At 41.9% G+C, this 562,659-nt stretch overlaps 2 protein-coding genes, 5 long non-coding RNA genes, 3 other non-coding genes and 6 pseudogenes across 21 annotated transcripts, besides 28 other annotated features; 6 read left to right on the top strand and 10 right to left on the bottom strand.

Moving 5' to 3' along the window:
- Nucleotides 1-10,833: 10,833 nt before the first annotated feature.
- CCT6P2 (chaperonin containing TCP1 subunit 6 pseudogene 2) lies at nucleotides 10,834-12,700 on the bottom strand (annotated as a pseudogene).
- Nucleotides 20,297-20,346: an enhancer, noted in NCBI's record as "active region_22407". NCBI's record gives its function as "activates an Ori minimal core promoter by ATAC-STARR-seq in GM12878 lymphoblastoid cells {active_cell/tissue: GM12878}" and the evidence as "EXISTENCE:reporter gene assay evidence [ECO:0000049][PMID:35858748]".
- Nucleotides 20,397-20,466: an enhancer, noted in NCBI's record as "active region_22408". NCBI's record gives its function as "activates an Ori minimal core promoter by ATAC-STARR-seq in GM12878 lymphoblastoid cells {active_cell/tissue: GM12878}" and the evidence as "EXISTENCE:reporter gene assay evidence [ECO:0000049][PMID:35858748]".
- EEF1A1P13 (eukaryotic translation elongation factor 1 alpha 1 pseudogene 13) lies at nucleotides 23,265-25,011 on the bottom strand (annotated as a pseudogene).
- Nucleotides 23,900-24,004, bottom strand: SNORD141B (small nucleolar RNA, C/D box 141B). The gene has a single exon (NR_132981.1). It is a non-coding gene; the product is annotated as a small nucleolar RNA, C/D box 141B (small nucleolar RNA).
- On the bottom strand, nucleotides 34,721-36,226 carry OTULIN-DT (OTULIN divergent transcript). 2 transcript variants are annotated; one of them, NR_168440.1, is made up of 3 exons: nucleotides 36,056-36,226; nucleotides 35,501-35,673; nucleotides 34,721-34,937 (listed from the first exon to the last, which is right to left on the bottom strand). It is a non-coding gene; the product is annotated as an OTULIN divergent transcript (long non-coding RNA). The 2 variants fall into 2 exon arrangements; NR_168439.1 differs by having other exon boundaries at nucleotides 34,721-36,226.
- Nucleotides 35,415-36,217: an enhancer, noted in NCBI's record as "H3K27ac hESC enhancer chr5:14663902-14664704 (GRCh37/hg19 assembly coordinates)". NCBI's record gives its function as "activates a minimal SCP1, AML or CMV promoter by ChIP-STARR-seq in primed H9 embryonic stem cells {active_cell/tissue: H9 hESC(primed)}" and the evidence as "EXISTENCE:reporter gene assay evidence [ECO:0000049][PMID:30033119]".
- Nucleotides 35,415-36,697: a biological region, named in NCBI's record as "H3K27ac hESC enhancer GRCh37_chr5:14663902-14664704".
- Nucleotides 36,118-36,697: a silencer, noted in NCBI's record as "silent region_15943". NCBI's record gives its function as "represses an Ori minimal core promoter by ATAC-STARR-seq in GM12878 lymphoblastoid cells {active_cell/tissue: GM12878}" and the evidence as "EXISTENCE:reporter gene assay evidence [ECO:0000049][PMID:35858748]".
- OTULIN (OTU deubiquitinase with linear linkage specificity) lies at nucleotides 36,340-88,147 on the top strand. Of its 6 annotated transcripts, XR_007058658.1 has the most exons (9): nucleotides 36,340-36,599; nucleotides 45,264-45,340; nucleotides 50,303-50,397; nucleotides 53,086-53,229; nucleotides 59,143-59,268; nucleotides 61,661-61,930; nucleotides 64,476-64,716; nucleotides 80,560-80,658; nucleotides 84,344-88,147. XR_007058658.1 is itself a non-coding variant. In XM_011514151.3 (8 exons), exons 1-7 carry the CDS (start codon nucleotides 36,448-36,450, stop codon nucleotides 64,668-64,670), a joined length of 1,059 nt encoding a protein of 352 aa, XP_011512453.1. In that variant the 5' UTR covers nucleotides 36,340-36,447; the 3' UTR covers nucleotides 64,671-64,716; nucleotides 84,344-88,147. The 6 variants fall into 6 exon arrangements, 5 of the variants coding, with proteins under 5 accessions (XP_011512453.1, NP_612357.4, XP_011512456.1 ...); XM_011514151.3 differs by lacking the exon at nucleotides 80,560-80,658; NM_138348.6 differs by lacking the exons at nucleotides 80,560-80,658; nucleotides 84,344-88,147 and having other exon boundaries at nucleotides 64,476-71,472.
- Nucleotides 38,022-38,316: a silencer, noted in NCBI's record as "tiled region #4048; HepG2 Repressive non-DNase unmatched - State 2:TssF". NCBI's record gives its function as "represses a minimal TATA promoter and a strong SV40 promoter by Sharpr-MPRA in HepG2 cells {active_cell/tissue: HepG2}" and the evidence as "EXISTENCE:reporter gene assay evidence [ECO:0000049][PMID:27701403]".
- Nucleotides 39,621-39,780: an enhancer, noted in NCBI's record as "active region_22409". NCBI's record gives its function as "activates an Ori minimal core promoter by ATAC-STARR-seq in GM12878 lymphoblastoid cells {active_cell/tissue: GM12878}" and the evidence as "EXISTENCE:reporter gene assay evidence [ECO:0000049][PMID:35858748]".
- Nucleotides 39,811-39,880: an enhancer, noted in NCBI's record as "active region_22410". NCBI's record gives its function as "activates an Ori minimal core promoter by ATAC-STARR-seq in GM12878 lymphoblastoid cells {active_cell/tissue: GM12878}" and the evidence as "EXISTENCE:reporter gene assay evidence [ECO:0000049][PMID:35858748]".
- Nucleotides 39,981-40,050: an enhancer, noted in NCBI's record as "active region_22411". NCBI's record gives its function as "activates an Ori minimal core promoter by ATAC-STARR-seq in GM12878 lymphoblastoid cells {active_cell/tissue: GM12878}" and the evidence as "EXISTENCE:reporter gene assay evidence [ECO:0000049][PMID:35858748]".
- Nucleotides 47,817-47,976: an enhancer, noted in NCBI's record as "active region_22412". NCBI's record gives its function as "activates an Ori minimal core promoter by ATAC-STARR-seq in GM12878 lymphoblastoid cells {active_cell/tissue: GM12878}" and the evidence as "EXISTENCE:reporter gene assay evidence [ECO:0000049][PMID:35858748]".
- On the bottom strand, nucleotides 76,422-243,400 carry ANKH (ANKH inorganic pyrophosphate transport regulator). Of its 3 annotated transcripts, none has more exons than NM_054027.6 (12): nucleotides 242,974-243,400; nucleotides 140,597-140,813; nucleotides 130,102-130,220; nucleotides 127,483-127,566; nucleotides 122,691-122,861; nucleotides 120,794-120,928; nucleotides 117,492-117,584; nucleotides 113,449-113,544; nucleotides 88,328-88,457; nucleotides 85,166-85,289; nucleotides 84,496-84,595; nucleotides 76,422-82,932 (listed from the first exon to the last, which is right to left on the bottom strand). In NM_054027.6, exons 1-12 carry the CDS (start codon nucleotides 243,067-243,069, stop codon nucleotides 82,819-82,821), a joined length of 1,479 nt encoding a protein of 492 aa, NP_473368.1. In that variant the 5' UTR covers nucleotides 243,070-243,400; the 3' UTR covers nucleotides 76,422-82,818. The 3 variants fall into 3 exon arrangements, with proteins under 3 accessions (NP_473368.1, XP_016865133.1, XP_011512369.1); XM_017009644.3 differs by lacking the exon at nucleotides 242,974-243,400 and adding an exon at nucleotides 167,840-170,043; XM_011514067.2 differs by lacking the exons at nucleotides 76,422-82,932; nucleotides 84,496-84,595; nucleotides 85,166-85,289; nucleotides 88,328-88,457 and adding an exon at nucleotides 112,855-113,000.
- Nucleotides 84,316-88,151, top strand: LOC100130744 (uncharacterized). The gene is made up of 2 exons (NR_046285.1): nucleotides 84,316-86,806; nucleotides 88,044-88,151. It is a non-coding gene; the product is annotated as an uncharacterized LOC100130744 (long non-coding RNA).
- Nucleotides 95,009-112,610, top strand: LOC124900944 (uncharacterized). Its single transcript, XR_007058699.1, has 2 exons — nucleotides 95,009-100,637; nucleotides 101,601-112,610. It is a non-coding gene; the product is annotated as an uncharacterized LOC124900944 (long non-coding RNA).
- Nucleotides 95,573-95,652: an enhancer, noted in NCBI's record as "active region_22413". NCBI's record gives its function as "activates an Ori minimal core promoter by ATAC-STARR-seq in GM12878 lymphoblastoid cells {active_cell/tissue: GM12878}" and the evidence as "EXISTENCE:reporter gene assay evidence [ECO:0000049][PMID:35858748]".
- Nucleotides 99,001-99,195: a silencer, noted in NCBI's record as "fragment chr5:14727488-14727682 (GRCh37/hg19 assembly coordinates)". NCBI's record gives its function as "represses an EF-1alpha promoter that drives an FKBP-Casp9 reporter gene in an ReSE screen in K562 erythroleukemia cells {active_cell/tissue: K562}" and the evidence as "EXISTENCE:reporter gene assay evidence [ECO:0000049][PMID:32094911]".
- Nucleotides 99,324-100,283: an enhancer, noted in NCBI's record as "OCT4-NANOG-H3K27ac-H3K4me1 hESC enhancer chr5:14727811-14728770 (GRCh37/hg19 assembly coordinates)". NCBI's record gives its function as "activates a minimal SCP1, AML or CMV promoter by ChIP-STARR-seq in naive and primed H9 embryonic stem cells {active_cell/tissue: H9 hESC(naive and primed)}" and the evidence as "EXISTENCE:reporter gene assay evidence [ECO:0000049][PMID:30033119]".
- Nucleotides 100,284-101,242: an enhancer, noted in NCBI's record as "OCT4-NANOG-H3K27ac-H3K4me1 hESC enhancer chr5:14728771-14729729 (GRCh37/hg19 assembly coordinates)". NCBI's record gives its function as "activates a minimal SCP1, AML or CMV promoter by ChIP-STARR-seq in naive and primed H9 embryonic stem cells {active_cell/tissue: H9 hESC(naive and primed)}" and the evidence as "EXISTENCE:reporter gene assay evidence [ECO:0000049][PMID:30033119]".
- Nucleotides 115,992-116,101: an enhancer, noted in NCBI's record as "active region_22414". NCBI's record gives its function as "activates an Ori minimal core promoter by ATAC-STARR-seq in GM12878 lymphoblastoid cells {active_cell/tissue: GM12878}" and the evidence as "EXISTENCE:reporter gene assay evidence [ECO:0000049][PMID:35858748]".
- RBBP4P1 (RBBP4 pseudogene 1) lies at nucleotides 167,803-170,119 on the bottom strand (annotated as a pseudogene).
- Nucleotides 181,091-182,290: an enhancer, noted in NCBI's record as "P300/CBP strongly-dependent group 1 enhancer chr5:14809578-14810777 (GRCh37/hg19 assembly coordinates)". NCBI's record gives its function as "activates an origin of replication core promoter dependent on BRD2, BRD4, P300/CBP, MED14 and CDK7 cofactors, with strong dependence on P300/CBP, by STARR-seq in HCT116 cells {active_cell/tissue: HCT116}" and the evidence as "EXISTENCE:reporter gene assay evidence [ECO:0000049][PMID:35650434]".
- Nucleotides 181,824-181,883: an enhancer, noted in NCBI's record as "active region_22415". NCBI's record gives its function as "activates an Ori minimal core promoter by ATAC-STARR-seq in GM12878 lymphoblastoid cells {active_cell/tissue: GM12878}" and the evidence as "EXISTENCE:reporter gene assay evidence [ECO:0000049][PMID:35858748]".
- Nucleotides 181,924-181,993: an enhancer, noted in NCBI's record as "active region_22416". NCBI's record gives its function as "activates an Ori minimal core promoter by ATAC-STARR-seq in GM12878 lymphoblastoid cells {active_cell/tissue: GM12878}" and the evidence as "EXISTENCE:reporter gene assay evidence [ECO:0000049][PMID:35858748]".
- On the bottom strand, nucleotides 197,551-197,634 carry MIR4637 (microRNA 4637). The gene has a single exon (NR_039780.1). It is a non-coding gene; the product is annotated as a microRNA 4637 (primary transcript).
- Nucleotides 242,032-242,081: an enhancer, noted in NCBI's record as "active region_22417". NCBI's record gives its function as "activates an Ori minimal core promoter by ATAC-STARR-seq in GM12878 lymphoblastoid cells {active_cell/tissue: GM12878}" and the evidence as "EXISTENCE:reporter gene assay evidence [ECO:0000049][PMID:35858748]".
- Nucleotides 243,140-243,229: a silencer, noted in NCBI's record as "silent region_15944". NCBI's record gives its function as "represses an Ori minimal core promoter by ATAC-STARR-seq in GM12878 lymphoblastoid cells {active_cell/tissue: GM12878}" and the evidence as "EXISTENCE:reporter gene assay evidence [ECO:0000049][PMID:35858748]".
- Nucleotides 243,410-243,759: a silencer, noted in NCBI's record as "silent region_15945". NCBI's record gives its function as "represses an Ori minimal core promoter by ATAC-STARR-seq in GM12878 lymphoblastoid cells {active_cell/tissue: GM12878}" and the evidence as "EXISTENCE:reporter gene assay evidence [ECO:0000049][PMID:35858748]".
- Nucleotides 243,770-244,029: a silencer, noted in NCBI's record as "silent region_15946". NCBI's record gives its function as "represses an Ori minimal core promoter by ATAC-STARR-seq in GM12878 lymphoblastoid cells {active_cell/tissue: GM12878}" and the evidence as "EXISTENCE:reporter gene assay evidence [ECO:0000049][PMID:35858748]".
- UQCRBP3 (ubiquinol-cytochrome c reductase binding protein pseudogene 3) lies at nucleotides 246,023-246,333 on the bottom strand (annotated as a pseudogene).
- HNRNPKP5 (heterogeneous nuclear ribonucleoprotein K pseudogene 5) lies at nucleotides 249,217-249,571 on the bottom strand (annotated as a pseudogene).
- LOC105374661 (uncharacterized) lies at nucleotides 260,454-264,667 on the top strand. The gene is made up of 3 exons (XR_001742498.2): nucleotides 260,454-260,645; nucleotides 261,132-261,266; nucleotides 263,985-264,667. It is a non-coding gene; the product is annotated as an uncharacterized LOC105374661 (long non-coding RNA).
- Nucleotides 297,101-298,300: an enhancer, noted in NCBI's record as "MED14-independent group 3 enhancer chr5:14925588-14926787 (GRCh37/hg19 assembly coordinates)". NCBI's record gives its function as "activates an origin of replication core promoter dependent on BRD2, BRD4, P300/CBP and CDK7 cofactors, and independent of MED14, by STARR-seq in HCT116 cells {active_cell/tissue: HCT116}" and the evidence as "EXISTENCE:reporter gene assay evidence [ECO:0000049][PMID:35650434]".
- SEPHS2P1 (selenophosphate synthetase 2 pseudogene 1) lies at nucleotides 331,652-333,810 on the top strand (annotated as a pseudogene).
- Nucleotides 342,534-364,586, top strand: LOC107986376 (uncharacterized). 4 transcript variants are annotated; one of them, XR_001742499.2, is made up of 3 exons: nucleotides 342,534-342,663; nucleotides 348,183-348,366; nucleotides 364,356-364,586. It is a non-coding gene; the product is annotated as an uncharacterized LOC107986376 (long non-coding RNA). The 4 variants fall into 4 exon arrangements; XR_001742500.1 differs by lacking the exon at nucleotides 364,356-364,586 and adding an exon at nucleotides 350,087-350,171 and having other exon boundaries at nucleotides 342,570-342,663; XR_001742501.2 differs by lacking the exon at nucleotides 364,356-364,586 and adding an exon at nucleotides 346,688-346,758 and having other exon boundaries at nucleotides 342,570-342,663; nucleotides 348,183-349,180.
- Nucleotides 364,638-364,817: an enhancer, noted in NCBI's record as "active region_22418". NCBI's record gives its function as "activates an Ori minimal core promoter by ATAC-STARR-seq in GM12878 lymphoblastoid cells {active_cell/tissue: GM12878}" and the evidence as "EXISTENCE:reporter gene assay evidence [ECO:0000049][PMID:35858748]".
- Nucleotides 364,828-364,937: an enhancer, noted in NCBI's record as "active region_22419". NCBI's record gives its function as "activates an Ori minimal core promoter by ATAC-STARR-seq in GM12878 lymphoblastoid cells {active_cell/tissue: GM12878}" and the evidence as "EXISTENCE:reporter gene assay evidence [ECO:0000049][PMID:35858748]".
- Nucleotides 368,219-368,399: a silencer, noted in NCBI's record as "fragment chr5:14996706-14996886 (GRCh37/hg19 assembly coordinates)". NCBI's record gives its function as "represses an EF-1alpha promoter that drives an FKBP-Casp9 reporter gene in an ReSE screen in HepG2 liver carcinoma cells {active_cell/tissue: HepG2}" and the evidence as "EXISTENCE:reporter gene assay evidence [ECO:0000049][PMID:32094911]".
- Nucleotides 368,703-368,752: an enhancer, noted in NCBI's record as "active region_22420". NCBI's record gives its function as "activates an Ori minimal core promoter by ATAC-STARR-seq in GM12878 lymphoblastoid cells {active_cell/tissue: GM12878}" and the evidence as "EXISTENCE:reporter gene assay evidence [ECO:0000049][PMID:35858748]".
- LOC124900197 (U8 small nucleolar RNA) lies at nucleotides 482,408-482,542 on the bottom strand. The gene has a single exon (XR_007059146.1). It is a non-coding gene; the product is annotated as a U8 small nucleolar RNA (small nucleolar RNA).
- Nucleotides 503,850-504,351: an enhancer, noted in NCBI's record as "H3K4me1 hESC enhancer chr5:15132337-15132838 (GRCh37/hg19 assembly coordinates)". NCBI's record gives its function as "activates a minimal SCP1, AML or CMV promoter by ChIP-STARR-seq in naive H9 embryonic stem cells {active_cell/tissue: H9 hESC(naive)}" and the evidence as "EXISTENCE:reporter gene assay evidence [ECO:0000049][PMID:30033119]".

Consider the following 562,659-nt stretch of genomic DNA (forward strand, 5'->3'; position numbering starts at 1 on the left):
GCAGATTGATGATGTATCACAAAATGTACACAACGCAATAATGCATACCATTACATATGACAGTGCTGAAAAGAAGAAATGTGTAATAGAAATGTCACTTTTAGAAAATCTGCAGAATCTCAGTAGCTGTCTTCTGTATGGTACCTTTTGAAAGGATGGCATTTGCGAGGGAGCTGTCTGTGGTGCTGAACAGGATGCAACTGCTAGGTCTGGTGATGGCCTTCACCAATTTTTGTTCATATTTTCTCCTGGGCCTCTGTTACCAACGACAACAATATTAATAAAAATTAGTGTAATGTTATCAAGTTTTCCTTTTTAAGCATTCAAAGATTGATTTTAAAAATAGCTTTATTGAGTTATTTACATATCATTAAATTCACCTTTTAAAATGTATAATTCAGTGGATTGTAATATATTCACAAAGTTGTGGAACCTTCACCACGATCTAAATTTGGAACATTTTTATTACCATCAAATAAAGCTCTGTATCCACTAGCAGTCACTCCCCATTCCCCAAACCCTCAGCCTCCAGCAACCACAAATTTACTTTGTCTTTATAGATTTGCCTATTCTGAACACTTCATATAGATGGGAATCATACACTATATGGTCCTTCGTGACTGGCTTCTTTCAGGTAGCATAATGTTTCCAAGGATTATCCATGTAGTAATATGCATCAGTACTTCATTTCTTTTTATTGACAAATAATAGTACATTGTTTGGACCTGTTTTGTTTGTTTTGAGACAGGATCTCACTCCACCACCCAGGCTGGAGTACAGTGGTGCAATCATGGCTCACGGCAGCCTAAACCTTTGCGCTCAAATGATCCTCTCACTTCAGCCTCCCAGGTAGCTGGGACTACAGGCATGCACCACCACACCCGGCTAATTTTTTGTAGCAACGAGGTTTTGCCATGTGGGTCAGTCTGGAATTGAACTCCTGGACTGAAGTGATCCACCTGCCTCAGGCTCCCAAAGTGATGGGATTAGAGGCATGAGCCACCATGTCCAACTGATATACTACATTTTATTTATCTATTCATCAGTTGATGGATATTGAGTTGTTTCTATTTTTTGGCTATTACAAATAATGTTGCTGTGAGCATCCATGTATAAGTTTTCTGTATGGGGATGTTTTCAGGTCTCTTGGGTATACATCTAGGAGTGGAATTGCTGGGCTATAGCATTTCTTTGTTTAACATTTTGAGGAACTGCAGATACTTTTCCAAAGCAGTGGCACTATTTTACATTCTCACATGTATAAGGCTTCTAATTTCTCTACATCCTCTCCAACATTTGTTATTGTCTGTGTTCTTAATTGTAGTCATTCTAGTGGGTGTGAAGTTGTATCTCATTATGGTTTTGATTTGCACTTACATATTCCTGATAACTAATAATGTTGAGCATTTTTTCATATATTTATTGGCCACTTGTTATCTTCTTTGGAGAAATGTCTATTTGAATTATTTGCCCCCCCTTTTTGAGACAGTATATTTGTCTATTTTCATGCTGCTGGTAAAGACATCCCCAAGACTGGGTGATTTATAGAGAAAAAGAGGTTTAATGGACTCAGTTCCACTTGGCTGGGGTGGGCCTCACAATTATGGCAGAAGGTGAAAGGCACATCTTACATGGTGGCAGGCAAAAGGAAAAATGAGAGCCAAGTGAAAGGCGCAACCCTTATAAAACCATCAGATCTTGTGAGATTTATTCACTACCACGAGAACAGTATGAGAGAGACCACCCCCATGATTCAATTATCTCCCACCAGGTCCCTCCCACAACATGTGGGAATTACGAGAGCTACAATTTGAGATGACACTTGGGTGGGGACACAGCCAAACCATATCAGACGGAGTCTCACTTTGTTACCCAGGTTGTAGTTCAGTGGCACGATCTCAGCTCACTGCAACCACTCCGCCTCCTGGGTTCAAGTGATTTTCCTGCCTCAGCCTCTTGAGTAGCTGGGATTACAGGCATGTGCCACTACCGAGCTAATTTTTGTATTTTAAGTAGAGATGGGGTTTCACCATGTTAGCCAGGCTGGTCTTGAAATCCTGACCTCAGATGATCAGCCTGCCTCAGCCTCCCAAAGTGCTGGGATTACAGGCATGAGCCACCATGCCCAGCCTCTTTGCCCATGTTTTAAAAGTTGGGTTATTTTTCTTTTTACTGTTGAGGTAAAAGAGTTATTTATGTATTCTGATACAAGTCCTTTATTAGTATATGATTTGCAAATGTTTTCTCCCATTCTGTGGGTCGTCTTTTCACTTTCTTCATTGTGTAAAGGACTATTTTCAAAGGCGATCTTTCTCTGATTCTTCCCAATCCTTTCCTCAGCAACTCTTCAAGGGTTCGTTAATATTAACATAGTGAGAATTTCAGTATCTATGCTCTGAGTAGCTCATTATGAAACAGGGAAGTCATTTCACTACATAATCATTGGGAAATACCATATGAAATAAAACTCTTAGTTTCTCTCTGGCAAAATACTTGTTTATGAAACTGGATGACACAGCATAAGTGACATCTGTACCTGCAGAAGAGCCATGCCCCCAGTGCTGCACCTGTCTCATTATCTTGAGCCTACTTTCTTCTCAATAAAACAAACTCTGCTTGGAAATGATAGCCAGAAAAAAAGTAAATGGAAGCACAGAACTGTTTCCTATCCTAACAGGTATTAAGCTCCTGTTTTCAAAATCTGTTACTTGGTAAGAAAATGTATTCCTTTCACATAGATAGAAATTAAATTATTTTTAAAATGTAAACTATTATCTTCTGCAAAAGCTTTTCCCCCTTAGTGAAAAGCAGAATTAAAAAAACACTAGTGAGTTAACCAAGATCAGATTTATTCTCTTAAAACGTTCCCATACAGTATTTACCCAGCACCTACATTAAGTTGAAAAATATCTTCTAATTCTCGTAGTGCTGAGTTGAAAATATATCTCCCCTATACTGGCTGTTCTCTACTATGGGCTTAAGGGAATGTTCTTCCTGCTAAAAACAAAAATTGGTATCAATGTAATTGAAGAATTATTTAAACTTCTTTTTTTTGTTTTGTTTTTTGATGGAGTCTCCCTCTGTTGCCCAGGTTATACAGTGCAGTGGCATGATCACAGCTCACTGCAGTCTCGACGTCCCAGGCTTAGGTGATCCTCCTACCTCAGCCTCCCAAGTAGCTGGGACTACAGGTACACAGCACCACACCCGGCTAATTTTTGTATTTTTAGTAGAGACGGGGTTTCACCTTGTTGGCCAGGCTGGTCTTGAACTCCTGACCTCAAGTGATCCATCTTCCTCAGCCTCCCAAAGTGCTGGGATTACAGGCATAAGCCACCGTGCCCAGCCTTAAACATTTAAAATTAAGATTTTAATTTGTTCAAAAGGGTAAATAATATTTTCCAAATGGTTATTAGACAGAAATGATTTTCAAATGGTTACTTTATTAGACAGAAATGATGATATAATAGTTCATGGACCATTTCATTTACAAAGATCTGAAATTCCCATTCAACATTTAAAACTTCAAATTATTTTGCCCTAGTTTATTACAGTCAAAACAGCATCATCTGAAGTACTTTTTATATTTTATCCAAATAATTCCTGGGTAGGTTTATTTTTTAAAATAAATACATAGTGGAAGTCAGAAGACCTGAGTTCTATTTTTGATATCACTAGAAGATAATTGAACTGCTGCTCTAATTTTCTCTTTTTTTTCTCTTTTTTTTTGAGACAGAGTCTTGCTCTGTCGCCCAGACTGGAATGCAGTAGCACAATCTCGGCTCACTGCAACCTCCACCTCCCAGGTTCAAGCGATTCTCCTGCCTTAGCCTCCTGAGTAGCTGGGACTACAGGTGCCCGCCACCATGCCTGGCTAATTTTTGTAGTTTAGTAGAGACGGGGCTTCACCATGTTGGCCAGGCTGGTCTCGAACTCCTGACCTCAAATGATCCACCCGCCTCAGCCTCCCAAAGTGCTGGGATTACAGGCGTGAGCCACTGCACCTGGTCTAATTTTCTGTCTCTTGAGGATGCTACATGAAGGATTAAATAAAGCTGGCCTTGAGCTTTTCTCTGGTGGTATCACCAGAATCACAGTTTTTGCTTTTGTTTTGCTTTATGTGTTTTGTTAGTTTAACCATTATTAACTGCTGGGTTATGAGAATTGACAATCTTCAACAAAAACCTTTATATAACAGGGTAAGAGAAAGGCAGGTTTAAAAGGTTTCTTTAGTTGCTACTTTTGTCATTACCCTGCCATACATTATTTCAGATATGAGAGCATTTCAGAAACATGGGCTCTGCCAGCCTTCGTCTCTTATTTGTCAAAGATCTTAGAGCAGGCACACAGCTGACCATGTTTACCTGGACTTCACAAAGCTTTTGGGAAACTCACTAGCAATTATGATGACACCTGGGGAAAAAAAAAATTCCTATCAGCTGAGTGGTCTCCATAACTTCACACTGCTGGGATGTCTCCAAGGGAAATAGTCATAAAGACACTCTGAAATTTTTACAGAGCTAACTTTCATTGAAAGAAAAAGGAGGAAATAGGCCAGGCATGGTGGCTCACACCTGTAATCAGCACTTTGGGACACGGAGGCGGGCAGATCACGAGGTCAAGAGATGGAGACCATCCTGGCCAACATGGTGAAACCCCGTCTCTACTAAAAATACAAAAATTAGTTGGGCTTGGTAGCGCTTGCCTGTAGTCCCAGTTACTCAGGAGGCTGAGGCAGGAGAACCGCTTGAACCTGAGAGGCGGAGACTGCAGTGAGCTGAGATTATGCCACTGCACTCCAGGCTGGCAACAGAGCGAGACTCTGTCTCAAACAAAAACAAAAACAAAACAAAACAAAACCGCAAAGAACAAGGAGGAAATAAACTTCAATAAATTTTTATTAATTTCAAATGAAGCAAGCAAACATTTACTTGTTACTAAACTGCATGCGAGGGACTGGGCTAGATGTGGGGATGTAAAGATGAATGATACAGTCTGTACTCAAGAGGAGATCACATTATAATAGGAGCCTAATGAAAAACAAATACTAATAAAGCAGTTTTACACCAATCTGCATTGGGAACCAATGGAGATGTAAAAAAAAAATCGTCATAGGCAACTGGGGAGTGGTAGAAGTTAGAGTTTAAAATGTAGCCTGGCATTTTGGGAGGCCGAGGCAGGAGGATTACCTGAGGTCAGGAGTTCGAGATCAGCCTGGCCAACATGGTGAAACCTTGTCTCTACTAAAAATACAAAAATTAGCCAGGCATGATGGCACACACCTGTAGTCCCAGCTACTTGGGAGGCTGAGGCAGGAGAATTGCTTGAGACTGGAGGTGGAGGTTGCAGTGAACTGAGATCGTGCCACTCTACTCCAACCTGGCCTGGCTGACAGAGCAAGACTCTGTCTCAAAAAAAAAAAAAATAATAATAATAAAAATAAAAAAAGATAGTCTGGACCAAATTGTGAAGAGCATTACTGATAGTGAATGGGGAATAGTCATTTGAATTTAAAAGAATGACTTCAGTTGGAATTATGAGAGATAGAATGAGATAAAATGAGAGGGTTGAGTGATCAGTTGGACATGGGAGGCAAAGAAGAAAGAAGAATTAAATACAAATCTGGAATGTATGAGGCCTTCTCTGATAATCTATGTAAAACAGAAAATCTGGGGGGCAGGGAGGGGAGAGAACTTAGAGGATAGGTCAGTAGGTGCAGCAAACCACCACAGCACACACACCCCTATGTAATAAACCACCACAGCACACACACCCCTATGTAATAAACCACCACAGCACACACACCCCTATGTAATAAACCACCACAGCACACACACCCCTATGTAATAAACCACCACAGCACACACACCCCTATGTAATAAACCACCACAGCACACACACCCCTATGTAATAAACCACCACAGCACACACACCCCTATGTAATAAACCACCACAGCACACACACCCCTATGTAATAAACCACCACAGCACACACACCCCTATGTAATAAACCACCACAGCACACACACCCCTATGTAATAAACCACCACAGCACACACACCCCTATGTAATAAACCACCACAGCACACACACCCCTATGTAATAAACCACCACAGCACACACACCCCTATGTAATAAACCACCACAGCACACACACCCCTATGTAATAAACCACCACAGCACACACACCCCTATGTAATAAACCACCACAGCACACACACCCCTATGTAATAAACCACCACAGCACACACACACGCCTATGTAATAAGCCACCACAGCACACACACCTATGTAACAAACCGCCACAGCACACACACCTATGTAATAAACCACCACAGCACACACACACCCCTATGTAATAAACCACCACAGCACACACACCTATGTAATAAACCACCACAGCGCACACACACGCCTATGTAATAAACCACCACAGTGCACCCACCCCTATGTAATAAACCACCACAGCACACACACCCCTATGTAATAAACCACCACAGCACACACACACGCCTATGTAATAAACCACCACAGCACACACACCTATGTAACAAACCGCCACAGCACACACACCCCTATGTAATAAACCACCACAGCACACACACACGCCTATGTAATAAACCACCACAGCACACACACCTATGTAACAAACCGCCACAGCACACACCCCTATGTAATAAACCACCACAGCACACACACCCCTATGTAATAAACCACCACAGCACACACACACCCCTATGTAATAAACCACCACAGCACACACACCCCTATGTAATAAACCACCACAGCACACACACACGCCTATGTAATAAACCACCACAGCACACACACCTATGTAACAAACCGCCACAGCACACACACCTATGTAATAAACCACCACAGCGCACACACACACCTATGTAATAAACCACCACAGTGCACCCACCCCTATGTAATAAACCACCACAGCACACACACACCTATGTGACAAACCACCACAGCACACACACACACCTATGTGACAAACTGCCACAGTGCACATACCCCTATGTGACAAACCGCCACAGCACGCACACACACCCCTATGTGACAAACCACCACAGCACACACACACACCTATGTGACAAACCACCACAGCACACACACCCCATGTGACAAACTGCCACAGCACACATACACACCTATGTAACAAACCTGTGAGTTCTGCACATGTATCCCGGAACTCAAAAACAACAACAACAAACAGAATATCTGTCAGTCACTACCCCTTTATTCTCCTTCATTTTTTTCCACTGAACTTGACACACACATACACACACACACACACAATTTATTGTCTATTTCACTGGAATGTAAGATCCATGAGGAAAGGGATTTTGCTTTGTTTACTGTTGTATCCTCAGGGCCTACTATACGAAAAAATATTTTTGAAGGGATGCATGAAATGACTAGCTTAAGAGAGTAAGTGGTTTGCAATATGATCAACTAAAATAGAAAATATAGAAAGGAAGGTAGACTTGCAAGGATAGGTGATAGATTCTTTTTGAGTCATGATGATTTTGAGGTCCCACTGTGAATATATGGTCTGGAACTTGTAGAGACGCTGGGATTGGAGATTAATATTTGAAAGTCATGGGTGTTTAGGTATCAGCAAAAGAATGAATTTTGAATCAGGGGGACATGATAAACTGTGTGGATCTTAGAGAGCTGCATGAGAAAGAGTTTGGTGTGACTTCTGGCCATTAGAAGTACATTCTCCATTATCTGCCTCCACTTCATGGGATTTGTAGGTAATGCTTTACCTCTGGTAAGGCCTTGGGGAATGCTATTCCTGCAGCCATGCCTAATATATTTTGTCTTGTTCAGCTGAAAGACTCCAGTTTGCTTTAAAGGTGACAACTTATATATACATTCTCAATTGTTGACACCGTTTTGGTATTGTTTGCTGAGGATTTCTGCTCTTCCACAAGCCACTTGAAATAACTACTCTTTAAACACACACATACACACACCCATGGCAAGTCATGTGATAAACCTTGAAAGTCACAATGAATACAACAGGAATAAGTAACTTGAAATCTCAAGAGAGATTCAATGGAAACAAAGATGTTCCGTAGTTCAATATTTAAGACCGTTAGCAGGAAGCAATGATTTTCCTTGTTTTTGAGTATTAACTAGTAGAGCTCATACTTTTTGTTCTTCAAAATAACAAGTACAAAATGGTCTTGTAATAAGCAAAACCCATGCCAGCTTCCATCTCAAGCCATTTTCCAGTGTTAACTTTAGTGAAACATTATCTGGAAGAGCTATCTCTCAATTGACCGCCATTATGAATGTATCTCGAGTTTTCATTCTTTTCACAGTGATTTGAAAGCTTTTACATATTTCATTAGCAAAACAAACTGTAGGATAATTCACTCCAACTGATTTTTAAGCAAACTGGAGTCTGAATAATACAGTGTATTAAATAGCATTGAGAGTTGGATACAATGAATATCAAGCATACTATCCGTTGCATCATATTTGTTATAGGCTAAGACTAGTTGCTATAGGCTAAGACTCATCTGTCAAGGTTCAAGTTGGATAAATTATGTTATTCAGTTACTACATATGTTCATTATATTTCATTTAAAATGTGATTATTTATATGACTATTAAAATGTACTCTCCCAATGATCTTCGTAGATTATATTCCTTTCAAGAAATGTTACCACTTTAGGAGAGCCACCTCTGTACTTAGAGCAGTAGTTCTGAGCATTATACAAATGTCAGTTACAGTGTTAGACACTTTCAGACTGTTTCCCTTGACCGCCCTGCAGCCTTTTAAAGTTTTTAAATTTTTGGTAGAGTTAGGGTCTTGCCATGTTGCCCAAGCGAATCTGAAACTCCTGGGCTCAAGCAATCCTCCTGCCTTGGCTTCCCAAAGTGCTAGGATTATAGGCATGAACCACTGCGCCCAGCCTCTCTTTCCTTCTGAAGGTTTCACCCACTTCCCAGACCGAGCCTTCTCTACCATCTTTGTCAGGCTGGCTGAAATCCGAGTAGAATGCCCAGGCTTGAAAAGGGATAATCTGACTTCTTTTCCAATTCATATGCCCTATGTACTGCATCACGCCCCAACTCTGGGCTTGGATGAAACACTGCATACACCATGCAGAATTGAGTTTGGCCTCCTGAGTGGCTGCTGAAGGGCTTGATGAAACTACTCAAAAATGTCGATGAGTTAGCTTTCTGTGGGGAGATTCTTGATTAATAGGAACTAGGAAACAGAGGGAGGCAGGCAGCAAGATTCTCCCTCCCATGGAAACTCTGAGATGCAGTTCTTCCTTGCAGCCCTTCTGGAGAATTCTCATGTGCTAGGCAGCACGTGGCTGAATGACCTGCCATATCTGTGTGTTTTTTGAAGTTTTGTGTGAAGTGATAGCCAACACAGTAGCACATTGTGTCACTTTGCTCCAGCTCTTTTCCTTGCCTCAAATCTCTTTTCTCTCACTCTTTGTTCTGGGTTTTCACCTCTCAAAGTATAATGCTCTGTTTTCTAGAGGACCTAATGACCATTCAAAAAATGAAGAAGACTATCTTTTTTTTTTTTTTTTTTTTTTTTTGAGACAGAGTTTCGCTCTTGTTGCCCAGGCTGGAGTGCAATGGCACGATCTCGGCTCACCGCAACCTCCGTCTCCCAGGTTCAAGCAATTCTCCTGTCTCAGCCTCCCGAGTAGCTGGGATTACAGGCATGTGCCACCACGCCTGGCTAACTTTGTATTTTTATTAGAGACGGGGTTTCTCCATGTTGGTCAGGCTGGTCTCGAACTCCTGACCTCAGGTGATCCACCTGCCTTGGCCTCCCAAAGTGCTGGGATTACAGGCGTGAGCCACCATGCCCAGCCAAAGAAGACAATCTTTAAAAAAATTTTTTAAATATATTTAGGGGACAAAAGTACAGATTTTGCATAGTAGTGAAGTCTGGGTTTTTAGTGTACCCATCATCTGAATAGCGAACACTGTGCTCAATAGCTGATTTAACAACCCTCATTCGCCTCCCACACTCCCACCTTGTGCAGTCTTCAGTGTCTATTATTCTACTCTGTGTGTCCATATGTTCCTACTGTTTAGCTCCCACTTATAAGTGAGAACATGCAATATTTGACTTTCTGAGTTATTTCAGTTAGGATAATGTCCTGCAGTTCTATCCATGTTGCTGCAAAATATATGACTTCATTCTTTTTTATGGCAGAGTAGTATTCCATGATGAGTGTGTGTGTGTGTGTATATATATACAAACATCACATATTCTTGATCCAATCTTCGGCTGATGGACACTTAGCTTAAGTATATATCTTTGCTATTGTGAATAGTGCTGTGATAAACATGTGAGTGCAAGTATCTTTTTGATATGTTGATTTCTGTCCCTTCAGGTATATACCTACTGGTGAGATTGCTGGGTGAAATGGTAGTTCTATTTTAGTTCTTTGAGAAATCTCCATATTGTTTTCCATAAAGGTTGTGCTAATTTACATTCCCACCAACAATGCGTAAAACATTCCCTTTTCTCCACATCTTTGCCAACATCTTTCGTTTTCTGACATTTTAATGATAGCCATTCTGGGTGGCATAAGATGGTATCTCATTATGATTTTAATTTGCATTTCTCTGATGATTAGTGATGTTGAGCATTTTTTCATATGCTTGTTGGTCACTTGCATGTCTGCTTTTGAGAAATGTCTGTTCCTGTCCTTTGCCCATTTTTTTTTTCAAGGAATATTTCATAACAAGGTAGGTAACATGTTTATCTAACAGGAATTTTATGTCACTGCCACTAAATCAAAATATCCTGTTCACTGGGTAAAAGACCTGCTTTATGTGTGTACACTTCAGTACAATTAAAAGAATACTGTAATTATAATTCAGAACTTCTGAATTTCAACTGATGCCAGTGTTCTCTCCTTTTTTCATATGGGAAAATTCCTCTGAAAATTATTTGAAGCTTGGACAAAAATTCCACAGCTGTATTCCTCCGGATCACTTTGCAGAGTCTTCAAGATTCAGATAGAGGGGAAGCTTCAATTCAACCTTTCAGAGAAAACATTCCAGCTTGCATGATCTCATCAACCAAGAGAATGTTGGTGGCAATCACAGTGCAGGAGTGAAGAAGCTGTTTCTTTACACAATAGTTATCCCATATGCCTACTTCTGCTGCTACCATTGGCTCACCTGTATCCAGGTCCACACCCACAAGCTGACCTGATTCTGAACATTCTGCTTGAATTTTAACTAATGTTTCCTGAAGGTCAAAACCAGAGTTCTGATCAAGAACCTTTGGAATAATGAGCAACACATCAGCAAATGCTTGGACTCCAAGCTGTGCCCTGCCCTTTACACTGGGCTTATATTTAATCAGGGCTTCTGCCATTGCTACTTCCACAGCACCAGCACCTGGAAACACACAGCCCTCATCAATAGGATTTTTGACAGCCCTCAAGCCATCCCTTACTGCATCTTTGGAGCTGAGTGAGTGTGTACTTATTTGGTCCTTTGTTTAATAATGTGACAGAGCGAGTATTGTTACATTTCTCAATAAAGGTGAACTTCTCTTCTCCCAATATATATTTATATACAAGTCCTGCATGTCCCAAGCAGTCAGGATTTAGGTTTTCAAAAGAATTCAGGGCTACCTCACCAGAAGCAAGAGTCAGCCCCTCGATATTTCTCCTTTTAGCTCTGTGAAGAGTGACTATGTGTTCTTTTGCAAGAGCATCTAAGGAAAGGGGGTCAATTCCCTCTTGATTAATAGCAACAAATCCTTTATCTGAATCACCACAGACTTTCCTTTTCAGTTCTATTTTTTAACTCTTATCTTCAATGAATTTTCTTTCAGCTTTTATGAGTTTTTCTCTCATTTCTGCAGTCTTGTAAAAAAAGCCAGAATTCACTTATGTTTTTTCATATTCTAATGACACGTTACACTTGAGAATGTATACATCCTCCACCCTTTTCTTCATATCAGGATGCCATGCTCCGTGGTCCAAAACAAGCCCTCTGATTAAGCTTGTATCAGTTTCAGATTTATGTTTCATCTCCATGATCACAACCATGAAGAGATCAATAGGTTCATCTTGTCTTTTAATGGCCAAAATGGAGTCCACTACAGCCTCTGTTAAGGCATCTGCAAGTTCAGCATGAACTTTAGTATGAAGAGATGTTCTGGCCACATTTATAAGTGTTTCCCTGTCCATCTCTTTCCTTATTTTGACTTCTTCCAAAAACCGAAGGGCCTTTTCCTTTGCAGCTTCAAATCCTTCAGTAATTATTCTGAGATGAAGGCCTTCAGAAATGTAGAGATCCTCCTGTTTCAGTAGCTTTTCAATGATTAGGACATTGGAAGTTGTACTATCACCAGTTATATCATCCTGGGCTGTTGCTACCTTTGCTATTAAGGAAGCTGTTGTGTGTTGAATTTGCATTTCGTGAAACAGCACATTGCCATCTTTTTAGTAAGCTTGATGTCTCCAGCGCCAGAAACAAGCATATTCATTGTGCCCTTGGGCCCCAGGTTGGTTCCCAGCACGTCCTGCAGACCCTGCATTATGCTGATGTTGACCGCTAGCGCCACCTCCGTTCGGGCCACCTCAGCCTTGGGGTTTAGGGTCTTCACCACTGCCATAGCTGCTGCAGTAGAGGAAAAGGAAGCGATGCGGCATGGACAGCCTAGAGCCGGTGTGGCCCTTTGCCTATTTTTTAATGGGGTTACTTTCTTCTAGGATTTTTAGTTTCTGCTCTTGTGTTTGGGTCTTGAATCCAACTTGAGTTACTAATTTTTGCATATGGTGAGATGTATGGCTCCAGTTTCATTCTTCTATATATGGCTATCCAGTTTTCTCAGCACCAGTTAGTGAATAGCGTGTCCTTTCCCCAGCGTATATTTTTGTTGACTTTGTCAAAGATCAGTTGCTTGTAAGTATGTGGCTTTATTTCTGGGTTATCTATTCTGCTCCATTGATCTATGTGTTTATTTTTTATACCACACCATGCTGTTTTTGTTACTACAGCCTTGTTATATAATTTGAAGTCAGGTAATGTCATGCCTCCAGCTTTTTTTTTGAGATGGAGTCTCACTCGTTGCCAGGGCTGCTGTCACAGCTGGCTAATTTTTTTTTTTTTTTTTTTTTTTGTATTTTTAGTAGAGATGAGGTTTCACCATGTTGGCCAGGTTGATCTCAAACTCCTGACCTCAGGTGATCCTCTCGCCTCGGCCTCCCAAAAAGTCCTGGGATTACAGCTGTGAGCCACCACGTTTGGCCACACTCAGCTAGTTTTTGTATTTTTAGTGGAGACGGGGTTTCACCATGTTAGTTGGCCAGGCTGGTCTTGAACTCCTGACGTCAGGTGATCTGCCCACCTTGGCCTTCCAAAGTGCTGGGATTATAGGAGTGAACCACCACACCTGGACCAGCTTTGTTCTTTTTGCTTAGGATTGCCTTGGCTGTTCAGGCTCTTTTTAGATTCCATATGAATTTTAGGATAGTTTTTTATTTATTTTATTTTTTTTTAGTTTTTTCTAATTCTGTGAAAAATGTATGTTTTTGATAGGGATTGCAGTGAATCTATAGATTGCATTGGGCAATACAGTCTTTTTTTTTTTTTTTTTTTTTTTTTTTCTGAGACAGAGTCTCGCTCTGTCGCCCAGGCCAGAGTGCAGTGGCGCAATCTGGGATCACTGCAAGCTCCGCCTCCTGGGTTCACACTATTCTCCTGCCTCAGCCTCCCAAGTAGCTGGGACTACAGGTGCCCACCACCACACCTGGCTAATTTTTTGTATTTTTTGTAGAGAAAGGGTTTCACCATGCTAGCTAGGTGGTACAGTCATTTTAATGATATTGATTCTTCTAATCCATGAGCATGGGATATTTTTCCATTTGTTTGTGTCATCTACAATTTCATTTATCAGTATTTTGTAGTTCTCCTTATAGAAATTATTCACCTCACTTGTTAAACATATTCCTAGGTATTTTATTTTGTTTGTAGCTATTGTAAATAGAGTTGCCTCCTTAACTTGGTCCTCAGCTAAATCACTGATGTAGACAAACACTACTGATTTCTGTACATTAATTTTGTACCCTGAAGCTTTACTGAATTCATTTATCAAATCTAAGAGGTTTTTTGGTGAAGTCTTTAGGGTTTTCCAGATATAAAATCATATCATCAGGCCAGATGTGGTGGCTTACACCTGTAATCCCAGCACTTTGGGAGGCTGAGACCAGTGGATCACCTGAGGTCAGGAGTTTGAGACCAGCCTGGCCAACATGGTGAAATCCTGTCTCTCCTAAAAATACAAAAATTAGCCAGGCATTGTGGCTGGTGCCTGTAATCCCAGCTACTTGAGAGGCTGAGGCAGGAGAATCGCTTGAGCCTGGGAGGCGGAGGTTGCAGTGAGTCGAGATCGCACCACTGCACTCCAGCGTGGGTGACAGGTGAGACTCCATCTCAAAAAGAAAAAACAAAACAAAACAAAAACCATATCATCAGCCAATAGGAATAATTTGACTTCCTCTTTTCCAAATTGGATGCCTTTTTTTTCTCTTGCCTGACTGCTCTGGCAACGACTTACAGTACTATATTGAATAAGATTTGGTGAAAGAGGATATCCCTGTCTTGTTCCAGTTCTTGGAGGGAACGCTTTCAAGTTTTCCTTGTTAAGTACGATGCTGGCTATAGGTTTGTTATATACTGCCTTTATTAAGGTGAGGTATGCTCCTTCTATGCCTAGTTTGTTGAGGATTTTTATCATGAAGGGATGTTGAATTTTATCAAATGCTTTTTCTGTATCTATTGAGATGATCATTTGGTATTTGTCCATTTGTATATGTGATGTATCACATTTATTGATTTGCATATGTTTGAACCATCCCTGCATCCCTGGGATAAATTCTATGTAATCCTGGTGTATTATCTTTTTGCTGTGCTGTTGGATTCAATTTGCTGGTATTTTGTTGAGGGTTTTTTTTTTTTTTTTGCATCTAATTTCATCAGGGATATTGGTCTATAGTTCTTTTTCTTATTGTGTCCTTGTCCGTTTCTTCATATCAGAGTGATACTGGCCTCATAGAATGAGTTAGGGAGAATTCTTTCCTCCTTTTATGGAATAGTTTCATGAAGATTGGTATTAACTCCTCTTGGTATCTATCTTTGTGTGTTTGGTAGAATTTGGCTCAGTTAATAAAAATCTTACCCCCACAAAAAAAGCCCAAAACCAGATGGTGAATCCGTCTGGTTTTGGGCTTTTCTGGGGTTGGGGGAGATTTTTTATTACTGATTCAATCTTGTTACTCATTATTGGTATGTTTGGGGGTTTTTTTTCCTTCTTTATTTTTAAAATTTGTGTGGGTACATAGTAGGTGTCTATATTTATGGGATACATGAGATGTTTTGATACAGGCATGCAATGTGAAATAAATACATCATGGGGAATGGGATATCCATCCCCTCAAGCATTTATTCTTTGAGTTACAAGCAATCCAAATTACACTCTAAGTTATTTTAATATTCCAGGATTTAATTTCTTCCTAGTTCAATCTTGGGAGGTTGCTTGTTTCCAGGAATTTAACCACTGGAAAATAATTTTTTTTTTTTTTTGAGACGGAGTTTTGCTTTTGTTGCCCAAGGTAGAGTGCAATGGCGCAATCTTGATTCACTGCAACCTCCGCCTCCTGGGTTCAAGTCATTCTGCCTCAGCCTCCTGAGTAGCTGGGATTATAGGTGTGCGCCACCACGCCTGGCTAATTTTTTGTATTTTTAGTAGAAATGGGGTTTCACCATGTTAGCCAGGCTGGTCTCGAACTCCTGGCCTCAGGTGATCTGCCCGTCTCAGCCTCCCAAAGTGCTAGGATTACAGGCGTGAGCTACCACACCTGGCCAAGAAAATCTTAAATGTGGTCTGGCAATCCTTCAGTGGATCTATGAGGTCAAAACCAATTTCTTAATAATACTAAATGTTATTTGTCTTATTCACTCTCAATCTCTCATGAATATATTGTGGAGTTTTCCAGAGTATGATATTGCAGCTGTTTGAATACAGAAGCAGACCTGAAAAATCTAGCTTCATTCTGTTAAGGCAGATATTAAAGAGATTTGCAGAAGTTGAAACAATGTTACTTTTCTCACCACTTTTCAGTTTTGGAAAATACAGGTTTTCAATATAAAAAAGTTACTTATGGTAACGTGACATGAGTTATTTTTTTAAAAATTAGTATCTATTAAAAATTTCCCCAATTTTAATATATAATCCAATAAATATCAATATGTAGAACCCACATAAACAAAAACACATTAAGGTCCTGTTTTAAAATGCAGGTTTTATTATCATTCAGGTATAGTGAGGCCAATAGATCAGGAGATGACTGCCATTGAAAGGATAGTTTGTTACTCACAGTTCCCAAAAGGAAGGAGCACACACCACAGCATTCAGGGCCACACAAGGAAGCACCAGGGTCTGCTGGGAGGCAGGAATGAGGGGAAAGCATGGGCAAGAGCCTTGATTGTGATGTGTGCATTCAGGAATGGGTGAGAAAGGGTAAGCAGGCTTAGAATCAGCTAATTTGAATAATTTCAGCGGGCTCCAGGGTTGTCTCAGAGTGGTCTGGTACCTTGCCCTCAGGTGATTAAGACAGGGGAATAGTGCTCTGAAGTTGAGTAGCCCTGTGAGAGTCTGAGAAAGGGAACAGCTGGGGGTATGGGCTTTTGATTGGATGGTTTGCATATACAAGTTTGGTCACAGGATAATTGTTTTCCATCTCTAGGAATAATTAGCTACCTCTGGGAGGGGTAGCCTTTGCCTGGTCAGCAAGGCCCCAGACACCAAAGCATACAAAGGATACAGAAATGTAAAACATACAGTTACTACAAGTCCTTAATAATTTTTAAGAGTATAAATAATGTAGGGATGTTCTGAGACTAAAATGCTTGTGAGCTTCTGGGCTAGGTCATGCACGGTAACAGAGAAGCCCCAAATCCCAATGGCTTAACATGGCAAAGAGGTTTTTTTCTTTTCTCTGCAAAGTCTTCACACTTCCAAAAGGCAGTATAAAAAATATTTTAAAAGTGAAAAAAAAAAAGGCCATAATGTCAGAACAAAGGAAAATCATTTTAATTACTTTAGCTTAATGAAAAATTCCATTATGATTTTTCTCTTTTTTCTTCATAAATTAGTGAAATTTCAGCACTACTTAGGACGGGTTCAGGGACTGGTGCTTGGCAGTTTCTGACGTCTAGGACAATTATGGATAGAAACGATGCGAAAGGAAGAAAAGACTTTGTTTATGCTGGGAGAATTTAGCAGAGAGAGAGAGAGGCTGAAGATACTGGAAAAAGAGGCACTCAGTGGAAACCCTGGAGGATGTGAAAGGGAAAGAGGGGGGATGGTCTGAAATAGGAAAGACAGCTCTTCCTCAGAAACTGGCTGGAAAGGAGGTTGAGACAGCGCCCTTGAAGATAATTTAGTTGGGGGAAAGAGAAAAGCTAAGAGTTCGCCCTCAATGGCACTGATTTTCTCTATGACTCACAGGCAAATTCACTGCATAAAGTCAAGAGGGCACTGAACGATGAGGGCTTCAGAGACCCACTGCAGGACTTGCGGAAGGGAGCAGGGCAAGAACATAAGATGATGGCGCAGAACCGAAAGCCCAGCTGAGTTTAGGCTTTAAATAGTAATAGCATGAAGCACACAGTAGCCTAATTTTTCTAACTGTGCTCCTTCATCCTGGCTTTTAATAGAGGAGGAGTTGGAGGTGGGGATAGAGAATTGATGCTTATCAAGAGGTAGCGTGGTATGGCGCTTAAGAACATGGCTGTTGAAGCCAGCTGCCTGGGTTAAAATCCTCTCTGCCACTTACTTTCCTATTCAGTAAAATGGGGCTAATAATAGTCTTGTGGTGTTTTAATGAGGACAGTAGTTGGTTTGAGGATGACACAAATATCTGCTGTGGATTGTCCTTCCACATCCTCACTGTTGGGGGGTCAAGGGATCTACCTTGGTTTCTTGGGCTTCTGTGCATGATGGACTCTTGAAAAGGGACAAGCCCAGTTCCTCTCCTCTCCCTGCCCATTTTCTTTGTGGTGTGCCCTGCTCAGTCTCCTCATCGTTGGTCCTCATTATCCTCTCTGATTGTGGTGGGTTTTCCCCTATTCTCTTTCCAAACTGTTTTCTGGCATAATCTGTAAGCCTTACAGATCAGAACTTTAGTTTTGAGTCTCAAAGTCTTTTCTTCCTTTCGCATCGTTTCTTACCTATATTAGAAGTAAACTATACTAACTTTTTGTATATTTTTACTTTAATAATCCTAGCCTACACATTCACCTCCTGGCTCTCCAGAGACCTCTGGATCACTGAGAAAAGGTCACATATGGATGATGTAAAAGGTAAAAGCATAAACATACACTTCAAAAAATCTCTTTTTACTTGTTACCTCTCTTAATTCTCCTATAGGTAGATGTTCTCTTCCTTCTACATACCCAAGACTGATGCTCAGAGGATTAATAACCTGCTCAGAATTGCACAGCCAGTTGCTGCAGAGTAGCAATTCAATTCTATGCCGTGCACTTACAGTTCAATAATCCACATTCCCTCAAACAAACGGCTGAACTGGTCCAGGGTTGAGGGGTAGAGGGATGGTGGCACTTAGGACAAAGAGGTGAGAGAGTTGTAGGTGTTCACGAGAGTAGCTGCTTACCGTAACCAGCAAAGGCAAGAGGGTACAGGGGTGTGTGCAGAGAGGGGGGCTGACAAACAGGGAGAAAGGGAAGGAGCAAAGGAGCTGCAAGTCACAGTGCAATTGATGAACAAATGGGAGAGATGAAAGGAGAGGTGACCTGACGGAGAGTGGAATCCAAAGTTGACTATTTTAAGGGTATTGGTCCACTTCTGGATGATGACAAGGTCTAGAGTGTAGCCACTGGACTAAGCTGATGAAGAGAAGTTAAAGCCAGTGGTGTGGACATTACGGATTGTTTCAGTTGTTTGTTTGAGTGAATGCTGAAATTAATAGATCTGTTGCTGAAGTCCTTTATAAATGTTTGAGAGTGATCTTGAAAAGTAGGCAGGGACCAAGGCAGCAGAGGGGCCCACAGATGGTCCAAGGGTGGGGCCTCCCACAAAGAGGAGAGTTTTGGAGGCAGGAAGAATCAGTGTTTTTCGTTGTTGTTGTTGTTTTCTGAGGCGGAGTCTCCCTGTATTGCCCAGGCTGGAGTGCCGTGCAGTGGTGCAATCTCGGCTTACTGCAACCTCCTCCTCCCGGGTTCAAGAGTTTTTCCTGCCTCACCCTCCTGAGTAGCTGGGACTACAGGCGCACGCTAGTAGTCCCATGCCCAGCTAGTTTTTTTGTGTATGTATACATTTTTTAGTAGAGGCGGGGTTTCATCATATTGGCCAGGCTGGTCTGGAACCATGCCCAGCTAGTTTTTTTTGTATATATATATATATATATATTTTTTTTTTAGTAGAGATGGGGTTTCACCATATTGGCCAGGCTGGTTTGGAACCATGCCCAGCTAGTTTTTTTTGTATATATATATATTTATTTTAGTAGAGACGGGGTTTCACCATATTGGCCAGGCTGGTCTTGAACTCCTGACCTCGTGATCCGCCCACCTCGGCCTCCCAAAGTGCTGGGATTACAAGCGTGAGCCACTGCACCCAGCTGAATCAGTGTTTTTGTTTGTTTGTTTTTTTAATTTGAATTTTATTTTATTTTTTTGAGACAGAGTCTTGCTCTGTCGCCCAGGCTGGAGTGCAGTGGCGCAATCTCGGCTCACTGCAAGCTCCACCTCCTGGGTTCACACCATTCTCCTGCCTCAGCCTCCCAAGCAGCTGGGACTACAGGCGCCCACCACCACGCCCGGCTAATTTTTTGTATTTTTAGTAGAGATGGGTTTTCACCGTGTTAGCCAGGATGGTCTTGATCTCCTGACCTCGTGATCCGCCTGCCTCGGCCTCCCAAAGTGCTGGGATTACAGGCGTGAGCCACCGCGCCCGGCCCGAATCAGTGTTTTTAACTGTAGTACTTGGCAGTTCTCACATGCAACTTCATTTGGTCCTCCCAGTAATCCAGAGAGATGCACACAGGACAGGAAATATACTTTTTCCAAGAAAGCCAGCTGTTAAGTAGCAGCATTTGGACTCAGTTCAACTCTCCTGGCTGTAGTTTGTTGTGAGAGCCTTATTCCTCTACATAATATTCACAGTAGGAAATCAATCCCTTAGAAAGAAAACTTCTTTATAGATTCTTTCTACACAGAAAAGGAAGATTTCTCTACGTTTTCTTCATTCCAGACTGCTAAAAAACTAGGCTGTAATGGTGGGGAAGAGCTATCGGGCTGACAGGAACTGGCTCAGGGCAAGGTCTTGTGGTGCCACCTAGTGTCCATGATTGGGTTTATCCACAAAGCTTTGACTAAATTATATGAAAAATAATGTAAGGAAATTGCAAGTAGCTGATTAATTTTGCAGGAGAATAGCTATTAAAACACCTAACAGTTTTCTCTCTCTACCAGGAAGATTTCTTATTCTGGCCTCTTGACTACCCCAAGGACCAGACCAATTCACTAAGTTACTTTGTTGGATAAAACAGAAATTATGACCTAGTGAAGTCTAAGGTTACTTAAAATTAACATGTTCCATGAGGTCTTAGATCATTCTGTACAGTGGAAAGAACACTAGGCTTGGTGCTCTGACCAGTTCAGGTCTTAACTCAGTGGGATGGTGTATGAAAAGTGCTTCATAAACTATAAAGTGCTAAGCAAGTGTTAGATATAGTGATAATTTCACAAGCAGTGTTCTGGACCTTTGACACACCTCCCTTCTAATCCTCATATTTATAAGACAGCAGGTACTATCCAGATTTTGCATCAAAGAAACTGAGGCTCAGAAATGTTAAATAACTTGCCTAAGGTTACATAGCTATTTTTTTCTCTGCCATACTATATGGTCATTATAATACTGACATAAGGAATTAATATTAAATCATGTAACAAAAATTTATTAAGGAGCAGTGTATACTATACACTGGGTTAAGAATAAGGTATATACAGATCAATAAATATTATGGACTGAATGTTTGTGCCCCTCCCCCACCATTCATATGTTGAAGCTCTGACCCCCAATGTGACTGTATTTGGAGATTAGGCCTCTAAGGAAAAGCAGTTAAGGTTAAATGAGATCATAAGGGTAGGACCCTAATCCGTGGGATTACAGTCAGCTCTCTGTATCTGCCGGTTCTACATCTGTGGATTCAACCAACTGAAGATTTTTTTTTTAATTCAGAAAAAAATAATTAAAAATAATACAACAAAAAATAATACAAATAAAAAGTTTAACAACTATTTACATAACATTTACACTACATTAGGTATTATAAGTAATCTGGAGATGATTTAAACTATATGGGAGGATATGCATAGGTTATATGCAAATGCTACACCACTTTATATGAGGAACTGAACATCCTCAGATTTTGGTATTCATGAGGGGTCCTGGAATCAATCCCCCATGGATACTGAGGGACAACTGTATGTCCTTATAAGAAGAAAAGCTGGCCAAGCACAGTGGTTCATGCCTGTAATCCTAGCTCTTTGAGAGGCCAAGACAGTAGGATTTGCTTGAGGCTAGTAGTCTGAGACCAGCCTGGGCAACACAGTGAGACTCTGTCACTACAAGAAATTAAAAAGAAAATTAGCTGGGCATGGTAGCATGTGCCTGTAGTCCTAACTACTCAGGAGGCTAAGCCAAGAGGATCGTCTGAGCCCTGGACTTTAAGGCTGTAGTAAACTATGCCACCGCACTCCAGCCTGGGTAGCAGAACAAGACACTTAAGAAAAAAAAAAAAAAAGGAAGAACAAAGCTGAACAAAGCTGGAGGCATCACATTGCTTGATTTCAAAATACGCTACAGAATGACAGTAATCAAAATCAGCATGCTACTGGCATGAAAACAGACACATAGACCAGTGAAACAGAAGAGAGAACCCAGATATAAATGCATACATTTACAGTCAACTCATTTTTGGTACAGGTGCTAAGAATGTACAATTGGGAAAGGAGTGTCTCTTCAATAAATGGTAATGGGAAAACGGAATAACCATATGCAGAAGAATAAAACTAGATCCCTCTTACCACATACAGAAATAAAATCAAAATAGAGTAAAGACTTACATCTAAGACCTGAAACTATGAAAACTACTAGAAGAAAAAAATGGGGAAATGCTCCAGGACATTGGTCTGGACAAAGATTTTTTTGTGTAAGACCTCAAAAGCACAGGCAACCAAAGCAAAAACAGAATGGGATTACATAAAACTAAAAAGCTTCTGCACGGCAAAGGAAACAATCAACAAAGTGAAGAGTTCGAGACCAGCCTGGGCAACACAAGGAGACCTCGTCTCTACAAAACATAAAAAATTAGCTGGGCGTGGTGGTGCGTGCCTGTGTTTCCAGCTACTCTGGAGGCTGAGGGAGGAAAATCACTTGAGGCCAGGAGTTCAAGACCAGCAGCCTGGGTAACATAAATGAGACCCTGTCAAAAGAAAGAAAGAAAGAGAGAATGAGAGAGAGAGAGACAGACAGAAAAAAAGAAAGAAAGAAAAAAAAAGAAAGAAAGTGATATATATACACAATAGAATGTTATTCAGCCACAAAAAAGAATGAAATCCTGTCATTTGCAGCAACATGAAAAAAAACTGGAGGTCATTATGCTAACTGAAATAAGTCAAGCACAGAAAGCCACACATTTCATGTTCTCAATCATATGTGGGAGACAAAAAAAAGTGGATCTCATGAGAGTAGACTGGTGATTACTAGAGGTTGAGAAGAGTAGGGAGGAGGAGGGATGAAGAAATGTTGATTAATGGGTAAAAATATATAGTTTGATGGAAGAAATGAGACATAGTGTTTGATAGATCAGTAGTTACAATAATCTATATTGTACAGTCCAAAATAGCTAAAAGAGAATTTGAATGTTTCTAGCATTAAAAAAAACAAATATTTAAGGTGATGGACATCCCAATTACACTAAGTTGATCTTTACTATATGAATGTATTATCACATGTCCCCCAAAATATGTACATTATATATAAAATAAAATAAAATTTTCTATGAGAAACTTAGTTTTAAAGGATATAATTTCCATTGTATTATAGATATTTTAAAATAATCATGACTTATTTCCGATAGAATCTAACACACTAGAAATTCATTATCATTCATAAAAAACTATAATTTTACATCATTCCTTTTTTCTTTTTTTTTCTCATTAAACTTTTTTAATGGGTCTCAAAATTCTGTGACAAATTTTTGGTCAAGTTGTTTCCATTAAAAAGTACTGATTTTAAAAACTAATAACTTAAAACTGCCACATGCAAAAAAGAAAACCAAAGTGGTCCACAAAACATTCTCCTTTCCTTCTGAAGGTTTTACGATGCATTGTTATCATTAACCAGTCTTTTACTACTAAACTTAAATGGCCAATTGAAACAAACAGTTCTGAGACCGTTCTTCCACCACTGATTAAGAGTGGGGTGGCAGGTATTAGGGATAATATTCATTTAGCCATCTGAGCTTTCTGGGCAGAGTTGGTGACCTTGCCAGCTCCAGCAGCCTTCTTGTCCACTGCTTTGATGACACCCACCGCAACTGTGTGTCTCATATCACGAACAGCAAAGCGACCCAAAGGTGGATAGTCTGAGAAGCTCTCAGCACACATGGGCTTGCCAGGAACCATATCAACAATGGCAGCATCACCGGACTTCAAGAATTTAGGGCCATCTTCCAGCTTTTTACCAGAACGGCGATCAATCTTTTCCTTCAGCTCAGCAAACTTGCATGCAATATGAGCCGTGTGGCAATCCAATACAGGGGCATAGCCAGCGCTTATTTGGCCTGGATGGTTCAGGATAATCACCTGAGCAGTGAAGCCAGCTGCTTCCATTGGTGGGTCATTTTTGCTGTCACCAGCAACGTTGCCACGACGAACATCCTTGACAGACACATTCTTGACATGGAAGCCCACACTGTCCCCAGGAAGAGCTTCACCCAAAGCTTCATGGTGCATTTCGACAGATTTTACTTCTGTTGTAACGTTGACTGGAGCAAAGGTGACCACCATACCGGGTTTGAGAATACCAGTCTCCACTCGGCCAACAGGAACACTACCAATACCACCAATTTTGTAGACATCCTGGAGAGGCAGGCGCAAGGGCTTGTCAGTTGGACGAGTTGGTGGTAGGATGCAGTCCAGAGCCTCAAGCAGCATGGTTCCACTGGCATTGCCATCCTTACGGGTGACTTTCCATCCCTTGAACCAAGGCATGTTAGCACTTGGCTCCAGCATGTTGTTACCATTCCAACCAGAAATTGGCACAAATGCTACTGTGTCGGGGTTGTAGCCAATTTTCTTAATGTAAGTGCTGACTTCCTTAACAATTTCCTCATATCTCTTCTGGCTGTAGGGTGGCTCAGTGGAATCCATTTTGTTAACACCAACAATTAGTTGTTTCACACCCAGTGTGTAAGCCAGAAGGGCATGCTCTCGGGTCTGCCCATTCTTAGAGATACCAGCTTCAAATTCACCAACACCAGCAGCAACAATCGGGACAGCACAGTCAGCCTGAGATGTCCCTGTAATCATGTTTTTGATGAAGTCTCTGTGTCCTGGAGCATCAGTGATAGTCACATAGTACTTGCTGGTCTCAAATTTCCACAAGGAGATATCAATGGTGATACCACGTTCACGCTCAGCTTTCAGTTTATCCAAGACCCAGCCATACTTGAAAGAGCCCTTTCCCATCTCAGCAGTCTCCTTCTCAAATTTTTCAATGGTTCTTTTGTCGATGCTACTGCATTTATAGATCAGATGGCCAGTAGTGGTGGACTTGCCCGAATCTACGTGTCCAATGACGACAATGTTGATATGAGTCTTTTCCTTTCCCATTTTGGCTTTTAGGGGTAGTTTTCATGACACCTGTGTTCTGGCGGCAAACCCGTTGCGAAAAAGCCATCATTCCTTTTTCTTATTGAATTTCCTTTCTGTTTCCCATTCGCAGAATTCTACTTAATGCAATATATTTTTATGTTTGAAGGTCTTTTATTACTTAAATTTACTTGAAAGTTTCATTGTAACATTAGCCATAAAAATCTGATCAAAACAGCATATTTAAATGTTGGTAATTGTTACATATACTTAGTAAAATTTGATTATAAACATCTCTTTCAAAATCTATTGATGAAAGCTGGGCATGGTTGCTCATGCCTGCCATCCCAGCACTTTGGGAAGCCAAGGCAGGGGAATTACTTGAAACCAGGAATTCAAGACCAGCTTGGACAACATGGTGAGACTCTGTCTTTATAAAAAAAATTAGCTGGGTGTGGTAGCATGTGCCTGTAGCCTCAGCTACTCAGGAGGCTGAGGCGGGAGGATTGCTTGAGCCCAGGAGTTTGAGGCTGCAGTGAGCTATGACTGCACCACTGTACTCCAGATCTATTGATGAATATGATTTACTGTTAGAAAGAGATAGGATTTAATTCAATTCTATTCCTATTTTTGGATTTTATAAACACTATGAAACACTGTCCTTATAAATAGGTGGAAATAGTTTTGTTATCACAAAATCAAATCCTTGAGCTTCTGAATTGCATGGCAAAAATATCTTAGTAATCTCTCATGAAATATTATTTTTAATCATCAGCTAATAACTTTAGGCTGTCCCTCAAATTTGTTCAAAGCAAGGAATTAGAAATCACCTGAATTTCAAAGGAATGATTATCTAATTATTAAGAGTAGATCTCCTTTTCCATTTCTGGGATGTACAGTAAGGCAGCCATCCCACTTTAAATCTTCATTCTAAGGTGAACATTAGGTAAGGCAGAGAGCTTTACCATGAGTCTGTCACCTTGATGACATAAGATGCCACCAATACTTTTTACCAATACTCTCTGCTTTGTTCTTCCAAGACTCCCTCAAGAGCAAGTCATCTTTTAGGGAAACTAAAAGCTTGAAAGTTGAGTCTCAGAGAAGTTAAATACTTGCCCAAGGTCACATAGCTAGTTTTCTGTTTGCTACACTACATCACCCTTACTAACCCACTCTATGATACATCTGAGTTAACATACTGGCAAAAATACTCCGCTTAAATATCAAAATACCCACTCTTAAGGGAAGAAAAGGAAAGACTTGAAAGAAAGAAACCAAATGCAAGTTTCCGGTGCCTTATTGTAGGCTTGTCTGAAAGAAGTATTTAAGTTGTCCATCTGATTTGAAGCTCTAGAACACCACCATGCAATAGAAATATAATGTGAGCTGCATCATACATAACTTAAGATTTTCTAGTAGCCATATTAAAAAAGCTAAAAGCAACAGTTGAAATTAGTATCTTATATAATGCAGTATTTCCAAAATTTTGCCAACATATAATCAATATTTTAAAATTATAGGCTGGGTGTGGTGGTTCATGCCTGTAATCCCAGTACTTTGTGAGGCTGAGGCAGGAGGATCGCTTGAGCCCAGGAGTTTGAGACCATCCTGGACAACATAGTGAAACCCTCTGTCTACAAATATAAAAAATTAGCTGGGCATGGTGCTGTGCATCTGTAGTCCCAGCTACTTGGGAGGCTGAGATGGGAGGATCACTTAAGTCTGGGAGGTCGAGACTGCAGTGAGCTATGATCATTCCATTGCACTCCAGCTTGGGCAACAGAGTGAGACCCTGTCTCAAAAAAAATTATGTGATTATTTTACATTCTTTTTAGGGGGTGTACTAAGTCCTTAAAATCCTGTGTTTTTCACAAACAGCAAATCTTAATTCTGACCAGCTACATTTCAAGTGCTCAGGAGGCACTCTTGCCTACTGGCTACTGTATTGGACAATGTAGCTCTTGAGGCACACACTGTAGAAAGGTTTGGCATGGCTGAGAACCTTTTGTTATTTCGTTAAGCAGGGATATGGTAAACATGAAGGAAGTGGTTAGAAAGGAGCACAGGCCTATTTACGCCCTCAGGCACCTGTAAAGCGTATCTTCTACTCCAGGGCCTTTGCTGCACAGCTGTATAAAATTGGTGTTGCTGCACCTCAGGAGATACAAGTGCCTCAGTTTGAAGACCACTATTTTAAGATGGATTCTGGCTGCCAAGGTCTATAGGAATGATGCAATAGTGATGAAATTCTATACATTCTTATTCCTAAATTCTGGACCAAGACGAAAGAAAAATGTGTGAGACAAAATATTAGCAGAAGATCCAGAAAGCCCTTGTGACTTTGCCAGTAATATCCTGGTATGATTTTTAAAGATAAGGTTGACAACCTACCTTCTCACAAGTAGAGTTTTTGGTAATAGTAGGTATATTAGTTATGGTTCTCTAAAGAGACAAAACTAATAGGATTGATGTATATATAAAGGGGAGTTTATTAAGGAGTATTGACCCCCATGATCACAAGGTGACGTCCCACAATAGGCTGTCTGCAAGCTGAGGAGCAAGGAAGCCAGTCCGAGTCCCAAAGCTGAAGAACTTGGAGTCCAATGTTTGAGGGCAGGAAGCATCCAGCACAGGAGAAAGATGTAGGTCAGAAGACTAAACCAGTCTAGTCTTTTCACGTTCTGCCTGCTTTTATTTTAGCTTTTTTTCATGTTCTTCTGCCTGCTTTTATTCTAGCTTTTTTTAATTCTAGCCACCTAGATTGAGGGTGGCTCTGCCTTTCCCAGTCCACTGACTCAAATGTTCATCTCCTTTGGCAACAAACACCCTCACAGACACACCCAGGAACAATACTTTGCATCCTTCAATCCAATCAAGTTAACACTAAATATTAACCATCACAGTAGGGTGATGCTTTTCCTTGTGACTACCATGGAGACAAGGTCAGGCTGTGAGAGAATCATCAACCTAACATCAGACTACTTGAGGAGGTGAAGGTTTCCTGTAAGTGACAAAGGGTCTCTTCCTTACCTTTATTTTCTTAGGAAACATCTATGATTTGTCCCTCTAGCTCTTTTTAAGTTCCACTATGTGACATCAATGATGGGCTTCCTTTCCAAAGAAACCCATATGCTTGTCCTAAAAGGTAAGTGTAGGGAATTACTCTGTAGGGAATTACCTGGCCCTAGCAGACCAAGATACCAAGACTAGATGGCTTAAATAACAGATATTTTCTCACAGTACCGGAGGCCGGAAAGTAAGATTGAGGTGCCAGCTGATTCAGTTTCTGGTAATGGCTTTCTTCCTGGTTTTCAGATGGCTGTCTTCTTGCTGTGTCCTCACACAGTGAGCTCTGGCATCTCTTCTTCTTATAAGGACACCAGCCCCTTCATATTAGGGCCCAACCCTTTTGACCTCATTTAATCTTTATTTTGACCTCATTTAACCTGTAATCCTTGTAGGCCCTATCTCCAAATATAGTCACATTGGGGGTTAGGACTTCAACATATGAATTTTGGGGAGACACAATTCAGTAATTCAATCTATAGCAGAAACTAAGCTACCAAGAGTATGGAATTCCATTTCAGAAGCTCTCCAAAAAAGTTAAGATTATCATCTGCCTGGATGATTCTTAAGGGTGAAATTCCGTTTAGCTAGAGGCAAATGACTGATTTAATATTTTCCAGAACTCCAAGTCTGTGAATTATAATGGCATCATTCTCTCTCCTCCTTATATATAAAATGGTTTCATTTTCATGATAAAATAAATTTCATTATGACCCATACTTCTCCCAATAAAAACTCCTGGGGAAAGTTTTGGGGGTTTCCAGGTAAACTAATTTTACAGCAAGATATTTTTTCTATTGAGCGATTTCCTCTATTTTTTCTCTATAAAGTTATTTCCTTTAGCTTCAAAACTACAAAAGCATAGTAGGTTTTTTCCCCCTCTAATTCTGTTTTTTAAAAATGGGCATTCAATTAAAACCTAGATGATGGGTTGACAGGTGCAGGAAACCACCATGGCACATGTATACCTATGTAACAAACCTGCATGCTCTGCACATGTATCCCAGAACTTAAAGTAAAATGAAAAAAATAAAAAATACAGAAATGGGCATTCAATAATCAAGAGGCATTTTGAATAAGTCTTTAAAATTAATACTTGAGTATTCCTAGAGTAGTTAATTTCTAAGTGAAACTGACAATAGTTTCTTCCAAAGCTTGGTTACAGTCCATGAACCTATAAAACTAGAATAAACTAAAAAGTACCTTTCCTGTGAGTACTTTAGAGATTGATGTACAGAATACACTTCAAATCTAATTTTTATTGCTGTGGCACTGGGAAATTCCAGAGAGTATAAAAATATAGGGTATTTTAACCTGACTGTAAATTATGAGTTTATAGTATTGAAAAGGGGGAATATGCATCCAACTTGTGTTAAGCTCCTTAAAGAAAATTTTTAAAAATAAGAACACTGTAATGGCTTAGCATTGTTCTTTGGGAACAGTTATTACAAGTAAGGACTACAGCATTCAGTGAAAAGGAATGTGGAATCTTTCACATATTAAATATTCTAGGCATGGCCACTGAAGCAGATATATAAATTCAAGGTGATTGATTGAAAATGTAAGTTACCAAATATTTGCAAATTACAATACCGTATTTATCTAATGTTTGATTCTAAGAAGAAACTGAAAACTGACGCATTGTTTGTAAGTGATTACATAGACTTTTACTTAAGCTTATGGGTTTTTATGTTATTTATCTTGACATAAGCATAGGCTGTTATAATTATATCACAGTTCATGGGTTTTATTCTCATGACTGTCTCTAAGAAACCCTAGTGTTTGGCCGGGCGTGGCGGCTCATGCTTGTAATCTCAACACTTTGGGAGGCCATAGCGGACAGATCACTTGAGGTCAGGAGTTGGAGACAAGCCTGGCCAACATGGTGAAACCCTGTCTCTACTAAAAATACAAAAAAAAAAAAAAAATTAGTTGGGCGTGGTGTCAGGCGTCTGTAGTCCCAGCTACTTGGGAGGCTGAGGCAGGAGAATTGCTTGAACCGGGGAGGCAGAGGTTGCAGTGAGCTGAGATCACGCCACCGCACTCCGGCCTGGGAGACAAAGCGAGACTCTATTTCAAAAAAAAAAAAAAAAAGAAAGAAAAAAGGAAAAAAAAAGAAACCCTAGTTTTTGACTTATTTATTTAATACACATATACATCCCTCTAATCATTTTGTTCTGTAATATCAGTAAAAATTAGCATATCCCAAATATGAATATATTAAAAACTCACGCTGCATCTCTGTATTTATTATGTACACCAGAAACATACACACAATAGAAATTTTAAAAGATAAAGACAAAATGATTTAACATTTAATTTTTAATTTTTTTTTTTGAGACGGAGTGTCACTCTGTTGCTCAGGTTGGAGTACAGTGGAGCAATCTCGGCTCACTGCAACCTCCACCTCCCAGGTTCATGTGATTCACCTGCCTCAGCCTCTCGAGTAGCTGGGATTACAGGTGATCACGACCATGCCCAGCTAATTTTTGTATTTTCAGTAGAGACAGGGTTTCACCATGTTGCCCAGGCTGGTTTCAAACTCCTGACCTCAAGTGATCCACCTGCCTTGGCCTCCCAAAGTGCTGGGATTACAGGCATGAGCCACCACGCATGGACAACACTGAATTTTTTAAATTAAAGTACAAAGTTAGAACAATGACTGGATATTCTTATTTTGGAAGGTCTTGGTTTAACATTTTATGATATGATGGTTTGAGTTTATTTATTTATTTGGAGACAGGGTGTCACTCTGTCACTCAGGATGGAGTACAGTGGCACGATCTCAGCTCAGTGAAGCCTCTACCTCCGAGGTTCAAGTGATTCTCCTACCTCAGTCTCCTGAGTAGCTGGGACTACAGGTTTATGCCACCACACCGGGCTAATTTATTTTTTGGTAGAGATGGGTCTTTACCATGTTGGCTAGACTGGTCTCGCACTCCTGATCTCACGTGATCCACCCACCTAGGCCTCCCAAAGTGCTGGGATTATAGGTGTGAGCCACCGCACCCCACCTGGGTTTTATTTTTGATTAAAAAAAAATAGAGACCTTATTTTTTAGAACAGTTTTAGATTTACAGAAAAATTGAGAAGATAGTGCAGAGTTCCTGTATACTCTGCATCCAACTTCCTGTATTACTAACATCTTACGTTATTATGGTAAGTTTGTTACTTTTTTTTTTTTTTTTTGTGAGACAGGGTCTCATTCTGTCACCCAGGCTGGAGTGCAGTGGTGCGATCATGGCTCACTGTTGCCTCAACCTCCCAGGCTCAACAAGTCTTCCCACCTCAGCCTCCTGAGTAGCTGGGACCACAGGTGCACGCCACCACACCTGGCTAATTTTTGTCTTTGTAGAGATAGGGTTTCACCATGTTGCCTAGGCTGATCTTGAACTCCTGGGCTCAAGCAGTCCTCCTGCCTCAGCCACCCAAAGTGCTGGGATTACACCCAAAGTGAACCACTTCATTTGTTACAATTAATGAACTAGTACTGATATATTAACTAAAGTCCATGGTTTATTCAGATTTCCTTGTTTAACCTAATGTCTTTTTTTTGTTGTTGTTACAGGATCCCACCCAGGACACCAGAATTACATTTAGTTGCCATCTCTCCTCTTCGCTGTGAGTTTCTCATACATTTCTTGTTTTTGATGACCTTGACAGTTTTAAGAGTACTGGTAAAGTATTTTGTAGGATGCCCCACTAATGGAATTGTCTAATTTTTTTTTTTTTTCTAATTGGACTGGGGTTGTGGGTTTGGGGGAGGAAAACCACAGAAGTACAATGCCATTTTCATCTGATCATATGAAGGTTACATGCCATCAACATGATTTATCACTGAGCTCAGGTCACGTATTAACTTGGTGGCCTGTTTTTAAGTTTTCAGTTTCTAAGATCCAGTAGCAAACCAAAAGTTGTTCCTTAAAAGTAGAGTAGTTACCCACAATGACAGAGATTTGCTTCAAAATCCTAAGGGTTTGTACTGTGATTCACCTATGGTTGCTTGCCAAAATTCTAAACAGTGTTTACTTATCTTTTGGGAGAAAGGGCCTTGCTCTGTTGCCTAAGCTGGCGTGCAGGGGCATGATCATAGCTCACTCTAACTTGAATTCCTGGGCTCAAGGGATCCTGCCTCAGCCTTGCAAGCAGTTAGGACAGACTACAACTACAGGTATGCACTACCATACCTGGCTAATTACATTTTTTTTTTTTTTTTTTTTTTTGTGGAGGTGGAGCTGGTCTCAAACTCCTGGGCTAAAGTGATCCTCCCCCCTTGGCCTCCTAAAGTGCTGGGATTACAGATGTGAGCCACGGTGCGTGGCCTCTCAATAACATTTAAGTCGGCCATTGACACTTTAAGTACCATCAGATCTGCTGGATCATATGGCCCAAATGGCAGAGCAACTTGCCCAATAGCCTGGACCTGTTGTAGAGCCTTCTCTTCTCCTACTAGGTATTGTGGTGTGTGTGTGTGTGTTTTTTTTTGGTTGTATAAGGGGCCAAATGCAACAACTTATTCTTCAGCTTACAAGTGGTATCTTGACATGTCCTATACTGGTCCCCTAGGAATTTCATGAGGTGGAGGGCCCCAGATGTTTTGTGACACTTATTTCCTGTCTTCAGACATGTAAATATTTTACCAATATGTCTAGAGTAATTGCTACTTCCTGCTCACCATGAGTAATCGGCATAATATCATCAATGTAATGGACCAGTACGAAGTTCTTTGGAAGGGGAAGACTAAATTATGACATAGGGCTAAAAGGTTGATATAGCCCTGTAGTGGGACAGGAAGTTGTACAGTGGTCTTGCCAGTTGAAGGTAAATTCCTTCTGATGGTATTTTCTAATAGGTATAGAGGGAAAAAGCATGTGCCTGATTAACAGCTGCATACCAAGTACTAGGAGATGTGTTGATTTGCTCAAGTAATGAAGCATCTAAATGGCAGTGCAACTGGAGTCACCATGTAATTAGGTTTATAAGAATCTATTGTCATTTTCCAAGATCTATTTCTGTTTTGCACATGCCAAATAGGCGAGGGGAAAAGAAATGTAGTGGTTATCACCACCTCTGCAACTTTCAAGTCTTTGACAGTGGCACTTATCTTTACAATCTCTCCAAGAATGTGGCATTGCTTTTAGTTTGCTATTCTCATAGGTATAAGCAGTTCTAGTGGCTTCCACTTGGCCCTTCCCGTTACAAGTCTTTACAGGTCAGGGAACCAACATGGGGATTCTTCCAGCTGTTGAGCCTATCTCTGTTTGTTTGTTTTTGAGACAGAGTCTTGCTCTGTCGCCCAGGCTGGAGTGCAATGGTGCAATCTCGGCTCACTGCAACCTCCGCCTCCCAGGTTCAAACGATTTTCCTGCCTCAGCCTCCCGAGTAGCTGGGATTACAGGTGTCTGCCACCACGCCCAGCTATTTTTTTTTGTTGTTGTTGTTGTATTTTTAGTAGAAACGGGGTTTCACCATGTTGGCCAGGCTGGTCTTGAACTACTGACTTTGTGATCTGCCCTCCTCGGCCTCCCAAAGTGCTGGTAATACAGGTATGAGCCACCGTGCCCGGCCAAGTATATCTCTTTTAATTATGCATTCTGGAACTGGGGAAATAGCACAGGATGGGTCCAGGGACTCAACGGGTCTAATGAGAGATGAACCTGAGCTGAAACTCCATTGATCACTCGACCTCCATTAAGCCTCTACTCTGACTGGTAGGCCGAGTAAAGCTTTTGGTTTCCCCAGATTAGTATCAGGTCAGAGCCACTGTGTAGTAATCCCTGACAAATCTGATTATTTCTCTTCCCCCAATGCACAGTTACCCTGGTAGATGGCTATTGGTCTCTTCGGGGGAAATAACAATATACATTTTTGGCAATGTAGCAGACTCCTTCCTCAAGAGGATCCAGCCTCTCCTTCATTCAGAGTTCTGAGAGTGTAAACCGGCCCAAGTCTGGGAATTGATTGAGAGGTTGTGACTATTTTGGTGATGCAAGTTAGGATATCTGTTTCCTAGAGACACAACGATTAACTAGCCAACAGCACACGTCTCTGTAAGTAAGACAATATTGTTTTAGCTCTGCTGGTAATTATAGTAATCATGCCCACCTACTTTTTGGCAATTAAGTGCCACCCTGGGGGGACACTTAGGAATCCTAGTTTGATGGTAGCAGTTTCCACTGTAAGATATATGTGACTAAAGAGAAGAGCAGCCGCAGATATCTTCAAGGATGCTAGGATTCTCCTCACAAATTTACTTCTTAGTCATGGTGAAAGGTATGTCTTCTGGACCCTCCTGGGGTGGGTAAGCAGGTCTTAAATGATAAATCCACTCTAATATTCCAATCTCCCCAAGCCTGTGGATACCTTTCTCTACAGATACCTAGGCAGTTCTGTCGCTTCAACTTCATTTAGCATAGGCCCTTCTGGGTGGATGGAGGTTAAACTATCAATGGAGTTTTCACTCAGATCCTTCTCACGGTGGGCTCAGTGGGTCCCCAAACCCATCCTGTGGTTATTTTCCTAGTTTGACATGCATAATTGGAAAAGACATACTCAGCGATTAAACATAGCATTAGAGCTTTTTCTAAGCCTCTGAGATAAAACATTGAATCCAGAATCTCTGGTGGGTCCATATCAATAAATTTGGCCTGACGGAATTTATAACCTTTCCACCTTGATCCCTATATGAGTTTCCTGGGGTGGTCATGACAAAGGACCACAAACTGTGTGTCTTGAAACAACAAAATTTATTCTCTTGCAGTTTTGGGGGCTAGAAGTCTGAAATCAGGTTTTTGGCAGGGCCAACCTTCTTCGGAAGGCACTTTGGAATAATCCTTCTTTGCCTTTTCTTAGCTTCTGCTGGCTCCTGGCATTCTGCGGCGTTTCTTGGCTTCCAGTTGCATCACTCCAATCCCTGCTTCTATCTCCAAATGGCCTTCTTCCCTCTGTGCACATTTATCTATGTGTCCCCTTCTAAGGGCGCCAACCATTCGATTTAGGGCTCATTCTATACCAGTATGACCTCATCTTAACCAATTACATCTGCAAAAACCCTATTTCCAAGTAAGTTAATATCGTGAGGGTCTAGGTGGACGTGAATTTTGGGGGATCCTGTTCAACCCTCCTCAATCCCACACCTTAATAGTCTTTGTATATTCTTTTGTACACTCTGAATTTTTTAGTATGTGCATTTATTACTTTTTCAAGTAAAATTAAAGGAGAAAACAATACCCCCGGAGTTCTGTGGCACTAAATATAAATATTCTTTCTGTCCAGTTTCTCCCTTGGAGGTCACTACTATTTAGTCTCCCTAAGCTGGTCTTCCAAGTCCTGCCCTTCTCCAAACTTTTACCAAACTGAAGACAAAGTGATTTTTCAAAATGATCTCAAGATCTGTCAATGAGGATTAAGCATAAGCGCCACAGTTAGCCTAATATGGCTTTTCATGATCTGGTCTCCACTACCCCTCTTTCAGTTTCATCTTTCAATACAATCCCCTGCTCCCTACCTGTTCCGCCCTGGACTCCTCGCGGGTTTCTGAACTGCCCAGGCCATTCCATCCCGCCCTATTCCGGGGCTGCACTCTGCTTCAGCGCTGCTTCTTGCACCCACGACTGCAACTCAACCGCAGAGGCTACTCCTCTACTCCATCCCAGAGATGAAGCATTTCGCCTTTGGATGCTTGAAAACGGTTAATATTTTCCCTTTTGTTTCTCTTAAATCAAAATGTTTACATGAAATACTATGATCCAAGAACACACACTGCTGCGCTTGCTTAACCGGGTCGAGTTGAACTAGTTCGTCTTCTCCGCCCCAACCCCGGTGCCGTAACTCCCAGCCCCGGAGCAACTAGCCTGGCCCGACAGCGGAGGCCCAAGCCCGCTGGGCTCGGGCGTTGGAACCGTCCCGGCGGGGGGAAGCCCGGGCAGGACGCAGCCGCGCTTCACAGCTGAGGAAAACCCGCTGCGGCGTAGGGCAACGCTCAGAAGCCGAGAGTGGCACCGCGACGCGCCGGAACGCGTCAGCATCCTTCACACCTAAGACCAGACTTCCTCCTCCTCACCCAGGACGCTCCCCGCCGCTCGTCCGGTCGTTTCCCGCTCTCACACCCTCTGCCAGTCCCCACACAGCTGACAAGGGAAGCAAGCCAGCGGCGTCCGGGGACGGAGCAAGCGCAGCAGCCGCAGCGCGCGGTTCCCCCTCCAGGCCCCGGCGACTCAGCCCGCACACGTGTATGCGCATGCGCCGCGTCCGGGCCCTTCAGCCTCCGGCCGCACCTCCTCGCGCAGGGTCAGAGGCCGTGGGGCGGGCCACGGTGACGCGCGCGGAAGCGCTCTGCGGGCCCTCGGAAACCGCCCCGGCGGCTGAGAGGCTGCGGCCACTGCCTGGCACCCCGACGGGAGGGGCTCCGGATCGTTCGGAGCCGGCTGAACCCCTTCGGCCGCGAGCGACCGCATGAGTCGGGGGACTATGCCCCAGCCCGAAGCGTGGCCAGGCGCGAGCTGCGCCGAGACGCCGGCGCGGGAGGCGGCGGCCACGGCGCGGGACGGCGGGAAGGCGGCGGCCAGCGGGCAGCCGCGGCCCGAGATGCAGTGCCCGGCCGAGCAGTGAGTCCGCGGGGGCGCGGGGCGCGGGCCGTGGGCGGCGGGCTCGGTCCCCTCCGGAAGCCGGGCTGGGGTGGGGAGTCGTCAGCGGAGGGTCCTGGGCGTCTTCAATTCTGAGTGAGGCCGTTGGCGACAAGGAGGAATTGGCAGACAGTTTTCCCAGTGTCCGAGTGCAGATTTTTAACCCCAGGGCCCCTCACAATTCTGGTCACACAGTGACTCCCCTCTCGTCTCATTTTTGATATCTGCATGTCTGAAGTTAAAGAAAGTTCCAGAAACTTGGGAAGCAAACCCGAGAAGTGATGTATTTTATTACTGGTTCCCGCTAGATCTTTCCTTCAGCCTGGCACAGGGAGGAAGTGAGGTCGACCCTGCTGCAGCCGCCGGAGAACGGCGCTGCGCGACTTGTTCTTGGAGGCGACGTCCCACCTGTTGGACAGACTTTGGACCCAAAGAGAATCTGACCCATTCTCTCTGACCCTTTAACGGCCTGACTAGTATGCCTTCCCGCTTTTCCTTTTGAAAAGGAAAGTCAGTGCTGGTTAGATCAATTTCTTACTGTACTGTGAAGACGACGATTTGGGAAGAGTTCCTAATTTCTGCAAGGGTCTGGGGGTACGCGTGGAAGCAGAATAGAAACTCGAGTGAAACTTTTCTACACTTTCAAGTTTTAGGCACCTATAAATGCCCTTGGAATTTAAGAAATTATGAAAGCACACAGACAGCCAGTTTGACAGATATTTTAACTGGCTGGAAAGTTAAATTTAAGATGTGTTTAAATGCAAAAAGCACTGCTAGAACTTTTGAAAAAAAAATTCCTAAAAAGGGGTCCTTTGGAGGCCTGTTAGGTAGATATTGTGTTATAATAACATATTTGCATAGTACTTAGACATTCTCATTTGTTGAGAGCCCCCTTGGGATGGTGTTATTCACACTTAATGGGTTAATGGCCACTGGAAAATAAGATTGAAAGTCAGCGGGATTACCTTTTAGCATGAGATTGGAGGGGAGAAATATCCAAATCATATCAGAGACTTAACCTCAGACTCTGCAGAGGGTTAAATAGAGGGTCTCTTGCCCCCAAGCCCTGCTCCACGGCCCGTGCTGGTTCCTAATCGCTGCTTTGCCTGCCTTCTACCCTGGTGGTGAGAACAGTGCGCTTAATTTAATGCCCTGTCTCACGTGCTGCATGCACCTCGGCCCCAGCTGTGTCATGCCTCCTGAGCAATGCAGAAACTTTGAAGCCAGACCATGTTCTCAGAAGTATATGTAGTTATTTGGCAAGTTTTCTGGTGGACATGATTCTCATTCAGAACACCTGTGAAAACAGACAATGATAGGAAGAGTGCTCTTTCTTGAAGAGTTTTTGTGGCACAGGTGCCTCTTCTGTCTGCTGCTAGTAGAACTATATAGACTTAGAGCTGAAAGGAATGTAAAAAAAAAACTAGCCTAGGTTTGTCATTTTACACATTCACAGATTTTTAAAGTGTAGCTTGGCTGGAGAGACCCTGATGCATCAATGGGAACCTCCCCCTACCTCTTCTGGGCTTCCTCAGCAAAACCAGGCAGAGAGACATGATTTATAGTGACAGCCAACTTCACTTTTTTTCCCCCCTTGGTTTGCTTCCCAAGTTTGCTTCCCAGTAGATGTCCCGGTTTGTGTGTGTGGTTTTTAGCAGCTTAATTTTGCTTTTTCCTTATTTTTGTTGCGTTTGATTATCTCATTCTCTTTCACCTCTCATAAGATGGGGCAGAACAAGAGAGGTGAGTTTAAGATGTCACCTTTTAAACATCATGTCTCAAGTTTTGGACTTTCTAGCCTTTTTCCATCTTTCTGACTCGGCAGTATCTGGGTAGTGGGCTGTTTCTCTATGGTATTTTCCTCACGGCCTAGAGAAACTAGTACAGTTGTCATATAAACAAAGTTTCCAATATAAGGTATTCATGTCAATTCCTGCATGATGATATATACAGCTTAATAGTTGAGTATCAATTTAAATAGTGTAATGTGCATTTTTAGTCTGTGTTTTTTTGTCATTGGAGCCAAGGCCTTTCTTTCCGCCCAGATAGTTGGGTTTGCTATGCAGAGGAATTATTTAAAATGTTTACACTTAGAAGTGTGAACACTGTAAGACTGTAGAAGTTTTGAGATATCCTATAGAGTCATTTTTAATACATTCAGTGGACAGTAATTACAAATACAAATCATAGCCCAACTTCTGCAGCTGAATTAGACATTCGGGATGTGACTCTGAAGGCTGTGGTGACGAGTAGAGAAAGAGATGGCTTATTTCCTAGGTAGCACACTAGGTTACTCTTGATTCCTTTCCACTAAGCTCATCGCATTTCACACGTGAGAGAAGTGGGGGAAAAGAAACATTAACCACATGGATAAGCTACATTGTTTTCTTGTTTTGTGAGACAGGGTCGCTCTCTGTTGCCCAGTTTGGAGTGCAGTGACAATCATGGCTCACTGTAGCCTCAACCTTCTGGGCTCAAGCGATCCTCCCACCTCAGCCTCCTAAGTAGCTGGGGCAACAGGTGCACGCCACCATACCCAGCTAATTTTTTTTTACTTTTTGTAGAGACAGAGTCTCACTATGTGGCCCAGGCCGGTCTCTACCTCTTGGGCTCAAGCAATCCTCTTGCCGCAGCTTCCTGAAGTCCTGGGATTACAGGCGTGAGCCACAGTGCCCAGTGATGAACTACTTTGTATATCTCATTGCAGTTTTTCTTTCCCTCCCTCTCTTCCTTCCTTTTTTCCATACACCCAGCAGCTCATTTGAGAGCTGTGGTTGGCTCACATCTCCTGGACAAGTCCTAAGGATGGCTTGAAACATAACTTAGGGTCATATTTGAAGAACTCTTTTGTCAGACCAGATTAGTTTACCTTCAAGCTCCCTCTGCTGCTCTCCTATGCTCTATCCCCTGCTCACTCCACCCCCAATATCTGACTCCTGCTGATCTGGTCCTGGGACATGGTTGCTGGCTAGGCCAGAAATGCTTAGGGAATTGAGAAGAGACTACTCCATGGCCCTTCTCTGCCTGTCTGAGGGTGAGACAGGGTTTGAATCTGTGGAGGCATACTGTCGGTGAACCCCTCTGAAATTGAAAGCAATTTTATGTATGTTTCTGGGCTTAGGTTCTGATGAAATCTGAATTCTCAGAGGGGCTGTGAACAAAAAAAGTGGCACACTGTTGTTCTTGTGGATGTATTTTCTGCCCCACCCCACCCCCAGATGCTGCTACAGTTCGGAGTAGGGATAAAGTCCACTTTCTCCCAACCTCATGAAGAGCCTGCTTTGAGGCCCAGAGCTGGGATGTCTCTAAGAATCAAACCTTATTGAGAGTGGCTGCATTGACCCCGGATACCTCTGGAAGTCACATGGAGTAGCATGAGCCAGTCGTGGAAAGTCCACTTGCAGAAGAGGGGTGGAATTTTGGCCTGGGTGCCGGTACTTTCCTGTATTTGATGTGTTGTTCACCCATCTCTGAACCGCAAAGTGGTGAAGAAAGGCTGGGTTGAGTGGTCTTTGCTTTTCCTGTGCCTGTGTGGGAAGGTGTGTTAGTGTAATATTGGTTGACACTGTCTCACCAACATTGCCTTAGTGTTGACATTAGTCTCATAGGAGAGGCTAAGTTAAGTATGAACTGCAGGGTTCAAGTCCAGAGAGTTGAATTAAAAAAAGCCATACTTAGTTCTTATAGACGACTAAGGGGAACAACTTTTAAAAAGTTCATAATGGTGAGTGATTAAAATTCTGTCTTGTTAGCTTTGCATATACATTAGAATTGATTTTTTTTCTGTACGTATTTACTTGAATCAAAAATTGAAAAACTGGCTTCACAGAAATGCCTTCGGCTTCACTAAGTTCTGCTTTTAACTCACAGCTTTTGCTCTTGGGAATAGTATAATTTTGTGTCTGTACAGTAAGCATGTTTAAAATAAGTTTTCAAAAATTGGTTGGTATGCAGGTCTTTGAACAGAACAAGTGGTACCAGTTATAATTTAGTATGCAACGTTATATAGCTTACTCAGTTGGATATGTTGCCTTAATATCAAAAATAAAATATTTTATCTCCAGGTTAAGAGAAAATAGGTAAATAGGCCGGGCGCGGTGGCTCACACCTGTAATCCCAGCACTTTTGGAGGCTGAGGCAGGCAGATCACCTCAGAGTCAGGAGTTCACGACCAGCCTGGCCAATGTGGTGAAACCCTGTCTCCACTAAAAATACAAAAATTAGCCGGGTGTGGTGGCAGACGCCTGTAATCCCAGTTACTCAGGCGTCTGAGGCAGGAGAATTGCTTGAACCTGGGAGGCAGAGGTTGCAGTGAGCCGAGACTGCGCCGTTGCACTCCAGCCTATGCAATAAGAGCGAAACTCCGTCTCAAAAAAAGAAAATAGGTAAATATTGTTTAATAGGAACTTGAAAATATACACTTTAAAATAATGCCATAGTGCAAAACTAAGTATTTTCTAACTAGGAATTGTTAGCATTTGGTTTTAAAATTTAGGCTGAGCACGGTGGCTCACACCTGTAATCCCAGCTCTTTGGGAGATCAAGGTGGGAGGATCTCTTGAGCCCAGGACTTTGAGACCATCCTGGACAACATAGTGAGACCCTGACTCTATAACAAATTTTAAAAATTAGCCAGATGTGGTGGTGCATGCCTGTGGTCTCAGCTACTTGAGCCTGAGATGGGAAGACTGCTTGAGCCCAGGAGGTCGAAGCTGCAGTGAGCTGTGGTTGCACGGCTGTAGTCTAGTCTGGGCAACAGAGTGAGACCCTTTCTCAAAAAACGTATATATAATTTTTTAAATCGGCTTAATTATTTTTAAGTTGTACATATTTATGGGGCACATAGTGATGTTTTGGTACACATAACTATAGTGATCAGGGTAATTAGCATGTCCATCATCTCAAACATTTATCATTTCTTTGTTTTGGGAACACCTAATATCCTTCTAGCTGTTTGAATCTATATAGTAGATTATTAACTGTAGTTATCCTACAATGGTATAGAACACTAGAACTTACTCCTTCTATCCAGCTGTAGTTTTATCCTTTATTTGTATCCTTTAACAAATTTTAACTGTGGAATTGAGGTTGACTGCCAGAAAATCAAGTCATTTAGACTTTGGCTTAACTTTTCTTTACCACACAAAGAATGTGTGATCTGGTGATCACCTGAGTCACTGAGCTTCAGTGGTTTCTTTTGTGTCAGAGTGGATACCTCTCCACCACCACCCCAACTTGACACACAAAAGGTTGCCAAATCCCTTTTCCTCATTGTTTTATTATCTTCCCATCCCATAACAAAAACGTAAACTTAACCTCTACCTGTTCCAGATTCCTGGCCTTTAGTATCATTTCATTGTGTCATTGTTTTCAGCTTTATTATTTTAATACTTAAAAAATTAAAGCAAAAGTTTATTGAGTGAAGTATTTTTAAAATAAAATTATTATTTTTTGGCTCTGTTTCTTCCTCTCTTTCTGTTTGCTTATCTTTCTATTAGACGGGTAACTATTTCATTCTGCCTGCGAAATGTCCTCCTTCCTGAATATATTGATTGCGCTTCATTGCTCAAACCTAAAACTTATTCTTCGGGATTATTTTTTAAAAATTAATTAACTAATTTTTTTTAGTGACAGGGTCTCACTCTATTGCCTGGGCAGGAGTGCAGTGGTGTGATCATAGCTCACTGCAGCCTCCAACTCCTAGGCTTAAGTGATCCTCTCTCCTCAGCCTCCTTTCTAGGGGGGATTACAGGTGAGTGCCAGCATGTCCAATTAATTTTTTTTTTTTTTTGTAGAGGCGGGGTCTTGCTTTATGCCCAGGCTGGTATTGAACTCCTGGCTTTAAGCAGGATTATTTTTATTTTAATGGTGGCCTTTAGTAAAGGCTGTGTTACATTTTCTGTATGTCCTTGGTGGCCATGAAGTAAGCAGATGTTTGTGCACAGGATCTGAGTGAAATTCAGTTGTGGTTAAAGCAATTTGATTATACTCTGGTTCTCTTATTCTTCCATTTCTGCTTTGCTTTTTTCATATATCCTGAATCTGTGCTCTTTATTTCCAGTAATTTCCCGTTCAGCTTCCCTTTGCATTTAGTTCTCCTGTTTGTTCTGCTGTTTGTTTCCTTTCCTTTCCTGTTGGCCTTTGTAGGAATTTGTACTTGTGGGATGGAGAGTTGCTTGTTTAGAGAACCTCCTCTGGGCATTGATGTTGGATTTTGGTTATTTTGTAGATTAAAAAGAAAGAGAACAAAAGTGGAGCCAAATGTGCATGTAGTATAGCCACAGATTTTGCTCGAAGTACAGTTTTCGTAGACTTAGACTAAAGAACTGGAAGAGGAACCATGTAGCTTACACGGCCTCTTCCAGTCTTCTCATTTTGAAGATGAGAAAACTGAGGCCGTGGGGAAGTGGCTTGCCCAAAGATATATGCCTCTGATAATGATACTATGAAAGTGCTTTGCTTAAATGTCTGTTTTACAGGATTGGAATTTGTCCCTTATTTTATAAAGCCAGGAAAGGGGCTGAAAGATGTTAAATTATTGAGAGAAGAACGAACACATTTGGTCACTTTTGATTTTAGGCCTTTGATGTATGGTCCCCATGAATCAGGTTTCTGTTTGTTTTTACCTCTGGCATGGGCTCTAAGGATGACATCACACTTTTTACTTGAAATCTCACTGGAAGCAAAAGCACATGGAAAGTACCTTTTTCTGATACTTGTTCCCTTACCCTCACAACGTTAAAATACACACAGTTACACATTTAGAGAGAAAAAAAGAAATAAAAATTGATAATTGGTCAGATTGTTCATTAATACTTTGCAACAGTGGATATAAAATGAGAATAAGAATAGCTTACTTAATTTTGAGTGCTAATTATTTTCCATGTATCTGTTTCTTAAAAAAGCCCTTTAAGGTGAATACTCTTACTGCCCTTTTGACAGGTGGTTAAATCTAGATGCCGAGAGGTGTAGTTACTCTAGTCATAGTTATACATACAGCTAATAAGGACCAGAATGAGGACTAGTTAAATAAACCCTGGCAGTCTAATTCCTGGGTCCCCACTCCAATCATTGCACTCTGCATGCAGAGGGCTTACCCACATGGCGTGTATCGTGATGTGTTTGGCAGGGGGCAGGTCAGGAGTTGTGGGCCGTTCAGGAAGAGGGAACATCTGAGCAAATCACAGATGTATGGGCACATGATAATGTTGGTCAGGCGTTTGGACTGAAGTGTGAGTAATGCATAGGGAAATAATGGGATGCAGGCTGGAGTGGTGGGTGAGGTCCTAATTTTGACATTGGTTCCCTGAGTGGGAACCATTGAAAGGTTTTAGTGGGGACATGTGAGACTTCCTTCCTCAGTCTGGCCCTCCCAGTACCCCTTCTTCATCTGTCTCTTGCTGTCTGACTTCTTCCTCTTTCCCCCAGCTGTACTAGGCCATATACCAGGAGCTGGGGTGATGAGGGAATTGGGGGTAGGGATATCTCAGTCATTCACTGAATATTTTTTTTTTAGCCTGGCACCTCCTCCTTCCTGTGTTCCACTGGGTCTGCAGCCTTGTGTGAGGATGGGGTATGCGCTCATGAGGCAGGAGTATGGGGAATCGGGGGTCTGATCATTGCTTATGTGAAGGTCAGCTAGTCTCCTTGTTTTCTGCTCAGTGTGTTACTCATGCCTCCTGAAGGACTTGATGCCTCCAGTTCCTGAGCCTTTCTGGGGTTCTGCCAGGTTTTCTGACTTGCCTGCCACGGATGCCCATCTCCCAGCCTTGGCTTCCCTGTCCTGTGTCATTTACCACTCCATCTGCTTTCCAGCTCTTTGGACTTTCACCTGTCTTCTGGTTTCATGAAAGATAGAATTTGGGTTTCTGTTTCCCTTTATTGTCATTTTGGGGTGAATCTTGGGGGAAAAGGGGTGCATCTTCAAACCAGAAGTCCCATTCTTCATCTTTGTCTAGCATCTAGTGGATTTTTTCCCTTTGTAGTACTTAGTGGGCTCTTGCTAGTTAACTAAAGTACTAGAGACTAGGAAGCTCTGAGTAAGAAGTCGGTAGTAGCGGACAGTGGGAATCTATGTAACAGCTGCATGGGTGGCTGGTTGATTGTGGGGTCAGGAAGCAGGAGGATTTCGAGGAGGTTTTTTAGCTTTGGCGATTTGTAATAACTGATGGTCTCTTCTTGTTTTTAAGGTAGCTATTGTCAGGTTTGCTTGTGACACGTTACAAAGGTCGGCAATGGGGCCTGCATTCCTATATAAATATTTTTATCAGCACTATCTCCATTCTTGGAACTTGACAGAATCAGTTCAGGAGCTTCACTAATAAGATGCATGCTATGATGTCTAGATATATAGTTGAGGCACTAATAGGCATTACAATTAAAATGCCTTCAGAGCTACCTAGCAAATGAAGTGATGTAACTTGTCTTATTTAAGTAAGAAATTCTGAAGTAGAAGAAAGTGGTGAGATAGAAACATAAGCATCTTTATTCTTAAGATAGAAGACTCATATTTTATTAGATTATCATCATGTAAAGTGAAAAAAGTTAAACCCTTAGTATATTATGCATTTGTAAGCAGCTGTATAATAGGACGGAAAATGTCAGTGCAACAAGTGTTTGAAAATGTCTGCTTTGGTGTAATTTCAGTGAGGAGGACATGTACCGTGCTGCAGATGAAATAGAAAAGGAGAAAGAATTGCTTATACATGAAAGAGGGGCATCAGGTATGTTTGGAATTGTTTTATTTATAGAGTTCTTATTGTTTATAGCAGAAAATGCAGTTAAATCCGTATAACCATTTTCATAAAATATCAATAAAATATTCTTATGTATATGGTCTTATCTACATTGATTGTTTTGCTGAAGTATGTTAGAGACTGTTTCCTGAGGCTTTTAAATTTTAATGCAAACATTCTCTCTGCATTCTTTACATTCATATCGTTTTTCACACCTATGAGGATTGTTTTGTTTAATCTCTTGACACCGTCCTCTCTCAGTTCTTGATTTCCTTATATTCTTAGAGGGAGAGTTCAGATTTGAAGTGCATTTTTCATTTCAAATGGAAAGACTTAACTGAGAAACTGGCTGTGCACATCTTTGCATGCAGATGGCCATATGAATGTGATTAAGTAATAAGAAAGACAGTGATGGGATCAGTAGCACAGAGTCTCATCGTTTTGTGATTTCATGTCTGTGTTTTTCTTGTCTTGCCTGATCTTACCCCAACCAGGACCCATTGCTGCCGGAGTGAGGTGTTACTCCTGGACCCCTCCGCTGGTCCGTGGAGACTTGGCTGGCAAAGTTGCATGTGACGTACATCCTTAGTTCCCTGAGTGGCCTCATGCAGGAGCTGCATAGGGTTACTCTGATTTTGGGATATCCCGTGAATAATCACAAGTGGCATTTTCTCTTTCATTACCTGTGTAATGTATAAGGAGACTTCAAAACGGTTGTGGAAAAATGGAATTGAAAGATAGAAGGCTGGGTGTGGTGGATCATGCCCGTAATCCCAGCACTTGGGGAGGCCGAGGCGGGCGGATTGCTTGAGTCCAGGAGTTCGAGACCGGCCTGGGCAAACAAGGAGACCTTGTGTCTACAAAAAATACAAAAATTAATCGGGCGTGGTGGTGTACGTTTGTGGTGCCAGCTACTCAGGAGGCGGAGGTGGGAGGATCGCTTGAGCCTGGGAGTTTGAGGATGTAGTGAGCCGTGATTGCATTACTGCACTCCAACCTGGGTAACAGTGAGACCTTGTCTCAAAAAAAAAATAAAAAATAAAAATATAAACCTTATTTCTCAACATAAGCTCCATCAGTTTCAAGCCACTTTTAAATGATGATACCAGCCATTTGTTGGACTCATCCCTAAAGAACTGACAGGCCTGGGAATTTAACAATGTGAATGCAGCAGTCTTTTTTGCATTATTAGCTGAAGAAAAATGTGTGTCCTTTAAAGCTTCTTAAGATTAGGAAACAAAAGGAAGTCAGAAGGAGCCAGATCAGGACTGTAAGGTGGATGCCTAATGATTTCTCATTGAAATTCTTGCCGTTGTTTGATGTTTTTTCTTGCTTTAATTTTAGCAGAACTCATGTTGCTCTAATAGGGGCTCTTTTCAAGCTGATGTCTTATCCTTCTTAGTGCCTTAGACTAGATCCTGTTCATACATGTTATAACAAGTTAGTATGAGTTTATTATGGTGCCAAAAAAAATTGAAATCCGTCCATAGCTTTTTCATAAAACTCATTTTCCATGAACCTTAGAAGACCCTTGTCTGTGCTCTTCTGTTTTGAGAACTGGCTTCTGTTTTTGGTGAACAAAAGCATTGTCATGTGTGATTAGGAACAAATGATACACAGTGTGGTTTTTATAATACTTCTTGAGCCCCCCTCAAGCAATTGGTGAACTCTTCACTGTGGTAGCCACAGGAGATATTCTTTGTAGTGATGTGTGGCGGGGCCGCACCGTTCCAGTCTTCCATGAAACTTGAAGAATGCTCTGTCTCTACTCTGTGGTTGTTCAAAATTTCATGTAGGGTGCAGTGTCCTCATTAGTCAGATTCCTAAGAAGAAAGTGTGTATTCAGCTGGTGTTTGTTACCGCTGACAGTATTTCACCCTGTAGGCTCTCGGTTGTGATTCTCTTCTGTCTGGCATTGTACCCCACACGGGCAATCAAGCTTTATGGTGGGTCTTGTAACTCCTAGCTTTAGTCTGAGAGTGAAATGGATCCCTTTACACTTCTCACATCATCTCAGACCTTCTGGGTTCATTGTCTTTCTTGAAATAACATTTGTTACCCTCTCAGAGCCCAGGCTGAGGCAAAAAGTTTTCTTATCCTCTCTGTTAGTGAAAATATTTTTTTCCACCTTGCCTGAGAGTCAGCAAACAATGGTTTCCAGGCCAAATCTGACTTGCCACCTGGTTTTGTCGATAAAGATTTTTTGAAACATATTAATTTACATATTGTCTGTGGTGGCTTTCGTGCATAGTAAAGTTGAGTAGCTGTGACAGAAACCTTATGGCTCTCCAAGCCTTAACTTATTTCCTGTCTGGCCCGTTACAGACAAAGATTGAGATTCCTATCCTATTCCACCCTGTTTGAGAGTCCCTGCTTTCCGGAGGGGTTTCAGTTTTAACTTCCCGCCTTCTGAGGGTCTGATTCTTGTCTTTGTCACCCATGTGGTGGTTAAAGATGAAGCCTCTTGGTTATTTCAACTTGTGGCTTACCACTCTGGTTTTCAACTTCCCTATTTTTCTATTTTTTATTTTTTTGCCATTAGAAATGTCCTTTTTTGAAAACAGCAGCGTCTGTGTAGTTTGCAACTAAAGAAAGTTGCTTTTGAACTCCATAAGCTGCTCGAGGTCAGGTACTGCCTTGTCCTGCATCTCCAGCTCCTAGCCTGGTACCTGGCATGTAGTAGCCATTGGAGTCCTCCTCAGAGGACCACAGCAGAATGGGAATTCAGGTATTTGATGCTGCCAGCTGTGCCAGTACCCATTTTCCCAACCCTCACTACGCTACGTAGGCCTCTGATTCAGCACTTGGCTGTGGCCTGTGGCTTGATCTCTTGGCCTGTGTGAGGCTTGTGCCTCCTCCCCTCAGTCATGGGGTGCTGGGCTTGCCCCACCCTGTCCAGGTCTTGTCTTGGTGTGCACAGGAATGAGGACTGCAGGGAGGAGAGCAGGAAGGTAGATTTCCTTCCCAGGAGTCCCTTTCTGAGCTGGACATGTGCTTTCTGTTCAGGCTCATAACCCTACCTGGAGGAAAAATGTGGACCAATAAGTGTCCTGACTCTGGACATTCGCATTTCTTCCCTTTTGGGCAGGGGAATGGAAAGACAGCTACATGAGAATGCTTCCATCCACTAAGTAGACATGCAAAAAAATATTTCTCGAATTAAAAAAAATGAAGATTCTTTAAGGATTGGCTGTGCAGCATTGGTCTTTGTGGTCCCTGTATATTATACCTCAGGAGTCTGCTTCACTTTTAAGTGAATCCTGATGTGTGCCACAGATAAATATGTCTATGTTATCTGTATATGTATTATTTTCTCTTGTATGTAAAAAGTTACTTTTCTTTGTAAAAGAATTCACAGTGAGATTATTAAAAATCAGCAGTTCTTAAGAGTTTACTTAAAAAATTTTTTTTTTAAATTTACCTAAACTGCAAGGAGGATTTAGGGCCTCTTTTGTGCTCCTAATCATCCTGGCACCCATCACACCCTGGTTTATAAGTGCTTGTTGTCTTTTCTCCTCCAGCAGTCCATAAGCCCCTTGAGGATAGAATCCTGTCTTCATCACCTTTTATCCCCAGTTCCTAGCTCAATATTTGGTACATTTTAGACACTCAGTAAATATTTGTTGAATTTAGTTGAATAAAACATTTTTATTTTATGTACAACTTGCTCAGGAGTAAATATGTTGTAAGGTACTTCTGCATTCTAAAATCATTGCTAGCATCTACGTCTTCAGTAATTTAAAAAGGAAGTCAAGATGTGCCTGAAAATTTACCTCCTTTTCTTCCTAAAACACACACACTAATATGTGCATGTGCGTGTATATGCACATACCACAAAATCAAACCCCAAACCATATATATTAAACTAGGGAAAATATAAAGGCTATTTTTTTTTCACTATAACATTTGTCTGATGGTGAGTTGTATTTTTAATTTTGGGGGATGTGTTGTTAGAGTCAGGTGAGGTCTGTGGATTAACAAACATGGAGAGTTCTGTTAGTTTCTGGTTTATTATCGACCACTTTTAGGTTTTTGGGATCAGGGTAGGACATAAATACATTAAGATAATTAAATGTAATTTTTGTTATAGTAGGTGTTATTTCTTTGTATAATGGTTATAAAAAACTGATTACTCATTGTTAGAAGTGTTTTCTCATAGTTCAGACTGTCGCGTCTGTAATTTGATTAGAAAAGTATTCATGAGCACCTGTGTGTCAGTGCAGCTCCAGATGCTGAGGACACAACACAACTGAGAAACAAAACAAAGTCCCTGCCCTCAAGGAGCTTGTGTTTTACTGTATTTTTGTATGGGTGTGTGTGGGGGGTGGTGGGTGAGTGGTACAGAAAAATATTTCAGGTGTTGATGAGTGCTAAGAAGAAAAACCAAATGGTATAAGAGGAATAGAGAGCAAAAGTGTACGTGATACTATGATACAAGGTGCCAGCTGACTCTGGAGCAGAGGCCTGCATGGAGGGAGGGAGCAGCTCTGCAGGTGCGGGGAAGAGCAAGCCAGGTGTTTTGGAGAGTATTGGGAGGCTGTAGCTGGGGCTGGAGCCCACTCAGTGGGGAATGGTAGGAGCAGAGACCAGAGAGGCAGAGAGGGGGACTATATGAGGAATAAGGCCATGAGGCAGGAGCCCCTGGAGCTCTCTGAGCGCAGGAGTAATTGATACCATCTGATTCACGTTTAGATGGATCATCCTGGCTAGCTATCATGTGGATAATGGTCTGGAGAGTGTGGTGACAAGGGACACCCATTGGGAGACCCCCATGGTTATCTAGGGGTGAGGTGATGGTGGTCTGGACCAGCGGTTAGGCAGTGGTTGAATTCTGGATTTTTTGACGTGAAGAAAGAAAATGAAGAGTGAAGGGTAACCCCCAACTGAAGCAGTATTCTGATTATGCTTTGATTTATTATTTGCTTTTTTTTTTTTTAAATTCTTTAACAGAACCGAGATTAAGCGTAGCTCCTGAAATGGATATCATGGACTACTGCAAAAAAGAATGGAGAGGAAATACACAGAAAGCAACGTGTATGAAAATGGTATGACACAGAGGTGCACATATTTCAGGTCTTTCAAATAGTCTATCATAAGTTGTTTAATATGTCATTTGATATTTTTAGACATTAGTTAAAATGACTGCTATAGACGTTGTTATTGGTGTTCTAATTTTAGAGTTAAGGAAATAGACTCCAAAGATAAGGGTTTTGTTTTAAGTCACAGTATTAATATAGAATCAGCATCAGTTATTCAGTGACGCAATTTCTTTGAAAAACACGTAAATGACTGCTGTTCAGAGTTGGGCCAGCTCTTGGTTGTCCTCTTGGGGCCATTTGGGAATGTCCTTTTTGGTCTGGTGTTATAAAATAAAAGCCTCAGGGATGCCTCAGGCCGATTCCACACTTCTGCTTTCCACAGCACATTGAGTTTGCTTACACACCCTCTGGTCCTGGGGCCTAGAACCTTCTTGGACTCCCTACACAGGGGAATCAGGAACTGCTCCCTTCAAGATAGTCTCCAAGGCTGTGGGATGACATTGGAGATTCATATGATGTGGTCCTGCTGTGACTGTTTGGTCCGGTTCATTACTCAGCTCAGACACCATGGCCTACATACACCACACAGCTGATCAAGCAGCAGACCCTGTGGGCTCTACCCTCAGATGTATACCAAATCCAGTATTATCAGTAGGGTGAACCATGTGAATTGCTCAAAAACAGTCAAATAGCAGATTTAACCTAAGACTTCCATGACCTCTTGAAACCTCTGGGTTTATCTTTTGCTCATTTTTCTCTTGGGATTATTTACATTATGAATTTGAATGCACTTCTTATATATTAGAGATACTGACTGTCATATTTAATAGAAATATCTTTAACTTTTTTTGGTTAGGATTTTAAATTTTTAAATATTTGAATATTTAGTTTTTTCCTCAGAGCTCATTTTTATAGAAAATGATTGCTCATCTTTCAGCATGTACCTCAGCTGCCCATGGGCTGACCTTAGAAAAATCTAGCTGCCACTTGTAAAGCTCTGAGAGCAGATGATAGTTCTCTGCAAGTCTGATATGTAGATGCTTTGTGTTTTAGGCGTTGGTTAGAGAACTCAATTATGAAAAACCTGGAATTCTTAGTTCCTGCCAGAGGTTAAGAACATTTATATTTTTGCTAAATATGCTGTTGGTCACTTGCAGATTTTCCAACCTCTAGCCCATCAGGACCCATGGCAGTAATTAGAGCATCTCAGATGCCTGAAAACAGCTTTCACCTCCATTCTATTTTAGTCCTTATTGGCGTGATTGTCTGTTTTTGTTTCGAATATTCTTTTGGAAGTAAGTTTCTACAAATTCAGATTTAATTTTATTCTGAAATAGCCTGAGTAATTTATGCATTTGGAAAGGTACAGCTGCAGTTGGATTTGCATAAGTATTCTGGGGTAATTGAGGTTTACCATAGGCAAGAAGTACATAATTATTAGTAGGTGTGATTCTGCCTGATGGAACCTTATGTGTTACAGTGGTTGGACCACTAAATAAAAATGCAACCCTCAAAATGTTGTTATTGGGGGAAAAAAGTACTTTTATATTCACTTAAAACATCATCCTATGACTTGAACCTTGAAAACAGCTAGTAATGAGGTTCTAGTACCTGGACACACAGGACAGAGGTGGTCTGCATTGCGTCCACCCCACGATGAGGGTAACACTTCTTTCTTTCTGTGAGTGCAGGGTAGGAAGTGGGTCTTGAGTGACTGTCAATGAAAAGTTGGATGAGTTAAGGGGCTGACTCGACCCAGGGTCAGGGAGATGGTGGGCAGTTCAGTCAGTCTCAAGGACTGTGCATGTGTCTAGCTGGAGAAGCCAGGCATCATCATGCCTGCTGGGGGACCAGACTCACTAGGATTTTTTGGTGTCTTTTCAGGGTACGTTTCAGAATGGTCCATTGGATGGCTGTTTTTGAGTGCCCAAGCATGTCACTGAATATTTTCATTTGCTTGTTTCACTTCCAGACTGAGCAAGAGTGACACTTCACTTAAGAAAAGAAGGCGGGGCACGGTGGCTCACGCCTGTAATCCCTGCACTTTGGGAGGCAGAAGCAGGTGGATCATCTGAGGTCAGGAGTTCAAGACCAGCCTGGCCAACATGATGAAATCCTGTCACTACTAAAAATACAAAAAATTAGCTGGGCTTGGTGGCACATACCTGTAATCCCAGTTACTCAGGAGGCTGAGGCAGGAGAATTGCTTGAACCCGGGAGGCCGAGGTTGCAGTGAGCCGAGATTGCGCCACTGCACTCCAGCCTGGGCAACGAGAGCGAAACTGCATCTCAAAAAAAGAAGCCTAACAGAATTATTCAGCCATCTCCTGGCATATAGACTTTTATGTGTACATGCACATACACAAAGCACCCCCGCCCCCCTTTGTGTTTTGGAAACTTGGGGTTTTTCTATATTTTTTTAGTAGGAAAATATAAACTTAGTTTAGCTCTCTTTTTTCTTGCCTTTTTTTTTTTTAAAAGAGTTTAGGGTCATTTGAAACACAGAGTAAACCCTTCAAAATGTTGTTTGCCAGTGAGTAAGTGTTAAAACAATTGCTTAGAAAGGGACATAAAACTCCAACTTTGGGCATCCTCCCAGTGATCCCAGGCCAAGCTTTTTCCACAGGAATGAAACTTTCTCTGCTATCTCAAGTCAGTAACGACCATTTTGAATTCTTTCATACCTTTTCCCAGGGCTATGAAGAGGTTTCTCAGAAGTTCACCTCCATACGGCGAGTCCGTGGTGATAATTACTGTGCACTGAGGGCCACGCTGTTCCAGGCCATGAGCCAGGCTGTGGGGCTGCCGCCCTGGCTGCAGGACCCGGAGCTCATGCTGGTACGCTGCTGCTGCAGGTTTGAGTCCAAAATGTTTCAAACAATTTTTGTGAGAAAACTTTCCCTTTCTGTCCATGCTACCTTCTAGTATCGTCTGCAGTATGATGTCAGCATGTGCGTTTATTCAGTTTTGTGTGGCTGGGGTGATTTCACATAGTTAAATGACCAAAAATAATTGGTGTTTCCTAGAAGAGAAAAATGATAAAATTTATATGAACAATTTAGTTGAATTAGAGAGCAGATGTTTGTATAAAGCACTTAGGAACAGTTCGATTTCAATTTTGGTGTTTATTTTAAGTAGGCTGTATATGTTACTATTTGAGAACCTGCTAGGGTTTTAGAATACACATTTCTTTAGTTTTTAGCTATAATTCAATAAATTAGTACTTTTGGCTAAGTGTGAGGATTGGCTTAGTAGGTGGCAGAACAGGAACACTAGAAGAGACATGATTACTGTCACATGGAGAGGGGCTTCCTGAGGAGCTGAGACTCAGCCTGTCCCAGGCCTGGCCCTCTTTAGCGTTTTAAATGTACCACATGGCAGACATGCACTGGAAAGTCATGTGTCTGCATGTCCTGACACGGATAAAGGCATATAGTCAGGTGGGTGATAGACTATCCTGAAAGATTTTTTGGTCAGGAATGATTGGTCAGAGACAGCAATATACCCATATAACAAATCTGCACATGTACCTTCTGTATCTAAAATAAAAGTTGAATTGCAAAAAAAGAAATGGCCACAGCCACCCAATCTTCAACAGCCACCACCCTGTTCAGTTAGCAGCCATCAACATCAAAGCAAGACCCTCCACCAGCAAAAAGATTACAACTTGCTGAAGGCCCAGATGATCATTAGCATTTTTTTACCAACAAAATATTTTTAAATTAAAAAAAAAATGACAATATGACATTAACTGGAAGAAAATTGAAAGTCTTGTGCTTAAATTTAAAAAATCCAAAACCCAGAAATGCTAGCCGTGGGAGATTGGCCTTATAGCAATTTATGAAAAGAAAGAAAAAGATGTTAGGATTTTAATTATGCAAGCCCACTGTGAGCCTGCATGAAATGCGATGGCTAGCAATGATCACAAAGCCCTAGCTGCATTTTATTTTTATTATTTTTATTTTTATTTTTTTTGATATTAAGCAAAAAGACCAACCTGGCTGCGTTTTAAAAGGAATGATTCTAAGAATTAGGCAGTGACAGCCCCACCTTGAACTGGGCTGGTCAGAGGCCATCTCAAGCTCGGTGCCTGATAAAGTATCCTCAGCAGATGGAAATGTGGCCAGGATGCTTCTTCACATTCTGGGAGCCATTGAAGGAACTGGGGTGTTTTCCTAGAATAAAGAAGACTTTTAGAGGAACTTGTTGACTAAGCTAGAGGTCTTTTAGGTGGATGAGAGATCACACGCTCAGAAGGGCAAAACCAGGATTGATGGGTGAAGGATACTCCCCATCTGTTCCATGATTGTTTAATACACCAGCATAAAATCAGCACACCTATATCAACTGTCAAAATGACATCTGGAGCCAAGTGTGGTGGCGCCTGTAGTGTTAGCTACTCAGGAGGCTGGGGTGGGAGGATCACTTGAGCCAGGAGTTCAAGTCCAGCCTGGGCAACATAAGGAGACCCCTTGTATTGGGGAGTCTATTAAAAAAAAACCAAAACCAACATCTGGGAAAGATATTTTCTTCTAAGCAAAGATGCATGCCATCTTAAGCCGATTTTTCAGTATTAGCTTATTTCTTTCATATAGAGGCAAGAGAAATGGATATACTAAGCTGTTTTTTCTTTTGTAAATGATGCCATTTATTAGTAAAGTATTTCAGAATTGCCAGTTGGCGAAAGCATTCCTATGGTTGGATATAAGACCCAACTAGAGAAGCAAACAATGATTTCACTGTTTTTGCTTTGCCTTATTTTAACTTCTGTGCTTGACAACTGTAGATATATATGACACAATTTCTAGATTTTGGTGGTGTATACCTATGTTCTTAGCTACTCAGGAGGCTGCGCTGGCAACTGTGGCTATATTATATTAATCTACAAATCTGTATTTCTGGATAGTGACATAATATCTTCCTCAATTTTAGGCAAAATTTTCCTTTTGAGGCTTTACCTTTAAGGAGCTATTTGGATTTATGGACTTACTTGACACTAAATTTGTATTTTTATACTTTCTGAGAATCTGGGGTAAATAGTGTCCTAATTAATTAAATAAAGTATAAAATTGCTTTTAAAAAAGTTAAGTACAATGTCTCCCCCCCTTTTTTTTTGCTAGCAGGATATATTGGGTAAGATTATCTGCCATATTAAAAATAGTCTGGGTAGATTACATTCAAACTCTAATCACTGTTACAATATGTTGCATGTGTGAGTGATGGGGTTTTAAGGTGGTTTTTCTGACTTAATTTGAGTAATGTGAAAATAGTTTTAAAATTCTTAAGTGTTCTTTCCAGTTTCTTTCCTTTTCTATGTGTATCAGCTATTATATTTTTCTGGGAGCATAATTTAATTAGTTGGTCACTTGGTTTGGTTTTTGTCATCTAATTGAATGCCAAGAGGCCTCTGTCAGAGAGGGAAAACACAGTGTACCTGCCTGTGGGTTTGATATTTATGTTTATTAAACGTTGGATCTGAATGTTAGCTGAAGAACGTCTTTGTTCTTTCCTTGCTGTCATCCAGCCAGAGGACTTGTCCTTGTGTTGCTGTTCCAGCCCTCAGCAATTTAACATAGTTTGAAAACTTGCTTTACCCAGTTCGTTTTGTGGTATCACGTCTGAGACATGATTGGATGACAAATTCAAATTCAGCACATGCTTTGTGTTTGAGGGGCCAGTGAAGGAAGGAAGGGACCCATAAGCTTACTCTGGTTGTGCAAATCTACCAGGTGGCCCGCAGACCCTCCTGTGGATGCCTTTCCATTCCTGTTCTCACTCTGGCCCCCCTGGCCCCACAGCCCTTCCCTTGGAAGGTCCACTCTGACAAGGGCTTTGTTGAGTGAGCGTTTCTTGCAGTGTGACTGAAATAAATCAGGGGTGGAACCTTTAGCTAGCTTTATCTGCTTCTGTTTGCAGATTGAGAGATGTTCTCTGTGGCATGTTGCTGTCTTCTCTGTCTTTTAGAACATCATTTGGTTTTAGGGTATTAAAGGGAGCTGGGAAAGCTAGACTGAGTGACCCTCCCCTTAATCTATGCTCGGTGAAGAAGACCCGGGCTTCCTTTCTGCTGCTGCTCAGCTTTGCTGGCCTTGCTCTGTTCCCTGCCTGTGAGGCAGAGCTTTGTCCTTATTTGCCCCTCTGACAGTTCGGCTGTCCCTCACCTCCTGTCATCCTGCCCAGGTGTCCTGTTTGTTGTTCCCATTTCTGCCCAGATCCCAGTCTCCGTGTTTGGCTGCAGCCAGATCATCTGACCCTCACCCCAGCTATGGAGATGGCCTAGCCTGGCTCTCAAATGTGGGACAACACTTTGGTTCCTGAGGAGGGTACCCTTTAGAGTTTGGTTTCCAAGTTCGTTACATTTTATAATGTCTCTGAACTGGTTAGACTGTGACAGTGTTTGCTTAGAGTGAGATAGACTGTGTATCAAAATTTTTTTGTAAGTTTTGGGGATGACACATTTTTATTATTTGCTTTCTGTTGTGGTATCAAGAATTACCGGCATATGCTAGAGAAAACAGGCTGTTTTATAGTTTAGTCACAAACAAAATGACACCTAAGCTAATTACCTACTTTATTCTTGAATATTTCCAATCACTGTTTCTTGTTTAAATCTGGTTTCTTGCTTAAATTTTCTTTATTCTAATAGAAGTCCAGTTTGTGCTTAGTGGAAAACAAAGGTTATTTACGTGTGTTCCATGTGCTGTGACCTCTGAAAGCGTTTGAAGTTGTATTCACTTTTTTCTTCTGAATAAATTTGACTTCATTCTTTTCTGATGGCTTTTTTCATGCTTCATTTTTTAAAATTGTCTTAAGGATTTCTGCATTTCCTGGAAGTCTACAACCCTGAACTGTTTGACCAGTGTGTGAAGGGAATCAGAAACAATTGTTTCTCTCTGTGTAGTTAGGTCTTCAGGGTCTCCTGAGTAATTCAGTTGAGTACTGTACCTACTTTTTAGATAACTGTATCATGTCCCCAGATGCTCAGCCGGTCTTCTGGGCTTCCCTTCACCTCATTTCCCAGCTCACATCTGTGTAGCCAGTATTTTCTGCACATTTGTAGTTCTTTGTGCCCAATTGTAATTTTAGCTTGTTGCCACTTGAGGGCATGTGAGGTTCTTGTGATAAATCTGAGAGACTGAATTGAAGGTTTTGCTGCAGAACTGCCACATGTTGCCGAAACGCAGGGCAGTGTGGGCACGGAGTGGGCTGGTGCAGCCTTTAGGTGGGTGGTCATTTGTTATTCTAATAAGATGAGGAGGAGAAGTCCCTCTCCACCCTTAGTGAGTGATGTAGTTCGCCATCACTGTGGTCACAGTGAAAAGTAATTTACATCCCAATCGTGGTTCTGTGTTTTGTAGAAACCACCTTAGTTCACACGATTGCTCTAGGTTGAGAAGGTACCACCAGAATTACTATTTATGAAAGGGTCTTTTAGTCTTACATTCCAGTTGAATGGAAGATTTGGCCTCATTTAAAACTGTATTTATTTTATTTTATGTATTTATTTTTATTCATTTCTTTCTTACTATATAAAGTTTTTAATTTTTTGGGGATGAGGTCTTGCTCTGTTGCTCAGGCTGAAGTGCAGTGGTGCAGTTATAGCTAACTGTAACCTCAAACTCCCGGGCTCAAGTGATCCTCCTGCCTCAGCCTCCTGAGTAGCTGGGAATACAGGTACATGCCACTGTGCCCAGTGAATTTTTAAACTTTTTTTTTTTATAGAAATGGGGTCTTGCTATGTTGCCTGTACTGGCAGAACTGTATTAATAACTGCTAAACAAGGTCAGGTTCCTCATAGGATATTGTAGGATTTAATTATTCTTTAATGATCTGTTGACTTGGAGGTGAACTTTTTTTCCTTTCTAAATTTTATAGCAGTGAAGTGACACACCTGTGCCCAGCCTAATTCTAGGATTTTTCTCCTGACACACCCAAGACTGTTGGAAGAGTCTTACTTCCCATGCTGTCATCAGTCAGGCTGTGCCTCAGCTTGCCTTTCAAACTGCAGATTGTGTTGATAACTAGAGGGAAACAAAGTAACAAATACTCCAGGAATAAAAAAAATGGAAACTAGCAATGTAGTTCAGCTGTCACTTCTTTCATGAACTAAGTGAGCACAGCTCACTTAACCCTGCCTCTGATTTTCAATTGTATGTTTTATCTTAATAGATCGATTAGATAGTTAAACTAGACATAGTATCATTTCTCTGAATGTTAAAACTTGAGTATATGTGTTAACATTATTTAACCAAACTTTTTCTACCTTTTTTTGGTGGATTTTTTAAATGCCAGAAACTAGGTTTTATTTTTCTTATTGGGAAAGGAGAAGGTTTGGCTTCACCCTGGACCTTCTCACATGCTCAGAAGCACTGTCCCGAGCCATGTGTTAGGTGGTGGTTGAGAGGCTGCAGTGAGTCCCATAGCCTGAAGGTGGTTGGTGTGAGGACGTGCTGTGGGCATGGCCTGCTGTGGAATGTCCTGGCCGTGGTTGGAGTCCTGCAAGGCAGATTGTGCTTTGGCTCAACCAAAAGCACCATTTCACTCCAGCAGCCCTCCTCAGGGTGGTACTTTCTAAGTTCCTGACTTCTAGATTTAGGTCCTCCATCCTAAGCCCACATCACAGATTTGCAGAATTAATTCTGGAAACAAAGTTAGGTTTTATAGACTTTGTGGTTTCTTACAGCTTGGATTGTGTGGTGGATTTCTTGGAATGTTAACACTTCTTTATCTCTTTGTTTCTCGATGTTGTAGTTACCAGAAAAACTCATAAGCAAATACAACTGGATCAAGCAATGGAAACTTGGACTGAAATTTGATGGGAAGAATGAGGACCTGGTTGATAAAATTAAAGAGTCCCTTACTCTGCTGAGGAAGAAGGTTTGGAACCTGTAGTGTCCTGTCTGATAAGGGTGAAGCTCTCGTTCTTGCTTGCCCCAGAAGACCAGTTTTTAGTCTTCACTCAGTGGATTTTCAAATGCTCTTGGCTGATTTTTAGGCAAAATGGTTTTAAATGAATTCAAACTCTTCCCACGAGGGCTTTAGTAAAATGGGAAGTACCAACATTATATATTCTTAGAGCAGATGCCATGTACTAGGGTATCAAATAATGAAGTGTTTGACTTTCTTAAAAGGAAACCTTAACAAATATAGTCTTTGTTCCAAGTCATATTTATGTTTCAAGAATATAATTTGGTTCCTATTTCTTATATCATTAGTAATTTATTAAATTCTTTCCAATTATGCTCATGTTTTAAGATTCTGCCCATATTTATCAGACTTATTTTCTTTCTCCGTGATTTTCCAGTTAGTAGATTTAGTAACTTGTCTTTAGAAAACTGTCCTGAGAGTTTTTCTGAAACAGAATTGTAGGGAGAACTTGGTCTTCTGATTCCTATTGATTTGGTCTTTGAAATTCTACCTTTCTGTGGCTTTCCACTGTCTCCTCTGGGTTGGATGTCCTGCCTGCACACTGGCTTACATGACCCCTAGCTTGCTTTCATTGAGCAGCTTGGAGCCCTTCTCACCAAGAACCCTGATTGAGGGCCTGTCACTTGCGCCAGGGTGTCGGTGGAGGGTGGTCAAGTAGAGAGGGGTCAAACATGGACTTTTCAAGGTCCTTCCTAGCACGTACTTCAAACAGTGATTTCTGTACTCACACATGGTCTGCTGCTCCCATTAGACTTTCAGCTCCACGAGAGACTGTCCTGTGCATTCCTTGACACCCTGTGTCCAGCAGCAGGTCTGGCACATAATAGGTGTTCATTTAGTGCTTTATTGAATTAGTGAACTGAGGGCCCTGACTTCTTGGAACCTAGTTTTTGCTTAGAAAGATAAGAAATGTTTACTGGAAAATATACTGTCAAAGGAAGTCCAGTAGTTTTATCTTTCTTTTACTATAAAGAAATGGGAGCAAAAGAAGGGAAGAGGGAAATTCCATTCTTGTTACCTGTTGGACTAGAATGCAGGATTTTTGTGTTCCCCAGTCCTTGGGTTAGTGGAAGGCTGACGGCAGGGCTGTAGCCCTGTGGGAGTGAACGAGAGGGCCCTTCAGCGCAACCACAGGTCACAATTTCGTTTTCATTTTTTTAAGGTCTTGTGAAATTGCTATTTCTGCTTTATTAGGTTTTTCTACTATAATTAGACCCTCATTTTTGGGAATGCTTGAGTGGTGCCAATTTGCAATAAGGTTAAAATTACTAATAATCTGAGCCAGCATTACTAACACTTCTATGCCAGGCTCCACACTAAAATTTCATGTGTTATTTAATTCTCACAACTATGAAGGTGGTGTCGCTGTGGTCATCACTGTTTTTTAGGTGAGGAAACTAAGGCCAGGAGCTCAGTTAAATGCCCTGCAAAAACCACCACAGCTGCTCTGTGGTGAAGCCTTGATTCCATCCCGACTGACTTTAGAGCCATGTCCATGATTGGCAACTTGGTCTAGTTTGGAAAATATGAGATACAGACAAGCAAGTACCAGCCTTCAGCCCAAATATTAGAGGGAATTGTATGCAGTCATTACCATTGAATTCACTCTTGTATTTAAAATCCATAATGGTGTTTGAGAGGGGCACTAGTTATTGTTGATTCATAAGGAATGGTATTTATGTTGGCGTCTCTTATTCTCATTCACTGTAACTTAAAAGCACATATATTTATAGGTTTTCTTTTTTAAAGAGTTTGTCTATATTCACTGAATACCTAACACATTACTTTATTCTTAATCCGGAGTCAAGAGTTTCCTGAATGGATTTATTCATTTGAAGTTCATATATATTTTTGAGGTTAGAGGGATAAGTTTAGTAAATTATTATTCAGGAGCCCCTACGCCCTTCCTTGCCTCTCTTCCATTTAGGAGGGTTGGCTTTGTGTTTCTGGGTGCTAACCCTCCTGTAAGCCCCTTATAATTGTAGCTGCCCTTCACAGCTTCACACACAGGCTTCACACACATGTGTTAGCTCTTCCATAAGTGTCTCTGATTGGCTGGTTCAATCTCATTGCCTGGGAAGTTAAGGGAGTCAAAATTTCCACAGCCTCGGTGCTTCTTATTGCATTGTATTTTTCTTTCAAATTAATGGGAGAAAAAGCTGAATAAGGAGTTTGTGTGCTTTAAAGTGTACCATTTGTTAATCTGGAAACCTGAATGTTGTGAGCATTGGTAAGTGACCCATGGTCACTTTTAAAAAATAATTTTGTGCTCATAGTATGGTACTATACCAGGGATTTTTAGAACAAAAATTCTAATTATTACATAACTTTCTTATTGTAGTGGGCAGGCTTGGCTGAAATGAGAACTGCTGAAGCAAGACAGATAGCTTGTGATGAACTATTCACAAATGAGGCGGAGGAATATAGCCTCTATGAAGCTGTAAAATTTCTAATGCTAAACAGAGCCATTGAACTATATAATGATAAAGAGAAAGGAAAGGAAGTACCATTTTTCTCTGTGCTTCTGTTTGCTCGGGACACATCAAATGACCCAGGACAGCTTCTGAGGAACCACCTCAACCAGGTGGGACACACTGGTGGTCTTGAACAGGTAAGTTGTGCTTTTGAGCATGTATTACCCCAAAATAAAGCAGCTTTACTGATCAAACTTGATGTCACAGTTTTTGTAGGTCAGAAATTCAGGGACAGCTTAGTTGGATGGTTCTGGCTCAGGATGTCATGAGGCTGCAGTTGTATGTTCAGGGCTGCAGTCATCTGAAGGCTTGACTGGGGCTGGAAGATCTACTTCCAGTGTTGTTCACTCATGTGGCTGTGGGCAGGAGGCTTCAGTTCCTTACTGGTAGTTAGTAGGAGGGTTCAGTTCTTCACACATAGGCCTCCACAGGGCTGCTTGAGTGTCCTTACAACATGGCAGCTGGCTTCTCAGAGTGAACTAAGCAGTGAGCAAGAAAGAAGCCAAAATGCCTTTTATGACCTAATCTAGGATGTCACACACTGTTAGATTGTTTTCTACTTTTTAGAAACAAGTTACTTGATGCATTCCACTCTCAAGAGGAGGGGAATTTGGCTCCACCTTTTTGAATGAGGGGTACCAAAGAATTGTGGACATACTTTACAGTCACCACCGTTATCTCAGCCTGGGCTTTATTCTTCAGAGGGGTGGATGGGATTAGTACTCTTGGCTCTGGGAGGCTACAAATAAGTGAAGTACTTGGAAGAGCCATTCGAAGGGTCTTGTTTAATCTTGGCAACTGTAGCTGCATTAAAAAGAGAAATGGAGTCACCTTAGCCAGTAGAGTTCAGCCTGCTCTTGGATCTTTTACAGATTTGTTAAGTGTGGAGTTTTACACACAAACCCAGTGCAGTACTATCTCTAAGCCAATATAGTTGAGTCACCACACCTTGTGCTATCTTTGATGTGTTCATTTTCCTAAAAAGTCTTAATGAGGTTTTTTTTATTGGAATAGCCAACCGCTAAAGTAGCATTAAGGCTGTTCATCAAAGTGCCACCCTCCTACTTACATAATTGACTCTTGTGCCTGCTTTTTTCTAAAAAGGCCCAAGTGCCATGACAGATACTGCAAGGATTAGAGAGCTGAGTTAGTTTCCATTCTGAGCTGTCCTGGAGTGTGAGGTCTCTTCTTCTGTTATTGCCAAGTGCGTAGGAAGGAGTGTAGACTGATGGTCACTGCTGGGTCAGGCAGGGCTGATGATAGTTATTTTCAAAAATTACCTGTACTCATAATGTGGGTTACTTACGTCTCCTGAACCATAGCAAGTACCTTGCAGTCAAAAGGCTTATAGAGGATGGTTTGCATATTAGACTAAAGTTAGTCTTTTCCGAGACCCTATAAGGTCTGCTGTGATGGTGAGTCCATTCTTTTTTTTTTTTTTCAATAAGAAATTTTCAGTTTCTTTTTTGAAATACATATACCATAAAGTTCACTCTTTTAAAGTTTTGCAGCCATCACTACAGTCTAATTTTAGAGCATTTTGTCAAAAGAAACCTCATGCCCATTAGTAACCACTTTGTCTTCTTTCTAACCCTAGGCAGCCACTAATCTACTTTCTGTCTCAATGGATTTGCCTGTGCTGGACATTTCATATGAATGGAATCATATAATATGTGGTCTTTTGTTTATGGCTTATTTGATTTAGCATAATGTTTTTAAGATTTCATCCATATTGCACCATGTATTAGTACTTCATTCCTTTTTATTGATAAGTAATATCCCATTGTATGGATGGATCACATTTTATTCATCTGTTCAATAGTTTGATGGGTATTTGGATTGTTTCCACTTTTTAGTTCTGTGAATAACCCTGCTATGAACATTCATGTATAATTTTTTTTATGTGAACATATGTTTGTAGTTCTCTTGGGTATACACCGAGGAGTGGAATTGCTTTAACATTTTGAGGAACTGCCAGACTGTTTGCAAAGCAGCTGCACCATTTTACATTCTCACCAGCAATGTATCAGTGTCCTGTTTCACCATATCTTCACCAACACTTCTGACTTTTTGTATTGGGGTGAAGTTCATATAATTTAAAATTGACCATTTTAAAGTGTACATCTCATTGACATTTAGTACACTGCTGGTGACCACCACCTATATGAAGTTCTAAAACATGTCACCCCCAAAGAAAATCCTGTGCTCATTAAGCAGCCATTCCCCATTATCATCTTTTTGGTTATAGTCATTCTAGTGGGTGTGAAGTACTATCTCATTGTAGTTGGATTTGGATTTTGATTTCCCTAATGACTCACAACGTTGAGCATCTTTTCATGTGCTTTCTTGGTCACTTGTATATCTTCTTTGGAGAGAGGTGTCTGTTCAGATCCTTTGCCTAATTTTTAAGCTGGTTATTTGGTTTTTTGTTTTGTTAATTGTTGTAAAAGTTCTTTATTCTGGATACAGGATCCTTATCAGACATATGATCCATTCTTGATTATCTGCTTTTTTTTTTTTTTTATTTAAATCGAAAAGGATTGGGGCTGGGCCCAAAGCAGGAGGAAAAAACGTTGTGGCTTCACCATTGCTGTGCACTGTGGGATAATGGATGGAACATGGTGTTAAGCCACGTTTTTCAGTGTGATCTTCCTCAGAATACCCGTTTGCTCTTCTTCCCAGGTTGAAATGTTCCTTCTTGCCTATGCTGTGCGCCACACCATCCAGGTGTACCGGCTCTCCAAGTACAACACGGAAGAATTCATCACAGTCTACCCCACCGACCCACCCAAGGACTGGCCAGTGGTAACGCTCATTGCTGAGGACGATCGGCACTATAACATCCCCGTCAGAGTGTGTGAGGAGACCAGTCTATGAGAGACGCATGCTCCTGACAGCCTGGCGACGTGGCGAAGATGCACAGGTGGCTCCTGGGCTTGGGCTGCAGGTTTGGGGGTCTCTAAGAACAATCTCTGAGAAGAACCCTTGGGCCCCTGGGAGCCAAGTTGGACAGGATGTCCTGAAGACTAGCTTTTGATAAGAGAAATTAACCAAGTCTTTCCCCTCATCTATGATGCAATATATTTCAGTGGGGGCCTTCAGAGCACACCTGTTGGACGGTGCAAACCATATCTTCTCCAGAAGGCAAATACTTTTGTATCAGAGGAAACTCAGTTTTGGAGAGGAATATGTTCTTTATGTCTCAAATCAAAACTCTCTCTAATGGTAAACTGGCTTCTAATTTTTTTAAGTACAGTATTTTTTTTTCCCCTTTAGTAGTAACGGGTTTCTATAGATCTTCCTATACAGTCTGCTTTAACTCAGGACCTTGAGATTATGAGACTGACGTGCTGCCCACTGCACTGAGGGGGCTTCTAACAGTCTGCTTTAAGTGGTATAATTCTGGGATAGATCTGTTACTGGCATAGTCATGACAACCTCTGGTAATCTTACCTTCTCCTTTTTATGAAGGGAAGAGCAATGGTTTGGACTTACATCTTAATTAAGGCTATTTTAAGCAGATTGTTTTGCAACAGATTAAGAATTGGGTCCCAAAGTGGGTTATTTCAAGGCATTTTTGAAGACTGGAGGAGCGTAGGAGGGAGTGGTGAGGGAACCTAGAACTTCTTGCTCCTTGTGACTATGACAGATGTCTGATGCCCCCAGCGCACTGGAGTCTGGGGCTTGGTGCAGGTGGTGCCCCATCAGTGTGGACAGACACTACTTGCCTTTGTGGTTTAGTGTTGGAAGCTTTAATTATTCTACAGTTCCATAGATTCACAATTTTATAGCCAAACAGTTTGTATCCACCTGCTTTCAGAGGAGGAACCAAAGGCCAAATTACTTTGAGGTAGGGCTTAGCTGGACCTGGGTTTTCCTATGCTCTTTTCATGCTGTGTTGGAGGGTGTGTCCACTGCCAGATCTGTGTAACCCGTCTGGGTCAGGGGATGAGTGACAGCAAACCATCTTAAAATTTTTCATGAGTACATTTAAGCGGAAGCATACGGGAATATGAGTGCAAAAGTGTGGCTGAGCCGCGTATGCCCTTGATTGGTTTTGGGAAGCCTGAGGGAGGCAGCCTTCCTGGCTATGAGCCATCGCCTGCCCAATCAGGCTAAGGGTGGTGACTGGGGTGGTGAAGGGGCAGCTCTGCTGAGCATGGTCTGCCTTATGGCCTGAATTGTCCTCAAGGGGTGTGGACTGCAGATGGTGTTCACATGAACCGGAGACATCACTCTTTAGGATTCTACTGGCAGCCCCTGAATTGGCTCAACGTTTGTGGAGGTGGTATTTCCCTGAAGTACTGAGCTTTGTTTTATAATAATTAAAATCCTTATTTGGTCCAATTTAATATAGTTTAGAAGCTATTTTTTTTGAGGCAAACCGTTTTTGAAAATGTAAATTTTGTTTTTAATTAAAAATAAAGTCTTAGTTAAGAAAACTCAGGATGCACAAAACTATTCAGACTGTTACTTTAGCTTTCTCCCATTACCTCATCAGTAATATTCACCACATTTTGCTAAATATTTATTGATTAGAGTGTTGAAATCAAATTCTGCTCTAAATGTGTGTGAATATGTTGGAGAGGCTTTGTGTTCTTCACTGTGAAATGCAATTGTGCCTTGAATAAGAAGGTACCTAGAAGCCAAATTAAAGTAATAATGACTTCTTATTGGCTTTGATTTTTCATTGCAGTATATGGGATTGTACAGCAGGAAATGCTTATCATTAATTTCTGATGTTTTTTAAAGCACAACTCGAAACATTTCGATCATACATACATAGCAGTAGAGATCTGTGCCCTTCAGGTACATTGAATCTGACCATCAGTTTATATATGTCATTGAATTTTAAGAATACTCATGTTAATAATAGTCATCTATCCTTGCATTTTGAAACTGTTCTAATCTTAGTGAACTTGAATTGGATTTCTGGGTAAAAGAATGTGTTTCTTTTATGTTGCTTATGTCCGAAGGCCTTGTCAGAATCTGTCAGACTCTTGTTTAGGTTTAGTGTGATCATGGCGTCAGAGAAGCAAAGCTTTCAAATAAATAGTACTTCAGGAAATAGAAATGATTGACCAACTTTAAAAATAATTTTTTTTTAATTGCAATATGCAGCTTCAGTTGCCCAGAATCTTAGTTCCGTTTCTCATTCTTGGTCTTGAGCTGGTCAGGTGACATCAGCAGATTAGAAGTTGAATGGAGATTAAGTGGATTCAGGAGGATGTTCCACTTAGAGCAGTCTTCAAAATGATAAGGTGTTCTAGAAGAAAGGAATGTAGTAGGAACTATACTATGCCTAACTTTCTATCCCAGAGTGTCTTGCAAGAGTTTAGGAGTTTTGGACCCTGTGTATTGGCAGAAAAGTTATCTCCATCTTAAGCAGGCATGACTTTTATACCTGTGAGCTCATTTAAGGTGCATTTAAACCTAAAATAATTTCCCTGTATTATGCTTCATGGGATTAACACTGCTTTTCCAGAACATTTTCAGATTCCCCTCCTTACATCCTGAGCTCCTTCTGTATATACATCTGTTGATTTTATCCATCCACAAGGAACAATGATAGTCACATTAGAGAACAAGAAACCAGTAATACATGGTCTCTAACTGATGATTCGGGCCTGGATTTGATTGAAAGTGTTTGCAGTTCCTCTTCCGTAGAATACAGAGTGGATGAAAATGTTTTCAATGCACAGAACAGGATGAATCCTTTTTTCTTTATTTAGCGATTTACACTTTTGTTACTCTATTATATATTCAGTTAGTGTCTGATAAGATTTTCTTTGCTTAAGGAGAACGGACATTGCCTTGGTATGTTTTTTTTTTTTTTTCCCTCCACTTTTGGAGCTTATCAGGTAAAAATCTCAAGCCACATGAATTGTTAACACCTCTGTTGGGAAAAGCCTTTGTGAGTTTTTATGTACTTGGTCTTTGTTTTTGTTATTCATCCTGTGTCCTCCCTCTTCCCGATGTGCTGTTTTACCTAGGAGTTAGTCTGCTTTCTGAGGATCTTTTAGAGAGAGGCTGTGAAGTGCTGAATCACCTTTAATGATACAGCACTTCTGCCATCTCAGCATCTACATAGGACTTACATAGACTTCCTGAATGTGTCTTCTTCAGATACTAAAGTACAGTTGGATCATTTTCTTATCTCCTTTTCTTAAGCAGTACTTTGCAGGTACTCCCCTTTGAAAGCCAGAAGCATAAACCATTGGGGAATCTTAACTTGTAGACATGCAGTAAAAGAAATGCATTTATGTAAGATCTGTGAGTACTTAAAAAGAAAGCCCTCAGTGTGTGTGAAGTGAATGTGAAATGTGTGTGAAATACATAGAATTCCCAAATAGTTTAGCAAAGGCAGGGCGCAATATCAAGTAATTTAAAAATGGTCCAAGGAACTGTAAGAAGGAGGAACTAATTCTAGAATAAATGTTAAAATGCCATTCAAGAACAAAACCACAGATGCCATACAGACCTCCTGTGCTTAAGTTATAGAAGAATAAAAATCTGAATGAATGGAAGGCCTTACGTGTATACAGTTTACAAATTCCTATTTCTAAAATTTAAGTCCCTTATTTAACAGAAGTATGTATTTTAATGCTTAACTGTCTCGGGAAACCTCATTTGTGACATCATCTAAGGGGATGGGAAGACTAGGGAGCCAGTGCCACGTTGAACAGAACAGTGGTTTAGTGAATGTGTGAGGAAAGACATGGGCAACTGATTATTAATGTTTTTGTAATTCAGTTTATAACTTGGAACCAATGAAAAGCAACAAAACTAAACTGGTTTGACAGCCTGCCACTTCTGGCATTTCCTGTAAGTCACTAGCAGTAGGTGTGAGGTGGGCTTGCCCATGACCAGGAGGGGTGTGTGTGTGTGTGTGCATGTGTGTATATGCGTGTTGGTCTGCAGTCACAGCATACCTTTATGTGCATGTGTCCTCGCAGCTTGGGACTCAGCAGTATTCTGGGAGGGTGGAGGTGAACTGTCCCATGTATTGTATTATATATTTTTTGAGATGGGGTCTTGCTCTGTTGCCCAGGCTGGAGTGCAGTGGTGCGATCTCAGCTCACTGCAACTTTTGCCTCCTGGTTCAAGCAGTTCTCCTGCCTCAGCCTGCCAAATAGCTGGGATTACAGGTGTGTACCACCACTCCCAGCTAATTTTTGTATTTTTAGTAGAGATGGGGTTTTACCATGTTGGCCAGGCTGGTCTCGAGCTCCTGGCCTCAGGTGATCCACCTGCTTTGGCCTCCCAAAGTGCTGAGATTACAGGCGTGAACTACCGCGCCTGGCCCCATGTATTGTATTTTTTTCAGGTTATATTGAAATCTACTACCAGGAATGTCGGAATGGGTTTTGGTATGTATAATGGAAATAGATAGAGTGGTTAAGTCTAGAAACACATACATTAATTGTATTGAAATGTTATATCAATACATCATTTATGATGTGTGTGTGGTCCCAGACCTCATGGCCACCAGTTTGTTTAAGCATTGTGAATGCTTTTTAATAGCATTCATTAGCATTAATGGAGGAGGACACTGTGTTTTCTCAATTAATCTCATTGATTTGTTTGGTATAAGTTTGGGTCAGAAATGAAACTGCCAAAACATCGATCAGTACAAGGAAGGGACACAGGGCTTAAAATGTCCACAGTCTTGGCAGTGGACTTGGCAGTTCTCCCAGTAAGCAGAAGTACTTGAGCTTAATTCTGAACTTCAAAGTAATATTTTATACTTAATTTTAGGAGTTTTCATTTACATATTGAAAAATGCCTTGACTGTATTCACATAAATGGTGCTAAAACATTGTACCCCTTATAAGAACTGCAGCAATCCACAGTAATGTTGGTTACTTCTGAGTATTTGATAAAGGAACAAAGTCAAAATGAATGTATTTAATAAGCTTCTTTCTCATTTCCATTGTTTTTATAAAAATATTTTGGTATTGTTGCCTGCATTTTAGCCACTTCTAACTTTTTGTATTATGAATTTGGAGAGGATAACAAGCCAACTTTAGACCCTCTGCCAGTGGCGATGGTGTTTTTCTTCCATGGGTAAGCCATTGTGAATGGAGGCTGGTGGAGCAGCACACTGTGTGAACCTGGCAGCGCTCATCTTGGCTTGTTTAGCAGTGCCTCTGTTTACACCATAAGATGTTCCGCATGTGTCCAAAATTTCGCCTGCTCTGAAAAACATGCCCCCGAGGCTCTGTGCAGTTTGGGGCCTTGGTTCCCACCTGCAGATGCGGTCAGTTGCCTGGCTCCTGGGGCCAGAGTTTCCTCTGTTACTTGTTGAGTCTCTTGTCTTCACTGTCAGAAGCTGAACTGACTTGGGGGCTTTGCTGTTGATCCACTTTAGCAAACCCTGCTGCAGAGGACTGTAAAAACAAATAACTAAAAATAAACTTAGAAAATACAACTCAGAAGCCTGGCTCTGTTGCTGTGGTCAAATGCTTGCCTTTGAGGACTTTGGCAGATTGTGCTATTACATTGGGCTCTAACTTTCTGGCACCCGCAAGGCAGACCTATGATGTCCACATGGCTGACTCTTGACCCCTGGCCATTGTGAGCAGAGGAATCAAGGGTTTAGGGAGGCAGTATTGGGCAGTGTGGAAGAGTTAGATGAGATGAAGCAGTTAGCACAGTGCTTAACCCATACTAAGTGCCCCCAACCCTGCCAGCCAAATTAGGTGCATAGTTTTCAGCTTGGGTCTGGATTCAACAGCATTCCCGCTGCCCACTAAAAGGGTGGGCTTGGACAGTTCCTGAACCTCCCTAAATCTGTTTCTTCATCTTTACCACACACAGTCTGTCTCAGTGGTGGTGTGGATTAAGTGAGGTGCTAGCACTTATTAGGGGAAGATCCTCCAGACCTGCAAAGCAGGGCTGCAGCCCCAATTCTGACCCAGCCCTGCTGTGTGTTTGCCGCAAAGAGGTTTGGTGTGTGCGAGACATTTCTTTATGAACCATTTACACTGCTGGAAATGTACCCACTAATGTGATGGCAAGAACTTCAACAAATTGCTTATGAATCAGGCTCTCAATGGAAGAAGTTAATCCTCTGAAGAGGGGGAAGACTGGACTTTCAGAAGTATGTTGGGGATAGAGAATGAAGTTTGAGTCAGCAGAGCTCTGCCTTCCTGTTTGTCAAAGAACTAGAGTCTGGGAGTCTTGCAAGATGGAGCTGGGCTTCTGAAGAACCCAGTGGGTAGGTACTGGGCATCCATTAGACGGCAGTGCTAAGTCGGTCATGTGCAGCAGAAAGACCTCCCCACTGTGAACAACAAACCACTTTCCTCCTCCAGTGGCCCATTCATTTGGATTGATACACTTTTTCAGTGTCAGAAATGCACTTTCTCCCTCTACTTGTCTGAATTACGATGCTCTGCTCAACTCTGTGGACAGTGTTTCTTGAATTTCCTTTTCCACCGCCTTTTCCCACTCAAGAAAGTGGAGAGAAAAACAGGGATGCAGGCTGTGGGTCTTGTGGAAGCCCTTTACAACCATTAAATAAAGAACACCAGCTGCATTATGTGTGTTTAGAACGAGAAGTTGTTTGTACAGTATTTTTCTATTGACCGCTTCCGTCTTGCCTGAAACCTGGGCATTCTTTCTGTAGTTTCTCTGAATTTTCTGTCTCACCTCCTCACCCCTACCCTTGCCTTTTGTCTGGGCTCGGTTGCCTGTTCATGTTCTTTGCCTCTGACATTAAACTCTCCCTAGTTGCCTGTGTGCTTGAGACGTCTTAACAAGTTGTCCTCTAAGTGGTGCCATTGATGTACAGTCCCATTGGAGAGCACGAGTATGTTTCCTTAGGCTCTTACAACACTGGCTTTATCAAACATTTTGATCTTTGCTGAGCTGATGGTTGGAAGTCTGACTTGCGTTTCTTGAGAAAGGCTGAGCATGTTTTCATTTGCGTAAACCATTTTCAGGTCCTTTCCTGGGAGCCATCTGTTCATGTCTTCTGTAACCACTTTTGAGTTTTCTATCTGAATTTCACAGAAACGAGATAGATGTAGGGTGGGAGCAGTAGGAAGGAAAGGCGGACCAAGGGGTGTTAGAGATTCCATGTCAGGCCCTTTGGTTGCAAGTAACAATAACTCACTCAGAGTATTTTAGTTCACAAAGGGTTTGGCCTTCTTCAGGGACAAGAAGAGAGCATTGAAGACCAGAAGGTTACGGGAGGGAGGGCTGTCTTGCTGGTGTCCTAGAGTTGGCATGTTCAGGGTAGGAATATGGGAATGCCTGCATCCATTCACCAAAGAGTGCCAGCCCTGGGGCCAGGCATGGTTCCAAACTTGGGGATGTAGGGGTGAGCCGGCCAAGGCACAGTCCTCCCAGCCCTCTCCATCCTCACCCCAACCCCATGCCCACCCTCCCCAACCCTCCCCATCCATACCCTCTGTGCTCACCCTCCGCATCTGCACCTCCCCCTTTGCCCACCCTCCCCATCTGTACCTCCCGCTGTGCCTACCCTCCCCAGCCCTCCCCTCTGCAGCCCTCCCCACCTTTCACGGAGCTCTTGTGCATTTGTCACTGGTGAGCAGAACTGGCATGACTCCAGGGATGGAATCACAAAGTAACTATTTTTGTCTTTGGCTGTTTAAGACATAATTCAATCGGAGACCTTCTCCTACCCCTGGTGAAAACTCAACTCAGGGCGACCCATCACCTTTTTGAGCACTCTGGGGTAATAGACTTTATAGTCCTCTTAGGTTGCCAAATGCTTTCCTAACTCAGAAATTGGAATATCGCATCTGTGTGAGAGTGAAAGCTGTGACAGTTGCTCACTGCCCTGTTTGGCCCTCCAGAGTTAGAACAGGAGGAGGGAGCCAAGACAGGGAGGGAGCAGAGATCTCAGCCCTCCATAGGAATTGTCCTGTCGGCCGCCCTTCCTGGGCTCAGCCAGGGCTTTGTTCTCATTCTCTCATGGGGTACTTTCAGGAATCTTTGAGGCCCCCTCTGTCTCCCCACTTCTTGTCCCCGGCTCAGGGCCTTCCCATGTACCTTGACCAAGGCAGCTCCTGGGATGTGCTAATGCTGTCGCCTCCCACCACAACTTCCTCCTTTGCAGCTCGTAGGAAGCCAGTGATAGCTCCAGCTTCTTTCTACTGAGCCCTGTCCACACCCCTAGGTGGCCTTGTGGGGCAGGCCTTAAGATGACCCCAGGCAAGCTTGTTGATCTATGAGGCCAGGGTCTGGGCCAAGGGAAAGACTTTTGGACCCCCTGCCCTGTCAAACTCGGGATTTGCCAGCCAGCCCCAATGCCCTTCTATTAGATTTGATGGGTGAGTCAGACACCAGCCCACTGAGTCCCCAGGACTCAGGACCCCATTTCAAGCTTTGAGTATTACAACCCCCTGCCCCAGAAGGAGTGGGACTCAGTGTCGCTCTCTGCAAAGAAACCATCTCTACAAATTCTTTTCAAATATCTACTCTTGGTACTTTTTTGCCCTCCTCGTGTTGAGGGATGGCAGAGTCAGGGAGTTCAGACTCCTGCAGAAGGAGGCCGGGTGCCATCAGGAGTCCCCGTTTGGTGTGGCCGCCTTCTCTTTGGTGTGAGTGTCGTCCTCTCTGGCTGGGTTCTTATTTTCTACATGTAGCTCAGGCGTAAGCTGGTGCCCACCCGTGTTAAGTGTCAGGCTGGTCCTGAAGCAGCCCAGTGCCTACAGTGAGGAAGGACCTGCCGGGCAAAGCAGGGCGCTCATCAGGCCAGGGTTTCTAGAACCATATCCCAGGCTGCTGAGAATGGGTGTGTGGGTTGTGTGATGCAGAATTCTAGGAGATGTCATTTCCATCATAGTCTAGGGAAACACTCGAGCCTCGTGGAGGGAGATGGTTCTGGAGGGAGGCTTCTGTAGCATCCAAGCCCAAGGTGAGCAGGAGCCCCCTGAGCCGAGCTGCTGGGACTGAAGAGGAAAAGGAGAGAGTGGGAGTGAGATGCTAGGAGGCAGCGCTGATGGCGCTTGGGGACTTGACTGAGAGGAGTGGGACATGGAGTGGGTTTCCGGGTGGGTGCTCCTGTGACTCCTCTAGATGGGGGAGACAGGAGAAAATGTGGAAGGGGTAAGGAAAGAGTGTACAGGGATGGGCTGAAGGCCACAGCCCTTCTCGGCCCCTGGGGAGATGTTGGGAGGTGACTGGATACACCCAGTGACTGGTCTGAAGCTTGGGAACAAGTTAGGGCTGGAAAAACAGACTTGGGCATCACCGCTGTATTTGGAGCTGGAAATAGGCCCAGATTAGGAACCTGGGCTTGTGAGGACTGGATTCCCAGCGAAGGTGGAATTGGGCCTGCCAGCCATTTGTATACTTTTCTGAAGAGCATGGAATTAAATAGCATTGGGCAGGTTGGCACTGGGGGAAAGAAGAACCGGGCGAGGTTAGGACGTGGCCTTGCTGGCATGATAAAAAGCATGAGGAAACGCTTTTTACCTCAGACCACACGTGAATTGCAAGCAGCTGCCCTGATGGTGCCATCAGGGGCGGTGGAGATACAGGCCGCTCTCCTCAGCCATTTCCTTTAGACCAAGAGAGCTTTTATTGTGTAGCAGATGAAAGACCCGATGAGAATTTGAGGTGTATAGTATAATGTAAAGTTTGGAAATAATGATTGTACTTGTTAATTCTGTATTGGTCTTTGGAATCAAGGGTTTCTGAACCTGAGATAAGCAGCTTTTTTGTTTCATAAAAGCTCTAGTCATTTTTCTGTGTTGAAAGTGGACCACAGTAATGTTCATGGATTTGTTGGCTGAAGCACTTCCATGTGGCTTAGAAGCTTAGCAGACACGGCACCTCCGCCTTTGTGAACTGTCATTGGCCACTCTGCAAATCCTGGTGGTGCAGTAGTTTAGAACTGTGTAGAAAAGATCTGGTTGTAGAGGACAGGAGGCTGATCCAGAGGCGTCTAGTCACTTGCCTGAATCACAGCTAAAAAGCAGCAGACAGAATGAGGACTCACAGCTCCTGATTTATTTTTTCCTTTTGTTTAAAGCCCAGTGTATTGAACTGGGCAGTCAGCATGGTATTTACTGTTTTATATTGTCCAGGTAAGAAACCTGGAGCTTATTGGGAGCAGAATTACAAATATAAGCAATGCCAACCTTCCCTGCACCTTAGCATTACCTTTAATAGTGTCAAAAAAAAAAAAAAAAAAAAAAAAAAAAAAAAAAAAAAACTTAGAAGGAGGCATAGTTTTCTCCACAGTTTTTGAGAAATTCTCCACGATTTTTCTCCTGAGCTAAGCCAGTGAGACCACAGAGGATAAAGAGGAAGGCGTGGAAGGCAGAGATACCAGGGGGCAGGGCTTGGTGGGACTCCACTGGCGGTGGGGGGTTGAGGAGGAGGTTTCCAGGTGGGAGGTAAATGTGCCTCCTCTAGATGGAGATGTCAGGGGAAAGCATGGGTTGGGGACGTAGATTTGCCCCTTGTGGTATTAAGAGTACCACTCCCCACAGGGACAGTGAATGATGCTGGGGCCAGCGCAGCTCTGTATTGTCTTTAAGGCAACCAGGAACTGAACATACTTGACCCGATAGCTAGGCCTGACCCTATGCCATGGACATGGCATAGCCCATGCACTGTGGCCGGGAGCACAGCTCTGAAGCCTTCAAAAACATGGTTGGTGTTAGAGGTAGTAAGAGAGAAGCACAGTGGAGGTAGGACTGAGATCTGGGATTTTAACAAAAGGAGCAGTAAGGAAGGAAATAGGCAATCCCAAGCGAGTCTGTAGGATGCCTAGAATCTTACTGACTACAGGTATGTAATGAAACACTTTCTACAATGTCTTATGAGGAGCTAAAAAAAATTAGAGCCATCTTTCTTTGAGGTTAAAACATGATGCTTTAAGAAAAGAGTGATGCTGGCCGGGCGTGGTGGCTCACGCCTGTAATCCCAGCACTTTGGGAGGCAGAGGTTGGCAGATCACAAGGTCAGGAGATCAAGACCATCCTAGCCAACATGGTGAAACCCCGTCTCTACTAAACATACAAAAATTAGCTGGGCGTGGTGACGTGTGCCTATAGTCCCAGCTACTCGGGAGGCTGAGGGAGGAGAATCGCTCGAACCCGGGAGGCAGAGGTTGCAATGAGCCGAGATTGCGCCACTGCACTCCAGCCTGGGCAATAGAGGGAGACTCCGTCTCAAAAAAAAAAAAAAAAAAAAAAAAAAGTGATAAAAGAGTAATGCTTTTCCCATAAAGACTAAGAAGAGTAAGAATCTCTTAGATGTGGGCAGGAGGATTGTCGGGCTCTGTCCTTCTCAGGCTCACCAAACACTTGCTTCATTTTGGCATTCCCATTTGAGAAGGTGTATAGAGAAGTTGGAGAGGGTTCAGAGAAGCATTTTCATTACTGAAGTTTTGGGAAGTAAAAGTAATTTTAATGCAGAATAAAATCTGAAGAAATAGGTTATATTTAAGTAAGACAGGGAGTTTAGAGAAATTTCCCAGTGGTTAGAAGTTTTAGCAACCAAGGGAAAGGGCAAAATGTTAATCTCTCAGGTAAATTTGATTAAAAGGGAAACTGTAATCAGGATTAGGAAACCAAGTAACTTTGCGGTGAGTAAACAGATGCATGGTTAGAATAAAAAAAAATCAAGAAACTAAAAGCAATCTCAGTTGTATGCCAAGTGTTTAAGCTTTACTTAAAGTAAAATTAGAGTATGAAACCTATTTGACAATATATGAATACAAATCCATAAACCCTGAAACAAAGCATATATAAATGCTCTTACCAATGCAAAAACTTCCATCTGTTAGATACATAAAGAGCACTTCCTTAAAAGCGACATGTATTTTATACTGACCGCTGTAGTCAATTTTAATCAAAAACTACACAAATATTTTATTTGTATTTTAGAGACGGGGTTTTGCTCTGTTGCTCAGGCTGGATTCCAACTCCTGTGCTTAAGCGATCCTCCTGCCTCAGCCTCCCAAGTAGCTGGGACTACAGATGCACACCACTGTGCCCAGCTAAATATTTTAATGTGATTGGTTTCAACAGTTTATACCCACAGTTTTGATGTGAAACTGACAAACCTATGGGCTGACAGCCACAGCCCATGTAGAGGAATGACTCTAAGCACACTTAATTTTGTTTAAAAAAAAAAAAATCTAGATCACTGCTAATGTTCAGATCTGAAATGAAGAATGAGGTGATTTTATTCTTCCATTGTAGGATCTCATACGACGTTCTAAATCCTAGATCATAAACAGAATGTTAGATCAGGAAGGGGCCTTAGCAATAATGGCTCAAGCCTCCCATTGGACAGATGAGCAAGGTGAGGCCAAGAAGCGTGAGTGATATGGAAGCCTCCAGCTTGAATACACTTCTTAAATGAATGAGTGTCGGCATGGAACAGAATCACGTGTGTGGCTCTTGTCCACTTTCCCGAAGCCCTTTGATTAACTCCTTGGCCCTACTAGCTTTAGACAGTTCCCTGATCAGTACATCATTAAGCAACCAAAATATCTCATTAAATCCAAGGAGCAGCGTATTTGCCACTGCAAGGCTTGTGGATGTGGCAGCCCTGGGGTAAGGGACCTGCTGCACGGTGACATGACCATCGCTGTGGGGTGCTGGGTGATTGGTGTTGATGTGTACCCTGTACTCCTTTGTTACGCAAGGGTGGTTTGAACTTAGCTTTCAGTAGCTGTTTCATTCAAACCGTGGGTCCCTGCATGTTCATGGCCCCACACTTCAGGGAACCAGCATCTACCCGGTTGTAATGTTCCCCTAATGTTCCCCAACTCCAGAGGCGCCATTTCTTGCCCTGGCTTATAGCTAGGGAACATTGCCTCTAAATCTTATAGTGAGAATTTCCATGAGGTTGTACAGTGAGTGGTACAACCATTTTTAGCTGGTCTGTCCCCTTCTTTAACCTAAGGAAACCACTTAAACTCTTGGAGAGAGAAAGGGTGCCTAGTTCTTGTGTGCTTTTGTTTACATATACATATTGTAGACGCTAATGTCAAGTCTTGTTAGTAAAGTGCACTTTAAGTTATGTAGCCTAACTTAAAAACAGGTACTATATAAAAAAAATTTGCTGAATCTATGTGTAGCTGACAGCCACCTATAAAAGTGCATATATCTTATGCAGTCTTTTAGAGATCCTGGTTGATTGCAAATGAAGCAGAGAAAAACATTATCACTAAAATGAAATATTTTAAAAGATACTGGCTATAATTCTCCTGGAACCACTTGGACTTGACAGAGGTTTTTCAAAAATGATTTAGGAGGCCCACCTTTGATGCTCTTCCCAGCAGAAAGTTGCAAGTTAATAGATTTAATGTCCACTCTTGAGAAGAAAATAAAGTCTAAACTTAAGGTCTTATCATCTCGTTTTTCCCTTTTGAGATCAGATAGTATACTATATATTTGTGACTTTTCTGAGTGGAGTTTGGGTTATTTTGATTCCACAATGCAATTTCTCTCATTTTGAACATTTGCATGATTTTAGACATTTTGCCTTTAAAAGGGCAGGCAACAGGCCCTTTTACGTTTCTCATCAGATTTTTCTCTACATCCTGTTTTAAGTGTGATTAGATCAGTTGATGAGTCACATGATGTTTTTTGCTGCTTCAATGACAGAAATAGAGATTCAAAATAACCACACAGAGGAGTATCCCAGACACGTTGCTCAAAAACATGCTTTCCTACGGTTTGAGTGCTTTATATGAGAGCCATCAGAGGACTGTGTGTGAGGGCGATGTCTACAGAATGCAGGCAGGAGCTGCTGGCTTTGAACCGGCTGAATGTGCAATGCAGACATCTCAACACTCCACGTCTTTCAAAGCTCTTCCTCACACTCCACTGCAATTTTGGTTCCAAAGAAAGGTGAGGAGCAGAACTTAGAAGATAAAGGACCCCTTTTTCTGGACTGTGCACTAGTTTGATTGATGAAGACGTCGTCCTAAGTTTAGAAGTCAGCTCACCTGCAAAGCTGGTACTAACCGGCACATGCTGTCCTGGGCACTGTTCTGCTGGGAGTTACTGAAGTAGAAAGATTTTTAAATACAAGAAAATATTTCTCAAGGAAATGTAATTACAACACTATAAATACTTGCTATTTTGTGGAACACACGCACACTCGCACTTCAGTTTGAAGGGGGAAAAAAAAAAACCAGTCAGCTACTGAGTCTTCAAATCGATGTGTTCCTAGAAACCAAGGATATAGAAAAGTTACTCTCCCCCTGCCCCTTCCCTCCAGAAGATCCCCAAATGGGGAACAAGTAAGAGAGCAGAGAGCTGTTAACATTTCACACTTCTTATTCTGAAAATATAAGTGAATAAATTTTGAGAGTTACGATATGTAATGATTATTCCAACCAGGAGAGAGATCCAGAGGGCTGGGAGTGAGCACTCCTGAGCTGGCCCCGCTGCGACGCATCCTGGCGTCTGGAGAACTCAGCCCAACTCTGTCACTACCCTGGGAGCTCCCAGGCCTCCCCATCCTGGGCCCCCCACCCCCTGCACCTCCCAAGGTTATTTATTGGGAAGACTCAGAGAGTGAAGTATAAAGTGCTTTTACTATTGTAAAGAAGCTTTATTTGGCCCCATCTGATACATCCTAAGCCAATATTAAATGTTTCAGTTTCTTAGGGAATCGGCTATCCAGGACATTTCCAAGCCAAACTACCAGCTAATGCTAAAAATCAAGGCAAAGTAAAAACAAAGGAAGAGTAACTTTGGCACAAGACAAACCCGATGCAGGCAGTCATGGGGGATGACTGTTTTTTACCCAGAAATGCAAACAAGTGGCCTTCTGTGCCCCATTTAAAGAATCCCAAACGGGAGAGTTTCCTGCCAATGTGCAAATCCGTCAATACTCCCTGAGCCATGTGGCCGGCAGGTCCAATCCTACCGTGACTTTCCAAGCGCAAGCCTCGTCTAGTTCTTTTTGCTCAGTTGTTGTCTCACTGACGCCCTTTGCCACTGAGATCCCTGTAAGTCACTACAGAACAAATGGCAACTGCACATTTAGGATGACGTCCCTTGTGCTACTCAAACAGGCCACCAAAGGAGGAGCTCTAGAAAACCCTTACTATTTCCTATGCTTTGAGCTGCCCAAACCTATTATTTCTCAGCATCTAAATGAAAAACTACTTCATGGCCTTGTATTTTTAGATTGTATTCATCCACAAGCAATCACTCAGTTTTGGAGAAAGTCACACCTGGTCTTTCCCTGGTCTTTGACATGAGAATCTCACAGGCATGGTAACTTTCTAAAATGCAGCTGTCAGCTGAATGCCCTACAATGAAAAATAAATGTTTTGGGGGAATGTTTCTTTGGTCACAAAAGTCAAAAAGTTGCCCCAATGACTCTGAAAAGTGGGAAGGAGAAAGGTCACCCTCCCTGGTTTGATCTCTCATGTCTAGCTGGATGATGGGACTCGATTAGAAGAAACGCAGGAGAATATGCCAGTTCTCAGTTTTGCCTCAAAGTTGTTAGGCTGTGACTTAAGCAGCCCAAGTGAAGAAAATGTACGAAGAAGGATCACGTGCTTTAAGGTGAAAGGTTTGAACAAGTCCTGCCAAATCAGCTCCATTGTGGTGGCCTGAGTGTGGCATTGCTTCCTGTGTTCTCAGAAACTCTAACCAAATATTATGGCCCACTGATCTTGATCACTGAAGGAATCTCTGGAGTTGTATTTCCTCATCTCATAATGAGGAGGCCCTTGCTGATCCTTCCTGGATTTAGAGGGAAAGGATTTTTTTTTTTTTTGAGATGGAGTTTTGCTCTTGTCACCCAGGCTGGAGTGCGATGGCGCGATCTCGGCTCACTACAACCTCTGCCTCCCAGGATCAAGCAAATTCTCCTGCCTCAGCCTCCTGAGTAGCTGGGATTACAGGTATGTGCTACCACCCCCAGCTAATTTTTATGTTTTTAGTAGAGACAGGGTTTTGCCATGTTGGCCAGGCTGGTCTCAAACTCCTGACCTTAAGTGATCCACCCTCCTTGGCCTCCCAAAGTGTTGGGATTACAGGCATGAGCCACCATGCCCGGCCTGCTTTCTCAGTTTGGATCTTTAAGCTCCAACCCCAGAAGCATGAAAGTCACACATGTTAAAAAATACTGTTTAATTTTCTAGTAATGTCCTTTAAAAAAAGCTGATACATTGAGATTTTTTTTTAATCTTCTCAGATCTGCCTCTGAAACCACTGCAAAGCAGCTATGCAACTTAATTTTTCAGTACTCATATATGTATTAATGGAGGAAAAGCCACTCTGAGGAAGCACGCCAAGGACATGTCCCCACGTGGGCACACCCCATCAGCACTGGGTACCCAGGAATGTGAATGCAACCCTGGCATGTTCACAGCTAACATTATGCCCTTGCATTCTTTTTTGCTGTGAGGAACAATATGATCACACAGCACTGAAAACGGTAGACACAAAGGGCCTGCCTTTTTCTTTCTCATTTTTGCCTTTCCAGCTTGCACTTCTATTCCTACTCCAGTGACCCATTTATTCCCCAGTTACCCATAATGAAAAATAGTTCTGTCATTTACTGAGCCTTACATTCAAATGCAAATGACGGACTTTATAAAACTGCTGCCAATAAGGTACAATGTTCATTGATACAATACGTTTCAACTGCAGGTATGTTGAGCACACAAGCAATCACCGTATTGTATTAGAGACATTTTATTGAAAATGCGAAAATAGGAAATGTATTATAGCCTAAAATAAATTACATAACATATACAGCATATATTTATATCTTTAAAATATTTTTTTTTTTAGGTTCTTTCAGTCTAGGAATTCTGACTAAATCAATTTAGTGAACCGTGTCTATAATTTTTTTAAAGGAAAAAACCTGCTTTCCAAAACTTAGAAAAATATACTGCACTGCATGGATTTCGAATGCGTTATTTCAGGGAGGACCACATAGTGACTCTGGTATCGTTATAAAATGTCTTGCTTTATCGTATGGTGTGGGAGGGAAGTACCGTAGTACATTCTCAATTACCTGTACCGCAGAGTTATGACTAAGGATAGCAGAACCAGGTAATATATCTACTTCAAAAGTTACCCTACAGCAACCTGGCATTAGAATGCTGGATGAGACTTAAAGCTTCAGTTCACTGTAAAAACTAAAATGCAAAGTTAGGATGCTCCATGTGACTCGCTCTAATGCGACCTTCAGGAAAGGCGAGGGAAAAGCAAGCCTTCAGGAAAAGTCATGCGGCAGGGTCTGGAATCTGGAGATGCGCTTTTGTGACAATTTAAAAAAGTTAGCTCATGTATATACACGGTGGGGGTGAGAACTGACAGCTTGCTCAGATCTAGGAGAACGCAGAGTGAAATGCTATCATTCAACCATGTCAGTTTGCTGCCCCCGGGGCATTTCAAACCAAACCTTTCTACGGGAGATTCTGTCCATCTGTCAGCCTGCTGTGGTCACAGGTCTCCGTTCCTCAGTGTGAACGGGGACTCCGGGCTGCAGCGTGCCACCCGCCTCCTGCATGTGTGGAGTAGATGGTTTCGAACTCCGTGGCGGAAGGGAAATTTAAGAGGCCACCGGGGCTCCATCTCTTTGTACGGCCATGTGACTGGGAAGCAAATCAAAGGAAGCCGAGTTTTAACCTGTTGATTCTTAAGAGCGATGAAGGGGGACAGGAGAGTCTGTGGCCTGCTGTGCAGGGTGACCGAGGCGCGATGGCACAGCTGCAGTCCTTTGGTTCCAAGAGGAGATTGTCCAGGGGAGGAGGACACAACGTCAACCGTGAGGCAGCTGTGTCTTTTGGGTTTTCGTGAGGCAGGGGTATGAAGTCAGTTGTTTCGTTTGTTTTTACATAGCAACAGTAAAGACCATTCACTAGGTCCCCCCGTCAGTGTGAGCATACCCAGTATGCTAGAGAATTGACACGAAACCTTTAAATCAAGGCCTCTTTCATTACCAAAACAAAACAAAAAAAAGGGAACAAAATACGATGGGAGAGGGAAGAGATGATGCCGAAGTGTCATCCTGACTGACTGTCCCTGCAGTGCCCATGGCGTCCCGTGCCTTATTCATTCTCCTCTCTCATTTCCACGATGTCTGTCACCTCCTCTGTCGGAGGCATGTCTGTCATGGCAGAGTCTTCCCCCTCCGTGGCCGACTCATTCTCCATCTTCTTTTTCTAGACCAAAGAAGACTCATCAGTGTGGGGCTGTGGATGGGGACACTGCACAGCAGAACCACGAGCAGGGAGACAACACCGGGGTCTTGGGGGACCCCTCACTGTAGGCTTAAACCTTCTTATGGTTGGGGTGGCGTCACCTCTTTTGCATCTTAGCTCAGTGTGTTCCTTGCAGTTTGGTTGTCTGTGTGCCTGCTGTGTGCCTGGCACTGAGCTAGGCAGGCACTTCGGAGGACACCATGTCCCACTGCCCCGCCCCAGACAACCCGCTCCCTGCTGCCCTTTCCAATGAGGGCTGCGCTCTCCCCGACTCCTCACAGTCACCTGTAGACTGCTTCTCCTTCCTCCTCCCTAAAGCCTCAAGCTTGGAATCTCACATTATCAAAATATTCCACCTTGTACAGCATCCGTCAGTCACCTCTGGGACAGCTCCAGGCTTGCCGTCATTCTCTCCCACTTACTGCCTGTCCTAGTTCCTGGTCACTTCCCTGCCATGTTGCCTGTTCTTACAATAAATGGCCTCTCAGGGATCAGGTTCTCAGCCCCAGCCCCACCTCAGCCACTGCTGGGTCACTGCAGACCTTGCCATTATCGACACACCAACAGGCCAAGGCAAGGACATTGTCCTCTGTCTGCCAACCCCGCTGGTCCCCCATCCACGGATCCCACCAACCCTTCATTGTGGCCACCTTTTCGATGTCCTGTCTCCCCTCTTTCCTCAGCTTACATGACATGCTCAGTAATGACCATCATTTCCCTACCCTGCTTTTCTTTCATTATATTTGCCAGGCAAAGCCCCAGCTGTGCTGAGGTTCAGATCTCTACCATCTCAGCCCACACCCCTCAGCTGCCATGGCTGGGGAAGCCCAACCGCAGGGGACAGCCAGTGTCCTGAGATGCACGTCACGCACCGTGAGCAGGCTCTCTGAGTGGCCTGGCCGTCACTCTGCTGCCCCGGCCTGTTCACTCTGCTACTCTCTTGACCAACTGTTTCCCCACCCATGTGTCCTCGTTCTTCCACCCTCATATACCTCCCTTTTCTCAGACAATGATGTGGCTTCCTACTTCACTGAGAAAAACAAAAGTGATCAGAAGGGCCCTTGCGCAAGCTCTCGGACTGCATCTCTGCTCCGCCCATGACCAGAGAGGCTGCCCGAGCTCCTGTCTTGGACTGCCCAGTCCTTGTGTGCACAGCCACATTGGTATCACTGTCCCCTCTCCCATCGGCAGCATCGCATGTCTGCGGGTCATTCCCCAAAGCAAGCCATAGGCTGAATTTCGCCCCATCTACGCTGGCTTTCTGAAATCCATGTCCACACCTCTCTCCCCTTTGGCGCAAAACTCTTCAAAGGGACTGTCTGTACTTGCTGCCTTCAGCTTTTCCCCTTTTTTCTTACCCCACTCCCATTAGGCTTCCAGCCACCCTAAGCCACGAGACTGGGCAGTGTCACCAAGGATCCCCCACTGACGAACGCCACCATCCAACCTGGTCAGTGGCTGCTCAGGTTCTCCTGCACCCAGGAGGATGCACCCGGGAGGAGGCTCCCGGCGCGGCTGTCTCACCTGCTTCCGGTAGACATAGCACGCAGCGATGGCGACCATGGTGGATTCTCCCACAAAGCCCGCCAGGAGGGAGCCCACGCCCAGGGTCGCACCGTGCACCCTGCAGATGAGAACACAAAGGCAATTTGTCTGTTAAGGCCAAGTCAAGGCACAACCGTCGATGCCAAAACCCAGGAAAGTAAGTGTAGCCTCGAGACGGCTGAGACCAGCGGCGTTCTCCATCTGCTGGCTTCGTAAGGGCCGCAGCTAATAACCTAATGTGTGAGGGGAACCAGGAACTCGGGGCTGGGCCACCTCCCTCCCACAGCACATGGATCCCACAGCCCTTCCCACCCTCCCCAGGACGCTGGGAGCTCCCTGAGCGCAGGGACCATGTCCTTCTCTTCTGGTTTTCATGTCCAGCATACGTTCAAGCCCGTGCAGGGCCGGCCATGCCCTGACAGGAGCTCAGTGGCTATTATTCGTGTCTGGGCCTGATTTCAAAAGCACTTTTCTAAAATGGATCCCAAGAGCCTCCACCTGGTGCCTGGGCAGACACACAAAACATCATTCTGAATTTCCGATTCTAGACGTGCCTGGGGATTTCCCCTGAAAATGTAGCTGTTAAACCTCTGGACACAGTATTGAAGTGGCAGAAGGACCCACAGCCCCAAACTCCCTGACAACATACCCCAGGTAGGGTAGGACCACGAGGCTGGCGATGAGGACGATGATCCGCAGCACAGAGCTGGGGGCAAGGACGAAGGTTTTCTTCAGTGTCATCAGCCACCCGGTGAGATGCGCCCTCACTGTGACTGTTGGGAGGAGCAAAGGACTCGTCAGCCGTGCCCGCCATCCACTCCCCATCCTGCTGCCTCTGGACCAGGGCAGCACATCCGAGAGCCAGGGGCTGCCTAGGACCCTGGCCTTGCTGTTGAGCCGCTGGCCACCTCATCTTCCTGCCAGGGTTCCCCATCCCTGCTCCTGAGCCTAGGCCCGCCTCGGCTCCCCGCCTCCTCACAGCCCTTTGGATCTAAATGGCTGGGACCAGGCAGGCTCCTTTCTCCACTGGGACAGCATCTTCCAGGCAGCCTAGCTGCTCTTGTCCAGTCCTGTCCCCACACTTGGCCAGCCTCGCCCTCTGATCATCTACCTCTAGAAGAGAACACTCAGAGAAAAGTGGCACTCTAGTGTGATGCTGCGTGAGCAGAAAAGCTGGCATCAGAAGCCATCTTCCCTGCCTGCGGTCAGAGGTGTGGGGACCAAGCAGTGGGGTAGGAGGAGGAAGCTGCTCGTCCCCACTTCCCTCTGTTCTTTCCCTGGACTGGTCCTGACCACTTCCACCGAGGTCACTTCCCTTTCTCCCTCCTAATGGTGTGGGCCCTCGTTGGTGTGCTGCCATTTCACCAAGGGCTGCATGGCCTGCCCATGCCTGCCTCTTCACTGGATCTCTGAGCTGCAGGAGGGCCATGGGTGGACAGCGGGGAACTGTGGAGAGCACGGGGCTTGCCCTTGTCAGTAGGAAGGCCCTGAGCATCTAGATTCCATCTGAAACTGGAAAGGCTTGAGGACGCGCAGGGCAGGGCCTGGGCCTTGAAGAGAGGGCCTGTTAACCTCCCTGTGGACAGCACCAGGCAAGGGCTCTTGGAGGAGGAAGTGCTCATTCCTGGGATAAAAATTCCTTTCCAGGATATGCTGGTTTGGAAGGAAGTCTTTGCCGTCTTCTTGGTCTAACAGTGTGTCCTGCCTTCCTCTGGGTGGAAGCCTTATATTAATACTAACGAGGCTAATTTTCTTCTCTTAGGCAGGCAGACAGACCCACTGAGGTTTTTGACCAAAGGAGAGAGTCAGGATCCCAGGCATATGCTAAACTGGTTGGCCCAAATCCAACAGATTGCAAAGAGTGGCAGGGCCTGGCAGCTGTCTGGAAGCCCTTCATCTTACAGACAAGGAAGTGGTGTCAAATGGACAGTAAAGGTGAATCACATACTCAGCTATAGCCTGCTCCCAGCTGGGGCACTCCAGGCCCCTCCTCTGGTCACTACTGTAGAAATTAACTGCATGTGTCTCAATCTGCGAGTGCAGCTGCTTCTAGATGGTGGCACCTTCCAGAGCTTGGTTCGCCCTGTGTCTACCCAACAAGTACAGATGCCATCCCGGTGCTGTGATCTTCCAGCCATTTCTCCATTTCTGTCACAGCCCAGAAAGTGACGCCGCAAGGCCTTAGAGCAAGGGCCGTTCCATCAGCCCTGGCCTACCTGGGGCTCCATGGCTCCTTTCTTTTTCTTTTTGTTTTGAGACGGAGTTTCACTCTTATTGCAGAGGCTGGAGTGCAGTGGTGCAATCTCGACTCACTGCAATCTCTGCCTCCTGGGTTCAAGCGATTCTCCTGCCTTAGCCTCCTGAGTAGCTGGGATTACAGGCATGCGCCACCACGCCTGGCTAATTTTTTGTATTTAGTAGAGACGGGGTTTCACCATGTTGGTGAGGCTGGTCTCGAACTCCTGACCTCAGATGATCCACCTGCCTCGGACTACCAAAGTGCTGGAATTACAGGCATAAGCCACTGCGCCCGGCCCATGGCTCCTTTCTTAACATTGTGGCTTTGTAGATTCTGGCTTTCCAGTTTAATGATTTAGGTGGATCTTTTGGGGAAACCGATTTTTGACTAGGTGACACACCTGGTACAGAATTTAAAAGATACAAAAGGGAATAGAATACAAAGGTCTTCTTCCCAGTGGTGACTTCCCAGGCCCTTGTCCTGCTTCCCACAGGCAACCACTGTTAGCAGCTTGGTGAGTTACTTATACAAAAAGAATGTAGCTATGCAAGCAGTTAGCACATCCATATGACGATACAGACATACACGTGCTACATATTTGCTATGGAAATGGTTGTATACTAATCAACCATTCTGCAACCTGCTTTTCTGATTTAATCTAGAACAACCTCATTCTTGTGTATAGTACACCTCACACCACTATATTGGCTTGGTATAATAACTTTCCAACTGGCTTTTGTCTCAGCCATGGGCAGTTTCTTTTCTGACCATCCATCTGGCCTCAGGTTCCCCTGGAGTCTTCCTTTCTCCAGCAGTCCTTCTCTGTCTTTGTATATCTCCAGGCTTTAGCAATACGCTCACTCTATTTTTCTTTTTTTGATTTCACTTTTTAAATTAAAGTATTGTAAAACTGGCTTTTTGGTGCACAGTTTTGAGAATTTCAGTACATGAACACATTTGTGTTCCCACCACCACAATCAAGACAGAGGGCCGTTTTATTGTCCCCAAAGCTCCACATGCTATCCTTTCAGGTCTACTTCCTTTTTACTGTTTTTGTAATCACTGCACTTTTAAAAACAAGTTGTACGCCAGGTGCAGTGGCTCACGCCTGTAATCCCAGCACTTTGCCGAGGAGGAGCACTTGAGGCCAGGAGTTCAAGACCAGCCTGGACAACATGGTGAAACCCCGTCTCTACTAAAAATACAAAAATTAGTTGGGTATGGTGGTGGGTGCCTGTAGTCCCAGCTACTTGGGAGGCTGAACAGGAGAAGTGCTTGAACCCGGGAGGCAGAGGTTGCAGTGAGCCGACATTGTGCTACTGCATTCCAGCCTGGGTGACGGAATGAAACTCTGTCTCCAATAAATAAATAAATAAATAAATAAAATAAAAAGTTATACTGTTTGATTCATTTCTTGAACTTTTAACCTACTGGCTAATGTTTTTGCATCTTTCTAAGCCACAGTGAAATTTTACATTTGTGTTGGTGACATAATTGCAAACATTTCCAAAGAAAGATTTAATTAGGCATGAGGATAAACAGGAATGCTTCCTTCATTCTGTTTTTCTTTACCTGGAACTGGGAAGAAGGAGAAGATCCGCAAAGGAACAACACAGAGTTCTGCAAAGGCAAAGTCCACTCCGATGATGTCTATCAAGATTTTCTCAGACACGTTGGGTGTCCAAAACATCACGAAACAGAGCTGGGGAGAAAGACATCAAACAGGGTTGTGAGGAAAAAGTGTAAGCAGGTGAAATGAGCAGATCAGGTGTGGCACAATCCTTGGAGAGTTACGAAAGAGGGACAACCGGCCTGACTGGGTGGTGGGCATGCTGGTCCCAGATCTGCCACCTGCTTGCTTGACTCTCTTCTGACCACAGAGGCCCTGGTCCATTAGCCATGTCTGTACCCAGGGGACCCCCACGGCAGAGCAGATGTGGCTCCTCCAAGAGTGGGTCATTTATTTCTGAGTGGGTGAGCAGACCCGTTCAGAACCAGTGTGCTTTGGGGCAAGGGTTAAGGAGAGTGCCAAACAGCTCAGCCAGTTCCACGTGGACATGTTTATTCATATAATTTTTACAGCTTTAACAAGCAATAAAAAAAGACCTGAAAGTACTTGGATGTGTACAGAACCACGCAGAATCAGCACACATAATGAAAAGGGAAATATTAGTATTTAGAGTAAGGATCAGCCTATGAACCTTTCAAAGTCTAGTTAAGAGAATAAAAGATGAGACAGCAACAGAATGTGGAACTCTGGAAAGCAGATGGGCAGATGGTAAACTGATGTAACAGACACAGGAAAAGGGAATCTTGAACCCGATGGGGAAAGTGGAGCTCTCTCCCCACCTCCCTTCCCCACAGATCAGAAAGTGCGGCACAGGTCCTTCCAGAGACAGGGTGAAGGCAGGGTCCAGAGCAGGATGGCTGGAAGTCAAGTTAGTAAGCAATCCATCCACAGCTCCCCTTGCGCAGCTGGTGACTACATCTCCCCGAATTTGACAGGAAACAGGAGGTTAGTCTCTGGATGAGGTAAAACAGAGGGGTACCTGGCATGGCCCAGGGCAGAGTTACTACAGGTTGAGTAACCCTTATCTGAAATGCTTGGGACCAAAAGTGTTTTAGATTCTGAATTTTTCAGATTTTAGAATTTTTGCATTATACTTACAGGTTACACATCCCTAATCCCAAAATACAAAGTCCAGAATGCTCTGATAAACATTTACTTTGAGAGTCATGTCAGCGCTCAAAAGTTTCAGATTTTGGAGCATTTTGGATTTTCGATTTTTGGATGAGGCATACTCAATCTGTACATGGAAAACGGGGGAATTAAGAGAAGGATGACATTTGCATGTTCGGGCTTCTTTCCTCTTCTACGCTCCCAGAACATGGGAAACTGGTTGAGTCCTTCCCAGGTAGGTGACTGGAAATGGTCTCTGAGGAATCTGACCAGCCCAAGAGAAAAGACGTAAAGTTCCTGAAAATTAGAGTCTCCCAATGAAGCAGCCGCACTTGAGCAGCCATCAGTGAGGCCCTCGCAGGTGAGAAACCCCATCCTGGTGTTTACAGCTTCCAACCAACTACTAGTCTCCAGATAAGGTAAAATGGGGTGGGGTGGGGGGTACCTGGTTGAGGGCAGAGTTACTACAACTAGTAACTAGTGCCCCACTTACCAAAATGAGCAGGCAACCAGGAAACCAGACTTTGACAAAGGCCTCCAATGTGAGGAGGTCAAAACTATGGAAAAAACTACAACTTAAGAGGAAACAAAGATAATACAGAAAGAGAGAAGGGAAAAAAAAAACTTTTCTCCACTGATATCCCCAGAGAAATGGGAGAAGACACTGCACCCATGAAACAAGAACAGAAGGAGAATGTTATAAAAAAGACATTCACGCCAGACGCTTTGGCTCATGGCTGTAATCCCAGCAGTTTGGGAGGCTGAGGCGGGCGGATGACCTGATGTCAGGAGTTCGAGACCAGCCTGGCCAACATGGAGAAACCCCGTTTCTACTAAAAATACAAAATTAACCGGGCATGGTGGTGCATCTCTGTAATCTCAGCTACTTGGGAGGCTGAGGCAGGAGAATCGCTTGAACCCGGGAGACGGAGGTTGTGGTGAGCTGAGATGGTGCCACTGCACTCCATGCACTCCAGCCTGGGCAACAAAAGCGAAACTCCATCCTCCCAACACCACCCCCCCCCCAAAAAAAAAAGACATAGAAAAAGATAAAAGCAGAAAGGAAAATTCACAAGTTAGCAGTAAGATAAGTTTAGGGAAGCCTACCACAGAGACAGAGCAGAAGGATGAAGGCATGCAAATGAAGCACAGGAGAAGAGAGTTAAAGAAACAAAGTCCAACACCCAAATAATAGGAGTTCTGGAAAGAGGGGACAGCGGACGTCTCAGACTGAAAGATACCAGTTTCAGGACTGAAAGGGCCCATCCGGGGGAGGTGGTGCAGTGCATGGGAAAAGCCCCATCAGGGCACGTCACTGAACACAACTGGGGACACAGCTTCCTATGAGCTTCTGGCCTCAGGCTTCTCAATAGCACTGAAAGCTAGAAGACAAGGAGCAATAAGTTTTGAAGGCGGATGATTTCTACCCTAGAACTCTAAACCAAACTATCACTCAAGTGTGTTTAAAAGAAAAATATTTTCAATATTCAGGGCCTCAAAAGTTTTACCTCTCATGCACACTTTTTCAAGAAGCTATTGGTGACGGTTGCTTTGCCAAGGCAAGTGAGCCATGGAGTGGAAAAGAGCAAGGCATGGGTGAAGCACAAGACAAAAGCCAGGGAAATCTCTGGGGTGGAGGTGAAGGCTGCGATAGGCCCACAGGTCAGCTGATCTTCCCTGGAGCAGGGAGAAAAAGGCTCCGAGAGATGCTAACTACCTAATGTGCTTGAATACTTGAAAAGCGATTTACACCACGAAGGGAAAATGTGGGAATAACTTAGTGTGAAATACACAGAAGGCTAAGAAAGATGATAATTGACAATTATTAAGTCCAGGAAAAATTAAAGTTGTTTGAGAAAGGAAGGGAATCAGGGCTCAGCGTCAGAGTTTATCGTAGTCACAATCCATCAAGAGTTGGGGGTGCCTCTCGGAGTAGGAAAGGGACAGGGTGGAAGTGAGCAGCACTGAAGAGGTGGGCTGGGGACATGGCTACTGTGAGTTACAATCCTTACAGAGCTGACTTGGAAAACTTGGTGCTAACTTTAAAAACCTGAATTTTAAAATCCAACAACATAACTTTGGAAGATCCTGTTAAAAACTTGACAGTTTCATCAAATATTTATCTCCTTTTCTTAAAATGCAAGTGATTCTTCTCTACAATAAAACTGAATACATTCTAAAATGAATTAAGAACAGAACACTAAAATTTTAGAATATAACATTCTTTTAGGCTCTGAGTACACTAAGTTTCATGGAATTAGCCAAGCTCTATTTACTATGTCATGTTGAAATATTAAAAAAAAAATACACTGGAGATCTATTATAAATATGTTTTGCTTTGTAAGTGCAATAGAGCCATTCCCCTACGTATTTTCTGCATCTGGCAAAGTATATTCCACTGGTTTTCAAAAATGGCAGAGGTACTATCTCATTTAATCCTACTGCTTGATGACAGTACTCACACCCCATCTTTGACATGAAGGAAAAAATACTTCCTTAGATCTAGCAACTTGGAGCTCAGGGACTTTATTACCTGAATGCCCTGGACAAGTGGCCCTGTCATCTTTTCCCACTGCAAAGCTACTAGCCTACAAGGGTGAGACATCGTACACAGTCATAGCCCTGGTATGGTGGCAACTTCACATTACAATTCAAAACAACACTCAGCATGGAGTTGGAACACTATTTCCCTGTCCATATCCCATCCCCACAAATACATGGATCATCCCTGCTTCCAGCTTTGCTTTATATTGGGCCCCCAATATGTCCCATAGCAGTAAAACTGTAAAGAATTGAGCTAAGGGATGACTGCCTTACAGTCTGGGCTGGCTCTGTGCCTTAGAACCTACAGGAAGTAAGCCATTCTGTGTTTATCTAAGGGTTAGAGAGAGACCTAGGCCACATACTACTAAAAACCTTAAGCTTCCAGGGAACCATTAGCATGCTTTACTGATTTTGCAGCCAGCAATGATCTGAATGTGAGATAATGCCTCACACAAATGTTGCAATTCTCTAGGCTTTGCAAAATCATTGTAAAGTGGCTCTTCAGTTACAAGAACCAAGGAAAAAGGAGGGTGTAATTGCACGTCAGAGAGAAAGATGGCGGAAATGGGCCTCTGTGGCAGATGAGCCAGGTAATCCCTGCTCTGGGATCCACAATCGGGTCATGTTCACCCAGAGGCGTTTTCCCATCTTGTAGAAGATCAGAAAACCTTTGGAGCAGTGGGTGGGGGGTCAGCTTGAGGACATGATAGTGAGTGTGCCCACATCACTTGACACATTGACATCAGTATCAGCCAAGCTGTGTAGGTGAGCACAGTTATGGTACCTTGAACACAACCACGAAGTTAAGTAAGGTTTGATGGATTTCCAGTAGGAGCTTCCTGAGATGGTGGCTCAATAGTCCATTTCTAAAATTCCACGGTATGATCCAACCTGGCACCACTCAGTCACTCTGTTTTTTATCTTGGTCTGTGCTGAGCACACCCTAAATGCCCCTTATCATGGCCATGTGCCAACAGAGGTGCTTCTTCAGTTTTCAACCACACACACCTACAGCCCAGACTGGGTCTTCGCGGGGTATCGGAACTGGAAGCGGTTAGTCTGATCTGGGGTTTGAACAATCACAGGTAACTAAAGGAAAGGAACGCCACATTTATCAAAGTCTCCTTTTTCTTCCTCCCTGAAGTCTCTGAAGCTCTTGCTATGCTTCCAGTAGGAAAATGGCGCTTCACTTTTCAGCAAGTTTTTCAACGAGTGGATATTTCTTGCGTATATAACTTAGGTATACATATAACTTAGAAAGGAATACATTTAACTTATAAGTGGATATGGTGAGCTGGGCGTGGTGGCTCATGCCTGTAATCCAGCACTTTGGGAGGCCAAGGTGGGAGGATCACAAGGTCAGGAGATCGAGACCATCCTGGCTAACACGGTGAAACCCCATCTCTACTAAAAATACAAAAAATTAGCCAGGCATGGTGGCAGGCGCCTGTAGTCCCAGCTACTCGTGAGGCTGAGGCAGGAGAATGGCGTGAATCGGGGAGGCGGAGCTTGCAGTGAGCTGAGATCATGCCACTGCACTCCAGCCTGGGCGACAGAGCGAGACTCCGTCTCAAAAAAAAAAAAAAAAAAAAAAAAAGTGGGTATGGTATGTATTAAAAGCTACAATACCTATCTGCAGGTGAGGTTTCCCTAGCTTCCCCTAGGCAAAGTACTGAGCCCTAGCATAATAATCAGACTACATTTAACAAGTCCATTTGAAAAAACAGGACGCTTTAGAAGTTCCCTTGACAAAGAGTATCAGGAACAGTGTCATTTTAATGAGTTCACCCAGAGTAGTCTCAACTCAGAACATGCCTCCCAGTTGACCATGATGTGCTGTGTTCCTCAAATATTTGCAGAGCCTAATGACATTGACTTTTCCAAACCAGCACACACCCCTAATAATCTCCCACCAATGAACAAGAGTCGTTCCTCTGAGCAGCTGCAGAGGTGGGTTTTCTGCTGTCGAGTTTGCTGTCAATATTCTGTCAGGACACAGCCTTCAAAATCGAATAGTCCACCCAGTGCCCAGATCTTGGTTTTTCTATTTATTCTTCAATAAAAGGAACCAGGATTCCTTAGAGAAATGACTCATTCTAGGACCAAGGCAGAGAATATGCAAGATGATTCGCTTGGAGCATCTATGGTACAAGAAGGAAGGCTGTGCCCCAAAATAAAAGAATGGGAACACGGCAAAGGGACACAGAAGCCAGGCAGAAGGAGCTTCCGAATGGCCAAAGCAAAAACAATTTGGGCAACAAAATAAGTACAGTATTGAATTATATCCCAAAATAGCAAATAAATATCCATGAGTCCCTAGGGATAGAAATTTAAAAATGGCAGAGAAGGGACAAATGTCCTGCACAGAACTCTAAATAATTCATTAGCTGCTCCCCTCTAAGGTGGGTGGAGCAGACCTTCCTGCTCCTTCTGAGGAACTTCCTTCTGAAGAGCACAGTGGGGAGAAAGGAAACCCGTCCTGACAGCAGAGGAACACGGCAGACATGACCCCAGCCATGCAATCAAGGTCAACATCCACGCACATACCCTCGATAAGATGTGATGACAGTGGCACTTTGTCTCTGTGGTCTTCCTCCCCAAAATCCCTAAGCCCAGTCTTAATCATAAGACAAACCCCAGACAAACGCACATTGAGGGACCTTCTACCAAATACCCGACCAGAACTCCTCAAAACCGTTGAGGCCTTAAAAACAAGGAAAGTCTAAAACTCTCAGAGACCAGAGGAGGCTACGGAAGCATGATGACTAGACATAATGTGGTGTCTTGGATGAGATCCTGGAACAGAAAGAGCTCACGAGAAAACAAACCAGTGAAATCCTAATGCACCATGGAGTTTAGTTCACAGTCACACACCAGGGCTGGCTCCTCGGTTGTAACATGCGCGCTGCAGTAAAGTAATGTGAGTGAGGGTGAGGAGTCTATGGGAACTCTGCACCATCTCCACAATGTTTCTGTAAATCAGAAGTTATTCTTTTTTTAAAAAAAAAAAAGTTAAAAAAAGAAGGGCTGGGCATGGTGGATGCCTGTAATTCCAGCACTTTGGGAAGTCAAGGTGGGAGGACTGCTTGAGGCCAGGAGTTCGAGACCAGCCTGGACAACACAAGACCCCATCTCTACAAACAAAATGTAGCATACCCTTAATCCCAGCTACTTGGGAGGCTAAGGCGGGAGGACTGCTTGAGCCTGGGAGGTCCAGGCTGCAGTGAGCCAAGATTGCGCCACTGTACTCCAGCCTGAGTGACAAGATCCTGTCTCCAAAAATTAAAGGAGAAAAAAAGAAGGAAGAAGAAGATGACGATTCATAATTCACTTCTCTGTTATTTGACAGACTGTGATTCATTTTCTGAGACCAGCCATTGACCGTGAAGTGTCTGCTTTGAACTCTGAGGTGCTTACATGCAGCCCAAGACACATTCATTTCTAGTAGAGTGTAGTCCCCTCTCAGTCTCTTATTCTGCATGATCAAGGGGTAGACTTCCTCATTTCTTGAATCATATTAACCTCTTTAGAAACTAACCACCACTGGGCTGCAGCTTTTTTATTCACAAACTTAAAATACAGTTTCCAGTCAGCATGTGAGCCAGTCAGTTTCCAGGGATGATTTGGTTGAGCCTAACGTTGATGATGACTCAGATCAATGAGTAATTTAACATTTTTGTCCAGGAGTGGTGGCTCACACCTGTAATCCCAGCACTCTGGGAGGCCGAGGTGGATGGATCACTTGAGGTCAAGAGTTCGAGACCAGCCTAACCAACATGGAGAAGCCCCATCTCTACTAAAAATACAAAAGTAGCCAGGCGTGGTGGTGTGCACCTGTAATCCTGGCTACTCGGGAGGCAGAGGCAGGAGAATCACTTGAACCCAGGAGGCAGAGGTTGCAGTGAGCTGAGATTGTGCCATTGTACTCCAGCCTGGTTAACAAGAGTGAAACTCTGTCTCAAAACAACAACAACAACAAAATCACATAAAAAACCCCAAAACATTTTCAAGCAGGCCTTAACTGTGTGTCGTCATTCTGTGTTGGGGCAGTACTTGACTTTTATTTCTAAATCTGTGTATCAATGGGCTAAGTCATGAAAAACTTTGACCACATATTAAGGTCCCCCAATAGGATCAGAAGGATCAGTGCAGTGATGAAGGAAATCGCCAGCTTTACAGACAGAAGACCCCTGGGTCTTACTATGCTACAGTCCGAAACAGAGCTTGGTTTTCTGAGCTAAGAACCACGGAAGGGGGATTTGAACCAAGACCTGCTTCCTCACTTGCAGAGTGGGCCATGCATGGTCCCCGAGCTCCCCTGGGGACAATCTGAGTCTCTTTTCAAAGCATTTGGAACCGGGATATGAAGCAGCCAGTTGTCTTCATCAGCACGTGAACTCAGAAACATGCCAACCAGGCCACGGTGGGACGGCCGTTTCTGTGTGTGTCCTCGGAGACCACCACCCTATGAGGGCACTGCCAAGTGCTCGGGTCTTATTTAATTTCCATAAGCTCTTAACCACATTTTGAGGAACTCACAAAGGCTTCCCCATTGCCCTGAATAACCAGAATTAGCAGTACATGAGACTCTTATCCCTGCAGTTAGAAAAAGTCAAACATATGCAGCTGTTTTGAATAAAAATCGCTGGCCCTGGACATCATTTTTATTTGGCGCTTTTGCTTGAAAAAAAGGTTCAATATACCTTTTTAATTGGGTTGAAGTCCCCACCGGGCAAGCCAGTGGTTAGCCCTCGGCAACACAAAGTGTGAAGAGGAGGTTAGGGCTTGGCACTGGCGCCTGACTGCCGGGCTGGCACTCCAACCCAGCTGTGTCTCTGTCTGTTGTCTCTAGGTGAGTTCCCTGAGCACTCCAGCCTCAGCTCTCTTCTTTCAAACGGGGATGGTGTCTCCCTCACAGGGATGCTGTGTGGACTGGGCTGCCCAGAGTGCTGGTCTGCCAACTGTGGACTGGTCCACACTGAGATAAGCAGTTGACTCCATAAAGTAAATCGATGCCTGCCTTCCTTAAGAAAGTCTTGCCATCCAAACAACGCCAGCTGAACTGGACATCATACCTGGTGACCAAGTTGATTCACATTCCGGTGCTAGCTTCTTATCCCATCACGGATGGCCAGACCTCTGGCACTCATCTGCAAACCCCGAGCCTGCGAGCACTGCAGTTTGCATAAACCGCTTTTCCAGCACCGGCACACCAAATGTGATCCACGGATGTCACCTGTGAGTATTCCAGAAGGTTTCCTGGGACCGTATTCTAACAAAACGCTAGCAGGGGAGTCCTCTGGAGGTGGTGAGATTAGGACTGATTGAATTTTCCTCTTTGTATTTTTCCGTGGCTTCCACAAAGAACATGTATTCTTTTTATCAGAAAAACATTTTTTTTTCTTTTGAGATGCAGCCTTGCTCTGTTGCCAGGCTGGAGTGCAGTGGCACGATCTTGGCTCACTGCAATCTCCGCTTCCCGGGTTCAAGAGATTCTCCCGCCTCAGCCTCCTGAGTAGCTGGGACTACAGGTACGTGCCACCACGCCCAGCTAATTTTTGTATTTTTAGTAGAGATGGGGTTTCACCATGCAGAAAAACATTTTTAAATAAAACAGACCCCTGTAGATGTCTTCACGGATATCATCAAACTTCAAATGTGATTGGGACAGGAATGTGAGAAGTCTTGTCTTGGGGGAGGGGCAGCTTTCAGAAAGTGGCTGTCAGCTTGGTTTTCACAGCCAGCGTCTTGGGAAACCATGTCCCACATCACCTCATGAGGAAGGCACACTGATTTGATATACTTAGGGGTGGAGGGGCCAGCACAGGGCAGGACACTATTAGATAACACTATGCTGTCTTGCTCGACTTTCCAGAGAGAGCTGACGCAGCCATAAGGAATGCTGTTTGGCCTTTTGTTTCTTAGTGCCAGACTGCACCAGCTGCATGCACGTAAGGAAGGAGGACAGTTCACGAAGGGTTTCACAGGTCATGGTCACGACTCTGGCTTTCACTCGGAGGGATGTGAGAGCCATGGCAGGTTGTGGGTGGAGGAGAGGCAGGGCAAGCAGGGGAAGGGCTGAATCAAGGATCCTCGTCACGGCTACTGTGACCATCCAGGTGAGAGCTGGCAAGGGTTTGGACTGGTGGGGAAGGGAGAAGAACCAATGTACAATATGAAAGACAGGAGCTGGGCAAGAGTGACGGGAGGGAGGCTGGAGGCGTGGCTGACCTGTCCTCACGGTGGTTTCCTGCTCACTTGTGAGCTGTCCCATGAGCTGGATGGGGCCTCTCTAGGAGTGTTCCTAATGTTTGCATGACTCAGTACACCCCAAATGGAATGACATGGAATTCCATCAGGACACACTCTCAGATTCCCAATTTAGAAGGAAAAACAATGCCATTTCACCAGGGTGAATTGCCGAAAGCAGGCAATATGTGAAAGTAGCAAATGACTCCCATTTCTGGGGAACGGTGCTTAAGGTGTGCATACCTGTAGCAACTGCCAGAAGGAATGGGCTCTTGGGATTGACTGACCTGTCCTCAGAAGGGTGCAAAGCCACGTGTTCCCGATACAGCACGTGAGGGGATGATGGGAGAGAGGGATGCTTCCACATCCGCGTCTTGCTCAGTGGGAGAAAGTAGGGAACCTCACAGGAGGGATGATGATGATGACCATCACAGGCAGTGGGGACACGGGAAGGAGTTTTTACTTAAGGTCAGGCTAGAAAAATTCTAGTTGGCTAACATAGGGGTAGCAAACAATAGATGAAAAATGACATCTATTACTGAGAGAAACAGAGCTTGGTTTTCTAAGCTAAGGAGCTTGGAAAAGCATATTACAAAGTGTTTATGTAGAATTTGATACCTTCCATCTGGCTTGTTGATAATCATAATAATTATTATAAATCTTGAATATTTTCATAAAGGAGTTGAAGCAATCATCAACTGTTACAGCATATTCACGGTAAAAAATCAACACTTTCAGATATAGTTTTATAACCAGCTTTTTGAAGAATATGAAAACTAAATCATCCCTTCTATCATCTAGGTTTAATGAAATTGCCAAATGCACACACTACATGAAAGCAAAGTGTCTTTCAGATCCCAACGACTTACTAATCTAGTAATGCCGCGTTGGTGGAAAGACATGACATACCTCAAACAGCAGGGGGCGCCATGCGCCAAGCCCGCAGAGGGTTGTCCAACTCCTATTCCTTTTCTCTGCAGCTTTAATCCTTTCCTGGTTTTTCTCACAGGATCTGAGGACTATTGATAAAGTTCCACACTCCAGCTTCTGTTTAGCCTTTCCTTCTCCTTGACTATTAATAGTCAACTTGGAACTTGTTTGGGACTGGGGGAAGGGGACATGAGGAGTGACTGTTTAGTGGGTATAGGGTTTCAGTTTTGCAATCCCGTTATGGGCAGATGGTGATGACAAGCAGCAATGTGAATGGACTTCACTGTCCCTTTAAAAATGGTGAGGTTGGTACACTGTATGTGTATTTTTCTACAATTAAAAAAATCTTAAAAACATTTGGAACCTGCTTATAACAGCACACTCTGTTCATTTGCTCGTTGTTTAAATGACACATGTGCATCTGCCCTGGTGTCTTATTATGAGGGCTTAGGTAGAGTTTTAGGGACTAGCCTTTATTGTCTTCATCTTACCTAAATTCCCCCAAAACAAACCAATCAACCACTCAAATCTGCTATACGTGCTGGATTTGAGCAAATGCTGGATTCCTGAAGCTTCCAGAGAGAAGTGCGGAGGGAAGGCAGAGGGAAGGAAGTCACTCACTATGCGCCAACAGCGCTCCATATGTGATTCCATTTCATCTTCATACACTCCCCAGATAGATGCCTTATTAGCTGAGGAGGACACAGGGCCTACAGGGACTGTGTGACTTGCCCCAGGTCACCGGCTGGTAAAGAGGCAGGGGCCAGAGTTCAATCCAGGCCTTGGGGCCGCAGAAGCCCTGCTTTCTCCCTGTTTCCAAGATGCCCTAAGCTGCTAAACTGTTCAGGCCCAAGGGTACTGTGAGGGGCACCAAATGAGAAAGTGTTGAATTCCATTAATTCACCTTTGGTTCTTTTCTCATCCCCCATACACAAGAGAGGCATTTTCTTCCAGTGGAGCCGGGAACAATGGGGTGGCAGTCTCCACCTCACGGCGTGGGGGTGGGGTGGCCCAGCATTAACAAAGCCTCAAACAGGCCGTCTTTGTTCCAGACAAAGGGTCAGCATGGTGCCACCGCTGGAATATGGCCTTTAGCATCCGCCCAAGAGGGCTGAGTGACAGCTATGGCTTGGGGGAAGGTTGCCACAGGAAGGTGAGACAGGGTCATTCTCATGAACGGAATTTCTAACATGGAACGCAGGGCCAGCCGGGCAAAGTCCTGTCGGATGGCAAGTTTTACTACAAGCTCAGATTCTGCTACCTTCTAGCACATGACAGAAGGACTCAGAACTGACACGCCTTACTGAGACGCAGCTGCAAATAATGGTGTGCAACCAAGACGGTGGAGTCCTTGGGGTGCCGGCCCAAGCAGCGGCAAGACAGGAGCAGCACAAGCTCACCAGGGCGCGGAAGGCCCTCTCCACTACACATGGACAGTAGGTAGAAATGGGAGTGGAGGAGCCCATCCTGACCTGCAAGGTGCGTCCAAAACTGGCCCTGAAATGATGGGAAAAAAGCCTTTTTTTTCTTTTTTTTTGAGACAGTCTTGCTCTGTCAGCCAGGCTGGAGTGCAGTGGCATGATCTTGGCTCACTGCAACCTCCGCCTTCCGGGCTCAAGTAATTCTCCTGCCTCAGCCTCCCGAGTGGCTGGGATTACAGGCACGTGCCACCATGCCTGGCTAATTTTGTATTTTTAGTAGAGACGGGGTTTCTCCATGTTGGGCAGGCTGGTCTCGAACTCCCGACCTCAGGTGATTCGCCCACCTTGGCCTCCCAAAGTGCTGGGATTACAGCTGTGTGCCACCACGCCCCACTACTTTTTTTTTATTTAGTAGAGACGGGGTTTCACCATGTTGGCCAGGTTGGTCTCGAACTCCTGACCTCAGGTAATCTGCCCGCCTCGGCCTCCCAAAGTGCTGGGATTACAGGTTGTGCCACCGCGCCTGACCAAAAAAAAAAAAAAAGTCTTCTAATTGAGGAAATTGAGGACGCGAGAGGCAGTGCCAGACAGGACCCCAAACCTCTGACTTCTAGGAGGCGTTTCCTTTCCCTGTACCTCCGCCTCTACCTGCCAGCTGTGCCTTCCAAGAAGAGGTGGTCAGAGCCTGGGTTCCACTGGGATGAGGGGCACTGTAAATACTGAAACCGTCTGTGACCTGCCACCTTGCAATGGTGGGGTAGGCTCTGGCGGGGAGAAAAGGGGTGGAGCCAGAATTCTGGTTTCTAGCTTTGGGAATGGCACTTCCCAGCAAGTGCACAGACAGGGGTTAGCTCAGTGTGTCCAAGAGAAAGACCCGGACAGAGTGGATTCTTCAGGCTGCTTCCTTCTCTGATGCCGCTGCTCTTTGTTTTCTTTCCCTCCTGAGTTGCTCTCTCTGCGGCCTGAAGTTCTGAAGCTTTAGGATCAAGACATTTTAAATACTAAACACCTTTATCCTCAGTTCCGCAGGGTTGCCTGCTCTGGGATGGCACCTACTTCCCTCCGGCAGGCAGTGAAGCCCAACAGAAGCAGCCCGCTGTGCTGTGATCCATGCTGGGTTCTACAGAAACAGCACGCAAGGTGGGGACCTGACCATGCTGGGTTCTACAGAAACAGCACACAAGGAGGGGACCTGACCAGGCCGCTAAGCCCCTCTCCTCTCTGGCAGCCTCCAACCTAATCCCTTCTCCCGGACAAAGTTTCTCCCCAGAAGCTGGAGCAGGGGGGCTCACAGCCTTGCCGGAGGGGATGATCCTGGGCTGCTGACAAAGAGAGTGGCCATGGTTTCTTCACATTCACAGGAATCAGGGAAAATTATTTTTTTTAAAGAAATTAAGGGAAACAGATTTCAAAACTTATGGAAAAGAGGCGAATATGATCTAATAGCACCAGAGATTCTAAAAGAGGCTGAAAAACTCTCAGAAGACAAATTCTCTCCCAACAACCAGAAAACAGGCCACGAGGAGGAAAACAGAAGGCATCTGAAGGCCTCATGGTCCCCAGGTGTGGAAGTGGGTACTGGGGACAGCAAAACGTGCATCCATGCCTTCACCTGAGGGCAGGGGTTTGGAAGCCAGTCTCTTGCAGGTCTCCCTCACCCAGGTCCTGGGACGCCCCACGCAGAGTCGACCTTTAAGGGCTTGCAGCCTGGAGGATGGGGCCGACGTGTATGTGGATGTGCCCAGCGTACTTGCCAGCAAGAAGCGAGCGCCAGGAGTGCAGGAGAAGGACCCCAAACCTCTGACTTCTAGGAGGCGTTTCCTTTCCCTGTGCCTCCACCTCTATCTTGCCAGCTGCGCCTTCCAAGAAGAGGTGGCCAGAGCCCGGGTTCCACTGGGATGAGGGGCACTGTAAATACTGAAACTGTCTGTGACCTGCCACTTTGCAATGGTGGGGTAGGCTCTGGCGGGGGGAAAAGGGGCGGTGCCTGTCTGTGCCAGGGAGAGGTTGATAAGGAAGCACCTGCCTGCCAAGAAGCCCGACGGGGCCCTCGAGGCCAAGGCAGCAGCCACCAAGGCAAAGCACAGAGCGAGGGGACACTGCTGCATGGGAAGCTGGAGAGGCGGCCCAACACGGGCGTGAAAGGCCATGTCGTCCTCCGGGGGCAGCGGCCAGTGGTGAAGGACTATCTGGAAGGCTGTTGGCGGATGGGTGGCTACTGAGAGGGCTCATTTCCTGAGGATCTTTATCATTTCCAAATCGGCCATGGCTAGGAGGGAGAGGCGGGCTGAAGGGGCAGCCTGGTGCACACAAGTGTCATGTCTATGGCAGGGTCTATGGTGGTACCAAACAATGTGTCCATAAGAACGTAAGAACCCCCATAAGAACAAGGTCGGGAGGTGAAAGCCCAAGTGCTCAGAGTAAAAGTGCTCAGATCAAGAAAAAGAGCTGTAAAAAATGTGCCACGAGAAAGAAGGGAAAAGGGAAAGAGCTGCCAGGGGCCGGGGGTACCTTCCAAACCCCAGCTCTCTCTCTGCCTTCTCCACCAAGGAGGGTCACCTCAAAACTAGCCAGGAAGAGCAAACCCAGCCAAGTGGGATCTGAAGACCAACACTGACAAGAGGGAGAAAAGCATTCTGTTGATAACCATAAAACTGTGCAAGGTTCCCAGCATGAACTCATCTGTGGTGGAAAGAAAGCTTAGAGAATCAGGGAGAGGCTGGGAGCCTCGAGGTTGGAAATCCTAGAAGGGCCCAGTCCTTGACTGGAGCTTATGGGTCTCATGTTTATCCTGAGAACAGTGCCAAGCGGCTAATTTAAAAAGCAGGTATAGCCTTAGGCTGCACTAGGGAAAGTGATGGGCTGACGTGTTCTGCTCCACTGCCTAGGCGTTTGATGATTTCAGCAATGCATACGGCCACAGCTGTGTGGGACAGGGCAACGTGGGGAGAGACGAGACACACGGGAGGCCCAGGGAGCTGCGCGAGTGTCACGTGAACAGGGGTCATGACGGGTCCCTAGGAAGCATCACGTGTGCCCCACAGGACCCAGGTTTCTGTGGACACGCGGGTGTTCTTTCTCACCTGAGGACTTCAAAATGTTAACATGCTTCCTGGGCCCAGGTGCAACTTCAAATTGGTCCTTACTGGCATTTTCTACTATGTGGTTGTGTCTGTGGTTCTATCAGATGTCTAGTCAGAGGACTCAACCTATTCATTCCCCTCTTTTTGTGTTCACTGCAGCTTGATGGAGAACTGGCATCTCTGTGTTAGCAAGAAGATGGGGCTCTGGTAGCACCATCTGTGCCTGGGACTGGGAGGCTGTAAATAGCAGGGGGTGACGGGTCAACTAAAGAGCTTCCCCGAGGAGAAAAATGGTTCATACAGGGGTCACATCTGTGGCAGGGTTTGTCTACTGAAGGTGTGTGTAAATCTACCGATCAAGAGACTGGCTTTTAAAAAAACAACACCCCCCACCACCAAAACCCACACAAATTTGAAGACTATAAACTTTATATTTATCTATAAGATATAGATACATATATATAATTCATAAAATTATTCCTTGGCATAAAATATACCCCTAGCTACTTATGTATATGTGCAGCCCTCTTTCCCTATGTTAGGGACCACTGAGTGTCCCGGTGGTGGAGCTGGTGGCTGAGGAGAGCTGTCATTCTTTGCATATAGCACATGCCAGGTATTTCACTAAGCTTTTACCCCTTTTAAAGTCTTAAAAGGTGAGCAATTCTTGTTGCCTCTGTGTGGCATCTGGGGAAACTGAAGATGGCAGTTTTGAGTGACTTTCCTGAAGCCACTTGGCTAGTGAGTGGTGGAGCCTGGATTTGAACCCAAGCCCTGTGGCTCCAGGGCCCACAGCTATAAGCACCAAGCTATGTAGCCAATTCCAGCTTGACCTAAATCCCTCTGCCTCCATCCCTCTTCCCTCATTAAATCAACAGACACATACAGGGCAGTTAGATGTCATGAGAGCCACAGGCGTGACAGACAGCCCCCCCAGCTGAACCCATCTCCAGTTTCAAAGGAGGGAACTTGTAAGAGATCAGTGGTGTCAGCTCCAGTTCGTGCACCCTGGCCCTCTGGAAACTTCTTTTTTGGTAACAATCAGTTCATTCTTCAAGCCACATCAGTTAAGAGCCATCTCCAGGGAGGACTACAGGCCACTGAAAACTGTCTGGCACCGGATTCATAGTGAGCAGGTTTCGAGGCACTGTTGTTTGCCATATGTGCTGTTTCTTGGCAGCGCTTTGTGGTTCTTTTAGCCTTGTACTGGGCTCAGAAGATACAAAAAGACCCCAGAAGAATTTCATGGCACCATTAAAACCCATTTACCTTACTGTGCCCGAGCAAGTGGGACATCCGACCCAGAGCTGGGGACACAGTAGTCAGCCTTTAAGAGAAAATGAAGACCCTTTTGAGCAAAGACCACAGACTAGCTAAAAGCACTTCACAAGCACTGCCCGTAGGTGCAGGAGACACCCAGGCCTGGGAGAGGGAAGCCAGTGAAGTCTCTCCTGTGCCCAGAGTGTTTTTTGATTGTTTTCTTTTGTTCCTGTGTCAAATGATATGTTACTTCATTAAACTTACAAAATGGCCATTTAGCATGCAATCAGCTGTTTTAGATCCTCATCGTGCTCATTTCACACACTGCTTCATGTAATTACCTCTATTTGGTAATTTTTGAGGTATTTTGAGATCATTTACATGGGCTTTGCTGGGCTCCCTGCCTGCTGCACCTAAGTGAATGGCCGGTCATCGGGAGTTTCAGGCCACGGGGAAAGTGCTCGTGTGCGGAGCCCCGTGTGCCTCACAGCCTCCGAGCTGGTGCTGGGCTCGGAAAGCCAAGAGGCCAGAGGCGCCACATCTTTGCTTTCTCCACGTTGATGGCGCATGCGTGTCGGGAGTGTCTGGACTAAGCGCCCCGTCAGGCTGATGTCTGGTTTCTGTACACTGTCTTTAAGCTGAGACTAAGAAAACCAATTTTTAAAAAACCTGTAGGGAATCATAAGGTATTAATCATGGAAGTCGATCAATGAAGCCCTACTGAGTGACTTCACCATTTGTGTGGGATGGCAGTTCCTGACTGACCTCTCCCTATTGCTAGATATGCGTTCTAAATTTCTCTTCAAAGAATCAGTATGTCAATATGTTCAATTCTTTGCCTTCTACTTTTAAACTTAACTTCCTCGTAAAGCAACCTTTTCTGATTACCTGCTCCACCCTGACTCATTCCGATTTCCTGCTCTGCCGTAATCATTTTTCCCCCCAAACCACTCACCCCCGTCACTCTCTTTAAATTAGCCAATCGGAATTAGTTTAGCCCGTGCAGTCTAACCCTAGCCAATAGGGAAACAACACAGCAGCAGGGGCCACGTGCGTCAGGGATAAGAACCCCTTCCCCTCCCTTGTCCATGTGTGCGCTCACCATTGCTCCATCTGTAAGGGCGCATCCTTCTATAGAAGTACATTGCCTTGCTGAGAATTAAAAAGAAAATTTTATATTCGAGTACTATGTCTTTTGTGGCACTGAAACCTTATAACACTATGATAGCTCTGCTTCCACAGCAGTGAAAACCGAAAGAGCCGGGCTGGGCACCTGCCTCTTTGAGGTGGAACTCGGGTCAGGCAGCACTCGGCAGGTGCAGGGATCCGTGGGGCCCAGGCTTTACTTCCTTAAGGGCTCAGAGGGGCTGGTGAGCAGTGCGTGTCTGCAGGCCCAGGGTATAAACAACGTGTCTTCCCTGTTGCTTTCAAACTCATTCAGGTGGTGGGCCCCACGTGGGTTCTTGGCAGAACACGGGTGTGTATTGATACGTTCAACTGAAAAATGAGTAATTTTTATAATTTTGTGCCAAATCAATTACCCTTTATAAGGTTCAAGTGGTAAATAGAAGAAGAGATCAAGATTTTGAGGCAATCTGGGGGTGAAGAAATACAAATGAATAAAATTCTAGCAACTTATTGTTTCCTGAAAATTGGAAAAATATTTCAGTTTTTGAATGTTTGTAGTGGCCCAGGTTAGTCCTGGACTCTGCAAAGACCTTGTTGAGGGGCACTGCATTATTCAATGAATAAAAAGCAGAAGAAAAACAAGAAGCAAAGTAACTTAAATCTAGTCCTGGTACTTCTATCAGTAGCTACGGTGTCAATATCCCCTGTCCCCAGAGAAACCTTTGGCAAAAATATCATTAAGCATGTAAGTACTGGCACAGGTTACCTGTATCAAAATGGCTCATGTTCCCCATAAATATGTACACCTACTAGGTACCCACAAAAAATAAAAATTAAACTAAAAAATGCAGACACAGGGCCACACTGCATAAAGTACTATATTTCTAAGCAAATCCCCTACTCACATGGAGAATCTGGAAATAAAATAATAGAGATGTCTCATGAAACTAAAAGGAGACAGAATCTAACAAAAAACAAAAACAAGTGAGTTGAATAGTTAGAAGTCTGGTTCATCAATCCATGTAGCCTTAAGTGACGAGAAGATTCCTTCCTTTCAGAAATCATAGTTGTTAGCTTGCCAGGCACCCAAAACAAAATAACACAAACTGGGTGACTCTGAGCAACAGAAAATTACTGCCCCACAGTTCTGGAGACTGAAATCAAGGTGTGAGCAGAGGCACATGCCCTCTGAAGGTGCTAGGGAAGGGTCTGTTCCAGGCCTTTCCTGGCTTCTGGTAGCTCCTGGGCTGAGGCAGCAAAACTCCAGCCTACATGTGGTGCTTCCCCTGTGTGCATGTCTGTGCCCAAATTTCTTCCTCTAAAAAGGCACCAGTCATAGGGGATTATGGGCCCACCCTACTCACCTACCAGAACCTCATCTTAACCCTATTTCCAAGTAAGGTCACATTCTGAGGTACTGGGGGTTAGGACTTTAACATAAGAAGGTTTGGCGAATCCTATTCAACCCATAACAATAAAATAGAAGGTTCCGGGTTGAATGCAGTTTCACGGTCTCCCTTTAACCCCCCACTGACTACAAAAAGCAAGGCTCAGAAAGATCCAGAGTAAAAACCTAACTTTTTTTTTTTTTTTTTTTTTTTTTTTTTTTTAAAGAATCAGATCCTTAAATACAAACAGCCATTGACCTCGGATACCCTTGCACTCTATTGCATGAGGCCACGTGGTTTGATTGGCACACTGTGCCAGCGTGGCCAGGCTTCCTTCTCTCTCTGCCTCAAGTGACAGCAACACCTCCCTACCCCCACCACATCAAGCAGCCTCCATGTGTTGAAGCCAGTGAAACCAGTTATTTGGGGACCAGTGGATGTAGTCTGGGGGCCCTGGCACAGTCCCATGACCTCTGCGTCATCAGAATGTGGGTGTGTGGGGCCAGCCCTGGACAGAGTCCCATCCACACCTGCCATCTTGAAACAGGTCAGCTCGCCAAAAATCAACCGGTGGATAACCAATTTGGCCAACCAACAAATTGTCAAATTTTCTGAGTTTTAAGATCTTGTCTCTTTTAAACTCTTCTAAAGTTTATAGCCATTTTTTACAGGAAGGATTGGCAGGGTCCCAAGGGCTGGGAGGGCCCCAGGGTCTCTGGGGCCTCCATTTTCCCTGTCTGTAACCCCACCTCTGCCATTCTGCTCCAGTTTTCTCTGAGTCGTCACCTCCCCTCTTTTTCTGACCAGTCTCTCTCCCTTCTCCTTCTGACCTTCACGCTACTCCACCTCTCTGACATTCAGTCACTCTCCTTTCCCTGATCCTTGTTCTCCCCCTTCTCTGACTTTCTCTGAATGTGGCATCCCAGGGGTGCTGGGTATAGTCGTGTAGTTCGTGCACTGCACAAAAGTGCCTGGCTGGCTCTGCTTGCCAAGATCCATCTGGAGAGATCCCATTTCCATTGTGTGCTAATGGTTTGGGGAGGCTTAGCAGAGGCCAAGCCTGTGCTTTGCATGGATTCTTCTCTATGTCTCCTGAAGCAGAGGGTCCCCCTCTCTTGGCACTAACTCCCCAAAGTACAGCAGAGCAGGGAGCTTGAGAAGATAAACAGCAGATGTTCTGAAAATGCCATTGTGAAATCAAAATGGAAACTAGTCAACTAAAAGCATCCAAAGGTGTTAAAAACTTCTGTTTATTAAAATATGATTGGCTATGGACTTCAGAAACAGTTTTAAAAAGTCATGTTTTGGGTAAATTGGCAAATTTGGTAAACTTAGCAGCCCGATGGGCTGGCTTTCACCACTTGGCCTGGCATGCAGGAATAGGGAGGTCCGTCACTCTTTTGGGACATTTCTTCCCCACCAAAAGGACTGTTGGAAGATACAGCCCATGCCGGTGAGTGGTTTCTATCTTATCCCCACTTCTAGAGTCCAGGAGGGCACCATGATAGGCCCCAGGGGTTTGTAGGAGGCTGGGTTTCTGTAAGTTCAGCACTGCAGCTGCCTTCCCCACGTAAGAGGAAGGACTGTGGTGCCTGCTCCTCTCTTGTGAGCTCACTGCTGCCTCAGCCTGTGGCTCCAGGAGTGTCTACCTAGAGAAGCACAGCCTTTTAGGGCACACTCACTGTCACTGTGTTCTACAGCCAGTCACATGAGCGACAGAGACCGCAGCTGTCCAGGAAGGCTCAGGGCAAGGCGACCACTGGCTCTGACTCCAGCACCAGTGGAGACACCTTGCATGGCGAGGCTGCGACGCAGTCTCCTTTGCGTGGCTGCAACCCTGCACGCTTCCACGTGAAAGCAGACCCTCTGAAGCTGTTCTTCCAAATGGCTTTATGCCACATATATTTTTGAAATGTGCTTCCCTTCACCCCAAACAGCTGCTTGTCAGTCAGCAGGCGCCTTGCTAACCTGGGTTTGCACTGTGTCTGCTCCCTCGTTGCTATCAAGGGGATTCCGTTTCATCTGACAGTTCTACTGTTTTGAAGCCAATCTTTTGGATCAACTAAAGGTACCCCCTTTCTCATCCTCATGCCCATCAGATGGTTTAGAGAGATCAATCAACCTCCGGCTAAGCATGCCTAACCGCAGCTCTGAAGGACTGAAAGCAAGATGCTAACGGAAATGGCGAACATTTCCATTTTCCTACTCTACACCCCTCTGACTTCAGCCCCTCTTCCACACTGGGCAGAAGACATCTGCTGCTTTTCTTAAAACCCAGTGATCAACAAAACTGCTGGATAAGAGTACAAGGGCAGAACCAACTTCTGGAGTAGGACAGATACTCTAAATTTAAATAGAAAATGTGTAATAGGGAATAAACAAACACGTCATTGTAACATGCTGAAATGAGCCTCTTACTAACTGTCAGCAGTGACACCGCGGTATTTTTCACAGGCAAAGGCGGTGTTGAACTCAAATGTCAGGGCCTGGAAAGGGGGCTGTTCTGAGGGAAGGATGCATTTTGATTCTGGACAGTATACGTTTTCCTTTGAATCACTGAGTCATTGGGTGTCTACAGGATCCTGGGGGTCAGCTCTTCTCAAAAGACTCAGGGATAAAGCTGATTTTCCCAAAGCAGCGGAGTGTGGGAAAGCGTGCTAACGTTGGCCAATGCGTGGAGGGCTGTGGCATCATCACGCAGCTCCTACTGTATACACAGAATCATCTGCTGAAATAAACACCAAGTGTGCTGCTCTCAAGCGTTTCAATGACCTCTGCTACATTAATTTCCTGATATTACGAAGTTTCAAAATTCAAAAAAACAAAAACAGGCCAGGGGCAGTGGCTCATGCCTCTAATCCCAGCATTTTAGGAGGCCAGGAATTCGACATCAGCCTGAGCAACATAGTGAGACCCCTTCTATACAAACAGTTAAAAAAAAAAACCCAAAACCAAGGAAAAAGAAAATAGACTAGAAAATCAAGAGCCTTTTAAAAGCTTTTACGATAATACAGACTGAGCATAAATGAGAAGATTGCCATTCACAAGGGTGAATGCTGTCGGTACCTTACTGACCGGTGTCTCATAATTAAGGATTAGTTGATTCCTGTGTTTGTTAACTTGTTACTGTGACCTTTCTCAGTGTCAAGCAGGATGCTAAGCCCTGGGGATAAAAGATGACATTGCAGACCCTGCCTCATGAAGTTTGGGGCCCAAGAGCAGCAAAAGATGTACAAGAATGAATACAGTAAGAGACAGAATAAGGTGAGTACTCATTACAGGGACAGTTTAATGTTTAATTTAGAAAGAAAAATCTCCGGCTGGGCGCAGTGGCTCATGCCTGTAATCCCAGCACTTTGGGAGGCCGAGGCGGGCAGATCACTTGAGGTCAGGAGTTCGAGACCAGCCTGGCCGATATAGTGAAACCCCATCTCTACTAAAAACACAAAAATCAGCCGGGTGTGGTGGCGGGTGCTTGTAATCCCAGCTACTTGGTAGGCTGAGGCAGAAGAATCATTTGAACCTGGGAAGCAGAGGTTGCAGTGAGCCGAGATCATGCGCCTGCACTCCAGCCTGGGCGACGGAGTGAGACTTTGTCTCAAAAAAGAAAAAAAAGAGAAAAATCTCCCTTTATATTTTTTTCTATGTGTCTTTCAGTGAAAACTCCTTTAGCCAAGATGTTGGATCAATTGATTGAATCATCATAAGGATGGTGTACATGAGACCCTTCCTAAGCCACAAACTCAAATACTATGGTTTTTAATGGGCAAAAAATCACTGTTTCAGGCATGGTGGCAAGCGCCCCAATCTGGAGGCCTAAGGGCCAATATTTGTTCCTACTCTCTGGGAACAGTGTGGTTCAGAGCACAGGGCCCTGGAGAGCATGCCCTGAAGGCTGGGCTGTAGCCGGTTCTATTACTGGATACTTGGACAAGTCACTTGTCCGGTGTGAATCATTTCCTTTTCTGAAAAATTATGGGTTTTGACTAGTTCATCTCCAAGTTCCTGTCTGACAAAGGGTTCTGAATCTCTATTTCTAGAAGGTGAAAATTTACCCTGAGAAACTTCAAGTCACAGATGGTTTTTAGATAGAGGATTAGAATAATAAATAAAGCCTCTACCTGGGAAATGTAAGCATTTTCCCAGATTATAAGTCATTATCATTTCAAAATAAACTTGCAGAATATTTTTTTTAGAAGTATAAATTATTGCCTGTGAACTGAAAGAGAGGTGAATGTCCTTAAGCCCAATCCGGTAAAGCTCTCCATCAGATTCAACTCTAGCAGCGGAAAGATGTTAAACAGTATGAAAGAAGACAGAGGAGGTGAGTTTCTGGACCGCAGAGCCAGCGGCAGCCAGGCGTTGTCAGCTTTATATGCAGATGAGGTCCAAGTCACAGGGCCTCACAGCAGAGTTAATTCAACCTTGGATTTCCAGCCATTTAACACAGTCTCCAAATGCTGAGGTCTTTTCCTGGAAAAGAAACCTGCTCTGTTCTGCCTAAAATGCTCTTAAATGGTTTCAAAGTTGCTCAGTGTTTTGCTAATGTTTTAGGGAACTATGGAAAAGCTTGGGCACCACAGAGAGAAATCATGCTAACAGGGGAGCATGGCTGCCTGGGGAACCGGCCCCGCTCAAACAGGCATTGCTATCAGCAATTCTTCTGCAGTGAGGCAGTGCTGGAATAGGTTCCCAACGCCCCCGTGTTCCACAGGGACAGGCTGGCAAAAGGGGCTGTGTTGGTGGTGACAAGGGCAGCTGAGGACACGAGGTCATGACTCGGCAGTGTCAGAGGTCTTCTGTGATGGGCACTGCCCTTGTGACAATCTAATTAGGTGTTGGATCAACGGATCAAATACTAAGCTGCAGGCTTTCAAAATGTCCATTAAAGGTTTAAAATGTACGCAGGCCTTGAGTTTAATGGCCCACTAACAGAGCTCATCAAGCTCCACGGTTCTTGTGATGACGGTAAGAAGGACCCAGCCCCTGTGCTCCCGTTATTGGCATACTCCAACACCTTCACGGCCTCCGGTCCTCTTTATTAGTTATTGACAATGACAACTGCACACATCTCGACATTTCTGCAAATATTTCTATTGTATATGCGAAAGTAAGTTTCTACCGGATTTAATAGGACATGTGTTGTGACAACAATAAACAAGGAAAACAGAACCGAGTTCAAAAGACTCTTATTTCTTCTTATCGTCTTTTTCATCTCCATCTTTATAACCCAAAGGGCACAGTCTCCAACGGAAGGCTGTTTATAAACGGTAAGTTTTTTGCCACTGTTGATAAACGCTCTAAAAAAACCTTAAATTATATACCACGTCCTTTGGACTATAAAGCATGTACCTATTTTATCCATGTTTTTTGAACATTATCAGTGTTCGCACACATCCGAATTACACACATGGGCTTCATAACGAAGGATGCGTGTTGTTTATTTAAGGTTGCGCATAGAAATACAGACAGGCTTTGCTGCTGACACAGTGTCACACACGCTTGCTCACAGCTGTATCCTCAGCAGACAGATGGGCCTGGGATCCCGCAGGGGCTCAATGCCTATGGGCACGTGATGGCCACGTAAGTAAGCTATGTCAGCACAAACATAACTGGAAAGGAAATTTTACTGGGGAACACTGAAGTAACGCGGATTAAATTTGGAAAAGAGACAGGGGTGGTTGTAAAGTTGACTTTCGATGTTTAAAAAGTGGGCTAGAAATTTTTCAGCAAGACAAGTGTACTATTCCAATTAAAGGCAACCTCTTCCTTTCTGCAGCATTTGAGAAGTCCCAAGAAATGCCTGAAGTGGGTCCTTTATTCCTAGACTCAAGGGCCTCCTTGAATAACAATCGTTCACATTTGAAGAAGAAAGTGTATTGAAGAGATTGCTAATTAATCCAGCATCACATTACATTGTGGAAAATAAGATTTCCCCCTTTAAAATAGCAACTTGCCCCTTTACAAAAACCAAACAGAGAGAAGAGGCAGAGAGAGCCTCTGTCCTTACCGTGAGTGACAGAGCCATGCAGACGAAGGTGAACTTCTTGATGTGGGCTGCCGTGACTGTGTTGCTCGTGCTCACCAGTTTGTTGCTGGGGTTATTCTGGGGAAAGAAAACCACAGTCATGAATGGGCCCGGCTTATCCTTGGCTGAACCCACCGGGGGATCTTGAAGAGCATCTTGCTTTTGTTTTATCTGATGTGTCTGAATTAGAGGTTTCAAGTGACAGTTTGCCAGGCGGCTGTCATGTTGAGTGTCTCTCGGGCAGCTGTCAGGTCCCTGTACAGGATCATTAACCTGAGTGAATTCTCGACTCAATGCCCTGCAGCTCTTCCAACTCAGTCACCTCCCCTCTGCCTGGGCAGCCCATCTTGCCCAGTCCTGGGGCTTTGGCTCTGAAGCCTGCTCCTGCCCCATGCACCCCGCTCCTGGTCCCAGCAGACCCTGTGCCTGGCCACCATCGGCATCTCCCTAAATGCCATGGCCCTGCTCAGTGTCCTCCAGGGCTCCTCTCCTCTCTACCAAATGGACTATAAATTCCACTGGGCATTCAAGGCCTTGTGCAATCTGACACAGACTCACTTTCCAGCCATGACTTCTCCACTTCTAGCCCAGATGGGACTTCCTGCTCTTCCCCTGACACACCTGGTGCTTTTGTTCCTCCTGCCATTGAATCCTGATTTTCAAAAACATCCCTCTTTCTAAGGCCCATCATCTTCACTGCTCATCTGTTCCCTAAAGCCTCTCTGACCTTTGACCTCCAAGCTGGGCCCCACCTCCTGTAAAGCCTGATGACCCTGGAGCTCTCTGAGGGCAGGCATCATGTCCTGTCATGCGTCCAACCCCGGTGAGGCTGTGCTTGCTGAGATAACGCCCTGCGTGTCTCCCCTTGAATCACTCAGCACAACATCTGCGTAGAAAAGATGCCCCAAGAACACCTGCTGCACTGCATTTCAAGCAGGACTGCAGGGGGCTCAGATGTCACCCAGCTTGACAGTCAAAGGCGCCTGCCGAGGCTCTCCAGCTGCACTGCTAAGCGTGCTCCTCACCCCTGCAAAACGAGGGCCTGGCCCCCAGACCACGAAAACTGGCAGAGAAAAATAACCCTGACCTCATTATGGACCCAATTAGTCCCAGAGTCGACTCACAAAAACAAACCCTGAACACCTGGCTCCGCATCCAGCCGCGTGAAACACACACCCACAGCTACTACAGGATCCACCTGGAAAAGAGCTTGTGCTTTTCCTTTACTGGGAGGCTAAGGTCATTTCTCAAATCCCTTCCACCACCAGCACCAACCTCTGAATGAGTATACGTTTTCTTAATTCTAGTCTCTAAAACATATCTGTTTTCTAGACTGCTCTATGGCAAAGTACAAGTCCCAGTGGTTGGAGACCTCCGTCTCCATTCACCCTGGATCTGTTAGAGGACTGCATTCTGTAAGAGCACTGCCCTGCTGGGTACGATGAGGAGGCCTATGTTGGAAAGAATTAGGGAACCTCAGCAAAACACACATACTGCCATGGGGACAGCAACGTACCACAGCTCCTTCAGGGGCACTGTGATTTGCAAAATGGCACATATTCACATGAAGATCGTGAAAATAAACCAGCAGGTATTGTTAGATTAGCACTGGAGTTTCAGTTTGTTTGCCCAATTGGCTCAGAAGCATCCTTTTTTGCAGGTAACTGAACATTAGAGAGCATCTGCACTAGTGGAAACCTTTCTCAGCTCATGCTTAGCTAGAACTCCCGGAAGGTATGTGAGAAATTTTAAATCTCTGATTCTGGAGCCCACAAAGAAGCTCAGGATTTCAACTGTCAATGCAGCAAATTCTGGAAGTCCATATGGAGGTGCCTAAGATTTTGGTGAATAGACGGCATTCATATAAATGGCTGGTGTAGCTCGCTGGAATGCTTGGAAACAATGGGCGAGGTTTTAAAAGGATTTGGAGTAACTCGAAGTTCTGGTGAGAGGTATGCTCGTTAAAGGAATTTTTTTATAGCTCCTAGCCTCTGTGATCAAGAATAAAACAATGTTTTTCTTGGATGCTCTTACTGAAACCATACAGTGTTGTATTGTTAAATTTTATGATTTCAAGGTGGCCAAAAATAATCTCAGATGAGACCTAAGCAGCCAGGAGGTTCTAACACTTCAGCACTTGCCCTTCTCATCAGTTTCATCAGATGATCACCTTATTAATCAGGAGCTAGAACTGAAATTTAGCAAGAAGACATACATTCATGCTGGTTTTCTAGGATTTACTTCTATACACACGTGCCTTGAAATGAAAACAATGATTTCTATCTATAGACTGAATTAAACCCACTCAAACACAGTGTCTGCTCTCTCCAGCAAGTGACTCATGCCTTCTGAGTCCACTCTCAAAGGCCTGTGAAGCAGGAACCAAAAGCATTTCTTAGGAGATGCTCTGCATCCTGATGCTGCAACTGAATATTCCCAGTAGGTGGTGAGTCCTAACTCACAGTCCAGTAGGTGGTGGGTCCTAACTAATGGTCCACTGAGGAAGTTCCACACTCAGTACAGGGTTCTGGGTCTATCGCCCATTAGCTTAGGCAGGGGAATCCCTCACTGGTTTTCAGGTGGTTTACCCTTTCCCACGTGACCATGGGTAAGGGAAATAGAGGAGACAGGTGATAGAGACAGGGAAGAGTGGCCTGGGGGCTGGCAGTGGAAGAATACCCTGATGGGGAAGTGGGAGCAGGCTGTGTGTGGAGGTGGACGTGTGTGTGTTTGCACAAGCATGCATTCACAGAGAAACTGCTCGGGAACTGCAGGAGCAGAGGAGGAGGAGGGCAGATGTGGGTGATCACTCCAGGCTTGATCCTCCGTCTCCACCTCACACTTTCAGAGATGCCTGGGGGGATGCCCTTGGGCCAGGCTGTAAGGTGTGGTGGGGGAGAGGGGGTCCCCAGGTCCCTGCTCCGCAGGCCTCGCCCCTCTCAGAACCCACAAACGGTCTCAGGGGGGCATTTTGGAAGCTGGTGGCCACGTGAAGGAAGGAGAGAGGCCTGCAGCCTGTGGCCTAGCCTTGTTGTGTGGCTTCCCAGGGCTTCCCGTGCCCAGGAGAGGTCAGGCCGGCGGTGGGGGAAAGAGGGAGGGGCCAGCATTACCCAGGGTCCAAGGCCAAGCTGCCCATTCTGCCAGAGCTGAGCGCTGTGGACACCCCTGGCCAGGAGGCTTCCTCTCCTCACTTCACAGGCTCTGGCTGGGATAAGACAGTGTGATGCTGGCAGTGGCTGCTAGTTCTGCAGACATTCAAGGCACAACAGGTGCCCTTCACGGTAAGAAGTAGCAGTCTGTTTGCTTCCTTCCTGTGTATCATTTTAAAACACTGTAGACTATTTTTGGAGTATGTTTCACCAGCCATTTGTTTTAGAGTATTAAAAAAAGTCTATAGGTTTAAATGATAACGCTATAAAATAGACTTTAATTGAATGACAGCAGGACAGTGCTGACTGGGTCACAAGTTACAGGGCAGAAGGGTTATGTGACTCCCATGGCTGGGGAGACAGAGCAGCTGTCAACAGGCTTTCCACTGGAATACGTCTGCAATATCAAAACACTGGACCCAGGTCTTGCCTGTGGCCAACCTGAGCATGTAGGTAGGCCAGCCCACAGAAAGACAGCCACGCACGGCTTCCTGCCTACACCTTAGCCATCTGGTATGGGGTCAGCAAAGCATTCGTTTAAAGAAACAAACCACAGAAATAAAATCCCATAAATTGATTTTGGGGGAAGTTTATTTTCCCTTTCGCAAACAAATCATTTCTCAATGGGAATAACCTGAAAGTAACCACAGGCTGATCACTTTGGAAAAGCATCCTGGGATCAGCGTCAAAGGTAAGCTTCAACTTGCCCCTGTTATTTTCTGAGGAAAATATTCCTTCAATGCCCCCAACGTCACATTAACCTTACAAAGGGAAGCAGGACTGAGAAGCAACAAAGTGTCCCTCATCAGAGAGCCCTGTCTATCAAGAAGTCATTTCAAAAGCATGTTTCAGACACGACACCGCACGGGTTCTCACCTTGTCGAAAGCAGGATACACAGCACGGATTTCCGTCAACCAGCCGTATGGCATGTGACCCACAGGGTATGTGGCTGTCAAAATCGCCACTGCCTGCAACAGGAAGAGGTGGCAGAGTTAGCAGGGTACCAGCAGGAAGTCCTCCAGGAGCTACAGTAGGTGACGAAGCACGCCGACTCAGGTGCAGCCACTGAGGACAGAGCCCGCTACACTGGGTGACAAACATCAGGCAAGCACAGGACGGCCCAGGACGGGGGGAACTGACAGCAAATTGGGCTCCTAGGGGCAGGTACTCTGCCTCATCCCTGGGAGTGCAATGAGCCAGCCAACAAAGTGGACGTGAAACGAGGGGGATGCGTCACATTTTACGCAGATCCAATGAGAAACAGGTGCAGACCACTGGCTGGGAAGCCAAGATTCCTTTTTTTTTTTTTTCCTTCTCTCTTTCTTTTAATTTTTGAGGGAGACCAGAGTTTATTATTACTCATATCAGTCTCCCCGAGCATTGGGGTCAGAGATGAAATTATAGGAAGTCGGAGCTGTCTTCTTGTGCTCAGTCAGTTCCTGGGTAGGGGCCACAACAAGATCAGGTGAGCCAGTTTAATGATCTGCGTGGGGCCAGCTGATCCATCAAGTGCAGGATCTGCAAAATAAGCACTGAACTTTGGAGCAGTTTAGGGAGGATCAGAATGTTGTAGCCCCCAGCTGCATGATTCCTAAAACATAATTTCTAATCTTGTGGCTAATGTTAGTCCTACAAAGGCAATCTAGTCCCCAGGCAAGAAGGAGGTCTGCTTTGGGAAAGTGCTGTTACCATCTTTGTTTAAACTATAAACTGTAAGTTTCTCCCAAAGTCAGTTCAGCCTACACCCAGGAATGAACAAGGACAGCTTGGAGGTTGGAAGCAAGATGGAGTCAGTTAAGTTAGATCTCTTTCACTGTCTCAGTCATATTTTTGCAAAGACGGTTTCAATCCCTCCCTTTGGGTTTTATTACACCTTAATCAAGTGTAGGCTATGAAGATGGGAAAAGACCATCCATTGCTCTGAGAAGCCAAGATTTCAACCCAGGTCCACCTGACTCCAGAATCCTTGCTCATTCCATTGAGCCACACAGAACCCTCTAGTCTAGCTCTATTTATTTTGGATTCTCAAAATGCAACTGCGAGCCCTCCCTGCTCTCTGGAGGGTCTCTTCCTTGGGACCCACCTCTAAGCCTCCACTCCGTCCTTCAGGGATGCTGACATTTTGCGTGGTTGTTGATGGCTCCGTGCTACTCTCCTTACAACCCAACTCACTCCCAGTCTGTATGGGATTTCTGACCATAATTTGGTCAGTATGGCCCAATTTAGATTTTTAATTTAAGAAAATTAAATACATATTTTGTGCAGAAAGCTATCAATGTGTTTCCATGAAAACATGAGTTTCTGACCAGCCATGGTAGCTTAAGCCTATAATCCCAGCACTTTGGGAGGCCAAGGTTGGAGAATTGCTTGAGCCTGGGAGTTCGAGACCAGCCTGGACAACAAAGCGAGACACCGTCTCTACAAAAGAAATTCAAATATTAGTTGGGCATGGTGGCTTAGGAGGCTGAGGCAGGAGGATCGCTTGAGCCCAGGAGATTGAGGCTGCAGTGAGCTGTGATCGTGCCACCACTGCTCTCCTACCTGGGTGACAAAGCAAGACCCCACCTCTTAAAGAAGAAAAAATAAAATGACAGTTTCTTCCCTATGTGAATGAAAAGGAAGAAAAGCGAAAACAAAGCATCTAAACCTACATCCTGGCAGTGTTCAACCCTCTGCCTAGCCTGCGAAGGAGGAGAACGAGCTTCATCTGTTTTAATTAACAAAACGGCAATGTCCAGAGGTTCCAGGAACATGAGGCAAATCCCCAGCAATGTGAAGAAAGTGTGGTGTGGCGTGCTGTGCTAGAACAAAAAGGAGCATTGGGATCGGGCGGACCTGGATCCAAACCTTCACCTCATCGCTCCCCAGCTGTGCGAAGCACCACCTCTCCCACGGCTCCCCTTCTTGCTGCTCTGGTGGAATAGTAAGAACAATAATATCCATCCCATAGGGTTACTGGGGAGTCAAGGAAATGTACATAAATGCCTGGCACATGAGCAGATGACCAATAAATGCCAGTGCTGTACCCCACGTGCTGTTCCTATATGCCATCGAGAGCAATTTTCAAATGGCTCTAATGTATAATTTGTCCTTTTTCTTTTTTTTTAAAGGGGTGGATGGAATTCTAGCACACAGGTGGTGGGGGTCCCATACTTTTTGTGAGAAACTTGAACTGAAGTATTCAAGAACAAAACCTGTGTGTTACAGTAGCCACCCAAGATGATGTTTATGATTCAAAAAACAAAATCCAGGAACACATGAAGCAAGAGAAAGCGTTCTGCTTTTGATTTATGTGCTTCTTTTTCCAGGAGAACATGAGCAGCTTCCCAGGACATGGAAACTGGCAGGCACTCTGGCTGGAGACATGCTGACAGCGCAGTAAGGGCTCCGGGCCGCTCCCCTCAAGGCAGTGCCTGGACAGGGGGCCCTCGTGGGCAGCCATGAGCCTTCCTTGGGACCAGCAGTTCCAGAGATGGAATTAATTCTCCAGAGGGCAGTGGAGGAGGAAGCCAATGAAGTAATTCTATTTGTTCAAACCCAACTTGAAAGAGGGAAAAATGAGTCAACTCTTTCTTTGGAGTGGCTGCCAGTTTCCAGATAAAGTTTGTTCAATCAAGGAGCTCCCCATCTGAGGTGGGCATGCCAGGCACGGGTGTGGTGGTGACGGGTCAGGTGGCACATGCAGGATGGTGAAGGGCAGGTGAGGGCAGGCCGGGTCAACACGGAGGCAGCGCCCCTGCAGCCACTGGGTGTGTCCCACTCTGCTGCCATGTGGCATGCATGCTCCATCATCCTCTGCCACCACGGTGAAGAGGCCAGTGCTGATTCCGTGGACATGGAAAACTGAGTGGGAGTCAGAAAACCTGGATTCTAACACTAGCCCAGCTTCCAGCTAGTTCTGTGTCTTTAACCTTTTCTTTCTGTGCCTCAGTTCCTCATATGATAAACAAGAAGGATGTACGACATGCATGACAGGTTTTCTCCCATAATCATAAAAATATACAATTACATGACTATAAGTCACCGAACGAGATCTTTATGGCTTCCTAGTGTGACTGTCATGTAATTTAATATTGGGGAATTACTTGAGCTCTCGAGAAGAACTGGAAATCAGTTTCAGCACCCCCCTGCCCCACCAAGGTGATCATAAGCCCCACATCCCCAAAGCATGGCCCACCTCTGTGGCTGCAGAACTGCCACCAAGGTCCCGGGAAACAAAGAGGTTGACAATAGGCCGACTGATTCTCTGTGTGGCCAGAATTAGAGCCAAAGGCCACCAGAAGCTCAGCATCTTTCTTATTGTTGCATCTCCCTGTGTTAAGAAACGAAGATAAAAGTTACCTGAACTCTAGAAGCAGAATGGAAAAAACGATTCAGAATCAAAGCTTTTCCTTCGTATGTTAATCACAAGCCAATTCACTATACTTGAAAGTAATATAAGGAAAAGTGTCTGTAGACAAGCCAAGTTGAATTAAAATAAAATGTTCAGTCCTAATAGAAATTAACCGAGACAGCTGGCAAGCTGCTGTGAAATTAAAACACACACTGAAGTTTAATGGATCCCAACCACTCTTTTCCATACTGAGACTCGGGGAATCTCTAACCAAGGTAGAACCCACATCTCGAGCCTGAGAAACAGGTTTGAAATTAAGTCTTTGTTAATCTCATCAAATGGACTGGCTGGAAGCCACGTCAGGAAGAGGTAACTCTTAGAAATAAAAAAGTTATTTGGAATCAGTCAGCTCACAAAAATGTGCCTAATTATTCTGGCAGTGTAGAAACTGACTACAGAGGTTCTTATTCTCGGAGCTCTCACAGACATCATGTAAACTGTTCAAAAGCATAATCAAAATAAAGGCATGTAAAGAACAAGGGATTCCTAAGACTTCTGTGGCAAAGGTGTGGAATATCTTTAAAGCCTGGCTTTCATTATGCAATTTTGGTTTTGATTGTTCACAAGGGTGAGAGTTACATCATGGAACCATCTTGGTCACTTTATTTCCATTTGCTGGTGGCTAAATGTTAAGAGATGGATTGTTACTGTCAAGACCAATTTGTGGTTGGCCTAGTGATGGGATAACTAGATAGGATTTTACTGACAGTCTGACCTCAGATGGAGGTAAGTGGTCAAAACAATTACTGCTTGATACGACAAAGTAATGTGCGGCCCAAGTAGGGATCAGGGTGAGGTGAGGGGATGAATTCAGGGCTATAGATGCCTTACAGCTAAATGCAGAGAAACCTAATGATGTCTCATACCTATGGGTAGGGAAAATTAGCACACACAGAAATCAGATAATGTTTATACTTACAACAAACAGAATGCTTTGGTCATCTCTATAAGGTTCTCTATCTCATTCCTACTTGTTTCTTATTCAACTTTCAGGGCACAGCAAGATCTACCTCCTCCAAGGAGGCATCTTACACTACATCACTATGTTCCTTCTCCCAGTGTTCGTGGCTCCTATATCCTCATGCAGGTGATGTGCTGTCTCAGATGACTGTTTAATTGTTGCTTCTGTATTGTTCTGATCTGCCAGATGGGATATGATGCTGCTTGAGGGTAGCGACCATATCTTAAAATATTCTGTGTTGCCCTATGGTACCTAACGTTGTGCTTGGTCCCCAGGAGGCACCTGAATAAGGGACTGGGATTGGCCATTGAAGAAAGCATAAACAAAGCCTGGATCCCTGCTGTAAAATCAAACACAATGAAATATAAACTCAAAGGTATCGTGGGTCCTAAAACCTTTGCTGACTGCAGAATAACTTATAAGAGCAAGAAAAACCATGAATGTCGTATCTATTCCTTGGCCACAGATTCTCTGTGCCTCTGTCTCCTCCTATGGGATAAGGAGGCTGGACAGTGACATCTCAGATCACATCCATCTGTTAGAGTTCATTAATCCTCCAACTGTCTTTCCCTGCAGACATCTAGCACTTGGCCTCTGGGTATGACATCCTGGCCAACTTCATGTTTTGATGTCACTGATTTCTCATTTTACATAGAGGTGGAATACAGTTTTATTCTACTCTGAGTCTCAGACAGACTGCTGTTGGGTTGGTAGACGTACCCCCAGCTCCGGGCCACTTCTGTCAGGGATGATGTCGTGAATGTTCTTGTAGTAGCCCAGGCACAGGGTGGTGCAGCGCACAAGTGCGCCCATGTACAAGGAGAGGATCGGGATGAGCAGGGGCTCCCGGCATTCCAGGTGACTGTGAAGCAAAATGGCTACAAAAACAACCTGAGAGAAGGGAGAACGGGAACAGGTCAGAGGGGAGAAGCGGGAACCGACTGACAGAAGCACAGGGGCACGCTCTTGAACCTGAGACAGACCTCTGAGCAAAGATCTTGACTTTTATGCAAACAGAACCAAAAATTGGATGATGACCCAATGTCGCTCTCATGTAATTCATGTGCAGATGTTTGGGATTCACTGGAGGAACATGGATCATTTTGTTATACCCACCATGAAAATTCTTTTAAGCAACTACAAAAATCTTTCAAGGCATCTTTTTTAAGGTTATTACTTTAAAAAAATTTATGCAATATGTTTTCAGGAATCCCTTGGCAATGATTTACTGGAACATATAACTATTCAAATAATGACGGCACAGAGAAGCACTGCATGTGTGCACCAAACCGAGAGATTTTTTGTACCATTGTGTGAAACCCATTAACTTAGTAAAATTTGAAAAACAAAACAACAACAAAAAAACAAACAAAAAAACACCCCTCAAGAATTGCCACTGACATTGGAGGCATTATAAATAATTTCCATTTTACCATTGGTGCTTGGTGATTACTTGCTATTTATGCCAAGGTGGCATTTCAAAGTACTTTGCATGGAATCTATTTACTCATTACCAACTTAATGTAGCCTTTCCCTCTCGAGGCTGGACACTCAGATGTGTATGTAACACACATCTGAGGACTAGGCTACATTTAACAAAGAAAAAAACAGTAGTGATAAATAACATATACAGGAAAATAGACATTAATGTTTATAGGATAGAAGGCACTAAAAATGGGCTGGGTGCCATGGCTCACACCTGTGATCTCAGTGCTTTGGGAGGCTGAGGCTGGAGGACTGTTGGAGACCAGCAGTTCCAGACCAACCTGGGCAACTTAGTGAGACCCCATCTCTGTAAAAGATTTTTAAAAATGAGCCAGGTGTCGTGGTGCACACCCGTAGTCCTAGCTACTTTGGTAGCTGACGTGGGAGGTTCACTTGAGCTCAGGAGTTTGAGGTTACAGTGAGTTTTGATCGTGCCACTGCACTCCAGCCTGGGTGACAGTGAGACCCTATCTCAAAAAAAAGTCACTAAAAATGCTGCCAAAAAACACCAACAGTAATAATTATAAAACAACTTACATTAACATTTAAAATACTAACCTATAAAACTAGAATAGGTTGAAATAACCAGAGTGAGAGAATGAAATTACAATAATGTTTATATCTCTATTCAATGGTACAGTCTCTAAATCAAGCTTAACTGTATTAACCTCCCTGTACTGCAGAAATCAGAGAATCAGCCCAGCCTTTGTCTAGAGTCCTCCTGGGATCCACTCATTCCAAAGACCTCAGAAGCATACTGAGAACAAAAGCAGGACAATGCATATTCCTGAGCTACATCAACCTTAATGGCCAAATACCAATGGAAAAACAAGCTGAAACATGTAAAAACCAGGACTGCAGCGGGGAGAGGGCTGGTGGGAAAGAGTGTGTGACTGAGGAGCGGGTAGTCAACAGAGCAAAGATCAGGAAAGCTGCCTGCTGCGTTTAATGGCAGGAAAGTCATTAGTAAGAATCATCTGGGTGGACTGATGGGGGTGGAAGTCAGCCTCAAGTAGGTAGAGAATGAAAGAGAAGTGAAAAAGACAGTGAGTAGAAGCCACCCTCCCAAGAAGTTTGGCTATAAAGTGATAGAACTGTAGCTAAAGAGTTAGGTGAAATACACAGGAAGCTTCTCGTTGCTGTGTTAACATGGCAGACATGTGAGTGTGACAGGACAAGGGAAACGATGCACGAGAAAGCAGGGAACAGGTTCCTGAGGAAGCAGCATAGGCCAGGACCCAGAGGAGTGGCCCTGGATGGGAGGAGGGACACCTCCTCCCCTACAATGAGAAGAGAATTGGGAGGATGCAGGGTTGGAAAGTAAGTGTGTAGGTTTGTTGGCTGGAAGGTGACGAATTTGGTTGCTGCAGTTGACTCTGTGAGGTGGGAAATGAGGTCTTATGTTGGAAGGTGAGAGGTAGAGAAACTCTCTGAAATAGTTGCTACAGAGTTAGCAGAGGTGAAGGATGAGATTGTGCATTTACAGTTCGATTAGTTTATTCTGTTGTGTAACCTTTTGCAGAAGCACCGCGCAATTGGAGGAAGATGTGTAACATAAGGTTGGTTCAGAGGAATTTTCTCAGAAGGCTGAGATGAAAAGGCAGGAGATAAGGGAATTTACAGGAATGCGGGGGATGTACACATTATGATCTGACCAGCCTTGGGATGTCAGCTGACCTTGAAAGGCGAGGGCTGATGATAGCAGAGGAGTGACAGGATGGAAAGTCCAAAGACAGCAAACAACCTTGACAATTCTCACCTTGATATCAAGCAAGCTAAGAAGGTCCAGATGACCAGGGAACAAAACAAAAACAGCAATATGTTTCCACGAATCCCTTGGCAATGATTGACTGGAACATATCACTGTTAAAATAATGACGGCAAAGAAAAGCACTGCATGGTTGCAACAAACCAAGAGGTTTTTGTATTATTGTGTGAAGCCCATTAACTTAGTAAAATCTGAAAACAAAACAAAACAAAACAAAAAACCCCCCTCGAGAATTGCCATTGAAATTTGAGGCATTATAAATGATTTCCATTTTATCATTGGTGATTGGTGATTATGTGCTATTTATGCCAAGGTGATATTTCAAAGTACTTTGCATGGAATCCATTTGCTCACTACCAACTTAGGTATGTTTTCATACCTAACAAACGTTTTCAGGTAATGAGAGGAAGCCTGAGGGTAAAAGACTTAAAAAGAGAATTTATTCCCCCAGCCAAATTGTGGCAGGAACTCAAGCAACAAGGTTTAAAATAACTACTCCACCAGGCACAGCCTGAAGCCAGATGGCATCTGAACTCGGCTTCCACGCTCCCACTAACCAGATCTGTTTATTCTAAACTTGCAGGCCTTCCCTCAACAGGCAAGGGCCAGGATCAGGTTTAAAATAGAGAAGGAAAATGGCTGTAGGTGTATTGGCAAAGTCTTTTTCAGAGATAGGCTTTTCTTCTTCTGTCCTTGGATGGGTACTATGTTTATTTTAGGCAAAGTTAAGAGTTTTTTTTTTTTTTTTGCCTTTAAAAAAACACACATCTACAAATGTGTGCTCACAAATGCTCACCGACTTGCTGATGCCAGTGTTTGAAATTAGAGAGGCTTACTGAATTTCAAATGAAGTGATTAGAGTGAATAAGGCAGTTTAGTTCATCTCCCATAGGATACAGAAAGTAAGACTGGGACAAAATTCTCTACTAACTCTTAAGAAAATTAACAAAGACATACCAAAGAATGGTGGTTGCTAGTATTGCTAGTATTTACACACACACACACAGTTAGTAGAAATCCATTTAAATTACTTATAATAGTGATCCACGGAGTAAACACGATTAATCTGGAAATTATTGGTCTTCAGGGAAGTACTAACAGTTCAACAGTCGATTATTTCAAGAAGGTGGCTAAGAGAGCAGGGTGTACAAGAAAGGAAAAATGTATGGAAATATTCATAGAATAGAAATGAGACTGGGCGTGGTGGCTCATGCCTGTAATCCCAGCACTTTGGGAGGCCGAGGTGGGCAGATCACCTGAGGTCAGGAGTTTGAGACCAACCTCGCCAATATGAAGAAGCCCCATCTCTACTAAAAATACAAAAATTAGCCAGGCATGGTGGCAGATGCCTATAATCCCAGCTACTCAGGAGGCTGAGGCAGGAGAATCACTTGAACCTGGGTAGTGGAGGTTGCAGTGAGCCGAGATTGTGCCATTCGACAAGAGCGAAACTCTGTCTCAAAAAAAAAAAAAAAAAGACATGAGAATTTGGAAAGGCATTTAGAGATATAGTCTAACCTCTTCCTCTATGAAGAAATCATTCTCCCAAATCCCTGACTGTAGGAACTTAGTCTAATTTATAAATCATAAGAATTCAATCTATTTTTCCACTAAAATTGTTCATGCGCTATCCTTGGTAGAAGAAGAAAGGACAGAAAGCCAGGGCTGAGTGCCAGGGCTCAGAGAATTGGACCCAACAGAAAGTGGGATGTAGGCCTTCTTCTCAGACCGCGTGGAAAGGTAGCTGAATCCACTTCCTGGTTCCTTCTAAATGTGGGGAAGTGACCTGTGAATGGCAGCCCTGCATGGTAACAACAGAGGATTATAAGAACATTGAAGAATAATTCCTAAGAGCCTTCCCTCTAGGACAGAGTGACAGACTTCATAGTGATAGGCCACGCAGAGGGCACCCAGGCAAGTAAACAGTGACCCTAAGACATGCCGAAAGGTACTAGGTATGACTTTATGCTCATCTCATGTGCATGCTCTTTAAAAATAAAGGTCAAAACCCCTTTATTTAAATTTAAATTCTTACAACCCATATTCTAGCAAGATTATACATACTGTTATTACAGGGCATTCCCTTTTCTCATTCATTTAGCAAATATTTATTGAGGTCTCTATGTGATGTAACGGTGCTGGCAAAACCAGGTCGAATGCAGAGTGTACTGCACAGTGAATGAATATAAATCACACATCAGTTACACACGCCAGAAGGGGACTCTGAGGAGCTCTGATTGACACACAGACCATATTTACCTGAGCTATGACATCTGAGATTGAGGCACATCCCACCAGGAAACTGTATTTGTGTTTTAAGAGAATGCCAGCATGGGTCCATGCCTGCCAGAAAGAAAAGAATTTGGCATGAGATACACCTTCAGGATTATGCTGTTTCTGGTTGTTGAGATTTACTGGGCATTCCTGAAATACACTTTATACCCCCTCAAAGCCTTAGCAGCCCAGGTCTGATAAATCTTTGGTTGGTAAAATTACTGTAACTTGATCTGGTGGCTGGCTCCATGTTAGAGTTTACAGTGGAGTGAAGGACTGCACGCAGGTATTTATTTAGTACCAATTGTATGTAGACTAGTGCGCTATTAGGTTTGTATGCCTGGCAGGAAAGCTGAAGGAATACCAAGAATGGAAGAAACACAATCTCTGTCTCTCAAGCGTCTCAGTCCCAAAGTAGCATCCTTCCCACGTGATGCAGATCATAATGAGGGCTCTCATTTGGGTCTGAGTTATTACAGTCATTACCGGTGCTCACTGACTGATTAGGGCCTACTGTTTTCTTGCCTTCAAGTTTGGGCAGGATCTGACCTGACACTTTGGGAGATGAGGAGGAAGATGCTACGAGGGGAGCAGACGAAAAGCCCGAGGAACAGCAGGTCTGGAGAAGGTTTCAAGTTCATGACGGGCTCTGTTTAAGGATCATCCTTCTTACCTTCAAGGTTGATTTGGACTGACACAGAAATGACACTTCATCTGAGCTACGCACAATGAGGCAAGCAGGGTCTATTCCCCAGGTCCATGTCAAGATTTTGTACAGCAACAGCTAATTCCCTGCCCATCTGCAAACACAGCTGTGGGCTGGCTTTGTTGTCTGAAAGCCACCATACAATAAGCTTGCTGGCTTTAAATATTCTCTCTCCAACCAATATATCAGCGCCAAGCTGCCAGGGGTGAGGGGGTGGGGAGGGAGGAGTTGATCTGGTCCTTATAAATGTTCATTATTTTCATTTTTATAAGCCATCTCTTGCTGTTATACCAGGGTCTCTGGGGGAACTTACAGAAGAAACATGGAAGAAAAGAGTACCAATTACAAATGTTCTGGTGTTCTATTTGATTTCAGAAACTCTCTTATGGCAAATAAATATAGCTAAAGGGACATGGAATACCAGGTCCTTAAGAATCTGCAATTCACTTTTACTAACAGTCCTGAGTTCCTGGAATTCACCGTATAACTGTAATTCTTCTATGTGTGTAGATTCCCACTTCAACACAGATGGGAGGACAGACCTCAGAGGAATGACACGGACCTGTCCAGGAAGCTGGGCTTTGACTCTTTAGGGATGTCAGAAAGGCCACCTCCTTCAGTTCTCTAACTGGGCTACCACCATGGGCTAGCTCAGGCACCGCAGGGAAGCCAGTTATGCACTTACATCATGCATCTAACTGCATATAAACTTGAGGTGGGGGTGGTAAAAAAAACTATACAGACTAACATATTTTTAAGTCTCCTTCCAAGAATAATTCGAAATGGAGCCAAAGGAAAGGGTTTACTTTCCAGCATTGGACCTTATTGGAACATATATATATATATATATTTTTTTTTTTTTTTTTTTGCTAAGTCTTTTTTATATTTATAAGACAGCAGAAGAGAATGAAAAGCACTGTTTAAGCACTCCTCAGAATCATGACAAAGAATTTATGGAAGTGGGCAGCCCTGAGCTAATGGGGTGAAGTTGGTTATTAAAATAATGAAACCCTACCAGTATGTTCAACAGATTCTTACTCTAAAACTCTGGGTGTCTGTGCCACACAAGTGGTAAGTTTATCAGAAAGTGATTCTGATCCTTTGATCCTGAGTATATCAGAAAAGAACTGTTTATCTGCATCAAAATTTTCAAATGGGCTTTCCTGCCACCTACCAGAACTTGTGGCAAAATTAAATAAATTGACAAGATGGACTGGTTAAAAGTCAACAGACAATTGGAACCTGAGTACTCTGATGGTGGTATAGCTGCTACGAAGATCAGTCTGCTAATTCCTCAAAAAATCAAAAATCAAATTTCTGTATGATCCAGCAATTCCACTTCTGGGTATATACCCCAAAGAACCAAAAACAAGGACTCAGATATTTGCACACTCACGTTCATAGCAGCGTTAGTCACAAGAACCCAAAGGTGGAAGCAACGCAAGTGTCCATCAGCTGACGAACGGATACACAAGATGTGGCCTAGACATTCACTGGAAAGTGACTCAGCCTTAAAAAGGAAGGAAATTCTGACACCTGCTACTACATTGTTAAACTCTGAAGACACGCTCAGTGAAATACGCCAATTACAAAAGTACAAACGCTGTATGATTCCACTCTTTTGAGGTATCTCAAGTAGTCCAATTTGTAGAGTTACAAAGTAGAATGGAGGTTGCCCAGAGCTGGGGAGGGGGCCGAGGAGGGTTACTGTTGAATTAGGATAGAATCTCAGTTTTGCAAGATGAAGAGTTCTGAAGATTGGTTACACAATAATGTGAATGTACTTCCTGCCATTAAGCTGTACACACAAAAATAGCTAAAATGGTAGATTTTATATTATGTATATTTTACCACCAGTTAAAGAAAAAGAAAGAAAGCCAACGATCTTCTCTACTCACCATTGCGTCCATGAAAGGAAAGGCGGCGAGGTACAGGAAGGCCCTTCTCGTCTTGCTCCCCACCGACTCGTCCACATGGTGCAGTTTATTGATAATGTAGTATCCTAAATCACTATAAGCTGCAAAGTGTCGAAAGGCATATGTGGAAATATTTAGAAAAGGATATCTTTATATTCTTTTTGTTTCAAAAGCTTAAAAACAATTTTAAATGTAGTATTTGTTCGTCATAGAAAAATTAGATAAGCAAATAGAAAAAAATCATCTACAATCTCATCCCTCTACCCAGAGTGGGTCACAGCCAATGAATGCTCTGGGTTCTAATCACCAAGTTCTTTTATTGTTCTGTGTTTTAACGTAAAAACGAGATTGTATTCCACATACTCTTTTGTAAACCATGAACATCTTTCCATGATATACTTCTACATTTTATTTCTTTGAATTCCCTTCAATGAACTGAATTTCTTTTTGAGAGTTTGCTTGGTATCAGCTTGCCCAGTCTCCTATTGCTACACAGTGAGGTGGTTTCCATCATTTTGATACTAGAAAAGAATGCTTGGTGGCTAGGTTTGAAGCTAAATGTTTACACATATTCTTAACTATGTACTAAGAGAAAATTTCTAGATGTTAATATGCCTTTCCATAAAACTTTAAAGCTAGCTTTTTCACACTTGCCAGTTCTTTTATTTCACTTTTTGGGAAGAGGGTGGCAACTTAGGGTATAGTCCTGCACCGCTGGAAAATGACATTGCGGAGGTGCTTTTGTAGTCCTTCCAATATCAGAATTTGTTACCAGTGACTGGAACATAGGCACTCAGCCAGTACGGGCTGAATGAATGCATATGTGTCAAATAGGAATAGGGAAGAAGGAGAAAGGTCTCCTAATGTATTAGTCAGGAATCCTGACAGATATTATTAGCAAAGGTTAAATAAAATATTGAGCTATTTTTTCACCTCATTGATAGAAGTTTAGATTATATATAAAAATAACAGGCCAGGCATGATGGCTCATGCCTGTAATCCCAGTACTTCAGGAGGCTGAGGCAGAAAGATTGCTTAGCCTAAGAGTTTGAGACTAGCCTGGGCAACATAGTGAGACTCTGTTTCTAGCAAAAAAAAAAAATTTAAAAATTAGCCCGGCATGGTGGTACATGCCTGTAGTCCCAGCTACTTGGGAGGTGGAGGCAGGAGGATTGCTTGAGCCCAGGAGTTCAAGGGTACAGTGAGCTATGATCGTGCCACTGTACGTCACCCTGGGTGACAGAGTGAGACCCTGTCTTTATAAGAAAGAAAAGAAAAAAGAAGAGGAGAGGGGAGGGGAGGGGAGGGAAGGGGAGGGAAAAAAAGGAAAGGAAAGGGAAGGGAAGGGAAGGAAAGGGAAGGAAAGAGAAGGAAAGGAAAAGAAAGACAAGAAAATAATAATCTTCAGGTTTTTCACAGTGTCTTACGAGTGTTTTAACAGTAGGTGTGCCTACTATTTTCATTCTCTTACAACTATGGATATTAGAGGTGGGAGTAAGTGGTTTCAAGGTGTGGGAAGCTGGAATGACTACGATCTTCAGAGAGTGAGGTGGGGCAGGTCGGGGAGAGTGCAGGAGGAAAGCTCCTAGTCCTTCCAGGCAGGGTAGAGGTGAACAACCAGAAGGTCAGCTGCCAGGTAAGCAAAGGTGCCAGGTGTGGTAGTAGCTGGGCCATCAGAACCACTGAGGCACCAAGAAGAGAAATCCAAGAGAGGGCATGTCACGTGGCAGAAAGAAGAGAGACCTGGGAAGATGGGATTAGTTATAGCAAGGGACATGGATGGAAGGAGGCAGCTGTGATGTCCCTGTCGTTTGGATCAGAAGCTGTGCAGAGATGAAAAGGGGATTAGTAGAGGTTTGACCTGGGAAGGCAGGGAGGGAGAGCTCCTGCCTGATTTTGCAGCCAGGTGAGAATTGCATTTAGACATGAGCTAAGCTGGCTGAAACACAAAGCCAGAATGAAGATGTTACTTAATCATACAGATGATCTACTTTGGGTGCCGAACTGTGGAAATTTTGTTCAAAGTTTATTGTTGCTGCTGCTGTTTATTTGCACATGTGTTTTCATTCAGTCAACAAATGTTCACTGCGCAGGGATCTGCAAGGAGACCATCCTGACCTTGCCCACATTGCTGTCCCCACACCCACCTCTCAGCTGAGGCCACTGGCAATGGTAAAGGCAGCTGTGCCAGGCGAGTAGAGCAACGAACACAATGCCAAGTGCAAGAGCACAGGGCTGGCTAGGAATAGCTCATGAGCTAAAATCCCCTGGTGAAGGTTACGGTCACTATAAAACACCAGCTGAGGGGACTTGACTGCCATGGTTGAAGCTGGGGACTATGGAATTGGTGAAAGGGCAGTGTTGTAAGCTGAACTATGTCCCTTCAAAATTCAGATGTTGAAATCCTAACCCCTGGCATCTCAGGATGTGACCTTATCTAGCCATAAGGTCACTGCAGATATAACTGGTTAAGATGAGGTCATACTGGAGTAGAGTGGGCTCTCAATCCAATGACTGATGTTCTTATAAAACGGATATTCAGATACAGAGGCAGATGCACACAGGGAGAACTCAGTGTGAAGATGAACGCAGAAACCGGGGTGACTCCTCTACAAGCCCAGGAATGCCAAAGATTGCCAGCAAACACCCAGAAGCTAGGGGAGAGGCCTAGATGACAGTCTTCCTCATATCTCTCAGAAGGAACCGCCCCTGCAACACCTTGACCTCGGACTTCCAGCATCCATAACTGTGAAATGCTCAATTTCTGTTGCTTAAACCACCTGGTTTGTGATACTTTGTTACGGCAGCCCTGGAACACAGGTACAAGTGGCTTCTGAGAGAGGGAGACAGGCTTATTTTCATGTTAAACTCTGGGGTGGCAGGAAGATCAGATGGGACATGTGAGTTTCAGCAGCTGAGAGCAGGGCATGCAGTCTGCATGTAGCGCCCAGAAATAGAGATCAATACACATAAGCTTCTCCCTGCTGAGAAGGAAAAGAAACTCATCTGAGTAAGGGCATCCCCTTTAATTATCAGACCTAGGGATGCACTGAAATGTGACAATGTGTGACAGCAGTCACATCTCACTCCCACCTTGAGTGAATAATGACCTTGAAGCCACTTGCTATGTGCGCTCCAGATGAACTGATGCCAAGTAGCCATAAAATGCCATATGCTGGACACCACAATTCATACCCTATACCGTAAATCAATGAGTATTCCCGTCAAGCAACTTCGTGTCAGACCATTCCTTGTCCCCTTTTGCCTTTTTTTTTTTTTCCTTTGAGACAGAGTCTCGCTCTGTCTCGCCCAGGGTGGAATGCAGTGGCGCAATCTCAGCTCACTGCAACCTCCACCTCCTGGGTTCAAGCAATTCTCCTGTCTCAGCCTCCCAAGTAGCTGGGACTACAGACGTGTGCCACCACACCTAGCTAATTTTGTATTTTTAGTAGAGATGGGGTTTCACCATGTTGGCCAGGCTGGTCTTGAACTCCTGTCCTCAGGTGATCCACCTGCCTCAGCCTCCCAAAGTGCTGGGATTATAGGCGTTAGTCACCGCACCCAGCCCCTTTTGCCTTTAAAAACCTGCTTGTAACAAAGGCCGAAAGGAGCACTCCCCAAGGCCACTGGGAAGTGTGTCCCAGGTGACAATCCTCAATCCTGGCCCAAATAAACTCTCTATATAATTTAACCTCAGTTTCTTAAATATAGCTACTTATTTCAATAGTTTAACAGAAACATCAAAAACAGTGCCTTCATGCAGAGTAACTGGGGTAAACATGTAATATTTATGGGGTCTAAGGACTGCTGGGGCGTTCGCCATCCATTCTCCTGGGGATGAGCCCAGCCCAGCTTTCTGGTTGGGTGAGAAGGTGTCCCCAACTCTTGCCTCCTTCAGCATCCAGGGCTTGTCCTAGCTCCCTTGGTTTCAGAGTACTGTGGGACCTATGAGGCTTGAGGCTGCCTTTGCTTCTTTTAACTTCTTTTTATTTCAGTCTCTTCCTCTTTCAGCTACTCCGGGAGATATTTGGAGGCCAAGGGAAGAAGCTTTTCCTCCCAGATTTTCTAACTTCCATCTACTCTTCCCCTACATGATAGAGGAGTCTGATTATAGCTATAGAGGTTAATTCTACCCTGGGAGCTGTGAGTATAAAATCCCAACAACTGTTTTCACCCACTCTGTTGGGGCGACTCCCTCCCTCCCATGCCCCTGAGCTATTTCCAGCTAGAGCTATTGGGGGGGTGGGGGGGTAATTTGTTTAAAGTGATTTGCATAGAGTCCATAATTACCAGGCTAGCTGCCTTAGCAATATTTAGCAACCTTCAGCTTCTATAAACCGCCTTACCAAGACTGTTCTAAAACAGCTTGTATTCCTTATGAAGAGCAGAACATTACAAAAAAAATTAAACAAGGTTTTTGAACAGATGTAAACAAATTTTATGATATTGCAACAGCAAGAAGACACTGACTTGACCTGTTTACAGGTGGACAGCTTTGACCCTCCTAAACAAGGGACACAGAAAGTGCCCTTCAGATCCACGGGTCCACTGACTTCAGCCAGCCAGGGCCATGGGCTCTTTCTGAATCAGTGGTTCTCAAACCTGTTCATCCAGGAGCTGTTGCAAACCATAAAATGTTAATATGAACCGAAATAAGTCTACACACATTTTTCCACATCCAATAGGCAAATCTGAGAACCATTATTCTAATTCAAATTCCCAAGTCCTCAATGTTTAAAAGTCTCACAGGTACTGTTGTTGACCCACTGTGACCAGCTTGCGAGGCTTTTCACGGGAGCAGGTAATTTCACCCCTGTGCTTCTAGGGTATCATTTCCAAGGTATGTGTGTTTACATGGCTGATAGGCCATATTTAAATCACTTCGATAAATACACATTGAGTGACTTGTATGCATCAGGTACTGCACACTCTAACACAGCTGTGAAGAGGACAGTTTCCTGCATATGGGCTGGGACACAGACATTTAATATCACCCATCTATAATCTATACTAGGCAACACTTGTCCAATGTGGGGGATAGGGGGCATAAATATCACCTAGGTCTTGAAGAGATACCATAAACCCATGCACAATGTAAGTCAAGTAATTGTGAAATTTTAACGCAAGTACAAGAATTCTATCTCACTGGCATCAAGACTTGGTGGAGTGGGGTTCAGAAGAATTTATTGCAGGAGATCTGCTTCTTTCTAGAGAACATTTCTTATTCATGTTTGAATTCTCAGGATCTAGCCCAGTGTGCTGATTGAATAAATGTTGAAATCCATAACCCCCAAAAGAAGTGACTGGGAGGCTGGGCACGGTGGCTTATGCCTGTAATCCCAGCACTTTGGGAGGCCGAGGCGGGTGGATCACCTGAGGTCTGGAGTTCGAGACCAGCCTGGCCAACATAGTGAAACCTCGTCTCTACTAAAAATACAAAAATTAGCTGGGTGAGGTGGCAGGTGCCTGTAATCCCAGCTACTTGGGAGGCTGAGGCAGGAGAATGCCTGAGCCTGGGAGGCGGAGGTTGCAATAACCCAAGATCACACTAATGAACTCTAGCCTGGGTGACAGAACGGAAAATAAATAAATAAATAAAAATAAAAAAAGTGACTGGGATATACTGGTAGCAAAAATATCCCTTGAGTCTTCCCTCCTACTTATATCCCCACTCTTTGTCACATGATTTGGCAGTTCCTCACACCAAAAGTTAGGGTCTATTCCCCTCGCCTTGAATCTGGGCTGGCCAGTGATTTGTTTTGGTCAGTAGTGTGCGGTGGGAGTGATGGTGGGCCCGTTCTGATTCCTGGCCTCAGGGAGCCGTCATGTGTGCTTCTGTCCCTTCACTTGGAGTGTCACCACAGCCATCTAAAAAAGCCCAGGCAATGCTAGTGGAGGATGAGAGACTATGTGGAGGAGAGTTCAGCTGTCCCAACAGAGGCCATCTAGGCTGGCCAGATGTTCGCCAACAAGGAGCCCACCAAGGTCAGCAGAGCGACCTCCTGGCCCTCAGCTGACCATAGAGGCCTGAGCCTAGTCAAGTTCCAAAGATCCGCCCAGCCAGCCTGCAGTCTTGCAAACAAAAATAAATGCTTGTGTTTTGAGCCACTGAGGATCGGGGTGGTTTTTTACACGACAATAAATTGTGAGACTATACTGGCACTGTCTGTTCGCTCCCAGCACCCTCGTTGGTTTAAATTATGGCAAATTATACTAATTCACCCTTTATAGAGCTGGTTAATAACCCATGAATAATGGGAAAGTTTGAAAAGAGAAGTCTGGCAAACAGAACTGGTCCAGAAATTATTCCAATGGCTCACTGGAAGAGCACAGGAACCTGCAGTTTTGTTCCCCTGAATTCTGCTGACTACCCAGGAAGCTTCAGAACATGGCAAGGGCCTTACAGGTTACTGTCAAGAATAAACGTGTAAAGAAAGTTAAAATCCACAGCAGCGGTTTCGACATCTTCGTGAATTAGGAGGTTAGGCAATACTAATTTCCACGCACGTGAAATTAATTTGGACCCAAATGGAACCAAATGCAAGGTCAGCACGCTTTCCTCCATGCAGCACAACCACTGGCCTAAATGAAGGTGTGGTGATGGCAAACCCCGGGCTCTGTACTCTTCGTTTTTGTTTTGTAACTTAATCTAGCAGGACAACGCAGTTTTAAAAAATGGTGTCTCATACATGGGTCCATGACAGAAGTCGTGGCTATGGTTAAGCTAAAAAAGAGATACTTGCAGCTGTTCAACAAGGGCCAAGAAATACTCCCAAGGCTTGTGCAATTTGGGTATCTAGAGCCAGGCTATGGGTGTGCATAGTATGGACAGTAACTCTTGTCCAGTGGATCTTCTAGACTTCAACTCTCTCAGTCCAACACAATTCCAAGTGTCTGCTCTATTGGCTCATTGCACAAGGTTTGCCTGGGTGGGAAGAGTTGCTGGGCACATTCTCTGGGGCCATCTTTCCCGCACAATCTCCACCAAGCATTCCCAGGGAAGTGTCTGAGTGGTCAGTGGTATCTAACCCAGCCTTGTCTGGGGAAATCCATTACCAAGCACAAAGTTCTCAAAGATGGGAGAATGCCTAGCTCAATAGCGGGGTCAAGAAAAAAAAAAGAAAAGAAATGTAAGGAAAAAGAATTCCTTAACTACAGTAAATCTAATGAAAAGGACCTAGTAGAAGGTTCTTTCCTTTATTGGGGCAAACCCAGTGAATGAGGGATGACACTACAAAAGCTTTTAGTGCTCTTTGACCTGAGCCTGTCTCAATCATCCTGCTGCGACCCATTAACTGATGCACAGAGGGGACACTGCGTTAGTGAAAGTGAGAAGCTACATCTGCAACTGATTTTTCAGAGCTGGCAATGTCCACATTTGAAATCCCTTCTAAGTGAAGAAGACCCTCCAGGGATTGGTAAATTATTAGTAAATAGTGAAAAGTATGAAGTGTCAAAGTTCATCCAGACTGGGGGAAAAAAGTCTAAGATAGAGAACATCACGTTGGGATGATTTTAGATGGCTATAGCAAAATATTCATTATAGCGCACAGGGCAAATTCTTGACTCCATTTTGTATCAAAGATAAGGAAAAATTAGACAGTGTTGTGCTGGCCAGGTGTGGTGGCTCATGCCTGTAATCCCAGCACTTTGGGAGGCTCAGGTAGGCAGATCGCTTGAACTCAGGAATTCAAGACCAGCCTGGGCAACATGGCAAAACCCTATCTCTACAAAAAAAAAATATAAAAATTAGCCAGATGTGGTGGCATGCATCTGTAGTCCCAGCTACTCAAGAGGCTGAGGTGGGAGAATTGATTGAGCCCACGAGTTCAAGGTTGCGGTTAGTTGTGATCACACCACTGCACTCCTGGCTGGGCAGCAGAGCAAGACTCTGTCTCAAAAACAAACAAACAAACAAACAAACTGAAGAAAAGTGCTGAAATGCAATTCATCCTTCAGAGACGGTTAAGAAATGACTCAATCCATGAGGCCTGTCCCAACCCCAAAAAGAAAGAATCTCTTCCTGCTCTATGCTCTCACATGTTGAAAATAAATGCCTTTGAAAAATTAGAAGAACTTGCTAAAAGGAAATAAATTCATTAAGGTGATGGGAAACTAGCACTTAAAGAAATGTTGAAGGCAATTCAACTACTTTTGCCTGGACAAAAGAATAGAAAGAAATTAGTTTAAACCTAGATGTATCTGATTTATATTCCCACTCTGTGAATTCAGCATGTTGAATTTATAATACAAAGCTTCCTGTACTTACTGTAGGCCCCACCCAGGAGCTGTACATGTAGGGAATATATGCTCATTTCAATATCAGCCCAAGCAAATATAATCAGGAAGACTGCTTGAAATCATACAATGGCTTTTCGAGTCAAATATACTTGGAGTATTTCCTTTTCTGTTTTATCTATGTCAGTGTTCCCCTGTCACACACATAGTTATCCAGGAGCTGACTGCTGAAGTAGAAATGTAAGTAGCTGTTTTCAGCATTACTAGGAAATGAAAATGGGTGTAAGCGTCAAATATAGGTGATGCATAGAGACTGCCATTGGAAGGGCAACGTTCAATGACATAGGAAAGTGGTGGGAAGAATGGCTGGGGGGTGGAGAGAGAGCAACATCCCATCATGGAGCTTGTGGCCACGATTATGGGAAACAAAATGGGCAGGATCTGGATATAGAAAAGCTTACAGGATTACTAAAAACAGAGGCAGAAAGGTGAACAAAGATGCCCGACGTAGCAGATGGCAAAGGCAAGAGAGCAGCTAAAGACTTAGGCAGAAAATGGTAAGGAGGCCAACACTCTAGAAAAGGGTACATCATTAAGATCTGATTTTCAGATGTTCAAAAGAAATTCATATGTGCTTTCGTAGCAACTGTGGAAAACATTTGTTTGGTGGATGGAAAAATGCTGTGATTGCAAAAGTATAAAAACTAATAATGATTATTAAATATATATGAGATACAGAAAACCATTTTGGTTTAAATTTAAAATTTTATAATTCTATTTTAAAATTGAAAAACTAAAATGACATTGATTTTTATTTTAATGACCACATTTTCTTCCCGACAATTGCAATAACACGGGATGCTTAGCTTTTCTCTTCCAGAATTACTGACAACTGATAATTAGCTGTTTAGTCCCAAAGTTTCATCCAACCATGGCTAAATAGGGAATGTTGGATTATTTATAAGTCCAAGTAAAAAAAGAGCTAGTAACAAAGGGAACTCATTTGCTTATTTAAGGAAGCCCCTTATTTTACAAAATATATGGCTTTTTTTTTTCCCAAATACTGTACATGTATTCTTTGAAAATGGCTCAGGTCAAATGTAGCAGAAATTTACTTCAAATACAAGTACATGTGCAAATACTCAGTCCACAGTTAGCCTTCAGGGCATAAACTGAGGAAATGAGAGGCAGCTCCTCTTTACTCCATGCCCTGAAGCTCTGAGCACAAATTAAAGGATCAATATCAACGCTTTGGCTGAATGTCTGGTCCATCAGCAGATGCGCTCTCTTCCACAATGTTCTTAGCACAAAATTTTATGTCACATTAAAAAGGAAAACCACAAAGGCCTTACCTTATTTACTTTCAGATTCGCAGTTATGTGAGTAAGCATTAGCTGCCATGCAAACACACTGTAAACGGTCTGGGTTAATCTTTTGGTTCCTTTATTCACCACTGACAGTCACGCGTCTTAAACAATCAGTAACAATTTTAAGGTACACAATGGGTTTATGAAGTGTCATTCACAGTGTTTTATGTAACTGGTTTCAGTAGAGGTACCACTCAATTTTTATGCCAGGTAAGCAAAGCTGTTTTAAAGCCACGACGGAAGTCATGCCCTGAAGGCTTTATCCCCACCAAGAAAGCAGCAGCAGAACTCCAGCCCTGAAGGAGAGCTGCTTTTCCAGGGTCTTGGTTAAACTGGAGGCCAGTCACTGTATGTATGATACAGCTTTCCTGTTGTTTCATGGAAAGAATGCTATCACAAGAGCATTTAGTCTTGTCTTTGAATAAAATAGAATAAGATCCTAGAACAAATTAATAAATAGAACAATCTGTCATTTGTTCTCACTGCTAATAAGCATTAATTCTAAATAAGTCATTCTATTTTTATTCTTAAGATTTAATGACCCAGTACAATGACGCACACATATCTCTAACGAAAGCACCTGCTATTTTATTGGCCTTACCAAATGTTATTCCTAGATGTAATCGCCTACTAATGAAATCACTGCTTTTCACTTTGGGAATCAGAGACACAAAACTACAGCTCCCCAGAAAAAACACATTATTGTCTTAAGCTAGGAGCACAAGCGCTTTCCTTCTATCCCCTGAAAATTTCATAAGAAACATTTGATAATTAGTGAAGAAACCACTTATCTCAATAAATACATTTAAATCAATGAAAAGGAATAAGAAATTGCCAAAGCTAGATTCGTCAGTGGCGGTCGGCGGCCTCACCTATCAGTGTGTGAAAGACGGCAGCGATGGCCCCTGCCACCACCATACACAGGACGGCTTTGGTCCTGTCTCTCTTGCTGTTCACAAACACCAGGCCCACATTTTTGAAGTCACTCATGGGACCCGTGAAGAACTTCATGAGGGAGTACGCCAGCCCGTAGCTGGCCAGCATCTCGACTGCATCCTCCTTGACAGCAGCAATGCCCCGGTTCAAGGCCTGGGAAGGGGGAAAAAAACCCACAAGCATTAGAAATGTCATCTCTTCTCTGGGGAATCATACCTCTAAGATGAAATTCAGCAGATCACGTTTCTATAGAAACACTAAGTAGCTTATAGGGTGCATCTCATGTAATTGGATAAAGGTGATTGGTTTTCATTTTCATCTACATCAGCTTCAGTTTGAGTTTCTTTTTGTGAAGGAGATACCTGACCACTGCAGTTAAAATAATAGCAAAACACCAACAAATATTTTATGCTAATATTGAAAAATAATTCTAAGAAGTTTTGGTTAAAAGTTGATTTTTTTAAAAAAACAAAAATGTTAAATTTTGTTTGCAGGCTGAATTGACATAATGGCAAGAGACATTCTGAAAACGAGTCTAACAGTTTATATCAAGGGGATGGGTTCTTTTTTCTTTAAAGAAGGGGTGGTGTGTGTGTGTGTGTGTGTTCATGTGTGCACATGTAATCTTAAATACTGTGTATGTGTTATGTATTCTTCATAGCAGAGCTCTATGCTATGAAAAAAGGTACTGAAAGAATTTATTATATTCTTCATTCATGCATGTTGTTTACCTGATTCCTACTATATTTTAACCTGAAATACATTCCTGAGCTCTACACAGACAAATATGAAAAGAACACCTTTAGACTAAAAAATAAATGTTTTTGGATAATGGTTGTGCAGGAAGATGCGGTTGTAAAATACCCTGACTACTTTAACCATCCTCCAAGAGAGACGCTCTTAGGCACTGCAGGCCTTGGTGGGATGGTACTTCCAAACTAAATTTCCCACCCCGAAGACAAATCAGTAACAGCAGACCAGTGGGAATGGATGTCCAGGTAGAGAGAGCTTTCTGACTAAAATGCCTCTAGAACATTGCATCTGTCATTAGGAACAGGAAACTAAGCAGAAGAGTCAGCTTTCTGTATAGTTATATATTTTTAGAAAATAGACTGTTTTTAAGGCAGTTTTAGGTTCACAGTAAAATTGAGCAGAAAGTACAGAGCATTCCCATATATCCTTTGCCCCCCACAAACACGGAGCCTCCCCTGCTATCAACATCCCACGCCAGAGTGGTACATGCCTTACAATCAATGAATCTACACGGACACATCATTATTACTCAAAGACCAGACAGTAGTCCCCCCTTATCCTTAGGGGATACATTCTAAGACCCCCAGTGAATGCCTGAAACCATGGAAAGTACCTATGTTTTTTCCTATATATACTATGTTTTTTCCTATATATACATACCTATGAGAAAGTTTAATTTATAAATTAGGCACAGTAAGAGATTAACAACAATAATAATCAAACAGAATAATTATTAACAATATATTATAATAAAAGTTTTATCAATGTGGTCTTTCTCTCAAAATATCTTACTGTACTCCTTGTGATGAGGAAGAGATGAAGCAAGATGGTGAGAGATTTCATTACACTACTCGGAATGGCATGCAATTTAAAACTTATGAATTGTTTATTTCTGGAACTTTCCATTTAATATTTCTGAACCTTGGTCAACCATGGGTAACTGTAACCATGGATAGTAAAACTGTGGATAGGGGTGACTAGTGTAATGTAGTTTACATTAGGGCTTACTCTTGGTATATTGTACATTCTGTGGATTCTGACAAATGCAGAATGACATATATCCACAACATATTTTTAAGAAAAAAGATATGCTAAAGTCTTGGCCCTGCCATTTGTCACTCATCCAATAGAGACACAATCACATTCATAGAATTCATATTCAGTCTCTGCTATGTAAACTGAAAGAAGAAATGAAAGAAATGCACTTTTCCTGTCTATTTCCTATTTCTATTAATCAAGATAGCTGTTGATAATTTTCCCTACAAATATATGGTTATAGCCACAGTCTGAGAGCTGCCTTGCTATACTGGGTAGAGCTAATGTCAACAATACCAAAGGAGCCAACGGGTGCTTGAAAGAGGAAAGACTGAATACAACAAAAGATTCAAGAACTAATCTTCAAACATATATAAGAATCATACTACATTATGACAAAACAAAGTAAACTCAATCCACCATTGTGTTTCACTGAATCTGATACTATAGACTGTAAGTGTATGGCAGACACATCTGATAGCAATAACTTCAGCATACCCTGAGAATGACCCTGCATGGTAGATGCACCTGATAAGAATAACAACTTAAACATACTCCAAGAATGCTGACACAGCTGATCTACATAAACTGCATGCTTTTTACAAATGGTAGCAGCTCTCCTGTCCGGCCTGCCACCGCTGGACTTCCCTGTATGTAAGTCCCCTCAGTAAACAGGGTTTAGGTCTCATTCACTGGCTCTGGGTCGCTTCTTTGGCCTCTTGAACATGGTGCCATCCCTATTGAAGTCAATATGGGTCTGATACGACAGTAAGGTACATTATTAGTTATACCACTAAGAAAGAAAGTGTTCCAGCTGGGTGCGGTGGCTCACTTCTGTAATCCCAGCACTTGTGGAGGCTGAGATGGGCAGATCCCTTGAGGACAGGAGTTCAAGACAAGCCTGGCCAACATGGTGAAACCCCGTCTCTACTAAAAATACAAAAATTAGCTGGACATGATGGTGTGCACCTATAATCCCAGCTACTCGGGAGGCTGAGAGTCACTTGAACCCGGGAGGTGGAGGTTGCGATGAGCTGAGATCATGTCACTGCACTCCAGTCTGGGCAACAGAGTGAGACTGTGTCTCAAAAAAAGAAAAAAAAAAAAAAAAAAAAAAAAAACCAAAACAAAACAAAACAAAAAACCGTTCCCAATTATAATTGGATGTCATTGATTGTAAGATGTATCCAGATTTCAGAGTTACTAAAATATGGAGGTGGAAGGAGTGTGCCTCAGAATCTATGAAAGGAGGTATTTCATGTTACACTTCAAGTTATTCCTTGGTTTCAAGGGCTGATCTAGGCTGTGGTCCCTACATGTAATCCAGTGTCACAGACTCTGGCAGAAGCACAGGCAGAGCTACTCGGCAAAACCAGAGGGCTTCACGTTCTGTGCCTTTGTTTCATTCCTTTACCAGGAGACACAGCTGGCTGGCAGAATGAAAACTTAAGAGTTGACATTCTCTGCAAAGCACTGTTAGGAAGAAATGTATTTACAGGAAAATATCAATGTGAAATATAATTTTTAGAAAAATCTAGAATAAAAATGTATGCTAGCCGTAGGAACTCATTATCATTTTTCTGACTCGGTATTATATAAGCTAGCTTCTGATAATTGTTTCCAATTTTATCTCTAATTGTTTTCCTTTTTTCCACTAATAACGGTGAAAACTTCCATAAGAACCTTCTTAGCCTCTGAGAGCACACCTGCCATGATGCCTTTCTTAGAAACAAATTTTCCCTGATGGAATACATTAACACCCTAAAACAAAATAAAAATCAAAAAGCTCCTTTATAACAAGTGCCTGTGCTCAACAAACATCTCTAGCCTAAGGCCTCCTCCTATCTATGTGCGAAACTCACCACTTGACAATTTACCCAATTAATTCCCTTTGGCCTTCTGTAGGGGACACTACTGGTGTCTCACCCAGATCCCCTATCCTTTACCTGGCAGTGGACCCATCCCCGGATGTTGGGAATTGGCCACTAATGGCTCACAGCTGTCTTCTTGCCAGGGAGACCTACTCCCAGCCATTATGCATCGGTGAAACTCATCTGATGCATCCACCATAGTTCCAGTCAGCACGAAGCCACTGGCTGATTTTATACACTGGGGTGTGTAAGATCAGTGTCCCTGCCTCCAAGTGGGACCACTGTGGTACAATTCATGCTCCAGAGTTCTCCCTGGGATCAGGGTGAAGCCAGTCTCCAGTGGGGACCACATCCTCTATGCACTTTTCCCCACCACCTATCCTGCTTCCTCCCACACAGGTTTTGTTTCTAGAGAACTCCATTTAGGACAGCTTCTAATCATCTATTTCTCAGACATCAACAATAGCATGTGGTTTGTTCCTTCTCTTTCCCATCCTTCCCAAAATCTAGGATTGTCAATTGTTTACTTGTGCTTATTGCTCGAATGTGTTAATCTTGGATGGTATCTATTATTTAGCAAAAATTTAAAAGCATCTCATAGGGCACCTAAATAATGGAGGACTAGACATTTTATGTGTCTTCTTGGCAAAGCATTCTTTTTTTTTTTTTTTTTTTTTTTTTGCTAAAAACACACCAGCCTGGGCTGAGGCATCCACTGAAATGCCTTCTATTTCCACCAACAGTTCCCGGACTTGAGTCCTCAAGCCAGTGCTGAGGCAGGTGGGAAGAGAGAGGGCCCAGGTAATGATAGCTCTGTCAGTGAGACAAAGTGAGAAAGTTTCATTTAGCCCAACAATTATGGTAATTTGAGGAAAGAACACAGGGTTTAAAGCCATGCAGACTTGAGTTGGAATCTGCTTCTATCACTTAAGCGCTGAGTGGCCTTGGCTAAAATACTTATTCTCCCTAAAATAACCCAACTGATTTGAGAAGCAAGGTAGGTAGTGCACAGGGCACGAAGCAGTGGCTGGCTGACAGGCGCTTGAAAGCAAGGATTTTTGCCGCTTTTGTTTACTGCTGTTCACCTACCCCCTTGTTGCCAAGGCGACATCGTAAACACTCCATTATTTGTTGAATGAACGAATGAATTGGCTATTTTCTACCACGAACTTAAGTGTCCATACTAATTACATGAACTAATTTTTAAAGAAACACTTCTTAAAATCACATTTTACCTGCAAGATATTATTGCTTGTAAGAAATGCCATTGATTTCATGTTTTTAATGACCACATTAAATATACACATTATTTGAAAATCATCCCAATTTCAAGAAACATTCAAAAGTATGAAAAAAGCTGCAGAATTGAGGACATGAGCTACATTCATATTACTAGCACTTTGTTATCCCCATCTGGAGCAAACGTTTCCCCCAGTGTGTTCACTGCTTAGTTCCATGTTTTCTTTTGATACCAGAAACATTCAGTTATCATGCAGTCTGTCAATCATTTTATGGAGTTTGTTTCTATGCTTTTGGATTTGCCATTCTTACCCCGCCATAGATAGGATAAATTTGTTCTAATTTATGGCTTCACTTGCACACTTTTTAATCTTCCTGAAACTTATGAAGTGAGTTATGGATTAAAACTAATTGTCTCCAACTAGTGCATTACTTCAAAATCACTTATTGAATAAACCATCTGTTGCCCATTTATTTGTGATTTTTTTCCCATTCATTATTATTATTATTTTTTTCCTCAAGACACAGTCGCGCTCTGTCGCCCAGTCTGGAGTGCAGTGGCATGATCTCGGCTCACTGCAACCTCCGCCTCCCAGGCTCAAGCAATTCTCCTGCCTCAGCCTCCCGAGTAGCTAGGATTACAGGCACCCACCACAACGCCTGGCTAATCATTAAGTTACTATACGTCCTTCAGTCACCTACTGTTTGCTTTATCTGTCTCTGTTTGCTCACCCTGTTTTTCTTCATTGCATGTTCACTTCCTAACATAGTATCACATCTTTACTTGTTATTTATTTTCTTGCCTGACTGCCCTACCTGAATGTAAGCTCCAGGAAGCAGAGACCTTTGTTTCACTGCTACATCCCCAGACCTACAACATGGGGGGTGGTAGGGCATCTCAAGATAGATGATCAATAAATATTTGGAAGAATGAAGTAAAACGTATACAAATAGAATAAACATTTACTGTGATATGTACTGAAGACAAAAAAAAAATACATAGGTGCCCCTTATTCACAGAAAGTATGATTCAAGACCCCCAGTGGATGCCTGAAACCTCGGATAGTACCCAACTCTATATATACTATGTTTTTTCCTATACATACACACACATAAGTCCCCTTTTTTTTCTTTTTTTGAGATGGGGTCTTCCTCTGTCACCCAAGCTGTAGAACTGTGGCAAAATCACAGCTCACCCTGCAGCCTCAACCTCCTGAGCTCAAGTGATCCTCCTGCCTCAGCCTCCTGAGTGGCTGGGACTACAGGTGTGCACCATCACATTTGGTTAATTTTTTACTTTTATTAATTTTTTTGTAGAGATGGGGTCTTGCTGTGTGGCCCAGGCTGGTCTTGGCTGAACTCCCGGGCTCAAGTGATCCTTCTGCCTCTGCCTCCCAAAGCATGATAAAGTCTAATTTATAAATTAGGCACAGTAAGAGTAACAACAATAACAATAAAATAGGACAATTATAACAATATACTGTAATAAAAGTTATGTCAATGTGGTCTCTCTCTCAAAATACTGCACAATTTTCAGACTGTGATTGACTGCAGGTAGCTGAACCTGCAGACGTGAACCCATGGATAAGGGGGCCTACTATGTGCCAATGGCTGGACATTTTTTGCAGGAGCTTATTTAGGTAGACAAGGCAGCCCCTCTAAAGAGGTGACGTTTGAGCTGGGACCCAAAGACCAAGAGTGAGCCAGGTGCATAAAGAGCTGGAGGCAGGTACAGGCCTGCAGGAGGGCTTAGTATATTTAAGGAACAGAAGGGAGGCCAGTAAGAGAAATAGAGAGGTGTAGAAGGTGGGTTTGGACAAGCAGGCAATGCTGAGATGATTCTAGGTGGCAGTGAAGAACATGTGTTTTGCTGCAAGAGCAGTGGGAAGCCATTAAAGGTCTGGGCAGAGGCAGGACAGGGGCTGCCACTGGCCTTTGTGATAGAAGTGGGCTGGAGAGGGATGCGAGCCACAGAGGCCAAGGGCCCTGTGGTAACCCAGGCCAGACAAGGTGCGGCTTGGCCGAGGGTGAGTAGTGGAGAGGGAGAGTGGCCTGACTGGAGAGCTTGTGGGAAGGAAAGCAAATGGGTGTGGCAGGGACTACACTTGGCTTGGGTCCCAACGCCTGGCTCATGCTTCCCACGTTTCTTCCCAGGGAGCAGAGTGTGGGCAGGGGGCCGCCCCCCGCATCCTCCTGGGCATGAGAAAGAGGGAGAACCTGATGATGACTGCTGAGCTTTCTGGCTTGAGTCACTGATCAAGTGCTGCAGCAATTTTCTGGGTTGAGGAAATGAGAGAGGGAAGGTTTGAGAGGAAAAAGCAAGAGCGCCATTGGCAGCCTCATGTTGGATTTGAGATGCCCATTAGGATTCCAAATAGAGAAGTTGTATGAGAGAGTCAGCTCTGTGAGTCTGGAGTCTGGAGGGTCGGTCTGGGCTATGGATATACATTTGGAGGTCATTGGCCTACAGATAGAATTTAAAGCTAGGGGACTGAACAAGATCATCTAGAAAGAACAGAGATAGGAAAAAAGAGTCCACAATTTGGCCCCACAGCACACTAGGAGTAAATCTAAACACATGAAGGATGTGGCGAGCCTTCTATGTCATGCCAGCGTTGTGACAGTGCTGTAGTTCAGTTACTTAGATAGGAAGTGCTCTTCAGGTAATGTCAGTCCCAAATACTGCTGCATCTCTAGCCAAGACCAGGAAGAAGGTGCTGTGTCTGGTAAAGAGGAATAGCTATGGTCATGAAATTCAGCAAAGAAAGTGTCTAGGATGTCTCCAGCATGAATTAGGCCTCGAGGCAGACGGCCAAGACATTCACCAGGGCAGAGGTTCACTGTTTAAAGGCGAGTCTCTAAACATTCATGGGGTTTTCAAAGTAAAGACACTTTAGATTAGAGCCAGATTTAACAGCACTCCAACAACTGTGAATATGAAGCCGCCCTTTAATCACAGCCTGGGTCTGGCCCCAGGTGCATGGCACAAGGCATTTCAGATCAGTCTTCTCTACACAATGGGCACTTAGCGATGTGGAATGGCTGACTTAAAAACATATCTGGGGTCGGGTGCAGTGGCTCACGCCTGTAATCCCAGCACTTTAGGAGGCCGAGGCAGGTGGATCACCTGAAGTCAGGAGTTTGAGACCAGCCCGGCAAACATGGCAAAACCCTGTCTCTACCAAAAATATAAAAAAAGTTAGCCGGGCGTGGTGGGGGGGCACCTGTAATTCCAGCTACTCTGGAGGCTGAGGCAGAAAAATTGCTTGAACACGGGAGGTGGAGGTTGCAGTGAGCCGAGATTGCGCCATTGCACTCCAGTCTGGGCGACAAGAGCAAAACTCCATCACAAAAACAAAAAACAAACAAACAAAAACACCAAACATATCTGGGTCCAGAAAGTATTGAGTGAGTCATGCAAGCCCTTCTATCTCCCAGTATCTACCAGGTTCACTGTGTTCTGTTGCCTGATTTTTTTTCCACAGTAAGTTAACAAAACCACAGGATATTAAAAAGTAAAAAATATAACCTCCACGGAAATGTTTACCAAATCCCACAGACATGAACTGATCTCCCTGGTATGAGCTGTCTAGATCATTAAATCCTAAAAGAGACGCCAACATTGTAAACTTCAGATCTAGAGACCAGAAATATCTTTATACTGTAGTCTGAGATTCCTCAGGACAGGAGGCACCAATTCACCCCAATCCTGCCAGTCATTTTATGCTAATGCTAGCAACAAGCATTCCTTGCAAGTGGGAAGGAGTGCTGTGCCCCTGGGGCACGGGTCCAGGTGGTAACCCCTCCTCGCTGAGAGGAGGTCTGGTGTACAAGCTGCTCAGCTCATCTCCTGTCTGGGAAACCTATGAAGCACTGATGTGTAGACAGATTATCTTTTGGGGTTCAGTACATAAGTTGGGCCCATGAGCCCACCCCGGCCACAGTAACAGAGTGGTCCCCTAGTCTGATTCCTCTGGGCCTTTGGAGGAGAATGTCCCTTTCCATGCTTCCTGCAGGTTCCATCATGGTTATAAGGCCCTGGGCAAAAGCCCTGCAGTCCCGCTCCAGTGAACAGCACCTCCCTGCCTCTGCCACTTGTGTTACCTCCACCTGAGATGGCACTGCATGGCCTTTGACTGCTGCTGTCACCCAGCAGCTGAAATTCCTGGCAACCCCAGAGCTGGGCAACAGGAAGGTGAGGGCACATGCAGCACCCGGCCTGGGGTCATCCTGATCCTCGCAGTCCTGGAGGTAGCTGTGCATTCTTGCTGTCCACACCATTCCAGCCAATGCCTCTCTGCTCTCCTGTAAACTCCCTGCTTTTTTGAGATTCACACGCCTAGCCATATTGCTCTCTCATCTTAGAGTTCCAAATGGAGAATTGATCCCTTCTAGCCCCTTAGATTTTCACTGGGGACCCTGCCACTTGGCTCAGAGTCTCCTCTGCATCTCAACTCTGCAGGGAAGGCATGTCAATATCCGTCTGGTCAGCCCACCCAATGCCCTCTGAGTTCTTTGACCTCCTCCGCGCCAGTGACCTCTACTCTGCTTCAAGTGCACACTCTTGTGGCCACACCTTTGCCTCCACCATCCAGAGTTGCTCCCCTTCTCAAATTTCAGTTAAAATCTCCGGCTGCAATTTCTAACCTTTCAGCTCTATTTCTCCCACTCCCTCGATTCTAAACTTCATTAAGCTTGTCACTCTCTCGACTCCCCACTTTCCCTCTCATCGCTCCTCCTGTCTTCCCTTCCTTACTACTGCAGCCTACACTTCAGGGTCATCACTTAACCCCACTCTTGCCAAAACCTGCAACTCACTGCCTGCAAATCTCTAGCCTTGGATTCACCTGACTGACCTATTCCACCCTTAACGGTATTTGTAGAATTCTACTTGGGCTTTGAGAGTTGCTGGAAACGAATACACAGCCACACGGTCTGCTGCCACTGCACAATCATGGTCTCCAACGCCCCCTGCATGCTGTCAGCTGCCCAGTTACCCCTCTAGTCTTTCCCATTCCCTGCTCTCAGTACTCCTAGGCTGGGAAGACTTTGAGATGCATTCCTTCTTACTCAGCAGATAACCTCACCTCTTATCCATCTGGAATGTGGAACCCATCAGGTAGAAACTAAATTTCTTATTGCTTCTCTCTCTGAAACTACAAAACTCAACAAAACACATCTGACCTAAGCTCTTCCTCACCTCCTCCCTCCTGTCACAAAGGAAAGGCGGGCCTGACCAGGGTGAGTGTGGGGCCATCCATCTGGGGCTCTACCTTTATGTTCCTCTGACCATTTCAGGAGCCCTGTTCAAATCCACCATCTTCCTCTCATTTTTGTCTGATCTTTGCTACTTGACTGGCCTTCCCATCAATGTTTACACAGGCAAAAGTCTCCTCCATCCTAAAAAAGAAACCCTCTCTTGACTCCCAACGTCCTCTAGTTCCCACCCTCTTTCTTGTCTTCCCTCCTCTGTGCTCTGCAGCCCCCTGTGCAGATCCGAGACTCTGTTATCGCCCTCGTCAAGGTGTACAGCAGTTACCTGCTTACCTGACTGCCCATATCACCAGTCTGTTACCTCCTTGAGGCAGGGACTGGGCGTATTTGTCACCAGTTTTTCTGCATTTACTTAGCACAATGCTTGAAACCCAATACATGCACAAATGAATGTGTATTAACTGTGATACAAAACTTATGTCTGGTCATTCATAAATAAAATCTTCTAACTGTAGGTTTAGACTTCTGGATGAAAAACCCATACTTTTTTGGGTAGAATCTATGAACTTAAAATATGCAAAGTGCTGACAATGTCACTGTACCTATTCATGTAGTTCTGATCGTTTCTCAATAGATGGGTAGGTCTTCCATGACTACTTCCACCAAGCCACACTGAGCACCCAGTTGGCTGCTTAACTGTAGACACACGGACATGAACAGAATGCAGCAATGGGACACATAATTAGCCTCCTTGGTGTAAAGCGAAAGTAAAGATTTTTTTCAACTCTTTTTGGATGTCAATTGGGATAGAGGACAAGCTGTTCCATTATGGAGTCAAATCTTGTAACAGAAGTTAGTTGCCATGAGGAAGAAATCAGAAGTTCACATTCAAAGGATAACAGCTTTTTTTTTTTTTTTTTCTGACCAGGCCCTGGAGAAGCTGAGTGTGCCGCTGACAGAGAACCACGTTTCACTGTGAATGAACGGTGCCTGGATGGGCGACAGGGCATTCAGGAGAAGTGGCTGTGCAAGTCAGGACGTGCCAAGGGCTGCTGGGCCCTGACCTTGTTATACACATTCATGACCACATGGTTAGAAAATAAAATCATGGGCCAGACATGGTGGCTCACGTCTGTAATCCCAGCACTTTGGGAGGCCGAGCTGGGTGGATTACCTGAGGTCAGGAGTTCAAGACCGGCCTGGCCAACGTGGCAAAACCTCATCTCTACTAAAAATACAAAAATTAGCTGGGCGTGGTGGCACATGCCTGTAGTCCCAGCTACTTGGCAGGCTGAGGCGGGAGAATCACTTGAACCCAGGAGGCGGAGGTTGCAGTGAGCTGAGATTGTGCCACTGCACTCCAGCCTAGCCAACAGAGTTAGACTGTCTCAAAAAAAACAGAACAAAACAAAATCATGTTTCTCATATGGAAACAGCTTTTCAAATTCTTCCACAAAAAAGGGTGTCCAGTTGAAAGCTGATACTGTTCCCTAAAATAGCAAGAGATTATTATGTGAAATGCTGAAAGTTGCATTTTTGACTTTCAGTAAGATGAATACTTCCTTTACTTGCCTCATCCTAGACTAGAAAAAACAATGATACCTAAGAGCCAGGTAATTATTTTGTCTCGTTCAGAACCAGCCTGGGCTGCCATCTATCTAATCCTTTTGATAAAAGACAACTCCTCCGTCTACAGCTTCAATGATCTCATTATACTTACGATGACATCAAGGAAACTGACCATTGTAGTAGACGAAATCTAGTTTTAAAATGTGCCTTACACCCTAAGTCGTCAGAAAATGTACATGTGTGGACCCGTGGAAAAGTCAGACGTACATGTGCAGGCACAGTTACCTGTGGGAAGAGCTTCTTCCAAAGACATGGAGAATCAGCAATTTCGGATTTTGGTCCTCTCAAGGAGCCTGGGTTCCTGTAATTTTCCACTGTTATTGTTCTGTTGGTCTGAGTTTTGAAAAGTGGCTTGGGTTAAATTGGATCATTTGTCTTCCCGGTAGTTTTCCAGCCATGCTTTATTTTCCCAGGGATCTATACAGCTCTAAATGAGACTCCCTCACTCTGTTTAGCTAGAGCTTCAGCCAAGAACTTCACGCCCACACATGAGGTTGTGGTTCAGGGGGAGCAGCAGTCAAACGGAACCTGGTCCCTTCAGGAGTCAAAGTGACTGCTCTGTGTGGTGCTGTCCATATTTAGTGCTTCCTGAAAACCCCAAGACAACATTGGGCAAGTCCAAAATACAACAGTGGTGTTTTCAGTCACCTCCCACACCTGGAGAGGAGCTTCCATTAAGAATAGGGACAAACAACCAAGCACGGTACAACGATGTTTGGCTAACTCACCTTTCTCCTGTTGGTGTCTTCAATATGTCAGGAGAAAACAAAAAGCATTTTCCTGTATGACCTCTTAATATGAAAATATGCTCCATCATGAAAGGGTAGACTTAGTGTCATAAGACCCTCTTTGAATTCTCCTGATCTCTCATGAAACATGAAGCTTATTCACCCAGCTAAATTTAACCTCAATTCAAGATGGTAGAAGGCCTGACAAGAAAGGATTGCTACCATGAAAGTTGTAGTGTATTTAAACCCCAAAGCTTCCTGTGCCATTTAAGAATGCTTATTCCCCACCTCAATCTCACAGCTTTACTACATTTCCTAATTTTTTATACTTACAAAGAGAGATGGTTCTCAAATGATACTGCTTAGTTAACATCTCAAGATTCTGTCCAGATTTTGAAACAGCACCACCAACTCCAGAAACAACAATCTGGAATACAGGTTTACGTCTGGGATCCTGGGAGTCTTTTAACCAACTCTCCCTACCTACTATCTCCCTGCTTGGTAGTAGATTTTTTTCTTGATGACCCCAGTGCCTTAACTGTGGCTGTGGACCCTAAGCAGCTCAGAATCTCCATTCCTTCTTCTGACTTAAGTGCAACTTCAAGCTGTGTCGTCTACTGCCTTCCATGGACGTTTATAAGTGTGTTTACACTAAGCAAAAAAAGAGTGAAGGCCAATTTGCATTTGGACCTTAAGAAATCCAGTGACCATGATAATGATGATGATGATCTCAGCAACTAGCACTGACTGAGTGCTCACCCTGTGGCAGACAGTATTCTAAGATCTTACCTTCCCCTGACAACACTGTGAGGGAGATATTTTTATTCCCCAGTTTACTGGGGAGGAAACTGATGTATGGAGAGGCGAAATCACTCATCCAGGGTGGACACAAAGCTCAGAGAAAAATCCAGAGAGCTTGGCTTCACAGCTAGCGATCCTAACCCTCATTCTATTATACTAAAACCAAAGTAAAGTAAAACCCTTTACTTTGAATTAGAGATTATAGTTGATGCTAAATTCTGTCTACTAGCAATACTTTAAACAGAGAGGACTAGCTATCAGATCAAAGAGGACTTTTGACTAAAGACTATCTTTACAAAAAATTCCAAAGATCCTAAAGATTATTTTTTAAACAGTACTATACAACAAGCATTACGGCGCAGATGTAAAGGCTGAACTGAGTGTGACTAAAGACGTATTTAATATATCTGAGCCATGCCAAGAAAATGAGAATAAAAGAAATCAGGTCAATTATATTGTGCAATCATGACTGTGAAGCTTGGTGAAGAGTTTGAAACCTGTAAATCCAGCACCACGCAGGCCATCTTGCAAAGCTCATGCACCTGCTCATTGTCACCAGTGCAGTGGGGATGCCAAGTGAACCTCTATAGCGGCCTACTGAAGATGAGGACAAGAACCTCTAGGGGCTCCTTTTGTACATGGCAGAGTGTATTATACAAGGATCTTTAACTCTTCCAAAGTTTTCTTCACTTCTCAGCTGTGGGGTTCATTTACTTCTGCATGAGGGATCCGTTAGAACTCACTATTGGTATTTATGTAACTGGCACGCATCAAGTTTTGTGAATGAGTTCTAAGGGTCTGGGGCACTTGATCTCGTTGTTTTTAGGAGGTGAGAGAGAGTTAAAAGCAGTCATTAAACAAGTTAGTCTGCTCAGCCCATGACCAGTCTCACTGAGCCATTTGTTAGGAATCAGTAACACTGCCTATAACTATCAGGACAAGAGAAGACACTGTGGCACAGAAGAGGGTCGCCACCATTCTACACACACACACACACACACACACACACACACACACACACACCACACATGGAGATAGGAATCTCAGCAAAATTAAAATAGCACTATTTTACTTAATTGTGACAAGGCTGTCTTCAGCATTTGCTTTGCTGTGTGCAAGTAGGAATGTCATTACCTTGCCATCCCATGCTACTGTTATTGGTTTAAATTATTGATGCACAGTATTCTATTGATGCACAGTATTCTAGTTGAAGTAAAATTGTCTCAAGGAATTAAGCTGTTTAGAACACAATACAAGAAAGGACAAAGGATATGATCATGGCACCCCAAAAATTTGCAGAGTCAACAGTGTCACTGGTTGTAACAGCAATTTAAGAATTATATGTCCTGAATTTATTTTGTCTTTACAATGATATCCATGGTTTATACCTAAGGTTTTTCACCTTAAATAGTGACATGATAATGTAATAAGCTAGAGAATAACGTGAATAAAATTAAAGTGCTTTGAAAATTGCTAAAGATGGGAAAATGAATTCATTTTTATCACTTGCTATTTCATGCATACGTGATACAGGAGGTAGTAAGTGCCCATGCTGTGCTTTCACTCTGTAAATCCAGATTCACTATGACTCAGACCTTGTTTCTGAAAATTAGAGCAGCTGAAGAGTTGTCTTGCTCCAGCCCTTTCACCTACTCGGGTAAGGGGACCAAGGAGACCCAGTGAAAGGAGGCAGCTTTGTCCTCCACCTTGCCCTCAGGGCCCTGGTAGAGGCTGCAGCATCAGAAGGCGTATTTGTTGGTGGAGTACATGAATTCATCCAAGAAACATTTACAGAACCCATGAAGAATAACAACCTCTTACATAGGCGGTACTGCACATTCTTGAACATGACTTCACATGTTACCTTATTGGTTTTATCTAACAAGGTAACAAGGTAAGTTTTATCTAACAACATAATAGGGTAACAACTAAAAATTCCCATGATGTGGATAAGGAAATTGAGGCTCAAAAAGATTCCATGCCCTGCCCTAGGTTCCTGGTTAATATACGGTGCTACCAAATAGAACCAGTGAGACTGCCAGCCTGCCTGGTGCTCCTTCCTCTGCACCTCAACACTGGACTGAAGAGGGTGGGGCGGCAGGGGCAGGATAAACACGTCTCTACCATCATCAGACTAGCAAAGCTGGTGAGTGGCGGTGCACGGCCTCACACAGAAATGCTTTATTACCTACCCAGGCAATTAAGTAGGAAAAATAATTATCATTAAAAGAAGTGGTTATTTTAAAGTCATGGCTACCTAGTTTGGGGAACTGTAGTGCCCTCATAAAGAACGTAAGTCATGTGGTTGGAGGCATTTCCCTCTAAACAGAGTAAGGAGCAGGGTCATGGTATCTAGTGACAGAGTGTTGGCCTGGCCAACCTCTACCTGGAAGTCTGGGTAAAGAAATCCTACAGGACAAGCAGTGCAAGAACTGCCAGGACTGAAGCTTCCAAGGAGCTCCCCAAAGGAAAGGAAGGTAACTCAGTGATGGATCACTCTTCTCTGCCTTCTAATTCTCACCTAAAATGAGCAAGTGAGGCCCTAGAAAAGGCACTTGCTGAAGTTAGTACAACCCCCAATCAAGGCTCCAACGACTCTGGACAGAGGAATATTTGAGATGTGCCCACCAATAGCAGGACAGTGGACTGTGGAAAGCTCCACTGGTCAGCGCTCTTCCAGTGACTCTGGATACCACCTTCAATCTGCCGCGTGCGGTGGCTTGGACTTTTCCTTCATTTCTGCTCATTTTTCTGACAGCTGAGGTCTGAGAGCAGACAGTGAAGCTCTCCCCCAAAATATCCACTGCCCAAACACAGTTATTTAAGCCTTTTTGAGATCTGTGAGAATTCTACTCAGAGACCTCAAAACAAAAAAGACGAATATCCATAGGTACAAGTACTAAATCCTACCAGGTGATATGGTTTGGATGTTTGTCCCCTCCAAATCTCACACTGAAATGTGATTCCCAGTGTGGGAGCTGAGGCCTGGAGGGAGGTGAGAGGATCTTGGGGGTGGATCCCTCAGGAATGGTTCAGCACCATGGTGATGAGTGAGTTCTTGCTCAATTCATGCAAGATCTGATTGTTTAAAAGTCTGGGACCTTCCACTCCTCCCTCTCTTGCTCTCACCATGTGGTTTGCCTACTCCCCGTTCACCTTCTGCCATGATTGGAAGCTTCCTGAGGCCTCTGCAGAAGCCAAACGGATGCCAGCACTATGCTTCTTGTACAGCCTGCAGCACCGTAAGCCAATTAAACCTCACCTCTTCTCATTATAAGTTATCCAGTCTCAGGTATTTTCTTACAGCAATGCAAAAACTAATACGCCAGTTTAAACTGAAATTGAAACTGTTATTTTAAAACATCATGTAGGAAAATTTTAATATAAATGTTAAGAGAAAAACTCTCTTTTCATTCTAATAAAACTCCTTAGTATATGTTTATTATTTAAAAGTAATCTGTATCGGCAGGGCGTGGTGGCTCACGCCTGTAATCCCAGCACTTTGGGAGGCTGAGGTGGGTGGATTACAAGGTCAGGAGTTTGAGACCAAGATGGTGAAACCCCATCTCTACTAAAAATAAAAAAAAATTAGCCAGGCATGTTGGCAGGCGCCTGTAATCCCAGCTACTTGGGAGGCTGAGGCAGGAGAATCGCTTGAACCCAGGAGGCACAGGTTGCAGTGAGCCGAGATCACGCCACTGTATTCTAGCCTGGGTGAGAAAGTGAGACTCTGTCTCAAAAAAAAAAAAAAAAAAAAAAAGTATTCTGTATCAGGGAGAAAAAGTAAAAAAATAACGTCTATTTTCTTTGTCTTTGATGGCACATTCTTGGGTCTTATTAGACTGATATCAGACTCATAAACTGTGTCACTCCCAGTATAAAAGAGACAAAACTATAAACTTCCTGGAAATAAATTAAAGAAGTAGTTCCTAAATAAAGAAAACCACAGCATTTTATTAAAGTTCATAAAATGAGACCTGAATAAATGGAGAGGCAAACTATGTTCCTTGATGAGAAGACATAATGTCATAAATATGTCAGAGCTCTTTCTGAACTCATTTGTAAATCTGATGGCGTTCCAGTCAGAATTCTAGTGATCTAGTGATTTGCATTTTTATTTGGACCTGGGCAAAATGAGTTTTAACTCCACATAGGAGAAAAAACAAGAGAAATGTGATAGAGGAGACTAGTGAGGGGCACTTGCCTTAGCAGATATTTAACTACAGAGAAGCCGGCTCCCAGAAGAAGCAATGCTCACAGGGCACAGACACATCAAAAGATGCTCTGCCTCAGCCAAAGTCAGAGAAAGAAAAACTGAAACAAGATGGTTGTCAAATTTTAAAAATTAAAATAAATGGTAAAACCTAGCGCTAGCAAAGACGAATAATGGGAAATGTCAGATAGTATTGGTGGGTGTGTAAGCTGCTATAATTGTGTGGAAAAGGAATATATCAAGAGGTATTATAATTAAAAGTGTGACAACTCCTTGACCCAGTAATCCCCCTTCAGAAATCCATCTAAACAAAAGCCCCAGTACATAATGACATGTACAAATAGATGTTCATGAAAGCGTTCTTTGTCATGACACACAGCTGATAATAATCCATGTGTCCACCAACATAGGAAAGGTTAAATAATTATGGTTCATCCAGAGGGCAGAAGGTCACCCACCAAACATGAAGTGAAAGTCAATGTACTGAAGTAGAAAGAGGCCCAAGAAACAGGCCGGGTGCGGTGGCTCACGCCTGTAATTCCAGCACTTTGGAAGGCTGAGGCAGGTGGATCACCTGAGGTCAGGAGTTCAAGACCAGCCTAACCAACATGGTGAAACCCCGTCTCTACTAAAAATACAAAGATTAGCCTGGCCTGGTTGCATGCGCCTGTAATCCCAGCTACTTGGGAAGCTGAGGCAGGAGAATTGCTTGAACCTGGGAGGTGGAGGTTGCAGTGAGCCAAGATAGCGCCATTGCACTCCAGCCTGGGCAACAGAGCAAGACTCCATCTCAAAAAAAGAAAAAAAGAAAGAGGCCCAAGAAACAGTGTTAAGTAGAAGTAAGTTGCAAGTCAAGCAATATAAAATATTCTCATTCTGTTAAAAACATAAAAAAAGACCCTAAAAAATGTGTGAGTATATTTGTATGAGCAGAGATATAGCTAGAGACTGACATACACCAAGCTGTTCATCCTGGTTATTTTAGGAGAAGTGGGATTAAGAGGGGCAGGAATGGGACAATTATTAACTTGATACATTTCTGTATCATTTTACTTATGATAAAGAGCAGAGCAGATGCTACTTTTATTAATTTAAAATGAAAAAAAATGAAAGCAACTTTATCAAGGCAGACAAAATAAATGAAATGCCTAATTTTCTAGGGTGCAAAGCCAAGGAAGCACCCGGCAAAGCAAAGGCTGACAGGTCACTGGCGTGCTTTGAGTAATCACCTGTGATAGTATCTGTAAGCAGATGCCTACCTGCTCATCTCACTTGAAAAACACTGTGAATTCCAACAGTTTGAAACACAAGGCTACATACTAGGAGTTATGTGCTGGTCAAAAGACAGCCATGACGCTCCCAAACCCACACCTTTGGCCATGAGAAAAGAGGAACCTTCTCCCTGTTGGACTCACTTTCCTATTAGTGCTGGTTTAAGCCCTTCATGACCTACTTCCCTTTTTTGGACTTCAGCACCTAAATCATGATTGGTTTACAAATAGGTGAAACAATTCTAACAGTCTGATTACAGCATGAAGGCATTGAGTCCAGTCTGCTGGGTCCAAGAAGGCTTCTTGGAGCCCTAGAAGCTTACCAGGACTATCAGTGCTGCCCTTGTTAGAACTCTAAGTTATCAAGGCCAACCTCTGGATTTCCTGGCTGTGTTGTCTTCATCCCGACGAAATGCCAGCAGAACGGCTTCCTCTTGTCTTCTGCCCATCCTCTGAGAACAAGGTCAATTCCTTCCTCCCTCAGGAAACCTCCTTAACCTGCCTAAGCCACAGGATTGCTCCTGTCCCAGGGATTATCACTGTCATGTATTTACTCAAAGAACTACTTCATATATGCAAATATACTTCATGATTGTGATGTATCTGCCTGGCACCATCTCTTGGTTGAGGAATGTGCATGACGTGGTGGCCAAACTGTTAACTTTTTATGGCCATCACATCGTGTACATTGTTCATGAAAGAGCATGGTGCCAGGCAAATACACCACACACACTAAGTATATTTGAACATTTCTTTATATCCCCCAAAGCCTTAGAATTAGGGGCTTATATCTGATCATCAGTGACTAATTAATTGCCGTAAGGATTAGGCACTTTCGTATGACAAGTAGGAGGATGAACTCAGGAGTTGAAGATGGAAAAAGTGGTGGAGAAGGCAGTAGAAAGGCAGAGAGAAATACACAGAGAAGGACTGTCACTGTAACAAAGGCTAAGACAGAAACACAGGGGGATAGCTACACAAGTCACACAGGTTAATAATACTAACTGATCAAAATGAGTGGAAAGGGAACTTTAGAATGAAGGTATGTGGAATGCTCCCTGAGCAGCTGTGCAAAAAGGGGGAAAGAAAAAGGTGCTTCACATGCCTTAGTGCCACTTGGATTCTTTGGACATAACTACATCTAAACTTATTTGGGCCGGGCACGGTGGCTCACGCCTGTAATCCCAGCACTTTGGGAGGCCGAGGCGGGTGGATCACCTGAGCCCAGGAGTTTGAGACCAGCCTGGCTAACATAGTGAAATCCCATCTCTACAAAAATACAAAAATTAGCCAGGCATGGTGGTACGTGCCTGTAGTCCCAGCTACTCGGGAGGCTGAGGCAGGAGAATCGCTTGAACCTTGGAGGCAGAGGTTATAATGAGCCAAGATTGCGCCACTGCACTCCAGCCTGGGCGACATGAATGAAACCCTGTCTCCAAAAACAACAACAACAACAACTCAGTTAGCATATATACCATAGTATTTATTTAAGAACGTAAGAATGGTTCCAACCTCAATGTTAGAATCGTTTTACAAAGTCTGACTTTTGAGCTTCCGTATGAGTTAAATGCATTTTTTAAAAGCAAATTTAATATCCTTGCATCACATTTAGGTCCCATTCAACTATCCTAAATTCATGTTGTGCTCTCAGAATGGTGGTGATAAAAAAAAAAAAAAAAGCTAAGCTCCATTTCTAAGCTGTGTCTATCTAGAAATTTTCTAAAGTATTCAGTGTTTGGCTTGGTAACCTCTCTTTAACACTAAGGAATAAACCACAGTAAATATTTCTTTCTATTTTATTGAGAATAAAAGGGAATCTCCTAAAATTGTTTGTTAACTTTCAAGATGGCAAAGTGCAGATTTTTAAAACTGTACTTTAAGAATAAAACAATGATAATTTTGGACTTTGAGCAGTACACATTCTCTCTCTCTCTCTCTCGACAGGATCTCACTCTGTTGCCTGGCTGGAGTGCAGTGGTGCGATCTCAGCTCACTGCAACCTCCGATTCCCGGGCTCAAGTGATTATCCAGCCTCAGTCTCCCCAGTAGTTGGGATTATAGTTGCGTGTCACCATGCATGGCTAATTTTGTATTTTTAGTAGAGATTGGGTTTCACCATGTTGTCCAGGCTGGTCTCGAACTCCTGGGCTCAAGCGATCTACCCGCCTCGGCCTCCCAAAGTGCTGGGATTACAGGCGTGAGCCACCAGGCCCAGCTCACATTTTCATTTTGTGTAAAATTAATAGCTGTGACAATACAGTTTAGTCTGCTTTAAAGTAAGTCTTATGATACCTTCCAATTCCCCAATATAGAATATGATGCTTCTTCACAAGTTAAAATGCATTAAGATTTCTACTCCGCCTCCCTCCTCACATCATTCTAAAAGTACAGAACAAAAACCTTTCTCCATAATTACTTACTTCCATATGAAGATAAAAGTACACTAAACAGATAAAACACGACATAAACTACTATATCACCTAATTTTTAAACCCCTCAAACACACTTGGAACTTAAGACTAGTCCCATATGAATGTGTTCTTGGCTGATGCCAAAAATGAAGAATTAAAAGAGAAAAACACAGATCAGGGAAAAACAGGAAGTCCCAACTTTGAAAAACACTCAATCCACCTTCTATGCAAACCACAAAAAGATTAGACAAACTAAGTATTTGTTGACATTGGCTGTAAATTTTGAAAAGGGAGAGAACATTAAAATATATCTGGAGTGAGACTCAAATCACTTATTCACTGGTTCTTTTCTTTTTCTTTCTTTTTGTAAAATGTATTTTAAAGAAACTGCTCCGTGGAAACCTAAAATTATTTTCATATTCATCCCTGAGTCTCACTCTGTCGCCCAGGCTGGGGAGCAGTGGTGCGATCTCGGCTCACTGCAACCTTCGCTTCCGGGGTTCGAGCGATTCTCTTGTCTCAGCCTCCCTGAGTAGTGGGGACTATAGGCGAGCGTCACCATGCCCAGTTAATTTTTTGTATTTTTAGTAGAGACAGGGTTTTGCCATGTTGGCCAGGCTGGTCTTGAACTCCTTACCTCAAGAGATCCACCTGCCTTGGCCTCCCAAAGCACTAGAATCACAGGTATAAGCCACTATGCCCAGCCAAGATCCAACTCTTTTCACGCACCCTCCTGTGTGTATTAGGGCCTGTGCTGGGCATTTTCTCATGAGTTCTCTCACTTCATTAATCCTCCTGAAAAACCTAGCAAGGTAGAGAGTCTCAGCTCTTGTGAAGGACAAGATGACTGAGACTCATAGGGAAAAACCAATTTACCCAAGGCCATTAAGCTATTAGTGGCAATATTGGGACTTTGGCCTCTAAACCCAGCCACGTAAGCTGGAAATCACGTGGACCATCAGGCTGATATCTGAGTTTCCCCCTACCAGCTGTGTTATCTTAGGCCCCTTCGGGTGCCTGGAGAGGGATGTGAAGAACCTTAACTCTGGGGTGGGCGCATGAGCTCAGTCTGAAAGAGGTGGCCATGTTGACCCAAACTGCCTGAGATGTCATGACTCCTCGTTCAGCAGGGAGGTGAGGAACAGCAAAATGAAGAACTGTGGTAGTTGCTTGGTGATTTCCATAAAAAATGCAAAGATCTAGACTCAATGAAGTAGTTTCAAAAGCACCTTCTATACCAAGTCTGTCTGCTGCCTACCCAAGCTCCTACGGCTGTAATGAGCCTTTTCTTAGCTTCGTTTTCTTTTTATACAAATGGTTCCCTTGTTGTAAAAAAAATGCATAAAAATTGGTTTTGAATAAATCAGCCACCCCAAAGTCAGCTTTTGACTTTTGCCTAGTCAAAAGCTAAGCAAAATCAAGCCCACTTACTACTCAATATTTATCCTCATTGAATTTGACAGCTTTGGAAGGAAAGCACCCAGTGTGTGCAAAGAATGCCAGTTTTGCATTTTCAAAAGCAGCTTCCAGTGATAGCTCATGAAGTCAAAAGTCTACCCCAGCCTCTCCCTTGGGAGCCCTCCCAACTTTTACCTTCTACTCCAGCAAACCTCTGCCACGCAGGTGCTACTTGAAGGCGCTCATCCAGCAATTGCTTGGCTAAGAAGGATTTGTTCAGTACCTGTTATGTGCCTGGTACTCTACTAGGCAAGAACCATGGACCACACACAAGAGGTTTAAAAGCTGGTCCCTGCCTTCAAGGAAGTCATGATGAGAATATGGAACAGGCATAGGACAAAAATGGTGGCTCTGATTCGATCAGCAAGAGCAAGCTGCCTGTGCTGAAGATGGTGAGGGTCCTGGATCCTTTGGGACGAGGGTGGAGGGCTCTGAGGGGGTACAGGGAGTGCCAGAGCTCAGCCTGCTCTGGGCTCAAGAGAGGAACAGAGGCTGGCTCAAGGAAGCGTGCATGGAGTGGAGAGAAATTAGGTCAGGTGTCTAGAGTCGAGTCCCATTATACTGGGCAGGGGAATTGAGATTGGATATGACTGTGATAGGAAAGGCTGCAAGCTTGTGAGTGGAGGATTTATGAAGAACAATCTGGGAAGAATGTGCATAGTGGACTAGAGTGGCAAAAAACAGAGTCAGGAAACCAACTCTTGCCAGAGTGGCAGGGAAGAGGTGCTTGGTCTGGGACCCAGACTGGTGATGATGGGACAGGAGGGTGAAAGCCAACATTTATTTGGATGTGAGAACTAAGATCTGTTTCTTGTCTGCTGCCAGTGGCCCTCCTCCCCAGGTGAATCTCCCTCACAGTGGGGAATGGACCTCCTTCACCGCTCTATCTAGGCTGATGAACACTGATGAAAGGAAAGAACGATTTGGGGGTTTCTAGCTGAGGAGGCAGCTGGGTGCTGGTGAACACAGCTAAAACACTACCCAGAACTGACTACTCATCCTTGAAGTTACGTGAAATAAAAATAAAACAGGGCTGGGCACGGTGGCTCACGCCTGTAATCCTAGCACTTTGGGAGGCCGAGACAGGTGGATCACCTGAGTTCAGGAGTTCGAGACCAGCCTGGCCAACATGGTAAAACCCTGCCTCTACTAAAAATACAAAAAAATTAGCCAGATGTGGTGGCAGACACCTGTAATCCCAGCTACTCGGGAGGCTGAGGCAGGAGAATCGCTTGAACCTGGGAGTTGCAGGTTGCAGTGAGCCGAGATTATGCCACCACACTCCAGCCTGGGCAACAAGAGAGAAACTCCATCATATATATATATAAAAATATATATATATATAAATATATATATATAAATATATATATATAAAAATATATATATAAATATATATAAAATATATATAAATATATAAAAATATATATATAAATATTTATTTATTTATATATTATATATATAAATAAAACAACACTTAGTTACAACAAAGCCTAAAATAAAAGAGAGGTGGACACTCTTACCAAAGTTTAAGGAGGGAGGGATGCGTCAGCAGAGCCAGGCTGCCTTGGACTTGGTCTGCTTTGACCCTGACATCTAAGGGTTCTGGGGCTGGAAAGAGGCCCACAGAGACACTCTGGGCTGCTGAAGACCCAGCGAGGACTCACCTCTGCCACTCAGTCATAGCCAAAGACCTAACCCCTAAATGTTCCTCAGCCATGGTGGCTTTGCCCAGTAGCTCTTGGGTATTTCTCTAATTCCCAGGAGCTGTGCCCACGTTAAACTGGCAGTGTGGTGAGGACTGCAGGGGATCAGAGGCAGTGAGACCACCGGACACCTGGTGGCCAGTTCTCTGGTGGAGCAGCAAGGTAAGTGGTAAGGGGCTGAGTAACGGGAGATGAACCAGGGTGAAGAGGCAGAATAAACAGGCAAAGGACAAGCAGCCAGGCCGGGAGTCTTGCAGGAATGGTGGCTGCAAATCTCAATGGTGCTGTTCTCGCCTTCACTGCTGCAGCTCCTCTTGCCTTGGAGAAACCCAGTCCCAAGTGAGTTTGTCCTGGAAGTTTGCAAGTGACACCTAATGGCCCAGCCAGCTGTGTGGCCTTGCGGGGGCAGTAAGTGAGGCCCTGGCAGGAGCATTTCTCTGCCTTGTTTGCTCTCTCGTGGGGCAGTAAATCCTCTCCCTCTTCATTTGCTATCACTGCATTTCTGTGTGGCTGACTATTGAACAATGAATGGGGCGACCGCCCACTGGGAGAAAAATGTTTTTCTCTAAGTAGAAGAAGTAATGCTATCCACTGATCCATTCTGGCCTGCAAAGCAAATGTGTTTGCTAAGCCAACACTTATCTGATGGCGAACTTTTGTTGGGATAAACAGAAATATCACTAAGATCTCTTTACACTGGTGAGAACCAAACCTCGTAGGACGTAGACAGAGTCAATGCAACTAACTGCATGGCTGTATTCTCCAGGAAGTCCTAACAGCTTTGGGCAATAAGGCATTGTTGGGAAGTGTACTGGGAAAGCCAGCCTATTCTAGAGCAGCAGAGCCTATTTTCAAAGGACAGTTATTTTAGCCACAGAGGAGACCTGGAAAAAGCTGAATTTCTCATGCTGGAACTATACCCTGCAGCTTCCTGTGTGCCCAGCACTGACTGTGAATCCATGATGTAACTATAGTGGGGACCACAGAAAGGAGGCAGGTGAAGTGCAGAGAGGGGCCCTGGCCGTGAACGTGGGCTAAAGACAGCTCGGGGAGCACAGGGAGCATGTGTAAGAGGCTCTGGGGATGTTCCATTGAATGCCTCTTCTCTCCCTCTCCTATCTTCTTTCGTATCCTAATTATCTAATAGTTGTACTACCACAGAAAATCCTTTTGCTTACTGTTGGATCACAGTCTTAAGATAAATGTCCCCAGGTTTACTAACTGCTCTAATTTGGAAATGTGCTGTGGTGAAAAGCTGAATCCCAAAGGCAGATCATTTCTTCCAGTACTGTTCAATTATTTTTCCCACAGAGGTGACAAACTTCAGAAGCAGATGAGAGAGCTTGCTGCAAGTCATATAAGAAGCTTGCTCCTGAACAGATGGGGCCTTGAGACTGGTAAACCAACATGTGGAACTGACTAGTTGTTTTGCTTCCTGAATGATGTTAGGGTTGCACTGAGTGCTGCATTGCCCTTTGAAGAAATATATACGGCATTTGCTGCTGCACAAGGTGAGGCAATGAAAACGGAATTCCGTTGGTGCTTTGGAAGGCATGGTCTTGTGTTTTCCTTTGCTGTACTGTGTATGTTCTGAGATAATGGAAGTAGGAGGAGGTGGTACACAGAAACAATGTGTGCCTGGCACTACTTGTCTGAGTGACAGAAAAATGCCTGGATGCAAGTCTGGTCCAACGTGCATCCACCCACAGCATCTCACTCATCACACATCATTGCAGGCAGCTGCTCTTTTCAGAAGCTGATCCTTCAAGTGTGTGCACAGAAACATTTTCCATTTTCTTGGTGGCATGCTAATGGCAAAGCAAAATCCAGTTGCTGACTTGGAGCCATTACCACCAGCCATGAAAAGGTAGTCAGCAAAAAGAGAGTGGAAAAAATTTATCTTCAACAATGGTGGTAAAATCCAATTGTGACCTACTAAACAATGGTGTTTATTACTTGAACAGTGAACATTTTCTGCATTTGGAAAAAAAATAGATGCAGCTTTTATTCTGAACTAGAGAGATCCCTACAATAATACGTTGTGGTTCTTAAACTCATCTTAAGTTAAAATAATCCCCAAATCATGTGCAATTGATTGATAGGATGTAAAAAACCAAGAAGAAAAAATTCTGGACTCCTTCAGCAAACCTTCACCCTTTTCAAATGAGAACTATATAAAGGATGCTGCAAAAGCAGATTAAAAGCTGGGTGTGGTGGCTCACGCCTGTAATCCCAGCACTTTGGGAGGCAAAGGCAGGTGGATCACTTGAGGCCAGGAGTTTAAGACCAGCCTGGCCAACATGGCGAAACCCCATTTTTAGTCTCTACTAAAAATACGAAACAAATTAGTCGGCGTGGTGGCACATATCTGTAATCCCAGCTACTCGGGAGGCTGAAGCACAAGGATCAGTTGAACCTGGGAGGTGGAAGTTACAGTGAGCCAAGAATACACCACTGCACTCCATCCTGGGTGACAGAGTGAGACTGTGTCTCAAAAAAAAAAAAAAGCAGATTATAGCCCAACATATATAAAAGCGAATATCCTAAGATAAGCCCTGAGACCGTGAGGCTGGTTAATTATTCCTTTTGCAATGTGACACCTTATTAGTGTCCTGTTTGGAGCCTTTAACAGTTAAAATTATTTTGAACATATTTTCCTTCCCAATTGTCAGACTAGATCTTAGCTGAAAAAATTCTTTTCGACGTGATATTTTTACAAAGAAATTTGTATCTGTGCCTTTTGGGTACAGGCATATTCAGACCTTGTTTTATTGAGCTTCATTTTCTTGTGCATTGCAAATGTGTTTTTTTTTTTAATGTAGAAAAGCAATTTATTCCATTTTAAGCACTTACACAGTTAGTCATGGAGAGTAATAGGCCTGCTGGTGAAACAGGTCACCCAAAATGGAGATGGCATCAAACTAGTGGTCAAGGACAAACTCCTAAAAAAAAAGCAACTCTTATCAAGGATTAATTTAATTTTTAAAACAAATACAATTTATCGATTCACTCTTCTCAACTTGACAATCTACCTGTGGTATACCTGTCAGGTAAAAACATACATCTTTACAACTTGGCGGTCCCAAGTTAAAAAAAAAAAACACACACCAACAAAAAAAAAAAAAACACCATTTCACAGACAGGAAATAAACAACATGAAAACAGCTCAAGAAATACACTAACGAGCAAAAATATATGAATATATGGGGAAAGAGGAACGTGCTGTTTTGACTTAACTGAAGAAACCAAGAGGAAACTGGTCTACGTATGAAAATGTGCATCCTGGAAACTCAGGTGTCGAGATTTTCGAGTAGGAATCTATATGACTTGAATCTCCCCTATTTCCTGAATAAAAGTGACATCTTTCAGTATTTATACTTCATGGCTCAGACACCTACCTCATTTGGCTCTATTCTCCTTACTCACTCTAGCCTTTACTTAAATGAGTCCAAAAAACTTGGGGATATAGCATAAGAAGAAAAATAATCACACATAATATTCCCCTTTCTGTAGCTACTTTAGACCTGGGTTACTAGAAAATTCCTGAAGAAAATTTCAACATAACTCTGTAGCTTTGTTGAATCAAGCCCCCCATTAATATTTAGAAAACACCCACTGTTTGGGCTAATAGCATTATCGGTGGTACCTATTATATAGAGGGATAGCTGAATAAAATCTGTCTCAGAACCAGTGTTAAATCACTCTCGGGGTTGAGAAGAAAAAAGGGGAGTCTAAAATCACAAGAAGTAAAGACATATTTAGGACCCTTGTCCTTCTGGATCCATGCTTCCTTCAGGGTCTTCATCATTATAAATGTTCTCTGCCATTTGCCACACTTGCATGATATTGTCTTCCGATACAGAACACATCACTCAAGGTTCACTGGGATTCCAGGAGAAATCAGGTATCTTGGCAGTGTGACCACCATGAATAAACAACAACTCTGGTGGCCTGTCTTCTGCATCTTCTGGGGATTGTTCCTCTCCAATTTTACTTAAATCCTAGACATTCGGTCTGTGATCAGTACCACTGGAAGCTAAAATAGTCTCATTGTGAGGTGACCACTGAACCTGGAATATTTCATCCTTATGTGACTCAAAGGAATGCAACTTAAGTTTCAGATTTCTCAGATCCCACAAGGCAACAGTCTTGTCAGCTGATCCTGTGGCAAGAATGAACTCACTATAAGGACTGAAAGAAAGGCAGTTCACTTCAGCAGTGTGAGTGTCAACTGAGTGGCTTGGTTTGGAAGTATTGTTTGAACGAGTATCCCAAATCATCAGTTTCTGATCATCAGCAACTGACCCAAACAGAGACTCACAGAGTAGATGCCAGGAAACATCTTCTACTATTGCCGTATGCCCTGTAAAGATGGTCTTCGCATCTACCACTTTTCCCTCCTTTGGAACGGCACTGATGTCCCACAGGCAGATGGTGTGGTCATCTGAAGCACTAAGTAAGTGCCCACTGAGATTTAGGTTCCAAGAAAGCCCATAGCCTTCCTTCTGATGTCCACGGAGACGCAAGTCTGGGTTGCATTCTCCAGAAGGATCTGGTTTAGAAGGATGTTTTGTATAGTCAAAGACAAGAATATCACTGGAAGGAGTCTTTGTTGTGATGATACAAGGGTTCTGGGGCATATAACGGGCCCTGTTTACTTTTCCTTCATGGTTGATCTTGATTTCTATTTCAATTTTTCCACTAACTGAACCAAAACCTCCAAATTCTCCTTTCTCTCTGTCGTAGTGTGATGCATCAAACTGAGCATCATCATCAGGCAGCTGCACACTGGCTATAACAAGATGGTTTTGTTCATCCGATGTGTGTGTCCCCAGGACAAGTCGATGAAGGCTGAAATCTTTCCCTTCTGGTCTGGTTACATCTGGAAGCCACTGGGCAGTTAGGCTGGGCCACTCCAGAGCATGGGTCATCACCAAATTATAAAGAAAAGGGGTGTTCTTTTTCCATATTTTGTATTCCTTGTTGATCACTCATTCTTCCACTGTGTTGTCAAAGGCTGCTTCCTTGTCGGCCATGGCGGGCAGGCGAGCCGGGGGAATCCTGGGGTCGAGCGTTGTGGGAGGGGCAGGGAGGCTGCAGGCGTTCGCTCTGCGCACGCGGTCTCTATTTTTTTTTTTAATTAACAAATTGAAGGTTTGTGGCAACCCTGTGTCAAGCAAGTCTATTGGCACCATTTTTTCCAAAAGCACATGCTCACTCTCTGTCTCTTTGTGTCACATTTTGGTAACTCTCGCAATATTTCAAACTTTTTCATTATTATTATATCTGATATGGTGATGTGTGATAGGTGATCTTTAATGTGACTATTTTAATTGTTTTGGGACACCACAAACTGCACCCATATTAGATGGCAAACTTAATAAATGTGTGTGTCCTGACTGCTCTATCCACTGGTCTTTCCCTTCTCCCTTGCCTCCAGGCCTCCCTGTTACCTGAAACAAAACAATACTGAAATTGGGCCAATTAATAACCCTACAATGGCCTCTAACTATTCAAGTGAAAGGAACAGTCACACCTCTCTCTTGGTAAATCAACAGCATTGCTTAGTGAGGAAGGCTTGCTACCAGCTCAGGCCAAGAAAGCTAGGCTTCCTCTATCAGTTAGCCAAGTTGTGCATGTAGAGGGAAAGTTCTTAAAGGAAATTAAAAAATGTTACTTGAGTGGATACAAGAATAATAAGAAAGTGCAACAGCCTTATTGCTGATACGGAGAAAGTTTGAGTGGTCTGGAAAGAAGATCAAACCACCCACAACATTCCCTTAAGCAAAAGCCTAATCCAGGGCAAGGCTCTCACTCTTGAATTCCATGAATGCTGGGAGAGGTAAGGAAGTTGCAGAAGAAAAGCTGGAAGCTAACAGAGGTTGGTTCATGGGGTTTCAGGAAAGAATCTGTCTCCAAAATACAAAAGTACAAGGTAAAGCAGCAAGTGCTTATGTAGGAGCTGCAGCAACTTATCCAGAAGATCTAGCTAAGATCACTAATGAAGGTGGCTACATTATACAACAGATTTTCAAGGTAGACAAAACAGTCTTTTATTGGAAGAAGGTGTCATCTAGGACTTTCACAGCTAGAAAAGAGAGGTAAATGTCTGGCTTCAAAGTTGCAAAGGACAGGCTGATTCTCTTGTTAGGGGCTAATGCAGGTGGCGAACTTAAGCTGACGCCAATGCTCATTTACCATTCAGAAAGTCCTCAGGTCCTTAAGAATTATGCTGAGTTTACTCTGCCTGTGTTACAGCAAAGCCCGGATGACAGCACATCTGTATACAGCATGGCTTACTGAAAATATTTTAAGCCCACTGCTGAGACCTACTGCTCAGAAAAAAGATTTCTTTCAAATATTACTGCTCATTGACAATGCACCTGGTCACCGAAGAGCTCTGATGGAGAGGTACGAGGAGATTTATGTTGTTTTCATGACTGCTAACACAACATCCATTCTGCGGTCCACGGATCAAGGAGTAATTTCTACTTTCAAGTCTTACTATTTAAGAAATACATTTCATAAGGCTATAGCTGCCATAGACAGTGATTCCACTGATGGATCTGGGCAAAGGATAGTGAAAACCTTCTGGAAAGAAGTCACCATTCTAGATGCCATTAAGAGAACATTCCTGACTCATGGGAGGAGGTAAAACTATCCACATTAACAGTCGTTTGGAAGAAGTTGATTTCAACCCTCATGGATGACTTTGAGGGGTTCAAGACCTTAGTGGGGAAGGTAACTGCAGATGTGGTAGAAATAGCAAGAGAACTAGAGTTAGAAGTAGAGCATGAAGACAGGACTGAATTGCTGTAATCTCATGATCAAACTTCAATAGATGAGGAGCTGCTTCTTACGGATAAGCAAATAAAGTGTTTGAGATGAAATCTATACCTGGTGAAGATGCTGTGAACATTGTTGAAGTGACAACAAATGACTTAGAATATTACATAAGCTTAGTGGATAAAGCAAAAGCAGAGTTTGAGAGGATTGATTTCAGTTTTGAAAGAAGTTCTACTGTGAGTAAAATGCTATCAAACAGCATTTCATGCTACAGACAAATCTTTCATGAAAGGAAGAGTCAACTGATGTGGCAAACTTCATTCCTGTCTTATTTTAAGAAATTGCTACAACCTGCCCAACCTTCAGGAACCACCACCCTGATCAGCCAGCAGCCATCAATACAGAAGCAAGATCCTGTATCCACAAAATGATTACAACTCTTTGAAAGCTCAGATGATCGTTAGCATTTTTTAGCAATGGAGTATCTTTTATTTAAGGTATATACACTGTTTTTTAAGTCCTAATACATTGCACACTTAATTGACTATAGTATAGAGCAAATATAACATTTTTTTTCTTTTTTTTTTTTTTTTTGAGACAGGGTCTTGCTCCTTTGCCCAGGTTGGAGTACAGTGATGTGAACATGGCTCACTGCAGCCTTGACCTCCTGGGCTCAAGCAATCCTCCCACCTCAGCCTCGGGTAGCTGGGACCACAGACATGCTACCACCATACCTGGCTAGTTATTTTATTTTTTGTAAAGATGAGGTCTTGGCATGATGCCCAGGCTGATCTCAAACTCCTGGGCTCAAGCAATCCTCCTGCCTCAGCCTCCCAAAGGGGTAGGCTTATAGGTGTGAGCTACCACACCCAGCCCAAACGTAACTTTTATATGCATTGGAAAACCAAAAAGTGTGTGTCACTTGCTTTCATGTGGAATTTGCTTCATTGTGGTGGTCTGGAACCGAAGCCGCAATAGCTCCAAGGGATGCCTATATAATTTGATGTACATATCTTGGAAGATTTAACAGAATTATTGGATCAAAAGGTTTCTTACCTGATTGTTTTAGTTGTCTCTTATCTTTACATAGAACCCTATTAGATGCCTTCTTGATCTTTAAGTCCTTAAATTCCCTATGACCTCCCTAAAAACAAATCCCACTGCTTCCAATCCTTTCCCAGTGCCTATCCTGATGATTACCAACACTCATTCTAAAACAGTGTAGGTTTGGAAATGGACAAGCTAATGCTATGTTACTGAAAGTATACTCTAAGGAACACTATTTCTTCCAGATGTTAATAGGTGCTGTGTATAAAAAACTCTTTATATTGAAATGACTCTAGAAAACAAAATTAAACTCTTTCTCTTTTTTAGCTATAGAATTTCTCAAAGACTTTGTCAATGTATGCTAAAAATCTCCAAAGGGACAGTGGCATTACAGAACTTAACAAATGTTTTTGCCTACAGAACCTTGCTTTTGAGGTTCATGTTACAAAGTCCTCCATAGGACATTTTGAGAAATGCTGCCATGACATCACCTCTACTGTGACATGAAGCGGGGTGTGGGTAAGTGGATCCAACAGGAAAACAAGAAAACAGAATGTCTGTGTAGTCCTTGAAAGCTCAGCTCTTGACTTTCACCTGTCTTCTCATTCTACATATTCCCTAAGACATCAGTGTGTCATGAAAACAATTTAGAACATTACAACCAACAATTTTTATAAACAGAATAGAAAAATGCCATCATGCATGCAGTGGGGATACATCTGTTGTAGGAGTGTGTGTGCACTAACATGTCTGTAGACTAGGCTGCAGGACAGGATGCATTTCCTACTGTGCATTGCTGGCAGCTGTTTCCTCTGGAGATCTCTCATCTACTCCTGCAGTTTCAATTCCTTTCTTCCTGTCGACAGTGCCAACACCGGGTCAATGTTCCTACCTGAGACTTCTCTCCTTGGCCTGAAATAGGCAAAGTCAACTGCCCACCAGCTAGTGCTTGTTGGGTGGCTGGCAGGTGCTTCAATCTCAGTGCGTTCAGAAATGAATTCATCATTTAGTCCCTGACACTCCACAAGGCTGTTCCTTCAATGCTCCATTTCTTAATGGCTCTTCTCACCGAGACTTGGCATTATCTCTGATGCTTCTCTCTCCCCTATTCCTCCATTTTCAATCAATCACCTTGTCCAGTTGATTCTGTCTCCTATGTATCAATTATATCCATCTATCACTTCCCAGACCCACCGCCTAGTGCAGACCAGTATTACTTCTCATGGAGTTTGCTGAATCCCTATTACTACTTGATCTCTCTTGACCTTATCGTTGTCCCCTCGAGTCCATTTTGCTTCACAGATGGAGGGACCTCTGAAGATGCGGCTCTGACCCTGTCTCTCCTCCACAGCTTCCCATCACCCCTTGGCCAAATCTCTGTCTCCTTAGTTTTTCTTCTAAGGCCCTCCATGGTCTGGTCCCTCACCTCCTCTTCTCCATTCTAGATTCCAGACACAAGGCGTCTCCTTGAGAGCTACAGATTCTTCCCTCCCCCTCAGCCATCCCATTCTCCCTCCCACCTGCCTCCCCCTGGCTGCTCCTACACATCCCTCGTCTCAATGTCAGCTCCTCTGAAGCCTTTCTCTGATCCCTGGGCTGGGTTAGCTCCCCACCCCCGTTCCTTCTCCCATAGCATGTAAGCTGCCCATCATGATCCAATCATGGCTTACTGAATTACTTGGCACAGAGTAGGTGCTCAATAAAGACTTGTTGAATGGGAGCATGACTCTCACCCATCTTCAAGCAGGGATGTTAAATTAACCAACTTGTTGGCTCTGGAACCAACTTGCAGAGTGATGTCTGATAAATACTGTAATCCTCTAGCTTGGCATCTTCCATACCGTGAATTGCTATCCACAGTGGGTCATGAAATCAGTTTGATAGGTCACATCCAGCATGTAAGTATATTTTAGTTGTTTAAATGTTGGTGTGTGCATACTGGGCTGCAATGAAAGAACTATTACTGTGTCAGGTGGTGGAAAAGTTTGAAAGCCCCTCCTGCAAATCTGTTTCCTTAGATATGGGCTGAAGGCCATGGACTTCTCTAAAGGTCTTTTAGTCTCTATCTCTTTTTTATTTTAATTTGTTTATTTATTTTTTGAGAAAAAGTGTTGCTCTGTTGCCCGGGCTGGAGTGCAGTGGTGCGATCTCAGCTCACCACAACCTCCACCTCCTGGGTTCAAGCAATTCTTTTGCCTCAGCCTCCTGAGTAGCTGGGACTACAGGCACGCACCACCACTCCCAACTAATTTTTGTGTTTTTGGTAGACATGGGGTTTCGCCATCTTGGCCAGGCTGGTCTCAAACTCCTGATCTCAAGTGATCCACCTGCCTCAGCCTCCCAAAGTACTGGGATTACAGGCATAAGCCACCATGCCCAGCTGCTATCTCTTTTTTAATTTTTATTTTCCTCTTTTGCCTTACATTTTTACATTTTACACTTCTTCTTCTTCTATACTCCCTTGATCTTAGTAAAATCAAGGTCTCAGTTCACTCCGTGATCTTGGCGATATGCAGATCTAGCCCCTCTCCAGCCAAGTGCTCTTTCCTGAGCTCCTCACATGACATCTCTCATTCTACATGTCTAAAACCAACAACAGCAACCATAACTATCATGTGTTACTGGCAAGGAATGTGGGAACAGCTTTATCATTTGGTCCTGTGATCACCTTACATAGCAAATTCTATTAGTTCTCTACCCCCAACTTTGTTTTTTTAGACAGAGTTTCACTCTTGTTGCCCAGGCTGGAGTGCAACGGCGCGGTATCTGCTCACTGCAACCTCCGCCTCCTGGGTTCAAGTGATTCTCCTGCCTCAGCCTCCCTAGTAGCTGGGATTACAGGTGCGTGCCACCATGCCTGGCTAATTTTTGTATTGTTAGTAGAGACGGGGTTTCACCATGTTGGCCAGGCTGGTCTCGAACTTCTGACCTCAGGTGATCCACCCGCTTCAGCCTCCCAAAGTGCTGGGATTATAGATGTGAGCCACCATGCCCAGCTAGTTCTCCTTTTCTACAGAGACGAAGGAACGGAGGCAGAGAGAATTTCATTACTCACCCCAGGTCACACAGTGAGTGCCCATCTGAAACCTGGTCTGCAATGTATGTCCCCAGCTCTGCGCCTCCGTCTTCGGAGCAGCCCTCCCACCACACCATAATGGGTCACTTGTGTCCCTCAGTTGACAACTGAAAGTTCCAGGTATGCAGGCATCCTCTTTCCTTTGTGCTCCCTGCACCCAGAACAATTCTAGGCCCCAAATAAGTAGTGTTGAACGGCAGAATGAATGAATGACTGTGTCAAAGTCCATGACTGATTGGCAGGTAATAGGCTGGGAGAGTCTGTGTCTACTTTACGCTTACTTTGTTTCTTCTGTAAAAATAATGTGATTGTCAGTGATGGACTGAAAACTGTTGTTGGAGTCTCACAGGGGCTGAAAATAGAATAAAATGTTGTGAAACCCCTGCTGACTTCTCTAATTAAGGTATACTCTTGCTAGGTTTACACCTAGAGTTGAGGAAATGGATACTTTCTATGTTTTTTGAACAGAGAAATAAAGACTCTATCAGCGCTCACTGGCATTTCAAACAGGGTGAGACTGGATGGGGAATCCCCAGGCATAGGATTTGGTTCTTTCTCTGGCACATCTGGCTTTGGGATATTAGAGTAATCACTGGGACGTCTTGTGTGAGTCTGATGGCCTCTAAGGTCCTCCAACGACGTGATTCTCAATGTATTTGTATGGCAGCTTGAGGTAGCTAGAGATGACCAAGGTTTGACTCTACCTTTTCTTGCTGTGACGGTTAATACTGAGTGTCAACTTAATTGGATTGAAGGATACAAAGTACTGATTTTTGATGTGTCTGCGAGGGTGTTGCTGAAAGAGATGAACATTTGAGTCAGTGGGCTGGGGAAGGCAGACCCACCCTTAATCTGGTGGGCACAATCTAATCAGCTGCCAGCGAATATAAAGCAGGCAGAAAAATATGAAAAGGAGAGACTGGCCTAGCCTCCCAGCCTACATCTTTCTCCCATGCTGGATGCTTCCTGCCCTCGAACATCAGACTCCAAGTTCTTCAGTTTTGGGACTCGGACTGGCTCTCCTTGCTCCTCAGCTGGCAGATGGCCTATTGCAGAACTTTGTGATCGTGTAAGTTAATACTTAATAAACTCCCCTATATATATGTGTGTATGTGTATATATACGTGTGTGTGTGTGTGTGTGTGTATCCTATAAACATATATATGTGTGTGTGTATATATATATGTACACACACATATATGTTTATAGGATACACACACACACACACACACACGTATATATACACATACACACATATATATATCTCTCCTATCAGTTCTGTCCCTCTAAGAGAAACCTGACTAATACACTTGCTTTAGGTGTTTATTCTAAGGTATCTTTTTTATATGAAACTTGCCTTATTTTTCTTAGTTACCTTGTTGTTGTCCACAGACCCAATCCATACATTTCTTTCCCTGTTAGACAGTAGCTCACACTGATTACCTGACACAATGTTATTAAAGTTGGATGCCTAACGGCCCTGCAGATGGTTCCAACCCACTGCAGAGACATTCACCTTCCCTTGCCACTCGAGGGTATGACCAGTCTCACACTGGAGAGCATGCACTGCTGCTGCCTCGATAAAGCCGGACTCCTGGCCTCACCAGGTGTCACTCAAAGGGCCATTTCGACTGTGCTTCGAAGTCTGTGCTTCTAACTCCTCTGCTTAGCAACGAAGGAGGTGTTTTGAGGCGATACATATAACATTAACAGGGAACTTCTGATTTATTCACAATTGAGATAGGAAGACAAGATAACTGTGTAAAACTTGTGCACATAAGGAGACATGGAGCAATAATACAACTCAGGTGCAACTGTGCAAGAATAATTTTCAATTCTTCCACCCTTCTGCCACTTCAACACATTTGTTCTGGAAAACACTAAAGGTACAGACTGCCTAATTCAATAGCTGTTGAATAAAGCAAAAACATTAATCAGTTAAAGAGAATTATCTCCTATGCAGCAGCTCTTGCCCCTCACGACCTGCACCACCCTCAACCCCCCAAAAAAACTCGAAACATCTCAACATAAAACACATTTGGGTGGGTAAAAAAAAAAAATACCCAATCCATAGAAGCCTACTGCTTAGTCAGGACTAAAACAACAGACTTTAATGCTTTAAATGGAATGTTGACCACAATTTCAATAATTGCCACTTAATAATTATCTTGGAGTCCAACAGAACCCTCCCTGCATGGCAGTCTCTGATGAGTGTTTGCTATTTTATCCCCATTCACACTACAAACCCTTTTTCTAGGTGGTCAGGGGAGTGGCTGTGGCTGTGGCTGTAGCTGTGGCAGGAGGTCACGCTCCTCCTGCTCAAAGGGCAGGGGTGACTGTGGACCATCAGGAGAAGAGCAGGCGAGTTCCTGTGTGTGTTGTTCTTGGAGGCCCTTCTAATGGGAACCGGCTGCGGCAGCTCTTCTATTACGTGTGATCTGTCCTTAGGCGTCATCAGTTTTAACTGTCCTCTTGTGACCTCTTGTAAATATAAAAAGGAGATGGCTGGGAAAGACACAATGAATCTCTGAACTGATGCCTATGCAGTCACAAAGGAGAAACACGGCATGCAGTGTCTGCCCTGGAGAATCTCTGCTTCAGAAAGCCCACTTCATTTTAGGTATAAAATGAATTATCCACATTCTGAACAATAGTAGTTGTCAAAAGTTCAGAAAATATAGTTCTAATTTTTAAACTCATTTTTAAAGTTTTAATCTCACATGATCAAATGTTTCTTTTGTCTCTTTCTTCCTGACCAAGCATTAAACTAACTGCCACAAAGAGTCCTAGCTAATCAGTTATAGTTACAGATTGTCCTGTGTGGTCTGCCATGATATTTCTTTTTTTTTTTTTTTTTTTGAGGTAGGGCCTCGCTCTGTCTCCCAGGCTGGAGTGCAGTAGCATGATCTCAGCTCATTGAAACCTCCACCTCCCGGGCTCAAGTGATCCTCCTACCTCCGCCTCCCGAGTAGCTGGGACTATAGGCACACACCACCATGCCTGGCTAATTTTTGCATTTTTGGTAGAGAGGGGGTTTCACCACGTTGGCCAGGCTGGTCTTGAACTCCTGAGCTCAGATGATCCACCCGCCTTGGCCTCCCAAAGTGCTGGGATTATAGGCATGAGCCACGGCACCCAGGCTGCCATGATATTCCTTACAGTGTTGTGGAGTCAGCACAGTGAGTTTGTAAGGGCTTAAGAATTCTGATACTTCTTGAGCATGTCTTCCTAGGTACCGATCCTTAACCTGAACTGCTGTGAGAACGGTAAACCTATTAAAATGCAATGTTTGTATGCATCATTTTACAAGCACCTGCACTACTGACACCTGTCTTAGATTATAAATCTCTGAGAGGCAGACACTGTGTCCCCCTATAGTAAGTCTATATGTCAGCAAAGTGGCAAATACAAGGGGAGTGATTTGAGGAGATGTGTAAATATCACAGGGCTACAATCCCAACCTGACATCACTGGGTTCAAGTCAAGGAGGTCTGAGTCACAGAGTTCTAGAACTAGATAACCTTAAACATGATCTTTTATTTTGCCCTTTGCAGCAGATGTTCCTTGGTGAGAGGTCGGGGGGGTTACTTGAATCCATTCATTTAAGATCAATTTCAGGAAAAAAGGTAAATTAGACATGTATATAACTTTAAGTCTTTCTTTCTTCATTAGCTCCTTTAAAAAATTGGAGTTAATAATTTTAGGCACCAAAATGTTATTGCTGGTCATTTATGAAATTGTTTTGCAAAGAGTAACTTTTTCCATGCTCTGAAATCAGTGCTACCTTGCACTTCCAATAAAGTTTTATTAATTTTTTTTGAAAACTGTTTTTTTAATAAACTTATACATGCCCAGTGTGTTAAACACAGAAAAGTATACAAAGGAAGGAAAAATCAGCCATATTCATACCACTCAGCAATAACTATCCACTGTGAATAGTTGAGCATATTTTCTTCCAGCATTTTTTTCTACATGTACATTTTTTTTTACACTATTGAATGTAGAGTTTGTAAATCTTATAGTGATCTTTGACCAAAAGCCATCAAGTCTAAGACTTTATAAACAGAAGATAAAGCTGTACCTTCCAAAAGAAAACACCCAATGATTTGGGGATGTCTTTTGGCTTCTGGGTAATTAAAAAATTTCCTACTCATTCTCATCACTTACATTCTGAAGTTATCTATTCAAACAACAAAGTTTAAAAAGAAAGGCCAGGTGCAGTGGCTCACACCTGTAATCCCAGCACTTTGGGAGGCTGAGGCAGGTGGATCACTTGAGCCCAGGAGTTCAAGACCAGCCTGGCCAACATGGTGAAACCCTGCCACGCCATCAGAGAAATGCAAATCAAAACCACTATGAGATATCATCTCACACCAGTTAGAATGGCAATCATTAAAAAGTTAGGAAACAACAGGTGCTGGAGAGGATGTGGAGAAATAGGAACACTTTTACACTGTTGGTGGGACTGTAAACTAGTTCAACCATTGTGGAAGTCAGTGTGGCGATTCCTCAGGGATCTAGAACTAGAAATACCATTTGACCCAGCCATCCCATTACTGGGTATATACCCAAAGGACTATAAATCATGCTGCTATAAAGACACATGCACACGTATGTTTATTGCGGCATTATTCACAATAGCAAAGACTTGGAACCAACCCAAATGTCCAACAATGATAGACTGGATTAAGAAAATGTGGCACATATACACCATGGAATACTATGCAGCCATAAAAAATGATGAGTTCATGTCCTTTGTAGGGACATGGATGAAATTGGAAACCATCATTCTCAGTAAACTATCGCAAGAACAAAAAAACCAAACACCGCATATTCTCACTCATAGGTGGGAATTGAACAATGAGATCACATGGACACAGGAAGGGGAATATCACACTCTGGGGACTGTGGTGGGGTCGGGGGAGGGGGGAGGGATAGCATTGGGAGATATACCTAATGCTAGATGACACGTTAGTGGGTGCAGCGCACCAGCATGGCACATGTATGCATATGTAACTAACCTGCACAATGTGCACATGTACCCTAAAACTTAGAGTATAATAAAAAAAAAAAAAAAAAAAAAAGAAAAAAAAAGAAATGGAAATAAGGAAAAAAAAATAAAATAAAATACAAAAATTAGCTGGGTGTGCTCATGTGTGCTGTAATCCCAGCTACTTGAAAGTCTCAGAAGGGAGGATGACTTGAGCCCAGGAAGGTGCTGCAGTGAGCCGTGATCGTGCCACTGCACTCCAACGTGGGAGACATAGTGAGACTCTGTCTCAATCAGTCAATCAATAAGTGTCATAACAGAAAGCTCTGAGTTTTTTCCACCACAGCTTTCTATTTCTTCTTGACATAAACTGTTCATGGGATGAAATGATGCCTTTCTGCAGGTATGAAATGTAGAAGCAAATATGACCTGAAAATGTTCAATTCTCACCTTTCTGCATTTCCCAGACCTTTCAGGCTAAGGCCAGGGACCACTTGAATGAGAAGCCTCCAAAGAAAACTCTGGACCCACAGGAAGTGGGGTGATGACTCAATAGGAGGGATCCTTCCTCTGAGTCAGCCCCGTCTCGGTGTGACCCTAGAGCGTGCACTGGGCTCTCAAAGCCACAACAGAATGAAGATCTGAAACCCAGATTTTGCTCACAAAGGAGCCTACACAGGAAGTTAGTTTCTGGGCGCCAGCTGAATTCAAGCCACAGACACGGACTCTGTTTGTGTTCCCTGGTGGCACTAGTGCCTGTTTTCCTGACTCTGACTTCCTGGGTCTCGGCACCACAGATAGCTTCTGCGTTTCTCTACAGGAGGGAAGAAGCAATTTCCAATTCTGAGCTTCATGAGGGAGGAGAATAACTACTATGAAAGCATAAAAACGATTGACTTTTTTTTTTTTTTGAGACAGAGTTTCACTCTTGTCACCCAGGCTGGAGTGCAGTGGCATAATCTTGGCTCACTGCAACCTCCTCCTCTTGGGCTCAAGAGATTCTCCTGCCTCAGCCTACCAAATAGCTGGGATTACAGGCGCCCGCCACCAGGCCAGCTAATTTTTCTGTATTTTTAGTAGAGGCGCGGTTTCACCATGTTGGGCAGGATGGTCTCAAACTCCTAACCTCAGGTGATCCGCCTGCCTCAGCCTCCCAAAGTGCTGGGATTACAGGAGTGAGCCACCGCACCTGGCCAAAAATTGATTGACTTTTAAAGTAGAATAACAGTGAGCATGTTTGTACATGCCTGCACTGATCACAATTAACTTTCAGTCAGTTCACAATTAACTTTCATTGATTTGGAGTTTAAAGTACCCAAGTGACATGACTAATTACAGTAACCATGAATTCAGTGCCTGGCCATTTATCCTAGCAATTTCAAGTCTCAGGAATCTCTTGCAGCATTAAGAAACCAGAGAGACAACTATATGTTTAACTTCTACCTTCTGTCCCCTGAGAAGCCACTACTCATCTTGCTTCCCTCAGGATGAACTTTCTGTTTCTATGTTTAAAAGTCTGCAAAATAAATTTAAAAAACAAACAAAAAAAGCAGACTCAGTATGAGATCAAACCTTACGAATCATTGTCAAGGTCATTTTTTACCTCTTCTATACCTAGACTACTGGGTGGGATAGTGCATTCATAAAATTCCAGATTCAATGCTCTCATTTCCATCGTGACAAAATGCTACTTTATGAAGAATTATGATTTCTACAGGGTGCTGTGGGGTGAAGAAGGAAGGGGGGGAATAAATGGACCATAAAAAGCAAAAGATAAATCATGGTCCTGCAAGTGCAGATCATGATCCCTCCAGTAGACTGCACAGCCTCCTCACTAAGTTAACCTCATTGCCCCAAGCAGCATAATGCATTCTGAACACGTTACTTTGGCTGGTAACAAAACAGTCACTCGGCTTTCAAGAGTCTCGGCTCTGCCAGTGAAACAAGCTCAGCCGCTTCATATTCCTTCATATTCCTTATTCATACACGATAAAAAGACAGTGCTGACCAATAACCACAGCACAGCGACAGGGAAGGGGGAAAAGAAGAGAAACCTGTGCGGTCTTAATAGGCACCAGGACTGTTCTCTGACCTCTCCACTGGCCACTCAGACACACACTTTCCACACGAAGCCTCCATGTGCAACTGTACGACGTCAGTGGGAGGCAGGATTGCTGGTATCAGCTAATAAAAATCCCAGTATACTGTAGGTCCTTTTGAATTGCCTGGTGGGTGCGTACTATTGGAACTAACCACTGAAGAGTATTCTGATAATGGTATACCCTGTCCCCAAGTACAAACAACCTTGTGTGATATGAAAATAACAAAAAGAATATTGAAATTCTGATGTTCAATCCACTTGATTTTTAGTTTCCTAACATTTTAACATATTTCAATTTCAGATGAAACCTCAAAACATACTTTCCTTGTAGTCTCTAGGGTCTAACTCAAAGAGGAACTTTACTGCTTTCTCTTAAGTTTCTGTTTTCTACTAAAAAAATTTCTGAGCAGTTAATCCTTTTCCAAGTAAAACAATGAAATTAGCCATGGGGGCAAGGATGTCTCATTTACCTTTTCATAAAGATTCCATGCTTGATATTATCCACCTTTATTCAGTTCTTCTACTCTTAAGCCTTCAAGGTCTGAAGACCACAGGACAAATAAATAACACCACTGTGGCTCATTAGAAGCACCTTTTAGAAGTCTGAATGTAGAAAATAATCTATCGTCCTACTTCAATTCATGGTACTATCATAGTCCATTCTTCTCTCTCTATTTATTTTCCTTTATAAAATTCTTGCTGAGCTACTTTCAATCACTGGATCCTGAAGGTAGTTGTTTCTGTATTTATCTTAAAAAAAAAAAAAAAAAAAAAAGAATAAAAGGATCCTAATAAGTTTGAAAAACTACCAAGGGAAAACAGATTTCCCTTTAAGGGTTAATGCTTTCTCAAATTAAAACCAAAACCCCAAACTTATTATTTTTTTTTTTACCAAAATATAAGTAAATTGAGTAGTCAAGTTTGGAGCAGATGTGTCTGATGGGGACCATGCTCTCAAAACCCCCTTTCTTCTGCCACCTGTTAACGCACTGGCTGCCTCCTTCACTGAGCGTTCCCCCTGTGACGAAACAGTCTCTCGTGAGGCTTCCTGATCTGGAAGCAGGTTTTGCATGGGCATTACAGAACACTTCATCCCGTAACTACATATTTTCCAGTTTTAATACCTGTAACAAACAGTTCTAGGGTTTGGGGGTGACAAAGACTCTCTTCCTTGAGCAAATCTTAATGGGCCCCTCTGAGCCCTCTTCCTTGCCCTTGAGCCCTGTCTTCAGCCTGTTTATTTGTAGCAATAATCCTACTAAGTCAGTTTAGCCAGAATCCCTGCACCCCTGATATCTGATCACCCTTGATAACTGATCAAGTTCCTTACCTTCCACCCTTGATGTCTATGTCCTTGGCCTGCCTTCAGCAAGAATCCTGTTAATAAAGTCTTCCTTACAGTTTTAGTAAGTGTCAGAATAATTTTTTTCTTTAACACAGGAAACGATCGAAAGACAATCTTTGTACTCAAGTAACTGACTGTCTATCTAGAAACAGACATTCAGTAAACCAACATAAATACAAAGCAGCCTCAAATGAGTGCTACCTACAGTAATAAAATAAGCAGAGTACTACATTTTCTTTGTATTCAATGTAATCATCCTGGTCATATTAACATATGGTTGAAGCACTTTGGGAGGTTAAGGTGGGAGGATCACTTGAAGCCAGACATTTGAGACCAGCCTGGGCAACATAGTGAAACCCTATCTCTACAAAAAATTAAAAAATAAACTGGGCATGGTGGCACATACCTGTAGTCCTAGCTACTCAGGAGGCTAAAGCAGGAGGATCACTTGGGTCCAAGAGTTCAAGGTTACAGTGAGCTATGATCAGGCCACTGCACCTCAGCCTGGGCAATAGAGAGAAATGGCTATTTAAAAAAAAAAAAGCATGGTTGAATGGGCAACCATTATTAGCAGAACCTATTTCTCAATGCAGTAAAGGTTTTGGAATGATACAGGATGGTGTTAAAGACAGGCCCATAGATACTCACAGGGTATCAGCAAAAGTACTTGCAGATTATTAATGTGAATTGTCATCTGAATGCCACAGAGAAATGTTAAGTTCCAATGGCTCTTAAAGAGTTATTTTGACCAAAGCATAAATACAGAAGAGTCACAAAAAAAAAAGGAGGAGAAAAACAAATTAAAATATGCAACAGTGTCCTCAGCTTTGTAGTGTGAAGGTGATCCTGGAAACCCCCAATGTGAAGATGATCTGTACTGACGTGTGCCACAGTGACCTTCAATGCCTGGATCCTTACTGTAGCCCCTGCCCACGGCGTCTATCAGAGGCTGAGCTTCACTGGGACCTGGCACCTAATCTGTGTCTGCCACAGCCATCAATCCAGCTCCAGCTCTACCTCTCAGCTCTCCGTTGCTTCTTGCCATTGCTCCAGCATCATCTTCTTAAAACATGGACAAGACCAAGCCACCTCCATCTTCAGAACCCATTAAGGACTCTTACCCCTACAACATGAGGCTAAACTCATGCCACAGATGATCTGTGCCATATTCTTCCAGCTTCCTCTCCCACCAATGCTCCCACATCCCATGTTCTGGCTTCCCCTGACAACTTGCCAGCCCCCAAGCATCACAGCTGCCACTTCCCCTCTCCCGGCTCAGACAGATTCCTCAGGCCAGACACTCCTCCCTCCTAATTTCCACCTTATCCCAGTTCTTCTTATTCTTCAAGGTCAAGTTCAGATGCTAACATCCTCGAGACAGCGTTCCATCTCACACACCAGAATCAATGATCCCTTTCCCAATGTTTTCATAGACAATTGCTATTCTCTGCATGACATTTTGACATTTATTTCATTCCCACATAGCTTTGTCGTTAGTTATTTATCTTTGTCTCCTCCACATAAACAACGTGAGGGCAGGAGACTGGTGTGTGTCATCAATGTATCAGTTCAGCTTCTAGCGAATAGCAGGTATTTAAAAATGTAAATAGGCTGGGTGTGGTGACACACGCCTGTAATCCCAGCACTTTGGGAGGCTGAGGCAGGAGGACTGTTTGAGCCCAGGAGCTTGAGACCAGCCTGGGCAACATACCAAGACCTTGTCTCTACAGAAAAAATGTTTTTTTAATTAGCGATGCATGGTGGTGCACATCTGTGGTCCCAGCTACTCAGGAGGCTGAGGTGGTAGGATGGCTTGAGCCTGGGAGGTTGAGGCTGCAGTGAGCCATGATTGTGCCACTGCACTCCAGCCTGGGCAATGCAGTGAGACCTTGTCTCAAAAAATTAAAATTAAAATGTAACTAAATGGACCCGGAGTGGATAAATTAAGTCAGATGCTTTTTATTTTATTTCTGCAATTCAATAGTCTGTTTCCAGCACTAAGGTGTGTCTTATGGCATTCCTCGACTCAGACTCAAGGACATACCTTGGATCAGTCCATCTTCTATCTGAGGAGGGCACACTTTCAACCTATAGCACCTCTTGGAGTCAATCTGGCTTTATCTCCCTTCCTCCTCTCTCTAAATAAAAGTTTACTTCTTTCAAATTTCACGAGTTTGGGAGCAGGGCTGCTAGTTTCAGAAAGCCAATATTTTACTAAACAAGGCCCTTTTACTTTATCCGTACTTCAAAACAGAGTTGGAATGTTTAACAGAGCGTTTGCCCTTCCAGTCTGAGGAATCCTGAGCCTTGAAGTTGGTTCTCACCCACCAGCATTGTGTCTCTGCGCTTTTGAACATGTCACCTGTCCCTCTCTGAAAATTCTGTAATTCTGTAAACTGTGTAGAATATTCTAGGTCTGTGGCTTTCTAGAAAAGTAAGTGAACATTTTGGTTCACTTTCCATATCCTCCACCTAATAATACCTACTGGGCTGTAGCAGAACCTCTGGGCTGATGTCTTCAAGAGACCACAGGCAAGTCTCCCGATTTTTCTGCATATGAGGATTTAAAAATTAATGCCCACTGTGTGGCAATGAGAGAGATTTCCCCCCAAAACCCCACTAATTAACAGGTGTCTGGGCTGCAGCTCATCTGTCTGTATGCATGTGAGTGTGTATGGATATATACTTGTGTTTGAATAACAAGAACACTGCCACTGCCTTGAAATTGTTCATTCATAGTCATTCTTGTCACCTGCAATTTTTGCTATTTTACCACTTACTTTCTCCCATCAATCATTCTAAAAATATGGATGATGTGGAGGTCCACCAGGGTTTCCAGGGAACCCCATGGTTTCTACACTTCCCCAGTGCTGTGCTAGTTATTTGCTTCTTGTGCCTAAGTCAGTTCTCATGGATGACAAAGTACTCGTTCGCCCCTACTAAGGAGTATTCTTTATGCAATAATAACCACTCCCAGGGCACCCCAGACAAATAGAAAAAGGAATGACAATGTATACATACAAAGACAGGGGCCATGAGCCACACAGACACGACCACAAGTGTCCAGGAGCACAGAGGCATTGGCCAATGTAGAGACTTAATACTGCCAAACACAAGTCAAACACGATCGGGAATTTTGCATGGCAGAGTCTAGTGACTCTTGAGGCACAGATCGAGGGCGCTGGCTAGTAAGCTAGACCAGGCCAAGGTGGGCAGGTTATTGTTGTGAATGACCAATTCTGAATTCCAGCCCCTATTTTTCTGTTTGCTCATCCTTGTTTACTAGATTGTCCGATCCTGGTTTCCAGCTAAAGACATTTTTTGGCATATCAGTTTGACTAAGCACTGGGGATAAGCTGAAAAATAAGTATTCCTGACCCACAAAACATCCCAGTTGCCATTCTAATGGGGAGAGGACATTATGCTAAATTCCTTTCTTTTCCAAACCCAAAAACATTTTTCTTTAATTTGTTGATCTAAAGAGGTTGAAGGGCAGAGGACAGAAGTCATTGTCTTAGGACAGGACACCTGAGCATCACCTTCAGCGAGTGACCTCTGCAGGACTCAGTATCCTCACATGCAAAATCAAAGAAGATTGGTTTAGAAGCTTTAAGAAAAGAGAGAGAAGCCACTTCGAATGGGTCTAATTGTAATTTCTTCTAAACTTCAAATTGTTGTGTGGATGATTTTTTTTTCCTCACAATCCTTTTATTTGAACAACCTGATGTAGCATCAGAGAGTGACTTGGGGTGTCAGAGAGGAACAGGACCCAGCATGAGAGGAAGGGGATGATTCATTCGAACTTGTCAAACTCAGAAGGGAAAATAAATCATGATCATCTTATAAAAGCGACGTAAAAGCCTCGGAGATGACTCTTGTTTCTGGCTCTATTCTCTCACAAAAGGTTTTATTTGGGCATCAATATTTTCAGGAGGCCCAAGGGTTTCAGTCGACTTTCTTGGAATGTTCATGTCAAGTACATCTGACTGTTCTTCAGTAGAGTCTCTGTAACAGGTTGGTCTGGCACCAAGAAAAGCTTCTCAAAAATTCACCCAACCAAGAGGCAGGACAGTCAACACTGCAAGCCACGAGCTTTGGCCAGGATGAACACGATGGCAAACAAACTCTCCCACGGGGAAAAGAAAAACACTCATTTGGGATGTGACCAAAGGAAGGACCAGGGACTGAGAGCTCGAGCTTTTACCTCGTTGCACAGATCTCAGCCTTTTTAGATGGATTGCCGTGAGTTGCTGTTGGATACAATTTTTAAATTAAAAAATAACATAATCTGCTTCGATGATCCCATACCATGGTGTTTTCTAAGTTCAAATATTTCACTGAATAAAGTGCTTCAATTCTTTTAGACATAAGCTCCCATTTTTCTGTTGTTTTTGCCAAATAGACAGATGGAAAGGATGTATTGTGCAAGAGTCTAGGATTGGGCACCACAGGGTAGAAATGATGAATCAAAGCTTACTGATTCTGTTTGGCTTTCTGTGGTGCATTTTGGCAGCCCTGTGTGGATGTGTCAGAGGCTGTCTGACCACGCGTGAGGCTCGTTGATGGTGATAGGTTTCTATGTGTGACGCTAAAACGCCAGGAAAGAAAAGGATAGAAACTGCTAAACATGAGTGGAAATGAGTGAAATGGAAGGATGAAAATAAGAAAGGCAAAAAGGGGGTGAAAGAAAAAACAAAAATCCTGGTGAATTTAAGAAGGAATATAGGCATTTCTGAACTACCATGAGATGGATGAGATGGAGTACAATTGTCATGTTAAATGAATCTTCTCCCAGTCATATACTCTGTGCTCCCCAGAGACCAGCTTTCTCCTTACTCCTCAATCCTCCTACTGTATACAGAACTAGTCAAGAAGACAGACTTGACCTGATACAGAGTGACATCTGCCATCACTTCTGATGTTTAGGTTCACAAGTGTGAAGAAGTAAAAGGCTGTGAATTTCCCCAGGGTATTCTGTCTAGAGAATGTTCCCTCTGACATGGCTACATAACCTACAGATATAGGCTTCACCTGGAGAGAGGTGTGTCAACCCCCTCTTTCACTGTAAAGAATAAAGGGTTCACTATAAGAGAGGGTTAACAATTTTAATGTAAAAGCTAATGCAAAAAGGAAAAAGCAAGATTTAAAGTAACCAATGGCCTTGGTCAACACGGTAAAACCCCATCTCTACTAAAAATACAAAAATTATCCAGGCATGATAGTGTGGGCCTGTAGTCCTAGCTACTCAGGAGGCTGAGGCATGAGAACTGCTTGAACCGGGGAGGTGGAGATTGCAGTGAGCTGAGATCTCACCACTGCACTCCAGCCTGGGTGACAGTGCAAGACTTTGTCTCAAAAAAAAAAAAAAAAAAAGGAAAAAAAAAAACCCAATGGCTAGGAGTATTTGTCACTTATCTCATTAGTCTACCCATACCGGTTATAATTCACCACGCATCCTGATGAAACCTTTAGCTCTTTTCTCTCACCTGCCTTATTCCATGTGGAAGCCCAGGATTTGCTCATACTCCATATTTAAGTTTTAAACTCTCCAGCAGGATCAGTAGGAGGAGAAAGTCCTACCCTCCCTTCTCCTCCTCTCCCTCTTGGTGCTATTCCATCTTTTTTTCTTTTTTTAATAAGGCAGAAGCGGCTGGGCACAGTGGCTCACGCCTGTAATCCCAACACTTTGGGGGGCTGAGGCAGGTATGGATCACCTGAGGTCAGGAGTTCGAGACCAGCCTGGCCAACATGGTGAACCCCTATCTCTACTAAAAATACAAAAATTATCCAGGCATGGTGGCGGGCACCTGTAGTCTTAGCTACTCGGGAGGCTAAGGCAGGAGAATCGCTTGAACCCTGGGAGGTGGAGGTTGCAAGTGAGCCGAGATTGCACCATTGCACTCCAGCCTGGGTGACAAGAGCAAAACTCCATCTCAAAAAAAAAAAAAAAAAAAAAAAAAGAGGCAGAAGCAGAAAAAAGAATTAGACCCCTGTGTGCACACTGGGCTTCCACACCACCCCTAGTCTCAAGGTTGCCACTTCCAATGGAAACAGCAATTCTGCCCTTGATTCTTTTACAAAGAAATAAAAAGCCTCACTGAAACCTCATCGTTCTGGTCGCCGACTCTTTGAAATGTGCACACAATGGACACTTAGTAGAGGATACCTTCAGCAAATGCCTTAACCTAGAATTTATACTGAATCGCTGCTGAAGAGCTACTTTTGAAAAAAGCTAATTTTCTTAAATCATACAATACTGTATCCTAAAAACAATTAAACAGAAATCTACTGAGGTTTTGACACAGAGACCGAAAGTGGCTTCACCATAAAGCACCAAAGGCTCAACTCTGAATACGGAGTTAATGACCGGGTTGCCAGCATGAGCTACCCCTCGTCTGGCATGAATGGCACTGTGGTCCACTGTCCAGAAAGAGCTGATGTCTTCCTGGAAAGTAACTCTCTGGGGAGTTTCCATAATTGTCTTCAGAAAAAATGAAACACTGAAACTACCGTTTATTCTGCTGTCTCAACCTATTTCTTTTGCATAACTCATAAAATAACTAAGCATTCAGGAAAGACATATGGGCAGGAAATAGGCCGATACACAAGTCCAGGCACCCATATCTATGTGGGACTATATTGCTGTAATGCAGTCATGAAAATCTGCGGCGAGGGCCTGGACTTTCTGAACTCAATAAGCCCTCTGGGTAGGGGCTAACATTTCTACAAGGAGGTCCTCTCTGCAGTAAAAGTGGTTCGATAATGTTACAATGTAATTCTGTATCACCTTTATTTCAGTCTGCCACAGAGAGAGCTACTTTTGGTGCAAGCTCCCACTGACTTCTTACAAGTGGATTAAAATACGTGAAGCCTTGGCTGGGCACGGTGACTCATGCCTGTAATCCCAGCACTTTGGGAGGCCAAGAACGGCAGATCTCTTGAGCCCAGGAATTCAAGACCAGCCTGGGCAACAAGGCAAAACCCCGTCTCTACCAAAAATTCAAAAATTAGCCAGGCATGGTAGTGTGCGTCTATAGTCCCAACTACTTGGGAGGCTGAGGTGGGAGGATCCCTAGAACCTGGAAGGTCGAGGCTATAGTGAGAGGAGATGGCACCACTGCACTACAGTCTGAATGACAGAGTGAAAGCTCGTCTCAACAATAACAACAACAACAACAACAACAAAAATATACACACACACACACACACACACACACACACACACACACATTAAGCCTAATCTCTAACAACCTTTGCAACTCATTATATAACGCCAATGGGAGACACATGCCCATATATTTTGGACCAAATACTATGGTGTAAATTAAGATCTCACTCCTGTAGAAATAATTCAGACTAGAGAAACCAGTATTTTATAAGAAAGTATTTTATAAAATTTTAGGCCAGATTTTGTACTTTGGTTGTAAGCATAATAAAATGTCCACATAACAGTAATAAACAATGAATTTTCTAAGTAAATATAAACTTCAGTTCTAACCATAGAGTTTACTTTAGCTTGCCTAATATAGTGTTTTTTAGTTTCATGAATGAGATGAAATAAGAACTTACTCTGTACCATTTTACAATAAAATTGTCCTAAAGTGCTAATACAGGGGCTTTCTATGCAACTTATTATTTTGCCATAGAAAAAAAGTTACTCTGACACTTGTTAAAATGGTAAGGAAGACTTTATTTGGGACTATTGCAATAGGGGAAAGAGATGGAGCTCAACTCTGAATATAAGAACAAGGGAGAATGACAGCCAACAAGCAGAGTGAGAGGACTGCTGGATGGAAAACTACTAAGAGGAGACACCACAATTAGGGAGATTCTTACAAAACTCACCTAACAGGATTCTTGCTGAGGGCAGGCCAACGGCCCAACATCAAGGGTGGGGAAATGAGGAACTTGATCAATATTAAGGGTGATCAGATACCAAGGGTAGGAGGATTCCCACTAAACTGACTTGGAAGAATTCTTGCTAAAGGCAGACCAGGAGGGAGAGGCACAGAAGGTTAAGAAGAAGGCTCAGGGGAGCTTAACTAAAGTTTGGTAAAGGAGAGAATTTTTGTCAGTTTCTACCATAAGAAAAATTTAAGTTATTACAGCCAGGTGCAGTGGCTTATGCCTGTAATCCCAGCACTCTGGGAGGCCAAGGCAGGCGGATCTCTTAAGCCCAGGAATTCGAGACCAGCCTGGGCGACATGATAAAACCTGTCTCTACCAGAAATACAAACAAATTAGCTGGGGGTGGTGGTGACACTGTAGTCCCAGCACCTCACAGGGGCTCAGGTGGGAGGATTGCTTGAGCTTGGGAGATGGAGGTTGCAGTGAGACCTGATCATACCACTGTACTCCAGCCTGGGTGACAGAATGAGACCCTGTCTTAAAAAAAAAAAAAAATTTCAGTTATTAAACTTCAAAACATGCCAAGACCTTATTAAAGCCCGACATCATATAAATGATACATGTGTGAGTTTGTAGATACATTCCAAGTTAATTCTGAGAACATGCCTCTATTACCAATCCCTTGAGGGTAATAATCTAGCAAAACTTCCCTCTCCAATCAACACTAATAAACCCAAAGGTCATAGCTTCTTCAAAATGAGGGCCATCTGGTTGACAACAACCGTTTAAATTGGCCAGGAAGACATAGTATGTTATCATCTCACTTAGAATTACAGTAACAGCTCTTTTACTCTGAAAATGGAATGACATAAAATAGTTCGTATTCCAGATCGGAGGGAGGAAAATCCGATCAGACAAAGACTCTGTGACATGTTCCGGTTATGAATTAACACTGACCGTTTTTGGTAATTATGGTTTATACTTGCTGTAAGGGCTTTGAAGCATTTGAAATGGCATTAATGTACCATCTTCACTGCCCATACTAAACCAAAACATAAACATTCACTAAGCACAACTTCCACATTTTCAGGGGAAAAAGCTTGATACAGTAAAAACAGCCTTTGGCTGAAAAGTAGCCTGCTAACTAAAGAAAGCACTGTGACTATAACTGGAGTCTTTAATTTCTGCCGCATCCCATCCATGTGGCTATGGCAACAGTAGAACCAGATAAATGAGCGAAAAAAAGGAATCCTTTACATTAAGGCCCTCTGATGTGGATTTTTAATTTCCTTCAGGAAATGACTAACATTAGATCAGTGTTTGGGTTTTTCCTTTTTTTTTCCATAAAAATAAAGTTAAACCCTGCTATGGAACAGCATTTGATCTGTGCAAATAAACATCAGAAGGTTATATTTTCCAGACAGTTCTGTCAACATTTTCCTTTTCAAGATCTGACATTTAGTTTTCTGCAAAGGAACAGACATTTCACATGATCCCTTTCTTTCTCCTATCTGAAGCTGCAGTCAAGCCATTGATGGACCCTGCTGTCCAATACAGCAACCTGGATAACATGTAGCTAGGAGCATTTGAAAAGTGCTAGTCTGAACTGTGATGTGCTGTATGTGTAAATACACACTGGATTTCCATGACTTAGTACAGAAAAAGAAGGAATATCTCAATAATAATTTTATTTTGATGACATACAGGAATAATAGTATTTGGATATACTGAGTTAAATATAGCACTAAAAATTTCAACTATTTATTTTTAATTTTTAAATAAGGCTACTAGAAAATTTTAAGTTATATATGTGGCTCACATTACTTCTGTTGGACAGCTGCATGAGACACTTCTTTGGAGGAGGCTGTTTTTCCTAGCCATCTGAACAGAATGAATATTTCACACTTCAGAAATAGCACTACCAGCAGAATCACATAATGACCCTACATCGGGCCCATCTGCTCAAATAAGGATTCAATTCTGTTATGTAATCATTTTATTGTATATAAAATGGTAGTGGCCTTCATTTTTCATGACATAGAGCACACATTCAGAAGCAATGTTAACCACAATAGTAAAAACTCTGCCAATAAACAACAGAAATTTCACGACCACAGATATTCAAATCCCAGAAATACACGAAAACCACATTTGTCCTTTTCTTATGCTCTAAGAACCTGCCATTAAACATTACTAATACCGTAATTGGCTGAGCGTGGTGGCTCACGCCTGTAATCCCAGCACTTTGGGAGGCCGAGGCGGGTGGACCACGAGGTCAGGAGATCGAGACCACGGTGAAACCCTGTCTCTACTAAAAATAGAAAAAATTAGCTGGGCGCAGTGGTGCACGCCTGTAGTCCCAGCTACTCGGGAGGCTGAGGCAGGAGAATGGCGTGAACCCGGAAGGCGGAGCTTGCAGTGAGCCGAGATCACGCCACTGCACTTCAGCCTGGGCGACAGAGCCAGACTCCGTCTCAAAAAAAAAAAAAATACTGTAATTAATTTAAGGTTATCTGGACTTGGTAATATAAAATACACTATTATGTAATTTTATAACACTAAATAAAACCAAACATTCAACTACACTTCTGACATTTACTATATTTGTTGCAATGGGAAAAGTGTGAACTTCAGTGTTTACTTGTAACAGTTCCATGAGTAGTCAGAAAGCCTAATATATACTATTTTATACCTATATTACAAGAAAATAAGTTTAGTTCATTTATTTTATTAGTCATAACTGCTTTGAACTGTGATTCACTTAAATATCAGTGTCTCTATCTCTCAGAATATCAGGAATAACAACAACAATTTTAAAATAAAAAGAACTTTTAAAAAGGAGAGATCCTGTTTATAAAATGAACAATTTGCAGTGGAAATGAACAATTTACAACATTGTATAGCAAGAAGGCAATCATAGCATGGTGTGTGAGTGGGTGATCCTTCTAGAAATAATTCAGGAATTGAGAGACTGAGAGAGAAAAAGTGAGTATTTTCAAGCAAACTGGAGATCAAAACTCACAAATGACTTTCAAGTTCACAGCCTCTTACGCATGAGAAGTCATTTCCACATTTAAATCTTTCTTTGGCAGGGCGCGGTTGCTGATGCCTGTAATCCCAGCATTTTGGGAGGCCAAGGCGGGTGGATCACCTGAGGTCAGGAGTTCGAGACCAGCCTGGCCAACATGGTGAAATCCTGTCTCCACTAAAAATATAAAAATTAGCCAGGCATAGCGGCACATGCCTGTAATCTCAGCTGCTTGGAAGGCTGAGGCAGGAGGATTGAGGCTTGAACCTAGGAGGTGGAGGTTGCAGTGAGTGGAGATCACGCCACTGCACTCCAGCCTGGGTGACAAAGAGAGACTCCATCTCAAAAAACAAACAAACAAACAAATCTTTCTTTCTCCCTGTGGTTCTGCTGCCCAGATAAACAGGCAGCAGACAGAAACCCACTGTGGTATGTAAGAATACCTTACCCCAACCAAGAGTCTGCAGAGCCCTCAGATAGCTGTGACTGCAGACAAAAACCCATCTCCATGACATTTTATCTCCACAGCCATAGAGGCTGAAACAATCTGTTCCCAGCAGGGCCATCCTTCCTTGAAAGAAGGAAAAAAAATAGTCTCTGATGAAATGTAAATAGGAAAAAATTAAAAGTGATTTATTTTTCAGATTTTTTTGGAAAAAAAATTAGTCAAGTTAATCAAGCAGATCTAGCCTAGAAATGACATGTCTGCTGCATACGATGTATTCTCGTTTGAAAATAAAAACCAAAACTGGACTAGAAGCATAAAGGGCAACAACGGCTGGGTGATTTTTTCCAATAATAGAGATATAAAAAAGCGGTTTCTTTTTTAATGTTAAAATTAAGTTGCATTTAAATTAGGAAGGAATGTTCATGGTCACGAATTCTAAAACACAACAGCTCAATGTCCCATAGAATCAAAGGGTACCCTCAATATTGGTTCATAGAATGCGAATAGCTGTATGTTAATCATAATACAAAATAAGAAGTAATTTCCAAACAGTACCAGTAATAAATAAAATGAACAGTTCTGCAGTTTGTGAGATCATTTCATCAGCTGACAGGAGCGACTGCCAACACTCCTGGTTCCCAAGGTGGTGCTGAGGTCCCAAGCCCAAAGTCCCTATTAAATTACCACTGTAACAGCCCAAGGAGTTAGCCCTGATACTTCTATTTTCTGCCTGGCCCCTGACTTCTGCTTGGCCTGTCAGGGGGCATATCAGTAGCCTCCCACCTCCAACAGCTCTGGTTACACGCCCCAAAAGGTGAGCAATATCACTTTCTCAACTCAGTGAAAATAACTTTGAAGAACAAATGTGATAAAGAATATTCTAACTTTGCACAGTGGAAAATGCTTTGAGATCTAGAGGTAAAAGGCAAGAGATTATCACCTGTTAGCAACAGACAGACGGATGGTCTAATTGTTCCCTATGTTTTTATAAAACTGAAACAAAACAGTGTGGAAAGAAAAAACAAATATTGAAAAATAGGTACTTTCCTCATTTGGCTTAGAACAAATATTGAGGAATAGGTGCTTTCCTCATTCAGCTACCATTACCAAGATTTTTAAAAGACACATGAGGACTCACAAAAACGACTGGGCAAATACCCAACTGCCTTGTGGCTTGGCCAAAAGTCTTTAAGGTACGCTGGTACACAGAAATTCTAACTACTCAGCTATTCCATGGCCTATCAAAACTCTTTCTACTACTATACATCTACAGCTTCTATCTGACATCTGTTTAAATATCTACTTCTTGGTGATTTTCTTTCTTTTTTATTTTTTTGAGACAGGATCTCCCTCTGTTGCCCAGGCTGGAGTGCAATGGCACAATCTTGGCTCACTGCAGCCTTGACCTCTTGGGCTCAAGCAATCCTCCCATCTCAGCCTCCCGAGTAGCTGAGACTACAGGTGTGCACCACCATGCCTGATTAATTTTTGTATTTTTTTGTAGAGACAGGATCTCACTATGTTGCCCAGGTTGGTCTCAAACTCCTGGGCTCAAGTGATCCTCCTGCATCAGCCTCTCAAAGTGCTGGGATTTAAGATGTGAGCCATCATGCCCAGCCTCAAGCCTTTTAATAAACATATCTTAGTGCCTTAGAGGAACCTGAAATCTATCGAATTGATAAAGATGGCAATGAGCTGACTCATCTGAACTGATCGTGCAGAATCTCTTAAGAAAATAAGTGCCTAATCTTAACGTTGTCCGTGTACAGGGGCTCACAGAATTGTGCCTTCATCTTTTCTTTCTACAGTGCTATACGCAAAAAATTAAAACACAAGTACCAGTGACATCATGTTATGTAACCTCCATAATTAAAATCTAGAGGTTAGGGTTAGAACCCTCACTTGAATCTGCAGTTAGTATTAAAAACTAACTAAATACAATCTATGATTAAAATACTAATTGCAGATCCAAGTAAGGGTCCTAACTAATTTTTCCAGGACGAACTAAACAGATATCACTGGTTAAGACATTAAAACCTCTTTTCCAGACTAACGCAATGTATGCATGGTTAACCTAATAACCATAGCATGTTTCTCTAAGCAAATAAGTTAAAGTAAACCAAAGGATAAAGTACACATTGATGTGTGTTTTTCCATGCACATGTGTATTAGGTTTTCTTGACAAACCACCCAGCTCATGACAAATTAATGGGTGCTGTATTAGGTAGAATGAACACCTCATATGGGATTAAGTCTCAAGCTGTATATCTGGATTTGGTCTCCCAAAAAAGAAAACAGAGTTGGTGACTAAGTTATCTCTCTACCAAATCTTGTCAGATTACAGATTAAAGGGACAGCGAAAAAGACCAACTAGCAGCTTTGTTCTTCCTGTTTGTGCTTCTTCATCAACTCATATTTGTCATTTGGATTCATGCCTTTTTGGTAATTCCATTTCTTCATCTATCAAATGGGGATAATTCTGGTACCTACTTCATAAAGGCTATGGTGGGAATTAATAAATTAATTCCATCTTATTAAATAAGATCAAATAAGTATGTCAAGTTCTTGGTATTTTAGTACACAGCAAATGCTCCCTACATGTTAGCTTTCATTATTTTATTCAGAAACAATAACACAGCTGAATTTCGGCATGAACACTGGAATTTGACTGTTGCATGCCAAGTAAGAGAGCAGATTTTCATATTAATTCTTAAAATTAAACTGAAAAATGTTTCTGCTTTAGAGTGAAACCATAAACCAAAGTCAAAACCATCGATTTGCTCTCCATATGTTCTGACTAACATCCATGTTCTTTTCTGCTTCCTGGGCCCCCAGCTAACCTGCGTTTCCCACGTCCCTCTGCAGTTAGGTGGGGCCATGTGACCATTTCTGGCCAATGGAATGTGGGACTTTTGAGAGTGTGAGAATGTGGGAAGTCTGGTCTCCAAAAACTCCTGACCAAACCTCTTCCCTCACCTGCCAGCTACAGGCTGAAAGTCAGTGAAGAACTCAGAGGGCCTAGAATACAGCAGAACCACTGTCTCCAAGGAACCTCACCGACCTGGGCTAAGCAGCTGAGCGGTCACCACTGTGCGCTCTGGCAGTTCGCACACTCCAGTCCATGGCTTCTTCTTTCCGCGTGACTCTGACATACTCCTGTTAACAGTAACACCTAAGACTTTTACCAAGGGCCACTGCTCTAAGTACTGCATATACATCTTAGCTCTTTTAATTTTCTCAACAATCCTCTGAGCCAGGTATTTCTTACAGCTGAGGAAGGTAAAACAAACATTTTAAGTGATCTGCCTCAGGTGCACAGCCAAGGTAAGCTGATGAACTGGGGCTGGATGCAAATAGCAGTCCAGCCAGCCCTAGAGTCCATATTCTCAGCTGCTAGTCTAGGCCTTTTAAAGATAAATGCACACATATGAGACATGCCGCTGTGGCATTATTCACCTGAGTGTTACGCAGGGTCAGTCCAGGCATAGTTGAGAAGAAGGCTGTGGCTGTCAATAAGGGATCCCCAAAGCCCCTGCTGCGGGCACATCCCATTTCCTTTGTTAACCAGGTATCTCATCAGGTAGCAGATAACTGGGTGTCTCATCATCTCCTTTGGCTTCCTAGTGCTTCCAACTTAAAGGATCCTCTCTGGGCATCACTAAGGTTTTTGGACCTTTGTTGTATTTCTCCTTATATCAAAACTGTTGTCCTAAGACCTATTTTTTTTGGGAGATTCTACTCACTGAGTGCTGATAACTCAGTGATCTGATACATTGTATCAATGTTCTCTTTCTCTCAGATTATCTTTTATTTCAGAGGCCTTCAGGGACAATGCCATAATCTGAAATGGTAACTTGATTGCCAACAGTTTGCAACATTCCCAGGTAGGTGTAGGAGCCATATCTGTTTGGATAAAGAAGAGTATTTGCATATCTCAGATCATACCACGTGGGCACCTGTTCCGGCATAAGATAAATCACATCAATTACAGACAAACTAAAACATGTTGCTTTGTTTCTAGGCTGCGGCTACAACACTCTTATGTTAAGCACTACCATCTGCTTTATGCCATTCAGAAAAAGAAATCATGGTAATCTCACCACATGATGAGGAGTGTGTGACAGGTCAGCTTGGATGCCAGGCAAGGGTATTTCCTAACATTATAAACAAGCTTCTGGCTGGGAGTGGTGGCTCATGCCTGTAATCCCAGCACTTTGGGAGGCCGAGGCGGGCATATCACTTAAAGTCAGGAGTTTGAGACCAGCCTGGCCAACATGGTGAAACCACATCTCTACTTAAAAACAAAAACAAACAAACAACAAAAACAACTATAAAAATCAGCCAGGCATGGTGGTGGGTGCCTGGCGCCTGTAATCCCAGCTACTCAGGAGGCTGAGGCAGGAGAATTACTTGAACTCAGGAGGTGGAGGTTGCAGTGAGCTGAGATTGCACCACTGCACTCCCACCTGGGCAACAGAGACTCCGTCTCAAAAACAAACAAAAAAACAAACAAACAACAACAAAAAGTTTCCTCTTCTTTTCTTTTCTTTCTTCTTCTTTTTTTTAATACCATAATGCAGTTCTTTACGCCTATACCATGGAATGAAACCATCAGCAATATGTCTTCTAATAAGAATCTCACCACATGGAAAATTTACTTGTGAAAATATATTTAATGGCCTGGACTCTAGACATACAATTGGAAAATATCAGCTTATTAAAATAAAGCTCATCCCCTTGCACTATATCCAAATCAGAGGGAGAAGAACAAGCTAGAAAACAACTTTGCCCAAGTCATAGGTACATATCTTTAAGGTCTGAATTACTCAAGAGAATTTCTTACATGGTAACATTCAGAAGAAGCAATTTCTGGCTGGCTGCAGTGGCTCACGCCTGTAATCCCAACACTTTGGGAGGCCAAGGCAGGCAGATCACGAGGTCAGCAGATCAAGAACAGCCTGGCCAACATGGTGAAACTCGTCTCTATTAAAAATACAAAAATTAGCCAGGCGTGGTGGTGGGCACCTGTAATCCCAGCTACTCGGGAGGCTGAGGCAGTAGAATCGCTTGAACCTGGGAGGTAGAGCTTGCAGTGAGCCCAAGACTGCGCCTTTGCACTCCAGCCTGGGCGACAGAGAGAGACTCTGTCTCAAAAAAAAAAAAAAAAAAAAAAAAAGCAATTTCAAAGCATGGACCTCTACTGCAGTTTTTGTTAATCTATGACTCTTACTGTCCATTGTAATGAAGAGTACAAGAGAATCCAGAAAGGCTTACCCAGAAATACTTATTTTGCTGTACAGATGCCTGAAGTCCCCCTGTTCTCCTTCTTCAAGCTTGATGGTCAAATTTCTAGAATAATTCATCAAACAATCAAAAGCTGAATGTGCTACACAGTTAAGATTCAGCTTCTACTGAAAAATGTCAAAGTTCTACAAATAATACAGGTTCTGAGATATGAAAGAAAAAAGTGTCAAATCTTTACTTTATAAATAAACTACCAAATGCTTAGGAAGAATGCATTTGGGCGAGTTGCCTGTTCTCGTGCAGCAAACCAACAGAAATGCCTGACATATGATCTAGAATTCACTTCTGCCAGGCTAGGGCTGCCCAACCACAACACATCTTGAGTGTCTTAAGAATCAGTCTTTGAGAAAACCTCCTCACAAAATCATTACATAAAAAGATTTGTTGCACATTTCCTGCGTTTTATTTAGACAGGTACCTGAGACCAATATAATCTGTCCTCCCCATCCTCAGGATAAATAGAAGACATAAAACATGAATACCTTCTGTGTTTTCATCAGTTTATAATCTCATAACTGAATAATAATTTCAGCAAGCAAAACATCCACCTAGCCTCTAAAATGACCATTCTCAATATTAGCAAATTAACCATTTCATATAAACCCAGGGAATTATCAATATTCTATTTCTGATTCTGGTTTTGCAATTTCTGGATTGGGCAAGAGGAAGAGTCACTTATCTTTTGTCTGTATGAGAGATGGAGGCATGAATTGATGTGAAGAAAGTCCAGTGTTTTACCTTGGAAAGCACCTCACTAGAGGATATACTAAAATCAGCACAACAGACTGAACACATACCTATGGACGACTACGAAGCAAGAATTTTTATGTGAAGGTAGTAAGCAAAATTGTTACATAGACGTCCTTCTGTGTATTTGAGGCTGCCTTTCAAAATCATCCTCTTTTATTCCTGGGCTCACTGGGCAGCCATATCAGATCGAGAAGACACTGCTGCGGCTTGCCCCGTGTTGAACTTACCTCCTGCCCAGTACACGCACCCACACAGGCTGGAATGACCGAAGGTGGCGACAGCATGAGTAGGAGGTAATGAAAACGTGTCCAGTGCTGGGAAGAGTCCAAACCAAACACAGTCCTAGGCTGCAGTGGGGGAAGGAAGTGGCTGGAAAGTTATTCCCTGATGGCTTGGATATTTAAATATTGTGAGGTAGGGGGAGTGTGTGTGTGTGTGTGTGTGTGTGTGTCTGTGTGTGTGTGAGTGTGTGCAGACTTAGGAATAAAAAACAACACTGCTAACTTAGAAAGTTAGAAAAATAATTTGGTCATAACTGAAAGAGAATAACAGCAAGTCCGACTAAGATAGCACGGAGCTGCTTGAGAGCTCCAGGCTGCAGCTCTATTTTGTATGTCTATTTTCCCAAACTGCCTCTCCACTGACCATTTTCCCAAGCACTGCCCAGAAAGGAATGTCACTGGCCCTACTGGTGAAACACTAAATCTGATTCACCACTTTACCCCCAACATCTAGTCTGGTTTTTGGCATCCAAAGGGCACCAACGGTCCTGCTTTGCCTGGGACTCGCCTGGCTTCAGGACTGAGGGTCACAGCCCAGGAAACCCTTGGTCCCGGACAAACTGGGTCAGTTGGTCACTCTACAAGGTGCCCCATGTGGAATCCCTTCCTCAGTATGCCTTCATAGAAAGTTAAATCATTCACTTTTTTAAGGGCAAAAAAAGAATTTTTTGAATTTCAGCACCAGGTACTTCCTCTGGAGTTGATCAGAATGAGGACAAGGATAGTTCCTGCTGAACAGCTCCTGGCTGGGCCACAAATGCAGTTTTCTACTGAGTGGGACTGTGGTGTCCAACTCAGGAGACCTTGGAGAGTGACAGGGAGCCCTAAAATGAAGGGTGTGAAAACTTCACAGAACCGGAATCGGACAGCCAGCCAACCCTCTGCATTCCTATTGGAGGAATTCTATATATATCCCATCATGAATGTTTGTATGAGGAGCTACTTAGGTGAAAAACTGCCTAAAGATGCCCCTATTTGGCATTTTTATTATTATTTTGCCTCTCTTAGCTAAGTCATTAAATGCCTAATACAAAGCAACTTTTCTGTGTTTCTCATATCTCCGCACCTTGCTGTAGTTGAGTTCACTGGTGACTCAAGGCACTAGAATGACATTTGCTGAAACTGATATCATCCACAGTTCCATGATCCCCCTGGGGGACGACGGGGGGCCTTTACTGTATTTATAGCTGTGATTGCCATGGTGCCAAAGGGATCCATGGTCAAATGCTCAAGGGGGGCCCTGCACACCATCCACACCAGAGAAATCCTGTGGGACAGGAAACCATCTTCAATGTAGTCAGCTTAGCACTGTTCAGATTTACTTGATCACAGGGTCCAATTTTCACCCAAAACTTATTATCCTGCAGCAAATTTTGAAACACTTGCTCAACTAAGGCACAGAATTGAAAACAGTGTTTTCCTCAACCTACATATTCACCGTGCTAATTAAGGAAAAGCAGTTACCAAACCATGGAGTATTTCCCATATATGAATCTTTTTCATCACCAAATTAAATTATTAAGAAAGATAAGGAAGATGAATGAACTTTCAGGAACAAAGACTAATAAATTACAAGACATACTTTGCTTTTACCCTAAAATTTTTTGGGAAAATGTTCTGGCCCAGCAAAATATTCAATTCTTGATGGTATTTCTCAACAGCTCATAATACCAGCAGTGCACACAGCTCTACTCAAAATTACAGTGAAATTTCCTGGCAGCCCCCTTCTAAGAAAAGCAATTTTTAATCAATAACCTCCAAATACAGGTGGTTTATATATATATATTTTCTGGTCTGAAAAGTCATACTAAGAAATCATTCCTTAAGCAGTTATCTTTACAAAGTAGGACATAATTTAAAAACTAAAAACATAACAAAAATACTTAAAAGCTATTAAAAAGTTGCTGCCACAGACAAAAATTTTATTGTCTCTGGGAATTCTGACAGTTCTCCATGTGCAAATAAATATGCTTTCCACCACTGCGATTTTTTATAAGCTCCCAAAATAGCTGCAGTGAGGGTTAAAAAACATTTCTGGATTATAAACAAGCAGCATCCTTTTCAAAAAACTCAATAACCGAAGTCAATTATTAAATTGCTAGTTCATGGTCCTAAGGGTAGAGGGGAAGTCAAAATAAACAGATTACATTCAGTAAGTAACGGAGTTATAGAACCATTCAAGTCACCTAGAAAACACAGTATGAGAATTTAAAACAAATTCTAATAGATTTATTTAAAAGTGCTGAAGAAGGAGTTGGAGGAAGTAAGTTTCCAAGAACGGATAAATTAAATTTTAATTACCATTCATGCTTTTATTTTCTAGTTTTCAAGTTACCATTTATTTGCCTGTAGAGTTTGTTGGGCTGTTACAAATAACGATCTTTGTAACATTTGAAGCAAGGAAAGCAGAAACAAGATTCACAATGGGGAGAAAATATCTGTTCCACTGTGAGAGCAATGAAACATCTGGAAAGAATATGGCTATCGAGATACTGAAAAACATACCAACACCTAAGCTTTCTGAAAAGGAGAAATTTGTCTGCAAAAATTATTACTAGCCGACCTTCCCGTGGACAACTAAAAAGTAGCTAGTCACAACTGAATGCCTAACAATTTCTGGTGCTGAATGTTTTCAATTTCTTGATGAAATCACAGTGCTGCTTTGATGGGCCCCAAGCTTGGCCCCACAACCTGCACTATTATTCCTATTGTCTCAGATGGATCAGTTGGCAACAAACAGAACCACTCTAGGCATGATGGCTTCCCTTCTACTCACATTAAGGCTTGCAATGGATTATGTCTTCAGATGTTCAGAGGCAGGTAAATATTCATTCCATTCTTAAGTTATAGCATTGCCATATATTTTGGAAGTTCTATCAGAGGAATTAAGACTAAAAGAACTAGCTTGGTATGCTCATTAAAAATGAGCTGTCTGTCTTGATATTCCAACACGCCTGCTTGCTAAAGCTCAGGTCTTGAGGAGGTTTCATTCATTCACACACAAGGGTGTTCGCTATTCATGGGAATGGGTAATAGACTAGTAAAAGGTTTAGTCTCCTACCCTGCAGAGCTTGTTAGGCTCTCAGACATATCAATCTTTATGGCATTTAGAGCACAGGAGGCCAAAACGAGATTCTCGCCTGCTCCTCCCCCAGTCTGGGTATATGGTCCAGGGTGGGCTCCCAAAGCTACAAGAGAAAAGGATGAGGACTACCTTAAGTATTCAGGGTGAAAAAGGCTGCTGCACCACCTCAAAGACAAGTAGTGATATCTGCCAGAGACCTTTCAAAATAGCCAAGATGTCACTCTGTGGACTGGCCAATGCTGGGCCTGAGGGAAGTGAGCCAAACTGACCTGTAGGCCCTGCCTTGCTTATAGTATAATGCAAAGCAGAAAAGTACCTCATGCATAGTTACATCCCCTTATGGACCATTTCTTTACTCAAGAAGCTTACCTACCTACGTGCAAAGGAACTGTTGGGGCCCTGCAGTCCTCCAACAGCAATCTACCTTCCCTCTCATATTAAAACCCTTTTCAGTAATGCAACTGCCTCAGAGTTGGCAGCACGAAAGAATCAGGAAACCAAAGAGAATTGCACGGGGCTTACGTGGGGCTCGTGCTGACCTGCATTCACCCACATACAAACCTGACCTAAATGCAGAGCACGGCTCACCTTCCACAAAATCCACTGGCATCTTTAAAGTACAGGGGCAGACTTCAGTTATTTTATATAAAATTGAAAGGTACAAGGAAAGGAGGACTAATGAAGTGGTAAAGAACAAGAGCTCTACCCTTAGACTGTCTGGGCACAGACAAGAGCTCTGCTGTCTGACCCTAGACAAGTGATCTCACATCTTTGACCTCAGTTTCCCATCTGTAAAATGGAGACAATGACAGGACCTGCGTCACAGGGGAAAGCATTGGTAAATGCTCAGTCTCTGAATGGTCTGGAGTGATGAGGCCTCCACAGAAGACAATGCCTGTTATGATTACTATTGCTAATTACATTCAAGGTAAGCATGCCCCAAAGACTACAGGAGAAAGGACACTGTAACGTTAGAGGAAAAACCCATAAATACTGGGGATTTACTAGGGAATTTCTTAAGATTATTTTAAAAATATAAAGATCTGGCCGGGCGCAGTGGCTCATGCCTGTAATCCTAGCACTTTGGGAGGCTGAGGTGGGCAGATCACATGAAGCCAGGAGTTCAAGACCAGCCTGGCCAACATGGTGAAACTCTGTCTCTAAAAAATACGTAAAAATTAGCCAGGTGTGGTGGTACACACCTGTAATCCCAGCTACTCAGGAGGCTGAGGCAGGAGAATCACTTGAACCCAGGAGGCTGAGGTTGCAGTGAGCAGAGATCGCGCCACTACACTCCAGCCTGGGTGACAGAATGAGACTGTGTCTCAAAATAAATAAATAAATATCTATTGTGTCATCTTGGACATGTGCCTTAGTTTCCTCATCTGGAGAAAGAAGATAATAACAGTGGCTGCTTCATAGGATTATTTAGAAGATTCGTGAATTAATAGACTTATAAAGCACTCTGAGCAGTCACCAGGAACACTGTCAGGGCTACATAACTGCTTGTTTTAGTACCATCATTAAGACAAAAGCACGGTTCTCAAGTAAAACAGCCAAAGTAGGAAAGAAAAGGTTATTTACTTCAGTAACATTACTTTAATCAAGCAAGATTAACCATTACTTCTGATACTAGTACAACTCATTTACATTTTTATGGTGATGTAATCTTTACAAGTTTTTTAAAAAATAATTCTGGATTAGTGCAGAGCTCGTTAAATTTTAAAGTGCTTCACATATGTATATTTTATGACCAGGCTTAACTGGAAACCACATATATTTTTAATTCTGTTGAGACTGAAAGAGATGAGTGTTGCTCAGCGAGATGACTGCTGTCCCTCTGGTTAGTCACAGGAATAACCTGCCTCTTGGAAGAGTCTGTTCCATTGTAAAAGGAGCCCTTTGAAAAACCCGCAGTCCGTGCCCACAGACAGGTTGAAATGCTTCCCGAGTTCAGCACTACTGACTTGAAACCATTTTTGTAATCAGGCCCTTCATCTTTCCAGACATCTCAGTGCGTTCAGTGGTGAAAAGCCACATGAATCCTACACTCTTCCCTAAGAGACTGAGGGTCCTGTTTCCCACCCAGAAACTCTGATGCTGGGTTACTATGCGTTTCTGGCTGGTGAGATTCTGGCAGATGCTCCTGCTGGCTACTAATCACTTTTCCTGTTTGTCTTTCTGCTTAACTAGTCATGCTCTTTGTCTTCTGACAAAATCACAGCCCAGAAGTACAAAGAGGAACTGGTACCATTCCTTCTGAAACTATTCCAATCAATAGAAAAAGATGGAATCCTCCCTAACTCATTTTATGAGGCCAGCATCATCCTGATACCAAAGCCTGGCAGAGACACAACAAAAAAAAGAGAATTTTAGACCAATATCCCTGATGAACATCAATGCAAAAATCCTCAATAAAATACTGGCAAATCGAATCCAGCAGCACATCAAAAAGCTTATTCACCACGATCAAGTTGGCTTCATCCCTGGGATGCAAGGCTGGTTCAACATATGCAAATCAATAAACGTAATCCATCACATAAACAGAACCAAAGACAAAAACCACATGATTATCTCCATAGCTGCAGAAAAGGCCTTTGACAAAATTCAACAGCCCTTCATGCTAAAAACTCTCAATAAACTAGGTATTGATGGGACGTATCTCAAAATAATAAGAGCTATTTATGACAAACCCACAGCCAATATCATACTGAATGGGCAAAAACTGGAAGCATTCCCTTTGAAAACTGGCACAAGACAGGGATGCCCTCTCTCACCACTCCTATTCAACATAGTGTTGGAAGTTCTGGCCAGAGCAATCAGGCAGGAGAAAGAAATAAAGGGTATTCAATTAGGAAAAGAGGAAGTGAAATTGTCCCTGTTTGCAGATGACATGATTGTATATTTAGAAAACCCCATCATCTCAGCCCCAAATCTGCTTAAGCTGATAAGCAACTTCAGCAAAGCCTCAGGATACAAAATCAATGTGCAAAAATCACAAGCATTCTTATACACCAATAACAGACAAACAGAGAGCCAAATCATGAGTGAACTCCCATTCACAATTGCTTCAAAGAGAATCAAATACCTAGGAATCCAACTTACAAGGGATGTGAAGGACCTCTTCAAGGAGGACTACAAACCACTGCTCAACAAAATAAAAGAGGACACAAACAAATGGAAGAACATTCCATGCTCATGGATAGGAAGAATCAATATTGTGAAAATGGCCATACTGCCCAAGGTAATTTATAGATTCAATGCCATCCCCATCAAGCTACCAATGACTTTCTTCACAGAATTGGAAAAAACTACTTTAAAGTTCATATGGAACCAAAAAAGAGCCCACATTGCCAAGACAATCCTAAGCCAAAAGAACAAAGCTGGAGGCATCATGCTACCTGACTTCGAACTATACTACAAGGCTACAGTAACCAAAACAGCATGATACTGGTACCAAAACAGAGATATAGACCAATGGAACAGAACAGAGCCCTCAGAAATAATACCACACATCTACAACCATCTGATCTTTGACAAACCTGACAAAAACAAGAAATGGGAAAAGGATTCCCTATTTAATAAATGGTGCTGGGAAAACTGGCTAGCCATATGTAGAAAGCTGAAACTGGATCCCTTCCTTACACCTTATACAAAAATTAATTCAAGATGGATTAAAGACTTAAATCTTAGACCTAAAACCATAAAAACTCTGGAAGAAAACCTAGGCAATACCATTCAGGACATAGGCATGGGCAAGGACTTCATGACTAAAAAACAAAACAAAAGCAATGGCAACAAAACCCAAAATAGACAAATGGGATCTAATTAAACTAAAGAGCTTCTGCACAGCAAAAGAAACTACCATCAGAGTGAACAGGCAACCTATAGAATGGGAGAAAATTTTTATAATCTACCCATCTGATAAAGGGCTAATATCCAGAATCTACAAAGAACTTAAACAAATTTACAAGAAAAAATCAAACAACCCCATCAAAAAGTGGACGAAGGATATGAACAAACACTTCTCAAAAGAAGACATTTATACAGCCAACAGACACATGAAAAAATGCTCATCATCACTGGCCATCAGAGAAATGCAAATCAAAACCACAATGAGATACCATCTCACACCAGTTAGAATGGCGATCATTAAAAAGTCAGGAAACAACAGGTGCTGGAGAAGATGTGGAGAAACAGGAACACTTTTACACTGTTGGTGGGACTGTAAACTAGTTCAACCATTGTGGAAGACAGTGTGGCGATTCCTCAGGGATCTAGAACTAGAAATACCATTTGACCCAGCCATCCCATTACTGGGTACATACCCAAAGGATTATAAATCATGCTGCTATAAAGACACATGGACACGTATGTTTACTGCGGCACTATTCACAATAGCAAAGACTTGGAACCAACCCAATGATAGACTGGATTAAGAAAATGTGGCACATATATACCATGGAATACTATGCAGCCATAAAAAATGATGAGTTCATGTCCTTTGTAGGGACATGGATAAGGCTGGAAACCATCATTCTGAGCAAACTATCATAATGATAGAAAACCAAACACTGCATGTTATCACTCATAGGTGGGAACTGAACAATGAGAACACTTGGACACAGGGTGGGAAACATCACGCACCAGGGCCTGACGTGGGGTGGGGGAAGGGCGGAGGGATAGCATTAGGAGAAATACCTAATGTAAGTGATGAGTTAATGGGTGCAGCACACCAACATGGCACATGTATACATATGTCACAAACCTGCACGTTGTGCACATGTACCCTAGAACTTAAAGTATAATAATAAAAAAATTACCTAACGCTAAACGACGAGTTAATGGGTGCAGCACACCAACATGGCACATGTATACATATGTAATAAACCTGCACATTGTGCACATGTACCCTAAAACTTAAAGTATAATAAAAATAATAATAAAATTATATATATTAAAAAAGTATAATTAAATAAATAAACAAGAAAAAGAAAAAAAAATCACAGCCTGGAGCAGTGCTCTCCAACTCCAGAAAACCACAAGTCTCTTGGACTCAAGGGGTATGTATGTCCTTCTCAGTGTGGGCCTGAAGCGGCAAAACCCTGCTGGGGCACACGTGAGTGGCAGCCCCTGGGGGACCCCACGCCTGCTTGGGGGCGCCAGAGAGGAGGCAGAGGATGGGACAAGCTGTAACACAAATACCCAGTCCTGAGGGGAGCTTTGCTTAATTCCAGCTGGATTATTTTGTTTGGCAGACGACTCTGCACACTTTCTGATAAAGGAGGGTTTAGAAATGGTTTATTTTTTTCAATAAATCACTTAATGAGCATAACAAAACACTCCGTGGTGTGAATTTTTCTGCCAGTGTATACAAACTGCAGGTGTGCCCAGGAAAAAACCCAGCCAAGTCCCTCCCAGCCCCTAAGGTGTGCGTATGTTGGCCAAGGAACCGACTCGCTATCCACGTGAAGGCAAAGACCTGAAGACTTGATTATTTGTTAATGTTAAATGACATTACACTCCCTTCGAACAACAACCCAAGTGAAAAACTATTCGTAAAAATCTCAGCAAAGATCCTTAAAGTGATTTTGACCCAGTTATCCAATAGACCCTTACCTCACTTTTAGCAAGCTGAGCCTTGTGCCATGTTAGCTTAATGGCGGGGAGAGTCTTCAAAGTAAAACATGGGACATACGAGGTAGTGATGTATGTATGCAGCCATAGCGACCACAGCACTCACAATCTTCACATCCTGACTTGAATCCTTGGATTTAAACCTAAGTGCCAAATTCAGAATATGTAAACTAATTTTTTATTTCTGGAAAGATTATGTTCTTTCATTATAATCTTTAATATCAAGAGTAGCGAAGACAAGTAAAAATGCTAACATCGATAAGTTAAAACTTCATAACTTGAATACATACAGACACACACGCACAGACAGAGTTTTGGCTCAATGTCTTACTTGATCTCTTCAAAGAAATGGTATCATAATATATTCTGCCAAGCTGAGGCTAGATGCTTCTAGCCTCAACTCAAAGTCTTATCAGTTAAAAAAAAAAAAAAACCCACAGAGATTCCTTTCTTTCGTCTTCAGTATAAGAAAGGGTTTTTGTTTGATTTTGTTTTCATGGCTGGCTAGATTTTGATCAGTCTCCAAACTCATGTTACCTTCAGACTGAAATCAAGACTACCAAAGCTCAAGCCGTCAACTTTGTCTTTCCTAGAAGAAACTTCAAGACACTGGAAAACAGAATGAAAGTCCTAATGGCACTCATTTTTAGCCTTTCATCTTCAATATTCTAATTTTGCACTGTAAATAAGATACTTTGTGCATTTGAGGGTGTCTGTGGGACACAGTATTTATTGTGATGTGGGAAGAGATGTAAAGATGCAAGCACGTACCCCATCAGAGGTAGAAACATGACCCTGACTGGCAAGTACCATCTCACCAACAGCAGCTCAAATCATAGAAAATTACCAATGTCTGATTTTTGTGATCAAACCCAATAAATGTTCAGGCTGACCTTGTCCAAGACACTTATCCAAGACCCCACTGTGAACATCACAGAAATCATCCGATAATAAGCAAAGGAATATACAAGAAGTTCTTAAATATACAAGAAGTCCTTTAAAAAGGGAGCTCTTGCCTTATAAAGGATGGAAGATAACATTTGCTCTCATCCTTACCACGCCTCTCTGAACATGCTGGGTTTGCTCATGAAGAGATCCAATGCTCTTCTATCCTCAACAAGTGAAGTGTCTGGCCAGGGCAAGGAATTTCCATAGCACTTTTTAAGAACAGTTTATTTTTTCCTCTTTCTGTATTCAAGATATAGTTTAAAGATTTTTAAGAAGGAAAGCTATAGTATTCCAGCAGGGTAGAAGTGTCCACCATTTTCCATTTTGCCCTAGGACAAAACCAAATTAAGTTGTTTGTGCTGCATTTTTCTAGGAGGAAGGTGACTGTTGAACATGGAAAAATAAAAAAACACACATTATTCTTTTCTGGATTCAGAGCTCTACCAAATTCTGATGTTTAGAATCTGGATTTTACCATATGAGATTTGGGATCCAAAGTATATTGAGTTGTGCATTTTCTTGATTTGTGACAGTTGTTCTAATGGTTTACTTAGCTGCCTGTTTCAAGCAAAAGTGGATGCTTATGAATTTGCTTCATAAGGTGGTTTCTAGAAATGACAAATGATCTGATTTAGCGAGTATTATTACACATTTTCAAATTATCTGCTTCAAAATTCTACTGACACATCAGGTTAAATGAGCTCTCCCTGGCTTTCTAATGATGCCCAGGCATTTACATGCCCTTCACAGTCAGTAGGAAAGTGGAAGGTTCTGACACCTAAAGACAGCCAAGGGGCATCCTGGAAGGTGACTGCAAGGGCATCTATGGAAAGGGAAAATGAACGGGAAAACAGGATATTTCTGAGTGGCGCCTCAGACAAAAAAATCACAGCTGCTTTACTATACTATGCCATTTGGTTTTTTATAACTTGACAGGCTAACACCTTAATCATGGTCTTTTCTCCTTCAGCCTACAACACATGTCTGAAAGTTTTGAGCGGGGATATATATGACTAATATGTATGAGGATACTAATTGTCACTACTGAGAGGACAGATTTTACAATCATTAGGTAGAACTGAGCAAAAAAATGGGTAGAGGAATGAAGAGCTGACAAAGTTTTATTTAAAAAACAAAAGAAAAAACTTAGGCCTCTTAAGAGCTCCAAGGAAAAATAATTAATGCATAAAATATGTGATAATATTTTATACTTATTTTTTAAATCATGATAAAATAGACATAACATAAAATATAACATTTATTTTGTTTTTTTTTTTAGATGAAGTCTCGCTCTGTCACCCAGGCTAAAGTGCAATGGTGCGACCTCGGCTCACTGCAACCTCCGCCTCCCGGGTTCAAGTGACTCTCCTGCCTCAGCCTCCCAAGTAGCTGGGATTACAGGCATGTGCCCCAACGCCTGGCTAATTTTTGCATTTTTGGTAGAGATGGGATTTTGCCATGTTGGCCAGGCTGGTCTCAAACTCCTGACCTCAGGTGATCCATGCACTTTAGCCTCCCAAAGTGCTAGGATTACAAGTGTGAGCCACTGCATCAGGCAAAAATTTACCATTTTTAAGTGTGAAGTTCAGAGGCACCAAATCCATTCACATTGTTGGGCAACCATCCACACCATCCATCTCCGGAACCCTTTCTGCCTTGCAAAACTGAAACTGTGTCCCCATTAAACACTAACTCCCAATTATCTTTCCGCCAAGCCCCCAGCAACCCCCATTCTACTTTCTGTCTTTATGGATTTGACTACTCTAAGTACCACATATGAATAAAATTAGACAGTATTTGTCTATTTGTGACCGGCTTATTTCACCTATGGTAGTCTTGAAGGGTGGTCTATATTGTGGCATGTGTCAATATGTGATCATTTAGTTCACCAAAATCCTAGAATTCCAGAATTAGGTGTCAATTCCAAAGTTCTAGGGAGTTAGTCTTAAGAAAAATAAAAAGGATTCGTTCTTTACAAAGGGATAATAAACCTTGAGCAATTTGTACCACAAAAAGATAAAAAAAGCTAAACAGATAAATGCTTTCACTAAAATTAGACAATTCCTAGGAAAGAGATATATAGGAGGCTATTTCCTGGGAGGAAATTTATACCACCATTTCAGCCTGCTGTAAGGTGGAGATGGTAGACAGCTAATTAGGGTCCTCTCTATAATATTGACTGATGATGGGGGGTGTGGTTTCTTACTTGGCTGAGTGCCTTGCCAATCATTTCTGCACCTGCGGGGCCTGGAGATTGCTGATGTGCTTCAGGCATAAGCAAACCACATCAAAGGCTCAGCTCACTGGCATACCTGACGGTCAAGGACAGAGACCTGCTCTGACCAAGGAATACCCCAATGAGACTGGCCTGGAGGATCCAAGCCAGTTCGGCAATGTCTTATGGAGTCCTAGGATAGTCCTGGTTACTCAGTTTTGGAGAGCATGGTTTGGCCTATGGGACACACCGATCTGGGTTTGGCCTATAGGACACAGACTCTCTTCTATAGCCTTCCTTAGGGACCAGCTGTGTCTCAAACTGCATAAGACCTGGGAAAACTAAAATGGACTGATCATTCCAGACCACAGAGTATCAAAGCCCTTAGTTTACAGTGTCCTGAGAAAACACTCACCCAAGTTTCTTGGGCTGGACTTGGAACAGATGAAGGCTGCAGAGACAGGGAGTGGGGGTTTTCTTCTATCAAGCCCAAGTATGAACGACACACTGAAGTGTCTCTTCCATTTACTGGGTGCTCACGAGCCATGCAGGAGCAATCATATCACCCATGGGTGGTGATTTTCTTCCCTTTCTTCTCTCAGTAATGGCACTGAGAACACAATGTTCTGAACATTGTAAGGCAGAACACATGAAAATTCCTAGAGAGAAGATCTGTTCTATCCACCCCTCTCCTCCATTCAGCATGCTGTGTTCCCACTGTGGTTCTGCTGTTGGATAGCAAAGTCTGTTTTGAGAGCTTCAAGGTAAGAGGGTCTCAAATTGTGGCTAGATGCCCAGGAGTGATTAAGCAATTAGAACATTCAGACATTGCTAATTGCCTACAACTCAGCAGCAGCAGCCCATCTCCTGGGCCACTCAGCTCCCTAACAAACGAGACCTTTGCAGAGCCACCAGGGTTCTCTTTTTTTTTTTTTTTTTTTGAGAAGAGACTCGTTCTGTTGCCCAGGCCAGAGTGCAATGGCACAATTTTGGCTCACTGCAACCTCCGCCTCATGGATTCAAGTGGGTCTCCTGTGTCAGCCTCCTGAGTAGCTGGGACTACAGGCGTATGCCACCACACCTGGCTAATTTTTGCATTTTTAGTAGAGATGGCACTTCGCCATGTTGGTCAGGCTGATCTTGAACTCTTGACCTCAGGCAATCTGCCTGCCTCGGCCTCCCAAAGCGCTGGGATTACAGGTGTGAGCCACCACGCCTGGCCAGCTCTCATTTTTTATAATGCACCAGACCCCAACTAATGAGCCCTTCTCCCAAACAACTATCAGGGGATTAGCGAAAAAAAAAAAAAAAAAAAAGAGCCTATCTGAAAGTAGCAGAAAAAGTGAACTAGGCAATGCCAAAACCAGGGCAGACTAACAGACCCTGGTCAGAATATAGAACCTGAGCAAGAAGGGAGAAGACTCAAGCTTAACATGCGTTTCTCTCCTATTACCTCGCCCTAACAACCTTCCACTTACCTCCTCAGTGTGTGCTCGCTCTTGAGTTATTCTCTGGGTGAGGGAGGATGGAAAAGAAGCAGTAAGGATAACTTAAGGGTTACAATAAAGAAATCTCGACTCACTTTAACGACAGAGCCCAGACAGTACCATTCATACACAGTGGGCACACATTTTGCATATAAGGTATGTAAATATAAGCATGAACTACTGTAGAAACCAGGATATCATATTTTTTTAGTGGACACCACATTTTTCTCTTCCTCGAAGGAGAGAGGGATAAAAGGGAAAAACCGTGTTCCTGCATCATCCACAAGATTTGACCTGGAGTCAAGTTCCCATTCACCGTAGAGCAAATAAGACACTTGGTTGCAGAGAGAAAAAACTTCATTCTCTGAGTGGCAGTGATTTGTTTCACTCTGCCTCATGCTTAGTACTCCCCAAGTGTGGTGTAACATAAAGCCTTTAAAATAGATATATCCCCAAGGTTGCAAGTCTTGGGACAGTTCTGATGTCTTATGTACCTCTCCTATAGACCTATCTTTCTCTGCACAATAAGTGAATAGGCATGCTTATTTTCTAAAAGCACAATTGTTTCACTTGCCAAGTTTCTCTGACCCTACTTTTGGCCTAAGGTGTTTCTAGCAAAATGCAGTGTTTTAGTGCTTTTGCCAAATTTCTTGGCTACTGGCTCAAAAGAAGCAAACTGTCACTTAGAAGAGGTCCTTCACCTAAAGAAAGACATGAATGCTGTTTCTATCTAAACTGCAGCCTTCTGAGGCTTCAGCCTTGCTCTCACTTTGCTAAGTACTGATGGTGGCTATTCAGATTTTTATTAGGGTGTTTTAGCTACAAGTCAGAGATCTGGAGAAACAACAGCGGTCAGGGAGAACCTTCTATTTTCTTGATCTGTAATTGCAACTGGAAGGTGGTCACAGGTGGCTATTTAAAGACGAGCCCCTTTCACTGTCTGTGACTATCTGCTCTGCAGTGGTACATGCGGAGCTGTAGATTCGGGATTTGCTTGGCAGCACACTCCTCAGACTTGAAGAATTTTTCACGTTTGTTTTGAGTTTGAGAGTTATTTCTGCCTTTCCTGTTTCTCCCCACTCCTCTTTTCTTTGTGCATAACAAGCTCATTGTCTTGGTCTCAGAGAACTCCCAAGTTTCTGGGAGCATCTTTCGGGAGGATTGGAGCCATAGGGTTGGTATCAACTTTCTACTTAAAAATGTTTCCCTCAGGGGAGAAATTACTTACCAAGCTATCATATTATCAACTTCTTCCTGCTCTTTTATTCCTGTTTACCTAAGCGTGCAAGAAAAAAAAAAAAAAGGCCCTTTTCCTACAACTGAACTTTCAAAGAGGACTTTAATAAGGTATCTGACCCTTCCACATCCAGATTAATGGTGTTGACAGAAACACGCTTTCCAATAATGCCTCTATTTTGTTATTCTGGCAAAAAACAAAAATGGATATTGTTTGATCTCTTTATTTAACGAGTATATATGTTAAGAGTCTAGCTTGGATGAATAACGAGTCCAGAACCGTCTTTCTTCCATCTGTCCTGTGCCTGAAACCACCATGCTGAGATTTGAAGACATCACTGTTGGCAGAAGAAACCCTGCTAGTTTCATGTGTATATATATATATATATATTTTTTTTTTTACCTTTCTGGTTTTATTAAGAAAAAAAGACAGTATAAAATAAATTAAAGAAAATGGTAAGTGTGTTTAGAAGTACATGTCCCGGAGGAGCTATCTTGGGATCTTCTTATAAGATCTTTGTGACCTTACCATATAGTGTCATTCTCTGACAGGGACTTCTGAGTCCCCTGCAAGAGGACTTGGGTTGACAGGGACTTGAGAGGAAGTTGTTCTGGGTCCAGTTCTTGCAGAAGAAACATAGAGAGTGCTGGTGTTTCTCTTGGGTTTCAATCCACCCAGGGTGCTAGGCGGTGCCTAATTTGACTCTCTCCACCTTGGGCTCTGTGGGGTGCCTTTAATGTCCTACAACCCTGGTCAATTACCACAGGTGCTGGGCAACCAAGGACATGTCTAATTAGCTATGAGCCAAAGGTAACAGATCACTACGTCAGTACTGCAAACTGGTCAGAGAAAATCCCTATGCACACTTTTTTTTTTTTTTTTTTTTTTTTTTGGTGATGGAATTTCACTCTTGTTGCCCAGGCTGGAGAGTACAATGGCGCAATCTCAGCTCACCACAACCTCCATCTCCCAGGTTCAAGTGATTCTCCTGCCTTAGCCTCCCAAATAGCTGGGATTACAGGCACCTGCCACCACGCCCGGCAAATTTTTTGTATTTTTAGTAGAGACAGGGTTTCACCGTGTTGGCCAGGCTGGTCTCGAACTCCTGGCCTCAAGTGATCCGCCTGCCTCGGCCTCCCAAAGTGCTGGGATTACAAGCATGAGCCACCGCGCCCGGCCGTAAAACTTATTTTGATGCAGCCAAATTCTAATCTCTGAGCATCTTTTGGTAAATATGCATAAGGCAGTGTGTCAAACTGCGAGGAGGTCATAATCTTAAAAGATTAAAGACTGTTACCTAAGTGTCTACTATTTCCATGATACAAGGATTCCCACTGCTTTCCTTTAATTTTCCGTACAGGCAATGCCGTGCTATTCCTCATTATAGAGCAGTGGGAAAACAGCCATATTTACAATGACATTTACTTGTATCCACCTTAACAGCTAGTAGAGTTTGGACTAGGATAAGAAATGGATGACAAGACTTATTTAGTAATTAATATCGTGATTTTTAGTCCCTCAGCTTTTCAAAGGATGTTTTTCTGAATTGTTTCATATATAAGCAATGGAATGGTTCAAGAGCAAGTGACAAAGTCCCAGAGAAGCAACTGAGTACTGTCTCTTGGGCTGTTTCTACTAGAGATCTATTTTACATCACCCAACAAAATTAATTTAGTAGAGTGCACATACATTTGACACCCAGGGAAGAGCATGGTTAAGAATGAACCTCAAGGGCCAAGGGTGGTGGCTCACGCCTGTAATCCCAATATTTTGGGAGGCTGAGGCGGATGGATTACTTGGGATCAGGAGTTCAAGCCCAGCCTGGCCAACATGGTAAAACTGCGTCTCTACTAAAAACACACACACGCACACAAAAAAAAACTAGCCAGGCATGGTGTTATGCACCTGTAGTCCCAGCTACTCGGGAGGCTGAGGCAGGAGAATTGCTTGAACTCAGGAGACGGATGTTGCAGTGAGCCAAGATCATGCCACTGCGGTCCAGCCTGGGAAACAGTGTAAGACTGCCTCAAAAAAAAAAAAAAAAACAATGAAACTCGAGCTTTTGATTTTAAAATGACCATCTTACAGGTTGCCTTATGGGATGAAGGGTGCTGCATCAAAGGCAAAAAGCGTTGCTCTTAGGCCAGGAAGGGAGCCAGTAAACTACTAAAGACACAGTGGCTGGTTAATGAGAGCAAAATTTTTCATTTATTATTTTCATCCATATTGGGGAAAAGAAAGAGAGAAAAGTTGGCACCTCAAAGTGAATGCTTATGTAGCCAGTAAAAACACAGAGATTACTAAGGGGGAAAAAGGGGCTGTTACTGGTTTGGAAATAAAGTCTCCTTTGCTGTGGAGGCTGAGGATGTGGCTCTGAGAAACAGCTGTGCTAGTGCATCCTGACTATATTGAGTCCTGACTGTGGGAGAAAGGTTCCACTCGGAAATCGCCGGAACCTGCATGTTGCAGCAAAGACAAGGAGCAAGGTCCCAGGGCTGCCCAGCAGACAAAGTGTCGCCGTCGAGAAGGAGGGCACATTCAGGCTTCCATCAGGATTCCTGTGAGCCTGGTCTGGGCAGGCCTGGTCCTTCTAGCTGTCCTCTGGATTAGTAAAAACTGCATGGGGCCACGTCAGCTGAATGACAATCTACTGCTCAGGCTGCCAAAGCACAAAGCATATGGATTGGCACAGTAAAGATCTATTTATTTTGTGCCTATAGATATGGACCCAGTCTCTCTGACAATCTTAGGATAAAGAGATTTTCTCCTACTCAATATGGGAAGACCATATGCTTTCAAATAACCATGGCTTCTTACGAGACACTAGGAAAATGACAGGAAAAGATTAGAATTTTAAATTTGTTTTCAAAGTTTTATACTCTGGGCCAGGTGCAGTGGCTCACGCCTGTAATCCCAACACTTTGGGAAGCTGAGGTGGGCGGATAACTTGAGGTCAGGAGTTTGAGACCAGCCTGGCCAACGTGGTGAAACCCCAGCTCTACTAAAAATAAAATTAGCCGGGTGTGGTGGCTTGCACCTGTAATTCCAGCTACTCGGGAGGCTGAGGCAGGAGAATCACCTGAACCCAGGAGGCAGAGGTTGCAGTGAGCTGAGACTGTGCCACTACACTCCAGCCTGGCGATGGACCGAGATTCTGTTGAGAGACAGGACTAGCTGGATTTCCTAGGCCGACTAAGAATTCCTAAGCCTAACTGAGGAAGGTGACTGCACCCACCTTTAAACGTGGGGCTTGTAACTCAGCTCACACCCAACCAATCAGGTAGTGAAGAGAGTAGTGAAGAGAGCTCACTAAAATACCAATTAGGCTAAAAGCAGGAGGTAAAGAAATTGTCAATCATCTATCGCCTGAGAGCACACAGACAGGGACAATGATAGGGATATAAACCCAGGTGTTGGAGCTGGCAGTGGCAATCCTCTGGGTCCCCTCCCGTTGTATGGGAGCTCTGTTTTCACTCTATTAAATCTTGCAACTGCACACTCTTCTGCTCCATGTTTGTTCCGGCTCGAGCTGAGCTTTTGCTCGCCGTCCGGCACTGATCACCGCCATCGCAGACCCGCCGCTGACTTCCACCCCTCCAGATTCGGCAGGGTGTCCACTGCGCCTCTGATCCAGCTAGGCGCCCACTGCCGCTCCCGATCGGGCTGGGGCTCGCCATTGTTCCTGTGCAGCTAAGTGCCTGGTTCATCTTAATCAAGCTGAACACTAGTTGCTGGGTTCCACGGTTCTCTTCCGTGACCCACGGCTTCTAATAGAGCTAACAGAGCTATAACACTCACCGCATGGCCCAAGGTTCCGTTCCTTGTAATCCGTGAGGCCAAGAACCCCAGGTCAGAGAACAAAAGGCTTGCCACCATCTTGGGAGCTCTAAGAACAAAGACCCACCGGTAACAGCAATGTTTTTAAAACAACATTGTTTTATAAACTAAAACCCTGTCCCCCTTCTCCCTCCAGCTTTTAGCCTAATTGGTATTTTAGTGAACTCTCTTTACTACCTGATTGGTCGGGTGTGAGCTGAGTTACAAGCCCCGTGTTTAAAGGTGGGTGTGGTCACCTTCCCCAGCTAGGCTTAGGAATTCTTAGTCAGCCTAGGAAATCCAGCTAGTCCTGTCTCCCAGTGCTATGCTTACTTCCATCCTTTTCCCTTTGGACTTGCCTCAACCTCAGTCGCTAAGGAACTAGTACATACTAGAGATCAGATTTCTTCTTTGTCAGATTTGTATGGCAGGTAAGTCCCAAAAGTCTTTTCTCTTCCATCTTCTCATCTATTTGGGAGAGGAAAAGCAGCCTATTTTTTGACCACATTCTTTCCCTTTGGGTAATGGTAAGTAATGTAACAAACTCAGGATCCCTTAAAGCAAAGGGGTTTTCTCCTCCTAATGTTAGCTGTATACATGTATTCCATAAACTGTGGCTGTTCACATTATTTGCAGAGAAAATTATTACGGGTTCTTAAACTATTTATTAGATAGATGCAGGGAGGGCGGGAAGGTGAGCTCAACAGACAATACTGTTTGCTAGCTCTTAGATCATTATCACTTCCATGTTATTCTCTGTTCGGGTCTCATTGTCATGATATACAATAGACACATAAAAAGGTTTTGGGTTTGGCCACAGCCCACTCTGATGATCAGAAGTGCAGTCAGTCCAGAATGCTCTTTACTAGCTATAAAATCACAAAGTCTTCTCACGAATGTTGCTCTTCACATCTGGGTCTATTCAGCTCATTCTAACCATAGCTGTGCCGGACGATCCCTCTGCCCTGGATGAGAATACACACTTGTTAAGTCACATTGTCATCCAGGCAGACGCTGCTTGTCACGGTCACTCGGATGTGCATCCTCAAAAGAAGGTGGTCTTCCATGTGGACTTTCAGGGCTGGGGGTGTGAACTAGGGTGGTCAGGAGCCTTCCTCTGCACCCTTTCCTGCCTTACATCTCACCTCCCTAGGATGCACCCTCCAGGTTAAACCTGCTCCTAACCAGCACCGCTTCAGTACTCAAATCACCCTGACCTCGTTCCTTCAGGCAAAATCGCCTCACATAAAAGGTATGTTTTTGCACATTTCCTTTCACCACAAAAGGATTTCTCAACAAACCCAAGAATAATTGTCTTTCAAAGTAGCTGGTCTCACTGGCTTGACGAGGAACCCGCATATCAAGTCCAAGCCAAGGCTAACCCTGCCCCCCACCACTCCCACCGGCTTCCAGATGTGGCCTGAGAGGAGCTGCCCCACTGCCTGGGTGGGGAAGGTGGGCCAAGGCTGCACATTCACGCATTGTGGTCTTCCCTGCTGCTGGCCCTGAGCTAAATGTGTGTACCAAGGTATTGTGTCTAGGAAGTAATCTAATAAATTCAGCTTGTTGTCCTTCCATTTAGAGGGAAAAATGCACTCTGGATGATAGAAGATGGGGACATCTGTACTAACCTTAAGCAAACTGCATTTGAAAGCTTATATTTTCAGGCATTCAGCCGCTGATTTCCTTCAAGCCCTCTGAAGTCCCTACTGTGTGCTGAGTCTGGAAGCCAGAAGCCAGGACAGTAGGCTGGAATCACACCTCAGCCCCCCTCCGGGGTTCACGGTAAGATGGGGACAGAGTGTGGCAGTGCCAACAGTCCTACTATGGCACCTCCTGGAAAGGCAGGGTGAATGCCGTGATGCACTCTCTCCCTCTCCTGGAGCTGGCTGCTGTGGAGAGGAAAGGAACCCTTTACAAAGGCAAGCTGAGCAATCTAATCTGAAACTAATGAATGCTTGGAAGCAGGAAAAATCTTTGAAACAGACCTGATTTGTGAAAAGGTGCTGAAAGGCAGAGAAACTGCGACGTCTGCCAGAAGGCACAAACGATTAAAGCCCAGAGAGCCCTCATCGAGTTTTTTTTTTTCTCCTGATGATTAGATTAGAAGAAAGTCTTGCTCTGCAGTACAGATAAGGAACTGTGAGGTGCTCCCATTAGTTTAGGAGAGGGCAGTGGGGGCAGGCAAAGGCGTGGTGATGTTATGAAGGTTTAAGGAGGAAAAGAGCAGTGTATATAAGAAGAGAATTCCAGGAGGACTGCGGAACCTGCCTATGACATGGAATCCTACTGAGGCTGTGCTACGACCCACACAATGCTGCCAGGAAGCCTCACTCTCTGTTCCAACAGTGCATGATTCTCAAAGGGGACAAGCAGGAGGTTTAGGACACCAACACCCAGAGAAAAGGAAGGCTGGCTGCAGGCTGGGGCCTTTGATCCCAGGCTATCTGCGGCTCTGCCTCTCACTGCCTGTGTGTGCAGTTCTCTGTAACACCAAGACTGGACTCCGCCTTCCTCTGTGCTCCAAGAGAAGCTCTGCACAGAAGTGCCATTCGGGGCTCAGAAGGAAGATGGGTTCACCTCAGAGGAGGAAAAGAAAAGTGGTCAGTGGGATCTCATATCCCCTGGGGACAGCCCCACTCTTTTTATGGCTGGGGTCATCCCCAGTGCCTGTGGATTGTGGAACTATTGCATTTAATGAAAATATATTTTACAAACTGTGAAGTGCTCTACAAATGTGAATTGTGCACCAGGCAAGGGAAAGGCAATGTTCATTTTGTTGCATCCTGAAATAAGATTGTCCATTTCTGCTGAACTAAAAAGAAGAAAAAGTAGATTAAGCACTACTTTCCACTCCCTCAATCTAAAGCATTTGTCTTACATTGGAGATGACTTGAACAATTCTCAAAAACAAAAACCAAAAAAGGAATGTAAGTAAGCATTGGATGTAACATACAAAATTGATATGGTCCAATCATGAAAAGTATTTTCACTTCCCCAAATTCTCATTTAAATGCTGAGCTTCCTAGCAGCTTATGGGTCTCTTAGTAATGTAAATGCAAACATTGCTTTTTACATTATTTTCTAAGATTATTTCAATTGAATGAAGGTACAGGTAGGCCTAAATCAATGGATACAGTTAGGTGTTTTAAAATTTTATCCTCACTAGAAAACATAGCTATAACACACTTAAAAATAGAATTTGGGGCTGGGTGCAGTGGCACACACCTATAATTCCAGCACTTTCAGAGGCTAAGGTGGGAGGACTGCTTGAGCCCAGGAGTTTGAAACTAGCCTGGACAACATAGCAGGACCCTGTCTCTACAAAAACTTTAAAAATTATCCATGAGTGGTGACACATGCCTGTAGTCCCAGCTACCTGGGAGGCCAAGGCAGGAGGATCACTTGAGCCCAGGAGTTCAAGGCTGCAGTGAGCAGTGATTGTGCCACTGCACTCCAGCCTGGGTGACAGTGAGATCTTGTCTCTCAAAAAAAAGAAAGAAATGGAATGCTCCTTAAGGGCTAATTAAGGAAAAGGAAACATGATATGGAAGCAGCAAGGCCCCTGGAAATTAGCCTGGTGCATAGCACATGATTAGGTCACAACAAATTACAGGGCAGAGAACAGAAATTTTAAAGTCCAAGCAGCTACTGATAGTGACAATCAGAACAAGCCTTTCTCTAACCATACAGAAATGAGTTATTTTTGATGCAAAAACATTAATTTTTAAAAATTTAACTTTTAAGTTCAGGGGTACATGTGCTGGTTTGTTATATAGGTAAGCTTGTGTTGTGGGGGTTTGTGGTACAGATTATTTTGTCACCTGGAGTGTAAATTAGTTCAAAAACATTTTAAACTGCCTTACGTGTGTCCCTAGCAGCAGACAACTGGCCACTACTATACTTTAAATTATATCAAGTTACAGGCACAACTTTCTATTGCCCGTCCCCCAAAAATGTCTTTCACGTGCAACTGGAAGAATGCACAGTATCTTCCTTTTACCTTACCATCCCGGCCCACTCAAGCTGTCCTGGGTTCATGATGCCAGCAGAGAATAGGTATCCTGTGGGATCCTGCAGAAGATCTAGCCTCACCCAGGAGAATTCATTCCCATCACACCCATTAATTCCACCCAAGCAGATCTGTTTCACACCCACCCTCCTGTCCGCCAAACCGTGTCAAGGTACCCCCGGGAGTGTGCATCACTCATCTCTCATCGGTGAGTTTTCAGATAATCACAATCATGCTGATGAGCCACGTGCATCCAGAGGATGTTTTAGTTTAAAACTAAGCCCTTGGCACCAACCTCCCCCCAAACTACCACCACATGCCTTACAATGCAATTAAACCAACAGTTCTTAAGGTGCAATTAATCAAGACAAATAATAAATTTCAATCATACGCTTTTCCCAATTACTACTATTTTAAGAGTATAGTTGTCTACTCCTCCTTGCATATACAGAATATCTAAATAACATTAGGAGTTATATAACTTAGGTGGTCAGGTGTGGTGGCTCACGCCTGTAATCCCAACATTTTGAGAGGCCAAGGCAGGAGAATCACTTGAGCCCTGGGGCTTGAGACCAACCTGGGTAACATAGTGAGACCCTGTCTCCACAGAAAAATAAAAAAATTAGCCGGGTGTGGCAGCATGCACCTATGGTCACAGCTACTCGGGTGGCTGAGGTGAGAGGATCGCTTGAGCCCAGGAGGTTGAGGTCGCAGTGAGCTGAGATTGTGCCACTGCACTCCAGCCTGGGTGACAGAACAAGACTCTGTCTCAATAAAATAAAATAATTTAGGTGGAGGGGCCTGGAAACCTAAACATGATTTATATATTATTTCTGTAGAAAGATGTGTGGGTTTTTTTTGTTTGTTTGTTTTTTTGAGATGGAGTTTTGCTCTCTTCGCCCAGGCTGGAGTGCAGTGGCGCGATAGAAAGGTGTATTTTAAGTGAATTTTATGAATCACAACTAGATGGTAAACTATATACTAAAAACAAACAAACATGCAAGCAAACATAAACCCATACAAGGAAGCCCTCTAAGGTGAGTCTACTCCCTACTGTTTACATGGTAAACATTTACTATACACAAAGATAGAGCAAACCCAGGAGCCTCATCAAATTCAATTCCAGATGGTTCTCTCCACTGTCACCAGGCACCTGGTCCCTCTGTAATGTTATCCTTAGCAGAACACAACGATGATGCAGAGAAATTTGCATCCTCCAAAATCCTAATGTATTCCAGTGCCAAATATTCATAAATAGTTTTGAATTTTCTATATCACTATTTCATTAAGGCAAATGGCTGAGAACTAACTGTATTATAATAGAACATTTTTATATTTTAAAGGGATAAATGAATATCATAGCATTTGCAGGTAGGAAAAATGAACTGTAGTACGGCTCCCACTGACAGAGAATGTCCTGAAGAGAGAGATCCAACACTAAGTATTCACTGCCGTTCCCACTGTTTATTCATAACTTGTATTCTCTCAGGCAAGCAATTTAAAACATTTCACTAAATCTACTAACAAATTAACACGACTGAAACAGAACTCATTCTCTTTGCCACAACCTAGCTCTTTTAAAGCTTGGTGGTAGCCGGGCATGGTGGCTCACGCCTGTAATCCCAGCACTTTGGGTGGTCGAGGCAGAAGGATCTCTTGGGCCTAAGAGTTTGAGACTAGCCTGGACAACATACCAGGACCCAGTCTCTACAAAACAAAAACAAAAACAAACAAACAACTTTAAAAATTAGCCAGGCATGGTGGCATGCACCTGTGGTCCCAGCTACTCTGGAGGCTGAGGTGGATCACTTGAGCCCAGGAGTGAGCCATGATGGTGCCACTGCACTCCAGCCTGAGTGACACAGTAAGACCCTGTTTCTAAAATAAATAAACAAAAAATAAAACTTGGTGGCATCATCACCTGCCCCAGCCTCTCCCACCCCATCTGATCAGAGCCAGGTCCATTTGACTGTAGGTTATTTTCTCTTCCAGCCCTGCCTTCCCACCCCAACCCTGAACCAGGCCACAGCTGTCTCTCTGGTAGTTGCCAGAATAGCCTCTTAACTGGTCTCTGTGCCTTTGGTCTCACCTCCCTCTAATTCAGTAGCTATTTTGAAACCAAATTATCTTTCAAATCTGAGCACACCACACCCTACTAAGAAAGCTCTCCAATGTGAGCAGGACCAAGTCCACGCTCCTTACCCTGAATGACTGGGCCCTTCCCAGTCCGGGTTCACTTACCCAACTATCCTCTCCTCCTGCCGTTCCCCTGGTCTTATTACCTGCTCCACTCATACTAAGCATCTTTCATTCCTCTACTGGATCCGTCTTGCTTTCCAGAATGGGGACATAGTATTCTCTTTAGGCCTCAGCTGGCACTAAAACCTTCCCTGATTCTGGGGATGGGCTAAGGATTCCTTCTATAGGATCCCAGAGCAAAGCCCCTGGTCTCTTCCTCCCAGCCTTGGTCCTATTTCTTGCTAAGTGCCTCCTTGTTTATTTGCCCTCCTATTAATAGATAGACTCACCTGAAGGCAAGCACTGCATTCGTCCTTTTGCTGACTCCATTCAGTGACTAGCACATCATAAATGCCCAAGAAACATTTGTTGAATGAACAAATTCATGAATATACTCTTGCCCTCTGTGTTCCATACTCCCCATTATTTAATAATGAAAACACTCCAAAACAGTATACTAAGCACTTGGGGAAGTGAGTTACAACTTTTATCTCATTGAGTAACCAGCATACATTGTGTCAAAACACCATGGTGTGTTATTATCATAACTGTCAACAAAATTGAGAAAGACTTGGTCCCACTTGAATGACCTGATTACAGAAGGGGTCCATGGTACATGGTAGTCACCCTCTCCCTAAGCCTGTGTCAAATAGCAGCCTATAATTAAATGAAGATTAAATTTAATCTATTATTTCAAAAAGCATACGTTACTTAAATATTAGTAACTCAGTTTTAAAAAGGCACACTACTGAGAAAATCCAGCCTTAAAGGCCTTTTCCCTAAGGTGGAAAAAAAAAAGAAAAAGAAAAAAAAAAAAAGGCGGCATGCTGATACACATGCTGTAAAATCTAAGTGCCCCAATCATCTGTCATTTGCTTGCTTCTGCTTGCCCCTAACCAGCTGGCTCTGGCTTAAAGATATCCCCTTAATGCAATTCATTGAAAAAATACAAAGCAAGAAAAGTCAGTTAGTCAAGAAAGCATAAAAACAGGCAGGGTGTGGTGGCTCAAGCCTGTAATCCCAGCACTTTCGGAAGCCAAAGTGGGCAGGCGAATCGCTTGAGCCCAGGAGTTTGAGACCAGCCTGGGTAACATGGCAGAGCCCGATCTCTACAAAAAATAGAGGAGGCGGAGGCTGCAGTGAGCCGTGATCATGTCACTGCACTCCAGCCTGGGAGACAGAGTCTGACCCTGTCTCAAAAACAACAAAAAAGAGAGAAAACATAAAAATAAAACAGGTATAGCAGCTACACACCATGCTCAAAGTCTTTGCAATACTATCATACATACATGCACCATTTCATACTTTTCAAAGCACGTTTGCATCCAGTCTGTTTGGTCCAGATCTCCAAAAGAAGGCATATCAATCTTTATCCCTATTTACAGTTGAAAAAGTTGAAGCCTACAGAGTTCTCTGCTCAAGGTCACAGAGCCAGTGGGTGCAGAGGTCCTGACCATCAGATGCCCATGATTTTTCGATCCACCATGCCGTGATCAGCTTGCCCCATTGATACTGGGAGAGCAGAGGACAGGCCCCAGAGACTCAGTTCACTTCTGGATGAAGATGAACCATTTCCCCTCTCCTTTTCTCCGATACAGACTCGAAATAACAAAACCAGGTGAAATGGATAAAATCATGGTCAGCCTGGTAGAAAAGGAAAAAGAACGTTTTCTCTTTGATTTTCCCTAAATATCACCAGCTCTGCTTTTCTCTCGCAGGCTGTCAATACCAAAATTCACCTATGAGACTCTAAGCATGAGCCACGAGTCAGACAAGCCTGGCTCCACATGCCAGAAGCTATTCACCTATTCATCTTCGAAGTGGGGAAGGTGACTCTCCACAGTGCATGCCCCATACCTAGGGTCTGGCATGTAGGAAGGTGTGGATGTTTTTTTCTCCTTTCCCACCCATATGTTCACAGGGAAGCAAAACTTCCTGAGCACCAGTGAACTCATTGAAAGAAAGCGCTTTTCTCTGTCTGGAACCCTGCAGGAACTGAGATCTTCCCAAATATACGGGGGAGTAAAACCAATACAGTCCCTGCCCACCCTACGCCTATGTCTAAACACATTTGCAGTACATATCGGGTCCAAAAGGTACCAGGCATTTTGCCTGGTACCTCCAAACATCCTCCCACTAACTAGAGACAAAGCAGTTCCCTGCAGGAGGTGAGATCTTCCCAGATATACAGGGAAGTAAAACCAATACAGCCCCTGCCCTCCCCACAAGTATGCCTAGCCACACATGCAGTATATATTTGGTCCAAAAGGTATTTATTTTAAAAAATGAAAGTCCAGAGGCAGTTTAAAAGTATTACATTAAGAAAAACTGCTGGGTGCAGTGGCTTATGCCTGTAATCCCAGCACTCTGGGAGGCCAAGACAGGTGGATCACTTGAGGTCAGGAGTTCAAGACCAACCTGGCCAGTATAGTGAAACCCCATCTCTACTTAAAAAAATACAAAAATTAGCCAGGAGTGGTGGTGGGTGCCTGTGATTCCAGCTACTTGGGAGGCTAAGGCAGGAGAATCGCTTGAACCTGGGAGGCGGAGGTTGCAGTGAGTGGAGATCGCGCCACTGCACTCCAGCCTGGGCAACAGAGACTCCATCTCAAAAAAAAGAAAAAGAAAAAAAAACTTAATAGATCTCTCAGCATTAAACAATACTTTTAATAAAACAAATAATGTGAAGGAGTTCAACATGGTGTGGCTGGAGAGAACTAAAATGCAGATTCTCAAAGTCACAGGGCAATAAAATAGCTTCAAGGGAGGGAACACCCACCATGTGCCAGGATCAGGAACACAGGCATATCCAGACCCAGCATCTCTAAGGAAAGCTGGAACAACTGTCTATACAGGGGTGTGGGGCCGCTCTGCAGAAGCCTGGAAAAGGGGCACATTGTGACCGGTAATATTAATCCAAAGAAATAATCAGATGTGTACAAAGATTTCTGTACAATATGTTGCATAGCATTATTTACAATAGGAATAAAATAGTTTGAACATTAACTACAGATAATTGGTTAAATAAATGATGGAATAGCCATGTGATGGAAGCTAGGAGCATTAATCATCACATTTTATTTCACTTTTTTCTAATTTTAATTTTTATTTCAATAATTTTTGGAGTACAGGTGGTTTTTGCTTACATGGTTTGGTGCACCTGTCACCTAAGCAGTGTACACTGTACCCAATGTGTAGTCTTTTATCCCTCACCCGCCTCCCACCCTTCCCCCAGAGCCCCCAAAGTCCTTTGTATCATTCTTATGTCTTTATATCCTTACAGCGTAGCTCCCAATTCATCAAATTTTAGATGAATATTTAAAATCAAGAAAAATTGCCTACGATAAAAAGTAGGGAAAGGTTACAATATTGTTTTAAAATATACGCATAGTGCCAGATGTGGTGGCTCTCGCCTGTAATCCTAACACTTTGGGAGGCCAAGGGGGTGCGGATCACAAGGTCAGGAGTTTGAGATAAGCCTGGCCAGCATGGCGAAACCCCGTCTCTACTAAAAATACAAAAATTAGCCAGGCATGGTGGGTAATGCCTGTAGTCCCAGCTACTCGGGAGGCTGAGGCAGGAAAATCGCTTAAACACAGGAGGCGGGGGTTGCAGTGAGCCGAGATCGGGCCACTGCACTCCAGCCTGGGCAACAGAGTGAGAATCCATCTCAATAAATAAATAAATAAATAAATAAATAAATAAATAAATAAATAAAATAAAATAAAATATATGCACAGAAAAGAGATAAGAAGATTATGCACTAAAATAAGATACAGATTTCTAGGTGGTGGGCTTGCATAAGATATTCTTATTTTCTTTTTGATACTTTTCCTTCTTTTAAAAATGAAAATGAATGGTATCTGTAACTACAATACAATTAATAAATTTAGTCTTTTTTTTTTAAAAGGGAGATCCTCTTCAAATACCACAGGCTTTTCCAGTGGCTTATGGTGTTAATTGAAAGTTTTTCATTTTGATAAAATATACATAAAAATGTATCATTTTAATAATTTTTAAGTGTACAATTCAGTGGCATTAAGTATCTGCACATCATTGCCATCCATCTCTAGAGCTTTTTCATCACCCCAAATTGAAACTATGCCCATCAAACAACAGCTCCCTATTCTCCTCTCCCCTGGCCTCTGGTAACTACTATTCTACCTTCTATCTCTACAAACTTGACTGTTCTGCATACCTTATATAAATGCAATCAACCATAAGACAGTTGTCTTTTTGTGTCTGTCTTATTTTACTTAGCATAATGTCTTCAAGGTTTGCCTATATTGTAGCATACATCGTAATTCCTTTTTAAGGCTGTATAATAGTCCATTGCCTGTATATGCCCCATTTTGCTGTAGGACATTAGTTTTTTAATGCAGGCTTTTAAAACCATGTCTGAACATCAAAATGATCAACAGTACACATAATTTAAGATGTGTACCATTGGAAACAATTATTTTACAAACTCTCCACCTGCTGAAAAGCCACTAAAATACTCAATATTAGGCTATATTTTGCAATAAGAAAGAATAAGGTGCTAGACACTGTAATAACAATGCACATGTGTCATTTTCATGAGCAGTTACAAAGGCTGGCTCAGGAATCAGAACAGTGGTTGACTAGGAAGACTGCAAAGGGGCACTGTGGATATATCTGGGCTGATGGAAATGTCCCATATCCTCATGGTGTGGATTACACACAGGTACGCATCCGTCATTTGACAAAACTCACAGACCTATACAGTTAAGATCTGTACACTTCACTTAGAGCCTAAAGGAAATCAGAGTAAAATATGAATTTTACAAAAACAAAGGAGATTCTACAGTTCAGCTAGTGAGACTTACTGCCATCCACCACTTTAGGGCCCTTTGGCAGGTCTCTACTATACCTGGAATTAAGCCCAAGCTCCTTGCTATTTGGTGCTGAAACACTGGTTTGTCTAGGAGAGGCTGGGAAACATGTGGTGGACTAACTACCTACAATGCCAGGAAATCTGCCCACGTTTAGGAGACAGCCCAATAGGCATGAGCCGCAGGTGGTGGAATGCCTCTGCGTGGGGGTACAAATGAGGTACAACCAGCTGCACGCCAGGCTCCAGGCCAGGTGTCTTCTCAGGTGATGCAAGGCTGCATCCAAAACCATCCCAAAGAAACAAGGTCTCTCTCCAGAAGGCGGTGAGGGAGGGACATTCGAACACAGAAACCTGCAGAGGAGGAGGGTGTTGTCTTGACTCCCTTGTCAGGCTGGCTGCAAGCTGTCTTTCCAGTCACTGTGGCCTTGGACTTGGCTAGAATCACGAAGAGCTGAAAGTTACTGCCTCCTTATTAAGTGTGGTTATTTGTTACTCTCCTCTGTGCAGTTTGCCTTTATAAAATGTCAAGTTTAGGCCACACATGGTGGGAGGCCTCAGCGTCCCAGCCACAGTGAATTTCCTCTAAACCATTTAAAGCACTAAGAAGTCAGAGAATTTTGTGTTGTTGTTATTTACTATTTTATATTCTCCACACTACTATTCCCCTCTATTAAAATGCAAGACCCAGTGGCCAGTCGATCTCCAGGTGGTTCACGGATAAAAAAGCATACAAACTTCTTATCACCTTAAAAACAGTTTTGGAAACACAAAGCAGCCCCAGCTAAGTCAAACGGCAAATTAGAAAACGGCAGGCAGAAACTCAAATACTCTCCTCCACTTAAACGTTATATATATTTTTATTTTATTATTAATTTATTTTGAGATGGAGTCTTGCTGTGACGCCCAGGCTGGAGTGCTGCGATGCCCAGGCTGGAGTGCACTGGCATGATCTCGGCTCACTGCAACCTCCACCTCCTGGGTTCAAGTGATTCTCCTGCCTCAGCCTCCCAAGTAGCTAGGACTACAGGCGCCCACCACCACACCCGGCTAATTTTTGTATTTTTAGTGGAGATGGAGTTTCACCATGTTGGTCAGGCTGGCCTTGAACTCCTGAGCTCAAGTGATCTGCCCACCTAGGCCTCCCAAAGTGCTGGCAGGCATGAGCCACCGTGCCCGGCCTACATATATTTTTTAAGTGAAGCAAGGGTTCTGAAAAGCTTACTAATGTGGACTCACTATAATTTGAATGAAAGGCAGTAACCTGAAGTAACTAGTTCTCACAACATAAATGCTCGCACAGGATGACTGAACCTCCAAGACTCCAAGCACATAATATTCCTCTTTGGGACATGCACAGAATAAGCCACCTTTCCTTCTCACGTCCTCAGAAGCTGATAACCACAAAGCTGACCTCTGCCCCTCCTGGTTCCTGGTTCATCTGGCTCACTAGGAAAATCCTCATTAACCTGTCAGCAGACATTCTGCTTTCCAGCCATTTAATCAGGATGACAAAATGTCCTAAGAAGCCTCAACCTCACTTTTGAAGCCATCTTTGAAACTCCCTATCTGAGGACTCTGCTCTGTTTTTGGATTTCTCCCCAGCCTGGAGCCAGAGGTCCTCACTGGCATATTTCTGCCTGGGTGAGATAGCCTAGTGGGTGTGGTGTGTGGCAGTGCCTGTCACCTCCTCATGCTCCAGAGTACACAGCCACACACGTACAGCCCCTCCTCTGTCCCCCAGGCTGGGGACAGTGATGTCAGCCCATCTTATTGAGGAGACTGTAGATTCTTATCGACAGCCCACCTTTCAGTGCCTCTGAAAAATGTCATTACTGATCTAAAAACCAGCTAGGACCTGCAAACTAACTTAAACCAAAACATCCTCCCCCGAACTAGGGACAAAGCTGGTCAGTCTGTCCCTAGGGACCCTGAACCAGATGTAGACTGTCTTTTGATAACATTTTATCTAGAGGAATAAATATTGTCCCCAACCTTTGCCCTGACAAATAACCAAGTTACTTTCCTTCCCTGGATGGACTTTAAGAGTACTTTTGGGGCTGAGCATGGTAGCTCACACCTGTAATCCCAGCACTTTGGGAGGCCAAGGCAGGTGGATCACTTGAGGTCAGGAGTTTGAGACCAGCCTGGCCAACATGGTGAAACCCCGTCTCTACCAAAAATATGGAAATCAGCTGGGCATGGTGGCACATGCCTCTAATCCCAGCTACTCAGGAGGCTGAGGCAGGGGAATCGCTTGAACCCAGGAGGTGGACGTTGCAGTGAGCTAAGACCACGCCACTGCACTCTAGCCTGGGCAACAAGAGCGAAACTGTCTCAAACAAACAAACAAAAAAAGAGCATTTTTGCTATGAAGAAGCAACTACATAGGAGAAACAGTAAATTCTGATGAATAAACCTTCTAGTTGACTGAAATCCCTCCTAAATGTTTTCATTGTAATTTTAAGCTCATTTGTTCTCATAGCATCATGACTGGTATTTGGTTGTTGGAACAGGAACTGAATGATACCAAAGCCAGGGAAAACTAATTAACCAACAAAGAAAAACAACACCTGGGCTGATACGGCTTGATATGAATGACCTATCTTGCAATTCCATCTTCATCTTCTGCAGACCAGAGCTCTCCACGTTCCCCAGCAGAGCATTTAGAGAGGTAAGGCAGGAGGTGAGAACATCCAGATGAGAACTATGTCCAAACATCTTGCTGTTTCATGTCCACAGACTTACTGCTCTGCTGCAATTAGTGAGCACCTCGTTGTGTGTCATAATAAACTCTGCTGTATAATTAGACATTTTGCTCTGTGCTGCTCTGTTTGCAAAGGTGTTTCACGTATGTTTTCTTAACCAGGATCTAAACAATTTGAGGGCAGGGGCTGGCTCGAATACAGCCATGCTTCCTTGACTTTTCAAAAATCACTTCACTGCCATTGGCCCTAGAATCTCTCTAGAACAGACACAAAATGACAGCAGGAAAACGAGTGTCATGAAGTACAAATGCTTTTCCCAAAGGAAGCCACCAAAGTTACTCCTTCATTTTTCCTGGCATTCTAGTGAATTTTAGTTGCCTGGGCCCAGAGCAAGTCCACAGCAGAACATCAAAAAGCAAGAACTCAATAAATATTAGCTATGTTTATGGTGTTTGTGTTATCATTAAGTGGTTACACGGGCATACTGCACAGCAAGAAGAGGAAACTGAGTCCTTAGTAACCAGTTACTGAAACCAGTAGCAACTGATTACCACTAACCAGTTGACTGGCAACTGGTTAGTATTAAAATGATAAAAGCAGGCACATAGCCTATAAAAAAATTTTTTTTAAACCCTACCACACACCTAAGAGTCTCAAGAAGGCCACAACACTACTGGTCATGCAGGGCTCAGGACTGGGCCAAGGTCAGCTCCCACTGGTTGGTGCCAATCCCTCGGTTAAGTACTTTGAATCTCACGTGACTGCCTGGCACAATGGACATTCACAGCCTCCAAAGATGCTATGTTATGATTTGCCATATGATACTCATTTAATAAGGTAGATAAATGTGCAGTATAGGCTAGACTTCCAACAACCCTAGTTCTCATACTAAAAAAAGGAAAAACCCAGTGACTTCCACTTTGAAGTATTAGCTTCAGTTATGAAGCAAATTCACTCATGTGGATTGCTCAGACCCAGGTAAGGCTGTAGAAAACTAGATTTTTCTCTATTGCATCTCTGCAGAAACTAATAGAGTCACAGGTGTTCAAAAAATACCTGATTTTTTCTTTTTTTAATGTAGACACCACCCAAGTCACTCTGGTATGCTATATCAGGAGCTTAAAGAGGTTTATTTACTCACACAAGACAGTAAAGGAATGGTTCTCCACCCATGCTCTCTCCTCCTCCCACCCAACATAACCTGCTCCATTGTCCCAAACCAAATATGAAAACCAAATTATTCACCATTAATTTACAACTGGGCTTGTCTCATCTAAAAAGTGGTTCCCATAAACGGTATCACACTGTACCCTTTAAAAACTGTTTTTAGGCTGGATGTGGTGGCTCGTGCCTGTAATCCCAACAGTTTGGGAGGCTGAGATGGGAGGATTGCTTAAGCCCAGGAGTTCGAGACCAGCTTGGGCAACATCACAAGACCCAATCTCTACAAAAATAAAAAAATTAGGCAGGCATGGTTCCATATGCCTGGAATCCCAGCTACTCAGAGGCTGAGGCTGGAGGATGGCTTTAGCCCCGGAATTTGAGGCTGCAGTAAGCTGTGTTTGCACCATTGTTCTCCAGCCTGGGCCACACAGTGAGACTTGTCTCAAAACAAAACAAAATAAAAACTGCTTTTAAAGAATTTGATCTATTACTAGGAAGAGATTTAAATATTGTTTCTGTATGATGGATATGCTTGGAAGTATGTAGATAGATTAGTATCTAGGCTGGTCATCAAACCACCTCAATAAATAAATGAATGAGTAAACGAGTAAACAAACCAACCTCAGGATTATACCTCTGTGGCTCTAGAAACAACCCGCTTACCTAAGTCATCCTAAGAGAGGTATTTTAAATGCAGATGGACATCTAAAGAAAACTGGGAAACACAGCAGGGAAGTAAGTACCAAGTGGACTAAGGAGGTCACAGTGTCCTTGACTAAATATGGACTGTAAGAAAGGCATGACCTCATTTTCTATGTATGAATTGGACACTGAAATAGGCACCAAATTATGCCAGGCATAAAGCCCAAGGCAGTCAGAGAAAACACATTACCTACTTAATACACAAAGATGTTCATTGAAACTTTATATTGCAAAAACAAACAAACCTGTGTTTAACAATAAGGTAATACATGCAAAAGGAATTACAGCATGCTCTCATAACCACATATTATGCTGCAATTTAAAATCATACTTAAATACTTTTAAATAGTTTAGGGAAAATGCTTCTGTGTTTTGTGAAACATACACACATACACACCATTTTTTATATGTGTGTATATATAATGTATACACACACACACTTACCCCACACACACACATACCCCACATACACATATATTTCCTCAATTATGTTATAAAAATAAATCGGCGGCCAGGCGTGGTGGCTCACGCCTGTAATCCCAGCACTTTGGGAGGCCGAGGCAGGGGGACGACCTGAGGTCAGGAATTCGACACCAGCCTGACCAACATGGAGAAACCCTGTCACTACTAAAAATATAAAATTAGCCAGGCATGGTGACGCATGCCTGTAATCCCAGCTACTTGGGAGGCTGAGGCAGGAGAATCACTTGAACCCGGGAGGCGGAGGTTGTGGTGAGCTGAGATCACACCATTGCACTCCAGCCTGGGCAACAAGAACAAAACTCCGTCTCAAAAAATAATAATAATGATAATAAATTAAATAAAATAATAAATTGGCAGGAGATACCCAAATTGTTAAATGAGTTTTAGGAGTGAAATTAGAGGCATTTTTTCACATTTAAAAAATATTTACCAAACTTTAAACAATTAGCTGATATTACTTCTATTTATAATTAGGAAAAATAATTATTTTGAAATTTATTCTGTTACTACAGAATAGACTGGAGGGGGAAAGTCTCCCTCACAGTGACTCGGAGCCTTAGCTTGAGATTTCCATTTCTTTCTTTAAGCACTTTAGGAAGTGGATCTTACAACAGATCCCTGTCATGTTCCTTAAGGCAAGCTCTTAAGCACTGTCAAAGGAGGTCCTCTCCATTGCTCAGTGACTTTTGATGAAGAGTCTCTTCCCTGTTGAAGCCAGTGCCATATACTGCATCTGTCCTTTTTATTCCTATTCCTCCTAATCGAATGAAATACTTTTGTTATACTTTGGGAGGAGGTGTGGAGAGGGTGCACTTCTCCAAGCTATTTTTCCTGGGCTTCTCTTTTTGTCCATCTTGTGATATTAATAATTTGGAACCCTCTTATACTGTGGAAGCCTAACTCTAGGTTTCCTAAATAGAAAGGGCTGAAGATATATGAACACTCCTATTACACATCTTATTCCAGGAATTGTCACAATTCATGTGCAAAACTCTCCATTCACAGATAAACAGCTCTGGTCTTTGAATTATCATATTAGACCCAACCAAATTCAGTGAATCATACAAGGCAATTTGAAATATCTAAAGTATCTGAAAGGTATTGAGGTATTCAGTGCGGTCTCAGCTCACTGCAACCTCCGCCTCCCAGGTTCAAAAGATTCTCCTGCCTCAGCCTCCCAAGTAGCTGGGATTACAGGTGCCTGCCATCATGCCCCGCTAATTTTGTATTTTTAGTAGAGACGGGGTTTCTTCATGTTGGCCAGGCTGCTCTTGAACTCCTGACCTCAGGTGATCCACCTGCCTTGGCCTCCCAAAGTGCTGGGATTACAGGCGTGAGCCACCGCGCCTGGCACCATTTCTCCTTTGAGCATGAAAGAGTAGATCACCTGGCCCTAGGCAGAACACATTTCTTAAGTGAGAACAATTTCAACTTTCTTTTCTCCTTCAAGGTCTTCACAGCAACGTTGCCCTTAATATTTTAAGTAATACTGAGTACCTTTTTAAAAAGCTCACTAATTTGTTCTATGTCATTTGGTGAATTTGGCTTTTAAGGAAATTGGGGACTCTGAACCAAATTTAAACAGAATAACAATTCTTTGGACATGGTGAGATCAAATGGACATTTGCAGATACTTTAAAAGAAATATATTTTTTAAAAACTATCTCAACATGCTCCTTTCCTTAGCAATCTGTATTGTTTTAATGACAAAGACCAAGTGACTTCTAAATAACTTTATTGTGAGGTATCAGTTGTTTCTTTCATCCCCCCTTGACCAAAAGCTATGCCAACCTTGTTAAAATAAGATACAGTGTTGACTTAATTATCTGGGTAATTAAGCTTTTCTTAAAATGAACTTCTTGGTCATAATATCCCTTTCCTGGAAGCCCTCCTTTTAATCATCCTACATCTGTTGAGTTTTTAAAATTCAATATACAGGCCAGATGTGGTGGCTCACGTTTTGGAAGGCCAAGGTAGGTGGATCACGTGAGCTCAGGAGTTGAAGACCAGCCTGGGCAACATGGTGAAACCCCGTCTCTACAAAATATACAAAAATTAGCCGGGGGTGGTGGTGCACGCCTGTAGTCCCCGCTACTCGGGGGACTGAGGCAGGAGAATCGCTTGAGCCTGGGAAATGGTGGCTGCATTGAGCCAAGATCACACCACTGTACTCTAGCCTGGGCAACAAGTGAGACTCAGTCTCAAAAAAAAAAAAAAAAAAAAAAATTCAATATACGACAGCTAAGATTAAATTTAGACCTAGTCTGGGAATCAGAAAAGCTAGAACTTATTCCTAAATTTATAAAGACCAGGTGGGTATGGGCTTGAACCTTAGCTCTGCCATTTACTACCCGTGTCATCTTGAACAAGTACCTTAACAAGCGTAGGCCTCTCATTGTTTCCTCATATATATCATATGCTGAGATACAGGCACATACTAGGTGCTCAATCAATGTACGTGATTAATACTTTTGATTCTCAATCTGTAAAAATTGAGATAAAATAATTCTAGATATACAATGATTGTAAAGTATTTTATATACCTATAGGGCTCTATAATATAAACGTTTCTTCAGTTTCTGCAAAAGGAGATGTGTTCCCATTTTCTTTTTTTTTTTGAGACGGAGTCTCGCTCTGTCGCCCAGGCCGGACTGCGGACTGCAGTGGCGCAATCTCGGCTCACTGCAAGCTCCGCTTCCCGGGTTCACGCCATTCTCCTGCCTCAGCCTCCCGAGTAGCTGGGACTACAGGCACCCGCCACCGCGCCTGGCTAATTTTTTGTATTTTTAGTAGAGACGGGGTTTCACCTTGTTAGCCAGGATGGTCTCGATCTCCTGACCTCATGATCCACCCGCCTCGGCCTCCCAAAGGTGTTCCCATTTTCTATGGTGCCTATGTTTAATATTAAAAGCAGATCATTTTATTCCATAGAGCTTTTTTTAGTACAAAATTCAAACGCTCCCCCCACCACCTCAAATTACTGCCACTACCAAAATTGAAAAAATGTGATAATAGGTTTTGCTAGTTTTGTTAGAGGAAATAGTCCATAAGATTTGGTTTCCTCCCTGACTGAGCTATAAAATGACTAAGAAATCTATATACAACAGGTAATGTTCATGGAGAATATCAGAAGTTTCTGGAGAGACTGTTACAGGCTCTTTCCTAGCCCCTCCACACACACTGGCTCTGGGGTCATTAACAGGTAATTCCTTTACATGGTCACGTATGTGCAGCTTATTTAACTTTCAGTGGAATCTTATACATAGCTGGATTTCCATTTCAAAAGATCTGTACATGTTTTTAAAAGAAACCATAAACTGTGATATTTATCATCATAAAACACCTCATCTAAGAAACATTTAACATAATTTTGCTATTGTTTTGTTCTTGACAAGCCAGGAACTTAAAAGCTCATGAGAGGTTTTATTTTTTAATTTTGCATTTCTTTTTTTTTTTTTTTTTAGACGGAGTCTTGCTCTGTCGCCCAGGCTGGAGGGTGCAGTGGTACAGTCTTGGCTTACTGCAACCCCTGCCTCCTGGGGTTCAATGCAATTCTCCCACCTCAGCCTCCTGAGTAGCTAGGATTACAGGCATGCAATACCATGCCTGGCTAATTTTTTGTTTGTTTGTATTTTTTAGTAGAGATAGAATTTCATCATGTTGGCCAGGCTGGTCTCGAACTCCTGACCTCAAGTGATCCATCCACCTCACCTCCCAAAGTGCCGGGATTACAGGTGTGAGCTATAGCACCTGGCCTTTTTTTTTTTTTAATAGAGACGAGGTTTCACTATGTTGCCCAGGCTGGTTTTGAACTCCTGAGCTCAAGCGATCCTCCCACCTTAGCCTAAGCAATCCTCTAGCCTAAGCCTCCCAAAGTGCTAGGATTGATCTCCCCAAGTGCTACGATCATAGGCATGAGCCACCTTGCCCAGCCTAACTTTGCATTTCTTAATCATCTCAAAAGCACGTGAACCTGAGGCTGCATTGGCCTTTGTACTCCCGTGCTACCTCTCCATCTTAGGATTTGTAAATCGCTGACAAATAAGCCATCATTCACTCCCAGCAAGGTGTAATACACCTGCCCACTCAGCGGCAGTACCTACATGTGTCCATCTGTCTAGAACTCCATATAAACTCAAGGGCTGCATATTTTCAGCTAACGTAGACCCACTTTTGCAAACTGGTTCATTTCTCCTCCTCTTTACTGTGCTTCAGAAGAATTGGGGTAAAGTGTTCTTCTATTCATCACCCACACATACCAGGTCACTCTTCAGCTCCCACTGTAATTCTTTCCCTCCAGTTTAATGCTGAAAAGAGTAAGTCAGTCTCACTCTCTCTCACCCTGCAGCATTTTGCAAAAACAATTATCATCTGACACCAGAAGGCAAAGCAAGGTTTGGAAAACCTATCAATTTCTTCTCCCCATTTCTCCACCCTTAACTCTGTGATAAAATATCTCCGCCCTCCAGGCAGCCTATAACCTCATACTCTGGTGTTTTTGGGAAAAGGACCTCAAATGACACTTGTTGATAACATTTTGCTTCTCTGCAAAAACACAACTCCATTAAGTACTTTGCTTACATCAGCCATGATAATCAGGTTAGCAATGTTTTAAGGATGAGTTAGAATTATTAGACCTGCGAGGATAAACCATCTGGATAGTTGTCTCTTATGTTTAACCTCCCTTTTGTGACTTCAGGAGATTCTTTTTCTTATACTAAAATCAAACCTAGTTATGTCAGCCTTTCATTAAATCAAGGCAAAAGGGAGGCAATATTGTGGTATGCGTCAGGTGGTTTAATGATGACACAGACTACTCTTATTTCCACTAGTTATCTCGATATGATTCTTACATGCACACAAACACACACCAGTTCAGATGAGCAGCCTGGGCTTTCTGACAACCTTTGGGGCAGCTCCAAGAAGGTAAGCCTTAAAATAGGAAAGGCTCGAGTGAATATACAGCATTTGACTCATCTAAAATGGGCAATGTAGTAAATTCGTGTCTAAAAGCTTTTCTACGGATTGTAGGAAGTGTTCAAAGTCACCAGTTACTATAGAAAGAAGGGAAGGTGGGCGGGTACAGGGTGGAGCAGGGAAGAAGCCCTTGGGGTACCCTTGTGAGGCACTGGCAGGGCACAGTGGCAACGGAAGAGACAAGATTTTATCAAAGGACATTGGCTGGCGCGGTAAACAAAGGTCTCTAGAGAATATGCCATATTGTGAACACCTATCACCAACAAAATTCAAAGTAAAAAGTAGCTTACAATGTGGGCTACATATTAGAGAGCTTACAGAGTTGCAATTATTCAAAAGTTTTGAGCACAGAAAGACAAATCCAAACAGATATTCGTCAAACGAAGGAGTCACACAAATCTCCGATTTGTAACTGCCTCCTGAAAGCTGTTTTACTTTTACAATGAGTACTGCATCAAAATAGGTGCATATTCTAGATAAATATCCGTTTAAGTCTCTTGACTTAAAAGGAAAGAAGAAAGACAGTACCACAATACAGGAGTGCCGCTCGTCACACGCTCTGGCCACTTGGGACACCTGCCCATCAGGGTGGCATGTCACTGCCTCCCCATCACCAAATCCTCTCCCCGGCCTTAGAACGCAGCTGCATCCCGCTGGTGGCCCTGCCAAAACGGTCCCCACATGCAAAGTGCAGGGTGCCAATGCCCCATCGCTGGAGAGCTTGCAGCGCTAGATTTTCAATGACGCCACATGGAGAAAACGTGAAAAGAAACAAGGACGAGAAGGCGACCCCAAACAAAAATGTGCTCCCCTTCTTTAGTGGTCCATGAAAAAAAAAAAAGAAAGAAAGAAAGAAAGAAAAAAAAAGAAAAGGAAAAGGAAAAAAAAGAAATCCCAAACTAGAAATAAATGGTCAAGACCGGCTTATCAGGACACATTCGGGATACCCCTAATCCTTACCTGGACTACGAAACAAATGTTTAAAAATGGAAGTACCTGGGAAATCAACTTGGACGCATTATAAAACAGAATCTCCCCACCGTCACCATTACCACCAGCCATGGGTAAATAAAAACCCAGCACTTAAGCTACTAGAAACTACATTTTAATTAGAGCTGAGGTTTACATAATCGCAAATTACATAATACTGCCGTGCACTAAAAACCCTTCCATAGGTGAAGCTTCACACCATCCAGTCTTTTTAACATTTTCCAGAGAGGGCTGGAAAAGTCTGCTGAATAATTGAGGGGAGGGAGGGAGGGAATGGGGTGCTGGAAAAGTCACCCTTGACAAGCTGCACACCCGACCAAATGTTTCAGGATAAAGAGGGACTCGGAGCAGGTGACTCCCCTCCGCCCCCGTGTCCGGGCGTGTAAGGCCAAGGCAGGGCGAGCGGGCGTGGGGCGCGGGGCCGGGGCTTACCTGCTCCCCGAAGTCGATGGCTATGTTGGTGATGCCCAGGGGCACCAAGAACCGGATCAGGGGCCAGTAGTGCGTGAGCGCCGGGAATTTCACCATAGTCCCCGCCGTGGGCTGACCCCACACACATCTGCTGCCGCGAGGGGACTCTGCGGGGAGGCGAGGGGCGACGGGGCGACGGGGCGAGCGGGGCGCGGGCCGACAGAGGCCGCGGGCGGCGGGGCCTCGGGCGCGGCGGCGGCGGCTCCTCCTCGCGGCTGCGGCGCCTTCTCCGAGCGCGGCTGCTCTAGCAGGGGATCCGCAAGCTCAAGTCCATCCCTGCTGCCCTCCCACACAACAAAGATCTGCCGGGAAAAAAAAGAGGAGGGACGGCGGCGGCGGCGGCGGCGGCAGAAGGTTCTGCTGACAGCGGCTCCATTATAAGCGCTCTGGGGCCCGGAAATAAATAACCGCGCGCACGAGGCGCCGCCGCCGCCGCCGCCGCCCGGAGGAAATCAGGGGCGGGCGCGGAGGCGCGGACACCGCCAGCGGCCCCGGGGGCGGGCTGGGGAGGGGGCCGGGCCGGGCGCGCCGCGGCCTCCTTTCCTGTGCCGTCGCCTGCGCTTGGCGCGGCCGCGGGGGGCGCTGCGCACGCTCGGGCCGTGGGGCTGGCGCCTCCGGGGCGCTGGGCGGGACTCGCCGCGGAGCCTCGGCCGGCCCGGGGGCGGCGGCGCTGAGGGCGCGGCGGGGACGGTCTGGGGGCTTGGGGACGCCGGTGGGGGGTGAGGGCGGTGGGCCGCCTGGAGACCCCGGGGTGCCCTGGCTCGCCGGCCGGGCCCTGTAGCCCTCGTCCCGTGGGGCCGGGGGCCGGGGTTCCCGCGCTGTGCCGGGAGGGCCCGGCCGTCTGGAAGACTTGGCAGCCGGGGCAAGCGACGTGGGCTCGGACGCGCGAGGAGGGCTGGGGAGCGGGGCGCGGGGCTGGGAAGGGCGCCGTCCGGCGGTGGCCGGGCTGGCGGCGGGCGGGGACTGCGGAGGAGGCAGCTTGCGCCGGGGCTGGGGCCTGCTTCGGGGGACTAGCGGCCCGGGAGGTATGGAGGTGCCGCTCCGGGGGGGGCGAAAGAAACGTGGAAAGGTCGCCCAGGAGGGAGCCTGTCCCCCAGGGTTTCCAGGGGCAACGGTGGCCCGTGTCCCTGGAGGACATGCGCCAGGGCAGCAGGGAGTGGTCCCCGCAGGCTCCCAGGCTGGGGCCGGCCGCCTTCTGGGGCGCTCAGACCTGTCTGCTGCAGTTTGCAAACAGTACGCCCGAATTCTTTTCATTGTAAAAAATTTCTATTAAAAATAACTCGTAAAGCCTATCATCTCTTTTAAATAAAGGGGAAGAAAGAGGAAAGTGTGTTCTGTTTTGTAATACCGGGCCCCAGTGATTTCAGGGTAACTAGTCGCGGTGCTGAGAGTTTGACCTAAAGCTCGGCAGTGTGACAGCAACGCCAGCATCCCCGCACCCCAGGACTGTGACGCGAGGGAGGAGGACCCAGTGAATGAAAAGGGACTCTGGGCAGGGCTGGCTTCACGGGCGTGCGATCTGTGAAGTCACAGAGGGCCCGCACTTAAAAGGACTAACGCGCTGCTGTTGCACTCTTGAATTTGAACAAGGGTCTCTGCATTTTCATTTTGTAGTGGGCCTGGCATAGTATGTAGCCTATCGTGGTCTTACTATTTTATACCAACTCTCACACACATCTCTGCATTTAATAAATATAACGAAGTAAAGTAATTTATTATTAAAAGTAAGAAACTATCTTGTACCTAGAATGAACCGATTAACTCACAATTTAGCTTTGTAAAGCTTTTGTAAATAGTGAGCTTGAGACCTCAATATCCTGGGTTCAGGTATTTCCCAACTACTTTGAAAGTGTTAAATGTTTCCATAGGCCGGGCGTGAGCGGTGGGCGCCGGTAGCCCCAGCTACTCAAGAGGCTAAGGCAGGAGAATGGTTTGAACCCGGAAGACGGAGGTTGCAGCGTCACCCATGGCACTCCAGCCTGGGTGACAGAGTGAGACTCCCTCTCAAAAAATAATAAATAAATAAATAAATATTTCCATATTTTGCATCCTTTTTAAAATACTTTTTTGAAATTCCACACAATTTGAGCAGGCTTTGAAAAATAGGAAGCTAATTTACCTTGTAGCTCTGATGTAACCTCAAATTACATTCCCTATGATTAAAATTAAACTTGGTAAGTATTTATTGTTAAATGTGTCAAATAGCAATACTGTATTTAAAAGATTTCCCAGCAAAACAGGAGGTTCATGTGGACAGGACTGTCTTCAGGAGCAAGTTCCTGAAAGGTGTGTTTTAATATATTTGAATCTAACTTAAATATACAAAAAGGGAGCTTGTTATTTAAAGGAATTCTCTGGGAAAGAGGTTTTTTTTTTCCTAAAACAAATATCACCTCATGGTTTATCATTCTGTTATTCTAGGTTTCATGGGCTCATTTTACTTAGAGCAATCTAATTACACTGACCTTTGTCTAGAATGTGGGATTGATGAGGTCCTAGATCGATCTCCATCAAGTCCAGTTTGCTTTCATTGGTCTCTGGACAAGGACCGCCACAGCCCCCGCTGCCTGATGTGAATGCACACCTTTGGTCTTTAGGGGAATGATGAGAAAATTCCAGTGGATCAATGAAAGGTCATCATCCTTGTTTGAGTGTTCTAAAAGTGCATTTTTTAAATGAGTGATTTGGAAGTGTCATCTCTGATTATGGCAAAGAGCCCTTTTTAGATTTTAAAGGCCTATGAATTTCAGTAACACTGTGGCAACATGGAAACTAATGAGACATTTCATTATTTTTTCTGTCACAGTCAAAATCTGAAACAGATTTCAAAGAGATTTTTGGGCTCCTCTTTATTTTTTATTTTTTTGTTTTTTTAATATTACAATAGACTTTTATTTAAAGTGAAACATTGGCAGACCAAATAATTCTTAAATTATATGTTTCAGGTTTAACCATTTTCATAAAAATACTTGGAGGACAGCTACATCCACGGACTTCAAATATGTGATGACTTCTTTGACCATTCTCATTCTTTTCTTTCCCAAATAAGCGCTTTCAGATATGGCTCATGGTAGAATTTATCCTCTTCATGTTTGGTCCGCTGCTGTTAAGGCAAGATCTGCTGTCTCATAGGTCCAGTGTTCTAATGCGAAACATCCTGCCGTTAGAAAGCCGTCTTATGGCTTCCTTTACATCTTCATCTTCATATATTGTCTCATCTCACATTTACTTTAGTTTCTCGAATCCTGCAGCATTGTCATACCATTTTCAAATACCATCCAGCTACCTGTCTGATGCTGCGGTAGCCAGCCTGCCAGCCATCTTGACCCAAACGTGAAATGTTGCCTTCTCCCTCTCTCTTTTTATTTATTTATTTATCTAATTTATTTTATTTTATTTTTGAGGTGGAGTTTCGCTCTTGTCACTGGACCCAGGTTGGAGTGCAATGGCGCGATCTGAGCTCGCTGCAACCTCCACCTCCCAGATTCAAGCGATTCTCCTGCCTCAGCCTCCCAGGTAGCTGGGATTACAGGTGTGCACTACCACACCTGGCTAGTTTTTTGTATTTTTAGTACAGACAGGGTTTCACCATGTTGGCCAGGCTGGTCTTGAACTCCTGACCTTAGGTGATCCACTCACCTTGGCCTCCCAAAATTCTGGGATTACAGGTGTGAGCCACTGCACCCAGGCTCTCTTTTTAAACTTTGTTGTTTGAAAAGATAACTTCAGAATGTAAGTGATGAGAATGAGTAGGGAATTTCTTTTTAATTACCCAGAAGCCAAAAAGATATCCCCAAGTCATTGGGTGTTTTCTTTTGGAAGGTACAGCTTTATCTTCTATTTATAAAGTCTTAGACTTGATGACTTTTGGTCAAAAATCATTATAAGATTTACAAACTACACTCAATAGTGTAAGAAAAAAATACATGTAGAAAAAACATGCTGGAAGAAAATATGCTCAACTATTCACAGTGGATAGTTATTGCTGAGTGGTATGAATATGGCTGATTATTCCTTCCTGTGTATACTTTTCTGTGTTTAATGCAATGGGCATATATAAGTTTATTTTTTAAAAGTTTAAAAAAATTATAAAACTTTATTGGAAGTGCAAGGTAGCACTGAGTTCAGAGCATGGAAAAAGTTACGAAATTGCAAAACAATTTCGTAAATGACCAGCAATATCATTTTGGTGCCTAAAATTATTAACTCTAATTTTTTAAAGGAGCTAATGCAGAAAGAAAGACTAAAAGTTACATACATGTCTAATTTACCTTTTTTTCTGAAATTGATCTTAAATGAATGGATTCAAGTAACCCCCCACCCCCCACCGACCCCTCACCAAGGAACATCTGCAGCAAAGGGCAAAATGAAAGATCACGTTTAAGGTTATCCAGTTCTAGAACTCTGCAACTCAGACCTCCTTGACTTGAGGAACCCAATGATGTCAAGTTGGGATTGTAGCAGTGAACATGGTTTGGGAGCAGATGCCATATTGATTTGTGTAAGCTTGACCCAACAGGGTTATCTTCATTGATTCCATGCAATTATCCTATATCATGTATTTAGTATAGCCAACTTATTTAACAACTTTGATGGAAGGCTTAGTCCTAGAGATTGGTGTCTAGTTTTGAGTCACAAATCTCCAATATAGGGTAGACGAGGTGTAAATTTAAGCCTCACAGTTCTATATTTGGGCCACGAGTAATTATGCTCCATGGCTCGTTGGGAATGTGATAAGGGGAAGTCTACGATTTCAGCCTATTTATTTGTGTTCATGTAAACATCATCCTATTGATAAAGTCATGATTTCTGCCCAGTTGCCAGATTCCAAGAGAGCAAAAAGAGAAGTTACTTGCTTCGTCCCGGTTGTTAAGTTTTACTTTTGCTATTCCAGCCCAAAGCCTAGGTGTAATTTGCCTGGGCTAATTATTAGTCAGTTTCTGTACTCTCAGCACATGCCAGAAGTGGAGTTAGGAGGTGAGGGGAATGGGTAAATGATCCTGAAACTGTCATTTGCTGTAGATAAGCTAGAATTAGCTAGCTAAATTCTGCCAAGAGTTATAGTTATCGCTTTTAATGACTTCCTTAATAATATTTTTAAAGGGACCACACAGATGCTTCAAAATGTGTGCTGTAAAAAGGAATGGGGAAGAATTCTATATACTGATATGGAATAATCTGTAGAATATTTTGTTAAGTGAGAAAAGCAAGGTGCCAAATCATAAAATGGTATTATGCTATTTTGGGGGCAAAAAGGGAGAGAAATATGAATATGGGGGTGTGTGTGTGTGTGTGTGTGTGTGTGTGTGTGTGAATTTGGTTATATTTGTGAAAAGACACACTAGTAGGATAAGCCAAAAATTAATTAAACGTTTATGAGAGAAGGAAGAGAACAGGTTGGAGTTGGGATGGAAGAATGATTTCTCTGAATGTACCTTAGAATCTAATTTTGGCTTTGGAAACATTCATGTTTTACATGTTGAAAAAATAAAATTAAATCAAAAGAAAAATTGACAGCAGATACATTTCACACAAGTGTTTTTCTTACTTAGTACCCTTTTATTCTGAGGAAAGAATTTGAGGCAGCTTAAATCAGAGCACAGATATATACTGTATGCACTTTGATAAATTTTGATTTTTCTATAACTGCTAGAGAATAAAACCATTTGGAGAGACTCTTGCCAGGGCAACTGTGTAATCTGGTGGCACTGTGTATTGGTAACTACTAACTCACTCCTTCCTCTGAAAAGTGACCTAAAAAACAAGAGTAAGTTTTGGGATAGATTCTGCTTCTGCCCCTCAGAAATGACACCACCACGAGCTGACTTTCAGGATTCTTGAAGTAATGTAGTTTATACAGGTAAGCATTTGATGATTTGCTGCTTATATTTGGCTCATAATGATGCAACATAAAAGGTGAGCATATATGTAATTCATCCTGGCTCTGCAAACCGCAGGTCTGGCAAGGCTTAATAAGGAGAGTGGAATGAAGAGCTGCAACTAAGACTAAACTAAAACTACTTTTTGTTCTCCTTTTTCCCTCTTTCTTCAACTTCTGATTGTTTTGTTTAAATGACCAGAATAAGATAGAATGCCTGTAATTAAAAATATTTAATAAAGCTTACGTTATTATCCTTGCCACCTATTCAAAATCTTCTAAAAATTTTTTCCACCATCTAAAGGAGATACTACTTAATTATATAAAAGGTAGGTAATAAAATACATTTCTCTTTTTCTAATCAGGCAGTGAGGCATAAACTGTTGGGACATGCTGCTCGGGGCCCCTGCTGTCTGGGACTAAAGCATTGGCATTGTGGTCTGTACGGAGAAACTTCATATTCTTGCTTCCTTTTCCAGTCACTGCCCCAGCATTCTGCTCTGAAGCAGAATGCCTAATTCAACCATCTCATCAGTGTTTCTAGATCTTTAAATGCTTTTTCCTCTTTCATGTCTTCTGCAGGATGTTTACCAGAGTCACTGTTGATTTCGATGTTAGGGAAGGTTTCCTCTGGCTGTTCAGTTTCCATTTTCTTGTATCAAATGGACACACCAATCCGTTGAAAAACAAAGAAGCTGGTACATTTGGCTTATTGGAAAGCAAGCTGTAAAAAAAAAAAAAAAAAAAAAAAAGACTCTGACTCTCTTTTTAAATTTATTAAAGCTCTTTTGAAATTTGTTAAAGCTCTTTTGGAATATCATTTCTTCCATAAAGATTTCCTGGGTAATTCTAGCTCACTTTGGTCACTTCTCTTCCATTTAATATTTTGGCAGTCAGAGTCAGGGCTGTATTCGTTTCTATTTCGAGTGTATAAGTCTGATATCTACCACAGAATATTACATTTCCTGAGGTTGAAACTATTTAGAGAAGGGATTCCCAACCCCTGGGCCATGGATAGGTACAGGTTTGTGGCATGTTAGGAACTGGGCCGCACAGTGGGAGGTGAATGGCGGGTAAGCAAGCAAAATTTCACCTGTATTTACAGCCACTCCCCATCACTCACATTACCACCTGGGCCCTGCCTCCTGTCAGATCAGTGGTGGCATTAGATTTTTTTTTTTTTTTTTTTTTGAGACGGATTCTCGCTCTGTCACCAGGCTGGAGTGCAGTGGCATGATCTCCGCTCACTGCAACCTCTGCCTCCCGGATTCAAGTGATTCTCCTGCCTCAGCCTCCCGAGTAGCAGGGACTATAGGCACGTGCCACCATGTCCAGCTAATTTTTGTATTTGTAGTAGAGACAGGGTTTCACCATGTTGGCCAGCATGGTCTCAATCTCTTGACCTCATGATCCGCCCACCTCAGCCTCCCAAAGTGCTGGGATTACAGGCGTGAGCCACTGCGCCCAGCTGGTATTAGATTTTCATAGGAGTATGAACCCTACTGTGAACTGTGCATGTGAGGAATCTGGGTTGTGGGCTCCTTTTGAGAATCTAATGCCCGATGATCTGTCGCTATCTCCCATCACTCCTAGATGGGACCGTCTAGTTGCAGGAAAACAAGCTCAGGGCTCCCACTGACTCTACATTATGGTGAGTTATATAATTATTTCATTGTGTATTGTAATAATAATAGAAATAAAGTGCACAATAAATGTAATGAGCTGGGATCATCTTGAAACCACCCTGCCCCCAGTCTGTGGAAAAATTGTCTCCCATGAAACTGGTCCCTGGTGCCAAAAAGATTGGGGACAGCTGATTTAGAGTACTGTTACATCTCCTTTCACCCTCCTTCTCCTGTATCCCTAAGGCAGTAATAGACACTAAATAATATGTTTTGAGTTGAGTGTTTTATGTGTTGTGTGTGTCTGTGTTTTTTTGTTTGTTTGTTTGTTTTGTTCTCGCTCCGTCACCCAGGCTGGAATGCAGTGGCACCATCTCTGCTCACTGCAACCTCCGCCTCCCGGGTTCAAACAATGCTCTGGCCTTAGCCTCCCAAGTAGCTAGGATTACAGGCAGCCACCACCATGCCCTGCTAATTGAGTGCAAGTTCTATGCAGAGAACCTTGCAGAGAATTTCACAGCCCACTGCAGTGGAGGGGCATCCCAGCAGAAGCCAAAACACTGGTGGTCTAGAGAGAAAGGGAAACCTGAAGAGTAAGTTCAGGGGTAAAGCAAGGGTACTGGGGGACAAGACTATGGAACTGTACATTTAGAGCTCAGACAGCTAGTGAAGGATCCATCAGGATGAGGGAGGGGCCGGGTGCAGTGACTCATGGCTATAATCTCAGCAGTTTGGGAGGCCAAGCTGGGAGGATCGCTTGAGCTCAGGAGTTTGAGATCAGCCTGGGCAATATAGTGAAACCCTATCTCTATCTTTAAAAATAAAAAAAGGTATTAAACAAAAAGATGAGGGAGGGATTGGAGTGTGCATTGCCCATTTTATTTTATTTTTTCATCATAATTATTAGCTATTCCTGGATTGAGCATTTTCCATGTGCCAGGAATGTTGTTAGGCACCTCACATGCGCTGTGACGTGCAATCTTCAGAGCAACTCCCTGAGGGAGGGACTGTTCATTATCACCCGGTAATGAATCTGAGCAGAGGAGTTGAGCGGACCATGAAAGAGACTCAGGATCACAAAATAGCAAATCTGCAAGGAATTTTAGAGATGATTTAGTCCAAGGGTCTATCCTGTGCTTTAGTTTAAAAAGAGACAGAAAGGGCTGGGTGCCATGGCTCACACCTGTAATCCCAGCACTTCAGGAGGCCTAAACAGGGGGATCCCTTGAGCCCAGGAGTTCGTGGTTACAGTGAGCTATGATTGCATCACTGTACTGTAGCCTGAGCAAAAGAATGAGACTCTGTCTAAACAAAAAAAAAAAAAAAAAAAGGAGAGAGAGAGAAGAAAAGGCAAAACTTTCCTGGAAGGACAGCAGCTATGTGGGTGGTTTCTCAAAAATGAGGAAACGGGATAGTTTGGGGCAGGGGTCTGTGCCACAGGCTTTGGAGAAGAGACAGTGGGGTCAGGGCTTCTCAAAGCTGGAGCAAAGTCACCGCTAGAGCAGTGATGGGGGCTGCCTTGATCATAATTGCGCAACTAGCCTCTCTAGGGCGCTGCATTATTTCCAACCTACTTTTCATATCAAGTATAGTAGCTCCTCACAACTCATCTGTGAGAAGGTCTTTCAGTTGAATTCTTTTGGTAGAATCTAAGGAAAATCAGCTTAAACTAGCCTAAGCTGAAAAGAGGGATTTATTATGAAGATATAGTATGTTCCACAGAACCCAATTCAAAGGCAAAGTGGCCTCAGGAAGGAACCGGTACTAGAGACTCAGCTATTGTTAGAACTTGCCCTGCCTCTCTAATTACTATTCCCCCTGACCTCCTGCCTGTTACCTTTTGCTTGTCTGGTCCAGATGGGGGTAGAAAATGCCCAACCCATAGCTTCTGAGCTTAGATATTAGGTCCCTTTTTCCCTCAGGTCTATATGTCAACAAAAGAGACTCTGAGTGGTCCAGCTTGGATCAGGTTCCCATCCTGATGCAATCAAGATGAGTCAGGGGATGGGGTCATGTTGTCCATCATGACTACTGGGTGCCCCAGGGAGAAGTGGCCGAGCAGACAACTCAACAGATGTCTTACCCATGGCAGCCTGCTGTGTGACACAAGTATACATTATCCCATATGTACAAATTTTCAAAGATGCCTCTGCCTAACAAGGCTCAACTATTCCAGTGACAATCCCAAATGTACTCTCTTTCCCCAACAGAAGAAAATTCAACCCAATAACTCATATCCAGCCACTGTAGGCAATACTGGGGTCCTGGCACCAGGGTTCATAGACAGTGCCATCTTTTTCCATATAAGGGAATATTGACCCCTTTGACATATAACATGATGGTCTCAGGGTCCAGGGCTTAGGAAGTGGATCTATTTGGATACCATTATTTAACCTATCACAAGTAGCTTCATTAAAAAGGTAAAGCAGGCCGGGCACGGTGGTTCATGCCTGTAATCCTAGCACTTTGGGAGGCCGAGGAAGGCGGATGACGAGGTCAGGAGTTCAAGACCAGCCTGGCCAACATGGTGAAACCCCGTCTCTACTAAAAATACAAAAATTAGCTGGGCTTGGTAGTGAGCACCTGTAGTCCCAGCTAATCGGGAGGCTGAGGCAGGAGAATCACTTGAACCTGTGAGGCAGAGTTTGCAGTGAGCCAAGATTGCACCACTGCACTCCACCCTGGGTGACAGAGCGAGACTCCATCTCAAAAAAAAAAAAAAAAAAGTAAAACAAAACAGGTGAAATTGATTTTTAATATATTTTGTTTAACCTAATGTATCCAAGGCATTATTATTATTACAACACGTAATCAATATAAAAATATCAGTGCGATATCTTACATTCTTTTTTCCGACTAGGTCTTCAAAACCCTGTGTGTCTGCACAGGCTTTCTCTTCTGTCTGCATCTTGTGGTGAGTTGTTCTTGGACTGGGGCACAGCTGCACACACCATGGGGTCGTGTTCTGCTAGAGGGACTCACCCAGGATCTCTGCTTTCATAGGGAAGGGTGGCTTTGCCCAGGAGAATAAGCACCTTGGGTTCGGTTGCCTGGCACCCTACGACTAGGTGCCAGATATTCAGAGGCCACGTGCCTGCCCTGGCTCAATCAGTTGGCAAAGGCCCTCTGTCTGGCACCTGGGGACCCTGGCCGTGCCTTTTCCCATGGGAAGTTGAATCCAGGCGCAACCCTTTTCTCTGGCAGTTGTGTGTGTGGAGAGGGTGGCCTGGCACGGCTGAGTCCTTGCACCTCACTTCCTGTTGCCAGGAAATGGAAACACGGAAAAGTACTCATAGTCGCCCATTGGGCAGGCCTGGACTTCTGCACAGCTGAAAATTGTAGAAATAGGATGTTAGGTCTAATTCCAAAGCCAGTTCTCTCAGCTACATATTCTTCTGCTCCTTCCCATGGGAAAAGGCACAGCCAGCATCTCCGGGTGCCAGACAGAGGGCCTTTCCCAACTGATTGAGCCGGGGCGGGCACCTTACCTCTGAACATCCAGCATCTAGTGCAGGGTGCCTTTGCTAGTCTGGTCCAGACAGGGGGTAGAAAATGCCCATCCCATAGCGTCTGAGCTTGGATATTAGGTCCTTTCCTCCCAGGTCTATATGTCAGCAAAAGAGAGCCTCAGTAGTCTAGCTTGGGTCAGGTGCCCACCCTGAGGCAATCAGATGATTCAGGGGATGGGGTCATATTGCCATCATGACTACTGGCTTGATAGGTGGTGACCCTATCACCACCTATGGTGCACTGAGACAGGGATTGCTTTGGAAGGCAGCCCCCACTTGGACTGAGGTAGGACAGCAGGCAGGCAGGGGCAGGATCAGGGGCAGGTCAGGAATCGGGACAAACCAGGATGTGGTCCACATGGCCAAGGTAAAGACAGGAGCTTCAGGAAGAGCCTTCGGGTGTGGCCAGACCTGAGCTGGAAGCCATGGCCAGGCTGCTCACAGGGAGACCTGTTTTGGATGGAGATGAACTGTTAAGTTGTTTGTTTTTCAGTGAACTGCCCCACCCAAGAATGTTCCAGTCATGTCTTAAAAGGCTTAGCCCCTCCAGAGAGGGTCTGGTTTCCCTGAGTCAGTGATTTTGTCGCCTTCTGTCTAAGAATCCTGCCAGTTTGTCTCCAAAAGAGTGTTTGCCCTTGGGGCGGATGGGGGCTCAGCCGGCTCTGGACTGAGACTCAGTCCTCTTAGGCTTTGATTCAGTAACTTTCCAATTCCCTCCCACAGCACTGGGGCCACAGGTGGGCGTTTGGCTTAAACCTGAAACTAACCCCATTGGCTCCAGTCACCAGAGCTGTCTGCACATAACAGGTATCCATGCATGTTGCCAACCAACAGCTCTTATCTTGGGGTGGCTTGGCTGTCAACCAGGCCAGGGGAGCTGACTGCTGGAGGCCTCATCTCAGAAGCAAAGAAAAGCATCGTGTCCTTGCTCTAGTGTTTTCCAAGGACTCTAGTAAGTGCCTGATATGGTTTGGCTGTGTCCCCACTCAAATCTCATCTTGAATTCCCACATGTTGTGGGAGGGACCCAGTGGGAGGTAGTTGAATCATGGGGACAAGTCTTTCCCGTGCTGTTCTTGTGATAGTGAATAAGTCTCACGAGATCTTATGGTTTTATAAAGAGGAGTTCCCCTGCACAAGTTCTCTCTCTTTGCTTGCTCCTATTTATATAAGAGATGACGTGCTCCTCCTTGCCTTCCACCATGATTGTGAGGCCTCCCCAGCCCTGCGGAACTGTAAGTCCATTGAACCTCTTTCTTTTGTAAACTGCCCAGTCTCAGGTATATCTTTATCAGCAGTGTGAGAACAGACTAATACAGTGCCTTTCAAACATGTTTGCAATGATGTTTTCAGTGTGTGCCCACCTCTCTTTGGTGAATCCATGAAGAATATTTAGCACAAATCTCAACAATTGTGTAGATCAAGAACAAGTTATTGGTATCCCAGTTTCCAATTCAAATAACAGCGCAAGTTTATTTGGCTTGATTTCCCCAGGGCTTACCTTTTTCCCACAAAATTTCATATATTTAAATGTGTTCAGTCTCCAAAACAGCATAATAGTCATTACAGAGAAGGTTGATTGTGTTTTCTGAACAAAAAGTACAATTTTTGCTACTTTTTAGAGTCAGTCTGGGAGGTGTAATTGGAGGCAGAAATATTTAAGTTTGGGCTGGTCTATTAAAAGATCACAGAACACATTATTTGAATTGTGGCTGCCCCAAAAGTACATTCAGGTCATTTGATGGAGATCCTGGCGTCCATTGAGTCCAACATTCACCCCACGTTTTATGTGTATCTGGCAGAAGCAGACTCAGTAACAATGTAGGAGGCCTAGCCAGTGACATTCTTTCTTGCCATAGTAATCTCTATTTCTTTCTTCTTATTGTTCTTAGAGTCCCAGTGGAGAAGATTGGGCTTGGCAGTGAAAGAGCTAAAACAGGTGAAGGGCCAGGACGAAAGGCAGGATGTGTAAAGTTCCTGGACAAATAATAATTAGTAATAAAAATAAGAACAAGCACAGCAACAGGTAGTACTTATCACTTATATGCTATGTGCCATACTATGCTGGGTGCTTGACGTGGGTTACCTCATTCATTCATCCAATTGTTCAGCAGTTACTAATGTGTCAAGCAACATTCCAGGTACCAAGGGCACAGCAATGAGTAAAACAAAGTCCTTGCTCTTGTGGAGTTTGCACTCTAGTAGGGAGATAGACAACAAACAAATACATACATAATGCCAAGGAGATGAGTGCTAAGAGAGAAAATAAATCTGAGCATGGGAAAGAGGGGGTTGGAGGGTCCCAGGGGAGGTCACTCTGTTGAGTAGGTATCTGTCTGCTTTGCAGGCAGTCAACAACAGGCCCTGAGCCTGGGAAGGGCTTCACAATGCATGGTAGGGGATGAAGGCCATGGGGTAGCTAGGGATCCCAGTGAAATGGAGAAGCCACTGGAGATTGTTGAGCAGGGACATATTTTGAGATTGTCTTTGAAGGAATCACTCTGCCTGCTTGGTGGAGAAGAGGCTGGGGAAGGGATGGGAGGAGGCAGGGAGACTGCTTCACAGGCTACTCCAATAGTTGGGGAAGAGATGGTGATGGCATGAAGCTTGAGCTAAAACTGGGGGAGGTGAGAAATGGTGGGTTTGGGATCTTCTCTGAAGTTACAGTGGTGGCAAAATAGCTCATGGACTTGAATGTGGTGTGAGAGCAAGAGAAGAGTCAGGGAAGTCATCTAAGTTTTTGGCTGGAGCTCAAACTAGGGGTACCATTTCCTAACATGAGTGCCCGAGGGAGGAGCTGGTCTGGAAATGGAAATCAAGCATTTGGAGTGGATGTACTGCCTTTGTGCTGCTCTGTAGACATCAGGTAGAGATGTCATAGACAGAGCTGAGTGCCTAAACTAGTCTGGAGCTCAGAGGGGAGGCTCGAGATTGAGATTTAGGAGCCATCAGCAGAAATGTGGTCCCTGAGGTCAGAGGCCTGGATGACCAACAAAGGAGGGAGAAGATGTGAGGTCCAAGAACCAACTTCTCAGTACTCCAAGCTTCACACATAGGAAAGGGACAGATGCTGAGGGGAGTTGAAGGAGGGAAGGAAACCAGAAGAGAGTGCTTATTTTGACAGCAAATGGAGCAAGTGCACTAATAAACTCAGTATCATGAGTACTGAGAATTGACCACAGGGTTTAGCAATGTGGATTTCATTAGTCTCAAAACCTTATGTGGTAGACATTGTTATTTTCCTCATTTTTCTTTCTTTCTTTTTCTTTCTCTTTTTTTTTTTTTTTTTTGAGATGGAGTCTCTCTCTGTTGCCCAGGCTGGAGTATAGTGGCGTGATCTCAGCTCCCTGCAACCTCCACCTCCTGGGTTCAAATTCTCCTGCCTCAGGCTCCCAAGTAGCTGGGATTACAAGTGCCTACCAGCACGCCTGGCTATTTTTTTTTTTTTGTATTTTTAGTAGAGACGGGGTTTCACCGTGTTGGCTAGGCTGGTTTCGAACTCCTGACCTCAAGTGATCTGCCCGCCTCGCCCTCCCAAAGTGCTAGGATTACAGGCATGAGCCACCGCACCCGGCCATTTTCCTCATTTTTCAGAGTAGAAAGCCAAGACTCAGAGAGACTTAAGTAACTTGCCTGGATGGAAAACAGTATGGAGGCGCCTCAAAAAATTAAAAATAGAACTACCATATGATCCAGCATCCCCACTACCGGGTATCTATCCAGAGGAAATATAATCAGTATATCAAAGAGATGTCTGCACTCCCATGTTCATTGCAGCACTGTTTACAATAGCTGAGATATGAAATCAACCAAAGTGTCCATCAATGGATGAATGAATAAGGGAGGTATGGTATACAAACACCGTGGAATACCATTCAGCCTTAAAAAAGAAGAAAATCTTGTCATTTGCTACAACATAGATGAACATGGAGAATATTATGTTAAGTAAAATAAGTCCAGCATAGAAAGACAAATACCACATGATCTCACTTATATGTGAAATGTAAACAAGTCAAAGTCATAGAACTAGAGAGTAGAATGGTGGTTACTATTTTGGGGAAGACTAGGGAGATGTTGGTCAAAGGACATAAAGCTTCACTTGGATGGGAAGAGTAAGTTCAACAAATCCATTGTACATCACGGTAACTACAGTTAGTAACATATATAGTATGTAAGAGAGTAGATTTTAGGGCCAGGCACAGTGGCTCACGTCTGTAATCCCAGCACTTTGGGAGGCCAAGGTGGGTGGATCATGAGGTCAGGAGATCGACACCATCCTGGCTAGCATGGTGAAACACCCATCTCTACTAAAAATACAAAAAAATCAGCTGGGCATGGTGGTGTGTGCCTGTAGTCCCAGCTACTCAGGAGGCTGAGGCAGGAGAATTGCTTGAACTCAGGAGGCAGAAGTTGCAGTGAGCCGAAATCGCACCACTGCACTCCAGCCTGGGCGACAGTGAGACTCTGTCTCAAAAAAAAAAAAAAGAGAGAGAGATTTTAAATGTTCTTTCCACAGAAAAGGTAAGTATGTGAGGTAATGCCTATATATATTTTTACTTGAGATAGAGTCTCACTCTGTTGCCCAGGCTGGAGTACAGTGGCATGATCTTGGCTCACTGCAACCTTGACCTCCTGGGTTCAAGCACTTCTCCTGCCTCAGCCTCCCAAGTAGCTGGGACCAAAGGCTTGCACCACCATGCCTGGCTAATTTTTGTATTTTTAGTAGAAACCGGGTTTTATTTTGTTGTCCAGGCTGGTCTTGAACTCCTGGCCTCAAGTGATCTGCCCGCCTTGGCCTCCCAAAGTGCTGAGATTACAGGCGCAAGCCACTGTGCCCGGCCTGGTAATGCATATTGTTAAACAGTGTGATTTAGCATTCCACAACGTATGCATTTATCAATGTACATCATAAATATATACAATTTGCTTTTTTTTTTGAGATGAAGTCTTGCTCTGTCGCCCAGGCTGGAGTGCAGTGGTGTGATCTCGGCTCACGGCAAGCTCCACCTCCCGGGTTCAAGCCATTCTCCTGCCTCAGCCTCCAGAGTAGCTGGGACTACAGGCACCTACCACCACACCTGGCTAATTTTTTTGTATTTTTAGTAGAGACAGGGTTTCACTGTGTTAGCCAGGATGGTCTCGATCTCCTGACCTCGTGATCCGCCGGCCTCAGCCTCCCAAAGTGCTGGGATTACAGGCATGAGCCATGGCGCCCGGCCAAATATATACAATTTTTACTAGTCAATTAAGAAAAAAAAATATGCAGCAAGTTGCCTGAGCTCACATCGTCAAGTGACACAGCCAGGATTTACACCCAGGCTCTCTAACGTCAGAGGCTGCCAGGTCCATGCCCAGGGCTACTCTGGAGACACACATTTCCCTTCTTACTACCAGTTGTAGAGTCCTGGGCTTTTTACCTCACCTCTACCAGGTAAACAGCAGCAGTGCCCCAGGGAAGAAGCCTAGCCCACTTCACCTCTGTTTGCAGGATGATAGATTCCTGCCGAATTTTCAGAGAATGATTCGAAATGAGGCCAGAGAGAGGATAATGGAGAGCATTTAGAAGCCTGCCTTACTACTTATCTTTGGTTTTAGCTCATGATTGCTTAAAAAATTTCTTATTAGCATGAGAGAGAGAGAGAGAGGAAAAGAAGACTGAAAATAAACATTTTTTACACCAAAAAATGTAGTGGGAGATTTGTAGGCTTTTCTGCCAGACTGCAGGCTACAAGACAGATTTGTGGGTAAAACCTAAGCTCTTCGTGTTTGTTCTTTCTCATTTCGTCTCTTGTATGCTTAGTGCACATTAAAGAAAAGCTAATTAGGCTATGATAGGAAAAGCACAAATAATCCTCATTCCTAAACAATGCTATCTATTCACTGCAAAATATTTGCATGAAAAGGTATTTTCTTATTTTGAGGGAAATAAAGGTAGCGAATGAACTGCCCTACTTTATATTTTAGTTTCTGACTGTATGTTCTTAAAATGTCTCAATAATCCGAACATAGATTTTCAAATCTGGGTTTCCTAATCCAAAGCCAAATGGATTGAGAATAGGTTTTATAGGCCATTGGTGCCAATACATATTTCTAGATGATGGTTATAAAACAAAATATTTTTTTTAAATTTTTTTGAAGCAGAGTCTCCCTCTGTTGCCTGGGCTGGAGTGCAGTGGTGTGATCTTGGCTCACTGAAACCTCTGCCTACTGGGCTTAAGTGGCCCTCCCACCTCACCCTCCCAAGTAGCTGGGACCACAGGCACATGCTAATTTTTGTATTTTTGGTAGAGATGGGGTTTTGCCCTGTTGCCCAGGCTGGTCTCACCTAAGCTCAAATGAACCACCCACCTCTGCCTCCTAAAATGCTGGGATTACAGGCGTGAGCAACTGCACCTGCCAAGATTCTTAATTTCAGTGTAAATTCGTTTCCTAGGGCTTCCACAACAAGTTACCAAACCCTGGGTGGCTTAAAACAACAGGATTTCAGGTTCTCGTCATCTGGAGGTCTGAAGTCTGGAGTCAAGGAATCAGCACGGCTCTGCTCACTCCGAAGGCTCCAGGAGAGAACCTTTCTTTGCTTCTTCCAGCATCTGGTGGCTGCAGGCATTCCCTGGATTGTGGCAAAGTAAATCCCTTTTCTGCTTCTGTCTTTATATGGTTTCTTCTCTGTGTGTTAAATCTGTCTCTGCCTTTCTTTGATGAGGACACTGTGATTGGATTTAGGGCCCACTCTAAATACCAGATGGTCTCATTTTGAGATCATTAGTTATGTCTGCAAACACCATTTTCCAAATAAGATCATATTCACAAGTTTTGATGCTTAGGATTTGAATATATGTTTTGGGGTCACCGTATTTTGGGGACATATATTTATGGATCACTATTGGGGTGACCCATAGTGGATCACCATTCCACCCGCTGTACCATGTTACCCCTGAAGGCCGTGGGAAGGAATTAGAGGTTTGGGTGTGGTCTTCCTCTGATGTCCACTTCTTAAAGGTTTGCACACAATACCACATTCAAGATAATATCATACACATGTGTAAGTAGTCTAGCAAAACAAATGAGAGATAGAGAATGAGGTGGTTCACTTTGTCATCCCTCCTTGCAGGTGTGTGGTGCAACAGCAGAGTGGAAAGAGAATGTGTGGATCAGACATACCTGGGTGGAAACTGACTTTACCAACGACTGGCTGGCTGCAAGACCTTGGCGATTATCCTTAACCTAGCCTCAGTCTCAACCTGTGGTAACTGAGTCCTAATCCTGACCTCAGAATGTCCTGTCCCTGGGAAATTAGAGGTGCCAAATGTGGAACCCCTTGCACAATGCCTACACGATTCCACAAATGTCAGTGTCTCCCTTCTTTCCGTGCTGAGCCAGGATGCCTGTCTTCCCTCCTGGTGCCATTTCAGCATTTAGTTTTTCATCCTTGGAGCTCCCCAGCTACAGGAAGAAGCAGGAGCCGTGGTCTGGCTCCTCATATCTTTGGCCAGTGAGTCTGCTCGAGCCCTCTGTTCCACCAGGATGCTTCCAGTCCACGTATGCAGTCCTTCCTCTTTGGCTGCCTCTGTCTCTTGCCCAGAGACTGTAGTAGCTTTTCTCATCTGTTCGTTGAGACCCCCTGGTATTCAGCCTATCTCCTCCGTAAGGCATCCAGTAGTCTTGTGAGGAATACAAGGATAAGTCCCATAGTCCTTGCCTGAGGGATGGGACCCTGTTGATGGCTTCTGATGTCTCTGAGCTAGTTCATGAGGGGAATCCCAAGCTGGGCTTCGGGAGGCTGTGTGTGAAGTGGATTTAAGGGGCAAAGAATTGGAAGCAGCAAGGAGTAGGCCTGTCTGGCAGTTTAGGAACTGTGGACTGAACGAGGCTGCTGGTAACGGGAATGAAAAAGAAGGGTCTGGAGATAGGAGCCACAGGTTATGTGGTTGATTGGTGCTGGGCCATGGGCCATCCGAGTGGTGCAGGTGGTACCATCTTCTCAGCTGTGGTGAATGGCGGGCTATTCGGCTTGAGGAAGGAGCCCTGGACTACTGTGTGTGAGCCCAGCAGGTCCCCTAATGTCTCTGAGCTCCTCTGTAAAATAATAAATAAATAAATAAATAAAACAAGCAAACAAACAAACACAAAGCCCCAGAAACTATAGGTTGTTTGGAAATATAACTAAGATCATGGGCATAGGTCCAAGTAAATGTTATTAAATTCCATTGTTCTTTTGTAACATAATATAGGGCAATTTTAAGTTAGACACCTCTAGGGCAGAGAGCCCTTCTCTCGTTCCACCATCATTATCCTTTAAGACATCTAGAGGAGCAATGAATGCGATCAAATGAAGGTAAAGTAATTTCAAATCAGTACCAAGGCTCTGATGCCCATCATATCCCGTCCAGTTGTTGACTTTTTTCACAAGAATTGGGCTGGGGCAGCGCTTCCCAAACCCTAATGGATTTCCCAATCCCCTGGGGATCTTGTTAAAATTCAGACTTGAATTCAGCCATTGTTGGCCAGGGCCCAAAATTCTGCATTTCTAGCAAATTCCCAGGTGATGCCAACATTGCAGCTCAGAGGACCACACTGTGAGTGGCAGGAGTGAGGTAGCACCCGGGATTCAGTCATTCAAATACTCTACGCCCCCAGGATTTCTTGAAAGCTATCAGCTGCAACTTCTCTCTCCTTTTTCACTGAAAGCTCATCTTCTTCTTCTTTTTTTTTTTTTTTTTTTTTTTGTCTTGAGACAGAGTCTCGCTGTGTCACCCAGGCCGGAGTGCAGTGACACAATCTCGGCTCACTGCAACCTCTGCCTCCCAAGTTCAAGTGATTCTCCTACCTCAGCCTCCTGAGTAGCTAGGACTACAGACATGCGCCACCACAGTTAACTTTTGTATTTTTAGTAAAGATGGGGTTTCACCATGTTGGCCAGGCTGGTCTCAAACTCCTGACCTCAAGTGATCCATCTACCTCAGCCTCCCAACGTGCTGGGATTATAGGCATGAGCCACCTCTCCTGGCCTCATCTTCTTCAGGTCAGAATTGACAGAGAAGAATTTTCTTAGGGCAACTCATATAGAAGGGAGCCAGGGAGGCAAAGGAAAATTACTGCTTTGAGGAAAGCCATTTCTTCAAGCAGTTAACACAGTGACCCAGGATTACAGAAGGAAGTTTAGTCTGCCAGACTTTCATCCACATGTTTTAGGTATAGCAGTATGACTTCGTCTGATTCTCATCTGAAAGCCTAATTGATAATTTTGTTTTGTTTTAGTCTTATGTCCTATAAGATTTTCCTTAGATTCCACCTCCTCTGAGAGGCCTCTCCTTTTCTATTTTTTCTTCCTAACTCTCAATCCTCTATAACAGGGACCCCCAGTGCCCAGGGTTGTGGACCTGTACTGGTCTGTGGCCTGTTAGCAGGAGGTGAGTGGCAGGCAAGTGAGCATGACCGCCTGAGCTCTACCTCCTTCACATAGTGGTGGCACTAGATTCTCATAGGAGTGAAAACCCTATTGTGAACTGCAGATGCAAGAGACGCAGGTTGCATGCTTCTTATGAGAATCTAACTAATGCCTGATGATCCAAGGTGGAACAGTTTTATCCTGAAACCAACCTCCCCTACTCCATCTGCGGAAAAATTGTCTTCCATGAAACCGGTCCCTGGTGCCAAAAAGGTTGGGGACCGCTGCTCTATAATCTCCTTGGCCTCCAGTATCTGCCTGTATCCTAACTCTGGCTTCCCTGTATCTGGCCACCCTTTTGTGGGTCTCCTTCAGAGCATAATCTCCTTGAAGGCAGAAAGGAGACTCTAGACCCTGTAGTCAGGGGTCTTAGAGAATGTCTGGCATATTCATAGACACTCCAGGTCTAGTAACAGTTATATCAATAGTTATAAATTTGTTGAAGCAAAGACCCTTCACTAATCCTCATTTAATCCTAACATCGTGATGAATTTTTGCTGTCTCTCCATTTTGCAGACACGGCAATGGCAGCTTAGAGAGGTTAAGCTACTTGAGTCACACCCGTGTCAGGTGGAGGAGCTGAACCTTGGATGCAGGAGTATCCGTTTCTACTGTCTCAACTCTTCCTAACTGCTTTGGAATGACAGAATGAGGAAATGCACCCAACGTGAATTTTGCGTTCACCATTACCTGCAAAATGTCAGTGGCTAATGCCAGCTTTGGCTGACTGTCCTGATATCCAGAGCAATGGTTCCTAAATTTTGGTCCACGGTCCAGTGCCAGCTTAGGACCAAGGATTCACAGTCTTTGATGTGAGGAAAATAAGAACATAAAATTGGCCAGGCGTGGTGGCTCACGGCTGTAATCCCAACAATTTGGGAGGCCCAGGCGGGCAGATCACCTGAGGTTGGGAATTCAAGACCAGCCTGACCAACATGGTGAAACCCCATCTCTACTAAAAATACAAAAACTAGCTGCGCATGGTCGCGCATGCCTGTAATCCCAGCTACTCAGGAGGCTGAGGCAGGAGACTCACTTGAACCCGGGAGATGGAGGTTGCAGTGAGCTGAGATCACACCACTGCACTCCAGCCTGGGTGACAGAGCGAGACTCCATCTCAAAACAAACAAACAAACAAACAACAAACAAAAAACCCATAAAATTAAATGTATTAAATTAAAGAACTGCCTTAACTATGAGATCATGTTCATTCATTTTTGAGAGTCAAGTGACCCTTCCTTTCATGAAATAATGGTGATACCCTGAGGTCAGGAGTTCAAGACCAGCCTGGCCAACATGGTGAAACCCTGTCTCTACTAAAAATACAGAAATTAGCCGTATGTGGTGGCAGGTGCCTGTAATCGCAGCTACTCGGGAGGCTGAGGCAGGAGAATCTCTTGAACCTGGGAGAGGGGCTGTTGCAGTGAGCCAAGATCACACCACTGCACTCCAGCCTAGGCAACAGAGCGAAACTCCATCTCAAAAATAAATAAATAAATAAATAAATGAAATAATGGTGATAGGAATTCGTAGTTTTGTTGTTGTTGTTATTTTTGTTTTTAAGTGCTCTTACTTGGCAAAATAAACTTATCATACTGAGTTGAAATCCCACTTTTTTTAGATTGCTGTGGAATCCCAATGCCTGAGAATGATTGCTATGGAGAAAGGAGGAAGTAATAAAGTCCTGGGCCTCTGAGAGCAAATAGGGAGGTGCCTTTAATGGATGATTTTAGTGGAGACTGCAATAAAAATTCCTGTTCATAAATATCACCTTTTCCACTGTGCCCAGCTTACTTTGAGTAGCCCTTGAAAATAGGACCTAAAATTCATGAAAGGACCTCCCCTTTTATTTGAACAAAATGACTGGGGGCTTTGTCTTTGAAAAAATTCTGTTCAAATGGGCACCCTGCTAGGGTGACTTGGATGGGAAGAGGATGTGGGTGTTATGCGCCTTTTTCCCACTAGCACATTGTCTCAGTCCTTTTGGGCTGCTCTAACAAGATACATAGACTGAGTGCTTTGACACAACAGAAATTTATTTCCCATAGTTCTGGAGGCGAGGAAGTTCAAGATCAAAGTGCCCATAGTTTGGGTGTTTGGTGAGGGCTGGATTTCTTCCTCAAAGGTGGTGCCTTCTTGCGGTGTCCACATGGCAGGAGGGGTGAACAGCTTCCCTCAGGCTTTTTTCTTTTTTTTTCTGAGATGGTGTTTCGCTCTTGTTGCCCAGGCTGGAGTGCAGTGGCGCGATCTCAGCTCATTACAACCTCTGCCTCCCGGGTTCAAGTGATTGTCCTGCCTCAGCCTCCCAAGTAGCTGGGATTACAGGCATGTGCCGCCATGCCTGGCTAATTTTGTATTTTTAGTAGAGATAGGGTTTCACCATGTTGGTCAGGCTTGTCTGGAACTTCTGATCTCAGGTGATCCACCTGCCTTGGCCTCCCAAAGTGCTGGGATTACAGGTGTGAACCACCGTGCCTGGTCAAGACCTTTTTTTATAAGGGCCTCAATCTTATTTCTGAGGGTGGAGCCCTCATGACATCATCATCTCCCAAAGACCTCACCTCCTAATGCCATCACCTTGGGGATTTGGTTTCAACATATGAATTCTGTGGGGACATAAACATTCAGACCACAGCACACAGGTGACTTAATTTTCTTGGAAATGATAGGAACTCTTGCTTGGGGAGTGTACATTTCTAAAGGATTTGAGCAAGGCAGCCAAAATTTCTGGGTAGGGGGATGGATAGGAAGTGAGGAGGGGGTTGGGTGTGGGGAGACTAGAGCGCTGCCTAGGAAGGCCAAGGGTATTTAGCTGAGAGAACAGGGGTAGTGAGAGAAAGTCTTACGAAGGGGATGCCCAGAGGGATATTGAACAAATGCAAAGAGAGACAATAAAAGGATGGGGAAACCAGATTTTACCTGCTGATCTACCTTGAAGCAAAAACCCAAACCAAAATAAACACAGAAACCAAAAAGCAAAACTTCCACGATATCATCAGAAATGGGGCATTTCCACATGGAGTGGCAGATGAGCTGATGGAATTCTTAGTTTCTCTACTTCAGGAAGAATAGAGTAATGAGGGATGTCTTTCTCACTGTGTTCATATCATTGTCTGATGAGTAGAATGACTGACATGATAAATGCAGGTAATTACAATCTTTTTCTTACGCACATTTCACAACATTCAGCCCTACACAACAGAATTGATCTTGTACTCAAGACTGCAAAAAAAAAATCCTTGTATGGCTGGGTGCGGTGCCTCACACCTGTAATCCCAGCACTTTGGGAGGCTGAGGTGGATGGATCGCCTGAGGTCAGGAGTTTGAGACCAGCCTGGCGAACATGGTGAAGCAATGTCCCTACTAAAAATACAAAAACTAGCTGGGCATGGTGGTGGGCACCTGTAATCCCAGCTACTTGAGTGGCTGAGGCAGAATTGCTTGAACCCAGGAAGCGGAGGTTGCAGTGAGCCAAGATCGAGCCATTGCACTCCAGCCTGGATCACAAGAATGAAACGCCACCTCAAAAAAAAAAATTCCTTGTATAATGCAGTAGATCACAGAATATAATGTAGTTATCCATGTACCGTGACCCCAGAAAGGGATTGGTGTGTGGCTGATCTCATCTTTATTGCCCCCTGGGTGAGTCATGAATCATTGCACCCAAGAAACTCTGACACACTTTCTAGCAAGTAGTATTCACCATCACTATAGTATAACTACCATTCACTGCCAAGTAGTGCAAAAATTAAAAAAGAAACAGCCGCCTTTATGAGGTAACAAGCTTTAGAGCAACAGCAGATTGTGTGTGATTATAGCAACTGAAATGACCTTGCCGTGTAATGGGCTTATGATATCTGTTGTATAGTGGCTTTTTTTCTGAGCCATATAAAGTTGAAATTAGCAATGGTCAAGTATCAAATCTGCTGGCATTTCACAACTGTAAATGTTTCAGTAATTAAAAGGAGACAAGGACTCTGGCTGTCAAAGGAAAGAATGGCCCAGGAATACATATATATATATATATATATATATACACACATATATATATATATATATTTTTTTTTTTTTTAACTGAGACTTGTTCTGTTGCCCAGGCTGGTGCGATCTTGGCTCACTGCAACCTCCGCCTCCTGGGTTCAAGCAATTCTTCTGTCTCAGCTTCCCGAGTAGTTGTGACTAGAGGTGCGCGCCACCACGTCTGGCTAATTTTTGTATTTTTAGTAGAGACGGTGTTTCAACATATTGGTCAGGATGGTCTCGAACTCCTGACCTCATGATCCACCCACCTGGGCCTCCCAAAGTGCCGGGATTACAGGCATGAGCCACCGCTCCCAGCCTTTTTTTTTTTTTTTTTTTTTGAGACAGAGTCACAGTCCTGACCCAGGACAGTCTCGCTTTTCTCCATTGAGGCAGGGGAGAGGCGAGGCCATAAAGAGGGCAATGAGATAAGAATAGGAGGCAGCAGAGGAGTTCAGGGTGTGGACTTTAGAGTTGCACTGTCTGGGTTTGGGTCCAGCTCGGCCTCTTACCAGCTGTGTGACCTTGAGCAAGTTACCTAACCTCTCCACGCCTCATTCCCCCAAGTGAAAAATGGGAATAACCATGGTACTAAGTCATAAGGTTGTTGTGAGAATTAAACAAGTTTATAAGGTGGTTGTGTTCAGCATACTACGCAAATGAATGTTTGCTACTTCTGAAGGAGGCATAGCAGGAAAACTGCTCTAGATGGATGTAGCAGCCAGCAGTTGAAGCTATTGGTGCAAAGGTGGAGGGCAGATTGGAAGGTGCCTGGGAAGTGATGTCTTGTCTGGACTAAATACCCGAGATTTGTTGTCTCATGGCCATAGAAAACTAGGATGCAGACACACAAAGAGTGAGGTTCAGAGCAGAAGTCTAATAGGTGAAAGAGAAGAGCTCTTTGGGGCAGAAGAGGTCCCGGAGAAATGGGTTGCTGCTTCTGCAGTGAAATACAGAGGATTTTATAGATGAGCTTGAGGAGGTGGTGTCTGATTTACATAGGGCACAAAAGATTGGTTGGACCAGGTGTTCCACTTGCATAGGTGTGAAAAACTGGTTAGGGCTAAGTATGTCATTTGCATAGGGCATGAAAACCTGGCCACCCTCACCCTAATATTTTATTATGCAGATGGATTCTCCACCTTGTTGGAGCCATGTTTTTTTATTTTTTGAGACGGAGTCTCGCTCTGTCGCCCAGGCTGGAGTTCAGTGGTGTGATCTCGGCTCACTGCAAGCTCCACCTCCCGGGTTCAAGCTATTCACCTACCTCAGCCTCCTGAGTAGCTGGGATCACACGCGGCCACCATCGCGCCCGGCTAATGTTGTATTTTTTAGTAGAGATGGGGTTTCGCCTTGTTGGCCAGGCTGGTCTTGAATTCCTGACCTCAGGTGATCCACCTGCCTCGGCCTCCCAAAGTGCTGGGATTACAGGCCTTTGCCACCGCGCCCGGCTGCCTGTTTCTTTACTGTACACCTGGTGACAAAAGGAAGATGGAGCCTCCATGTTGAACATACCTGGACCCCAGGTAGCCCTTTTCTATTGGCACAGCAGCCGGTGTTCACCGGTGCAAGCTTCCAGCTTGCTTATCTATGTTAACAGCTCGATTTTTCAGGTTACCCTTTGTTAGAAAAGAAATAATTTTGGGGCTGTTTTTGTTAAAAGGGAAATTCCGGCCGGGCGAGGTGGCTCACGCCTGTAATCCCAGCACTTTGGGAGGCCGAGGCCGGCGGATTGCCTGAGCTCAGGAGTTTGAAACCAGCCTGGGCAACATGGCGAAACCTGGTTTCTACTAAAAAGGAAAAAAAAAAATAGCCAGGCGTGGTGGCGGGCGCCTGTAATCCCAGTTGCTGGGGAGGCTGAGACAGGAGAACTTGAACTCGGGAGGCGGAGGTTGCAGTGAGCCGAGATCGCGCCACTGCACTCCACCCTGGGAGAGAGAGTGAGACTCTGTCTCGAAAAAAAAAGGAATTCCGCCGAGGACTCTGTTGCCCTTACTATCTGCTTAAATAATTTCTTTCTAGCTCCTGTATCACCTGGTCAGGGATCTCTGGGTCCTTGCACCACCTTCACAGCATCATAGAGGGCCCGAGGCAGGTGGCCTCTGGAGGGCCCTCCCGACAATGAGCAAGAAACCCAAGTCTGGGGAGGGGAAGCGTCCTCTTCACCAGACTTAGCAGTATCCTCCCTCATTTTCTCTACGGTTTGTATTGTTGGTGTTTTAAATGTAAAGACCTTTTTCCTGATTATGAAGGTCCGGAGTAACTGCAGCATTATTTGTAATAGCTAAAAATTGGATGCAACCTAAATGAATCATTCCCATAAATGTTCATTCCCCATAAGGGAATGAACAAGCTAATGATGGGATATTTGTTTGAGAAATACTCCACAGCAGTTAAAATAAATGAATTGCTTCAATACAGAGCATCCTGAGTGGCTCTCAAAAATCTAATGTTTAGTGAAAAAAGTAAGTCACAGTGTGATAAAATTTGTGTAAATTTTGAAGAACACCAAGAGGAACACTATGGGATGTTTATGAAGGCAGAAACTTCTAGGAAAGTGTGCAAACAGTCCGGGTACTGTGGCTCATGCCTGTAATCCCAGCACTTTGGGAGGCTGCGGCGGACAGATCACTTGAGGTCAGGAGTTTGAGACCAGCCTGGCCAGCATGGTGAAACTCCATCTGTACAAAAATACAAAAATTAGCCGGGCATGCTGGCGCGTGCCTGTAGTCCCAGCTACTTGAGAGGCTGAGGCAGGAGAATTGCTTGCACCTGGAAGGTAGAGGTTGCAGTGAGCCAAAATCATGCCACTGCACAGCCTGGGCGCCACAGCGAGACTCTGTCTCAAAAAAAGAAAAGTGTGCAAACACAGACTAGAAGGCTGCATGCTCAGGAAGAGAGAGAGGGGTCTGGGATGGGGAGCAAAGAAGACTGAAACTCCATCGATGATATTCCATTCCTTTATTAGATATCTGAAGTGAAAACAAAAGTTAATTCTGGGTAGGAGAGTCATTATTTTTCTGTTTAAAACTTTCCCCTATTAAAAATTTGTTCATGCCCACATTAGAAAATTTAGAAAATACATTTATTTTATTTATTTATTTATGTTTTGAGACGGAGTTTCGCTCTGTCGCCTAGGCTGGAGTGCAGTGGTGCGATGTTGGCCCACTGCAAGCTCCGCCCCTGGGTTCATGCCATTCTCCTGTCTCAGCCTCCTGAGTAGCTGGGACTACAGGTGCACACCACCATGCCCAGCTAATTTTTGTATTTTTTTTTTAGTAGAGACGGGGTTTTACCGTGTTAGCCAGGATGGTCTTGATCTCCTGACTTTGTGATCCACCTGCCTCGGCCTCTCAAAGTGCTGGGATTACAGGTGTGAGCCACCGCCCTGCCTATTTTTATTTTTTATTATACTTTAAGTTCTAGAATACATGTGCAGAAAGTACAGGTTTGTTACATGGGTATACACGTGCCATGGTGGTTTGCTGCACCCATCAATCCGTCATCTACATTCGGTATTTCTCTTAATGCTATCCCTCCCCTAGCCCCCCACATCCCAACAGGCCCTGGTGTGCGATGTTCCCCTCCCTGTATCCATGTGTTCTCATTGTTCATCTCTCACTTATGAGTGAGAACATGCGGTGTTTTTTGGTTTTCTCTTCCTGTGTTAGTTTGCTGAGAATGATAGTTTCCAGCTTCATCCAAGTCCCTGCAAAGGACATGAACTGATCCTTTTTTATGGCTGCATAGTGTTCCATGGTGTATATATGCCACATTTCCCTTATCCAGTCTATCATTGATGGGCATTTAGGTTGGTTCCAAGTCTTTGCTATCGTGAACAGTGCTGCAATAAAAAAAAAGGGGCTGGGTGAAGTGGCTCATGCCTGTAATCCCCACACTTTGGGAGGCTGAGGTGGGTGGATCACCTGAGGTCAGGAGTTTGAGACCAGCCTGGCCAACATGGTGAAACCCCGTCTCTACTAAAAATACAACAACAAAAAAAATTTATCTGGGCATGGTGGCAGGAACCTGTTATCCCAGCTACTCAGGAGGCTGGGGCAAGAGAATCGCTTGAACTCAGGAGGCAGAGGTAGCAGTGAGCCAAGATCGCACCATTGCACTCCAGCCTGGGCAACAAGAGCAAGGCTCTGTCTCAAAAAAAAAGAAAAAAAGAAAAGAAAAGAAAAGAAAAAAGCATAAAAAATAAGTAACTAGCATTCAGATGTAATCACCATCAACACTTTTTTCTGCTGTGATGTGTGTAGATGTGCATTTGAAATTGTAGTGTATATATAGTTTTGTAAAATGCTTTTAAAATGTAATGTTTTATATTTTCCTATGTTAAATGTTCTGTTAACACATGCTTATCAGCAGCTACAAAATATTTCATCTTCTGTACACACCAAAATTTATTCTATCATTTTTCTACAGGTAGATATACAAACTGTTTCCAACCTTTTTGTCACTGTAAATAATGGGCTGTGAACATTGTACATGTCTGATTATTTCCTTAAGATATATTTCCTTAAGATACATTTCTCTCTCTCTATATATAGATATATTTATATTTAATATTATATTTATATTTAATATATATATTTCTCTATATATTTCTATATTTCTTAAGAAATATATCCTTAAGATATATTTCTAGGAAGAAATGCCGGCCAGACAGGTTCAAAGTGTATGGGCATTTTTAAGGCAATTGATACGCATTATCAAACTGGTTTCCCAAAAGGTTGAATCAATTTAAGCCTCTTTAATTGGGTATCAAGTCGCCTGAACTCACCCCACCTCTATAGCAAATTTGTTTTTCCTGGGCCTCTGGGCTTATTTTCTTTTGGATTTCCTCTAGCAGTGGTTCAGACCTCAGGAAGGGAGTGGCTTCTGGCTGGAGAACAGGCTTGGTGGGCGATTTCCCTAATATTTGCTCCTGTGGGAACCTCAGAGCCAACCCCCTCCCTCCGATGATTTCAGTCACTTCCAGTCATTAGGTTGAAGGCCTGTCTTGTTACTGCTCACCACCTCCTACGCTGCGGCTGACACATGTACTGGAGCCCTTCAGAGAGGAAGGACAACCCGTTATTTGGTAGTTTGCTGTCTTATAGGAAGCTAGGGACAATACTCAGCAAAAACACAGATTCACCCTAAGTGGCTGTGCCTTTCTAACTGTCATAATCCAGCCCTGATGTTCACCGTCACTGCCAAAAATCCTTTCCAAATGGGAACTCTGCTCCCTATCTGAAACTGATTCTAGTTAAGGGGCCACTGATGAGTATCATCTGGCTCAGTAGGAGAACGAATGGCTTAGTCCTGGCCTGTTAACATTTACAGATATTTGTTATCACCCACATTCCAGGGAATTTGTTGACATAAGCCCCAACTATTTTGAAAGAGCATTCCACCTTGGGATACTGTACTGCTTTTAAACTTGTGTCTATATAAGGCAGGAATTATTTCACATTCGATGGTAAGATTTCCATCCATTCAACATTTAAAGTAAAAAAGTAGCTGCCTCCCACTGTTCTGAGGATACGTAGCTACAACCTCACCAAGACCAACAAGCCTGTCTGGTTTCCTCTCATGAGAACTCTCGAGCCTCCTTGACTTTCTTTCTGGCTCTCAAACACAGCACATTCCCCCAGCCTCGGGGCCTTTGCATGTGCTACTTCCTTTGCCTAGAATGGTCTCCTTCCTCCTAGAAATTGCTCCTGACTCAGCAGATTCCACTCCAGCACCCTCCTTTGCCCAGTCCTATTAGAATCCTTTAGAGGAACTCCAAAACCCCATCTGCAGGCAAGGCTGCCCTGATGCCCCAGACGAGGTCTGGACTCTGGTTTATATTATCACAGCATCTGGTGGTTTTGCTTGTGATGCTTTGCAGTTTGTAATTCTATGTTTATCTGTGTCATCAGCGTTGAATATCTGTCTCTCTCATTAGTGTGTGAGGTCTAGGCGGGAAGGGACAGCTTTTTCTTATCACCAAAAGCACGTGGCCACCAGCACAATGCCGGCCAGATAGGTGCTGAATTCATGCTTGCAAATGAGTAAATGGATACTGATATGCTGCAGCTGATGGCTGGGGTGGGGTTAGTGCAGTGACTGAGTGTCCTGGCACGCAGTGTTTATTTTATTTTATTTTTATTTTTTGCAGGGGGATACATTATTTCTCATGCCATATAAAAGTGCCTCTCAGGGTGGAGGTTTTTTTTTTTTTGAGACGGAGTCTTGTTCTGTCGCCCAGGCTGGAATGCAGTGGTGCAATCTCGGCTCACTGCAACCTCTGCCTCCCGGGTTCAAGCAATTCTCTGCCTCAGCCTCCTGAGTAGCTGGGATTACAGGAGCATGCCACCACGCCCAGCTAATTTTTGTATTTTAGTAGAGATGGGGTTTCACCATCTTGGCCAGGCTGGTTTTGAACTCCTGACCTCGTGATCCACCCACCTTGGCCTCCCAAAGTGCTGGGATTACAGGCGTGAACCACTGTGCCTGGCCAGATTCTGGGTGGATTTTCTTAACTTACTAGTGATGAGACTTTCTTACTACCTTGGCTTCAGTCTGATTTTAAAATGAGGATAATATCTTACATTTTCTTCATCCTAAGACACCACCGACTTTAAGATGATCATCATTTAATAACAACTTTTCAGTGAAAAAATCCAAACTAGACCAAATAAACAAATAAATAAGATAAAACACCTCACTATAGCTCCTGCATGTTGGTTTTAAAACACATATTGATTGTAAAACATACCCAATTTCCAGGCATGCTAACATGTTAAAAAAAATGAACATGTTTAGAATTTAGACAAAATGTGGCGATGCCTACCAAAAAGGATGACTGTTCAAAGAGATGATGCATGTTCATTGTTTTGCCACGTGCCTGGTATACCTGAAGCATTTATTACTGTGAATACTATCTTTTCCTTTGAAAGGGTTCACTTGTTTTCGGTCTGTGGGTTGTATATTCCTAAGGACATTAAAGGGCTCATGTCTTCTATTTCTTTATAAATTCCATCTCCCCTGCCCCCCGCCCAGTATTTGGTAAGCTATGATGAACACACCGTAGATATCAGTAGTGGAGACTGATGGAGGCATCCGTGCCATGAAGAGCAAGGCTGTTTTGGACCCTGCTTCCTGCTTGGGAGGAGTGAAGGGAATGAAGCCAAAAAGTGGGGAACTGGCCTTTCTCAGACCATCTGTGCTCAGGATCTGGCTCCTTTGCTAAACAATCAAGGGAAGAAAAGCCCCCTGTTTGGTGGGACTGCATTCTCTGTTGTGGTCAGGATGTTATTGTTGTCTTTTCTGTGTTTTCACGGAATAACATTACAGCATGTTTATTCTCAGAGATCTTTGTTGGCTGTTTCCAGTCCCACTGCCACCGCCTGGCCCAGGCCTTCATGACTTCTTGCTTGTCCCATGCAGTTACCTCCCAAAGAATTTCCCGCTGGTAGACATTCCTCTCTGCAGCTGGCCCGATTTAATTCAGACGAGATCGGGCATGTTCGGGGTGATACGGCGGTAGACTGACCCAATTTAATTCAATTCCATACAAATGAGCAAGGTAGTGTTGCTGGGCTCATCGTCTAAGTTGTGAAGATGCTCATCTCACTCCCCTGGTCTCCTGCAGAGACTGGTTAAGCTGCAAAGGCTAGTAGCCACAGAAAGCATTATTCTCATGAACACGTAGAGAATAAAGTATGGTCTGGTGAGCAAAGCTTTGCTTTCTGAAGTTGAGTCTCATTCCAACATCCTTGCGTTCCTTCTCTTCTCAGCCTTGATTTGTTCCTGACTTCCTGTCCAGCCTCAGGGTCTTGATTTGGTCAAGCCTCAGTTGCCTCTGATTTCTGGAAAAATCTCCTTTGCTTTTACCTCACTCAGCACACTGTCTAGGCTTGTCACACAGCACATGATTACATTTTCCTATTTTGGAATATACTCAGACAGGCACAAAGCTGATTTCTAGACTATAAACTCCTTGAGAGCAGGAGCTCCATCTCATTTATCTTTATATTGTAGTTTTTACAGGTAGCATGCATAAAATGAGTAAGTTGCTTAATGGTGACTGAAACATCAAAAGGAATTTATTATAGGGTTTCGACTCAGGTGCTAAAAAGCAGTAACAGGTATTTCTTTTTCTTCTTTTTCTTGATTTTTTTTTTTTTTTTTTTTTTGAGATGGAGTTTCCCTCTTGTTGCCCAGGCTGGAGTGCAATGGCGTGATCTTGGCTCACTGCAACCTCCGCCTCCCGGGTTCAAGCAATTCTCCTGCCTCAGCCTCCTGAGTAGCTGGGATTACAGACATGCACTACCATGCCTGGCTAATTTTGTCTTTTTAGTAGAGATGGGGTTTCTTCATGTTGGTCAGGCTGGTCTCAAACTCCCGACTTCAGGTGATCCATCTGCCTCTGCCTCCCAAAGTGCTAGGATTACAGCCGTGAGCCACCGCGCCCAGCTGTAACAAGGTATTTCTTATGTGTCCCATAAATTAAATCTAGGGGAAAAAACTATCCCTACACAGTGAAGGGATCTTTCTTTTGCAACAATCATTTTTTTGTGTGTGTGTTCTTCCTTTGAATTAATTTAATGGTGCAAAGGGGCCTTCTTTTCTCTGATGGGCAGAGGAGGGATGTATATACTGTCAGATTATGCTATTTTAGCAATGTGTCCATTCATGCATGTATCCAGTGCTCAGAATGCAGCCAGTATATATTTTAAAACCAACACTGGTGCTTTATGAAGGGTGGGTTGAATTCAGATGTAGGCGCAAGGAGCCAAAGGCAGGATCAGCTCTAGCTTGGTGACCTGGACTTAGGTCCCAGATGGGTGAGGCCAAGCCTTGCTGCCTTCTTCTCAGCGGTGGTTCCTGGGGCACAGAATGAGAATGCTAAACAGCTTCACCCTTAAGAACTACCAGCTTTCAAGGAAATGGGTAGCGCAGAGAATGGCTCTAAGCCAATGACCTTGCGGCATTTGGAAGCAGAAATTCACAGTGTTTCAGGTGCGCTAACAAAATAACTCGGTAAGCAACATAGCCTATTGGGGTTTCCCTATTACATTTTATGGAGTCCTCAAATTTTAGGTGATTTTTTGAAAATAATAATTTTTGGCACATTTAAAACTTATGTATGTATGGATGTAATTTCTAAATCCAATCTCTTCTTTTTTTCAGTAGACCAAATTAGATTGCCATCTTTATCTTGTGGCAGACATGTGTTTCCAAGTGCAAATGGTCACCTAACAAAAAACAATATGGTTTTACTGCCTGATAGATGATTTTCAGATTTTTGAAAATTATCAAAAAGTCAAAATAGCAATTTAAAATTTTAAAAAATGCGGAAAAGCCTTTGTAAATATTTGAATAGGCTCAGGGGCTAATGAATGTGGGTGTCAACCTCAGTGTGGAGTGGATTGAACTTCATGGTCTTGAGTGTCTTTCCTCCTCTCAGTATCTGCCTCTGCAGATATAAGACAGAAACAGAGATGACAGACAGCCTCTACACACTGAAAGGATGTGAAGTAAATACAATAATGCGTGGAAACATATCCTTAGACCAACGATCACGTCTAGGTTTGAATTAAGTCATGATCCTAGGTTGTCTTAGGTAATGTTCTTTCTGCATAGATCCCTTATAAAAAATTCCTTTCTCAGTGACAGATGACAAGAGCTCACCTGTCAAAAACTGTTCTGTAAAAATCATTTACCTTTCCATCCTTCTCTGCATTATTGTCTTTATTTTTCAGGCACTGCAAAAGTGGCCTCATTTTCAATGGCAGGTGTTAGCAGAGTGGTCATCCTGTCTGTGTGTGTTCCATGTCACCCCTACCTGCTGGTAGCCGTGAGTGGGTCCCCACTGCTGGAGACGTGGTTTTCTCTTCTCAGTGCTGGCCTCCCGGGTCATGGTAAGCCCTGGAATTTCTCCAAGGCAAAGAGGTTTTAGGGCAAGACACTCTCTCGTCTAATTTTTCTTGCATTATTTCAACTGGATACTAATAGAAACCAACAGGTGAGTAACCTCTTATCCACCTTTGGGAAATGCCTACCTGGTTTCCTAGATAGAAGCTATTTGATGAGAAATGTCATTCTGTAGTTCTTTCTGAGTCTTGCGATTTTTATCACAGCAAAGTTATTTGCCTTAAGGACTTTTCCAAACCCATTACTTTCCTATAAAATATCCTCAATTGAAATAATACACTTCTCGTTACGTAGTTACTTTCATTGCTGGAGACTCAAAAATACTTGAAAAATCTTTTAAACTCCTCTTCAAGGACTATTTTTACCACTGTAAAATTTACATATGGTGATATATAGCAACTGTTTTAATAGCTTACAGCCATATTAATAAAATCTAGATATAATAAGACAAAAAGGATTCTATATCTCAATAATAGTGCAGTGCTCACTTAGAAATGCTGAATAATCACTCTGGCTGGAATTGGAGCAGCAAAGGCACTATTTGAAGAGCATTATATGATGCCTAATGACCTAGAGAAAGTATGACCAAGCTTTCTATCTAATTGGAAAAACACCCTTCCTTCTGATCGGGTTTGTGGGGACAATTCTGCTGAATGCCACATTTTCTCATTTGCCTTTTTCTTACACTTACATAAGGGATGCCAGCTTTAGGGTAGATTTCATATAATCACTGGTGAAGTATTGCTTCTCAATCCTTTCCTCCTACACTGCAAAGCCCATCTTTGAAGGGTTCCAACCTTATGAACCCATAGGTCTGCTTAATCCATTGGAGCTGCCAACCTTGCAGGGGGTGTGATATGAGGGCTAACCTAGCCCAATGCTTTATCACTCTAGCCTCTCCAAAAATGCTACCATCCTTTAAAATAATACTTTGTAAAATTTCAGCACCGGTATGGTTTTGATACGTGTCCCCACCCAAACCTCATGTTGAGTCATAATCCCCAGTGTTGGTGGTGGGGCTTGGTGGGAGGTGATTGGATCATGGGGGCAGATTTCTCATGAATGGTTTAGTAGCATCCTCTTGGTACTGCCCTCAGGATAGTGACTGAGTTCTCATGAGATCAGCTCATTTAAAATTGTGTAGCACCTCCTCACCCGCTGTCTTACTCCTGCTCTGGCCATGTGATGTGCCTGGTCCCACTTCACCTTCTGCCATGATTGTAAGTTTTCTGAGGCCTCCCCAGAAGCTAAGCAGATGCCAACATCATCCTTCCTGTACAGCCTGCAGAATTAAGAGCCACTTAAACTTCTTTTTTATTATAAATTACCCAGTCTCAGGTATTTCTTTACAGCGATGCAGGAATGGACTGATACAAGCAACTTTTCTTTAATATATTGAAAATTGTGACACCTGTAATCCCAGCACTTTGGGAGGCTGAGGTGGGTGGATCACCTGAGGTCAGGAGTTCAAGACCATCCTGGCCAATATGGTGAAACCCTGTCTCTACTAAAAATACAAAAAATTAGCTGGGCATGGTGGTGGGTGCCTGTAATCCCAGCTACTTGGGAGGCTGAGGCAGGAGAATCGCTTGAACCCAGGAGATGGAGGTTGCAGCAAGTTGAGATTGCACCATTGCACTCCAGCCTGGGCAACAAGAGTGAAACTCCGTCTCCAGAAAAAAAAAATTGTGTTATAGCAAGTCATTTTTTAGTATTACATGTAAATACAGGTAACTATTTGCTCTATGTGAGTGTATACTACTACACTATATCACGAGAAAAGGAAACTCCACAAGAACTTGCTCTAGCAAAATGGGCTTTTCTAGAACCAATTTTTTTACTTAAAAATAGTTGATAAGTCAATGTTTAATTCCACCCACCCTTCCCCCCATGGAAGGACTTCCTGGGCATTAGGAATATTTTGTAATTACATAGTTATTTTATTCTTAGGATGTCAGTGCCTGAAATAATTCATTCCAATAGAGAAAGAATGTTTCGCTTCAACTTTAGCAGAAAATTGTGATTTTTACTTAAGATTGAAATCAAGTTGATGATAATTGTGTGGCTGAAATACCTAGCGTCTTTTATGTTTTTTATCATGCATTTTAACAAAGGATTTATATTGGTCTTAGTATTGTCCAACTGGTGCATATATATATATATATATATATGTTTAGTTAGTTATTATTTATTTCTTTATTTAGAGAAGAGTCTCACTTGTTGCCCAGGCTGCAGTACAGTGGTGTGATCTTGGCTCACTGCAACCTCTGCCTCCCAGGTTCAAGTGATTCTCTTGCCTCAGTCTCCTGAGTAGCGGGGACTACAGGCGTGCGCCACCACGCCTGGCTAATTTTTGTATTTTTAGTATAGATGAGGTTTCACCATGTTGGTCAGGTTGGTCTTGAACTCCTGACTTTGTGATCTGCCCGCCTTGGCCTCCCAAAGTGCTGGTATTAGAGGCGTGAGCCACCGTGCCCGGCCTGGTATATTTTTACCCAAGGACTAGATTATTAGTTGCTAGTGGGTAAGGAAAACAACTTAAAATTCCTTTGCAAGTTGTCTTTCAGCACATGGAGAGGTGGGAGTGCAGCCCATACTTACCGTAGGAGATAAGCCAGATGTCTGGCACTGAAATGAAACATCTGTCAGCATTTGATTGTGTCATAGACAATGCCCTTGCCACACCCATACATTAATGCTCGAAGAAAAACTGTGGCATGTATATAATGGAATGTAGGTGGGCCAAATGAAAACAAAGATTTAAGGATTCTGGAGATCATATTTATACTTTTGTTACTATTTCTTTTTTTGAAATGTGCGTGAAGGAATTAACAATTATATAGTAATATAAAAATTATCCTGTGAATGAACCCGGTAATATGACATGTAACTTGACAACGAGTGGTGATAAATAATTGCTCTAGGCTTCTTCAGTTTTTTTTTTTCTTAGATTCCCTTCCTACCAATATGCTCTGTCTGTGAGACACCAGATCTTCTATAAGGCTGTGGTCTATGGTTGCACTTCCCCAGTGGATTATTCTTCTCAGAACTCTAGTGTCTCATGAAATGATATGTTAATAGTTATTTCACGAAAAAAGGAGATATGCATGCATGCAGACGATCTCTGACTTTTGATGGTTTGACTTAATTTTTGTACTTTACAGTGGGTTTATGAAGGTATTAAATGCATTTTTGACTCAATGTTATTTTCAATTTATGATTGGCTTAATTTATGATTGGCTTAATAGGACATAACCCTATCATCACTTCAAGAGCATCTCTCTCTCTCTCTCTCTGTGTATATATATGTATATGTGTGTGTGTGTGTATATATATGTATATGTGCGTGTGTGTGTGTGTGTGTGTATAAGTGTCTCACAAAAAGACTTATTATAAGGAATTGGCTTGTGTGATTATGGAGGCTAGCAAGTCCCAAATTTGTGATATGAGCTGGCAGGTTCAAGACTCAGGAGAGCCAATGGTGCAGATGAAGTTTGGAGGCAATTTATTGAAGAATTCCCTCTTGCTTTGGGAGGCCAGTCTTTTTGTTCTGTTCAGGCTGCTTGAATGAGACCCACCACATTATGGAGAGCCAGCGCTTACTCAAAGTTCACTGACTTAAATGTTAATCTCCTCCAAAAACACTCTTCAAATTGGCACATAAAATTAACCATCACACTGGCAAAAAACAAGGGGTGGTGGGAGTGGGAGGGAGAGAAACACGGCATGTTATGCATGTTACAGTCTCCTCCTGGAGGGAGAATCACAATACACATGAACATAAAGGCCCTGAGAAGTCCTGCAGTGAAGATGTCTTTTTATATTTGTATGACCCCATCTTTCCCAAATTTATTTGCTCATGGAAACTCCCCCTGCCCCCAATGTTTTTTCTGTGAAAATGTATTACCATTGTGCTAGATTACTAATGTTCAGGGGAACACAGTTTAAAAAAAACTGGTCTATGGGACACTATCTGTTCTGGCAACTGGATCATTTGGAGATAAATTGATAATATCAGCTTCATTAACTGAACCTAGTAGCCTAGATGGGCATTTATCCATTTAATGTATTGGCTATATACTCAAGTGTATATAGAGGGTCTCCTGCATGAGATTCCATACACGATGGGTAACGTGTGAAACACTAGTGCACTTACAAGTATCATCACCACTAACACAAAATAAGCATCTGAGAAAGATGCCAAAATAAAGAATCATAAGTAAAGAAAAACAACATCGCCACTTGCATATTCATAGGCTTATGATGTATATATTTTTTAACTCAGGGAAAAACAAAGCATCTTTAATCCTATCGTCCTGGAAAACTTGAGTATCTCAATGCAGAAAGGCATGAAAATATCTTTTTTTATTTTTTTTTCGAGATGGAGTCTCGCTCTGTTGCCCAGGCTAGAGTGCAGTGGCATGATCTTGGCTCACTGCAAACTCCACCTCCCGGATTCACGCCATTCTCCTGCCTCAGCCTCCTGAGTAGCTGGGATTACAGGTGCCTGCCAGCACGCCCAGCTAATTTTTTGTATTTTTAGTAGAGACAGGGTTTCACCATGTTAGCCAGGATGGTCTCGATCTCCTGACCTCGTGATCCGCCCGCCTTTGATAAAATTTTCTGAAGCCTACATTCAAGTATGTGACAATCCTAGGTGAATCACTGAAACTCTCAAGCTGTATAATTTTATATGAAAACAAATGGTAAATTTGTACAGTTAATTCTTAGATGACTATCACGTTGAGATAGTAATCATCTCACCATGAATGTTACTAGGTTGGTGCAAAAGTAATTGTGTTTTTTGCCATTTGAAAGTAATGGCAAAAACCACAATTACTTTTGCATCAGCCTAATAACTCCTTTTTGTCCCTTTCTCCTTTATCCATCCCCAGTCATTAACTCTGGCATGTAGCAGCAGAAGAGGGCATTGGAAAGAGTCCAGTGGAGCAGAGAAAGGTGGGGAGTGGACGATCAAGGGCAGCCAGGTCTTGATTTGGAAAAGATGCCCGTGGAAGGGACACTCACTGAAAAGGTGACCTGTGTGCTAAATAATGAAACATAGATTTTACCCACCACGAACACCTGTAGAAGCACTGAGGGCTTTTCAGCCAGGAGAGATGCGAATAGACAGGCATTAGAATCATTCTGATATCCACTGAAACATAGGTTAGTGAGTGGGGGTTATGGGAATTTGGGAGAGAGTAAGTCTTAGTATGCTTTTTGGGGTACCTATCTTACCTATCTTACATATTTAATAAGAACATGGCTTCTCGAGGGCAGGTACATGTGTTTATTTATGGCTGATAAAAGAAAAACTTCAGCTGAATTAAATTTAAAGGAGTTGGGCTGGGCACAGTGGCTCAAACCTGTAATCCCAGCACTTTGGGAGGCTGAGGCAGGAGCATCGCTGAGCTCACGGGTTCAAGACCAGCCTGGGCAACATGGTGAAGCCCTGTCTCTACAGAAAAATACAAAAATTAGCCAGGAGTGGTGGCATGTGCCTATAGTCCCAGCTACTTGAGAGGCTGAGGCTGGAGAATCTCTTGAGCCTGGGAGGTATAGGCTGCAGTGAGCCGAGATCACGCCACTGCACTCCAGCCTGGGCAACAGAGTAAGACCCTGTCAAAATAAATAAATAAATAAATTTAAAGGAGTTGAATTGAGCAATGAACACATGAATCGGGCAGCCTCCTAAGCCAGAGTAGGCTCAGAGACTCCAGCACAGCCACGTGGTAGAAGATTTATGGACAGAAAAAGGAAAGTGATGTCCAGAAAATGGAAGTGAGGTACAAAACAGCCGGTTACCAGTTGGCATGTGCCTTATTTAAATATGGTTCAAACAGTTGACTACATTTGATTGACCAAAACTTGGTGAATTGGCACAAGTGTAGGCTACAGTCTGTTTACACCTCCATTGGCTATAGTTCACGATGTCCAGAACTTCAAATATTTCAGGTTGAGCTTAAAATACGTAAGGAGGAAGCTTTAGGCTAAACTTGATTAAACACTGTGCAGTCTGTTTTGCTACAATGTGAGCTTTTAGGGCAAAATTTTGCTCACGTGCAATTTGTAAATAAGGGAATAATGTCAGTACTGAACTCAGTTTTGTGCCCTTCCAAATGTTCTCAGCACCTGCACCCCCCTCTTCCTGGCCAGAGAGGCTTCCAGACAGCTCATGCAGCTACCTGGTCTTCCAGTAGAGCCGCTTGTCTCATCCTCTCATCCTCCCCTGGGTGTGAGGCCATGGTCAGGTTCTAGAGGCTATGACAGCAATGGCATTCTGTGCAGCTGGACCCTCAGGGGCTCCAGTTTCCCTGGCGGCTATCTGGGGTGGGATGCCACCTGGACGTTAGCATAATTACTTGCACTGTGAGGTAAACCTTAGCAATGTGGGACAGGAGGCAAGAAGAAACTGGCAGGTCAATTGCCGGCCTCCCTTCCGCCATATTTCCTGAGATGTAGTAATTCCCTGTGACCTTTCTGGAGATGGCCCACACGACCCAGGGAGCTGGGGCTGTTTTCATAAAACTGTGGCCATCTTGGTAACAGAACTTTAAATTCCTTCCCTCTTCCCTGATTCATTCCTCTTCCCCCGTCACTCCTCCAAACACCCACCCCTAATAACCTGAAAGTTTTGCCTCAGGGCTGTTTTCCAGAGAAGCAGGTGAAGACGATGTCAGTGTAAGAACGTGGAAGTCATTTCGGTTCATACATGATTTTTCTTACACAAGGGAAGCCAGAATAGATCATGGGAGTGGAATTATAACCTTCATCAGGAAGGGGGTAAGCCTCCAACTCAGTGGCTGCCCAAGCAGCAAAGGCCTTTTGGCTGAATTTTGAGAAAATTAAAACGAGGGCCTGTTTCTGGAGCCCCGCCTTGAGAGACACAACTCTCGGCTAGGTTAGATGGGGCTGCCTCTGGGCCCAGATTTGCCACAGCCCTACCGGCTACGAGCCACCCCCACACTTGCGTTCCTCAGCACTCCCAGCTCTGCTCTAACTGAAGTGTGGCTAACATGTTTACTGTGTTGTTTCTGTGCTTTTTTTGGAGATGGAGTCTTGCTTTGTCGCCCAGGCTGGAGTGCAGCGGCACAATCTTGGCTCACTGACCTCAGCCTCCCAGGTTCAAGCAATTCTCAGCCTCAGCCTCCCAAGTAGCTGGGATTATAGGCACCTGCCACCATGCCCGGCTAATTTTTGTATTTTTAGTGGAGACAGGGTTTCACCATGTTGACTAGGCTGTTCTCGAACTCCTGGCCTCAAGGGATCAGCCTGCCTCAGCCTCCCAAAGTTCTGGGATTACAGGCATGAGCCACCGCACCCAGCCAATGTTTCTGTGCATTTTTAACCGCCCAGTGGCAGCCTCCAGCCAGGCTGAGCTGCCTGCATGGTGGTTTCCAGTTGTCTCCCCAGGAACCAATTACCGTTTTTGTGAGTACTCTGGTTACAAAGCTGCATAGGTTTGAAGTGGTCTGTCTAATCCTATTTTTCTCGGAAAGGCAGTAATAAGTGTGTGATTTTTGAGAATGTTGAGGTATATTCAGGTATGCCTATGTTGCAATCTAGCAGAAATGTTGGTTTCTCGAGCAGATAAAAAAAGACTTGTGGAATGAATAAAATGCTTTAAAAATTATTCCTAGGGATATGGAAAGTGACATTCACATGATAGTATGAATATTTTTAAAACTTTTTGTTTAGAGAGGATTTTAAGCCCTTTCATTGTAGCTATTTTTAAAAAACAAACATTTCCCCATTGCAGCGGCGTACCACTGGAGGAGATAAGAATACTATGATGAACATCTTTCTGTAGCCCCTCTGAATCCACTCTTCTCCCTTTTTCAGTGTGTTCTGTACCCTGGAAGGCTGGAACTGGAAGGCTGACTACATCAGGGACGACTCTCTTGCTGTAGGGCTTCTGTTCGGTCCAGCCAATGCCAGACAAAGCAGGGAATACGAAGGTGGGAGAAGAGCGAGGTGGGCCCACTGCTTTTTTTTTTTTTTTTTTTTTTGTTGTTGTTGTTTGTTTTTTTTGAGACAGAGTTTTGCTCTTGTTGCCCAGGCTGGAGTGCAACGGCGCAATTTCGGCTCACCGCAACCTCCGCCTCCCAGGTTCAAGCAATTCTCATGCCTCAACGTCCCAAGTAGCTGGGATTACAGGCATGCGCCACCACGCCCGGCTAATTCTGTCTTTTTCTTAGAGACGGGGTTTCTCCATGTTGGTCAGGCTGGTCTTGAACTCCCGACCTCAGGTGATCGGCCCACCTTGGCCACCCAAAGTGCTGGGATTACAGGCGTGAGCCACCGTGCCCGGCCTGCCCACTCCTTTGTTAAAACTCCTGGTCTGTCTGTGTCACCTATTTCCTGCTGGTGAGGCAGGAGAATAGGGTCTGCAGGCAGGAAACCTAAGGCCGATTCACGCTGACTTCCTAGAACTAAATCAAAAGGAAGACCCCAACTTTCCACACCTAAGTAACAAAAAAACACCTTGCTACTCACCGCCAACTGCTGCCCGCCCATTTTTTGGGTGGCAGACGGAAAATTGAAAGTATCTCTGATTGGCTGGTTTCTGCAACCAATCAGACTGACTGCCGGCCAAGTCTTCTTTGCCTAGAAGTGTAACTTTGTAACTTCACTTTAGCCTCTGATTGGTTGCTTTCCACAACCAATCAGATGCTTGCATAGGGTGTAATCTTTGTAACCTCACTTCAGCCTCTGATTAGTTGCTTTCTGCAACCAGTCAGATGATTGGGGCCATTACTTCATCTATACAGGGTGTACACCAAGTAACGAATGGGAAACTTTTAGAGGGTATTTAAACACCAGAAAATTCTGTAAAGGGTCCCTTGAATCCCTATGCTCGGGCCGCCCCCACACTGAAGAGTGTACTATTATTTTCAATAAATCTCTGCTTTTGTTGCTTCATGCTTTCCTTGCTTTGTTTGTGCGTTTTGTCCAATTCTTTGTTCAAGTTGCTGAGAACCTGGACACCCTCCACTGGTAACGCTAGGACCCTGACTACTAAACACCTTTCTCTGAAGGTTTGTGTATTTCCTAACCTTCAGCAGATGAATGAGTGAGGCAACTTCAATAACCCTTGTCACATTCATTCACTGTACAGGAAGCTTGTAGTTAGAAATTAATAACTGGGGAAATGGGAGATATTTCACTCTGTCTTCAAAGAACAGTAAAGAGTATCTCTTCCTTGGCAAATGTGTATCCATAAAATAACATTATAAAATGCATTTGAAAAAGTGCCACTTAAAACATAAGTCAATCTGTTTTTCGATGATTCAGAAGATATGATAGTAGCCCGCAGTGTCTCAGGAGTCATGGTGATGACTAATTGTACTAAAGATCTGTGGAAAGTCTGGTTCATGGGATATAGAGAGCAGAATTTTCTATATTTTGGGTGTGCGAATCCTGCATGTCTACTGTAAAAATCCCTTATGAACACTGTTAAATTATAATAAAACCGGGACCCAGCAAAATGACCCCATAAAAAGTTCTGTACTTTTAAAATAAAATCAGAAATATTATCAAATGTCTCCTACATTCCAGACACTATTATAGTTTGCTTACCATATTTCCTTTCATCTTCAGGACAACCCAACAAAGTGGGTTTTATCATCTGTCTTTTGTAGATGAAGGAACGGGCTCAGAGAAGTCACAGGTTCAAGGTCACACACCCAGTAAGGGGCAAAGCCTGGATTAGAGGCCGGGCCTGTTTGGTTCCAAAGTTCATTCCCTTTCATGAGACCAACTGCCATTTCGAGGATTGTCAAAAGGGAATTCTAGAACTCAGAACTTTTTGGCTTTTCTGAGCTTTCATGGTTTTGAGTGATCCTGAATAGGTGAATCCCAGCAGGCTGTGGAAGCGAGTGCTTCTCTTTCTGTTCTTTTCTTCTACAGAAGCCGAGTCTTATGATTTAGGCATTGCTATGTGTCATTACCCACTGTAATAGCATAACGCACTGAGATTAGCTTGCAAGACAATCCTTCACTGTGATGGCTGGCAGGCGCCACACTGTGAGATCCTCGGACTGAACTTTTCACCCAAAGAAATGCAGGAAGCTGTCCTGTCGGGCAGTCACTTACAGTGCTGTGCCTTGGATCATGGAGTTTTAGAGCCGGAGGGGAATGCCTATAATGAAAGCAATAATTTTTACTTACTCGCAAAGACCTGTCTCAAAATAGTAGACTACGCTTGGCAGGCAAAAAGGTAATCTTGGTTTTTCATGTCCCATAAACAAGGCAACAAACTCTTGTGTGAGGAGGTAAAATAAAGGCTTAGTTTTTCAGGGTTTTATGTTCCTCAGATGTACATCTGAGTATGTCTTAAATCCTGAAGGGTGGCCCAGACCTGGAGAATTAATCCCAGCTGGTCTGGGGGCTGTGGTGAGCAGTGATCAAGCAGGACAGCACACGAGAAGGAGGTGAGTTGCTGGATTTCCATGTGTGCTTTGCGTGGAGCTTGCAGCTGACCAGACAGCAAGACCAGAGAAGCAGTTGAGAGCATGCGCTCTGGAGAGAGACTGCCTGGGTTCCTATCCTGACGCCGCCACTCACCTCTCTGAGCCTCAGTTTCCTCCCCTGTAAAATGGCAATAACAAGCACATGCACCTCAAGGGGTTGTCCTGAGCCTTGCTCAGGTAACACATGTGAAGCATGGAGAATGGGGCTTTGCACAGGGTAAGCCATCTATGTGTTAGTGACAATTCTTGTGATTTTCATTTTTTCAGAGGCTCAGAAATGTGAATCAACCTGTGGTATGGTTTGGCCATGTCCCCACCCAAGTCTCATCTTGAATTGTAACTCCCATAATTCCCATGTGTTGTGGGAGGGACCCCATGTGAGATAATTGAATAATGATGGTGGTTTCCCCCATACTGTTCTCCTGGTAGTGAATAAGTCTTATGAGATCTGATGCTTTTGTAAGGGAAAACTCTTTTCTCTTGGCTCTTATTCTCTCTTGTCTGCCACCATGTAAGATGTGCCTTTTGCCTTCTGCTATGACTGTGAGGCCTCCCCAGCCATGTGGAACTGTGATGTCATTAAGCCACTTTTTCTTTATAAATTACCCAGTCTTGGGTATGTCTTTATCAGCAGCAGGAGAATGGATTAATACAACCTGTCTAAGGTCCTACAGCTTGTAAGTGCGTGCATTGGGACTTGTGCTGCCCAGAATAGGTGGAGGGTGTAAATGTCCCCCATCCTGAGACTGTCTAGGGGACCCTGAAGTTAGACCAGGGGAAACCAGAGACAAGTTCGTGGTGCCAAAGGCAAGAGTCAATATTGAAAACCAGTTCCATGTGAGATTCCCCGTGAAGAGAATTCTGCAGACCTGTGGTTTTGTGTATGCCAATTTTGAAATATTCTTCCTTTCTGCTTCCATGATTCTTCTGCTGAGAGAATTTTCTCTGCTGAGAAAGGTTGTGGGTGATGGCATTAAGCCATCAAGAATAAAGGTATTCACAGTCTTTCCAGTGTCTGTTCAGTGTGGAACCTCCAGCTCCTAGAACAGTGTATTAGTATTCACTGATGTTTATTAAATGAATACTTATTAAATGAGTGAAAGAATGGATGAAGGGAGGGAGAGATGACTTTTTGAATCAAAGTTTTGTGTACCAGGGGAGAGCAGACAGGAGCTTAATGATCACCACTCAGTGTTCCCTAGGCTGGGTCCAAATATGGCCCCAGGGGAGCTGGCTGAGAGACGACAAAAGCAGGGTGTGTGAATGGCATGTTCTCCTCAAAGACTGCATACTCCCCTTCTTCTCCACTCCTGGGGTGGGTGCTCAGTGTGTGGACAGTGGACCCACCTACATGGGACCCACAGAAGGGCTTTCAGGACATGCAAAGAGAATCCCTGGTAGATCCATTTTTCACTTCCATGGGTCAGAGTGGCTCCTGGGACATAACTAAAAAACGCATTGTGGCCTCCATCCGGAGATGGGGGTGGCAGAGAGAGTTTGGCCCAGATATATCGGTTGGAAGGCTGTTTCAGGAATTCAGGTGAGAACTGAAGAGGGCTTGCATTCAAACACAGGTGGTGAGAATGGCCTGGAGGGGATGTGTTCTGGAAATCTTTGTAGGGTGGATTGTCAGCACTGATTGGATTCATCACATCCTGCCCTGAAGCCTTAGATGTCCCCAAATAAAGTGAGTTTATAGTTTCCAGCTGAGAATTTTGGCCAGCTACCAGCTATTGCTAGGAACTGGCTTTTTTAGAATGGCCACTATAGTCATTGTTTTTGAATTTCTGAGTACCATTTGTTTGGTTCTACAGTGTGTTTCTTTCCATACTTAATAGAGATCTATTGAAATGGCATTTAACTCAGGATTTTTGCACCTATGAAGTCACTGTACCTTTCCCTATTAACTTAATATTGGATCTCTTCCCCTCCCCCAAACTTCTCTCTCTCTGTCCCTCTCTCTCTCCACATCCCACCCCATCTCCTTTAGTTATGAATGGCTCCATACATTTCAGGAGCACCTTGCCCTATAACTTTGATTCCGATGCAAGGAATGGAAAACCTTTGTAGCTCAGAAGCATCTTAAAATTCATTCATGATTCCCTTGATCTTCATTCATAGGGTAGAAGGAGACTTTGGCTCTGGTAAAGACAGGTATGTCTGGTGTCAGGGACCCCTATCATTCTAAAAGCAGGTTATCCCTCATCCTATGCTCCTCCTTTGAAGTCTCTAGTTCTTGTCTAGAACCAGGAAGCTTCCCCAGAGATTTGCTGCAATTGCTGACAGCTTCCGGACCTGTCCTTGTTCTGGTAGTAACACCTGATTGCCAGCCACCATTTACCCACACCAGGAAGGTTGCTTAAAACAAGGCAGAGAGCAGGCCATGATCAGTCCACTCCGAGATTTTGCTTCACGCTTTCCCCTAGGGACTTGCCTTCTTGCTATTACCAGTTTTCTGTGCTCAGTTCAGGCCTCAGGCTGTCTGATCTGGGCCTTTCTGCTTTACCTGGGCTTTGGTGCTGTCTTCCAAAGCCCAGCTGGTCTCAGCTCTGCCCGATTTCCAACCTGCACCTCCCTGCCCAGTCCGGACCTATGAGTGCCATATTCTAATTTATCCACCGGGACTTAGAAACTTCTCTGTGCCCTCTGGTTAGGTTTGGGAAACTGGGCTCTGACTTTGCCACTGCCTTTTCCATGGTCCTTTCCAGTGGTGCTTCATGCCCCTGCATGACAATGGAAGCCATTTGGCCTGACTGTCACCAAATAAACCTGTTTGGCTAAAAGAGAAGATACGCTCTCATTCCCTGAATCATTATGTAGGACATCTCCTCTGAGCACCATTCAGTCATTTCACATTTGGACCTGAGATTTCTAAGTTCAACCTCTTTTATCATTCATCAAATTTTGAAACCCAACTATCTATCTATCTATCTATCTATCTATCTATCTATCTATCTACCTACCTATTATCTATCTTCTATCTATCTATGACTTGTCATCTATCTACTATCCATCTATTTATCTACTTTCATCTATCTATCTATCTATCTATCATCTATCTATCTATCTATCTATCTATCTATCTATCTATCTATCTATCATCTATCTATCTATCTTTCAGAGACAGGATCTTGCTCTGTCACTCAGGCTGGAGTGCGGTGGTGCAATCGTAGCTCACTGCAGACTTGGCTTCCTGGGCTCAGGCAATTCTCCCACCTCAGCCTCCCAAGTAGCCAGGAACACAAGAGTGTCATACCATGCCTGGCCCTCAACAATTTATCTGGAAATTTTATTTGATGAGCCTAACTACTTTGATTACACCTTTTAGATTTGAGCTGTGCTCACTAGTTTGTGTTTAAGGAGTATACCTGTTACTTGGGTTTGATGGGGCTTAGGATATGCTACCCCAAAATATGGCACCTTGGCATTAGAGAAAACAGTAGAAGCAAGAAGGCCACTCTGACCTTCCCCTACCTTTCTCCTCCAAAGTGGATGAAAAGACTCTGGTTTGGGAGGGGCCCTCATTATTTTGGGAGGAAAGGAACATTCTTATATCTGAAAACACAGTGACACAGAGAAGAATCTGAACAAACAGGCCTTGCTAAGTTCCCCCCAGTTTATTACTACTGGATTATACCACTTTGTCCAATTACACTTCTCCACGACTACCCAATTCTTCATCAAACCTAGGGTAAAAAGGTACACATAATTACCTGCATTGAAAGACAAAATTATAACAAATTTAGTTTAAAAACCTTAACTGGCTTTTATTTGCAATCCCAGAATCAGGCAACATCTCATTCTATAAGATAGAGATGAGCGGGGGAGATTGGCTTTACAGACAAAAAAGGGCTGAGGAAAGCAAAAATAGAACAAAAAGTAAATTGGTCATTTTAAAGTAACTTTTCTTGTAAAGTTAAAGGGAAGAGGGCTTCCTTATTATGCCAGCTAAAACTGGCCTGTTTGGGGATTTGGCTCTTTTCTCTCTGTCTTCGGATTTCCTGAAAGGTCAGATAAACAACTTAACTAGGTGGCATGAAACTTTAGCATGAGTAACCCCATTGTGGTTTGGTTTGTTGGGCCTAGTGCGGGAGCTCAGTCTAAACCAATGGCCTCCTATCAATTTCTCAGAGAAGCACTCGTGTCTTGGGTCTGCATTTCTGAAGGCTCTCCTGCCATGTAAAAGTTATATTAAATAAATCTGTATGCTTTTCTCTTGATAATCTGCCTTTAGTTATGGGGGGCTCAGCCATGAACCTAGTGATGGGAAAGAAAGATGCTCCCTGTAGGTACCTGCCATTTTCCTTTGTAGGGCAGGAATTACTTTTCTGCTTGAATTACTTTATAGTGTAACTGTTGGGCCTCAGAAAATGATGCCCTGAAATGAAAGCCCCAGAAGCAGCTTCAGAAGCAAAAGTTTTTCTCTGACCTCCTTTTTCCTGTCTCTCAGTCCCATTCTCCCACAAGACCAGCCATAGAAACTAGAATCCCTTTTCCCCAAGGCGGGTTATCAAAACCAGAATCCCCTTCCCCAAAGTCAGCCATAAAGCCTGAAAATATTACTGTAGGATCCCCCACATCCCTGTGTAAAAATTGGCCACAAAGAAATTATCTGACCTGCCTTGGTTGATTGTAGGTCATAAGACCCCCATTCCAGAGAGGGTCCTGCCCTGTACTCAGAAAAAAGGAATGCTGGCCAGGCGCAGGGCTCACATCTGTAATCCCAGCACTTTGGGAGACCGAGGCGGGCAGATCACATGAGGCAGGAGTTCAAGGCCGCCTGGCCAAAATGGCAAAACCCTGTCTCCACTAAAAATATAAAAATTAGCTGGGCATGGTGGCACATGCCTGTAGTCCCAGTTACTTAGGAGGCTGAGGCAGGATAATCACTTGAACCCAGGAGGTGGAAGCTGCAATGGGCTGAGATCGGGCCACTGCACTCCATTCTGGGTGACAGAACAAGACTCTGTCTCAAATGAAAAAAAAAAAGAAAAAGAAAAAGGAATGTTACACAGACAGGCAAAAAAAAAAAATCTAAGCAGACAGGACTTGCTGGACTTCCCTTTACTCTATTGGCCTTGGATCATAACCTTTTTGTTCACTTATATTTCTGCGTGGCTGTTCCCACATTGTTGAACCTAAGCATTAAAAAAAAGCAATTAATTGCCCCTGTATCTTTAGGTCTTCATTCTGAAGGTTCTTGTGTCATGGAAAACTATGATCAAACATATTTGTATGCCTTATTTTCCCCATTTTCTGCATTTTGTCAGTTTTGGTTTTCAGTGAATCATCAGAGGGCAAAGGGGACTTTTTCTCTTATCCCCATCATAATCAATGCACTCAAGTATGGTCTAATGCAACCAAGAATACATTTGGAGAAAATTAATGCTATTGATGATTACTGAAAAGTGGCTCATGCTTGTAATCCCAGCACTTTGGGAAGCCAAGGTGGGAGGATCACCTGAGGTCAGGAGTTCGAGACCAGCCTGCCCAACATGGAGAAACCCTGTCTCTACTAAAAATCAAAAATTAGCCAGGCATGGTGGCATGTGCCTATAATCCCAGATACTCGGGAGGCTGTGGCAGGAGAATCGCTTGAACCCGGGGGGCAGAGGTTGCAGTGAGCCGAGATCATGCACTGCACTCCAGCCTGGGCGACAGAGCAAGACTCTGTCTCAAAAACAAACAAACAAACAAAAAAAAAAAACAAAAAAAAAGAAAGTTGTTTCTTTGTGAAACAGAGGTACTATTAGAAAACACTTTAATGTGCTTTCTGTTTGTACTTTGGGTATGTAACTTTATCCCTGGTCAGCCCAAGGTAAGGTACAGTTCTGGGGTAAGTTAATGGGGATTTGTTGACATTACAACAGAAATACCAAGGGAAACAAAGGTTAATAGCCCCTGACGTTCAAAATAGGTTTTTGCTGCCAAACAATAGATTTGAAACCAGGTTTGCCTAGAGAAGATTCCCCAAATTAGCACATAGGACAGAACAACAGAAAAGGTAAGGAAGAAGACACATTGTCTTGATCACATATTTCCAGAACAGAATCCAGAGAAAGGAGGGGTGCTACTGGAGCTGAGGGGAATGCTGAGAGCTTGGGGCTTTTGGTCCATTTTAATGTTTGTAGCCCTGGGAGGAGATCACCTCAAGAGTTGCTCCCTTGTGAACCTGGGGGAAAGCCACTTTGAAGTAGACTAGGGAACAGAGAGTGGGCCAGGATCTAATTTGCCTGAGTTGTTCTTGCTTCCAGAGGGTCATGGAAGTGACCTAGAATTTCTCTCCCTCTCATGGGATTGGAGGTGGGGAGGGAGACCCAGAAGGTGACTGTTTCCGGACAGCAGGTCTTGGCCCGGGGCGCACTATGGAGAGGAGCCAGAGGCCAAGGGGAACACTCAGGCTAAGAGCTAACAGAGGATGGGCGGGGTCTCCTGTGCCTCCCAGAGACAGGGAGGCCAGCTGTGTGAGAAAGGAGCACCTGGCCAGGTGACAGTAATCATTTATTTTTACCCGATAAAGGAGGATTGTAGCATAGTACCTGTGTGATCGCGTTTTCCTCAACAGTAGAACCCAGAAGGACAGGCTTCGAGAACTCGGTGGTGGTTGCAGTGGTTCTTAGGATTATAGATAATCTTGACTTTCTTCCTTCTGCTTTTCTATTTTTCTGATATATATTGTAATGACAAAGTGTTAATTTTGTAAAAAGAAAAAGTAAAGCTATCTTAAAAAAAAAAGAGAATCAGACTAGACACATTACTCTGTAACTTTTTAATATTCCAAAGCCATCCCTATAAGTTTGTAGACATCTCTCTTTTTTCATTTTCATTTTTTTGGAAACAGAGTCTAACTCTGTCATTCAGGCTGGAGTGCAGTGGCGCAATCTCAGCTCACTGCAACCTCCGCCTCCCGGGCTCAAGCAATTCTCATATCTCAGCCTCTTGAGTAGCTGGGGTTACAGGCATGTGCCACTATGCCCGGCTAATTTTTGTGTTTTTAGTAGAGACGGGGTTTTGCTATGTTGGCCAGGCTGGTCTCGAGCTCCTGACTTCAAGTGATCTGCCTGTCTTGGCCTCCCAAAGTGCTGGGATTACAGGTATGAGCCAATGTTTCTGGACTTTTCTTTTTCTAAAAAGCATACATATACTTTTACACAAGTACAATCATATTTTTTGGTTCAGTCTCCTTTTTCCTTTGCCTTTGTCCTGTATTGTCCCCACCCTCCAGTTCCCCAGGAAAAGTATTAGCCACCTGGTGTACTCTTTAGTACTTTTTTTCTATCTAACCATCTGCCTTATGACCATATATGACTATGCATACAGACTTGCATACATCATATACTTGTATAAAAACATTGAGATTCACACATATGTAAACACATTTATAAGTGGGTATTTTGTTACATTACAAAGATGGGATCATACTATGAACTTATCTCTGCATCTTATCTTTTGTACTCACTATCACCTCCTAGAAATTCTCCAAGTCAACTGGCATAAGTCCTATTCATTTTTTTTTGAATGGCTCTGTAATACTCTATGATGTTGTCATTCATCCATCTGTAAGAGTTACTAGCACTTCTTTTATTATTGATTCTTGAAGATGGTGGCTGTTTGGCCACTATGATTTGAAAGCTTATGATATGTTCTATATTTTAAATAACATTGTTTTATTAATTTGATGATGTTAATACACCTAGATATTTTTTTTTCAAACAAACAAATAATTTAAATTTACCAGATGTGGGGGAATGGAATACAAACAGTAACAAATGAACTCAACTCTTTTACAAATTATAATTAGAACCACACAGAATTGGGGCACGAAAGAGCTAAACAAATTAATTTTAAAAAAGCAAGAGTTTTTGACTGTATCTTTAAGTCTAAAGACAAAAAGAACTATGCACAAATACTTTACTATAGTTTACAAATGTGTTTTCACAAGGGTATGAGTTTGCAAATGTGAAATTACTTTATGTGTATGCTAGGATTGAACAAAATGTAAATATACTGTGGATGACAGCCAGGCTTTCTTTTTTTTACTTTTTGAAAGTTTTTAGTTTATTAGTCTTCTCGATACACCTAGATTTTTATCCGCTTATTTCTAGAGACATTCAAATATGCTTTTCTTCCTTCCTTTCTTTCTTCCTTTTTCTTTCTTTCTTTCTTCCTCTTTCTTTCTTTCTTTCTTTCTTTCTTTCTTTCTTTCTTTCTTTCTTTCTTTCTTTCTTTCTTTCTTTCTTTCTTTCTTTCTTCTTTTTGAGACAAGTTCTTGCTCTCTATCCCAAGCTGGGGTGCAGTGGCGCAATCAGAGCTCACTGCAGCCTTGACCTCCTGGGCTCAAGTTGATCCTCCCACTCCAGCCTCCTGAGTAGCTAGGGCTACAGGTATGAGACACACACCTGGCTAATTTTTAAAAAAACATTTGTAGAGACAGGATCTCGCTTTGTTGCCCAGGCTAATCTTGAACTCCTGGTCTCCAGCAATCCTCCCACTTTGGCCTCCCAAAGCTCTGCAGGGATCACAGTTGAGAGCCACTGCATCCAGCCTCAAATATGTTTTTCTATTCCAGGGCCAAGACAATACTCTTTGGTTAATACAAGCACTAGAGAGTAACAATGCAGGACAATTAATCAACAAATATTTGAGAATCTCTATTATGTCAGATACAAACTTCTCTTTAATTAGTGGTTTTTCACAAAAGTCTTTGATAGGACTTGTGCGGTTTTCTGTGGAGAGATTAACAATGGGCCCAAATTAAGAAGGTGGAGACTTTCATTTGAATTAACCAATTATTGGAAAATGGGCTTGATCTTCAGAAGGCAATAAGGTTTTTATGATTTTGCTAAAATTTTCATTGCAATTATTACAGATAGTGTTTTGCATTCAGGTGTAGCCCATATCTGGTTTTTAGAGGTTAGTAAAAGAACAGCTTCCTATTGTTAATCTCTCTTTAATCTCTCTAGTGATTAGCTTATTTTCTAAAGATCTGAGTTATAGACCACCAATACTGAATTAAGATAACTCCTGGTTATGCATGTAAGTCTAAATTTTAAAAAGATCTTATACATCTATATCCTTATTTAAGTCTTACGACTTTTTTGGGTAATGAATCTCATCGTTTGACAACAGATGAAGATTACGCTTTTCATTTTAGTTTGCCAAGAGTTTTAGATCATGCTAACAAAAGCCAATATTGCTTAGCTGAGCTAACTCTAATGGCAGTTTATAAATCACTTCCTATCATTTTAACCACAGGAAGGAGAGGTTGTTAGCCTGCTATACTTGCTTTAAATGTCTAACTGTGGCTTCCATTACAAACAAAAATTATGAAACACACTCATCCACTGTCATGAACTTTTGACTATTAAAAACAAGTACATAATAAAACCTTTTACTTTCAAGCTTAATTTTAAAACCAGGTGTGAGGGCAAAGAGGTTTGCTATGTTGAACACAGGTCTTCAATCACAGGGAAAATTTGTAGTGTGTGATGGATGAGGTTGATATATTTTTTAAAAGATTCTACTTTTTTCTTTTCAGGAAATAAAATCAGAATTACCCGAGAATCTGTCCCATGGTCTCTTGACTATATCAGTCATTCGACAGCGGACAGAAGTCACAGCATCTTTAACAGACAGTCAAGAGACTTAAATGGGGGGCACTGAATTGCTGGGAAAGCTAATGGCTTGTCGAGAGCAGTAGGGTCCCTTTTGATTACAAGGCCTAATCACCACCTTTGCCTTCTGAATGTTTTGCTTCTCATTGCATCTCGTCTCTGAGGATGACAGAGAAGGTGAAATGCAGGCAGCTGTGGTGAAAGATCTGGTGTGAGGGAGCGTTCTCCACCACCCACACATCCTTACCCAGTGTGGGCTGATTTCCGGCTGGCTGCTTTTCCTAACCTCCAGACTGACTCACTCTGTGCTTGTAACCTCGTCATAGCCTCTGTCTCTGCCTTATTTGTCCCACAGGCAGGGCTGGCCCCCTGGCTTACCAGTACCGGGAAGGCATCATAGCCTTCTTAGGGTCTTCTAGTGCTAGAACTGGAAGAGATCTTCGCACATCCCCTCAGCCCCCTGGCTTTGCTGATGATGGAGTTGAGGCCCAGAGAGAAGGTTTTGTGGTCAAGTCTAAGGTTCAGATTTCCTACCTCCAAATATGTCATTTTTCTGAGTCTCACTCTGTCGCCCAGGCTGGAGTGCAGTGGCACAACCTTGGATCACTGCAACCTCTGCCTCCTGGGTTCAAGAGATTCTCCTGCCTCAGCCTCTCGAGTAGCTGGAACCACATGCTTTGCACCACCATGCCTGGCTAATTTTTGCATTTTTAGTAGAGACAGACAGGGTTTCACCATGTTGGCCAGGCTGGTCTCGAACTCCTGATCTCAAGTGATCCACCTGTCTTGGCCTCCCAAAGTTCTGGGATTACAGATGTGAGCCACCGCGCCTGGCCTACCAGATATGTCACTTCTACTCCACTAGGCTCATTATGCTTGTTTACAATTCTTCCTAATACAGACTCATCCCTTTGGAATTACTAGAGTCCTGAGTCCAATATCCTTTGGGAGAGAGGCCAACCTGAGTGTGAAATTGTCAGACACTTATCTTATTAGAGAAGATGGCGATAAGTCAGGGTGCTGAGGGTATGGAACCTTTGTCGAGCGAAATGACAAGATTTCCTCTGGGGCAGGAGGCTCTGACCTGGACTGCTGCTGCTGCAGGTGACTGGCTGAGAAGAGAGAAGGGGCAAAATGGAAACTGTCCTTTTGTCTACATCATGGCTTCCTCTGTGGCTTTCTTCCATCCAAGGCTGCCCTACTACCAGCACTTACCAGCAGCTTTCACAACGTGGAGTGCTAATCTGTGCATCTCAAGGATGTGTAGGGGACTGTTGTGTCTCTATGTCCATCTTTGAGCTTCTTGGCTGAGAGTTCCTCCATGGAGAAGCCTTTGGATCATGAAGACTTCCAGCTGCATTTGCTGCTCAACTCCTTGTAGCCTCTATTGTCCCAAAATATTTTTGTTACCTAAAATGAAGGAAAATTGTTTCTAATTCTGGATGATGTCATTTGTGACAACTCCATCAGGGTTTAGGTAGGATTACATTTCCTTATAAATAGCATACCTAGTTTAAATGAACCTAAATAATGGACCTAAATAACTTCCTTATATTTTTTTCTTTACTTCAAAACATCAGAAAGCAAGCGACATTTTACCTTGTTCTCTTCGAACTTTCCAAAGAAAACTCTACTAGTGTGGACTGCCAGGTACAGGTGGTGAATGAAATAAAGGAACTTTTGGAAACACAGAACCTTTACAATAGAACTAATGACTATGTTAAGTAAAAGATGTAAGCACACCTTAGATGTAGACAGCATCTGAGCTCTCCTTTCTGCAATGTCTTTCACTGATTGTCCCTCAGGCTGGAGAGACTCATGACCAGGATTCCAAGTGAGTCTTTTTTTCCTTTTAAACGAAGTCTGTCTCTGTTGCTCAGGCTGGAGTGCAGTGGCGTGATCTCGGCTCACTGCAACCTCTGCCTCCCAGGCTCAAGTGATTCTCCCGCCTCAGCCTCTCAAGTAGCTGGGACTACAGGTGCACCCCAACATGCCTGGCTAATTTTCTTGTATTTTTAGTAGAGATGTGTTTTTGCCACGTTGGCCAGGCTGGTCTGGAACTCCTGATTTCAGGTGATCTGCCCGCCTTGGCCTCCCAAAGTGCTGGAATTACAGGCATAAGCCACCATGCCCCACCTAAGTGAATCTTAATTCAAGTTACTTAAACATTTTCCCAAATGGGTTTTATGAGATACCACAGGTTATTTTGTAAAAAAAAAAAAAAAAAAAAAATACTAGTCATGATTTTTTTTGCCCTTTAAATTGTGTTTTAGGCCAGGCGCAGTGGCTCACGCCTGTAATTCCAGCACTTTGGAAGGCCAAGGCAGGCGGATCATGAGGTCAAGAGATTGAGCCAACATGGTGAAACCCTGTCTCTACTAAAAATACAAAAATCAGCTGGGCATAGTGGTGGCGCGCCTGTAGTCCCAGCTACTCGGGAGGCTGAGGCAGGAGAATCGCTTGAACCCGGGAGGCAGAGGTTGCAGTGAGCCGAGAGCGCATCACTGCACTCCAGCCTGGCAACACAGTGGGACTCCATCTCAAAAAGAAAGAAAAACAAAACAATATAAATTGTATTTTAAAAGTAGATGAGGCCGGGTGTGGTGGCTCATACCCATAATCCCAGCACTTTGGGAGACTGAGGTGGGAGGATCACTTGAGCCCCAGGAGTTCAAGATCAGCCTGGGCAATATGGCAGGACCTCATCTCTGCGAAACATGTAAAAAAGTGACCTGGGTATAGTGCTGTGTGCCTGTGGTCCCAGCTACTTGGGAGGCTGAGGCAGGAGGATTGCCAGAGAGAACCCCAGGGATTGAGACTGCAGTGAGTCATGTTCATGCCACTGCACTCCAGCTTGGGGCGACAGAATGAGACCCTGTCTCCAAAAAAAAAAAAAAAAGATGTAAGAAACCTACTTAACACATAGAATGTTCCATCCATCAATGACACTGAGACAGCCTTTTGGCATACTATCAAATGGACATGAGTACTGTCTCAGAAGACCAATGATCTATGCTGTGTATTGCATTCCTCAACTTCAATATATATTAGTCATGTTATTTCATGCACTTAGGATACTAAACAATTATATTACACTGTGTTATTTTATATATATATATATATATATATGTTTTTAATCAACAGTTCCTGGCTTGCTACTCCCATAGTTTTTGTTATAATGTTGGGGCACTTTAGGACTCAGTAGACCCCAGAAAACAGAATCTTTCTCTCTCTGACCTTCTCCTGTCCTCCTTTCACCTGCTTTATTTTTCTTCCCAAGGCAGAAATCTTCTCCCACCTTTTTGTCTTGGAGCTGGCCATAAAGAAATTCCCTGACCTACCTTATTTGATTGTAGGTCCTAAGACCCTCCTTCTAAAGAGGGTTCTACCCCATACCCTGGAGGATGAACTGCTGCACAGAGAGTCCAGGAAGAATGTGAACAGACAGGACTTGCGGGCTTTTCCTACTCTGCCTATTCATATTAGACCTTACCCTTTTTGTCCAATGCTATTTCTGCACAATGGTCAGCCATGCTTATCCAGTGAAGTCTCCATAGAAGGCCCAAGAGGACTGCTGAACACATGGATGCCGACCAAGAACTGATCTGTGTGCCAGGAGGGTGATGCCTCTCAGCTCCACGGGGACAGAAGCTCCTGTGCTTGGGACCGGTCCAGACCTCATCATGTTTGTCTCCATCTGGCTGTTTATTTTATCCTTTAAGATACACTTTGTAATAAACTGGTAAACTTAAGTAAGTGTTTCCCTGAGTTGTGAGCCACTCTAACAAATTAAACCCCAAAAAGGGGAACCCCAACTTGAAGTCCTAAGTTCCAGAGGCCTGGACTTTGGATTGGTGGGAAAGAGGGGGTGGCCTTGTGGGACTGAGCCCTTAATCTGTGGGTTCCAAGGCTATCTCCAGGCAGATAGCATCAGAATTGAATTGACTTGGAGGACACCCAGCTGGCGCCTGCTGCAGAATTGGTTGGTTGCTTGGTGTGTGAAGAGACCTCCCCCACATTTGGTCACAGAAGTCTGTGTTGTTGTTCAGTGAGAATAGAGAAAAAATACTTTGGGTGTGAGTTTTTCATACACATATGCAAACCTCCTTCCCAAGATCTATAGCTGACAGAGGAAGATTAAATGAAAAGTAAGGTATTGTGAAACTCACTATATCAGATATAAATGAGCCACAATAGGTATTTGAATTTTTGTTGTCGCTGTTTGTTTTTTGAGACAGAGTCTCACTCTGTTGCCCAGGCTGGAGTGCACTGGCACGATCTTGGCTCACTGCAACCCTCTGCCTCCTGGGTTCAAGTGATTGTCCTGCCTCAGCCTCCTGAGTAGCTGGGATTACAGGCGTGTGCCACCACACCTGGCTAATTTTTGTATTTTTAGTAGAGATGGGGTTTCACCATGTTGTCCAGGCTGGTCTCGAACTCCTGACCTCAAGTGATCCACTTGCCTTGGCCTCCCAAAATGCTGGGATTATAGGCGTGAGCTACCGGGCCCGGCCAAAATAGGAATATTTTAAAGAGAATATTAATAGTCATGCTCTTTGATTTCTATAGAAATTACTCAACATAAACAATACATTTAAAAGCAGCCTAATTCATGATTACCCAATTATTATAACACCAGAAGGTCACATCTCTCCCTTTGCTACCGTGTATGTGTAGGAAACAGGATTTTTCATAATGTTCTTTAGTGTTGTTGAGATCCTTGGGTTTAGTATAACGAAATGAGTTTATAGTCAGACGGTAGCTGAGGCAGGAAAATAGGGTCTGGAGTCAGGGAACATAAGGCTGATTCACACTTCAGCTATGATAAGAAATATCCTCTCCATTTACATAAGGCATACACCAAGTCACCAATGAGAACCTCTAGAGAGTATTTGAACCCCTCACAATTCTGTAACCAGCTCCTGGGGCCCCTATGCTTGGCCTGCTCCCACACTCTGGAGTGTACTTTCAGTAAGTTTCTGCTTTTGTTGCTTCATTCTTTCCTTGTTTTGTTTGTGCATTTTGTCCAATTCTTTGTTCAAGATGCCAAGAACCTAGACACCCTCCACCGGTAACATAGCTACTTACTCTCACTTTGAACAAGTTATCCAATCTTACTAAACTTTATTTATAGAGCTTTTTTCTTTCTTTTTTTTTTTTTTTTTTGTGAGATGGAGTCTTGCTCTGTTGCGCAGACTGAAGTGCAGCAGCACGATCTTGGCTCACTGCAACCTCTGCCTCTTGGGTTCAAGGGATTCTCTTGCCTCAGCCTCTGGAGTTGCTAGCTGGGATTACAGGCATGTGCCACCCCGCCGGGCTAATTTTTGTATTTTTAGTAGAGACAGGGTTTCGCCATGTTGGCCAGGCTGGTCCTGAACTCCAGACCTCAGGTGATCTGCCCACCTCAGCCTCCCAAAGTGCTAGGATTACAGGCGTGAGCCACCATGCCTGGTGCATGTTTTTATTTATAAAGTTAAAAAAAATCAGCAAGAGATACCCCAAAGGATTATTTTGAAGGTGAGATGTAAACCGTTTAGTGCAGTGTCTGGTATGTAATAAATAGTCAATGCGGATTAGCTATTTTTATTAGTTATTATTTATGCTGCTTCATATATGAAGATTGGTTCATGTTTCCTTCTAGAAGCATATTAAAAGATACAAAATTTTAAATTCCCACTTTATTTTTTGCTCTATTAAAAAGTTTACAGGCCAGGCGCGGTGGCTCATGCCTGTAATCCCAGCACTTTGGGAGGCCGAGGCGAGCAGATCACGAGGTCAGGAGATCGAGACCATCCTGGCTAACACGGTGAAACCCTGTCTCTATTAAAAATACAAAAAAATTAGCCGGGCGTGGTGGCGGGCCACTGTAGTCCTAGGTACTCGGGAGGCTGAGGCAGGAGAATGGCGTGAACCCGGGAGGCGGAGCTTGCAGTGAGCCGAGATCCGAGATCCGGCCACTGCACTCCAGCCTGGGCGACAGAGAGAGACTCCGTCTCAAAATAAATAAATAAATAAAAAGGTTACAAATATTAATTAAATTGGGGGTCATTTCTTTATTTTTATTTTTATTTTTGAGACGAATTCTCGCTCTTGTCACTCAGACTGGAGTGCAATGACGCGATCTTGGCTCACTGCAACCTCCGCCTCCTGGGTTCAAGCGATTCTCCTGCCTTAGCCTCTTGGGTAGCTGGGATTACAGGTGCCCGCCACCACGCCTGGCTAATTTTTGTATTTTTAGTAGAGATGAGGTTTCACCATGTTGGCCAGGCTGGTCTCGAACTCCTGACCTCAGGCAATCTGCCCGCCTCAGCCTCCCAAAGTGCTGGGATTATAGGCGTGAGCCACCGTGCCCAGCCAATTGGCGGTCATTTCTTGAAGCAACACAGGTTAGTATTTTATCTAAACACCTGTTAGCTTTTAAGTGTTTTTCTTGGTTTGGGTGCAGTGGCTCTAATCCCAGTGCTTTGGGAGGTCAAGGTGGGAGGATTGCTTGAGGCCTGGAGTTTGAGACTAGCCTGGGCAACAAAAGTGAGACCTCCATCTCTGGAAAAAAAAAAAAAAAAATTAGCTGAGCATGGTGGTTTGTGCCTGTAGTCTTAACTAACTACTTGGGAGGCTGAGGCAGAAGGATCACTTGAGCCCAGGCATTCCAGGCTGCAGTGTGCTATGACCACTCCACTGTACTCTAGCCTGGTTGAGAGGCTGAGACCCTATTTCTGAAAGAAAATTTTTAAAAAGCCAAGAGTATTTCTTGGTCAAATGAGCTTGGGAAGTAATGAGATAAGCTTTTTTCTTTTTTTTTCTTTTGAGGAGGAGTCTTACTCTGTTGCCCAGGCTGGAGTGTAGTGAAGCGATCTCGGCTCACTGCAACCTCTACCTCCAGGGTTCAAGCAATTCTCTGCCTCAGCCTCCTGAGTAACTGGGATTACAGGCACCCACCACCACGCCCAGCTAATTTTTGTATGTTTAGTAGAGATGGGGTTTCACCATCTTGGCCAGGCTGGTCTTGATCTCCTGACCTCATGATCCACCCACCTCGGCCTCCCAAAGTGCTAGGATTACAGGCATGAGCCACTGCACCCAGCCCTGAGATACGCTTTTATTTATCTATATCAAGAGAAAGAAATACTAAACACAGTAAGAAGAAGACTGAAATGACTTTTCTATGCCCTCATATACCATATTTGATTTAAACAATCTCCTATAGATGAACATGCAAGTTGTTTGTCATTTTTTGTCACCATGAATAGTGCAGAACATGCATAGTTGATAGAAAATGAAATAAAAAATCGTATCAGTTGAAAACTCTTTTCGAATGATTGTAAAATGGGCCCCAAAGCTTAAAGACATATGACTCATTTGTTGCTAGTGGGAATATGAAATAGTGCAACCACTGTGGAAAACAGTTTGGTGACTCCTCAAAATGTTAAACATAGAATATCGTTTGAATCAGCAGTTCCATTCCTAGGCGTATACCCAAGACAATCAAAAGCAGTTGTTCAAACAAAAACTTGTACAGGAACGTTTAGAGCAGCCCCATTTATAATAGCCAAAAGGTGGAAAACCCTCAAATTATCCATCAAGAAATTAATGGATAACAAATTGTCATATATTCATACAATGAAATGTTATTCATACAATGAAATATTATTCATCCATAAAAAGGAATGAAGTACTGACGCTTGTTACAATGTAAACGTGCTCAGTTAAAGAAGCCAGGCACAAAAGGTCACACGTTGTTGGCTTCCTTTTATAAGAAATATCCCAAACAGGTAAATCCATGGAGGCAGAAAACAGATTAGTGGTTGTGTGGACTGAAGGGAAGCAGAGGAGAGTAGCTCCTTGATGAACACAGGTTTCCTTTTGCAGTGATACAAATGTTTGGGAACTTGATAGTGGTCATGGTTGTACCCCATTGTAAATGTACAAAATAATACTGAGTTGTACACTTTAGAATGGTTAAAATGGTATATTTTTATGTGTATTTACCACCATAAAAAAACCAGAAAGTGGCTTCATGGTACCCCCAAAATACCAATATGTGAAAAACCTGAATTCAGCTGGAGTTGTATTTTCAAGTAATTTGTTCTCGTGATCCAGTGGCCGTCTCACTCAGATTGCTTTTGTCTGAATTATTTCCTGCTAAACTCTGAGGGTCCCTTCTTCAGGGAATGGTGTTAGGCATTTTTGCCCCAATCTCCTGAACTGGAGTTAACTGAAAGGGATTTTGATCAAAATAAGAAATCTATAGTTTAGATGAGGTGTTGTCATAGAAATGCATTTCCCAATAGACACCTCTTGTTTATACTCCTCTTTTTATTCCTTCTTTTAATCTTTTCTTTTCCCTCTCCCTCTTTGCATTTTCCCCTCAGTTGTTGCTTATATTTAAGGCTGTCCAGGAATATGCAAGAACATTGCTTTGGTGGCACCAAGAATTTGGAGTGGATGGTATTCTTGCCTCTTAGATTGAGACAATCCAGTCCTTAAAAACACTCAGTAGACAAATTGGGCTCTGATAAAGAATTTTCTGTGTTCGGATTCATGTCAATATGTGTATTATGAACACAACTTTCTTTTTAAAACAATAGCAGGGAAATGTCTCTATTTCTGGTCAATTCTTTTCACAATTTACTGTCAGGTAGCATTAAAAGAAACATGTTAGCAGGGCATGGTGGCTCACGCCCGTAATCCCACAGTTTGGGAGGCTGAGGCAAGTGGATCGCTTGAGGCCAGAAATTCAAAACCAGCCTGGGCCACATGACGAAACCCCGTCTCTACAAAAAATACAGCTGCATGTGGTGGCACGTACCTGTAGTCCCAGCTACTCAGAATCCCGAGAGGTTGAGGCTACAGTGAGCTATGATGATGCCACTGCACTCCAGCCTGGCTGACACAATGAGACCCTGTCTCAAAAAAAAAAAAAAAAAAAAAAAAAAAAAAGAAAAGAAAAGATAACATGATGTTTATTGCTTTTTAAAGTTTTCCCTGAAAGTGATTTTTAAAAGGCCAATGTGACTGATAATGTGACTGATATTTCACGTGAGAGAATATGAGAACTGGGACTATTGGATTAGAATTTTAAAAATATACTATGATTTACCAAGTAAAGGATTTTTTTATTGAAGTGAAACTCACAAGACACACAAATAGCCATTTCAGAGCACACAATTCAGTAGCATTTTGTGCATTCACAACATGGGGCAACCACCACCTCTCTGTTATTGGGAGACTTTTTCATCACTCCAGAACAGCCTGCACCCATTAACTAATCACTCTCTCCTTCCCTCCTCCCGCATCCCCTGGGAACCATTAATCTGCTTTCTGCCTCTATGGGTTTACCTGCTTTTGATATTTCATATGAAAGGAATCATACAATGTGTGACTTTTTGTGTCTGACTTCTTCTCTCACTTAGCATATTTTCAAGGTTCATCTATGTTGTAGCTAGTGTCAGTCATATTATTCCTTTTTATGGCTGAATAATATTTCATTGTATGAATATGCCACAATTTGTCATCCATTAATTTCCTGAAGGATGATTTGAGAGGTTTTCACCTTTCGGCTATTGTAAATAGTGTTGCTATAAACATTACTGTGCAAGTTTTTGTTTGAACATCTCTTTTTGATTGTCTTGGGTAATACCTAGGAATGGAATTGCTGGGTCAAACAATGTTCTATGTGTAACATTTTGAGGAACTACCAAACTGTTTTCCACAGTGGCTGCAAAATTTTAAATTTCCACCAGCAATGTACGAGGGTTCCTATTTCTTCACATTGTACTGATTCTTTTTTTTTTTTTTTTGATTATAGCCATCCTAGTAGGTGCAAAGTAGTATATTAAAAGTCTTTTTGTGTGATCGTTGGCTATACATGTACTTTCTTTAGAGGCGTGTCTATCCAAATTCTTTGTCCATTTTTAAATTGGATTTTTTGTCTTTTTGTTCTTGAGTAATAACAGTGGTTTATATATATGATTCAAAAATATTTTCTCATTCTGTAAGTTGACTATTTACTTTCTTGATATCTTTTGATGTACAAAATGTTCTAAAGTTTATGAAGTCCAGTGTATTTATTTTTTTTCTTTTGTTGCTCATGCTTTTGGTGTTAAATATAAGAATCCATTGCCAAATCTGACTTCATGAAGATTTACTCCTGTGTTTTACTCCTTAAGCTTTTTTTTTGTTTTGTTTTGTTTAGGTCATTGATTTTCTTTCAGTTAATTTTTGATTATGGAGTGAGGTGGGAGATCAACTTTAATTTTTTACATGTTTTCACACAGTTTTCCCAGAACCATTTGTTGAAGAGGCTGTTTTTTCCTCATTTAATGATCTTGGCACCCTTGACAAAAAGCAATTGGCCATAGATGTTTGGTTTATTTCTGGACCGTTAATTCCATTCCATTGTTCTGTATCTATGTTGATGACAGCACGACACTGTTTGGATTACTGTAGCTTTGTCGTAAGTTTGAAATCAATCAGTGTGAGTCTTCCAACTTTATTTTTTCTTCTTTCAACATTATTTTGGCTATTTGTAATTCCATATGGATTTGAGGATTGACTTTTCCATTTTTGCAAAAAAATGCAAAATTGGAATTCGGTAGGGATTACATTTAATCTATGGATTGCTTTGGGGACTATTGACATCTTCATCACAATATTAAGTCTTCCTATTCATTATCACTGATGTCTTTTCATTTATTTAGGTCTTTTAAAATTTCCTCCAGTAATATTTTGTAGTTTTCAGTGTACAAGTCTTTTACCTCCCTGGTTAATTTTATTGCAAGGTTTTTATTCTTTTGGATGCAATTGTAAATGGAATTGTTTTCTTTCGTTTTTTTTTTTTTTCTAATATTAGCAGGGGTTGACAGGAAGGAAACGTTTTCTTAATTTCCTCTTTGAATTGTTGTTGCTGATGTATAAAATCCCAGCTTATTTTTGCATGTGATCTTGTACCCTGTAACTTTGCTGAATTTGTTCATTAGTTCTTGTCATTTTTTGGTGGATTCTTTGGGATTTTCTTGTAATATATAAAATCATGTCATCTGGAAATATATATTGTTCTAATTATTCCTTTTCAATCTGGATGCCTTTTATTTATTTATTCTTGCCAAATTGCCCTGGCTAGGACTTCTGGTACAATATTGAATAGCAATGGTGAAGATGGGAATGAGACAAGGATGCTTGCTTTCACCACGGCTATCAATATCCCACTAAAAGTAATGGATTTTGCAGGACATCTTCCATGTATTACAGTTCACGAAATAAAGCCAGTTGTTCAGTAATGCCCCACCTTTTCTGAGATTAGATTTTTTTTGGCAAATTTATGGTACAGAATATACATATTTGGAACATAGAAATATTGGAATAGTCCTCTTAGGAGGAAGACAATGACTATCTCAAAGCTATATGTCTCACTCTAAAAGAAGACTAGCTCTACTTTCTGAAAAAAGCCTGTTGACTCAGAGTTGTTCCTTAAATTAGGGCTATTGATTTACTCAGGGCGTTTTCCTTAGACACTTCCGGTTCTGTCTTATAATGTATAATGCATTCAAAGGGAGGATTGAGAATACAGAACTGCCAGCAGCTGACAGTGGGAGAAATGACCATTGGCAACAAGGGACAATGTGGAAGAAAAGTCGAGTGAGAAGGAGTTCAGGGAAAGGGCAAGCTAAATGCTAATGACTGCAGTGGTCTTTGTGGTGTCACCATGTCGCTCCACAATGCAATGAATCACTTTTTTTTTTTTTTCTGAGTTCATTTTCTAGCCCCGTTTCTGGACACTCTTGAGTATCCTCTCTGCAGTCCCCTGGCCAGTGCAGAGGAGGGCAATGGGGACTGGGACACGGGGTGCTGCTGGGGGCCAGGAGAGCACAGTCAATAACTTTTATATGACCTTGAGTTAGATGAAAGACTAAATTATATTTAGTATAAATCATTTAATACATTTAACAAAAAGTCCCATAAACATAAAATTTAAAAGTTCTCGGAAGGGAAGTGTTCAATTTCATGGATTTTATATTTATAGCATATATTCCATTTCTTACCAGTGCCAGGGAAATTAATTATTATATGAAATGATGAAACAATCTTTTAAAATAGAGTTCTTCTGGCCAGGTGTGGTGGCTCACGCCTGTAATTCCAGCACTTTGGGAGGCTGAGGCGGGAGAATCACTTGAGGTCAGGAGTCCAAGACCAGCGTGGCCAACATGGTAAAACCCCATCTCTACTAAAAATACAAAAATTAGCCGGGCGTGGTGGCACATGCCTGTAGTCCCAGCTACTCAGGAGGCTGAGGTAGGAGAATCACTTGAACCTGGGAAGCAGAGGTTGCAGTGAGCTGAGATCGCACCACTGCACTCCAGTCTAGGTGACAGAGTAAGACCCTGCCTCAAAAACAAAAACAAAGAAAGTTCTTCTAACTCATTTCTGATGAAAAGGTTAGAGAAAGAATGTGAAACTTCTCAGTAACTTGTCTCTGTAAAGATGGATTGATGATTTTCTTCTACGACAGCCTTCATGGGGGGTGATCTGAGTAAGTTTCACCAGTAGAAATTTAGACCAGTGAATAAAAGTTCATTTCCTAAGCAACTCAACGTTGGGGATCACATAATTTGTTGTCCAAACCAGGAAACTTTTGAGAAAGGAGTAGTGCACTACTTATTATGCCAGGGTGACAGGCATAAACCAGTACTGTCTTGGGCAAACTGAGATGGATGGTCATTCTAACTAAAACCATTAGGATCATTTGAGTTTTTTTTTTTTTTGAGATGGAGTTTCGCTTTCTTGGCCAGGCTGGAGTGCAGTGGTGTGATCTTGGCTCACTGCAAACTCCGCCTCCTGGGTTCTAGCGATTCTCGTGCCTCAGCCTCCTGAGTAGCTGGGATTACAGGCACCCGCCACCACTCCCGACTAATTTTTGTATTTTTAGTAAAGATGGATTTTCACATGTTGGCCAGGCTGGTTTCGAACTCCTGACCTCAACTGATCTGCCTGCCTCGGCCTCCCAAACTGCTGGGATTACAGGCATGAGCCACTGTGCCTGGTTAAGTTTTTATTCTCATTGTTACCACTGCTTCATTATGGAAAAAAAATTAGTAGCAAGAGAAACTTTTATTCTTTAAAGTGATAAACCAGATTTTCAGTGGAAAGGAAAATGAGGTAACAATCCACTATTGTAATAGTTGCCCTTTCCAGTTCTTCTATAGTTTTTTAGAGTGGCCTATTTGGGTGATGTGAGACTGGACTGAAGTCAATCCAAATCAATTTGATACTGAGTGTGGCCAAGACAGAGCTGCCTAGTGGGTTTAGGTTCACACAAAGACCAGGGTGAAGAGGAGCTGGTTTCAGTCCAGAGCTTTTGGGCCATTCTTGTGCACCGTCTCCACTCCAGACTTCCTACCAATGAGGCAGCCTGGGACCCTCTCACTTTTACCAGGGCCCACCAAGCGTGGGAAAGTCCTAAGATTCGGCTGTAACTGGGCTTGTTTCCAGGAATTAGGAACTGAGCGGGATAATTCTTTTCATTAGGAATACATTTACTTCCTCACACTTTGTCGATAAGTAAATTTCACAGCAAAGCAATAACCAAAATAATAAAAGCTATTCCATGAACATACTTAATCATGTGAATGTGATTTATGATTCCAAAGGCTAAAGGTAATGATGGTTAAAAATCAGAAACAATTTAGTTTAGGCAAGTGTTCTAAAGCTTACTTGTCTGGCATCAGCGGGACCTTACATTTAATAATTAGTCTTCAATATAGGATTATGAGTTTGTGGATCCCTATAATGAAGACATAGTGGACAACGATGGCTATTGGAGCAACGATAAAAGTAATGAAAACCACCTAGGAGCATCTATTGTCTACCAGGCAAAAGTAGTTGGTTTAAAGTAACGTGGTTAGTTAGTAGCAGTTTGGAGCGGAGCTGGAATTAACAGTTCATGCCCTTCCCACTCTGTTTCAGTGACCCTCGATTCACAGATATTGTAGATAATGGAAAATACATTGAGATGCAAAGCAGGGACCTAGGTCCTAGCCATGGATGTGTCTTCCATAATGGCAAGTCCTACGATCTTTTTGAATCAGTTTCTTCATTTGTTAAAGGAAGGTTATATAGGTCCTAACTGAATCTCAGAATGGTAGTAAAAATCAAATGTGATATATATGACAGTATTTTGAAAATACTTTTCATGGCATAAAGCACTGTGAAAAGTTATTCGGAAGATTCTGTCTCAATCACACTTGTATTATGACCTGTAGGAAAAAGAAATCATTCAGCCTTTAAAAATTCTCTTCTCTATTTTTAGATGTGCAAAAGACGGGGAAAAAAGAGATCTTTCCCCCTCACTCATCCCAGTCAGTCTTCATAAACACTTTTCCAAGTGGTTTCTATGGCTAACTCCTTTTTTTTTTTTTTGAGAGGGATTTTCGCTCTTGTTGCCCAGGTTGGAGTGCGATGGCGCGATCTCGGCTCACTGCAACCTCCGCCTCCCGGGTTCAAGTGATTCTCCTGCTTCAGCCTCCCGAGTAGCTGGGATTATAGGTGCATGCCACCATGCCCAGATAATTTTGTATTTTAAATAGAGACAGGGTTTCACCATGTTGGCCAGGCTGGTCTCGAACTCCTGACCTCAGGTGATCCACCCGCCTCTGCTTCCTAAAGTACTGGGATTACAGACGTGAGCCACCATGCCTGGCCATGGCTGACTACTTTATCCATTGTTTGCAGGTACTAATTGCTAGGTGGATCAGTGGGATTCTGAATGCATCCTACTGTCCTTAGTGATTATTAAAGATCCCTGAGACTTTAAATATTAAGTGAAGCATGAGGATCACTTTGGTTTTAATTAACAGAAATTTCTGACTCAAAATGATTTAAACATTAGGAGACATCAGGAACCATTTCATCTCACTGAACCAGAATTTCATAGGCATGGCAGCTCTTGCTGTGGCATCTCAGGGTCGTAATTTGTTTTCTGGCAATTCTATCTACTTTGACCTTCACTACATGTTGACATCATGGTTGTAGTTCTAGGTATTGAAGCATACAGGGCATCATCTCAGGGAAGAAAGAAAAATTTTCCCCACCTTTTTTGGCCAGGATTGGATGGCATGTCACATCTAAGCCAATTACAAGCAAGGGGAAAAGATCATCGTGGCTGACCATTTGGAGTAGGGTGTATTTTTGGGAGTCAACCACCGAGACCACTGCAATAAGGCAGATTGGAAGGAAGGATGGAGCCACCTGACACTATGTAACCTCCATTCAAACTCTGCAGAGTGGACTCTTTGTAAGGCTGCTTGGTTGATGGAGATAGCAGCACATCTGCCATTTTGTACTTCTTGTTACAAGGCGGATCATGACCATTTTATAGTTCCTGTTCTGTGGCCACTATAATTGGCTTGAGATTCCTATGTAGCTTTTCTCTCTTTTCCTTTCTTTTCGTTATTTTGAAGAGACTGAGTCTACAGTTGCAATGGAAGACATTGAGATGAAAGAAAATCTCTACTCATTTTGATTCGCAGAAAGCTACAGGTTGTATCTTATAATGACTATTGCAGAAAACAATGAGCCTCCAGATCTTGGTTTTAAAAAAATGGTGCCTCTGATGAATCTCTTTCCTGGGCAATTTGTTGACTTTGTTTTAGCTGCCACCCTTGTATCAGCCTGTAGTTAATTCAGACTAGAATACAAATACCAGTGTTAAAAGGACAAATAACTAATTAGGGGGCATCCCAATCTGTTCCTTGATTAAGGAAATAATTCTCATCTGATAAGACAAGAAATAATCAGCAAGATGTTATGTATGTTTTGAGGCAATGAAAAGTGTTCTTCCTGATGAAAGTTTGTTGAATTAAGACAAACCCGTTTATTTTGTGTCTTCATCTACAAATCCATGACATCAGCTGCTTAGGTGCTTATAATCAGAGCCACACCAGAAAGAAGAAACATTTCTATCGTTCCGTTTCCTGAAGGAAATATGTGAGAACTCATAGCTGCCACTATTAATTGGGATAATCTTCTGGTAAATTCCTGGTCTGGGCCGGGCAAGGTGGCTCATGCCTGTAATCCCAGCAGATTACTCGAGGTCAGGAGTTTGAGACCAGCCTGGCCAACATGGCGAAACCCTGTCTCTACTAAAAATACAAAAATTAGCCAGGTGTGGTGGCACGCACCTGTAATCCCAGCTACTCAGGAGGCTGAGGCACGAGAATTACTTGAACCTGGGAGGCAGAGGTTGCAGTGAGCTGAGATTGTGCCACTGCACTCCAGCCTGGGTGACAGAGTAAGACTCTGTCCAAAAAAAATAATAAAAAAAAACTTCTTGGTCTGAACAGCCTACCTAAACTGTTTAGTAATTTGTTTTTCTGAATGATTGCAATCTGTTTAAAATGCCATGTGCAACTCAGCTGAGAGGTAAGTGCTCAGCCTCTGCCTTTCTCTTTTACTGACTTCTGGCCCTTTTCCTGCAAATGAATGAACATTTGATGTTGCAGCAGGAACAACTCATTATGCTCATGAAAAAGCACAAAAACTGTCTAGGAAAATATCTACTGATCATTTAACCATGAACCATGACTAACAGTTATCTAAATGGAATTAAGGGTAATGACTCCAAGAGGTTCATAGGAAAAAAGTGCCATTTCCTAGCAGTAACAATTGAGTAGTTTTTTCCTCCTTCTTTTATGGAAACTTTTACCCCTTAAGCTCCAAATGCCTAGTAAGAGTTGTTTTATATTCCATGGAGTATGTCCTTCTAAAAAGCTTGATAATACCGTCCTCAGAAACATGATATAGAGAAATCAGAATAATAAAACTTGAGGTTGACCAAATTAGTAAAAAGAGATTTTTATTTTTTTAATTAAAAAAATTTTCGACAATAAACATGTCACTTAATTATTATTTCCATGATAACAAATCATTTCATAAAAACTTAATCCTACTTGAGCACATCTGGGAGCTGCCAAGTCCCCACCTATAGGATTTACCATTAAACTCACACATCCAGATAACGGGAAACAGAACAGAGTTCTCCACTGTCACAGATTCTCCATCCTGCACGAGAGGAGCTCATGTTGTGGTAATCTTTGTAATTTTCCGACTTGAGATGATTTTTTTTTTTTTTTTTTTTTTTTTTTTTTTTTTTTGAGATGGAGTCTCTCTCTGTTGCCCAGGCTGGAGTGCAGTGGCGCGATCTCGGCTCACTGCAAGCTCCGCCTTCCGGGTTCATGCCATTCTCCTGCCTCAGCCTCCCAAGTAGCTGGAACTACAGGCACGCACCACCATGCCAGGCTAATTTTTTGTATTTTTAGTAGAGACGGGGTTTCATTGTGTTAGCCAGGATGGTCTCGATCTCCTGATCTCATGATCCACCTGCCTCGGCCTCCCAAAGTGCTGGGATTACAGGCATGAGCCACTGCGCCCGGCTGAGATGATTTTTAAATACTCCTAACTCAAGTCATTAATGGCATTAACTGTTCCCCCGTCTGTTGGGAACAGCAGTTGCTTCATATGCATTTGTAAAAATATTTTCTAACTGTTCAAGTTCAGAGCATGTTTCTTGCCTTTTAATTTTGTTTTTAATATAGTTAGGGAAGGCAGAGATCTCTGATAGACACTATTCTTCCACTGTGCTTTGGAATTAAAAAAGATGAGAGTGGTAGATACTTCTTTCACTGAAGTCACCTTTTGAGCTTTATATTTAGAGTCAAAGGAAAATTAATTCCTCACAGAGTACATTTTGCCTTGAAGGTACAAGGAAGTGAAGTACTGGGCATAATATCCTGAAACAGGTGCCTGGATCCTCCGCTTCTGCTCAGCACCTCTGTGGATAAATGGATATGTGTCTGAAAAACTCATTCCTGTGCTTGCAGACCCAGGGCACCCAGAGCTATAGAGAGCATTTTCTTCATTTTCTGTGGAAAACTAACCTAACATATCCAATCAAATGTACTTTTTATCTTTATTTCTGGGTTATCTAATTGTAGATTTTTTTTTTTTTTTTTTTGAGACAGAGTCTCATCCCGCCGCCCAGGCTGGAGTGTAGTAGCGCGATCTCAGCTCACTGCAGCCTCTGCCTCCCAGGTTCAAGCAATTCTCCTGCCTCAGCCTCCTGAGTAGCTGGGATTACAGGTGTGTGCCACTATGCCGGGCTAATTTTTTGTATTTTTAGTAGAGACGGGGTTTCCATGTTGGCCAGGCTGGTCTGGAACTCCTGGCCTCAAATGATCCGCCCGCCTCGGCCTCACAAAGTGCTGGGATTACAAGCATGAGCCACTGTGCCTGGCTATTTCTGGGTTATCTTTTTTACTTCTCAGCATAAATGATGGCTCAGCAGGTTAGAAACTATGACATCATCTTGGTTCAAAAATAACCTTCTGAGTTCATTATTTTGTTTCTGTTTGACAAGTAGAATTTGAGAAAAAGGTCATTTAATTTTTTTTTAATTTTATGTATTACTTCTATTAAGAACCAAATAGAAATAGAAATAAACAGTAGTTAAGATGAGCTGAAAGCCTAAAGTCTACTTGACAGTACAAATCAAAACCCCAATATTCAGAGTTCTAGCTTCCCAATTTTGCGGTCTCAAGAGAATTGCCTGCTCGATTGGTATTCATATAGGCAGGTGCTAAAGGATTACCTGACTTCAAATCCCCAACCTGACATCTCCTTACATCTGTCACATTAAATATAGTTCTGTTTCTTCACCTTACTCACTGATGTGGCATTTATCAAATCCTCACACAAAGGCGTAGGTTGGAAAGAATGACAAGATCACATTATTTAATAGACTCCTAAAATCTATTAAAAATAATGAAGTTTAACTTTAGATTTTTTTTTTTCATTTAGGGCTCAAATGAGTGTTCGGCAACATATGCATATCAATTGGGGGGTTTGTAATTCAGCAAAGGGGTATTACCTGTAGTGATCTGTACTTTAAAATATTGGTGTATGGGGGAATTGTGTCGATGCTGAATTTTTCATAGAAATGACAAGACCCCCTATTTTGTTAACCATAAAAAATGTAACTGAAGAGAAATATTATAGCCTTAAAAACACATGTAGTAAGTAAATGCTGTGGCTGTATAACCAATCATGTAAAGTTGCATTTAGAATTATATAGTATCATGCATTGTTCAAAATTGTCATCTTCCCCAGTTCTGCCTAGTTTTACTATAACAATGCATCAAATGAATAAACAGATATGTCCAGATTACAGAATGAAGAAGGGTTTTCTTGAAGCAAATTTCTTAGGTATCTGATTACCCAAGCTGCCACTCCTGGGAGCTTTCCTCTGACGTTATACAAAGCATATCTATTATTTACACAGAATTGTTTATCTTTTCATCTCTCACAAGGAAGTTGTTTCTTCCAAAAGTCAAAACTCCTACTGGACATAAGTGATGGCCGGCTTTAAGGTGCACAGCCCTGCAGGCGATGTTGCATTTCCAAAGCAAGGCTTTCTGCCCAACTCAAAACCTGGTATTTTTTTCTGGGCTGTTTTCAGCTGTTTTTCCTTTTGTTGTTTATTATTAGAGAAATAGATGACATAAGTCATTGGATTTATTTTAAACAAGCATAGCAATATATGCACCCATCCTCAAAGTAGGCATTGTACTTGTTCAAATAATGGAACATTTTTGGAATTCTCCTCAGAGGGCTTATTGCCCACTCAAGGGTATGATGGCTCATCATTTCCTATTGAAGGTTCTGGTTTCTGGTTGTCTCACCCCCTCCCATGTCACTCACCTGGGCTTCATCCAGCCTTGCCCCACTTTCTTGGCACTTGAGTTGACTGTTGTTGAGTCTGTGAGCAAGCTGATCCTTTCTGTGAACTCTGGAATCTACAACCACAAAAAAAGCTTCCTGGGAACTAAGTCAATCTTTTCCTACAACTCAGCCTAAACCAAACATCCAAGAGAACGATTTTTCTCCTCCGTTAATCAGAACATCTTCTGACCTCCGTTTTCCTGAATATCTTAGATGTCTTAAATGTCACAGGGTTCTTCCCTGCATCCCCACCTCCCATGCTTTACCCACCCAAGGAGGTGATGTAGTCTTGTACTTCAATTTGCATCTCTTCATGTCTACTCCAGGAAAAATATTAGAGTCCCCAGATGTCAATAGTTATTACTTAGTTAACAGCCACACTGAGAGTACTCATTATTTTTATCTGACTGCTTTTCTGCTGCATATAATGCTTTTGCATTGACATCCTTCAAATACTGTATGGTGGGTACCATTAACATAGAAGCAACCTTAAATGATAACACTAATATTTGGAAGCCTTGGAATTACCTTTCTTTCCCTACCTCCCAAGTCCTGTTCCTTTGTATATAAAATTAATGAGATCTTTTAAAAACTGAAAGTGTATGCAGGGCTTTTACTTGCTCAAAAGAAACTTACAGTTATTCTATACTTTTTAAAGATGGTCCTGGAGTGTTATTTCCATGAAGTCAACAGTTGTTGTGTCTGTTTGTGCTCACCATTGTGGATCTCATGCTTAGAGCAGTGTTTGGTACCTAGTAAGCTCTCAAGGACTGTGTAGTCTGCCCTTGGGCTGCTCTGAGAAGTTTAAAGCTACTATTGACAGTGCCTGTTTGTGAACAAGAATATGAGAGAGTGGGCATTCCATATCTTGTCCTCAATAATGGGGAACTTATAATCATGTTGGGCATAGCTTGCTCGGAGTGATTAAGGTTGGAAGCTGTCTAATGTATTTGTACAGGGAGAATTCCATTTCTATCACATGTTGATTGGATACAGATTTTTAATTTTGCCCAGAACACTTTAAAATACCTCTGATTGGAAGTCATATCCTGTCCACACATTTGGGAAAACAGAAGTAAAAATTTCCCTCTTGTTTAACGACTATCTGACCAATTGGATTAAGAGTTGTGCTGATTTTTTACTCCATTTAAGCATTCTGTTTGTTGCTATGCACATTCAGTGATGTGTGGAAACCAAATAACCAAAAGTCATGGGATTAAACAGCACAGTTGCCTAGCTGGGGCTCTAGAAGAAGGGACAGAGTCTTAGTTTCTTGAAACGCAACTTACCTGCAGAGAACGAATGAAGAATGATGGCTTTTCAACATGTCTAGGCAACATTCCAGCATATGTGACAAAGCATTGGCATATGTCATCCAGTGGAGGGCACCAGTACTTAGTTTGGTTTTACAGCCCATGCCTGTGTCAAGGTCGAGTTTAAAACAAGACCAAAAAAATTACCTTAAGGGAGTCACCAGAGTATCAAAGAACATTTGCACTCTCAAGGGGCTTAGTGACCATCCAGCCAGATGTCCATTTTATGGACAAAGACAGTAAGTGCTGAGAGGTCCTTGAGCTGGTCAGCACCAAATAATTAGTTAGGAACAGAGCCAGAACTCTCAGTCAGGAGCATTTCCTCACCATACTACTACCTGTTCCTTTCTTGCTTCTCCTCTGAACATGATTGACCCAGACCCTAACTAGGAAGGACTGGTTTCTGCAGTGGGATCTACACAGGCTACATTGGAACAGCCAGGGTGAGGCAACATTCTTCCTGTTGAGGGATTTTGCTCTGGAAGCCTTGCCCTTTGAAATACCACAATGAGCCTTTGTGGCATTCCTCAGGGAAATGGCCAAGACACTCATTTCCATTTCTGGGCCATTGTGGTGCCTCGGGTGGCACTGAGATAGTTGGGAGAAGATTTGGGCTTAAGATTTTAATTAGTTTTGCTCAAGACTTGATGAAGTGTCAATGGGCCAGGAACAAACAGCACCTTTTGTTTATTGTACTATTTAGATTTCATTAGGGCATTTGGAAATGGAGTGGAAACAACGGAATGAAAAATAAAACAACAAAAGGTCACTATGAATGCTCAAAGTCTTTGGAACATTTGAATAAAGTCATTGGAAGTAATTTTCTGTAAAGTCCTCTAGTCTTCCAAAGCTCCCAATTCAAATCTCAGGCAAAATCAACACCTTCCATAGTCCTACATCTACATATTTTTGAAGAAATAACTGTTCTCCCTACATGTCTATTGTTATTCTTATACAACAGTAAGCGTACATTTTTGGTACGTTAAAAATAAACTTTTTATTAAAATATAACAAAAATAGAGAAAAGCGTGTAATAAATTTTCACAAGGTGAACACAAATGATAAATGTCATCCAGGCCAAGATATAGAACATTGCTGTCCAGGCAGAAGCCTTCCCCAAGACCCCTTCCATTTACTCCCCACAGTCCTACCCCCCTGCTCACAAAGGTACCAATATCCTGCCTTCAGTCACCAATTTAGTTTTGTAAGTTTCTGAATTTTATATAAATGAAATCATATAGTAGGTACTATTTGGTGTTCAGTTTCTTTCATTCAACATTTTGTCTGTGAGATTCATTTATGCTGTTACATGTAGCAGCCTTGTTTATTTTCATTTTTATACAGCATTTTAGTACATGGATAAAACACAATTTATCCATTTACTTTTGATGGCCTTTTGAGTCGTTTGTAGTTTTTGGTTACTATGAAGAGTGCTTCTATGAGTGTCTGGGTACACGCATTTTGGTACGTATATGCACTCATTTGCTTTGGGCATATACTTAGGAGTAGAATTGCCAGTCATAGGGGAAGCACAGGTTCAGCTTTAGTGGATACAGCCAAGCTGTTTTCAATTGGTTGTGCTAATTTACATTACCAACAGCAGTCTATGGAAAATCCATTTGCTAGATAGCCTCACTTGAAGTTGGTGTTCTGGTGAGGCTATAATGGCATTTTATTGTGGTTTTAATTTGCATTTTCCTGATGACTAATGTTGTTGAACATCTTTTCGTATGTTTAGCGGCTAAACATTGGGATTTTTTTTGTGTGAAGAGCTTGTTCAAGTTCTATGCCTGTTTTTCTATTGGATGGCCTGTCTTGTTTTTATTAACTTTTAGTGGTTTTTATATATTCTAGATATAAGTCCTTTGTTGAATATGTGCATAACAAATATTTTCTCCCAATCCATTGTTTGCCTTTTCTCCCTTCCCTTCCCTCCCCTCCCCTCCCCTCTCCTCCCCTCTCCTCCCCTTCTCTCTCTCTTTTCTCTTTTTTCTTTCCTTCCTTCTTCCTTTCTTTTCTTTCTTTCAGACAGAGTCTGGCTTTGTAGCCTAGGCTGGAGTGCAGTGGCATCATCTCAGCTCACCGCAGCCTCCATCTCTCAGGCTCAAGCCATCTTATTTCCTCAGCCTCCCAAGTACCTGGGACTACAGGTGTGCCACCATGCCTAGCTAATTTTTGTATTTTTAGTAGAGACAGGGTTTTGCCATGTTGCTCAGGCTGGTCTTGAACTCGTGAGCTCCAGTGATCCACCTGCCTTGGCCTCCCAAAGTGCTGGGATTGTAGATGTGAGCCACCATGCCCAGCCTTCACTTTCTTAATGGTGTCTTTTTGATGAACTGAAATTCTTACTTTTAATGCAGTAGAATTTATCCATCATTTAATTTATGGTTATTGCTCTTGTGTCTTCTTAAACTTCTTTTTTTTTTGCCTGCCATAAGGTCATGAAGATAAGTCTCCTTTTCCCCCCTAGAATCTTTGTTGTAGTTATGCCTACTTTTACAGCTACAATTCCTGTAGTTTATTATGCATGATGTGAAACAGAGATTTAAGAGTTTTCTTTTCATATAGATTCTAATTACGCATGTGCATTTTATTGAAAAGGCAATTTCCCCCCTCATTGGACTGATGTGTCATCTTTGTCAAAAATCAAGTGACAGTTTCTGCACTCTCTTTTCTATTCCATAGGCCTATTGGTGTATCAGGAACTTATACTATGACCCTCTTAATTGCTGTAGCTTTATAATGTATCTTGGTATCTGCTCATGTAAATCCTAAAGTTTTTTCTTCTAGATTTTCTCAGTCCTGCTGGAATATAGATTTGTTTGGGAATAACTTACTTAGACCTTTATAATATTGAGTTTTTCAATTCATGATCATTGCATAGCTTTCCACTGAATAGATTTTAAAGATTTCTCTCAATAAGCTTTCCGCTAAATTAGATTTTAAAGATTTTTCTCAATATGTATAACTTTCAGTGTAAAGTTCTTGTGAATCTTTGTCAGGTTTATTACTGGCTATTTTCTTGCTTTATTATGTAGGCTACAACCTCCAGTTGTTTGAATAAAAGTGATCATAGAGGCATATTTTCTATCTCAGGAGAAGATCTTTTCGTCCTTCACCATTAAGTATGATCTTTGCTATATGGTTTTTCTATGTACTCTATATTAGGACAAAGGAAGTTTTCCTCTACTCTAATTTTGCTAAAAGTTTAAATTTTTGTTAACATGAGTAACTGCAGCATTTTATCAAGCGCATTTGTGCATTTGTTAATATGATCATATGACATCTCTTTTTCCTTATGTGATGAATTACATTACTATTATTATTATTTTTGGCTTATAAACAACAGAAACTTATTTCCCACAGTTCTGGAGTCTGAGAAGTTCAAGATCAAGGTGCTGGCAGATTTGGTGTCTGGTGAGGGCTTTGCCTCCTGGTTTGTAGATGTGGTTTTTGTAGATGCCTGTCTTTTCCCTGTGTCTTCACATGGTTGCAGGGGGATGGGCCCTGTCTAGGGCCTCTTTCATAAGAGTATGTTGACAGATTTTAAAATATTAAACTAATCTTGAATTTCATTTCTGGAATCAAGCCAACTTGGTTGTGATATATTGTTATTTTTACATACTGTTGGATTTGATATGTGAATGTTTGATGAGACTTAAGCATCTGTCAATAGCCTACAGCCAAAGAAATACATTTGAAGTTGAACAAGTGGGTTTATTGCTCATTGCAAAGAATGAGACTGCACACAACAGGAACCACGGGGGTATCTCAGTCAGAGAGAATTAGGAAGGATTTAGTATAGGATTTGGTGTTTTCAGGGAGGGTTTAAGGAAGTAGAGCTTTGCTCCAATCATGCTGTCAGGAAACAGGGACAATTCTATAGTTGAGTGTCTTAATAAATCTTATCTCTGAGGCTGGAAGAATGCATCGAGGCTAAAGATGTGATCAGTAAAGAGGCAATAGTCCCTTATAGTAGCCAGGATGAGAGGATGTCCGGGCATTTTTATGGTTTGAACAATGGTCTTGATTTTGTCTGTGTTAAGACATGATTATGAATGGTCTTAGTTTGTCTTGATCCTTCATGGTTACGGAGTACCCTTACCTGCTGTTGGTGTTCTATGAAATGGTTTATGTTGAACAGGAGGACACCAAGACCTACCTGTGGGAGCCAGGCCATGGACCCACCGGTACTGGTCCGAGGCCTGTTAGGAATGGGGCCACAGAGCAGGAGGTAAATGGAAGGCGAGTGAGCATTACTGCCTGAGCTCGGCCTCCTGTCAGATCAGCAGTGGCATTAAATTCTCATAGGAGCCTAAACTGCTATTGTGAACTGGGTATGTGAGGGATCTAGGTTGGGAGCTCCTTATCAGAATCTAATGCCTGATGATCTGACATGGAACAGTTTTATCCTGAAACCATCTCACACACATGTCAGTGGAAAAATTGTCTTCCATAGAACCAGTCCCTGGTGCCAAAAAGGTTGGGCACCACTGCTTTCAGTGGGAGAAAATCCTCCTGGTGAAGTTGTTTTAGCCTTGACAAAGACTCTCTCCTTGATTGGACTCTAGTTAAGCTCCTCTGAATCCTGAAAATCTTGGTGTGCTTTTTCTGTAGAATCCCTTTTGACTAGGGCTTGACCTTGGTCCCTGTTCTTGTTTGGTCTGCATAGTCCAGTCACAGCAAGAATCATGCTAATTCTGTTCAGAGAGAATCCCCCACGCTTGATATCTGATCCCCCTTAATATCAGATTAAATTGCTCAGCTCCTACCCTCAATATCTAATCATCCTGGCCTGCCTTCAACCAGAATCCTGCCACGTTCGTGTAGCAAGAACCCCTGCCCTCCACCCCTGATGTCTCCCTAAGGAATTCTCCATATGCTGACCTTTCATAGTGCTCACTTCTGTTCTTCTTATGTCTTTTTTTTGCCTCTTTTGGACTAATTATTTTTAAGATTATTATTTCATTTTCCCCTCTATTAAATATTTTTTTAAAAATAAAGATATCCCTCTGCTATTCTTTTGTAAGTTATCCTAGAGATTAAAACAATCACTTTTGATTTATTCCAGTTTAATATAAATGAGTTCTTTACATTTCTCAAAGGACTTTAACTCCATGTATCTCCTTCTTTTTTGTTATTTTTTGTCATGCTGTTTAATCCTATACATATTTAAATCTCCATATTATTACTGTTTTGTACAATTAATATTCATTTAGATTTAAATACATTTACCTTGCTCATTATTTCTATATGTATTCTGTGTTGCAGTCTTCTGTCTGACCCATTGGAGGAAACCATTGCTGCGTGTTGGATCCATTGTTGGTGTCCTCCTTCTCTTTGGTATCTTGGCCTTTCAAGGACACTTCTGCAGCTTCAGATCCCAATTTGTCCTCCCAGTCCTGTAAAATTGTTTGAAGCTCTGCTGGCTTCTCTGCCTCTTAGCATCTGCCCCCGCCCCGTTTCTTAGTCCCTAGCCCAGTATCAAGAATTGACCAAGAATTGCCCCGAAGGTGCAATCAGACCAAGAATTGCCCCACAGGTGAAACTGGAATGTGGAGAGCTGGGCTCACCTCTGGAGGCTTCCTGTCTTTTGTGGATCTGGTGCCCAAATTGTGTCTGGTTGTCTTGGTGGTTCCTCTATGCCTTTAAACAGTTTTTTTTTTTTTTTTTTTGAGACACAGTCTCACTCTGTCACCCAAGCTGGAGTGTAGTGGTGCAACCTTAGTTCACTGCAACCTCTGCCTCCCAGGTTGAAGCTATTCTCCTGCCTCAGCCTCCCAAGTAGCTGGGATTATAGGCATGTGCCACCACGCCCAGCTAATTTTTATATTTTCAGTAAGATGGCATTTCACTATGTTGGCCAGGCTGGTCTCGAACCCCTGACCTCAGGTGATCCACCCACCTTGGCCTCCCAAAGTGCTGGGATTACAGGCATGAGCCACCATGCCTGGCCTAAATGATTTTTAAAAATATAATTCATCTGTTCTTTAGGTTTTTCTTTAGTTTTCTTTAAACTACTCTGTCATAGCCAGAACAAAAAGTCCTGTAATTATATTTTTTGTACATATATTCTCTGGCATGTGAGAAGCCTTTGACTGTTTAAGAAACAAATTAGCATGTGTTGCTTAAGGAGTCTATGGAGAGAAGTAACAGGGAGATTGCCTTTTCCCAGTTAACCCACTGCCAACTCCAGGCCCTCTTTCTCCCGAGTACCCTTATAGTATGGAGAGAGCATTTCCCTCATCTCTCACGTCTGCTGTGGCTCCAGAGTTTCACGAATCATGCAGGGTGACTGCCTGAGTGTGCTGTTTCTGAACCTGCGAGGGCCCTCTAGCCTTAAAATATCTTCATATCCTCCCCACCCCAGCTGGCCACAGATGCCAGCAATCCCTTTGAGAAAGAACAGTCTCTGCACTATGAGGGGACTCAGGAGAAAGAGGGCCTGGGGTTGGCAATGAGTTCACCGGAACAAGGCAACCTCCACATTACTTCCTTAGCAGAGCTTTAAACTTTCCAGAACTCTGAGAGCCCAGGGCAACACACAGGCTTTGCTGAATGACAGATAGGAGATTCTTCTGTAAGAGCAGGAATGGGAAGCGGGGAGGCGCGTTATGACAGAGGAAAAGAGGCAGAAAAGAGAAAAACAGTCTGCCAACATTATGATCATGCCTCAGCAGTGTCCTGGGGGCAGAGGCAGGTGATCTTTCCATTGTCACAATAACCAGGGGGACCAGGTGGCTTTGACGCCCTGTATCTCCTATGTGGCTCCACAGTCCCACAGTCAATAGGAAACTGAGAACGTGTTGCCAATGCATTCTCTGATTATCTTTATTCCTCTGCCACTGCCCCTGCAAGCTGCAGGAGTGAACCCCCTTTCATCCTCCTCTGATCTTTGGGGTTTTCTCTTACTAATCATTTGTCAGGAGCACAGCCCTTTTGACAAATCGACTGTTGCTGAAGCGTGGTGTGCTTTTCGTGTACTGTAAATTCTTCCCTCGTCTGTTGCGTGTGTATGGTGTTCTATAAATACATTAATTGGTACCACTTTTAATTTAACTGTCAGTGCTGTCTCTTTTCTTGACAAGCGTATATTAAACTCTCTTATGATGGAACAAAATAAAACCACCCAGTTACAGGGGCCTATTTTGGCTAAAGTGGAATGTAACAGGAAGAAAAGTTGTAGTTATGGTGGGGAAAGACTCATCAGTGATAGTTTGTGTAAAAAATTTAGAGTAAAATTTCCTTCTTAGATGTGGGGGGAAAATCCTCCAGGAAACTACTGAAATAAGGAAGGTAAGGTGGAATTGTCAGAACAGCTGCAATTTAGGAAATGGGCTGAAACCAATTTCAACTTCATTTTAGCATTCATCAAGTCATACTTATTTTAGATGACTTTGGTTTTGGAGGAGTTTCAGAAACCATATTCCTTATATGTTCCTTTCTGCCTTGAAAGGCTGCAGCCAATTCACAACAATGGAAACCCAACTGGTACAAATGTTCATTTCAAATGTCTTTTACACTAGATAGAAATTGGAACAAACTAGTCGTACAATAGAGTATATTTTTACTAACTCCCATCTAGATGGCATTTAAGGATATAGTAGCAAATAATCTTAAATGTCTGCTACTCTGTGTTCTAAAGTTTATAAAACCAATGTTTTGAGATTTGGCAATTGACTAAAATTTAGGGTATAATGAGGCCCTTTATTTCTAGATAAATTTAGGTTGATTTCATCCAAGCCCAGTAGACTGGCGTATCAGTCAAGATTCTGCCAGAGAAACAGAATCAGTGATTGTGGGGTCTGGCAAGTCTGACGTCCCTAGAGCAGGCCGTCGGGAAGAGCCATCTGGAGTCTGTCAGGCCAGAGCTGATGCTGCTGTCTACAGGCGGAATTTTCCTTCCTCTGGGAAACCTCAGTTTTGCTCTGAAGGCCTTCATCAGATTGGATGAGGCTCAACCAGATTATTGAGGATAATCTCCTTTCTTTAACATCAACTGACTGTAGATGCTAACCACATCCACAAAATACCTTGGCAGCAACACCTAGGCTAGTGTTTGATCAAGTACTGGATACTGTAGCCTTGCCATGTTGACCTATAAGACTAACCATTACCGCTGGTGGTGAAAACTCCTCCTCGGTTTGAACAGAATTATCTGAAAGTGTTGCTCGGTGTATCCACTACAAATGGCATCAGTCCTGAAGGCCTGGACTGCATGGTCTGGCCTCCAACTCCTAAATGGAGTCCTTCTTGTGGAGTGAGAGAAGCCCAGGTCAGGCTGTCCTTGTTCTCTTCGTTCCTAATACTTTGACAGGGGCATGAGCTCAGGGTGCTAGACTCTAGGGCACAACTTTCCTATTTTTCATGAAGGCTGCACAGAATGAATATCTGCATCAATCAACCACTTCATTCTTTGTCTCTGCTCTGGAGAATGTCATGTGGGGAATGGCCTTTAAGAATTTGCAGTCTGTGTTCAGTTCTAAAGAATGCTTATTTTAAAAATATATCAAAATGAATACAATTTCTGTAAGTATGGATTCTTTACTTACAAGTATGTTTCCTTATAGAACAAAGAGAATGTGAAAAAAGAATATGGTCATAAAACTGTAAAATGTGCATTTGGCCAACCAATATTTAATTTATTTATTATTAATTATTTTAGAGAGGGGGGTCTCACACTGTCACCCAGGCTGGAGTGCAGTGGCATGATGATAACTCACTGCAACCTCAAACTCCTGGGCTAAAGTGATCCTCTTGCCTTAGCCTCCCAAGTAGCTAGTACTGCAGGTGTGTGCCACCACTCCCAGCTAATTTGTTGTTGTTGTTTTGTAGAGATGGGGGTCTTACTATGTTTCCTAGGCTGGTCTTGAACTCTTGGCCTCAAACTATCCTCCCACCCTGGCTTCCCAAAGTGCCGGAATCACAGGTATGAGCCACCGTGTCTGGCCCTGATATTTATTTTATAGAAAGTTCCATTTTTTATAGCTGGAACAATTTTAAATATGACTCAATGTAACTTCTTTAGTTTGTTTAGTTATTTTATAAGTATACATTAGAATGTACAAAATGAATGCATGAGAATAAGTGTAATACACAGTCAATAAGGAAGAAAATAGATTTGAATTTAAGCTTAGATACTATTCCTTGGTCACTTTTGACTCAGCAAAAGTGAAATATGAAGGAAAAACATTTTTATTTAATTTGTTTGTTAAATATAGTTGGTATTAGAGAAATTCTTCTTCTTCTTCCACCAAAAGCCACTTTGAACTTCTCTTCTGGTATGTAAGCTCCATTTTATCAAATGTAACTTTAAAATACAAGTTCTGTTGTTATGAATACATTCAGCACCCATTAAGATGCTTTGATATTCCCTATGACAGATATTCCTTGTAAAACACTTGGCTTGTTTTTATGTCTCCAAACTCTATCATTGTACATGAAGAGGAAAGGGAAAAGGAAAGTTGAAATATTTTGATCTTTATTTTCACAATAAAATTATCTTGGGTTCTAAGAAGCACAAAGCAACTTTGCAATATTACTGCCTGAATAAAAAGCAACATTGTCCACATTTTGTGCAAATGGGAAGTGAGTCCAGGTATTCACAGTGCATATCCAGTGAGCTGACCAGAGCAGGACCCATAAGGAATTTGCCTGGGAGCAGCGAGGGCGTCATGCTGGCCGACCACAGCAACCTTTAAACCTGTGGTGGTAAAACTCAGGGTTTGGGATCTGCTGCATGGAAAGGAAAAATTTTAAACTAGCCTCTTTCATCTTGATTGAGGGTGGAAACATAAACGGGAGTGTTTGTGCTTGAACCTCTTGAAACCAGTTTCTTGGAAAGTAATAGTTAAGTGTTTTCTTAAAACATCATTTGCAATTGAAAATGCAAACCGTAGGGCTCATTAGTTTGTCCATGGGTGGTCTTCAGAGGCTGGACCAAGGCTGGATGTTTGGGTGTTGTTCTGTGTGAGCTGACTGAGGTATGGGAAGGCCTAGACACATTGTTTTTGGGGAAACTTAAAAATAAGTAAGTCCCATGATTTGTCTGCTTTCACCTCCGTTCAACCCTAGAACATTTGGCTCTGGTGTTAGTCTGTTTTGCATTGTTATACAGGAATATCTGAGGCTTGGTAATTTATAAAGAAAAGAGTTTTATTTTGGTTCACGGTTCAGAGGCTTTATAAGAAACCTAATGCTGGCAGCTACTTCTGGTGAGGGCCTTAGGAAGCTTACAATCATGGTAGAAGGTGAAGGGGAAGCAGGCGTGTCACATGATGAGAAAGCAAGAGAGATGCCAGGCTCTTTTAAACAACCAGCTCTTGCATGAACTAACAGAGTGAGAAATCACTTATTACCATGGAGAGGGCACCAAGCCATTTATGAGAGATCCACCCCCCTGACCCAAACACCTCCCACCAGGCTCCATCTGCAACTTTGGGATTCACATTTCAATATGAGATTTGGAAGGGACAAACATCCAAACCCTATTAGCTACACAGTGTCCCAGTGAGGCCACACTGCACAGATTCACAAGCTAGAGAAGCCCCTATTCAGCAAGGATGGGCTCACTCTCACCTCTGAACACTATACAATTAGCATTTTGCTGACACGGCCAGCAAATGTGAGCAGCTCTTTATTTATGGGTGAAAAACTGCCAATCACTTCTCCACTAGGTGGAGAAGTCTCATTTCTATTGTCAACCTCATTTCTTCTTCTTCTTTTTTTTTTTTGAGACAGAGTCTGACTCTGTCGCCCGGGCTGGAGTGCAGTGGCACGATCTCGGCTCACTGCAAACTCCGCCTCCCGAGTTAAAGCAATTCTCTTGCCTCAACCTCCCGAGTAGCTGGGGTTACAGTCATATACCACCACACCTGGCTAATTTTTGTATTTTAGTAGAGACAGAATTTCACCATGTTGCCCAGGCTGGTCTCGAACTCCTGACCTCGTGATCCTCCCACCTCGGCCTCCCAAAGTGCTGGGATTATAGGCATAAACCACTGTGCCCAGCCCTCATTTCTATTATCAAATTAGAATCAACATTTTTGGTTATGAAAGATTCATTTCACATTGTGATTTAGAACACAACCGCAGTTGTGTGTGTGCACACATGCTTGCACATCAAACTTAAAGTTTCACAGACCAGCTCTCTCCTGCTTACCTGTGATTTGCTCTGGTATTTCTTATCCTATCCTATTCAATCCATCCCATCCTACCCTATCCTATGCATCTTCTCCTATCCAATCCATCTTCTCCTTCTCTCCTCTCCTCTTCTCCCCTTCCCTCTCCTCCCCTCCCCTCCTTATTCTAACCTATCCCATCTTATGTCATCCCATCCCATCCCACCCTATCCTATTCTATCTGTATCCCAAGTGCTAGTCATGACTCACTACATTTATATTACGACACTTTAATATCTGATGGATCTACTTCCAGCAAATAAAACCAGCAATGGTGCAACTTCATGAGCACTGGCAGAAAAAGGCACTCTTCTGTATGAAACAATCTGCCGCCCACAGATATACTGATTTCTGACAATGTGCCCAGCCCTTTTCCTCCCAAGTGAGAAGGATAAAGAGAAGAGGTAAAGCACACTCCTTCTGTATGATACATATATACACAGGTGTGTGTGTGTGTGTGTGTGTGTGTGTGTGTGTGTGTATACTTACCATAAATAGTCCCCAAACTTGACTTTCCTTTCCCTGAAGTGGGATAGGAAAGAGGAAATCAGTATCAGTTGAATCTGCATAGTGCATGGATTGGTGCTGGGGATAGAAACTCTTTTTTCAATTCTCACATTTCATCAAAGCTAGTAGTAAACAGAAGTTACTATCAGAGAAGACCTTGAGTAAACTAATTGGTGATTTGAATTAATGTCTTGATATGGCATTAATTTTCTTTCCCTGTCAATTCTGGGAGACATTCTAAAAGCCCTTAGAATGGAAATTAATTGCCTAGCTTTTCCTGTGATGTTAATAGTACTCCCTTGGGCCTTCAAAAGCAACTTTCAAAGGAGAATGTGATTTGTTGCATAGTTCTGTTTATTTTTGTTTTTCCAGAGTTTGGACTTCTTTATTAAAGGCTGTCAACCTAAGGCTTTGACCACAAAGATTTAGCACCATGTTTTTAAGAAAAAGAAAATCAAAATTGGGGTTAACGAAAATTAAAAATCTTTGAGACTCCTTGTAGGTCTCTTGTACAGACACTTGTTTTGCAACTGTCTCTTGCCTGGGTGCGCCAGGTCTTTGCGGACCAGCTCGACCAGAGGAAAAACAAAATAAACATTACCAATGGTGGCTGTCATAACCGGCAACCTCTTTTTTTTTTTTTCCTACCAGACAAACCTCTTTTTTTTTCCTCCATTACAATTTTGTCTGTGTTTGACATTTGAATCACCCTAGAATGTGGAATACTGTTTTTGTTGCAGCTACTGGGTAAGTGTCTCCTACCTACCTTGTCTGGAAAAAGCCCCAGATATCCCCTTCTCATGTGCCCTTGGCCTGGAGGCACTGCCCTTCCTGGCTTCCCTAGCTCAGGCTTTGGAGCCCACATAGTCACCAGCATGAAATTCAATCCCTATTCTCCGGCACCTGAATAGATAGGAGTTCAGCACATGCTCCAAATAGCGCGCCCGGGGACCTGGGAAAGGTGAACTGTTAACCTGCAGCGGGCCTGCCTAGCCTTCAAAGGTCAGATGACATGAAATGCTCCTAGGTGTTTGAAGATATTAGTCACATAGTAAACAAAAATACAGAGATTCTTGGAGGAGGTAGTGGTTGAAGTATTAGAAGCAGACATGTCAGAACAGAAGTATCCTGTCATCCTTGCTTTGCCTCATAAACAGGCGGGTACAGAGGCTGGGACATAATTCCTAAGCTGCTCCTATGACTTTATATCTCAAAATACTCAACATCGATTTCTGGGTTTCCCAAAAGTTGGCTCCAACACTTATCTCCCCTTTTCTATAGATCCAGTCTCTTCAAATACTGGCTCTTCGTACCGTGCAAGCATGTGATAAACCTCTCCCATTTTGGAGGAAGGCCAAGGAGGGGTGGCTTGGGCGAGAAGGGTGTCCAGAATGGTGCCCGGGAGAATCTCTGTGGGAGATATTTGACTGTTACTTCATATTAACTTGAGTGGAAACTAAAAAGGCCGTCTCCTCTTCTCCCCTCTCCTCAGGCCTTTCCAGCAGGCGCGATGGCGGAAGCCCCGTGACGGTGGCCATGGCGGCGGCGGAAGTCTCATCAAGCCCGGCGGCCTTGTCTCTGGGCTGGGCCTTCTCGAGCTACTGGCCCTGCTAGCCCCAGTTGTGGGGTCTCAGCCTGAGCTGGCGACTGACCGGCTTCTCCGGCAGGAAGGGCTGAGGCTGCAAGCTCCCGCAGGAGGCACTGCCCAAACTCCTGGCCAGACTGACACGGCCCACACCCAGCTGGGACGAGGCTGCCCAGGAAGCACCCCTGCCAGGAAGCACCCCTGCCAATGCCCTTCCAGCCCTGGGCATTGGGATAGACTCTTGCATCATCTCACTGAGGCATGGAGGCCTGTCACTGGTGCAGACCACGGACTTCTTTTACCCCTTGGTGGAAGATCCCTACATGAAGGGGTGCATAGCTTGTGCCAACGTGCTGAGTGACCTCTAGGACATAGGCATTACTGAGTGTGAAAACGTGTTGACGTTACTCAGCCTTAGCCAGAGTATGAGTGAGGAGGAATGGGAAAATATAATGCCACTCATGATCAAAGGCTTTCGGGACGCTACTGAGGAGGGAGGAACTGCAGTGACAGGTGGACAAACGTGGTCAACTCTTGGCTTATCATGGGTGGAGTTGCCACTGTGGTGTGTCGGCCAAGTGCATTAATAATGCCTGATAATGCCGCTATTGGGGATGTGCTGGTATTAACCAAACCCTTAGGAACCCAAGTTGCTGTCAATGCCCACCAATGGCTGGAGGATACTGAAAGATGGAATCAGGTGAAGATGGTGGTCTTTGGAGAAGAAGTAGATCTGGCCTATCAGGAAGCCATGCTCAATATGGCTACCATCAACAGAACTGCTGCTGGATTAATGCACAAATTTAATGCCCATGTGGCCACAGATATCACAGGCTTTGGCATTCTAGGACACTCTCAGAACCTCGTGAAGCAACAAAGAAATGATGTGTCCTTTGTCATTTGCAATCTGCCAGTCATTGCCAAGATGGCTGCCATCAGCAAGGCCAGGGGGCAGTTTGGGCTTCTTCAAGGAACCTCAGCTGAAACCTCAGGAGATTACTGATTTGTCTTCCAAGAGAACAGGTGGCTCACTTTTTTTCTGAAATCAGATCTTCCAAGTACAGAGAGGGTCACCAAGCATGGATTGTTGGCATTGTGGAAAAGGGAAATCGGACAGCCTGGATCATTGACAAGCCTCGAGTTATTGAGGTCCTTCCTCGTGGGGCCACTGCCCACTGCCCCTGCTCTTGCTCCTGCACATTCCAATGTGTCCTCAGAGCCTAGCTCATGAAATGAAGTGGCACAAGTTGTTTAGAGCTTAGGGCCTTTGTAAACAATCATGGAGAATTCTCAAGAGTTGATTTAAGAAATTCCCAAAGAAGACTACCTGCATAGTGGTTGCAGCTGCCCTTTCTAGGTGATCTGAATTAGCCCATCAAAGCTGCCTGTGTGTGCATCCCAAGGCCAGAAGTAACATTTTGAACTTTGTGGGGACATTTGTTCATCTCCCGGGTAGAAGAGGAGCAGAAAAACTTGTTTCCTCTCTCCAAAGTAAGATGAGGCTATTCCAGTTTGAGGGATGTTTTTTGCATTGGGTTGATTAATTTCTGCACAGGGAGTGAGATTATTTATTAAAACTGCATACACACACAAAAAGTAAATTGCACAATGAAAAAAATTTAGATCTGAAGCAAATGAGTTTGGACCAATACTATTGATAAATCTAAATTGTTATGAGAGATCTTATAGTGCAATGTCAGATTCTTTATTAGATTTTTCTGAAGTACTGGCTCTTTCCTGCTCTGGACAAGAATTGAGCAGCTTGTTTAAAGACTGGGAAAGGAGGACCTGCAATCATCTGACTTGTTAATGATGTCTCTCCCTCTAAACCCCATTAAGGACCGGAAGAGGCAGAAAGAGCCCTAGAGCCCAGGCCTTGGTGGTCATTAAGATGTTAAATCTTGTGCTGAAAATTTCTGGTGATTTAATCAATAAAGAGTAATTTCTAGCTGAAAAACCAAAATTTATTCCATTTTATAACACAAAACCCTCCTTTGACTATTCTCCCTTTCCTCCCAACAGTGGCTTCTCTTTCTTTTTCTAGATCTGTATGTCTCAACCTTTGGTGTACATCAGAATCAGCTACAGAACTTGTTAAAGCACACATTCCTGAGCCTCATCCTCAGAGTTTCTGATCTGGTAGGTTTGGGGTCGGGTCCAAGAATGTGCATTTCTAACAAGTTCCCAGGTGATGCTGACGGTTGGGGACCCACTTTGGGAAACACCACTCTAAAGAGCACCCTCTGCATTCACTGGCTTTGCTTGCTCTTTTTCCATTCACTACCCAACCTGCTGTCACCTGTCTGCTGCCCCACACCACTGACCTCCAAAGGTCAAATCCAGTGGAGCTTTGTATCCCATCTTACTTGAGCCCTCTGTGACGTTGGTTCCCTGGCCACATGGCTCTCTTTCTTCCTTTGGCTTCCCTGACATCACTCCTTCCCAATTGTCTCCTTCCTTTCTGGCTGCTCTTTTTGAGTTGCCTTTTCAGGAACGTCTTCTCCTGCCCATGGTGTGTTTCAGTCTTCTTCCAGGTGCTGCTCTTGTCCTCTGCATTTTTCACTCTGTTTTCTTCCTGGTTGCCTCACCCATGGTACAGCTTTGACTGGCATGCCAGTAACCCTCAGATCAACTTCTCCACTGCAAGGCTCTCTTCTAGCTCTTTATCTGCACATCCAGACTCATAAAGTTAGACATGTCCCCAGGTGGGCTTATTATATTTGCCCTCAAACAGCCTACTTGTTTGACTTATCTTCAGGAAGGGCAACTATTTTACCCTGAGCCAGAAGTCTGTCTGTCATTCTTACTTTTTCTCCCTCACTTTTATTCCTGACATTCAATTCATCATCAAGATCTCTCTCATATTGCCCTCCTTTCATTTTTCATTGCTAATGCCTCAGTTTCCTACTGTTTGCTGATGTTACTGAGATAATCTCCCAAACTTAATTCTGCAGGCTGGGGCAGGATGGGGTACTTCCTGGGTATTAGCTTTCCAGTGTTTCCAGGCACTTCTTTTTTTTTTTTTTTTGAGATGGAGTCTTGCTGTCGCCCAGGCTGGAGCGCAGTGGTGCAATCTTGGCTCACTGCAGGCTCCGCCCCCTGGGTTCACGCCCTTCTCCTGCCTCAGCCTCCCACGTAGCTGGGACTACAGGCGCCTGCCACCTTGCCTGGCTAATTTTTTTGCTTTTTTTTTTCAGTAGAGACGGGGTTTCACCATGTTAGCCAGGATGGTCTCGATCTCCTGACCTTGTGATCTGCTCACCTCGGCCTCCCAAAGTGCTGGGATTACAGGCATGAGCCACTGCGCCTGGCTGGCACTTTTTAAATACTGGCAACATATAGGAGTCCCTCAAATCAGGTAACATTTTGCTATTCCATAAATTCTGGTTTTGCCATTTGATGCTATATCATTTTATACAATAAGACATTTTATTTTATTATTTTTTTGAGACAAAGTCTCACTGTGTCACCCAGGCTAGAGTGCAGTGGTGTCATCACAGCTCACTGCAGCCTGAATCTCTGGGGCTCAAGTGATCCTTCTGCCTCAGCCTCCAGAGTAGCTGGGACTGTAGGCACACACCACCACACCCAGCTAATTTTTTTTGAAAAATTGTTTTGCAGAGATAGGGATCTCTCTCTGTTGCCCAGGCAGGTTAGAACTCCTGGGCTCAGGCAATCTTCCCACCTCAGCCTCCCAAAGTGGTGTGATTACAAGTGTGAGCCACCACACCTGGCCAAGAAGAATTTTACTACTAATAAAAGTAATGCGGGAGGCATGCATTCTTAGCTCCATTTAAGATGAGGAAACTGAGCCTCTGAGAAGGTAATAGAGTTAGAAAAAAGTGGAGCCAAAGATACAAACAAGGTCTGCAAAAAGCAAGTTTTGTAAAATGAAAAATGTCTAGCTCCTTCCATGTAGAATTGCAGAGTATAGTTCCATTCTTTTGTTGAAGTGCAGTAAGTTTTAATAAATACATATATTTCTGTAATAAAGCACATTCATATAGTAAAGTGAAAAATGTACTAAAGCCAAATATGATCTGGTGACCCATTTCTATATGCAATTTTGTTTTCTCTCTCTCTCTCTCTGTATGTGTGTATATGCATGGGTGTGTATATGTAGTTTTATGAAAATTTTAAAACTTTTATTTGGAAATAATTGTAGATTTTCAGGAACTTGCAAAGATAGTACAGAGAGGCCCTGGGTCCTCTTTATCCAGTGGTTACATCTTATATAACTATAGTACAATATTAAAGCCAGCAAATTGACATTGGTACTATATAAGTTATGTATAGTTCCATGCCATTTTGTCACAGCCATAGATTTATGTGACCACCACCATAATCAAGATATAGCACTACTCTATCACCACAAAGATCTTCCTCATGCTACCTCTTTATAATCATTTCCTCTTCCCTTCACCATTCCTAATCCCCAGCTACTACTAATCTGTTCTCCATCTCTATAATTTGTCATTTTAAGAATGTTGTATAAATGGAATTATATGGTATGTGACCTCTTGGGACTGACTTTTTTTCCACTCCATAATGTCCTTGCGTATAGTTGGGTAATGTTTTTAAAATCCTCTTTGCCAATATCTGTCTTTTAGTTGTCTCCCTCTCACTGATTTCAAGATTTATTTATTTACTTTTAGTATGTATGTATGTATGTACGTACGTATTTTATTTGAGACAGAGTCTCGCTGTGTTGCCTAGGCTGGAGTGCAGTGGCATGATCTCGGCTCACTGCAATCTCTGGCTCCCAGGTTCAAGCTATTCTCCTGCCTCAGCCTCCCGAGTAGCTGGGGACTATAGGCATGTGCCACCACGCCTGGCTAATTTTTGTATTTTTTGCTGGAGACGGAGTTTCACCATGTTGCCCAGGCTGGTCTTGAGCTCCTGACCTCCAATGATCCACCCGCCTTGGCCTCCCAGAGTGCTGGGATTACAAGCATGAGCCACCACGCCCGGCCACCTTTAGTTTTTACAAGATTAACTAATATGTGTCTTGACATGGATTTCTTTAGGTTTATTCTGTTCAGAATTCACATAGCTTCTTCTTTCTTTAAGTTGTGTCTTTTACCAAACTTGGGAAAATTTTAGTTATTGTATTTTTTAATACCTTTTTAGCCCACCTTCTTTCTCCTCTCCTTCTGGGACTCAAATGACATGAGTGTTTGATTTCTTTGTTATACTCGTATAGGTTCCTGAGTTTGTTCATTTTTTTTTCAGTTAGTTTTTTTTTTTTTTCTGTTGTTCAGATTGAGTAATTTCTATTCTGCTGCCTCAGCCTCCTGAGTAGCTGGGACTACAGGTGTGCACCACCATGCCTGGCTAATTTTTGTATTTTTAGTAGAGACAGGTTTTTGCCATGTTGGCCAGGCTGGTCTTGAACTCCTGACCTCAAGTGATTGGCCTGCCTTGGCCTTCCAAAGTGTTGGGATTACAGGTGTGAGCCACAGTGCCTGGCCAATTTCTAGTGTTCTAGTCTCAAGTTCACTGATTCTTTTCTCTGTCCTTTCCCTTCTGCTGTGAAGCTCATCTATTGAGTTTTTTTTTTTTTTGTATATTTTAGTTCTAAAATTTTTATTTGGTTCTTATTTACATCTTCTATTTGCTCAGATTTTCTCTTTTTTCATTTGTTTCAAGAAAGTTTTTGTAATTGTTCATTGAAGGCTTTTTATGATGGCTGCTTTAAAATCTTTATCAGACAATTCCAACATTATTATCTTGGTGATGGCATCTGTGGACTGTCTTTTCTTATTTAATATGAGATTTTCCTGGTTCTTGGTGTGATTAGTGATTTTGTATTTTACCCTGGATATTTTGGGTATTACATCATGAGACTCTAGTTCTTACTTAAATCTGTTTAGCAGCTTCCTCTGACATGTGCTGCAGGGAAAGAAGTGCTCCCCGTTGTTACTGCCAGGTGGGGGTGAAAATCTAGTTTCCCCACTTAGTTTCCTTTATGCCTCCAGGGGCAGGACCCCCATTACTGCTGGGTGGAGGTGGATTGCAGGCTCCTTGTAGACCTCAGCTGACAACCACTCTGGCTGGGAAGGAGAGGAACGTCTCACTATTGCTCCCCATGTGGCCTCCACTGACACTGTTTGAGGGGTGCTTACCACCAGATGGTGGTGAGATTTCTGGCCTCCCAAACCCTTTCGATAAGCTAGGGAGGAGGAGGAATGCCTTATTACCTCTGGGTGGAAGTGGAAGCCCAAGATCCCCATATGGCCTCCATTGACACCATGAAGGGGGTTTCACGTTGCTGGCGTGGGTGACAATCCTGGCTCCTCACTCAATCGTCTTTCATAATAATGGGATGGAGGAGATAGAGTGAGGTGTTATTGTTACCGCTGGGAGAGGGTGGAATTCCAGGATCCCCTCTTGGCCTTTGCTGATGGAGGAGGAGGTGGGGCTCTATTTTTCTGTGGTGTATGGCTGGGGTAGAGTGGCTATTGTCCAAAAGTTTTCTGTCTTGCTATGTCGTAACTTTCCTTGTTCTTTTTTCTTTTCTTTTCTTTTTTTTTGAGATGGAGTTTTGCTCTGTTGCCCAGGCTGGAGTGCAGTGGCACAGTCTCGCCTCACTGCAACCTCCACCTCCCAGGTTCAAGTGGCTCTCCTGCCTCAGCCTCTTGAGTTGCTGGGATTACAGGCGTGTGCCACCACGCGCCCAGCTAATTTTTGTATTTTTAGTAGAGATGGGGTTTCACCATGTTGGCCAGGCTGGTCTCGAACTCCTGACCCGAAGTGATCCATGCACCTCAGCCTCCCAAAGTGCTGGGATTACAGGCATGAGCCACCGTGCCCGGCCATACCTTTCTTTGTTCTTCGGCTAGAAGCAGTAGCTTCTCCTGGGGGCTTTTTTAGTCTGCCCCTGTTACTGTTTTTCAGTTGCTGGCTTTTCTGGCACCATGTCTGGGATGAGTGAGGCAAAAAGAAAACCCAGGGAACTTGTCACAGTGTGGTCCTCGGGGTTCCAGGCCCTTGTCAGTTTGCCTTCATTTCGTCACCTTTCAGAGGCTTGTTATGTTTGTTTTATGCATAACATCTGGGGTTTTCAGGTGTACTTTAACTTCATTTGTTTAGATAAAAGGCAGTCGTGCTTTCCTAGGAATGTTCCGGAAAAGCTGCATACTGATGGTCTGTGGGTGCTAAAGTGTACGTACTGCTTCTAAAGGCCCCAGGCCTTCCCAAGCGTCTATTCCTGCATGTCTTACAGGCACTTAAGCTGACAGATCAGCCTCAGGTTCCTTCCTCTGTTTCCACTATTACAACCAGAGATCCTAACTATCAGTGCTGTCATCTGAGGCTGCACCTTGGAAGGCCATTTAGATAGACCCTTCCTCACACAGGCGATTATTCCCCACGTCTAACCGACGTTACTTCCTGAGCGCCTTTTGAGCTAACCATGTCCTGTCTATATTCCCTTGCTTTATTTGAGCCATTATCATCTCTCACCTGCACTGTTGCCATAACTTCTTAACACATCTGTTTGCATCCGCTTTGTCCCCTCTGAGCCACTCACCCATGGTTCTGAAATGCATCTTTCTAACATGAACTTTTTCGACCCTTCAAGTCTGGCTCTGGGTCTCCCCAAGACCTTTTAGCCAGGGGGCAGAGAACTTGTGATTAGGCCTCCATCTCTAGCCTCACCCTCAGCCACAACCTTCTAGAATATTCCTGCACAGTGTCACTGGTGGCCAGCTATCAATCACATCTCCAAAGCCTTCCCCTGGACCTTTGCACACAGTTTTTCTTCTGTTGTGAATGCCATCACTTACTCTTTCCTTTTTTTTTTCCAATCTGATCCTCAAAATGTAAGCATATGTTACTTTATTTGGGAAGATTTCCTAGGTACTGTACTTCTGACATTGCACTTAGACAAGGTATTATAGTTATGTTTATTTACACATCTAACTCTCCTGGAGACTATTAATTCCCTTCATAGAGGGGACATGTCTGACCACAGAGTAGCATCGTGTAGTGCTTAAAAACAAGGACACCGGAGTCCTGAGTTTATATTCAGACTCCTGCTTATTAGTTCTATGGTCTCAGGGAATTTATGGAACGTCTTTGTGTCTCAAATTTAGTTACATGTGAAATGGAGATTATTGTGATGACTGAATGAGGTAATACATCGAAATTGCATAGCACAGTGCCTGTCACAAAATAAGCTCTTAATAGTTGTTAGTTATGATGATGACTTACTTTGCTGTAATTTACCAACTATTCTCCCACTGTGGAATATTTGCATTGCTTCTATTTTTTTTTTCCTATCATAGCTAACCCTGGTAGAAAATGTAAAAATCAAAACACCAGAGATGACTAGAATTGGGATTACTTCTATGCCTTTGTATCTGAAGTTGACAAAATCAACTTAATTTTCTATCTATGTTTGAAGTGGTTGCTGAAAAATTTTGGTATTCTTTGTGACCTCTTCCACGCTGCAAAGCACATTGGAGCTTTTAAGATTAATTAAATTTTTCTCTCCCGCCTAGCTACTGGAAGAGAAAAATCCCAAAGGAAGCACATGACAAGTGAATTTGTACTTGAGCAATGGGTAGTGTGAATGCATTATAATTCAGTTTCTGTATTTGGATTTTTCTGCTCTCAGATGAGTATACTTGAGGTTTTGAAGAACTCCCTGACCTTGTTTCTTCTATACCTATCTCTACCCCAAATAGCTGGGTTTGTAAACACAAATTAAGTGAAAGGCACAAATTTCCTCTGTGCTAAGGGAAAGCTCATTTGAGGAGTTGGGACTCTACTTTCATTATTAAAGTGATACTGGTTTTAGCCTCTTACTCATTTCAGGCTGCTATAACAAATACCATAGATGGGGAGGCTTAACCAACATTTATTTCTCAGGGTCATGGAAGTTGGGAAGTCCAAAATCAAGGTGCTGGCTGATTCAGTTCCTCATGAGGACCTTCATCCTGGTTTGTAGACTAATGCCTTCTTGATGTATTCTCACATGGTAGACAGAAAAATTATCACTCTGTTTCTTTTTATAAGGGCACTAATCCCATTCATGAGGGCTCCACACTCAAGACCTAATTACAGATGGTTCCCAGCTTATGATGGTTTGACTGATGACTTTCTGACTTTACGGTGGTGTGAAAATTATACAGTACTTTGAGTATCCATACAACCATATGTTTTTTACTTTTTGGTACTGTATTCAATAAATTACATGAGATATTCAATAATAAAGTAGGTTTTGTGTTAGATGATTTTGCCCAACTGTAGGCTAATGTAAGTGTTCTGAGCATAGAAGCTAGGGTCAGCTAAGCTATCATATTGAGTAGGTTAGGAGGATTAATTGTGCATATATATATATATATTTTTTTTGCGATAAAATCTTGCTCTATCACCCAGGCTGGAGTGCAGTGGTGCAATCTCAGCTAGCTGTAACCTCCGCCTCCTGGGTTCAAGCGCTTCCCATGCCTCAGCCTCCCAAGTAGCTGGGATTACCGGCACATACCACCACACCTGTCTAATTTTTTTGTATTTTTAGTAGAGACGAAGTTTTGCCATATTGGCCAGGCTGGTCTCAAACTCCTGGCCTCAAGTGACCCATCTACCTTGGCCTCCCAAAGTGCTGGGATTACAGGCACCCCAAAGTGCTGGGATTACAGGAGACTTAACAATATTTTAAACTCATGATGGGTTGATCAGGATGTAACCCCATCATAAGTTACACAGCAAACCTCCCCAAAACCTCTCCTCCAAATAACATCACATTGAGTATTAGGGCTTGATGAATTTCTTGTTAGGGGAAATAAACATTCAGTCCATAGTCTCCTTCAAGAGAGGGAGGTAGGTAGGTTTTAAAAAAATTATTATTTTTATATGTTTGGGTGTACAAGAGCAGCTTTGTTACATGGCTATATCACGTAGCGGTGAGGTCTGGGCTTTTAGCGTAACCATCACCCCAACAGTGAGCATTGTGCTGAATAGGTAATTTTTCAACCCTCACCCCGCCATCACTCTCCAGAGATAGGGAATTTTCTGAAAGATCTCTGGAAATGTTGCCTCCTGAGACGATTCAGTGTTAGGACTACACCATCTGATTTCAGCTCCTATCCCCAAAGCATGTTATATTTACAATTGGAGTTTCAAGGACTAACCAAAAGCATGTTCTATATCTGCCCAGAGGTTTCTTATTAAGCAGAGTGAAGCCTTTCTCATTGTTTCCTATTCTTATTCATGAATAATCCCTCAAAGTTTTTCATGCTTAACAAAAATCTGTTATATTGTAATTTAGTGCTTTCGCTTCATGTCCTTGTTAGAGTGGGACGGGTTGAGGATGAAGATGAATGATTTTCAGCTTTAAAAGTTCCCTTAATATACTCTTTCCTTATATGAAGATAATAATAATAATTATTATTTTTTGAGACAAAGTCTTGCTCTGTTGCTCAGGTTGCAGTGCAGTGGCACAATCTCAGCTCATTGCAACCTCTGCCTCCTGGGTTCTCGTGCCTTAGCTTCTGGAGTAGCTGGGATGTGCCACCATGCCCGGCTAATTTTTGTATTTTAAGTAGAGATGGGGTTTCACCATGTTGGCCAGGCTGGTGTCGAACTCCTGACTTCAGTCTCTTAAAGTGCTGGGATTATAGGTGTGAGCCATTACGCCTGGCAAAGATAATTACTTTGAAGGGATTCTGTTGTCTCCAAGGTAACTAAACTCAAGCTTGGTCCACCCATCAACAGGATTTCAGTTTCAGAGCCACCTCTGGGTCTGCACCTCCCCTGTGGGGCCTACTGTTTGGCCTTGTGCAGTGCTTTGGATCTCTGCTTTCCAGATCAGGTTTGGAAATCAGCTCCATAGCGTGAACAGCTGCTTTCCAACTGTACACGCTATTGTGGGCAGATTATCTTTTCTTTGCTAGCTGTTTCCTCTGCCTGTAAAGCTCTTTCCCCAGAGTAAAGACCTGGACACAGGAGCATGCCCGGCTTTCAAAGAACAACAAGGGGCAGTTGTAGATAGTATACAAGTTTAAGTCATCAAAATCCAAAATGCGGGCACATTTAATATCATTTACATGTGTATTGTAATGTCTTCTCTCCTTACTAATTCTTAATTACAGGTTATCTTATTTACTGAAAACTCCAAAATCTTTATTAACTTATATGTTTGGCAATGGCTAACTCAACCTATAACTCTCCCCTTTAGTCTGGTATTCATAATATAATTTTTATTGCCTCATTTATAAACAAACACAGGAGGCCAGACACAGTGGCTCATGCTTGTAATCTCACCATTTTGGGAGGCTGAGGCAGGAGGATTGCTTGAGGCCAGGAGTTTGAGACCAGCCGGAGCAACATAGGGAGACCCCATATGTACTAAAAACAAGAAAATAGCCAGGTGTGGTGGCATGCACCTGTAGTCTCAGCTCCTCAGGAGGCTGAGATGGGAGGATCATCTGAACCCAGCAGTTTGAGGCTGCAGTGAGCTATGATACACCACTGCACTCTAGTCTAGGGGACAGAGGAAGACCCTGTCTCAAAAAAAACCCAAAAAAAACAAAAAACAAAAAAACAGAACAAGACACAACACAAACTAAAACAAACCCCAAAGGAAATTATTACTGATGAGTTTGCCTTTAGGTTATGTGCTAATGATTTGTAGAATTCCACATCTTGATATGAGGAGAAATAAGTAAAAATCTATCGATTTAAATAATGCAAGTGAAGTGCTAATTTATTTCTATAGTATTTCTCAATGCTTTAAGCAAATGCCACAGTTCTATGAAAGAGGGACTTCGATCACTAAGTGCTGTGGTGGAGACACATTTCCCAATCTCCTTTGCTGTTAGGTATGGCCATGTGACTGAGTTCAGCCAATAGAATGTGAGTGGAAGTGAGTGATGTCACTTCCAGGCCTAAGCCATAAAAATCTCCCAGGTGTTTCTCCTTCAAGGGCAACCTCAGAGAGAAAATACGGAAGACAGTGGGGCCACAAGAAAGAAGAGGCATAGGCCCCTAAATTATTGCTTGAAAGAGAGTCTTGTTGATCAGAAACATTCAGAATTTACATGAACAAAAATAAACCTTGGTTATATTACTCTACTGAGATTTGGGGGTTTATCCACTCATCACTGGTAATCTCGTAGTTAATACAACAGTTCTAGGTTTTTTGCTTAGATTTAGTTCTTATTTTCCGTTTCCAGACTAGCACCGTCGTTAAGACCATGAGCTTTGGAACTAGACAGAGTTTGCATGGGATCCTCTTACTAGTTACATAAATCTTTTAAATTTTCAGAAACTCAGTTCCTTCATCCATAAAATGGGGATAGAAAAATCTTCTAGTTAGGATTGTTGTGAGAATTAAATAGGAATATTTTTCACAGTGCCTAGCACATAATAAATGAACAGTGATGGGATAGAAATTTTATTTTATTTTTATCCTTCTCACATTAATAAAAATGATTCTGAATTAGTGTATTTTAATTATTTTCCCTATGATTTCAGTTTTTTTTATTGTCAGGTAATGTGCTATACATTTCCATCTACTTGATTATTTTCTTCTTCTTTGCCTAAACATTCAACTCTTCACTTGGAAAAAAATTCATCCTTCAGGTTCTAAAAAATTATCACCTGTGGTAGATTTTAGTTTCCCAAAATACAACAGTGATATTTCCCATCTCTTCTAGAGCCTTATAATTTCTCCATTCAGTGGCTGACAGGACTTTGTGACCATGTGAATCTCATGTGGCAGAATTGATGTTGTGTGACTTCTGAGGCTAGGTCACAAAAGGCAATGTGGCTGCCACTAATATTCTCTCTTCCTCCTTTTTAAATTAATTAATTAACTGGTTGTAGAGACAAGATCTCACTCTGTTGCCCAGGCTGGGGTGCCATGGTACGATCGTAACTTACTGCAACCTTGAATTCTGGGCTCAAGCAATCCTCTTGCCTAAGTCTCCAGAGTAGCTAGAACTATAGGCACATGCCACCATTCCTGACTAATTTCTATTTTTATTTTTTATAGAGCTGGAGTCTCACTGTATTGCCCAGGCTGGTCTTGAATTCCTGAGCTCAAGCAATCCTCCAGCCTCAGCCTTCCAAAGTGCTGGGATTATAGGCATGAACATTGTGCCTGGTCTAATTTAATTTTTTTATTTAGAGACAGAGTCTGGCTCTGTCACCCAGGCCAACATGCAGTGGTGCAGTCATAGCTTTCTGCAGCCTCAAACTCCTGGGCTCAATAGATCCTACTGCCTTGGCCTCCCAAAGTGCTGGAATTACAAATATAAGCCACTGCTCCTAGACATCCCCTCTCTTTTCTGCTTTCTCCCCCTACACGAAACTTAATTAACATCCAGCCATGTTCTGAGGGAGCCCAGGTAACAGGAAGATGCTGTGTATAGGTGTTCTAGCTAACAGTCCCAAGTTATGAGCGTCAATCTCCAGAAATATGGGTGAAGGAGCCTTCAGATGATTCTAGTGACCAAGACTTTGAGCAGCCCCAGCTGATGCTGAGTGGAGCAGAGACAAACCAGCCCCAGTGGGCTCTGACCAAATCGCAGATTCACAATGCTCAATCTCATTGACTGTCAGGGAAATACAAATGAAATTTACAATGAGATACTACTACAGGTCCACCAGAATGGCTAAAATTTCAGGGCCAACAATACTAAATGCTGATAAGGATGTGAAACAACTGGAACTCTCACCCGTGCCACAGTTTTTAGACTGTAGAGTTGGGAGTCTGAATTCATACAACCACTTTTGAAGACTGTTTGGCAGTATCTGCTAAAGATTAACATACACATATTTTCTAGCCCAGCATTTCCTTTCCTAGTACATATTCAACAGAATTGTGTATATCTGCACACCAAAGACATAAATATCCTCAAACTAGAATGTATCCAAATGTCCATCAATAGCAGAATGGATTAAAAACTCATAGTATAGTTCCACACTGAAATGCTGTACAGCAAAAAAAACCTACAACTATTGCAACAATATAAATAAATCTCAAAAATGGTATTAAGTGAACAATGCCAGACATGAAAGGGTCCTATTGTATTAATATAATGTTAATATAAAATATAAATGTATAAATTTGAAGTTATTAATATAGTCTAATAAACTTCAATATGTGAATTTGAAGTTATTGATACAGTTTAATAAACTTAATAAACTAGTTTTATAAAAAAGTTTATAAAGTTTAAAAACAGGCAAAACAATTATTGTCTTAGAAGTCAATAATGTGATTACCTTCAGAGAGGAGGGAGGACAGAATGATTGGTAGGAGGCATAGCAGGTCTCTTGAGACCCTTCAGTGTTCTAGTTTTGACCTGGGTTGTGGTTGCTCAGGTGAGCTTGCTTTGTGATCATTCCGGGAGCTGTACACTTGGAACTTCCACACTTTTCTACATGTGCATTATGCATCAACAAAAAAATCTAAAAATGTCAACTAGAAATAATAAATATTTGGAAAAGTTAAAAAAAAAAACAAATTTGGAAAAGTTAAAAAAACCAAATTGTAGGTTCAGGAGAAAACTAAATGTCATCATAGTCCTAAGCTACTAAATTTGGGGGTGGTCTATGAAACAGCGATAAATAGCAGAACACCTCCTCTGTGAAGCCATCCTTATGACCTCTTGGCTTGCCTGCTTCCTCAGGACTAAAAGATTTTCTCTGTGGTCCCTTAGCATTTTATTTATTTTGCTAGGACTTAGAAGTCTGTGAAGTCTTCGAGGGCAAACATCAAAGCCTATTCTTTTTTGTATCACCTGTAGCATTTAACTCAGTACCTGCTATAGCGCAGGTACTGAGCAAATGTTGATTAAAGGACACGAGTTTATTTTGCCTTTCTTTGTCAGAGCTGTTATGCCACAGATAGAAATTTCCACTCTGTATTAACTTCTCTTGTGAAATGGCATCTGGAACACGGGTAAGTCACAGGAAGCTCAAGGATGGTGATGACCGTCCCAGAGTTTGTAATGAGAGTAGATGGGAAAGCCAATTGAAAGACTTGAAAGAATGTCATTCTTCATGAATGTCTAGCACTCATTAAGCAGCATTTACCTGTCATTCCTGGTGTTCTGTAAAGCAGCTGTAAAACTTGATCATTGCTTCCAGAGAAGCTAAACGTTACATAGCCCTGATTACCTTTATCAGAATATCCTTTGTAGTTTGTAGAAAGAGGTCTTAACATTTTTATAAGTTCTCATGGCTTTAAATGATGCTTTTTTTTTTTTTTTTGAGATGGAGCCTTGCTCTTTTGCTCAGGCTGGAGTGCAGTGGCGCGATCTCGGCTCACTGCAACCTCTGCCTCCTGGGTTCAAGCGATCTCCTGCCTCAGCCTCCTGAGTAACTGGGATTACAGGCACATGCCACTGCGCCTGGCTAATTTTTGTATTTTTAGTAGAGATGGGGTTTCACCATGTTGGCCAGGCTGGTCTTGAACTCCTGACCTCAAGTGATCCACCCACCTTGGCCTCCTAGAGTGCTGGGATTACAGGTGTGAGCCACTGTGCCCGGTCTAAATATGGTCTTTTTAACTAGATCAATAAAACTGTGCCGCAAAATGTTCTGATACCCTTAGAAAGCAAAATTCTCCTTCTGCATATGTGTTTTTTAAGCTCTATCATTAGCAGCTTTGCTACAAGCAAACTTGTATTTATTTTAAAAGCTTCAAGGTTACTTATTTATCATGAATGGAAAGATTACTTAGCTGAATGTCCAGAGACTCAGTTTCTCATCCCTGCTCTGCCATTGGCTGGCTGTGTGATCTTGGGCAAGTCCTTTGTTTTTTTTCTCCCATTTTCTCATTTCCACATTTATGAAATGAGGAATGATGGCCTTCGGGGCTTTGTCCAAGTCTAGCTCCACCATTCCATGAGCAAAATGATAGCAACATCTTTGTAGATGTGTAGGTGGAAACTCAAAGTGAGCTATAAACTTTTTTTTTTTTTTGAGACAGAGTTTTCCTCTTGTCCAGGCTGGAGTGCAATGGCGCAAACTTGGTTCACTGCAACATTTGCCACCCTGGTTCAAGTGATTCTCCTGCCTCAGCCTCCCAGGTAGCTGGGATTACAGGTATGCATCACCGTGCCAGGCTAATTTTGTATTTTTTAGTAGAGATGGGGTTTCACCATGTTAGTCAGGCTGGTCTCGAACTCATGACATCAAATGATCCACCCATCTTGACCTCCCAAACTGCTGGGATTATAGGCATGAGCCACCGCACCCAGCCAAGCTTTTTGATCCGTAGAAAAATGTTGGTGATGTAGGGAATATTAGGATTTTGAAATTCTGACTATCCTCTCAACAGCTGCACAAGACTAACCTGTTCATCGTCTGTTATTTTTGTAGATTACAACAATCCATTTAACTACTATGAAACGGTTCTGGAGTGACACTGTTGTGAAGAGGAAATTCCAGCGGAGCTACTGGAGCAAGCCTTTGATCTGCCATATTGAACTCCTCCAGCTGTGCGGATTCACTGCACTATAAGAAAAACATTTCTACGACCACTTTAAAGCTAAACTCATTTCAGGTTTGTGCTGAAGAGAGATTGAGAAAAGGCTAAAAGGCTAGCCCAGGCTTCCATTTTGAGACAGCAAGAGTACCCAGCAATATGACGGACGTAACTAGTGGCAAGCAGGATTGTGTGGGTTTTTTCTTTGAAGATCTTCTGTAGTAAAACAGAATGGAACTTGTCTATTTATGACATTTTTCAATTTTTCTGGGCAGTCAATGAAACATAACATTACCAACATCATTTTCTCTCACCTGATCTAAGAGATTTTTCTTTTTGTCATTTTTTAATACTTCACCCGTTACAAAAGTTTTTCCACCTCTTACATTTTGCAGTTACTAATATTAGGAAATGCAATGCCAATTTGTTTGCAAGCCATGTAAAAGGAACATCTTAACAGGATAGCAAATGATTAAATACATGGTATATTGTGTGGCATATATTTGGTGGTTTTGTGACCTGAAATGATCTAATGTCTAGTGTTTAATCTTATACCATCAAAGTAAGGTCATCTTTGCCCTATTTCTTTATTGCTCTTTGTGCTCATATATGTTTATTGAACATTTGTGTGTATTTAGCAGTGACAGGGATGAAAATAGTCTGAGGTTTAGGGAAGCATTATTTTTCAGGCTTCAAGAATAAAACCGATGTTTTCCAGGGCACAGAATGCCTACCTGTGCCTAGGTGATAAGGTCTCCAGCACAATGAGCTCTTTTGTTCTGGGAAACAGGCCCAGGCTTATTCTACTACTTCCCCGTTTTACAATCTTGCTAAAGTTGACCTTTACCTATCTTGTGGTGCTTTTTCAACAAAAATAAAATTCTTAACTGGGCTCATTTTTATGACTGACTATAAAACCTCCCTTTCAACTTCACCTGTTAATAAAGGGAACCAGCTCTTCCTTCTCCTGTATGCTTGGGAAAAATAGAGTAAAAACAATAAACAAAATAGTTACTGGAAATTTTAGACTAACTGAAAAAAAAAAGGTATTGAGGTTAGTCTTACAATGTGTAAGATTCTCAAATAGTCCTTAAATATAATCCTTAATTTAATTTTTAAAATGCTGTGTTTTCTTAAACCACTTCTCTCTCTTTCACATCCCCTCTACCACCACCCTGCGGGTCTTTTGCAATAGATAACTTTCCCTGGTAGAATGTTCGTAGGATTCACTTTTGATATGGGTTATTTTTTGGAACAATGACAGATTAATTGATGGGTGGTTGGGGTAATCTTTACTATTTGGTACTGCTATCTTTAAATACTTAGTAGATAATTGCTCTGATTAAATTTGTCTGTTAAACACAGTAGCTTTGATAAACATTGCAAGAGGATAAAGTAATGCAATCCCCTTTTAATACAAAATATTTTATTTGAATGGGTTTTTAATCAATAAAGAGCAATTTAGTTCTCAGAGATGCATGGGCAATTCCCATTGATTTGTATGAAATCCTTGGATTCTTTTTAGAGTGATGGATGGTTTAGTGTGGCTGTTTAAAAATAAAATTTTATTCTTGGGCTGGAGACTCCATGCTGGAGAGAGATGGTATATAATGGATGAAACTGGTCTCATGGAAGTCCCTGATGCTTCATGATATTTAGGGGACCAAATATCACTGAATGCTTGGCTTCTGTTTTGAGGCTGAATAACTGTATTAATCTGTTTTGCGTTGCTATAAAAAATACCTGCTACTGGGTAATTTATAAAGAAAAGAGGTTTATTCGGCTCACATTTCTGCAGGCTGTACAAGCATGGCAACCGTATCTGCTCAGCTCCTGGTGAGGCCTCAAGAAGCTTTTCATCATGGTGGAAGATGAAAGGGGAGCAGGCATGTCATATGGTGAGAGGGAGCAAGAGAGAGAGCGGGGAGTTCCCTGACTTTTTAACAAGCAGATCTCATGTGAACTCATTACTGCCGGGAGAGCACCAAGTCATTCAGGAGGATCCTCCTCTATGACCCAAACACCTCTCGCTAGGCCTCACCTCCAACGTTGGGGATCACGTTCCAACATGAGATTTGGAGGGGACTAACATCCAAACTATATCTATAATGTCTTCCAGTGATTCTCTATCATGTGCACTCCAGTGTTCCCATACCCTAGACAGTGATACATTTTATTGCTGTGAAACTTCTAATGAGTTATTATATGTAGGTGCTTAGAATGCTGTCTGGCACAGAGTAAGTATTATGTAAGTGTTAGAAATAATTGTTACTAGTTATTCCAAGGCCAACTCCAGCCTTAACTCATCAGCCAGGTGAGATGGAAATGGAAGCATGGCTTAGGAAAGAAAGTGTATCAGTTAACATTAGCTGTCTAACACGGAAATATTAAATGCAATGGTTTAAAAATAGCGACCATGTATTTAGCTCATGGGTCTGTGGATCATCAAGTTGGACTGGGCTCAGGTTGGCAGTTTTTGTGCTTTTGGCTTTGCTTAACATAAACATCTCTGGTCAGTATAAGCATAAACATCTTTGGTCAGTGGCCAGGTCACCTGGTGTCTGACTAGTCTAGGATGGGCTCAGGGGGATGGCTTGTCTTTGCTTCACAGGTTAGCTTGAGCATGATGTCATGGTGAAGCCAGGAGAGCAAGTCACAAAGACAGGCTTAGATTGGCCAAAGAAAACTCCAAGTCCAACCCAGATTCACTGGGTGGGGAAATAAACTCTACCTATTGCAAAATCATGGTGGAAAATGAGTGGATAGAAAAGAGTGAAGGATCTGGCCATCTTTACACTCTGCCACATCAGTGGCTGCTGCGAGAGATGAAGTGGAGAAGGAATTAGAGGACTGGGATGTGCATTTGTGTATTCATCTATATGTACAAGTACATGCCTTTTGTGGATGAGGAAAGAATACAAATGACTCCAGAGTCATGATTTCCGGTGACTTAGGATTTCCTATTTGCACCTCCCGTGCAAATAGGAAATATAGCAGGAGAAGCATTTACCTTTGAATGTATAGAGTTTAAAACAGAAATGACATGTTTAACAGAAAGTATCCAGTAAGGGGTCCAGAAATCCACAGAGAAACCAGGCCTACACATAAGATATTTAGGATGTGAACAGATGTAAATAGATGTAAACAACAACAACTACATGTTGTTTTCCTAGCCAACATGTGGTTAGAGAATTACGTGGTTTACCTTTGAGTCTCCTCTTAGCGGACACACTCTTTCCAACTGTTAGTTCATGTGATTCGAATGAGCCCAACCCTGGCCATCTGCCATTCAGGCCTGGCCAATCAGCACATTCCAGCCCTCTGGTCATTGGGATTGGTTTAGGAATGGCATTGGACCAACTTGGTTCTAATAAAATGAAATCCTGGCACTTTTGTTGAATACATTGGAACTTTCTTTTCCTTCTACAAGAGCAACTAAGCTGGAGGGCCATAGAACTGCTGGAGGTCGTATTATCAGTAGAGCAGTAGAGTCTGCCTAGGAGGGAAGCCAACAGAAACAAAAGTATAGCAGAGAGAGAGAGGGAGAGAGAGAGAGAGAGGGAGAGGGAGAGACAGATGCAGTTTAGATCCCTGAATCCAGTTATACCTAAAGACATATCTCCTTACAAACTTTTCAATTTTAGGAACCAATACATTTTCTTTTTCACTTGAACTGGTTTGAATTGGGTTTCTGTCATATGTTGCTAACAAGAAAAGAGAAAAGAATATAAACTTAGAAGAAAATTGCATTTTGTGGGGCTGAAGGAAAGTTAGAGTAAGTAATAAAAGCTCATGGAACTAAGAAATCCAAGAAGATGGAGACTTAACAAAAAGGAATAACAGTGTTGACATTGTCACATGTCAGGGAGCAAGGGCTCCACAGAGAGTCTTGACTTGGGGGCCAGGACACCTATGAGGGAGTGCTCTTGGCAGCAGGGTGGAAGAAAGGAAGGTGCCCTGCCAGAAGCTAAGGAAAGAGTGGGCAGTTTCCTTTGCCCATAAAAGGGCCTCGTAGTCACTCAAACTTGAAACCTTGGAATCAACTCTTCCTCCTCACTCTGCCACAGCCCACACAACCAAACAGTCATCTTGGCCTACAAATTCTCCCTCCACAATTGCTGTTGGACTCCTACCTTCCTTCACATTTCCACGCCATGAGCTGGCTCCAGGTGCCTAGTGTTCCTTTCCTGGAACCTGGCCTCTTTGCATCTCCCGTGCCTGTTGTCCCTCCACCTCTGTCATCCATTCTTTATTCTGCTGCCAGATTATTTGTCCTAAGGCTCAGTTCTGATTGTGAAATAGCCACACACAGTGGAGTCCCTGGATGGGGAACCCAGCACCAGCTCTGACAGGCTATGGGATCTTGGAAAAGATTCTGATCCTCTCTAGGTGTGGGAATCTAATCTTTGAAGGGAAGGGTTGAACCAAGCTCTGACATTCATTGCCTCCCCATTGCCTCTAACATAAAATTCTAGCCCTAACCTAACTCTTTTAGCCTTACCTCCTTTAGCATACATATAACTCACCTAAAATGAAATACTTCTCGTGCCTGAATGCCCTCACCTTGTACCTTCCTACTTCTGTTCATTTTACCTGGAATCATTTGTCTTTTCCTACGGAAAGCCTATCTGTCCTTGAAGGCCAAGTTCAAATGCCATCTGTGAGGCTTTCTTGAACTCTCAGCTGAGAGCCTCTTACCCATGTTCTTGGTCAGGGCACTTTGCTTTGTTTCATTGTTTGTGCATGTGTGCTGCCTCCTGCCATATTGTCAAGGGCTTGAGGATCAAACTTCCATCATATTCATTGAGGCAGCCCTCAAGGCATCTAGCCGAGTAGCTAGTTCTCAGTAAATGACTGAGTGAATGAAAACACAAACTTTCTTGCTGGTCCACTCAGCCATCCTGCAGATCCTCCCAAAGCATGTGACTGCAAAATCAGATGTTGTAGTTCTGCTGAATAGAATTATGTGATAGTTTAAAAAGGGCCTTTTGAGTGTAAACCAAAGTATCTGAGACAGGTCTCAATTTAAAGGTTTATTTTGCCAAAGTTAAAGGCCATGGCCTGTGACACAGCCTCAAGAGGCTCTGAGAACATGTGCTCAAAATGGTTTTATTATAGGTTGCTTTTATACATTTTAGGGGGACAGAAGTTACAGGCAAAGACATAAATCAATACATGGAAGGTGTACATTTGTTTGGCACAGAAAGGTGGGACATCTCCAAGGGTAGGGAGGCTTCCTGCTCACGGGATGATTCAAATATTTCCTGACTGGCAGTTGGTTGAAAGAGGTAAGCTTTGCCTGAAGAAGTAAAATCAGCATAAAGAAATGCTTGGATTAAGATAAGGGGGCGGATCCCTTGAGGTCAGGAGTTCGAGACCAGCCTGGCCAAAATGGTGAAACCCCGTCTGTATGGAAAATACAAAAAAATTGCTGGGCATGGTGGCAGGCGCCTGTAATCCCAGCTACTGGGGAAGCTGAGCAGAAGAAACATTTGAGCCCAGGAGGGGAGGCTGCAGTGAGTGGAGATCACACCACTGTACTCCAGCTTGGGCAAAAGAGTGAGACTTCATCTCAAAAAAAAAAAAAAAAAAAAAAAAAAAAAAGATAAGGGGAATGTGGAAGCCAAGGTTCTTGTTAAATATATTTTGGGATAAAATAGTTTGATTTCCTTTAGGGCCGACTATCTGTCATGTGATGCTATACCGGAGTCAGGTTGGAATTGGATGTCTTATTGCTACAAAGAATCTGTTTGATCAGTCTTACGATCCCTTTCAATGTGAATGGTGGTCAGTTGTGCCTAAACTCCAACGGGAGGCATGTCCAACACCCCCTGCTTCCTGTCATGGCCTCAACTAGTTTTTCAGGTTTCTTTGGGATCCCCTTGGCCAAGAGGGTGTCCATTCAGTCCGTTAGAGGGCTTAGAATTTTACTTTTGGTTTACATGAGCTCCATGGCCCAAGTATGACCCCACTGGCCCAAGTATGACCCCATTCCTGCCTTTGCAAGGTGTGTGTCAGCAAAGTCGGTGTTGGGTGAAAGTGTTATGGAGGTCCCTTCTATGGTTCCACACTGCTCCACATTGAGACCAATCAAGGGTGGCCTTCTCCTTAGTGTTTGCAAGATAATGATGGCGTATTCTGAATAGAACACTTTGGTCTCCCTCTGACACAGCTCTTGACAATGACAGGAGATGGTGTAAACCAAAAATAAAATTCTAACCTCCCCAACTGACTGAATGGACCCCCTCTCTTGGCCAAGGGGTCCCAAAGAAACCCGAAAAACTAGTTTGGGCCATGACAGGAAGCAGGGGGTGTTGAAAATGCCTCCCTTTGGAGTTTAGGCAAAACTGACCAGGATTCACATTAAAACAGATCTTAAGACTGACTAAACAGACTATTTGTAGCAATAAGATACCCAACTCCAACCTGGCTCTGGTACAGCATCACGAGACAGATAGTTGCCAAGAAGGAAATCAAACTATTTCATCCTGAAATATATTTCTTTGACAGGTTTTGGAATGGCCCTGCAAAGCCAGGAAATTTCTGGGGGAAATTTGCATTCTATAGAGAATTTCCTTCCCTTACTAGGCCTTTTTCAGAGAGTCTGACACTGTTTAAGGTCCAAAAGAGACATTTATCATCTATTCTCTCTGAATCCTATGACTTAGAGGCTTCATGCACCTAACAAGAACCTTGGCTTCCACATCCCCTTTATCTTAACTCAAACATTTCTTTATGCTGACTTTACCTCTTCAGGAAAAGCTTACGCCTTTCAACCAATTACCAATCAGGACATCTTCGAATCTTTCTATGAGCAGGAAGCCCCTCTACTCTTGGAGATGTACCTCTGTTTTGGGCCCAACCAATCTACACCTTCCATGTATTGATTTATGTCTTTGCCTTCTGTCTCCATAAAATGTATAAAATCAACCTATAACCAAACCATCTTGGGCACATGTTCTCAGAACCTTTTCAGGCTGTGTCACAGGCCATGGCCCTTATATTTGGCTCAAAATAAACCTCTTCAAATATTTTGGAGAGTTTTGCTTTTTTTTTTTTTTGTCGACAGTGCAAGTGCCAGTCCAGAGGAGTAAAGCAGAAAGAGAGACAAGGAAGAATAGGAGAAATGACAGGTGGAAGTGCGCAGTATGGAGATGCCAATGTTCCCCATAACCCTTTTTATAGCAAGATTATCAACTCCAGATCTGTAAACTTGTTGACATGTTGTGGCGAGACTGGATATTGACACAGCCAGTGCCCATAGCCAGTAGCTAGAATTATGTGGCTGTCTCCTACCTTCAACAGTGAACCTTGAGACCTTCCTCTGGAATGCTGGTTTTTCTAGGGGGCTGAGGGGAAACAGACAGCTGGACTTGGGTGAACCTTCACTTCCTCCTTATTATCCTCCCCTCTCCGCCCACAGCAACTTAAATCATTAAAATCCCATATAATTAAAATTTCATCCAAGTTATACCAGTTATGTTTGCTGGCCACAGTGGAGTGTATAAATATCTTAGAAAGGCATAAAGACAGAGGCTGCTTCCTGCCTGTGGTTTCCCCCTTGCACAGGATCTGCCTGCTACCGTGTATGCCATCAACAGCCTGGGGAAGGCTGAGCTCGCAGTTCCCACCAGCCCTGCTCTGACCAGACCTTTACTCCATAGTGTTATCCACAGGGCTTGGGTCTCAGGGTGACAGGTTCTTGGTGGGGGTGAATGCCTTTGTTCTGTTCATGTAGGACTTTCTTCTCTCTGTCCCTGTCATTCTCTCCCTTTCTGTCTCCCTGCCGCCTCCATTTAGAATTTGGTTTTTGATTTTGAATATATTTAAATTAAAATAGCTCAATAAATGTTTTATTCTCTCATTTAACTAGAGAACAGGAGTTTATCTTCCTTCCTACCCATCCACTTTGTCAATACAATTTGTATTGCCATTTCCTTGCTTAAAAATCCCAATTACCTTGATCTGATCATTACACATTGTATACATGCCTCAAAATATCACACGTACCCCCAAACATGTACAACCATGATGTTTTAATTTTAAAAATTAAAAAACCCACGGTGTACATTTCTACCACAATGGTTTTGTGTTACTTGCAAAATGGGGTTACAAGTCTACTACAGTTTCATTCGTTGCGAATTTTGAGCACATGTCACATACTCTGGGCTGTTAGGAGCTGTCTTGTCATAGATGTTCTAGCAGCTCCAGGGAGTCACCAAAGGGTTGAACCACAGATGGGTCCCTAGTGTGGGGTTCTAAACTCTGTGACTGGGACCACCTTGTGTTATGGGCAGTCAGTGTGCCTCTAAGTCATGTATTATTATACTTGGTTGGGGGTGGGTATCATCATGTTGGTTGTGACTTTGCAATGGCATCACCTCAATTGAGGTATGTGTGACAGCTTTGGGATTAGCATGTGTCTTGGTTTGGGTTCCTATATAGCAGACCTTGAGACAAGGATTTGAGTGCCAGTAGTGTATCTAGGATATATTCCCATGTTAAGTGAGTGAAGAAGCGAGACAGGAAGTGATCGAAGCCACCAAAGGATGTGTTATCAAACCAGTTACCACCACAAACAACAGGAGGTCAATTTCTCTGGGGGAGCTCTGGGAAGCAGTGGGGAACATGCCTCCGAATTATCCCATTTGAGGCTCCAGGAGGCTGGGCGTCATCTGACACATCCCCAGACTGTCCTGGTTGGGGAGAGTTCCATGGGTCAGGGTGCTCTTGGATGTCCAGCTTGCCTGCATGTTGAAAGTCAGATAAAAGACTTCAGGTGGCATTGCTGATATTTGCACTCAGCAGCCTTTCACACACAGGGCTGAGGGCTATGAGAATATGACCAAGGATTGATAGATACGTTATGGCGAGAAAGATCCCTGTTTAGTGCTTATAGAGCACCCTGTACAGTTGATTCTTGTTATTTGCAATAGTTAGCTTTCTATAAAGTCACTATGAACACCAAATTAGCAAATACTGAACCATTGCTTCCAGAAGATGTACAGGGTTAGGTATTGGCGAGCTTGTGGTCACATTTAGTTAACTGATCAATAGATCACATTATTTTATAGGTTTCTGTTGAAAGACAGTTTATTTAGTATGCAGTATTAATTCATTAACATTGGCCTCGCGCCAACTGCTCTACAACTCATGTCTGAACGAATCTCATCTAACACATGCATTTTCTCAAGGCACATTGCAGACTTTTTGTGCTTAGGAATACTAGACAGCACGTGAACACTGTGCCTGTGTGGCATTTCACACAACAAAATCACCAACAAAATGCTCAGAAATATGAAAAATGTGACACTAAGGCGACCATGAAAAGGAGACTTGTGTACAGTAGGAGAGCTGAAACCAGAAGGCACAGTGGCACCTGGTTGGACCTTAGCTGGACATGTGCATTGAGCTGCTCAAATATTTTGCTGGTCTGTGTATGTCTGCAAATGACCATGAAGGTGCCTCAAGGACTGGTTTTGGAGTTGCAAATACATTTTAGGGAGAAGTTCCCTAATTAGAAAAATATGAAATCTGTGAATAATGAAGCTCAACTGAATTTTTTTTTTTTTTTTTGAGACAGAATTTTGCTCTTGTCGCCTAGGCTGGAGTGCAGTGGCGCGATCTCAGCTCACTGCAACCTCCACCTCCCAGGTTCAGCGATTCTCCTGCCTCAGCCTCTTGAGTAGCTGGGATTACAGGCATGCACCACCATGCCTGGCTAATTTTTGTATTATTAGTAGAGACGGGGTTTCACCATGTTGGCCAGGCTGGTCTCAAACTCCTGACCTCAGGTGATCCACCCACCTTGGTCTCCCAAAGTGCTGGGATTACAGGCAGGAGCCACTGCGCCCAGGCAGCTTTATTTCACCTTATGACAAATATGGTAAAAGCTACCACAGTGCTAGGTGGAGCCTAGAAAACTTGGGCCTGTGAAATATGGCCTTGCGTTACCATGAGGCTAAAGAGGTGATTAAGGCAGCCTGTGCAATCAGCCAGAAGTCTGTCCAAGAGTCATCAGTCCATAAACAGTCATTTAAAACACCTGTAGGTTATGCTACTTAACAAAGAAATCTTTTGAATCAGAATAATTTGGCTCTGGAAAATTTGGATTTTCTTTATTTACATAGACATATAGAGGTCAGCTACTGAATTAGATGAATATTCATAGGATTGTTGAACTAAACATATTTTTAGTTACTTTTTAAATGTGTTGTACATGGAGAAAGGACATTAGAAATATGACCTGGTTTGGGGATAAAAAGCTGAAACAAGAGATGTTAATTTGTATAAGTAAGAGAGAAAATAAGATATATTTCCTGTGTATCACTATCTTTACAGGTAAAAATAAAAATGGTTATAGAAACATGTACATTCTAAATGTGCAGGTGGAGCACCTGAGGTCAGGAGTTCGAGACAAGCCTGGCCAACATGGGGAAATGCCGTCTCTACTAAAAATACAAAAATTAGCCAGGTGTGGTGGCAGGCGCTTGTAATCCCAGCTACTCGGGAGGCTGAGGCAGGAGAATCACTTGAACCCGGGAGGTGGAGGTTGCAGTGAGCTGAGATTGTGCCACTGTGCTCCAGCCTGGGAGACAAGAGTGAAACTGGGCCTCAAAAAAAAAAAATTTTTTTTTCTTTAAAATGTAAGCTAAGCCAATTAAGGCTGAATGCTATGTTTGGTGGAAGCAATGGGAAGTTTTGGGTAAAGGGAATAGCTTTTGTGACTGACCTTGGCCATCTCTAAATGGTATGTGGTCAGGTAAAGTTGGTTAGAAAGTTAGAGAAATGGGCCAAGTGTGGTGGCTCACGCCTATAATCCCAGCACTTTAGGAGGCCAAGGTGGGTGGATCAACTGAGGTCAGCAGTTCGAGACCAGCCAACATGGAGAAAGCCTGTCTCTACTAAAAATAGAAAAATTAGCCAGGCATGGTTGTGCGTGCCTGTAGTCCCAGCTACTCGGCAGGCTAAAGCATGAGAATCACTTGAACCCAGGAGGCAGAGGTTGCAGTGAGCCAAGATTGCGCCACTGTACTCACTCACTCCAGCCTGGGCGGTGGAGTGAGACCCCGTCTCAAAAACAAACAAACAAACAAACAAACAAAAAAACAAACAAAAAAGGAAATTAGATAAAGTGTTAAAAACATTTCGTTTCCATTTTCTTGTGAAGGATTTTCATTGCTTTTGTCTGATGTCTTTCTTCGTATAATTTTAGCTGGTGCTTGGTTACATATAGGAAAACTGAAGATTTATTTCTGGATAAATTTTGAGGGTAATATAATAACAATTATTCTATGATGATAATAAGTGACAATAAACATCACCCATGAGTTTCTTTTCATAAAATCTCACTAAGATACAATCTTCCGTAGTATTTCAAAATCAATACTTGCATTCATTCATTCATTTCATCCATCCATCAATCATATACTGAGCACCCACTTTGTGCCAAACAGCTGCTGGGTACTGAGGATACAGAAGTGAACTAAACCTGTAATAATCCCTGCCCTCATTGAGCTTATGCAGTAGCAGGAAGAGACAGATAATGAACAAATATATATAAAACATGGTATATCAGTTGCTGGTAAGAGCAATAGAAAACATAGAGCAGGGAAGGGAGATGGGACATCTTTTTCCTACCCCTTCAGAAGTCTCCCTTTGACGGGGATGTCCTCCCTTTGACTCGAGGCACTGCTACTGAGACCAGTTCCTTGTAGACTTTGACCAGCTATCCACCAGGGCAATCTGGACAGTGCCTTGCCCTAGGCCTTGTCCTTCTTGCTTCCCGCTCTGGGACTTATCTGTGCTGAGCCTGGCACATTCACGGGAACTGGCTCTGTACTCAGATACGCACAACCCCAAAGTGCAGGCAGTCACCTAGGAGCCCCCTTGAACAATGGAGGGCAGGAAGGGGTTGGTAAATGCTTCTTGCTTTCTTCTCCTGGAGGGACAGCTCTGAGATACATTTCATAGGGTCCCTCAGAAGGTGCCTGGAAGGATCGATCATTGTGTGCAGACAGCCAGCTGGATTGCACATCTGTGATGGCCCTTCCCGTCTTTCCTCTTTCACTGGTCCAGGCCTGCCCCTACTCCCTGTGATCTCCTTTTCAAATCAACCCCTGCATGCAAGCCTTCACCCAGGCTCTGCTGTGGTGGACACTAGACCAAGATGGGGAATGCAGTGGTTGGGATGATGTTGCACATATAAATATGAGGGATCAGGCCAGGCGTGATGGCTCATGCCTGCAATCCCAGCACTTTGGGAAGCCGGGTCAAGGAGGATCTTTTGAGGTCAGGAGTTCGAGACCAGTCTGGCTAACATTGGTGAAACCCTGTCTCTACTAAAAATGCAAAAAAAAAAAAAAAAAAAAAAAAAAAAAAAAAAATTAGCCAGGCGGGGTGGTGCGTGCCTGTAATCCCACCTATTTGGGAGGCTGAGGCAGGAGAATCACTTGATGCTGAAAGGCAGAGACTGCAATCAGCCGAGATCATGCCACTGCACTCCAGCCTGGGTGACAGAGCGAGACTCCATCTCAAAATAAATAAATAAAATAAACTTAAAAATAAATACGAGGGATCACTGAGAAGGTGCACTTGATCAAAGTTTCAAGAAAGGGAGATAGTAGTAGTCATGCAGATAACTGGAGGGAAAGCCTTCTAGGCAGGGGGGAAAATGGCACAGGCAAAGACCCTTTCATCAGTGTGGCTGGAGTGGAGGGAGAGGAGGAGAAAAAGGAGATGCAGACAGAGATTTGAGAGAGACCCGGGTCTCATCTCATGGGGCCATTTTTAGGACATGGGTTTTGTTCCAAGTGAGATAACAAATTTATTTTCAGATATTCTGTGTGTTTTGCCTATTTCATATTAATTATTTTATGTTTACATGGTACACTTGGATTTCCAATTTATAGGCAGGTAACTTGAGTCTTTTAAAAATATTGTTTGCTTGATGGGAGCTGTATGTTCTCATTCTCGTTTTGTGTCTTCCTTGGGTTGCTAATGAAGTACAGTTTTTGGGGATTGTACCACAGATATTGATGTACTAAATTGATGTTTGTTGATTCTGGAGTATGATTCTTCACTTCATTTATTTAGCAAGTATTTATTGACTACCACTTTGTGCATGGGAAATTAATGGAAATTGAAGGAATGGTGTGGATTAACCTCAATACTTTCTTTGAAGGTTTTTCATTGTGATAAAATATACACAAAATTTTCCATTTTGACCATTTTTAAGTGTATAGTTGAGTGGAATTAAGTACATTCACAATGTTTTACAGCCATCACTGCTATCTATTTCCAGAGCTTTTTCATTATCCCAACTGCCAGAAGCTCTGTACCCATTAAACACTAACTCCCATCTAGCTGCCCCTGACAATGACTCTCTCTTTGACTAAACTTTAGTTGGGCTCCTCTAAGCCATCTTCTCAACTAGGCCTTGACCTTGGCCTCCATCCTTGTCAGGATGGCCTTGCCCAGTTTTAAAAAGAATCCTGCTAAGTCAGCTTATCAGGAACTCTCCACTCTTGATATCTGATCCCTCTTCATAGCTGATCAAATTCTTCATTCCCCATTATCCTCCAGATAATATTGGATCAATCTGGCCTGCCTTCAGCAAGAATTCTGTTAGATCAGTTTAGCAAGAATCCCTCCCTACTCTTGACTCATTTTACTAATTTTCTACTAATTTTCTATCCACAGGCCCCTATGTATCCTTGGTGTCGTCAGAATTGAGCTCAGTTCTATACTGAGGTTTCTTTTTCCCTCTTGCAATAATTCCTGAATCAAATCCTTTTAAAACTATGGTCAGCCTCTGGTTTTCTATAATATCTCCAGCCTTTGGTAACTTCTCTTCTACCTTCTGTTTCTATGAATTTGCCTATTCTAGGCACCTTATTGTCCTAGTCCATGCTGGCTGCTGCAACAAAATACCATAGACCCGGTAGCTTATAAACAACAGAAATGTAATTCTCACAGTTCTGGAGGCTGGAGTTTCAAAATCAAGATCCAGCGTCTGGCGAGATCTTGTTTCCTGGTTCGTAGATGGTGTCTTCTTGCTGTAACCTCACATGGTAGAAGGGGCACACAAGCGCCCTTGGTCTTTTTCATAAGGGCAGCAGTGCCATTGAAGAGCACTTCACTCTCATGACCTAATCACTTCCCAAAGGTCCTGCCTCTTTTGATCATCCCATTGGTGATTAGTTTTCAACATATAAATTTTGGGGAACACAAACATTCAGACTGTTGCATTCATATATGTGGAATCATATAGTGTTTGTCCTTTTGTGTCTTTTTCACTTAGCAGGATATCTTTAGGGTTCATCCATGTTGCTGCATGTATCAGAATCTCATGCTTTTCTAAGGCTGAATAGTAGTTCACTGTATGTATACACCACATTTTGTGTATCCATTCATCTGTTGATGGACACGGATGGGGCTGTTTCTACCTTTCAGCTATTGTGAATAATGCTGCTATGAACAATGGTGTACAAGAATCTGCTCAAGTAAATGCTTTCAATTCTTTTGGGTGTATACCTATGAGTAGAAATGCTAGATCACATGTGATTCTATGTTTAACTTTTTGAGGAACTGATATATCCTTTTCCACAGTGGCTGTATAATTTTACTTCCCCACCAAAAATGCACAAGGGTTCCAATGTTTTCACACCTTTGCCAATTCTTATTTTCCATTTTTTTGATAATAGTCATTCTAATGGGTGTGAAGATATCTTATTGTGGTTTTGATTTGCGTTTCCCTGTAACTGATGACGGTGAAAATTGTTGCATGTGCCTATTGACTATTTGTGTATCTTGTTTGGAGAAATATCTATTAAATTCCTTTGTCCATTTAAAAATTTTATTGTTGTTATTGAGTTGTACTAACATTTTTTTTTAATGAGAAATACCAGTACTTCATAGATAGTAAATTTAAAAGGGACTATGATGGTGAATTTTATGTGTCAACTTGCTTGGCTCATGGGGTGCCCAGATATTTGGTTAAGTGTTATTCTGAATGTTTTTAGAAGAGACTGACCTTTAAATTGGTAGACTTAGTAAAGCAGGTTGCCCTCCCTAATGTGGGGGAGCCTCATCCAAACAGTAGAAGGCCTGAATAAAACAAAAAGACCAATTCTCCCCTGAGGAAGAGAAAATTCCTCCTACCTGACTGCCTCTGAACTAGGACGCTGGCTTTTTCCTGCCTTTGGACTTGAATGGAAGCACTGGCTATTCCTGGGTCTTGAGCTTGCTGGCTCTTAAAATGGAACTAACTACCCCATGGGCCCTCCTGGGAATCCAACTTGCAGACTGTGGGTCTTCAGACTTGTTTGTCTCTATAATTGTGTGAGCCAATTCCTTATGGTAAATCTTTCTACATAGATAGAATCATCTATTTTATTGGTTCTGTTTCTCTGGAGAAGCCTAAGACAGAGACTCATTTATTGAGATCAATTGTATTTTCTGTTCAAATCCTTTTTGTTATAGAAATAATTTGATACTCATAGTGAGTATAAAATACAATCTGCATGGGTTATTATGAATTAAAGTTAAGTAAATATTTTCATTTGTCTATTTTTCCACTAGTACATTTTTACTTTTTAGGTGACATTCTGACTTTTGTCTCAGGTCCACCTAAGTGGTTTGGGGCAGCAGTTGAGTGATGGGTATAGAGGCAGGCCAGTCCTTTTTGGGGCCTGAATGTCCTAAATGTCAGGCATGAGCTTGGCTCACTGCAACCTCCACCTCCCGGGTTCAAGTGACTCTCCTGCCTCAGCCTCCCGACTAGGTGGGTTTACAGTCACCCACCACCATGCCCAGCTAATTTTTGTATTTTTAGTAGAGATGGGGTTTTACCATGTTGGTCAGACTGGTCTTGAACTCCTGGCCTCAAGTTATCTGCCCGCTTTGGCCTTCCAAAATGCTGGGATGACAGGTGTGAGTCATCATGCCCAGCTGAGCAACTATTTTCTAAGTTATTATAGGTTAATTGCTTTTTTGAGAAATTAGAAATTAAACATTTAAGTTTTAAGCTCCTCATAAAGGCCATTTTCATCTTATTTGTTCTGCAGGATTGCTTTAAATTTAGCAACATCATCTCACTGGCAATACATGAGTTGTATTTCTTGAATACAGGAAGCTACATTCACTTCAGTGAAGGCTTGACGTCATCAGGCAGCATTAGCATCACCTGGGACTTTTCAAGCCTCACCTCAGACCTACTAAATCCGAGTCTGCATTTTAAGAAGCTCCCCAGGTGATTAATCCCCACAATAAAGTTTCAGAAGCATTGATTTAAAGGATCCACGTGTCCTGTTGTGTCCGGAATTGGTGGGTTCTTGGTCTCACTGACTTCAAAAATGAAGCCGCGGACCCTGGCGGTGAGTGTTAGAGTTCTTAAAGGCGGCGTGTCTGGAGTTTGTTCCTTCTGATGTTTGGATGTGTTCGGAGTTTCTTCCTTCTGGTGGGGTTCGTGGTCTCGCTGGCTCGGGAGTGAAGCTGCGGACCTTCGCGGTGAGTGTTACAGCTCTTAAGGCGGCGCGTCTGGAGTTGTTTGTTCCTCCCGTGGGTTTGTGGTCTCGTTGGCTTCAGGAGCGAAGCTGCAGACCCTTGCGGTGAGTGTTACAGCTCATAAAGGCAGTGTGGACCCAAAGAGTGAGCAGCAGCAAGATTTATTGCAAACAGCGAAAGAACTAAGCTTCCACAGTGTGGAAGGGGACCCGAGCGGGCTGCCACTGCTGGCTCGGGCAGCCTGCTTTCATTCTCGTATCTGGCCCCACTCACATCCTGCTGATTGCTAGAGCCCAGTGGTCTGTTTTGACAGGGCGCTGATTGGTGCGTTTACAATCCCTGAGCTAGACACAAAGGTTCTCCACGTCCCCACCAGATTAGCTAGATACAGAGTGTCGACACAAAGGTTCTCCAAGGCCCCACCAGAGTAGCTAGATACAGAGTGTCGATTGGTGCATTCACACACCCTGAGGTAGACACAGGGTGCTGATTGGTGTGTTTACAAACCTTGAGCTAGACATAAAGGTTCTCCACGTCCCCACCAGGCTCAGGAGCCCAGCTGGCTTCACCCAGTGGATCCCACACCGGGGCTGCAGGTGGAGCTGCCTGCCAGTCCCGCGCTGTGCGCCTGCACTCCTCAGACCTTGGGTGGTCGATGGGACTGGGTGCGCCGTGGAGCAGGGGGCGGCGCTCATCGGGGAGGCTCGGGCGCACAGCAGCACACGGAGCGGGTGGGAGGCTTAGGCATGGCGGGTTGCAGGTCCCGAGCCCTGCCCCGCGGGAAGGCAGCTAAGGCCCGGCGAGAAATCGAGCACAGCGCCGGCGGGCTGGCACTGCTGGGGGACCCAGTACACCCTCCGCAGCTGCTGGCCCGGGTGCTAATCCCCTCATTGCCCGGGGCCGGCAGGGCCGGCCGGCTGCTCCGAGTGCGGGGCCCTCCAAGCCCACGCCCACCCGGAACTCCAGCTGGCCTGCAAGCGCCGCGCGCAGCCCCGGTTCCCGCTCGCGCCTCTCCCTCCACACCTCCCTGCAAGCTGAGGGAGCTGGCTCTGGCCTTGGCCAGCCCAGAAAGGGGCTCCCACAGTGCAGCGGTGGGCTGAAGGGCTCCTCAAGCGCCGCCAAAGTGGGAGCCCAGGCAGAGGAGGGGCCGAGAGCGAGCGAGGGCTGTGAGGACTGCCAGCACGCTGTCACCTCTCACTGTGTTTGTTTCACTTGAAGTCTTTTAACAAAATAAAATAAAATAATTTTACAGCTTGGAGGAGGCTTAGAAGTTATCTGGTCTGATTTTCTCATTTCATAGAGGAAACAAAACTGGAATTCAAGATTAAATGACTTCCCCATTGTCATGCTGGGCTTAGATATGGGGACTCATTACTGCTATGGATATTTTTTTCCTGTTAGAATTGTCTCTCCATATTCCCAGTGTTAATTCAAATAAAGTTTTCACAGACTTTAAAGTTGGCAGGGCATTAGCACTCAACAATGTTATTTTGCAGATGAGAAAAATGAGATCTGGAAAGGTGAAGTAAAACTTATTTAAGAAAATAGAGTAGATATAATTAGTAAGGACAGGCAAAATGATGCTATGTAACAAACAACACTAAAACCTCAGTGGTTTTATTATTTTATTTTATTTTATTTTATTTTTTGAGGCAGAGTCTTGCTCTGTTGCCCAGGCTGGAGTGCAGCAGCATGATCTCGGCTCACTGCAACCTCTACCTCCCAGGTTGAAGCGATTTTCTTGCCTCAGCCTCCCGAATAGCTGGGATTACAGGCATGTGCCACCACGCCCGGCAATTTTTTTTATATTTTTAGTAGAGACGGGGTTTCACCACGTTGGCCAGGCTGGTCTTGAATTCCTGGCCTCAGGTGATCCACCTGCCTTGGCCTCCCAAAGTGCTGGGATTACAGGCATGAGCCACCACACCTGGCCACCTCAGTGGTTTGAAACAACAAAACTACTCATGCTTCCACTCATGTTATATGTTTACATGGATTGACCTAGGGTCTCAAGTTCTACCACCATCCCGTTATTACTATAGGACCCATCCTGATGGGACAGGTACTAACTGGAGGATTGCCAGTAGCAATGACAGGAGGAATATCACGGTGAAACACACACTAGCTTTTAAAACTAACCAGAAATGACATATGCCACTTGTTCTCGTATCATTGGCCCAAATTAGTCATGTGACCATGCCTGAGACCACTCGGACAGGAAATAAAATCATTGGTGTGCTTGTAAATATTTAACCACTGATTTGTAGCCTTTGCTGGTTTCTTGTTATAAACACTCCCTTTATGGCTGTCATCAAGCTATCAACATGATGTCAGTGAATGTGTTGGTGCCAGAGATGTATACAATTGCCCTTCCTTAGCTGATGCAAGCCGGTGAGAGTCAACTCCATAACACCACTAAATAATTCTCTCATTGGAATGATATTGATGAAGAATAATACGTCTATCAAAGAAAAATTGGGTCTGGATGTGGTGGCTCATGTTTGTAATCCCAGCACTTTGGGAGACCGAGGTGGGCAGATCACCTAAGGTCATGAGTTCGAGACCAGCCTGGCCAACATGGTGAAACTCTCTACTAAAAATAAAAAATTAGCCAGGCATGGTGGCACATGCCTGTAATCCAGCTACTCAGCAGGCTGAGGCAGGAGAATCACCTGAACCTGGGAGGCAGAGGTTGCAGTGAGCCAAGATTGTGCCACTGCACTCCAGCCTGGGCGACAGAGCGAGACTCCATCATAAAAAAATACATAAATAAAAGAAATATTGTATATGAAAATAGCAGCAGGGGATATAGAAATAAACACAAATATCAAATCCAGCACGGCAGCTAAATCAGAAGGGAGTCAATGACCCATAGAATGATGAAGTTATGACAGGTCAAACACCTTTACAACACATTTCAAATATTTTTGCTGCATGAATATTTGCACTCTTAGTTATTGTTGCATTAGTAAACAATACCTGGAATTTAAATCTCTTTACCCCAGGTCTTTCTGTTTATACTTGAGATGGGACTAAACTTGTGTGGCCTCCATTATGGATGCATCTCCCTTCAGGTCTCTTCTTTCTTTGAACTATTCCCATTTTATCCAAAATCAGGCGCTGTAGTGAGCCATCTGATAGGAACATCACATTCCCTTTTGTCCCCCTGTAGATAATAAGATGTGCAAAGATGAGCTTTGAATAACCACAGCAATGCCAGATATATACGCATGTGGAAAGTTCTGGGAAGTCTCCACATAAACATCTTAACAAGGAGACATCATTCCTCAATTTGATACCCTTAAAATGGCTTTTAAGGTTATCTTTCATTTTCCTTACCGTATAGCATTATGCAATTCTTTATTTTTTAATTTAATTAATTAATTTATTTATTTTTGTTTTTGTTTTAGAGACAGGGTCTCTGTCTGTCGCCCAGGCTGGAGTGCAGTGGCATGATCATGGCTCACTGCAGCCTTCAACTCCTGGGCTCAAGCCATCCTCCAGCTTCAGTCTTCCAAGTAGCTGAGGCTACAGGTGCATGTCACCACATCCAGCTAATTATTTCATTTTTTAATAGAGATAGAGTCTCACTGTGTTGTCCAGGCTGGCCTCAAACTCCTGGTCTCAAGTAATCCTTCTGCCTCAGACCCCCAAAGTGCTGGGATTACAGGAGTGAGCCACTACACCCAGCCAACATTATATAATTCTATTTACTGTATTCATTCAATGTATCAGAGACGCTTTTAAAAGGAACCTGAGGTTTGAAAAGGGTCAAAATGTCTAGGATCTAGGTTAATAATTTTCTTTAGCTTTTTCTATATATAGTCCGTTTAATAAGATGTAGTTGAAGTAATTCACTAAATCTGTGTGATGTTAACAAGTTGAGAAATTGATGGTTACTGTTCCATTCTTTAGTATCCCCTTAGCACAATCACACAAAAATTGACTGTAATAGCTAGTCCAGGAGCTTAGCAATCAACCCTGAGAGCGGAACGTTTCTCTGTCATCATGGACTTATTGTTGCCATGCCAACAAGAAACTTAGAAGTTGCTTGAGGTTTCAGTTCTCTAGAAACTTACAATCAAAACCAATAATAGCATAAATGCACATCTTGGAATGTAAACTGATTGCACTTTAGAATGATTTTCAACTTACAGACAAAGCATAAAAAGTAAAATTGATCAGTTATAGACCCTCTCCAAATATGGTTTTGGATTTAACCAATACTAATAGTTAAAATTGATTGAGTACTTATTACATAATAAGCATTGACATGTTTTACACACACTATCTCATTTAATTCTCATAGCAACATTAGGAGGTGGGTACTACTATTATCTCCTGTGCTTTATAGAGATGAGAATACTGAAGTTTGGAGAGGGTAAGAAACTTTTCCAAGGTCACAAAGCTAGTGAGAGTATAAGGCTGAGACTCACCATCAGGCAGATGGACTCTAGTGTCCACTCTGTCACCACTATCCTTTTCTACTTCCCATAAAGCAAGAAAGATAGGGCCTGTGCCAGGCAGAGTGAGCCACTGAGGTGGACTGACCATTTAAAGTCAAGAGTATAGAAGTTGAGGGCTGAAAGGACAATTTTAAGCCACTTAATAAATGCTTTGATGTCTTCAAAAGTCTCTTCACTTTTCCTTAGTCCATGCCCACAGTCTATCTTCTTCTAGAAGAGGATTTGAAGCAACCATCATCTCCACTAAATGGTTTTTTCAGCCTGTTTGCACCATGCCAGGAAGGGGACTAGACCCTGCCCTGATGTCTCTTTGGGGCAATGCTAACCCTCAGAATGCATGAATGTTTATAAACTGAAAAATCAGACCTTTTAATTATGTGCTCTGATGCCTACAAAGTAATTCTGTTCCCTTAGAATGGCTCACCCAACTTTGGAAAGCAGGGATCTTCTCCCTCAAAGAGAAGAGGCTTTTCTTCTCCAGCTTAAATAGCCTCAGTTGAGGAATCCTTTATCATCCCTTCTGCTTTCCTCCAGACAACATTCAGTCTGTCGTTTTCTTTTCTCAGTTTAAACTTGATAGTTTGGTTTAGCTTAAAGCATTTCAGGATTATCACTTTTCCCAGTTACCAACGCAAAGCCTCTATTTGGAGAGAACATGGAAGCAAAGCAGAAATTGTGCTCTATTATCCTCTGCCATCCTCAATTCTTCCACTTACAGTGCTCATTCAACATAACAGGGATTCTGTAAGAGGGGGGTGGGGACATGTCCCAGAAGGTCTTCCATCTTGCTCCAAAGAAAATCTCGAAAGTTTAGACCTTCGCTTCAGCCTTACATTATCTTGGTTTTAGCATCTCTGGCTCTATTTCTATAGGTGTGTTTAGTGTTATGTCCTCGCCTTTGCATAGATTGTGACTTTGCTGTCCGATTTTCATTCTCATGGGCTTCTCTTCTGTCTTGAGCCATCTCAGTCTGAGTGATCCTATCTCTCTTTCCTTGGAAACTTGGCGTCAGTCTGAGCATGTGTCAAATCTCACATCTCCTGGAAGTTCCTCATTATTAAGGAGAAATACACCCAAAGTAGCAGTTCCTTTGCCACTTCCTTTATTTTCTGAGAAGTGAAATTGTAAGCCAAACAAGTAAATCTAGACACTTATCAGATGACCTGATTTTCAGATGGAAATTTCCAGAATTTGGGTGTAATTGGAGCCTCTCCTTATTTTCCATAACTTGCTAATGTGCCAATTTTATAATCAATGTCCAGTGCTTTAACCAAATTCTCCAGCATACCCCCACTACAGTACTTCCTTTATTCCTCTCTCTATATCACACACACATATATGTGTTATACATCCATATTTATGTTTATGCATACATGAACACACATATATATTTTTACCCTTATCTAGATTTTTCTTCTATAATTTTATTCTTGTATTAACAGGTTTTCCCAAAGGTTGGAATAACCATATGTTCTAGTTTGCCTGGGATGGTCTTACTTTACTTGTTGTTCTGGGAGTAATTAACAATTAATACATTTCTCTTTTGTTATCAAAAGTGTGCTGGTTTGGGTGATAAATTAAACAATCATCCTATCAAAACTTCCATTCTACATTCTGTGTCCTGTCTCAGAGTCTGAATCCTAAATTGGAAATAGAGAAAAAAAAAATGCCTGCGTCCCCTGGCTCTTTAATTTCCTGACCAGCACTTCCAGCTCTCAGGTTTTTGTTTTGTTTTGTTTTTTGTGTTTTTTTGATATTTAATAGCTGCATGCTCCTGGCTACGTGAAGTCCTTGTAGAGCTGGAGGGTGCCATCTGTCCTGATGTGTCCTTTTCCTCTTGGGTTCTTTGATCTCTGTTTCAACATGCTGATTCCCTGGTTGTTTCATGTGGGGTGTGTGCTCACGGCTGATTTTTACAGGTCTCAATTCACAGTAGCAGGATGGGCTACATCTGTTGTACAGGTGAACTAGCTCTGAATGTCTTCTTGTCTTTCTCTCTTTTTCATCAGTCTGTTTTCTTAGAATCTTGGATATTCTGAATTATTTTCTTTGTTTTGTCCTGGAGTGCTTTGTTGCATGTAACAAGCAGGCATGCACATAAGAATTGTCTCCACCTTTTCATTTGCTCTTCAAGCAGTGAGACCAGCTTGGCTGACTGGCTGCCTCTAAGCAGGAAAAGAAACTCAATGCCACAGTCCATAGAAACAGTCCTCTCTGCTTCTCTACTTCTTGAAATATAAGGTTTATTGAATGTCAAGTTCATGGCTTCTCCCCTGACAACTCCTGGAGCAAGTTCCTCTTTGACCTCTTCCAGGGGGAGGGAGGCAGCACAGGTCAGTGGTCAAGACCATAGCCTCAAAGTCAGAAAACTTTGGGTTTCATTCCTCACTGTTGGCCTCACATAGTTACTTGATTTCTGAGCTGAAGCCTCCTTGCTTGCAAAATGGGGATAACAATTCTTACATGATCGGATTTGAGAAAGAGTTAAATGAGATCATACCTAGAATATGCTGAGTATCGTACCTGGCAATTAATGTATACTTAGTAAATATTTGTTATTCTTATAATTACTATTATTAGTTTTAGTGTCAGAACTATAATGAACTATTGATTCATCAGATTCTATCTCATGAAGGTGACAGCAACCTCTAACACAATGACACGAATCACATGGCCAACAGTGAGGTTTGAAGAGCACCTTTGTTCTGTTCTCCTGGGTGGCTATCAGTGGCTGAGAATGCCAGTCAATCAACCAGCTGATAGACCAAGTGATGAAATAAAAATGATCCTCCAGGAGGAATAAGTTCTAGTATCCTATAGTATTACGGGATGACTATAATAAACAACAATTTATTGTACATTTTCAAATAGCTATTTATTGTACATTTTCAAATAGCAAGAAGAACAGATTTTGAATGTTCTCAACAGAAAGAAATAATAAATGTTTAAGGTGATGGTTATGCTAATTACCCTGATTTGATCATTACACATTGTATACATGTATTGAAATATCACACTGCACCCCATAAATATGTATAATTATGTATCAATTAAAAATAATGATGATAAAAATGATTCTCTATGTGTGAGTAATTGGAGTGGCTTTTTTATTTTTTTTTGAGATGGAGTCTCACTCTGTTGCCCATCCTTCATCTTCTGGGTTCAAGTGATTCTCCTGCCTCAGCCTCCCTAGTAGCTGGGATTACAGGCATGCACCACCACACCCAGCTAATTTTTGTATTTTTAGTAGAGATGGGGTTTTGCCATGTTGGCCAGGCTGGTCTGGAACTCCTGACCTCAAGTGATCCACCCGCCTTGGCCTCCCAAAGTGCTGGGATTACAGGTGTGAGCCACCTGTAATTCGTGCCCAGCCCCTGGAGCGGCTTTAATTTTTGTTTTGCATATGCTTCCCTTTTTAACTCAACAAGAAATAACATCCACTGTAGCTTTTCTTCTAGAGGATGGATAACATGGAAAGAGTGATGGGTGAAGAGAAGCCAAGATTTCAAGTTGATCTTGAATTTGTAGCCTGATCAAATGGAATCTTCTATGAAGGTCTATTGCTATGCCTAAGAGTGTGAACTCCAAGCGAAATTTGAGTGTTTCTGCTCACTTACATTTTCCCTTGGAGGTCAGGAGAAAGACCCCCAATTCCCAACACTCCTCTTCCCTAGATTCCCAGTTCCTTGATTTTCTTCCCATTACACATTGTTTTCCAGGTACTATCCCAGTTAGTGCCCATAACCAGTGGAATCAGTGCTTACTAGAAGGGCCTTTGACGACTCCTTTCAGCTGGCAAACTAATTAGAGGATCCTGTTTTCCTTCTGTAGCCCCTACTACTCATTACATGAAGCTTTGTATGTATGTAGCATTATTTCTTTTTATAGCCAACCTCATTTTTTATTTTACACTGTTTGATTATCTGATTATTTCTGAGCAACATCTCTAGGTAGGAAAAAAATGGATAAACTGAGGCTCAAAATGCTTAACTAACTCCCTGAAGATCTTACAATGAGTCAGGGAGTGAGACAGGAATAGAAACCATGATGCTAGCCTTCTAAACTGTTTTTCTGACCACTAGACCACACTTCCTCTCCAGACTATGAAACACTGGAAAATGGGACTCAGGCAGCGAGTAAATATGGAGGCAAACCCACAGAAACACAATTTTACTTGTACCCAAATCATGTCATTTAGCAAAGGAAAACAGCAAAACACCCCAGTCTTTTCGATGTCATCCAAAATTATAATCTAAACCCACAATGGATATAGAATAGGAAATGAGTCTGCCCTGAATTGACATTTTTCCATTTAAAATAAATTTGAAAAAATTTCAGTCCTGATATGTTTTTCCTTTATATGAAAGAAGGATCTAAATATTCAGTTTGATATAGATTTCACGGTATACAAATAAAATACCTTTATGACTCTCATTCTTTGCACAATAAAAGCCTAACCAACAAATATTTATTGAGTATTTAAGGCTTTGTGGGAACAGCAGGTATATTAGACATAGTTATTGTCTTTAGACTCAAATTTTATTTTAGTCTATTTTTATTTCAATGGCAAAATGGCAATTACTTTCGCACCAACCTAATAGTTGGACAGAGAATACACATACCCATGAAGAGCTGAAGACAGCTGACGATGAATAGCAACTAAGGAGGGTGATAAGGAAGCAGCCTGTGACGTGCAATGGTGAACACCAAAGCGACATGTACAAAGATTTCGGTTTATGTCCCAACTGTACCACCAGCTAACTCTTCATCGTAGCTGAATCAGATCTCAGATCCTATGCATCAACAGACAGCGATAGCAATTGCTGGCTTTGTCTGCCCACAGCGTTGGTGTGGAAGCCAGCATGAGAAAATGCATGTAAAAAGGGCAGTGAGCTGGAAGATGAAATACGGGTGGTATCCGAATCATATTAAGGTTGCCCAGGCAAGCCTTCTCCCTTTGGGTTTAGAATCTCCAATGACATAGCTTTTGAAGACTGTTCGTCATGCCCAAATGGAAATTAAAACAAGAAATTAAAAACAGTCTCCTCTGGAAATTATTTTTGGCGATGAGAACAGAAAACCACACGATATTTTCCCTTTGGCAAATAGTTCCTTGTCTCATCACTTGGAATATGTGTGAGTGAGAGGTATCTGAACACCTCGTGTGAAATCTTCTGATAATGAGTGTGAAGAGAGGACTTTTCCATTTGGAAGAGCAAGGCATGCAATTTGGGGAAACTGAGTCCTTAGACTGTGACAGAGAATGCCAAAAAGCCCTCCCACCTGTGGTTCCCAGGAAGCAACGACAACAGTACTTCATCACAGAGGCTATGTGGCAAGCAACAAGAATCCTGGAATGACCTTTTCATGGAAACAAGCTTGAAGCTATGTTCTGGGCTTCCATCTGTGGATAAAGATGGGTATTGTTGATATGGGAAACTTGAGAAAAGGCAGGAATTTACTTTAAAACTTTTAAAGTTACTTTTAAAATTAACTTAAACAATTTTACTTTTGCAATTAGACAGGGACAACTTACCACAGTTATCCTTAATTTATAAACTGCCAGGACATTTTAATTTTAGAAGATCATTAAGATTTTTCTTACTGGAGAAAACAACTAACATTAAAACTTTTAAGATCCTTTGACTAATCTCTGCTTACATTGTCACTTTTTGTATAGTAGTAGTTCATTACACTTTATATTTAACAAAAAACAGATTTTTTTACATTGACTTTGCCACCTTTATAATGATATCAAAAGACTAAGTTATCTTCTATCTAAAATAAAGGAATTAGAATACAATCCCTGTCTTTTTCTTGGGATAGTGCATGGCCCAATGTAAGAAGAATTGCAGAGCTCTCGTGCCAAAAGTAGAATAATGGGCAACATTTAGAAAACAATGCCCTGGCGCCTGCCAGCCCTCATGCACATGTTTTAAGGGTATAATTTGTATGAAAACCCTTGTGGGTGGGTCATAATATATTAGCACCATCTAGTGGTGATGGGCAAAGCTGTCTCTCTTCACCAGCCCCGCCCTACCTCTCAAACAAGTCACAGCCAAAGCAGAGCTGATTGTGCTCTATTTATAGCCTTTGACCTAAATTTATTGCCACTGTTCACTCTGAAAATTAAAGGTGCTGCACAACTGGATTAAAAAGATGGAGAAGTGTGAACCTAAGTGTAATGATAATACTACTTGCATTATAATGATCGCTTGTGTTTATTGAGCACTACATACATGATCAATGTCGTACACAATGCTTTTCATAATCATCTTACTCCATCGGCACGAGAATCTGTTTGGCATCTGTTATCATAATTATGCCTATTTTACAGGTTAGGAAACTGAGGTCCAGAGAGTTTTACTTACCTAGGTTACACATTCAGTATTTAGAAGACAAAAACCTTCCTTGGCTCACTGACTCTTCAGGTTGGTACCGTGAGACGCACCATCACTAGGATGCTATGGAGTAGGAGGAGCTCGGGAGCTTCCACAAACTGAGAAAGCACCTGCAGAAAGGGAAGCAATGGAGCACACTAATTAAGGATACGCACTCCAGGGTCCAACTAGAACGGGGTTCGAGTCATGACTTAACCAGTTATTAATTCTGTGTCCTCGGTAAAATTACAATATCTTCTTAGAACCTCAGTTTCTTCTTCTGTAAAATGGAGATAATAATACATTATTCATGGGGGAGGAGTTGGGAGTATTAGTTGAGATATGCATGCATAGGGTGTGGTTCATAGGAGCCATTGAGGGGCTATTATTATATTTCTATTTTAATTTTTTTAGATTTTGTATATTTCTCTTTTAATTTATTTGAATGCAAAAATCAAACAGTGATCAGAGTCGTCTATCTCTCTCCTAAGGTCTCAAAACACTCATTCTGTGTATGGAAAGAAATGGAACAAGAAGGATTTGTTTTAGTGTACAATAGCAAATTGATGTGGAGAGGAAAGTAATGTAACTGCATACCTTAATCTGTAGCTTTTTATGGAATGAAGGAGTAACTTGTTCATCAATAGACAGTGTTGCTGCCATTGGCAAGTCTTGCTCACATGCAGAGTCCAGAGAAGGTTCACACAGTGGTCAAGTGGCTCTTCTGGACTGTGCAGAGGTGGAGATGTGGGAATGATCCCTGTTTCCTCTTGAGGCTACACCCTTGCAGGAGGCACTTGGCTTATATTTTCCACTCTCAGAGCACTGCAGGTAGTGACCACCATGGTTCAGCAGAGAAATCTCTTTCCTTGGAATTCTTCCTTCTTTCTTTGTGCTCTTGTCTGTGCTCATTCAGCAAAGACTGGGTTTGCTGCTGGAGGGGCTGAGAGCATGGGGTGAGTTCAGGGGGAATTTAGATCTGGAGGTGAAAGTCAGGATGTGAGTGTAACATGTGTGGGGGGAGCTGGTCTCAGTGTGGCTTATCTAAAAGAAAATCAGAGCCTTACCACTGCTCAGGAAAGCCAGGAGAGCCAGACCCCTTTCTGTTTCGCTTGGCGTGACCATAGCTCCATTCCTGCTCTATCCTTTCTTTCTTTCCCTTTCTTTCTTTCTTTCTTTCTTTCTTTCTTTCTTTCTTTCTTTCTTTCTTTCTTTCTTTCTTTCTTTCTTTTTCTTTCTTTCTTTCTTTCTCTTTCTTTCTTTCTTTCTTCCTTCCTTTCTTTCTTCCTTCCTTCCTTTCTTTCTTTCTTCTTTCTTTCTTTCTTGTTTTCTTCTTTCTCTTTCTTTCTTTCTCTTTCTCCTTCCTTCTTTCTTTCCTTCCTTCCTTCTTTCTTCCCCTCCCTCCCTTCCCCCCTCCCCCCTTCCTTCCTTCCTTCCTTCATTTCTTTCTCCTTCCTTCCTTCCTTCTTTCCTTCCTGCCTGCCTGCCTGCCTGCCTGCCTGCCTGCCTTCCTTCCTTCCTTCCTTCCTTCCTTCCTTCCTTCCTTCCTTCCTTCTCCTTCTCCTTCTCCTTCTTCTCCTTCTTTATCTTCTTCATCTTTTTTTTTTTTTTCCGAGATGGAGTCTCTCTGTCACCCAGGCTGGAGTGCAGTGGTGTGATCTTGGTTCACTGCAATCTCCACCTTTCAGGTTCACAGGATTCTCCTGCCTCAGCCTCCCAAGTAGCTGGGACTACAGGCACATGTCACCATGCCAGGCTAATTTTTGTATTTTTAGAAGAGACAGGGTTTCTCCATGTTGGTCAGGCAGGTCATGAACTCCTGGCCTCAAGTGATCTGCCTGCCTCAGCCTCCCAAAGTGCTGGGATTACAGGTGTGAGCCACCACGACTGGCCTGATCCTGCTGCTTCTGTAGCCCAAGCTCTTTGAATACAGAGTGTGCCTCAGGTGAATATCATGATGTCATATCACCTGTAATGCACTCTCTACCCAGTAGTCAGAGATGCCTGCTGCAAACAGGAGTCTGATAAAGTCACTTTCTTGCCTGGACCCATATGGTGATTTCCCATTGCTTACTAAAATGTGATTTTACTACACCTAATCTAAATCTTACTAGATCTTACTAAAATGTGAAAAATCTGTAACTTGACTTAGCAGGGCCATGTGTGATGTAACTCCTGCCTACTTCTCCACACTCATCTTCAGCTTCATCTGGCCCTCTCAGCTTCCTCCTCATACTCCAGATACCGTGTTCCCAGAATGCCCCAAGCTCCTTCTCACTGCAGGGCCTTTGTATATGCTGTTTCCACCACTTGGACAGTCTTCACTAGATTCTCTGGTACTTATCCTTGGACACGTGACTTCCCAAACCTTGTTGCATATTAGCATTGCCTAGGGAGCTTAAAAGTATCCCGATACCCAGGCTTCACCCCATGCCAGTTCAATCAGAATCTCTGGAGTAAACAGCCAGGCAAAAGCATTTTTTAAAGGCTTTGCAGGCAATTTCAATGTGTAGGCAACTTTGAGAACCAGTTCTTAGCTTAACTGTTTTCTTCTTACGGATAGCTCTTGTCCTCATTTCCCTGTCTAGCTTGGATTCCCTCATTAAATGTTCCCATAGTAGTACTCTGTATGTTTTCAACAAACACTCTGTATTTGTTCAGTGTCTCTCCCACTAGACTGTAAGCTCCACGAGGCTGTATCTACTGTGTTCACTTCTTTATTCCTAGTTTGTAGCACAGAGCCCAGCACTTAGGAGGTGCTCAAGAAATAACTGTGAAAAGAATGAAAGCTCTAATGTGGATTGCTGATGGTTCTCTCCAGAGGATGGGGAGCTGTAGTTTGGTTATCTGGCTCAGGCTTGTGCATCCACATGGTGAGTCTATGACAGGTCAATATGAAGAGGGGGACCTCCCCATTGGGGAGATGACCACAATTCCATGGGAAGAACATTTTCCTGCCTCTGGGAATGCATCTATTCTAGATCATGGCAAGGACTAGAAATATCAAGGGTTACATGTGACCACTGGGCTGCCCTCCCACAACTGTATTGGTCTATTACCTTATTTTTAATTTGTCTTTAGCAGAGAATATTTACCAAGAAATATATTTTCAACACTCAACAGCCAAAGAATATTCCCATTTGACTGCTGAATATTGACAGTGTATTTCTTGGTGTATATTCCCTGCTGAAGACAATGAATTAAGAGTAAGTTAATAGGCCAATGCATTTGCTGGAGAGTAGTCTTGTAACATCAATATAACCTTAGAATGTGCTTTACAGAGAGCAGAAATAGGTTTAGTTTATGCCTTCAACGTGCCATCTTGAAGGATAGCATAGATATGTGCTCAGAAGGATAAAAAAATTAAAGACATGGTTTTTATGTATAGTACACTGTACAATTAAAGCACATTAGGTGCACGACAAGACAATCCTGAAGTCCATTTCAATTGTGTGTATTTTCTTTTTTGCATCCCCTTCTACAGATTTGTTGCATGATATTACAAACATGGAAAATATCTTATTGAAAGGGAATCTAAAAAGTCATAATATCTAATGAATAGACGTCGGAACATCATTTGCCAGTAGATACTGTTTCAGACCCTTTCTGCAACTGTGGATGATTCATTTTATGCTGGTGTCTCAGTTTCTCCACCCCTAGAACAAGAGTAATAAAATTGGCCTTTAATTAAAGTCTCTATTATTTTTTTTAAGGCTCCAGGGAAGTTAGGTCCAATGGAAAAATGAAATACTTGAGGATATGACTTAGTCTGTGCTAAGAGTTTTATAGGCAGCTCACCAAAGATTTTTTTCCAAGTGATTTGCACGATATGCAAAATGTATTTTAAGCCAAATGTCTCGGACCGGGCGACATGCACAATAACCTGTCCCAAAAGCAATTATCACATCAGGACACACCCACTGGGATTCAATGCTCCTATTTAAAGTCTGTCCAAACACTACAGCCCACATCTATAATGGCTTTGGCAGAAGGGTGAGAACCAGCATCTGCAAAAACCTTATTTAACTGAGCAGGAAATGGATGTTTTCCGTACTAGAGTTTTAAAAGTCAAGAAATACCTATTTTGTGAACAGGATTTAGGATTTCATCCCTACAAGAAGAAGAAGTGAGAGCAAATGGACAAAAATTAATTCCATAAAGAAATCACAGCTCTCCTGCCCATTTTCCAATGGGAATTGAGGGTTATTTGTTGAACACATCGTCTTGGGAAGTAATCTCCTTAAAACACAGGGATTGTCCTAAGCATGCAAACATATTTTGATCTCTCTAGATTTCTGAGATCTTAAGTATAGGGTCGGCTCAGGCTTTGCCTTTTTCAGAAAGTCTTTGTTAATAACTCCTCTCCTGTGCCCTCTGGGTTAGAAGTTCTTTTATACTGCATACCTATCACTGGGTTTCCATATTGTTTTAAAATTGTCCTCTTCTCCATTAGATTGTGTCACTAACAGTCGTGCATACAACTTCATTCATGCTCCTGCTGTGCCCAGCAAAGTGTTGTTTAGTAAGTGATTGCTATATAAGTGAAGAGAGGAAAGAGGACTGCCGTGGCCATTCTGCACTTGGCAGAGTGTAGGTGGGGATATTTGGAATCCAAGCAAATAAAGTCAGGCAAGGGCTGCTCTTGTTTGTGCATGACTAATGTGTCCCGCTCGGTTGCGTCATCCAGAGGCTGAGTGTCTGGCATGCCGGGAAGCGCTGTGGTTCCCTGCAGGCGGTGTGTTCTGGCCCTGCTGGATTCTTGTAGTGGCCTGCTGCAGTGATGTGGGAAGGTGGGAGGAGGCACACAGTGAAGCCCAGAGCCACTTCCAAATAATCACAGCCTGTCCTCTTTAAGGGCTTCTTTTTTCTTACCTTTAAAAGAAAATACTGCCTTAACACATCATTCTTTAAATTCTTTTCTAAGAGGAAAGAAACATCGACAATCACTTAAAAAAGATGGTCGAGAGTTATTCTGTTTCAGTGTGATTCCAGGGGAAAGCTGTCTTGGTCCAAAGCCCAGGAGGTCTTTGGTTTTCTGTGGAAGATGCACGGTAGAGGTCTCAGAGTTAAGGGTGGAATGTTTAGGCCAAGGCATATCAGCTGGTGGGCTAAGGATGCTGCGTCACAGTGAGGCTTTTGGCATCGTCATCAAAGGTGGTTTGATGGAGGGCAGAGGAAAAAGATGGAATCCTTCAAAGCCATGATAGTGGACTTGGGAAAGGGGATGAAAATTAAAATAAAAGAATCAACACAGATGTCTTGGTTTCTTAAACTAAAGAAGTGTGGGGTATAATTGTTTTCCCAAGGAAAGCTCAAATTCACTGGAAAATATGCATGATTTACATAACTATGGTGTATTTAAATTACTTCAATTCTTAAAATATTAAGATAAACTTTTATGTGAGGAGAGTGCCTTTATTTAAAACTGTTGCAAATTACATCGATGACTTTCTATAACCGTGGTAGACATGTTCATTTCACATAAAAGAATAGACCTGTCAGTATTCATGGAAGGCTGACTTCTGCCCAGCTTTATCTGTGATGATTCAGTTCCTTTGGCTCAGACCCAAGAAACATCAACCTTTGTAACTCTCTGCCCCTTTGTATTTACTTTCTAAAACTGTGACATTTGCCAAGGGGGTAAATGAAACTCAATAGCAGCAGCTAAACTGCTTGTCCATAAAAAGACATTGTTTTGAGTAGAAAAGGAATTTTAAAACGTATTAATTGACATGTTGTTGCTGCAACAATAAAGAATAAGTTAATAATTTCTGTGCTCATACTGTAGCTTGTTTTCTTTTTCTTAAATTTATACTGTAGCTTATTTTATATAAACTTTGGTTTTTAGGTCATGTTCTTACCAATCAACCCATGAATAGTAGGACAAAATATTACCCAAGCCAGCGCCAGCATATTTTATACACCTAAGATATGAGGCTTTTATACTGAATGGGAGGTTCCCTTATAGAAGAGTTATAGGGGCGGTGGCTATATATATATAATCTTCTCTCTCTCTCTCTATATATATATATATATATACTCTCTCTCTATATGATATATATTATATATATGTATAAAATCCACTATGTGTCAGGTGCCACACTAAATACTTTATATTTCATTTATTCTTCCCAACAGCCCAACAAAGAGGTATTGCTAGTTGGACATGCAACAGATGTCTACATGTGAAAACAGATCCAAAGAGGGTGAGAGACCTGCCCCAGGTGCCATGGTTTGTTGGTAGCGGAGCTGAGATTTGAATGGAGATCTAGCGTCCACCTCAGCTTGAGTTCTTACCCACTTCAATAGAGTGTTTCTCATAAACAAAGCCCTACATGAGGCACAAAAGATGTTTATAAGACATTTGCACTGTAATTTAGGAAACAAACCCAAACAAAACAATGAATACACAGGAAAGCAGCATCAACATAATAAGCTGTGCTGTATATAATAATAATAATAATGATAATGATACAGGAAGCCGTGCTGTATCTATCTCAGGTGTAATAATAATAACATGGGAAGCCATGCTGTATCTCATATCTTAGCTTACACATCTTTATTTGCAAGCCAATGCAAAGTGAATTTGAAGCTACTTTTTGGATGGTGTCATTTCTTTCTAGAATATTTAAAAATAGAATCGCTTCTCAAAAGGCCTATGACATTTGAAAGATTCAGATTTTCGTGTTTCTTATGAGGATGGGAAATTGTTAATGCTCCATAATTGACACAGATTGGGGAGGGGTGAAAGATAATGGGCAGAGGAGGATTACGCAGGAGGAGTTTGAAGGTTGAGGGTCTGGTCCTTTTTTCCTCCCTTCTTTCCTAACCCCAAAAGTGAAAGTGGAGAAGAAATAGTTTGATGGGCATGAGGCACCCACTGAGCACCTTTCAAAATGATTCTGCTGCATTCTCATGGGTGTTAAAATGTCCTGAAAAGAAAGCATGGCTCCTTAAAGAAAAACTATATAGTGTTTTTTTTACATTCATAATGGCTACTGGCCATTAAAAGCACTTGGCTTGGAAAGATATTCACTTATTGGTAGATGAAACAGCCCATCATGAAACAGTAAGATCCCACTATTGGGAAACGCATCCAGAGGGCGGGACAGACACATGAATGTTATTGTAGTGGTTTGCTAGGGCTGCCACGACAAAGCACCACAGCCTGGGTGACTTAGATAATAATCCTAGAGGTTAGAAGTTTGAGATCAAGGTGTCAGCAGGGTTGCTTTTTTCTGAGGCCCGTAAGAGATGGACACCTCTTCCCTTTGCCTTCATATGGTCTTCCCTTTATACAGGTCTGTGTCCAAAAATTTCTTCTTCTTCTTTTTTTTGAGACAGAGTCTTGCTCTGTCACCCAGGCTGAAGTGCAGTGGTGCGATCTCGGCTCACTGCAACCTCCACCCCCTGGGTTCCAGGGATTATCCCGCCTTAGCCTCCCAAGTAGCTGGGACTACAGGTGCATGCCATCAGGCTCAGCTAATTTTTTGTATCTTTAGTAGAGATGGGGTTTCACCATTTTGGCCAGGCTGGTTTTGAACTCCTGACCTCAAGTGATCTGCTTGCCTTGGCCTCCCAAAGTGCTGGAATTACAGGCATGAGCCACTGTTCCAGACCAAAAATGTCTTCTTCTTGTAAGGACATCAGTCATATCTGATTTGGGTTCTCCCTAATTATCTCATTTTCATGAAATACCTCTGTAATATCTCCAAATAGGATTGCATTCTGAGGAACTAGGGGTTAGGTCTTCAAGATATGAATATCTGGAGGTATCATCAGTCCACAGCAAGCATCTGGATGCGGAGCCAGGGTGCCAGCCCTCGCTTTGCTGGGGCAAGCAGGCAGTGCTGTCTGCAGGGCAGTGCGTTCTGGGCAAGGAGGACTCACTGGGTCCACCTCCCACCCCAGTCAAGGAAATTGGAAGACTCCATGTCTTGGTTAACTGTCTGAAAATTCAGTTAATTCTTGGATTTCAGATTTCTTAACCCAGTTACAATAACTTTTTGATATGTACTCTTGAAAAGAAAGACTTCTTGAAAGTCATTGTGAAAACAAAAATTCAACTCCTTCAAAAAGCACTAAAAGCAGTGTAATAAACAAAAATGGGGTGGAGGTTGCAGAGTTGAAGGAAGATGTACTCACAAACTATGGTTCCACAGATATTTTTCAAGGGCCTGCCAGCATGAAGGCAGCAGATGAGGCTCTTGGGATGCAAAGAGGAATCAGACAGAATCCTTGCCCTCAAGGCACAGGTGGAGAAGGAAGATGAACAGAGTTCCAGGGCTGTGGGATGAGGGCTGTCCTAGAGGTACCTCCTGACAGGCATGGACAGGTGGACAGGAGTGTTCCAGGTGGAGGCCATGGGATAGGCAGAGGCAGAACAGGGCCTGCTGAAGTTTGGAAACTGGGAATACTTTGGCCTAGTTGGGGAAGTGGAGGATGGAGGGGAGAGGTGGGCCTCAGACCTTGCAAAGGATGTTAGACTGTGCTGCAGATGGGATGAATCCTTTAAAGATTGAAAGCAGGTGCTCAGAAAGAGGTACTGGTGTGCAGGAGGGGGACAGGAGCTGGTAAGTGAGAACACAGAGTCTATCTAATAGGTTCTTGCAAGAGTTAAGGAGAATCATGAGGAAGGCTTGGACAAATTATTGCAGATGGTGTTAAAGAAAAAGCTATTCGCTGATACTTGTTAAAGCACAATATGGAAGACTTCAGTCTGGACGGTCACCATAGGTATAGGGACCATGGCAATGGGATTTTGCAGTGGCAGAGAGAGATAGGACTCAATTCCAAATATGGCACAGGCAAGTGGCAATTTAGAGCAAAGGATTGGGGTCCAGGTCAGTGGATGGAAAAGTACTGAGAGGTAACATCAGGAGTAAGAGAGGAATTCTGGTGAAACTGACCATATAGGATTCTTGCTGAAGACAGGCCAGGATGATCAGACACCACTTGGGGAATGGTAGGGGATGAGGAACCTGATCATATATTGAAGGTGGGGGATTCTTGCTAAAGTGACTTAGTAGGGTTCTTGTTAAAACTGGATTTTAAAAGGAAATGTACAGATGGGCTCAGGAGAAGGTTCAGGAGTCTGACTAAAGTTTGGTCCAGCAAAGAATCACTGTCCACTGAGAGAGGGGGTAAATATTAGAGACATTTAGAAATAGAATCAGGGCCGGGTACGGTGGCTCATGCCTGTAATCCCAGCACTTTGGGAAGGCCAAGGCGGGCAGATCATGAGGTCAGGAGATGGAGACCACCCTGGCTAACATGGTGAAACCCCATTTCTGCTAAAAATACAAAAAAAAAATTAGCTGGGTGTAGTGTTGTGTGCCTGTAGTCCCAGCTACTCAGGAGGCTGAGGCATGAGAGTCGCTTGAATCCAGGAGGCAGGCAGAGGTTGCAGTGAGCCGAGATTGAGCCACTGCACTCCAGCCGGGAGACAGAGCGAAACAACTCCATCTCAAAAAAAAAAAAAAAAAAAAAAAAAAAAAAAAAAAAAAACCAAAAAACAAAGAAATAGAATCAGAAACTTGATGACTGTTGGGAAGTGAAGAATGAGAGAAAGAAAAGAGTCTAGAATGTACAGTATTCAGTGACATTTATCTAACCAGGATTTAGTGAACTTCCACCCTGTGACAGTTACGGCATCAGACTTTGAGAACACAATGGTAGGTGAGATAAATCAGGTTCCTGTTATCACAGGACTGAAGTCAAGTGAGGATGGACGGTGACCAAACACCCAAATACAGTGGAGTGAGAGATGAGATGGTGGAATGCCTTCCAGATTTCTGTCTTGGCATCTGCTGGGACCACCAAAGTTAGAAAGCCCAGAAGACAGAAGAGAACCAGCCTGGTTTTGGATTTGTTAGGTTGAAGGTGAAATATGCAGAATGTGATGCATTATTTCCTGCCACTGGAAAATACAACTATTCTTCCAAAAGGGAGTCTTCTTAAAGGGAAGAAAAAATATTGAGGAATTTCAGACATCCCTAGTTTTGCTCTAGAGTATATATTTGAGGAACAATGTTGCCCTCTAGTGTTCATCTCTGTGTTTTTATTCCATGCTGGGAAGGGTAGAGAAGAGTCCAGGCAAAGTCAAGTCTGCCTTCTTATTTCTGGTCCTAGTGACACTTTTATAAGTGAGGTTTTCCATTTTCACAGAAGTGAAAATATTACTAGTGCTTTCTTTTGGTTACGATAAATATTCCAATAATTGGGAGAGACCATGAAAGAAACCATTTTGATCAATGGCAGAAAGCTTGTGTACCTAGCAGATCTTTGACATGGGGTCAGAGCCAACCCAATGTCCAGTGACAGCTAAACACAGTTTACACTGTTTTTGGGTGTTTGTAAAATGTTCAGGTTTCCCTTAGCATCAAGTGCTAGGTACCTGACATATATGTGGCAAAACTTTATACTGACTATATATAATTTGGATTTTTATTAAAGTCATTCTTTCAAAATAATTTTTTGAAATAAAATAATTTTTAACTGTAATTTTTTTCTCATCTTGCTATGAGTATGATCAAATAAATTTTTATTTTGAACTTATAAGGAGATTGTCTTTTGAGAAGTAGAAGTCAAGATGGTAATACTATTCTTTGTTAATCATTAGAGGAAAAGGGCTATATGAATAAAAATCTGGCAGTATATGTCATGTGCTGTGGCACACACCTGTAGTCCCAGTTACTTGGGAGGCTGAAGCCGGTGGATCACTTGAGCCCAGAAGTTTGAGGCCAGCCTGGGCAACATTGCAGGACTTCCATCTCTAGAGTAACAACCACCACAATAACAAAACTGGTGACAGAAAGGCAGAGTCTGCAGTGTGTACTCTCCCCTCCCCCTCTTGAAATTTTCCTGTAGAAGCTGTGAACATCCCAGGCCTCTCTGGCTCATGAAAAACTGTGTAATTGTGTAACATATAAAAGCTCACAGCATGGGCAGCCAGACATACCTGGATGAGCCCTGGATTTGCTAGTTTTCGCTGAGCTATTGGGCAAGATGTGTAAACCCTCCAAGTCTCAGTTTCTGGAAAATGGAAACAGTAATTGAATTTATCTTCTAGAGATGTGAGGACTAAACACGATGAAGTATGTAAAGTATGTAAAGCATTTAGCTCAGTATCCTTTAACCATTAACAAAGGAGAACATGACACATAATGAATTGTTTGCAATAGCGAGTTTTGCTAACAAGTAAAAGGGGACTCCAGAATAAAATAAGAATCATTTTTTGCCTTTGGAATTATTGTCAGCAATGATATCAATATACATTCTAGATCCTAAAGCAAATTCTATAACCCAAACTGTAAACCCCTTATTCTGTCTCTTGTGAGCAAAACAGCCATGACTTTTGTTCTCTGCACTGAGCAACTTACTCTTTTCTGTTCCTTCCAAAATTGCCACTATTGCTAAAACTTATGAACCATATATGCAATCCAGAGTTAACCCTTTTATAGGAGTAGATCTCCCCTTTTTCATGAATATGATTACATTTCCTGACTCTAGAAACTCCTTTGCCTTTTAATTTCCAGCTGATCCATTGTTTAGGATTATCTTCCCATCAAAGTTGGCTCATGATGTCTTGCCTATCTTTATTATTTTCCATGGATGTTGGAACAAATTTTCTCTCTTTTTTTTTTTTTTTGAGACAAAGTCTCGCTCTTGTCTCCCAGGCTGGAGTGCAGTGGCACGATCTCGGCTCACTGCAACCCCCACCTCCCGGGTTCAAGTGATTCTCCTGCCTCAGCCTCCTGAGTAGCTGGGATTACAGGCTCCCATCACCAAGCCCAGCTAATTTTTGTACTTTTTTTAGTAGAGACAGGGTTTCGCCATGTTCCCAGGCTGGTCTCGAACTCCTGACCTCAAGTGATCTTCCCGCCTTGACCTCCCAAAGTGCTGGGATTACAGGCGTGAGCCAGCGTGCCCGGCCAGAACAAACTCTCAAGTAACTTAATTTTTTCTTTGAATATAGTCTTGAATCAATGGGGGCTGGGGGTTGGGGAGGTGTATCAGTCTATCAGCCTGATATGATGTAACATGCATCTTTTCTACCAAGCCTCTTTCTGGGAGCTTATGGAAACTTTAGTGTGCTGAGGAATGAGATTGGAAATCATCCTTTCCAGCAACCACTGATCTTAGTGACTCTGCACCACTTAAGACTCTTCCAGTTGAATGTTACAGGAGCCCACCTCCAATTAGCTTGAGTAGCTAAGGGAATCTTTGGGTTCCAGAGACTTGTGTCTACAGTAAAATCACTTTAGGGATATCTTGATCTAAGTGCTCAAACAATACTATCAGGATTCTATCTGGGGTTTGGCAGGAGTTCCCGTGTCCATTGTATGGCATACACAGTTATAATTTTGTCTTCATTGTTATGTTTTAAGATTCAGTCTCCAGAAGAGCAATGTATCTAATATTGGGTCTCTTCCAGCTTTGTGAATGAAGAGTTCATCTCCCAGACATTTCTTGAATGCTGCTCACTGCCTATGGGAGAGCTTTGGCTTTTGAATGTGCTAGACAAGGCTGGCCACATCATTCATAGGGCTCAGTGCAAAATGAAAACGCAGGACCCCTTGCTTTCAAAAAGCAAGAAAAATGAATGCCATTAAAGATACTAAAATATCATGCCTGTAATCCCAGCTACTTGGGGGGCTGAGGCAGGAGAATCACTTGAACCTGGGAGGCGGAGGTTGCAGTGAGCCGAGATCATGCCATTGCACTCCAGCCTAGGCAACAAGAGCAAAACTCCATTTCAAAAAAAAAAAAAGATACTAAAATATAACCTTTCATAAAATATATATATGTATATATATATATATATACATATATATATATAAAACCTTTCATTTTCTTAATTTGTGGTCTCTTTGTCCACAATTCATGGTGTTTTTTATTTTGTATTTAATGGCATGCTCCCTTGGGCATGGGGATACTGGCCAGGCAAGGCTAGACCTTCACAGGCACCCAGGTGTCCATTTCTGTGACTTGCAAATTCCCTGTCTAACCATTTGCCAGCTTCTGGACCAGATGCCATGCCCCAGCACTGGTAGGAGGAGCAGGTAAGTCAATCTCCTTTTTTTCCACAGCCCTTGGCCCCAGTCCACCATGAATGGGTACATTAGTCTGTTCTCATGATGCTAATAAAGACATATCCAAGACTGGGTAATTTATAAAGGAAAGAGGTTTAATGGATTCACAGTCTCGCTTGCCTGGGGAAGCCTCACAATCACGGTGGAAGGCAAAGGAGAAGCAAAGGCACATCTTACATGGCAGCAGGCAAGAGAGTGTGTGCAGGGGAACTCCCATTTATAAAACCATCAGATCTTGTGAGACTTATCCACTACCACAAGAACAGTATGGGGAAACCACCCCCATGACTGAATTATCTCCACCTGGCCCTGCCCTTGACATGTGGGGATTATTACAATTTAAGGTGAGATTTGGGTGGGGACACAGCCAAATCCTATCAATGGGCAACTTCTAAGGGCTAATAACCTCAATGCCAGGTGCCTCATACCTTGATGAGGGTAAGTGGGAGAGACAGAGAGAGAGAGAGAAAGAGAGTAAGAGAGATTGCCTAAGGTGTTGTCATGCTGCCACCCAGGGTGAAGACAGCTGCAGCCATGGTCCTCTGAGATGCTGCAGGGTACTCTCCCACATCTGGGCCCACGCTCCCACTGTGGGGAGAGAGCAGCAGCAATCACTGGTTGGGACCTGGGAGGTGGGGGTCTGGTGGGGGTCCACTGGGGGGCAGGAAGCCGGGATCAGCAGGAGTGGCCTACTGAGATCCGGCCAGGGCAGGCCGGGAGGTGGGACTGCAGGGGAGTTGAGGCTCCAAGCCCTCAAGCTTGCTCCATTGACCCATTGGACTTACAAAGTGCAAATGCAGAGATAAAGTTTTTAAGAATTTTAAGATGGTGACCACAGAGCATAAAACCCCAAGTGTAGGAGTCCTCTGTGATGGTACCAGTTCTTTACCCCTAAAGCTGGCCCAGGGCCTGGGTTTGTGTTTTTCCAAATTTTCTTCCTTTCATCTAGGCCTTCCTGTTCTACACCTACAAAGGACTCTTTACACTCAGTCGTTGCCAGAGGACAAAGACCCAGGTCTGCCAGGGCAGCTGGTTCTGCTCATGCTTGAGCTGTTTCTAGATCTCTTCCTCTGTTGGACTCAGACTTTGCTGAGGGAATTCATGTCATTTTCATGAAAACCATGACTTTGACCTTACCATGTGCTGGTTGTCCCTCAGAAGCTACAGAAGAAAGACCCAGCCATCCTCTCATAAGAAAACATTATTAAGATAGAATTGTTGCCTGGGGTCTTGATCAAGTGAGCTGAGAAGAAATTACCAGCAGAGTTTAAAATATGCCCCTTTGCCTTCAAATGCTCAGAATCTAGTTCATTCCGTGAGGCAAGAGGGAAATGACATTTTCACACTTATTTTCTTTTTCTGTTTTTTTTTTTTTTTTTTTTTTTGAGATGGAGTCTCACTCTGTCACCACGCTGGAGTGCAGTGGCGTGATATCAGCTCACTGCAACCTCTACCTACTGAGTTCAACTGGTTCTCTTGCCTCAGCCTCCCAAGTAGCTGGGACTACAGGCGCGTACCACTACGCCCGGATAATTTTTTTTGTATTTTTAGTAGAGATAGGGTTTCACTGTGTTAGCCAGGATGGTCTTGATCTCCTGACCTCGTGGTCTGCCCGCCTCGGCCTCCCGAAGTGCTGGGATCACAGTGCTGGGATCGTGAGGCACCGCGCCCGGCCTCACACTTCTTTTTTATGGGCATTTCACTTTGTCTGCTCATAAGGGCTTTGCGCATGTTCTCTAGACTATATTGCTGAGTCATTTAGTTTCTATTTTCTATTTCCTACAGGTTTTCAAAAATGTCATGTGGTGTTTTCCTTGCCTCTCCTGTAACCTTGTTTGACTTGGTTTTGGGAAAGACATTTTTATCAGTGTTTAGTTTAACATCTTACTCATCATGCTTGAGTCTGGACTTTAGGAATGAAGGTCGTATCGGAAAATAATTTCTCCGTTTGGTGCCAGCATTTTCATCCCTTGACAACCCTGAGTTCCAGACAAATAATGTGGTGACCTAGTGACTTTTCTCTTTTTGCTTATTTTTAAATTTTTAATTAATTAATTTTTTTGTAGAGAAGGGGTCTCACCATGTTGCCAAGGCGGGTCTTGAACTCCTGGGCTTAAGTGATCCTCCTGCCTTGGCCTCCCAAAGTGTTGGGATTACAGGTGTGACCCACCATGCCTGGCACCCAGTGACTTTTTTATTTTCGAGGTCAGTGACTTGCCTTTAATGTCTTACTCTATCTAACTTTTGAGATTCCAAGTGTGTTGAATATTTGAGGCTCTGTTGTGAGTTCCCAAACTCTGAAGAAAACAGTAATAACAATAAAAGCATAAAAGCAGCTTTCCCCCCATTTTCTGAAAGACAGTGTGATAATCTGAGCATTTTTTTCATCAGTGGAATAATTGTACCTGTAAATTGAGTTGAAGATCTAACGTCAATTCAAAGTTCTCTATTGAAGTTGAAGATCTAATGTCAGTTCAATCTCTATCAACTATCTGCCTGGCTTCAGGATGACCCAAGTGGCTAATATTTTTGCTCAGAAGGAGTCCCCCCTCCCCACCCAGATCCGAAGGCTTTGCCTAGTTTTCTACTATTCAGTTCACTGCTGATTGCATGCATACTTTATAAGTCTGCAGCGTTTCTAATGTACCAATAAACTCCCTCACAAAAACCAGACCCTTCAAATGGGCTATAAATTAGGACAGTTTCAACCTGCTTTTTTCCTGAGGTCTTAATCTTCCACTGAAGACCCATTTTCCTTAAATAGATTTTATAAGATTTTTATGGAAAAATTATATTTAGATTTTACCACTCTCCTGCATATAATCACATATTTTAACGGAAGAGTCATGCATTTATTCAACTTAGAGGATTGCAGGCAGTAATTTGTACCTTGAGTTTTTATCTACTCAATGTTACGTATTTCTTTTGGTAAAGATTTGCTTTGAGGAACTTTTGTTGGCTTTGTCAAAGAATAAACCTTGAATTCTCGTTTCACATGTATGTTCTTTATTTTGAAAATAGAGCCATTCGGGAAACCCATGCCATGGCTCACAGTGGTTGGACAACATTGAGAGCAGTAGTGAGGTTGCGTAAGTGCAGTGATGAGAACCCTGGGGGCAACAGTTGGAAGAACTGAGATATAGTTTGAATTATGCCATTGAGGCCTTTTATTTAATAGCTTCCCTTTTTGTAAAACAGAAAAATTAACATCAATCCCAGCTTCCCAGCATCTGACTGTGTATGGAAAGGACAGGTAAAACAAAAGGTAGACATGGTTTGAGTTTTATGAAAAAAAGGCGGTCAGGCGGGGTGGCTCACGCCAGTAATTCTAGCACTTTGTGAGGCCGAGGCGGGTGGATCACTTGAGGTCAGAGTTTGAGATCAGCCTGGCCAACATGGTGAAACCCCGTTTCTGCTAAAAATACAACAATTAGTCAGGTGTGGTAGCATGCACCTGTAATCCCAGCTACTTGGGAGGCTGAGGAGGGAGAATCGCTTGAACCCAGGAGGCAGAGGTTGCAGTGAGCTGAGATCGCCCCATTGCACTCCAGCCTGGGTGACAGAGTGAGACTCCATCTCAAAAAAAAAAGAGTAATCTTCAGATGAATTTAATGAAACGAGCTCGGTAGCTTTCTTAAAAAAGGATCTCCTTAAAAAAATATCCAAATGCATGTATTGTTTGCTGCATTTTCTAGATTACTAGGCACAGAACATTTTCATGGGAAAAGCAAAGGTGAAGGAGAAGCAGAGAGAGGAGGGTCTGTAGTGGAGTGAGGCGCTCAGACTTCCTCTGTCATAAATCATCCCTTTGTCCCTCCTTCCCATACCCACAAGGCAAATTCCTATCCTTCCCTGAGGAGAGCTGGGTTCCTCAGGTTTGAAGTAAGATCTAACAATAGAAACAGAATGTAAAGGAACCTGGGGACCCCCGCCAACCCAGGGCTGGGTGCACTCTTGAGCAATGAAAAAACTGCAGATCATGTAGGTGAAAGTGATTTCAGGGGAGCAGGCAGAGGCTCTTTGGCAGCTGTTCTTACAATTGGATTGCAGTTTTACTTTGGGACTTTGGGGACACACATATTTTCAACACAATCCATTCCACTGGAATCGAATGAATGCATTATTGATATGATGTCACCGGCTCCTTATGAAATTAGGTCAGCTCTTGACATTCAGGTGCACGGTTAACATGTCCATAGGTCAGCCCTGATTTCTTTATTGAGCAGTTTCAGATGCCATCTAAGACTCTCAGGATGTCAGCACTTCTGGCCACTGCTGCGAAAGCAAAGAAAATGGCTCCCAGCTCAGTAATGTCTGGGGACCAGGCTGCCATTGGCGGCATTCTGAAATGAATAGTGTGAGCTGGGCTTTATCTACCACAAACAATCTCTGGTATGTGGAAAGAAATGTAAGCAGCCCTTCCAAGAGACTTCTTTCAGAGGAATGGAATTAAGATTCATATCCAAGAAAAGTGAGAGGCTCCTGGAACAGCAGATTTTCCCACACCTTTTCTTTGTTTCAGTTTAAAACAACCCTTGCCACAGTGAGGATGGGTTGCACTTTCTTGCTGGCAGGACGCAGGCGGTTGTTCTACAGTAGAATTAATTTTCTTTTAGAAGCCACAAGAGTCAAAGCAGAATGTGTGTCTGCTTTAGAAAGACATTAGCTTCCGTGTCTCTTGTTATCTGTGTTCTATTGTCTCTGTTTTGCCTCCCAGGGGACATGTTTGGTTGTCACCACTGGGCAGGGCGGTATTGCTGGCATTTAGTGGGTAGAGGTCAGGGATACTGCTAAATGCCCTACAATGTACAGAATATTGCTCCACTCCCTCCAAATATGCAGCCCCAATGTCAGTGGGGCTGCTGTTGAGAAACCCTGCTCTATTAGGGCGCTTTTTCTTCCATTCACTATGCACCTTCTCTGATAGCAGACTTAGTGACTACATAAGGAAATGAGAGATGCCAGCTGTGTTTTGCCATCAGGAATGAGCTTAATATTTATTATCAGTTTGCCTAAAGTTAATGTTATGCAATACTATTTGCTTAATAGCTCTTCTTTTCTTCTTAGTTTTTAAAAACTTATAATCAGAAATAATGAAGATTTAATTTTAATTTTCTTTTATGAACCTAATGATCATTACATACATATGGACCAAATTCTCAATAAAATATTATCTAACAGTTTATCCAGTATTCTAGAGGGGGTTGAAGGTAATTCTGTTGTGTTGCTCATTATTGCAAATACTGGAACTAAGAATAATTTGGTGGCTAAGGCCATTGTTGGTTGTATACAGATGCCTTGCTGGTGCAGAGCAGTGCTGGGCTGCAGTTGGGGTGGTGAGGGGAGTGAGGGCAAGGCATAGCACCAGTTGAAAATGTTATTTCCAGTCTTATGTGAGTTAAAAACATTGGGATGAATATTGCATTTTACTCCCCAATGTAAAGATAACATTTCCACTGCTCATCATTGAAAAAAATAATTGATGCTCAAGGAAGGTGAGCCCTGTTTATGTTGGGGCTTTGAGCAGCTAATGTGCACTCCTGGGCGTAAAATCATCTCAGTTTGAGAAGCACTATTATAAGGGGAAGAAGCAGTAGAAAAAAAGACAGAAAGACAGGCCGGGCATGGTGGCTCATGCCTGTCATCCCAGCACTTTGGGAGGGTCAAAGAGGGCGGATCACTTGAGGTCAGGAGTTCAAGACGAGCCTGGCCAACAAGGTGAAACCCCGTTCCCACTAAAAATACAAAAAGTAGCTGGGTATGGTAGCACACGCCTGTAATCCCAGCTACTTGGGAGGTTGAGGCAGGAGAATCGCTTGAACCCAGGAGGCAGAGGTTACCATGAGATGAGATCGCGCCATTGCACTCCAGCCTGGGTGACAGAGTGAGACTCTGTCTCAAAAAAAAAAAAAAAAGAAAAGAGAAGACAGAAAGACAAATTACTGTGAATCTGAAGCAGGTGACTGGCTTCTGCAGAGCATGTCTTTTTATCCACCTGATTATTAAGGATCTCCTCTGTAGTGAATGCCCTTTGGTAGGCATTTACAGGAGACACAATATCTCACAGTCTGAGAGGTTCATATACATACCTTTCCCCAGATGTCCTTGTCACCTGTCTTCTAAACATGGAAGTCCCTGACCATCCAGCCAAACAATTAGTAACTGCCCATGAATTAGTGTTGATCTATACCTCTGGCTATCTGTCACTTACTTCCATCATAGTGGACGTGTACTGCTGAATGTGGAGTGGACCTCCTCTGCCCAGTGGAGAATATTTTTTCACCTTGTCTTTCTGTGTCATCCCTCAGTGGGGTGGCAGTGCTGCAGCTTTCCACTTTCTAGTGGTACCAGCATATCATGCTGAAGTTTTTCTTCCTTAGTCAGTTGGTCATAAGGAACACCCTGGGAGGTCATTGGTGTGGATTGAGGGACAGGAGGCAATTTTAACTGGAGTTGGTGTTGAAGGAGCCTGAGACTCCTGCTCACATTGCTTATTTGTACCTTCTGGATTTGCCTGAGCTTGGTCTCTTTTATATCTGTGTCCATCAGGATCCATCCAGAGAAGAACCAGTAGGAGTTTAACATATATGAGATTTGTTACAGGGAATTGGCTTATGAGATGTAGGAGCTGGTTGAGCAGCCTCTGTAAGGCTGATGCATTTGCAAGTCCACTGAGCAGGAGTGTCAGGAAGGGGAGATCATGAGTAGATTGCAACCTTGTGAGCATGAGCTGGAACCCTATGAGGATGAATGAAAACCTCTGGTCTTGATGACCCTTTATCATGGAGGTTATAAACACATATTCCTGGCCCCAAACTCAGAAAAGCTAAGGAAGGATGTAGGATAAGGTAGAGTATTTGCAGGTCCAGATGCCGCTTTATGCTAACAAGGTGAGTCAATGGATGAGCAACAACTGTACATGCACTGCAAATAGCTACATCTTCTTTTCAGCCTTCCAAGAATCCCAAGAATCTCGCTTTGGCTCACCATAACCAGAAACATACGAGAGAGGGATCTCAGGGAAATGTGGTTCAGTCTAACCCAGGTGACATGTTACGAAGCCATCGTGATACCATTCCCATATGTTGGTAGATTGCTTCTTAGCACAGTCTTGTGACTGGGAGGGTCAGACAACACCTGGCTTATGGTGGGAAACTCAGGATGCTGGGTCACCTGACACCCAAGGTGTGGTCTTCAGTCTTTCCTCAGGCCCAGTAGGAAGCCAGAAGCTGTTTTTCAAAAGGAGAGCAGTTACATCTCCAGATTTATCACATATCTCCATATGTAATATATTGGATCATGGGCTTTTTAATTAATTAATTTATTTATTTTACTTTAAGTTCTGGGATACATGTGCTGAATGTGCAGGTTTGTTACATAGGTATACATGCGCCATGGTGGTTTGCTGCACCTATCAACCTGTCATCTAGGTTTTAAGCCCTGCATGCATTAGATATTTGTCCTAATGCTCTCCCTCCCCTCACCCCCCACCCCACAACAGGCCCTGGTGTGTGATATTCCCCTCCCTGTGTCCATGTGTTCTCATTGTTCACCTCCCACTTATGAGTGAGAACATGCGGTGTTTGGTTTTCTGTTCCTGTGCTAGTTTGCTGAGGATGATGGTTTCCAGCTTCATTTATGTCCATGCAAAGGACATGAATTCATTCTTTTTTATGGCTGCATAGTATTCCGTGGTGTATATGTGCCACATTTTCTTTATCCAGCCTATCATTGATGGACATTTGGGTTGGCTCCAAGTCTTTGCTGTTGTGAACAGTGCTGCAATAAACATACGTGTGCATGTGTCTTTATAGTAGAATGATTTATAACATTTTGGGTATGGGCTTTTTATTTTTTTCAACTTACCTGTGGTTGTTGATGTACCAGGACCCAGTATATACGTGTTAGCTGCTAGAACTTTATAGCATGTTTTGATATTTATAGACTTTCATTTCATACTTTTTTTGCCCTTATGTATAGAGTTCCCAGGGAATTTTCCAACTCTGTCCTCCAATTTAGTAACTTATTCTTCAGTGGTGCCTATTTTGATATTTGGCTTATTTGAGGATTTTTGAAAGTTATGCTCCTTTATTCCAAGGTCTCTAATTGGCTATTTGTCAGATAACTCATTTTTATTTTGTAGATGAGATAGCTTCTCCTATAACACTGAGGTTATTACCATATTTCCTTTAAAATCCCCTTTTGTTTGCTGCATTAGCTTAATTTCATTGTGCATCAGTTTTTCCATTTGTTGTCTTTTGTGTCTAAGTGTTAGTTTTCCTGAAATGTTTTCTATTTCTTGCCCATGTACTCATTTTCAAACTGAGTCTCAGTTTGCACTTGTGTGATTGTGTTCCTGTTGACTGCAACCTGATTCTACTGACTTTGGAGAAAGGGATAGGATGTGCTTTCAGGTGGAGCATATGAGTGCTTTGTTTTTGAGTTTCCTGTTTCTCCTATTTGTCAGAAGTTACTATTGGCACAAACCAGTCTTTCCAACCCAAGCATTCAAACTAACTGCTAGAGTCTAGGGAAAAATCCTTCCTTCTGATTTGAGATAGGGAGTGAGGGAATGGTGAGGGCAGAATGGAACCCACTGGCTGCTCTAAATCCTCTAAATGTGTTTCCATAGCCCTGATGACTTTCCTAGTTCCATAGAACTGGACATCCAGGCTGAGAGTACAAAACCCAACTTTGCTCCTATTTTTCATAGTTCCCTTCACCTGGGGCGAGTTTTGGGCTGCTGTTTACTCTACCAAACCAACCTCATTTGCCTTCAATTTCTGGAGAATTAGCCAGATTTCTGGCCCACTGATAATTCTTTTATAATGCTGGTGAACAACTATTGTCCTGTACACACACACACACCTACACTCTTTCCCATCTTCCTGTATTTCTGGGCACTTGGGACAGAAGAAGAGGTCTATGTTCTCAGTCTGCCACCTTGATCTAATTTGATTCGACGTTTTTCAAGTGATTCAGATTGCTGTCTGTTATTCTATAATGACTCAAACCACAAGTTATCCTGGGCTTGTTCATGTCGGATGAAATATTCACAGTCTTGCAGCTTAAAGACATTAGAGATAAAGCTACCGGAACATAATGACTTATAGTAATGAGGTTTCATTTGAGGGTAATATGAACAACTGGGGACTCTTGTCTTTGCTCTCTGAATTTCAGAATACTTTCACATTGGGAAAACAGGAGGCAGTGGCTGGTTCCTTGGCTTTTGTTCGCAGACTCTGCAGTACTCTGTCGGCTTGATGGATGTATTTTCTCATTGCTGGTGATAATTCTGTAGGGGGTGATTCACCAGCAAATGGAGGCCAAATTAGTGCATTTTTCTCCCTCTACATACTCATGCTCATTGGCTTTGCTATTTACTCCTAATGTCCATTTCCTCTACTCAATAAATCACCTTTGATGAGAAAAAAAGTACAAAATATTAGTCATGTGAGGATTTGGATCATGTTTAATTTAACGCCAATGAAAAAGTTTTCTCCTTAATCCAGTAGCTCTCTGGAGCCACAGTCTGTGCTTGCCAATGGTTTTGTGTATGCACTGACTGAAACCCAGACAGCTTGCTCCCAAACCAGCCCAGAGCTCAGAGGATTTGTGCTACATTCCTACGCCGGCCTGAGACTCTGAGCCTGGGGGTTAAACTGTAAATCAGGAATGACTGAAAGCAATACTTTGCTAAATTCAATCATCTTCCTCTTTCAATTGACTTTTCTATTGTTCTATTTTTCTATTCTTTGATTATTGACCAGGACATTGTGGGTTCAATGTTACACTCATACCTAAGATTATGGGGCACAGGGGAGCTATGAGAATGCCCAGCTGCCCCATCACTTCTACAGAGAAGAGCTGGAGAGACTCCTCTCTGGGTTTAAATTAGATTCTTGCATATCAAGGACCAAGGGGCAGACTATGAGCTGCCACTTGCTCATCTCCGTCAGGTCTTGTTTACACACACAGTTAGCCAGAGAACAACAATTACACTGGTACACTGCTGTGTGTGTTTACTCTTAAACTTCAGTTACATAGTGAGGCGTGAAGCTGTGAACTGAGGGTGTATTCATATGTATGTTGACGAGGCTCACCTGCAGGGCTAAGCACCTGGAGCCTGTGGCAGCAGACTCTGAGTTAGAGTCACAGGTTGGATTCTCCAGAAGCAGCGGTTAACATGGAGTTCGAGGTGCAAGATTTTATCAGAAATCTGCAGCCGTGAATGGAAGGGTGAGATCTGAGCAGAGGAAGCTGTGAAATGATGCTGTAGGCCCAAGAAATCTGGCTAGAGTTGTCTTCCCTGGGCCAAAATGGTGGCATCTTCTTGCTCCTGCCTTGCTCAGTAGCTGGGTGTGGTTTGCGACCCAGGGTCAGGTGGCTCTGGTAGCTGAGGTGGAGGCAGAGAAAGCTTGCAGCTGGGGGCTGTCTGCTGATGGGGCTCCCTCAAATGAGGGCAAGTCCCTCCTCCGAGGGCGATCTGGTGAGTGTGTTCCTGCCTCAGGTAGAGCAGCTGATGAGAACATTTATCCTGGGAAGAAAGAAGGTAGCTTTTTTTGAGTAAGGGGTCCTAAGGGTAGGACAATTGTGAGCTCATGATACCTAAATTATTTCTCAGCTCAGCTTTCTTATCTGATCAGATTCTAAGGAAGAAAGAGGTTATAGTAGGAAGCAAGTCACATGCAGGAGCTGTATTGCTGTAAGCCTCATTAAAAAATGAAGATAAAAGGCACTTCTGATTTTGGCTTAAGAGCAGAATTCAGTACAGGAGGGAGAGACTGAATATACAGACTATGGCCAGAGCAGAGATGAAAATAGAACTATGACCTACAATGTGCCACAACCAGCCCAGGATACCAACCCATTATCCACAACTTAGGAAGTCAGTCTGCTATGTCAGACTTGTAGGAAGTCAGATTCCTATCTCCAGAAACAACTCAGGAAGCCAAACAACTTCTGTTACAATCAGCCCTAAATATCCAGGGCTTAATAACTGACAGTGTCCCCAATTTTGTCTTCCCTTCTAACTTAGGACCAACCAGAGAAAGCCAAAAATGCCCCCCTAACCAATCACATAGGATGTCCCACTTCTAGTTAATTCCACCTATGGCTTTCCATGACAACAGCCTCCAGTCAGGACATGTCTGAGCCTTTCCTTCTTTTTCCATCAAGCTTTCCACTCCTCTGCCTGCCTTTGAGTCTCTGTCAAAGCCCAAGTGACGGTGGTTACTCCCTTGCTATAGCAAGCTCAGATAAGTAGCCTTTGCTTGTTCTCATTTGGTTGGACTTTGTTTATTTCCACTGGAAGGAAGAGGGCTTTTCTGACCAATCCAATGTGCTAATTAAAGGTACCAGAGGAGGAACAACAGAGTCAGGATTTGGGGGAGGCCTGAGAAGCAGCCAGAGTGCCATCTACCTGTAGGGTCAGGGCAGAGGGAGGGGATTCTGGGTTCTCATGGGAAGCACCGAGGGGCCCCTTGGGTCCTAGCAGAGGACTTTAGGGCTGCCAGTCTAGCACTATGCTGCAGGAACTGAGCCCAACAGTCCATTCTTATTTTACTGTACCCACAAAATGCTTCTCTCTGAGAAAACTTGGGTGTATTAGTTCGTTTTCACACTGCTCTAAAGAACTGCCCAAGACCGGGTAATTTATAAAGGAAAGAGGTTTAATTGACTCACAGTTCAGCATGACTGGGGAGGCCTCAGGAAGGAAGCAAGGAACCTTCTTCACAAGGCAGCAGGAAGAAAAAGTGCCCACTGAAGGGGGAAAAGCCCCTTATAAAACCATCAGATCTCATTAGAACTCACTCACTATCACAAGAAGAGCATGGGGGAAACCACCTCCATGATTCAGTTACCTCTACTGGGTCTCTCCCTTGACATGTAGGAATTATGGGCTTTATGGGGATTATGGAGATTGCAATTCCAGATGAGATTCTGGGTGGGGACAGAGCCAAACCATATCAGTGGGACATACCTAGCAACAAACATCTGGTTAAATATTTGTCAAACAATTAACACTTGCCAGACCTAGTGCTCGGCACAGGGGACAAACCAATGAACCAAACAGTAATCTCACAAACTTTATTTTCCCTACATATGGTGCCTCTAGCACTAGTGAGCACTTAATACTATTTTTATCTTGTGAAAAATCAGCTAGAAATGGGGTGGCTAGTGTGGCTTTGAGAAGTTTCATTCCTGAAGGAAGGAATGGATTCAGAAACTCTAGTAGTAGCTCTGTCCTGTGTGTGTGTATGTGTGTGTGTGTGTGTATGTGTACACATTTGGATGTTATCTTGGGCTAACTGCTTAACATCTGTATACTTCAATGTCTTCGTACAAAGCATGATTAATAATAAGTCTCCTTCTCATAGATTTGAGTGAAATAATAAAAGAAATGTAGATGGAAAATGTAGATGCAATGTAGGTGCAAAAGATATTTTTATTTCTCTCCCTTCCTCCCATCACCAACTGGAGAGCTTGGAAAAGGGCAATACCTGTGAGCATTTCCAGGGTGGCCAACTCTTCTTAGATTTAAGAGTGTGACATTTGCAATTCTGGGATCCTATTTCCAGTCCAGTTCAGGTCTCTCTACCTCCATGAAGGTTTCTCTCCTTCTTGGCTTCTTTCTTTGCTGGGTTCCTATGTCTCTTCACCTCAATACAGGTAGGAAGGAGGGTGATGTGATTGAGATGGTATCACTGGACTGGTCTGGTTGGCTGGATGGGATCTGCTCCCTCTCTCGTTCCCGTAAGTCTTCCTCTACAGCTTTGCGAGGAGTTTGTGGAAGGAGACATGGTTTCCTGAAGAGGAGGGCCATACCTGGGTTGAGGATGGAGAGGTCCATGCAGTCCTCCACTGGAATCACAAGGCAGTCTCTCACCTGAAGTGCTGCAAGAGCCTCTGGCTGGTCTCTCTGAAGCCACTCTGACTCTTATTTTCCCCAGAGTTGCCAGAGTAGTATTTTGAAAATGTAATATTTTTCATATCACACCCCTGCTTCAATGACTTCTTACTGTTGTTGTCAGATAAAGCCATCAGGGCATCCCCAGATTGAATCTGATGTTACCTTAATATCTAAAAATTGTGGTTCTAAAAGATAGAAAGAATACGATAAAAATTGAGGATGAATGGAAACAGTAACTAGATTTGTTAACTTCAATCAAGTGGAGAAGCCACCTGGGTGGGAGGTAGAGACTAAACTGACATGCAAATTAGTCAATGCTGTGACTTTGATCTTAGCTACAAAAAGGACTACAAAATGCGATTTGGCTTGGCAGTCAGAGTGGGAAGAAGAATTGCCCTTGGATGTGTGTAGCTGCAGCTAGTATCACACCCAGAGATGAAGTCTGATTATTAAGCAGTTTCAGCATGCCAAGAAACTCTAAATATTCCCTTGGAAAAGCATGCTCAAAGTTGTTTGAGGCATTATAATTTTTCGCTTTGTGTAAGCCCCTTTAACTCCAGGGAGATTTTAGAATTCAGTATAGATATAAAGAAAATAAAAACATAATAGTTTTGACATAATTTGTGTACATTTGTTATGCTAATTACCTGTAGAGTATAAGAATACCTTACATATTATTGTGTCAATAAGTTAACCTTGTGATTTCAGCTTAGAAATACAAAAATCAGTACAATTAATTTAAATTTGCATTTCTTTGAAAGCATACTAAGTTTATACACATTACTGGGACATTTGAGAGACTACAAGAATCATTATATTTGTAATATATTTATTATAATTACTTAAGCATATACTCAGGAAAGTTCAAACAGTTGTAAAATTGGAAATAAAATCAAAAATTTATACATGCAGTGTAAAGTGCTTCAAGGAAATAAATTAATTGAGTTTTTAAATGGGGTCAAATATCAATCAGCCTCCTTGCTTATTAAAATGTGTTAATATTTGAAATTGAAGAATAAAGTTTCTTAAAAGCTTACAGTAGAGCTAAGTTTATGACTTGCAACTTTAATAAATACAATATTTATTTAAAAATGGAGTAAACTCTGAATTTTAATTTTGGTTCACCAAAAACCTTTCATTTCCTAGCTCCGAGAAAAAATCTAAATTTCTTAGCAATGCCTTCAAGGTCCTCCATAGTCTGGATGTGGTTTGCATGTCAATCTGCTTCTCATGTCCCTGCTCCTCCCTATAAATACACTCCAGGCAGACAGCTCCATTTATTAATTTACTTTTCAAACACAACAAATCCCTCCCTACCTTTTGGCCTTTGCACTTGTTTTTCCCTCTGTGTGAAGAGACTTCCCTTGGGCACAGAACGGGTATTTTTTTGTCCTCCTGCCAAGCTCAACTGAGCTATCTTTCCCAAGGTAAAGTCACAGCAAGGTCATCTTGCTTACCCTATTTGAGCTGGTCACTATATTCTGGATTCTACCACCCTATTTATTTCTTTCAGATGAATCATCTCCATGTTTAATGATTTAAAACACTTACATTATTTATTTGCTTTTAGCATTCTCCCCCAGTAGAACGTACTCATCATGAGGGCAGGGAGTTTGTCTCATTTGGCAAACAAATCATTGGCAATTAGTAGGTGCCAAACAAATATTTATTCAACAAATAATTAAATTGTATATTTATACTTAAAGCAAAGATGGGATCACACTATTCTCTCTCTTTAGTAACTTCCTTTTCTCAGCTAACATTACTGAATAATTTTTCCAAATTATATATACATAATAATTACTAAAGACTATAACACTCTATTATATGGATGCATTATAGATGGCAGAATGATGAGCAGAAGTTTTAAATTTTAATGAAGTCTAATTTATTATGAAGTAATGGATAGAGAAATAGAGAAAATAGTATCTTTAAACTAATAGAAACTCAAGGAAGAAGAAATAAGTACCTTAAAATCAGTTATTAAAAGAATCAGAAAAAAGATGTTAGAATATTCTTTTTCCAAAAGGATGTTAGAAGAATTTATCTTAATGTAACAGAAACAGTTAACTGTAAGGAAAAAGAAACAAAACAAAACAGGCTGAGACTGAAAAACAATAGGAGAATCTGAAAGTGGAAATGAGTGAGAAGAAGGAGTTTTAATAAATTAAACCTTTAATATTAGATTAAAATTCAAATGGACATAAAATGGCATTGTGGAAAATAAACTTGAGAAACTCTTAAGGAAAAGAACAAAGCTGAGAAAACAGTGACATGAAAAAGTGTAGAGAGAGACATCCAACATAAAAATTATAGTTGTAAATTAGAATAAATGTAACCAAAGCCCCCATATAAAAGAGAAGAATGAAGAGTTGATTATGCTTCTTAAACATTCTCATTCTTAAACCAAAGAGAAATACATACTTAGGGAAATGCTGGTTAAAATTTTGAAATGGGCTGATAAAAAAAATTACCCAAGATTTCAACAAAAAATATTCTGCTTCCGCAGATTCTGAAGACCAAAACACAATGGGGAAAAATCTGAGTATGGAGGGAAAACTTGGTTTGGTCAAAGAATTTGATGCATAGAGATGTCCTTCATGGGAAAGGCAACAGAAAGATATTATTAAGAATGCAAGTTTTCAGAATATAAATTAAGAACCAGAGAATGTGAATATCATATATTCCTGAGTTGTAAGTGAAAATGTTAAATCAGGAATTCTTTCTATTATTTGTTGGCTGGTTGACTCAGGAGGCCATTGATGAAATTAAAAACTTCTCTTCCTTTGTCTTTAACTCTTTTTTCTGTTTTTTTCTATATCAGAAAACATGTTACTAAATGCACGTATTTCAATGCACTGTTCTAATTAACTTCTTGACATATCTAATAATAACATAAAATTACTGTACTTTTCAGTTTCCAGCATTTGCTAAGGATGCAACAACTAAGAATACAGCAGAACATAGTGCAAGAATAATTGTTAAACAAAAAGCCTTTTTTTTTTTTTTTTTTTTGCTTTCACAAAAGCAGAATTGCATAGTGCTCCACAATGGCCATTCAGTTGCCAAGGAATTTAACCATTTTTGATATCTTATAGTAAATGGATTGAGTTACTTATAAAATCATCAAATAGCAGATATTTTTGCTTACAGAATGCTTGTCCAAATAATACTCCATTCTGGATCTGTACATATTACTCAGTTAACTATCATTAAAAGAATATCTGTATATCTATACCTCTCTATATATTTCATCAGCTATAATATCTGTAAAAAAGGCATTGAAAAAATAACTTTGGCCGGGCACGGTGGCTCACGCCTGCAATCCCAGCACTTTGGGAGGCTGAGGTGGGCAGATCACGAGGTCAGGAAATCGAGACCATCCTGGCCAACATGGTGAAACTCCGTGTCTACTAAAAATACAAAAACTAGCTGGGCGTGATGATGCGTTCCTGTAGTTCCAGTTACTCAGGAGGCTGAGGCAGGAGAATCACTTGAACCTGGGAGTCAGAGGTTGCAGTGAGCTGAGATCACATCACTGCACTCCAGCCTGGCCACAGAGCGAGACTCCATCTCAAAGAAAAAAAAAAATTAACTTAATGGAAATTCACTATACAATTACTATCTTGGCAGACATAGATGTAAAAAATTTAAAAATTTTTGTACATCATTTTGGCAGTTTTCCTCTTCACTTTTGTAATACATATTTTGTGTCATCTTGATCATTTCCATCAGCATATAAGCATGGTGTTGGAGATCTTCTCATCTTACAAAACTTGTCTTGACCTTATTTCCTGCAGAGCTGTCATCCCATCTCTGCTTTCTTCTCAAGACCTTGGGAGACTTGCCTATATACTTGCAGTCTCCAATTTCTCTCCCCAGTTCTGTTTTAAATCAACACAAATCAGGTTTTGCTTCACTGAAACATTTCTTGTCAAGGTCTCCAGTGACCTCCATGTTGCTAAATCCACTGGTCATTTCTTGTTCTTCATTCTATTGACTCCCAGCAGTGTCTGACCCATTGGCTCACCCTCTTTCCTCATATACTTCCAGGATACCATCCTTCCTGGCTTCCTCCCACAGCACCGCCCTTTCCTGAATCCTCCTCTTTTCCTCAGCTTTTTACAGCTGCAGGGCTCGGTCCTAAATCCTCTTCTCTTTTCTATTAGTATTCACTCCTTTGGTGATTTCATCCACTCTTAATGTTTTAAATGATATTGAACTAGCTTCCCAGTACTACAGTAGCAAACTACCACAAATTTGGTGATTTAAAACCACAGAAATTATTCTCTCTCAGTTCTGGAGGGTAGAAGTCTAAATTTGGCAGGCTTGGATATAGCGATTCTCTGAGGGGAAATATTCTCAGGTAATGACCAGAAAGAAATAAAATCTCCATTTGAGGGCAACTATAAACTCGGACTGTAAGGGTCTCCAGAAAAGTAAATGCAGTTCAAGAGCAAAAATTGGCTCCCATTTCTCCCCTTGGATCTGCAGGAGCGGAGGAGCCTGGAGTGTGAGGTCAGCAGGGCTGGAGGGGCGCTTTCTGTGGAGCTTGGAATGTGAGCAGGACAGGAGGGCGGGGGCTGTGGAGACTTTGCCTTCACTTGCCTGCTCTCCCCAGCTTCTCATTCTCTCAGAGCCTCCAGTCAATACTGATACAATCCCTTGGTTCTTTCATTATGGCTACTGTCTTAGTCTGTTTGTTGTTGCTATAACAGAATACCCGAGACTGGGTAATTTATAAAGAACAGAGATTTATTTCTTACAGTTCTGGAGCCTGGGAAGTCCAAGGCCGAGGGGCTGGCATCTGGTGAGGGCCTTCTTAAAGCGTCATCTCATGGTGGAAGGTAGAAGGGTAAGAAAGTGCAAGAGACCAATGGGGCAGAACTCACTTGTATGACAAAACCACTCTTTCAATAATGGCATTAATTCATTCATGACAGTAGAGCCCTCGTGACTGAATCGCTTCTTAAAGTTCCCACCTCTCAACACCATTGCATTGGGGATTCAATTTCTAACACATGGCAGGCCACGGTGGCTCATGCCTGTAATTCCAGCACTTTGGGAGACTGAGGCCAGATGATTGCTGGAAACCAGGAGTTTGAGACCAGCCTGGGAAACAGTGGGATTCCATCTCTAAAATAAATAAAGAAAGAAAGGAAGAAAGAAAAAAAGTTTCCTACACATGAGCCTTGGGAGACACATGCAGACCATAGCAGGTACTGTTTAAAACCTTTTCATCTGCATGATTTTCTTGAGTCTCATAATTGCTTTATCTTGTGGTTGGTAAGACTGAAGATTTCGACAACATTTTTCCCGATGGAAAATCTGATCTTTGGAAAGGTTAAGACTTCCACAGTGCCATGATAACAGATGAGTGGGGCCTCAAGTTCTGAACAAAAGATGCTGCTCCTCTCTGTCTTAGGATGCTTCTTTATTTTATGTTGAGTCTGAATGTCTTCGGTCCTATTTCCATGTTAGAATTGAGTTCTTTGTGAATTTTCAAAAAGTCAGAGTTGGGAAAATTTTCTTTTTCTCCCTTTGCCTGCCAATATTTTGAGTTGGCAATCCATCCATAACACATTTTACCCTTTATGAGCAGAAGCTGCTTTATTTCCTGCTTAAATCAAAAAGGGATCTTACCACAAGGGCCTGCAATAAGCACATTGTAAATAAACAGTTGTAAAAGATGCATTGAGTTGAGAACAGTGGGAAATTGATCTGACTGTATTTTATGAATTGTGTTAAGATTTTCAGCATGGATAATATAAATGATTTACAATTTCTTACACATTGGTATAGAATAAGTCATAGAAGCAAGTTATTTACTTGGATTTTCCAAAAAGTGATATTTCATCCCCTTCAGGTCAAAGAAACTAGGGACTTACGATTAAATCTTCTAGTAGTTACAGCATAGACTTTGGAGTGAGACTGAACCGAACTTGAAGTTCAGCTATACTATGAGGAAAAAACTATGACTCTCAAACATTTTACCTAATCATCAGTTTCTCCATCTGTATCATGGGGATAATATCAATACTTGTTAGGATTTAAAGGGAGAATTTTGGTGCAGTTAACGGTCTTGGAGCCATGGACTAAGGATGTTGATTTTTCACCCTGCTTGGGTTCTTCTCATGCCTACATGTTCCTAAGAGGTTTGTGACACCCGGAGCAATGGCAGACTGGGCTCCCCTCGTAATTAGTGACTATAAATGTAATTCCTTTTTTTATTTTTTAAACGGAGTCTCACTCTGGCTCACTGCAACCTCTGCCTCCTGGTTCAAGCTATTCTCCCACCTCAGCCTCCCAAGTAGCTGGGACTACAGGTGTGCGCCACCATGCCCAGCTAATTTTTGTATTTTTAGTAGAGACAGGGTTTCACCATGTTGGCCAGGCTGGTCTTAAACTCCTGACCTCAAGTGATCCACCTGCCTTGGCCTCCCAAAGTGCTGGGATTACATGTATGAGCCACCACATCCGCCCTGTATATGTAATCCTGACAGTTCAACAAAGAGCTCTGGTAAAAAGCTGAATTGGCACGTGCAATGCTTTAGGCTGAAGAGTGTCGTCTTAAACAGCCCCAGAATCTACGTTCTGGGATCTGCATACACACATCTACATGTGCATGTGAGAAAAGAGACCCTGGACTTTGGTTTAGCCTGTTATGTTCATGTTATGAAGCAGTGGAAGTCTAAGAAAGAGAAAAAGGCACAGGGCCATTAGTGAAATGTGTCCCCGTGAATATCCTAGGCTCTGAGTGATCACACTGGAAATCCTTCCTTCCTTGGGGTGGCAGGCAAGAGGAAAAAGGGTATGGTCAGATGTGCGCATCACATGAAGAGGGCCAAAGCAGCTACTGCCACAAGAGTTGTAGTGAAAAATGAATGAGAGAATGCATTAAAGCCCCTGGCATGAGCTGCCTATTGGAATTTATAAGGGGAGTGATAGATATCCCCCAAAATTCCCACCAAAGAATTTCTTTTAAACCCCGTTCCATTTTTTTGGGTCTTTTCCACCACTTTGTTGCTCTCTGTCTCTCTATGTACGTGTATGTTTGGACCTCACTGAAATTTTCCTAAATTGAATCTGTTTTTTCGTATTTGAGTGAAGCCAAATAAATTCCCAACTGCACACTAAAGGTGAAGGCCAACCTCTTAGCTTCTAGGTCTCTGTTCACACATCAGTTGAGAACTCATTGAATACATTTCAAAGAAGAATTTTATTTGGTTACTCAATTATTTTTCTAGCAGGTGGTATTTTCCTAGAAGACCATGTACTCTACTGTTCAAATTACTGAAATCTGTAAGTTAGACATTGTCAGCTCATGAAATGCGCTCAAACTAATGGAAAAATCCACTTGTTGAGCACTGCTCTCTTATTCTGTAATTTTCAGTAGCTTTGAGGACATTGTTGGAAGTGGTGGAGTGAAGCTTGGCACCTTTCCCCATTGTACAGCTTGTAGCCCATTTCAATGCCGTTTAATGCAGTAGTTCTCTAGGGGGATTTTTAGGTAATGATTAGGAAGAAAGAAAATCCCTTTTGAGGGCAACTATAACCTCTGATTTCATTTTATAAACAATTTTTAAGATAGTCATGGAGTGATAAAAGTATTATACTTTTTACTTTGTGTTTACTATGGTGTAGTCTATGAAACGATCCAAAGCAAATATTTACTTTTCACACTGCTTAGGATATAGTTCCACAATGTTCATGGGAAAGAGAGTAACTATGTGAGTCTATGTGAGTTTACTGCATTGCTTTCCTTCTTTTCTTTCTTTGTTTTCTCCTTGCACTAGGCTATAGCACGGGTAGATGTTTAGCTTCAAGTTTAAGTGAGTTACTTTTTGTGTCAGACACATATATCAATGCACTAATTAGAGGAAATTCTGCCAAAAATAAAAAAGGCCTAGCATAGTTTCCCTGTATAGGGGATTATATGTGGGGTGATTTACAGGGAGTCTTCAAAGCATCATAAGTCTAGTGCATTCCACCCCTTGATTGCCATGCACAGGGGCCCCTGTTCCTATTTATTCAGTTGTAAGGATGCCTCATTCAAACACATTCTATCATACATCTAGCCGTATAACACCACCCTTTCCCCAGTTTATTCTGCCCTCAGGTAGAGGTGCTGTTACGGGATTATTTTAAAGGCTTTTTGTTTTCCTTAAGAGTCTAGATCTCCAGGTTATCTCCACGTATATCTGTCTTCTAAATCAATTCCATTCTTATGTGTATTAGTTTACTATTGCTGCTGTAATAAATTACAAAAAAATTTAGAGGTTTAAAGCAACACAAATGTATTGTTTTACAGCTCTGGAGGTCTGAAGTCTGAAATGAGTCTTACAGGCTGAAGTCAAGGTGTCAGCAGAGCTGTGTTCTTTCTGGAAGCTCCAGGCAAGAGTCCATTTCCTGGCCTTTTCCAGCTGCTAGAGGCTGCCTGCATTCCTTGGCTTATGGCCCCATCACTCCTATCTCTATGTCCATTGTTACAGGTTCTTCTCTGACTCTGATCCTCCTACCTTCCTCTTATGAGGACCCTTGTAATTACATTGGGCCTTCTGGGGTAATCCAGGATAATCTCCCACCTGAAGATTTTTAACTTAATCACATCTTCAAAGTCCCTTTTACCATGTAAACTAGCATATTCACAGGTTCTAAGGATTAGAATGTGAACATCTTTAGGGAACGAACTATCATTTGGCCTATCATACTATGTAACTTCTTGATATTATCCAACTAATTGACAACATGAGAAATATATCCATCTCCAGAAAACCTCTTATAGACAGCAGGGAAGAAATTAAGTAATACACTAAAAACAACTACCATATTAAGAAAATACTGTTGGTATGCACTAGCCCTGTTTTCCCTGAGTTCTTTGTGTAGCAGATGATCCTGATCATCATTCCTGAGTGGACTACATCCTGGTAGTTCTGTTTGCGTAGGGTTGTAGAGGTTTATTGTTAACCTTTGCCACTGTGCACAGTTGTATCAGAAAATATCCTGAAAGTAGTGAATGGTTGGTACAAGCTAAGTTCCATCCTTACTGTTCCTGGCTCCCAAAACCTTAGTAACTAGGGTCAACTAGGGTCAAAATCTTAGTAACCAGGCAATCTGAAAAGCACCATTTCCACTTCTAGCCTCAGTCCAATGGGCTTTTAGCTTACATGTTAGTTACCTTGTCTATAGGATGGTATTGTTTTATAATCCCTATTTACTTTTATCTTTGGTGCTTTTAAGATTTTCTATTTGTCTTTGGTTTTTTACTTTCACTCTAATGTGTCTAGATGTGGATTTTTTAAAAAAAATTCTGTTTGAACTTTGTTAGGACTTATATTTTGGGGTTGGTGCCTTTCATCAGTTCTGATTCTCAGCTGTTGTTTCTTCCAATAGGTCCATGTTGATTCTCTCTCTCTCTTCCATCTGGGATTCCAATAAAATGTTACTAGACATTCTTAGTAAATATTCCATATCTCTTACTCTCTTTTCTGAATTATCTATTTTTAAGTCTCTTTGTGCTGCATTCTGCATAATTTATTTTGCTCTATCATCCAATTCATTAACTCTTTCTTCTATTATGTCCAGTCTGATGCTACATAAATCTATTTATTTTTAACTATGTGTTTTTATTTTGGCTATTGTTTTTTTCATTTCTACAACTTCTATTTGGTCCTTTTTAAGACTTTTATGTGACTTATTTCTGTTTGTAATCCCTGAAGATATTTTCAAACCTATGATTCATTTAATAGTTATTTTTCAATCTATGTTTGATCATTTCAATACTTGAAGTTTGTGAGAATCTGTTACCATTTATTTTCTCTGCTAATTCTTATTTATGTTTCCTTGTGTGCCTGGTTATTTTTGACTGTATTATGGTCATTTTCCTTGAAAAGATAATTTTGGGGATTCCCCAAGGGCTAGGAACAAAATGTCCTCCTCCAAAGAGCTTTTTGCTTTGAGACCAGGTGTCTGAAGCAGCTACCAACTTTAGTTGAGGCCTCTCCTCAAACTAAGTTCATAGTCTGAGGTTCTCTGGCTTGTCCAGGTAAAACCACAGAAAGACTAGTTATGAGGTCACCATTTCTCAAGAAGATTTTTTTTTCCTCCTTATTTTTCTTCTCCTGTCGTGCTCAGTGCCAAGGCAGAATTCTCTGCAGTCTCCTGGGGCACAGTAGGGGCAGGTTTAATCTTGGTTCATTACTACTCTGAGAACATAACCCTCTTGGAGTTTCAGCTTAATGTGGGGAGGGTATCCTGTAAGACTCCTCACCTTGGGAAAACTATGGGCTTTGACTTTTCCTCTTCTTACTCCTTCTGAGTCTTTAGAATTGAGAACCAAGTGGGTGGTATTGACTGATGTCCTCAGGACAAGAGTTGCTTTCACACTCCAGGATTCAGCGCATGTTGGATTCAGACTTTCTTCCAGATTTTGGCCTGATAATTGGTGTATTTGGTGTTTTTATCTTTTATCCAGATTATTTTTTTATTAGGGGAATTTGTCCAAATAACTCAGCCTGCAATTACTTGAAACATGTCTTAGTCATGGTTGCTTTGTTGTTGCACTTAATGACACTATTTATTTCTGGAAGATTGGGAGTAAAGTCAGCAGATCTCATATGTATCTGTTGATAGCTTTGTTTCTTTAGCTTCCAGGTAAATTCCTTGGCCAGAACCAGTGTTGCATAGAATACCATGTGATATACAAAGCCTCATAAGCCTTCAGATAATGATGCCATGGCAGAGAAGGTAAGAAAGGAAAATCCAAATAGCTCTCCTCTCCATGGCAGGAAAACCTCTATTTGTTTAACCTGCCACAAAGACTTGTCCCCTTGAGGTGTCTTGTCCCCTTGGGTCTTATCCTAGGGCTGGGTAGGTCACCATTGCTGGAATACAGGAACTTGCAGTGGTTGTAGCCACATTAATCTTTGAGAGGAGACTCTTTATTATCAAGATCATGTAGAGTCCGCTGTGCCAACATAGCTGCTTCATTCATGAGTCCATTGGACAGGAACTGACTGACTGCAGAAGGCAAATGGTTAACATTTGCAAATTGGTTCATCCTGGTAAATGATGGCAGTCTCCCTACAGTGGACTAATGGGAGAATGTTAGGTTAGCCTCTCCCACAGGTTTCTCAAAGATTTCTTAAGTCCTTTTATTTAGTCTGCTGGCCCAAGGAGGGTGAGAGATGTGTGGAGCAGAGCCACCCAGCCAATCGCAGCTTGGATCAGCAGACTCCCAGCTGATAGGGAGATGTATGAGTGATACCAATTGACTGTTGTTTTAAACCACTGAGTTTTACAAAAATAGCAAACACAAAAATTCATCAGACTCTTAGTGGGCATTATTTCTATTTTATTCTCACAAACCTCATGTGCTTGAGTGGGACCTCTTCAATCATCACAGGGATTCCCGTCTCACCTGACTGCCTCCATGTATGCATGAATGCATGTATATATGTAGGTATTTACTTTAGGCTGAAGCCTTCTATTATTTCTCCTTTGCTTTTTACAAATTGTATATACTTAAGGTGCACAACATGATGTTTTGATAGGCATATACTTAGTAAAGTGGTTACAACCGTCAAGCAAATTAACATCCACTATCTCACATAGTAACCTATTTTTTTTTTGCGTGGCAAGAGGACCTATAATCTACTCTTTTAACAAAAATCTCCAATACAATGCAATGCAATATTATTAACTGTAGTCCTCATGTTGTACCTATGATATCTAGACTTGCTCATCCTACATACCTGCAATTTTGTATCCTTTGACCTACATCTTCCTATTTCCTCTCCCTCCACCACCCTGATAACCATTTTATTTTCTACTTCTGTGTGTTCAACTTTTTTTCATGCTTTTTCTTTTTATTAGATTCCACATAAAAGTGAGATCATACAGTATTTTTATTTCTGTGTTTGGCTTATTTCACTCAGAATAATGTTCTCCTTCATCCATGTTGTGGCAAACGGCAGGATCTCCTTCCTTTTTTAAGGCTGAATAATATTCCATTGTACATACAGTTGCATTGTTTAACAGCAGGGATATGTTCTGAGAAATCACTGTTACGTGATTTTGTCATTGTGCAAACATCATAGTGTGTACTTACACAATCCTAGATGGCATAGCCTACTGTACACCTAGGCTATATGGTATAACCTATTGTCGCTAGGCTACAAACCTGCACAGCATGTTACTGTACTGATTGTAGGCAACTGTAACACAAGGGAAAGTATTGTGTATATAAATATGAAAAAGATATAGTGAAAGTACAGTATAAAAGATAAAAAATGGTAGACCTGTATAGAGCACTTACCATGAGTGAAGCTTGCAGGACTGGAAGTTGCTCTGGGTGAGTCAGTGGGTGAACGGTGAGTGAATGTGAAGTCCTGGACATTCACATTCTCTGTATAAACACTGTACAAGGAGGGCACACTAAATTTATTTTTAAAAATTGGGCCAGGTGTGGTGGCTCACACCTGTAATCTCAGCAATTTGGGAAGCTGAGGTGGGCAGATCATGAGGTCAGGAGTTCGAGACCAGCCTGGCCAACATGGTGAAACAACGTCTCTACTAAAAATACAAAAATTAGCTGGGCATGGTGGCGGGCACCTGTAATCCCAGCTACTCAGGAGGCTTAGGCAGGAGAATCACTTGAACCCGGGAAGTGGAGGTTGTAGTGAGCTGAGATTGTACTATTGCACTCCAGCTTGGGCGACAGAGTGAGACTCCGTCTTGGAAAAAAAAAATTATTTATTCAGTAATAAATTAACTTTAGCTTACTTTAACTTTTTTACCTTATAAACTTTTAAATTTTTTAAACATTTGATTCTTGCGGTAACAGCTTAAAACACAAACATACTGTAAAGCTATACAAAAATATTATTTTCATATCCTTATTCTATAAGCTTTTTAAAATTTTTACTTTTTAACCTTTTTTTGTTAAAAACAAAGATACAAACATGCATATTAGTTTCCTATATAGGGTCGGAATTATCAATATCACTGTCTTTCACCTTCATATCTTTGTCCCACCAGAAGTTTCTGGGGCAATAACACCTATAGAGCTGTCATCTCATGATAACACTGTTCCTTCTGGAATAATACCTGCTGAAGGACCTGCCTGAGTCAGCTTTACAACTAACTTAAAAAAGTAAGCAGAAGAAGTACACTCTAAAAGGGATAGCATTGTAAATACATAAACCAGTAACAGTTGTCCATTATCAAGCATTATGTACTGTTCATATTTGTATGCGCTCAACTTTTATGCAACTGGCAGTTCAGTAAGTTTCCTACACCAGCAGCACTACAAACATATGAGTAATGCATGTGCTACAATGTTATGACAACTACAACATCACTAGGTGACAGGAATTTTTCAGCTCCATTATAATGTTATGGACCACCATTTTATATGTGGTCCTTCATTGACTGCAAAGTCATTATGCAGCACATGACTGTATATATATATATATATATATATCTATATATATATATCTCACAGTTTCTTTATCCATTCATCCATCAGTGGACAGTGGCCTGTTTTCATACCTGGCTGTAGTGAATAATGCTGCAATGAATGGGAGTGCAAATCTCTTCACAAGGTAGCATTCTTTGCTTTTAATTACTGTCTCTTGGGATCAGTCAGCTCCAGTAACAACTATCTCCATTGCTGCTAATAATCTCGTTTTGGTTACTCTCTGCTATTTTTATATTCCAAGTCATGTCCAGAGAGTATCTGTTATCCATAGTCTCTTAATGGAAAAGGTAGGGCTGGTTGGCGTTCCTTCCTTTCAGTATTTGCTTTCTGTCTTCTGCAGGCATCAAAGGAATCAACATCAGTCATCATCATCCAGGGTTTGATTCAACCTCCAGTCACTAAATGTGCATCTTAAGTAAGCTGTCTTCATTGCAATGAATTTGAGTTGGTCTGAAGTTATATTTTGTCCTCCTTCCATAAGCTCCTGTAAATTTCTTAGCAACATATCCTCTCCCTAGTCTTCAACAGTCTTCCTGGCACAATACTTATAACTTCTGAGTAGAATTTCTCCATCCTATCTCTTCACATATTCCTAAGCCATATGACTCTTGGGCAGACTGACACACTTACTGTTCCTACCCTCTTGGGCAGACTGACACACTTGCTGATTTACGGGAAATGTCTAGAGCATTCCATAGTTTGGGGTTCTTCCATTGTGACTTCTCAGATCAAACTTTTTGCCAGTTAGAATATTAATGTTAACCAAAACCCTGAACATCTGTGAATCCAAAAGACTGCGATAATCAGCAGTGCTTGTCCTTAGCCTGTGGCTCTGGTTTGCCTCCTTGGATGTCTAACTGAGCAGAAAGTTTTCCCTACAGCGGAACCACACAATGGCCAGCCCTGTCTCCTTATGTGCTTCCCTCTGGGCAACTTGGAACCAGCTGTCTTCTTCATAGTGTAAACAGCCTGATGCTATGAGAAACTCTCTTCTACCCTTACTTGTGCTTCTTATTCCTTTTGAGTTGCCCTTTACCTCAAAGGATCCGAAGCAACAGCTATTATTTGCTTTGCATGGCAAGGCATGGACTGTTTGCTTTTAGTGTTGCAGTGGGGAGGATCTCTACCTCACAACCCTCATCTACTTCAGATGATAATGCTCATTTTGGAGGAGTTGTTGTTCAGAGTCTGCACCTTAGCAGTCTTCTCTGTCTTAGGGAATTGAAAGTGATACTCACAGACTGCTTCACTAATGGTTGTTTGTTTTGAGGATGCAAGTGGGCTCAGGTTAGAACATGAAACTCATCAGGACATCAGGAACTGTAACCCTCTCGGTCCCCTGCTGGTCTCCTTATCTTTCTCATGGTCCACGTGATCTCTCTTTCTGGTGGAGTCTCTGTTTTGTTCTGTGAGTCTACTCTGTTTCCATTTGTCACCAACTAGCCAATCCTCTCCTTAACCTCTAATGAAATATCTTGAGGAAACCAGTCAGTTGACTTGATTAATTACCATTGTCCTAGTTCCTTTTACACAAGGCCTCCGCTTTGGTATCTGGGTGCCGTGGGTCAGAGACTCACACCTGTCCTAGGCAGTTTAACCTAGAATGGGAACAGAAGTATGGTGGCCATCACAAGGGACATGCTATATAGCCTTATTTCCCAACATGTTCCCAGGGTCACATATTCCCTAAATGAAGTCTATGGATTAAGCATATTTTCCACATTGGTGTGCATCATGAACGATTCCTTCGGAGCCTGTCCACTAGCCTGGTGCTCAGTAGGGCCATTGGTCTCCAGGCCTGTCAGGCACTGTGACCACCTTTCCTGGGTACTAAAGGCTATCCCGTCTGGTAGAGCACCACTTTCCCTGACTCGATCTGGCCATTGATTCCCACACTCTCACTCTTCTGAGCTAGAGCTCATGACAATACCAATGAACCTATGAGATTTTTCTTGCTTCCCTTTATTACCTGAGGATGAGAGGCAAATCTAACATCAGGACAGGTTTTATGGATTATCAAAGTAGGAAGTTCATTCATTTATTTTTACTCAGTACATATTTAAAGAACACTTTGAAAGGCATTGGGGCTCACAGCAGTGAATGAAACAGCCATAATCTAGTAGCAAATAAAAATGTCAATTAAAAGGGCAATGAGTGGTATAAAGTGAAAATATAAGTACTCATCAGAGAGAGAGAGAGAGGGAGGGAGAGAGAGACAGTGCCTTTGACAGGTGTTGCTCGTTCATTCACTCATTTGTGCATTTATCAAAACATATTAATTGAACACCTACTATGTGCTAGGCACTGATCTGCTTACTAGAGCATAGCAATGAAGAAAACAAAATCTATACCCTACAGGTTTTTATTAAAACAAGAAAACCAATAACATGTGAAGGTGTTTTCAGTGGGATAAGCCATATAGGAAAGCAGGGTAAGGGGTAAGAAAGTGATGGAAAAAGAGGCATTACTTTTGATACAGTGGCCATGGCAGGCTTCTCTGAAGAGATGACAATTGATCTAAGCCCTGGTGGAAGCAAGGGAGGGTACTCTGTGAATACATGGTGGGAAGCATTCCAGAAAGAGGGATTAACAAGTACAAAATCCTGAGTCAGGAGTGCGCTTGGCACGTTTGAGGAATAGCAAGGGGTCCGGCAAGGAGTCAGGCACAGAGAAGAAGGGGCGAAGAGGCAAAGAGAATAACTGGAGACACAGCCTGGGACCAGAGCATGTGGGGCCTCCCACACCATGGAAAAGACCTTGGATTTTATTCTAGTGAGGTGGCTTTGTGCAGAGGAGTGACATGATCTGATGTACATCGTGAAAGAGTCAACATTGGCAACCTTGTGCAGAACAGATTATAGTTTTGAATGAATTACTGCTGTTTTTGGAAGAAATTATATGTAAGCCTATGTATTTATAGGCTTTCAAATACTACTCATGATCTAGGAACTGCAAAATAGGCTTAGTTCCATTTTTCTCTTAACCAGAAATGTTATAGATTGCTATGCCAAGGTGGAGGCAGATTTATTGGCATAAAGTAACTAAACCATGACACTTCCACTAGGAAGACCAAATAGCATCTTTATAATGGCTGGGACTTTATAGATACAAAAGTACAAAATGATATTACCCCCTTGTGAGGGTTAATACTGAGTGTCAACTTGATTGGATTGAAGGATGCAAAATATTCATCCTAGGTGTGTCTGTGAGGGTGTTGCCAAAGGAGATTAACATTTGAGTCAGTGGGCTGGGAAAGGCAGACCCACCCTTAATTTGGGTGGGCACCATCTAATCAGCTGCCAGCATGGCTAGAATATAAAGCAGGCAGAAAACCGTGAAAAGAGTAGACTGGCCTAGCCTCCCAGCCTACATCTTTCTCCCGTGCTGGATGCTTCCTGCCCTCGAACATCAGACTCCAAGTTCTTCACCTTTGGGAGTTGGACTGGCTGCCCTGCTCCTCAGCTTGCAGACAGCCTATTGTGGGACCTTGTGATCATGTGAGTTAATGCCCCTTATTAAACTCCCATATACATATATGTATACATATGTATAGATATATCTATCTATCTACATATATATCCATGGATACATATATATACATATCTATATCCATATATATGTATATCCTATTAGTTCTGTCCCTCTAGAGAACCCTGACTAATACATCCCCTTAATAATATCTCAAACCCTGTTCATATTCCATCTGTGAATGCTTTATTGCTTCTCTTGCTTTTGAGGGCATTATACGCAAGTCAAGTTCAGCCCTCCTTATTCCTCACAGCCATAGTCCACCTGGCAGTTTGTGAAAAAATGATAACAATGAACCCAGGAGAAAGGAAGACTTCTGCAGCATCTGCCCAAACTGGATATACTCTAGTTCAACATAAAAAATGGCTAAGTTCAGGGTTGAAGGTCTAGACTGGGTCTTGACCACGTGCTGGGAGAATTAGCAAAGTGATAGGAGCTTTTTGTTGAGTAATCAAGCACTTTGTCAAAACAGAAGTGCTTTATGAAAAGCAAGCTATGTTTTTTCTCCCCTCCAGCTATGCTTTTTTAAGAAGGGCTGTCAAATGGCATTTTGGGCAGAAACAGTTAATTTTCCTTTAAGTAACATACAAAAGGAAGAGTCTCACTGCCCCCAGCATGGGGGCAATTTAATAAAATCACAAGCAGCAAAGCCACAAACAACTAGGATCTATGATCTATAATCAATTGTTGTTGATTTAACAACTTGTGCATTTTCTTTGAGTTTGGGTTTAGCCTGGAGGCATGGCTTAGTTTTATTAATGATTTTCAAGCATGAGCTGGATTGCAATTTTGTAGAGTTTTTGAAGGGGCAATTGTAAATATGAAAAGAATGATTGAATGAGATAACCTCTAAGGTCCATTTCAACCCCGAGGTTCAATGATTACAGGAGAGAATCTTGAATTTTAAGTGCAGAGGCTTTGAGCTTTGCTTTCTGTAATTTAATCTGGTGATTCAAAATTGATCTGTAGGACCTTTTTAGGGTTTCTATATGAGTTTGAGGAAAGCAATTTTCCTCTTGGGAAAAGAATGTTTCAGCCCTTGAATGTCCAACTAAACCTTCATTTAATGATAGAAAAAAATGTGTTTGAAAAGAATGTTTCAGCCCTTGAATGTCCAACTAAACCTTCATTTAATGATAGAAAAAAATGTGTTTGAGAAAAAAATTCCATGACAGCAGCTGTCTAAAAGAACTGTGAGGATAAAGATGTTCTATATGCATGCTGTTATATTCAGTAGTTGCTAGATACACAGGAGTGCTTAGCATTTGAAATGTGGCTGGTTTGACAGGAATTTAATTTTAATTTTTATATAATTTTAATTAATTAAAATTTAAATTTACACAACCATTTGTGGCTGGTGGCTAATCTTTCAGACAGTACAGTTCCAAGATAACTTGAATTGTTCAGTATTAGATAATACAGAAGGATTGAAAATGTAAACATTTCTAATTTACCCTAAGTCAAATAAGCATAGTAATTTATCCACATTTTATCTCCAATCCTGGTATGTATAGATGCATGTACAAAAGCATTTTATATATCTCTAGCTATGTCTGCCTCTGTATCTATCTACCTATCTATCTATTATTTGTCTATCTATCCATCTACCTATTGTCTACCTGCCTATCCATCTATCTACCTATCAATCTATTGCCTATCTACTTGTATATCCATCTATCTATTCTCTCTCTCTATCCATCTATCTGTCCATCTATGTATTGAATGTTTTCAATAGTACATTTTGCAACGTGTAGGGGGAGGGGAAATGCAAACTATTGTAGGACAGAAAAAATATGATGAAAATTACTTGTGTGAATTTCAAAGATAGAATTATCATGATTTCTTCCAAAAAGAGGAATTTTAAAAAAGCGAACGTAAGAAAAGTGTGAGCAACCACCTTGTTTAGTTTTTGACACCTCATTAGGGCAAATTAGCTTCCATAGTGCTTCAGCATGCATTTGGAAAATTGAAATCATATGCTCTCTAGAAGCAATTATGCTTTCTCAAATTCGTGATTTCAAAATAATGATTTCTAGGTCCTTCAATCTTTGCTAACACTGTGCTTTGCAATATATAGACAAAGGTAAGAAAACAATGTTTGGGATAACTGAGTCCTGGGTTCACTTTTCATAACTCTGATGCTTTTCTTTTTTTGTAATGACATTGAATTGAGGGAAGAGAGCTTTTAAAGACAGAGTAGTAGGAAAGGATTGACGGGTAGACTGCAGTTTGGTAACAGCTTGTAAGAGGCTATGGTATTAGCTTAGTGGGCATACAGTAGAAATAAGATTATTAAAAAAATTTCATAGAGTAAAAGTTTAATTTCTTCTTTTATCGCCACCGAACATGCCATTATACAAGGAATCTTAATTATAAACTGAAATCATTGCAACTCCAGGATGTCTCTCCTCCAGTGGATTCTCCTCATAGGCTGATATAATTCTTCTACTTTGAATTTTAAGTGGCTCCTCTTTGCTTGCAAAATCAAGACACTTTCCAAAAACATCTGCTTCTCAGTTTCCAGTGAAGTATACCCAATAGTAGAGACATGAACTTGAACCCTGGAAAATCTGGGGAGTGGCTTGAAGCTGACAGCAGCAAGTGGGACACTCTTTAGAAGTCTTGTGTTTAATCTTAAAAATTCACATGATTGTCACATTCAATGTGTATTTCTCTGTATTAAATCTGTATTTCTCTGATTATACAAATATTTAAAAACACTATCAGGAAAAAACAGACATTGACAAAAAATTTTCCTGCCTAAATTCCTGTTTCATTGAGTGGTTGGTTGGTGTATAAAATATTGTACTGAATTTATCAATGTTAGAAAATTGTGCTGAATTCAAGAGCAACGTAACGATGCATTATTAATATATTTGCCAAGTAGGCTATTTCTTTGCTGCCTCTTGATGTCACAATATTTCAATAACTTAGACTTAAAAAGATACGTGAATATAGTTAGCATTTCCTCTTTTCATTCTGTAGAAATTTCATCAGTGTAATCCCTGGAGAGAGAGGCCCATATTTTGTCAGAGAGGTGGTGACAAGTAAGGATTTCAGTTGCTATTGGTAGGCATTTTGATGAGTACCTCCCTGAGAGGCACAAGGGTTGAACAATGTGCAGATGAAAACATTTCTGATTTATGATTTGAATCTCTTTTATTGCCTCAAGAAAGCATTTCTCAGAAGACTTTTTCAGAAGTGAATGTTTTTGATCTTGCATTTTATCAATGATAATTTTAATCAGATTAAATTGAACCAATAGTCTCAATTCTTAGTTCCCTTGATCTACTTTCTTATCTAAATCTCAAATTTTCTTTGTTAAAAAATTTTATATTAAAATCTATAACTTTAAAATTATTATTTTAATTGACATAATAATTGTATATATTTATGGGGATGGGGTACATTGTGATATTTTGATATATGGATACAATGTGTAATGATCAAATCAGGGTAATTAGCATATCCTCAACTCAAACATTTATCATTTCTTTTAGTGTTGGGAATATTCAAAATCTGCTCTTTTAGCTATTTGAAAATATACAACAAATTGTTGTAAATTATAGTCTCCCCTACAGTGCTACAAAACACTAGAAGTTATTTTTCCTTCGTAACTGTAATTTTGTATTCACTAACTAACCTCTGGCTATCTATTCCCTTATTCCCAAGCATTAGTAGCTACCATCCTACTTGCTACTTTTGTGAGATTTACTTTTTTTAGCTTTCACATATGTGTGAGAAAATGTGGTATTTGTTTTTCTGTGCCTGGCTTATTTCACTTAAGTTCATCCATGCTGTCACAAATTATAGGACTTTGTTCTTTTTTATGGATAAATAGTATTCCATTGAATATGTATATCTATTGAATATGTATATCACATACACAACATTTTCTTTATCCATTAATCCATTTATGGACACTTAGATTGATTTTATGGCTTAGGTATTGTGAACAGTGCTGCAATAAACACGGGGGTGCAGATGTCTCTTTAATGTACTGATTTCCTTTCCTTTGGATAAATGCCCAGTAGTGGGAATGCTGGATCACATGATAATTCTATTTGTAGTTTTTTGAGGAACCTCCATATTGTTCTCCATATTGGCTGTGCTAGTTTACATTCCCACCAAAAGTGTATAAGAATTTCCACTTCTCCACATCCTTACCAGTATTTGTTGTTTTTTATCTTTTGATAACAGCTATTCTAACTAGGACAAGGTGATATCTCTTTGATGATTAGTGATGTTGAGCATTTTCTTGTATACTTTTTGGCCATTTGTATGTCTTCTTTGAGAGATGTCTACCTGTTCATTTGTCGATTTAAAAATTGCATTTATTATTTTTTCCTGTTGAATTGTTTGAGTTCCTTGTGTATTCTGGATATAAATCCATAATGAATTATTTGTGGATGAACAGTTTGCAAATATTTTCATCCTTGGTGGATGACTAGTTTGTAAATATATTCTACCATTCCACTGGTTGTTCTACCATTCTCTTCACTCTGTTGTTTCCTTCACTGTGCAGAAACTTTTTAATTTGATGTAATCTCATTTGTCTATTTTTGTTTTTGTTGGCTGGGCTTTTAAAGTCTTATTCATAAAATCTTCTCCCAGACCAATGTCCTGAAGTGTTTCCCCTATGTTTTCTTCTAGTAATTTCATATTTTTGGGTCTTACATTTAATCTTTAATCCATTTTGAGTGATTTTTGTGTATGGTGAGAGGTGGGGGTCTGGTTTCATTCTTCCACATATGGATATCCAGTTTTCCCAGCACCGTTTAGTGAAGAGACTGCCGTTTCCCCGATGAATGTTCTCAGCACCTGTGTCAAAAATCAGTTGGTCGTAAATATATGGATCTGTTTCTGGTTTATCCTTTCTGTCCCATGGGCCTATGTATCTGTTTTTATACCAGTGCCATGCTGTTTGGTTACTATAACTTTGTAGTATATTTTGAAGTTGGGTACTGTGAAGTCTCTACCTTTGTTCTTTTTGCTCAGGTTTGTTTTGTCTATTTGGGGTCTTGTGGTTCATATGAATTTTAGTATTGTTTTTCACCTATTTCTATCATTGTTATTTTGGCAGGAATTGCATTGAATCTGTAGATTGTTTTTCTTACTATGGTCATTTTCATGGTATTGATTTTTCCAATCCATGATCATGGGATGTCTTTCCATTTGTTTCTATCCTCTTCAGTTTCTTTCATCAGTGTTTTACAGTTTTCCTTGTGGAGACCTTTCACTTCCTTGGTTAAATTTACTTCTAGGTATTTTTATTTTATTTTTGGTAGCTATTGTAAAGAGACTGATTTCTTGATTTCTTTTTCTGCAGTTTGTTATTCATGTATAGAAATGCTGCTGATTTTTTGTATGTTAATTGGTATCCTGTAAATTTACTTAATTTGTATATCAGTTCTAAGAGTTTTTTGGTGGAGCTTTTAGGTCTTTTTATATATAAGATCATATTTTCTGCAAACAGGGACAAATTGACTTCCTTCTTTCCAATCTGATGTCGTTTATTTGTTTTTCTGACTTAATTTTTCTGGATAGGACTTCTAGAACTATGTTGAATAGTAATGATGAGAGTGGACATCCTCATCTTGTTCTAATTCATAGAGAAAAAACTTTTAGCTTTCCCTCATTCAGTGTGATGTTAGCTGTGGGTTTGTCATATATGGCCTTTATTGTGTTGCAGTATGTTTCTTGTTGAGAATATTTATCATGTAGGAATGCTGAATTTTATCAAATGCTTTTTCCTGTGTCGATTTAGCTAATTATATGACTTTTGTCCTTCATTCTGTTGATGTGATATATCCCATTTATTGATTTGCATGTGTTAAAACATTTTTGCCTCTCTGGGATAAGCTCCACTTGGTTGTTGTGAATGATCTTTTTAATGTGCTGCCGGATTCAGTTTGCTAGTATTTTGTTGAGGATTTTCACATCTATGTTTATCAGGGATATTGGCCTGTGGTTTTTTTTTTTTTAATTTTTGTTGTTGTGTCCTTGTCTGGGTAATGCTGACCTCATAGGATGAATTTGAAAGAATTCCCTTGTCTTCAGTTTTCTGGGAGAGTTTGAGAAGAATTGATATTATCTTTAAATGTTTGGTAGAGTTAAGAAGCGAAGTCATCAGGTCCTAGGCTTTTCTTTGTTGAGAGACACTTTATTACTGATCCAGTCTTATTATTCTGAATTGGTCTATTCAGGCTTTCTATTTTTTCTTGGTTTAATCTTGATAGGTTGTATGTGTCCAGGCATTTATCCATTTCCACTTAGCTTTACAATTTTTTGGCATGTAGTTTTTTTGTAGTAGTTTCTAATGATCCTGGGTTTGTGTTTCTGTGGTATCAGTTGAAACGTCTCCCTTTTGTTTCTGAGTTTATTTGTGTCTTTTCTCTTTTCTTGGTTAGTGTAGCTAATAGTTTATTAATTTTGTTTATCTTTTCCAAAAGCCAATTTTGCATTTTCTTGGTCTTTTGTATTTTTTTTCAGCCTCTATTTTAAAAAATTCTACTCTGATCTTTATTGTTTTTTGCTTTGTACTAATTTTGGATTTGTTTTTTTATTGACTTTCTAGTTCCTTGGGAAGCATCATTATATTGTATACTTGAAATATTTTTTACTTTTGGGAATTTAGGCATTTATTGCTATATGCTTCCTTCTTAGTACTTCTTTTGATGTATCCTATAGGTTGTGGTATGTTGTGTTATTATTTTCTTTTGTTTCAATAAATTTTCAAATTTCCTTCTTAATACCTTTATTGACTCTTTAGTCATTCCGGAGCGTGTTTTGTAATTTTCATGCATTTGTACAGTTTTCAGTTTCTCTTATTATTAACATCTAGTTTTATTCCATTGTGGTCAGAAAATATACTTGATATAATTATAAGTTTTTAAATTCATTGAGACTTATTTTGTGGCCTAACATGTGGTCTCTCCTAGAGAATGTTCCATGTGCTGATGAAAAGAATGTGCATTTTGTACTTTTTGGATGAAAAGTTTTGTATATGTCTGTTAGGTCCATTTTATCTAAAGTGCACTTTAAATCCAGCATTTCTCTGTTGATTTCCCATTTAGATGATCTTTCCAGTCCTGAGAGGGGGGTGTTGAAGTCCCAGATATCATTGCATTGGAGTTTATCTCTCTCTTTACATCTAATAATATTTAGTTTGCATATCTGAGTGCTCCAGTGTTGGGTATATATATATTTACAATTGTTACATCCTCTTGCTGAATTGATTCCTGCATCATTATATAATGACATCTCTTTGTTTATGTTTTTTGATATAAAGTCATTTTATGTGATATAAGTATAGCTACTCCTGCTTCTTCTTGTTTTTTGTTAGTATGGAATATCTTTTTCCATCCCTTCACTTTGTGTGTGTCCTTGCAGGTGAAATGAGTTTCTTTTAGGCAGTATATGTTGGGTTATGTTTTTTTTAATCCATTCAGCCAGTCTATGATTTTTAAGTGGGGAATTGAATTCACTTATATTCAAGATTATTATTGATATGTGTGTACTTACTTCTGTGGTTTTGTTAGTTGCTTTGTGTATCCTGTGTTTTCTTCTTCCTCTCTTTTGTTTATCATTGCAGTTTGTTGGTTTTCTTTTGTGATAAAGTTTGATTTTTTTGTCTTTCTCCTTTGTGTATCTGCTCTATTAGTGAGCATTCTACTTTTGTGCATTTTCTTGATAGTTATTATTGTCATTCATTTCTAGATATAGGACTCCCTTGAGCATTTCTTGTAAGGCTGGCCTAGTGATGATGAATTTCCTCAGGTTTTGCTTGTCTGGGAAAGACTATTTTTCCTTCATTTCTGAAGAACAGCTATTCTTGGCTGGAAATTTTTTTCTTTCAGCACTTTTGAATATATTATCACATTCTCTCTTGGCCTATAAAGTTTCTGTTAGCCTACTGGAGGTTCTATTATATGTGGCTTGACACTTTTCTCTTGCTGTTTTTAGAATTCCCTCTTAGTCTCTTGACAATTTGACTTTAATGTGCCTCAGAGAGGACCTTTTTGAGTTGAATCCATTTGGGAACCTTTAAGCTTCTTGGGTCTGGATGTCCATATCTCTCTTAAAACTTGGGGAGTTTCAGCTGTTATTTCAATTAATAGGTTTTCTATGCCATTCTCCATCTCTTCTCTTTCTGGAATTCCCATAATATGAACTTTTGTTCACTTAATGGTGTCTCATAAGTCTTGTAGGCTTTCTTCACTCTTTTTCATTCTTATTTCTTGATTTTTATCCTTTGGGTAATTTCCAACAATGTGTCTTCAAATTCGGAGATCCTTTCATAGAGAAACTTTTACCTGCGTTTAGGTCTAAGTTTGCCAGTTGGGAAGGGTGTGGTGTCTCTTTTCTGGGTAGATGCAGTGGTATAGTCTTCATGCAGCTTTTCAACTGCCTTCAATATCAGCAATAACTGTGGGTGCCTCATAAAACAGGAAATAAGAATGAAAATGAGTGAAGAAAGCCTTCAAGAATTATGGGCCACCATTAAGTGAACAAAAGTTTATATTATGGGAATTCCAGGAGAAGACATTTGTGGCAGCAGTGAAGGGATTGTAGGTTGTTAGGGTCTGGTGGTGAGGGCTTTTGGGGTCCTCCTATTTTCAATTTCTCCATAATGGGCAAGCTTAGCTCAGGGGACTCCTCTTGCTGTCAGCTCTGACATGTCCAACAAGCAGCTGTAATGGTACTGGGTTCCAGGTGCAGGTGCTTGGGGAGGCTGTGGGGCTGGGTTCCTAGGCTCAGGGTCTCATGAACCTTGTGGCACCTGGATCTTGGGTGCAGGTTTGCTCTCTGGTATGGTTGGATGTAGGTTGCCCAAAGAGTTATGATCTGTGACTCTGAGCCACCCCCTAGCAGCTCAGGCCCAGGGGTCCAGGTTGTATCTGTGATTCTACCCATGGGGGCAGGGCACAACACTGACCTGACTCTGGGGAAGAAGGGGTGCTCTGGAGGTTTAGAAACAGAAGGTTATGGTTGCAATTTGGGAACCTCAGCCAATAGGACTCAGTGGAATCTCAGGTCCCAGGGTGTGAGGCACCTTGCAGTGGTGACTAGACCCTGGAATGATGGGGCTCAGCAGTATCCCATATTCTGTGAGACCAGGTGCAGTGGCAGCAAGTACTCCAGGATGGTTGAGCACTGCTGTCATTTACATCCTGAGGGGCAAGAAGCAGGCACGGCGATGATTTTACTACCCAGACAGAGGGGTGTCTTAGCAGCTCAGACCCTAGAGGGCTAGTCTAGCTCTAGGGGAGGAGTGTACTAGAGTGTTTGGTCTGTAAGGTGGAATGTCCCAGCTCAGCCACTGCTCTGTTTCCCTGAGATATGGAATACCACATCAACTAAGCCCCAGGATGTGTTGTTGCTCAGCCTGGTCAAGGTACCACCTCCCCAGGGGGTAATGTGCCTTTTCAGCTCAGGCCTAGGGGTGTGGCTGTTCTGGGCAGACCAGACATCATTTCCCTGGGAGGCAAGGCACCACTTCAGCTTAGGTAGTAGGGTACCTGACTGCTTTGGGCAGCCAAGGCAATGTTTCCCCAGGAGACAGGGTACTGCTTCAGCTCAGACCCAGAGGGGTGGGACTGACCTGGGCAGCCATAGCACCATTTCCCTTGGATGCCTGGCATTGTTTCTGCCCCAGCCCAAGGAAGCAAACTACAGCAGTGACTGGCAAGGGTTTTTGGAGCATATCTTCCAGGGCACTATTTTCTTGGCAGGCAGAGTGCAGCTTAAGTTCAGGCCCCTAGGCGCAGGGTGCAGCAATGCCTGGAGAAGGGCAAATGGAGTACCTCCACTGAAGCACCATTTCCAGGAGGGAGTGTACAGCTTTAGCTTGTGCCCAGGGACAGGGTTCTGCAGTACTAGGAGAGGTGGATGGAGCAGCTCTCTTTCAGCACTGTTTCCCCAGAAGGAAGTGCTCTGTTTTGGTTCTGGTCTCCAGTTGCAGGGTGCTATAGTAGCCAATGGGAGGGGTCATTAGAATAGTTCTGCCAAGGCACCATTTTCCCAGGAGGCAGCGCACAGCTTTAGCTCAGGCCCCTAGGTGCAGGATGCAGGTATGACTGGAGAGGTAGATGGAGTGGTTCTGCCAAAGCACTGTTTCCCCAGAAGCGAGTGTGCAGCTCCAGCTCGGACCTGAGGGGGCAAGGTGCCACCAGGGCCTGGGGCCTAGGATGGGTAAGTGGAGTGGCTCCAGTACCACTTGGCCTCACAGGGATGGGTGTAACAGCTGGTTGTAGCTGGGCTTGAGGATGTTGGGCCACAGGGTAGGCGGTGGTTCTGGGCATTCATCCTGGAACAAGACACACCCCAGCCATAGTTCCAGTTCTCAGATTGTATAGTGCAGTAGCCCCACAGGCCACGGGGTGAGTCACGTGTGGGTCCTTCTCTGGGGGACCACAGCTTTGTGGACTCCAGGCAGTTCTTTCAGCTGGGCTTAATGCCTGTGAGAACTGCAGGGGACTCCAATGGTGAGGACTGGAAGAGCCCAAGGTGTTGCCAGGGGCACTGAGATCCTCTTGCCTACCTTACCTTTTCCCTGCAGGAAGAAGTTCCCCCTGGTTCTCAGCTGATCTTGGCTGGGGGATGAGGTGGTGGAGGTCAGGTGTTCTCTATTCTGTTCTTCATGTTGTTAGCCTAAGTTTCTGTGGTCACCTAGGTTTGTGTTACTCATTTGATGTATTCCGGCACTGTCTTTTAGTTATTTTTGTTAAAGTGCGGTTGTTTATTTATTGCTTTGGTTGCCTTTGTTGGGGGGATGAGTGCTAGGGGCTTCTAGTTGGCCATCTTGCTGACATCACCTCTTAAAGTTTATAACTTTTATCAGGACAATGCATACATGCCATTAAAACATCCCTGCCATGCTCAGTCATTGGCTAGGAGAAGCCCATTGGAAATGTGACTTTATATGAAGATGGGATGAGGTTTTTGGAGCACAGAGCTTGGCTCTTTCAGTTAATGGCTCTCCCTCCACTTCAGAAAAACTATTATTGAACATGCCAGGAGAACTTATTCCCTTGAGCTGTGTGGTCTCTATTTCAGGTCTGGGTAGGTCACTGTCGTTGTTAATACTGAGTGTCAACTTGATTGTATTGAAGGATACAAAGTATTGACCCTGGGTATGTCTGTGAGGGTGTTGCCAAGGGAGATTAACATTTGAGTCAGTGGGCTGGGAAAGGCAGACCCACCCTTAATCTGGGTGGGCACTGTCTAATCAGCTGCCAGCATGGCTAGAATATAAGCAGGCAAAAAAATGTGAAAAGAGACTGGCCTAGCCTCCGGGCCTACATCTTTCTCCCATGCTGGATGCTTCCTGCCCTCGAATATCAGACTCTAAGTTCTTCAGTTTTGAAACTTGGACTTGCAGGAGTGGTTCTAGAGGAACAGAATATTAAGGATAGAGTTCTTTCATTGGTTTTGGGGTTTCTAGAGTTGGCTGCTTAATATGATTAGACCCAAAAAATGCTAAGGACTCTACTTCTAATGGTATGGAGAACATTGATAGTCCTTGGCGTGAACGTTTAGAGAGTTATGCAAAACAAATGCATTTGACACTCCTGATTCATCACTCACGAGAAGCAATGAGTTTAGTGACTCTATAATACTACCTTTGATCATATGTGGAGAACAAAGGAATATAATAAAGCTAGTTGGTTGCTCCTAAGTTCAGTGGACAAAGTGAGGAAAGAAAATGATGAACTCGGGAATTCTATCTCCTGGCTTCAGAAGAAGATACTGAGCCTCAAATCTGCTAATGTTGCCCTGAGTGAGAGTCTTACCTCCTGTAGAGAAAGAGCTGAAATTGTGGAAAAACAGACACAAGCTCTTATCATGTGAGTGGCTGACCTGCAATGAAAGGTGCATGCACAGCCTCGCCAGGTGTCTACTGTTAAAGTGAGGGCATTGATTGGAAAAGAAGGGGACCCTGAAACTTGGAATGGGGATGTGAGGGAGGACTCTGATGAAGTTGGAGACACTGAGTTTATAAACTCTGACGAACCTTTTTTGCCAGAAGGAACAGCTTCCCCATCCCCAGTATTGGCAACATCCCCTCCTCCACCCATGCTGCCACCAGCCTTTCCACCTTTGTCTGAGGAAATAAACCCTGCGCTGCCTGAGGCAACAGTGATGGCCTCCCCTCAGGCAGCTGCCAGGCAAGATAATGTTGATTTTCCTCAGGAGCCACCCCCAACACCCCATTTGCTTCTAGACCTGTAACTAGACTAAAGTCCAGGTGGGCCCCTAGAGGTGAGGGTAAGAGTGTGACCCATGAAGAGGTGTACTACACTTGAAAAGAACTGCTTGAGTTTTCTAATTTACATAAACAGAAATCTGGAGAACAGGCATGGGAATGGCTATTAAGGGTGTGGGATAATGGTGAAAGGAACATAGAGTAGGATCAGGCTGAATTTATTGATTTGGGCCCACTAAATAGGAACTCTATATTTAATGTTGCAGCTCAGGGAGTTAAAGGTTTATTTGCTTGGTTAGCGGACATTCGGACTAAAAGATGGCCCACTGTGAACAAGCTGGAAATGCCTGATCTCCCTTGGTTTAATGTAGAGGAAGGGATCAAAAGGCTTAGAGAGATTGGGATGGTGGAGTGGATTAGTCACTTTAGATGTACTCATCCCAGCTGGAAGGGTCCAGAAGATATACCCTTGACCAATGCCTTGCAAAATAGATTCGTGAGGGCAGCACCTGCATCTCTGAAGAGCCTTGTAATTGCTCTTCTCTGTATGTCAGATGCAACAGCGGGAACTGCAGTCACTCAATTACAAAATTTAAATACAATGGGAATAATTGGATCCCGAGGTGTCAGGGACCAAGTGGTAGCACTCAACCATCAAAGGCAAGGTGGGTGTAGCGACCGTAATGGACAGCAGAGGCAAAGTGGCAATCAGAATAGTCTGACTCGTGTAGAGCTCTGGCACTGGCTAATTAGTCACAGTGTTCCTAGAAGTGAAATTGATAGGAAGCCTATCGCATTCCTACTTTGTATAAGCAGAAAACTTCTAGTTCAAATGTATAAAAGACTAATTTGAATTATAAAAACAGAGAATCACGGACCCTCAGTCAATTTCCAGACTTGAGCCAGTTTACAGACCCAGAACCCCTTGAATGAAGGGGAGGACTGGTCCCCTTGAGGAAGGACCCCACTACATTACCGACAATTTATGCAGTGGATCTTTCTCCCATCCTTCCCCAAGGAGACTTCTGGCCTTTTACCAGGGTAACTGTGCCCTGGGGAAAGGGAAATGATCAGACATTTGGGGACTACTGGACACTGGCTCTGAGCTGATGTTAATTCCAGGAGACCCAAAACATCATTGTGTTCCTCCAGTTAAAGTAGGGGCTTATGGAGGTCAGGTAATTTATGGAGTTTTAGCTCAGTTCTGACTTACAGGGAGTCCAGTGCGTCCCTGGACTCATCCTGTGGTATTTCCCCAGTGCCAGAATGCATAATTGGCATAGACATACTTAGCAGCCGGCAGAACTCCCACATTGGCTCCCTGACTGGTAGGGTGAGGGATATTATGGTAGGAAAGGCCAAATGGAAGCCACTAGAGCTGCTTCTGCTTAGAAAAATAGTAAATCAAAAACAACGTTGCATCCCTGGAGGGATTGTGGAGATTAATGCCACCATGAAGGAATTGAAAGACGCAGGGGTGGTGATTCCCACCACATCCCCATTCAACTCTCCCATCCAGCCTGTGCTGAAGACAGATGCATCTTGGAAAATGACAGTGAATTATTGTAAGCTTAACCAAGTTGTAACTCCATTTGCAGCTGCTATACCAGATGTGGTTTCATTGCTTGAGCAAATTAACACATCTCCTAGTACCTGGTATGCAGCCATTGACTTGGCAAATGCCTTTTTCTCCATTCCTGTCCGTAAGGTCCACCAGAAGCAATTTGCCTTCAGCTGGCAAGGCCAGCAATATGCCTTTACTGTCCTACCTCAGGGGCATATCAACTCTCTGGCTTTGTGTCATAATCTTATTTGAAGAGACCTTGATTGCTTTTCACTTTTGCAAGATATCACATTGGTCCGTTACATTGATGACATTACGTTGATTTGATCCATTATGTGAGCAAGAAGTAGCAAACACACTGGACTTATTGGTTAGACATTTGTATGCCAGGGGATGGGAAATAAATCTGACTAAAATTCAGGGACCTTCTACCTCAGTAAAATTTCTAGGAGTCCAGTGGTGTGGCCTGTTGAGATATTCCTTCTAAGGTGAAGGATAAGATGCATTTAGCTCCTCCTACAACTAAGAAAGAGGCAAACAGTGAGCCCATCTGGATTTTGGAGACAAGACATTCCTTATCTGGGTGTGTTATTCTGGCCCATTTATTGAATGACCCGAAAGGCTGCCAGTTTTGAGTGGAGTCCAGAACAGGAGAAGGCTCTGCAACAGGTTCAGGCTGCTGTGCAAGCTGCTCTGCCACTTGGGCCATATGACCCAGCAGATCCAATGGTGCTTGAGGTGTCAGTGGCAGATAGGGATGCTGCTTGGAGCCTTTGCCAGTCCCCCATAGGTGAATCACAGCAGAGGCCTCTAGGATTTTGGAGCAAGGCCCTGCCATCTTCTGCAGATAACTACTCCCCTTTTGAGAAACAGCTCTTGGCCTGTTACTGGGCTTTGGTGGAAACTGAACGTTTGATTATGGGTCATCAAGTCACCATGCGATCTGAACTGCCTATCAAGAACTGGGTGCTTTCTGACCCATCTGGGCATAAAGTGAGTCATGTACAGCAGCTTTCCAACATCAAATGGAAGTGATATACACGTGACTGGGCTCGAGCAAGTCCTGAAGGCACAAGTAAGTTACATGAGGAAGTAGCTCAAATGCCCATGGTCTCCACTCCTGGCACCCTGCCTTCTGTCCCCGACCCTGCACCCATGGCCTCATGGGGAGTTCCCTATGACCAGTTGACAGAGAAAGATAAGACTAGGGCCTGGTTCGCAGATGGTTCTGCATGATATGCAGGCACCATCCAAAAGTGGTCAGCTGCAGCACTACATCCCCATTCTAGGACATCCCAGAAGGACAGTGGTGAAGGAAAATCTTCCTAGTGGGCAGAACTTTGAGCAATGCATTTGGTTGTGCACTTTGCGTGGAAGGAGAAATGGCCAGACGTGCAATTATATACTGATTCATGGGCTGTAGCCAATGGTTTGGCTGGATGTCAGGGACTTGGAAGAAGCATGATTGGAAAATTAATGACAAAGAAATCTGGGGAAGAGGTATGTGGATGGACCTCTCTGAGTGGTCAAAAAACTGTGAAGATATTTGTATCCCATGTGAATGCTCACCAGCGGGTGACCTCAGCAGAGGAGGATTTTAATAATCAAGTGGATAGGATGACCCAATCTGTGGATGCCACCCAGCCTCTTTCCCCGGCCACCCCTGTCATTGCCCAATGGGCCCATGAACAAAGTGGCCATGGTGGCAGGGATGGAGATTATGCATGGGCTCAGCAACAGGATTTCCACTCACCAAGGCTGACCTAGCTATGACAGCTGCTGGGTGCCCACTTTGCCAGCAGCAGAGATCAACAAAGCATTCTATATGGCACCATTCCTTGGGGTGATCAGCCAGCTACCTGGTGGCAGGTTGATTATATTGGACCTCTTCCATCATGGATATGGCAGAGGTTTGTCCTCACTGGACTAGACACTTACTCTGGATATGGGTTTGCCTATCCTGCACACAATGCTTCTGCCAAGACTACCAACTGTGGACTCATGGAATGCCTTATCCACCGTCATGTTAATCCACACAGCATTGCATCTGACAAAGGCACTCACTTTATGGCTAAAAAAGAGTGGCAGTGGGCTCATGCTCATGGAATTCACTGGTCTTATAATGTTCCCCATCATCCTGAAGCAGCTGGATTGATAGAACGGTGGAATGGCCTTTTGAAGTCACAATTACAATGCCAACTAGGTGACCATACTTGGCAGGGCTGGGGCAAAGTTCTGCAGAAGGCCATGTATGCCCTGAATCAGCGTCCAATATATGGTACCGTTTCTCCCATAGCAAGGATTCACAGGTCCAGGAATCATGGGGTGGAAGTAGAAGTGGCACCACTCACCATCACCCCTAGTTATCCACTAGCAAAATTTTTGCTTCCTTTTCCCTTGACATTACGTTCTGCTGGCCTAGAGGTCCTAGTTCCAGAGGGAGGAACACTGCCACCAGGAGACACAATTCCATTAAACTGGAAGTTAAGATTGCTACTTGTACACTTTGGGCTTCTCTTTCTTTAAGTCAACAGGCTAAGGGAGTTACAGTGTTTGCTGGGGTGCTTGACCTGGACTATTGAGATGAAATCAGTCTATTACTCCACATTGGAGGTAAGGAAGATTATGCATGGAATACAGGAGATTCATTAGGGCATCTTTTAGTATTACCATGCCCTGTGATTAAGGTCAATGGGAAACTACAACAGCCCAACCCAGGCAGGACTACAAATGACCCAGAGCCTTTAGGAATAAGGTTTGGGTCACTCCACCAGGAAAAAACCATGACCTGCTGGGGTGCTTGCTGAAGGCAAAGTGAACACAGAATGGGTAGTAGAAGAAGATAATCATCAATACCAGCTATGAACACTTGACCAGCTGCAGAAATAAGGACTGTAACTGTCATGAGTACTTCCTTCTTCTTTTGTTAAAAATATGTTTGTGCATGTATACACTTATGCTAAGAAAATATCTTCATTTTTTTTCCTTTCTCCTTTATCATGTGACCTAAGATTTATTGACTTCACATCAGCATTTAAGTATTGTTAACTTTATGTAATAGTATTTGGGTTGGGGACTGGTATGTTTCTGGTTGAACAAAGGATAGTTGTATTATGTTAGGTATAATTATGACCTTATTATTGTCTTTATTTGAAGATTATGTATGATCTTAGGAAATGTGTATGGGTTCAAGTTGACAAGGCGTAGACTTGTGATGGTTAATACTGAGTGTCAACTTGATTGTATTGAAGGATACAAAGTATTGATCCTGGGTGTGTCTGGGAGGGTGTTGCCAAGGGAGATTAATATTTGAGTCAGTGGGCTGGGAAAGGCAGAACCACCCTTAATCTGGGTGGGCACAATCTAATCAGCTGCCAGCATGGGTAGGATAAAAGCAGGCAGAAAAATGTGAAAAGAGAGACTGGCCTAGCCTCCCAGCCTACATCTTTCTCCCGTGCTGGGTGCTTCCTGCCCTTGAACATTGGACTCCAAGTTCTTCAGTTTTGGAACTTGGAGTGGCTCTCCTTGCACCTTAGCCTGGAGAAGGCCTATTGTGGGACTTTGTGATCGTGTGAGTTAATAATTAATAAACTTCTCTCTATAGATATGTATATACATTCCATTAGTTCTGTCCCTCTAGAGAACCCTGACTAATACAATCACTGTTGCTGGAATATCAGAAATCTGCAGTGGTTGTAGCCAAGTTGGCTTTTGAGGGGAGACTCATTATTATCAAGGCCACGCAATGTCCACCACACTGTCATAGCTGCTTTGTTCATGAGTCCATTGGATAAAAATAGACCAACAAAGGAAGGAGATGATTTGCAGAGCAGTTCATCCTGGTAAATGATTGCAGTCCTTGGTGGTCGGCTATGAGGAGGGGGTTTCAGAGTCTCCCTTAAAGGTTTCTCAAAGATTTCTCAAACCCTTTCACATAAGAGGCTCCTGGGTGGTGAAATGACACACCTGGAAACTGTGAAGAATGACAACTGCTACACACTGTATCAAATATTGCAAATGTCTGAAATGTCCCATTCCTTGGATACTATCTTCTGTAGTTCTCCATCCTTTTGTTCTCTTTTTGGCTGCGAGCAAGAAGGGAAGAAAGAAAATGACTGCTGCTCCTAACAATGTCAATGACCTTCATTGTTTTAAGGCTCCTTTTTTCACCCCTGTCACTCATTCTTATCCCTTCTCCTCCAAGACTGGAGTCATTAATCACCTCCTATCATTCTTTCCTGCAAACTCCTCTGTATGTGTTCCTGGCTTTGACTTCCTCAGCTCATACTAATCAATGGACATTTCCCAATCCATTTTTTTTGTTGTCGTTGTCCAGAGTAAGTTTTCAAAGCTCCTTCCCATTCCATGGAAAATGTCTTGAAGCACTCATTTTTTGTCATCTTGCTTATTCTACCAAATTGCCTGCTTTTACCACCCCATCAAACACAGTGAGAAAATCAAGAGGCAAGCACTTCATTCTCAGTGAATGATGAAATGAATACTGATGCATTCCTTGTTCTTAATGGCCTGCGGTATGACAACCACCACTCCAGCAGTTTTGTCTTCATTGATTTGGCTCCACACTTGATTTTCTAGTCATTTTTTCCAGTTGACCCCATATCCACTAAAACACTCACTGATTTTTTAAAATTTCCTCATCAGTTATTTTCCATTCAAGTATGCTGAAAATTGACATGTTTTCACAGAAGACCACCATTAAAATGATTAAATATTGAACATTTACATGTTCAGCCAGCTGTGAAGAGAGAAGCTCAGTTTCTCAATCAGGTTTTCAATATGTCTTCTGGGCACATTAAATTATGCCATTTGCAGGTTTAGCTTGGTAAGGACAACTTTTATATTTGTCCTCTCTTTTTGACTTAAAGCACTTCTGAAAATATTGACATCTAAGAGTTGTATCAAATCTCTCCTCTTACTTGACTTTCACCTTTTAATGGATTGCTAACATTGGCTTAAAGGTCCTACAAATTTTTTTTACTTTTTGAAATTGTACATTTCCTTGCAGAGACCCTAGCAAAGATTTCTGTCTTTTTAGATGCAGACAATTCTGATTACATTCTAACAATTTTTAATGATTGATTTAAATATTGCTTTGAAATTAATCTTTCATGTATTTACTGCTAACAGATTTCTCTTATGAGACATTAAAGTTAATTTGTTATCCATTTGATACATATCTATTTTTTGAGGAATATGTTGGTTGCTTCCAGTTTTTGGCAATTATGAATAAGGCTCCTCTACATATTTGCATACAGGTTTTACGTGGACATACATTTTCAACTTACTTGGGTAAATACCAAAAAGTGTGATTATTGCACTATGTTAGTTTTCTATGAAAACTATGTTTCTATGTGAGCCTATGTTAGTTTTCTAAGAAACTGCCAAACTGTCTTCCAAGGTGGCTGTACCATTTTGCATTCCCAGTGGCAATTGCTCCACATCCTCACCAGTGCTTGGTGTTCCTAGGAGGGAAGGAAAATTATGTAGGTCAGAAACTTGGACATAAAAAAGGACAAGCATTAGAGAAGGAGTAAGTGAAGATAAAATATAATATTTTCCTTATTCTTAATTGATCTAATGGACAACTATTCAAAATAATAATAGCAACAATGAATATTGATTGACTCTGTCTTATAAATAAATAAAATGAATGATAGCAATGTTATAAGGGACAGATAGGAGGAATTGAGAATACTCAGTTATAAGGTACCTGAACTATCCATGAAGTGGTATAGTGTTATTTGAATATAGACTTAGGTTAGTTGTTAATGTTAACTGAAAACTCTAGAGAAATCATAACAATTTTTTAAAAAGTATATTGATATGCTAATACCATGTATTTTATATACATACATATGTGTATATAAGTATTTTACATACATACATGTGTGTATGTAAGTATTTCATATACTAAGTATCTTAGTATTTTATATACATACATATGTGTATAAAATACTTGTTCAGAGAGGTCAATCTACATCTTCATTGTCTCATAGCTGGTAGGTGGCTGGATGTATTAGTCCATTCTCATGCTGCTAATAAAGACATACCCAAGACTGGGTAATTTATAAAGGAAGGAGGTTTTATTGATTCACAGCTCCGCAGGGCTGGGGGGCCTCAGGAAACTTACAATCATGGGCGAAGGGGAAGCAAACACATCCTTCTTCACATAGCAGCAGGAAAGAGACATGCAGAGCAAAAGGGGAAAATTCCCTTATGAAACCAGCAGATCTCATGAGAACTCACTCCCTATCACACGAACAGCAGTGTGTGGGGGTAACTGCCCCCATGATTAAATTACCTCCCACTGGGGCCCTCCCATGGTACGTGGGGATTATGAGAACTACAACTCAAGACGCGATTTGCGTGGGCACACAGCCAAACCATATCATGGGGCCAGCACTCTGATCCAGGCCAATCTCAGTTGACCGCATAATCTTTCCACTTCAGTAATAATTTTTAGTTTTTAGTTAGGTACAAAACTGCTTGGAATGCTGAAGATATGATCTGATTTAATATACATACATTTCAGATTGAGACGAAACAGTGCAGGACGGTATATAAGGACAGATAGAGGAGAAGAATTCAGAGGAGGTAGACAATGCTGTGATTCAGGCAGCATTGATGCTTCTCGTTGAAGTAAGAGGCAAGGACGCCTATAAAGAGTGAGAATGTTGGGCCAGAAAGCGGGGGCTTAAGCAAAGGGGCAAAGAGTTTGTCATTGCTAGACCAGGGACTCCACAAATGGAGAAGAGGAAACTAGTAAAGAGGTATGCAGGTGGACAGTGATACCAAAACATGGGGCTGAGACCCAAGAAGGTGAAGTGCTGAGAGCTCATTGTGGCCGATAGGTTTGGATAACCATGAAGAAAGCAGAAGGTTGGAAAATGGAATGCAGGACCATGTTATGAGCAGGAAATGGTGAATCAGGCAAAAGGAATAGGAAGAAATTGGAAAACTGACTGAACTTCGCACAATTTCTGTTGGATGTTGATATCGTATAGTCCCATCACGTACTGAGTTCTATTACGTGGCATTCTCTCCAGTGAATTTATAGTGAAAGATGGCGAAACAAACACATACAAACACACTCCTTTTGAGAGGAGTAAGGACAGGGAATTTCTTTGTAATGACAAGTGGTAGAAAATGTATCTGTTTGCTATTTGATGATTTCATTTCTCAATACAAAACCTATTATTGAATGAGACGTTACTACTGCATTCATGGATCCCTCAGCATTGATTTTCCACCAGTACCTGATCTTGGGGGAAAAAACTCCTTGAAACCAACCGATAGCAACAGGTGAAGAACAAAGTTTAGATTTTAATGGTTATTCAATACTATAGAGCTTGAAAAAGAATTCAGGAGTCCGGCCTTTTTATCTGAATATGTGGAGCTCAGCATTGAACTCAATGAAAAAGATCTTTAAGGAAAGGCTTTTTGACTGTATTCACCCTGAGAGGTAAAAGCTTGCCTTTCAAGAACAGCCCGTGGTCATTCCTGGTTGTCAAAGCTACAGCTGTTGAATTGATATGATGGGCGATTTATAATAAGAAAAAAGTAACAGCCACAGTGTATTAGTCAGGATTCTCTAGAGAGACAGAACTAATAGGATAGACGTATACATAAAAGGGAGTTTATTAAGGAGTATTGACTCACATGATCACAAGGTGAAGTCCCACAATAGGCTGTCTGCAAGCTGAGGAGCAAAGAAGGCAGTATGAGTCCCGTAACTTCCAAAGTAGGGAAGCCAACAGTGCAGCCTTCAATCTGTGGTCAAAGGTCAAGAGTCCAAAAGCTGAAGAACTTGGAGTCTGATGTTCAAGGGCAGGAAGCATTCAGTATGGGAGAAAGATGTAGGCCAGAAGACTACACCAGTCTAATCTTTCCACGTTCGTTTGGCTGCTTTATCCTAGCCACGCTGGCAGCTGATTAGATGGTGCCCATGCAGATTTAGGATGGGTCAGTGCCTCCCAGTTCACTGACTCAAATGTTAATCTCCTTTGGCAACACCCTCACAGACACAACCAGGAATAGTACTTTGCATCCTTCAATCCAATCAAGTTGACACTTAATATTAACCATCACATATAGAGTTAATAAAAATTTTGTACTACATACTTTGAAAAAATGCAACATTATAGAGATAAACACAGTGAATACCAACATACTGTCTGTTGTAGTACTGTCTTTTAAAGTGGCATGCCAATACAAACACCATGTATACTGTATTTGACTATCATAATAAAATACCACAGATTGGTTGGCTTAAACAACAGAAACTTATTTTTTCACAATTCTGGAGGCTGGAAGTCCAGGAACAAGGTATTGGCAGGGCTGGTTTCTTCTGAGACCTTTTTCCTTGGCCCGCAGATGACCCCCTCCCTGCGGCGTCCTCACATAGTCTTTCCTCTGAGTGTTCGTGCATCCCTCGTGTCTCTCTGTGTGTCCTTTTCTTTTCTTATAAGGACACCAGTCAGCTTGGATTAGGGCCCACTCATACGACCTTACTTAACCTTAATCACTTTTTAAAAGACCTTATCTCCAAATATGGCTTCATTCTAAGGTAGTGAAAGACTTCAACATGAATTTTGGGGCAACACAATTAAGCCCATAACAAATAGATTATAATGATTTCTGTGGGGAGGTGGGGAAGGGAGGGTGCCCTTGTATCCAGTATAGGGAAGTTTCAAAACTCTGTCGGAGGAAGGCATACTTTTTACTTCTCCAGATCTACATGAATTTTCCCTTGAGTTGCTGGAGGAGATGTCTGAACTGGCTCCTGAAAGATGAGTAATACTTCCTTCACTCCCTGTCAACAAACACTTAGTGAGCATTTACTGAATGTTAGGCACTATTCTAGGCTCTGGGGATGAAAAAGTAAACAAGACAGAGATGCTTTATGCTTATGTTGATCTCTTATTCTAGCAGTGATGGTGCTCAATAGACAAATAAGCAAGTCATGTAAATTCAGACAACAATAAATGCTTTGATGAAAATAACATACTTTAATGGGATAGTGCCAGGCAGCAGGAAGTTCTTTAGATTGACATCAAATTATGTCAAATCTAAATAACAAAGAGGGAAACTCTTAAAAAAATGACGTTTATTTGGAAGTGGGCATTGCAATGAGAATACATGTGGGTGTGTAAAGGGAGGTACAGGAAGAGAAGGGGTTGTAAAGGAAAAATGAGGAGGGTTACATAAGTTGTTTTGAGACAATTAACCATTGGATATAAGGATCAATAACAAGGCTGGACAGGAAGTTGCTGGGCAAATGTCCTCAAAGAAGTATTTTTCTGTGTAATGTTGTGGTGATCTTTGTGCAAAGTTATGGTTTTGGCAGACACTTTTGTGATAGTTTCTTTATCAGGCATTTGTATGTGACAGCCCTCCCTTCATGACCTTCCCAGGCTTTACTTGTCAGGATTTAACACAAGTGACTCCAATTTGATTCCGACAACTTTCAAAAGATTAAGAGTTTCAGAAGGCGACATTTGAACCAACACCTGACTGAGAAGAAAGGAGCAGAGATCTCGTGATCTCAGAAAAGAGGTCTGGGTAAAGCACCAGCAGGCAGAAGGCTTGAGGCGGGGATGTGCATAGCATGTTCAAGGACTAGCAAGAAGGCCAGTGTGGCCAGAGTAAAGAGCATTAAGGGCAGCTGTGGGATATTAGGGCAGAGAAATAAGCAGAGTTTGGGTCATGAATGGTCTTGTAGGCCATGGTAAGAACGTTTGATTTTATTCCGGGTAAAATGAAAACACAAGAAGGGGTATGAGCAGAGAATGTGACATGCTCTAAATCACTTCTCTCTAATAGGATTTTCTGCACTGATGGAAAAGTTCTATATCTATGCTGTCCAATATGCTAGCCAATAGCCATATGTAGCTATTGAGTTTACAAAATGTGGCTAGTGCGACTAAGAACCTGCTTTTCAATTTTAATTTAAACAGTCACATGGGGCTAGTGGCAACTACATTGGACAACGCAGCTCTACATGGGTCTGTCTGGCTGCTGCATGGGACTTAGATTGTGGCGGGGAGCAGGGAAGCTCTGCATCTTCATGTAAGAGATGTACTGGCTTGGATGAAAGCATCTGCAGTAGAAGGAGCTGAGAAATGGCTGGATGCAGGATATATTTTGTAGGTGGAATCCGCAGGCTTGCTGTCAGATTCCAGGAGATTCAGGAGAAGAGAGGAGAAATGAGTTGTCAAGTGAAGACAAAGAGAAGGGTGTGCATTTCCGGCAGAGGGAGCGTGTGGTGAGAATGCTGGGAGGGCGTGACAGCACACTTTCTGAGAACTCAATCAGTTTCTTACCAGCCACCTGTGAAAGGTTAGGTGGGGAATTTCAGGGAACAAGGCATAAGGGGTAGATTGGGCTAAAGGTATCAAGCGTAGAGAGTACTATGCTGAAAAACTTGTGGTTTTGTTCTTAGTGCAACACGTGTGGAGGTGTTAAAGGGTTTGTGTTAGAAAAATGATGTGGACATGTTTGTGTTTTAAATTAATTTCAATAGGTTCAGTATGCAGAATGGGTCTAAGGAGAAAATGACAGGAAGGAGAGAGGCTTTTTGGGGGCTACTGCTACCACCGAGACCCCTGCAATGAACATCCTCATGCATATTTACTTGTGCATAGCTCTGTAAGCATTTCTATAGGATCTATATTTAGCAGTGAAACTTCTGGGTTTTAGGGTGGTGTGATGATTTATATTATGTGTCCACGTGGCTGGGCCATGGTGCCCAGATGCTTGGTCGAACATTATTCTGGATGTTTCTGTGAAGATGTTTTTGGATGAGAGGAACATTTAAATCTGTGGTCTTTGAGTAAAGCAGATTGCCATTTGTAATGGGGATGGGTCTCATCTAACCTATTCAAGGCCTTCACAGAATAAAGACTGACCTTTCCTGAGGAAGAAGGAATTTTGCTATCAGATGGCCATTGGACCATTGGACTTGAGCAGCAACTCTTTCCCTCTTTCCTGGGTCTCTAGCCTGCTGGCCTCCCCAGTCAGATTTTGGACTCCCAGCCTTCATATTTATTTAAGCCAATTCCTTAAAATAAATCTCTCTCTCTCTTTAAACACACACACACACACACACACACACACACACACACACACACACACACACGGCCCTGTTGATTCTGATTCTCTGGAGCCATATACTTATTTCTGCTCTCCAGAATGGCTATATTCACATGGCCCAGAGATCTGGCATCTCCATACCCCACCCACACTGGGCATTAGCTAGCTTTCTAAGTTTTGCCAGACTAATGAATGTAAAGAGTATCTCATACTCTTCCAACTTGCATTTATTCTGTAACTAACAGGACTGAATAACTTTTAAGTTTCCTTATCTATCATTTGCCTCTTCACACTTAGGCCTTTTTGCCCCCCAAATGGGGCTCCTGGCGTTTTGTTATTGATTTGCTAGAACTCATCTTTCCATTAGTCCCTTGTTGATTTCAGGTATTACACATACATTCCAATATCACTCCTCTTTGTTATCTTTGCTCAGGGTAACCTTCAGTTAATATAATTTCTTAATATTGGTGTGATGAATGACATTTTTAGCTCATGAGTTATGATTTTGTGGCACAGGTAAAAAACATTCTACATTTTTTTTCTGTTGATTTTGTATTTTTTTTGTTTAGATCTTTAATCTTTCTGGAATCTACATTTGTATGTTTTAGATAAATATTGTTTTGCTTTTCTTTTTACGGGCAAAACAGTTTCTCCAAAACTATTTACTCTTTTTATTTCCCCCCATTGTTCAATGACATCATTTTCATCATCATGTATGTTTTTGAGTCTTCTATTATTCTATTGTATATTTGTCTGTGCGTGTGCCAAAACTCCGTTTAAAAAAAGCACTACAGTTGTATAGTCTGTATTTACGTGTTCTAGAGGAAGTCCTACTTCTTTACAGTTTTTTTCCCCGAATTTGACTTATGTTTTCATAGGCCTTCAATCTTCCATATTTAATGTGGAATAAATTTCTTGCATTAAAAAACATACCCTGCAACTCTGATTGAAATTTAACTGATTTTATGGGCTAATTTGGGAAGAAGTGACTTTACAAAAAAAATCTTGTCTTACTGTAGAGCACAAAATGTCTGTCCATTTACTCAGGTCATTATTACTATGTGTTTAATGAATATTTAAAAGTTTTTTCTATCAAAATCTTGAGTATTCTGTGGAACTAAACTTTTTGTTGCTCTTCTGATAGATATTTTAAAAGCAAGATTTAAGAAATTTCAGGAGAGAAAAGATAGTGACTTTTATAAGTTCATCTTTTATCCGGTAACCTATTATTGTCAAAGAGTGATAGTTTTATCTTTCATTCCAATGTTTAGATCTTTTCTTTCTTTCTTGTTGTCATGACCGAAACCTTATATGAAATAGTGGTGGAGACATTGGGCATTTAAAAAATAATTCTGTTCTCAAAGGCATTGATGAAATCAAGTTTTCCCATTAAGAATAACTTTGTTCTAGGTGTTTTGAATACAACTTTTATCAAGTATGTTTATCAAGATAGGCTAGGCTATGCTGCAGTTATAAAAACAAAAAAACAAAAACAATGCAACGCCCTAATAGCAGTGACTTATCCCAGCAACATAGTCCTCTGTGGAACTGGGAAACCTTCAAGGGCACTTGTCCTCCACGTGCTGATGGCTTGAAAATTTGGGTCATGCTGCCTCAATAGAGGACTCCTCCATGGAGAAGGAGGAATGAGAGACCAAAAAATTATGCATCGTGTTTCACTGCTTCTGCACATATGTGACAAGTAATTGTCCCCTGGCAGTCCATTGGTCAGAACTGGTCATGTGATGCTGCCTAGCTACATAGGGACTGAGATGTGCAGTTGGTTGTGTGTCTGTAAGAAAAACAAAGCCAGTTAGGGTTGAACACTAGCAATGTTACCACACCAAGTTAAGGAAGCTTCCACCAGTTCCTCGTTTTAAATTAGAAGCATGTGCTGACATTCACTAAAATACTTTTCTGCATTGATATTATATTATGGTTTTCTGCTGTAATCTATTGAGGTGGTAATTACTTCATTAGATCTTCTGATGCTTAATGTTCCTGGGACAAAGCCCACCTCCTCATTTTGTGCTTTTATACACCATTGGATTTGCTAATATTACCTAATGCTTCAGTTGGGATTGTCTGCATACACGTTCACGCTAAAAATAGATCCATGATTTTTTTCTTGTATTATCCTTATCTGACTTTATGCTCACTGTTATTTTTTTTTCCATTTTCTTGAGCAATTTGCATAAAATATAAATTAACTATTCCCTGAGAAATCCTGTAAAACCATTTGGGCAGGATTTTTTTTTTTCTAGGAACTCACTCATTTCAACTAGATTTAGAAATTTATTTATGTGCAGTTTTTCATAATGCTTGGAAATATTACTACATTTTTACTCTGTATTTTGTTTATTTTCATCTTCTCTTTCTCCTCCTTAAGGAGTTTTGTCAGAGGTCTGTCTAGCTTATTAATCAGTTGAAGAAACCAAGCTGTAGACATGCCTACCTTCAACTCTCCAACCCCTCAATTTACACACATTTGACACAGCCTTCAGTTTTCCCAAAAGTTCATGGAATCCATAACTTCCTCTCACTTCTCTGGTTTCATCAGCGTTGATTTTGGGGGAATGTCAGCAGTCAAAGCTTGTTTGCCATCTTTTAAGAAACTAGAGACCAAGACTTTTTCGTGTGCAGGAGGCTGCTTTTGTGAGAGAAAAAGTAGATTTCTAATCTAGACACAGCTATACACTCACTTACAGTATAATGTTGGAAAAGACATTTCTTTATGCCTCAATCTTCTCATTTGCAAAATGAGCAAATATAACTTCATTAGATGACTGTCATGAACTCTCTAAGTTCTAAAACTGTATTGAAGCTTCATGCATGTGACAGTTGGAGTTCAGCAAATATTCACTACCCTGTCCATCTCACTGTAGGAGGAGTACACTTCCTTGCTACTCTGATGTTGGGCTTGGCTGTGTGACCTGTGGCCAATGGAATGTTAGCTGACATGATGCTTGCAGAGGTCTAAAATATTTGTGTCTTTTTGGCTTGGCTCTGGCAACCTAGTGATTTTCCATGAGAAGTACATGCCCAGGTACTTCTGCCCCTAACACATGGGCTCCAGAATGAACACTTGTACAACAGACTTGAACCTAAACTACAGCCTGAAGTAATCCTACTCATCATCAGCCTGAATAGAGCCATTCTGTTTAGCTCCATTGAAATGCAGTTGACCTCAGGCCTATGAATGTGAGGATAAATGCTCAGTTTAATATATCAATGAGTTGAGGGGTAATTTATGACTCAGAATTACTATGGTTGTAACTGATTAATATAATTTAGTTGTATCAATGGTTTTCAAATGATGTTTGAATAGAATACTAATGCTTCCCAAACTGGGTTGAGGTTTTTGTTTCTAAAATCATTTTTAGACATTTCTTGCTAATTTTTAAATAAATTTAGAAATGGATAAAATAGATTAAGCTTAACATTTTTACTCCTCTAAAAAAAGAGAATAAAATAGCTTTCCTTTAATAACTTTTTTTGTACACATGAACAAGTGTATTCATAATGGTAATTTTATTTTGCATATATGCAATGCAGTCATATTTTGTGCTAGGATAATTATTCATAGTTTGCATGCTAACAGTGAATCCATAAATATTTCAAGACATGAGTGGATAACTCCTCAGCTTCTATTTTCCCAGTTTTCATTAGGAATACAGGGGTTTCTGGACAAGCCATCTCCATTCTCAATTCCAGGGAAGAAACATATAACCTGGACAAGGTCCATTTGTATATTTCATTCAGGAATTAGTTTGGAGTCAGGCATTAATCCGGAGCAATGCCAATAAGTATGAATTCGAGGACTTTTGCTAGAATTTCTAGGTTATTCTTTCTTGCTCTGGAACTTTGAAAACAGTATGGATAGTGAAAAACTCATTTATAAAAGACAATATATTATATGATTTTATTTATGTGAAATGTCCAGAATAGGCAAACTGATGGAGAAAGAAAGCAGGTTGGTGACTGGGGATGTGAAATGTGAGTAACTGCTAATGATTATGGAGTTTCTTTTTGGGATGATAAACATGTTCCAAAATTAATTGAGGTAATGGTTGCACAACCCTGAATATACTAAAAACCATACTAACTGACTTTCACACTTTAAATGAGTAAATTGCATGGTATATTGCATCTCAATAAAAGTGTTACAAAATTATGGTAGGCACCAGGGTCTCCCAGAGTTGCATTTGCTGCATGACGTGTGGGTGTTGAGTGAGGTAGTTTCTTGGTAAGAGTCACCTTAAGAACCCTGGAGAAGAATTGCCATGCCCATGTGTGGCATGGGGATATCCCTGTTACCCTTGTTTAGGAGTGGCATATTCCAATTTTCCCCCAAGTTTTTATGTTTTGAGCACAATGGAGTAGATGGTGCTTGAAGAAAAGAACAACTCTCACAACTTCATTTTTGAATGATGCCTCCATACATAAGGGTTCTGCAAGTGGATGGCTGCTATGGTTTGAATGTGTCCTCCAATGTTCATTGTTAGAAACTTAATCCCTGATGCAACAGTGTTGAGAGGTGGGCATTTAAGAAGTGACTAGGCCATGAAGGCTCTGCCCTCACGAATGGATTAATGTTGTCATTGTGGGAGTGAGTTTGTTATCTTGGGAGTGAGCTCCTGATGAAAGAATGAGTTCATTCCCTTTCTCCCCTCTTTCTCTTGTGCATGCTCTCTTGCTATTTCACCTATTGCCATGGGATGATGCAGTAAAAAAGCCCTCACCAGACGTGGGCCCCTTGACCTTGGACTTCCTAGTTTCAGAATTGTAAGAAATAAATCTATTTTCTTTATAGATTACCCAGTCTCAGGTATTCTGTTATAACACACAAACAAACTAAGACAGAAAATTGGTACCAGGAATGGAGTCATTGTTAGAAGAAATATCTGAAAATGCCCAAGTGGCTTTTGAACTGTGTAATGAATAGAGGCTGGAAGAATTTGGAAGAGCAGGCTAGAAAAAGCCTAGGTTGCCATAAACAGAACATTAAGGGTGACTTTAGTGAGGGCTCAGAAGAAGAAGAGAGCTCTAGGGAAAATCTGAAACTTCTGAACAATTACTTAACTGATCATGATCAGAAAGTTGGTAGAAGTATAAACGGTAAAGACCATTCTGATGAGTTTTCAGATGGAAAAGAGGAATATCTTATTAGAAACTGGATTAAAGGCCATCCTTGTTATGTGGTGGCAAAGAACTTGGCTGAATTGTGTCCATGCCCTGTGGCTTTATGGAAGGCAGAATTTAAGAGTGATGAACTGGGATATCTGGCAGAAGAAGTATCTAAGCAGAAAGCATCCAAAGTGCTACAAGGCTTCTTTTGGTCACTTAAAGTAAAATAAGAGAAGAAAGAAATTATTTAAAGACATAATTTATGTAATTAAAAGGGAACCTGAATGGAAAGATTTGGAAAACTCAGCCTGGCCAGGTAAAGAATTTAAAAAACCTGTTTGGGAGAGAATATTAAGGGTGTGGCCAAGTGATTTTTTTGCCAAAGAGATGAATATGGATAGAAGGAAGCCAAGTTCTATTCATCAAGACAATGGGAAATGACTCCAAAGGCATTTCACAGATCTTCTAGGCAATCTAGGACTTTGAGGACAAGGATTTTCAGAGAGGCACTCAGAAGATCTCAGTGTTCACTGCCTAGGAGAGTCTTGGGACTCTGCACTCCTCATGGTGGTGCAGTGCCGCTCAGCCATCTCAGCCATGCTCGGGTGGGCCCAGGTGCAGTTCATGCCACAGTTCCGCAGGGCACAAGCAGTAAGCCTTGGAGGCATCCATGTGGTGCTGACTCCGTTGACATGCAGAGTGCGCAAGTTGTGTGGCCATGGTGGCCGCCAGCTAGATTTCAGAGGATGCCATGGATAGCCTGAGTGCCTAGGTAGAGATTTATTGCAGGGGTGGAGCCACTGCAGACAGCCTACACTAGGGCATTGCCCAGTGGCACCGAAGAGGCAGAGAGTTCACACTAGGGCAATGGCTAGTGGAGCTGTGGGAATCAGGCTGCTATCAAGATCCCAGAAATGTAGAGCTACTGCTGTGCAATGCCAGCCTGGGAGAGCTGCAGGAATAAGACTAACACGTGAGAGCTGCTGGATAGACTAAGCCCAGCAAAGCTATAGGGGTGAGGCTTGCCTGAGGTCTTGGGGCCCCACTCCCTACTCCAGTGTGTCCAGGATGCAGAACATGAAGTCAGAGGAGAATATTCTCCAGCTTTAAGACTTCCTATTGTTTTCCGTGTGGGGTTTTGAACTTACTTGGGACCAGTTATCCCTTTCTTCTTACCTGTTTCTCCCTTTTGGAGTGAGGATGTCTATCCTATTCATGGTCTATCATTGTATTTTTGGAAGCAGAAAACTTGTTTGATTTCACAGGCTCACAGCTAAAGACAAATTTGCCTTAGGATAAATTTTGCTTTGAGTCTCACCTATATCTGATTTGGTGAGACTCTGGACTTGGGATTTTTGAGTGGATGCTAGAACAAGTTAAGACTTTTGGGGTTATTGGGTGGAATGAATGTATTTTGCATGGGAGAAGAACACAAACTTTGCAGGCCAGCAGTGGAATGCTATGGTATGAATGTGTCTGCCAAAGTTCATGTGTTGGAAATCTAATCCCCAACGCAATAGCGTTGAGAGGTGGGGCCTTTAAGAGGTGATTAAGTCATAAAAATTTTCTGCCTTCATGAATGGATTAATACCATTATGAGGGAGTTGGTTAGTTATTGTAGGAGTGGGCTCCTCATACAAGGATGAATTTGGCTCCCTTCCCCTCTCTCTCTTGTGCACGTTCTCTTGCTCTTCTGCCTTCTGTTATGGGATGATGCAGCAAAACGATCCTCACCAGATATAAGCCCCTTGACCTCAGACTTTCCAGCCTCCGGAACTCTAAGAAATATGCTATTTTCTTTATAAATTACCCAGTCTCAGATATTCTGTTATAGCAGCACAGAACAGACTAAGACTATGGCATTTCTTTTATTTTACCAATAACCTTATTTATTACATTCTCCAAGTCAACATTTGTTTTCTGTGAATGTCCTCTCACCCCTTCCTTGAAGAACTTATGTAGTGTATGCTTCCTATTAACTCCACAGTGACATTCTAAAATAGGTCTTGGTCAATTTAACATTTAAATAGCTATAGGGCAGAGACATAGCCTTGTGCCTGCATAAACACCATTTGGTGATGGTTTCATAAAAGTGCAGCATTCTGTAATTACAATAATTATCTCCGAGGTATAGGCTGGGTGTGATGGCTCACACCTGTAATCCCAGCACTTTGGGAGGCTGAGGCGGGTGGATCACGAGGTCAGGACATTGAGAACATCCTGACTAACATGGTGAAACCCCGTCTCTACTAAAAATACAAAGAATTAGCTGGGCGCGATGGCATGTGCCTGTAATCCCAGCCACTTGGGAGGCTGAGGCAGGATAATCACTTGAACCCGAGATCGGAGGTTGCAGTGAGCAGAGATCACGCCACTGCACTCCAGCCTGGGCAACAGAGCGAGACTCCACCTTAAAAAAAAAAAAAAAAAAAAAGTATCTCCAGGGTATAGACACGAGTCTGTATTCTAGAAAGTCCAAGATGCCCTGAAATATGAAAAAATATACTTGAGGCTCTGTTGACTGGATGATTAACTGAGAAATGGGAAGCAACAAATGAGAAACACTTGGGCAACAGTTTCCAGAGAGAAACTCAATAAGCTGATGTAAAACAAGAAAATTGCCCTTCTTTGTAAAAGAAAACCTTGTTTTTAAGATGCAGTGATGAAATGCTGAGAAGGATGCACAGAGGTGAAAGCTGATTTTCCCTGAAGTACACATTATACATGCAACGCCAAAATTCTTTCAACAAGATTAATAAGTGCTATTTATGGCATTCCCTGGGCAGATCAACAAAGTGAAGAGCACAGGAATAAGGCTACAAAATCCCCTGTTGTCTTCGGATGTGTTTGAGCTGCAGCCGACCATAGGAGGAACCCTGATCCTCTTTTGTGGGGAGGAAACCCACTGAGGAGAGTGGGTGAAGTTATAAAACACAAATCATTTTTAGGCAGATCTGGTGGTTAATTAAATGGCTAACTTATAAGCTAAGGACATTTACTTGAGAATATAGAACTTTTCTAACTTTGAACTTGCAACTCAGGAAGGTAAAAAGTGACAGATCCTTTCTGAGGGATACAAACGTAGGATAAGTCAAGATGGCCCTAGGTCATATGGGGAGATCAAATATATGAAATACAGGGAAAGAACATGGCAGTTTATGCTTCTTTTTTATTCTGATTAGTGATTAATGATTAAAATTTAATTCACAATTAGATTAAAATAAAAATTGGAATTAATTTCTAATTCTGGCAATAATACAATTGAAAAATCAGGGCCTTGGGAGTCAGAAGACCTGGGTTTGGACCTGCCTGCTTTCAACTTTTAAGACTGTAGGCAGTTCTTTTCACTGCTCCAGGGCTCAGTTTTCTTATCCATATAAGGACAGGGATTAAAGATTCTATGATGCCTTCAACTTCATGATTTTATGATTTATGAATCTTGAGTTTCAGAGCTGGCTGACTCATTGAAGATTTATCCGAGAAAAATAATATTATTGACTCTCAAATGAGAGATTAATATTTCCTGTGGGTGAAAAATTAATTTTTAGCTATCACTAATGTCAAACCAAAGAAAATATCCTGACTCCAATAAGAAATTTAAAGAGTCTGCCTGAAGACAAATGGCTAAGAATTAGCAGTGTGTGAGTTCCCACAATTAACTAAAACTCCGCATAGGAATCCTCCTTAATTTATTAAAAAATTCTGTTTCCTTTCCTTTTCCAAACTAAATATTCTCAAATAAATGAAAATATGCTTAAGGAGCATACTTAGCTAGGAGCTACTAGATTGTATTTTCCTACTAATACTGTCTAACTCTTTAAATGATGAAACTAATATTACAAAGTGAAAATAACATACTGCCACACGCTAATCCTCAATTTGTACTTTATATTTAATCTACAAGAAGAAAGTGAACCATTGGACACTTGGAATGTATACCTTAAAACCTTTGACAAATGAAATAGATTTTTTCCGAGTCCTTTCCATAACCAAAGTTACCACCCAGTCATGGTTGTTTAGATCACAGAATAAACAAGCATGTAAAGTATAGCAGAGAATGTTTAGATGTTTAGGAATTTATCAGTGAGGATGCTTTGGGGATGTAAATAACAACCACCACCACCATAAGAAACTTGAACAAATTTAAACGAACAAAGAAGTCCAGAAGGAGAGCAGCATTCAGGGCTGATGTAAGCTAGATCTCTAGCTTTGCTTCCCCTTATTCATTCTTCCCTTCCATGTTTTATCCCATACTCAGTTTGGTCCCTGGCTCCTGAGTCAAACCACTGTTGCAGGACTTTTCCTTAGTTCAGCTAAAGACAGGATGCTTGTCCCATGGCCATGAAAATTTAGGCTCGCGGATGATTGAAGGATGATAATTATGGGATTTATTGGGCAAAAGGGAAAGAAAACAGGGAACAGGGATGTTCCACAAGGCCAGAGTTTCTGCTGGTGTGTTTCCTACCTCACAGCTTGAATCCCAGGTTCCACACAGGAAGAGGAGGGGCCAGGCTCCTTCTGGGTGCAAATGGGGTGAAGTTCCCAAGGCTCCACCCCAGTGCCCAGGTTGGCTGGAGTTTTGCCAGGGAGCCCCTCCCACCTGTCTGTCTCACCACCACTCATTGTCTTCTGGCTCCGTGTCTTCTTGACAGATTGCAGTGCTTGGAACACAGTGAACATACAATGAGTAATCAAAATCGTGAGAAGTACCAGCATTTATCAAGCTCTCATTGCAAGTTCTAGGTGCTTTACATGTATTGATTCATTGGCCCCACCATAATCCTGTGAGGCAGTGTGTTAATTTTGAAAATAAGTCCACAAATTCTTGAGATGCTTCCCTTCCAGAGGTGGGGTGTCATTCCCCTCATCTAGAATGTGAGCTGGACTTGACTTGTTTCTAGTGAGTAGAACAAAGCTAAAATGATGTGTGACTTTGGATCCTAGGTCATAAAAAGACTATGGCTTCCATCTTGATTGTTCATTCTCTCTCTCTCTCTATCTCTCTCTCTCCCTCCCCACTCACTTGGGACAAACTATCTGCCATGTCCTGGGGACACTTAGGCAGAAGTCCTGTGGAAAGGCCCGCTTTGTGAAGAACTGAAATCTCCAGCCCATAGCCATGAAGTCTGCTAACAACTGCAGGAGCCATCTTGGAGGCTGATTCCCCAGCACCAGGAGAAACAGGGATGACAGCAGCCTCTGTTGGCAGCTCAGTTGCAACCTCATGCTGGACCCTGAGGCAGAGCCAACCAGCTGAGCCACTCTGGGATTCCTGATTCTTAGGAACTATGTGAGATAATGAATATTTGTTTTCGTTAGCTGGGAAGCTTTGGGTAGCTTGTTACACAGCAATAGAGAACGAATACAGGCAAGTACTATTATTATCCTCATTACAGATGAGCAGATAAAGCAGAGGAAGGTAGAGTCACTTGTCCTGGACACGTGGCTGGGAAGTGGTGGAGGGCAGACCCACACTGTCTGACTTCTGAGCTCACATTCTGAACCCCTGTGGTTTATAAGCATGATGTGATGGTCTTCTGTGCTTCTGCTTCGTTTATTTGAAGTCCTCAAGTCTTATTGGAAGTCTCTAGCATATTTGTAGTCTTTCCTTTTTAATTGCCCCAATTTTCAAGATTGGTGGATAATTTCAGAGGGATTGAGATTAATAGGGAGTCTAAAAGTCTCCTTTAAAATTATTTTATTTGCAGTTTAAAATAATGTTTATATGTAATCTAACATTGATATGTTTTGGAATCTTGTGTCACAGAATAGAGATGTCAGAGGTGGCTCATAGTTTTAGGAAAGGAGTAAGGAAGTTACTGACCTTCCATTTACAGGGTGAGATTTGAATTGGACTTCTATGTAGATACATGGTTTCCACTCATTGAAAGCATGCAGAGAAACAGAGTCACACATTAGAAGAATACAGCATTATCAATTCTGGTAAGCATAGCTCTAGCTAGATCAAGGGTTGGGGGATTTCTTTAGATGTCAAGATCAGACTTGATTACACAACTTTTGCTCTGAATTCATGTGGCCATTGATTTGAAAGTCAAGAAAGCCCCAGGTTTTAATTCCTGTGTCATTGCGGAGGTTTCTTGGTGAAATTTCTGCATTATGTTTTTCCTTTCTCATTTGCAAACCTCTCAGTTTTCTACCCTGCAGTTGGAGAGAGAAAGAGTCTGTGTTGGCTCCTCCCAAGTCTCTCAGTTCTCCTTACTTTCTTTTTTCTGACCCCTTAGTTGGTGAGAGGCATGTGGACTGGCTGTAAGGTCTTGGGCATCATGTGACCACTCTGGTTTTACGTGGAAAATTCCAAGCTACCTGCTTGAAGTCACTCTAAGAATGAATGATAAGGCCTCCCAGTCTGGTTAGCCTTCCACCTCTGCTGCTCAGTCTAGAGTTTGCTTCTAAGTCTTACTTGATGCAGGATAATTCTTTATTCAGTAATGGGAGGTGACCAATACAACATCTATCTTATATTCCTTGTGCCACTGTTATTTGGGTCTTTCTTATCTCCCTAATGGCTTGGAAGCTCTTGGAGGTAGAAAAATGGGAACAGAGCCTTGCCTAGAGCATAGCTCAATATATACCCATGCTATTGATCAATAAAAGGACAGATGGAAGCAAGGGTAGATGATGGAACTATGAAGCATACTGCATTTTCCTACTAATGGTGCCTTGCTAATGTGCATTGAATAAGAAAACAAAACCTTTTATGTATTTTGAATATACGAAACAGGTCAGCTCAAAATAGGTATTTTACTTTAAATAAAAGTGGCCCTGGTGTGGTGGCTGACACGTGTGTAATACTAGCACTTTGGGAGGCGGTGGTGGGAGGATCCCTTGAGTCCAGGAGTTCAAAACCAGCCTGAGCAACATAGTGAGAACCTGTATCTACCAAAAAAAATTAAAAGATTAGCCAAGCAAGGTGGTGTGCACCTGTAGTCTCAGCTACTTGGGGCGGCGGGGGTTGAGGTGGAAGTGTCTCTTGAGCCCAGGAGGTTGAGGTTGTAGTGAGCAGTGATTGTGCTGTTGTGCTACAGCCTGGGTGACAGAGGGAGACCTGTGTTAAAAAAAAAAGTTGCCCAGAGCATAAAGTTCAGTTTCAAAAATTTATTTTATAGCCGACTTTTCAGTGATTGATCTATTGGTAAAGTTTTATCATGAATAATTTAAAGCAGAGACCATTTTCTGGCTTGGCAGATGTTTTGTTTTAACAAATCTGTTATATTTTAATTGTCTATTTCCACACACACCTTTTTTTGTTTTTGGCTGGGAAGGGAAAGTTAATTGATGCTTGATTTATGTTCTACCTTTTCCCAAAGGATTAGAAGTTGTTTACTGCTAAATCATAATGCAAAATGTAACGTTCCATGGCTAGTAACCACATGGTGCTTTTCTGGTGATAATAATGTTGTTCTGTAACACTGTTTACCACGTTATAATGCATCATATTAGAGATGCACAAATGAATAAATTCAGAGGCAGAATAAGCAATAAAGTTTTCTACAACCAAAATAAATGAATAAATAAATAAGGTGGGCTTAGGATGGGGAGAGAACATGTGTGTCCAGCAGTTGCATAGAGAATTAAGAGTTAAGACTGAATGGTTCTATCTATGTGGTGGACAGTGAATAGAGAATCATAACTATAAGACATATTCTGATAGTATATTTGTAAGTAATTTTACAACATAAAAGTGTTTTCTCATTAATATTTCACAACAAAACCCACCGTTTACTGAATGCCTACGACACTGTGTGACATATATTAGGCACCTAATAAGCCAGCACAGGGCAGAGTTATTCTTCTAATCTCTCTGGCTTCCCCTTCTGCAGCATCTCTACTCTCTTTGGCCAGAGAAAGTTCTCTTCTTTTAAGGAACCTTATCTGATTAGAGAAAGCCTACCTGGATAAACTCTGGGTAACCTTAAGGTCAACTGGCTTGGGACTTTAATAACATCTGCAAAATCCTTTTTGCCACGTGGCACAACACAAGTATGGGTGTAACAATAGAGGCTGAAGTCATGTGGGCCAAAATTCTACCCACTACAACCATAAAGCTAGAAAGCAGCAGCTTCAAGAGCCTAATCAAGGTCTAACTAGCTTCCAAATCTGTATTCATTCATCACACCATGAATATTCATGGGTTAAAATAAGAAAAACATTAGAAAATAGTTTAGGATCCCCAATAGAATATGAATAATTGCTGATGCTATGAAACTACCCATGTTCCCTTCCTAAAATAAATGATTTGGGAATATAATCCAGAATAGACCGATCAAAATATTCAATTCAAAAGGGTAAATGCTTTATGATACTGGAAAAATTACCAATACCAAAACCATCCAGTATGTTCAGAATATTCATCTGAAAGATGGGAATGATAATAACAGTACTTACTTCTCTTGTCATCACAATGCAGTAAAGTACATAATACAATTTCTAGTGCATAGTAAATGGTCAGTATGTACCAGTTGTTGTACACGTACAATGGTGCCTTTATCATATTTACCATGCTTATCTAACTGCCTTTGTTTCACACTGTCTTCCCTTTTTGAGTATAAGTCTCATAAGAGCAGGGATCACATGTCTCTTTCATGGTATTCTTTCTAGCATTTGGTACTGAGCTTGGCATGTGTAAATTGTCTCAGTACATATTTGCTGAATATATGAATGAATAATTTTGGAAGAAATCTCTCAATTATTTTTTAACATAGTGTGGGTCAAACAAAACACATCTGAGGGCTGGATTTGGCTTGTGGATATCTAATTTGTGATTTCTGCCAAAGAGTATGGCCATGACAATTTAGCATGGAAGCTTTTCAGACATGTGTTATCAATCTTCTACAGAATGCTGGAAGACTCAATAAACATCCATAGTATGTCTAATTTTGAGCAATACAGATGCTCACAAAACTTTGACATTTCAATAGTTCTGGTGATCTTAAAATCTTTTCTCTCGCAAACTGAAAGAATGTCAAAGTTGTTTGTCGAAGTTGTTTTATTGTTTCTCTTTGAATTAAAAAAATTTCTCTTTGTTTTAAAAAAATGGTGACATGTCTTGAAAGCTCCCTAAATGTGTCTTGTAGCATTTGGCTCTTTCTCAGGGTGTTTCATCTACTATTTGTTCCTAACTCCAAGTTGCCACCCATGGAGGAGAACCGCAGAAGCTATCCAGAGGGAGTCACCTCAGATTGGTCTTCAGTGTCCATACTGTGTGTTCTCTCCTGGTCTCAGAAACACAATCTCTCCACCGATATTTAACTTCATTGCATTTCACACTTTGATACTATAGGAAAAGAAAAAAAATGACTTAACTTCAGGCAATTTACCATTAAAAAATTCCTTGGAATAAAACTCAGTGTAGAAATTGGTGTGACACATTTCCCAAGGCATTATTAGGACCAGGGCCAGAAGTTCACTATAAAAAATGTTAATTATAAAAAGTTTACATAATTAAATACTACAGTCTCAATAACCTTAACACGCTCCTGATGTAATTATGTGCACAACTATTTCAATCAAAATTCAGAGCTGTCTAGGCAGACTCATAGGATATCTTGAGCTGGAATTTAATTAAAGATTTTTTAAAAACTTCCAAAAGAGCTAAAATACTGGATGGCTTTGGTTCTTGTTTGTGAAGATGTGGTTTGGAGAAGAACAAGCCTATGAAGAGAGAAAGAAAGAATGTCAGTTCCAGAAACCAGATATTGGGTAAAGGAGAGGGATAAAGAATGTGGCTAGAGGCTGTTATATCTGTGAAACCACTTTTAGTGATTATTCTGTAACGCACACTGGGAACTGAGTCCGTGTTAGATTTCTGTTTGGTGGTGACATACATGTTTTGAAAAATGGCTTTTCCCTTTTTTATTCATTGACTCATGATTTCAGTGTTCCCTTTTCTGCAGCCCTTCCAAAAAGGAGTTCTCTGCAGTTATGTCCTTTCTTTTGGTTTTTAGTTTATTAAGATGTTTTCAAATATAAATTTCATATTTTGGAATGAGGTTTAAATATAGATCCAGTAAGAAAACAATCCCAGCTTCAATCTAGAGTCTCAAAGATTTCAGACTGTTATGTGGTCTGCAGAGTGAAAAACTCAATCAAAGTGTAGACTTTTACTGTAGAGAAACTCAGGTTTGCAAGGCAAATGTAGTGGAATAAGGCAAGGCCCTGCATGGTAACTTGTCCCTAACATGGTGCCATTAATTCCTTCTCTTCCTGCAGGGGCAGGTCATTCCTCCATTGAGAGGGGTAACCAAGCCTCCGTTCCCTTTAATCCTACATCTCAGTGACTGCTTTGACCAATTGAATGTGATTTTATAGTAAAATCTAGCTTTAAAGATGTTAAAAAATATTTTGTTTTAATCAGCAAAATTCTTACTAATTAATTCCATCCTATTGGATCAGGGTAAATAGATAGTGACAGCTAACACTATGGGCTGTGGCAAGAGATGGTACGGATCCCTTTTCTGCTTTTGATGTGTGTTTATTGTAGACACACTCCCAATCACTACCACCACATTATCCAGCCTGCCTCCATTTAGGAAAGTGAATTTGCACCATATGGTATACAGGACTGGACTATGCAAGATGGGAAATTGGAGGAATATGTGGAAGGAAAAGTTGTCACTCCTGAGACTAAGTTGTAAGAAACCTTGTAGTGTCTGCCTGAATCTTCTGGAGCCCATTATCTGGGGGAATCTAGCTACCAGGTAAGAAGGGTAACTACTCTGAGACCGCCATGCTGTGAGGCAACTCAAGCAGTCACTTTCTGTCTTATTGTTGTGACACCTTCCAGATATGTAAACATTGGCCAGGACCTTTCCCCCGAGCCTTAGAGACATACACCTGCAAGTCTATCTCACGTCTCTACTTCTAGAAGTTCCACAGGCATCGCAGTCTTAATGTTTGAGACTTAACATTTGATTTCGAGTGCCCCTATTTTCCCATCTTGGGAAATGATTCCACCATCCACCCATTGCTCTAGCCCAAATCCAAGAGTCAACTTTGATTTCTCCTTCCTGCAATCTCCATGAACTAATCCATCCACAAATACTATTGATTCTGCATCCACAATGTACTTTGATTCCCCTTAGTCTTCTCTATCTCTATTGCCTGTATCGCCACCTCTTTCAATGCCTTCTCCGCAGACTCCCTACCTTCTTTCCTGACACCCTATCTATTCTGCAGTCATCAGCTAGAGTCATGTTCTAAACATGTAAGTTGTATCTTTCCATGCCCCTGCATAAATCCTCAAATGGCTTGCTGTGGCAGTTAAGTACAATCCAAGTCACAGAATGTGACTTGCATGGCTCCATGTGATCTACTCCAGCCTCGGCATCTTCCTTGCTCAGTACTTTTGGCACATAAGCCCTTTCTCTGCCTGCACCCCTCTCATCAGCTCTTCACATTCTCAGCCTACATTTCTGGGAGCCCCTCGTGACCACTATATATATACACACATAGATATATAGATATAGATATAGATGGATATCTATCTATAGATATCTATCTGTATCTATATCTATATAGTAGATTTCCCCCAGTATTTTCAATCCTGGCATCTTAGTGCCTTACCATAGTGTTTGTGACCATTGTAATAATTTTGTGTGGGTGTTTTACTTTGAATTCTCATTGTTTGGCTCTTCACAGTATTCTGCAAGCACCATGAAGGCATGACTCATGTCTATCATATTCACCCTTGTATCCTTGACACCCAGCATAGTGCCTGGCACATAAGAAATGCGTGATCAACTATTCTGTTGAATAAGTGAATAAATATCAAAAGCTTAGAAAATCTCAATCCCCAGATTAATGTGTGGGAAGTAGAAATTTCATCAGAAACAAATGTGTTTTGGACACAGACTCTCCCTATTTGGTCTGTGTTGAGAGAAAAGAAAGAAGACTTCTACTGGGCTTAATTTAGGGGGCAAATTATCAGAAAAATAAGGGGGAATTTGTGAACCTGTTCTCTTCCACAGTGAGCCAGTGAGGGACAAACTAGAAACAGAGGACCTGGTTTAAAGGGTGTCCCCTCAGCCTGTCCTGCAGACACACGAGGTGCTCCTCATGCCACACCTTCTGAACTTGCTGCTCAGCCTGTCATCACTCTGAGTCCCCATCCTTCTTCCCATCCTGGAAATCCCATTCTCAAGTCTTACCCTTCAGCAGCCCTGACCTGTCTTCGCTCACCTCTACCCGCGACCTCACCCTACTAAAGTTCCCGCCCCACATCTTGGATGCCGCTTAGCGGCAGCTAGAAATGGCAAGTTTCCACCTCTACCATCCAGTGAATGGGTAAGACCAGGATGAGGCAGGCAGGGGTTGTAACCCTCTTGCTGTTCCTGAGTCCTACAACCATGCTCCCAGCACCCAAGCAAATTGAGATAGAGATGCCTGTGGGACTTTTTTTTTTTCTTCTTTTTTTTGAGACGGAGTCTTGCTGTGTTGCCAGGCTGGAGTGCAATGATGCCATCTTGGCTCACTGCAACCTCCACCTCGGGTTCAAGCAATTCTCCTGCCTCAGCCTCCCGAGTAGCTGGGACTACAGGCACGCACCACCATGCCCAGCTAATTTTTGTATTTTTAGTAGAGACGGGGTTTCACCACGTTGGCCAGGATGGTCTCAATCTCCTGACCTCGTGATCTGTGTGCCTCGGCCTCCCAAAGTGCTGGGATTACAGGCGTGAGCCATCACACCCGGCCACCTCTGGGACTTTCAAGCAGAGACATGACCTGAGAGATGCAGGTAGGTTACTGAGGCTCAGAAGACAGATTCTGAGCCAAAAGTATATATTTGGATATTGTCACAATAGATGAAACCATGAGAAAAAATTAGATCCCCAGGGAAAAGCATAGAGAAAAGAGGAAAGAAGGTGATGGCAATAACAGGAAAATTGGATAGCCAAGAGGAAAATAAGTCTTTTTTCTTCTCCCTCAACACTTAGACCAAATAGGAAAAGTCTGTGTCCAAAACACGTTGGTTCCTGATGTAATTTCTACTTCCCAGACATCAATCTGCGGAAACAGCATTGAGTATGTCTTTCAGATTCTCCTCCCATGGCTATTACAATATCCCCAGCCTCCCCAGTTTCTCCCATTTCATTCACAAAGCCCATGAGGGTTCTGAGAAGTGTGCAGAAGCTGGTCCTTTTTGCTACCACATGGATTCCATCCCATTTTTTTCTCTGAATTCCCTGGCTGTCTGGACTCCTGCAGCCAGAGTGACCACAGTGTTATACCCAGCCATGGGCCACCCTTCTGCAAACTCTAGGCTGGGGAGCAAGCCCTTGGGCCTTCCTGGGATGCACCAGAACCCTAGTTACCAAAATGCTTGCAGAGTCTAGCTAGAAACAGGAGGGATCTTCTTCTCTTCCTTTGCACCAACTTTTGTTCAAAGAGTCACACCCACAAGGTTTATCCTTTTTGAAAACTATTAACTGGTAATTTAGGCATGGTATCCACTACTGCCATTAAACTCAAATTTTGTAAAAGGACTTCTGAGGTGTCCAAAGGCAAGCCTGTCCCCCAAAGAAAAACCTAACTCCACATGCCCCAAGAGAAAAGATGCATAAATGAAGACTTCGAAAGCTCAATATCTACTGATATAGTGCCCCCTTTCCATAGAGTGGAACTCTACTCCATACACCCTGGGGTGGAGGTGGAGCCTTTGTGCTCTCTGGGGTGATCATTGAGCTTGTCCCCTTGTCTCTGCCTGGGGGCAGGAGGATTTGGGTGACTCATGGTTGGGGGTGTCTGAGGATGAAGGAGGACAAAGAAATTCCTAGTTCCTTTCCAGCAGGAGTTATCCACCCTGCCTGCAAATGAGACTTCACAAAATACTAATACTGCTAGCATATCAAGCTCACTGATTGTGATGTGATTCATCTCAGGTGCACCTGGAGCACTGAGACTTTTAAAAGCTTTTGCACATTAAAAAGAGAGAGAGAGACAGAGTCTCTTGGGCAGTTTAAAAATGTCTACATCATTTAAAAATGTCTCTCTCTTCCCTCTCTGAAATTTGTTGAGTTTCAGATACAAGATCTCCAAAACACAAATGTAAGCTGAATCATGGAAATACAGAATGGTTAGAAGCCAGGACTCAACAGGTGCATTTTAGACCATAAGCAAAGAGAAGATAAGGTTGCAAAAATAAAAATATCAAAAGTCTTTCATGCTGTTTTCCTCATGGATATGGACTGTAATGGTTATAGGAAGGAATAGAATTAGAAACAATCCGGAGGAGAAAATATTGTAATATTGGGCTGGGATGAACTCTCTCTCTCTCTCTCTCTCTCTCTCTCTCTCTCTCTCTCTCTCTCTCTCACTCTCACTCTGTCTCTCTCTCACTCTCTCACTCTCTCTCTCACTCTCTCTCACTCTGTCACCCTGGCTGGAGTACAGTTGCATGATCACAGCTCACTGCAACCTCGACTTCCTGGGCTCAAGCAATCCTCCCACCCTAGCACCCTGAGTAGCTGGGACTACATGTATGCCACCACATCCAGCTAATTTTTGTATTTTTTGTAGAGACGGGGTTTTGCCAAGTGGCCTAGGCTGGTCTCAAATTCCTGGACTCAAGCAATTCATCTGCCTCAGTTTCCCAAAGTGCTGGGGTTACAGGGGTGAGCCACCATGCCTAGAAATAATCTTCTCTATATAATTGTTGTGACATTCTTTTTTCATTAATCCTGGCATAAGGTGAGCCCCAGTCTTTCCCCAAGGTGTTCCAGACACTGGGAGGCCAATAACATCTGGGATTCTGTGAGCCTAGTGGATCCCTATTACTTTTATGTCAGATGTCCCCCCAAAGGACATGGCAACTACATGAAAGAAGTTTAATGATATAATTTAACTTATATTTTATGTTTTAGACCCGCTTGTAAGATACCTCCACTGCCAATACTGACCTAGACATTTACCAGTGTCAGTCATGGGCTCTCAGGAAAATTGTTTTTAAGCTATTGGGGGAAACCATGATATTTTAACTCCTCTTGGTGAGTTTTAGCATGCCAATCATTAGCCTAGCTGGTGAGAAAGGGTAAGCTGCATGGACTCACCAAAACAATATGTTACAGTTTCAAAAAAAAAAAAAATAAAGTGAAGGGGAGGAGACAAACAGTGTAAGTATGGCATGGAACTTTTGAGTAGAACTATAAATCTAATTTATCCATAAAGACACAATGATTGTCAGTAATGAAAAGGGCAATAAATTAGCCTAGCTGCTCAGAAATGAGGCTAGGAAACAAAGGAGCTGGGGCCAATGAACAGCCTCCATTGCAGTTAGGAATAAAATAACAACCTCTGAGTAATTTATTTTCAAGTTACACTGGTTGCAAAATCGATGCAACACTGGACCACTGTGAAAAACTGCAATTACTTTGGAATTAAGAAATTTGGGCGTCATGAGTAGGAGTGGTATTTACTTGGTTTTCAGCTCTTGAAAGAGACAGTCTGATTTGGAGGTGGGTGGCTTTGTGTATAGCATATGTGACATATTTAAACTCTACGCGACATGGATATAATACAATTAGTATTCCCATACTTCCTCACTAATCGTATTTCCATTTTGACTGTTGTTGCTGGCTTTCCCGTCTAACCTAAAAATTTTCTACCCCTAGGAAGAATGAAGAACCCTGAGTGTGAGATTTAATGAAAGGATATGCCAAGTGCTATATCAAAGCAGGTCATGATTTTATTAAGTTGTACTAAACATTGATGACTGTTGGCCTCGAGCACTTTCAACCTCCCTGTTTCCTTGAAGTCAGGAATAATGTTGGAATTTTAAAATTATTCTCTATAGGGGATGACTTGAATTTCTAGGGCAGTAATTATGGAAGAGGCATGTTCCCGGTCGAAGACTGCTTCTCCTGGGTGCCGTCTCAAATGCAATGGCTTCGTGGTATGTTTAAAGTGCCAACCATTGTAGCCTTTGAGAGCCAACAAAGGGTCCATTCTATTAACTTTGGCACGCTTCTTTGCTAAGCTGAGAAATGTGCAACACGTTGGTGTGCGCTCAGATTTTGAAGGAAATCTACCAGCCTGGCCTCACCCTCATGTAACACATACTTGTGTAGCTTATTCTTCCAAAGCCCCACTGGCAATCTCTGAAAAAAAAAAAAAAAAAAAACAAAAAACAAACAAACAAAAAAAAACTATCTGATTAGCAGTCATGCAACTCTACAATTTTCTGTGCTATCCAGAACAGCAATTCAGAGGGAATGAGCTGAAATAGCCACTTTTTTTTGTTTGAGAGAGAGGTGGTAGGTGCTTATCACACGCTTACATAAATGATAATTTAACATAAGGTGAAGAGCCTATGGGAGAACTACATGGGCTGGTGATACTTGAAAGTTAAAACACTTAGATTAGAATCTACGTCATAAGCATGCTATTATTTTGATGTCTGTTTCAAAAATTTTGTATAGTTTCCTTTAAAAATTTAGTCTAAGTTCCAGTGACCTAATATATAAAAAACTCTATGTGTGTGTATGTATACACACATATATACATATATGGTATATATACACACGTACACATAAAAGGTTATATATAAAAGGATATATGTAAAGATCCTTTTATATATTTGCATATCGATATCCTTTTAGATCTATTTTCTTCTCTGTGTCTGACTATATATATATGCTTATATGTATATTCTTTCTTAGAGAGAAAACAATCTTGATATGGTTGGAGGGTGGTAAATGTAGATACTTGTCAGTCAGTTCTCAAGATTCAGGAATGACTTTGGGAGGCCGAGGTGGGCCGATCATGAGGTCAGGAGTTCGAGACCAGACTGGCCAACATAGTGAAACCCCATCTCTACTAAAAATACAAAAATTAGCCAGGCTTGGTGGTGCATGCCTGTAGTCCCAGCTACTTGGGAGGCTGAGGCAGGAGGATCGCTTGAACCTGGGAGGTGGAGGTTGTGGTGAGCTGTGATCAAGCCACTGTACTCCAGCCTGGGCAACAGAGCGAGACTCCGTCTCAAAAAAAAAAAAAAAAAAAAAAAATCCAGGAATGAACTATTTTCATGGGCAGGAAAGACATAGAAAGAGAGATTACTCTTATAAACATTGTCCACTCAGCAGTTACACTGGAAATAAATATTATTAATTGTAAAGACAACTGAAAAAGAAAAAAATTATCGGACAGTGGTGGTTGCTGAATCAATTTACGGAAATTTCTTAGCTGTCTCTGCAAATTGAACTCTTGTTGGCATTGAGGAATATCCAGGATAACGCTAGACACAGAAGAATGTCAAGTTGGCTGCTTCAGCAAAGATAATGCTTGTAGCTACCTTCAATCCAGAGAAAGTACTTTAGAAGGGTAACGGAATTACACCTTGGTGTTTGTTTCTCTTTCTTTTAAAAATATTTTTATTCTCTTTGGAGAAAGTTTAAAGTTCTTGAGACCTGTATTTACTGCTAACTTTTTTCATTTTTTCGAAATGGAGTCTCACTCTGTCAACCAGGCTGGAGTGCAGTGGCGTGATCTCGGCTCACTGCAGTGGCATGATCTCCACCTCCCAGGTTCAAGTGATTCTCGTGCCTCAGCCTCCCGAGTGGCTGGGAATACAGGCATGTGCCACCACACTTAGCTAATTTTTGTATTTTTAGTAGAGATGGAGTTTCACCATGTTGGCTGGGCTGGTCTTGAACTCCTGACCTCAAGTGATCTGCCTGCCTTGGCCTCCCAAAGTGCTGGGATTACAGGCATGAGCCACTGTGCCTGGCCACTACTAACTTTTAACCATGGCATTTACCTCTGCTGTTACCACCTCTCACCTTGGCTATCATTATAGATTCATGGTGTCCAGCTTCAAAGGGCCCTTGGCACTGCTCTGTGGTCACTCGGGTCTCCATCCCAGGACAAGGCGTGTCCCTAGGGCTCAGGCCCTCATTCTCCCCAACTCCTCAGGTGTATTGGGTTCTACCCTGCTCCTCTCACTCCGGGCTTTTCTACCTTCCTCTCTAACGTGGCTTTTCCCTTCAGCATTTAAACTTATCCTTTACCAAGAAAACGCTTTCAAATCCCCACTTCCCTCCAGCTTTCTTTCCTCCACCTCCTTACAGAGACACACATCGTGAACCTTTGTCCATCTCTCCTGTTTACTGCTTATTTCTCAATTTTTCGTCACTCCACTGCCATCTGGGCTCTGCCTCTCTGCCCCCTGGAGACTCTTCTCCCCAATGACTGAGCTGACTCTACAGTGTCTATATCCAGTGGCTTCCTTGCCTGACTTCTCAGCAGAACCAACATTGTTGTCCAATCCCTGCCAGATGCACTCCCTCCCTGGATTCATGATCTGCGTGCCCTTCTGATATGCAGAACCACTGCTTTGGCTTCTCCTGCTCAATTTAAAAATTGTGGTAAAACATACATGTCATAAAATATACATGACATACCATTTTAGCCCTTTTAAAGTATACAGTTCAGTGGGATTACATACATTCACAATGTTGTACAACTATCATCTCTATTTCCATTTCCAGACCTTTTTAATTACCCCAAACAGAAACTCTGTACCCATTAAACAATAACTCCTCATCCTTCCATTCCCACACCCCCTGGAAACCACTATTCTACTTTCCGTTTCTATTAATTTACTTATTCTAGGTTCCAGATATAAGTGGAATCATACAGTATTTGTCCTTTTGTGACTGGCTTATTTCACTTAGCATAATGTCCTCAAGGTTCATTCATGTTGTAGCATGTGGTATCGAATTTCATTCCTTTTTAAGGCCAAATAAAACCCATTGTATGCATATACCACACTCTATCTATTCATCTGTTGATGGACATTAAAAATATACTTCACAAATGTGTATGTCATCCCTGTGTGTCCGGAATTGGTGGGTTCTTGGTCTCACAGACTTCAAGAATGAAGCCGCGGACCCTCGCGGTGAGTGTTACATCTCTTAAGGTGGCGCCTCTGGAGTTGTTCATTCCTCCCGGTGGGCTTGGGGTCTCGCTGGCTTCAGGAGTGAAGTTGGCTCCGGCAGCCTGCTTTTATTCTCTTGTCTGGCCCCACCCACGTCCTGCTGATTGGTAGAGCCCAGTGGTGTGTTTTGACAGGGTGCTAATTGGCGCATTTACAATCCCTGAGCTAGACAGAAAGGTTCTACACCTCCCCACCAGAATAGCTAGATACAGAGTGTCCATTGGTGCACTCACAAACCCTGAGCTAAACATAAATATTCTCCAAGGCCCCACCAGAGTAGCTAGATACAGAGTGTCTGTTGGTGCACTCACAAACCCTGAGCTAGACACAGGGTGCTGATTGGTGTGTTTACAAACCTTGAGCTAGAGACAGAGTGCTGATTGGTGTATTTACAATCCCTGAGCTAGACATAAAGGTTCTCCAAGGCCCCACCAGACTCAGGAGCCCAGCTGGCTTCACCCAGTGGATCCCGCACCAGGGCTGCAGGTGGAGCTGCCTGCCAGTCCCGCGCCGTGTGCCCACACTCCTCAGCCCTTGGGTAGTCGATGGGACTGGGTGCCCTGGAGCAGGGGGCTGTGCTCATCCGGGAGGCTCGGGCCGCACAGGAGCCCATGGCGGGCGGGCGGGCGGGGGGTGGGGGCGGGCGGGGGGGGCGGGGCGGTGGGAGGCTCAGGCATGGTTGGTTGCAGGTCCTGAGCCCTGCCTGGTGGGGAGGCAGCTAAGGCCCGGTGAGAAATCCAGCGCAGTGCCGTTGGGCTGGCACTGCTGGGGGACCCAGTACACCCTCTGCAGCCGCTGGCCTGGGTGCTAAGCCCCTCATTGCCCGGGGCCGGCAGGGTCGGCCGGCTGCTCCGAGTGCGGGTCCCACCAAGCCCATGCCCACCCGGAACTCCAGCTGGCCCGCAAGCACCCCCCGCAGCCCCAGTTCCCGCTCGCGCCTCTCTCTCCACACCTCCCTGCAAGCTGCGGGAGCTGGCTCTGGCCTTGGCCAGCCCAGAAAGGGGCTCCCACAGTGCAGCGGTGGGCTGAAGGGCTCCTCAAGTGCCACCAAAGTGGGAGCCCAGGCAGAGGAGTCGCCGAGAGCGAGCGAGGGCTGTGAGGACTGCCAGCACGCTGTCATCTCTCACCTGCATGCTGGTCTTCCCTGTATTGTTCCAATTTTCATTCACATACTGCTGAAAGAGCATTCCTGCTTTGTTTTGTAAGTTCTTCTTGCTGTCTCTGTATGTTCCCTAAGTGTCTTCATTTCTAAGGGCTGGAAACTCAGTCTTCTTCACTTCTTACTCTGAACACCATGCCAGTACAACCTCTAAAGATATCACACACTATCAGTCCTGATATATATAACGTTTCACCCCTTGCATTGAAAATCTTCACGTAGCTGCTAGATAAGAATTTTTCCAACCAACCTTGGTCATCCTCTCCTCCTGGAAGTCAGATCTTGTTCTCCAAGGCTGGGATAGACCCCTCTGACTCTGTTCCTCTTATTCATTATATCTACCACATCACAGGATCTATCGTGATGAATTACAACTGTTTATTGGCTTATCTGTTTTGTCTATTATGGTGTAAATATCTCAAGAGCAGGGGTTACAGCAAAGGAATATATATTATCTTTGGATGATGTTGATGATGATTCAGTAATAATGATAAAAATGACAATAATGTTAATGATGACTATGATGCTGCTGCTGCTGATGATTCTGATGATGGTAATGATGATGCTGTTGATGATGATGATGGTGATGATGCTGATGGTGATGTGATGATGCTGGTGATGATGATAATGATGGTGATGATGAAGATTATGATGTTGATGCTGGTGATGTCCAGCAATATTGAATGCTGTTCATGTGCCAGGCACTGTACTAAGTGCTTTACTTGAATGACCTTATTTTATCCTCACCTTGATACTATGAAGCAGGTTCTGTTTTTTAAATTATTATTATTATATTTTAAGTTCTAGGGTACATGTGCACAACGTGCAGGTTTGTGACATATGTATACATGTGCCGTGTTGGTTTGCTGCACCCATTAACTCGTCATTTACATTAGGTATTTCTCCTAATGCTATCCCTCCCCCCTCCCCCCACTCCATGACAGGCCCTTGTGTGTGATGTTTCCCACCCTGTGTCCAAGTGTTCTCATTGTTCAATTCCCACCTATTAGTGAGAACATGCAGTGTTTGGTTTTCTGTCCTTGCGATAGTTTGCTCAGAATGATGGTTTCTTTCCAGCTTCATCCATGTCGCTACAAAGGACATGAACTCATCCTTTTTTATGGCTGCATAGTATTCCATGGTATATATGTGCCACATTTTCTTAATCCAGTCTATCATTGATGGACATTTGGGTTGGTTCCAAGTCTTTGCTATTGTGAATAGTGCTGCAATAAACGTACATGTGCATGTGTCTTGATAGTAGCATGATTTATAATTCTTTGGGTATATACCTAGTAATGGAATCGCTGGGTCAAATGGTATTTCTAGTTCTAGATCCTTGAGGAATCACCACACTGTCTTCCACAATGGTTGAACTAGTTTACAGTCCAACCAACAGTGTAAAAGTGTTCCTATTTCTCCACATCCTCTCCAGCACCTGTTGTTTCCTGACTTTTTAATGATCGCCATTCTAACTGGTGTGAGATGATATCTCATTGTGGTTTTGATTTGCATTTCTCTGATGACTATTGATGATGAGCATTTTTTCATGTGTCTGTTGGCTGCATAAATGTCTTCTTTTGAAAAGTGTCTGTTCATATCCTTTGCCCGCTTTTTGATGGGGTTGTTTGATTTTTACTTGTAAATTTGTTTAAGTTCTTTGTAGATTCTGGATATTAGCCCTTTGTCAGATGAGTAGATTGCAAAAATTTTCTCCCATTCTGTAGGTTGCCTGTTCACTCTGATGGTAGTTTCTTTTGCTGTGCAGAAGCTCTTTAGTTTAATTAGATCCTATTTGTCTATTTTGGCTTTTGTTGCCATTGCTTTTGGTGTTTTAGTCATGAAGTCCTTGCCCATGCCTATGTCCTGGATGGTATTGCCTAGGTTTTATTCTAGGGTTTTTATGGTTTTAGGTCTAACATTTAAGTCTTTAATCCATCTTGAATTAATTTTTCTATAAGGTGTAAGGAAGGGATCCAGTTTCAGCTTTCTACATATGGCTAGCCAGTTTTCCCAGCACCATTTATTAAACAGGGAATCCTTTCCCCATTTCTTGTCTTTGTCAGGTTTGTCAAAGGTCAGATGGTTGTAGATGTGTGGTGTTATTTCTGAGGCCTCTGTTCTGTTCCAAGCAGACCTAATAGACATCTACAGAACTCTCCACTTTAAATCAACAGAATATACATTCTTCTCAGCACCACATCACACTTATTCCAAAATAGAACACATAGTTGGATGTAAAGAACTCCTTAGCAAATGTAAAAGAACAGAAATCACAACAAACTCTCTCTCAGACCACAGTGCAATCAAATTAGAACTCAGGATTAAGAAACTCACTCAAAACCGCACAACTACATGGAAACTGAACAACCTGCTCCTGAATGACTACTGGGTACATAACAAAATGAAGGCAGAAATAAAGATGTTCTTTGAAACCAATGAGAACAAAGACACAACGTACCAGAATCTCTGGGACACATTTAAAGCAGTGTGTAGAGGGAAATTTAGAGAACTAAATGCCCACAAGAGAAAGCAGGAAAGATGTAAAATCGACACCCTAACATCACAATTAAAAGAACTAGAGGAGCAAGAGCAAACAAATCCAAAAGCTAGCAGAAGGCAAGAAATTACTAAGATCAGAGCAGAACTGAAGGAGATAGAGACACAAAAAACCCTTCAAAAAATGAATGAATCCAGGAGCTGGTTTTTTGAAACGATCAACAAAATTGATAGACTGCTAGCAAGACTAATAAAGAAGAAAAGAGAGAAGGTTCCAATAGACACAATAAAAAATGATAAAGGGGATATCACCACCGATCCCACAGAAATACAAACTACCATCAGAGAATACTATAAACACCTCTACACAAATAAACTAGAAAAGCTAGAAGAAATGGATAAATTCCTGGACACATACACCTTTCTGAGACTAAACCAGGAAGAAGTTGAATCGCTGAATAGACCAATAACAGGCTCTGAAATTGAGGCAATAATCAATAGCCTACCAACCAAAAAAAGTCCAGAACCAGACGGATTCACAGCTGAATTCTACCACAGGTACAAAGAAGAGCTGGTACCATTCCTTCTGAAACTATTCCAATCAATAGAAAAAGAGGGAATCCTCCCTAACTCATTTTATGAGGCCAGCGTCATCCTGATACCAAAGCCTGGCAGAGACACAACAAAAAAAGAGAATTTTAGACCAATATCCCTGATGAACATTGATGCGAAAATCCTCAATAAAATACTGGCAAACTGAATCCAGCAGCACATCAAAAAGCTTATCCACCATGATCAAGTTGGCTTCATCCCTGGGATGCAACGCTGGTTCAACATACGCAAATCAATAAACGTAATCCATCACATAAACAGAACCAAAGACAAGAACCACATGATTATCTCAATAGATGCAGAAAAGGCCTTTGACAAAATTCAACAACGCTTCATGCTAAAAACTCTAAGTAAACTAGTTATTGATGGAAAGTATCTCAAAATAATAAGAGCTATTTATGACAAACCCACAGCCAGTATCATACTGAATGGGCAAAAACTGGAAGCATTCCCTTTGAACACTGGCACAAGACAGGGATGCCCTCTCTCACCACTCCTATTCAACATAGTGTTGGAAGTTCTGGCCAGGGCAATCAGGCAAGAGAAATAAATAAAGGGTATTCAATTAGGAAAAGAGGAAATCAAATTGTCCCTGTTTGCAGATGACATGATTGTATATTTAGAAAACCCCATCGTCTCAGCCAAAATCTCCTTAAGCTGATAAGCCACTTCAGCAAAGTCTCAGGATACAAAATCAATGTGCAAAAATCACAAGCATTCTTACACACCAATAACAGACAGAGAGCCAAATCATAAGTGAATTCCAATTCACAATTGCTATGAAGAGAATAAAATACCTAGGAATCCAACTTACAAGGGATGTGAAGGACCTCTTCAAGGAGAACTACAAAACACTGCTCAACGAAATAAAAGAGGACACAAACAAATGGAGGAACATTCCATGCTCATGGATAGGAAGAATCAATATCATGAAAATGGCCATACTGCCCAAGGTAATTTATAGATTCAATGCCATCCCCATCAAACTACCAATGACTTTCTTCACAGAATTGGAAAAAAACTACTTTAAAGTTCATATGGAACCAAAAAGGAGCCCACATTGCCAAGACAATCCTAAGCCAAAAGAATAAAGCTGGAGTCATCATGCTACCTGACTTCAAACTATACTACAAGGCTACAGTAACCAAAACAGCATGGTACTGGTACCAAAACAGAGATATAGACCAGGTTCTGTTATTATCCCTACTACATAGAGCAGTTCCCTGAGACTCTCAGGAAGGTTAAGTAACTTTCTCAAGGTCACATGACTTGTGGGTGTGGGTTTTGAATTCCCCTACAGAGCTGAACTCTTATTAAACAGCTAGTAGATTGAATTTTCAGTTTCTGGAAAACATTTTGGTGACTGTGTTGCTTTTAGAGAATGATTGCGTAGCTTGTTAACTTATAATAGCATAAATCATCACAGTGGTAGGCATGTAAGGCATACACATGGAACTGACTATTAAAAAAAAACTGGCCAATCTGTTTAAATGTTTAGAATATCCAACAAATCAACATTTAGCTGAAATGAGTCCTTTGACAAGTGCGCTTTTGGGTTTACATTTGTGTATATATAATATAGAGGGATTGATAAAGCTGTATTTTAAGAAACCAATTAGAAAATAAAATCTGCGAGCTGTGCTTCTCTCATGGTAGTTATAGAAGCTGCTGCTCTGAATTTACTGCTAATTTGGATTAATTTCTATCCCACCAGCTGCATGTGAGAGAATGTTCTCTACATTTTCTTTTTTAAAAAGTGAGGTACAACCCTTGCATGCAGCATGTTCTATACCTCATTTTTAAATGACCTTAAATGTGGAATAGTTTTAAATAAATATTCCATTTTCATTATTTGATTCTGTCATCAGTGGCATAAACAAACTTTGTTTATTTTAATGTCTGGAGCTTCTGCTCTAAGACATATGTGAGCAATTATGTCATCCCAACATCTTAACTCACCCTTTTCTGTTTTAAAAAGACAAGCATAATTTTCTTTTTTCTTCTCCTCTTCATTTATTGCCAATGTGTTGATGTTCATCATTTCTAAATAATATGACAAACACGTCAATGGCTCCTCTCTTCAATAAGGCCAAATGTTGTAACATTTGGATATTTTTAAGGATATTTGAAATAAATGTTTTTATATTTTGGGAAACAGCTTTCTTAGTTTTCATTGAAAAAAACCCCATAAAACATTCTCCATATGTAGTAATTTAGGTAAATGTACAGCAACAAAATAAAAGAGGGATCAGTCTAGTAGTTTTGGAAATAGATGAAGAATGAAAATTCTATTACAGCTGAATGCAGGTCATTAAAACCAAAAGGACAAGGGATAGTAGAGAAATTCTCATAATATTAAAATATGGGGTTGTGTGAAATACGCTTATGTACCATCTTGTAATAAAGTGCTGTGGCAAGCATTATAAATCAAACCCATAAAGTTGTGGAAGTAGAATTTATGTACCTGTAACAGCCCTATGTATACTGTCTTAAATGGTATGTGCTTACAGAGCGAGTGAATGAATCTTAGAGATAGCGTAGGGTAGTGTTTAATTACACAGGCTCCACCAACTGGATTCTGCCACTAGCTTTGCCACATCCTAGCGATGTGATGTGGGACAAACAACTTGGTTTCTCTGGGCTTTTCCTTATATGTATGATATGGATAATAATGGTACCTTCATGATAACATTGTTATGAGGATTAAATGCCTTGATATCGAAGGCATTTTGACAGTCTCTGGCACATAGTAACCTTGTATGTGTAAGCTTTAGTTATATGATTGTTTTTCATTCTCATTCTTCTCAAAGGAATAAAATGAAGGTGAAGCTAATAGTAACAGAACTAATCTGCTTTGATATGATGAAAAACATGCAAGCATCACAGCACAAGGTTAAACTGCTGAAAGGGTTCCAATTCCAAAGAACTAACACCCAGATGCAAAGTGACCTGAGAGAGGAAAACTGAACGTCAACTTGTGTATCTGCTCCAGTCAGTTGCTAGTGACAGTGTGAAATGACGAGCTGAGGAGGCAGGAAGGCTGGTGACCTCGGGGAGGAGTGTGCTACGGCCACGTGATGTTTACCAAGTGTCAGGAGCTGTGGGTGTTGCAGTTCACCCCATATTTTCCTTCCCTTGCCTAGAGCAAGTTCACACACCCAGGCCTGCTGATTGAGCCAAATTCACTTTTTGTGAAAGAGTTGAGAGAGAGAGAGAGAGAGAGAGAACACTCATCTCTATCAATTTGACCAGGATATAGCTCTACCTGCTTCTATCAGCTGAGGCCAGATATTCAGCTAAGCACAGTCAGGAAATTCTTCAGCTGCTGACCAAATAGTCCTTTATCCTGTGAGGTGGGACCAGTTTACTAAAATTTCCCTTTCTTTGACAAAGGTCCCTGCTAAATGCTCCTGAACAATGTCTGCAATGCACTTTCTAATGGACTTAAAAAATTACAAAGTAACAATTTTTATCATCCATGGAGAATTTCTTCACCACTATCTTCAAATTCTCAAAGAGTCTTATATAATCCTACTATTGGTTTTCACTCACAGTAACTCACTAATCAATGACATTCGTGGAGTCTGATGAATCACATTGTAAATGGCTGTTATGCGTTAAAGTCAGCATATCAAGCATGTTGTGATATTTGAAGAAACCTGCAAAGTAACACGTCTTATATGCATCATCTCACTAAGCTTTATAAGCATCCTGAATGGTACATAATATCCTCATTTTACAGATCAGAATACCAACACAGAGAGATATATAACTCTTCCAAGATTACTCATCTAGAAATGGGCAGAACTTGAATTTCAGGTATATCTGACTCCAGAATCATAGCTCATCATTTTCGCTTGTTTGCTTTTCTGATGAGTTTGTAGGTACTCTTACTCTTGGTGTCAGGAAATGGTTTAGTGCCAATGTAAAATTTAGCTCCATGGAAAAGAGGCAACTGGGAATGGCCAGGTTGTAATTATCTAGTCATCAAACATTACAAAGGAACTGACTGAGCACTGAAGCTAGAAGAGACCAACTCTTGGCCTTGGTCACACCACTGGACAAGCAGGTGCTACTATCCCTGGTTAATCAGGATGCCTCTGGGGCCAGCACAGCCTTTTACTTGTGGGCATCAGATATTGGCTGGACAGTCCAAGGAGGATTGGGCAGATAGGGTGTTGGGAATGCAACAGCATCTGGGATCTCTTTACATTGATAAGTTCTATATTCCAGATTAATGTGCTAGTAAAATAACTGAAAAAAATCTATCAGATTCTCATTTCATGTAATACCTTAAACACTTACGCATACCAGCACAAAGCAGAGCCTGAAAGAGCTCAATTTGGATGGATTGTATACCTGGCTGATGGAAGATACACAGTTTAAAAATAATGGAAAATATGACCATGCTTTGCAGCAAAGCGCTCTCACAGTCAGGTGCAAATAATCATTTCTGAGAAGGTAGGAAAGGATATAAAACAGGCTGGGCTCATTTTTGGAGTCTGATAGATTTCAGAAGATTTGAAATCTTGGGTCATCTTATTGTTCTTTTACTTAAAGAGAAATTTTGACCAAAATATCTGTGAACATAAGATTGAAAATGAGATAATAAGCTTTTAGTTTCTGTTCGTGTAGATGTAGGCCAGAAGAGAGTGGAGCATGCATAGTAACTTCCAGCTGTGAGCAGCTGGGACCTTCCCCCAGAAGATCCCAGGAGCTCTGTGTCACTCCCTGAAGATTTTACCTAGACAGGAAGTTGTTTAAAGAAATATCTCTTGGATCCTCGCAGAGGGACTCCAGTGCATTTCCTGAAAACCTACAGAAAAAATAGTTTCATATTTAGTGAAAATGAATGGAAATATGGGTGTCAGCTGACATTGTCTTTTGAAGTCAAAATTTAGGAACAAATCCAGGATGTGGGAGATGAGAGAGACACCTGTCTGGGTTTTTCCAGACACATGAATGTGATGAAAAACAAAAATGGTGGTGGAGAAGCCTGTCCTAGATTTAAAGAGACTGAAGAGACATAAAAACCATAATACCAAGTGCAATGTGTGAACTTTGAATGGATCTTAGGTTAGGAAAAAAAAAGTTGTGAAAGATTTTTAGAGACAATAAGTATTTCAAGGTGAGGTCTTATAATGATTATAAGTTGCTATCAAACCATTCAGAAGAAAAAAAAGGAGATCAAACTAGAGAGATATAGAAAACACAGCAAAATATTAACAGTTGGTGAATCTAAGGAAAGAGAATACAGGTGCTTCATGAGACTATTCATTCTGCTTTTTTGAAGGTTTGAAAGTTTTGTAAATAAAAAGTTGGAGAACACGATCCCTAAGACTGTGTCTCTTTTCTGGAATGCCACATGCAGAACTCATCTCACAGATCAGCAATTGTCTTCTGAGTGTCCACCAGGTGCAGTCGTCTTCTTGAGACATGTTTTATGTTTTCCTTAATTCTATTTTGTCTTTCCCAGAATGGTGACTTGGCTTTGCACACACTCAGCACTTTGGAAGTACTGCTATAATTTTTAAAGTAAATTCTATTTTAAATAAATGCTGCTTGCTAGATGAGTCACCTTGGACAATTTACTTCACATTTGAGAGTGTATCATCTCCCCAGTTCCTGACACTCCTATTTGTGAAAACTTCATCTCCAAGTTTCTCCTCTTGGGTGGTTGGTTTCTGAAGATGCCCAGAGCTCATGCTCTGTCTGGGAGTGACCACAAGATGGCACTGTTTCAGAACATTGTTCTACTGGGAAGGCGGACATGAGAGTGTAGTTGAACCATTGACAAAGCAAGCTTCAATGGCAGAAGGCTGGCAGATTGGATACTGTGGTGGACATCCAAAAGATTTGAAACAAAGACCTAGAAGGTGGATTGGGAGAAAGACAATATGAGTTGTCCTTGTTATATCCCTCGCCTAGAGCTCAACCAGTTTATATAACAATATTCCCATGGAACTTGAAGTATTTTCTTGTCAGTGCCAACCACTGAGTTTGTAATTTTCCTCCAGCTGTCTCTGTTGTTATGTGTTAATGCAAGGACTTCACTTGGCATTTTTCTTTGTTATCCATGACCCACTACATTTACTATGTAAGAAATACAAACTGCATTCTACATTATGCTACCTATTTGTGGTACACGTTCTAAATACGATTAACAATGAATATTCTTGCCTCCTATATGTATCCATAGAATTATGGATTTTTGGATGTTACCATGATCCATCCATCAACCTTAAAAATCAAAGAAGAAAATGTTTCTCATTTAGAACCATTGTGTAGGTTCTAGCCATTATGTAGGCTGGACTTTTATACTCTGCAAGGATCTGATGACTGAAATAGATGACTGAAATGTATGATTTTGATGACCCTGTGACAAAGCAAACCAAAGTCATCTTTGTCTCAAGTCCAGTGGAGACTCAGTAAATTCCACAGGAGTCTAATAGAAACAAAACTTGATGACTATGCAATTTTCTTTGGATGAGCTTCAAATTGAGGCTATAGATCATTGTGAATGTGTAGGAGAGTTCTGTGTTGCTGAAGCCAGACCCAAAGCTTGAGAAGAGGTTAGGAGGCTGCTCTGGGATCTTCTTGCAAATGTGTCCCTTATTCCATAAATCTGCTTGTCCTTATCTCCAGTGTGGGCTCTTTGGCAGGACTCTTTTCATTTCTGCAAGGTGAGCTTGATGTCTGGTGACACATCATTTGTGGCCTTTTTCTCTGACAGCCTCCTGATAAATTCTTCCCCAAATGGACAGCCACTTGAGCAACTGTGTTTAATGGATTATCTCTTTAGAACAGTATAACCTTTGGATTATTCAGGGCTGAATGAAGTGCAAATGTTTGTCTTCCACTTGGCAAACCCGCAGAATTAATCCCTGGCTCATTTATCAGGTCAACCGGCAAAATGGCTTCCTACTGTGTAAAGATGCAGTGGTGTGCATAGAAAAGCTCATACTTGGACTGGAACCTATGAACCTAAATTGTCATAGGCTGCCTTAGTATGCCTTAGTGGTTAGTGTATGTTCTGCTATTTCACAATTATGGATTATTATTATTATTATTTTTTAACATGGAGTCTTGCTCTGTCATTCAGGCTGGAGTGCAGTGGCCAATATCGGCTCACTGCAACCTCCACATCCTGGGTTCAAGCGATTCTCCTGCCTCAGTCTCCTGAGTAGCTGGTAATACAGGTGCAAGCCACCACGCCCGGCTAATTTTTGTGTTTTTAGTAGAGATGGGGTTTCTGCCATATTGGTCAGGTGTGTCTCAAACTCATGACCTCAAGTGATCTGCCCACCTAGGCCTCCCAAAGTGCTGGGATTACAGGAGTGAGCTACTGCACCCGATCTACAATTATGGATTATCTTTTGTTTCTGATTTTTGAAAGCTCCACGGATTAGCTGTGAACTGGGATGAATTATTGTGAAGCCTAATTGTTCTGCCTATAAACACCAGAGTCAGTATTTTGCCTCTGACTTCATGATACACTATTGTTATATATTTACAGACTCCATTCTTAAGATTTGCATTTGATCACTGATTAAGTTTTTTCCCCCAAAGTGGAACACACTTTATCACCCTGGAAAGTAATGACTAGAGCTAAAGTTTTTATAACAGCCTCTATCTTTTCCAATTGTTTATAAAACTTTAAAATTAGGAAAAGACTGGAATAATTTAGAAATGCATTAAGGCAGTTATTTCCCGATTGGTTGCATTAAGTTACCACAGCTTCTAACATCTGTTTCTTTCAATATGTTAGCAAACTGCACCATCTCAGGTCGTTAGGACAGGAAGTGGCCAGGGCATCCCATTTTGCCTTTAAAGTAGTTCCAGTGTCCTCCAGGATGTAAGGATTCCAACATTAAACAATAGCTAATGGTAGCTATGCTGCCAGGAAGAAAGATTTCAAAACAACAGATTAAGCAAGAAGACATACTCTTTTATGGTTCAAAGAATGTAAAATATAAGATGGTGTAAATATTGAATGAAAGAGAATTGTTTTCATCTGATTGGAAACTTAGTACTAAATCTCTCAACTGAGATGAGTTCAGTAGTGTTGCAGATTTGAATGATTCTGACCTGATTGCTGCTTCCTTCAAATGGCTGAGCCATGAGTCCTCACTACTGCCTGATAGGTTCTCATCTCTTTCTTTTTTCAGGAAGTTCGATATTTTAGATTTTTAGCACACAGAGCAACTCCACAGGTCGTCTTCTGTTTTCTTCTTCTTTTTTTGTTTTTTGAGATAGGATCTTGCTCTGTTGCCCAGGCTGGAGTGCAGTGACACAGTCATAGTTGGCTGCAGCCTCATCCTCCTTGGCTCAAGTGACCCTCCCACCTCAGCCTCCTGAGTAGCTGGGACTACAGATATGTGCCACCATGCCCAGCTAATTTTTTATTTTTTGTAGAGACAGCGTCTCCTTATATCGCCCAGGCTGATCTCTAACTCCTGGCCTCAAACTATCCTCCTGCCTTGGCCTCCCAAAGTGCTGGGATTACAGGTGTGAATCACTGCACCCAGTCAATATGTGGTTTCTTAATCACCCAGAGCACCCAGCTCTATTGTTTGCCAAAGATCGTGTTCATGAGATACTCTGGCTGGAAAAGGTATCTTACAAGCTAAAAAATTTTTATGACAGAAGCTCTTGCTAAGAGCATTGAATTATGATGTTAATGTGATGTCTCAATTTATGAAATTTACTTTATTAAGGGAATTAATATCATTATAACAATATTGATGATGGCATATCCTGAATTTACAAAGGACTTTTCTACCTGTTGACTCATTGGGAACCATCAGGGCGAAAGAGAACCTGTGAAAGGAAATTAAATCTTGGAACCCCAAACTCATTAAGTCAAAGTGAAAAGTTAAAACTGGGTCATGCAAACCTGCCTCCCCCTTTTGGTTCCTAAATGAGATAGCTACAAGATGAAGAGCTACATGCCTCCCCCATATTTTGCCCACAAGGAAATTCCTAGTGAGCTGCCAGATCTTTACCCTAAGGTGTTTCTGTTAAGATTTCACCATGTCAATGTAAATTGATAGATTATCTTTACAGGTGCAGTCACCCCCCTGCTCATCAGATACAAATACATAGCTGATTGTTCCCCTGCCCTGTTTGGTCTATATTATCTTATGTAAAAATGCAGATTACAGCTGGGCCTGGTGGCTCACGCCTGTAATCCCATCACTTTGGGAGGCTGAGGTGGGCGGATCACAAGGTCAGGAGTTGGAGACCAGCCTGGACAACATAGTGAAACCCTGTCTCCACTAAATATACAAAAAAATTAGCTGGGTGTGGTGGTGGGCACCTCCCAGCTACTTGGGAGGCTGAGGCAGGAGAATCACTTGAACCCGGGAGGCGGAGGTTGCAGTGAGCTAAGATCGTGCCATTGTACTCCAGCCCTGGCAACAGTGCGAGACTCCGTCTCAAAAAAAAAAAAAAAAAATGCAGATTCCCTGCATTTTTCCTCTGCCCCATTTGTCTATGTTATCTCATATAAAAAACGCAGATCCACTGAGCCAGATAAAGCATGAATGACTATTTTTTTCCTACCCTCCTCTTACATGAAAATTGTGCACTTCTCAATATTTCACCCTTTCGCCTTTAAATTTGGAGCCCTCAAAATCATCTTCGGAGAAACATATAGACCTGTCTCCCAGGCACGTGTCCTTAACTTGGGCAAAGAAAGCTCCTAAAATGATTGAGACTTGTCTCATCCTTTTTCTCAACTGACAAACCTAATAATTTAAGTAAATTTGACACCAATAGTTTTTATACCTTTTTTGAAGCAGCCATGTGAAAAAATAGAAAGTGCCATGATATTAATGTAGTTATTGTGTAAAGAGCTGAGAAAGAGCTGTAGTTTACCAAGCATGTAGAACTAATAGTCTAAGAAGAACAGTTCAAAGAAACCCTGGATGAGTTCCCTGTCATTGAAACTTAAACCCACAGAACTGGGGTATGTTGATACATGACACTAGAAGGGCCTCCACGGGACTGATTCTAGTAGGAAGAAAAGTTAAGTTGATTGAATGTCCATTGACAGCCATGACTGTTCCAGTGGTGTGAAGCTTAACTATGTCCTAGGAGCTAGATATTTTTCAGCTCAGTGAGACAGAGCAATCATCCATGGTTTCACACAACCAGTACTTGGTTAGGGTGAAGCTTATCACCCAGATCTGCCTGACTCTGTCACCAAGCCCTTTGCCTGAAGGTAGCAGTCACCTTTAGTAGCATAACAAGGTCTTTATCTGCGGAATAGACTGTATCAATCATTTCAACATCATTGCTGGTCAGTGATACAGAAACAAACTCAATTCAACTTGGATTCTCCCTGAATCCTGAAAATGTCCCTGAGTTCTGAAATGGTTTTGATGGAAGCTAGAGGTCAATGGTAATTATCAGGACAATGAATTGATACTTCTCAGACTTCTCGTCTACCTTCCTACCTACAACTCAAAGGGAGATATTCTTCTTTTTTTTCTTTTTTAAAAATAGATTATCAGGAAGAATCAGAAAGGCTCAATTGGGGTGCTGCAAGGCCTGATTACACAGAGTTATTAATCACGTTTCATTCTTCTCCAATCATCATGTTCTGATCTGCCCTCCAAAAGGAGAAACAGGTAAGGATGATCCCACCTGATGATGAAATAACATTCTGTACAGAAATATGATGTCAACACATTCAGTACTTAATTGTGAGGTTAGTAATGTAAGAATAACCACGTAGGGGCAGGGAAAGTCAGAGATGCTAGAACCAGGATCTCGAATCATAGATTTCAGATTCTTGCAAATGGGAACGGCTAATGTGTTCGCTATTGGGTATCAAATAATGTATTCCTATACTGTACCTCTCCAAGTAATACCCACATCCCATTGTAGTACTTTTTCATTCTTGTAAGTTAAAAAAGTTAATTTAGCTTTTTCTCAAATTGGGAGGGGTTGGCCAGAGAAGAGAAAAATTTCTATGTGCAAAAGGAAGCAATTTTAAATGCTTTTTGGTTTGTTCACCTTCACAATGCCTTGTATCCTCCTCAACCAAGGTCTCATATTACTTCAGGAACAAGGTGAAGTTTAAGGTAATGTTGATTATATTTATGGCTTTCCTGAGGGGGAAAGAGAGACAGAAGTTGCTCATCCAAGAGCATCACATGAAAGGAATATTGAGCCGAGAATAAAATGCTCAGATCCAGAGACTTCACCTTCCTTGTGCTTACCCAATACCTTAATTATGCAGAACAAATTCATTGCATGTCATCTCCCCTTTAGCTTTGATGCCCATTTTCCTTACAGATATTTACATGAAAATAGCATCATTGTTTATTAAGAATTTGTTTTTATTCTTCTTTCTGAGGGCAACACTCCCTTTAAAAACAGTGACTTTGGTCACCAAACCCTGAGGGATAGACCCACATTGTCCTGATTGTAACAATGCTGATTAGTTGACAGGGAAACATGGAACTTCACAGCTAACATCAAAGTGAGTTAAAATAGACAAGCTTTTAGCATAATTGGAAGTTATAATATTCATGAAAAATAACTTCTGCTGATAAATTTTGTGTTAATTCTCCATAATGGGCGACTGTTGGCCTTCTCAGATAGGCTGATGGTTTCAAAAAAGATCGGGTAAACAGACTTCTTTAAAGGATCTTGCACTCTGACAAATAATTAAATATACTTTAGAAGATTTCTTTAAGGGATCTTGGATTCTGACACATTATTTAAGAAATCTTAACAATATTATTTATAACTAAAGCTTGATTTTGAGCCCTTGCTTTAAGCTAGGGACTGTGCTAACCACTTGGCATCCATATTAACACACTTAATCATTACCACAGTAGTTGAGGCAGGACTTTTTATTGTCTACATTTTACAGGTGAAGAATTTGTGTAGCAGAGAGGCTAAACAGCTCATCCCAGAAAACATAGGCAGTCAACTGGCAGAGCAGAGGTCTGAGCTTGGGGAGTCTGCCATTATTGGTAGTGGACTTCATTAGCTGTTTAAAAACTCTACTACCTCCCAACCGTAATCCCATTGGTTGTTCATTCATAAAAGTCAAAATTAAAAAAAATATTAATTGTTAAAGAGCTGGAGAGTAAAAATTTCATTGCATAAGCAAAAATTTCCCACAGTGGACTCTTTTGTCTCATTATGCCAATTCTAAAATAAATTAGAGCCCTATTTTTTTGGCTTCTTTGTGCAAGGGCGGAATGAGCTTCAGAGCATCATTTGTTTTTGTAGTGACTTCAGGCATATCAATCCTCAGTGAAATGACAGTCATAGGACTGGCGGAGACGTTGGCTGACCCACAGAAAGCAAACCGGCTCTCACATGTTTCTTGCTCTCTCCAGAGCACACATCCATCCTTAAAGCTGTTTGGTGGAAAAGCCTCATTCAATAGTGAGACAGAATCAAGGGCCAGTGGGTGAGGAACAAGTCCTTCTAGAAGATATTTGTGCAAAGGGTTCAGTAGGGAGAAAAGTTGTTCTCCTCTAATGTCCTCTTAAGGAACAGCATGCTTTTCTCTGCCAAAGAAATAATTCTGTCTTCAGAGAGCTGCCACAGGGAATGTCCTTGAGTCCAAGTGGGCTGTCTCCTTAGGGGTGTGCTTGGGTGTCTATATCTGCTGCATATGTGCAGAGAATGATGCAGGAGGCTTTTCAAAATGGAAAAGTGACTGGAACTGGTGATGAGCTGAAACGATAAAGGCAAACTGAAGTAAACAATATTTCATTTTAAAGAAAGGACAGAATGATACTCTCTTGGAGTTCATATTTTTCACCAAAACTGCCTCAGGATTAATCACAGGCCTATCTTTACAAACATAGCTTCCAGCATGGCCGGATTAGATTGGATCTGTTTTCTCATCTCCACCATTCAAAGAATATCATATATTTTAACTTTTGTGAAAACTCCCCTTAATAAAGACAAAAGTAGTAATTAACAGTCTCAGCAGCTTAGCTGCCAAGAGTCCCTATGGCTCTTCCCTGCTTATAGATCTACAAGGACAGGCGCTGCCTACCAACAACCCTGGAACAACATTTTTTCCTCTTTTACTTGTTCTCCATGTACCTTATAACCAGTTCAGGATTACTACTATCCAATAAAAAGGTTTAAATTTTTTTTCATTATTATGCTAGAAAATTGGTGATCAAATATATCTTTTAAATGCAAAACATGCTTTTGAGTAAGAGTCATTTCAATGAGGTGCTTTATATCAGGATTTTCATCCTCACACTAATCTTGAGATGGCTGGACCTCTGTGTGTGTGTGTGTGTGTGTGCATGCACATGTGAATGTGTATGCATAGGTGAGCATGAGTGTGCTGGCTCAGTACCTGAACATCCAGGGTGCAATATTTATTAAGGAGGCCCTCAGTCTTGTGCAAGCGCAAGATTTGTATTTTCCAGTGAGCACCTCCTTAAATATTGGCCTTAAGCGTCTCGTACCACACCCATTCTCTAATAGAAGGGGTGAGAGGTGGAGGAATTGCTGGCTTAGTTTCCTGTCCCCTCATGGATAGTGGAGGCCTGTGATACCGCAGATGGGTAAAGTCTGTGAGCTAGGCTAGATATGGTAGTGCTGTCACCTCGCCAAGATACTAAAAGGGAAAGAAGCTAAAGCAGATTTGCAAAATTTGCGATGAGTTTAAAATGTCTGCAATTTAACTCATTGATGCTTCCAACAATGTTTTATAATTGTGTCATTCACAAATTAATTATATGATAAAATGTGAATTCATAGTACATTCTAGGTGGTACAATTTATGAATGGGAGTCATGTTTAAAGTTGTCAGATAAAAATATTCTCTCAAAGCTGCTAGCATATCTTCCTGGCTGCATGCACCCACTCATTTATTGATTAAGGCCAGGAGTCTGCATTTGAGACCCTCCAGCTCTCTGGAGCCTGAGGCAAGTGACCCATTAGCCCCTTACCTCCTCTGCATAGGTTCCATATTTGGGGGTCTAAGTGGCAAACAGCTATGGGCCAAGCTGGTTTTGAGAAATGTTTTAGTCAGTGTTCTCTAAAGAGACAGAACTAATAGGATAGATGTATATATAAAGGGGAGTTTTTTAAGGAGTAGTGACTCGCACGATCACAAGCTGAGGTCCCACAACAGGCCATCTGCAAGCTGAGGAGCAGGGAAGCCAGTCCGAGCCCCAAAGCTGAAGAACTTGGAGTCCGATGTTTGAGGGCAGGAAGCAGCCAGCATGGGAGAAAGATGTAGGCCAGAAGACAAAATCAGTCTAGTCTTTCCATGTTTTTCTGCCTGCTTTTATTCTAGCTGCTTTGGCATGGTTGATTAGACGGTGCCCACCTAGACTGAGGGTGGGTCTGCCTTTCCCAGTCCACTGACTCAAATGTTAATCTCCTTAGGCAACAAACACCCTCACAGACACACCCAGAAACAATACTTTGCATCCTTCAATCCAATCGGGTTGACACTCAATATTAACTATCACAAGAAATAAATACCCAATCCCGGCAACCTCCTACTCAAAGGGGCTCTGCAGAGAAGCAAAGCCCAGGGTGACTTCTGAGCAGCAGCAGGGAACCCCAAATGGAGTTTAACCTTCAGGTAAAGAAGAGAAACTGACCAAGGCACTCATCCTGCGAAACAGTGACCTTCAAATCAGGCAGTGGCTTTCCACTGGCTGTGTGTTAGGACCCCTTGGGGGAACTTTAAAATCTATACGTCCCCAGGAATCTCCCCAGACCCATGAAATCAGAATCTGTCGAGATGGGTTGGACATTTCTAGTTTTACAAAGCTCTCCAGGTGATGCTAAGGTGCAACTAGGGTTGGAAGGTATATTCTGGCGAGCTACCAGGCTGGCCAGGTACCTTTACCATTTATTTCTGCAGAAATCTGTGACCTTTGTTTTGGTGGAGACGGAGGGGGAAGGCCCTAAAGGGCAAGGAGAATGGAGGATTCCTAGAAAAGGCACCATTTCCTGGTTGAGTACAGCCTGGTAGGCAGGAGTGATTGTTCGGGAGTGAATGGGAAATCCATCATCCTTTCAATGAGAAATGGATAGGGAAATGAAATCATATTTCCTAGCTTCCTTTCATACTCCCTAACTTCTGTGCTACAGCTGCAATAAATTCTGAACCCTGTGCCCCAAAGATGTATGAGGACAGAAAGTAGCTAATGAAGTTCCTTTTCCTGATCATCAAAGACAGCGGTAATGATTTCACTTCCATCCCAGGCCTGGTGGCCGAGGGGATGCTGGTTCCCAGATGAGAAAGATCGAGTTGACTGGAGATGAGGTTGCTTGCTTCCATGGTTTTAAACTTCAGCTCATCTCTCAAGCTCGGGTGATGCCAAAAACAAAGACAAACAACACACCAGAAAATTACATAAACTGTTCTGGAAACCTATGAGATATTTAGGTTGTATCTGAAAACAATGGAAAAAAATTCCAAACATAATTGGAAACTTTCCCCATCGATTTTCTCAGAATCCCAAAGGACTAAATCCAAATTTCTGGGACAGGTCTGTGGGTAATATAAATGTTAAGAGTGGCCTGTCCTGAGATGCTAAGATTCTGGAACTGACCAAACAATGGCAACCTAGGTGCTTTGCCCTTAAAAATACTGTGTAGGTGTATTAAAAATACCCAAAGAAAGCCTCTTAGCAGATACACATGACAGTCAGACCCTTCTGCCTTAGATGCTTAGGCAGGTTTTCTCCTTCAAAAAAAAAAAAACAACAGATTTCATATTAGGCATGTGTGTGTGTGTGTCCAGGAAATCATTGACCTGCTTCTGGTTTGATACTGTAGAAAAACAATTCTTCATACATATATAATGAGTATATGGAGCAACATAGTGGAAAGAACATAAATATGGTGGTACTCTATACCTGATTTCATTTCTGATTGGCCCATTTACCAGCGGGTTGACTTGTTCTCTCACCTCTAAGATGAGATAAGAAGACCTCTCTGGCACATTGATGGTAGTCAGTCAATATAAGCCATTTCTTTTTTCCCTGTGACATGAAATAAGACAAATGTAAAACATTTAGCCCACTACCTGACACATAGTAGGTGCTTAACAAATGTCAGAAATTATTGTGTCTTTGTATCAAAAGCATTCTCTAGCATATAAAATATGCTGAAAATTTCTTTCTGATGCATGAATTAGTGTCTGCACCATAATATATAACTCTGATGTCTTGTTCACTTTGTGCTAGGCACTGTTGTAACTGCTTAACTTCTGTGAATGAAATCCAATCTTCTTAATAACACAACGATACAGATAATATTATGAAAGCATTTGATAGAGGGGAACACTGGGGCAACAAAGACTCAAGTAGTTTTGCCCCAGGAAGGGCCTCTGCCGTACCGTAATGCCTGCCTATACCAGGTATATTTTCACCCTGATCTTCCAATGACAACATATCCATGTTGACTAACAGTGGAGCATTTCCTGGGGGAGATTCAAACCAGGGTGTAGAGAAAACAGCCAATGGGATGGATGGAAGGTTTTGTTCGACGTACCTAGTCTGGGAGACTTTGTTCTAAGTGTCTTCTTAGAGGTTTTCTATTTTGGGGAGGGAGGACTTTCCTCATACATGTATTTAAGGCTTTCCCGAAAGCGAAGTCAAACCAACAAATAACAGAGCTACCTGCAGTTCTCAGCATGAACATGCGCTGGCATGTAGGTGGCAGAGCTTTCTCTAGGTCCACATGCTTCTTGAAGGCTGGTTGTGTCCACTGAAACATCCAGTGTGTCCATCCTGGCCACCCACTGTGATTTATTCACGGGCCATTTGCTGGCCGTGTGGTGCCAGCTGGGTGGACCTGGCCCTTAGCTACATTCTCTGAGGTCAGAATCTTGGTATGTGAAGACAAATCTTGGTATGTCCTGTGTAAAGACATTGACGTAAATAAATGAATCCCTGTGTCTCATCTTGACAGTGTAAAGTACCTTGAGGTGATAGAAATAGGCTCCATCTGGTACGTGTTTTGGTGAAGCTGGTTTTACTGCTCCTGTGACCTATCTATTTTGGCTCTGTGCTTCCCATTCTCAGGAAATGGAAATGTTGTGGGTGGGTCTGGGTCACGGTGGAAAAATCATAGGTTGCACCCCTTTTGTTATCTAGCCTTTCATTATACAAATTGAAATTGTTATCTTTTTCCTCCCAAGTCAAATGCTTTGTGTGTGTGTGTGTGTGTGTGTTTTAAATCTTAGCCAATAAAGAAAAAGTTTGAGGAGGAAAACACTATAATTTTAAAGTTCAAACTGTCAGGAAAGGAAAAGGGTCACTTTGATTATGCCACCGTGTGTGGTAAATGAAAAGGTCTGAATTTCTCGTAAATCATCACTCTTCATAACAAATATATCAGTGTTCTTTTGTTCCTTTCTGCCCTAACCTAGAGAATTACATTTTCTCAGGTTGTCCGTTTCTTTATCAATGGCAGATGCATTCCTCCTCCTCCTTTGGAAATAGCGTTTTGATTCAAACATCACTTGTTTCTATTGCATTTTGCTGATGAGATGAATCATAAGATGAGGGGAACTGATGCATTTTTGTTTTTCTTTCCCTGAAAGCAAACACTTTGGGGCAGCCTCCAGGGCATTTACAGCCCACATGTAACTCGTTAAAGGTTCATTAAAAAACTCTTAAATTGAATTTGTTTGTGTAACCAGTGTTTATGTTTCTCTAGTTGATGATTTATCACTTAAGCTACAGTAGCACTCCCCATAAGACATGTCCAGGCTGTGAGGGGGACTCAGACTCGCCCATGTTTCTTTATGTCTTGGTTTGCAGGTCGCCTGGATGTGGACCATCCAATTTGCTCGGAAGTTTCCTGGCTTCTATTGCAGAAGGAAATGTCTTTGTAAAGGCAGATTCTGTAATGTGAGGAGTTTCATGCACAGAGATTTTCGAGCAAATTAGTGGCTTACTCACTTTGTCTGAATAAGGGAGCTGAAATGTCATGATATTCTTTCAAATGATGTGCTCAGCAGGTTTGGGAAAATGCAATTTGCGTAGCACAATTGTGTTTGTAAAGCATTTTTGTGCGTGCAATTTTTGGAGCCTCAAAATGACTCTGTGAGGCAAGTAGGGTGGGGACTCTGAGACAAACAGTGTTTTTTTTTCTTTACATCGATGTTCAAAGTTCTCAGTGGTTAGGAGGCTGGACTTTCACTCAATAATTGTAGAGTTTCTAAATAGCTGAAGCAGAGTTTGAAAAAACTCTTACTTAAGTCTAGTATCTTATATAACATTTTCTGCTCCCCTGACCACAGCTGCCATTTTTAGAATTTAAAATTTCATCAGGAATTGGTAATCATATGTTGAGGTGGAGGTGGAAACTGCTTTTGTCTTTACTTTGTTTTCATGTGAAGGCACCTAAGTTAGAGTAACGTTCCTGGCCTGATACGTTTACCCTTACTATAGGTATGTCGTGAATTTGGGGGAAGTAACTGGACATGCTCATGTTGTCTTTTCTCGGTATTAAAGCTGACAATTTGATATCTATGTTAGACCCAGTGTTTAGACTCCATAATTCGTAATTTGGTCCAAGAAGTTATGGTGCTTGATTTTTACTAGAACTCCCATCTCTCCTCCTTATCCCTCTACCCCACCCCATGCGACCCCCATGCTCACAAAACTGTAGCAAAGCAATTTTCCCCCTAGCCAAAATTGTTGGCTTGCTATCCATTTTGCTTTTCAGATTTTTATGGTTGGAGGAGAATGGTAAAATATAAAGATGCCTTTAAAATTTGTTATTGATGTGTTGAGTTGTAACCAACTCAGGAATTTTTTGGTGGGGGACATGGCTAGGGACAATGTCTTATTCTTCTTTGTATTTTCCTGAATATAGGTAAGTTCTCATTGTTTAGGAGCTTGAATTGAGTTGAACGAGACAAGTAATTGTTGCTATGGCTGCCTTTCCTTGGGTGTAACTATTTTACCTGCAAATTCTACTACCTGTCCTTTTACATTGCTTAAACATATATATATATATATATATATATATATATATATATATATATACACACATACATACACACATACATATATATTCTAATTATATAAGTTACAGCTGCTTGGTGCAAGATGTGAAATATTTAAAAATATGACAAAAAGTTATCAACGGAGATAACTGCTATTAGTAATTTGATGTATTTCCTTTCAGTTTTCTTCGTGTCTGCCTTTCCTCTGACTGTCTTTCTCTATATTTGGCCCCATTTGGCTCTTATCTCTCCATGTTTTCTTAGTCTAAACATCAATATCATCTTTTCTCTATGGATACTGTTTTCTCACTCCTCATTATGTGTATTTTTCTTGGTTCTTCAATATCTTCTTGAAAAATATTAACAAGGTATCTTATCCTCTCATACATTATTAGGAGTTATATTTTGGTTGATGTTTAAATTGTTTCAAGTTGTGAATAATGCTGCAATGACCATCCTTGAATACAAACCTCTGATCAAAGCTTTATTTCCTTAGCTGTAGTGTTACAGGACAAATAGGTATGCCTAATTTTTGGTCCCTTGGTAATTACTAACCATTAATTTTTCTGAGCTTTTGGACTCTGGGATGAATAATTCAAGTCTTTTGACCCAGATGCCTTTCAAAAGCTCATCCCAAAAGCCGCTGGTTTTTATGTTGCTTGTGTGATTCTCAATGATGTGGGATTCCCTTGGCCTAAGAGACATGCGTGCGTACACATAAATGCACAAGTGATTATCATTTACACTGATCATAAACGCTCATAGAAAACTAATTTACACAGTCATATCTTGCAAAAATTTTGATACAATTACTTTAATTTCAAGTTTTCACAAGAGCAAAACATGAAAGTCTCCAACAGTCTTTTTGTTTCTGTGCTAACATTGGCATTTCGGCTAGCAGAGGTTACAGGTCTGAGAGTTGGCCTCTCCAGGTGTCAGGGTTGTTTCAGGTCTAACTATTCCAGGTAACTTCTGAGATGAAGGTGAGACTCAGTGAAAGGCTCCTCACTTGTTTACACTCCGAAGGTTGACCATATTCATCACAACCAAAACAATGATTTGAGGGTTGTGTATTTGTAGTTTCTTGGAAGGTTTGGCCATGCTGGTCACAACAAAGCAAAATTGTGGGTCTAAATGTTATTCCATTGCTCAACTAGGGCCCTCCCCAACTGCTTCTTTAAAGCAGAGAAGTGAGGATTGATGGTATTGGCATAATTCTCATTGTTCCTATAGTGGGAATTTTTCAGTAAACTCAGCCCTAGTATTTACAGTGGTTATAAGGACACCACTGTGGTGAAAGTGGTTACTGTAAACCATAAACCATGCATGGCAAAAAATTGGCATGCAGGCCACCACCCCCTCCTCCCAATGCCAGGGCAGATGTGCAGTGATTCGCTGCATTCCGTGCCCCTGAGAATCCTCAGTAGGATGTGCCAGTGACCAGAGATCAGGGACTGTCCATGAATTGGAATCTGTTTGCCGTTCCTGCCTTAAACTGTGGATATACTGGCTTTGGAAAGAAGAGACGGCTGAAGAAGCCCTTGATGATGTTTTTTGAATCACTTTAATACTCTTCTGTCTCTTTAACTTAAAAAAATTTAGTTGTGGTAAATACACATAATGTAAATTCACCATCTTAAACATTTTAAAATGTACGGTTCAGTGGTGTGAAATGCATTATTGCTATTGGGCAACCGATCTCAGGACTCCATTTTCATCTTGCAAAATGGAAACTCTATATCCATTAAACAACTCCCCATTCTCTCCTGTCAACTATTACTCTACTTTCTGTCTCTAAAATTTGACTACTCTAGGTAGGTCATAGAAGTTGGAATCAAAGAGTGTTTTTGTTTCTGGAACTAGCTTATTTCACTTTAATGTCCTCAAAGTTTATCCACGTTGCAGCATGTGTCAGAATTTTCTTCCTTTTAAAGAATTGATAATAATCCATTGTGTGTGTGTGTGTGTGTATATATATATTTTTTTTCCCACATTTTGTTTATTTATTTATCTGTGAATGGACAGTTGGGTTGCTTGCATCTTTTGGCTATTATAGATAATGCTGCCATGAATATGGGTGTGCAGGTATCTCTTTGAGAGCCCGCTTTCAATTCTTTCAGATATGTATTCAAATGTAGAATTGTAGATCACAAGGCAGTTCTATTTTTTTAATATTTTGAGGAACTGTTATACTGTTTTTCTTAGCAGTGGCACCATTTTACATTCCCCCAAACAATGCACAAAGGTCCCAATTTCTCCACATCCTGGCTGACACTTGTTATTATTTTTTTGATTGTGGCATCCCAATGGTCATGAGGCAGTATATTAGTCTGCTTTCACACTGCTGATAAAAACACAACCAAGACTGAAAGAAAAAGAGTTATAATGTACTAACAGTTCCACGTGGCTGGGGAGGCCTCACAATCATGGCAGAAGGCAAGGAGGAGCAAGTCACATCTTACATGGATGGCAGCAGGTAAAGAGAGAACTTGTGCAGGGAAACTCCCATTTTCAGATCTCTTGAGACTGATTCACTATCACAAGAACAGGACAGGAAAGATCTGCCCCCATAATTCAATCACCTCCCATTGGGTTCCTCTCATGACACATGGGAATTGTGGGAGTTACAATTCAAGATGAGACTTGGGTGGGGACACAGCTGAATCATATCAGGTGGCATGTCACTGTGGCTTTGATTTCCATTTCCCTAATGATCAGCGATGTGTTTTCATGTGTTTATTGGCCATTTGTATATCTTATCTGAAGAAATTTCTATTCAAATTCTTTGCCCATTTTTGTATTTGTGTGTGTGTGTGTGTGTGTGTGTGTGTGTTGTAGGAGTTACCTCTATGTTCTAGATATTAACTCCTTATCAGATATGTAATTTGCAAATATTTTCTTTCATTCCCTGGGTTGCATTTGCACTCTGTTGATTGTTTTCTTTGATGCACAAAAGTTTTTCAGTTTTATGTACTGAATTTTTTCTACTTTTGCCTTTGTTGCCTGTGCTTTTGGTGTCATGTCCAAGAAATCATTGCCAAATGCAGTGTCACAAAGTTTTACCTCTATATTTTTTTTAAAGAGCTTTATAGTTTAAGCTCTTACTGTGTCTTTAATACATTTTGAGTTAATTTTTGTATATGGTGTAAAGTGAGGGTTCAGCTTTACTCTTTTGTATGTTGATATTAAGTTTTCCCAGCACCATGTATTGAAAAGACTGTCCTTTCATTATTGAATAGTCTTGGCACCCTTGTCAAAATCAATTAACCATATATGTGAGGGTTTATTTCTGGCTTCTATATTCTCCATTGGCCCATATGTCTGTCTTTATGCCAGAACTACACTGTTTTGATTACTGTAGTTTTGTAATAGGCTTTAAAATCAGGAAGTTTGAGACCTCCAGCCTGTTCTTTTTCAAGATTTTTTTGGCTTAACACTATTTTAAGCAAATTTATGTTAAATCTATAAAGTTTATATCATGGAACTTTTTCCACTCTATTTACCAAACAAAATTTCCCACTGAAGTGGCTTTTTTAAAAAAATAAATAACTGCAAATCTGTTAACTATTTTAGGTACATTGATTCTTTGAAATTATTTGCCTATCCTCATGGCTTACTGGAAAACTTCATTAGGAGTCATGGAACCCGACTTCCAGGCCTAGGTCTGCCACCAGTGAGCAACTGTGTCATCAGATAAGTCACATAACCTGATAAACTTCTTAGTTTTCCCCTTCATGAAGCATAAAAGTTTGACAAAATTATTCTTAGGGTCTCTCTTGGCTCTCAACGTCTAAGTCTTTATAAGGCAGATTAGCATTCAGATATTTGCCAAATAATTATTTCTTTTGATGTAATATAAATGTTTTTGTTCTTGTTAAACCTTTCTACTTTTTCATCATGACATGTGCAATGATCTCTATATTACATGCATATATAATATATATATATATGTGTGTACATATATATGTGCATATATATATATATATATATGATCTATTGATGTCCTTGTAAAGAGTATAAGTGAGCATCTCAGATATGGAACCAACCAGACTTCCGAGATGTAAAGAACAAACAACATTTTTTTTCCTCATCGCTCCTCATTAAACTTAATCTATGGAATAGTGTTTTTCCAACCCTAGGTAAAGTCTTTAGCATCTCAGCAGATCTGAACTCTGCAAGAAAATTAAAAGTCCACCCCGTTGAAAAATCATGGGACACCTTATGCCACACTCGCACAGCTGTTTCACAGTTAACTTGGGGCTTCTCTTCCACTCTGGCTCCAACCAGCCTCCAAATCAGATTCATGTAGTGCGTGTAGTGGGCAGAAATGTTGTCCTCGTCATGGACTGTTTCTCCCGCTATGAGATAAACTGTTCCACCCTGTTCCTTCCTCACTAGCTGCTGTTTGGAGCCCTGAGAGAAGAGATACTAGAAGGAAAGGTAAGGAAGTAGTTATTTTCCTGGTAAAGTTGTAATGTGGTCGTGTTTCCATGTGGTGTGGTATCTTCAAAATGTTGACTTTTTTCTCTCGTTGCATGCATCCTTGTCCCTGCAAACTCTGGAAGTTCAGGTCATTACCTGCCCAGTCCCACCTTACTCTTGTCACGTTTAGATAGGTGGGAATCAGGAAGTCATCCTCTTGTCTTCTAAATTCTAAGGTATACAGCCAACCTTTCCATGGAGTTCTCTTAAAACCTTCTTCGACTGGCTTCCAGGAAAGGGAAAACAGCAAATCAGAGCACTGTCTGCAGAGAAGGTCCTTATGACTGGACTTTTCAAAAACCCAAGGAATTCTGTCTTCTGTTTTGCAAGCTAGAGGGAAATAAAAGGGCCACACCTGCAAAGCTGTTTCACAGTTTCTTGGCTAGGACTCATGGCTGCTTTAGACTCTTGCTATTCAAAGTGTAGTCTTTGGACCAAGGGCAATGGCTTTACCTGGGAGCTTGTTAGATACACAAACATTGCATTGTACCAAATCCCCAGGTGATTCTTATACACTTTAAAATTTGAGAGGCACTAATCAAGAACTTGGAATGGATAGTGCCTAAAAATGTGCCTAGGAGTCTCTGCTGAGGCCAGGAAAAGTCATATTCAGCACCCTGTTACATACACATACACCATAAGGTTATAAACAATAAAATATTGAGTCAGGACATGGATAGAAAGGAATGAAAAGAGAAGATGAGGTGGCAAATTTTTAACACTAATTAGGTCAGATGGAATAAATTTTAGGGTTAGCAAGCGTTTCGTCTGATGTCATCACATTGGTACTTGTAGAAGTTTTATTTTCCATTTATTTTCAGTTTATTTTTCACTTTGAGCCTTGGTTGCATGTTTCCCCCCCATCTTTTGTTAATTGCTTTTCCTGCCATGTCTTAGTCTTTGCCCTCCTAACCCCACTGTGCTAAGTCAGCAGTTTGGGTTCTTTATTTGTTTAGTTCATGTGATTCAGAGATTTCTTTTTGTAAACTTGGTAAACTTTTCCATATTTCCAGTTATACTGTTAGTGGGTTTGGAACATTTTTTCCATTTATAGAACCCTTATTGAAGTTGTTGAGTCTTGGAACTGTTAACTATTCAGTTATTTGTCATAAAAATATGGCGTGTGTGTGTGTGTGTGTGTGTGTGTGTGTGTGTGTGTGTGTGTTTAATGGGAGTCAGTTTAAATAATTACAAAGAAATTGAGGCTAAATAAAACTGCAATTTGTTGTTTTGTCAGTAGGCCAGTATGCACTACTTACACATTAAAAACATATACATTTCAACATTTTTGTTTCCTTTAATTGTAACTGACTTATCTGAAAAGCTTTGGGCTGGACTTAATTTCTGCACGCCATCTGTTACCACTGGATTTTAGACCATTCTGTTTGGCTCAGGCACATAGAGCACAGTTAATTTCCCCATCACTCTTCTGAATGCAACTATTTATATTACAATTTGTCAAGTTAAACATATTTTGATATATTAACTTCTTCTTCTTTTTCTGGCAAATGAAACTTTTATCTTCAATTGAAGTTTTTAATAGTTGAAGACGTTTAAGATAAACAAACCTCAAGGACTTTTTCTTCCATTCTTACATTTCTTTGTTAGACACCCACTTACCCAACTCTGTGTCTCTACTATTTAAGTATCATAATGTTCACTTTGTTTCTCTCACTCTCCTCTTACTGCAGGGCTAGCCAGAAGCAACATTATGCAGCTGGTCTTTGGTAATGCAGCTTTTTTTTTTAAGCTTTAAATTTTGGAATAATTTTATATCTACAGAACAGTGGCAGAACTTTCTCATGTACTATTTACCCAGTTTCTCCTATTAACATGTGACATAATTGTGGTCTAGTGATCACATCTAGGAAATTGACATTGGTCTATTTACTTGCTATGATTTGAATGTTTATCTCTTCTAAAACTCACGTTGAAACTTAATCCTCAATATGGTAGTATTGAGAGGTGGGGCCTTTAAGAAGTGATTGAGTCATGAGGACTCTGCCCTCATGAATGGATTAATCCATGTATGAATGAATGAATTAGTGGGCTTATGGGTTACTACCAGCATGGGACTGGTAGTTTTGCAAGAAGAGGAAGAGAGACCTGAGCTAACATGCACGTCCCCCTCACCATGTCATGTCCTGTGACACCTTGGGACCCTGCAGAGAGTCCCCACCAGTAAGAAGGCCCACATCAGATATGGCCTCTCCACCTTAGACTTCTCAGCCTCTGTAGTAAGAAATAAATTCTTTTTCCTTACAAGTAATGCAGTTTAAGGTATTCTGTAATAAGCAACAGAAAATGGACTAAGATATTACTGTAACCAAACTATTTTATTTGGATTTCACCAGTTTTTCGACGCATGTCTCTTTTCTCTTCCAGGATACCATCCCGGATACCCCATTGCATTTAGTTGTCATCCCTCCTTAGCCTCCTCTGACCTGTGGTAGTTTCTGGGTTTTTCCTTGTTTTTCATGGCCCTGTGAGTTCAGGGATTTTGTAGAATGTCCCTCAACTTGGGTGTGTCTGATGCCTTTCTCATGCTTAGATGCGGGTTATACATTTTTGAGAATAATACTACAGAGGTGACGTGCCCTTGTCATTGTGTGCAAATGGCAGTAACTGACATTGACTTGAATTATAATTGGTGAAGCTAACCTTGACCACATGCCTAAGGTTTTATCTGGCAGGCAGTCTTTCATTTATACTTTTTGGCCCTACAACCTACTTTCTATACCATATCCCCTTCTGCTTACCCAGAATGGATAATAATTCCCTTACTTTTGTTAAGATAAATCTCTCAGAATTTTTTTTGTATTCTGCACGTATTTATTTTCTAACTTTTATTTTAGGTTCAAGTGTACATGTGCAGGTTTGTTACATATGTAAATTGCATGTCTTGGGAGTTTGGTGTATAGATTACTTCATCTCTCAGGTAATAAGCATAGTACCTGATAGGTAGCTTTTTGATCCTTCCTCTCCTCCCACCCCCCACCATCAAGTAGGCCCTGGTGTCTATTGTTCCCTTCTTTACATCCATGGTATTCAATGTTTAGCTCCCACTTATAAGCAAGAGCATGCAGAATTTGGTTTTCTGTTCCTGCATTAGGATAATGGCCTCTAGCTCCATCTATGTTGCTGCAAAGGATACATTCTTGTTTCTTCTATGGCTGTGTAGTATTCCATGGTATATATGTACCGTATTTTCTTTATTCAGCCTTCTGTTGATGGGTATCTAGGTTAGTTCTTTGCTATTGTGAATAGTGCTGTGATGAGTGAATATGTCTTTGCTATTGTGAATAGTGCTGTGATGAGCATACATGTGTATGTGTCTTTATGGTAGAATAATTTATGTTTCTTTGGGCATATACCCCAAAATGGGGCTGCTTGGTAATTTTGAGTTGTTTGAGAAATTGCCACATTGCTTTCCACAGTGGCTGAACTAATTTACGTTTTGCTCAGCAGCGTATAAACCTTCTCTTTTCTTGACAACCTTGCTAGGATCCGTTATTTTTTGACTTCTTAATAATAGTCATTCTGACTGGTATGAGATGCTATCTCATTGTGGTTTTAATTTGAATTTCTCTAATGATTAGTGATGTTGAACATTTTTTCATATGCTTGTTGACTGAATGTATGTCTTCTTTCGAAAAGTGTGTTCATGTCCTTTGCCCATTTTTTTAAATCCGACTGTTTGTTTGTTTCTTGTAAATTTGTTTTAAGTTCCTTATAGATTCTGGATATTAGAGCTTGGTCAGAAGCATAGTTTGCAAATATTTTCTCCCATTCCTTAGGTTGTCTGTTTACTTTATTGATAGTTTCTTTTGCTCTGCAGAAGCTCTTTAATTAGGTACCACTTATCAATATTTGTTTTTGTTACAATTGCTTTTGGCATCTTCATCATGAAATCTTTGCCAGGGCCTATGTCCAGAATGATATTTCCTAAGTTATATTCTAGATTTTTTTTTTATAGTTTTGGGTTTTACATTTAACTCCTTAGTCCATCTTTAGTTGATTTTTGTGTATGGTATAATAAAGGAGTCTAGTTTCAGTCTTCTTCATATGGTTATCCTGTTATCCAATCATCATTTATTGATAGGTAGTCCTTTCCCTATTGCTTGTTTTTGTCAACATTGTTGAAGTTCAGATAGTTCTAGGTGTGTGGCATTATTTCTGGGCTTTATTTTCTTTTCCATTGGTCTATGTGTCTGTTTTTGTACCAGTACCATGCTGTTTTGGTTATTGTTGCCTTGCAGTATAGCTCAAAGTTGGGTAATGTGATGCCTCCAGGTTTATTCTTTTTACTTAGGACTGCCTTTGCTATTCAGGCTCTTTTTTGGTTCCATATGAATTTTAAAATAGTTTTTTCTAATTTTGTGAAGAACATTATTGGTAATTTGATAGGTAATTTGAATCTGTACATTGCTTTGGGCAGTATGGCCATTTTAACAATATTGATTCTTCCTATCCATGAGCATGGAATGTTTTTACATTTGTTTGTGTCATCTCTGATTTTTTTTTTAACAGTGTTGTAGAGATCTTTCACCTGCCTGGTAAGCCGTATTCCTAGGTATCTTATTCTTTTTGTGGCTATTATGAATAAGATTGCATTCTTGATTTGGCGCTCAGCTTGGACATTATTGGTGTATAGAAATGCAACTGATTTTTGTACATTGATTTTGTATTCCGAAACTTTGGTGAACCTGTTTATCAGATCTAGGAGCTTTTGGGCCCAGAGAAACTATGGGGTATTCTAGGTATAGAATAGTATCATCTGCAAGTAGAGATAGTTTGACTTCTTCTCTTCCTATTTGGTTGCCTTTTATTTCTTCCTCTTGCCTGATTGATCTGGCCAGCATTTTCAGTGCTATGTTGAATAAGAGTAGTGACAGTGGGCATCCTTGTCTTGTTCCAGCTCTCAAGGGAAATTCTCCCAGCTTTTGCCCATTCAGTATGATGTTGGCTGTGAATTTGTCATAGATGGTTCTTATTATTTTGAGGTATGTTCCATCAGTGCCTAGTTTGTTGAGAGTTTTTAATATGAAGGGAAGTTGAATTTTATCAAAAGTGTTTTCTGCATCTATTGAGATAATCATGTGGTTTTTGTTTTTAGTTCTGTTTATGTGTCAAATCAGATTTATTGATTTGTGTATACTGAACCAATCTTGTATTCCAAGGATAAAGTCTACTTAATTGTGGTGGATTAGCTTTTTGATGTGCTGCTGAATTCAGTTTGCTAGCATTTTATCGCGGATTTGTGCATCTATGTTCATCAAAGATATTAACTTGAAGTTTTCTTTTTTTGCTGTGTCTCTACCAGGTTTTGGTATCAGGATGATGCTGGCCTCATAGAATAATTTACATAGGAGCCCCTCCTCTTCAATTTTTTGGAATAGTTTCAGTAGAAATGGTACCAGCTCTTCTTTATACATTTAGTAGAATTCAGCTATGAATTCTTCTGGTCATGGTTTTCTTCTGGTTGGTAGGCTTTTTATTATTGACTCAATTTCAGAACTTGTTATTGGTCTGTTCAGGGATTCAATTTCTTTCTGGTGCAATCTTGAGGGGTTGCATGTGCCTAGGAATTTATCCCTTTCTTCTAATTTGTGTACGTAGAGGTGTTCATAGCAGTCTCTAAGGGTTTTTTGTATTTCTGAAGGGACAGTGGTAATGTCCCCTTTGTCATTTCTAGTTCTGTTTATTTGGATCTTCTCTGTCTTTTTTTTCTATATTTTTAGTCTAGCTAGCAGTCTATCTGTCTTATTTATCATTTTAAGGAATCCACTCCTGGAATTGTTGATTTGTATTTTTTTTTTTTTTTTGTATCTCAATTTCCTTTAGTGCAGTTCTGATTTTGGTTATTTTTAATCTTCTGCTACATTTGGGGTTACTTTGCTCTTGTTTCTCTAGCTCCTCTAGGTGTGATGTTAGGTTGTTAATTTGAAATCTTTCTAACTTTTTGATGTGAATGTTAGTGCTATAAACTTGCCTCTTAACACTGCCTTAGCTGTGTCCCAGATATTCTGATATGTTGTATCTTTGTTTTCATTAGTTTCAAGGAATTTCTTAATTTCTACCTTAATTTCATTGCTTATCCAAAAGTTATTTAGGAGCAAGTTTTAAAATTTCCATGTAATTTTATGGTTTTGAGTGATCTTCTTAGTATTGATTTCTATTTTTCTTGCCTGTGATCTGAGAATGTTTGGTATAATTTCAGGTTTTTAAAATTTGCTGAGGATTGTTTTATGGCTGATTGTATGGTTGATTTTAGAGTATGTGCCATGTGCATATGAGAAGAATATATATGATATTTCTTTTGGGTGGAGAGTTCTGTAGATGTCTTTTAGGCCCATTGGGTCAAGGGTCAAGTTCAGGTCCAAAAATATTTGTTTTCTGCCATGATGATCTGTCTTATAGTCACTGAGGTATTGAAGTCCCTACTATTATTGTGTGGCTATCTCAGTCTCTTCATAGGTCTCTAAGAACTTCCTTTATGCATCTGGGTGCCCTTGTTTTGGGTGCATATATATTTAGGATAGTTAGATCCTCTTGTTGAATCAAACCCTTTACCATTATGTAATGCCCTTGTCTTTTTTGATCATTAGTGGCTTAAGGTTTTTTTGTGTGAAATTAGAACAGCAACCTTTTCCTTTTTCTGTTTTCCATTTTCTTGATAGATTTTTCTCCATCGCTTTACTTTGACTCTATGGCTGTCATTGCATGTGAGATGGGTCTCTTGAAGACAGCATACAGTTGTGTCTTCCTCTTGCTTCTACATCCAGCTTGCCACCCTGTGCCTTTTAGTTGGGGCATTTAGCCCATTTACATTCAAGGTTAATATTGATATGTGTGAATTTGGTTCTGTCCTTATATTGTAAGTTGATTACTATGCAGACTTGATTGTGTTTTTGCTTTATAGTGTCAGTGATCTACATACTTAAGTGTGTTTTTGTGGTCCCTGATAATGGTCTTTCTTTTCCATATTTAGCACTCTTTTAAGGACCTCTCATAAGGCAAGTCTGATGGTAATGAATTCCCTTAGCATTTACTTGTCTGAAAAGGATCTTGCTTCTCCTTTACTTATGAAGCTTAGTTTTTCTGGATATGAAATTCTTTGTTGGAATTTCTTTTCTTTCAGAATGCTGAATATAGGCCCGAATCTCTTCTGGCTTATAGGATTTCTGCTGAAGGGTTCAATGTTAGCCTAATGCAGTTCCCTTTGTAGGTGACCTGCCCCTTTTCTCTGGCTGCTTTTAACAGTTTTTCTTTCATTTTTACCTTGGAGAATCTAATGACTATGTTTCTTAGGAATGGTCATCTTGTGTAGTATCTTGCAGGGGTTCTCTGCATTTCACGGATTTGAATGTTTCTTATATAGTGAGCTTGAAAAAAATTTCATGGATGATATTCTCAAATATGTTTTCTAAGTTGCTTGCTTTTTCTCTCCCTTTCAGGGATGCCAATGAGTCATAGATTTAGTCTCTTTACATAATCCCATATTTCTTGGAGATTTTGTTCATTCTTCTTTATTATTTTTTCTTAGTTTTGCTCGACTGTGGTATTTTAGAGAACTAGTCTTTGAGCTCTGTGAGTCTTCCTTTAGCTTGGTTAATTTTGCTGTTAATACTTGCAGTTGACATTTGAAATTCTTGAAGTGAGTTTCTTAGCTCTATCAGATGAGTTTGGCTCTTTCTTTAAATGGCCATTTTGTCTTTTATCTCCTATGTAACTTTATTTTATTCCTTAGATTCCTTGGATTGGGTTTCAACTTTCTACCAGATGTCAATGATCTTCATTCCTATCCATATTCTGAATTCAATTTCTGTCATTTCAGCCATTTCAGCTTGGTTAAGAACCATTGCTGGGATACTATTGTCATTTGGACATAAAAAGACACTCTGGGTCTTTGAATTGCCAGAGTCCTTGTGCTGGTTCTTTCTCATCTGTGTGGGATGATGTTCCTTCAATCTTTGAAGCTGCTGTCCTGTGGATGAGTTTCTTTCCTTTTATCTTCTTTGAATTCTTTGGCAGTTTGATTGTGGTATAAGGTGGGTTCAGTTGACTGGGTTTGTTTCTGGAAGATTTTAGGTGGCTGAGGCTCAGCTCAGTGCTCCCTGTCTGCATGTTCTTACTCTGGGAGGCTGGTACTGGGTCTCCAGCTTTGTTCTCTGGCCCCTCAAAGTTAGGAACCTGCTGTTCCAGAGGGACCAAAGTGTGCCCAGTCCACTGGCCACCACACTTTGAAGGGTGATGTTGGCCAAAGCACTTCATTGGGGTGGTGGCAGCATGATCCATGCTCACTTACACATGCCAGTAGCCATGGCAGTGGTGGGGTGCATGCGTGCTAGCTGGCAGAAGCAGGGCTGCAGCATTCCTGCATGTGCTTCCACTGGCAGTGGGGCAGAAGTGGGGTTGCCTGCATGTGTTCGTACTGTCGGCAGTGGTGGTGCGGGGGGGGTGGGGTTGCCAGTGTCTGTGTGTGTTTGCACCAGCAGTGGTCTTGGCATGGGGGTGTGAAGCCATCGGTATTTATTGGTGCATTCACAACAGTTGTGGTATCAGCATGGGTGGGGCAAGATTGCTGGTGTTTGTTTGTATATTTGCACCAGCAATGGTGGTGTGGTTGAGTGCCCACATGTTAGCTGGGGGTGGGGGTGGTGGGTTGCGCTCATATCGGCAGCAGCAGCAGGGTCTGCACACACAGCACTGGGAGGAGAGGGAGTGTGAGGCTCACCCGTGTGCACACACCAGCAAAGCAGTTGGGGATAGGGGAAAGGCTGTGGGCAAGTGAACGCCAGAAAAGTGGCACAGGGGAAGCTGTGATGAAAAGAGACTGTGTGGGCTGGTGTGCATCAGCAGGGGTCGCTCTACTGGAGCTCTCTGATAGTCAGGCAAGGTCTGCCGACAAAGGAGCTATGATGAGGGTTCCTGGAAGCACCCTGGTTGAACATCTGAGGCTGCACTGCCGTCAGGTGAGGCCAAGCTGGGGCCCCAGCAGAGGCCAACAGACAGGAGAGAACTCAGGGTGGACTTGCCGCATCTCAAAGACAAGACCACCCTGCTCTGTCCAGGTCTGACAGTTACTCTGTGGCCAAAGTCGCCTAGAGGACCATGACGAGCCTTGGGGGATGGGTGTCCCTGGCCAGCTCCACTGCAGCTGCTCCCACACCAAACTCCGCAGGCTCCACACAGGCTGGAGTCCTGCTCCTACCCCCTCTCTAAGCAGCTCTCCCTGCCAGCTCAAGTGTCCATGGGGGTCATGGGGTTTTCTGCTGCCTGGAGTCTGGAGGTCCATGGTGGGAGTGGGCTGCTCCTTACCTGTTCAACCCACCCCTTCCCCAGGAGTCGCTGGGGGCTAGGAATGAGTCCCAGTGATCAGCAGACCTGTGCAGGGCATCCAGCTTTTTTCCCCTTCAGCCCGCATGTGTCCTCACTCTGTCCACTCTGAATGCCTTTCCTCTGAAGGTCTGCTGAAAGTGTGCCAGTCTTCCTGACATCCCAGTCTCCCAGTCTCAGATGTTCCTCCTGGGTGCACTTCTTGGCCACTGTGGCTGAGACTCAACTGTATTTTTTAAAGGAATATGTGATAAGAACATTGAAACTTGATATTTCAAATCATTTGGACCAATTCCAAAAAACACTCATGCATGGCTTTGAGAAGCCTCTTCACAATCAGAAAAATTTTTGAGACAATTATACACAACCAGGAAAACACTGAAATATTGTTTTTTCTCCAAGATTATTTAGATTCCTAGCTTCAGCTCTAATGACAGAACCATGGAAGAGAAGGCTTTGTCTCCTGTTAAAATTATTTCAGCGATCAAAAACTCTGACAGGAAGTTTGGCGAGAGTTTAATCTTTTCCTAGGCTATGAGGCAGGCCCCAGGGAGGAAGAGGAGTTGGGAGGACTGTGTAGTTTTTCTAGAACTTTTGACATCATTGTACTTCATCTGCTGCCTTCTCTTCCATGCAATAAGGTCTGCCCTGGGATCCCTATCCAATTTGTAATACTGTTAAAAAAAAAAAAGTAGTAAACCATGGCCAGGGGCTAGGTCTAAGTGAGGTCAACTTTCCATTTGAGAGAGGAACAGGCTGGGGTGTGCGGGTGCAAGATTGGGTTTCCCAGCAGCAAAAATGTGTAATGCAGATATTTGCCAATCATTTTTCTTTTTTTGGTCTTGAGATAGTCCTTGTTGTTTTGACTAGGCAGTGTGTTATACTTTGCCTAGGATTATTTTCTGAGATGGTTGCTTACTTTCTTTCTTTCTCTCCTCACTTCTTCTTTGTCCAATAGGCTTTATTTTCTAATCTTCTTTGTGTCATGATTTCTCCCTCCCTTCTATTTTGTATGCAACTGTAGCCGATGCCTGGTGATCCATACATATGCCTAAAGCCATTCCAGAGTCATCTGCCAGCAAAACCTGCACACTCTGACGGCTCTGTGCATCTCTTTGCCTGAGGGTGGTCTCTGACAGGGGGAGCAAGCCAAAAGACAAGGTAGTTAATTCTTCATGGATGACTCTTATCCAATAAGGGATAGGAGTTGGTGGATAGCTATCTTAGTTTCCTTCCCCATCAGATGAGACAATTCTGGGCCAGGATCTGCACCAGCACTGTCCAACAGAACTTTATGTAATAGTGGAAATGTTCCACCACCTACCCTGTCCAAAATGGTAGCCACTAGCCACATGAAGCTATTGAGCACTTGAAATGTGGCTAGTGTGAATGAGGAACTGAAATTTAAATTTTAGTTAATTTAAATGGAAATTTAAATAGCCATATGTAGTGAGTGGCTACTGGGTTAGACAGTGCACACACACAGTCTCTCAGAAGGTCTCTGGCAGGATTGAGCGTCATTGTTGTCCCCCACTTATTACTCTACCTCTCATTGGCTTTTCTCTTTCCTGCCTCACTCCCCCAACCCTCTGTACTTTCTGGAATTACTCTCCAAGTAAATAACAGGCTTAGAAATTCTTTTCTCAGAGACTGTTTGAGGGGATCCCAACCTAAGAAGCATTTGTTCTGCCTTTTCTGGTCCTGCTCTGTCTCTCTCCTAGTGTCTCTGACCCTTTTTCTGTGCTTCTGCCTCTGTATTCCTGCCTCCCAGTGGGTCTAAATGTACTAGGGTGTCAACGTGGGACTTTTCTGTGCACAATGTAGACATCATTACGGTGCTGTGATGAGTGGAAACAGGCCTCAACTGTTTGCTTCCATTCTCAAAGGCCACCTTCTGACACTCTGGTGTGCACTACAAAGAAAATACAAAAGAAATAATTTTCTTTATTCCTTCTGACTCTTGTTTTATTACCACAGGAATACACAGAAATCAAATTACCTATGTCCTTGGGCTTTTGCTGTAGGTCACATTCATCTCTTAAAAGGAAGTAAAACAAAATAAAATAGAAATGGCTACTGCATATTCAAAGAAAGATCTTTTTCAAAAGACAAGAACAGTCTACTTGTTAAGAAAGCTATATTACCTTGCTCAAACTATTTTTTTTTTTTTTGAGACGGAGTTTCGTTCTTATTGCCCAGGCTGGAGTGCAATGGCGTGATCTTGGCTCACCGCAACCTCCGCCTCCCAGGTTCAAGCAATTCTCCTGCCTCAGCCTCCCGAGTAGCTGGGATTACAGGCATGCACCACCACACCTGGCTAATTTTGTATTTTTAGTAGAGATGGGGTTTCTCCGTGTTGAGGCTGGTCTCGAACTCCTGACCTCAGGTGATCCGCCCGCCTCGGCCTCCCAAAGTGCTGGAATTACAGGCGTGAGCCACCGCACCCGGCCTGCTCAAACTATTCATTTCTGGGTTTCCTACTTCCTTAGGATTGATGTTTGCCATAGGGAAGGATATTCCCCTCAAGGACGAAGGGCACAGGGCACAGACAAAGGGACAGATGCAGGAAATGTGGGTTTCAAAGAAGTTTATTCTCCTCCTCCATGCACCTCTTGGAGCTCCTCTTGGAGTGCCTCAAATCTCACTGTGCAGGTCCTCACTGCTCTGCCTGTACTTATATCTCGGTCTGTTGGTTGCTTTCATTAATTCAAGCTGATTTACTAACACCAAGAGTTTCTCAGACAAAATCTGCTGTGTCAGTCCTATGAGCAGGCAGAAAGATAGGACAATATGAGGTGACATCCAAATTACAACACAGGTGGACTAGCCAAGGAAAACATTTCGCTTTCAGGAAGCAGTGTGCTGTTTGTTACTCTAGGGTGATAATGTTATGAAGAACATAAAGACAAGTTATTTTTGAATGTGTTTGGGGTTTTCTGTAATAATTTTTACCTTTTTTCTGTTATCTTTAATTCTTATTTATTCTAATTCCAGAATTGAAAACAAGAAAGCAAAGCTCCCATTATTTCTACATACATGATATGTTATATAGAAAATCCTAAAGAGTGTATAGACAAACTATAAGGACTCATAGGTAAATACAGTGTGGGTACAAAAATCAATTATATTTCAATACATAAGCCACCAAAAATACAAAATCAAATTTAAAATATATTGTGCAATTTAAAACAGTGTCAAAAATAAGCGAATGGAGTAAATCTGACAAAATATGTGCAAGGTCTCTTCACTGAAAACTCCAAAACATTACTAAGAAAAATTAAAGAAGATGTTATAAATGGAAGGGTGTGTCAATGTCATGACCCCAAAGACTCAATATTATTAAGACATCATTATCTTCAAATTGATTCTTAAATCCATGCAATCTTATTTTAACGCCAAGCAGGATTGTTTTGTGGAAATTGACAGTCTGATTACAAAATTTATGCAAAGAACCAAGAACACACAACTCAGTCTTGAACAACAAAAGCAAAACAGGAGCACTGAAGCTAAACTATGATAATTAAGGCCGTGGTATTCATGCAAGAAAAGAAATATTGACTAATGGAAGAAAATGGAGTTCACAAGCAGACCCTGATGTATACATTCATCTGACTTATGGCAAAGATAACACTGCAGTGTAGCAAGGAAAGAGTGAGTCAGTTGGATGTCCATGTGAGAAAGAAACATATCTGGACCCTGTCTCACACTACACAAAAAGTAAATTCTGAAAGAATTGTAGATCTAAGCGTGAAAGTTAAAATGATAGAATCCTTAAAGGAAAAACATATCAGAATATTTTCATGACCTTGGGAGAGGTAGAAATTTCTTTGAAAAAAATCGAAAATGTACCCACTATCAAAGAAAAATCTATAAATTGGACCATATTGAAATCAGAAACTTATGTTTACAAAGATCATCATTGGAAAGTCTATTAGTTCATTCTTGTATTGCTATAAAGAAATACCTGAGAATGGGTAATTAATAGGAAAGGAGGTTTAATTGGCTCATGCTTCTGCAGGCTGTACAGGAAGCATAGCAGCATCTGCATCTGGGGAGGCCTCAGGAAGCTTTTACTCATGCAGGAAGGCAAAGGGGGAGCAGGCATCCTACATGGTGGCAGCAGGAGCAGAGAGGGTGGGAGAGGCGCTACAGACTTTTAAACAACCAGAACTCACTCACTATCAAGATGACAGTACCAAAGGGGATGGTGTTAAACCATTTGTGAGAAACCACCCCAAGATCCAATCACCTACCACCAGGCTTCACCTCCAACATTGAACATGCGATTTGGGTGGGGACACAGATCCAAACCATATCAAAAAGGTAAATATTCAACCCATGTGTGGGACGAGATATTTGCAGGACATATATCCAAAATGTTCTATATCCAGAATATATTTTAAAAAGCAACAAATAATAAAGAAACCAGAAACAACCAGTAGAAAAATGGGTAAGAGACTCAAACAGACATACCACGAAAGAGGATATCTGGATGGCCAATAAGCATATGCAAAGGTGCTCAGCCTCATTAGTCATTGAGGAAATGCAAAATAAAATCACAATGGGATGCCACAACACACTGACTGAAATAGTTAAAATGAGAAAAGAATAAAAATGCCAAGCATTGGCTAATCTGTGGTGCAATCAGAATGCCATACGCAGCTGATAGGATGTGCACTGATAAAACACCCTGGTGAGCTGTTTGGCAGTATCTATTAAATCCACACATATGCATACGCTATGAGTAGTAATTCCACTCCTAGATATATGCCCAACAAACGTGTATATATATATATACATAGTCCTGGATGGAAGGCACTTTTTCACATTTTCTTGAATAGCTTCAAAGATAATTCAGTATGAGATTAATTTTGACTCCTTTGTGTGTGTGTGTGTGTGTATGTACACACAAACGTGTGTACTGCTGCTATAAATATTTTTGAACATTCCCTGATAAATATATATATGTATTCTTGAACATTCCCTGATATACATATATAAACATATATATTATTTATTATATAAAAAGTTTTAATATATTATTTATTATTATATATAAATATATTATATATAAATATTTAATATGTGTGTGTATATATGTATATCAGGAATGTTCAAGAATATTTATAGCAACACTATTCAAAATAGCCGGAAACTACCCAAATGCCCATCCACAGTAGAATGAATAAATTGTAGTATAGTCACACAATGGAATACTTTGGAACAATGAGAATGAATGATCTACAACTATATCATGCAATATCGATGAATTCACAAATATGATCTTCACTAAAAGAAGCCAGACACAAAAAGTATGTATGATGTAATTCCATTTATATAAAGTACCAAATAGGCCAATTGTTGTCAGCATAGGGTTACCTCAAGAGTGTAGTAACTAGGAAGCAAAACAAGAACATTCTCTTTCTTAGGTGCTGGTTTTATGGGTATGTTTCTTCCATGAAAATTCATTGAGCTTAATACTTGTGCTCTGTGTCGTCTACATAATACTATGGTGAAAAGTGACAAAAAATCAAGCATTTGTGCTAGATATGTCTTTTGATGGAAGGACACTATTTTCACATTTTCTTGAATAGCTTAAAGATAATTCACTATGGGATTAATTTTGACTCCTTTGGTCTCCCCACCCTTCCTACCTTTTGACTATTTTTTATAACAGAGGGTGAGTGGGAAGAAGCAGGAACAAGAGACAAAGTCCATTCACCCAGGTGTTACTTTTCAAAAAATTTAAGGGATTAGTAAAATATTCTAAATAAATGTGTTAATATTATAGAAATCTATAGTACTTTCTTTGTGTATGACCACTGATTTGTTGCCTGGGAATATGGAAAATTTTTGTGTGGAACATTTAATATTTATGGAATATTTCAGTTATCTGTGGGACCTCAGTGTTATTGCAGAGATAATAGATCAGATGATGCTAAAGCCTTTGTTGTTTTAACAGATTAAAATGGGACCACACCCATTGTTGGAGTCCACCCCTCCTTGTATATTTCAGTTAGGTTGTCTCTGAAATGTTAAGTGGAGAAATGTGTTTTCTTTAAATCCGTGGAGGGACCAAACTTTAATATTATTCAAAAGTTTATTTCTGCCAGAGATTTAAAGTTGACAAAAGAATCTATTTTCCCTTTTTTTGAGATCAATGACACATTAATTTGATATGTTATTCTCTCAATGTCCACGTCAAGGATGTTTCATATAAAATTAAACAACACGTTATATACATGGTCGAAATTCTTCATAAGAAAATATTTTTCCCCTTGCTCCATCCTCTTTCCCCCACTTTTCTGTTTCTCTCTCATTTTTTTTCCTTTTTAAATTTCACTTGACTGAAGGAAGAAGAATAATCTCATTTTTCTACCTACCTAGTGGGTTTATCTCTCATTAGAACACTTAATCCTTTCTTTGGTCTTATCCCTTAAGAGTAGAAGATTGGGAGTGAGAATGACATCAGCAGCATGGTGGAATACATAGTCCCAGCCCTCATGTCCCCACAGAAACACTGATTTAACAAAGATAGGCAGAGCAAAATATCTTTAGGAGAAGTTCAAAATGCCAGACAAGAAGTTACAGTACCCCAGATGAGCACTGATTTAACAAAGATAGGCAGAGCAAAATATCTTTAGGAGAAGTTCAAAATGCCAGACAAGAAGTTACAGTACCCCAGATGAGCACAAAACTGAGAAAAGCCATGTGGAAATGAGTAAGAAGGGAAATTTTTACCTTCCCCAGGTCAGACCTTCCTCCAGGCCAGCACAGCTCAGTTCCAAGAAAGCTTGCCTCAGCCTGAGACTTCTCCCTCAGGGGAAGGAGAGAGTGGAGCAGGCACCGCATGTGCCTGGCCCATCAGGGCACTGTCTGAAGGACTAGCTTCCCTCCTGCCTCACCCAGAGCACTGAGGGAACTGGTGTGGTTTGAATGCCTGGGGAGAGTTACGAACAAAGAAAAGAGTGAGGGCAGCTTCTTGCAGTCAAGAGGGCTCTGCAAGATGAGGAGAAAGCACACAACTCAGAGACTTTCCCCCAGGAGGGAGGGAGGAAGAGGAGTGGAGTGTGCTTCCAACTTCTTACACTTCCAGTGCACTGCCCTAGAGAAGAGGAGCAGGTGCTGCAGCCAGCACACCTCTGCAAGATCAAAAGAAGACACAACCCTGAGACTTCTCCTTCAGGAGGGAGGGAGAGGAGCGGAGCCTGCACCTCCACAGAAAAGGTTTGAGAATATCAAAAAACAAAAGATAACAACCGTTGGAGACGATGTAGGGAAATTGGAACTCTCGTATGCTTTGGTGGGAATGTAAAATGATGCAGTAAAATGGAAAATGGAAAACAGTATGGTGGCTCCTCGGAAACGTAAAAGTAGAGCCACCATATGATCCAGCAATCCCACTTCTGGGTATATATCCAAAAGAATTGAAATCAGGACCTGAAAGACGTATCTGCGTTCCTATGTTCATTTGGTCAAAGGAGCCAGTATATGGAGACAACACAAAATGTCCATGGGGAGACGAATGAATGAAGAAAAGATGGTATACATACACGATGGAGTATTAGCCTTAAAAAAGAAGGAAATCCTAATATTTGTCACAGCATGAATGAACCTGGAGGACATTATACTAAGTAAAATAAGATAGTAACAGAGGACAAGTAAAGAAGCAGAGATTAGAATGGTGGTTGCCAGGGGCTGAGTGGAGGGGGGAATGTGAAGGTCTTCAGTGGGTGTAAAGTTTCAGTTATGCACAATGAATACGTTCTAGAGATCTGCTGTACAACAGAGTTCCTAAAGTACAGTGCTAATAATACTGTATTGTGCCCTTAAAAATTTAAGAGAGTAGATATAATGCTAAGTGTTCTTACCATAAAAAAACCTAAAACAACAAAAAACAAAGGGGTATGAAGAAACTCTGGAAGTGATGGACAAGTTTATTACCTTGATGGTGATGATAGATTCAGGGGTGTATGCTTGTGTCCAAACTCATCAAATTGTATACCTTAAATATGTATAGTTTTTGGTATATCAATTATACCTCAATAAAGCTGTTAAAAATAGACAATTGGGTAATTTTGTATTTCTCTAGCCCATATTTATCACTGGATTTTCCTACAGCATCCCACTATATTTAATCCATTCCAAGTTTAGCTGTAGGATAATCTTTTTTCACCACCGGTGCTTGGGTCATGTCAATTACTTGGGACACTCCAAACCTGCTCAGTGTACCTCTCTTCTGCCTTTGTTTATGTTGCTTATTCCTTCCTTGGCTGGTAATGGCTCCCAGCATCCCCTTTTCTTCCACTTACCACACAGGTAGATTCTTTCTTCAGGGCCCAATTCACCTGTTTGGAAGCTTTCTCCATTGTCTTCCCAGTTCTGCTCAGCACATTTCAGTGTGTGTCATAAAGCATTTACCCTTCAGCCTGTGTTTGGCTTTGTTGCCTGTTGATCAGCTTCTCCCACTATAAAACTGTGGTTTTTATTTATGTTGATAATTCTCTAGTATCTAGGATGGTGCCTTTCACGTAATAGATGCCTAAAACATATTTATTGTTGCAATTTTTAAAACTTATTTCAAAACGCATAAATTAATAAAGTTTGTGTGTTAAAATATTTTCAAAACTCTACCCATTTGGAGAAGTATTGTGATTGAAATGGCTTCTTATGCATTTGTTAAGGGGTTCTAAGCTAGAATATGTTGGAATTAATGTGGCTGGCTCACAAAGTGGTGTCTCTTTGATAATCTGTTTTGAATTAAGAAATTTCTGATACCAGAAAATACATATCACTGATTCAGGGAAATAAGAAAGAAATAGCCAACCAAAGTAACAGATTAAATAAATTACATTTTGTTACTACCAAATACATACAGCTACTAGGTATATTAATATTTGACAACTAAGGAATTTTCATAACTTTCTTCAATAAAGACATTTATTCATAATAAGTATATATTGTTTGTTGAAAGGGCACTAATTAAACACTTTAAACTAGTTTGTTATTATAAATAGGTGATACAATGAAATTATAAAATGTCTCCACCCAACTTTTGCTTATTATGTCAGTTTGTTTCCAAACCTGTTTTCATAGTTGAATTATAGGTAAATGTTATTCCAAATCATAAATTCCAAATTAACAGCACAAGAATTAATGAGAATTTTGCCAGGAGCACTTCAGAGTTTACACACACACAAACTGAAATCAAGTCACACATCATAACTCAAAATCAGCCACACTCACTTTTGAAAATATTTTTATTAAAAAAGGAATAAGTATGCAATTCCATTGAATGACTGTTGCCTCAAGTAAAAGAGCTATGTGGTTCTAAAATACTGTAGACAGTGATCATAAAAATAACTATTTATTGGCCCAAGTTGTCATTATTTCTGCTTTGGATAGAGTAAATCGGAGAAATCAACTAAGGAGTTTTGCACAGGTTGGATGAGCATAAGCTTTCTTGAACTTTAGTTTTCTCTAAGCCTCAAAGTTTCATACTTTTAAACCTTGTTTACTTTCAACAAGACGTGACTTCTTTGCTTCAGAGTAAACAGGCTATAAAAAGTCTCATAAGTCATCTTGGGATTTAGAAAGCTCTTACCAAACAAAAATCTTAATGGCTTCAGTATCCATGATTCAGAAACATACGGATTGAATTTCCCTTAAAATACACAAGAGCTTGAAAGTTAAGGGTGAAAGTGGTTGGCCAATTGTACTTGGGGTTTTGTGGGAGCCAAGACTTTCGGAAAGGCACTTGAGACGATTCTCTGTATCCTCAGATTCAATCAGGTTTTCCAATTCGGAGTGAGCTCCTTGTAATCACAAGCGATGCATGTATGTAGCTTGAAGTGTTCCCATGGAGGTTGGACAAGCCTTTGTAAAGACCGATGGCATGTGGCATGTTATGTAATCACGATAATTTGTTTTCTTTTTGTAAAAACATTAACATATATCACTCATTGTCTTTTATCTCCAACGTGAAAGACCTTAACCTTCAATGTTACAAGTAGAGCAAAATTATGACCCTTAGTAAGTAAATTTAATGTGGGTGACAACTATCATGAGTTTAGACAACACGTGAGCTTCCATGCCATCTATAGTTTTCTGTCCTGAAGAGGGAGAGTATATAAAGTCTTCTGTTTACCCAGAGCCCAAGCACCACCTAGTTCTTTGATTATGAGTTTATAATGACAGATTTCTCAATAGTATACATGTAAGGTACTGAGACAAATTTTGATGAGTGGCTTATGGGATTGATTACATTTTTATGGCCATTCACAGTATGTCTTTGAACTGATGGAAACAGTTGTCTAGCGTAGACAACTTTTTTTTTTCATAGCCATTGGAGGTTTTATGTTCTTTGGAATCTGGAGGGTGGTTTCTTCACTGCTAAGAAAGGGAAAATGCTAATTACACTTCCTAGCTTTAAGATGAGATCATGTATTTAAATGAAACTTTTAATGTGGTGGTAATTTGCAGTTGTTTTGGCTCCATAAACTTTGCTTGCAAGATGATATTTGGTTTGGAGTGGGATCATTTAAAGATTGCATAAAAAAGACCTCTTTGAACGTGATATGGCATGGTGCACACTTAATCTGATAGAACGCTAAGCAAACCAAGGAATCCCAGCTTTCCTGATCAGAAAAACAATGCGTGAGCTCTGCCTGGTACCTTCTGGTTGGTCAGTGGATGAGGCCCAGAAATGTGTACTCTGTCCAAGAGAACCAGAATGGTTTATTCTTTCTTCCTCAATGTTGGGCTAAAAGGTAATCAGTTCAATGGGTTAAGAGTTAGGAAATCTTTCTTTATAAAACCTAAATGGAAGGTTCTCAATGGAAATCAAATTGTAATATAAAATATGTTCTCTTCAAGATAATTTCTGTATGTTTTGGGATAGGCTAGGTAAAATCACTTCTTTTTAAAGCCTCTTGATCAAATTCTTATAGCTTTGAACATTTAAAAAAAAAAGGAAAAATCATTTTGAGAAGCTTGAGAGACAAGAGATGTTTTCACATAGAATGTTTCCAGACAATTTCTATAGATAACTGTGTGAATCAGATTATGCTGAGATAAAAAGCAAATCCCATATTTCAGAGGCTTAAAACAGCCACATCGAATGCTGTCTTAGGGTTCTGCCCCCACATAGTATTATCTTACTCTGTAATCCTGGGTGGACTTGCAGGCCATCATAGCAGAACGAAAGAAGAAAATGGTGAAGTATGCACTGATTCTTCTGCTGAGAATTCTTTTCTCTTCTTTTTCTTTTCTTTTCAGACAGGGTCTTGCTCTGTTGTGCAGTCTGGAGTGCAGTGGAGTGATCACAGCTCACTGCAGCCTCAAATTCCCAGTCTCAAACAATTCTCCCACCTCAGCCTCCAGAATAGCTGGGAATACAGACACGTGCCACCATGCCTGGCTAATTAAATTTTTTTTGTAGAGATAGGGTCTTATTATGTTGCCTAGGATGGTCTCAAACTCCTAGGCTCAAGCAGTCCTCCTGCATTGGCTTCTCAAAGTGCTGAGATTACAGGCATCAGCCACTGCATCTGGCCCCTTCTGCTCAGAATTCTTGTCACAAGGCCACCTACTTCATGTGGAGTTGATGCGGTTCTACATATGCCTGGAAGGGGAGAGCAGGGATAATGGTAAAACACCCCAATGGCTATCACACAATTTCATATGCTTACAACTTATAAAAGTCAATTTAATTTTCACCAAAAATTTTATTCATTTGTCTATCTCTCAAGAATGCATTACAGGTTGATTATCTGTTATCTGAAAAGCTTGGGACCAGAAGTATTTTGGATTTTGATTTTTGTAAGATTTTGGATATTTGCATATACATAATGAGACATCTTGAAGATAGGGCCCAAGACTAAACATTAAATTTACTTACATTTCATATATACCTTACACACATAGCCTGACGATAATTTTTGATAATTTTATACATGAAACAAAATTTGCGTGCAATGAACAATTAGAAAGCAAAGATGTCACTGTCTTATGTCTGTGCTTGAAAAGTTTCAGAAAAGTTTCAGATTTTGGAGCATTTTGGATATGGAATTTGTATATTAGGGAAAAGTGAGTAATGTGGGGCTCTTTGAGAGTGAGCATTGTGCCTCCACATCACAGGTAGGGAATCATGGCTTGCCACAAATAATAGACTAATTGACCAGAAGAAGCCATTCTGTAAATGGAAAAGCTTTCACTTCATTTAGATACTTAGAAGTTTGGCTGAATGTGCTGATACTTCTTTTACAAAGAGGAAAAATAGTCTGTGGGCAAGATTATAACATCCATCTTGAAATGTTTTGTTACACAGGTTGAAATAAAGGTAATAATAACAATGTTTTTTTGGGGAATGAAGAGAGTATCAGCCAGGTGTGGTGGCTCATGCCTGTCATCCTGGAACTTTGGGAGATCGAGGCAGGCTTGAGCTCAGGAGTTTGAGACCAGCCTGGGCAACATAGTGAGATCCCGTCTCAAAAAAAATTTAATTAAAAAAAGAGAGTATTATTCTATAGCTACACAAACATCTAGGAATAAATTTAACCAAGTAGATGAAAGACCTATACAAGGAAAACTACAAAACAGAGATGAAAGACCTATACAAGGAAAACTACAAAACAGTGATGAAAGAAGTTGAAGAGGATGCAAACAGAAAGGCATCCTATGCTCAAGTATGCTCATGGGTTGGTAGAATTAATGTGGTTCAAATCACCATACAATCCAAAGCAATCTATAGATTCAGTGCAATTCCTACCAAAATACCAATGCCATTCTTCACAGAAATATGAAACAAATATTAAAATTTTGTATGAAGCTACAAAAGACCACAAACAGCCAAAGCAATCTTGAACAAAAAGAGCAAAGCTGGAGACATCATACTACCTGACTTGAAAATATCCTACAAAGCTGTAGTAACTGAAATAACGTGGTACTGGCAACAAAACAAACACATAGACAAATGGGACAGAAAAAAGAACACTCAAATTAGTCCGCTTATCTACAGCCAACTAATTTGGACAAAGTTTCCAAGAACATTCACTGGGGAAAGGACCACATTTTCAATAAATGATGCTAGGAAAACTGGGTGTTCAAATGTAGAAGAATGAAGCTAGACCCCCACCTCTCCTCCTACACAAAAATCAACTCAAAATGGATTAACGACATAAATGTAAGATCCCCAAACTGTAAAACTACTGGAAGAAAACATAGGGGAAATGCTTCAGGACATTGGTCTAGGAAAAGATTTTCTGAGTAACACCTCAAAAGCCCAGGCAACTAAAGGAAAAATGAACAAATGGGATCATATCAAAGTGAAAAGCTTCTGTGCAACAAAAAAACAGTTGACAGAGTAAAACTATAACCTATAGAATGGGAGAAAATAGTTGCCAACTATTCATCTGACAGGGAATTAATATCCAGAATATACAAGGAACTCAAACATCTCAACAGTAAAAACCAAACAATCCAGTTATAAAATGGACAAATTATCCGAACAGACATTTCTCAAAAGAAGTCATACAATGTCCAACAAACATATGAAAAAATGCCCAACATCACTAATCATCAAGGAAATGCAAATAAAACCATAATGAGATATCGTTTCACCCCAGTTAGGATGGCTATTATCAAAAGATAACAAAAAATAACAAATATTGGTGAAGATGAGGAGAAAAGGAAACTCTTACGTGCTGTTTGTGGGAACGTAAACTAGTACAGCCACTATGGAGAACAGTGTGGAAGTTCCTCAAAAAACTGCAAGTAAAACTATTATAACTATTATATGATCCAGCAGTCCCACTACTGGGCATTTATCCAAAGGAAGGGAAATAATATATTGAAGAGACATCTGCACTCCCATGTTTATTGCAGCACCATTCACAATAGTCAAGATGTGAAATTAACTTAGTGTCAAACAACAGATGAATGGAGAAAGAAAATGTGGCATTTGTACCCAGTGAAATACTATTCAGCCATAAAAAGATGAAATCTTGTTATTCATGGCAACATGAATAGAACTGGAGGACATTATGTTAAGTGAAATAAGTCAAGAACAAAAAATTAGACACAGCATGTTCTCAATTGTATGTGGAAGCTAAAAAAAGTTGATCTCATCAAAGTAAAAAGCAGTGTAGAGGATACTAGAGGCTGAGAAAGGTAGAAAGAAGTGAAGAGGATAGGGAGAGATTTGTTAAAGGATACAAAATTACAGCTAGATATGAGGAATAAATTCTAGTCTTCTATAGCACTGTAGGATGACTATCATTATAATATATTATACAGTTTCAAATGGCTAGCAGAAGGATATTGAATGTTCCCAAAAAAGAAATTATAAATGTTTGAGATGATGGGTATGCCAATTAATTACCCTGATCTGATCATTAGGCATTGTATGTGTCAAAACATCATTATGTACCCCATACATATGTACAATTATTAGATGTCAATTAAAATTTTTTTAAAGGATACTATTCTAGTCCCCACAAAATTATTTATAATTAGATGTTACTATAGAAAACATTGATAGAATTTGCCTCAAATACATTTTAAAAAGGTTAATTAAACTTTAACTTGATCTAATTCTAACTTGGCTAACTCCAGAGTCTTGTGATCTCTTTTTTTGCCTTTACTGGATGTCTTTTTCATCTTTTTGTTCATCTATCATTTGACTTATGGCTATGTGTTTCAAACAAATGTCAAAACCATTAGAGGGCCATCCAGTCGTTATAATGGGTGGTATCCAGCATAGTTTCCTAAACAGACTAGAATACAAAATATGAAGATGTGTGGTGTAAAGTTACTGTGTAATGAAACTCTGGTTTCAGGTAATTATGTATATGTTTGCGTGTATATATTTTGTGTGTCTAGGTTGTGATGTTAGCCCCTATCAAAAAGTTTGAAAATAATAGACTTGAAGCATATCTTGTGCACAAGGAGTTTCAAATTGTAACTGAATAATTGAATCAAACTTGCCGTAAGAAAAAGGCAGTAGAGTAAAACGTTTTTTGTCATAATGCCTTCAAATGTCTGATTATAAACTAGAAGGAAAATATTTAAAAAGATATAAGATTAAGTACAGGTGGTTTAATTATATATACATTTATAGCAACTATCTGTAGCAAAGAACTGTTCACATATTCTTGAATCATGGTTGTGCTTGCATATCCATTCTGGAATCCAATTAAAGTTGGATCAGAAACAGAGAGATTATAGTGTACTCTTGGTTTGTTTAAAATTCAAATGCTGAAATAGAACATGCCTTCATTTGCTATAATTGAAACAAATGATTTCTGAGATTGTATAATTAAACCAGTAAGGTCCTAGTCAGGAGGAAGCACACCATGTCTTATGCTCCAGGCTAAACTTCTGTTCACGAGGCCATTGTGTGCTTCTCTGTTGAGTAGAGCTCCTACTTGAGAAAAATGCACAAATGTGCTTGAGTGTGGGAACACTTCCCCCATATATTGGTTCTTCTCTCAGTGTCCCAGCAGGAAACAGGCAATGCACTCAAAAGAGGCGATTCAGGAGGGGTCAATGAGAAGGGTATTTGCAAGAAGCAGAAAAGGCGAAGGTAAATGAATAAGGGATAATAGAGCACCCCAGGTTTAGCAGGAAGGGGAAGTTGCACCTCCCCAGGTAGGAAGAGGCAAGGAAAAGAGCAGGTTATTAGATTGGTCAGAACTTTATCCATAGGAGAGCTCCACCTGGAAGGAGAGCAGTGGTTTTAGGTAGAAGAGCACACTCTTAGAAGCCAGCACTTGGGAGGGAGTTGGAGAGATAAATGCACCGATATCTCTGGCTTCCTAATCTTGATTTCCTGCTAACACCTTGCCTTGGCCAAACCATCCAGAAACTTGAGGGCAAGAGGCGATATTGCTACAGTCCACAAGGTCAACATAGAGGCAAAAAGCAGGCAGTAAAAGGATAAAGTGAGGTTAGGTATTGGAGAGATGAATAAAGTCCAAGTTAGAAGGAGAGTTGAGATTTCACCATACCACATGACAACATATCATATGAGAAGGAGAGGTGAAGGGAAGTGAGCTGTGGCCCTTGTGTTGTATTCCTGGTAGGAGGCAGCTGAAGAGATTTGTCTTCTGGAACAAAGCCATCTGAAGGTGAAAGCTTAGGGCTGTGATCCTGGGAGTGGGAAGCTGAAGCTAGCATAAGAGCACCTACATCATATGCTCTAGGCTGTGGAATGTAGCCATCCTAAGAGGAACTCAAACTGTGTGTATGGTATGGGGGAACTTAAGAAAAACCTACTCAACAATGCTTTTTAGGCTGACTGACATCATTCAATTATTTTTCCATCTCAAATATCTAAGTTTTCTCTGGGACTATAATGGAACACAGAAAACCATGCTGATAGTACAGAGTTATGGAACTAGAAAAGCTTTATCATTGCATGAGCAAACTGAAGAGAAAATAATGCTTTAATATCCATGTTTTTTGCAATGAAGCCAGGCAAATTTGCTAGCAGAAATCTGGAAGTATCAGAGAGGGGAATCCCCCAAACTGATAAAAAACCAGATATGATTAAACAGGAAATGATACTTACGATTGGGTTAAGGATGATAAAACACCAATAGAATAATCACTTATTTTGGTGTCTGTATTTGGTTGTAAAGTATATTGATAAATAACTTGAGTGCATTCATGTCTTTGCTCTCCAACTGTAATCTTGCACGAGATCTTACATTTCTCAAACCTAACTACTTCAACAAGGGTGTTTTCAGAGTTTGATGGCCAGGGTTCTCTATCTTGAGGTCACAAATGAGGTCATCCTTAAGAGTGGCACATAAGCAGATGAATTTTAATGATGCTGATGAATTTTACTGCTTGCATTATTCTCTATGTGAAACTCTAATATTGGCACATTTATGACTTTATGACACTTTGCATTTCCGTGAGGTTTGATGCATATTTATGACTTTATGACACTTGCTTTTCCGTGAGGTTTGATGCAAGTCTACTTTTATCAAGAATGAATTTGTATTCATGGGCTTTATGTAACTTTCATCTTTACTCAAAAATGTCATAACTGGTAGATGTTGCTATTCTTGAGGACAGGTAGTCTGAAAGACAAATTGGCAGACAGTAGAATTGTCTGAGGACTTTCCAAATCTCAGCATTTGAGAAGTTTGTAATAACTGATTTACATGTCAACCTTTTTGTCTTACAGTATTCCCAAAAGGATTGACCTGAAATAAAACTATGAAGTGGGCTTTTTTGTTCCTGGAACTCACATTCTTACTTTCTATTGCTGCTCACTAACCTTTGCATTCATCTAACACTAAGGTGACTTCATTATGTGTTTATTGAATATCTACTAAGCACAAATCACTGTGGCAGATAGATGGGAAATTAGTAGGTCAGAATTTGCTACCATATGCTCCCAAAATTGTCTTGGAAATAAAATGATCCTACTAATTCTGCACTCCAAAACTTCTGTGGCACCCCATTGTGCACAGAATATACTCTCCAAACATTAACTTGCTGTTCAAGTCTGTTTTTATGCTCCTCCTAACCTGGGTGCTTTTACCGTGGAGTTATACGTTTTTCATTTAATTCTTCCTCCTCATCCTCCGTGTCTTGATTGCTCCATTTTCTCTCTTTCTGATTTTAAATTTTTATCTCTTTCTATGATTTTATTATAGGTAGTTACTATAACACAGCTACAATTTACAGCTAACCACTTTAATGTAGTATAAAGGTATGGGTTATTTAAGCCACACATTATTGCACTTAAGCCAATTTATTTTTACTAGTTGGTTATGTCTGTGAGCAACTTGAGGGTGGGGATTCTGTCATTGAATTTTTGTATCCCTAGAGCCTGGCACATAACAAATGCTTTAACAAAAATGGGCTTAGAGAATAAAACAAGTAAAAGAGATAATAGAAATGCACACACAGTTTTCTACAAATCAGTATGCTGTATACAGACTATTGAGTGGTATGAGCTCAATACTATTGAATATTAAAGATTCTGGGACTGAGCTCTTAAGTTGGGGACATTAAGAATAATTTCAAAGAAAGGTTAAATATCGAAGTGCTCTGTGGACTATCAGGACTTTGATAGCTAGAGATGGGGAAAATGCTTCTTTTTTTGACTGTTTCCTACTTTCGGTTTCCTCTGACTTGCAAAATCCTAATGCAGAGAAAGCAAGGTAAGTTTTACCCCCTTTCCAACTCTGAATAAAAGTAGTAGCTTCTAGGAGCATGGTGTTGAGAAGGATGCTGAGGCCCAGTCTGAACAGGACAGAACGAATTCATGGGTGCTGAGCAATTGACACATACTGGCTCACCATATTTATGTCACAGGATGGATTAGCTCACTTCAAACATTACAAGTAGCTTTCAGACTACATTTTGTAATATAGGAGTGGCAGGAAACTTCTTAGGGAAAATATCTCCCCTGTGACCCCTCCATTCTATTTCTGTCAATTTATGTCCTTATGTTAAGGTTTTCCTACTTCTAAGATGAATCCAGATGATCAAGTTACCCTACCTATGATCTTAGAGACCAGGATAACATTGTAGGGCTTCCTAGGTAAAATATTAATTCTCGGGGTGTGCTCTACACACTTTGTAGGGTTTTGAATGAGACAGTTATGTACAATCATAGGGCACATAGACCCTTTGATTCTAGAGTCCTGTGATAGATTACAAATTAAGCTGTGGTGTTTCTTTCAAATGTGTCTGGGGAAAAGTGTGAGGCAATGTGACACCCCTACACTTTGTGCTGCCTGCGTGGGTGGAAGACTGCCTCCTCGTCCCTACCAGCATCAAGACACGTCGTGTGTCCAGACTGTCGTAATATTTATCCACAACATCTGGTATGAGACAGACAGTGAAGTCTGTGCCTTCATTCAAATTAGATTCATGACTTGGTTTATTTGAACTAGTACAGAGGAAGAAAAAAATCTTTATACAAAATAACATCTGGGAAGAGATGTACTTGCTTTTCAAAACACTAATGGTATCATAAATTCATGAGTTTCTAGAATGATGGCAGATGTCTGAATGGGAAATACTACAAAGAAAGAAAACTAAGAAGTAAAATGGATTTGAAGTACATAGCACTTTGGTTCCTCAGGTGTTTCCCACTAAAGCCAGAATTAACTACTGATTCTTCCTCTTTAGTAGGGCAGGGGCATGGGGGGCATACTGAATCTGATGCCAGAGAGTCACTCATTGCTCTATGTGGTCATGGCCATCAGTGGGATGACTGAGCTTTGAGAAGTGCCAGGCTGAACAGTGAGGCAGGAAGGGGACATCGCTCATTGGAAGTAGAGTTTGCAGGGCAGTGCTGACTACAGAAGTTGGAGCATTTGTAGATGAGTTCCTCTGTGAAGGTGGATGGGGGTACACCTGTGGATGTCCTCTCCTGATCACTGATGAATGTATCATCACCAAAATCACTGGAATCTTCCCTGTTCCTACTAAATGTCACTGTGGTTTTTTTTTTATCTCAGACTGGGAAGGGGCAGGAAGAGGTCACAGGAAAAACCAGAGTTTTTAAAAATATATCTTGAATGCCAGAGGTCTTTCTTGTCCTTCTTTATTGAGCACCTTTAGGCAAATAATATTTTGCAATGCCAAATGACGCTTTTCTTTTTCATATTTCATTATACCTGACCTTCTTCCAATTCAACCAGAGACCTCCATTCGACAGGGAAGAGTTAGGATTGCTATAGAAAAAAATGCAAAGACAGGGAGAGTTAATAGTTTTAAAATTCCAAAATAGGCACTTAAAAGTCTATTGTAGGGGCCATAGTTATGAAAGAAAAAGGCAAAGCTTGCATTTGCAAGAGTTATTTGAGAGGTGTATTGAGTGTTTTGTCTATTTTTATTTTATGTTTTAGAAAATAAAGCAGTTTTAAAATTGATATATAATAGTTGTACATATTTTGGGGAGTACATGTGATACCTTGATACAAGCATACAATGTATGATGATCAAACTGGGGAAACTGGGATGTCAATCACCCCAAACATGTTGGGAACATTCAAATTCTTCTCCTCTAGCAATTTTGAAATATATGACAAATTATTATTGACTATCATTGCTCCGCCATACTATAGAATCCTATATCTTATTCCTTCTGTAAAATTGTATATTTTCTTTGTTTTACAAAATAATTTCAACTCTTACTTTATCTTTAGGGAGTACATGTGAAGGTTTGCTATCTGGGTATATTGTGTGATGCTGAGATTTGGGGTACGAATGATCCCACCACTCAGGTAGTGAGCATAATACCCAATAGTTTTCCAACCTTTGACTCCCTCCTCTCCTCCCACTTCTGGTAGTCTCCAGTGCCTATATTTGCCATCTTTATGTTCATGTGTACCCAATGTCTAACTGTGTTTTTGTACCTTTTAACCAACCTCTCTTCCTCCCTCCTATCCCTTCTAGCCTGTGGTAGCCACCAATTAACTCTCTATCTTCATGAGATCTCTACAGAGATGGAAAAAAATGGTCCTAAAATTCATAGGGAACCACGAAAGATCCTGAAGAGCCAAATTCTTCTTGAGCACAAGAACAAAGCCAGAGGCATCACACTACCTAACTTCAACATATACTACAAATCCAAAGCTGCAGGGCATAAGCATAAACACATACACACCGACCAATAGAACAGTACTGAGAACCCAGAGATAAATCCACACAGTTTACAGACAACTCATTTTTGACAAAGGTGCCAAGAACATACACTAGGGAAAGAACAGTCGCTTCACTAAATGGTGCTGGGAAAACTGGATAATCATATGCAGAAGAATGGAGCTAGACCCCTATCTCTCCCCATGTACAACAATTAAGCAGGGGTATTTAACCATTTTTATGCCATGGACTCCTTTGGTGGTCTGGTAAAGCTCATGGACTACTTAGAATAATGTTTATAAAAGCAAGAAATACATTGTTTACAAAATTGCGATTTTCTTGAAATACAGTCATCAAACTCATAAGGAATGACAAATGTCTCATAGGATAATATGTATGCTTGTTCCTCAGTGCCTCAGATGACAAGATCTTGTGGTGGGTCTAATGACTTTGTTATTATTAAGTGGTGATGAGTGCAAATGATATTATGAGATGTCTGCATCTGCAATGTGATATGAAAATATATGTGAAGTTTTTGGTAACAAGGCCACAAATTCTAATTACTGTGGTTGGTTGCCTGCGTTCATATTGTAGGAAATGTTAATTTTCAGTTAGAATTTAATGAAAATAAAGATCTACATTTTTTCCTCATTTAAGTTCACAGAATCTCTTAATTCTTTTTTTTTTTTTTTTTTTTTTTGAGACAAAGTCTTGCTCTTGTCCCCCAGGCTGGAGTGCAATGGTGCGATCTCTGTTCACTGCAACCTGCGCCTCCCGGGTTCAAACGATTCTCCTGCCTCAGCCTCCTGAGTAGCTGGGATTACAGACATGCGCCACCATGCGTGGCTACTTTTTGTATTTTTAGTAGAGACGGGGTTTCACCATGTTGGCCAGGCTGGTCTTGAACTCCTGACCTCAGGGGATCCACCCGCCTTGGCCTCCCAAAGTGCTGGGATTACAGGCATGAGCCACCGCGCCCAGCCAGAATCTCTTAATTCTATGGATTTACTGTATTAGTATGTTTTCATTCTGCTATAAAGAACTGCCAGAGACTGGGTAATTTATAAAGGAAAGAAGTTTAGTTGACTCACAGTTCAGCATGGCTGAGGAGGCCTCAGGAAACTTACAATCATGGGGGAAGGTGGAGGGAAAGCAAGGCACCTTCTTCACAAGGTGGCAGGAAGGAGAAGTGCCGAGCAAAAGGGGAAGAGCCCATTATAAGATGGTCAGATTTCCTGAGAACTCACTATCACGAGAACAGCATGGAGGAAACCACCCCCATGATTCAATTACCTCCACCTGGTCTCTCCCTTGACACATGGGGATTATGGGGATTACAATTCAAGATGAGAGTTGGCTGAGGACACAAAGTCTAACCATATTGCCTACAGACCTCAAGTTAAGAGCCCTTGAACTAAAGGCAGTTTTAATGGAGCCAGACTTAAAGTTAGTTTGTGTACAACAGAGGCTGGGTGGAGAGACAGATGCCTCTGGCCTGAGGCAGGGGGACCAGGGAAAGGGGAGCTGGTATCTAGAGCCTGCCTAGCCTCTGCTGAGGGGGCTCTGTCTTGGCATCCTTAGGATCTTGGTGGTACTTACCAGTGCCTACAGATGATCCCTCACCACACAACAAGGAGTGCATGCTTTCTGAGATGCAGATCTTGGACTTCAGAAGGAGCAAAACCAGTAACAAAGGGTGTGCCCAGTTCACAGAGCACATATTCATTCAGTGTTTCATGAGCAACGATTTCTTGAGCACCTATTAGGTGCCAGGCTCTGTGCTGGGTGCTGAGGATGCGATGGCGGGGAGCACACTCATGGTGCCTGGTTTCATGGAGGACAAACAGGCAAGCAATTAATCAGCCAGAACAGTGCTAGGACAGTGCTGTTCAGGTGTTAAGGGGCACACAGGTGGGGCATCCGCTCAGCACATAGAGATCAGGAAGAATTCCTGGAGGAAGGAGGTGGTGGACAGCGAAGGTTGAAAGTGGTTTCTCCCAGAGGAAATAAAAGGAGGAGAGGGAACGACACATTTTGCAAGCCTGAGGATGGCTGGTGCTTCAGATGTGGAAAGGGCGAGGGGAGGAGTGAAACTTGAAAGGTGAGGGGTGAGGGTGGAAGTCGGCTCACTGCGACCCTGGCGGTGGCATTAAGGTTCTTTTGAGAGCCTTCGGGAAGCACTGAAGTGTTTCAAGCAGTGGAGTGGTGGAACCAGCTTTTCATTTCAGAAAGAATAGTCTATCTGTGGAGAAGTTCATGGATTAGTATGAGGTGAGAACAGAGGCAGTGAGACCACAACAGGGACCTATGTGGGAAGATGCACCTGGATCGTGATGGTCAGGATGGCAGTGCTGGCATTTGGGATAAAGAGAAGTGGAGAAGTGCAGGAGATATTTTGGAAGCGGATTTCATCAACTTGATAGATGATTAGTTTTAAAAAAACAAGGAAGAGGTGGAGTCAAAAATGCCTTCCTGGTTTATGGCCAGCTCCTTACTGACACCACCCCACCCCATATCGACCCATAATATTATTGTTTCAGGAAAGGGGAGAGAGAAGGAGAGAGAGAGAGGGAGACCAAAAAGTTTACTAGGAGGAAATTATCAGATATCTAGGAGGAAAGCAAGGAAAAATAAAAGCCCAGGGAGCATATTTCCAGAGGGGAGAGTGGTCGATAATGCTAAATGCTGCTGAAACACCAGGTAAAATAAGCTTTGAGAAGTAAGTATTACACTAACAACAGAGGTCATCAGAGAATATGGCATCAGCAGTTCCTTCAGCATGGTGGGTAGGGCACCAGGTTCCCATGAGTTAAGAATGTATGATGGGTAGGAAAATAGACCAAAGTTTTAAAGACATTTGGCTGATAAGGGAAATAGATGAAAGATGATAGCTGGAAAGAGATTTGTTCACTAGTAATCTTTTATTCCAAGAAACAGAAAACCTAAATCAAAGTGCATAAACACAAAAGCAATTTATTGTTCTTCATGGCTGTAATTAGGTGGTGATGTCATCTGAGAATGAAGGAGACAATGGAGAGACTGTAAATTTGAGAAGGCCATGTATGGGGGACACTACTAAAGTTGGGAAAGAGAACCAGCCAGGGAAAAACAGTCACAGCGCATAAGACGGCTTAGAGCAGGCAGAAAATCCAGGGTGTAAAATAAAAAGCACTGTATTTTTTTGTGTCAATGTATTTCAGATACTAAGCATTTACTAATTTAAAGAGCTTCTTTAATTTTGGTAAATCCAAAGTCTTGCCATGCCATTTCCATTGAGTTCATCCTGTTTTGTATTAATTTCCCATTTCTGCATGACATATTAGTTCAAGCTTAGCAGCTTAAAGCAACACCCATTTATTATCTTGGTTTTCATGGGTCTGGAGTCTGGGTACAGGTTAGTTGCGTCCTCTGCTTAGCATCTGAACTGGCTGAAATTAAGGTGCTGGCTGGCACTGCAGTGTCATGTGAAGTGCAGGCTCCTCTGTTGAGTTTGTGTGTTGTTGGCAGAATTCAGTTCTTTTAGGTTGTAGGACTGAAGTCCCTGGTTTCTAGCTGCATGTTGAGTGTGACCACTGTCAGTTGTTAGGGGCTGTCCTTAAGTCATTGCCACGTGGCCCCTTCCCAGGTGGCAGCGTACTCCTTCAAAGCCAGCAGGATAAGCTCCTTGAATTTTTATTTTCAAGACTCACCTCATTAAGTCAGCCCTGTTCAGGATAATCTCCCTTTTGATTAACTCAGAATCAACTGATTAGCAACCTAATCATGGAAATAAAATCCCATCATATTCAAAAGTCCTGGCAAAACTCAAGGGGAGGTAATTATACAGATGTGTACATGAGGCGGTGGGAATCTTGGGGTTATTTTAAGATTCTACCTACTGCACTTCATAACTTTTTTTCCACATAGCACCTTCCTAAATTATTTTATGTTTTGTTACTGTGGTAAATTGAATAATTGGTTTCCATTGCACTATCCTGTAGAAACATTACAACTACACATCAGCATATCTGCCATGGCTTCAGGGTGGGGGAGGATAATTTCCCACCTCTTGGGTTTGGGATTGGCCAGGTGACTTGCTCATGAAGGTTAAAGGGATGGGGACGAGAAGGTGGAAAGAGTTTTCAGACCCAGGCGAAGAATTAATAGGTGCAGAAGTGGGGAAGGAGGAAGATTGGGGATAAGATAATCTGCAGTGCAGTTGGAGGAAAGTTTGGGTCAGATTCATGGGGAATCCTCAAGCCAAAGTCGCCCAGTTGAGTCCTGCGTCTTGCAGGAATAGACCTGCATTAGTAGCCTCCATCCCCAGTTTCAGTCATTGGCTGGGAACAGCCTAAGGGAAGTGCAGCATTGGCATGAATACAAGGTAAATTCAAAACAGCAACAATTGGTGTCTTCAGTTGATTAATCTTGCTGCAGGATATCTGAGTGGTGCATTTTCATGCATTCCCTGGCAGAGCGATGTTACTAGATGTGAGGTGGGTAGAGGCTTGCAAAGTGCTGGGTTGGTTGGATTGCTATTTGATGTGGTCACCGTTGCCATCACCCTGGGTAGCCAGTATGTGATATGTGGAGCAGAGACCACCCCACCCCTGCCAACTTGTAGAATCATGGGTGTTTTTCTTACACATAAATAGCTGAATGATAAAATGACTTAATGCAAAGTGCTTCATATGGCATTCTTCAGCAACGTAAACTAAACAATGTTAGGTTGTATATTTTAAGGGCAAGGAAGATAAGTGAAATTCAGATAGGATCACAAAATTAGAAGGTTGCAGTATTTCCTATACAAATGAGTAAACTGGGATTTAGTCAGGTTAAACTAAGGGTCCCAGATCACAAAGAAAATTAGAAACAAATGGAAAAGTAAGTCAGACTAGTCTGGGTCTTAATATATAGCTCTACTGTCAGTATCGCAGATATTGTAAGGTGACGCTTCTTACACATGAAATAGATTTTAAATCTCTTGAATAATATTTAATCATAACTCTTCTTAATTAGAACCAGAATCTGGGTGCTCCTGTATTGGGTGCATATATATTTAGGACAGTTAGCTCTTCTTGTTGAATTGATCCCTTAAAAAAAAAAAAGAACAAGAAATGAGATAACTTTAAAATTGAGTATCAATTTTATTATAGAGTCAAGTCTGATTATATGGCATTTTGAATTTCTGGGCTAGGAAGTTTGGAAATAATCAAAATCAGAGAGAGAAACATATGTGTATGCTGGAAAATACACAGAATAATAGAGATCACAGTGCGGCAGCCCATACACTTTGCAGGTGTGCTTTGTTGGCAAGAGTTTTAAAAATGGAATTTTATGCCTTTAGTAGGGGTAGGTATTCTCCAATTCCCCCAAATCCCACTACCTTCCATTGTTTTATACCTGGCCTACCTCACTTACTTATTGTACTTCCCTAGCCCCTGAAGGTATTTGAACTTACATCCTTGATTCAGAATTATGTAATATGACGTTTTCCTTCTATCTATGGGATCTCCATTAGTGGCTGCTACATTGTTAACTTCTTGATTCCCTAATTCATTTATACATTCATTCAATAATGTCAGTGTCAACTTTGGACAAATACTATTAAATAAGTAAATCATATAGAGTATTTGAAGGTGAGAAATAATATAGCAAAAGAGAGAACACGGCAAGGCGGAGGAATTGGTTTTATAATTTTAAATCGAATGGTCTCAATTGTAAGTGTAGACCTCACTGAGAGTATAATGTTGGAGCAAAGACTTGAAGGAAATTAGACAGATGATTTTTGAAATGAGTAGGAAAATCTTTCCTGTAATTGAAACATATTTTTATCTAAAATAGTTCCCAAAGTTAGTGGCTTTTCTGTTTCTGGAAGAATAGCAGGGAAAGGATCCCATTGCTTACATTTTTTAGGTTCAGCTTGTCCCCTATTTCAGGACTTTTCTAATATTTCAAGCACCATTACAAGAAGTCAGCCTGTGTCTGCCTTTTCCTTGAATTTCTGTGTCACCGGGTTTATCCTAGCACTCTGCATTGCCACATGGATTTACTTTTGTGTTTAAAGAGAGGAGACTCTGCAGGTAGAAGTAGGATGCAGGCACCATTCCTTTCAGAAGGCATCAATGGTTCTATTGTGAAGGGGGCACATTTTTCCCTTATGGATGGCTTCCATGGAGCAAAGCTGGAGCTGAGCCACAGACAGAAAACAATTTCTGTCAAAGGTGGCAGAATAAAACATCGACAGCCCATTGAAACACAATCGCAGGCTTTGACTGGAGTAGCCAAGTCTAATTGAAGCCATCATTTCATGACTGAGAGGGAACTTTCTCTGGAGAAGCTGAGGTATGCAATATCAAAACAAATTCGATCCAGAACTCAGAATTTCAGAGTTACAGAATTTGCTATGTTGGAAAAAAATTGTTTCCTTCTCAGACAGCTATACTGCACTAAAAGACCCCAGGGATTACAGCCGATATCTGATCTAACATTTAATACTGGAACACAGCATTTGTACCCAGACCCTGTGGCCTTACTGTTGAGATTCAAAGAGGTGGTTAAAATGTTTATGCTTCAGAGAAGGAGGCGATGAGAATGGGCACCATTTCAAAAATGTTGATTTTGGAGAAGTAATCCTACATAAAAGACTTTTTGTTTCTGTCCTTTAAGATGAAATGGCACTGTCTAGCCCTTGCTAGCTTTGGGTTGAATTATTGTAAGGACTGTTTTGTGTGCATTTTCTTTCAGTTGTCAACACCAAAGCAAAATATAAAGAAATCCTTGTCATTCCTCAGGAATTTCTGGGATGTAGCTCACATTTAACTTTTCCAGGCATGTTAATGGGCCTTGGGTAATATTTTGGTAATTCCATCTAACAAATTGGTTTCTTTGAATCTGGTGGTGGGAGGAAAAAGGGAATGGGGAAGTGGCAATGGGATGAGGGATGCTGCTGAGCACCAAACTTGATCTCATGTATCTTTTCCAAATGAATTCTGGCCACCCTCCAGCAGAGGGAGGGAGTCTAAGAAAGGGACCTGTTCACTACTTGGGTAATGGGTACACTAGAAGCCCAATGCCATGAGCATGCACTATATTTATGTAACAAACATGCACAAGTATTTCATATATATATATATAATATATATATTTTTTAAAATAAAGGGACCTACATCCAGCTAAATTCAGGAGGACTGAAAGGATAGGTTGAGGCGAGGGTTTTAGTTTGCGTTTCCCTCGAAGCAGATACTCAGATAAGGATTCTAGAACAACTGGTTTCCTTGGGAAGTGAGGAAAGACGTGGATCAGGAAGGGAAGGCAGCCAATAAAGGTATGCTACTGGGAGGCTGGCATTTACTCTGTCTGGGGGGAAATGGCATAAAACAGAGCTAAGCCAGTATATTCTCTTAGGACACTAACGATTTTCATCAATCCATTTGTCCAACAAATATTTTTGAGAGCCACAAAAGCGAGACCCTCTTTCGTGCACAGGGGCAACACATTAGTGAACAAAACCAAAATTTATGTCCTTATGTAGCTTTCATTCTAGAAAGAAAGAAAGATAACCACAGAATAAATAATTAAAGTCTAGAACTATGTCATCTAGCATGGTAGCCTCTAGGTATATGTGGCTCTTGAGCACTTGAAATGTGACCAGTTCAAACTGAGATGTGCTGTAAGTGTAGAATACATGCTGACTTTTAGAGACATCCTATTAATACAAAAAAAAGTAAAATGTATCATTCATACTTCTTTATTGATAACATGGTGAAATGATAATTGAGATATGTGGAATTAAGTAAAATATATTGTCAAAATTAATTATAAAATTAATTAATTGTCAAAAAAATTATGCAATTTTAAAACGTGGCTACTAGAAAATTTAAACTTTCATATGTGGCTCATAGTATATTTTATGGGATAGGGTTGATTAGAAACGTAGAGCCTGACTACTCAGTGTGTTTCAAATTCTAGCCACATACCATAACCAGCTGGAAGCTTGTTAGAGATGCAGACTTTCTGGCCCCACTCAGGCCTACTGAATCAGAATCTGTTGTTTAACAGGATTCCCACATAAAATGTAGGGATATCAACGAGAATCACCGATCAGTAGCGTGCACTTTTTGAGTGTTAAGGTGAAGAACAAAGCAGGGAAAGAGGATATGACATCCAGGTAGTTGCACGATTTTGTTTTCATACAATTTTAGATATGATGTCTAGAGGATGTCCTCACTAAGTCTGTGGGAAGATCTCACTTAGGAAAACAATAATTAAGTAATATTTAAAGGAAGAGATGGAGCAACTATTCAGATATATTTGGAAAGATTATTCCAGGAAGACGAAACAACCAGTGCAAAATACTGAGGCATGTATGTTTAAGAAGATAGAGATATTAAGCATGGGTGAAGTCAAATGACTGGAGGTGTGGTTAGGCAGGTGTGGGGCCAGATCCCATAGAGCCCAATAAGTCATAATAACGACTCTGGCTTTTGTTCTGAATGGAACAAAATGGGGTCTTTTAGTGCAGTATAGCTGTCGGAGAAGGAAACAATTTTTTTCCAACATAGCAAGCATAGAAAGCCATAGTCAGATTTTGAGCAGAGGTATAACATGATCTGACTCTTATTTCAATACAAACACTCTGGCTGAAGTGTTAAAGAGACTATAGTGAGTCATGAGTGAAAACAATAAATCTAATTATATTGCAACAATCTAGGCAAGAGATCATAACAGTTTGCTACTGTGATAATCTAACTTAGATATATGGTGGCTTGAACATGAGTAGTAGCAATTGAGGTGATGAAAAGTTAGACTCTCAGTTTATTTTGAAAAAAGATTCAGCAGTGTTCTTTAAAATAATCAATGATAACTCAAGACTTTTTGGTCTGAACAAATGGAAATTTTTGTCATTTTTCTGAGGTAGTAGAGAGTAGGGTACATGCAGATGTAGGGGAAATATTAGAAGCTTGGTTTTAACAGGTAAAGACTGAGATGCCTATGGCTATGCAATTAGAGTTGAAGTAAGCAGGTAGATTTATGAATCTGAGTTTCAAAGGAGAGGTTTATATAAACTTGAAAGATTTTACATATAGTCGATACTTAATTCCATAAGATTGGAAAAGATCACAAGAAGCTGAGAGTAGACAGAAATGAGGAAATAAACTACTCAATTCCTCAACATCAAATATTGGTATTTTAGATGGAAGGGGAGGAGTCAGAGAAGGAGACTGAGGAGTAGCCTGAAAGAGAACAGGAAAATCAAATGAGTGTAGAGTCCTGGAAATCTAGAGGAGATGGCGTTTGGGGGAGTAAAGAGTTATCAGCTAGGTCAAAGAATGTTGGTTCTTGTACTAGTTCACTTTCACATTGCTATAAAGAACTACCTGAGACTGTGTAATTTATGAAGAAAAGAGGTTTAATTGACTCACAGTTCCACAGGCTTAACAGGAAGCATGACTGGGAAGCCTTAGGAAACTTACAATCATGGCGGAAGGTGAAGGGGAGCAAGCACCTTCTCCACATGGTGGCAGGAGATAGAGAGAATGAAGTGGCAAGTGCTACACACTTTTAAACAACCAGATCTCATGAGAACTCACTCACAAGACAGCACTAGGGGGATGGTGCTAAACAACGAGAAACCACCACCATGATCCAATTACCTTCCACTGGTTCCCTCCTTCAACATGAAGGGATTATAATTCGACATGAGATTTGGGTTGGGGACACAGAGCCAAACCATATCAGTTCCCAATTAAGATAAAGATTGAGAACCAACTATAGAATTTAGTAGCATGGAGTTGCTCAGTGATCCTGAAATGAGAAGTTTTTGTGACATATAGGTAAGAAAGCTAGATTGGATTTTATTCAAATAAGATTGAGAAGAGATAAATTGGTGATAGTAAGTATAGTTAACTTTTTTGTTGTTATAAAATGAAGGACAAAGATTAGATGGTAGTTAGATTAGGAAAGTTGGGGGTCAAGAGAGAATTAATGTGGTGGGAGAAATAGCAGCATGCTTGGTAATGATCTAGTAGAGGGGAAAGTTGATGATGTGGGGAGAGAGAAGAACCACTGCTGATGGATGTCCTTGAGTAGGTGACAGGGCATAGTATCTGGTGGATCAGTGGATCTGGTGGATTAGCTGGGAATATAGACCATTTTTGCAGGAGAAAAGCTCATGACTGAGGATAGATACATGTGTAAATGCATGTGTAGACGTACTGGTAGAAGCTTGAGCAAATTTCCTTCTGATTGCTTCAAATTTCTCTGTAAAGTCAGACACAAGCCCATGAACTAAGAATAAGGATGGGAGAGAAGCTGTCAATTTGAGAGGAGAGGAAGAAGGCATAATATAATGGTTCAAAAGAGTGGGAGAGAGAATGAACTGAGGATGCATAGCAGGATTGCTGGGTGGCATTAAGGACCTACTTGAGGTTAATGACTGTAGCAATGACTGTTGATTGTCAATCAAACCACTTTATCACTTTCTTCCATTGTCATAGAGTTTTAACTGGGCACTTAGTTACCCAGTCAGTTTTACTGTCATGGCTTCCTCTGTAGCTTCACGTGGCCATTTTACCAAGTTTTTAAAAGCAAACTATGAAAAGAGATGTGTACCCCAACCACATTTGGGCCATATCACTTTGGATATGAACTCCTCCTGGTTCTTTCCTCCTGTACCTTATTAAATAGGGTATATAAGATTATATATATATATATATATATATATATATATATATATATATATCTTTAAAGCAGCCAGCCCCCAAACATATGTTTTATATATATTTATATATCTCACACAGATAATATATTACATAATTTAAACTATATATCTATTAAAATATATAAATATATGTATCTTGAAAATATAACATATAAGTATATATATCATATATATGTGTGTGTGTGTGTATATATATATATTAAAGAATATACATATAGCCTTTGAGGACTGTGGCAGATTTTATTTTTCAAAGTAGCCCCTATCAAGAAGTAGAGTCTATGTCTCCTTTCTCTTAAGTATTGGTGGAACTGTATGACTACCTCTTTCCATAGTATATGGTAGAAGTAACACTATGTATTACAAAATGTCATGCACTGCTACCTTATTTTCTTGGTATGGTAGCCTGTGGAACCCATCGACCATGTTGTAAAGAAGCTCAATAGACAAGACTTAAAAACTCTGGCACACAGTCCTGGCTGAGCTGCCAATTAACAGCCACTATCAACTTGCCAGTCATTAGAGTAAGCCAGCTTCATTCTATATCCCCCAGTTGAGCCTGTCTAGTTGGTACTATTTGGAACAGTGACAAGCCATCCCTATCAAGCCATAACCAAATAGCAGATTCATAAGTAAATTTAATAATGGTAGTTGTTTTAAACCACTAAGTTTTGGAGTGATTATGCAACAATAGACAACTACAACAGATTTTGTACCTAAGAATGAAGTACTTCCATACAATAAAAACAAAAACAAAAAACTGAAGACATTTGACATAGACTTTGGGATGAGTAATAGGCAAAAGCTGGAAGAACTTTAAAAAGAATGTTAGTGAGAACCTAAAGGACCTCAAGGATAATGTTAATGGGAATGTAAAGGGAAGCTGCAATGAGGGCTCAGAGAAATGTGAGAAAAGTGTTATTGGAAGTTGGAGAAGAGAAAATCCCTGATAGGAAGTTGTGAATGTTTTGCAACACTGTCATCTGTGGTAGCCTTGAAAATAGGGAATACACCTAATGAAAGACATCTTGAAGATTTAGATAAATTTCCGGAAAGGTTATCAAAACTTTTCTCCCTTGTGTATAATAAAATAGGAGAGAGATGGGCTAAAGAATGAACTGTTAAATATAAAGAAGCCAGGACTTTCCCAGCTTTCCTGGACCTCAATTTCCAAAGTAGGCTAAAGATAAGATCCAGAGTGGAATTGTAAGGTCTTTTTTTTTTTTTTTAAAGCACCTCATAAACATCTCAGGGGCTACCTTTTAGAACCTTTCTCTGGCTCTCAAGGCCAGAGAAAGATTCTTAAGGGTCTAAGGATCTTAAGGCATAACTTCTCACAGATTCTGTCCTTTAAACACTATGGCTTATAAGAATCTTAAGGGCATTGTCCAGCAGTAGCCTCAAAGGGAGGTAAAGAAGGCTTATCTTGAAGCATGTTGTGTTTTTGGCTTTTGTGTAGAAGAGAAAAGTCACAATGTTTTAAAAAGACTTTTCTAAAATAAATATTTCCAAAGTGAGCTAAAAAAGACAGACTTAGCACAAAATAAAAAGAGGCTTAAAAAAAACCATGAAGCTTGTATTAATCAGGCTGATAAAACCACATAGCTGCAAACATGGGCTACTTTTAATGGGAAGTTGGAAGGACTCAAGAACTTTCGGGGGAGAACCTCAAGGAATACGATTTATAACTAATAAGCAATTGGCATCTGCTACCTAGCTGGATTTCAGAATCGCTGTGATCAATGACTGCTGTGTACCAACTGATTTTACCATTTTTGAACAGGAATGTCTAAAGTGGTCATCCTGTATCTGTCCTGCCATTGTATGTTGGGGGTATGCGTTATGAGATAACTTTTCTTTTTAGTTCATACATTTTCAGAATGAGAAGAATGATGATTGAAGAGCTGTACCTGAGAAGCTACACTTGCAGAACTCATCCATACCTAGATCTGATTTGGGAGACAATACTCTGAATCTTAAGCCTAAGCCTTATACTGTGCAATGAGATTTGAGGTCTTGGGGTGAGGTAGGAGGTGGGACTGAACATTGGAGGTGGGGACTTGCACACTAGCCCAGATTGAGGACTGGCTAAAACAGGGCCAGTGTGGAAGCAGCTTTCTACAAGACATGCCCACTAATGTGCCATGTCAGTTTACCATTGCCATGGCAACACTCAGAAGTTACTGCCCCTTTCCATGGCAATGACCTGGCGACCTGGAAGTTATTATCTTTTTCATAGAAATTTCTGCATAAACTACCCTTTAGTTTGTATATAATTAAAAGTGGGTATAAATATGACTGCAGAACTGCCACTGAGCTGCTACTCTGAACACACTGCCTTTGGGGTAGTCCTGCTCTGCAAGGATCAGTAGCTTTGCTGCTGCTGTAACACTGCTGCTGTAATCAAAGTTGCTGTCTAACACCAGTGGCTCACCCTTGAATTCAGTTTCTTCCGGGTGAAGCCAAGAACCCTTCAAGGTTAAGCCCCAATTAGGAGGCCTGCCTGTCCTGCATCGGGGGGAGGGAGTAAATGTATTTTTTATGTGGGAGGGATGTGTATTTTGTGACGGAATGGAGGACTGTGACAGATTCCATGTTCAAAGGTTTCTGAAAAATTATATCTCATCCTACATACACTTATGGAGACTTGCCACTCTTCCATCAGGAGATAAAGTCTGTCTCCTTGCTTTGAATCTGAGCACTGTTTGTAATTTGCTAGACCAATAGAGTGTGGTGGAAGTGTTACTAAATAACTTCTTCTGAGATAGGTCATAAAAATGCCATATGCTTCTGTTTTGTTCTTTTGTGGTGACAGCTCTTGGAACCCAACCACCACACTGTAAGGAAGCCCAAGCATCCTGTGAAGAGGCCCACATTAGAAGCACTTGCTTGCCATGCTGCAGGTAGATCTTTCAATCCCCAGTAGAGATTCCTTACCTGATACTTCATGAGACAGAGATGAAATATCCTTGTCATATCCTGCCCAAATCATAGATTCTTGAGTAAAATGAATGATCATTTTTTGTTTTAAGGTAGTAAATTTTGAGGTGGCTTATTTTTAAGCAATTAAATAATGGAAGCTCAATTATATCAAGATATCACACCACTCTGTTTTAGCTTCCACTGTTGCTGCTCAGAAGTAATCTGTCAGTCTAAATTATGTCCCTCTACTCTTTATCTTTGTGCTTCTCTTAAGGTTATACTTTGTCTTTCTTGTTTTTCAGTTTCTTTCTGTTGTATATAGGTGTCAATTTATTTTAATTTATCTTGCTTGGATTCATTTGACTTCTTGAAACTATGCTTTGATCTTTCACCATATCTGGAAAAACTTGAAATGTTGCCCGTGTTCCATCCTTTCTCCTCTCCATCTGGAACTCAAAATCTTTGGATGTTAGTGAATATTTGTTAGTTTTAATAATGAAATATTTAGAGTGCCAGGAAAGGAGAGAGAATGGAGCAGGCAATATTTGAAGTGATAATGGCTGAAAATTTCCAGATATACTCACTCTAATCTCCATGTGCCCTCTTCTGTGTCTAATATACTATTAAACCTATCTACCAAGTTTCCATTTGCAATTATATTTTTCATTTTTAAAAGTTTATTTGCTTTCTGCATAAGAATACAAGATCATTAGTTTCTTTTACTTTGTAGATATTTGCAAGCCTGGCTTCTAATTTTTACTCTGAAACATTGGTTATTGTTAATAATGTTGGTTCCTTATTCCTTTGAGAGTTAATTGTGGGAAGATTTTGAGGTCTAGAATGCAGGCAAATTCCTCCAGATAAGATTCGAGTTTGCTGTTGCCAGGTGCTTGTGAGCCATCCCAGTCTGGACACTCTTTATACTGAATACACTGCATGAATTTGCTGATGTGAATTTGGGCAAAAACTCAGTACAACAATTAGCTTGTCATTACCATTTGTCTTTCTTCTTTATTTTTCTTTTCTTCTGCTTTGCTTATTGCCAAAGCAACTAAGCAATTTTCTTGCTGTCTTTAGTAATGGGGAGGTGTTACTTTTTCTTCCAGTTAATCCTTAAGCGGAAAGTAGAACCCTTTGGGGTCCCAGCTTTATGGGGGGGAAGGCCTATTATTAGACCACCCACATTGTTTCTGTTCTACATGTCCTAATTGGAACATGAAAATCACCACTCCAGTTCCCACTTTGGCAAATGCCCTCAGGCCAAAAGGACTAAAGCACATGGCTTCCTATTATAGCTTTCAGCTTTGCTTAGATTTTGGCCGCAGACAGTCTTATTATCTTGCAGCTCATCAATGCTTTTAAGATGTGTTTTTTTGTTTGTTTTCACCAGAACTTTTAGTCATTTTTCATGGGAAAATCAAGCCTAATACCTCCCCACCATATTACTAGAAATGCTTCTCTCCCTGTGTGGCATAGTCAGGCCTTCTAAGTGCTTCTCAGGTCCTTTGGGCCTTGTTCCATGTGGATTTTACAAACATGAATTTAAGCCAATGGCCAGATATGGAATATAGACTAAAGATTCCCGAAGCCCATTAGAGAGAACAGATGAGACTTGCTTCCATCACTGCCCCACAATGGAAAGAAAGAATTTTGGAAATAGAGGGAGTTCCTAGCAGAGTAACCAACATTATGTTGCCTTCTTTTACACACATGGCATATTTAATCAGAAAATGGAATTTAAATGCCACATGCATGGCCTTCAATAGTCTTTGGCTTTTGATTAGGGATTGAAAAAAGCCCCCAGCTGTGGCTATTTGTTTATTTGCTAGCATAGAGTTTCTAAATGATATTTAGGGCAATGGTTCACTTGTGGTGGGAAGGTCCATTAAAAATACAGATGGCTGTTAGATGGGCTTTATTAAGTTTAAGCCTAGAAGCAGTTTTCAGTAGATAAGAAAACGAGATGATAATGTAAAATAGTATAAAGAAAATGAGATTTGCTTTAAAATATCAGTGTTCAGAGTATTTGAAGAAATATCCAGGCACAACTTTACCTTAATTTCCCCCTCCATTTTTCTCCAAATCTTGCATCTCACTCTGGAGTAAGTATTCATGATTTTGAGAAACGCTTATGTATGTTTTGCAGTCTTAAGAAATACACAGCAGTTCCCAAGGGTATAATTTCACAAGAAAAAATACTACCCACAAAATTAGGATTTACTAATAGATAAAAGGAATCCTATAATGACATTTGAGAAGAACTGTCAATTACCATGAACATAATTGTAGATGCTTAGGACTAGGGACAGAAAGGACTAACACCAGCTCTCACTGCATAGTTTCTTTTCCAAGTGCCTGCCACATCCATTTTCCCCTTCTTAGCAAAATAATAATAATAATAATAAAATAAAAAATAGGCTTTTTGCATCTAGATTTCTAAGAGATGGATCATAAAACCCTGTAGATTTAGCTACTACTGATGGGTCTGGGGATGATGTCTGGACGTAAGGAAGCTGAATGACTTAGGATGTTATCCTGCATAAGGAGCCCTGTATAATAGGGGCAGTCTGTTCTTGTTGGTGCTAACTTTAACAAACCAATTAGATCTTCTTTTTTGGGATGTTTAAATGTAATATAAGAAAGACCAAAATAGATAGTAGAATAAAACAGGGAGAGGAGGCTATCAGCAGAAAGCAATGATGCAGTAGAAGCTATGAGTTGGCAGAACCCATGAGGTAGGGCAGCAAGCAGAGAGAGGCAATTTTGAGTGGCCACAGAAAATGGGAAGGAGGAAGCTGAGAAGAAAGCTGTTGGATGACAGTGTTATCACTGGGATGCTAATCTTGCTATAGCTTCAGGAACAGCATCCAGCTCTCCAGGAAGACTATTTGATTACTACATCTGTTTTTTATCTTAAAGTACTCATGTATCATTCCAATAAACTCTCATTACTTTAAGAAATGTGCTTCTCCCTTTCTTTCTTCCTTCCTTCCTTTCTTTCTCTTTCTTTCTTTCTTTTTTCTTTCTTTTTCTTCTTTCTCTCTCTTCTTTCTTTTTCTTCTTTCTCTTCTTTCTTTCTCTCCTTTCTTTCTCTTTTTCTTTCTTCTTTCGCTTCTTTCTCTCTTCTTTCTTTCTCTCTCTTCTTTCTTTCTTTCTTTTCTTTCTTTCTTTCTTTCTTTCTTTCTCTCTCTCTCCTTCCTTCCTTCCTCCCTCCCTCCCTCCCTTCTCTCTCTCTCTGTCTGTCTCTCTCTCTCTCTCTCTTTCCTTTTGACATGGTCTGGCTGTATTGCCCAGGCTGGTCTCTAACTCCTGGGCTTAAGTGATCTTCCCACATAAGACTCCCAAGTGGCTAGGACTATAGGCATGTGCCACTGCACCTGGCTTCTGTTTCTTAATAACTGGAAGATATTAATCAAACCAACCTGATGGAAAATAGACAATGACAAAATGGGCATTTTAATAAATTTTTCATGAGCTAATTGGTCCAAATGGTGCAGTAGGTATATATTTTGAGACCCTTTCCTCTTCTTCAAACCAAAGCAATGATAAATTTTAAAAAATTATATATATATATATATATATATATATATATATATATATATAATTTATAAAGAGAAAAAAGTTAAAGTCATGACCATAATGAAAATCAAGTTGTATTTGGGAGGCAGAAGTGGGCAGATCACTTGAAGTCAGGAGTTCGAGACTAGCCTGGCCAACATGGAAAAACCCCTTCTCTATTACAAATACAAAAATTAGCCAGGCATGGTGGCACACACCTGTGGACCCAGCTACTCAGGAGGCTGAAGCATGAGAGTCGCTTGAACCTGGGAGGCAGAGGTTGCAATGAGCTGACATCGCGCCACTCGACTGCAGCCTGGGTGGCAGAGTAAGACCTTGTCTCAGAAAGAAAAAAGAAAAAAAAAAAGGAAATCAAATTGGAGATGTCTTGAACTGAAGCTGAGCTAAATATAACTGACACAGGAGCATCGAACCAACAAGGCAGAGGTCCAGATGAAGAAATGGGCAAGGAGACTGTGTGTTCCATTCCTGTGTGTTCACAGAAAAAAAAAAAGGTGCTCTGTGTGAGCTGGATGGCTATGACCAGCCTTGCGGCTTTACAGCATATGAAAGGGAGGTGAAGAAAGCTGTGCCCATTTTCTGCCTGAGGCCCACATCTTAGGGAATGAGGAAGAGGCAGACTCTGCCTCATCAGCAGGATGTGGCCAACCTTCACTGGCTCAGGGTCAGGAGCAATAATGGCCTAACGTCACCTTGGGACACAGCCTTGGGTAACTGGATGGAGGCAAATGGAAAACTGCTGGATAGAGAGGGGTGAGCTCAGAGCCAGAGAGAAAAAAAGACAAAGGAGCAAACAAGCACCAACTCAAACTGAACAGAAGATGCAATTTGGAATCAAGACTGCAACATCAACTCTTACCTGAGCTTCCAGACTCCTGACCTGACTTATAGATTTCAGACTTGCTAGCTCCATAATCCTGTCAGCCAGTCTTTTAAAGTATACCAATATAGGCCCCCCCACCCTATATACTATTGGTTTTGTTTCTCTGGAGAATCCTGATTAATACAACAACTATTGAGGGTCCAACTGGAGTTTCAATACACACACACACACACACACACACGAACAAGAGAGAAAGACAGGAAAAAGGAGAGAGAGAAGAAACTTTTAGTTTGTTATGATGGCAAAGAACTCTAGTAACTTGGTATATTTAGCACTTTCTTTTCTGAAAAATCAGACTTCCCATGGAAAAGCATTCTCAGGGTCAGCTCACTTACTGGGGCTTCTCTAACTCAGATTTCAGTTTGCCTTCAAAGCAGCAACTCTAGTGCTCCTGTCTGTGGTGAGCAGCAGAATATTTCAGAACACTCTGGTCTTGGGAAGAAAAGACCTTGTGGCATCTTTAAGGCCAAAAGGATCATCAGTCGGAGTCAGCATTAAATGCAAGTTCGGGAGGTCTTAAAAGTCATTGCTCTTCATGTTGTTTACTCTGACCTTTGTTTTCATTTTTCTTTTTCTCTACTCTTCACTTTTGCCATTTCGTCCTCTCCAAGTGGAGAAGGATTGTGAAAGCCTTTGGTGTGCACCATTGAGCCTTTTTATTCATTTCAAAGAGTGCTCTACTATGGTTACCTGGATGTCAGGTCCAGTCAATGGAGTTTAGGAGGTGCATAAGTTTAGGAGGTACATAAAAAACACACTTGTAGGAAAGACACACAGTGATAATGGGTTAGGCATGAGGGATGTAAACATGTGGACTCATCCATTCCTTGAAAGTTGAAGAGCTTTAGGGAAGACAGACCAAAGAACAGAACATTTCAATACACAACATGATGAGCATGGTGGGTAGGTAACCCTTATGGGAGACCCAAACTCATCCCTGGGAGGGAATGAGCTGAGGTCAATAAGGCTTCTAGAAGAGGAGTCACACTTGAGTTGATGGAAGTGTAAGAGTTCACAGGCTAAGTTATGCTGGTTCATTTTAGGTCACAGGTCAATTTAAAGCCACTGAAAACTTGTTCTGACCACAATTTAGCCAGATTTATTCTATCCTTATATTTAACAACTGTATCATAATAGTAAATTGTGTGGTTGGAACATTGAACAATTTGCTTCCAACCCATTATGTTAGTCATGAAACTTCCCAAATAGATCTAACATATTAGGTAGATTTATTTAACTTCTTTATTTTAGGGAAGCCTAAGCTGTATAGACAGTTTCATTTATCCTGTTATCAAATATCATTGAAAGGTTAAACTTGGTGTTCAGTGACATTGTGCAACCAAAACTTCCAAAGCTAAAGTGGAAAATAATGGCTGTGGCATCCTTTCCAAGAAATCCCTATGACCCTAATCTCAAAACTTTAGAGGACTCAGCTGTTTTAAACTGGAGCTCTGAATATTTCAACTGGACAAAGTGTCTTGGGACTTGTATTCCTCTAGCAGGCAAGAACTGGAAGGAAGGAAAGAGCGAGAAAGGGAAATAGAAAAAGAGGAAGGAAGAGAATGAGGGAGGAAGGGAGAAAGGAGGCAGGAAAAGAGAGAGAGTACAGGTGTAAGAAAGAGAGAGAGAGAGAAAGTGGTTGATCATTAAAAGAGGTCGCATCTCCATTACTGATGAAAAGTAATTAAAGGAGATACCCTTAGAGGAGAGAAGTGGAGCAAATGGTGGGATAGAAGGCCCTACCAATCATCCACTCTATGGGAACACGAAATTCAACAACTATCTACACAAAAAAAGCATCTTCATAAGAACCAAAAATCAGGCGAACACTCACAGTAGCTGGTTTTACTTCATATCACTGAAAGAAGCACTGAAGGGACTAGGAAAGATAGTCTTGAATCACTGATGCCACTCTTCCTCGTTCCCATACAGCAGGAGAAAGATAATATGTGCTTTCGAGAGAGGGAGAGAACAGTGATTGTGAGGCTTTGCATTGAACTCAGTGCTGCCCTGTTACAGCAGAAAGCAAAACTGGGCTGAACTCAGTGGATGCCTACTCATGGAGGGGCATTCTGACCAACCCTAGCCAGAGGGGAATCATGCATCCCAGTGGTTCTGGCAAGCCTCACCACTGCAGGATAAAGTGCTCTGGGGCTCTAAATAAACTCGAAAGGCACTCTAGGCCACAAGGGCTACCAGTCCTAGTGCTGAGCTGGGTTCAGAGCTAGCAGATTTGGGGAGAATGAGACTTACTGACACACCAGCTGAAACAGCTAAGGAAGTGCTGGTACCACCCTTCCCCCAACCCAAGGCAACAAAGCTCACAGCTCCAAAAAAGACCCCTTCCTTCCATTTGAGGAGGGGAGAGGAAAGAGTAAGGAGTTGTTAGGCCCCTATTCCAGGTCCTAGTTCCTGGACCAACATTTCTAGACACACCCTGGGCCAGAAGGGAACCCATGGCCTTGAAGGGAAGACCCAGTCTTGGCAGGATCCATCACCTGCTGACTGAAGAGCGCTTGGGCCCGGAAAAACCAATGGTAATTACCAGGTTGTTCTTGAGTGAGGCTCAGAGATGTGCTGTTTTCAGGTTCCAGCTTGACCACAGAGGGGTAGAGCACTAGGCAGGCTTTTAGGGTGCCCAGTCCCAGGCCTTGGATATTGAATGGCATTTCTGGACCTTCCCTGGGGCCAAAGGAGAGCCCACTGTACTGAAGGGTATGTCTCAGGCTTGGCAGCGTTCACCATGAGCTGACTGAAGAGCCCTTGTGCCTTAAATGAATATCAGCGGTAGCCTGGCAGTACTCCTGGTAGGCCTGTGGTGGAGGTGGTCATAGAGTGAGGCTCCTCTTCCTGTGGAAATGGGAGGGAAGAGTGGGAACAACTGTATCTCATGGTTTGAGGGCCAGCTCAGCCACAGTAGACTAGAATGCCAGGTACACTTCTAAGGTTTTGACTCCATTCTGTAGCTCCAAGACATGTCTGGACTTACCTAGGGCCTGGGGGAACTCACCACTCTGTAGGGAAGGACGTAAGCCTGGCTGGCTTTGCCACCTGCTGATGTAGAGTGCCAGGACCTTCAGCGAACATAGGCAGTAATCAGCTAGTGGGGTAGTGGTTACAGCAGGCCTTGGGTGAGACCCAGTGCTATTCTGGCTTCAGTTCTGATGCAGCACAGTCTCAGTGGTGGCCACAAGGTTATTGTGTCACCCCATCCCAAGCTTAAAGAGGCTCAACACAGACCGACCCCATTTCTTTGGGAGAAAGCTAGGGAAAGGAATTTTCTTTGTTCTTTTCCCAGTCTCTGAAAATAATCAGCCTCTGGCTGGAAATACAGATGATTATTCTAGATCTTATGCCAGACCACCAAGGTGGTACCTCTATAAGTCTGCAAGAACCACAGCATTACTGGGTGTGGGATACCCCCTAATGCAGAGACAACTTATATGACAACAGCCAGTTCCTTTCAAATATCTAAAAAGCCTTCCCAAGAAAGATGAGTACAAACAAGTCCAGACTGTGAAGACTACAATACATACCCAACTCTTCAATGCCCAGACACTGATAAACATCAAACATCACTGCCATCCAGAAAAAACATGATCTCACAAAACAAACTAAATAAGGCACCAGGAACCAATCCTGGAGAAACAGAGATATGTGAACTTTCAGACAGAGAATTCAAAATAACTGTGTTAAGGAAACACAAAGAAATTCAAGATAACACAGGGAAGGAATTCAGAATTCTACCTGATAAATTTAACAGATTGAAATAATTAAAAAGAATCAACCAGAAATTCTGGAGTTGAAAAATGCAACTGAAATACTGAAGAATGCATCAGAATCTCCTACTTGCAGAACTGATCAAGCAGAAGAAGTAGTGAACTTGAAGATAAGCTACTCAAACATACACAGTCAGAGGAGACAAAGGAAAAAAAATCAATGAAGCATGCCTACAGGATTTAGCAAATAGCGTCTAAAGGGCAAATCTAAGAGGCATTGGCCTTAAAGAGAAGGCAGAGAAAGAAATAGGGATAGAAAGTTTATTCAAAGGGATAGTAATAGACAACTTCCCAAACTTAGAAAAGGTATTAATTTCCAAGTATGAGAAGGTATAGAACACGAAGCAGATTTAACACAAAGAAGACAACCTCCAAGGCATTTAATAATCAAACTCCCAAAGGTCAAGGATAAAGAAAGGATCCTAAAAGCAGCGAAAGAGAAGAAACAATGTATAATGAAGCTCCAACATTTCTGGCAGCAGACTTTTCAGTGGAAACCTTATAGGCCAAGAGAGACCGACATGACATATTTAAAGAGCTGAAGGAAAAAAACTTTTACCCTAGAATAATATAGCCAGTGAAAATATCCTTTGAACATGAAGAAGAAATAAAGACTTTCCCAGACAAACGAAAGCCAAGGGATATCACCAACACCAGACCTGTCCTACAAGAAATGCAAAGTGAGTACTTCAATCAGAAAAAAAGAACATGAATAGGCAATAAGACATCATCTGTAGGTAAAAAACTCACTGGCAATAGTAAGTACACAGAAAAACACAGAATATTATAACACTATAACTGTGATGCATAAAATACTTTTATTTTAAGTAGAAAAACTAAATAATGAACCAATCAAAAATAGTAACTACAACAACTTTTCAAGACATAGACAGTCCAAGAAGACATAAATAGAAACAACAAAAAGTTAAAAAAGCAGGGGTATAAAGTGTAGAATTTTTATTAGTTTTATTTTTTCTTGTTAGTTTGCTTATGCAAGCAGTGTTGTTATCAGTTTAAAATAATGGGTTATAAGATAGTATTTGAAAGCCTCATGGTAACCTTAAATCAAAAAACATACAACAGGTACACAAAATGTAAAAAGCAAGAAATTAAATCAAGCCAGCAGAGAAAATCACTTTCCCTAAAAGGAAAATAGGAAGAAATAAAGGAAGAGAAGACCACAAAACAACCAGAAAACAGATAACAAAATGGCAGAAGTAAATACTTATCAAGAATAACATTGAATGTAAATGGACTAAACTCTCCAATCGAAAGACATAGATTGGCTGAATGGATGAAAAAGAAACAAGACCCAATGACCTGTCACTTACAAGAAACACACTTCATCTAAAAGACACACATAGACGGAAAAATAAGGGATGGAAAAGGATATTTCATGCCAATGGAAAGCAAAAAACAGCTGGAACAGCTATACTTACATCAGACAGAATAGATTTCAAGACAAAAACTATAAGAAAGGACAAAGAATGTCACTATAGAAAAATAAGAGCACCCTAATATGAAGCAAATATTATTAGAGCTAAAGAGAGTGATAGACTCCAAACAATAATAGCTGGAGATTTCACCACCTTACTTTCAGCATTGGACAGATTTTCCAGTTAGAAAATCAACAAAGAAATATTGAACTTAATGTGCACTATAGACCAAATGGACCCAATATTTATAGAACATTTCATTAAATGGATGTAGAATATACATTCTTCTCCTCAGCATGTGGATCATTCTCAAGGATAAACCATATGTTATGTCAAAAAACCAATCTTAAAACATTCAAAAAATTTGAAGTAATATCAAGCATCTTCTCTGACCACAATGGAATAAAACTGGAAATCAATAACAAGAGAAATTGTGAAAACTATACAAACATTTGTCGATTAAGAACTAAGAAAGTGAGTGCAAACCAAACCCAAAATTAGTAGAAGAAAATAAATAATAAAGATTAGAGCAGAGATAAGTGAAATTGAAATGAAGAAAACAATGCAAAGATCAATGAAACAAAAAGTTGGTTTTTTGAAAAGATAAACAAAATTGGCAAACCTTTTGTCAGACTAAGGAAAAAAGAGAGAAGACCTAAATAAATGAAATCAGAGATGAAAAAAAAGACATGACAACTGATACTGCAGAAATTCAAAGCATCATTAGTTGGTACTATGAACAACTATATGTCAATAAATTGGAAACTCTAGAAGAAATGGATATCCTAGACACAACCTACCAATATTTAACCATGAAAAAATTCAAAACCTAAACAGATCAATAACAAGTCGCAAAATTGAAGCTATAATAAAAAGTCTTTTAGCAAGGAAAAGCCCAAGGAAAAGTCCAGTATTTGATGGCTTCACTGCTGAATCCTACCAACAATTTAAAGAAAAACTGATGTCAATTCTACTCAAACTATTCCAAAAAAAATAGAGGAAGCAGGAATACTTTCAAACTCATTCTCCAAAGACAATATTACCCTGATACCAAAACCAGACAAAGACACATCAAAAAAGAAAACTACAGACTAATATCACTGATGAATATTGATGCAAAAATCCTCAACAAAATACTAACAACCCAAATCTGACAACACATTAAAAAGGTCATTCATCATCACCAAGTGGGATTTATCCCTGGTATGTAAGGATGGTTCAACATATGCAAATCAACCAGTGTAATACATCATGCCAACAGAATGAAGGACAAAATTTATATGCATATTTCAATTGATGCTGAAAAAGAATGATAAAATTTAACCTCCCTTCATGATAAAAACCCTAAAGAAAACTGAATATAAAAGGAACATACCTCAACATAATCAAAGCTATATATGGCAGATCCATAGCTAGTATCATACTAAATTGGAAAATGCTGAAAGCCTTTTCTCTAATATTTGGTACATGCAAGGATGCCTACTTTCACCACTGTTATTCAACATAGTACTGGGAGTTCTAGTTAGAGCAATCAGATAAGAGAAGAAATAAAGTGCATCCAAATTGGAAAAGAAGAAGTCAAATTATCCTTGTTTGCAATGATACAATCTTATATTTGCAAAAACTTTAAGATTCCACCAAAAACTATTAGAACTGATAAATTTAGAGAAGTTTCAGCATACAAAATCAACATACAAAAATCAGTAGCATTTTTATATGACAACATTAAACAATCTGAAAAAGAAATCAAGATAGTAACCACATTTACAATAGCTGAAAACAAAATAAAATACTTAGAAATTAACTTGACCAAAGAAGTGAAAGATCTTTATAATGAAAACTAGAAAACACTGATGCAAGAAATCAAAGAAAACACAAAAACATGGAAAGATATTCCACGTCTATGGATTGGAAGAATCAATATTGTTAAAATGTCCATACTACCCAAAGCAATCTACATGCAATCCCTATCAAAATACCAATGGGAGGCCGAGGCAGGTGTATCATCTGAAGTCAGGAATTCAAGACCAGCCTGGCCAATATGGTGAAACCCTGTCTCTACTAAAAATACAAAAAATTAGCCGGGCGTGGTGGTGGGTACCTGTAATCCCAGCTACTGGGGAGGCTGAAGCAGGAGAATCACTTGAACCTGGGAGGTGGAGGTTGCAGTGAGCCGAGATTGCACCATTGCACTCCAGCCTGGGCAACAAGAGCAAACCTCTGTCTCAAAAAAAAAAAAAACAGAAAAACAAAAAAACAAAAAAGACTAACAAGGCACATTCCTTGCCAATCATGACCCATGGTCATAAGATGTTTACAGTTGAGGAAACAGCCTAAGATACCTACAAAAACACACCCCTACAAAAGCAAAAAGTCCAGATGTCCCAACACCCGTAACAATATATGCTTTCAAGATAATTGTAGTTATGCTTTGATGTATTCAAACAGTAGAATGCCAAGGATCATTTTCTTTAAATCAATAGAATAATAAATTTTGACATGCTGTCAGCCCACATGCATGTAAGGACAGCTTGGTTTAGTCTTTATAAGAAAAACTTAAAATGGTGCACTCCTTTTGCTTTCTGAGGGCATGCTACTCTGTAATGGAGTAGCTTTCAGTAAACTATCTCTTTTCATGGCACTTTGTAACTTGCCTTAAATTCCTTCCGGCATGAGATCCAAGAAACCTCTCTTGAGGCCTGGATTGAGACTTCTCTTTTTTTGTTTTTTTTTTTTTCAGTAACAAAACCAGCATTAGAAATGAAGTTGGTGAGAAGTGGTCAGATTTCATATATATTTTGAAGATAGAACTAAAAAGATTTGCTAATGGATTTGAGGTGTGAGAAGACAGGAGTCAAGGATGATTCAAAGGTTTTTGGCCTGAGCAACTGGAGTTAATATTTACTAAAAATAAGGAATGTTACAGGAAAGGCAAAGGGTTTGATTTGGAAATTTGTTTTTAAGTCTGAGATATCCAGTAGATATCAAAATGGAGATGTCGACCACAGAATCAGCTATATGTATTTGGAAGACAGGGAGAAGAATAGCTGGGAAATAAAGCTTCAAGTTAGTGTATAGATGACATTTAAAAGCACGATACTCAGAAAGATCTCTCAGGTGCCAAATACATAAAGAAAATAAAAGTGAGCCAAGATTGAACTCTGTGAGGTAGATAGGACAGGTATTGCATATTACAAACAAGAAAACAGATTTAGAAAATTTAAAGAACTTGCTCAAAGGAGAGCAATTAGGAAGATGCCAGGATTTCAAATTAGTTCTTTAGCTTCTAATTTCTTTTTTGTTTTTAATAATGTAGTGTCTTTTCCATAAACCTTTCTATAATAGGGAAAGTTTGATCAGTACAAATGGATTCTAACCTGTTCTCTTTCTTACTGTTCCTGATTAAAAGATGTAATAACTAAAAATAAATTGAAATTTTAGTTATTTTATGGACACATGATTTTTTTCTCTGACCTAGTATAATAGCCTAAATTGTCACATTTATCCATAAGTTTAAAATCAGAAATGAGTTTGCACTTGAGACAATTTAAGTAAGCTTCATCAGTTCCAAACCTAATTCTGGATTTCATTAAAATGAAGTTATGCTTTGAAAATCTTATCTGATGGTATCTTATTGATGTTCTTCTCATTCCCATTTTGGGAATGGATAACATGGTTGGTTTATTGTATATTGTCTTATGCAGCTGTGATTCTAAAACAGTCTTGGGTATGTTCTCTATGAAGTTTTGTTGAATCAAATACATTTCACATTCCTGCTTGGTACAGTAATTGTGTAATTTAAAAGTTGTACACCACCACAGCATTGATTAAGTTAACAGCAACAACAAAAACACCTTTCTTCCAAAAAGGAAGAAATAAACTCCAAAAGCATAACTCCTAGAACATTAGAATGGAAAGAGACTTTATAAATCACTGATTTTAACTGCTTCAGTTTAGAGCTAAGTAGAGCTTTACACTGGAGGAAACTGAGGCCTAGAGGAGTTGGTATAGGCCAGCTGGGACTGGAATTCCAGCCTGCTGATGTCCAGTGCTGGGGCTCCATCCCCCTATGAGAGAATGAAGAAAAGAGGAAGGTAAATCAATGCACTTGGCTGGTACCCTCAAACATTTCATTTTAGTATAAATTTAGAGGAGAACAGAAAATCAGGAAATAAATGAAAAAGGCAAATTTTCTGCAGTGTTTGGGACTAAAAGTGTTTCAAGGAGCACCATAGCCAAAGCATAGGAAGCAAACCCTATCTTCATCATTCACTTACTAGGACATCTCCATTCCTTATGCCTCCATTTCCTCTTCTGTAAGATGGAGATAAAGATACCTGGGCTGTTTTGAAGACTGAATGTAATGAGACCCACAAAACTTTTAAATGATGCTTGGCACACAGTAGGAGCTTAGATAATGCTAGTTATTATTAGTAGTATTTTCAAATAACAGAGAACCTAGGCTGATGCCCTAGCTCTTCCACTAGTCCTGTTATTTTCAGATGCATAACTGAATGTTTCTGAGCTTCTGTTTCCTGCTGTACAATGGCATCATAGTAGTTTGCCTGCTGATCTTATGGTGATGTTAAGCACAAGGACAAAAATGACAATGGTAAGGACAAGGGCCCTGAAAGAGAGAATATCATTTTAATAATTCTTATTTCCATGCCCTGTCTGTAGTATTCTGTTTGTAAATACCTTGTCTGAATACATTTTTAGCTATAGTGTTGACATGATTATTACTATATTAGTCGGAAGAAGAGAGCAGCTTGTTTTGATATTGAAGGAAAAGATACAGGATGCTATTAAAGACCAAATATTAGAAGTTTAAAGAATGTAATCTAATAAATTATTTTATATCAAATGAGACCTTCCTAAAGTAATGAGCAAAAAGTACTCATTAATCTAGTTTTCCCGGCACAGTGACAAGTCTAATCAGCTTGCTTTTTAAAGCAGTTGGATGGGATTTATAAAATGCTAAAATTACTGAAAGAGTATGGTAATTGTGAAACTTTTCCATATGAATACATTTTGGAATATGAAAATGGAACAGGAAATAATTTTTATTAACCAGTGGATAATTAAGAATCAGAAACCGTGATGCTTGTTTATGAATTCCATTTGAATTTTCTCTAGGCACTTTCTTCATTTATGCTTCATTTATTTCTTCTTTTAAGGTACAGTTGATTTTTAGCTCTTCTGCTCATGACACTGAATTATGAGGTTTGCATTAGAATAGCTCCCCTGAGTTAGTAATAGAATAGTAACTATTTTGGGATTGTTACCCTTGTGAAAATACTATTTTAATTGAACAAAGGAAACATGATTAAAATTACAAAACACAGAGTGGTGGAGTATGGCATACTTTTATATATTTATAGTCTTACTTTTTAGTGACATATTCATTACATTTTTATGTGTAATTTTCTTCACAGTTTTAAAAATTAATCACTTTATAAATCAGGTTACTGGTGCCTAATGAAAAATTTCACATAAAAGTTTGAGTTAAGAGGAGTAAATACTAGTTTTTTCTATCATGTCAAAGATCAGACATATCAGATTTCCATATTGATTTCCAATGAAATATCCCCTACTAAAAGGAGGCCTGTAATGAATGAGGGATAAAGCAGGCTTGGTAGGTAGTTCCCAAGGCAAACTGTGATATAAGTAGGTCTTGGCATCTGCCTGTTTCTATTTCTGGGCTTGTTTCCCATTTTCTTGGTCTCTGCCTCAATTCTCCTTTGGCAGGTAGGAACTTCTTTCCTCTCAGCCTGTCCTCCCTCTCAGTTTTATCAAAACATGGACTAAAGAAGGGCTTTGATTTCAGTCCATTTTACTCTGTGTGAATTGAAGCCAGTGAATTATTTCTCCCATGGTTACTTACACTTGAAGTCTTAGCAACAAATATTGAAGAAAATACTTTCTCCTTTGTAATCTACCTTTACATCCTTAATAGGTAAAGAAAGCATATTTTTAAGCAGAAAATCAAGTCTCCCTTAGTGCCTCCATGATCATGCATTTAACGCTTAAAATGGGTAACAATGACCAGGATCATAGCGAATACTCCTATTCAAAATGCTAGTGGGATAAAAAGAGGAGATACGTGAAGAATTTTGCCTTTGAAAAACAGAGGTATATTTGAGAAATCTTTGGGATTTTTTGAGAAATCAGCATATTTAGTTCTGAGTGAAACTCTCAAGCTTACTTTCAGATCTTGTTCTCTTGAATTTTATATTTTTTTAAAGATGATAAGCAAAAATTTTTATTTTATTTATTACTTTCTAAACTTTTATTTTCGGTTCAGGCGTACATGTGCAGGTTTGTTATATAGGTAAACTGTGTCTTGGGGGTTTGTTGTACAGATGATTTTGTAACCCAGGTACTGAAATAGAAGAGAACCAAGATCTGTATACTATTTAGTTACTTATTTTATTGAATATGTCATTAAGTTTTACTTATATGCTCACTCTTCTCAGAGACAAAGAATGGTGAGTTAGAGTTATATAATATTCAAATAAGAAACATTTAAGAAGAATGACCATGTAAATATGGACCATTTGTTTCTGACGTACAGCTGTCATCTCATGAACTAGACTGCCTCTGATAGGCAAATACATTTCATTGGAAAGGTAAAACACTCTACCTAGAAAATGATTGTTGGAAAATCAAATATGAAATCTGAATTATTTGCAAACCAGAAAGCTCAAGATCTGGCTCTCACCACTAGTTTAACTCTGCCCCCTTGTGTGTACAGGATGCATTGAGATGGGGCCAATAAGCTTCCTAGAAAACAAGGCAAGTCCAGTGTCTCTCCTTAAAGGATTTGATTAAAATCTCCTGGAAAAATCATTTACAATTTCTATATCTTATAGAATAATTTTATAAGGTATTCATTAAATAATTTGATAACATTCTATGGAAAAATAATAAACTACATTAAAATTAAATTTAGGAATAGAACATCTCTCAAAATTTGTATGAACTTTATACTCTACAATGAAAATGATATCCTCAGGAACAACTTGTGCAACAGACCAATGAGTGAAAAGATAAGGCATATGAATCTATACCCAGGTGATTTTTGGTATAATTCCCTGTCTTACCGCTATAACATTCTCAAGTATGACTGTACTTGCTAAAAGGTAAAACATTTTGACTTAAAATTCTAACTTAACAAAAGAATATTTGTTTTATTCTAATACGTTTACTACAGTACTTTAAATATCAAACAACTTTTAAGTACTCATTAAAGTGAACTCTAAAGTACTCAGTTAACTTTTAAAGCGAATTGACTTTTTATAGCAAAAACCTTAACAGTGTACTGAAGGATTTGTGATATATGTAGAAAGAAAACAACAATAGTAGCCAAAGATGGAAGAGACTGCAAATGGAATTAGACTGTTGTAAGACTCTTATGTTATAGGGAAGTGATATAACGTTAATTTAAGACTTACTGTGATAAGTTAAAGATGTATAATGTGATCCCTTAATATATATATAGCCAATAAAAAACCAATAGAGGAGATAGAATAGAATACTAAAATAGTATTTGATTAATCCAAAAGAAAGTAGTGGTGAGGACTAAAAGAATTAAAAAAAACTAGAAGGAATAACAAGAAAACACAGCAAGCTGAGAGAATTAAACAAGATTCCATTAATAATTGTGTTCAATTTAAATAGGCTAGAAACTCTATGTAGAAGGCAGATCGTCAGACTAGGTAAGAAAAGCAACACATAATTATATGCTGTTTATAAGACAGTCTCAATAAATATAAAACAAAGCCAATGGAAAAGTATAAAATACAATACATTATGCAAATTCACACATTACTGCACAAACTAGACTTCAAGGAAATGTGCTTTACTAGAGGTAATGAGGGTCATTTCAGAGTGATAAAAGGATCAATTCATCAGGAACATAAAAACATGAAATGTACACACATATTATAACAGAGATACTATGATATAAAAATGGCAGAACTTAAAGAGAAACAGAAAAGTTCACAGTAATAGTTGGAGATTTTAGCACTCCACTGTCAATAATAATTAGAAGATATATACAAAAATTAAAGCATTCAGATTGATGAACAACTATACTGACCAACAAGAAAACCATCTAGAACATTGTACTCAATAACTATAGAATACACATTCTTTTCTAATACATGTGGAACATTCATCAAGATAGAACACATGACAGATCATAATACATGTTTTGATAAATACATAAGAATTGAAATACACAATATACTATTCTGAACATAAGACAATTAAGTTAGCAATTAATAATAAAATAAATCTAGAAAATAACAAAATATTGGGAAATAAGCAACCACTCTTAAGCAGCTAATAGGTTAAAGAAGGAATCACAGATGAATTAGAAAATATTATGAATTAAATAATATGAAGACACAATATATCAAAATTTATAAGATGCAGCCAAAGCACTACTTAAAAAAGAAAAAAATTCAAAATAAAAAATTAAACCCAGAGTTACAAAAATAAGAATATGAGTAGAGATAAAAAAAGAGTAAACCATGAATCAAGTCAACAAATTTGATATAAAAATAATAAAAGTAAGAACACCCTATCTAAGTTTATTCTCCCCTGCAAGGAAAAAAAAAAGAAAACAAAACACAGAGAAAAAACACAAACTACTAATATAAGGAATGAAAGATAATACTTCACTACCAATCCTGCAAGCAATATACATAATAGAGGAGTATCAAGAATAATTTTGTGCAAATAAATTCAACAATTTAGATGTGATGGAAAAATTTCCAAAACAAGTACAAAAAGAAATTAAAAATCTATATACCTGTGTCTATTTATAAATTTGAATTTTTAGTTAAAAATTATCCTTCAAAAAATTGCTCAGCCCATATGGCTTCACAGATTAATTCCTTCAAACAAAACACTCCTCAATTCCTTTCATCAGGACATATATCCTTGATAACAAAACCTAGAAAGGGAATTACAGGGAAAGGAACTTTTAGACCATTATCTCTCTTGAACTTAGATTCAACAATTCTCAAAAATTTACAATTTAAATCCAAGAATACAAATAAATGAATAATTCATCATGACCAACTGGGGTTTATCCCAGGAATGCAAGGTTGGCTTAATATGTCAAAAATCATTCAATGGAATTTACCACTCTAACAATAAAAGGAAAGGAAAACATAACCATGTTTATATGTGCAATGAAAGTATGACAAAACTCAGCACACATTCATGACTGAAAAGAATTCTTTTGACTTTTCTGTATATTTTAAATATTTTTATTTTTACTTTTTATTTTATTTTTTACTTTTTGAGATGGATTTATTTTTTTTTCACTCTGTCACCCAGGTTGGAGTGCAGTGATGGAATCTCAGCTCACTGAAATCTCTGCCTCCCAGGCTCAAGCAATACTCCCACCTCAGCCTCCCAAGTACCTGGGACCACAGTCGTGTACCACCACACCCAGCTAATTTTTTGTATCTTTTTGGTAGAAATGGGGTTTTACCATGTTGCCCGGGCTGGTCTTGAATTCCTGAGCTCAGGCAATCCATCTGCCTTGGCCTGCCAAAGTGCTGGGATAACAGGCATGAGCCACTGTGCCTGGCCTATTTTAAATATTTTTAAATATACTGTTGAGAAAAAACTGTAGGGACATGATTATGTACAATATTATAAAAATATAGTTATCCTTAATTGACCTATAGATGCAATGTAATTCTATTAAAAATCCCAGCAGGGTGTCTGTCTTTTTAAAGAAACTGTTTCTAAAGTTTATTTAGAAACACATCTACACACACAAAAGAACAGGAAGAATGAAAACAAAGGACAAATTTGGAGGACTTACCCTACCTGATTTAACACTTACTATGAGGATATAATAATCAAGACAGTGTGATATTGGTCTAAAGATAGGCATGTAGATTAATGAAACATAATAGAGACTTCAGAAATAGATTGATCCATATATAAATTTCTTTTTTGATAAAGACACCAAATTAATTCAATGTGGAAAAGGAACCTTTCAACAAAAAGCTCTGGAGCAGTGGGTATCTGTAAGGAAAAATAATAAGCTTCAATTCCTGCCTCATGTAACATGTAAAATTAATTAAAATTAATTACAAAGTAAAACAAAAATTGTCCAGAAGAAAACACAGCAGAATATCATTTTGACTTTAGAGTAGGCAAAGTATTCCTAAACAGGGTAAAAAGAGACAGACATGCCTTTTTTCCTATTTTTGTAATGAACTGTAAGTGCTTTTATCCATTTTAATGGCTTTCCTGTTCCCAGCATTATGTGGATCTTTAGCACAACTTCTCACTTATGTAACAAAATGCAATGTTACTGCTACCAGACATATTACATTGGAGGTGTAATGGCAACACTCAAATAGATATTCAAGGTAATTTTTAAGGAAAAGCAGAGTGAGTTAGAGTGCTTTTGTCATACTTCCAAGGAAGTGAGACTTGAACCTCCTATTGCTGCTGTAACAAATTACCACAAACTTAGTGGTTTAAAACACAGATTTATTCTTAAAGTTCTGGGGTCAGAAGTCCAAAATCAGCTAACATCAAGGTGTCAGCAGGGCTGCATTTCTTCTGAGGCTGTAGGGGAGAATCTGGTTTCTTCTTGAGGCTGCAGTATTCCTGGCTCATCTTCCCAACCTCAAAGTCAGCAATCACATAGCTTTGTCCTCTGCTTCCATCTGTAAATGTCCTTCTCTGACTGCTTCTCCTGCTTCCTTCTTTCACTAATAGGGATCACTGTGATTACATGGGGCCCACCCAGTTAATCCAGGATAACCTCCCCATCTCAAGATTGTTAACAACCATATCTGAAAAGGCCCTTTTGTTGTGTCAGGTGACATAGTCACAGGCTCCAGAAATTGGGGTCCTTATTCTGCTGATCATATCTGGGTAGAATTAGGATAGCTAGAGAGGAAGCACCTTTTAGATCATAAAAGAATGAGTATGGTTTCATTGCAATGCGGAAGCTTTCTGCTGGTTTAGAGTCTCACACTGGGAGATAATGAGAGAATGAATCAGCTGAGGGGTGGTTCGGTGGGCAGCCAGGTAATCAGGAATATTGCTTTCCAGGCACAGCAGTTTTTTTGACTTTTCTGGTCAATGGGAGTATTTTGAAATTTTTAAAGTGTGGAATCAAAAGTCCTGGATCTTTATAGCATCTTAGGGGAAGTCCTGACCCCATCCTGTGCCTTCAGGAATATGAAGTGTGATGAAGAAGTTCATTTTAAAGGTAAGACCACAAAAGTCTAGCTGTTGCCTTATCTGAAGCATAAATATGGAGTATTAGCCAGCCTTGTTACTGCATGAAGAGTGATTCAGGTTTGGAATTGGTGATACAAATCCTCTACACATTACTTTCCAGGGTCATTCATTTGTTAACTTTTCCTTTGGCCAAATAAAGAAGAGATGAAATGTGTCTGGGCTTTTCTGCCAATCAAAACTTCTTGGAGTCACAGATGCCAATTTTAATGACAGTCGATTAGCGTGTAATATTTTTATATTCCATGGGAAATAACACTGAACCTTTGAAATCCATCTGAATTCAAGGGGAATTTTTTAGACAACCTGAAAAGAATGCTTGCTTGGTTGTCAAACTCTGAAAAGAATTTAATGCTTGTGAATATTTCCAGCCTTCAACTTTATCTAACAAATTTCTTCTTAATGTTGTTACTTTTTGGAGTTCTGTCCCTTTCTTATACCTATTTAAACACCACCTCATATTTTTAGAATTCTCTATACTAGTATGGCTAACTATGAAGTCTTGCATATTCATGGCTATATATAAGATTTCATTTGATTAAAAATGGAATTGGAAATACAGGGTTAAAGGAACTTACCACTTAAAAGAATTTAGGAATTAATGTCTTTAAGAAAACAGTAAGATTTCATGTTTTTACATAGTTATCCCTTTTGATGCCTTTTTTGGTATGATGTTATTTCAAAGTTGGTTCTGAAATACACGCTTTATGATTTTTACATCTTTTTTTTCTAAATACACATTCATATTTTGTTTACCATCTTATGAGAGGTATCTGCAATTTTTAATAGGTATAAGTTTAATATCACTTATCCACATTGCTCTTATATCCAACAAGTTTTTTATTCTCAGTATTAGCACAGTACCTTAAGTAACGTATGTCTCTTGGTTTAACAGCAGGTACCATAGCTATCAAAACTTCTTTTGTACAGCTACATTTTTCTTTTTCCTGAACACCTTGCAAATGTCACTTTTTAAGTACAACCCAAGACACAATTAGTTTCTAAGATACCCGTATCATCATTGGCAAAACATAACAATCTAGGGCGTTGCTTATTGAAGGATGGATACCTCTGTGTGTTTCCCACAGTGGTGTGGGAAAATAATAGTGCATTAGGTAAGGTTATTGCAATATTGCAGAACTACCAGGGAGATTTTTACCCCTTGATGCTTAATTTTTATTCATTTCAATTCAGGTGAAATAGTATCCCTTCAGCATTGGTTGGCACATGAAAGAAGATTAGCATGTAGAAACCTATATATCACTCTGTATCATGAGATAAGGAATGAAGGACTATGTCATTCTTAGGTTCTTGAGCTCTAATGGACAAAATGTGGCAGCAGAAAAAATATGAGCCCCTAATTTTCAGCAGGAATCATTTTTAATAAGTCCATGACAGTGGATCTTCTTCACCCTGCAGTTGAGACTTTGGACCACTCCAGAGAGATGAGGAGGAATGGAGGATTGTTTTTCTTCTGCTGGGGCATTTGCTCACAGCTCCACACATTGTGAACAATCAACTTTCTTTAATGGATGAAAGACAACTAGCAAGGGCCCTGTGACAAAGGATAGCAATGGGTGATGTGGCAGGCCAGGAGTAGTGTTGGATTATCCATTAAGAAAAGTGATTAGATCAGCTCCTTTAGAGAATGGATTATTGGTACATTCATTCTGTTTCCAAATTTGTTGTTTCTTGAATTTCTTTAAAGGTGGCTAAAACTGAAAATCACTTTTTTTTTCTTTGAGTCGGAGTTTTTGCTCTGTTGCCCAGGCTGGAGTGCAATGGCACAATCTTGGCTCACTGCAACCTCCACCTCCTGGTGGAGAATCAAGAGATTCTCGTGCCTCAGCCTCTCAAGTAGCTGGAATTACAGGCGCCCCTAACCACACCTGGCTAATTTTTGCATTTTTAGTAGAGATGAGGTTTCATCATGTTGGCCAGGCTGGTCTCAAACTTTTGACATCATGTGATCCACCCGCCTGGGCCTCCGAAAATGCTGAGATTCCAGGCGTGAGTCACTATGCCTGGCCAACTGAAAATTGCTTTAAGAGAACAATGATCAGCCTAAGACAAATTCAAATCTAGATGCAAACAAAACAAAGATATACAGTTTTCTCATTAACATAAGCCAGGTGGAGGACTGATCCTTTGGAAATTATTTTCTGTATCACCTGAGTGGCAAAAGTCGCCTTAGAATAGTCTAGGATGTTGATGGATAGCTCTTGAACTTGGGCTTAGAGTTGACGGTCTACAAACTCTAGGTGAAGTTCAAGGTATTTCAGCTAGGTTTGTGTAGTTTGGGGTCTGTAAGGAGTTTCTGAAAACTGGCACAACAGTGGATTATTATCTATTGGATCTGAAAGCTAAGATCTTGTTAAATGGCCGTGGATGATGTCATTCCACAGTAGGGAGCCTGGACTCAGAGTGGACGGCCTTGACAATTGAGGGCAGTTGTGCTATAGATTGGTGGATTTTGATAAGGTCTCTGGCAGTGGGGTTCAAGTGACATCTTTCTTTGACAAACTCCATAAATGCTTATCTCACAGACATCCACAGGACTGTCTTAACTCCTTCAAGTTTTTGCTTGTCACCTTGTAATCGTTCTTTATTTAAAATTGTAGCATATCTCCACCCCTTTCACACTCCAGAGGCCGCCAATGCTGCATTCCTTTTTCTCTTTTCCATAATTCTTATTACCATCTAATGTATTATATCATTTAATTATATATTTTGAGTTTTTTAAATTGTGTCTTGATTATAAGCTCCAAAAGGGCAAG

This window comes from Homo sapiens, chromosome 5, assembly GCF_000001405.40.
Source record: "Homo sapiens chromosome 5, GRCh38.p14 Primary Assembly".
NCBI classification, from domain to species: Eukaryota; Metazoa; Chordata; class Mammalia; order Primates; family Hominidae; genus Homo; species Homo sapiens.

Bases quoted from the DNA above. Each gene is read 5' to 3' on its own strand.
- OTULIN (XM_011514151.3), top strand. From the start codon at position 36,448: ATGAGTCGGGGGACTATGCCCCAGCCCGAAGCGTGGCCAGGCGCGAGC. The intron at 45,341-50,302 runs GTATGTTTGGAA...ATTCTTTAACAG, and splicing joins ACATGAAAGAGGGGCATCAG to AACCGAGATTAAGCGTAGCT. The intron at 61,931-64,475 runs GTAAGTTGTGCT...TCTTCTTCCCAG, and splicing joins ACACTGGTGGTCTTGAACAG to GTTGAAATGTTCCTTCTTGC.
- ANKH (NM_054027.6), bottom strand. From the start codon at position 243,069: ATGGTGAAATTCCCGGCGCTCACGCACTACTGGCCCCTGATCCGGTTC. The intron at 130,221-140,596 runs GTGAGGCCGCCG...GACACTTTGCAG, and splicing joins CGTCTTTCACACACTGATAG to CTTATAGTGATTTAGGATAC. The intron at 120,929-122,690 runs GTACGTCTACCA...TTCTTAACACAG, and splicing joins GAAGTGGCCCGGAGCTGGGG to GGAGATGCAACAATAAGAAA.